The sequence below is a fragment of the Pelodiscus sinensis genome, chromosome 6 (genome assembly GCF_052426305.1).
Source record: "Pelodiscus sinensis isolate ZL-2025 chromosome 6, ASM5242630v1, whole genome shotgun sequence".
NCBI lineage: Eukaryota > Metazoa > Chordata > Testudines > Trionychidae > Pelodiscus > Pelodiscus sinensis.
In genome coordinates this window covers 62,482,163-63,030,979 of record NC_143057.1, presented here as the reverse complement: position 1 = coordinate 63,030,979, position 548,817 = coordinate 62,482,163, and the positions used below count along the sequence as shown (strand labels likewise).

At 42.7% G+C, this 548,817-nt stretch overlaps 4 protein-coding genes and 1 long non-coding RNA gene across 8 annotated transcripts; 3 read left to right on the top strand and 2 right to left on the bottom strand.

Moving 5' to 3' along the window:
• The first annotated feature begins 17,221 nt into the window (after window positions 1-17,221).
• WDR36 (WD repeat domain 36) lies at window positions 17,222-67,027 on the top strand. Its single transcript, XM_006134450.5, has 23 exons — window positions 17,222-17,488; window positions 19,604-19,631; window positions 21,741-21,841; window positions 22,620-22,737; window positions 25,589-25,721; window positions 28,781-28,835; window positions 30,469-30,601; window positions 31,324-31,499; window positions 32,121-32,241; window positions 36,308-36,373; window positions 37,127-37,210; window positions 42,941-43,095; window positions 45,665-45,779; window positions 48,838-49,003; window positions 49,291-49,399; window positions 51,010-51,089; window positions 55,310-55,417; window positions 57,329-57,426; window positions 58,351-58,493; window positions 59,149-59,265; window positions 59,537-59,618; window positions 62,548-62,735; window positions 66,088-67,027. The coding sequence occupies exons 1-23, from the start codon at window positions 17,336-17,338 to the stop codon at window positions 66,235-66,237; spliced, it is 2,679 nt and encodes an 892-aa protein (XP_006134512.2). The 5' UTR covers window positions 17,222-17,335; the 3' UTR covers window positions 66,238-67,027.
• A 37,572-nt stretch (window positions 67,028-104,599) lies between these two features.
• Window positions 104,600-396,553, top strand: CAMK4 (calcium/calmodulin dependent protein kinase IV). 4 transcript variants are annotated; one of them, XM_075932026.2, is made up of 13 exons: window positions 107,163-107,301; window positions 119,616-119,723; window positions 122,108-122,227; window positions 228,968-229,046; window positions 261,976-262,038; window positions 262,905-262,987; window positions 290,723-290,795; window positions 348,694-348,784; window positions 351,338-351,412; window positions 364,416-364,491; window positions 377,344-377,470; window positions 383,182-383,334; window positions 385,608-396,553. In XM_075932026.2, the coding sequence occupies exons 4-13, from the start codon at window positions 229,032-229,034 to the stop codon at window positions 385,770-385,772; spliced, it is 921 nt and encodes a 306-aa protein (XP_075788141.1). In that variant the 5' UTR covers window positions 107,163-107,301; window positions 119,616-119,723; window positions 122,108-122,227; window positions 228,968-229,031; the 3' UTR covers window positions 385,773-396,553. The 4 variants fall into 4 exon arrangements, with proteins under 4 accessions (XP_006134513.1, XP_025046169.1, XP_025046170.1 ...); XM_006134451.5 differs by lacking the exons at window positions 119,616-119,723; window positions 122,108-122,227 and adding an exon at window positions 104,600-104,734 and having other exon boundaries at window positions 106,536-107,301; XM_025190384.3 differs by lacking the exons at window positions 119,616-119,723; window positions 122,108-122,227 and adding an exon at window positions 104,753-104,892 and having other exon boundaries at window positions 106,536-107,301.
• A 6,633-nt stretch (window positions 396,554-403,186) lies between these two features.
• On the bottom strand, window positions 403,187-421,641 carry STARD4 (StAR related lipid transfer domain containing 4). Its single transcript, XM_075932028.2, is given in 6 exon segments — window positions 403,187-409,468; window positions 410,542-410,656; window positions 412,162-412,288; window positions 413,145-413,194; window positions 416,460-416,576; window positions 421,510-421,641. Coding segments are annotated over 5 exon segments (624 nt in total). The 5' UTR covers window positions 416,565-416,576; window positions 421,510-421,641; the 3' UTR covers window positions 403,187-409,241.
• A 27,090-nt stretch (window positions 421,642-448,731) lies between these two features.
• Window positions 448,732-469,662, top strand: LOC142829887 (uncharacterized). Its single transcript, XR_016349798.1, has 3 exons — window positions 448,732-448,795; window positions 468,321-468,425; window positions 468,783-469,662. It is a non-coding gene; the product is annotated as an uncharacterized LOC142829887 (long non-coding RNA).
• A 27,565-nt stretch (window positions 469,663-497,227) lies between these two features.
• Window positions 497,228-537,293, bottom strand: NREP (neuronal regeneration related protein). Its single transcript, XM_089779299.1, is given in 6 exon segments — window positions 497,228-498,879; window positions 510,702-510,776; window positions 534,997-535,057; window positions 536,428-536,450; window positions 536,452-536,468; window positions 537,257-537,293. Coding segments are annotated over 6 exon segments (324 nt in total). The 5' UTR covers window positions 537,279-537,293; the 3' UTR covers window positions 497,228-498,753.
• Between the last annotated feature and the right edge of the window lie 11,524 nt (window positions 537,294-548,817).

Genomic DNA, 548,817 nt, shown 5'->3' with positions numbered 1-548,817 from the left:
ATGAATAGGGTGGTTAAGCTATTCTGAATGAAAACAACAGAACAGAAAAACTAGATGTAAGGGTTGATTACCCAGCGTCTCTCTCTGGCCTCTCTCCCTGCTTTAAAAGGTGGTGCAGAGGTAAATAGAACATATGAATGGTCAGACAGGGTCAGACCAAAAGTCTATCTAGTCCAGCATTATGTCTTCTGACAGTTGCCAATGTTGGGTGCCCCAGAGGGAATGAACAGAACAAGCAAGTGATCCATCCCCTGTCGCCCATTCCCAGCTTCTGACACAAACGGGGCAAAGGTAGAGATGTATGGCTCTTTCACCGCAACAAGGGATTGCAGCCAGCAAGGGATACGACTGAGGAAGGAACCAAGGAGCAGCTGGTTTAGTAGGGCTGGGAAAGCTATAGAATAGGTGCCATCTATAGGCTGCTATGTGCCATGACTGTCTTAGCGCTGCTATTGAACTGGTCACAGCGTCGCTTCTCTCCGCACATCTCAGGAAGGCGAGCTGCTGGAATGTGTACAGAACATGACCAGACGCTGCTCAGGCTCGCAGCCTCAAACACTCTGGATCGTGACGAGTGCCATCCTGGAAAAATACTGCGATGGTTATGACCAAGTCATGGTAAGAACAGGGCGCGTCTTTCTGTTCTTCTGGAATGTTTTGTGCCAGGAGGAGAACGCTTCTTTTCACTTTCGGAAGTCAGCTTGGGAAATCAGGCAACCCTCGTACTACTTGACGCTGCTTCTCAAGCTAGGGATCCGGTCTGCATTGCTCTCCTCATGCTGAACTTGAAGGGTATCAAAAAAGGGCAAAGGAAAATCTTTGCCTCTAAGGGGGAGTATGCCACAGACTGGTGGAGGTAGGTTAATTCTTTCCTAGCGGCTTGGTTCAGACGCAGACGTCTGGCTGTCCCAAAGTACTGGTCTGCAGCACCATACCTCCATCAGACTCTTAATTCCCCTCTGGTGCTGCTCTCCAGATCGTATTAACAATTCAAACTATGGCGTAGATCTGGAACAGGTGGTTTTTACCGCCATAAAAAGTGGTAAATATATCTAAACGCCTATCTGAGTCCTGCCTGCGGGATACTGTAGTTTCTGTTGTATATGGAGCAACATTGGTAATGAATTACGGGTCTTATTTTTGCTAGTGTAGAGCAGTCTCTGAGGGTCTTCCGCTTCCCCAGGTTAGCTTAATCATTAAATATGTTTGACATCCCGCTACCTCCCCCTCCTCCCGAATTAATCTGTAGCGTATCCTATGGCTATTATTTCCCCTGCTTTCCACTCCCATTGTCTGATTTCCAAGACAGTCACACCTATTTTCGGGCTTCTTTTTACTGTATATAGTTTAATTAACTAACTCCAATTACTCACTAGCTGCAAGTGGTGAGCACTTGGATGATCTCGCGGGTAAACCAAAACCGATTTTTAGAGCGAAATATGTCCGGGTGGCCAGTTTAGCTTGTGCAAACCTATTAGCTGACAATTAACTGGAGTAAAAAGTCTAGTGTAGACGTAAGGTTAGAAAGTAAGAACAGTAAAGTAGCAATGTAAAATGGTGCCGTCTACTCAGAACTGCTCCTCAGCTCCCCCCCCCCTCCCCACCGAATCATAGTTGTTTCTTTTTGTTGACAAAAATAGTTTTGTTCATTGTTATTAGCACTGCAAACAATGAGAGCGTGCACAAAGCTCTAATATGGAACGTGCACAGTAGATAGAATAGAATACTAAAGGGCAGAACCGTAGCAACAATAGCCAAACTAACGTGTGGGAATAGAGTTCCTGGTCTTTACATGCAAAAGGGGGATGGATCTAAGTAGGGACATTGAACCTTTAATCCTAGCCGTCTAGTGATCTCGCTCTCATGAAGTCAATGTATATGGCCATTCAGGGGTGCCTACGCCGTGAGAGGACTGAATCCTGTGTTAGTAACCCATAACCGACGATGTGCCAAATAGATGCGCGATCGCCTGCGTTGCTTCCCTCTAATCCTGTCCCGATTGGCAGTGAACAAGGGCGATCCCACTGCACAAAGACACCTCCATGGTCAGAGAGACAGAATTTGCTCCTGAACTTTAGCAACGGGCCTGATTAAATTCTGAGCCAGAAAGAGCAGCCTGATTTTTCTGAATCCAGATTGAATTTATAGAGCTGGAAATTGAAAGGGTAACCCTAGCAATTTATCCACGTCTGCCTTTTTTTGTTTGTTTTTTGGGAGGAGTTTGTTTGTTTGGGGGCATTTTTTTGTGTCACATTATAACCACCCATAAGTTACTGTCTGGCAGAAGAGTCTTTTGATTAACAGGTTGAGAGGAATATAATGAAGGTTGATGGAGACCTGGGGGATACTGGATAAGGAGATGCTGTGTACTGCAGGAGTTTTGCTGTATTTTAACTAACACCTTTCCTGTTGTACCCATGCAAACAGTCAAAGAGGCTGCTTACCTGAGTCAAGAAAATGGGCCTTGGCCTTTTCTTCCTATTTTAAAGTACTCTCTTTAAGCTCAGTTTGTGCTCACTGCCCCATGTATTCAGTGTTTGTGACAATAACATAATCCTTTCTGTACTAGAAGCTCAATACTCTTCCTGTTAACACAGCAACATTATTTCAAAATAACTTAGCCCACGAATACAAAGCAGGCAGTTATTTCAAAATAATGTCAAAACACTGTCAAGCTGGAGGACTTCCTATTCCCATTCCTGTAACCCTCAGGCTGTGTCTAGACTGGCAAGTTTTTCGGCAAAAGCATGTGCTTTTGCGGAAAAACTTGCCAGCTGTCTACACTGTCCGCTTGAATTTCCACAAGAACACTGACTTCCTACTGTGTGAAATCAGTGCTTCTTGTGGAAATACTATGCTGCTCACGTTCGGGCAAAAGTCCCTTTTGTGCAAAGTTTTTGCGCAAAAGGGCCAGTGTAGACAGCTCAGATTTGTTTTGTGCAAAAAAGCCCCAATCGTGAAAATGGTGATCGGGGCTTTTTTGCGCAAAAGCACGTCTAGATTGGCATGGACGCTTTTCCACAAAAAGTGCTTTTGCGGAAAAGCGTCCGTGCCAATCTAGACGCTCTTTTCCGAAAATGCTTTTAACGGAAAACTTTTCCGTTAAAAGCATTTGTGGAAAATCATGCCAGTCTAGACGTAGCCTCATTGTACAATGAATAAGGGAAGTCAGAGGAAGAGTGCTCTATTTCAAAATAAATGCTCTGTGGATGCTCTCAATTTTGAAATAAGCTACTCAGCTGACATAGCTCAATTTGTGTAGCTTATTTTTAGTTAAACCCTGCTGTGGAGATGCACTCTAATTGGCAAAATCTCACCAATTGCAACCAACAGGATCGCACTGGCAGGGTAATCTGCTGAATACATATTGCCATTCAGATTCACAAATGCAATTCATTTAGCATGTACTCTTTAGGTCCTATTTAACCTCTATGCATGCACAGGTGTGAATTTCACACCCCCATCCCACTGGATTGTGTTGTGATTGGTTGTAACGTTGTTAAAGTAACTATTTTTCAGCTAGATTCTGGTGCTCAGAATAAATATATTGTTTTTCTTGAGCTTCCTCTTAATGCATTAAGTTCTTATGTAACACAAAAGGAAGTTAGCATTTCAGAATGAATATGATTAGCCAAACTATTGATGGCAGCCCAAAATTTAATCTGAAGTATAACTCTAGCTGCAGAATGTTCTTGCAGGAGTCCTTTACAATCATCCAGCAATGCACAGAAAACTGATACTTTTTTAGATGTAAGAAGAAACAGCATCAGTATGAAAAACACTCTTTGGGGTTGATCTGGGATTCTTTGTATAACAAGAACTCGACTTTGGCGGGAGGGATTTTTGTGTGAATAGAAAATGCAGGGTCAGACCCACAATATCCTTTGCTCTTTGATCAACCCATTAAAATGAGGTTACTGTTTAAAGTGTAACTTATTGATCTCTGCTTTCAGGTTCAGCAGAAAGTTGAATGTCAAGAAGGTAGAGCCAATATCCATGGAAAGGAATGGGGAAAGGAATTTCAGGGATCACAACCATCTGAGGAGCACACACTTCAGGAGCTACGGGCTGTAATAAGGAGTTATATCAATATAGAAAAATAGTTTCCCTCCTAATTTTAGAACTATTTATTACAAATGATGCAAAATTTGTAAAGTTGTAAATTTTACACTTTTTTTAAAATTGAACTTTAAATGTTTTTTAACTTATTTTGTAAAAAAAACCTTTCACGTACCTATTTGCTAATCAAATAGCTTAAGCCACAATGTCAGGACTTATTAATTTAAAAAATCATTAAATGATTTGCTGTACTGTGTATGTGAAGTGGGCTAAAGGGAAACAGTTGGAGATAGATTAGAAAAGTTCCACGGGGAGGGGAAATAATGGGATTCAGGGAAAGAGAAACAAATGGCAGCATGGAAAAAGAGCCCCCAGAAGACAGAAATGTAAAACTTGGAACATGTTTTTTTAAATATCTGGCTGTTTTGAAGGTGGCTAATACACATGTCCCTTAAATGTAATTTTTATGAAATCTTGAGGTAGGTTTTATGTATCCATTACTTTTCAAATTATAGTTTAGTGGTTTTGGTGTGTGGTTTTAAACATATATCAGTGATGGTAGAGAGTACAGTGCATGCCCTCGTATGCATGTCTGGCAGGGTGGTGGCAGGTTTTGCACGAGTCGTGTGTATTTCTGGTAACATTGGCACTAGATTTTGTGCATGACTTTTTTGGTGATTGTTGCTGCTACATTTTTGCATACACATACCTGTGTCTGAGACAGTGAAGGCGTCTGTGACAGTGAAAGTAATAGTCACTGACGTTTCATGCAGCTGTTTCTTCTACCCCCTCCAGGGTTTCATCATTATGAAGACATATACATTACAACAGTATTTGAACAATGCAGCACATGTGGAAAGACTATAGCATTTAGTGGATATTTTGATTTTTATCTAATTGATTTAGGAGTGGAACTTTAATAACGGCAAACTGACTCAGCTTTGAAGCCCTAGTAAAATGTTACTTAAAACACTTGAATGTGCACACAACTCTCTGGTGATCCTCAGACACCTGGTTTAATAAGAAAATGGTCTCATTTGTTTGAAGCATGTTGGCAGCAATGTATAGGTAACATAATTGCCTTCTAACCTGAGTGCTCAGGGATGGAATTTCTTGTTTTCATCTCTACCCTTCTTTATGTAATGAGGGAAGGAAAGGGTGATCCTAAAACATATTTTACTTTGGCCAGGCCTACACTTAAAATTTAGGTTGACATAGTTGAGCTCAGGAGTCTGAAAAATTCAGAAATATACGCATCATAGTTATGCCAACCTCATCCACAGCTAGGTCAATAGAACAATGTTTCCAGCGACACAACTAACATTGTCTGGGTGGGTGGTGTTCCTTCCTTCATTTACAGAAGAACCTCTTTCATTGCTACAGGCTACATCTATGCTACAAAATCATGCCAGAATAACTGCAGTGTGATAGCTATGGCATTATAGTCTCTATGGGTATGTCTACACTACCCTCCTAGTTCGAACTAGGAGGGTAATGTATGCATACCGCACTTGCTAATGAAGCCCGGGATTTGAATTTCCCGGGCTTCATTAGCATAAGCGGGGAGCCGCCATTTTTAAATCCCCGCTGCTTCGAACCCCGTGTAGCGCGGCTACACGGGGCTCGAACTAGGTAGTTCGGACTAGGGTTTCACGAGGAGTAACGGTAGTTCGGAATAGGACCCTAGTCCGAACTACCTAGTTCGAGCCCCGTGTAGCCGCGCTACACGGGGTTCGAAGCAGCGGGGATTTAAAAATGGCGGCTCCCCGCTTATGCTAATGAAGCCCGGGAAATTCAAATCCCGGGCTTCATTAGCAAGTGCGGTATGCATACATTACCCTCCTAGTTCGAACTAGGAGGGTAGTGTAGACATACCCTATATCATGTAGACATTGTCCTTCTCATTATAACAAAGCACCAGCTGTGCTATAAGAGAGGTTGATAACATCTTCTGTTTAAAGACTGATTATTGAAGTTGCTCAAATATCCACATTTCTTGTCCTGCTTTGAAATTTGGTATGCCTCAGGTGGGCTTATGTTAGGGTTACTGATCCAAATTAGAGGTAATTTGCAAAAGAGATCCCAGAGATAGAATACCCCTTCCTCCAGTATTTCATAATGTTTGCAGATTTTACCAACTCTTTTGTGTAGTGCTGGAGATCAAACCATAACCCTGAATGTGTTCAGAGTGGTTTCAATCACTCAACATATACTTCCTGGTATCCACTAAACCATTGGAGGAGCACCGTTGAAAATGCTATTCCAACTAGCTTGGTGATTACAGTAATATTAGGCATGTGAGAGATGATGGTGTGCTTCTCGTCTCCCGTACCGTATACCCAAAATAGCATCACTGCACTATTTCCTTCTGAACCTGCCCTTCCCTGTAAGCCATTAGAACATCAGAGGCCAAGTATGCCCTTCCAGAACATTTTTGGGCACAAGACATCACCATGCACCCTTAATTCTGCATTTATGAAGATTTCTCAGTGAATGTCTTCTCTTCCCACTTCCAAGCCTCCATTTAGGGTATCAGATATGCATATATGCAATGGGAAATAGAGATCTTTCTTCTGACTGGCTTGTTTTTCTCCCTGTGTATCTATTTTGTCTCAAAATAATTGGTACAAAATACTATATTAATTAAGAAAATCAGGAAAATACTCTCTTTCCTATTTTAGGTGAATTAGGACAATAGTTTGAGAATGCATCCCTTCTTTCCTACTTGTCTGAAATTAATCTAGCCTTGTAGGCCTGACACATAGTAGTAGTATCAGAGGGGTGTTACCTGGGATTCTTACAACCCAAACCTCTCTGTAACTTTTATTCTCTACAAGGTGGTGTCAGGAAATAATTCAGGGGAGACACGGTCATCTAACCGATAGATGGATGGTACAAACAGGACAACACAAGAGTGCTTTCACTTAAAGCTAAACTTTACTTAGTCTCAAGCATTTACACACGTCCGCAACAGGTTAGTAAAACACCCCCAACCTCTATAATTACCGAAGTTGAGTGTGGCTCTCAAGTGACACCGGCTTCCAATGCCCAGTCTTCTGTCTGCCAGTGCGGAAGAAGATGCGTCCAGAAGTGAAGAGTCCTCAAGGAGTCCTCGAGACGTCCCTCCAAGTGTTCCCAAAATTGTCCCCCCTAAATCAAACTTTCCTTCCCTATTTATCCATTAGTATGACAATAACATGTCACTCAAAAACTTGTTAGGCAAGCACTTTTTAAGGTTAAGCAAGAGGTTTTCTTCTGATCATCACTTTCACCAGATGCGGTTTTTTTTTTTTCAGAGACTTCATGCTCGGGGGCCCTGATAGATATATGGCTTAGGGCATTTAGATAAGCTTCCTGGTTTTTTTAATGTATAGCTCAGTGATTTCACTAGAGATTTGGGCCTCAGGATAGACGCGGGGTCAAGCTGCCCTCTCTGTGGCACCCAAACTCTCCATTCTTCCCCCTCCCTGACTTGGTCATGCTGTCTAGGCCTATTTTGGGCCTGTTATCTTTGTTGCTAAAGTTCAAGCAGTAAGCAATAGTGGTTCAGGCACATTACTGGAGTTGCCAAAATCTCCCCGTATAGGGGTAGCCGTGTTAGTCTGGATCTGCAAAAGTGACAAGGAGTCCTGTGGCACCTTATAGACTAACAGATGTATTGGACCATAAGCTTTCGTGGGCAAAGACCCAAATTATGCATGCATCTGACGAAGTGGGTAATTGCCCATGAAAGCTTATGCTCTAATACCTCTGTAAGTCTATAAGGTATCACAGGTCTCCTTGTCGCTATAGTATTAGTAGGCTTTATTCCCGAGGTCCCCACGGCCCCCAACACTGGCCTGGCCCCGGGCACATGACTCACGGGCGCTTGCGGGGAGAGTGCGCTTGGCGCGGGGAGCGCCGGGCGTGCGGCACTCGGCGGGAGGGGGCGGGAGAGAGCGCCAGCCCCGGGCACGCGGCGCGGGGGAGCGCCGGCCCCGGGCGCACGGTGGGGGGGAGCGCCGGCCCCGGGCGCACGGCGCTCGGCGGGGGGGAGCGCCGGCCCCGGACGCGCGGCCCTCGGCGGGGGAGCGCCGGCCCCGGGCACGCGGCGGGTGGGGGAGTGCCGGATACGGGCGCTCGGCACTCGGCGGGGGGGGGAGAGCGCCGGCCCCGGGCGCGTGGCCCTTGGAGGAGGCCCTGCCCCCGGGCGCGCAGCTATGGGGGGGCTCCGCGCCCGGGCGCGCGGCTAGGGTGGGCCTCGCCCCCGGGCGCGCGGTTGGGGGGGGCCGCCCCCGGGCGCGCAAGTGTCCCCGCCCCCTGGTGCCCGGCGGGCAAACGGCCACGCCCCCTGGCGCCCGACAACCTCAAAAGGTTGGGGACCACTGCTTTATTCTATAGCTTTGTTTTATGATATTATGTAAATTTTGTTTCATAAGCTTTGTTTTATAGCAGCTGCTAGGTATTGAAATCGATTCTGTATTAGGTATTATAAGTTAGTAAGAAATTGTTCAAAATTTTCTTTTTAACTTTGTAAGTCTGTAAGAAATCCTGCTTGTTTGTTTGTAAGAGAAATTGAATTCTCTGAAATGAACTGTCCTTTTGTGTGAGTCAGGAATGTGTAAATATTGGAAGACAAGAGACAAAAGACTCTAGCAGCAGACAGTCAGCATGGTTAACAAGGAGATGTGAACTCAGGTGTTAAGGCAAAAGGCATACACACCTGTGAATGAGCTAAATTAGCTGCAGTCACTCCCAGGATCTGATGGAGCATGATAAGGGAAGCAATCTTGAAGTGAACACCAATCAACAATTATATGACTTTGGCACGACACTGCAAAATCCATAAACTAAAGTTGAGATTTACAACCATAAAAGTGGGGTGTGTAGCCATGATGCCTTGGGTTAGTTCTGTGAAGAGAACTTTGGAGCATTGGACCTTGACTGAGAGAATCCGGCTCCTTCCTTGTGCCCAGCCTACTTGGCTGCTAGGCTGGCACAAGCACCAATCAGACTGGTAATTATAACACTAGCTGCAGGACTTGTGTGTGTGAATGATGCAAATTCTGAATTTGTAATAAACATGGCGTATTGCCTTTGCTTTCTGAAAAACATTCCGTGTTCTTGAAAGCAAAACAGCTTCACGAAGGCCATAAATGTGGCTACACAATTTGTACCAACAGTTGCTGAGGCACCCACAAAAGGTTTGAAGTTCTGGGAACAGTTAAATGGATTTGGAAAAATCAGCAAAAACACGAGTCTTAGCTCAAAAGCCTGAGGTAAGGCAGGTTTCGACAACCATACTTCTTTAATTTTCAGTAGGGATCTACCAATTTCACAATCCATTTTGGTCAACTTCACAGACACAGGATTCTAACAATTATAAATTTCATTATTTTGGTTACAGGCAGTCCCCGACTTACGTGGATCCGACTTATGTCGGATCCGCACTTACGAACGGGGCTTTTCTCGCCCCGGAGCTCATGGGCGGCGGGTCGCCACCCGTGACCTCCGGGGCAAGAAAAGCTTCTCCCGGTCTCCCTGGTCTGCTGGGGGGGGGGCCAGCAAAGCCGCTGGACCCCCACAGCAGACCAGGGACACCCAAGCAAAGCCGCCCAGGTTGCAGGAGTCCCGCTGCCTGGACGGCTTTGCTCGTTTGCCCCGGAGCAAAGCCGCCCAGGCAGCGGAACTCCCGCTACCTGGGCGGCTTTGCTCCTGTCCCCCTGGCTGGCGCACTGTGGAATGAGGTGTACAGATAGTTTGGAATAGCTAGCTAGTCCGAACTATCTAGCCCGTGCCGCGTGTAGCCGCGCGGCATGGGGTTTGCACTAGCCGGCTTTTAAAAATGGTGGTGCCGGCTTTATGCTAATGAAGCCCGGGAAATTCAAATCCCGGGCTTCATTAGCAAGTTCGGTATGCATACATTACCCCCCTAGTTCGAACTAGCGGGGTAGTGTAGACATACCCTGAGAGCCCAGACCACGTCTGCCAGATGTGCTCCCAGGCACTGTGTGGGGATTCATCTCGCTCCCTGTCAAACACCATTGATTAGCCCAAAGCCTCACAGCCTCCACCCGCAGGGAGTTCCACAGGTTAGCACAACACAATCGCCCTCCCACCCTCCACGGGGCCAGGACACAGACCGGTGGTTACAATACATGGAGGAGGACCCTACTCCAGGGGCGGTCCTGTATGCAAACATACAACACAGAGGGGGAGGCGGGTAACCGAGTGGGCCCAAGCCACACTACTGTGGTGTCACCTGGGCTCGGGGGGGAGGGCATCAGGTGTGGGGACAGTGGCCAGGCTGCCTGACTGACCCATCCTTTCTTCTGTTCCCTGCAGCGGGACCAAGCACAAGCCAGGGACCCTCTAGTCCTGCAGCAGCAGCAGCACCCCCAGCCACCCAACCACCGAGGCAGCGGCTCTACCACTGGGACCAGCTCCTTTGGCGCCACGCGCAGGCCGTCGAACGCATCGAGGTAGCCATCACTCGACGCATGGAGGCGGACCTGCAGTGGCGCCAGGAGGCCTGGGGCGCCTTCCAGGCCCAGTGCGTCCGCGTGGCGGATTCGATCGCCACCATCACCGCCCACATTGGCCATGCCATCCATTATGGCATGGCCTTGCCCCATGCCCCCGCCATCCCTCCTCTAGCACTGTCCCTACCCCCTGCTGCAATGGCCCCTCCTGCCCACCTCCCCGTGCAGCCTGGCCCGATGCAGCCTGCCCCCCATGTGCAGGTCCGTCCCCACAGGAGCGGTTGCAGGGGCCACCCCTCCCAGGAGTAGCTCCTCCCCCTCCCAGTTCAAGGTCTCCTCTCCCTCCCAGTTCAAGGTCTCCCCCCCTCTCCCCGTGATGCCCTCTGTGCTCACACACACACACCATGCCCCCCCCCCCACCAGCAGGCCTGTGCAAGGGAGGGACGGCCCAAAGCCCTGGGTGACCCAGCCTGGAGTCTTGACTGCCCCTGGGCATGGAGTGCAACACCCTCTCCCCACCCCACTCCCCATGGGACTTACCTCCATCATGATGACACCGATGGTGGATCTGCCCACCCCAAACTGGTGTGCCACCGATCGGTAGCTGTCCGGGGTGGCCAGCTTTCATAGTGCGATGGCGACGCTCTTGTCGACGGGGATGGGTGCAGCGGGAGGGGGAGGGGGAGAAGCAGGGGGGAGCAAATCGATCGGCGGGAAGCGGGACTGACCCTGGCACATGCTGATCCTAGGACACTGTCAGTCCTGCACATGGTCCTGGCGAAGCGCAAGTGAGTCCGGCTGCAGCTCTACAACACGCTCAGGGAATGGGACAGGGCTTCTCCTCCACCCCACGGCATCAGACTCAACCAGGAGTCACCAATTCGTCCCCACACAGCTTTCCCTGGGGAGCTACATTTCCCGGGCAGGTGGGATGTTGAACCTGGAGGATAAATGTGGCTTCCGGTGCCTCTGTGTGCGGGTCCTGCTCAGAGCGTTGGGGCTCTGTGGTTACTACGGTCTCATGTGTCTCTTGGAGACCTTCCACCTGGCCCTGGGCCAGCAGCTGAAGCAGCTCCACAGACTCCAACCCCGCAAACTGGAAGGCAGAAGGTTGGGGAGTGGAAGGGGAAAAATAGGAAGGAAGGGGCTTATGCGGAGGGGAGGTGGGGCAGGGCAGGAGAAGAAAGGGGAAGGCACCAAGGGACAGGGTGCAGGAGAGACAAATGCCAGGGGGCCAAGTGCAGACAATGAGGAAAAGGGCAGGAGGGGAGGTGTCAGTGGGGGGGGAGGGACAGGGTGATGCTGGGAGAGGAGAGGGTAAGGGCACTGGGGACTTGAGGGGGGAGGGTGAAGTGCTGGGAGAAGGCTTGAAAGAAGGAGTGGGCATGAGGAAGGCAGGGATGGAGCAACTCATGTGTGAGGGCACAGGGGCATGAGGGGAACGGGGGCAGAGGGTGGTGAAGGGGTGGACATCAGGGAAAAAGGGGGCAGGGGCAGTGAGGGAAGGGGGAGGCACCAGGAAGGTGCAGGGGTAAGGGAAGGTGCAGGTGCCAGGCGATTCTGGGGGTGAAGCAGAATGGCAGACACCTGCAGGGGAAGGACCAGGACCAGAGGAGAGAGGCAGGGCAGGTGTGTAGAGGGAGGTGTTAGAAGAGGGGTAGCTCACATGATCAGAGTGGAGGAGTGGGCACAGGGGGGAGAGTCGGGCTGATGGAGGGAGGCAGGTTGCAGGAGGGCTGAGGGCAGAGAGAAGGGCAGGAGTCAGGACAGCAGAGGAGGTTGAGGGGTTGGGGGGTGGGCAGCAGGCACCAAGGGAGCTAATGGAACAAGGGGAGGAGACATGGCAGCAGAGAGAAAAGGCAAAGGTTTAAAAATATTTATTAATAACTTGGGTGCCACAGTGGCATATCCAAACAAGCGACATGAACTCAGTGCTGATGCACAACACAAAATTCATTCTGCTCATGGGAGGAAACTCTTAGGCTATGTCTACACTGGAGGTTTGTTGCACAATAGTTCGTGTGCAAGAAGTCTTGAGCAAGAACACGTCCACACTGCCATGCGCGAGCTGTGCTTTTGTGCAAGAGCATCCATGACTGTGTGGACTCTCTCTTGCCCAAGAAAGCTCCAATGGCCATTTTAGCCATAGGGGTTTCTTGCACAAGAAATCCCTGCCAAGCGTGCACACTGCCCTCATGTGCAAGAGAGCTTTCACCTGTTAGAAAAGAGCATAGCTCTTGTGCAAGACGCCCTCTCTTATCAATCCGTACTGTAAATTTCCTTGCGCATGTCTGGGCACAGCTGAGGGCGTCTGCTCAGGGCGAACTGCTCAACTTCGGGGCTCCTTACAGCACCCAGATTGGTGACTTCTTCAAACAGACCACAAACCAGTCCCACAGAGCGCTTCAGCAGCCTGCCTGAAGCCTCACGAGCAAAACCCCTTCGATACCCCAGCAATATCCATTCCCCAGATGGCCCCAGGCCTCATACACAGGTGCGGGGTCTTAGCACCCAATCCCACCTACCCCGAACGAGTTCTGTCCGGTTCCAAGAAACCAGCCACAGATCCCTAGTCAATTTGCCCTCTGGACCTTACCAACAAATCATGCTGAGCCAATCCTTTAGAATCTACCATCTAAAGGTTTATTATCACAAGAAAGAAAAGCATGAGAGTGAGGTTGCTAAAGTATCATACTTTACATGCATCGAATCTCCCAGTTCTCGATGCAGGCTCCAGCAGAGATGTTATAGCTTCTGGCTTAAAAGTCCTTGTTGCGCATCCTAGATCAGAACATAAGAACATAAGAACGGCCGTACTGGGTCAGACCAAAGGTCCATCTAGCCCAGTATTCTGTCTACCGACAGTGGCAAGCACCAGGTGCCCCAGAGAGGGTGGACCGAAGACAATGATCAAGCGATTTGTCTCCTGCCATCCCTCTCCAGTCTCTGACAAACAGAGGCCAAGGACACCATTTTATCCCCTGGCTAATAGCCTTTTATGGACCTAACCTCCATGAATTTATCCAGCATCTCTTTAAACTCTATTATAGTCTTAGCCTTCACAGCCTCCTCTGGCAAGGAGTTCCACAGGTTGACTACACGCTGTGTGAAGAAGAACTTTCTTTTATTAGTTTTAAACCTGCTACCCATTAACTTCATTTGGTGTCCTCTAGTTCTTCTATTATGGGAACTAATAAATAACTTTTCTTTATCAGCCCTCTCCACACCACTCATGATTTTATAGACCTCTATCATATTCCCCCTCAGTCTCCTCTTTTCTAAACTGAAAAGTCCCAGTCGCTTTAACCTCTCCTCATATGGGACCCGTTCCAAACCCCTAATCATTTTAGTTGCCCTTTTCTGAACCCTTTCCAAGGCCAAAATATCTTTTTTGAGGTGAGGAGACCACATCTGTACACAGTATTCAAGATGTGGGCGTACCATAGTTTTATACAGGGGCAGTAAGATATTCTGGGTCTTATTTTCTATCCCTTTCCTAATAATTCCTAGCATCCTATTTGCCTTTTTGACCACCCACTGCACTCTGTGTGGAAGTTTTCAGAGAACTGTCCACGATAACTCCAAGATCTCTTTCCTGATTTGTCGTAGCCAAATTAGTCCCCATCATACTGTACGTATAGTTGGCATTACTTTACACTTATCCACATTAAATTTCATTTGCCATTTTGTTGCCCAATCACTCAGTTTGGTGAGATCTTCTTGGAGTCCCTCACAGTCTGCTTCTGTCTTAACTATCCTAAAGAGTTTGGTATCATCTGCAAACTTTACTACCTCACTGCTTACCCCTTTCTCCAGATCATTTATAAATAAGGTGAAAAGGATTGGTCCCAGGACTGACCCTTGGGGTACACCACTAGTTACCCCTCTCCAATCTGAAAATTTACCATTTATTCCTGCCCTTTGTTTCCTGTCTTTTAACCAGTTCTCAGTCCAAGAAAGGACCTTCCCTCTTATCCCATGGCCATGTAATTTACACAAGAGCCTTTGGTGAGGGACCTTGTCAAAGGCTTTCTGAAAATCCAAGTATACTATATCTACTGGATCCCCCTTGTCCGCATGTTTGTTAACCCCTTCAAAGAACTCTAACAGATTAGTAAGACAGGATTTCCCTTTACAGAAACCATGTTGACTTTTGTCCAACAAATTATGTTCTTCTACATGCTTCACAATTTTATTCTTTACTATTGTTTTGACTAATTTGCCTGGTACTGAAGTTAGACTTACCGGTCTGTAATTGCCAGGATCGCCTCTAGAGCCCTTTTTAAATATTGGTGTCACGTTGGCTACCTTCCAGTCATTAGGTACGGAAGCCGATTTAAAGGATAGGTTACAAACCACAGATAATAGCTCAGCAATTTCCCATTTAAGTTCTTTTAGAACCCTTGGATGAATGCCATCCAGTCCCGGAGATTTGTTAACATTAAGTTTTTCTATTTGTTCCAAAACCTCCTCTAATGATACTTCAATCCGGGACAGTTCCTCAGATTCATCACCCACAAAGGACGGTGAAGATTCAGGAATCTCCCCAACGTCCTCAGCCGTGAAGACTGAAGCAATCATTTAGTTTCTCCACAATGGCTTTATCGTCCTTGATTGCTCCTTTTATAGCTCGATCATCTAGGGGACCCACAGGTTTTTTAGCAGGCTTCCTGCTTCTAATGTACTTAAAAAACATTTTGTTATTTCTTTTTGAGTTTTTGGCTAGCTGTTCCTCAAAATCTTTTTTTGCTTTTCTTATTACATGTTTTCACTTGATTTGACAGTGTTTATGTTCCTTTCTATTTATCTCACTAGGATTCGACTTCCACTTCTTAAAAGATACCTTTTTGTCCCTCAATGCTTCTTTTACATGGTGGTTAAGCCACGGTGACTCTTTTTTAGGTCTCTTGCTATGTTTTTTAATTTGGGGTATACATTTAAGTTGGGCCTCTATTATGGTGTCTTTAAAAAGTTTCCATGCAGCTTTCAGGGATTTGGCTCTAGTCACTGTGCCTTTTAATTTCTGTTTAACTAACCTCCTCATTTTTGCGTAAGTCCCCTTTTTGAAATTAAATGCAGGGTGCTGGACTGCTGAGGTGTTCTTCCCACCACAGGAATGTTGAATGTTATTATATTATGGTCACTATTCCCAAGCTGGGTCAGGATGGGTCCACAGTTCTTTCTGGCTCTTCGATCCCTGCACTGCTACCTCTGGGATGAAGTGCTGAGCTGAGTACCAGGATGGAGTCCGCCACATAGCTTTTTTATATATCCTTCCTGGGCTCTTCTTGGCTGCAGCAGATCACCTGGCCAGCGGCCTATCTCTGTGTTCCTTGCTGGCAGCCCTTAGGTGTCAGCCCTCATTCTGTAGGTGCGTCCTTGGCCCATTGAGTGTCATTGTCCCACAGGGCCTCAATAATTAGCATGTCCATAGGCCGGGCTCTGCCCAATGCTCAACCACATACAGAGAAATATTCAGTATCCCCACAGATTACAGATTCCTAACTACACACACAGACATTATATAATCACATGACTACCGTACATAGGATTAGCAGACAGTAAGCTTCTATTCAACACCCCATATGGTCCCCTTTTATACCATTTTTGGGGCCAACACCCCCACCTATGTGTGCAGCAGTGATCTGGCTGCTTCCCTCAAATTCAGTAACATGACAGGCTGCTTTGTGGGTTCTTGCTCGAGAACGGCTGTACTTGCACAAGAAGCCGCAAGTGTAGACATAGCCTTAGAAGGAACACTTCCCCCAGCTCTCTGCCCCCGAGTTAATGTCACACACATTGGGTTAATGCAAATGCAGCATAGCTGCATGCAGGGGGGTTTGATGGGGGCCAAACTAATCTCTGTTGGCAGGAGGATGGTGGGAAAAGCCCTTCGAGAGGGGTGACATGACACCTTTTACTTCTGGTCATGTGTCCATCTTGCCCGAGCGTGTTACCTCCAGAGGCATGACTAACGGGGTGGGGAAGGCGTTTGCCAGGAGGCGTGGCTAACAGGGGCCAAGGGGCGTGGCTAATGGGGCACCACCAAAAATTATACTACCTGCCGCCCACGTACATCTCTATTACTATTCTAGACGTGATTTGGCTTTCTGGTCCCTGAGAGACGGCAACCCTAAAGAGAATGCCAGACTTGAGTGAAAACAGGAGAAAAATGCAACAAATGATCTGGTAGCACTTTATAGACTAACAAAACAGGTAGATGGTACCAAGCCTGCAGTGTAGACATAGCTTACAAGTGTGTAGGAGTGGGCTGTTAGCGCCATGTCAGGCAGGATGGGGAATATTAATGTCAGTGATTATCAATCTAATCATCCACACTGACAGGTGCTTTTCATCGTTACGGTGTTGCCACCCTTCCCCCTTTTCCACGTCTGGTGCGATCTGCAGAACCCGGTAAAGCCACGGGCCGTGTTTGCGGCTTGGGGATCAGGTCAGCGAGGGGGCTCCAGGTAACTGGTGCTGTGAACGCGCCAGCTCTTGGAGCCAAGGGGGACTCCAGCAGGGGCGGGGCGCGCGGGCGCAGTGCTTGGAGCAACGGAGAACGGCCCAGAGAACGCGCTGACGTAGACAAGGAGCTCGGCCGAAAACTAGTCGCAGGCAGGGGACAGCGCTTGCGTAGGCACAATTGCCTCGGGGGACTCTCGGCAGGCGGAACTCAGAGCGCGGGCACGCAGGTGCAGGGGGGCCGATTTCGCGGGTGCTCCGCGGCCGGAAGGGGCGGCTCGGTTCGGTTTCCGCGGCGCACTCGGACACGTGCTTTTGTGAGAGCGGGTGCCGCTGGCCCGGCCTGGGGGATGTCGCGTGAGGGCGGCGGCAGCGCGCTCTTCTCGGGCTTTCGCGCGCTCGGCCTTTACTCCAGCCACCTGCCCCACGTGCTGCGCTACCACGCGCGCCACCGCGAGTTCTACCTGCTCACCGCGGCGGGAAGGAGCTTCCACACCTACAACGTGAGTGCCCCGCTCCCGCCCCTCGCCTGCCCCCGCGCCTCTGCAGCGGGTTCCTGGCTTTCCATGTCGGGCGTTACGAGGCTCGTGCAGGATCTGCCCCCAGCCCCATTTCCTCACCCACCTCGTTCAAGCAGGGAAAAGTGAAAGCAAAGCGCATGCCGGTGCCACCCACCCTGTGTCGCCCTGCCCAGAAGAGCAGCCCCTCTCTGCTTCCTGTCAGCTTGTCCGCAGCACCTTCCCCCACCTCGCTACAGATTTTCCTGAGGAATAATGTTGAGTCTTCTCCAGTCACCTGGGCCACACAATCTGGAGCTAATCTAATAAAGCAGAAAGTATGAGGTTTTGGAATGCTTTGGAGGAAAATATCTAGCAGAGAGAGTCTGTCCAAGATTTGTGTTTTTACAAATAGGGAGGAACTGTTGGTGAACATGGAATGCAGCTTGTGTGAAGTTGATCATCAAATGATTAGCGTTTATTAGTTTAAGGAGTGGTAGGCTGAAAAACAGCAGAGGGAAGATATAAGGATGTTAAAGACTAGTCAACTAGCAAATGCTTATTGGATAGTCATTCAACATGTTGATTCCCCCCCCCCCCCCCGCCCTTGCTTCCTCTATCAGAGGCAGCAAAGGGTGGGGAAGAGAAGAGGAGATACTTCTAAGGGCAGTAGTGGCTCAGCTGTGTAGCGCTGTCCCTTGGCATTTCAAAGTGGCAGCAGGGCCTGGAGCCCAGGGTCAGCTGGGGACTCCCCAGCTCATCCCAGGCTCTGCGTGGCATTTCAAATCAGCAGCGCAACATGGAGCCCGTGGTCAGCAGGGGACTCTTGAGTCCTCTGCTGACCCTGGGCTCCATGAGCGCGCTTCTGCTTTGAAATGTACAAGAGCCCCCTCTTGAACACTTCAAAGCCTCTCGGAGTCAGCGAGACTTCCCTGCTGGGCCTCTTGTACATTTCAGAGGAGGAATGTGGAAGTGCCTATGGACTAGTTGAGTAGTCAATGGAAATTCCATCAACTACAGGCAGTCCCCGGGTTACGTACAAGATAGGGATTGTAGGTTTGTTCTTAAGTTGAATTTGTATGTAAGTCGGAACTGGTACATATTGTAGGGGAAACTCTAGCCAAACATTTCTCCAGAGCTCAGTTTTATTCTCCCACACCTCACTTCCCTCAGTCCTTTATTCTCAAGCTGAGGTGTCTGTTGAGAAAAGCCGCTCCGCATCTCCCTGGTCTGCTGGGGGGGGGGGGGGGTCGCTAGCTTTGTGTCTCCCTGGTCTGCTGAGGGGAAGCAGCTAGTGCTGGTTTGCCTCACCCCGTTTGTAAGTAGGGATCCGATGCAAGTCGGATCCATGTAACTCAGGGACTGCCTGTACTCGTCTAGTAAAATAGCTGCAATTTAACATCCTTAGGAAGATAATGAATTTCAAGAAGGTAGACTTAAGCAAAATCAGGTGGTTGGGAGGTAAAATCCCATTTAAGACTGAAAATGGTTCAGTACATTTGGAAGTTTTTCACACTGAGTAGGAAAGGTAGGGATTATGGCAAGAGAACGTCCTGGCTTAATCAGGAGCTCTTCAGTGATCTAAAACTTCAATTAGTCGAGGGACTAGTGGACTATCCAATAAGCGCTTGCTTATCGGATAGTCGACTAGTTGCTTAATCCCTAGGTTCCAGTGAGTCTTAGGCATGTGATATGCTGGGGCAGCTGTCCATGTGGTTGTTGGCAGAAAATTAGGTTCCTAGGGAATTTTAACAGTGGAAATTTAGGCATCTGGGAACTTAGTGTCTACAGAGTTAGATGGCAGCTAAGTGGGTGGTATATGGATTGTAGGGATGTTAACCGGTGTCTGGGAGCAGCCTGTGCCCACTGTGGGTGGAGGGCTGCTCCAGCCCCGCTAGGACCCACTGCACTGGGAGCCAGGCTGGCAGAGCCTGCAGCCCCATGAACTGCTGGCTGTTTCAGCTGGGCTGGAGTGGGCCCCCACCCAGGATCCCACTTGATCAATTAAACCTAATATTTAACCAATTAGCTGATTAAACTGGATTTTACATCCCCGATTGATTGGAATTTGTATGAAATTCAAAGCAGAAAACCACTAAAGTTTCTATTTATTTTTTACAGGTAAAGAAACTTGGTATAGTTGCAGTTAGTAAGTATACAGTTCTACATCACGCAAATTACATTTTTTTATAAACCGCTAACTTTTGTATAGGCATGAATGGTGTAATGAGAGATACTTTGACATAAGTAGTTATAAATAATATTTGTTTAAAATAATGTTATGATTGTAAAATCAAGCACTTAAAAGTTGGCAAAAACTGTTCAACCTTAATTCTGCACTTCTGGTATATACAGGTTGGACTTCTATAGTCAGATTGCTGCAACTTTTGCTGTGCTCGAGTTTGGGGGCAAAAACGGGGAGGAGCAGGGATGAGGGGATGCTTTGGGCAAGAGACAGAGTAGCTATGGATCAGTGTGCTCTTGGCCCTCTAGTTGCAGGGCTCTTCAGCCACCCTGCCTCTTCTCCCAGTAGCCCCCCTAAATTCCCACTCGGTCAATGCCAGCCTCTCTTCTGTCTGAGTAGACCCTGCAGTTGTCAGCAGATTGCACCTTTTCCAGGTCAGCGCTGGCCAATCTATATTATGATCGCTTACTATGTTTTTTCCACAGAACCCCATTCTTGTTCAGTAAATGATTACTAGGGATGTTTAAAAGCAACCTGTAACAGCAGGCAGGAACTGGTGGTTGCGGGGAGCTGGCTTTTAAGCAAGCTCCCAACTGCTTCCGGAGAGATGGCTGCTCCTTGCCCCTCTCTGTGTGCAGTGGGGACAGGTGAGAGTGGGCTCCCCGTGAGCACCAACTCCCGCCTGTTTTCCCCTCCCTCCCCCACTGCCTCTGATACACAGGCAGCAGAGGACCTAGCATGTAACTGTGAAGGGTAACATGAGCCTTGGCTCATCAGTTAACTGTTTAACCATTTACACTATCACATCCCTAATGGATACATATTCAAGGTTACTTAACCTACTCATAAAGTGTGGCCCCAGCCGTTACATAATACACATTATTCAAATCCTGAACTGAAAACAGATTTCCTCATGGCCATTTCCTTGGAGCTCTTACCCTAGTATCTCAGTACTTCACATCATTAATGAATTTATCTTCACAGGGATTTGGTGATAGTATCTCCATTTTATGGAATGGATACTGAGGTGTGGGGTTTTTATTAAGAGTACTCAGTATTTTTGTAATACTTCATATCTGAAAAGCTCATCTGCTGTTGACATTATTTGCACTTAAGTGCTCAGCAGTTCTGCAAATGTAAATACTAGTATCTCATGTAGAGGCCACTCATGAAAGGTTTGGTTTAAGTGATTTGTTTAGTATCCCATATGAACGCTATATCAAAGGAAAGGGTAGAATCCAATTATCCAGTAGAATCCAATTCACCAGTGTGGCATTCATCTGCCTTAACAACAAACTATCCTTTCTCCCCTGCAGTCTCCTGCCCCATACACTACACCTTCCAATATTTGTGACAAATATACAGGGGGCTAGTATGCAACAAATTAAGTATACAGCCGTTATTAATTCCTTGAATCCCGTCCAACCTATTCACTGAATTGAGGTCCTGTGGATCATGTAATTACAGTCTGTATGTAATGAATATATGCACTTGGGTCCCCTAATTAAGATTGCACAGGCAACATTAGCATTTCCTTTTAAAAACAGTCAACCTTAAGGACACACTTAGTATGAAAAATTTCAGTCCATATGATTTAAGGTTGGCAAAGCTATAAGCTACCAAAAGTTGGATTTTACAATGGGATAGATTTTACAATGGGATGTGTGAAACTGACCTAAAGATTTGATGACAAATATGAAAATACTTTTTGGGTAACTTGTATGATGTAATCTTAAGATGCATTCAGATCTTTTAAAAAGGCTGCTCTTGGGCTGTTAGTCTTGAAAATGTTATTTTTTTGATAGCTTTGGTCATGTATTATGTAGCCAAATTAAAAAAATTAATTCATACCCTAACTCAGTGTTTCCTACATATTTTCTCGTGTTCAATCCAAAGAAAAACATTTCAAATAATTTATCCAGGTATTGCCCAAAGACAATATTTGATCATCTGTTTTCTTTGTTGTGCACCTTAATTTATTGTTAAGTTACAACCCTGAATGCATTGACACATTATAAGACTTTTTATTGTGAAAATGAATATTGTCGAGCTTATTCCTCTCTTTATTCATAGGTAATGCTTTATTACAAGACATTACTTGTTTGGCAGCAGACAGAATGTTGGTCTTTGCTTCATATGGCAACCTTCTCCATGCTTTTGCCCGCAACAAAGAGGTTTTTATCACTTATTTTTGCACTAAACGAATATAAATATTTTTTCTTGCTTAAATAACTTACTCATATCAACAGTAATTTAATTTGAGTTTTAGAACAGCAGCCATATAATGCTCAGCAATAACACCAATGAATAAATTGAAATAAAAAGGTTTAAGGACAGATTTAACAGTGGTGGGCTGTGACAGTTATAAAGTAACAGCACTCCGATAAGGAAATAATCTTCAGGGAGCCAAAGTGGAAAATATAATGACTAAGATTTGCCAAATGCAATTTTTCAGTACTAAGGAAGTTATCATAAATGAGGCCTAATAAAGGGTCATATTTCCTAGATAAATTATACTGGTTGAACCTCTCTAGTCCGACGCTCTCTGATCCAGCAACATCCATGGTCCAGCATGATTTTTGTTAGCTGGATGTCCACTTACTATGGGTATGGCCAAGTTTCCCAAAGTCCCATAAACTTGGTTTACAGCCACCAGTCTGGGCTCTCAGTGTTGTGTGCTGTTATTTAGCTCTAATTTACCCCTGAATGTCTTAAGAGCCCAGTAAGCAGTGGAAGTATTGGTAATGCTGCTAGATGATATTGATCTCCTGTAGTTTAGCAAAATCTCTGGTTCAGTACCTCTCAGGTTCTGAGGGTGCCAAACTACAGCGGTTCAACCTTTAATATGAAATTATGTTTTAACAGGTTTCTGTTACAGATAGTTGTTGTTATTCAATTATATCAAAATAAGTGAACTGTTCTCCTGAAATATTTTGCACTTTGAAACCATAGGTAGCTCATATATATGAGGGTCACAAAGGAGAGATTCACCTTTTGCAGCCGTTTGGTGATCATGTCATCTCTGTGGATATTAATAATGTTCTTATTGTTTGGGATATACAGTCAGAAGGTGAGTCATTATTTCTTCATTCTGTAACTGTACAGAATTGTATCGCTGGTATGTGATAAAGTCAGTAAACATGAAATAATATAAGGTAATTTGTTTAATAAGTATGTCAAAGTTCTTAATTTTCTTAGGGCAAAAATAAAACAGTTGCTGCATTGATGTTTGCAATCCTGATCCTTCAGTGAACTTCATTAGTGGACTTTGGGAAGAATAAGAATTGAGGAGAAGAATGTGGGTGCAGATATCTAATCATGAATAACTCCTTATTTCTTAACATTCTTTGTTCATGAAAGTTTTGGTGAAGGAATCTTGGTGTCATGGAGAGTCCTAAAATTCTCAGTCCCTAAAATTCTCAGTATCTTTGACTCTGGGTATGGCACAGAAGTTATTTGCTTTAGTAGAAAATGATTAAGTGCCTATGGCTGTTCTTTTAGTTGTTTCAGTAGTCTTGCATGTTATTGAACGAATATGTTTAAAAGGATTAGATTTTTTTTATGTCAGTTTCACCATGTGTGCACAAACAGTGGAAAAATCTTTCTACTGATGGTGATTGAAATCTTACAGAGTGGCAGCATAAAAAAAATGCTGCTGGAGAACGTGGAGTTTGATTTAAATATTTTGGATTCTTTTCCACGTTTTCAAATATATTGATTTCTATTACAACACAGAATACAAAGTGTACAGTGCTCAAGTTGTATTTTTAAGTACAAATATTTGCACTGTAAAATGATAAAGGAATTGAATCAGTTCATGTCATCAGTTCATGTTATACAAATACTGTAGTGCAGAGTCTTTATCATGAAAGTGCAGGTTACAAAGTAGATTTTTTTTTAACATTCCTGCACTCAAAAACAAAATAGACCCTACAAGTCCACTTAGTTCTACTTCTTGTTCAGCCTATTACTAAGACATTTGTTTACATTTCCAGGAGATACTATAAATAAGCAGGCAGCATCCTCATTGGAAAGTGAGAACTAGTGATCGCATGGCACTTTTGTAGCCAGCGTTACCAGGAATTTACATGCTAGATATGTTAAACATTCATATGCCCTTTTATGCTTTGGCCATCATTCCAGAGGACATGCTTCCATGCTGCTTATTGCTCATTTAAAAAAAAAAGTGTTAATTAAATTTGTGACTGAACTCCTTGGGGGAGAATTGTATGTCGCCTTTGTGTTTTACTGATGTTTTGCCATATTTTTCATGTGATTAGAGTCTCGGATGATGACCTAGTACATGTTTATTTTAAGAATATTTTCACTGCAGATTTGACAAAATACAAAGAAGGTACCAATGTGAGATTTCTAAAAATAGCAACAGCACTTGACTCAGGGTTTAAGAATCTGAAGTGCCGTCCAAAATTTGAGGAGGATAAGATGTGGAGCATGTGCCACAGTCTTAAAGGAGCAGTACTCCAATGGAAAAACTACAGAACAGCCACCAAAAAAGATAATCAGCCTCCTCTTGGTGGCATCTGATACAGATGATGAAAATGAACATGTCAGTATGCTCTGCTTTAGATCATTATTGAGCAGAATGAGTCATCAGCATGGACATATGTTTTCTGGAATGGTGGTTCAAGTATGAAGGGACACATTAATCTTTAGCATACATATTTGGCGCACAAATATCTTGCAGTGCTAGCTACAGCAGTGCCATGTGAATGCCCATTCTTGCTTTCAGGTGACATTGTAAACAAGAGACCGGGGGCAGTATTCCCTCATGCAAATCATAACTAAATTTGTTTATCCTAGTATTTGGCTAAGCAAGAAGTAGGACTAAGTGGACTTGTAGGCTCTAAAGTTTTACAGTTTTATTTTTGAATACTGTTATTCTACTTTTGTAACTTCAACTTTAATAATAAAAAGATGGCACTCTACAGCACTTGTATTAGGTGAATTGAAAAATACTATTTCTTATTTTTTACAGTGCAAATATTTGTAATGAAAATATAAATTGAGCACTGTGCGCTTTGCATTCTGTTCTAATTTGAAAATCTAGAAAACATCCAAAAATATTTAGATAAATTTTATTCTATTCTTTAACAGTGTGATTAAACATGATTAATCACTTTTAATTTAACAGTTTGACAGCTCTGCTATTAATAGTTGTAAAGTTTTGAAATTCAAAAAAGTTAATGTCTGTTCTCATTAAATAATTGTCTACCCCATTGTCTGACCCCTCTCATAATTTCCCACAACTGTGAAAATTAAAATAGAAAAAATGCTTAAAAATAAAAATATTGCCCACTGAAATTATTAAAGTCTAATTGTGCCAAATCTAAATAAGGTTTTGATGGCTTGCTGTTAGGTGGGATCACACTTCAGTAGCTTAATTCTTTCTTTTCAGAGAATTCTTAGGTGTTGGTATCGAGTAATGGCTTGTTAGCCTGACAGGTTCTCTTGTGGTGCTTTGTGCTATTTAACAACCTTTAAAATAGCGACTATGCTTCTAAGTTGGAATTCATGTATTAAAAAGACTATTTGTTATAATGCAAACAGAAGACATGTTGATTAGGTGAGATGTATTGCTCAGAAAGCAAAATCCTTCATGATGGTATAAATCTGTTCTGCTGGTATGCAAATTTGATATGCAGCTCCCTCTTATCATAACTTAAAGCAAGGTAATATAAAGTAAGCTTCATATCTTGCCATGGGATTGAGCAGCTTCATACGAGTTTCTGGCACTTCCAGGCAAGAAATGCCAGTTGTAAGGCTTCCTTTTCATTTGTGCATGTAAAAGGTGGAATGATTAGTATTTAAAAATGTGCAAGTAATGGCTAATGTGGAATGTTTGTAATAGCAACAATAACTATTATGTTATTCTGAAACTATTATGTTTCTTATGTCTGCAGAAGAATACCTACAACTGAATTTTGATAAGGCTGTTTTTGCAGTTTCTGCAATTATGCATCCAAGTACCTACTTAAATAAAATTCTTCTTGGCAGTGAACAAGGAAGCCTGCAATTATGGAATGTAAAATCCAAGTAAGATCCTTCATTCTTTAACTACATTTCACACTCAAGATGGAGCTTTACACAGTTTTAAAGTTTTCTAAATTAAGTGATCTGTTAATATAGATCTATTTGTCTAACTCCGTCAGCAGAAGAGTCCCAGAGTGTTGTGGTGTTTTCAGAAATATGAGCAAGTTAGCTGATTCTTTCATGTGGCTGAAAATGCTATTTTTCTAGCCAGGAACTTTTTGCTGTGAAGTAATAGAAATGATGCTGTGGGTTCATTCGTCTTATTAGATTTTCAAAATGCCATTTTCCAAAATGACTTATACACTGAGATGGCCAAATCCCATTGACTTCCAATAATCACATTAATACAAAAGACCATATCTAGCACGTGGCTTTTGTAATAGCTGGTAGGCCTTTATCGCTCATGTGTGATGGGCTCATTAGATCTGTGAATTTATATGGTGGCAAATCTAACCATTCATCTGCTCTCTTTTTGCCAAACTATAAAACTCCACTGTCAGGAGAGTCCTCTTGTATAGACTGTTACGTTTTCTTTCCTCCTTCCCCTCACCCTTGCAGAGTGGAGGCTTTACTGTATCTTAGGGCAGTGATGGGCAACCTGCTGCTTAAGGGCTACCTACAGCCCATTGGGGTTCTATGTGTGACCGTTGCCCATACGCAATATCGCCAGATTCTACTGGATTTTGTCCGTGAAGTGTTTTTCCTACTTATGTTACAAAAGTGAGATGCACAATCAAGAACATGTAAACTGAGATGTGTGCTGATTGTACGCAGCATTGACTGTGAGAGCCACACGTTCTTTCTGCATCCAGTCAAAGTGCTGCTCCTGTTCAGTTAGCACACCCTGCAAATTCTAGGTACACAAGTGCAGTTTGCAAAATTATCCTATCCCAACAGACCATTGCGGTTATGGGAATTGAGTAGCCCTCATTCATCTCAGTGGATCACACATGTGGCCAACTCGTGAGCCTTGGTTGTCCCTCACTGTCTTAGGGCCTTCACTTCCTGTGTGGAAGGAAGCAGCATTTGACCCTTAAGATCGAAGCAGTAGCTATATTTTCTTGCAGACTTGCCACTGCACTGGGACACATTCAGAATATCTTCACAACCAGAGTTAGAAACTTAAATTTTTAAAATAACATTAGCTAGCACAGTCTCTAAAGAATTTGAGGTAAACATGTAACTGCTGATGGTTACACACTTACATATGGATTGGGGCTTTTAAGATGTCTCCCAGGGAGCAGCCTGCGCCCTGTGCTGCTGCCTCTGTTACAGAGGCAGCAGCACATTGGAGGGAGGGGTGGCTGTGTGTAACAATGTACACATTCACGCTTTCACAGTCCTACTAAGTTAAAGTACAATTACTTAGACAGCTTATGGAAAGATTAACCTGTTATTTCCAACTCTAGAGTGGCAGACCTCACTATGGGTATTGATCTAGTCTTCACATACACACACTATATAACTACTATATTTTTGAAAGTTTGTCTGTCTGTTTTGTTCAAGAACTCCTCTTAAATGGTAAGAGCTAAGATCACCAAATTTGGTATGCAGCTCCCTCTTATAACTTAAAGGTAAGGGTTTTGTTGTGCCAGGAAAATGGGATGTGCTTGGAATGGAATTGTGTCTCTGAAAACCATACAGAAAAGAGACAGAATCACCAGACAGGTACAAGGGGCTAGTTGGGAGCACAGTCCTCTATTCCCCCCCTTCTTCCCCTCCACCTTAGGGATCCAGTCCTGAGACTCCCACCCACCAGGTGCCCTTTAGGGAGCAGGGTGGTCTGAAACCCCCCACCCCCTGATTTGTATGGGAACATTGCTGGCTGTTCCCCTTCATCAGGGAGCAAGGGGAAAGTGCAGAGTTGGCTGCATTCCTCACTCTGGCTGGAGAGTGCAGATTAACCTGGACCTGCCCCAGCTGGGGGACATGCACCCTTCCCCTGCTTGTGCCTGCTGGATCTGCAGTGGCCATTGAGAGGTGCTTCTCACCTGGCCTCCAGCTGCTGTGATGAGAGAGGACTGGGATTGTCCTCTCTCCCCAGGGCAACCTGCATAGTGAACCTCTTATCCCTAGCCTGATCCCAATTTTATTTTCCAAAAAACAAAAGTATGTTGAGTTGAGGACCCAAGCAGCGCCGGGTAAATCTAGTGTGAAAATGTATAGCACTACACTTAATGAGAATTTACACTAGTGTCAAGTGATTTAAGGTTTGTTCCCATAGCAATTGTTAATTTTCAGTAGTATCCCTCTTGAATAAAAATAAAAGGTGGCTATATGGTGCTATAATTGCAGTACAAAAATTAAGTGATTTGAAGTTTGAAATGAATTCACTGCTTGATCTAGTTTCAGCATTCTCCCACTTACCAATGAGGAATAAGGGAAGTTGGAGGAAGAGTGCTCAATTTTCAAATAAGTGCTGTGTAGACACTCGCTATTTCAAAATAAGCTATTTCAAAATAAGATACACATTGACATCGCTCAATTTGCGTAGCTTATTTTGAGTTAGGCCCTGCAGTGTAGATGCACCCTGGTTTACATAATCCCATGCCATCAATGGGAGTATTTATGGTAATCAAAATTTAAGTGAATCCGCCTTGTTACACAAGTATAAAAAAAGATGTGAATGATTTTTGTATTGTATGCAAATTTAAAATTTTTGTTTTATTATTCAACTAATGGACAGAGCCAAACTATTTTACCAGAATATTTTTATTGGTGTTTCCAGTAAGAGTACATATTCTTAGCTATGTCATTTTCTAATCAATAACGTTGCATCATGCTTCAAACATTCTGTAATCAGAAGCTCATGTACAGTTTCTTTTGCACTCACACTTGCCACTGCTCTGCCTGGAAATAATCTCATCCGAAAGACACAATGCACCAATACAGTTTTTAACTTTTCCATATAAATAATCATGTTACCCTAACATTTAAATTGCATAAGTTTCTGTTTACTGCTAGCCACCATTCTCTCACACTTCTTTCCAGATGTCCTTGTTACATTCATTTTGATGTAGACTTTTTCTAAATGTAACTTTTAAAACATTTTCTTTTCTCAGCAAACTTTTATACTCCTTTCCAGGATGGGGCTCTGGTGTGACAACCCTTGAACAGGTTAGTATTTTTGATACTGCTTTAGTTTAGAAAAGGTAACTAACTATAGAACCTCTGTCAATGTTGTTTAACATTCTTGTACAATGCTAAAGGTGCATATTGTGGACAGAGAGTATAGATAATATCTCTGCTCTGAGAAGCATATAGTCTAGTTCAGCTCTATAAACCCTTACTAACACAAATAACTTTCTTAACTTCATTGTAGTTACTCCAGTGAGTAAGGACTACTTTGGTGACTATTTGTAGGCTGTTGACGTATGGTAGGTCACTTAATTATGTTGCCAGTTTCTTGCTTCTGAAATTTCTTTTGCTTTAAAAGAAATAGGGAAAAAATACCACACTTTTCCCAAAATGAAAACAACTTCAGAAAGAAAAAGCAGGGGACTGTTAAAAACAAACTAAAAGTCTGATACGAGGCGATATCATTTAATACTGTCTGTGCAAGCTGCTGCAAACAATTTAAATTTTAGACAAATTAACTTGAATTGCCAATATGTTTAGTTTCACCTTGATGTTTAGACTAGTCAGTGCTCAGTTATAAAGTATGTAAATTGATATTATGTGGTGGGAATCAGTGTAAGATTTATTCAGTACATGACTGTAAGGTTAAACCATTTATTTTAGACTTAAATTTACTTCAGTGTCATACATATCAGTGGTCCCCTATGAGGTATTTGCGGGCGCCCGCCTAGTGACCAGGGCCGGCCCGAGCCATTCTTGCGCCCCAGCACATGCGCGGTGCCAGCCCTGGGCCCAGCCCTGCCCCCAGCCACCTGGCAGCCCCAAAAGGTTGGGGACCACTGGGTTAACTTGTACCTGTAGTATTACTGGCAGGGCTTGACAAACCGTGATGAAAACCACTCGCCAGCCCCACACTGCGCATGCGTGAACCGCCAGTGAACGGGGCAACTGGCTGAAATGTACTTGCCACGGGCGAGTAGATAAGCGGATTTGTCGAGCCCTGATTACTGGTATAGGAAAAGCTTTATGGACATTAAATAGGTTGCACACAACTTGATGTAACGTATTCCATACAGAAACTAAGTTTGTGAAATGCAGCAGAAAATGTGCATATTTGTGCGGATGTGCATATTTGGGCATATTTTATACTGTGCCGATTTTAGTTAAATATCTCTCACTGTCCCTTACGTGCACAGATTGGGCAGCATACAGCGAACAAGTAACAGATTTGAAATTTACTAGACTTAGTCAAACATATTTAAAGGGAGACATCTAGTACTGTTATCTACCAAGATATATTTTTCTAGGAAAGGTTAATTGCTTAAATATATGTTAAATTATTTTTATACTGATCTAATGCATTCCTTCCCATTAGTTGCATATCCATGAACTTCTTCCTACTTCACTAAATGTTGTTGCTCTTGTGCACTGAAGGGTTTCATTCTGACTTCGTGTAATTTCAAACTTAATTTTTTGGCTAGCATGGAGCAGTATCCCTGCCTAATTTGCTGAGAAGAAATACATTTGCTTTGTAAGCTCAGTCTGAACAGTAAATGACCAAGTGATGTTGTAATATATGCTAAAGTGTACATCATGTTTTTAAATAGGAAAAATACAGAAGGATGGAGTGGAATCTGTTTTAATTTCTGTCATAATTTAACTGTAATCACAGGCACCAGCAGTTGATGTAGTTGCAATCGGTCTCGTGTCTGGTCATATCATTGTGCACAACATTAAGTTTGATGAAACACTGATGAAATTTCAGCAAGACTGGGGTCCCATCACAGCAATATCTTTCCGTACAGGTAAATTCTAGCAGTTTGATTAGTGTGCAGATGAAATTAAAATGGTGATATTAACAGCAAAGTAGAACACTGAATTATATATTTTAGATATTGTAGGCACACAACTTGGGATTGTGTCTTTTTTAACTTTACAAAGATTAATAGTATGATTTTTATTTTTTTAATCATCGAAAAAAAATGACATTTTACAGGGGAGTATTTCAATGAAAATCTGTAAATAGCAATATTTTATAATTTCATTTGCAAGCAGTAACATTGATTCAAAATATATATCTAGCTTTAATGATTGTGAACTCCAACTTGAAAAGGTATGTGTATCAGCTGGTAAAATATCTGTGACTAAGCATACTACCAGAAAGCAATATCTGAGATGTGTGAGTAGCACCCGTTCTTGTCATTCATCTAACTCTGAAAGCTAAAGAGATCCAATTAACTGTCCATGGTAGGGTTTCGTGCATCTTCCTCTGAAGCCATTGTCAGACTTAGATACAAAACTAGATATGCCTGGTCTGATCTGATATTGTAAATCCCCTGGCCTTATTATTGATGCTGCTGTGCCATTTTCTCCATCTTAAAAATTAGATCATTATGATAAATTACTATTTTAATTTTGTCTTATGTGGACTCTTTGAAAAGCTAAAAGGATTGATTGAAAACTGTAAACAATATATAGTAAATAGGTCTTGTGTATGTGTTGATTTTATTTTTCATTTTGTGATCAGATGGGCATCCAGTCATGGCAGCTGGAAGTCCTATTGGACATATTGCACTGTGGGATCTTGAAGAGAACAAACTAATTAGTCAAATGCGAAATGCCCATTCCACAGCTGTAGCTGGAATGTCATTTGTCCAGGGAGAGCCACTTCTTGTTACTAATGGTGCAGATAATGCTATAAAGGTAAGATACTTTTTTCTGCTACTACCCATTGTGCTAAGCCAGAGGTGGGCAAGAGAGCCTCTGTGGGCTGGATCTGGCCTTGCAGGGGGGTTGATCCAGTCCAATTGAGACCTGGGGATGGGGGAGTGTGCAGAATCTCCTCCCCCTGCCAGGAGATGTTTTGAACAGCTGGTGCTTCACTCTAGGCACCATGCACCCCCTAAAGTGTGGGAGCAGGGTGTGAGGCGATTTTGTGCACTCCCACATGCCAGGGGCACACCATGCCTAGAGAGAACCACCAGCTGCTCAGAACAGCTGGCAGTTCCCTCTAGGCCCCTAGGGAATTCACATGCTCCCTCTGTCCCCCCTCCCCCCTCGGTCAATCAGGATCTGTGGGAGGGAGGGGACACAAGTGTTCTGCCCCCATCCCTTTCACCTGAGGCCCCACCCTTCCTAGGGCAGCTTGGGGTCGCTTCAAAAATTTGTGAAGTGCCCCCCCTCCCTTTTCTAAAATTGTCCTCTCCTGTGCTAAGCTCTTTTCAGTTATATCAGCATATTCAGTAATCCTCAAGATACTGAACTCATGGTTATTTTTGTTGTTCAGATCTTTTACTGATGTCCCATTTTGCTTTTCTTGAGCAGATATGGATCTTTGATGGCCCTGGAGGTGGTGGTCGTTTGTTGAGATGCCGAATGGGACATAGTGCTCCTCCAACAAAAATCAGATACCATGGGCAAAATGGTCAACAAATTCTCAGTGCAGGTAGAAATTCTCTGATTTACTCAAATTTACCCATTTTTGTTCTCTGCTGTTTATTTAATAAATGTTTCAGTTTATTGGCTAATGATGAAGGAGATGATTATCGAGGTCTTGATTTTGACAGTACATTTCCAATTACCGTATCTAATTGTTTAGGTACGTTAAGATTACTGAGTAGTTCTTCAAGTGATTGTACTTGTGCATTCCATGCTTGATGTCAGGGCCTTAACACTGGGTTGTCAGGGAAACATTTTCCCTCAGCTGTGCCTGCTGGGTGGTTTGAGCTTCCTCTGCTGTCATGCACCAGTGTTTAAAAGGCAGATCTGCTTTTAACCTCACTTGGTTCCTTCTTATCACACATGGCAGTTATCAGAACTCCTGTTCATTACCAGAACAGTTGTGTCTTTGTGTTGTGTATGATGATGTGTAAAATAGATCTGTTCTAGTTAGTAAGGTTTTTTTATGTTTAACATCCCTCCCAGTTATTTTAATTCTTGTTTCCCCTCCACCCTATTTATGGATTGTTTTAATGGTACTGGAAAGAGAGGTGAGCACAAATTGGAGAGTGCAACTGAAACCTAAGCACTCTTCTCTCAAACCTTTAGAGGTCTTTTAGCAGTCTCTCTAATCAAATGTACAGATTTGAGTCAAATTTGCCTGGATTATTTACAGACATTCCTTTGGAAAAAGGGCCCATTTTTCCTTCAGAATGGCTGCAAAGAAACCACAATTTTCTATCTATACCATTTTAGCATTTGCACAACTGCTCAATTCTCTCCATTCTCTGTGTTTTTCTTTTCTTAAAACACTTTCTTATCTCTAAAATAAAAACTGGCCTTGTTTCAGATATTACTCTTGTAAGTATTGTTTTAAGGATTTAGATTTCCAGTACATGTACTTACTGCCTTTTTCTCAGTTCTACCACAAGGCCTTCAATCTATCTGTTACCTGCCTGCTTGTCTGGGCCTGATCCTGTTTTCCTTGCTAAATGGAAAGTGGCTCCTTTCCTCAGACTCAGGCTTTGTCCCATTCTTAACTTTCAGGCAGTTCTATACTTACAGAACTGCACCCACAACTCCTCAAGATTTCCCCAATCCTTTTCTAACATTTCTCTATCCCATTTTGGGTTGCCCCAACCTTCCTGGGCAAACCCTTTCTCTATACCACTAAAATCCATGTTTATCATGACAGGCTTCATGTTGCTGTATGTGAACCAGTAGCACAATCCTGCCGACTACACCAATTCTGTCAGCCAACGGTCAGGGCAGTGAGTGGTGTGTGTGTGTGTGTGTGTGTGTGTGTGTGTGTGTGTGTGTGTGTGTGTGTGTGTGTGTGTGTGTGTGTGTGTGCGCGTGTGCGCTATGCACCTGAGACTTCAACTGCTGAGACCGGGGTCCCTTGCAGCGGGCAACCTGGAGGAGGTTGACGAGCGCCCCAATAAGTTTGCAGGGAGAGCTTATTACACTTCAGATTTCAGCTGCTAGAATCTGTGATTCCTTCGCAGCGGGCAGCCTGGGGGAGGCTGAGAAGTGCCCCAACAGATCTGCCACCTGGGAGTGACACAAATCCAAACGCCCAAGCTCTCCCTATATCTGTCCCTTAAGACCGGCTGAAGTTCTTTTAAATTGTGCCTGGTTCTGTTACAGCAACTGAAGGAGTCAGGTTAAAGCTTAAACAGTTACAGGTTTATTGAGGAAGCTTATAAATCATATGGTTGCAATGGCTATTCTATTTCTTAACTGCTAGCAAAATATAGATCTTAAAAATGGTTACAAAGAAGATAAAGATAGGAAAACAGAAATAATAGTACCAAGTAACAGCTTAATCTTTAAAGAGCTCTAAGTCTGTGTACACATAAGACAGAGGACCACATCCAGGTACAATTTTTACCCCCTTCTGTGCCTCTCGACTCCAGCGTGTCAGGCCAGGGCTGGTCCCTCAATTCCTAGGAAAGACGAAAATACGAGGTGGGCGTCCCCATAGAACCTCGGGAGATCAAACACCTAACCCGACCAGCAGGTAGAGGGTAGAATGACACTCAAAGTGAGTGTGCTGCTGGACCCATCTTTATACCCATGGGGTCACGTATTTCTCTTTCTTATCTATCATGCCAAATGGTGCTGGTCTGTCTCTTGTGAGACCAGTTCTTACAAGGGAGTTGTGAACTTAATTTACACTTGTAAGAGAGATAACTAAATTGGAAGTACTGGGCATTCTTTTCTCAGTGGGAAATTCCTCTCCCAGGGACTGTGTGTTCGTATCAACATGGGTGCCAGCCGGGTACTTCTTGCAGCCTCGAGGCCAGCTTATTGCCTTAATCGCTCTCTCCTCATATCTATGTTTTCAGCTTCTCAGGATCAGATGAGCCAGCATAGACTATGCTGATTTTATTGCTCCTTCTCTGCCCTGTATGCTTCAGAGAGGCAAATAAGATGGATGATATGGGGGGGGGGTGTCTGTCTGGCTACACCTATTCACTGCTCTTATCTGGGGGCAGCCTGCACGTTGGTTTGCTCCATTCACAGCATCTGGTTCTGGGATCAGTACTAAGCATCAGGAAGAAGTCCTAAAAGCTGAGGAACAACCTGCAGAACAGCTTCAATCTTCTCTAGTCTTGGCTTTCTCTTCGTCCATCCATATGATATAGTTTCTTCTAATGAATTTAAAGCCTGTGAGGAATTGTGAAAGAGTAGCTGCAGTTAACTGGTTAAACATTAAGTTTAACTGCTTAACTGGGATTCCATGGGTGGGGTGGGGGGCACACCAGCCCTGCCAGGCCCATTGTGCTGTGGGTTGCTCCAGGCAGTCTGGGTTGAGCCTGCTGCAAGTGAGGAGCTGCTTGTGCTGGGCTGAGCCCTCCACACCACAGGCAGGGGCTATTTGGGCTGAGCCCATCATGCCACAGGCAGGTGATTGGCTGGTCCTGCATGGTTAACTGATTACAGTAATCATAACTCATTATGGGTGACTTTTACTAGTCCACTTATCAGCTGACATCAGTATCAACTTGATATCAATTCTAGGTCCTTCCAAGTGTCTCTGCCAACTAATGAGGCAATACTAGTGCCTATTAAAGCTCCAGGACAGAGCCCATCATCAGTCTCTCCCACATGAAAAAGGGCAATGAGAAAATATTATGTACCTGCTCAAGATTTTTGAGTGTCTGTACCCATGCATGTCTAGGGTTATTAGTAATGGCAGCTAATGAGACAGTGACACAGATATCAGACTGCCACACCCAAATCAAAGGGCAAAAAGAGAGTGGACTTATTTGGCAGGAAGATGTATTCAGTGGAGTGTTTGAAACTGTGTATTGATAATCAACAGGCTGTATTAGGGCTGTATAGTTTTTAAGGATGTTAAGGACTAGTTGACTATCCGATAAGCAAATGTTTATCAGATAGTCAGTTGACTAGTTGATTTCTCTCTCCCCCCCTCCCCCCTTCAAAGCAGCAGTGCCATACAGCTGAGCTGGGGATCAGCTGTGCGGGGACTGCTCCTTTGAAACACTGAGGCAGCCTTTCAAAGGGGCAGCACTGTGAAGCCCAGGATCAGTTGGGAATGGCCCCAGCTGATCCTGGGCTCTGTGCAGCATTTCAGTGGAACTGGGATCAGCTGGGGACCCAGATTCTGGGGAAAAGCCTACGGAATTGGTTAAATGGGATTTTACATACTTGAATCATCTCTGTCCCTTGAGGCCTTTTTTCCTTGTTTTCACTCATCTGCCTTTTTTTTTACTCCCTGATAGCAGAGTTAGTTGGTTTGTTTTTTGATGCTTTAATCTTTAAAGAAACCCAAGCAGGTTAACTTTTACTCATTTCCTAGGTTCATAGTGCTTGTTTTGGGTAACTCTAAACTTGTGGGCTTTTTGTATGTGTAAACTTATGTTTTTAACCCAAACTCCAGATTATCCTCTTTTTGTCTGAGACTATTGTATGTCAAAATTTGGACATAAATTGCTTTACTATTTCTGTAGCATTCTGGTTTGTTGTTGTTACAAAAATCAGAAAAAGTCATTTGATAACTTTGGCATGGGTAGTTATTTACGTTTTTCTTATTATTCCACCAGGTCAGGATGGAACCTTGCAGTCTTTTTCTACAGTGCATGAAAGGTTCAATAAAAGTTTAGGACATGGTAAGTACTACAAAAAATGTACAAATGAAGAGAGTGGCATTTTTTAATTATGTTAAAATGTAGTATTAAAGAAGACTTTTTTGTTTTTTTTTATTTGTATGATTGCCAATGCATATCTGATATGGCCTGATGAGCTTCAGGGCACATTTTTATATACAATATATGTGAATTATCTTTTGTGTAGTAGTATGATAAAACGTTTTAGAAAATTGATTCAAATTAATTTAAAGACTGACGTTTTAAAACCTATATCCTTCTACTGTGGGAAATAATTTCTAGTCTTTTGAATATGAATGATTTTGTACTGGCAAACAAAATAATTGTAGGCATCTTTTTTTTCTATTACTTTCTCTCTTCTAGCTCACCCCTTTAGTTTGTATTGTCCTGAATTAGGCTATCAAACTCCTCTCCACTTCCATCTGCATCTTGCAGCTAATAGGGTGGCTTTTAAGGCTTTTTTTCCCCTGCTAGGACATCATTTTAGAAGTATGTTATGTTCCTTATTTAATCTCTTAGGAATTTTTTTAACATGGGTAAAACAATTTTTCTCTCTAATCTCAAACTCAGAAATAGCTGAATGGTAAGTTTTAATTGGTACATTTTAGAAATAGGTTTTTTTAAACAAGAATTAATGTATTCTCTACTTTTACTGTGAACTTTACATTTAATAGTCAATACCTTAAGTAAAGTTAAAAAAATATCTGTAATCACAAACTGACTTAGAGTTGCTGACATTGTTCTGGTGTTTTAAAGGTTCTATAAACAAAAAGAAATCAAAAAAGAAAGGTCTTCAGTATGACACACTGGCTCTTCCACCCATCACAACATTTGCAACAGGTAGGTAATATTTTACAACATGTGGGAGAGAACGGTCCCTTTACTCACAGTAACCTTCATTTTTACATTTTTGTAACCTACTCAGAAATTTACAAATTTATCAGAAACCCCAATTAATCTTTTAGAGGAGATGTTAGAATGGTATAGGCCAGGGGTGGCCAACCTGCGGCTCACGAGCCACATGCGGCTCTTGAAAGAAAAAATTGCGGCTCCCGCACTCACGGCTCTGAAAGGGGAAGCGTGTTTCTGTCTGAAAGAGACAGAGTCGTGGCGTCCCATGCAAACTTCAAAATGGACATCTTCTAGATATAAACTGTTCCTTCTGAAAACTCTCCTTATAGTTACAGACCCAACAAAGGTATCTAAGCATCTTTGGAATTGTTAACTAAATATTGATTGAATAATTTTTGTTGGTCATACACAAGTCAGAAACACCCTCACTTTCTTTATATTTTCCCAATTAAGTTTGTAGGACTAGCAATCGGGGAACCAGTGGGAGAAGTTGCTAGTGTAAGGAAATAGCTATTTGCAATTTATGCATGTTCATGGCACAGTCAAATTATCTTACTGTTACTAATGTATGTGTCAATCCTGTGTTGTCTGTAAAATTGTATGTGGATGAATGTATGAAGAGAAATAGTTCAGTATGTTTTTATAGTTCCTACAATATGATGTTTCTCAGACTGGATTTTTTTAAAAATTTGTGATAATACATTGGAAGGATTTTCTATTTAAGAGTATGTCCCCAAACCCCATCCTCTTGCACCAGAAGCAATTGTAGTGCCAATTTCATTTTAACAATGTCAACATATAAATAACCTATGTATTGTAACAAGATAATGTTCAATTATAATTTGTGTAATTTTAAAGCTAACAGTTTGGTTGGTCACATATTGCGTAACACATGTCCCTGGTTTGGCTCTTTCCATAGTAATTGTTATCCAGTGTTTCTGTAATTGTTATACTAGGTTATAGCGCCATGTCCTTAAGTTACCTAAACTTGTTGACCTACTTGGCTGTTAGTGCAAGTCTTTCAAGAGTGTTAAAATATTTAGAATTTATCTGATGTGGAACATGTTGTAGTGGATAAAGTTACTAGTGAGAGCCAGGAGACCTGAGATCTATTCCTAGCATGGACACTGATCAAGTGTGAGGCCTTGGATAAAATCACTCTATATTTTTCTCCTTTTTGTTTCCCTTCCTGTGCATTTTTCTTGTCTGTAATTGCAGTTCATTTTTTTTACGTGTTCCAGTGACTAAATATCTGAACTTAGCCTAATTTATTGTCTAGAGACAAAGCAGTGCAATACAAAAAGGAGAGTATATGTAGTCTCCTTCCAGGAATCAGATTTTTGCAGCATTTTCATATTTCACAGAAAGTATGCTTCAAAGTTTCACGTTTTACATGTCACTTAAACTCTATGGCTACGTCTACACTACACACTTTTGCGGCAGAAAATATTCTGAGGGACTCATTAGCGTAAGTTGTGATATCATTAGCATATTTTCTGCCGTTTCTTTTTGTGGAAGGAGTTTTTGCACAAAAAGAAGCACTGTAGCTGCTTCCGTTTTGCGTAAAAAAACCCTTGCACAAAAAGAAAGGGCAAAAAATATGAGAATGGGTCATGATTTATACTAATGAGGAACTCATTAGCATAAATTTTCTGCCGCAAAAATGTGTAGTGTAGACAAAGCCTAAGCATAACCTATTAGTTTAGTCTAGCTTCGTTGTTTGTTCCTCTTACACTTGCTCTTATTTTGTTTTGAATACTACATTCTAAATATTGCTAAGTTTTAGGCATTTATATAGGTTGTTAGTTTTGATTTAATTTTAAATAGATCTATTTTTAAAAAATGAACTTGTATTTAATTTAAATAAATTTGGGATTTAAAATTTTTAAATAGATTTTTTTTCCACACTGCTATACCTGTTTCCTAATTGTACTTGCTACAAACTATTCATGCATGTTTTGGTTTTGGCAAGTTGCCTATTTGTCTAATACCTAAGGAGTCGTTAAGCTTTGCGGAATATTGTGGAGTGCTCAAATTGTGGGAAGAGTTTAATAAATTCAGTTAACATAACTTCCCAATAGCCATACATATAATGCGTATTCTATTAATACCATGCACGTAATACCTATTAACATAGGGTATACTATGCCTAGCATGTATGTATCAGATAACAGTTACAAGCTCCTGGGGTAGTGATGAGCTCATATTATGTGTTCTGTATAGTATCTTTTGCAGAAGGGCTTTGTTCTCATTTGTGGCATGTAGGTGCTAATGCAATAGAGAATTAATAAAATCAAATTAGTGAACGTTCATGGTTTGTTTTTCAGAGAATATAGGTTTGAGATTCCTACAGGTAATGAGCTCTTAGCGTGGGGGGTGGTGAAACAAAAGTATTAGCCTCCAGCAGTGTTCCTTCTAGTCTAAGCTGTGCAGTAGCACATCTTCACAGGTAATTAATCAGCTCCACCCAGTCAGATGCTCAGGGTTCCTGCAAGGAGCTGACTGACTGGGCGGGGCTGATTAATCACCCGTGAAGCTATGCTGCTGCACAGTTTAGAGAGAACACTGGCCTCCAATGATACATTTTTTTTAAAACAATACTGCTGATTCAATTAAATTAATAAGTGCAAACTTCTAGCATATTCAATTTTTGAATGGGGGAGCAGAGGAAATTTTTTTATAGTAATTTTCGTTGTCTTAAGTGGACAGGACAACAACAGAAAAAATGGAGGTACAAATTTCTATCTGACTCTTTATTCCACATGGAAATAAGGTGGTAGTCTTGTTTCCTTTTCTTAGTGAACAAATATCCATGTCACACAAATGATTACTGTAGTTGGCATTAATTTGGTTGTTTGGTAGTTGTCCTGCCCCGCTAAAATTCTAGGCTCGAAGGGGATGCTGGAAGGATGAGACCATGACTCAAAACTAAAGAGAAATCCTGGTTTTTATTATTACAAACACTGGCACTCCTTTAACTTTTGGGAGAGTTCACCTGAGTATGATTTACAGTCAATTATAGTCAATTGCAACTCATTACAGTTACATATGTGGACGCCAGATCATCATTAAAATAAAAAATAAACATCACCAGGCCATAACAAATAATTCCCTGGGGATTTTCTAAATCGCAGTAATTGGCGAAGTGGACCCCCAGGGGTTGACAATGGCAACCTTAGTGCTGGTCTCATTCATGGAGGTAACTATTTACACTTGTTATCTAAATGTGGGATAAGAAAGACTATTAGTGGTCAATTATGTGTGAATGGGTGACTAACAACCCTCCTCACCTTTAAACTAAACTTCCAATGAATAACAATCAATGAACATCAAAGGGGACCAAAGCAGGTCAATTACAGAGTTGATGGCAAACGGTGTGGGAGGGGATTATACCCTTTCTGAAGGCAGCAGGAACACAAGGGCCAGCCACATGCTCTCTAACTGCCTCCACTCGGGTCTACCAAACACTCGGGAGCGGGGGGAGCAAGGCATCTGGGTGATCAGGCCAGGCGTTCCCACGATGCAATTCCCGGGTGAGAGAGGGATTGCCTGCCTGTTTTATCACCTGCTTACAGATCCAGCTCATTGGCTGGTTTTTGCCGCAGTGAGAGGCGTGAGCAGGGGAGAATAATTATTTTGTTTAAGTTCTTATGCCCTTGTATGGAAGATGTTCCACCCTACTGACAGAGCCCCCTATACCTGCTCCTGCTTGTGAGATCTTCTGTGGTCAGCTTACGATGGGCAGCCATTTTGTATGGTTCTGCCTTGGACAGTAGTCTCAGATTTCAATGATTGGATGTAAGGACTAATCTTTTCTTACTACTAAAGGCAATTGCTCCAGTTCAGGGTTGACATGTACAGAGCAGTGCAGAGCATGTAGCAGTACTTCTGCTTGTTGTGTTTTTTGCTTAACTAGATTATTTCTATCTCCAGAGCTTTTAACGAGCAGTTTTCAGAAGAATTTCACTTTGCTTCTTTATTTTTTCCAATGTCCAAAGTTGTGCAGACTTATTGTTCTGTTAAGCCTAGTAAAAAAGGTACAGCAGTGTGAATAAAAATCTATTTAAAAATTAAAATTTATATTTTATTTAAATACCAGTTTGTTTTTTTTAAATAGACCCTTTTAAAATTTAATTGAAATTGATAAACTATACGTTAAGGCTTGCTTGCCTTCTTATGATCTATTAATTATTTAGATGCAAAACAATAAATACCAGTATGTTTGCTAAGTTTTAAAGAAATTGAAACCACTGAACTGGAGGAAGTCATTTGCCTAGAGTTTAAGTTTTTAGACTTGTCTTCAGGTGAGAGAATATTTTCTTCAGTTCATTCATCCAGTTCAGTTCAATAGTTCATTCAAAGTTAAACTATTTGGGAGTTGAAAAAAAGCAGGACAGCTCTTTGAGTTTTTTGTTTTGTTTCTTTTCAAAGGTATGAATAAAAACGAACTGTGAGAGGTTGAACTGTGCTAGTTCTAAAATCTTGAAGCATGTACAGGTCAAAAACAATCATTTCAGTTAATAAAATACAACAGATACTTCCTTTGTTATTGAGACCCTTTGGCTCCTGCCTCTATTACGGTATGTCTACACTGCCACCCTAGTTTGAACAAGGGTGGCTAATGTAGGCACTCGAATTTGCAAATGAAGCCTGGGATTTAAATATCCTGGGCTTCATTTGCATGTTCCCGGGCGGGCGCCGTTTTTAAATGCCCGTAGTTCGAACTACCTGCCCACGGCTACACGCGACACAGACTAGGTAGTTTGAATGAAAGCTCCTAATTCGAACTACCGTTAAACCTCCTTGCAGGAGGAATAACGGTAGTTCGAATTAGGAGCTTTAATTCGAACAACCTAGTCCATGCCGCGTGTAGTGGTGGGCAGGTAGTTCGAACTACGGGCATTTAAAAACGGCGCCCGCCCGGGAACATGCAAATGAAGCCCGGGATATTTAAATCCCGGACTTCATTTGCATGTTTGAATGCCTACATTAGCCACCCTAGTTCGAACTAGGGTGTCAGTGCAGACATACTCTTAGTTCTACAAAGTCGTTCTGAAACTCTGGCATTAGTAACCACTGCTCCAGTTATTTCACAGGCTTATTCCTATTATAGTTTCACTGTGGACAGCTAGTTGTCTTCTGTCTGTAGGAGGGACAAGCTACCTCCTTGACTTTTTTCCTTTCTACTCCCTTTTGGGCTTCCTTTCCCTGAGTAATTTATACAGCTCCAGGATAATTAGGCAGCAGCTGTCTTTGCTTCCTCAATTAAGGCCAGGTTATGTCCAGCCAGCATTAATTTATTCCCCTAAAATGGAAGCTGGTGTGACAGAGAGCTGCCTCAGCAACCCTGTTCCCAGCATCCTGCCAGTTTAATAAACGAGTTTCCAATGCAAAACAAGTTTTAATAACTTAAAAAAACGTATCCACCCTTGTGTACAGAATGGTTATAAATCTAGATTGTAACAATTCATATTCTAGTGGTGAGAATGTAGCTTCCATATGTGGTTCGGGTTCATTATCTCCAGTTGTATTTTTAATATATATTTTAGCACTGTTTACTCTAGCTTTTTTACTATAGTCTTTTGACTAGTCAGTGAAAATATAAAATTACAATGGCTTTGTCACATAATGGCTTTGGAAATGTCATAAATTGTGATGTAAGAATCCCTTATTTCAGAATGTCAGTTTCTGTAATAAGCAATTTGGATTGTATTGCAGAGATAGCACGTCAGAATGACTGGGATGGGATCATTGCTTGCCATCAAGGTTATATAACTTGTACAACCTGGAACTACCAGAAAACTTCCATGGGAGCCCATAAACTGAAACCAAAAGCATTCAGCAAAAACAAACCTCTTAATATATATGCAACAGTAAGTTTAATTTTGGAGTAATTGTGTATCTTTTATATTGTAGAATGGCTGCTAATTTGCTATCCAATTGTTCAGAAACTGAATACATGAGACCAGGAAGCACTTAGTAAACATCTAAATAAGCCTTGCAAAATTCTATTTATCATCTAAATTGGGATTAATAGTTTTTAAAAATGAGTAATAATACATGCTGATTATTTGAATCTTCATCTTGAAACTCCAAGTTATCTAAAATTGTTTTACCTGACTCAGAAATCAATTGGTGGAAAAACAAATTTTGGTTTTATGGGGTCCAATTATTTGAAGATTAGTAGTTACTCCATAAATGTTTATATAGTGTGTTCCTTTGTTCCTCTCACTTTCATCTTTGTTTATGATTGGAGAGAAGATTTTGTACCTAGTCTGGTTAACTTTTATGACTATTTTGTAAGGATCTGTTGAGTAATATTTGTCTCAAGATTAACATCTTTGAAAATGGTAGGCATATTCTAAGTTGCATACAAAAAAGTACATTAAAAGAATGTTAAGGATGCCATGTTGAGCACTCAAATTTAGAATATCACAGGCAGCCTTAATTCTGCATTGTTGATATCCAACCAGTGCGGTCAAATTAAGAGTTCCATAGGAAAAATACAATAGTATTTATCATAATGCATCTGCACAAAGGGTTAAAATTATGGTTGCCTGTGAAACCCAGGTTGCCCACCAGTGTGTGCAGGTTGGGCTCCTGGGGCCATGTACTACATGTGGGTACAGGGAGCCCTTCTTGGTATTCACTAGTCTGAGTGTATAGGAGATGGGGAAGCTTTTGCCCCATATGGTGCCCCAGAAGAAAAGTGAGAATCATGCTGTGTGTTTGTTCCAGAGAAAGGTGTGGCTGGATAGTAGAAATGGGCTGCTCTTCTCTTGCACCCCACTACTTCGGCAGCTCCCAGATGCCCTGGTTTAGGAGTGGAGGGCATCGGTGCAGGAGAGGGAGAGTGTGTTGCTGGTGCTTTTGCAGTAGCATAAACCAGCCTTAGAAGCTTCACCTTATTATTTTGGCAAGATGCCAACATTTAATTTCCTGAAGAACCCAAGTGAGAGAAGAAAAATTGGTGATTCTTTCTTAAAACAATGTATATCTTGGATAATCAGGCTGAAATTTCAAGGGACAAGCCAAAAAGGCACTTCTGTAGCTAAGAGTATTTACGCTGTGGAATTTCAAAGGCCTGCTGCAAACTATGGAAGTGTGAGAGCTTCTCAAAGAAAAGGTTTTAATTCTGGAAATAATGAAAAGAGTTAGGCAACCTAAATATAGGGATTTCTGCCAGCTCCTGATATGACTTCCCTGAGTTTAGTTCAGAATATATTCCATTTATTTTCTGTTTTGTTTCCTATTATGCAATATCATTTTTTCTGCCCTCAGCTTACTACAGATGAGTGAAATCTTTTCCAGCTAAAAAAGTAAATATATTGCTAAGCAGTTAGATTATGCTATTTTAGACATGGAGAATTTAGACTAGAGAATTCTTTATATATGTTGAAGTGGTGCATCAGGGAACTTACAAATATCCCATTATAGGCAAATAGCTAGCTAGCACTTTGGAATTTGGTAGTGTTAGGTGATCTTGCAGTTCCAAATACAGTGGGTTTAACTATTGGTCTGAATTGTCTTTTCACACACATCACCAAATCTCTCTTTGTGATGTCTCTTGCTTCTTTAGTTCTGGGTTGTAAGATCTAAAATGTCAACACTCACCTCTTGTGTGCATAGATCCGTAGTTGATTGTTTTCAGATACTGTACTGTTACAGGTTGAACCTCTCTAATCTGGAACTCTCTGGTCCGACATGATTTTAGTTAGCGTGATGTCAACTTATCCTGGGTGTGGCCAAGTTTCCTGCAGTTCCATAATTTACAACCACCAGTCCTGGCTTTCTTTACTCTGTGCTCCTGTTTAGCTTTAATTTACCCCTAAATGTCTTCTAAGAGCCAGCTAAGTAGTTGATAATGCTGTCAGACAATATTGACCTCCAATAGTTCTGCAAATTCTCTTGTTTGGCACCAGTCAGATCCCCAGGGTGTCGACCTAGAGAGTGGTTCAACCTATTCTCAATTTCTAGCACCAAAGTATGGTGGCAGCAGACCTGGAACTTAATTCCCCTAGCCTGTCTTTTTGTGCAATGGAGCATTTCGTTTTTGAGGTTACAGTGATATCAGGCAGTACGATGCATGTAATCAATAACTAATTGTAAACAACATTATTAGGTGGCTATGAGTGCACATAAAACAATTCAGCAGCAATCATTTTCATTGCTTACTCTTTCTGTCATGCTTATTTTTATCATAACTTCTCTCAAGAAAGCAAATAACTTTATTTTTTGTGTGAGGTGGTGAATGTTGGTTGGTTTAATGTTAAGCTCAGAAGAAAATTGTAATAGAGAGATTGAAGATTTTTCTTTATGAATATTATGAGATGCTTTGTAACTGCTGCATATAGACAAACACATCTACAATTAAATATATTTTGTCTCTGCTAATGAGCTGTGTATGTTAAGTTCCTTTCTCATTTTTTTTCTTCTTTCAAGGCAGTTGACATTACTACATGTGGAAACTTTGCTGTAATTGGGCTTTCAACAGGACATGTAGATGTATACAACATGCAGTCTGGCATTCACAGAGGACATTATGGTGAAGAAAAAGGTGAACTTTTGTTTAATGTCACCCTAACAAAGTAGCAGCAAATCAAAAGACTTTCATTGTAGTTTTGGGGTGGAATGCAGGAATCTTGCTATTCGAGCACAGGTAAATATGATGAGTTGTCCTTTATTCTCTGGGTGAAGGACAAGAACATTCCCACTACAATGGATAGTTGTGGAGTCAGTATCTATTTAATTTTAAATAACATAAACAAGGTGGTTGGGTCTAAAATGCTGGCTTTTGGCCATATACGTGATAGCCCTCTTGACTTGCTCTGCTCTACTTCCGTAGTAGAAAATTATATTCTTATACATTTCAGTATGCTTCCTGTTCCAAAAGAAGGTAGGGATAGCATGTGTGCATGCAGATTGTAATCTAGCCGTTTTTTGAGGTTGCTGTTGAATTGCACTCTTGACATGTTGGAGCTTTAGCTCTATTGCACCCTTGTTTCAGACAACTGACTTCTGATCCAATACAAAGAAGATGTGTTTAAATTAAATGTCACGATAGGAGCAAATTATTTTTAGGTTTGATTTGGGGCTCCTCAACTTTGTCAGCTGGGTTTCAACTAAGACTTTTCCTTTCTCTCAAAGTTAGTGAAGTCTGTCAGTGCCTTCCTGCTCATTGTCGTGTATTTTGTACTTATGAGTTTACCAGTTTTCGGAACTTAAAACCTACATCAGGAATATATGTAATTCAAGGTCTCAATTGAATTCATGACATAATAGGAAGTTATAGTAATTTTAAGCAATTCAGAAACCCAAAATTGCCAATTCAGAATGAGGATTTTCACAGAAATAATGAAAACTGTTATTCTGCTTTGTGTGAATCTGAAAAATGATTCAATAAATGGTTCAATCAAAGCCTTTTGAATTGCCATCTTAATATTGTTCATGGCATTATTTTTTAATATCTTAGTGTTGCACTTTTGCATATCTCACTGTCATAAGTACAGGCAGTCCCCGGGTTACGTACAAGATAGGGACTATAGGTTTGTTCTTAAGTTGAATTTGTATGTAAGTCAGAACTGGCTCCAGATTCAGCTGCTGCCACTGAAACTGACCAGGGGCTGACTACAGGAAGCCGGAGGCAGAGTTGCTCTGCCCCCAGCTTCCTGGAATCAGCCTGATCAGTTTCAACAGCTGCTGAATCTGGAGCCTGGGACAGAACAGCTGGGGCACTGCCCGGTAGGTTCCCACAGGACCAACCCGGCAGCACCCCAGCTGCTCTACTTGAGGCGTCCCGCAACAAAAGCCTGGTCTGCTGGGGGGGGGGCGCACTAGCTGCGCCCCCTGCCTCCCCAGCAGACCAGGGAGACGGGAGCAAAGCCGCCCAGGCAGCGGGACCCACGCCGCCTGGGTGGCTTTGCTCCTGTCCCCCCGGTCTGCTGGGGGGGGGGGTCCAGCAAAGACGCTGGACCCCCCAGCAGACCAGGGGGACAGGAGCAAAGCTGCCCAGGCTGCAGGGGTCCCGCTGCCTGGGCGGCTTTGCTCCTGGGCAAACGAGCAAAGCCGCCCAGGCGGCGGCTTTGCTCGCGTGTCCCTGGTCTGCTGGGGGGGGTCCAGCGGCTTTGCTGGACCCCCCCCCCCCCCAGCAGACCGGGGGACAGGAGCAAAGCCGCCCAGGCGGCGGGGGTCCCGCTGACTGGGTGGCTTTGCTCCCGGGCAAACGAGCAAAGCTGCCCAGGCGGCGGATTTGCTCGGGTGTCCCTGGTCTGCTGGGGGGTCCAGTGGCTTTGCTGGACCCCCCCCCCCCCCCCAGCAGACCAGGGAGACCGGGAGAAGCTTTTCTCGCCCCGGAGGACACGGGTGGCGACTCGCCGCCCGTGAGCTCCGGGGCAAGAAAAGCCCCGTTCATAAGTCGGATCCGCGTAAGTCGGGGACTACCTGTACCTTAATTAAACAGAATTGGCCTATGCACAGATGGAAAGTGCTGATTAAGTTATTTAACTAATAGGTGTTAAACAACATTAAAATCTCTATCCGATACCTTCCTCTTGTTTAAATCTGTCTTTTATCTCGGAAGGGACCTAAATGCACAAGTAATAGCCACTGTGCAAAAACAATTGGAAGACAATTGAGTTTTTCAAAGAGACATTTAGGGTACAGGAGAAACTGTGTAAGAAAGATAGGAAGTATGGCAAGGGACCTCCCTGCCTTAACCAGGAGATCTTGAATGATATAAAAATCAAAAAGGAGTCCCACAAAAAGTGGAAACAAGGTTAGATTACAAGGATGATTACAAACAAAACCACAAGTATGTAGGAGCAAAATTAGAAAGACGAAGGCACAAAACTAGCTGGAGATATACAGGATAACAAGAAAACAGTCTACAAATATTAAAAGCAATGGAAAGGCCAAGGAAGACCAGTCCCTCAATGAAGAGGGGAAAAATAATAATAGAAAATGTGGGCTTGGCAGAGGTACTTAATGACTTATTTGTTTTGATTTTTACCAAGAAGGATGGTGGTGATTAGAGACACAACCTAGAATCATAGAACACTAGAACTGGAAGGGACCTTGAGACATCTTCACGGCAGGGCCAGTCACCATATATTCTAGATCATCCCCATTATCGAACCTGCTTTTAACTATCGCCAATGATGAAGATTCCACAATCTCTCTAAGCAATGTATTCCAGTTTTTAACTGACAGTTAAAAAGTTTCTAAGTGTCCCTCTTAAACCTCCCTTGTCGCAATTTAAGTACATTGCTTCCTGTCCTATGCTCAGAGGCCAGGAAGAACAATTTTTCTCCCTCCTCCTTGTAACACCATTTTAAATGCTTAAAAACTGCTATCATGTCCCCTCTCCAGTCAGGGTGCTTAAGCACTGGAATAAATTGCCTACGGAGGAGGTTGTGGAATCTTCATTAGAGAGATTTTTTTTTAAGAGCAGGTTAGATAAACATCTGTCAGGGATGATCTTGGTGGTGCTTGGTTCTGCCATGAGTGCAGGGGACTAGTCTTGATTACCTCTCAAGGTCCTTTCAATTCCATTATTCTGTGATTTTTTTTTCTATGTAGTTAATTAAGATGCATTTTTTTCCCCTTGTGGTTTAAAGCGCATGAAGGTGCTGTTAGAGGGGTAGCAGTGGATGGATTAAACCAGTTGACAGTCACAGCTGGAAGCGAAGGATTAATTAAATTCTGGAAGTTCAAAACCATGGACTTTATTTACTCTGCTAATCTCTCTTCTTCTCCAAGTGCAATGTTGCTTCACAGAGACAGGTGAGAATTTAAAACTATTTCAACTGTAGCTTTGGTGTTTTGTTATGTTCTTTACATCCAAGCCTCTGATACAATGCCATTATAGAAATTTTTTTCTTTCCCTAAAACTACACATGACTATTAGTCCTAGAAGGAGATTTTTATGTTGCTTCAGAAATGGATATTTGTCTTCCTTAGTAAATAAATTTTGATAGAGCATAACATTTTATAGGATAATATTAGGATATGCTTGTCTGTTTTATCTCTGAATATTAACTGAGACAATATGTACTACTAATTCTTTCTAGTGGTATTCTGGGAATTGCCTCAGATGACTTTGGGATTAGTATTTTGGATATAGAAACAAGAAGGATCGTCAGGAAGTTCTCAGGACACCACAGCCAGATTAATGACATGGTGACTGTATATACTATATACCTATTTGTGTGCTCCTCTGCAACAAAAGTTAATGCAATTTGAGGGTGATAGGTTTGTTGTATATATGTAAGATAAAATATAAACGTGTGATTTAAGTTGAATCCCCCCCCTTGTTCTGCTACAAAAGGCAACAAATTCAGGGTTAATCATTTGGAAACTGTAACCATACATATGAATATGTTGTCCTAAGAATTAATGTTTAAAATTAATGTTTAATTGCTGATTTAAATGTGTTAAAGCTTATATATTAATTTTAGCTTGCCAGTACAGACTTGAAATTTTATTGTAACTTCATTACTGAAGGACAGCTGGTTTAAAAATAAATGCTTGAAACCTTATTTTCTGTTCTTAATAACATGAACATTTTGAAGTAACAGATATTTGAGGCCAGGCTGACATTGAGGGCAGCAACTGGGTAGCTACCCATCACTTCAAAATCTGTATTAGCACAAGAGATTCCTACAAAAAAAAGTATAAACCGTAATTGTTAGCGTCTGTTGTAACACATTTGTTTATTATTTGTTTGTTGTTATGGCACATAAGATTCACTTGCTGATGTGAATTAAATATTTGCTTTTAAAATCGTGTCAGGATTTGTATTCAGCTTCTAATTTATTCCAAATACCAAGAGATGAGTACGTCTTTGAAGTCAACATCTGTTTTTTTCCTTTTACATTTTGTGGTACATTTAAATCTGTGTTTTCAAAAGTAAGGGCCCACAAACTAGGGATGTAATAGACTAGTCGCCTATCTGATAAGCAGGAACTTATCAGATAGTTGACTAGTGATGGGACCAGTCATTTCTCACCCCTTTGCTCCTCTATTAGAGGAGCCAGTGCTGAGGGGAGCTGGCTTAAAAGCTCTGTGGGGGACAGGAAGGTAGAGGCACAGTGGAAATGGCATGAGTAGGGACTGAAGCAGTCTCCACTTGCGCTGCTTCTGCTGCATTTCTGCTTTTGAAATGTACAAGAACCCCAGTGGGACCCTTGTATTTCAAAAGCAGAACGTCTGCTGTGAGCATGGAGTCGTGGGGAAGTACCCCTCTGGTCCCGTGTTCTCTGTTGGGCTTCCTTTGGAAATACACAAGATCACCACTAGGGCTCTTGTACATTTCAAAGACTGAGGCACCACAGGGAGTATGGGGCCAGTGGAGACTCCCCCTCTGGCCCTGCTGTGCTTCAAGCTTTGAAATATACGAGAGACCTTTGGGCTCTTGTACATTTCTAAAGGAAGCCCCACGCTCCCTGGGGTCTTCTGCTTTTGAACTATAGCAAGAGCCCGGCATTGCTCTTGCTACAGTTTAAAGGCAGAGGCCCCCTTATAGACTAATTGAATAGTGAATGGAAATCCCATTGACTATTCGATTAGTTAATTCATCTAAATTTAACATCCCTATCACAAACATAATATGGGTCACTGTTACAAACTTGTTTTTGTAGCCTTAAGTCTATTTTTAATCAGAGACTATTAATTTTGTTTTGTGCACATGTCTACCTAGGACTGGTATGAAACTATCAGTGCAGTCTTTTATGAACTAAAGCAAGATGGATAAATTCTAATATATTAATTTAGGTGTACAATTATTGTAGGCTTTCAGTCCTGATGGCCGTTGGCTAATTACTGCATCAATGGATTGCACCATTAAGACTTGGGACCTCCCATCCGGATGGTAAGTCAATTAAAGAACTATAGCAGAGTTCTTATTTGTATGTGTATTTTATGCATTAAACCACACCAAAAAAAAGACTTGTTTCATTGATTTCCCACAAACCTACACTAGTTTAAAAAAGTTGATATTTTCTGAACATTCGTATTTGACTAGTTTTGTCTGGTATTAGTAATTTTTATAGCCATTTTATGAAGCTCTTATAAAATTATAGAAAATTATATCACTTAAATTATATTATAGTATATACCAGGGCTACTTAACACACAGCCCATTTGTTTGCAGCCCACCGTGCAGCTTGGGTTTACATGGGGCTCAGCACGTGATTCATGAGTGGGAGCCAGAACAAAAAAGTAGTCAATATAATGCTCTTCTGTTGATAGTAGTTCAATTCCCAGACTGTCATTGCTCATTAAAAGTGCTGTCATATGGGTGGAAATCAGGTAAATATTGCATTTTATTAACACCAGCAGAACTGACTTAAATGGGGCCTATGTATTATGTAATCTTGCCTTAATCTTTATATTCATGCCCATCAGTGTGAAATAAGCTGTTTGCATATATTTGCATATATATTTGCATGTATATGCAACCACACTTAAGTTGCGGCTCTCGGCATGTGCTCTGAGTATCATTGTGGCCCCTGGGGCTTCCGAAGTTAAGTAGCCCTGGTATAGACCATGTTTGAAGCCTGATAGTGAAATTATAAATAGGGCATTTTGTTTTTTTCACTTTCAAGTACATGTACAATTGAAAAGGTTGAAGTCATTTTTACTTTCCTGAATGGTGATTCCTGTAAAACATTTTGTAAATTCAAAAATCATAAAATAGATTGTCTGTTGTTATATCTGTGGTATCAGACACTGTTAATATTGTAAATAAAGTATAATTTAGGAGATGGGAAGGTACACACATAGGTGACTTCAGCTTCCCTTTGTTCTTTCCTGATCTGGGCTGATCTCTTAGGGTGTGTCTACATAGCGAAGAAAAACTTGTGGCTGACTCATCTCAGGCTCAGACTTGCAGGGCTCTTGCATTGCTGTGTAGACTTCTGGGCTTGGGCTTCAGCCCAAACTCTGGAACTGTCTCACCACACAGGGTTGTAGGCTCTGGCTTGAGTCCTGTGAAGCTGAATTAGAATCATAGGGCTGGAAGAGACCTCAGGAGGGCATTAAGAATTGGGCCAGCCACATGTTTTTCTTCACTGTGTAGACTTACTCTTAGTGTAAGGTAGGTTTCTTTTAACAGCAAGGGTTCTCTTACTGCAGCTGGCTCCTAATTTCTCAAAGGTTTAAGTTGTTTTGTTGCTATGACGGTATTAACTAAAAAGTACTTACCTTACAAGGGCTTTCATGTAAAGTACACGATACGAGTGGTATTATGGAAAGATTGGTCAATAGATTGTTGAAAGTCATGCCTCAAGCTAAAGAGACCAGAAAATTAATGGATGAATATAATATTTAGATCTTTTTAGCAAAATTTTTATGAATATGAAATTGAACTAAGTACGTGGCAAATTATCCTAATTAATTTCTAATAGAATTTGGAAATTAGAGGAATGGTTTTGCTCTTGTATGTCAGATGAAAATATTGAAATAGAGCAGTGATGGTCATTCAAAATTCAGCTACAGATCTCACTTCCCCTTAGTATGTTTAGGAATTAGTAAATTAAAGTGTTTAGATATGAGCTATTTTACACAGGTAAAGACTTGCTAGCTTTGAAACTCTCCTTAAGAAAAATCATTGATGTTTTTGAATCAAATGAAATCTTACCTTTTACAGGTTTTATAGTGAACACGCTTTAAGTATGTGTGTATAAATTCTGTTGTAATCTAAAGGCTGTTTAAATGGTCTCCTTAAAATTCACAAAATTGGATGATCTAGCTGTGATTAGGGATGTAAGAGACTAGTCCAGGGGTGGCCAACCTGTTACAGACAAAGAGCCAAAATAGTGATGGATATAGCACAAAGAGCTGAGCAGGGGAAAAAAGTTGTTGGGGGGGAAGCCCTGGCCACCGCGTTTGGTCAAGGAAAAAATAAAGGACCCGGTCGCAGCCCTTTTAAGAGCATAACAGGCATTGCCCTTTGAAGGTGGCCATCTTGAAGTCTGCACTGGCGTCCCGTGCAAACAAACACGCTTTCAAAGCCATGGGTGTGGGAGCCACAATTTTGTCTTTGAAGAGCCGCATGCAGCTCGTGAGCCACAGGTTGGCTGCCCCTGGACTAGTCGACTGTCCGATAAGCTGAAACTTATCTTGCTGCCTCTATCAGAGAGAGGAAGCAAAGCGGGAAGGGAAGCTGGCTTAAAAGCAGGTTCCCCCCAACACCCACGGGAGACAGGGGAGGTAGAGCACAGTGGAAATGGCTCCACTCACACCACTTCTGCTGCGACTCTGCTTTGAAATGTACTAGAGCCCCAGCATTTCAAAGGCTGAGGCCCTGCAGGGAGCTCTGGGCCAGCGGGGAGTCCCCTGCTGGTCCCGTACTCCCTGCAGGGTTTCTGCATTTGAACTGTAGCAAGAGCCCAGTAGTTCAAAGGCAGAGGTGCCCTTATAGATTATTTGATTAGTTAATTTAAATGTAACATCCCTATTTGTGATTGATTGGTATATAGTCACATGGCTTTTGGATGAAACTTACAGAGTGTAGTTTGTGTAAAAGCTATTCCAGACTGAAAAATCAAATTGTTGTAACTATGAACAGGTTTCTTTTTTTACTCAAAGGAGTTTGTATAGGGCGTGAAATTTAACATTAATTTGGATTATCCATTTAACTCTGTAGCACTAAAGTTTTTTCCTGGTGATCTCAGTGTGCACTAACACACCTTCTGTTCCTCTTAGCCTAACTAATCGTACTTGTTTTTCTTTTTTGAGTCCTTATGGATGCTCTCCTTGCAGAAGACATTGGTTTTATGTAGGCATCTTCTGCTTGCTATACTTCTGCTCTTGTGCAGCTGAACAGCTCTGTTAGAAATCCCACAGTCTGGCTGACTTCCTCCGCTACAGATTTGTTCTCTCCTTTTTCAGTTCTTCCATCTTCCTTCCTTCCTTGCCATCTTTCAGTCCTCTAGAATGTCTTCCATCTTAATCACTTGGCTGCTTCACCCCCCCACTTCTGGGTCCTGAGCGCCACCTGTACCTCCCACTGTGTGTGTTCCAGTTGTGACTCCCTGTGCACTTCTGAAAATCTGACTGTAGGTGTCTCAAGTTGAGCATTCAGAAAATGAAGAAACATGGTGGTGACCTGTAAAACCTTTAGTTTAAATGAATCCTACAGTTCAAATCCTACCAGGAATCCTACAGTAAAACGGTTTTGTTCACTACAACACTGATTCATTTACCCTCTCTTCTACACCATATAGTGTACAGAGTTTATATTTCAATATGTTTTTACATATGAATGCTCATTCAAATACTTACTTCAAATTCCTTGCATAGCAGGGAGCTTCTTGCTATATTGTGCGGATTTTAAATTTCAGGGGAGGTTGTGGAAAGTGATATGTACCCTGTTAGGGACTGATAATTTGTAATTTCTATAGGATCAAAAATATTTGTCTTGGGAGACACATGATAATGTAACTAATTAAAGTTGTATAAGGAGTTTATATAGTGATGGTGTGTTAAACTAAACTGATATTACCTATTTAATTTCTATTTTCTATTTCAACATTACAGTTGTTGTTGATTTTAAAAAAAAATCCAAAATCCAATTTTTTTTCCTATTACAGAAAACCCAAAACATTGAATTTTTCTCCTCCACTGGTTATGATGGGTGGGTGGGAAATGAGAGAATCCAAGTACAATTGAGAATGCTGTGCTGATTTTAATGTTTAGTTGGGAGATGCTGCTAACCAACAGTGTTTTATGTCATGTAAGGTGGTACAAGCAAGCAATTAGTGGGAGGAGGGGAAAATGAAAGCAAGATGAGACCCCAAAACCGCAGCATGGTGTAGCTGTAACTGAAAACATAAAATGTACTTTCTTGACCCTAAGCATCAATTTGGAATTGACTCTGAAGAAATGGGTTCTTGGTTCCTCAAAATATTTAAAACTGTGTGTAGGGCCCTTCTAAGGGATACACATAATTTATTGGATTATTTGGAAAAATCTTATTTGTATGTATGCTTCCATAATCTGAGTGCAAATGTGAAAATCACATTGGTTTCATAATACAGTATATTGTTAAGAAAATTAATTCATTACTCTATCTTTTTCTTTTCATAGCCTCATAGATTGCTTTTTGTTAGACTCAGCAGCTATCAGCATTTCTATGTCTCCTACTGGAGACTTTCTAGCTTCCTCGCATGTAGATGATCTTGGAATTTATTTGTGGTGAGTACATAATACATTTTTTAATGAGTATTCAGAAAATATCTGTGGAAATTGGAGATGGAAACAGGCTGTTTAAATTGCTCTATCATACTGCAAATTAAGACTTGTTTCTTAGAGTACATTCTACATTGTTTTGTCTTCTCCGGTTCAAAAGTCTCAAGCCACAGGCTTCCGCTCCTGGGAGGATAGTTGTATCATGAAATATCTAGTGATAGATACACTTTTTCCTAACAATCAGTTGAAATTTTCCTTTTTTAAAATTTTCTCCTCACTCCTGCTTAGTTTCAGGAGGAGGAAGAGGAGCAGAATTCTAATTGAAGGTTCCTTTGCTACTCCCTTCTTCCTCGCAATGCCCAGGGAAGGAAAAGAGGAGACCCTACTATAGCACAGCCTCCACCAAGCCTGGGAGGAGGGTGTGGAACCACAAGAGCTGAGAAGAGGTTGGGGGGAGGAGGGGTAGCTAAAGAGGATAGACACAGGGGCAGAATTTATGGGAGTTATGAGGGTGACAGGATTAACGGGACAAGACTGATGCGGGGACTGGAGAGACATGATAGATTGGGGCAGAGGGGCTGGAACAATATGAACTACTGGGCAATACAGGGTTGTGATAGACTTTTCTCCTTTTGTACGTCACTTTAAACAGTGCCAATATTGCAATACTGGCAAACTCTCTTAGGGTACGTCTAGATTACATACCTCTGCCAACAGAGGCATGTAAAATAGGCTACCTGACATAGTCAATGAAGTGGGGATTTAAATATCCCCAGCGTCATTAAAATCAAAATGGCCACTGCATCAGCTGATTGTCGGCACAGTGTGTGAGTTAGATGCGGATCAGCCGACAGGGAATGCCTTTGTCGACCGCTCCCTTATGCCTCGTGAAACGAGGTTTACAGGAGCAGTCAGCAAAGGTGTTCTCTGTCAACCGATCTGCATCTTGACTCGCGTGCTGTGCTGACAATCAGCTGAGCCGGCACAGCATGGCGGCCATTTTTATTTTAATGAAGCTGGGGATATTTAAATCCCAGCTTCATTGACTGTCGGGTAGCCTATTTTACATGCCTCTGTTGGCAGAGGCATGTAATCTAGACGTACCCTTAGTGTAAATGCAGTATGTACTTTTGCTTATTATAAATTAATTCACTTAGGAAAACAGTTTTAGTTAAGCTATTCAAATAGACTTAAATTTTGCAGATAAGAGCTGTATCTAGACATTGAATGTAGACACCAGTATAGCTAGGTTAGCAAAAAATTATATTAACCAACAGAGCTATGCCAAGAAAACATTTTAAGTGTAGATTAAGACTAATTTGTCATAAGGTTCTCTCCCACACATTTCTGCTGGTGATAAAAATTAGGGAAATAATTACAATTTGATAATACTAATAGTTTGGGAAATCCTTGTACAAGCAGTGTACAAACTTATACAAGGATTGTTGTAAAGTGTTCAAGTACTTTACAAATCTAAACCTAACAATCTCTTCACATGGCTAATTCTATCTTTTACAGATAAACTGCAGAGATTAACCAAAATGACACAATAGTTAAAGATGAGAATCCCAAATCTTGTCTTCTGATCAACATCATAAACATACATTCTAGGAAACAAGAAGTTTAAAATGTGCTACAATTTACCTTATAATAGAAATAATGACATTTATAATAATGGCTTTTGCAGGGAGTTTTATTTTTCACTTCTACCAATATTGTAGAGAGAACTTTTTCTAAGTTTTGACTTTTTTTGTTAGTTTTGTAGAGATTAATCTAACTCTGAGAGAGAAAGTCAGTGATTTTTTTTTTTATGTTGCAGTAATATCAAATCTTAAAAACACTATTCAAAATAATCCTCCATGTTTGTCAGAAAAAAGTTCTCATTTTTAATATGTCATGTCTGTCTCAATTATTCAGGTCTAACCGTTCCTTGTATTCACTTGTCTCTTTACGGCCACTTCCAGCAGATTATGAGCCTTCTGTAATAATGCGTCCTGGAACTTGTCCTGCCCAAGGTAATCATGGTATAAAGGAGACTTATTCCTGGCTGTGTAATGAACCTAAAATAGCAGACTCTATTTTCTCAATGTACAATTTGGTATTTTCTAACACAATTTCTTCATACTAACAGAAAATATTTGATTTATAATAAGGATTCTTTTCTACCATCTCTGGAACTCTCTTAAAATGTAATTCACTGACCTTTGTCCCTAAAATTAATTCCTGCTTCTGAATCCAGTGGTTTGCTCAGTCTCATAAGGAGACTGAGGCAGGCATAGGGACAGAACCCAATCTCTTTACAGTACATTGATCTTAAAACCATCTTTACTTTCATGCATGCAGTTGTATGCATATTTCTGTGAGAACAGTTCTATAAAGATTGTACACACGTTAGTAGATGCATAGTCTAAATGTTTTTAGCGAAGTCTCATAATTAGTGAACATTTCCCTTGCTCTTCTCTATTGCTGCATCTGCTTCTCGACACACAGCCATCATGAATTAGTTTGCTACCATAGCATGTATTTGGATTAAACAGGTGTTTCTTAAAGGCACATGTACCTGTGATAGCCAGTCACTTTTATTATTATAATATATCACACAGCTGGTAACATCAAATATTCAGTTCTAATATTTTTGTTCATCTTGACAACATTTTAATAGTAATCAAGAAACTAGAAGAAACTGTCCAATTAACTTTATTTTGACCCAGTGCAACTGATCTCAAATTTAAATTTGGTCAGACTGGTACACGAACAATTTTTTTAAATCTTTTGAAGTTTCCCTGATTCTGGGGTTACCTATAATAGTTGTCATTGTATTAAAATTTAATTTCAACAAAATATTTAACTCAAATATATTTTTATGTAAACTTCATGCATCATTGTGGATATAATTTGTTTTGGTTTACATGTTTATAACTGAAATTTGTCTCTGAAAGACGTGGACATCACAGGAGATGAAGAAACAAGTGATGAAATGATTGTCTATAGTTCACCAGAGCAATTGGAAAAGCAGCTAGTGACCCTGTCATCGCTTTCTGAATCAAGATGGAAAAACCTCCTCAGTCTTGATATTATCAGGGTAATATGACATGTATCCCTCACACTGAAAGCATTTATTATTGTGGCTTCTGGGCCAGATCTTGTGGTCTTTATTCCGCGTTCTTTGGACAGTTCTGGTAGTACAACACAGACAGCTGACTTAACCAGTTGCTAGAGTCCTTGATTGGTGTAGGAATTGGCTAATGACTGCTTTGTTGCCATCTCTGGCCTGGCCGAGCAGATACTGTGGCTACTAAATCGGCCTGTTTAAAGGCACTTTCCAGTGAGACCAACTTAAATACCCCTATGAGTTTCCTCTTAAGTTGTGCCTCCAGACCAGTGCTTGGAAGAGAGATGGATGGAAAGTGTCATAAAGAGAGCTTTACATACCCCTCCCATGAGCTGCATCAGGCATAGACAACTGGTCCAAAAGACCCTCCTTCTGTTTTCACTGTTACTCTAGGATTTATCATTAGGAAAAAACGTAATGCGTTCCATAATGCCTGGAACGATTTTGTAGCTGTTCTCTCAAAAGTCTTCCTAATGTTAATAAATACAAATTTCCCCAATATAGAAGTCTTTCATGATTCTAACAGTCCTGGTTATCTTCCCAATAAGGGTTTCTTTCAAAAAAATTTGTAAAATCAAAAGATTTTATGATAAACCTGACTATTTTAATTCAAATGTTCAAACAGAAAAAGAATAAACCAAAAGAGCCACCGAAAGTTCCCAAATCCGCTCCATTCTTCATTCCAACAGTTCCTGGCCTCGTACCACGATATGCTGCTGCTAAGCAAGAAAATGAACAGCAGGTAAAGGAAAAAATGAATAGTTAAGAAAATTTTATGTTTTTCCAATGTACCTCTGGCATACTTTAAAAGTTCTGTGAAGAAAAAATTTTAATACATTTTTTTCAGCACCCACTCTGTTATATAGTTATATAAATGAAATTATATCCAGATTCCTCAAATGTTTTGACCTATCTATGACAAATATCTTAGTTGTGAAAGCATGCGTTATATAGTGGTTGTATTCCAAGAGATGCAGATGATGTTTTTTGTTTTTTTTTTTTTTTTTGTTTAGTCAAAGGTGGTGAACCTTGGAATATTAGCACAGAAATCTGATTTCTACATTCAACTTGAAGAAGCCATGAGCAGTAATGAGTGTAAGTCGGTGTGCGAAATGTCATTAAAGTGTAACAAACTATTAGTATCGGGATGAATGTTTGAATTCTGATGAAGAATTAGTAGGTCATGGAAAAGAGGGTTATCATATATTTGCAAAGACTGTATCACTAAGCAAACACTGTTAACAGTTAAAAATAAATTAAAAAATGATTTTTTAACTATAACTAGGGATGGTGCCCACTGCTTGCTAAGCTTGCCAACCCCCCTCTCTGGGGAAAGGCAGCCCTGGCTCCTCACTGGCTGCCGGGGAGGGCCAGGCAGATGTGTGGCAGCCCTGGCTCTCTTCCCTACTCCTCGCTCCCAGCCCAGATGTGTGGCTGGCCCAGCTTGCTTCCTCTGGGGCAGAGGCTCTCTCCCCCTCCCCTCCCCTTCCCCCCAGCTAGGGAGGGTCCGAGGCGGGCCCAGCACTTCCCCCCGGCCCTTGCCCCCCCACCCCTTTGGCCCCTTCTCACCCCTACCAACTAGCCCTAGCTCTTTCCCCCAGTCATGAGGCCATCCCCAAGGCTGTTCCAGGTCTTGCCCCTCCCCCTACTCTTGCCCCCCATTATCCCTCCCTCCTCTCCCCCCACATTAACTGGCCCTGGCTCTTTCCTCCCCCCTCCCCAGCCACCAGGAAGGGAGGCCAGAGCAAGATTGAGCCTGGTTCTTCCCCCAGGCCGCTGGGGTGGAGGGGGGCCTCTCCAGGGCCTCACAGGCACTATGCGTTCTTCCCCCTGGCTTTTTGCATTTTGAAATTGAAATGCTTCAAATCACCTGTAGAGATGCATATACTTGGTGGACTCATTTAACTTTGTTTAACTGGTGCCACTGCAGAGCCACTTTAAAATAGGATTTGAGAAGCAATTGCTAATTTAAAAGAGCAGAACTGGAACATCAGTAGGTTGTCATTAGAGACTTGTTGGCAAGCCAGCTTTGCTAAGATTTGTTGCTGCTCTTTAGACTCTTCAAATAATGTTTTTGAAGTGAGCAGTTTAGTCTGTCACACTCAGATGAAGGAAGAATGTATCTCAGATTTAACACTGGGTAGAAATAAAATTTGCAGAAAACATAGACCGGCAAATTAAATCTGTTCCTGATAGGGTTGCAGAATGGTTCCCATTGTAACAGTCTCATATATTTTTCACATGGTCTCAATTTGCAATATTTTTTATACTTTGTCTATCCTGAGGTTTTTTAAGTTTGAGTGAAAAAATTTCAGCAGTTTGAATTATAAGATTATAAAACAAATCCTCCTTTCATTTATTTTTAAAAAAGCTATGCACAGTTTAGGACCAAATTCAGCAAAATGAACTCAACCTCAGGTTTTGGACTAGATCACAAGCATGAAGAAATTGACAAGTTTTTAGTCTGCCATTTTGCTGCATTCTAAAATAGTCTGCAGACTTAATTTTCGCTTAACAGACATTTGTATTTTTTGTGGCTATGATAAAGTTGTCAGAATGAGAACTGAGGTGCTGCTATCCTCTCAACCAGTTTCTACAGAAAAGTCTCTCCAGACAAGTACTGAGCTTGATCTTCCGCCACTTTCCTGTGCAATTTCCATAGATTTCAAAGGGAATTCTGTAGGAATCAGGCCCAGTGCAATTGATTGGGGAGTATAGGAATGGAGAGAGCTATTTCCCCTCCATCTCTCTACCACAATTATCACCCAACCTGGGGTTTCATTTATAGAAACTATCAGAATCAGTAAATTCAAGATGTATCCATCTTTTTTTCCTTCCTCTAGTGCCAGTAGGTTTGTTTTACATGATATATTCTGTCATTTGGTAACTGTCGCTTTTTGGTTTAACAGTCCCTGCAGTAGTTCTAGTTGGTGATAGAATATGTGAGAGATTAATAAAACATTGTTTTATCTTAAGTATCCTATTTTGTATACAGGAACTAATATAGTCAGGTATACATTTTTGTGCAGTACATTTAGTATCTCAGTACATAGTATGATATTAGATCTTTTCAAAGCTGTTGTGTAAATAAATGTAAAGACCTGTACAATTACAAGTATTCTCTGAATACTAACTGTATATATGCTGTGTATATGTATGGTACTTTTTGTTTGAGAATGTCTGAGGAAATTGGATGCTGTATTTTACCAGCATTATCTTAATGTGACTTTTTTTATACAAATAAGCTTTGTGACTTTTGCCTTGTATATAGCTGCTGTATTATAATGTAAAGTACATCAGTTAACAAATTACAATGAAAGTTAGTCTCTTCTCAGTAACTTCAGAAACTTGAATTAACAGACGAAGACTATTTAAGATCACGAAGACTCATCCAGAATGCCACCAAATTAGGGATGTAATAGTGTAGTTGATTAACTGATAAGCAAAAGCTTATATTTTAATGCTATGGACTACACACATTTCCCTCTCCCCTCCCAACCAATACATTTTTTAGCAGGCTGGCCAACAGCCCAGCTCAGTTCTGGCTCACGCCAGGTGCGGGGACCTATCCCTGCTGTGGCTCTGCATGTAAAGTGTATGAGGAGCTGGGCAGGCACGCAGCCCAGCTCAGTTCCGGTGTGCACCAGTTCTGGGAGCTCAAACTCTGTCCCCTTGCAGACAGTGGCTGCTGCCACCCCGCACTGCTGCCTCTTTATCAGAGGCAGCAGCACAGGGCAACAAGCAGTGGGTCCTCAAGAGGAGCTGGTTTTTAAACTGACTCCCCTCATGGACTAGCTCCTGCCTAGCACCCCACGCTGCTGCTGGCCCTGACCCCAGGGACTGTAGAATAGTTGAGCAACTGATAAGAATTCAGGAGGTTACTTGACTATTCAGTTAACCTATATTTAACATCCCTACACCAAATAGCTGTTCAAAGATACTGAATTTTTTGTACTGAATATTTCTGTTTCTTCATTGCAAATGTTTAACAGTTTGTTTGGTTTTTTTTACTGCTTTAACACAGATAAGTCTCCACTTAGTATTCTAAAGGAAATGGGACCATCTGGTATTGAGACAGAGCTAAGAGGCTTAGCTCCAGAAGGTGGTGGCTCTCTAGATGTGATGAAAAGCTTTTTGAGACTGATTGGGACGATGTTGAATTCGAAATGTGACTTTGAGCTGGCCCAGGCATACCTTGCATTGTTTTTAAAGGTAACTGTATACATTTGATATCATTATTGTTATTGTTACTGTTACTTAGTATATCATAATGGTATGTTGCACTGTAAAATAGATAGTCACCACAACAATGAATGGACCTGCTTTGGAAAGTTTCTTTCATGGTAAGATTCTTGTTTAATAAAAGTATTTACTGTAGCCATTGACCAATATGAATATATTCTCTGCACCTTACATGAAAAAGTAGAGATGGTGGCAAAGACAATACTAGCAATTTAAAAAAAAATCTAGGGCTGTCAATTGACCTGCATTAATGCCTGCAATTAATGCAAAACAGGATTAATGCATTAATTTTTTTAACTCATTAATTGCAGACATTAATACTGTGTTGCCCTTTTGAAGTGCCGCTCCAGCTCTTCAAAGGGGCAGTACTGGCGGAACCGGGGATCAGCTGGAGTCCCCAGATGATCCCCAACTCTGCTGTTGCAAATCCCCTTTGAAATGCCAGAGCGGCACTTCAGAGGGGCTTTGCAACACGGAGCCGGGTGTCAGCTGGAATCCCCAGCTGATCCCAGGTTTCTACTGTGCTGCCCTTTGGAAACACCGCAGCGGCGTTTCAAAGGGGAGGCGCACATGATTAATCGCAAGTAAATTTTTTAATCACTTGACAGTCCTAAAAATCACTTGCATATGATGCATTGCTTATGATCTTTTTGTTTTTTTGTCCCGGTATGATTTAGTGCTTCTCTTAACCAAAAGTTACTTAAAAAGTAGTTAAATAACTTACCTACATTTTTGTGAGGATAAACATTTGATTTTGTTTGTTCCTTTCACACTGGGGGCTGTATTTTTCAGTTTTCATCTTAGTCTGCTGATTTTGAGAAACTATGACTTAAGCATCAGAGTTGACAGCGTACTCCAGGTGGTGTGGAAATTAGGTTGTCGTATGCAGCAAGTACTCCCTTTAAAAAAAAAAAAAAAATTGGCTATTTAGTAAAATGGTTCTTAAAGTTGTTTTGAATTATGCTAAAGCATGTAGATTATGCTAAATAAGAGACTATTTTTATTGTACTATAGGGTAGGAAAGGAATTAGTTACAAATTTTAAAAATTTTGTGTCTTTAACACCCCTAGTGTGAATCTAATGGGTTACCGGTATCTGGGAGTGGGTGGAGTACTGCTCCAGCCCTGCCATCACCATGAGGCTGGGAGGGGGGCTGGGAGCTCTGGTGGTAGCCTCCATGGGGGAGAGGAGCAAGGAGCCGCTTTAGCCCGACCCTAGTGGGTAGAGGGGCTGCTCCAACCCTGCTGGAGCAGTCCCCTGCAAACTCCCCTCTCTGCATTTAGCCATTTAAATGATTAGTAGAAGCACGGCGTTTGAACAATTATTAAACAGCATTTTACATCCCCCAATTCAAACGTCTGTTTAGTGTCCATTTAATTGAGGCAATTTAATAACAACATTGCCGAGATTAAAATTGAAGAGCAAGGGAGTTGTTAAGTTCTACAAATACAAATGTTTACTTGATTTAGAGTCCAACCGGGGAAGTTCTTTTTGTGATACCTGAGCAATAATATATTGTAGAGTTTAGAAAAGTGAAGAGTTAGCTCAGTGGTACTGTTGCCTGATTTTTTGATTATACATTGATTATATTACCGACTTAGTTTCCGCAAATAGCACTCTGAAATTTGATAGGTTCTTGTCCCAAGATCAGGCCCAATATTAGCAGAATTACTCTTCATTTGGGAGCCCTAGTGTGTACAGTTGCACCACTCAGACTTAGGAAATACCACTATTTATAATAGTTAGCAAAAGTCACATGCACTGTAACCAAGTCAGGCAGAGAACTCTGAGCTAAGCATCCATATGCTTACACCATCTCTTGCAAAACAAAATGAAGTGTTAGTTGTCATCTTCCTGCTCACTATGATGTCCTTCATCAATGATGGTTATCTTGGTATTTCACCTCAGGCATTCAGGCTGGGATATAGCTTTTCTAACGTGTTACACTGATAACGCTATCCCTAATGCATATTCAGTAGGGAGTTCAGTCCCTCTTCATTTGCAATTATTCACCCTCTAATACTGTGATGCCATTCTCTTTCAGGTCATTAATCTTTTTACCTCCAGCTTATTATCTTGGTAATTAATTGACACATATGCTATTCTTGTTGTCAGACATTTGTTGATGTCCCTAAATAATATCCCCAGCTGCTATAAACTAGCACTGTCAGCAGTTTGTGTGCCATCTTTTCAGTTTAGAAAAAAGGAGACTGAGGTGGGATATGATAGAGGTATATAAAATCATTAGGGGTATGGAGAGGGTGAATAAAGAAATGTTATTTACTTGTTCCCATAATACAAGAACTAGAGGACACCAAATGAAATTGATGGGTAGCAGGTTTGAAACTAATAAAATAAAGTTCTTCTTCACACAGCACAGTCATTCTGTGGAACTCCTTGCCAGAGGAGGCTGTGAAGGCTAGGACTAGAACAGAGTTTTAAAAAAGAGCTAGATAAATATATGGAGGTTAGGTCCATATAAGACTATTAGCTGGGGGGTAAGGAATGGTGCCCCTGGCCTCTGTTTGTCAAAGGCTGAAGAAGGATGGCCAGAGACAAATTGCTTGATCATTGTCTTCGGTCCACCCCCTCTGGGACACCTGGTTACTGGCCACTGTTGGCAGACAGCATATAGGGCTAGATGGACCTTTGGTCTGACCCAGTATGGCCATTCTTACGTTCTTACCTTGTGATCTAACTTACCTGTGCTTACTTATTGAGCAGCTACTATTCTTCAGGCTAAAAGGCCTGTATGTATGCTGACTGCTTAAGCTATCATTATCGGGCAAGCCTGCTGGTCTCTTGTGTGTCTGCTGCTCATTCCTTACTCCTTTGTTTGCCTATGATTTATGACTACCATTACTGCATAGCTGCATATTGACTTCACGCTATACTGAGGCCCATGGTGGTGCAATATGCTATCCTGCATGATATTAAAGTTTATTTTTGAGCTCTGTCCCTTTTTCCAGGTCAACATGTGCTAACTGTTTGAAGTCACTATACTCAGGCCCCAGATATGAGGAGAGTGCCTGGCTTCATTCTTCTTGCCCAATGAGCACACCTTTTCATTCTTATACATGGTTTGGCATTGTTTTTGAGAACATTTGCTGCATTCTTCTAGCTAATACATATGTAATAGTAGCAGAATAACTGATTGGGAAAAGGGTCTGACAAAGATAACATTAAATTGAATGTATGAGAGAAAATAGCATTACTTGGGCATCACTGTACAGAAAATGTGGCGTGAACAGAAAAGTTGATACCCCTTCCCCAAGTGTAATCATTTGGATTTAAATAATTGACTTACCTGTCTTCATTTCAGTTGCACCTTAAAATCATTTCATCAGAGCCAGTCTTGCTGGAAGAAATCGCCAAAGTGTCAATCCAACTAGAGGAAACCTGGATCCATTTACAAACTCTCTTCAATCAAAGTCTCTGTGTGTTAAATTATATGAAAAGTGCTTTGTTATAACGTGTCTTTGTTCCTATTTAAGGATATTAATGTTGGATAATCCTCTCAGATTGATGTCAATTTTTTACTTTGGAGATATGTATTGTTGGAACCAGAAACTTATTTTGTATGTCTTTTAGATAATACAAAATTGAATATTTAACTTTTATTTAGCTCATTTAAATTCAGTGTCAGAATTTGAACCTAAAAATGTTAAAATGAAAGTGCTTGGTTAAATGATTTTTGGAAGTAATGTAAATAATTTTTAAAGATGAATAAACATTAAGGACAAATGTAGTGTAGCAAAGCTATATTATCATGACCAAAAACATATAATGCGACGACAAATTTTAAGAGACAAAAAGCAATGCATCTGCCAGTCTGTATATAGAAAATACTTTGTCTGTGTTAGACTTATGCAGCAGTTTACAAAAGCTATTAGTTTAACAAATGTTAATTATGAACTAACATAGTGATACAGAAACCCTGCACATCTTCTTGAAGTCAATTGTCATTGTCACAAATAAGTACTAGCTAAATCCAATTTGAAGAAACTAGTTTGTTTTCACACTCCTCAAAATTGTGTTCCTTTTATTCAAATCTTTTTACTGAAGCAGAGATTGACAGTTGAAATATTGAAGACAGAATGTAAAAATTGTACCATTTAGCATGTATCAAATTTATTATATTGAAATTTTGTGAAATTCCATTAGTGATAATGGGGGATAAAAGCATTCAGGTTTTAATGTTCATTATTAGCTGCACTGAATGTTAACTATGCCAATGAATATTCCCATTTTTGCTAAGAGTATCTGGGGTTTCTTTTTTTTTCAAAGAAAATCGTGAATTTTTAAAGGATCTCTTTCAAGTTCTGCTGGTTCAGAATACTTCTAGATGCCCAAGAATGGTTTGCTCTTGGATAGGTTTATTCACTCCGTTCCATACACTACATATAGAAATATTTTTCTCACTGAGTAACTGGTATGTATATGTAGTTTTGAAAAAATTCTGCTTAGATGGGGCTGATGCCCACCCAGGGCTATGATTTTGTCACAGAAATTGTGAATTTAAATAAAGTGCATTTAAATAAATGAAACAGCAGTGTTGCCACCTCACATGCACCACTCATATTTGGCCCATCTATCATCCTGTCTCCATTTGTGGAGGGAGAGATGGGATGAGCCTGATTGGTGTTGCAACCATAGCACCAAGTAATAATGCTTAGAGCAGGGTGCTGGAACCAGCTCTGCAGGATAGAGGTTACTGCTTTGGCCACAGTGTGGTGTGGGCTTACGCTCCAACACTTGTCAAGTTCCCAGTCCCAGGCCTTACCTTTCAGCACCCTTGGCCTTGCCATGATTTTTCCACCCATACCTCTGCTGTGAAATTCATGCAAAATGCCTCTGCCAAAATCATAGTCTTTATGTATATACCATAAAAATGAAGCCGAAGTAAACTGGCCGGTTACCACATATTTGTAAGTTAAGTAATCTGTTCAAGAGCAATTCGTGCTTATTTATCCAAGTGTGCTATATTACCTAATGCAAGCTCTGCATTAAACTTCCAGGCCATGGAGGGGAGAGGAGGGAGAATGTGTGTACAGGCAGTCCCCGGGTTACGTACAAGATGGGGACTATAGGTTTGTTCTTAAGTTGAATTTGTATGTAAGTTGGAACTGGCTCCAGATTCAGCCACTGCTGCTGAAACTGACCAGGGGCTGACTACAGGAAGCTGGAGGCAGAATTGCTCTGCCCCCAGCTTCCTGGAATCAGCCACTGATCAGTTTCAACAGAGGCTGAATCTCGAGCCTGGGACAGAACAGCTGGGCTGCCAGGTAGCTCCCTGCAGGACCAACCCGGCAGCACCCCAGCTGCTCTACCCCAGGGTCCACAACAAAAGCCTGGTCTGCTGGGGGGGCGGGGCGCACTAGCTGCGCGCCGCTCCCCCCCCCAGCAGACCAGGGATACGGGGAGCAAAGCTGCAGCGGCGGCGGGGTGCTGTGCCTCTGAGGCTTTGCTCTGGCAAAGCCTCAGAGGCGTGGGACCCCTCCGCCTCCCCGGCTTTGCTCCAGGTGTCCTTGGTCTGCTGGAGACGGTCCCCAGCAGACCAGGGGCATCCGGAGCAGCTTTTCTCGCCCCGGAGGTCGAGGTGGCGGTCCCGCTGCGCTCTGGGCGGTCCCGCTGCGCTCTGGGCGGTCCCTCTGCTTGCGAGCTCCGGGGCGAGAGAGCCCCGTTCGTAAGTGCGGATCCGACATAAGTCGGATCCGCGTAACTCGGGGACTGCCTGTATATATTGCTATAGCAGATTTGCAAAAATGAGTTGATTTTATAAAAAAGAAAAACAAATGTAAATATTTTTACAAAATTCAGTTGATATTTTTCTCCTCTGTTTTTATCATTAATATACTGGAGGCAGCGACCTTCTGATGTGCTGCCAGCTGTCAAAGCATCCTTTCCTTCAGCCAGGAGATGGCGTAGTGTTCATATATCTGAAGGGATGATCTCTACAAAATAAATTGGCTGTCAGGAGTCATTTGAAGGGATATGGCTGCTCTTATTTACTAAAACTTATCTGATCACCTGCACTTGTACCTGGGTGAATTTCACACAAAAATGGAGGTGTGTACCATGAATATTTCTATAACAGTAATTGCCAACTTTTACTAAAAACGCATGGTGAACAGAAAGTCTTCATATGAGTCATGACTAGATTCTGGTATTTCCTGTGCAACAGGGAATGAACTCTTGAATGTGAAAAGCAGCACAGGAGCTGAATTCCTTGCACTGCATTTTGTTCTGTTCACCTGTTAAACACACACTCTTGCTGAAACAGGAACTAATTTTTCGAGTATTCTTTTAAATGTCCTAGTTATAATTGAAATTTGGCCATGTATTCTGATACTTATATGGGGTCCTGGTGTAAATAATTCTGCAAGGTTTGAAGTACTTCCTGAAATACAGTGAATGTCCTGAGTGCCTTTTAATGTTGGCAAATAGGGTTTCAGCAAGTTGCAAGATCAGTCCCAGTTTTTAATTATGCTGCTTCTGAGTTTGATCTTAAAATACGTTTGGTTAACTAGAACTGTCTAGAAACAGTTGTGGAGGGATATGTCTAGCAATAAATAGGATTTTACAGCATAACCAAACTATTTCAAAAAAAGTTTTCAAGTAGAATTACAGTTAGGCTTTTGCACACTTATCACAATTCAGTTAACTCCCTTCACTTGTATCTAAATCTAGTAATGTTGCAGCAGTGAAAGACTATATGTCCAATAAACTAACAGCAGAGGGGACTTATTTTTGCTAGATTAACTCACTCTGAAGTATTGAAATAAATGGAAATTAGAAATTGAATGCCTTTTCTGGTTACTCATCATTGGGAGACTTAATTGTGGACACATTTGTTGACTTGGTATAGAAACATTAGTTTGTGCGATCCATTTCTAACTGAATCTAATTGAAACAATCCTTAAATAGCAATGATGAAAAGTATACTTGGTCCCAGTAGCTCATTCAGTCTCCTTCCTTTTCCTAATTCATATTTCAACTCTATGAACTGCTGGTCTTCCATCTTTGTCTTTTTCCAAAAAGAACTACCATCCTACAATCTTGGAAGGTGCCTGTTCATTTTTCACATTCATTTCCATGATTCCTTTATGTAGGTGGGGCCTCAGATTGGCCGCTATTCCATCTGCAAATTACCCTCCTTGAAGAAATGAGAACCAGTCTGGCTTAGAAGCCATTTAAATGACAGTTCAAGTCCTCTTGAAAGAGCTTTCTGTCTCCAAAGGTTAATGAGAAGAAATCTGTTTAAAAACTGAAAGACCAGACCAATGGCAGAAAAGGTTTAGGATATTTTCTTGCTGTCAAAAGTAACAGAACATTGAACTACAATGTTGTGGTGTACACCTTGAATGTGTCAGTAGAACATCATTATAACAATGGCAAAACAGTTGCTGAAATGAAAGTAAAATGAACCTGTATTTATTTTACTTAGACATAAAAAACAAAAATGGAGAGGATTATTCAAAACATCAGCAGTGAAAGGAATGGCAGACTTTCACCAGTGTGTTGGTAATCCAAATTACCTTGGCTTGCAGTTGTGCCTGCCCAGATGTCAGGCAACCAGTGAGCACATCTGAGCCACAGCACTCCAAGAGGCTCTGGGAGACAGACCCATAGTCTCCTATAGACAACCACCTAACCTCAAGATAATTCTTACCAACAACCACAGGACATACCACATTAATACCAACCCTGGTACCTTCCTTGCAACAAACCCCGTTGCCAGCTTTGTCCACATATTCACTCTGCTGATACCATTATTGGACCTAACCAAGTGAGTTATAAGATCAAGAACACACATTCCTGCGCATCCAGAAATATAATTTATGGTATCATGTACCGAAAGTGTCTGTCTGCTATGTACATTGGACAAACGTCTCACACACTTTGCCAAAGGATCAATGCCCACAAAACAGATATTAGACAGGATCACAAAGAAAAAAACAGTTTCTTTCTATTTCAACCAGAAAGGACATTGTCTTAACGACTTAATTACCTGCATCCTGCTTCAAAAGCCTTTTAAGACTGCACTTGAAAGAGAATCCTCTGAACTGTTATTTATGCTAAATTCAACACTTTACACCTGAGTCTGAACAAAGGATCTAGTTATCTTACCCATTACAAAGATACCTTCCCCAATTATCACCTCTAATATCATTAGCTCACAGATATTTACCTTTCTCCCCCACATCCCCCTTCTGTTCTAGAATTTGATTTGTCCTTTTCATATGTGTTCATTTTTTTAATTGTATCCTTTGGTATATATGGTTGTGACAATTTTCTTCCACTATTTGATCTGAGGAAGTGGGTCTGGCCCACAAAAGCTCATCTAATAAACCATCTTGTTAGTCTTTAAAGTGCTACGTAGTCCTGTATTCTGATTGGCTAAGGTAGTCTAGTGGCTTACTCCTAAAACCTGCAGCTGCAGAGGATCATGGATTCTCTGCCTCCCTGTATTTGTTTTTGCTTTAAGTCCTGCTCCTGTACTGCTCTAGCCTTGCCCCTCCCCTGTACCCAACCATTCTCTAGCCTTGTTTCTGTCTTGGAACTATTCTAATTCTTGTCTTCCCTGACTTCAGGTAATCCAGGTCCTGACCCATACGTCTGGTTTCAGATCTTGACCCTTGGTTCTGGCATTTGGCATTTGACTTTTGATTCTTTTGTTTAAGCTCTGATCCTTGGTTCCGACTGCCTGACCATGGGCTTTAGCATTTTGACAGTAAATTCATCTAAACTGAGAGTATATTTCACCAAAAAGCTATGAAAGTCAGCCTTGAAGTTCTGCTCACCACAGCATTTGTTTGAGGAAATGGTTGCTTCTACGTACTGTTCCATATATGTTTGAATCATGCCATTAACGCACCTTACATGTGGGATGGAAAGAGTGAACAGTTAAGGGTCTGGACTCTGTGGAAAAGAATTGATTGATCATGATCTAGTGTACTCTGCAGTTCCATAGCTACAAAATTTGCTACAAAATACACCTAGATGGAAAATTATATTCCAGAATCTGTTCCTTTGAAAACAAGGCTGTCTACACTGGCGCGATCTCGTGCAAAAGCGGCATGAAGCTGTTTTTAAAGTAAGTACTGTCAATTTCCAAAATGAAAATCTCTGTATTACAAAGGTGGTAAAGAAACTCTAGACTGGCTGGTGAATAGGGTTTGATACAATATTTTATCCTTTTAAAGTTTGTCTGAGTCTGCCAGGAAATGTTTACCCAAACATTTGAAAGCTTGTTCTCAAATCCAAACTATTACTGCTTCTGGTTTGACTTCAGTTGGAAATGTTCATTAAAATGCTGAAAAGGTGCAGTGGTTGGGAACCATTAAGCTGCATTAGTACTTTGCTTTTAATAACTGACAGTCTTCATGAAGTGTCAATTAAAATGATAAAATCATGCTATTAAGAAAGATCTGCACAGGATCTCTAGCCTCTACAAAGAGAAGATCTCTTCTGCGCTATAAAACACTCCTGAGAGGTATTAGAAGAATGGTTCTTATAATAAATGTGTGTGAATTCTATACTGCTTTACATAACGTACTAATGTGCTACTTGAAAGAAGCTGTAGAAATGCCTATTATTTAAAACAAAACAAACTGGGAAATAGGGATGTTGTCACCCTGCACGGCGGGCTCTGCAGTATAAAAGTTATTTTGGAGAGCCTGCAGCATGTGTACCTGATAGGATTTTTAGCCGTTAGTTACCTTTTTAAAGGATATTTTTCCATCCCTGCTGGGTAATCTGTTGAAGAGAAGGCTTATAAAACCCTTTGAATCTTAACTGATGATTCAGAAAAATAAAGGAGCCATTCTATATGCGGGAGGAGGGGGGAGTGAGTTAATCAAGCATTTAGATTAAAGAGAAGGGGAGACTGACAGGATTCTCAGCAACGTTCTTGTCTGTTGTTGTTCTAGGTAATACTTAGTCCTGCCATTAGTGCAGGGGACTGGACAAGGTGACCACTCCATATCCCTTCCAGGCCTATACTGCTATTAAAATGATGCTGTATGACTGATACATGTGATCGTAAGTTTTACACAAATCCTAATGGATGAACAGTGAAGGGAGGGAGGTTGTCATATTTTTTCACAGATCCTATTTCTAATATATTTATATTTATTTCTCAAAATAAAGAGGCGATCACAGACAGTTCCATAAATTTGTAAATGAAAAGATATTCTCAATACTGTAAATTATGAAACTTTGTTCAGATAGTTACTTTATAGAATCATCTAATTCTCCTTTTCTCATCACTGTGAAGCCTATTAGTTCGATCATAAGTAATTGTTTTTTCCAAAAGGGTTTTATCTTCAGATCTTCTGAGCTATAATTATGATCTTCCTAACATCAAAAGAGTATAAGGTTTGTTAGTATTAATTAATGAGGTTCCAATTATTCCTTCATTATTCTCTCACGAATCACATTTTTTTCCACTGGATTCCTATCTCTGCTTCCATTTATCATAGCCAGTAATCACAAAGGATGAATAAAACATTATAGTCACATCTGGTCATCTGAACACTTTCTAATCTATATTCCTCCTTTTAAGCAGAACTTTATTCTTACATTGTTTAGGTAGGTTCATTTCTTTAAACAAAAGAAAAAGTGTCTGCTATGAGTAATAGGGGGAGTTAAGAAAAGTAGTTCTTCCATTAACACCTTTGACTTAGAAATGCAGTCTCTTACCATGGTTGAACTCAATAAAATAAGAATAGTTTCTGTGTACAAATCCTTAGGTTTTGTGGAAGGGGAAATTGGTTGGTGAGGCAAACTATTAACCTATCATAGGTCATAACACCATTTGGGGATCTACCAACAATCACAACCAAGGGGAAGAAGCTGAGAAGTAGGCAGCAACAAATACGACTTCAAGGATGAATCTACCCTCCAAAAATGTCAATGGAATAAGAGATACAATCCCAATGTAGTCTGAGACACCCTGATAAAGCATGCACTGCTGAAAGTGAGGTCACAATAGTAAATGCAGCATAGATCAGTGCAAGTGCCCATTGAGGCTCTGGTACAACTCAGGAAACCACTGTGTCTGCTGAGATTAAATTTCAAAAAGGCCTTTCTAGACTTTGGATTAGATGAATCCATGTTTAACATTACTCCAACACAAAAACATGAGTTTATCTGACTGACATACTAAGCAATTTTCAGAAAAGCCTTCTCCCTTCACCCATCAAGCACAAGAAGTGTTACTGTGTTTATACAGGGAAACTATAAATAGCACCGTGTTGACATTACTCCCTGTCTTAGTTACACGACTAGTCAAGCATTTTAGGGCCTATTTTGACTCAAGACAGATTGTATTCTGTTATTCCTACTACAGGCAAAGGGACACATACAGTGCCAAACAGTCTCTGCATATCAAAGGCCAGATCTACGTTATGGGGCAATCATAGAACTGGAAGAGACCTCAGAAGGTCATCAAGTCCAGCCCCCTGCTCTAGGCAGGACCAATTCCAACTAAATCAACCCGGCCAGGGCTTTGTCAAGCCGAGACTTAAACACCTCTAGGGATGGAGACTCCACTACTTCCCTAGGTAACCCATTCCAGTGCTTCACCACCCTCCTAGTGAAATAGTTTTTCCTAATATCCAACCTGGACCTCTCCCACCACAACTTGAGACCATTGCTCCTTGTTCTGCCATCTGTCACTACTGAGAACAGCCTCTCTCCATCCTCTTTGGAACCTCCCTTCAGGAAGTTGAAGGCTGCTATCAAATCCCCCCTCACTCTTCGCTTCTGCAGACTAAACAGACCCAAGTCCCTCAGCCTCTCCTCATAAGTCATATGCTCCAGCCCCCTAATCATTTTAGTTGCCCTCCGTTGGACCCTCTCCAATGCATCCACATCTTTTTTGTAGTGGGGGGCCCAGAACTGGACACACTACTCCAGATGCGGCCTCACCAAAGCCGAATAAAGGGGAATGATGACATCTCTGGATCTGCTGGCAATGCTCCTCTTAATGCAACCTAATATGCCATTAGCCTTCTTGGCTACAAGGGCACACTGTTGACTCATATCTAGCTTCTCATCTCCCCCAGGTCCTTTTCTGCAGAACTACTACTTAACGGGTTGGTCCCCAGTTTGTAACTATGCTTGGGATTCTTCTGTCCCAAGTGCAGGACTCTACACTTGTCCTTGTTGAACCTCATCAGATTTCTTGTGGCCTAATCCTCCAATTTGTCTGTCATTCTGTACCCTATCTCTGCCCTTAAGCGTATCTACCTCTCCCCCCAGCTTAGTGTCATCCGCAAACTTGCTGAGGGTGCAATCCATCCCCTCATCCAGATCATTAATAAAGATATTGAACAAAACCGGTGCTAGAACCGAACCTTGGGGCACTCCGCTAGAAACCGACCGCCATCCTGACATCGAGCCGTTGATCACTACCCGCTGGGCCCGGCCTTCTAGCCATCTTTCTATCCATCTTACCGTCCATTTATCCAATCCACAATCCCTTAACTTGCTGGCAAGAATATTGTGGGAGACCGTATCAAAAGCCTTGCTAAAGTCAAGGTATATAACATCCACTGACTTCCCCATGTCCACCGAGCCAGTTACCTCATCATAGAAGCTAATCAGATTGGTCAGGCACGACTTGCTCTTTGTGAATCCATGCTGACTATTCCTAATCACTTTCCTCTCATCCAAGTGCCTCAAAATGGATTCCTTAAGGATCCCTTCCATAATTTTTCCAGGAACCGAGGTAAGACTGATCGGCCTATAGTTCCCTGGATCATCCTTCTTCCCTTTTTTGAAGATGGGCACTACATTTGCCTTTTTCCAGTCATCCGGGATTTCTCCCGATCTCCACGACTTTTCAAAGATAATAGCCAAAGGCTCCACAATGACATTTGCCAACTCCCTCAGTACCCTCGGATGCACTAAGTCCGGACCCATGGATTTATATACGTTTAGCTTTTCTAAATAGTTCCTAACCTGTTCTTTACCCACCACGGGCTGTCCATCTTCATCCCATCTTGCGCCACTTGGCGCAGAAGTCCAAGAGCCGACCTTGTCCGTGAATACAGAGGCAAAGAAAGCATTGAGTACTTCTGCTTTCCCCACATCATCTGTCACTAGGTTACCTCCTTCATCCATTAGGGGCCGCACACCTTCTCTGATCACCTTCTTCTTGTTAACATGCCTGTAGAAACCTTTCTTGTTATCCTTCACATCCTTAGCCAGTCGCAATTCCATTTGCGCTTTCGCCTTCCTGATAACCCCCCGGCATTCTCGAGCTATACCTTTAAACTCCTCCCTGGTCATTTGTCCAAGTTTCCACTCTTTGTAAGCTTCCTTTTTGTGCTTAAGTTCACCAAGGATTTCCCCTGTAAGCCAATCCGGTCTCCTACCATGTTTGCCTCTCTTGCTACGCGTCAGGATGGTTTCTTTCTGTGCCTTCAATAAGGCTTCTTTAAAATACTGCCAGCTGTCCTGGACTTCTTTCCCCTTCATGTTAACATCCCAGGGGATTCTGCCAATCAGATCTCCGAGGGAGTCAAAATCTGCTTTTTTGAAGTCCAAGGTGTGTATTTTACTACTCTTTTCTTCCTTTGGTCAGGATCCTGAAATCTACCATCTCATGATCACTGCTTCCCAGGTTGTCACCCACCTCCACTTCCCCTATTAGTTCCTCCCTGTTTGTGAGCAGAAGGTCAAGCTGCGCACGGCCTCTGGTCGGATCCTTCAGCACCTGTGTCAAGAAGTTATCCCCAACATTCTCCAAAAACTTCCTGGATTTCCTGTGTACCGCCATATAGATTTCCCAGCAGATGTCAGGGTGATTAAAGTCCCCCACGAGAACCAGGGCCTGCGATCTGGAAGCTTCGCTCAGTTGTCCAAAGAAAGCCTCATCTACCTCATCCACCTGATTCGGTGGCCTGTAGCAAACACCAACCACAACATCAATGCTGTTGTTTGCTCCTTTAAACTTAACCCATAGACTCTCAACAGGTTTTTCTCCCTCTTTATACTGGAGTTCAGAGCAATCGTAGTGCTCTCTTACATATAGTGCAACTCCTCCTCCTTTTCTCCCCTGCCTGTTGTTCCTGAACAGTCTATACCCTTCCATGACAGCGCTCCAGTCATGCGAGTCATCCCACCAAGTCTCTGTTATCCCAATTAAATCATATTTCTTGGTCTGGGCCAGGGCCTCCAGTTCTTCCTGTTTGTTGCCCAGGCTTCTCGCATTAGTGTACAAACACTTCAGGTAACCAGTTGATTGTCCTATCTTCTCAATTTGAAACATGGGTCCTCCTTTCTTGCCCCTTCCTCTCTGCATTTCTTCCTGGTATCCGACTTTCTCACTCCCCTCAGGGTTTTGGTCACCGTCCCCCAACGAACCTAGTTTAAAGCCCTCCTCACTAGGTTTGCAAGCCTGCCCACGAAGATGCTCCTTCCTCTCTTCGTTAGGTGGATCCCATCTCTTCCTAACAATCCTTGCGCCCGGAACAGAGTCCCACGGTCGAAGAAACCAAAGCCCTCTCTGCAACACCATCTGCGCAACCACGCATTTACGTCCTCAATTCGACAATCCCTGCCCAGTCAATTCCCTTCAACAGGGAGGATAGAGAAGAATACTACTTGCGCTCCAAATTCTTGGATCCTTCTTCCTAGCGCTACATAATCCGCAGTAACACGCTCAAGATCATTCTTGGCTGTATCATTAGTTTCCATGTGGAGAAGCAGGAAGGGGTAGCGATCCGAAGGTTTGATCAGCTTGGTAAGCCTCTCAGTGACATCCTGAATGCAAGCTCCTGGTAAGCAGCACACCTCTCGAGATTCCAGGTCTGGATGGCAGAGGGATGGCTCAGTCCCTCTTAGGAGGGAGTCCCCGACCACCACCACCCGTCGTTTCCTTTTGGGCGTTGTGGCTGTGGAACCCCCATCCATAGGACTACGCATCCCATGCCTTCCAGTAGATGGAGTTCCCTTCTGGTTTCTTCCTTGTGAGGTCCCTTCCAGAGCTTTCAGCACTGCAGAGCCTGTGGAGAGAGCTTGAAAGCGATTGCTTACCTCTATAGCATCGGGGGATTCCCGTGCTGGCCTTTTTCCCCTTCTAGAAGTTACATGCTGCCAGTTCTCTTCTTGGTCACGTACTGCCCTCTCTGGCTCTTCTGCCTGCCGTACTTGAAGGATTAAATGCTGCCTTCTATCGAGGAAGTCTTCATCCTCTGATCAAGCGTAGGGTCCTCTAACTTTTTCTTCCAAAATGTCGACCAGCTTGCACTTGGTGCAGATGAAATCCGTTCTTTCTTCTGGGAGGAAGACAAACATGGCACAACTTTGAACTAAATTGAACTAAGGTACACAACTCTGTGAATAACATAGCTGGAGCTGACGCACCTTAGGTGGAGTTACCACAGTGTCTCCACTGCAGGGGGTCAATGGAGAAACTCTCCCGTCGACTCCCCTTATGCTTCTTGATCTGATGGAGTACGGGAATTGATAGGAGCAGGATCAGCAGTCGATTTAGTGGATCTTCACTAGACTCACTAAATCGACACTTCCCCTCCTGGGGATCAGTCCCTGCAGTGCTGATCTCCTGGTAAGTGTAGACGAGGCCTACAAGGCTGTCAGCAGCTCATAGAGTTGTGCATAAATAACAAGAAAAGGTTCCTGCCCCAGAAAATTTACAATCCAAGGATTTGATTTTGCTCCTATGGAAGTTAATGGCAAAACTCCCTTTCACATCAGTTGGATGGTGGACTGACTTTATATTAAACACACTAGAAGGGTTAATGAATAGCTGGAGAGAAAGAAGAATAAACACCACAAGGTGTGCTTTTTTAACATGCATATCTTATTGACCCTCCTGATTTTTCAGAATGTTCACTATATACAGGGCAGGTAATACCACCTCTTATTAAGACTGACACTTCAGTTGCTTATCTTTTTCAAACTTTCATCATTTGGACTGAAACGTTCTATGCTGTTTGTCTGCCTCTGGCAGAATTCTTACAGTTTCAGCCAAAATATTTCAGCAGTTTCCAAGAACAGACTACATTGATCTTTCAGAAAAAGGTACGCAAATTGAAAGATAGCATCCACGTTGATTGGATACTATCTTGCATTTAAGTTGTAATTAGTTTGGACAGTGTGTGTTATATCCTGGACGCCTCTTCTTTTGGAAGAACTCCCTCTTCTGCATACACACATGCCTTTTTCCGAAAAAGCTTTTTTGGGAAAAAGGCTTTTTCTTCATAGAATGAGGTTTACCACTGTCAGAAAAAACCCTCTGTTCTTTTGACTTTCTGTCGATGCAAGTATTGTTTTTCCGGAAAAACGCTGCAGTGTAGATGCACACCCCCGAGATTGAAAAATATGTCCAGTTACACAGCACAGTGTGAACCAACAACAATTAGTTTGAAGGCAATCCATTTATTAAACAATTGTGAAAAGACAATTCATAACAAAACTGCTTTGTAGATAATTAGCCAACAGAAAAGGGAGCTATGTTTGCTTAATAAATCAATCGCAAAAAATGGTTCAGCATTTTACAAGATCAAGCCCTAAAGGCTCTGATTTGCAATACTGTATGGAATAGATTAGTACTGCAGTGGACAGTATTTTTGATGGGGAGCCACTCCAAGAATTTGGTACGTGGTCAAAAGCATCACTCTTCTATGTTAATGGAGGAGATGTGACATCTGGGATGGAGGCTAAGTGCAGAGGGAGCACATGGCCCCAGCAGCCTGCTTCTTTGAGTGGTACGTGGGGATGTGGCAGATGCGGAGCCTGCCTGAGGGTCTGCTGGGCCATGGAATGTAGGTGGCCCAGAGGATCATGGAGGACTGGATCTGAAGATTTGGCAAGCTGGATCCGACCTATGGGCCATGTTTTGCCTGCTCCTGAGTTAGTTACTTTGCTCCCTTGAATGAGAAGTACTGTAATGCAAATATTTTGAATGACATTCTGTCCCAGGCAGAGGCTATTTCATATTGCTCCAATAGTCTAGAAGAGGCAGAGTGAATGTGTACCACAGGGTAATCTTCAGTGTAAAGGAATCCCCCAGTCCCATCAGAATGGGGCTTGGAGTATGTGTTGAGAGTGGCTAGACCAGGAGAGGTTGTATCACAGGGGACTGACCAAGTGCTCTGGCTATACCACAGCTGCAGTACATTGGAGAGCACCAGGAGTCTTGTTGGCCCTGGACCAGCCCATAATTTCAGTTTAAATTAAAACAGTCACCTTTGCCCTTCCAGCCTCTATGTTATGCTTCCTGCACAGCACAGAGTCTGACTTTCTGTTTTGCTACTTTGTTAAATATAATAACTACTGAGAGGTTACACTAGTTTGATAGCTTCTATTTTAAATACAATATGAATATTTTGTTATTTTAATAGGCTATTTTATATCCTATTTCATATACATTACAAGAATCTGTAATTTGTCTGGATCTCAGTTTTAAGGCTAACACATATTACTACAGCCTTTCAAGTATACAAAAATTTGTATCTGCATCCAATCCATGATCCACAAAAATGAACTACAGATACCTGCATCTGTGGACATAGACATCCACAGATTCAAAGGAAATATTCACAGATTTGCAGAGCTTTATATATTACCTTTGAATTTTGTTACCGATGAATTAGAAAATGTCTGCTGATTTGATTTCTTCAATAATGATATTTTAACCAACATAAAAATGAGAAGAAGTTACTCACCTTTGGCAGTAACGATGGTTCTTCGAGATGTGTCCCTGTGGGTGCTCCACACTAGGTGTCGAGCTCGTCCCGTGCTGCAGATGGGAGAGTCATCAGCAGTGGTCCAGCCGGACCGCACATGTGTGGCAGCCATCTCGCTTTGTTCGCGCTGACTCTTAGTATGCACGGTCCGGCTCCCGCCAGTACCTCCTAAGCGGAGATATCTGAAATACAGAAGGAAAGACTCTGAAGCGGGGAGGAGGGCGGGTCGTGGAGCACCCACGGGGACACACATCTCAAAGACCCATTGTTACTGCACAAAGGGAGTAACTTCTTCTTCGAGTGGTGTCCCCGTAGGTGCTCCACTCTAGGTGACTTCAGAACCAGTAGTCTGGCCTATGGAGGCAGATATCGGAGTTATGACCTTTTTGCCATGGACAAAACTGCAGAAGCAACTGCTGAGTCATGCATGGAAGTGTTAACAGCATCATATTTCATGAACGTGAAGTTGGATGACAATTTAGCCACACGGCAGATGTCTGGTAAGGAGACCCCCTTAAGAAACACTGTGGAAGTTGCTACTGCTCTGGTTAAATGTGCTCTCAGTGCACGGGGGGGAGGGGTGTTATTTTGTAATGAGTAGCAGTGTAAAATACAGTAGACAATAAGTTTCAAAATGTGCTGCACTGTCAGAGGTTGGCCCTTGGAACTCTCGGCGATGGGTAGTAGCAGGCGCTGGGATTTACGGAAAGCTCGTGTTCTGTCCAAGAAGAACGCCAGAGCCCGGCGGACATCCAGGGTGTGTAGACGAGATTCCTGGGTAGAGGAATCTGGCTTAAGGTGAAAGGCTGGGAGTACTATACACTCGTTAATGTGAAATTCAGAATTCACCTTGGGGAGGAAGCTCAGATGGGAATGTAGTATCACCCCCTGGTTGGTGAAAAGTGTATATGGTGGTGTGGCTGAGAGATCAGCCATCTCACCCACCATTCATGCAGAAGTAATAGCCAGGAGGAAGGTGACCTTCATCATGAGTGTGGGCAGATCCGACTTTGCCATCAAAGGGGGACTCGTTAGTGCATCTAAAACTAATTCCAAATCCCACACATCCGGAGGTTCCCTGTGTGGGGGGCATAAGTTTGCGAGTCCCTTTAAAAACCTCTTGGTCATTGGGTGGGAGAATAGTGAGTAACCCTCTATGGGAAGCCAAAAGGCAGAGGTCGCTGCAAGGTGAACCTTGATAGAAGAAAGCCGTAAACCTGATTGTTGTAATTTAAGGGCATAGTCAAGGATACGCTGGATGGGAAGCGAATTGGAATTGAGGTAATTTCTGTTTGCCAGAACCAGCTAGAAGCCAGGCCGTGAGGTGCAGGTGGTGGATCTGTGGGTGTATGAGCCTCCCTTGCTGCTGTGTCAAAAGGTCGTGTCGGTCTGGTAGGTGGTACAGGGGACATACGGATGTCCGGAGGAGAAATGGGAGCCACATCTGGCAGGGCCAGAAGGGGGCTATGAGAATGACCCTGGCATCGTCTCTGACTATTTTTTCCAAGACTTTGGGAATCAGTGGAATCGGAGGAAAAGTGAACAGCAGGTGATGACTCCAATCTACAGTAGAGTCCTGATTATCCGACCTTCGCTTATCCGACCTTCCAGATTATCTGACGTGCTGCCTATTGCATCATGGCAAGGGGCCAGGTACACTTTACCACAAAGGCCTTGCTTTCCCTTTCCCTTTTCCCTATTCCAGGGCTGGGCGAGAGCTCTGGTTGGCTGGTCTGCAGCTCCCTCTTGTGGCTGAAGAATTCTCCATCAGCAAAGTAGCTTTCTTTTCCTGTTTTTCCTGTTTCTGGGGAAAGCAATGAGCCCTGCAGCACATATTCATCAGGGGACATGGAGTGGTGGAGGGCAAGGGCTGTGCTCCTGCTGCAAGGCAGAGCCCCTGATCTTAGTCTTGTTTGGGGAGAAATACAAGGGCTGGTCAAGGCAGACGATTCATGAGCTTTAGAACTGGACATCACAAGGTATTATTAATTTATAAAATTAATTTCCATATTATCCGACATTTCCTTTATCCAACCATCCTCTGGTCCTGTTTAGGTCAGATAATCGAGACTCTACTATATTAGGAAAGCGTCTCTGAGAGATTTTGGTCCGAGGCTCCCTCTGGAGCCATAAGAGGGGCACTTTGCATTGTGATACTTTGCAAATAGATCTATAGCGGGATATCCCTTCCTCCGGAAGATGTGCTGTGTTACCTCGGAATTCAATTGCCATTCGTGTTGATGGACGAGGTGCCTGCTGAGAGTATCAGCAATGACATTGTCCTTGCCCAGCAAGTATGTTACAATGATGGAAATGTTTAGCAGATACAGTAGTTCCATAAACAGGCTGCCTCTGCGCAAAGGGATCGTGAGCAGACTCTGCCTTGACGTTTGATGTAATATACTGCCGTTATGTTGTTGGAGAGAACTTGTAAAGAGCATCCTTGAATACTGGGTAGGAAATGCTTGCAGGCATTGGCTACTGCTCTCAGCTCAAGGAAATTGATGTGTTGGTGGGACTCCTGAGCGGATTATCGGCCTTGAATTTGGTATTCTCCAAGGTGGGCTCCCCCGCACATTAAGAATGCATCTGTTGTGATCTCCACTATAGGCTCTGGGTGATGAAAAGGAATGCCGGCGAGCATGTTTGTGAGGGTATTCCACCATGTTAGGGAGTCTCGTACCGTAGCAGGGATGGACACTGTTCCGTGCCTGGTAAGTAAATTGAAGCTAACCAATGCTGGAGGCATCTGAGGTGTAACCTTGTGTGCTGCACCACATATGTGGTGGCGGCCATATGACCATTGATCCTCAAACAGGTAAGTATCGAGGTCTTGGGGCTCATGGAAAGTATCTGTATGAAATCTTGAATTACTTGGAATCTGGATAGGGGCAGGTATGCCCTGGCCATGGTGGAATCCAGTCGTGCCCCAATGAACTCGAGGGATTACTGTGGAGTCGTAGAAGATTTCGCAAGATTGATTATGAGCCCAAGAGCGTTGAATAGAGCTTGTGTCTTGTTGATCTCATGTGAAGCCTCCTCCAAAAAAGGCGCCTTGATTAGGCAATCGTCCAGATACGGGAATATTATGATGCCCTGTCAGCGTAGATAAGCAGCCACTACTGCTAACGTCTTTGAGAAGACTGAGCGCTGATGAAAGGCCGAAAGGAAGAACTCTGTATTGAAAATGTTCATCGCCTACCAGGAACCTGAGGAAACGTCTGTGGGCTGGATATATAGTCACGTGAAAGTAGGTGTCCTGTAAGTCGAGGGACGCGAACCAGTCCCCTGCATTGAGCACTGGGATCATGGAGGCTAATGTCACCATCCTGAACCTGTACTTTCGGAGGTATCAATTGAGTCGTCAGAGGTCTAAGATTGATCTCCACCCTCCTGACTTTTTCTGGGTAAGGAAATACCGGGAATAAAATCCCTTGCCCCGGAACTGTTTGGGCACCCTCTCTATGGCACCAATTGCGAGTAGGTGGAGAACCTCTCTTTGTAAGAGAGGCTCATAAGAGGGGTCCCTGAAGAGGGACGGGGGGAGGGGAGGAAGAGGATAGAGAAGCAGATGGGATTGCGTAGTCCGATGTGATTAGCTCGCGTACCCATCTGTCGGTAGTGATGACAAACCACCGATGTTGGTATGGTCTCAATTCTGAGACGGTTGTAAATTTTTAAGAAGTCTGTGCTGTTTTTGCTGGACTTGGGTTAGCTGAACCTCTTGCAATTCCGCCACACTCTTGAAGAGGTCTTGAAACTGATGGGCATCGTTGGTGGGTAAAGAGTCACCGGGAAATACTGCCTCATCTGGGGATGAGGATGGACTGGTCTGTCGGAGATTCCCATTGTGGCTGGTCCTGTTCTGATACGTGACCTGCATCTGGGTCAGGGTGATGAGGTATGGAAGGCACGTCTCTGGTGAGGGCAGGTGGTCCCATGATGACGGATGTAGCAGGGAGGCTGACGGTATCGTGGGAAACGTGAGTGTGGTGGTAGTGAGCTGATCTTGAGCAGGTGTGTCGTTCTGAATAAGGGCAACAGCAATCATATCAATGGCACTTGTAGCGGTGCCTGTAATAACTTCTATCAGGAGAATATCTTGGGGAATATAACCTCCTTGTAGAACAGTGATAACGAGAATAAGATGAAAGGGAAGGTGATCTTGGTGAACGTGATCTGCCTCTTGAATGCCTTGGAGATTGTATGGCTCTGTGCCGGTAGTAGCACTGAGGAGTTGGGAAATAACGTGGGGAATCACGGTGATGATGTATAATGGGGCTGCCATGTGTCACAGCCTCTAACCACAGTGATGAGCGTGGTGAAGTGGGAGAGAAAGGCTCAGGCAAAAAAGGCACCGGTGGTGGGCTAGGAGGAGTGATAATTCTCCTGGACTTGCGTAATGCCTTAGATAGTGCCGGTGAAGAATGGTGATGTGGGGCGCTTCTGGCTCCAGCTCTGTCAGTGGCACCAGTTATGTCAGTACCGATGGAAGCGCACGTTCACTTGGTGCCATGGACGGTGCCGCGCTCGGTACGGTTTGGTGAGTCAGTGCTGGCAAATCTGGTGCTGGGGTTGTTGTCGGCGCCGACTTTGGTGTTGGTGCTGAGATTGTTCTCGGTGCTGGCGCATACGACCTTCTCAGTGCTGCTGCCGGTGCCGACTCTGCTCTAAGTGCCGGCAGGGTTATCCGTGCCTGTTCGCCCGAAGGACCAGCACTTGGCGTTGATGTGCTACGGTCACCTTTATGCTTATCTGCATGATAGGGGAGCCCATCCCGAAAGTGTCCGGCTTTTTCTCCCACACTCATCCATTTAAACGGAGTGTGATGGGGTGGCGAAGACCTTTTCTTAGGTGCGCTTGGAGTGGCCCAATGCCTGTCCGTTGCCGCAGCATCCGGGGGCCGTGAGGTGTCAGGTTCGGCCGGTTGCAAGGCCTTACTAAATAGCATCATCTTGAGCTGCATTTTGCGGTCTTGTCTGGTTTGCACTGTGAGTTTGGCACAGTGCTGGCATTTTTGAGGGATATGGCCCTCACCTAAGCTCTTGATACATCACGAATGCCTGTTCAAGATGGGCATCATGTCCTGACATGTAGCACATTTTTTGAAGCCGGAGGATCCTGGCATGTTGTGTTCTGAGGAGTGACTACGCAGAAGTTAACTATGACGAATTTTTTTTTTACTATTAAACTATCTAGAATAACTAAGACTAAAGAACTGTAATAACTAGAATTACTGAACTAATTATAACTTCAACTTTTCTGTCAGAATGCAGGAGAAAAGAAAGAGCTCCGTCTGCAGTTGTAGATGGTTAGGAGGAACTAGCTGGAGCTGGACCGCGTGCAATCAGAGTCGACGCAAACAGCGCAAGACACCTGCCATGCATGCGCAGTCCGGCTGGACCACTGCTGATGACTCTCAGATCTTGTATAACAGAAACCATTTCAGCTTTTCCCTCTCGCACGTAGACCAGAGTGAACTTTCTGTCACCCTGTGAGAAGAGGCCTACAGAATGGGCTATTGGAATGTGTTAATTGGGCTGGTTCAGACAGAAGAGGTACTCCCTCTTACCTGTCTGCCATCTTGCTGATAAGGCTTTGTTTTTCCTAGTTTAATTGATGATTTCTGTAATTGGATGCCCTGATGTCAGACTGTTTGGTTAAGGGTATAAAGATACTAGGATTGATTGTATTAGGCAGCCTTACTGGGCCTGGCTCTGCTGGGACCATGTTTGGCTCACTTTGCTCTACTGATCAATAAAGCTGTCTATTTAGCCATCTAAAATCGAGTGAAGCCTTTGCTTCGACAATATCAAATATTAAAATCCAAGCACTGTAGACCTAATGCAGCCTATTTATAAATTACAGGACTATGCAGCACTTTAAAGACTAACAGGATGCTTTATTAGGTGATGAGCTTTCGTGGGCCAGACCCACTTCCTCAGATCAAATTGTGGAAGAACATTGGCATGACCATATATACCAAAGGGATACAATCCAAAAAAGTGATCACATATAAAATTGGCAAATCAGATTTTAGAACAATCACCCCTAATATCATTATCTCATAGACACTAACCTCCCCCCATCATCTCCGCTCTGTTCTAAAATCTGACTTGTCAATTTTATATGTGTTCACTTTTTTAGATTGTATTCCTTTGGTATATATGGTCATGCCAATTTTCTTCCACATTTTGATCTGAGGAAGTGAGTCTGGCCCACGAAAGCTCATCACCTAATAAACCATCTTGTTAGTCTTGTTAGTCTTTAAAGTGCTGCATAGTCCTGTCTTTTGTTTCAGCAAGACCAGACTAATATGGCTACATTTCTATTACTATTTATAAATTAGATATGGTTCCTGTTATTGCAGAAATTACACAAATTCAAAGCTGCTGAAATTACCTGTGCTCTGTTTCAAAACACACAATACTTGTATAATTTGTTCCTGTTGAGAGTCACTAGTTATTTCAATGACCACATACATATTTATATTTTACGCTGACCAGATAGGATTTGACTAGTCAAAATTAAATAAACCAAATAATCAAATTAAGGTTCCCGATTAATATTATTCTAACAATCTAATTGATATTTCTTCACTATTGATTTCTTTTAAATCTAAATATATTTTACTTAATTTTATTAATTTTGGATTAGTAAATAATATTTAAAGTAAAAAATATTAATATTTAGTCAATGAATAGACCGCATTCCAGCTTCCTCAAGTCTAGCCCCAGCTGACACTGCTTGAAACCCCTGACCTGCCTCTGATCTACAGCATATGATGAACATGCATTTTCTTTATTCATGTTGAATTTCAGTCCTTTATATGATTGCTAAAGATTAAATCTGTGAATCTCTGCCCTTTGTACACCCACACTGTGAAGTTTTAAGTGGAAAAATGGTATTTGGAAGCTGTCATTGGAAATAATAGCGAAAAAAACATTTGCAGCAAGCTCTCGGCTCTACGTGTACGTGAAAAGTATAGAGAGCCATGCACATTTTTAAAGTTTCTTGGCTTCAGAAAAAATAATTGTTTTAAGGGACTTCAATTGGAATCTTCTGGCTATTGTCATTATTTGACGTGTATCCTAAATGGGAAGGTCTTGACACACAGACCTAGCTTCACTTTCCCCAACACCTGGCATCTGATCCCTTGGTTCAGCTGAGCTGCTTTAATCTAATCCTCAGTGTGACTGGGGGGATGACTCCATTTCCAGAATGTCTTAGAGTAGCTGTGGCAGGGCTGTTGCTCTGCTGTTCCCCTGTGGTCAGGTTCATCAGGTATTCATTGCTTTAGTTTGCAAGCTTAGGCCACCTGCTTGGAGCAGGGTGGCTTGTGCCATAAGCTGAATTTCAGTCTCTCAAACAGTTAAGTAACAAACTGAAAAAGCACTTGGCTGTCAGACCTTTTAAGTAGAGAAACAAAACTCTCATGCAAGCACTTAGTTGCAGAACTTGAAACCCTGGCCCTGACCCAGCCTTGGGTTTCTAGGTTAGTACAGAGGTGCTCCCTCTCAGCTGCAGCCATGCCTCCCTACCCTGCTCTTCCTCTGAGAAGAAGCAGGTAAGCCTTCTTGACTTGGCTCCTGATTGGCCAATATTTCCTCCTGGCCCTTCCAGACCTCTGGAGGACTGTCTTGTTGGTAACCCAGTCTGAGTGAGAATGTCTCCAACGGGGTACAGACCCCATAACAGTAACCCAAGAACATCTCTTAGTTATATCACTGTGAACAGTTTTGTAGGGATCACTGCATGCACTAGGGATTGACAGAATGGTTCAGAGGGGAAGGAGTCCAATGCCAATATTCGGGATATAAATCTTACACTAATACTAAGTGATAGTTATGACTATGGAATTTTATTACAAGCTACAGCTAGCTTTATCTGGAAAGCAATTTTTTTTCCAACATAAAAACATCAATCTTAGATGTCCATATCTAGGTTGGTGATCCAATTTATTGTTTTAGATGATACAGAATGGATGGAAGAAATACCACCAGACCAGCGTATGATCATTGGTTGGCAACACATTCCACTGTCTGAAGTCCATGTCTGCAGTTAAATAGGATTGTGTCTCGATCACTGTTTATGCAGAATGTTGGCCAATCTGCTGTGTGTGTGTAACCCACATACCTAGTGCGGTTTGTTGTCCAATGTAGCGGTAGGTAGACCTCTTACACCAAGAGATAAGAACAAGGGAGCTCTATCACCTAGGCTGAGAGCCAGGTGGCATTTAGCTTAAGCAGTAGAGGTGCCTACCAGAAGCTTAAGAGGTCACAGGTTCAAATCCACCCGGTGGCAGTTATGTGCCATTTTTTGGGACCCATTTTTTTCCATGGGAGTGAAAAGCTAATGAAGTCTTCATTTGGGTCCTTGATAAGGTATTTATTTGGGACATTGATATCCTTCCACCCTGCTCACCATTGATCTCAAAGGTAAGAACCCCCAGGCTTTGAGGTCTTGCACTGCAAGCCAGAAAGGTTTTCTGGATTTGAATTGGAATCTTGATATATTATTTAGGTCTCATATATTTTTAAGATTCCTATTCCCTAGAATATGATGGAACTCCCACAGGATTCTCATGTCATGATAAATTTGGAATGTACTGGCACCAAAGAGTTATATTCTGTTCTATGCTAGCTTGTTATTTAGTGCCCTCGAATCTCTGGCTGGAATAGCACAGCTTCAAGTAACTTTCATGAAACGTAGCACTTAGCCTCCCATGACAGTCAGAATGATTGATTCATAATCCTTTCCAAACTAAGTCCTATTCCAATAAACTAAATCATTTCAGACTAAACTTATCCTGAAGACCCATATCAGCTACATTTCCTGGAACAGAAATGCCTGGGAAGTGATGGAAACATAGGTAGAGTTGATTGACACCAGTCTAGCATATGTGTTGCTGTCGCTTGTGTTGGCAGATGTTGAGCACATGGTCTCATGGCAACTCTCACCAAGCAGGTTCCAAATGCTGCAATGTGACATATTAGCCTAAACAGATGCTAGCTAGGGAAGAAACGAAGCCAATAGCTGTCAGCAAAGCGAGCAGTTGCCCCAAAATTGCAAGACTGAGAAGTGTGTCTCTGGCCCATTATTAGAGTTCTACTTACCCGAATGTTAATGGAAACACATGGTTTGTAAAGCTTGTAGTGACAATGAGGTCAGTAATAGTAGACTCAAGCTGGAAGTCTTTGATTAGATGCAGCCGTGTATTCTATGTAGAAGTGTACTCATCCAGCTCACCAAAGATTAGGAGTTTTGCCTAGCAGTACTGTGGAGGTGGTGCACTGTCCCCTCCTCTGGCAATATAAGGGTGGCATGCTAGCACTCTGTGGCTTTGTAGCCTGTGGTGATCCAGTGGGCTGGTAACTGCGCAGGGCACTGAAATAGCTTTGCATACCTCGTAGTAGTTCCTCCAGCCTCTTTCTGTTTTCCTCCACTTAGTTCCTAGAATAATGACCTTTATATTAGAGTAGCCACTATTTCTAGAACAGTATACCCCATCACTGATCTTTGTGATATAGACCAGGGGTTCCCAAACTTTTTGACACGGGGTCTAGTAAATCCATTCACGAGCTTTTGGAGGACCGGTAACATTCATTTGCATATTTTCATATTCATTAAACAAATAATGAATATTCAAATAAGTTGTTTCTGGTCCTCCCAAAGCCCCCAGTGCCAGCTTTAGCAAAGCTTTTGCTATGGTTACCCACAATATTTTTGCCAGCAAGTTAAGGAATATGGATTGGATAAATGTTGTGTAAGACAGACAGAAAGCTGGCTAGACCAGGGTTTCCCAAACTTTTTACTTTAGTTGGGACCCTTTTTTTTTTTTTTAAGTACTGTTTTTTGAAGGCCAAAAATATAAACACATAAAAAACAAACTGAGAAAATACCAGACATATAACATGTCTGGTGTCTTCTCATTAGGTAAGTTTTATTATTACTAGATGTATCAGTTTGATTTTCAAACTGCCTGGCTGGTAAATGTGCTCAGGCTGCATGAGTGTGTCTACCAGCCAGACAGTTCGCAACTACTCGAGGGGTGTGTGTGTGTGGAGGGGAGGGCACAATAGAATCCCTGGGGCCGGATTCACTCATTCTTTGTGGGCGGGGGGGGGGGGAGGGAGGCAGCGCCCTGAGATCTGCACATGGCTGGGTCAGTCCCGCTCCCTGCTGGCCGATTTGCTTCCCCCCACCCCACCCCGCTCCCCTTGCTGCGCCTCTGGCCAGCCCCACTTCCCCCAACCCCCTCCTAGCCAGCCAGTTCTCCCCCGCTTCTCCTCCCAATCTCCCTTGGCCAGTCCCACTGCCCACATCCAGCCCTCCTTCCAGCAGCTGCTTCTCCCCCCCCCCTTCTTCCCCGGCCAGCTTCCTACCCTGACCTCGTGCCCCCCTGGCAGCCCTGCTTCTGTCTGTCTCCCGATCTCTCCCGGCCAGCCCCGATGCCCCAGTCAAGCCCTGCTTCCGCTGGCTCCTTCTCCCCTACTCGTCCTCCTGATCTCCCCCCGGCCAGCCCCCTGCCCCCTGGCCAGCTCTGCTTCCACCAGCTGGTCCTCCCCCCCTATCTCCCCGTCCCACCCCAATTCCCCCATCCAGTGCTGCTTCCAGTGGCCAGCTCTCCCCTCCTCCTCCCAATCTCCTCTAGCTACGCCTCTGCCGGGAGCCGGAACATCCGGCTGCAGACTCCACCCAGGCCGGTCGAGGGCTTGGGGGACCCAGCGCCACATGGGCACTCTGGGAGCCCAGAACACCCCTGAAACCATGCTGAAGCCCGGTATTTTTTTCCTGCGGCCCATAGTTTGGGAAACGCTGATATAGACAGTAGAAAAAATGACACCCTCCTCTGATGTTTTGAACATACTGCAACAAATTCCTCAACATCCCACAGGACTCCACTTCCAATAATAAATAGAAGGGACTGCTCCAGAACAAGCTTTCCATTTGCAAAGGGATTTTTTTGACATGGAAAAATCCAACCTGTATGTTCTTCAAATATTTGAACTATTGCTGCTTATGTATTGAATTATTTAAAATGTATTTAATTTATTAGCTCTGCACTGAATTATATATGGTCATGTGGACCATCTAGCAAACAATCTAAGGTAGCTGTCTTATTTATAACTCTTCCTGATAAGTTTGTTAGATATGGGGTTCTTACAACATTTCCATTTTAAAAAATCCACTTCTCAAGAATTTATCAAAGAAATCCATTGTGGTCTAAGCCAAAAGTGAAAACACACAGAGTCTTCAAGACTTCCTATTGTACTTAGCTTGAAAGTTTTTCAAGAAAATATATATTTAGCTATTATTTTATATTCCAAGCACATAAAATGACCACAGTGCTGGCTTTAGAAGAGATTTTTTCCCCCTATTATAAATCAGAATTGCTTTGTTTCACACCGAAAATGTGCAAACTGCAATATAACATGCTTTTTGTATTTTAATAGGCTTAGAGCTAAAGCCTGTTTCTATTGAAGGCAATGAAATTTTGCTATTGACTTAATTGGGATCAAGGGTTAGGTCCTGATTCAGCAAATCCTCAAGCACATGCTTAAATGCATCCCTTCTTAGCAAAATACAAATGTGCATAGGTCCCACTGAAGTCAACAGAACATCAACTGAATTTTTAAGCGTGTGCTTAACTGTTTTGCGGAATCAGAACCTGGGTACTTAGGGCCCTGATCCTGAGTCTAGTAGTCACCCAGGCACTAGATAGATGTGGCATGAGGAATTTTCCCCACGGGCCATGTAGTTGCCTCTCTGGAGTGACTAGAGCTATCACAGCTTGAACCAGGAATAGCTTCTGTGGATCCAGATGTGGCACCCACTGTTGTATTAGAGGTTGGGGAGTGGGAGTACATAGATCAGCATAGAGTGGATCTAGGCTCCAGCCCTTTCTCAGGCTCATCCTCAACACACCCTGCTTGACATTCAACCTCACCATGCATAGACTACCCAGCAAGGAACTCCCATAGACGGAGGTCTCCTGCAATGATGTCTATCTGTGGTCCAGTTCCCCCTCTCTCTGAATCTGGCTAAATCATCCCTACTAAAAAAGGATTTCTCCCTGGAGCTCATAAATATTCTGAAGAGTAATTACAGTCTTCTGGAAGGGACTAATTTGCATCAAAGTGGTATGCCTCCTCCCTTGGTTAGGGGAAGAAGAAAACGTTTTTGTTTAAACGAGAGAACAAATGACCAGTTTGAGTGGTCCATCACACCTCCTCTGTGCAGCACTCCCTTCCCTGCTGGACTCTCAGGCTAGGAGAGAATACTGTTTGTGGAAGCCCTGGTTAAACTAGTGACAGCAAGTCATTGGTAGAGATGGGCCATGGTGCCCCCATCCTCGCTGGGTTCTTTTTGGTAGGATGGCTTGGTTGTCGGAATCCTACTTTAAATCTGGTAAAATCCAGAGATTCCCCACCAGATTGCAAGTACACGTCTGTCATTTTTAAATCCACACTTTGTCACTGCAGTATTTATGGGTGGTGGGTGAAGGTAGTTCCCACCCCCGCCCCTTCTGCCCAAGCCCCGACTCCCAGCACCACAGGAAGGGAGGCTGGCACGTGGCCTCAGCCTCCCCATCTCTGGCATACCTGGGGGGGGGGGGAGCGGCACACAGCCCTGAAGCAAGGGAGGGTGGTGCACAGCCCCAGCCTCCCAGCCCCAGAGCATGGAGAGAGCAGGCGCTGGGGGCAGCATCACTCCACCCCCAGTACACCTACAGTAGGAGTTCTGGGCGCATAGTGTGTGCAGGGCCATGCCTGTCCATTTGGGAAGGCAGTGCCTTCCCTGCCTATGATATCTGCCACTCCTGGCGGTAATGTCAACCAAATAAGCCTTTGTATAGAAACTTTAGTGCCCAGTTCTAGATATGGCTCCAATGGGTGTGGTTGCAAAACTGCATAAACATTCATTGTCTGTTCAAATAGGTGTTTGCACAGTCAAGTGTGGGCTTTTGGTTTGCCTCCATGTTTAAAAAACATGTTCTATGATGCTCTGTGATACTCCCTGCAGGACCAGCAGAGGGAGCACATGTTAAAAAACACAACTGTTCCAAAGGAGTTTTTACACAATGATCCCACTGAGTCAAATAAACAGTCTTCTTTGCTTGTGCTCCACATAATATCAACATTAAATAATGAATAGGTTTATGTAAGAAAGAAACCCAGTCAGTGTCTGTGATAGGAAAGACAAACTCACAGGAAGAATGTTTTGGTTGCTTATATTCCAGGTTTTAAGTGTCTATACTCTAGACACTGCGGCTACGTCTACACTGGCCCCTTTTCCGAAAGGGGCATGCTAATTTTACAGGTCGTAATAGGGAAATCCCTATTTGAAGTAGGAATAAGAGATCCTCCGGAAAAGGGCTTTTTTCCGGAGGATCGGGGCCAGTGTAGACGCTCTTTTCCAGCTTTTCTAAAAGCCAGAAAAAAGCGGCGGACATTTTTATTTAAATGCCACGGGGGATATTTAAATCCCCCGCGGATTTCCCTATTACGACCTGTAAAATTAGCATGCCCCTTTCGGAAAAGGGGCCAGTGTAGACGTAGCCTGCATGTATTAACCACTAGTTAAACTTTGTTTTAAATAAAGGATTTTGTGAAGTTACATTAGCTGTGTTAGCCAGGAGGGCTATCATTTTGTAATGATTGCCCACATCATAACTCAGTTTTCTTAGCACTCTTGACTGCATATATATTTTTTCTGAGCAGTATGAGCAGCAGGTCTTAGGAAAATGTCCATCTTTATTTAACTTCAAAGAAAGTGAAAAATACAGATTACTTACAACTGTAAGTACATACATCAGTCCATACAGCAAGCTATATGTTGTACATAACGAGCAGTACAGTACATCTTAACTAGTTGGCTACATCAACTTTGAATCTTTCTTTTAAAAAGAAAAGTAAAGAAATGTAAAAGTTAAAATAAATATGGTAAAATAATTAGTAATAAATAAAGTCAGCAGGCCACTGTCCGGGATTACATTCAAAGGCAAAGAACTTGTCCTAAAAATAAAGAACTGGTGACTAAATTTTTTGGACTTGAGTACAAGAGTAATTTAAACCCAAACTTTTGTGCATTGCACTATATCAGATAAAAATTACTAAAGTTCTGCAGAACTGTCTCATGGGCATGACTGATAACAATGTAGGAGGGAGGACAGAATTTCAAATATGGGAGGACAAGACAGCCCAAAATGATGTTGTGAATGTTCTTATCCAGCCCACGCCCCAGCCATGTTTGCTAGAAAACCTCTTTCAGTTCTCCATTTCTGGGACATGACAATAAGAATAGCATACATTTTTCTACAGCTTTCCATGCGGGGAGAGGTAGGACACAGTCACCGTTATGGCATGGCTCAGGAATCAAGATCTTACTGGGATACTATTAGGCTTTATTCATGGATCTTTATCTGAACTTAACATAATAAAAATAAATCATAGGCAACATTCATGGAAACTATATTTCTTTATAAAATTATCAAACTTTCCTCTCACAACATAAAACACAACACAGCTGCCAACACATCAGAAAGCCACTGTTTTGGATGTGATCATGCTTCTTGGGAGCATGGGGAGAACTCTTTATTTGATCCAAAAAATAATAGTGGTCTTCTAAACTGCATCCTGTAATGTTGATATGTGCTGTTTTGTTTTGCAAAGGTGGATATATTGATCTGAAATTGATTTATAAAGACACTGGATTTATTAAGTAAATGACTGGGATTCACTAATCCAATCAATGCAATAAAAACATTAGAAACTTTAGGAAAAGTGCATCTAAATTACATGGATTTCTAAATCTTATCTTTACCTTGCTTCACATTATGCCCCTCAATTTTCTCCTACAGAGAACAGCACAGCTGTACATGAAAATACAGTATTTGTTTGCCTTCTCTGATAACTGATTCTATGGGTATGTCTACACTGCAGAGCTTTTCCGGGATACTCGAAGTATCCTGAAAAAGCTCTCTCGTGTCCAAGGAAAGTATCTGCTTTTCTGAAAAAAAAAATTAGAAAAGCAAACGCATTTTTTTTGGCATCACTGTAAACCTCATTCTAGAAGGAAGAAGGGATGTTCTGAAAGAGGTTTTTTTCTGACATTTGGCCCTATGTAGATGGGTCAAATGTGGGAAAAGCCTCTTTCAGAAGAAAAGCGGAAAAAGATACGCAAACTGTGGTTCGCAGTTAGTGTATCTTTTTCCAACTTTTCTGTGTGGTGTAGACATAGCCTATATGACAGTTGTCCTTCAGGCTTGATTTTATAGGGATTACTTTGTTCAGTCTAGTTTAAAACATCATATACAGGATCACAAACATCTCCTTTCAAACGTATCGGTTTTTATGAAAAAAAAAACCGTGTAAAAACAATGAATGGTCCTGCAGCACCTTAGAGACTAACAAAAATCTAGATGGTATCATGAGCTTTTCTGGACACAACCCACTTCTTCAGATGGAAACAGATCCTTTTGCCCAGATTTGTAAAGATAACTCTAAAAAACAATTGTATCTCCAGTGATTAACTAATTGACATCTATACTTTACAGGGCATAATCCTGCAAGCTGCTGAGGTTCTGACCCCTGACTAGTGAAGCACTTAAGCATGTTAAGCCCATAAGTAGTTCTGTTGCCATAGATGTGGCTACTCATGCTTAAAGTTAAGTATATGCTTGAGTGCTTTCTGAATGAGGGCCAAAGTGCTCAGCCACCTGGCAGATCAAGTGTATAGTGCTTATTCACTTAAAGATCTCTAAGTGCTTTACAAAGGCTGATTAGTTATTGATATCCCTATTACAGAGATGAGTAAAAGAAGGCACAGATTAAGTATTTACTCAAGGCCACACACTGAGAACTAAGAATGCTCCAACAGGTAATTTCCAGTCCAGGTACTTTCACCTTCTCATCTCTACTGGAGATGAGCCCTATCTACTATCCCTTTTCTTTCCTTATTCTTTCTTTTCCCTTTAGCATCTGAGGAAGTGAATTGTAGCTCACAAAAGCTTATGCTCCAGTACCCTAATAAGTTTGTTAGTCTTAAAAGTACCCCACGCTCCTTGTTTTTATTGAAACAGAGTAACACTCTCTGAAAAGAATGCTCCTAATTTTCAGGGCAGTCTTTGATGTGGTCTCCATGTTATTTTCTGTCTTTAGTTTTTTAGAATCTTTGTTCCTAGCACTTGTATGTGACAAGTGGAATTGCAAGTCATGCAGCCAAATAAATCATATTTGATGAAAAATCATGTGCATGAATTAGGATAACTGATGTAATGTTGTTTGGGAATGTTATAATTTAATCAAAAAGTGCTGGCAGTGTTATAAAGCACACAAATAAAGTGGGGGTACTTTACAGTATAATTTGAAACCTGCATAAAATTACAGTTTAGTGATCTCTTCTCATCTGTTATTTGTTACCAGACTTAGAGAAGATCTACATACTTTATGAACTTATGGTAATAAAATCAATAAAAGGAGCTGCAGCTTGTATTACAAATGTAAATTATTTAAGCAATAGACAATTTCAGAAAGAGAAACTGAAGTTTTATTTTACATAAATAGAGGGAGAAATCATTATCAATAATTACACTAACAAAGATGTTTCTCCATTATGCTGCAAGAGCAGGACTATTATGAATAGGTTGTTTTCTGCAGTTCTGACTCCATTTTTAATCAGGAGTGAATCCTTCATCTCTTCAACTGCAGATTCCTCCAGAGACACTGCAGAACTATTACAGTTCTGAGACAATGCAGTGTCTGAAGTTGCTGTGCTCCTCAAGGCTCTTGCATACCCCCCTAAAGTGCAGAGTTTGAGGAACAGGAATTGGGGTGAGATTGGTGGAACCACTGCTTAAGCAGATTCTCCACATACTGGCCATGGTGGAGCAAGAGCTACTGAAGCCTTGGAGCTCTGCAAGGGCATCCATAAAGTGTCTCTACAACTACTTTGCTGCCTGGAAATTAGAATCCATGTACCAACCCTGGCAGAGTGACAGGGATTTAGCCCTCTTTCCGTACTGAGGCAAAACTTCTATTGACTGCAGTAGAAGAGGGGGCCATGCCCCTAGGTGTGGCCCTACCCCATGTTCTACCAAGCAGTGGTAAGAGCTGGCCAGGGAGCCCAAGCCACTGTGGGAAGCCCAGGACTCTCTTCCTGCCCCCTGGGTGGGGTGCCAGGGTGCTCAAGAGCAGTCACTAATCCATCTCTCTCCCCTTGGGGCATGCCACTAAGGGCAGGAGGAGCACCTGGGGCTCTCTGAGTGGCTCTTACCATGGCTTGGATCTGGCTTCTGGTCTGGCCAGGGCACAGGGCCACTCAGGTGGACTAGGCGTCAGGGGAGGGCCCTCCTGGGAAAAGGTTGGTAGCATTAACAGGGCCTGCACTTCATGCTGGGGAAGCTTTGTATTAATTCATTTTGATATATTTATGTTTTTAATGTGGGTTGGGGATTTAAATGTTCTTTGGGTCCAGGACACTAGTAAATCTTAAACTGTCTCTGACTGCAGTGTTTTAAGAACAGGTTAGACAAGCACCTGTCAGGGATGGCCTAAGTAGACGGCCCCCGGCTAGCACTGGGGGGATAGACTACATTAATTCCTGAGGTCCTATCCAGCTCTACATTTCTATGATTCTGTTTTGCTCTCAGGGTATGGAAACATAGCAGTAGTGTTGATTTTTTCCGCTATGCTTTACAGAGATAATGCACATTTCCTTCCCCACATGTGCAGAGATGCTTATCTGTAGAGTTGCAAACATTTCACAACAGTCACTCCTGACATTCACAGAAAAGTACCTCTGTAAAACTCATGTGAGTTGACCTATGTGATCACAATGCTCATTCAATGGAAGCTTTGACTGTGGAACAGAGGGTTGGCTTGTTAGCAGATACAATAAGACCAAAGCATATCTCATTTGATGTTTGTGAACATAATGTAGAAAAGGTATGTTTGTTTTTTAACTATTAACATTTGAAGAAAAGTGATGACCTTACTATCTGCAAGGGCTAAATTTATCTCTCATTTACACCTGTGCACCGCACTCATTTCAGTGAATTTGCACAAGTGTACATCAGGGCAGAATTTGCCCCATAGCTATTATTTTATTAGTAATGTGATAAAGTGCTCAGCACTTTACAAGACACAAAACAAATACGCCTCAGTTATAAAACATTTGAAATCGGAAAGACGAGAGACTGCATTTAGTACCCTGAAGAACAATAGCTTAGAACATGTTCTTCAGTTATTTTTAATTTTTATGTTGGCTTGCTTCCTTTAAACTTTGTGGAAGAAGACACTTTGTGATTTTTCCAGTCTATTCTTGTCTTTCCAATTGCATAGGAGTAGGTACTGTGTGCACAATCAAGTAATTATGTGCACTGAAGACATGAATGCATTTTTGGATGCACTAATCTGGCATCTAGCGTACATCTATATTACAGTACAATGTCGAATTAAGATATGCAACTTCAGCTATGTTAATTACGTAGCTGCAGTCGAAGTATCTTAACTCAGGTTTTGGCACTGTCTACACTGCAAGAAGTTGAAGGGAGAACACTCTTCCTTCAACTTTTCTTATTCCAAATGAAAGCAGGACTACCGGCATCGTCCATAGTGCCCCACTCAGTTCAAATTAGCTGTGTTCACTAGACCTGCTAATTCGAACCCTGGAAGATCAACAGCGGCAGCTTCAATCTTCCTCTGTAGTGTAGACATACCTCCACTTCCTAGAAATTTAGTCCTGAAATGGAAGTGGTCATTTTCTGTCTTTTTTTACTGAGCTTCATATTTCCCCATTATGCTCTAGCACAATGCAGCTGTGTTTTTGAGTGCTGAGTTCTAGAAATTAATGTTTAAATCCAAGAGTGTTAAAAACATCTCTCATTAGGATTTATAAAATGCTCTTTAATATTCTGTTGATTGTTTAAATGTGGACAAGGAAAAACTATAAAAATATGTAACTACTTTCTTTACAATATAATGAAGAGAATCCAGTGATTAAAACAGGTCAAATGTTACCTGGACCATATAGGAAAATGATATATTCCAACAGTCTAAATGATGTTAAATTTAGATGTATTTTGAAAAATGATAGCTTGCCTTTTGGGCAAGGAACAAATACTGAAAATTGTTTGTATAAGCCCTGAATGATCATTGCTCATTTTAGAAATGAAGAGAGACCAGAACATAACAATGCAGAAGTCAAAGTTCAATGTTTACTTCAAGTCTCTTAGAAATTATATAAAGGGTTCCTGTCCTAAATCTATTGAAAATTGCAGCAGACTCCATTATAATCCTTCAGCTCCTGTGTTGGTTTCTATTGGAAAACCAATAGCCTGAACAGACCAATAAGGTCTTTCTGCTTTGTTAAAAAAATTGAATTTCCACCATGCTAATTAAATAAAAGATCAAAATTTTCAAATTAAGTGGGCAACTCTGCATGCAGAAATGTGTATTCCTAATTTGTACTCTCTGCTATGTACATATAAACTGCTACTTGTCCTTGGAAATACTTTTTATTTAATGCAATCATAGTGATATAGATATAGATAGATAATGTTCAGTTTATGATCTTTGAGTAATGAATGACTTTTCTTGGGATTTTGAACTAAATCTTTTCTTAGCATGAAGAATGCAAGAGTTATCAGTATTATTAATGTGAAATTATTATACAGGGGCTTGGTTGGTATTTTGTTGCTGACTAAGACATAAATCAGCTAAGGATCAGGAAGAGAATCAATTGTATTGGAGAGAGATCACCTGAGTTTCTAGTCTAGGATGGTGGAATCTCCACCTGCAATTCATTAGATATCAGGAACTAGTGAGGAGGAAACAGCATACTTTATTCAAGGACAGAGGCCAGGAACCTTCTGTGGGTCTCAGAAGAAGACTGCATGGTTTATGAAGCCTCCTAGAAAATATGACTTATTTTTACTTAATGGCCAAGCCAAACATGATTAACATTTTCATTGGCTTAAAGAACATGCTGTTTAATGTCCAGAGGAAAAATTAACATTTTAGAAAGATTTCTACTCTCCTGCATCAAGGGATTGGTTTTCTCACTTGAGGTGGAAAGAGTTTGTCATGTTCAGCTGGTAAAGAGGAACTGGGGTCCATATAATGTTCCCAGATGGAAAAATGGTACAACTTGGGTCTGACTGGGAAACAACTCAGTCAACAACTGTGTGATGAATTGCTAGTTTTGAGGGTCAAAGCTAGCTTAATCACATTTCTCCCTGACAACTTTTCTTCAGGTACCACTCCTATTCTAATGTGTGCAGCTTTTCTTCTAGGCCTGGGGGAAATGATTTTTCATGAAAAAATGTGAAGGGTATGTATGTAGAATGTTACTGCTGCCCTTTTCTTCTCCAAGGTCATTCTACTTAGCTGTGATGATGCTATTAAATGACTGTCTTTTCCCAAATACACCTATCCCAGTCTCTCCCTAACCTTCCCTGCACCATATATTCATTTGTACTTAATAAAACTTTTCCCCATTAATGTGGTGGACTTGTCCATCAACTGCTTGTCAGGCAGCTTTAGAAATAATTAAGCAGATTCAGATTTACATTTAAAACAGCATGAAAGATGAAAAGTTCAGAGACTGTTATGTGCATGCTTGGTATGTGTGACAAGCCTTGAAACCTATAAGTAAAAATAGCAAGGGGAAAAAGAAGGGAATCTGTACTGGCATTGCCAGCCCCTCAAATTACTTAATCATGTGGGGGGAAGGTGTCTCAAAATTGGTCTTGTTGAGGCTGTTCCATTTTAATTAAATAACTGAATAATATTAATTGGGCCAGAGAGCATGTGATCAGGAGTTCCTCTGAGAAGTGGGGGTTCTGTGGTCAAATTTCATTTCCTCATGAGGTGGGGGGGGGGGAATTTGAATGTCTGTCTCCCATGTATGTGAGTTCTCTTATCACTGGACTAAAGCTTATGGTGGAGGTTTTGTGTTTCCTCTTCTCAGCTGGTCTTTCCATATAGGCTTAAGTAGATGCTGAGGATGTCTACTGGATTAGGAGGAGGAGTTCCTGTAGGTCCCATCCTCCCTGAGTTTGTGGCTAGCACTGTGCCTAAGTATGAGACAGCATCAGGTTCCTAGAGCCTTTTTGTTCATGCTTAGAAATGGAAGTTTTTACAGTAGATATTTAAGCATCAGGGTAGATTTTTGCCACCTGCAGGGCTAGGTGGCTGTCAAGTGAGGGTTTTGTGGATTGTGATGACACCAATATGGAGTGGAGTATAAAAATAACTTCTTTGGTCTTTTTTTCTGTTAAACTGTCCAGAATGAAGTTTGCTTTTTTAGGAACAGCATTATACTGTTCACTCACATTTAGCACTATGACCTTCCCCACCACACACCCTAATTCATCTTTCCTAGGCATCCATTTCCTATTTTGTATGTATTCAATGTATGGATTGTACAGTAATTTGCATTAGTCTATTGAATTTCATCGTATTTGCTTCAGACACTTCTCCACTTTGTCCAGATCACTTTGAAACTGACCAGCAGTGGCTGAATCAGGATGCCTGGGGCAGAGCAGCTGGGATGCTGCTGGGTTGGTCCAGTAGCGCTGAGGAGCGGCGCTGCGGGACCAACCCAGCAGCGCCCCAGCTGCTCTACCCCAGGCGTCATGGGCAGAAAAGCCTGGTCTGCTGGGGGGCAAGGGGACACTAGTTGCGCCCTCCCCCCCCAGCAGACCAGGGAGACGCGGAGCAAAGCCGCAGAGGACGCCCGCAGCGGGACAGCCGCGGCGCGCCTGGGCTGTCCTGCTGCAGGCGTCCTCCGCAGCTTTGCTCCCCGTCTCCCTGGTCTGACCAGCAGACCAAGGAGATGGGGAGCAGCTTTTCTCGTCCCGCCGCTCCCGTCCTCCAGGGCAAGAAAACTGGAGAAAACATAAGTCGGATCCGCGTAACTCGGGGACTGCCTATACTATGATTTCATAATCACTTTCACCCAAGCTGCCTTCCATTTTCAAATTTCCAACCAGTTCCTCCCTATTTTTTAAAATCAGATCTAGAACAGCTTCCTTCCGTAGTAGCTTTCTCAACTTTCTGACTTAAAAAATTGTCTCCAATGCAGTCCAAGAACTTAGAAATCTGTGCCCACTGTGTTAGTTTCCCAAGTTATATCTGGATATTTGAAAAGCTTCAGCGAGGTAGCCAGGTTAGTCTGTTACAGGAAAAACTTAAAAAACAACTAATAGTCCAGTAGCACCTTAAAGACCACCATCAAATCCTGTGCTTTGGATGATTGTTAGTTGTTTTTAAAAAGCCTCATCTATTTCTTCATTCACAGACTTTATAAGTGTTTCTGTATCATTATCTAAATCATTGATGAAGACATTGAACAGACCTGGACTTGACTGAACAGGACTGATTCCCTACAGGGACCCCTGTGAAATATTGATAACTACTCTTTGGGACAGTTTTCCAGCCAGTTCTGCAACCACCTCATAGAACCTCCATCTAATCTGTATTTCCTTAGTTTGTTTATGAGACGTCATACAAGATAGACCACATCTTCCACTTCTCCCTGTCCACAAAGCTTGCTACCCTGTAAAGAAAGCCATTAGGTTAGGCTGACATGATTTTTTTCTTGGCAAATCCATTCTGTTACTTATCACCTTATTATCTTCCAAATGTTTGCAGATTGCTTAATTATCTGCTCCATTCAACTTCAGTACTAGGAAAGCTGATTGGTCATTATTTCTTGAGGTTGTCTTATTAGGGACATGGAAATTACTGGGAGAAAGAGAGTAATTAGGGCTAACTGAGCAGTGAGTGTAAAGATCTGAAGGAAGGAAAACCACTGCTCTTCTCTGGCGCTGCAGCAAAGGGTTAAAGTTAGAAAAGCACCGTATATGATATTAGTGATAGAGATGTAGCCGTGTTAGTCTGGTGTAGCTGAAACAAAATACAGGACTATGTAGCACTTTAAAGACTAACAAGATGGTTTATTAGATGATGAGCTTTCGTGGGCCAGACCCACTTCTGGCCCACGAAAGCTCATCATCTAATAAACCATCTTGTTAGTCTTTAAAGTGCTACATAGTCCTGCATTTTGTTTCATATATGATATTGGCTGTATTGGTCTCTGTGTATTTTATTTACATTCCCAAGTTGCCACTCAGTGGAGTGTTGATTCCTGGGGCATCTGAGGGCAGGGACAGTGTGTGTGTCATTACAGAAAGGAAAGGGAGGCTTTTACAGTGTCTCCTGACCTGAACTGCCCTGATCCATGAGGCTTTAGAGAAAAGAACAATATTTTGAGCCAACTTTCATTTGAAGCTGTTGCTTGCTTTGCTTGTGTAGCATATAATAGACATAGCACCAGGCATTTTCTATCTTAACAGCTACAGTGCAACATTCAGAAAAATATTACAGTGCCATAGAATGTAATGGGAAGGATTTTTTTCAGGATCCCACAGAGGACAATGTATTGTTATTGATAAGATTGTACTATCTGACCAGAAAGCAGGGTTTGAATTGGGAAGAGTGGAAGGAATAGTACTACTCTCCCAAATTCCATTCATAAATCAAGTCCTTCTGACTTGAGATTTCAAAATAAAGTCCCACTCACAGGAGAAGGTGCAGATATTCAAAATATGACCACACATACTCTATTGGGCTTCCCCCTTACTGGGGCTGGATACACCCATGAAAGATGAGAGTCTAGAGAACAAAATGTCAGTCTTAAAGTACTGAATGGTCAACCTAATGTGACTCTCCCCAGTGATTGAAGTGTAAATCAAATGCATTTGGATAATTGGGGATTAGTCGAAGTGAATGTTTAGATATACCACTGTGATAAGTCATATAAATGCATGTAAATAAATGTAATTAGAATAACACTCTTTGATGAGGGAGTCTTTCAGTTAATGGTTATTTGGATAAACAGGTTCTTACAAAATAATTGTAAAATAAAGAGAACATGCATGTTCTTTGGGTCATACAATCTATTTTTGTTTAGCCAAACTCCTAATTAAATGTTACAAAAATAGAGAAGATATAAAGTACCATTATTAAGTATATGTCGTGGTCACAAGAGATGCTGTGGCAACAAGATGTCACAAAAAAGGCACGTCTCCTAGCAACAGAAAGCTTTAGGTAGAAAAGTTCCAAACTAGTAATCCTTCTTTTCCAAACAGCAAGCTGGAGAGTTGGGATAAGGCATGAGGATGGGGTCCTTCAAAGAGTACACATCTCCAATTTGGAGGATGATTGAATAATTGCTATGGTGAGTCCTGAGGACACTAAGCAATTGGAGAGGGAAGCCCATTGTCTTTCTGTCTGTGAATGACTTTTGGAAAATTAGCTTCACAGTTTTTGCTACTTTTTATTCAACTTTATTTGAACTTAAAAAAAACCCTCCATGTAGCGGGGAAAATGAATAAGGTTAGAAAACGTATTAACACAATATTCAGCATACCTTTTCCCTTATTGTGAACAAGAATAGTTATGTTTAAAAATGTTACCAGGTGATAGTTAAATATTAGAGGACATATTGCACATCATGTCTGGTACATGAGCTAAACAGGCTTGGAAGAGGGACATTTTTACTATTTCCCTATCTGCCTGCATTGCAGTAAAAGTGGGTGTTATGGCACGGAGATATTGAGATTAGGATGTGCACTCTGGTTACACACAACACCTGCTATTTTTATTTCATGACTACACCAGGAGAAACTGTTTTAAGTACTGTAGATACTTCTGCATGGGCGCTAAGGTCAGGAATGCAATGTACTTGTTAAATTTGCATGCATATCACCACTGCAGACTTGGCAGACTGTCCCAGTGGTGGTGCCTCCTTGAGCTTTTGAGTAACTTATATTGGTGTTGTGCAGGGAAAGGAGTCTTTCGTTTGCTATTACTGTGTGTTCTGATTTGGACATTCTAGTTAATCCTTCTTCTCCAAAATCTCTCCCTTCCTCCCTCCTAACCTTTTCAAGTTCAACAGAAGAAAAAAAAAATCAAACTATGCAAATCCTGTACAGATATGTTATACTCTTACTACAGCTACCATTCTGGGGCTGGAGAAATACTGCAGAATACTGCATATCTGGGTTAGTGCATCTCTGCTAGACTGCAAAGCTGGTGCTCTCTCCTCTCCCATGGACAAATATATACACTGGATTTTTTTAATGAGCATAAAGTGTGAGGCTTACTAAAAACAGAAAATACTTTTGTGTCTAGAAATGTCCATCTTGCATAAATGTAAGCCCCAAATTAATCTCAAACATTACAGAATCAGCCATATATTTGAGATAGAGACATAGTAAATATGTCAACTAAAAGCCTTCAGGAACCTATATATAATTTATCATAGAAGTAAATATGGATACAAGTCTAGCACTAAGTCTGTGCTTCAAAAATGAAGGGGATCTAACTCAAAAAGGCTATTTGGTTTGTGTTTTAATTTAGAATAGATTATTTAACTATTTTTAGTATAAATAAAATACACACTTAGGCCTTGGTAAGGCAAACACGTGTGCCTCTACTACTCATATGAGTAAAATTAAACATGTAAATATATGCAGAACTAGAGCCTAATTCATAGTCTCCATGTGATACACATCCTGTGGTGTGTGTTTAATGCTTGTAATGTAGCACCACAGTAAATCAGGGTAGCTGTGATTGGAATGTAATAATTTATAGTAAAAGGGATGCTGCCACACAGTGAAGATTTAACTTGTAGTACTAGTCCTCAAAGCCATGTTGTGAATGTAAATGGAAAACGGGACATCCCTTTCCCCTTGCTTATGACCAGTCCTTGCAGTATTTGCAACCCAAACCTTCTAGTTTTATGGCATTGCGCGATCAAATTAATATTGTGTGTGTGTGTGTGTGTGAGAGAGAGAGAGAAACTAGCCAGTTAATTTTCCTTGTCCAAGATAACCAAGGGCAGAAAATCAGCCGATTTATCATCAACATCATCCCAGAGAATGTGGTACCAATAAGGAAATCGGGGAAATAGATGTGATCTTAGCTTAACAGGCACTCAGGGGAGAGAGGTTCTGACACTATTTCCCTTCTGACAGGGCGTCTTCCAGTCTGCTGGGAGGGCTGGCGAGGAACCCAGAGCGCATTAGGGCCGCGGGGAAAGGCGGCGCGGCAGGTACCCTGCTCTACTGGCTGGTGCTCTCACACAGGCAGAGCGAGGCTGCTGGTAGAGGCAGGCGCTGCGCTCGCTCAGCTGCTCCCGGGACTGACTCCAGCATCGCTCTAGCGGGACGCGGATGGCGATGGCAGCGGAACTGCAAGTCCAGGAACTGCAAGTGTGGCTCTAACGGCGGCTGGCTGCCCGGCTCGCCCCTTCCGCGCGCCCGGACCGAGCCGCTGGAGGGGGCCGGGGCAAAGGCTTTGCTGCGGGTGCCCCTTGGCGCTGCATTCTCCGCGGCGTGGTGCTGCCGCCCCCGGACCCCCGTCCCCTCCCTCCCGGGCGGCTCCCGCAGCCTGGCAGAGCAGCAGCTGCTGAGGCTGGAAGTTTTCCTGGCAGCGCGGCGCTTCCCCGCCAGCCCGTCCCTCTCCTCGCCGCCGCCGCACGCTGGAGGAGCCGAGCCGCGGCCGCCGCTGAGTGCGAGGCGGGGGTGAAGCGCCGAGCCGCCGCCGCGCTCAGGTGCCGCAGCCTGGCCGGCGGAGGAGGGAGCCGCCGGGCGGCCGGAGCCCCAGCATGCTGAAAGTCACCATGCCCTCCTCGTCCTCCAGCGCCGCCGCCGCCAGCAGGGCGGCTCCGGATTACTGGATCGACGGCTCCAACAAAGACACCCTGGCCCACTACTTCGAGCTGGAGTCGGAGCTGGGACGGTAAGGGCAGGGCAGGGCTCCCTTGTGCCCCGGGCGTCTGCCTGCAGCGGACCCGGCTCTCTCCCGCAGCTGCTGGGGCCGCTCCGCCAGGGGCTTCTCGGCTTGGGGCGGGCTGGCGCACGGTCCCCACGCGGTGCAAGCGGTGTCAGAGCCCGCGGGGACTTTCTCTTGCACCTGCGGAGCTCGGTGGGGCGGGCTCCCTCCCTCCCACTCCCTCCTGCGTTTCCTTTGCGCCTAGCTCCTGCATAGATTCTCTCCCCCCCTCCGCTGTCTCTTTCCCATGGGGCTCCCTTAAACCGGAGCAGAGAAATGTGACAGCGACTCTGCCCCCGTGGCTGCTCTTCCCTCGAGGGCAGGCTCCCTACCTGGAGGATATGCAGCGTTTCCTAGATCTTCGCGGTTTTCGGGCTAGTGGGAGATGGAGATTTATGGGCGAGATTGGTGGTTTGGGGCTGGGGAGGAGGTAATGGAGATGATAGTGACGGTAAACTTTTTTTGTGTTTGTGCTTTAAGACAAATGACATAGGAAATTGATCTTAAATACCAGCTTGCTCGAGTGGCTTTTCAGTAGTGCAAGGGAGAATGAATCACTTAAAACAGTTGCAAGCAGGATTATAAACTGACACGTTGATACCAAAAGAAACCCCGTATGTGAACAATTTAGCACTAATCACATGGGAAGAGTAGAGGCTTCCCTGTACTGTTATCCAGAGAGGGAAAAGTATTTTAAATACGATAAGGACCCGTAGTTAGAGCTACTGTCCTTTATCTGCCTATTTTGCCTTGGCAGAGATGGCAGCATATATTTTTGAGATGTAGATATCACACCTGGGGAAGCACTTCTTTTTGCTCTTTGTGAGTATTACAGTATTTAACATATTTCAGGTTTGGCTCGTTTGTATTAGGAAAACACAAGATGAGGCATTTCCTGTTGTTTATCAATATCAGAGTCTTGATGATGAATGCCCCCTGCTTTCAATAGCTGAAAAAGTTAAGCTGTAAACAGTGTCTAAAGAAGTGTTAGTATTTTTGTGCTGGAAGTATATCTGCCCATTGAAAGGGGTGCAGGTATGTGCAGACACATTAATCAAATTCAGAACAAAAATAAAGCAAGTCCTTTGTTAAAAGGAAAATAAAGTTAATTTCATAAGAAAAACACTACTGGTCAATCCTATAAGCACTTAACCACTCATGTTAGTAGTTAATCACGTAAGTGTTTGCAGAATTTGGATCTAATACTGTACAGAGTAACGGTTAGAAATTTCTGCCAATCTGCCATACTGTGAGCCCAGTTCTGAGTTTGGTTTTTTTTTTTTTATATATACTAGGTGTAGACACATTTGCCTGATTTGGTGCAAGATGCTGCAGTCCTTACTCAGACTAAACTGCCACTAAATTAATGAGTCTATGAACAGGCCCTTTACATGTAAACTACACCCTTTCATTAGGAATTGCAATGCAAGTTAGGAAGTGGTAATACCTGAGTGAATGATTGGTACACCTTCATTCATGTGTGCTATGTTACTGTCATTGCACACTTCTTCAAGTCATTTCACCGTTCTAAGTGTTTTTTAAAACTTAAATTCAGCATAACATTTAATATTTGCCTTCTATATCTTTGTAGAATTTACTCTGTTGGTATAGAATTATCAGATCAATTTTACTTTCTACTTCTGTATCACATCATATTGCGTTTAGTAGCCAGTATAATGGGATGGATGAGTAGTCAAACTTTTTAGAGAAGGAGGTTAAACTAGATCAGCAATCTTGTAGTTGAGAGTCTCACAGATACCTGGGCTGTTGTCAGTTTATTCACAGAAGGACTTGTGTAATTACAATCCTTTTAATGAAAGAAAAAGTAAAGCTTGAACTCATATGCCTGTGTGCTTTTAAAAATATCTTATTGGCTATTGAGTGTTCAGCTAATATTCCTCACTTTTTTGTCACGCATACTGGAATGATTTTAGCACATACCTTGAATAATAAATTGAACCAAAAAGGCTTGATGAATGATATTCTTTGAATTTGACTGAAACAATATTGCATTTGTTAGTACACTGCAGGTGGCGGTATCGGTGAGTTTAATGTTTTCTGTATCTTGCCCAGCATGTCTTTCAGCTGAGAGTTAGCATTTCACAATATTCCAATAAAAGGTTTTGCAGCAATGCCAATCATAAAATATGACACTTGTAGTATCCTAGAAACATAGAATCTTTTATGTTAGTCTTGTGTGTGGTCCACCTTACATTATCCGGTACAGAGTTTATGAAACTAAGGCTTATTATAAAGAGATTATTTAAAGATGGAGAAAATTATGTAACAAGACTTTTTTGATACTCCACGGCATTAAAAAAAAATTATGAACATCTGTGGTCTTACTTGTATTGAATACATTTCCAATAAAATGTATTCTGAATGGCAAATTTTATGCACTCCATATCTTGAATTAGAAAGTGACAGAAAAGTTTAATATTCTTAATGTATTGATTCTAAACAGAGCAAACCACTAATATGCAGTTTGGCTATAAGGAATTTCTGGCCAGGTCTTATAGAGTTATTCCCTCATTGTCAAAAAATGATACTGGACCCTTACTTGCACATGAACCATCATCAGAAACCACCTGGGCTAACTTCTCAAAGTATAGCCTCACTAGTGTAACCCTCATGAAGGTCCTGATGCTGAGAGCCATTAAGCACCCACTATTCCTGTTGTATTTCCAGTGGGAGTTGAGAAAGTACTGAGCACTCAGACCCCAATCCACAAAGGTACTTAGATGCCTAAGAATGTTCCCTCTAATCTTTTCCATCCATGTGTGGAATACATTTATGTTCGCCGAGACATCTACATGATGTGTTTGGAAGGCAATAATATATTTACTTGAAACCAATAAAAACAAATCTAACTATGGGCATTCTGCTAATCAGCTGGGCGGCATCTGAATCCCTCCTGAATGGTCACATGTGCACACAGTTTATAGGAAACACTGATGCCTAAATTCCAGATTTAAACATCTAAGCCCCAGTTTTGCCTCCACTGTGATCCACAGAACTCCCACTGAATCTTGTCAGTGCTGAAATTCACTAAATTCCTAGGCTACGTCTACACTGGCCCCTTTTCCGGAAGGGGCATGTAAATTTCACTAGTCGTCGTAGGGAAATGCGCAGGGGATTTAAATATCCCCCGCGGCATTTAAATAAAAATGTCCGCCGCTTTTTTCCGGCTTTTAAAAAAGCCGGAAAAGAGCGTCTAGACTGGCCCCGATCCTCCGGAAAAAGTGCCCTTTTCCGGAGGCTCTTATTCTTACTTCAAAGGCTCTTATTCTTATTCTTATTCAAAGTAAGAATAAGAGCCTCCGGAAAAGGGCACTTTTTCCGGAGGATCGGGGCCAGTCTAGACGCTCTTTTCCGGCTTTTTTAAAAGCCGGAAAAAAGCGGCGGACATTTTTATTTAAATGCCGCGGGGGATATTTAAATCCCCCGCGCATTTCCCTACGACGACTAGTGAAATTTACATGCCCCTTCCGGAAAAGGGGCCAGTGTAGACGTAGCCCTAGGGTTTTTAGTTTACTCTCTCTGCTAAGAGTTATGCTCAAAGTCTGCCCTCTACTATTTAAAAGTTGTGCAGAGATGAATGAGTCAGTGGTGTTTGCCAGTGTTTTAGAATACTTTTAGTCCCATGGTTAGAAGACTTATCTAGGATGCGGGAGACCAAGCTTCAATTCCCTTCCCTGCCTGTGAAGGGAGAGAGAATTTGAACAGGAGGCCTTTTGCCTCACTGTGTTGCACTTAGAGAAATAGAACTAGCAGAATCTTGTTTATTGTAAATGCAGAATTCATCTACTCATTAGGGATGTAATAGTGTAGTTGTGTTATTAACAAATTAATCCAAAAGTGGTTAACGCTGTTTCATTTATAAAATCTCATTCATAAAAATTGGACTTCAGTTCATGGTTACACATAGATATAATTCATTCTTCAGCTCTACATCTACTCAGTAGTTATAGCCTTACCTCTGGGATATGTTAAGGGGATAACTCAATCTCTCCTCTAGAAGTTGTTGTATTGGGGATAAGCAGTGAAAGAGAGAGTGGATAAGGGGGACTGGAGTCTCTGTTTCCAACATCCATGTGGGTCATTTATAGAGTCCCTCTCTTCTTGCTAATGCCCCCAAGTAACTATTCCATTGGGAATAAATATTAAATAGTCATTGGGTGATAGAGGAAGAGACAGACACATGCTGTAGTCCCCATGGTTAGGGAACTTAGCTGGGAGGCAGGCGACCCTGTGTTCTGTTTCTCTTCTACAGTCACTTTCGTTATTTATCCCTAACGGAACCGCTTCAAGAGATGAGACCGAGCGAGCACCACATCAGAATATCCCATTGCTCAGAGCATTCTTCTGAGAGGAAGGATCTTCTTTCTCCCCTCCTGGCAGAGAAGGGACTTGTGAGAGATCAGGTGAAAATTTTTAGCTCACTGGTTAAAGAAGTCAGGTGAGTGGGCTTGGCACAGCTGGTGTCATTTGTGTGGAGTGAGGCAGGTGAAGAAACCACAAGAAATTACATGGGCACTGAAGTTGCCTGACCCCAGGAGAGGGGTTCTGGTTTGGGGCTCACCTGTGCAGAGAGAGGTACTTCTCTGCAGCCCAGACTTAGGACATATATGTCATAAGCATGGCCATACTGGGTCAGATCAAAAGTCCAAGCCTGGTGTCCTGTCTTCTGATAGTGGCCAGTGCTGGGTCTCCCAGAGAGAATAAACAGAGCAGGTCATCATCAAATAATCCATTCCCTACTTCTGCCAAATAGGGGCTGGGAATACCATTCCCACCCATCCTGTGAGGGATGGGGCTTAGCATAACCCTGTGATCAGAATCTTCCAATGGCTGGCTCATGCAGCTCCCTGCCTAGTGTTCTGCCTTTTCTGGGTCTCATTCTGAAGCACCCATCTCTTCCCATTCGTTGTATTGGGAGCCTACGTGCTGAAAACAGGGTTTGTGGACCACAGCTTTGTACCTTTTGGTTTTTCTAGGAGCTTAAAAATTAGGAATTGTAACACTGAGTGTGGCGATACCTAAACCCCTGTGTGTACCCACGCCTCTATCCCTAATGCACCATTCAGGATGAGATCAAGCACTTGTGTACTGTGAACCCACCATCTTTTAATGATGCTGAATGAGCTGTGCTAACCTCTTACGTTAATAAGCCTGGTCACGAAAGCTGCTATAGACTAGACATTGAAAGGAAATTCTAAAATCAGGTGACAGCACTGGTTATAGTACCATTATTTTTATAAAAATGGATTATTTTTGCATGATGTGTTAGGAAGGCAATAATACATTTTATTTGAAACTCTAAACCAGTGCAGTCTGCTGTCCTATCACCTGCAGCATTTTGTGACAAAGCCCTACAAAACAGCTTTATAATTCCTCTTTGTGAACAGCTTCCCCACAGAACTGCATGTTGTACAGATTGTGCTTGTTATGCCCAGTTGAGAAGTTCAATTTGTTTTGAGTGTTTGTATACCACTCTGGTTTTTGTTTGGTTTTTTGTTTTTGAAACAATATTTACTTACAACAATGGTGTAGTGTTTTGCAGTACCAAAAAAACAAAACAAAAAACTACAACCCCCTTAACCCTTTTGAGGTAGGCCAAATCTTGATTGCCTTACCCATCCATGCAGACCCATTAAGGTTTCATGAATAAGGTAAGCAGGATTGTAGAGTTAACTGATACTTTCATATTTTCAAGTTGACATCGTAATCTAAACCAGTGTTTCTCAACCAGTGGCACGAGTACCCTTGGGGGTACATGAGAGAAGTCTGGGGGTAAATCAATACAACTGAAACTTGGAGAAAACTGAATTTTTGTTTTAAGTTTTACAGTACTTTACTATTTTTGTACTTTTTACACCCAAAAATTTCATTGCCTGCCTAGCTACAATTAAGTTGTTTAAACAAATGTGTTGCAATAGTAGAAAAAAAAGTGTGTGTCTGAAAACTGTAGGTACTGGGGGTACTTTTTTTTTAAAAGGGGTACTTTATATTAAAAAAAGGTTGAGAAACACTGATCTAGACCTTTAGCTCAATATTTTGATCTGTGTATTAAAAGAACACTGTGGTCTTGATTCTAGTGTTGAATGTGCTAATGCCTTGTTTTATATTGACTCAGTGTTCAGTTGTTTTTTGCTAGACAACTCACTCTTTCTCCCCCCAAAATGCATATATTTTTGGAGAGTGCAAGTGTTGATTTAGAGTCTATACCAATCAGCTCTGACTTTGGAGTTGGGCTATTCTGTCTCATCAGTCTCCAATTAACAAAATTCTATCCTTTTCTTAGATTTGTTATGTAAATACCAGCATTCTTATCTAAGCAATCTGATAGAGTACTTTAAAAGAGTATTCACGCCTGCCTCTCTAAGGCCTGGTCTTGCACACATAAATTAACATCATGCTAATTCTGAGTAGTTGCATTGAATTTGTGGTAGAAAGCACTGTCCTAGTACAGGTTGAACCTCCCTGGTCCGGCACCTGACTGATCTTGAATGAGGGAATTTGCTGGATTAGGGGAGGTCCCCTGCCACTGGCCTCCCAGGATACTGCCCCTCCCTCTGGTTGGCTCTGCTCCATCTCTTCTGCCGGACCTGAGAGTCCCAGATATAAGAGGCTCAACCTGTAGTATTTTCAGGACTTGTGTCTCTGCTCACAATACTATTTCTATATGAATGAAAAATAAATATAAGTATAGACAGGATAAATAATATGGCCATGCATGTAGGAACAATACATTTTCCATAAATTAAAGGTTAATTCAGAATAAATATGTATCGTAATGCATATCATTTACAATCATTTACTGTCTTTGTAGAACTCCTATTGCCAGCTCAAAACCTTGTGTGTAAAAATCCTATTGATGCTGCAGTGAAATAGAGAGCTAACTGATGTGCAAGGATTGAAAGGGTGGGCCCTAATATCAAATAATCAAAAAATGTCACCATAGCAAAAAGGCATTAAAGACTGGCAATTAGGTACAGTAAGAATGATTGACAGTTCCTAAGTTAGTGTCTCAAAAACAAACAAAATCCCCAAAACCAAAAAACCCTTTCAACCCCGTTTAAAGCTTTTTCTCTCTGTTTATTTAGAAAAGTGTTGTTAGTGGTACAAAGATCTTCTTAATTCTTTCTTAAGGACTTGCCAAATAAGAGAACGTTTTTGTAGCATTCAAGTCAAAATGTCACAAATCAAATTTTATGCTCAGTTACTTTGTGGAACTACATAGCCTTCTATTTCAGTGGGGTGGTAGGGATGTGTAATTACGATAAGTGACCTAATAACATTCATGCTTTTGAGCTTTAATCCAACATCAAATACAAAGATGTGTCTGGCCACTTCAAACTGTAAGATGTTTCCAAAGCAATGCAGAAGTTGGGATACTTTTTTTTTTTTTTAACCTATATAATTTGCTTGCTAACTCTTAAAGACCATAGGTGAAGTCCTGGTCTTCCTGAAGTCAGTGGCACAAGTCCTACTGTCGTCTTCATGGTCAGGATTTCATCGGTCATCCACACCTTATTCAGACAAGACTTTCCCTAGCTTCACTGGCAGTTTTGTCAGATAAGCCTAAATCATAGAAATGTTTCAATAAATGAGTGGTGGAAAATGTAACTTTTCACTGCTGCTTATTTGAGTCTGACCCTGTTAGTACTATGACTGAAGTAGTATTACAGTATCATGGCTAGAACATAGTCTATATGAAATGAGTTTGCTGATTTAGTCAACAGCAATTCCCTGTGAGCACATGACAGCTGTTAATTTTGTTGGTTTTCGCGATGTTTGTTTTTCTCTGCTGAGCCTGCCCTGTCCCTCCAGGTCTGGCCTGAAGTGCATCAGTAGGGCAGTGTGCAGAAGCTGCTCTTGCACACTCTGTGGGGGAAAAATAGAGGAATTCAGTTTTCAGTTCAGTCAATGGGCACCTTTCATGAACCCTAACTTCATCTTATGAAATGTTGTTTGTTTACACTGTAATGTGAACAAAGCTTTTTAAACCAAACAAAATAGACTACTGATTGGGATTTGCGGATACTTATTTTCAATTACACATGTATTGAAAGATGTGGTAAGTTGGCAATAAACACAAAGTGCATTTAAATATTAGAGGTTATCAGGTTCAGTTCTATTACCATGCATTTTTTTTAAAGAAAAGTAAAATATACATTCTGAACACCATTATTTTTATTTTGTGTGCAAGATAAATGTTTGTCGTTTGTCCTAAATACTTGTAAACTAGATAAGATCGTATGGGGGCACTAAGTGCTCTTTACTCAAGAATTGGATTTCTGAATGGGCAGTGACAGGTTATACAATGTTTCCAGGGCATTACATTGTATCGATAAACTGAAAGCATATTAATTAATGTGCAGGATATCTTTGTGCTATGAACCAAGTGACCCTTGCAATTTCTTCTGTAGAATGAGTGTTTGGAGGTGGTTTGAAATGGTTGCTGTAGGTGGATCTTTCTGTATAATTTTCACAGCTTGTTTGTGTTTTATGGAAGGAATGTTAAAATAGAAGCGGTTTTCTGAAGAGTAACATTCTCCATTTTATTATTTCTATGGCATTACTTGTTCCGGCAGCTGTCCATCTGTTTGAGTTTTTGGTTTAAAAAAAAAAAAAATCTAGAATGCTTTTATGCCTCACATGAAAAATGAGTTGTTCTCCGTGGGGTGATAAAAAAAAAAAATCTCAGAAATACTGCAGATGTTTCAGAAGTTAAAAATAATAGACTTGTATCCTTTACTTTAGAAGCGGGGTGGGGAACCTAAGGCCTGGGGGCTGGATGCAGACCCTGGCTTGCCTGGATCTGCCCCTGAGGGTTGGGACTCCCCCCTGCATTGGGGAGCCTATGTTGGTGAGGCATGGTTTTTTGTTTTGTTTTGTTTCTCACTTGTGTGCAGTCCCTGACTGATTTTTCTGTGGGTCAGTGGCCCTGACCCAAAAAAGGTTCGCTACCCCTGCTGTAGAATGAGAGTGATGTTTGAGAAACTAGGGGGAAGTTTGCAAAAACATTATAATCTGCAGTCCAGAACTAATTAGTCTGTTTCTTTAATTCATTGCATAAAACCTATATGAGAAATAGAATGTATTGTATTTCAAGTGGTGCCAGAAGTGTTTTCCCAAATGGGACTTTACTGTAACTACCTTATTGTTTAGATGGTCCAGGGCTTGCCCTAGGTTTCATAGAGCCCTGTATGGTACAAAAGAGATGTATAGGTCCACTCAGTTATCTCCATAGTTGTGACTAAGCCTGTGATATGTGAATAAGCAGGACTGGAGATGACTGCATGCGGTAGTATAAATACAATGTATACAATAGAGTACAATGCTTGCTGCCTTCCACAGTAAGTGGTGTCCTTTTGAAATAATACCCGGCACTTTTCATCTGTAGATGAGCTGAAAGAGGGTGGAGATGGGGCACCATTTCAGATTTTGGTCGGAGGGGGACCTGTGCATGATCTGATGGGGGGGGGGGGGGTAAGGGAACAAAGTGGGAGCATGAGGGGAACAGACTGGGGGCAACGGCTTCAGCAGTGTTACTGAGCATGGTCAGTATAAGCCAAGCTCCAAATGGGGGGGAACAAACCCCATCCGCCTTTCTCCCACATCATCTTTATCTCTATCCAGTGACTACTAAGGCACTGGAAAACTACTTTTTTTGGCAGACAGCTTAACAGTTAGCACTGTTGTCAGCCGACGGTCAGGGCATGGGTGTTCGTGTTCGTGTTTGTGTTCTCCTATACCTGTCCCTTACGACCGGCTGAAGTTTTTAAATTGTGCTTGGTTCTGTTACAGCAACTGAAGGAGTCAGGTTAAAACTTAAACAGTTACAGGTTTATTAAAGAAGCTTATAAATCATATGGTTACAATGGCTATTGCTCTCTTTCTTAACTGCTAACAAATATAGATCTTAAAAATGGTTACAAAGAAAATAAAGATAGAAAATAGAAATAATAGTACCAAGTAACAGCTTAATCTTTAAAGAGCTCTAAGTCTATGTGTACACTTAAGACAGAGGACCACATCCAGGTACAATTTTTACCCCCTTCTGTGCCTCTCGACTCCAGCGTGTCAGGCCAGGGCTGGTCCCTCAATTCCTAGGAAAGACGAAAATACGAGGTGGGCGTCCCCATGGAACCTCGGGAAGTCAAAATACCTAACTCGACCAGCAGGTAGAGGGTAGGTTGACACTCAAAGTGAGTGTGCTGCTGGACCCATCTTTATACCCATGGGGTCACGTATTTCTCTTTATCTGTGATGCCAAATAGTGCTGGTCTGCCTTTTGTGAGGCCAGTTCTTACAAGGGAGTTGTGAACTTAATTTACACTTGTAAGAGAGAACTAAATTGGAAGTACTGGAGATTCTTTTCTCAGTGGGAGATTCTTCTCCCAGGGACCGTGTGTGTGATCATATCAACATGGGTGCCAGCCGAGGCAGTTCTCGCAGCCTCGAGGCCAGCTTATTACCTTAATCGCTCTCTCCTCATATCTATGTTTTCAGCTTCTCAGGATCAGATGAGCCAGCATAGACTATGCTGATTTTATTGCTCCTTCTCTGTCCTGTATGCTTCAGGAACCTCAGAGAGGCAAATAAGATGGATGAGATTTTTGGGGGGGGGGGTCTGTCTGGCTACAACTGTATCTAATTCCTATATCAGTGTTTCCCAATTGGTGCTCCCCGGGGTTCTGCGAAGCAAAAGTAAGGGTTCCACGAGGAGCCAGCACTCCCCCACTCCCTCTTAAAGAGACAAAGCTTTTTTGCATCAGGACTTTTTTTTTCTCGATGAAAAGTGGCAGTGGGGTATTTATTTATTTATTGTCCAACAAATTGCGCTGGGGGCCTTTTTTTTTTTTTAAGGCAACCCTAGGGGTTCCATGGCCAAATAAAATTGGGAAACACTGTCTTATATAAAATAAATTAAATAAACGTGAAATTCACTCAGCTCTAATAGTAGCATATTCTGACTAGGGATGTTAAATTTTGATAAATAGTTGATGGGATTTCCATCAACTATTCGATAAGTCAATAAGGACTAGTGTGGCGTTCCACCTTTGAAATGTACAGATTGAAATGCCGCATGGAGCCTGAGGCTAGAGGGGAATTCTCCCATGACCCCGCGTTCCATGCGGGTGCTTCCACTTTAAAATGTAGAAGAGCTCCAACAGCGACTTTTGTCTGTTTCAAGTTGGAACACTGCTGATGTGCTCCTCCCCCTCCCCCGGAACTGGGTGGGGGGAACTGGCTTTTAAGCACCCCTTCCTCTGCCCCTCCCCTGCTGCCTCTTTCTGATAGAGGCAGCAAGGGTGGGGGAAGTGACTAATCAATTAGTTGCTTACATCCATAATCCTGACATCTTGTTGCAAGTCACTTAAGGGATGCAGATTAGCCTTAACATTTTAATATATATTCTTGCTTTGTTACTAACTCTGTGGAGAGAGATCCCGTCAGGACTCCTGGGCTCTGTCTCACCCCTGGAAGAGGTGTGGGGTCTAGTCGGTTATAGCAAGGGGGAAGATAAATTTCAGCTCCATATAAGAACATCAGAATGACCAGACTGGATCAGACCAAATATCCTTCTAGCCCTGTATCCTGTCTTCCGACAGTGGCCAATGCCAGGTGCTTCAGAAGGAATAAACAGAAGAGGCCATCAGCATGATCCATTGCCTGTCACCAGTTTTGTTTGTTTTAAATCTGCTGCCTGTAAATTTAGTTGGATTATCTTCTTGTGTTTTGTTAGTGAAGAAATAAATAACATTTCCTAATTCTATTTTCCACACTATCCATGACTGTCTAGATCTCTAACGTATCCTTTCACCTTTTAGTCCCATGGTGTCCAACACACTAGCCACATGTAGCTATTGGGCTGGTTGAGTGTGGCTAGTTGACTTGAACGATTATTCATTATTTCAGAATAATGTGGCTATTTTGCTACAGAACTGGTTGGACACCTAGGATTTAGTCATTTTCCAAGCTGAAAAGTCCCAGTCTTGTTAATCTCTTCTCCTGTGGTAAAGAACAGCTTCCCCCAATCATTTCTGTTGCCCTTTCGGTACCTTTTCCAAATCATTCATTCATATATATATATATATATATATATATATATATATATATAATATTAAAATATTTATTTATTTATTTTATTTAAATGGGGGTGACCAGATCTGCATACAGTATTCAAGATGTTAGCATGCAATGACTTGATATCAAGACAATGTAGTATTTTTTGTCATATTTTTCTATTCATTTTCCCAATATTCTATTAGCTTTTTAGTTTGCCACTGGACATTAAACGGATGTTTTCAGGGAACTATCCACAAGGATTCCAAGATCTTTCTTGAGTGGTAACAACTATTTTAGACCTCAACATTTTTGTATGTATACTTAATATTGTATTTTCCCATGTGCATTACTTTGCACTAAACACTGAATTCTATCTGCCCTTGTGTTGCTCAGTAACCCGGTTTTGTGAGATCCCCTCTGTAGCATTTAAGAACTGCCTCTGGAGTCAGGACGTGGGCTTTCAGCAGACCTCAAATATGAAATCCAGGGGATTCAGACTGGGGAGGAGGGACAACTGCTCCCTTCCTAGCACTCCATAAATGGCACCCTTGCAAAGAAACTAACTGACATCTAAGGGCCAAGTCTGGGAGTACAAAATAGACTTCTCTTCTAGCCTGGTATACTATCCATTGGACCATCCCAACTCCCTGCCATCTTTCACTGGTATTCAGCTAGATATCAGTCACTTATGACAAAGCCTTGGAAAGACAGTTTCTCATAAAGCATGTCTTTTCATCTCTCTTCCATTTGAAAGGTATATGTTAATCTGTGCATGTAGAATACCCGTCAATATTAGGAGTTAAGTACAATGAAGTATATTTTCTTCTCATTATATTACAATACTCTACTGTGCTGTCACAATTTGGCAGAAATTACCCTAAGTCATTTGTTGCAGCTGCTATAGATTTAAAGTTATACCTATTCATTTTAGTAAGGTCATAATTCTGCCACCTTTGTTCATGTTAGGAAGTCCTTCACCTTTTAAGAAGCCCCACTGATTTTACAGAGTAAGGAATACTCAAGTGGAGTAAGGTAACAGACTTTACTCCTCTCTTCCTTCCATTAGTGGTCCTGTCTCCGGTTCCTGATGTGCCAGATGTTAGATAGAAAAAATAGAAATGACAAGCTTGGCAAATAGCATGTCCAGGGGAATTAATGACTAGCCGAAGGTTAATGGTCCTCAGCTTTGCCTTGTGCCATCAATTTCCCCAGCCAGTCATTAATCCCCAGGAAATGCCTTTTCCCTTAATTGTTATTGCTTAAAAACTAACAGCTCTGTTCCAAAATCTTTCTTTTTTTTTATTGTCTGGAATCAGACCTCACGGCTCTGTGAAATCCTCTGATTATAGAGAAGCACATGGCATACAGAACATGGGAACTTTTTGAGGGGTGAATGGGGGGAATGTTGTCTTTTGGGCTCTCTCTATCTTGCCTTCTCTTATTTCTCCTTCATTGCCACCAAAGGCCCTTTCAGGTGACTGTTCCTTTGATGGAGGAGAGCTAGATGAAGCTCTTTCCAGAGCCCATCAACACCGCTTTTAAGCCTGGGAAATTGTCTCCTTTCTATAGTTCAAGAGGGAGAGTCACTACCCATAGAATGTTTCTGGGTCCTTCTGTACGAGGAAGTGAGAGTTTGCTTTCAAATGAGGCCCAAATTGCCTGTAGTAAGTCTGTAGGATGGTTTACTACATAGCACAGTGGTCCCCAATCTTTCGAGGTTGTCGGGCGCCAGGGGGCGTGGCCGTTCGCCCGCCGGGCGCCAGGGGGCGGGGACACTTGCACCCCGGGGGCGCCCCTCCCCCCCATAGCCGCATGCCCGGGGGCCGCCCCCCCCATAGCCGCGCGCCTGGGGCCGGCGCTCCCCCCCCCCCCCCGCCCGGCGCCGCGCGCCCGGGGCCGGCGCTCCCCCCGCCATGCGCCCGGTGCCAGGCCAGCCCCGAGCACCTGGCGGGCGCATGGAAATGCCCCCGCGGGCGCCATGGCACCTGCGGGCACCGTGTTGGGGACCACGGACATAGCACATTACAATATGGACTTCTGTCCAAGCTGGCCCACCAGCTAGAGGAATGTTCCAGGACAAGGCAGATAAGGTAAAACTTACCTAGGTTACCTCATGGAAGGATAGGATAACAGATTTATCCTGACATGTCCTGGACAGCACAGAGAACGTGTGGTTTGTGGGTATTCTTATTTTTTAATTATTGGAATGGAGTTTCTGAGCTCTACAAAGCCCATACCTAATATAATTTCCCTTTTTAATATGAAATAAAGCTTTTTGTAATCAGGAAAAGGTGTAAAATGTATTCTCCTATCTTAAGAACTGTATGCACAATAAAAGAATAAGAACCTGATGGCATTAGTATATGTAAACTTGTATGTTTTGGACTTAAAACAACATTTATCAAATGCTGTGGGTCCCAGTTAAAATACATTTGATTATCAGAATGTGTATGTATGTATATCATTACTTTTAAAATGGGAAGGTATGTTTACTGAATGATTTTAGGGTTAAATTTATGAAAATGTATTTGTTTGCTCAAGTAGATATCAGCAAGTATCTTATGATTATTGCCATACATCTATTCATTATGTAGAAGTCTATTATTTATTTATTGGTGTAGAATAAAAAGCCATCTTTCTGAAACTAGATTTCTGAAGTCTTAAGGGTTTTTTTTTTTTTTTTTTTGCGCTTTAGCTCACTTTCTGGTTTTCTGAAGAATGAAAGAATTGTAACTGCTGAGGGATCAATCAGTACATTGCAACAATGTAAATGTCCCCTTTGAACTTCCTCTGCAAGTGATAATGGAGAGAAATGGTATGGCACAGCTGTATAATCAGAATTTTTATAAGAATTTAAATGCAAATAAGGGAGTTGTCTGAGCAACTCTTCTAGTATTTTGTTTGACAGTTTACTTTAGACTATGTACCACCTATAATCCACATGAGCAATTGCCATTGACAATCAATAGGCATTCTGTAAAACATTCTGTCCTTAATAACTCGATAATTTCACTGTCTAGCTTTTTTGTGAGCAGAATACTTTATTATTCAATGTTTTTACATTGCAATGGCACCTATATATCGGAAATGACAGTCTCTGCCTCGAACCACTTACAACTTGAAAAGGAAGCTATGATGTGTGGATGAGACTTCAGTAGGCAGTGAGGGAGAGTAGGATAATAAAATAAAATTAGATAAATAAAATTAAATAAAATAGGGTATTTTAGCACAGGTGAGTTGTACATGCATCCTTTCTCTCTCTTCCCTCATATATATGCATGTGTAGTCTCAATTCATGAATATTAGTTTTTTGGAATGTTTAGGTTAAATAGGAATTTTAAGGGAGGAATTTGACATTCTTGAACAAAAAAATCAAATGTCTATTCGAAAGACTTATTAGTCATCAGAAGATAAGTATGGTGCTAAATTGGCCATGGAATGGATTGCAGGACTTGAAATGCATAACACGTTTAATATAAGGCTATGCAGAACAGAGTGCCAAGCTGCCTGATGAATAACTAATAAAACACGATTGCTTGGCACAAAAGCCTGAAGGGGGTTGATATTTGCCAAAACCACAGGGCTCTGATTTAGGGTTTGCATATGAAACCAGAGAGAGGCCTTTCTGCTATCAAAACACATTGAGTAAAAAGAGAGGGGAGAAATAGTTCACTGGCTATTAGAGACGGTCAACATTTATTTTTACTTTTGAAAATTAAGCGAAACTCTTAATGAAAAATTCCATATTCTTTGGGGGTGACTTCCCTTCCCCCCACTCTAGTTGAAATGGTTTTTGTTTATTTTTTACATAGAGATTCTGGACAGTGTTTCTTAGAAACTTTCAGTATTTTTCAGCCAGCTGGACTGATTATATTGAAATGCAGTTGAAAAAACATAATTTGCTTTGACTCCATGCAAAAGTGGGAAATGATTGGAGCTGGTCCTAAATAGGCCTATAGACAGTTCACTTCCATATAATTCAAACTGCAGATCTTTTGGTTGTTTAGACTTTCCCCAGTACTGATGAAGAGCCAAGTTAGGCAGCTGTGCAATGTATGGAATTTTATTAACTTCAAGGGAAGCTTGGAGACGAACATACTATTGAATTCTTTCCAAAGCCATTGGATTGAAGCCTGATTCCAAAGACCTTAATAATCATTTATTTAAAAATGTTTTGTCTCCTCTTTGCGTTTATATATCTTTCTATGCTTTTTATATTTTATAATTTGGTCTCAAAACACCATTATCACTATTTTACAGATGTGTAAATTATGGCATATGAAGCTTATGGGCTGGGTCATACCTCTCTGATCTTTTCATGCACTACTCTCCTTCTGCCAATGCAAAAGGTGATGCATACCCCATCTAGGTTATTTCTTTCTTTGTTCTTAGCATATGCGGAAACAGGCCCTTTTTGAATTTTCTGCTATAATGATGTGTTCCGTAGGTGAACATACTGCAAAGCAACTGTCAGGAGGGACTGAAAGATGGTTTTTCCTCCAGACCTCAGTTCCATCTCTGTTTTATTTTTGTTTTTTTGCAAATGCAATTTGTGCTTGCTCTGAGTTGTGGGCATCAGTGTTCCCTGTAAGCTGAGAACTCGGGTGCCCACCCAGGAGATATTCAAATGCCACTCAGTTGATTAGCAGAGTGCCCACAGCGGGCAGTTTGTGTTTCTGTTGGTTGTGCAGATCCACATGTGCTTTGGTGCACATGACAAAATTTATTCTGCATGTGGATAAAAAATAGAGGAAACACAGGTGAGTATAAATATTAATAGTTGGATATCTAACTGGCTTTTTTCTGTGGGTGAAAGCAGGTATACTAACATATGTAAGTGCAATTTGCTAGATTAGAAATCCAGCCCTCTGGCTTCCAAAATCTTGTCCCTTCAGAAGATAAAACACAAAGAAAATAATCTTCAGTAATGTATAGTTTGGTTTAGGCTCTCTTGTGAAATGGAAATACTCTACTTTGTTCACTTGTAACCAATCTAACTTTCTGATTGGGTTCCTCTGGCCACCATCATCTCTCCCTGCACTATGTATCTAAAATAGACCTCTTGTTGATATGAAATAGAATGTACAAACCCCACATTGATCCAGGCGAGGATTAATGAACTACTATGGGTTCAAGTATCAGAGGGGTAGCCGTGTTAGTCTGAATCTGCAAAAACAATGAGAAGTCCTGTGGCACCTTATAGATTAACAGATTTATTGGAGCATAAGCTTTCATGGGCATCTGATGAAGTGGGTCTTTGCCCACAAAAGCTTATGCTCCAATAAATCTTAGTCAGTCTATAAGGTGCCACGTAGTATGGGTTCAAGCAGACTTGCCCAACTATGCCTGTAAGGCAGGAATTGACAACTTTTTCAAACCAAAGAGCCAACTGTATCAAACAAGTGGTCAACAAAGCCGTATAAGAATGCCCATTTGCATGACGGAAAATATGAAACTTAATATTATTGATAATTGAGGTAATGATTAATAATAGCATAAATGAAACGTTGTCACAGGCTTTAATGGGACTTCTGCTGCAGCATCTTTGCGCACATTTAATTGAAGTTTCCATAATAATTGGTCAAATCCAGCTTCATGCACATATTCAGTCTGTCTTCTGTCAATCTTACAGCAGGGGCTGGAGATGTGGGGGTGCAGCAGTTTGTGTTGGGGTGTATGGGGGTTCAGGGCAGGGGGTTTGGGTATATGATGGGTTCCCTGTAATGTGTGCACCTGCATGGGCGCGCACTAAGAATTTTCATTCCCACCCATTCCCTCAGCAGACCTGTGTAGCTGTGGCCCCAGCTGCTCCAGGGGCAGGGCCACCTACTGGGTGACTGCCCACGTCAGGAGCAGCTGGGCAGCCACCATGCAGCCTGCGTGGTGGCTGCTGGAGCTGGAGCCTCGGCTGCAGTACTAAAAATAGCACCGTGGCCCAGCTCCAGTCCCAGCACATGGGGTAGCCGCCTGCTGCGTGGCCTAGCCCCTGGGAGCAGCTGGGGTTGCGGCTGTGTGGTGGCTGCTGGGGCCTCCATGTGCCAGGACTGGAGCCGGGACACATTGTAGCTGCTCCTGGCCGGGGCTGCAGAACTAAAAATAGCACCGTGGCCCTGCCTTCAGCCTCAGCACACAGGGCAGCTGCCCACCATTGGTTGCAGGTGTCGGGATGGCAGAAGGTAAGGGAAGGGGCAATGGAATAACTAAGGGGAAGGTGGGGGTGAGGAGAGGAAGGGGCCAGGGCAGGAGAAGAAAGGGGAAGGCACTAAGGGGCAGGGTGGAGGAGAGAGAAATGTCAGGGGGCCAAGAGTAGACCGAGGGGAAAAAGGGCAGGAGCAGTGGGGATGAGGGGAAATGGGAAGGTGTCAGTGGAGGTCAGAGAGGTGAGGGGCAATGGGCCAGGAGGAAGGAAGAGGAGAGGGAAGAAGTGGGTGCCAGGAGAAGAGGGATTGAAAGGAGGGGTGGGCATGTGGAAGGCAGGAGTTGGAGCAAGTCATGTGTGAGGGCACAGAGGGGCATGAAGAGAACAGAGCAGAGGGTGGGGTGGGGGTGGGCACCAGGGAGGAAGAGGACAAGGGGGCAGGTGTTGAGAGGGCTGAGGGAAGGGTGAGGCATCAGGAAGGTGCGGGGGGAGGGTAAGGGAGGGTGCAGGTGCCAGGGGGATTGTAGAGGTGTAGTAGAAGGGCAGGCAGTAGAGGTCAGAGAAAAGAGGCAGGGCAGGTGGGTAGAAGGAGGTGTTGGAAAGGGCATGAGGAGGGGACCTAGAGGAGGGGTGGACAAGGGGACGGGAAGAGCAGGTGCAGGGGTCAGAGAGGATTTGGGGGGGGGGGGCAAGTCCCAGAAGGGCAAGAGCCAGGACAGCAGAGAAGGGTGTGGGGGTGGGGAGGCATCAGTAGGCACCAGGGGAGTAGATGGGGAAAGGGGAGGGTGGGAGTCATGGCAGCAGAGGGGAAAACGGAAAGGTTTATAACTTGGGTGCCATGGTGGCACACATCTGAACAAGTGCACATGACTTCAATATTGGTGCACAAGACACAACTCATGGATGGAAAACGTTAGAGGAAATGCTGCTCAGGGCACAGGTTTGGGGAGTGTGGGCGGTGCAGGAGTGTAACGGCAGGGGGACTAGAGATGTGGAAGTGTAGAAGTTTGTGGATGTAGAGGTATGAAGAGCTCAGGGCAGGGGGTTCAGGTGTATGATGGGCTCAGGGGTGCAGTGGTGGTGTGTGTGCAGGAGTGTTACGATGCTGCGGCCAGATGGAGGCTGGGCCCAATTGGGGCTTGTTGGCCAGGCTTAATTTTTAAATAAATAAAAGGTTTCAACATAGTCTTTATTTACCCCCATATCTGGCTTTGGAGATGGCTGAGCTGGTGGCACAGCTGGGCAGCTGTGATGCGGTCCATGATCGACTGTCCCAACATCTTCTGCCCTGCTGGCCCCCCTCACCTGCCCGGGCTGTCCCCTCCCGCACACCCGAGCAGGTGAGAGACTGGACTGTGATGCCCTCCGGGAACTGACCAGCCCTCCCTGAGAGCGCCCATGGCCACTGCTGTGCATTGGGGTAGGGGTCTGGCCAGCAGCTTTGGCCCCAGCATACCATCCTACCATGGGCGCACAGCTCTCTCAGGAGAGTGGGAAGGGTTCTCTACACCACACGCCCTTCTTGGTCTCCTGGCCTGGCCTCCGCTCTGGCTTTTCCTTTCACGTTTCTGCAGTTGGACGTGCTATCTCTGGTAATCACCAGGCTGGAGGAGGTTTTATGGCTCTTGTGTCCCGCCTCCTTGGAGCATGGAGGAAGGTAGCTTGGAGGGGAAAATGCCTGCATTGCTTGCGTACTTGCCCATAAGCCAGATCTCGTGTGGAGCCTCTGGGTTTCCACCTTCCTGCAGGAAGCCGGCGCTGGCTCGTCTTGTAAGGGGTATGAGGCTGTAACACCCTCACGGGCTCCCCATTGCGGAAGGGGGAAGTGGAGGCTGAGCTCGAGCCACGGGTCCTGTTTGGCTCCTAAGTGAGCCATATCTTGCCCACCCCTGCTGTAAGGCTTGTCAGGCCTGGAAGAAAGGCCTGAAGAGGTGAAGCTCAACTGAGTTAGCAATAGCACTGGAAAGGGTAAAGACCACTTTCAGTCCTTCTCTCCTAGAGGAGAGTATAGCAGAGGACAGGAACTGCTTGCACAACTGCTGCTTGTGTGGTGCCCCTGAGGGATTAGGGTCCAAATTATTACTTTGGAACTCTTATTAGTGACTTGCCACTGCGTTGAACTGGATGATACTCTGCTACAGCCTCTTGAAAGAAGAGAGATTTGCAAGAGTGTCTTCCTCCTGCCCCCACCCTCCTTTTCTGGACCTCTGATAATTCTGGAAGAGGTAGACTGAAGTGGAACTTGGCTGGAGGGCTGAGTCTCCCTTATTGGACTCTTGCTGTTGACTGTTCAGACATTGAAAACTGGAGACTCAATTAGTGTGTGGAACTGCTACAACCAAAGAGCTTAGGAGACCAAGCCTGTGACAAATGAGTTCTCAAATTCATGTCCAGTTAGCCTTTGTGTATCAATGACTGTTTTCATCCAATTTTTGGAATACTCTCTCTCTCTCTCTCTCTCTCTCTCTCTCTCTCTCTCACACATTGTTGTGCAATTCTGTACATTTTAAAATCCTTTTCTAAGGGACGTCTGTCCACACTGAAATTCGAACTAACCAGCTGTGTGCACTCTACATACAACTTTGCCATGGCTCTTGTGAATCTTCCAAATTAGACTGTTGATATATTAGGTTATTTGAAGCTTTAAACAAAACTTGTATGAAAATAACCCTCTTACTGTCTTTGACACTATCTGATTAAATTAAACATGGCCATGTATATCATCGTGGCTTCCACTATTATATAATTGTCACCTTGTACAAAGGTTGTCAAGCTTCATAGGGGTAGACAAGTTAGGAAATGGGTCTGGCCCACGAAAGCTCGTCACCTAATAAACCATCTTGTTAGTCTTTAAAGTGCTGCATAGTCCTGTCTTTTGTTTAAAAAAACCCAAATAATCTGGTAGCATTTTAAAGACTTAGGGTATGTCTACACTTCCACCCTAATGTAGGCAACCGAAGTTGCAAATGAAGCCCGGGCGCCGCCATTTTTAAAGCCACAGTAGTTCGGACTCCATGCTGCGTGTAGCCGCAGGCACAGAGTAGGTAGTTCGAATTAGGCTTTCTAATTCGAAAAAAGACAAGATGTACCGGTAGTTCGAATTAGCCTAATTCGAACTACCTACTCTGTGCCACGTGTAGCCGCGGGCACGGAGTCCGAACTACCGGGGCTTTAAAAATGGCGGCGCCCGGCAAGATGCAAATGAAGCCCGGGATATTTAAATCCCGGGCTTCATTTGCAACTTCGGTTGCCTACATTAACCACCCTAGTTTGAACTAGGGTGGTAGTGTAGACATCCCCTAACAAAATATGTAGATGGTATCATTAGCATTTGTGGGCACAGCCCACTTCTTCAGATGACTGGAGTATCAAGTAAGGTGTCTTTGCTAAGGGTATGATTTGCTGAATATGATGCTATTCATACACAAGTACCATTCTTGTATTTTAATTTATAACTATTGGCTCTGTGTTTGTATTTAGAAAATGTTGGCTGTTGTAGTAACACACAGAAGGTATTTAGCCAGCACATCTTGAAGAGTCTATTCAAGCTAAATGGCCCATCAAAAGAACACTTAATTCACAATGGAAGACCCTATTTACACTGAATGGAATTTCCTGTGAATGTTCCATCTGAAGCAGGGATGGATGATAATTTTGCGGGGCCCAAGGCAGCGCTGTGGGGCCCAGGGCAGCACAATTTTGCACATGCGACTTGGCAGCAGCCGACCAAAAGTAGCGTTTCGCGCATGTGCCTCGGCAGCAGCCAACCAGAAGTAGTGTTCGCATCCTATTGAAGCGTGGGGCCCAGGGCAGCTGCCCTGCTCGCCCTGCCCTATATCCGCCGCTGATCTGAAGTATAAGTAATGGCCTTTACTATGAGTGACTAAGCAAAAATAAGAATGGACATGCGACTTGCCCACGTGACTCCAAATACCATCTTGTTACTGTAGTTTGCCACAGTGAGAACAATGGGTTTCCCTCCACATGGAAGAAACTATTAAAAAAAAAAAAAAAAGCCCTGGAAACATCTTGATTTTGCCTCTTTCCTTTTCAATGATTTGGAAACAACCAGAGATTTGACAGAGGTTTATTCCATCCCTGCTACAAGCCTGAACCAAGAATGTTGCAATTACTGTCTGTGTTTGATTCTTTTAACCAATGTTAACACTCACCTTTCTTTGGCTATGTCTACACTGGCATTTGAACAACAAAGCTTTTATTATGATGGAAGTATTTTGTTGGTAAAAGAGCAAACAGCAGCTAGCTACACGGCCCGACTTTTAGCAATACAGCAATGTTGATGCACCTGTAGTTTCAAAAAGCTGACACAGCCTTTCTTTCTTTTTATAAAATAAATCTTTAGATGTTTAGATACTAAAGAATTGACAACAGTGTAATTATTGGGTAAGACCTGAGTTGTTTATTGACCTGGGAGTGTGGCTGGTCCTTTGGGATCAGAATAATCTTTTGTTTTTAAACTGGTTTTAAAGAACCACTCATTATTAAGTGCAGTGATTTTGGTGGTGATGGAAGGACTGGGATGCTGAAGGAAACTGTTTCTCTGACTTCTTGTTAGCCACTGTGGGAAAACAGAATTTTTCTTTTGTGCTGGTTTGATGCATCTTATGGGAGAGTAATCACCAGTTTTGGTGGGGTGTTTACCCTATTTCTCAGCAGTCTGTCCTGATTTTGGTAATCTCAATTGTGACCCACTGAGGTACTATTGCAGTGCTCAACCGAGCAAAACCAGATACATACACATACATAATTTTGATACTTTTAATATTTTAAATTTTCTCTGTTGAAGTGCACTGAGTATTCTAAGAAGAATGCATTTTCTTTCTTAGACCTTTTATCTTTAGGAAAATCCTCACTTCCATAACTAAGTGTAATGATTCTTGGTTTGCTGGATGTTTAACCAAGGAAAGCTATACATTTTGAGTGCTATATCTTCATTCCTAAAATTCTCAAGAGTAAATAGGCCTGGCTTTTGAAAATAGTGATATACATGAATTTGAACTTGGGGGATGGATCAGAGCTCCTTTCTTAGTCTGATCTCTGTAAAAGTTTTGAAGGAGATAGTGCTAGGCATTTAAGAGTGAACATGCCCTGTTACAGAGCCAAATCTGGAAACTCCAGGATGTTCAGATTTTCTAATTTATACCAACATCTACAGGCATGCAAAATTTCATTTTAACCATTAAATTTACTGTGTAATTTCCTTCACCAACAAAAATACCAGAAATAATATTAATAGTTTATAGGACACAGTTTCTGCTAATAGGGAAACTGTTAAAACTAAAGTTGCACGTCCTATTAGAATGAGCAAGTCTGTGCAAAAAACCCAAATTGAAGACCTAATGTTTAGTATTGTCAGGACCAAAGCTCAGGGTATGTCTACACATCAGTGTAAACTGGGGCTCATGGCAAGACCCTCCCCACTTTCCTTGTGTCCCTACATAGCAGTTGCTTGAACCCAGGATCCCAGGACCAGTGTTGTCTTCAGGTCGTCATTGTCAAGTCCAAGTCTAGTCTCAAGTCTTAATTTAAAAAATGTCAAGTCACTTTTGTACAAGCCATCAATATCGGCATTTTTGGACAATTTTTTCACCAACTCGATTTAACAAAATTAGCAACTCTCAAGTTGAGTCTCAAGTCACAAACAATGAACCCGAGTCAAGTCTCAAGTTGAGTCACCTAGGTGACTTAAGTCAGACTCGAATCAACAACTCTGCCCAGGACCCTGCAGGGCTGGAGGGTCTGAGTTTTGGTCAATCTGGAGTCTGGGATCCAAGCCCTATTGCTTTGCAGTGTAGATTTGGCATCAGCTTGACTTGGTTCCAGAATTAGCTGGAGGAAGTAGTCCCAAGGGTTTCTTTAGTCCTCTCTGTGCCAACAGTCTGCAACACGCTATGTGGCAAGGGAAAGATACCCTCCTCCCCCGTTAGCAAATAGCAGCAGCTCAGCAGCTTTAGCCCCCTGTCTTCTGATCACTGATCTGCAAGCAAAGTATTAGAGAGCTTCCATGGTTTGAAATGGAAACTTATCTGCTTAAGTCTTTTGCAGACTGAGTTGCTTCTTGGCCACGCAAGCACAACCAGATTTTGTTGAATCTGATGTGAGGTCAGTAAAACTGGATTTCAGCAAAAGCACCAGGAATGACCACACATACCAGCAGCTAGCTAAAAAAACTGGCAGCTCTGCAGCTTTTCCAGGCAGGTAACCAGTGCAGTAAGAGAATTAAGAAGCTAATGGGTGAATACAGGAAAACCAGGGATAAGACCCACCAGTTGGGCACCTCACCAACAACATGCCCATTTTATGATGACTTTAACCAGGTCTGGGCATGGTACCCAGCACAAAGTAAGGATGTTAAACATCGAGTAATTTACTAGTCGAATAGTTGATGGAATTTCCATTGACTAGTCGATAGACACTTCTGCATTCCTCCTTTGAAATGTACAAGAGCCTACACTGGGGCTCTTGTACATTTCAAAGGAGGAATGCGGAACTTCGTGTGCAGCCTGGGGCCAGTGGGAAGTCCCGCTGACCCTGGGCTCCATGCTGTTGCTGCCGCTTTGAAATGCCACATAGATCCCGGGGTCAGCTGGGGACGCCCCAACTGATCCTAGGCTCCGTGCGGCATTTCCATGGAACCCGGGATCAGTTGGGAAGTTCCCAACTGACCACGGGCTCAATGCAAATGCTCTGGCAGCATTTCAAAGGGGAGGTGCTACACAGCTAATCCTGGTCTCAGCTGTGGTGCTGCCCCTTTCAAATGCCGCCACGGTGCTTCAAAGGGGCAGCACTGCATGGAGCCCGGGGCTAGCTCCATGCGCTGCTGCTTTGAAATGCCGAGGTGGCGTTTCAAAGTGGCAGTGCCACACGGAGTCCTGGTACGGGTTCTGTGCTGCTGCTTTGAAGTACCCCCTTTTCCCCTTCCCCCTTTGCTGCCTCTATTTGATAGAGGTGCTGAGGGGAGCAGGGAATTGATTAGTCCTTAACATCCTTAGCACAAAGCCAGCCTCTGTTTCACGATGCCCTGCTGGTCCCCGGAATGCAGCATTGGAGTCAGCAGCAGGCTCCTGGATCACAAAGTGACTTTTTGAATTAAACCAGTCCCAGAGCTGGCTTTGGATCAGGATCAAGAGCAGATTTTTGGAAGAGCTGTTTGCCCCTGAGGTACTGCTGGCTGCTAAAGCCTGGTAAGTGCCTGATTCAAATTCAGCATTTATTACAGTGATGGAAGGGATTTCTGCTTTAAGAAGCAATGTACAGATGGTAAGCTTAGGTGATCAGCATTTTGATCTCTTGTGGCTGATTGCATCACAGTGTCTAGGCTTTCTCTCCACCCCTGACTGTTGACTTCCTACCCCATGTACACCCTCCGATGAGTAGTTCAAAATGGGTTTCTTGAAATTTACAGCTGGGTGTGAAAATTTGAAAGGTGTTTTTTTTAACCTGTTAAGTTACTAAGATTTGCTACGGTGATTCTTGTTTTTCTGCTAGTAATTAGAAATTTGTCACTCTCCTGTCACTTCTGCAGAGTTAATGCAGCTGCCACTAAACACTGAAGAGTGTGTGTGTGTGTGTGTATGTATGTATGTATGTATGTATGTATGTATGTATGTATGTAAAACAGCATCCTGAATTTCCAAATCTAGTTAATTTCCATCAGCGGAAAGCTATGCTGGGGTGAATTCAGATTTCTGTGTTTTGGTAGTAATGGGGGAAAACCATGTATGTAACTGATTCCCTCCATGTCAGGCTGCTCCCTGATTACCTAGTTCTGAAGGCAGTGCTTCTGACAGCAGCAGTGCTGAAGCAGGGATGGCATAACATGGTAACGAGACTCATGGGATCCCAGTCCCACTGCAGGGCTCTTCCCTCTTATCATTTTGTTTTTTTCATCCACTCAATTTCTCTGCCCCCGCTCTACTGCTTTGTGACCTGGGCTGGTTGTTCCACCTCTTTACAGCCTTGATAGATACAACTGAGTTGAGAATTTTCAGAAACACACATTTCAGAGCCAAAATAGAGCGTTTTTAAATGATCAAACTGATGTGGCAAGCCCAGAAGTGCTGGGGCTATGAAGTGCCTAGTCCTGGCACAGATTAAGCACTGACTTCACTCTATTCACAGATACGCTGGCCAGTTAATATTTGTTTGAATACTTCTGCTGCATATGCTGCAGGTTTCCCTCCAGCAGCTTGGAATAACATCTCTCTCTGCCAGTAAGTCACCACAAGAACAGTTATGTCTTCCAAAATATGGAAGGCTTGATATGACAGAAAAAGCCTTTTGCAGCCTGGGCTCTGTATACACTCACCTCTCCTACATATGACAATTAGTTATGAATTTTCTACGAAAAAGAGTAAAGATTTAAATTTTAAACTTCCCATTGCCTCTGCACTTCAGTAACTATGATTTTACATGGCTGTGTCAAGAGACAATGCAAGGACTGACGTGTGTAGCTGCGTCTTTATGATGTGTGTAGCTGCACTTTAGAAAGGTTACATTTTAAACGATAACCCTCTGTTTCTTGTCTTGTTTCAAGATCCTCTGCTTAGACTGGGTGCTGTTGTTTAGGAGCTCCATCCATCCCTGGCCTAACATTCTCAGGGACCGCTCCTAAAGGAGGCCCTTCTGTGGTGAAGTTTATAATCAGTGCTCTTGAGAGGAAGAAGAAATACAAATGCCTGGAGTAACAGCATGCTGACAGGCAGGAGGAAAGCTGAGGTCTGCTACCCAGGCAGAGAACAGGGTAAGCAGTTTGTGGAAGAGCCCAACCAAGAGAACTGTTTCAGCAAGTCCTGTCTAGAATACCTGCAAGAGCACTGATCCTTCAGTAAATTCCATCTGTATAGCTATTGTGATGTGCCGTCCCAAACAAATTATACTTTCATCATGTAATTCTGACTTGTATTGCATTGCAAGCAAGACCACCCCTTCCAGGTACTGCTCCTTGCCCAAAATATCCATTTCATTTCCTCTCCTCTCCTCTTCCTTGCCCCCAGCAATTCATGCATGCTCGAGTAGAAGACGGGGAGTAGTACCTCTGAGTCCCTAATGTGAGCACACAAAGCATCTCTTCTGTTTCCTGGATGCTATAACTCCCGCATGTGACAGTTGCTCTTTCTCACGGAGGTGGCTACTGATCCAGCATCCCTTTGCTATCATAAATCCATTCAGAAGGAAATGGCTCACTTTTGGCTTCACAAAGGTCCTGAAGAGCACAGCAAGCCATAGTAACACTGGCATCCAAATAGGTCTATAGAAGCATCCAATGAGATTTTTATTGTGCCAAAGCACATTTGGCAACCATTCTACACCTGCTGAGAGAGTAATTAAACCTTCTTTTGCCAAGGCCTCTGAAATTAAGGTATGGTTTCATAAGCCAAGGCAAAGAGAGGGTATGTGGCATCCTCTAGAACAGGGGTCTCCAAACTTTTCAGCCCGAGGGCCGCATTAACTATCAAACAGCAGTTCGGGGGCCGCTTTCACGACGGGGAATTTCAGTTGCCTATTGCGCCCTCTGTCGCAGCGCGGCCGGTACTCTGACCATGCACTCCCTCCAGTGCTGAAGGGGAGGGAAAGGGGGGCCCGGGCCCACCCTCACTCACGGGCCCCAGCCCAGGGCCCTAAGGACACGGAACCAGCTGGCTCCGGTCCGGCTGACGGGGCTCCTGCCGTAACTCGTCAGCCCGCCAACTCTAACGAGTTCTGCCCTGGGCTGCTTCCTTTCCCTCCTCGTGTGACCCTCTACCTCCCCCCACCGTGGGGCGGTCACCTTTGATTCGTCCGTCAGGCTGACGGTCGTATATCCAGACGCCCACCCCTCCCGCCGGGGCTGGTCCTGCCGTCTGGGTGGCCGTCGGGTCTGGACTCCTGAGAAGGGGGGGGCTTTTCCCCCTGCTCTCCCCTTCCTCTGCACGCTGTCCTCCCCTCCTGCTTGCCACCGCTCACTCCTTCCCCCCCCCCTGGGCGGAAGGGGTCACCTTTTTAAAGTTCCTGCCGGGGTTCACGTTCCCCCGCACGTCGCCGGGCGGGCGTTACCACCACCGCCCATCCTGCCCCCTGATTGGCCGGCTGCCCTGTCAGTCTGGGCGGGGGAACGCCGCCCGTGCTAACCCCCGCCCCCTGCGCCGTTTGCCGCCGCGCGGCTGCTTGTCAGCGGAGCGGCCCGCTTCTCCTGCCCCGGCGCGGCGTGAGTACACGCCGCACACCCCTGACAGGGCCCCCCCCGCGGCAAGAAGGGCCCGTTCGGCGGCGCCCCAGGGACGGGCGGGGGTCGCCTCGTCACACCGGCACGCGGAAGGCGGGGCCAGACAAAAAGGTCTCCACAGGCCGGATGAGAGGGCCTCGCAGGCCGCATCCGGCCCGCGGGCCGTAGTTTGGAGACCCCTGCTCTAGAATAACAGTGGGGACAAAAACATAATTTTGTGTCAATGTTATTGATCAGAATAGAATCCCATTGTGAAATTTTCTTGTACAGCTGAATCTGATGTTCATAAATCTGCCTCTGTGGACCACCAGTGGCATCCTGTGCAATTTACATAGCTGTGTGCTCTTTGAAGAGGGCAAACTAGAGGCACATGAGTCCTGTAAGTAGCATTGCTACTTAGGAAGCCCTGTTATCTCAAAACCAGCAATTGTGAAATATCTTTAATGCCTTTCACTTGGGGGTAAACCAAAGCCTGATTGCTTTGGTCATCTCTACCACCACTTTGCCTACTGTCAACTTTTTGTTAACCCCAAACTGATTGTCAATGGACCTGTAGCAATCTGAGGTAGCCCTTTTGACTTTGTGCCACAAATATGTGTGTGATTGGTTACTTTGTGTTCTAGTTAAGTTATCCAGACAGAGAGAACATCCGTGTGACTGACTTGTGATGCATGTGATTGATCCCCCGATGAACTGTCAGAGTAAATTGTTCATGAACAACCCATAAACTGAAATTTGTTCACATCAGCTACTTTGTGGAGACTAATGAATAACAAATAAGTTAGAAGAAACCAGGGCTGACTTGCCAACAGAACCAAGGGTTAAAGTTGTTGGATAAATTACTTGCAACAAACTGAGGTAATGAATGTAATGAAGAATTCATGCTTTGTTGTTGTTTTGTTTTTAATAATTAACCCCCATGGGGAATTGTCTGAAAGCACTTTGAAACAACATTTTTATTAACTTAGGAACAAAATCATCTTAAGATAATCAAGATTAAGAGCACAGGCACCCTGCCAACACTAAAGAGTTCTATACTGCATTATTTTGTTTTGTGTTGAAATGAAACGGACTTCATGATGCTTGATTAAAATCAATGGACTTTTAGAACCCTTCCGTAGAAGAAGTGCTATTGAATGTTTAATATTCAGATGGTGGTGTAGTCTTCTTTTCTAGAGGCTCATTTTGGAAACAAATTACTTGTATTTTTTATTGAGCCTGGGAACTAAATACTTTTTTCAAATGGTCAGAAATACTCAGATATATAAGATATCAGTTGTAGTTAACTTTGAAAGCTCTTGTTCATATTCTAGTCTAAAAGTTCTGTACTCTTAGGCATTCTGCAGTTCTGTGACAGAGCCAGAGAATCTCTGAAAGTATATTGAGAACCATAACGCTTTGGTCACAGATTGTGCCAGAAAGACTGAGATTCCTATGGCATATTACAATATTGTTTTCACACAAGGCTACTATCAGACTAAATCTTTATGTATCCAAGAAAAGATGGAAAAGGCTAATGTCTGTTTTACAGCAATGACACTTCGTACAAAGCAAAAAGATATATTTTGTCATGGGTTGTTGTGGAATATACAGAAACTTTTCATTGACCAGTTTTTTTTTAAATGTTAAGTAAAAATTCTGCTCTGTTATACTTTGCTGCCCTGCCAGCTGTGGGCCATGCTGCCCCACTGGCCTGCCAGCTGGCTATGATCCCAGCCACTAGCAACCTCTGCCGCTTGAGCTGTCTAACCTGGCAACATCCTTGGTTTGGGAGAACCACAGATGTTGCTGGACCAGAGTCCAGGACCACAGAGGTTCAACCTGTGTTTCTATATACATTCCAAATTGGGAAGGAGAAGTTGGTGGAATACTGTCTGCTGCTGTTTGCTGAAATCTAGTCTACTCTGCAAGTTACTGGCTTTCTGACTTGCATGACAATGATACTGTATTTGTCATTCAGCCTACAAAGACAGCATACTCCATCTTCTGTGTCCTAGGCAAGGGACTATGAGCAAAGGAAAAAAGCTCTGCAGTTCTTTAGGCCTTAGAACCACATGTCTCTAAAAGAGAGGACCAAATGTAGTGCCAGTGTAAGCAGTCTGTAGAATAGTTCTGCTTGAGACAAGCTCTGAATTATGACCACAAGACCATAGCAAAGGGGCACAACAGTTCTACAAAAACATTCTCCCTGTGGTCCCTAAGGAGCATCCTCTGTGTACTCCGATCATCAAACCATGGTCTGTCTTGCCAGAAATACATCAGTCTTCCTGTTGCAGTGTTTCTAGTTTGTTTTGATATGAGTGTTTGAAGTGAGTCTCTTTAGTTTGTTTGTTTGCTTTCTCTTAGCCACTTTTATTTATGTCTTGCCCTGCCCCCCTTGTCTATCTCTGGTGATAGCAGATTCAGTTTTAAAGACTCTGTCTTTATTTTTGCAGTCTCATCCTTATCTAGAATTCAAATTGAAATCTTAGTTGACTCCCTGGTACTGTGCAGAGCTGTATCATTAAGATCTGACTAGTGCAAAGGTTATCTAACATTGTCTTTGTTTAGATAATGCATATGCAGTACTAGATTTAAAGATTTTTCAAAATAAGTACATTTCTTTGCCATACAGTAGAAACTTTTAAGTTTCCACTTTCATTAAGTTGGTGATCTGTAGTGTTTGGAAGAATTCCCTGTTGTGAGGGGATTTTATGGGTGGCATCTTACAAGTTTTCCACCTCTGGTTTCTGGCCAGTTCTGTCTAATAATTTTAGAATCTCCCAGAAGCATTTCTAATTTTGCTATAAAATGGGGTGTGTGTGGTGAGTGTGCATGTGCATGTGCGTGTGCGTGCATGCGTGCACCGCACCACACCACACCATGGGAGTTGGGGTGGATCTGGCTTTCCTGAAGAAGCTTCTCAGTGAAATCTATATAAAATGCCACATCTTCATTTGTTCAGTAGATGTCAATCTTCTTACAGAAGAAAGATTTTAGAATTGTTAGGGGCAGATTCACTAGTAATGCTGCAGCCATTTTGTGCAGTTTATTCCGGAGAAAGCCAGTGGAAAACTCCTGTGAGGGAGAGCTCTCAGCCCTGGGAGAGCAGACAGTGGTGCATTGGCTGCCTCTTCGGTCAGCAGTTCCCCCACCCCTGCACAAGAGAAGAGAAGGAGTATGTCACTGGTCCTGTGGGCCTGAGATACAGAGATATCATGGAGTTGAGGTTTTACTACACCTACTTCTTCACAGGTACAAGGTCCCTACATCTTTAATTTGTTAGTATCAGTGGCTGAGGAGCAGTGAGCTTCTCCCCCAAGATCGTCCTTAGTGTACCCTAGTAGAGGCAGAGAATCTGCCTGTCACACTGACAGACTAGCCAACCTGGATATGAGCCATTATAACTTAGCAAAAGGCACTGAAATGTAATGAAGGCAAACTATTTGTATGTGAATTTCAGAGAGATGTAGTAGGCCCACAGTCATTAACCCATTTATATGTAGTAATAGAAATCAAGGGGAGGTGCTAAGAGTTTACCTGCATTCTCTTATAAATCTAACAAAGTGGTTTCAGTAGCTTGTGGATGCTAACACTTGTTTTTGCCTTTTAATGTTTCATTACGATCTTATCCATCCGGTTGTCATTACCGTAGTCTGTTGACTCAGAGATCAAAAGGAGATATTATTATTTAGATGGGGCTTGTGGCCCAATAATATTATTGTCCTGTCCTCTCCTTGTAATTCCACGTAGTAAAACCACCTGTGAACTGTCTTGATAGTTTGAATAGCTGATTACCTTATGTGAATGAATGTGTCTAGTTTAATTGTATACACTGATTAGCTTCAAAGCAACAATCTGTGCTTCCGTTCTTTCTCAGGGAAGATCCTTGCTGTTTCAATGTAAGAATATAATAATGGCCTTGCTGGGTCAGACCAAAGGACCATCTAGTCCTGTATTCTGCCTTCTGACAGTGGCCAATGCCAGATGTCCCAGAAGGAGTGAACAGAAACAGGTAATCATCAACTGTCATCAATTTCCAGCCCCTGTCAGACAGAGACTAGGGATATCATTCCTACCCATCCTGGCTAAAAAGTATTGATGGATCTAACCTCCATGAATTTATCTAGTTCTTAATTGAACCCTGTTAAACTCCTGCTCTTCACAACATCCTCTGGCAAGCAGTTCCACAGGTTAACTGTGCCCTGTGTGAAGAAAAACTTCCTTTTGTTTGTTTTAAACTTGCTACCTATTTGTTTAATTTGGTGACCTCTTGTTCTTAAACTTTTCTTATTTACTTTCCCCATACCTGTATCATATTCCCCTTAGTTACCTCTTTTTCTAAGCTGAAAAGTCCCAGTCTTTTTAATCTCTCTTCATATGAGATCCGTTCCAAACTCCTAATCACTTTTGTTGCCCTTCTCTGAACCTTTTCCAGTGCCAGTATATCTTTTTCGAGATGAGGTGACCACATCTGTTTGCTGTATTCAAGATATGGGTGTACTATGGATTTATATAGATGCAATAAGATATTTCTGTCGTATTCTCTATCCCTTTTAAAAGGATTCCTAACATTCTATTTTCTTTTTTTGACCACTGCTGCACATTTGGTGGATGTTTCTAGAGAACTAGCCACAGTGGCTCTTAAAATATCTTTCTTGAGTGGTTATAGCTAAATTAGTCCCCATCATTTTGTATGTATAGTTGGGATTATTTTTTCCAATGTTCATTACTTTGCATTTATCAACATTAAAATTCTTTTGCCATTTTGTTGCCCACTCACCTAGTTTTGTGAGATCCTTTTGAAGCTCTTTACAATCTGCTTTGTTTTTAACTATCTTGAGCCAGTTTAGTATCATCTGCAAATTTTGCCACTTCATTGTTTTACCCCTTTCTCCAGATCATTTATAAATAGGTTGAAGAGGATTGGTCCCAGTTTGTACCTTTGGGGGATACCACTCATTACCTCTCCATTCTGAAATTGACCATTTATTCCTACCCTTTGTTTCTTGTCTTTTAATCAGTTATCAGTCCATGAGAGAACCTTCCTTCTTATCCCATGACAACTAACTTTACTTAAGAGCCTTTGGTGAAGGACCTGTCAAAGGCTTTCTGGAAATCTAAGTACACTATAGCCACTGGATCTTCCTTGTCCACATGCTTGTTGACTCCCTCAAGGAACTCTAGTAAGGCATTATTTCCCTTTACAGAATCCATGTTGACTTTTCGCCAACAAACTATGTTCATCTATGTGTCTGATTCTGTTCTTAACTATAATTTCAACTAATTTCTCTGGTACTGACGTTAGACTTTTTCATCATCAGCAACCTTGAGCTCAACGCCCGTTGGTGTCCGATGCTTCCCTCACTATTTCCTTCCATCTTTCCCTGTCCAGTGTGGAGTGGCTTAGTTTCTGTAGACTAGCGCCGCACCAATCTACTATATCATCTACCCATTCTCTGTGGTGTTGCATTAGCTATCTTCCAATCACTAGGTACAGAGCTGAGTTAAAGGTTACAAATCACAATTTGTAATTCTGCAATTTCACATTTGAATTCTTTCAGAGTTCTTTAGTGAATACCATCTGGTCCCAGTGATTTGTTACTGTTAAGTTTATAGATTTCTTTCAAAATCTCCTTTGACACCAACCTCAGTCTGGGATAATTCCTCAGATTTGTCACTTAAAAAGAATGGCTCAGGTTTGGGAATCTCTCTAACTCTCAGGTGTGAAGACCAAAGCAAAGAATTCATTTAGAGTCTTATCACCTTGTTGGAGGACAATAAAAAGAAGCCCTGATCCTGATATATTTACTCTGTTTAAACTTTGTACAGGGAAAATATAAGTCATAAGATGGAGATCTAAAAAATAATGATTTGGAATAATGTGGAAAATGCATGGATAGACTGTTAGTCTTTATCTGTACTTCCTATTGGACTATAACCTTTTAAATTGATTCCAGAAAGACTTTTACAAGTCAGCAGCCTGACTTTTCTCATATCTGTATGTGTATTAATCTCTTAATCGCTGCAACTTTCTTCTTTCTTTTCCTTTTCTTATTTAACTTTTAATATTTTAGTTAGTAAAGGATTGGCATTTGTGTAATTATTGGGGAAAGAGATGAAATTCGTATAGACTTGGGGAACTGTGTCCAGTCCTTTGAGGTTGGTGAACCTCACATATGGTGAATCAGGTTTTTCAATTTCACTGTATTAGCTTGTCTGTCTAGATGGCTTAAAGGGGATTGTAGGTAGCGCTTTGTTTATCAGTCTGGTATTAGAGAAGCTGTTTTATTACTGGTTTGGTGAATCTAATTATAGAATAAACCACCAGTTTTGGGGACTGTCTCCATCATCCCTTGCAGTCTGCCATGGGGGTAGCATTCTCAGTGCAGTCCATCCAGGCCCTGGTCATACTGCCCTTTTTGTGTCCCTTTGCACTATGTTAATTCCAGTAAATTCAGATGTACAGAAATCATCATAACTAAAACTCTGCATCGCTTCAGTTATGTCCTCCCACCTTTCTACATGGGTAATCAGTACCTCTTTTTTTTTTTTTAACTAGGAAGTTGGCATGAAAAGAAAAATTGATAGATATTGAATTAATAGCTAGCAGACTTTAAAAATAGCATTCATTGATAAGTGTGGGTTGTTGGAATAGAAAATGGTCAGTAGCTAGAGAATTTTTTTAATACAAATTTTCTCCATTTATCTTTAACCACGCAATATCTGGACAAAGTAGCTTACTCATTTCCATTTCCACTAAAAAACTGTAAAGGAAAACTATTTGTTCTGTAGCTTAATAGAGAAATGTGTGGTGCTGCTTGATGATATTTCCTCCCAGTCATTCATTACTGGAATTTAAGATTTAAGTATATACACAGCATGGCTAAGTGGGTAATTGCTGTTTGTTGGTTTAGGTTTTTTCAGTGCTTGCTAATCAATAGTTTATGAAGGATCAGCCCTTTGGCACATTGAGTCTTTTCTGTAAGCTTTCATTCTGTCAATACTCTATTCATGACCTCACATTACAACAGCCTTCATGCACTTGACTGTACTAAAAAAAATCAACAATGTAGTTTTTAACTGCTTGGCTGTAGACAGACCCCTACCAGGTCTGTTTACAGTTGAGGTTAATGGGGCAAAGTTACTTAATGTAGTTATCTCCTATTTGAGTTCAAATCTGAAACCCATTGTGATCCATATTTCTTTATAGGGTGGTGCTGTTCATTTGACACTGTGACCTCTTGCCTGTTTTTTAAAAGTGCAAAGCACTTGAATCCTTGCCACTTTCAAATTAGTGGGACCAGCTGAGTGTTCAGCTCTTCTGAAATTGAGATAGGATTTAGAAACCTTGCTTTTGGCTTTTCTTTTTGAAACTCCCAATTTACATTAGTGATGGACAAACATAATATTCTCAAGTTCAGGTGCATTGCTTCTTTGCAGCTTATCTGAAGCTGTTTGAACAAGTCACCAAGGCAAACATCTTGAAAAATTTAGGTTTCCCTTAACTCTTTCAGTAAATTCAGGTTTCAGCTGAGCCAAAACCTGTAGAATACCCTTTCTCGCGGCATTTTGGTTCTTGCATTTCCAGCCAAAGCCAGAAATAAAACATGGAAATTATACAAATGTTTGTTTCTTCCCTCCCTTATGACCCTTAAAAAATTTCCTCATAATTCCTTTATGCCCCCATCTGGATCTATTCAGTCTCCAGGCCCGAATCCCCTCTGTCTCCATATGTGCTGCTTCCACTGATTGGTGCAAGGAGAGAAACAGCCTCTTAAGTAGAGAGTTTCAAAGTTATTTTAGGCTTTCTAGATCAAAACCAGCACCTTAAATTCAATCAGGACACCAAGAGAGGTAGCCAGTACAGATCATGAAGAACCCACAACATATACTGCCATAGAGTATGTGAACCCACAACATACACTGCTAATTAGGTGGGTAGCTGTACTTAGTTTGAGTGCATTGTAGTAATCCCATTTTTTGAGGTGACAAAGGCATGGATCACAGCAGCAAGGTTTGCATCTGTATGTCTCAAAAAGCCACAACGACAGTCACAATCTCCTGACTTAGTACAGATGGTAAAAAACATTCCTGGAAACTGCTATTATATGATCATCCAGCAGCAATTGGAGGTTCTGTACAACCCTTGCGTTGCAAACTTGAATAACAAAGAGCAGGAACATACCCTTAGTCGAAGGGGAAGACACCAGTCTCTTTATTAGTCAGTTGTTTTACTCGTTCTATCACCATAACCTCAGCCTTATCCACATGGAGCTTCAGCCTCCTGGCTCTCAGCTGTGCCTCAGCCTTTCTGAGTCCCTAGGCAAAATGTGCAACAGCAATGACTGGGTCAGGAGCACTAGAACATAGTGGAGAGTTGTCATACTAAAACACTGCAGCCTGTGTCCTCTCACTGACCCTGCTAATAGCTCTGTGTACACATCGGACAGGAGGGTAGCCTGGATGGATACTTGCAGAACATTACCTAATAGCCCACAGAGAAGAAGAGCAACCTCCTCATATCACTTTCTGGAAGTGTTTAGCCAGGAAACAGTGGTGCCACCTAAAATTAGCACCATCCACTGCTGGTCTCTGGCAGGTGAGATGACAATACCTCATGATCAACACTGTCAAAAATCAAGATCTCTCTCAGGATCAGTAGGGGCATCAGATCATCTGTTGTTTGTGGGAGGATTGGCTTTAATGCAACCAGTGTAGCCTAAGCAAAATGCAGGACAATGTAGCACTTTAAAGACTAACAAGATGGTTTATTAGATGATGAGCTTTCGTGGGCCAGACCCACTTCCTCAGATCAAAAAAAAAAATTTTTTTTGATCTGAGGAAGTGGGTCTGGCCCACAAAAGCTCATCATCTAATAAACCATCTTGTTAGTCTTTAAAGTGCTACATTGTCCTGCATTTTGCTTCAGCTACCCCAGACTAACACGGCTACATCTCTATCACCAGTGTAGCCTAGGTTCTGTACACAAGTCTTTAACCAAATTGACAAGGATCATGGAGATCTTGAGGCATCTTGTCTCACTTCAGCTGTCTTTATGTTCTTAACCAAAAATAGGGTTGCCAGGTGTCCGGTATTTTCACCTCCCGTCCAGTAAAAAAAATTCAGAAAATACCGGAAACCTAAAATGTCTGATATTTTCTGGGGGGTTTTCCCTGCCAGGCAGGAGGCGAAAATACTGGACACCTGGCAACCCTATGACACACTCAGCAACTGGGCCCAGCCCCCTCTCCCCCGGGTCTCCTGCTTATCTGGTTCTGCAGGGAAGCGCCATTCCGGCTCGATCAAGAAAACATGATGGCCACCGGAAAAAGCCTAAAGACCTGAGCAAGGGGAAGCAATGCCTTCCCTGGCTCTTACTGCTCAACCTCTCCTCTTCCTATCCCTATTCTGATTCTGTACTCACTTAAAGGGGCCATGCTGTTTGTTTGTTTGTTTGTTTAATTAGCTTAACTCTTGGGGTCCTTTTTTTTTCCTCAACAACTTTGGTCCCCTTCCCCCCTCCCCCGCAAAAGAATTTTTTCCCTGGTGTTTTTTTTGGGGGGTGGAGGGGTATTGGTTCAGTATTTTTGGTTAAACCATGAGGCAACCCTAACAAAAAATGGAAGAAGTAGTACTTGTTGATACCTAACTTCCAGTGTTGGGTTCTCAAGTAAGGATGCAATCATCGCAACCTTTCTCCCTAATAGAGAATTAATGATTGCACCAGCAATGAGCTTGATTGTCAGATGACCCAAGCCATGCATAACTCCAAATGGGTGTTATAATCAGTCAAAGGGTGATCACAGTTGAAATATGAGGCCTCAGGCATATTGGTCTATACTAGGAAATAGCATGAGACTTTCATCTCTGCTTCTCCCCGAGCCCCTGTGTGGCGGCGCGTTGGGGAGCCCCCGACCCTGCACCCCCCTTTGCAGCCGATGTGACTGTCAGGCCGTAGAATAGAAGGTTTATTTGCTTCTCAGAGATACGGCACAGCATAGGCTCGACGTTGACGTAGGAGCCAGGGCAGACAGCCTAGTCCTCTTGGGGGAAAGGTGTTCGTAGGCCCCTGAAGCTCTCTGTCCTGGACTTAGTCTGCTTTCTTCATGCTTCCCTCCAGTAAGGCTTCCCCAGCCCCCAGCAACTTGGCCCTTAGCCCCCAGGCAGCCACACCTCTTGCTTTGTTCAGATTCCTTCACCTAGCCCAGGTGTCAGGTGGCTGGTCCATGCCTACGTGCCTTCCCTCGGACCATCCCCTGCTGGGCCCTGAACACAGACACACACAGAGTCTCTGCAGACCAGCATAGGCCAGTAGAGGTCACACACAGCCCAACAAAGCAACCAGTGAATGCAAAACCAGAGTGGATTCAGGGCCACAAGAGTGTACAGCACCCCCACTACATCACACCCTGACCGGAACATTTCTAATTGTGATATAACATATTCCTTTTAAATCAGGGAAACAATGGATTCTCAGTTTTAAAAGAAATAAGAATTGTCACAAAATAAATAGTTTTAAGTGGCTCAGGTTAAAAGTGGGCCTTGAGCACCATCAAAGAGAGATCCATCTCTCTCATCTATCTTCTGCCAGAATATTTACAGCTACCAGTTTTTGAGCAGATTGTTTCATTTTAGGTTTTGTTGCACCACCATCACTAGAGGAAGCTTTTTGGGTTTTTGTAATTTTGGGAAGCTGAAAAATGGGAGGGAAATACATTGTGGCAAACATTACTGAATATCTTTCACTCAGTTTTGAAAACTAAAGTTATAGATTTCCATTCTATAAATGATCCACCTTTCCTGAGAGACTGGATTTTCTATTGTTTCATTTTGTGGCTTGGAAAAAATTACCTTTATATGGTACTTTCTGTATTACTGAAGGAAGGATTTTTCAGTCAGCTCAGTGGAAGTGCTTGTTAAGGGAATTGTACTGCTCTCAAAAGTAAGTAGTCTGAAGAGGAAGCAGGTGACCAAACAAGGATAATGCAATTCAGACAGTTATCGTCCATTTTGCGATGTCAAACACTTCAGTTGGCCCCAGCCAGGCACACGATTGCCATGCAGTGTAATTAGAACAAAACAGTCTTGTAACTTTGTGGCTGTGTTGAATTCATATTCCAAAGCAAAATACATTTAAAAAAGTCATTTTCTCCCTTTCTGTTCTCACTGCCTCTGACTCTCTCTTAACTAAACTGTTCCAATTGAACTGTAGCCTAAAATAAAATCTGGAGATGAGTAATAAGATATGAAGACTTCCATCTTTAGTTCCATGGCCTGGATTCAGCCCAAATCAATAGGGATTGAATGCAGTTTATGGATGCTCTTCATTGACCCGTGCTCCTACACATAATGTAAACTGAGTCCATCTCACAAAATAATGATGGTGCCAATTGTGGGCAGTCTCTGGAGAAAAGATTAAGTGAAAGCATTCTTTCATCCCTAAAGGTGTTCTCTTATGGCCCGGTTGGAGGCAAATACTGCATACTATGCCTGCAGCCTCTCTTGAACAAGATTTCTCTTTAAAGAGCGTATATTTGTTACAAAAATTCTCTGTGTGTGAACTTCTGAAAAAGACATTAGCAAAGAAGCCTGAAATGTGTGGGGAAGTGTAGAATTTCCTAAGAGAAGTTAATTTAGCCTTCTAGAAAACTGTCTTCAGCCAGCATGGTCCTTTCCTCTCTTGTCAACTAAATAATGTACCAACTTGAGAATGTGGTCTGAATAATTTTAAAATACCTGCCTTATTCAGTAAGAAGTAGATAGAAAAGAGAAGAAAACACATTGTTTTGTACCCTCCCGATATCTCTTTCCTATCTCTGATTTCCCACAGAGTCTCCTGATTCGGGATGTGAATGGTTAACTGGTAAGCTCCTGAGCCAAACTGGAGCAGCACCTGTCCGCAGTTCCAGCCCACCCTTCTCTTTGTAATCAGTTAACCGGTTAAACATTACATTTAACCAGTTAATCAATTAAACCGGATTTTGTATCCCTACACTTGTCACCCAGTTTATTCACCAGTGAAGGCTTTTGGTCAACTTTGTTTATGCTAGAAAACAAATGGGTTTCTTCTAGCTCTTTAATCCTTGTTTTACTTTTTATATCTCAAGTCCTCTTAAAGTAGTACCTGCCTCTATCCCACGTTATGGGGCCCTGGCTTATTTTGTCTGAGTTATTTCTAATATATGATGCTGAATAAAATGACTTAGTGTTCATGTGGGATTATGAAGACTTCATGTTGTTCAGAGAGTTAGCAGAGACCTATCAGTGTCCAGTCTTGTAGAGACCCAAAATTCATGGCTTCATTACAACATCTCTGCTGCTTTGCTGTGAGATTAAACTATTTGAGTAGGGTTTCTTAAGTTTTTGCATAAGTTGCTAATGTTCATGTTCTTGACGGGAACAAATCTGCAATGTTCAACATATAGTATAAACTGCAATTACATCTGCAACATAGCTTTAGAAACATATATACAAAACTGATTTTCATGGTGTGCCATGTAAGAAATGGGTGAATACATCCTGCACAAGATAACTGACTGTGTTTGCTCAAATAGTTCTACAAGACTGGGAGATTTAAGAGCTCAGTTTTCCCTCTCACTGGGACAAAAGACACAGAAATAAAAAATATTGTCTTGAAAGTACTTAAACGCAATTGCAAACAGCAATTTGATTCCTTAATTTCAAATGTTTTGGAGAGCAGGTGCTGAAGTGTAGCACAGTAGACTGTCAGAAGCAGATTCTTCTGCTGTTGTCTTCAAATAGAGACAAGGGAACTTTCAAACTCCTGTCATAGTCTGTCTTTAGCTTGATCAGCTGTTAACAAACTCAGTTATCCTGCTGCTGCACCAAAGGAATTGTGCAGGGACATTGGTGATTTAAAATGATCTTTAAGTGGCATTTTGTCCCCAAATTTGGGAAAGTTACCATGACAATTGTTAAAATTACATAAGGACGCCACATTGGAAAGGATAATATATGGAATATGCATCTTCTTATAGAAGTTAGTTTTTGGCAGCGAAGATGCTTGCATCTTTGTGTATCTCCTAGCTGTGGGCTTGAATGTGCTTCTGATTGATAGAACAGATATTTCATGACCAAAGAAAAGTTTAAAACACTATCATGGCAATTGTTTTTCCAGAGATTCTACTGGCAAAGTAAAATTTGAGCATGTGGGAACATGATGTGCTATAAAATACCAAGTATCTGTGGTCTGGGCTGCTTGATAATGCCATCTAGAGGTGGTTTTAAGTTGTTGGAAATTCAACATTTCAAGAAAACCTTATCAAGAATTGGAACAGAAAAAAAATGGTGTGGAAAAAATTGTAGTTGTCAAACCATAAATTGTTTTGATGTTTATATGACCATGCTTTTCTGGGCCCTGAAGCACTAGAGGGAACAACTGGAAAGGAGTAGGAAGTTCTGGGAGGGGACACGGTCAGTGAGCAGCAATGTGGGCAATTATTTGTCTAGGAGTTAATTAAGTTCCATGTTGCATTAACTTCTTTTCTGTGCCTGAACTCTTGGTGGGAAAGTGGGAAGGTCTGCAGGTGCAGAGTTTTTGCACTGGTATTGGTCCTTCCCAGAGAGTTGTCCTGCCACTAGAGAGAGGTTTGCCATTCAGATGGCGTAACTATTAGATGGCACTGGAGCCTTTCTGTCCAGTGGATACCTGGAATGTATGGTAATTTCCCATCCCCCAGTGGCGTGTAGGTGAGAACTGTAGAAGGGAGGACAGAGGATAGGAAACGCAAGGAAAAGCGGAGGCGGAGAGAAGTTATGAGGAAAAGGATAAAAGATGAAAGCGTAAAAATAAAAAATGAGAGAGGAACGGGTGCCGTTCTTTAACCTGTAATCTCAGTTGCATGGTGCCCTCGTGGACAGTCCTCTCCAAAACATACTCTCTGAATTCTGCTCCCTCAGAAAATCATAGACTACCTGTGAGGAGCTTTTGACTGGCTGGTATCTATTCCAATGTGTGTCAAAGGTTTTGGACCCAAGTAGGATAAGAGAAAAATAACTCCATATCCATTTCAATTTTATATATATTTAAAATCTCCTAAAATAGCAAAGAAAAATATTGCTAGAGCTACGCTATTATTAATACTCCATTCTCTTCCATACTGCCATATTTGTAGTCCCTCCTCATCATAAAAGACAGGGAGGCTAGTTGGGCTCTGTGAGGGCCTCTAGATTCTAACTTTCTCTGCCTAGCCCCACCTTTGGAATAAACTTGGAGTGTTTGGTGACCATACAAGCACATTGCAAAAGACATCAGTTTGAGAGGGTATTTTGGAGAACACTTAAGCTGTGCTTCCCACAGTGATGGAGTGTAAAGGAATCTCTGTAGGTGTCTTGCAGATTGAGTTCTGTCAGAGTGATTCAGTGCGGCTGGGATTTTATTATTTTTAATTAGTTGAAGATATTAGGGCACCTAGAGTCTTGGGTAGGCTCCTTTTTCATTTTAAATCTAAATGAAGAATAAAACACTGTCTCCAATTAAAATCAACCAAAGTGATCTCAATATTAGATTGGAGTAATATCTTCAAATTCCTAATAATTCCTCATGACTTTCCAGAAGGAGTCTAAGAAGGTGATTAGTATCAGAAGGGTAGCCATGTTAGTCTGAATCTGCAAAAACAACGAGAAGTGCCGTGGCACCTTATAGACTAACAGATTTATTGGAGCATAAGCTTTCATGGGCAAAGACCCACTTTGTCAGATGCATCTGATGAAGTGGCTCTTTTCCCACAAAAGCTTACGTTCCAATAAATCTGTTAGCCTATAAGGTGCCACAGGACTTCTTATTTTTTAAGAAGGTGACTGTCCATTTATTTATAAAAACCCCATATAAAGAATTGTATCGATTCCATAAGGAATTTGAAAATGTAAATATGACTGAGTATCCTATTACTGAAACTGAATTATTGTCTGTGTGAAGCATGAACTCCCAGCCAATTATAAAACTTCTTGCTAAGACTTCAGTTTTTATTGGAGATGGGCAAATAATGCCTTTTTTGACTTGTTGGCAATTTTCAAAAGTTGAGAGAGATTCATTTTGAGCAATGTATTTTTTGATTCTAAACAACTGTAAACTTTTTGAATTTTTATTATAAAAAGTTTTTTTTAATATGAAAAGTTGTGTTGATCTGAAAAACCCAGATATTTGGTTTCTGAAATACCAAAACAAACTGTTGTTGTTGTTTTTGTTTGTTTGTTTAAAAATATTTTTTTAATTTTTTTCCTTAACTAACACTATTGCAAAATCAAAACAAATGTATTTATTTTCCTGAAAAAATTGTTCTTGAAAAATTTTACCCTGATCTTTTCCTTAAATGGTAGCTAACCTGTCTTCACGTCCTCCCAGCAGATACATGAGTACCTCTACATTTCAAGATGGAGGCATAAATTCAAGTTCAAGGTGACATACACATGCTACCTCTCATTGTTCTAGCATGCTAGAAACAGAGTGTAGTTATGGCAGTGCTAGTTGTGAGTTTCATAGCTAACTATGTATGGACATATTAAATAATACAAACTCTTCATAAACAGAGACTAAACAACTCATCGTTACCAGAAATTACAGAGTTCAATCTCAAATTCGTCAAGACTTTTAAACATTGAATATACTTTGAGTGTTTCTTTAGGACAGTAGTTAAGACTGTTTTAAATCTGGGGAAATTTCTGTTCTGGCACCTTCTGTATGTGGGCTTCATGGGTGCTCACAAATGCTTGCATGCAGTCACACTTCTTTCCTTTTAGGATATGGAAATGAAATATAGAAAGACTTGGATGTGTCTCAACGAATAGGAAATATAATAAAATCCTCGCCTCCCCCCCCCCCCCAGTAAATAATGTTGGAGATGATGTGATTTCCTCTCCCTCAAAGTAATCAGTCTTGGAGGTTCTAGAACTTCTCTCTCACCTGAGGTGTCTTGCTGATGCCAAAGAGGAGGATTCTAGGCCTCACCTGGGGTTCTTATGGTTCACAAATTTTGCTCACTCCACTTTCCATCACCTTTCTCCAGAGTTAGGTATGAGACCTATCTTGGAGCCATTCAACTCAAGCCAGTCAGTTTTGAATGAGGTTCTCATTAGTAGCTTCTTATTCCTCATTTGAGGAAGCTGACATGGTCTCATATTGTCAAATGTCTTAAAGACTTAGTCACTAGTTTACAGAAAATTGAATATAAAACTGATTAATTGGAGACATCTTCATAACCAGTTACTCATAAGTTAATTTATTTTTATTTTTCGAGTAATTCATTTCTACTTTCTCCATCAGTAATCAAAAACCAGAGAAGTGTTGTTTCTTGCACATACGGCATTCACAGAAATCTTTCTATTTTGTAGCTGCAATGTAGTAAGACAACTAATTTTCTGAAATCTACAGCTTGATAGAGAAATTACTTTTTAAGTTCATCCAGGTGAAGCCCATTTAAAATAGAGATTTTTTTAAAAAAAATAAAGGCTGAATATCCATATAGCTGTTCTTCTCACATCTCTTTGTCTAAAACAACTAAAAGCTTTTATGGCAGCTTAACAATTCTGACAATTCCAAGTTCCAGAGGGACCTTTCTGATTTTTTTTTTGCGTACAGATTCATCTGTCAGGCTGTCGTACTTAAGGCTTTCTGACAGTTTATGTTCTATTGCTATCATGGTAAATCCTGAGAGTCTCTCTTGACTCATGAAACAATTCAAGTAGGTTGCGATCCTTTTATGCTTTATAGAGTTGTGTTCTGGAGAAGCCACAGTAACAGACACAATGAAGACAGGACCATGACAAGTGTCTGGTAACTGTTGCAATTCATTCTGCAGCTGGAATGTTTTCTAGTACTGCTGAAGATGTAGGCCTGGATGCTCTGGTCTGTTAATGCACTCTCCATTGCATAAGCAGCACAAAATGGTTTTTAGAGATGATGATGAAAAAAGAATTCCTTCTGCAGCGGGATGGCCTTCACTTGTGGAATGGGTAGAGATTGTCATGCCTTCTTTTACACCAGCCATGTTTCCCTTTTGCTTAATGAAATGGAGGGGCATTAGGGGGAAAGCAATAGATATGGGTAAGTGAACGCTGCTCTGCATGATATTCCACTGGAACAAGGTCATACTTGATAACACTGGCACAAATCATGGCTGTGAAGCTCTAGCTTTGTCTTGGACTGGGTGGCCTTGAATTGGGGGAGTCGTAACTAGTTCCCTGCAGCCTCCTGTCCTCTCTTGAGTCCATGTTGTTTTTGTATGGGATGGGGAATCAAGACTGTAGTCTGTAGCATTTTAGCAAGATTTTGTAGCTGCTTTGTCAGTTACTCATGCTCAGAGACAAACACTCTTTTATTCACTAGCATTTATATGGGAGCTCCATGGCAGAGCCACCTGCAGCATTTATTTGGGGGGAGAGGAGGAGGACGGAAGGATGAAAATCAATCACTATCTCCCCATCTTATGTATGAGGGTCTTCCATTTAGGGGAAGGGCATGTGAGAATATATGGTTTTCTTTATCCTTCTAAACCTGCTCAATTTTTTTCAGCATCTTAGCATTTAAATGAAAATGGGCTGACTTTGAGAGCTGCTGAGCAACTCTAGTTCACACTGCTTGTGTCAGGTGTCTAACTTAAGGCATCCAAGTTTAGAGCATATTTGGAGCCACAAAGTGAAGCGGTGTCAGAAATAGGATTCGTCCTTGGTTTTCAGTCTCTTACTTGTGGCTGTGTGTGTCCTGAGGCTGGTTGGAGACTCGTGTAGACAAACCCTCACTAGCTTGGTGAAAGCTAGTGTGCTAAAAATACATCCAAGAGGCCAGCATAGGCATGTCTCTGTGTACTGGAAACACCACCTCCAGCTTGAAGGGTAGACATAGCCTTAATTCCTTATCCCAAGCTGCCTCACTTCGTATCAAACTGGCTTTTCTTGTGGCCAGGCCCCCCAGTTGCTTTACCATTGTCCAGAAAAGGAGCTGAGTCTGCCACTGGTAGTGATACAGTTTAAACCCTTGAATGCTTCTCTTGTTTTCTTTCCTTGCTCACATCTTGCTGTTTCTATTCCTCAGCTCCTTGCCAAAAAACCCTTTCAGCTCTATGGGTAAAATTTTGCTCTTCTGAAGGAAAAACCCAACCACTATTAATGCTGAAAGAGGAACCACGGTGCAGGTTCTACCCCTCTTTTCTGAAGCTCTGACTAGGGTTACCAGATGGCTTAAAAAAAAAGAAAAAGGGATGCACTTGATCTCAGATGGGTGAGGTGAGGGGATGAAACCGGCTGGCGGGAAGCAGGCTGGCGGGGGGGAAGAGGGATTGGGGGTAGTGGGGCTGGCCGGGGGAGATTGAGTTAGGGGTCGGAGGCAGTGGGGCTGGCTGGGAAAGATCAGGGGGTTGAGAGATGGGCCGGCCAGCGGGAAGCAGGGCTGACTAGAGGGGGGCAGTGCAGGGGAAGAGAATTGGCTGGTGGGGACCTGGACTGACCCGGGTGCATGCAGATTCCACGGTCCCATCCGTCCTGTGCACGGTCCCAGCAAAGCACAGGCAAGTCCGGCCCCAGGAACTCCATCCCGCCCTGGCCCCACCCTCGCCTCGCATAGTTGCATACTGCCTGGCTGGTAGACACACTCACTCAGTGTGAACGTGTCTACCAGCCACGCAGTTCGCAACTACGTACTGATACTCCTAATAATAATAAACTTACCTAATTAGAAAATACCGGACATTTTATATGTCTGGTATTTTCTCAGTTTGTTTCCCAAACAGAACCCTCAAATACTAGACTGGTTCAAAACCAGACATCTGGCAACCCTAGCTCTGACTGGGGCCAGGCATTCCCTGATCCACCCTGTTGACAAATATTGTCAATATTGTACTTATGCCTGCTGCAACACACTGGGGTACGACAGACTAATGAGCAGCGGTGTCCCTGCAACCTTGGATGCCTTAAAATGCTTGCTGAAGTAGCTCCCAACTGAGCTGCTCAAAATGGCATTCCAGCATGCAAGCCACACCTCAAGTGTCCATGCATTGCTGCAGTCTGGCAGCCACATTGGGTTACATTCTTGCTCTTATCAGCCTTGATTATAATGCAGGGTGACCTCAATACACCTCTTGTCTTAGATATTTTTTTTTCCTCAGAGAGAGAAATCTTATTACTTTGCATGAAATAATGCCACACACATTTTATCAAGATGATACAAACCAGCAAATTATGAGCTTTCAGCAAATACGTTACTTTGTACAATGATTATTACAGTAACGTATAGGGTCTGAATACAGGGTGGCATTCTGTCACACCCATCTCTGAACATTTTGCATCTACCTTTTGTTAGTCAACCAAAATGGATCTGTAGTCCTTTCTGTTTTTTGTTGTACTGTAAAAAGAACACCTTCAACTGTGAATAGTTATTTTTGAAGAATAATAGCAGGGAGAAAAATTAACCAACAAATAATTGCAAAATATATCTTCCACTAAAACATACTGTTTTTGTGCTTTCTGAAAAATATGTACATATTGCATTTGAACATAATGTTGTTACCAGCAAAGGTGCACTAGTAAACGAAATTTAATGGGGCCTGCTCTGATTAGATGTTAAAATGCCTTTGTCCCCAGAAGGAGGTCTGACCTGGAAACCACTGTATCTGTCACTGGTGGATTTATCCTCCAGTCCCGTTAAATAAACATGGACACGTGTCAGATTCAAATTTAAAAGGTACATTGAAAATACAAGAAGTAAGTAACAGCAACACAACACTGAATCGATAACCCAGCTCCTCACCCTCTGAAATAAAAGAAGATAGGAGAGAGAGAACTGGCAACAGAGTATTATACTTAGTCCGTCAGAGGCAGCTTTGATGTTCAGGACCTTCAACCATTTAGCTTAAGATAGCTGTCAGGGGAGGAACACTGAGGCATCCCTGAGGATATGGTGAGACGCTTGGTTTGCTGTTAAGTCTCTGCTTGCACAAAGGACAGACGCGCAGTTTGTGAGTGATAGTTAAAGAGCAGTTCTAAGCGCCGTGAGGGCCTTCACCACAGCATGTGCCGAACGATGCTTGAGGCTCTGTTTTGGTCCCAATGATGCAGGGAGCAATCAGGTAGCTAAGGCTCACGACGCTAGGCTATTGCCACAGTGTGGACCGAAGCACCCTGAGGGTGGCAGGAATGGAATCAGGGAGGTCTGTCAGCTAGACTGGGCCTTCACCACCGTCTTCTCTTGTGATAGGATGCCTCCTTCTCCAAGATAGTGCGAAAAACTGCCGACCTGATCTCCTCAGGATTCTAGATTTTATAGAGTTCAAGTCGGGAAAACTCTAAGGGTCTCTAGTGCAAAGCTGAGCGTAGTGCTGGGTGCAAAACAAGAGTTGGGTGCAGACTTTCAAACTGTGTGCAGCACCGTGGTGCAGTGTGCACAGCCATGTGCCTTGTGCAGATAATGATTTTGGCAGCAAAAGCTTCTCAGGTTTCCATCTTGAATTGTACCTCAGTCCATAAACTCCATTTTGATTTACATGGTTTATAGATGTCATACTGTTCAGGGTTAACAATATTAATTTTTACCTTGGCATATGTAAAATTTACTTACACACAGTATGTTAAAAGAACCTTAAGTTTTCAAAGTTAACCATTCAGGTTAGGGAATGCTAGAATTATTTTTATCCATACAGTCTTGTGCATATTCATTATGATATAATCTTTATTATTTTCTGTAGGACCCCTGCATCATTCATAATATTTACTCATTAGTCCTATCCTGTCAGACTATTACAATAATAAAATATCGTAGTTACACAGTATACAGTTTACTGAGTATATGATGAATCATTTTGAAATAATTCCATTGTTAACTTTTTTCTGAGTAAAACTTTTGGCTTACTTATTAAATTAAGAATATTATTAGTTTAGCATGTCAGGCAAATTGTGTATAGTACAGTAAACTTCCGATAATCCGGCACCTTTAGGTGAGTTTCAGCAGTGGCTGAATCGGGGAAGCCGGGGGCAGAGCAGCTCCAATTGTCTGGCTGCCTGGAGCACTTCCGGGTTCCAGATGGTGCCAGACCATCAGGAGTGCCAGACCATTGGATGCCGGACCACTGGAGTTTTACTGTATATAGATGAGTATACCCCATGTCTCTAGTTTGTAGAGGCAATATTGCAAGTCTACATCATTCCAAATGCTGGACTATTCATTTCTGAGTTAGCTGAAACTGTGTGGGAAAACTGCAACTCCCTATTAATCATAAAATTGCCTTCATTAAAAAGCACTGGTTATTTCAGCAAAGCTACAGAATAAAATATGCTCAAGATCCTTAATCCAGTGATGTCTTTTTCAGGTGGCAGACAAGATGAACTTTAGCATTTGAATCCTCTTTGCTGCTCTTTGGAGAGCTGCCACTTAAAAAAAGCCATCCAAATTGTGGGAGAGGTGCTTTTTGCAATATGGCAGAACACTGAGAGAGCCATATGTTAGTTTAGGGGCTACTGACTTTTACTTTATATAGATACTTGTGTAGGATGAGGGCAGAGTTGATCCTCAAGATCCAGACTTTCGTAACTAATCAAATGACTCATGCATGGCAATTAACACACACCCCACCTTTTTAATATTTGTGTCTATAAATACCTGTTTTGTTCACTTGAGATGTAGTCCCTTTCCAACCTTCTGCTCATATAGTTTATAATATGTAGACCTTGAAGTTCCTCTCTTCTCCTCCAGAACTCCTGAAGTTATATATGTTCCCAATATACCTTCTGAAGAAGCAAAGACTCCACTGTGTGCCAAGTATTCGCCTTTAATGAATGTGCACAAATACTCTTATTTCATGTCTCCATAGTGTCAAGAATATGTATTTGCTTTATTATAATCTCCTCCAACATCTGATATTAGTATTTAAAAATGGAAGCATGTGTTTGAGTTCTATCACCACTTACAGATACATGTAGGTGTGCAGGCATAACAATTTGTTGTATCCTTAACTTTATATAAAGTAGGTATTATCTAAGGGCAGGAATATGCTGGCACTGATATACTAATATTGACTGAGCTATGTGACTTTGAAATGGTATTTCTATGTTAGCAGAAACCCCAGAGCAAGCACAGTTTACAATGGCAAAAAAGTATGTTTGCCAGGGTAACTTCAACCTTATTTCCCTGGAACTAATAAGCTTATACAGGCAGTCCCCAACTTACGCAGATCCGACTTATGTCGGATCCGCACTTACGACCGGGGCTTTTCTCGCCCCAGAGCTCAAGGGTGGTGGGTCGCCGCCCGTGTCCTCCAGGGCGAGAAAAGCTTCTCCCGGTCTCCCTGGTCTGCTGGGGGGGTCCAGCAAAGCCGCTGGACCCCCCCCAGCAGACCGGGGGCACCCGAACAAAGGCTTTGCTCGTTTGCCCGGGAGCAAAGCCGCCCAGGCAGCAGGACTCCCGCCCCCTGGGCGGCTTTGCTCCTGTCCCCCTGGTCTGCTGGGGGGGGGTCCAGGGAAGAGTTTCCCAATATAGCTATGGTGGCAAAACTTTTCTAGTGTAGACTTGGCCAGCAGGGAGCCAACTCTGTGCACCCACTAGTCCTCGTGATGTGGCAGGTACAGGTTGAACCTTTTAGTCTGGCACCCTTGGGACCTCACCAGTGTCGAACCAGAGAATTTGCCGAACCATGGGAGCATTATCAACACTTCCAATGCATACTGGGCTCTTAGAATACATTTAGGGCTGAATTAGATTTAAATAACAGCACAGAACACCGAGAGCCAGGACTGGTGTCTGTAAACAAACTTTGAGACTGCAGGAAACTTGGCCACAGCCGTGATAAATGGACATCCAGCTAACTAGAATCATTCTGGACCATGGATGTTGCCAGACCACCGAGTGCTGAACTACAGAGATTCAACTGTTTTTGATTTCCTTAGGCTGTTGGTTGCAAGGTAGTGTATATATAGCACAAGTAGAGTCTGGGACAAGTCCTTGGCTTGTACTTGCGGCAGGTGGCTAAATAATGTCCATCGAAGGAAACAGTGACATATGGGCACATCGTGTCATCAAACATTAGAAGTGCAATAAATCAGAGAGGCTCCTTGCTACTGATTTCCTGGGATTGAAAGTAATGTTTCATTCAGTACAGGCAGTCCCCGGGTTACGTACTAGGGACTGTAGGTTTGTTCTTAAGTTGAATCTGTATGTGTCGGAACTGGCGTCCAGATTCAGACACTGCTGAAACTGACCGCCAGTTCTGACTTACATACAGAATCAACTTAAGAACCCCAGGCGTCCCCAAGTCAGCTGCTGCTGAAACTGATCAGCAGCTGATTCCAGGAAGCCGGGGGCAGAGCAACTCTGCCTGGGGCTTCCTGTAGTCAGCGCTGGTCAGTTTCAGCAGAAGCTGACTTGGGGACGCCTGGGGCAGAGCAGCTGGGGTGCTGCTGGGTTTCTCCAGTAGCGCCGCTCCTGGGTGCTACTGGACCAACCTAGCAGCACCCCATCTGCTCTGCCCCAGGCGTCCTGATTCAGCTGCTGCTGAAACTGACCAGCAGCGGCTGAATCAGGACCTGGGGCAGAGCAGCTGGGGTGCTGCCGGGTTGGTCCAGTAGTGCCCAGAGCGGGCGCTGCAGGACCAATCAGCAGCGCCCCAGCTGCTCTGCCCCAGAGTCCAAAACAAAAGCCTGGTCTGCTGGGGGGGGGGGGGGGAGGGAGCACACTAGCTGCCCCCGCCCCCTCCACAGCAGACCAGGGACACGGGGAGCAGAGCCTCTGAGGCTTTGCTCTGGCAAAGCCTCAGAGGCGAGGGACCCCGCCGCAGCTGAGGCTTCAGTCCGGGAGACTGTGGTCTGCTGGGGACGGTCCCCAGCAGACCACAGGCACCCAGATTGAAGCGGCAGCAGCGGCGGTTCCCCGTGCCTCTGAGGCTTTGCTCTGGCAAAGCCTCAGAAGCGCAGGAACCCGCCCGGTGCCCCTGGTCTGCTGGAGACAGTCTCCAGCAGACCAGGGGCACCGGAGCAGCTTACCAACAGGGCTTTCTCGCCCCAACTTCCGGGGCGAGAGAGCCATGTTCGTAAGTGCGGATCCGACATAAGTCGGATCCGCGTAAGTCGGGGACTGCCTGTACTTGTGTTGATGGATTTTCTTTCACTATTTTAAAAAACATTTTATTCTGATTTCCTTTCCTAGGATAGCATGCATTCTGCTGTATGAAAAATGTGGTCATGTGTGGTTTGCATGGAAATGTGGAAGACTTATGTACTTATTCCTGAAACCTACATTGTTTAATTTTTCTGTATTGCATTCACTCCTACCTAGAACTCTTCAGCCTCATCAATTATATAAGCATTGGTTTTACAAATATTTACAAATAAAAGGCTAACATACACAGCAAATGGTCAGATAAACTAAAGACAAGCATAAATGCATATGTAGGTCTATTTATAGACGTATGTTTTAAACAAAATTGCAGTTACAGCAAACAAACACTCAAATTTTGCCAGACTGACAACGTGACTGATTTCTGTATGCAGTATCTTTTCATATTGCTGAATACAGGGGGACACTCGCTTCTTCCATGACCTCTGCTTCTGCATATTGGCGTTGCACCATTGGCTTTGGTGGAATTACCTTAATTTACATCAGTTGAAATACTTTTTTATTGGCCAGTTAAAGTGAGTGGGCCAAATTCTTCCATGGTGAAATTCCATTGACACCTCTCTAGGAGAGTTACACAAGGAATCAAATTATGCTAGATACACTCCTTTTCATTTCCATGCTCTGAGAACCTCTGTTATTTATGCAAATTTGATGGTTCGCTCTTGGTAGAGATAAGGCTTTCCCCAGGACCAAATTAACCCTTCATTCCTACTTCATAATTCCTTGTTACTACAACTGATTGACCCCCCCCCCCCCCCCCCCGAACAGCCTTCTTTCCTTTCCTCTCCAGTGCTTGCAGAAGATGATAGAGGAATATTGTGCTGGGTGAGGAAGGTTAACAAAACCTGCTTCTAACAAATGGAAGGGGGTGTGGGGACATGCATTCCAGGGGCTCCTACAGACAGTTTCCATATCAAGGGAGCTGAAGCTCTAAGGCTATATGTACACTGCCCCCGTTTTGCACAAAAAATATACATATGAGACAAAGCGTGGAATATTGCTGTGCCTCATTTGCATAATTAATTAGGCACTGTTTTTGCACAAAACCTCCCTCTTGCGCAAGAGGCGTTCTTCCGCATTTTTTTCAGGAAGAATGGCTCTTGCACAAGAGGGGCGTTTTGTGCAAAAAGGAGCTGTGTAAATGACTCCTTTTTGTGCAAAAGCCACTTGCACAAAAACGGAGCCTCATTAATTGTGCAAATGAGGCATGGCGATATTCCATGCTTTGCCTCATTTGCATATTTTGTGTGCAAAATGGGGGCAGTTTAGACGTAGCCTAGGTGTCTTCGTTGATTGTAAGTGCAGTAGTATAGAAGATCACAGAACGCACAGAAATAGGAAACTTTGCCCACAGGGTCCACACATTATTTTTTCCAGTATCAGTTTCTTGCCTCCCCAAAGGCTCAAATGGGAATTGATTCCATTGTCTTTGAACTTCTCCCTATCAGTGAGAAATAGGTACCGGTATGCTTGTGGACATAGAGGCACTATTTTACACATTTGTTGGCTCTGCCTGCAAACTGGTGAATTTTGGAGAGCAATAACACAAGATCCTTTGGCTCATGAAAACAGGTCTTTCTTTAGACCTTATTTAGCTCGTGGTCTTCATATTGTGCCTATTACCTAAATATGTCATCTTAACTAAGGAAGTGAAATGTATTTGTTTAATTGGAATAAAATGCGGAAACACATGGGAATGGAAAGGTGTCTCAGCTCTTCAGCTTAAGGGTTGCAAAGGAATAGGGACAAGCTTATCTTAGACAAGCTGCTGGGATGGTGTTCCAAAATGTATTTACTGAGTTATTTTATTTGGCATTCCTTTGAAGTAGGAAAGGCAATTGATCAGTTTGGTACAGTGTCTCTGTTTTAGCTTTGAATGCAAAAGGAAGTTTAGAGTAGTGCATTAGAAAGAAGAGAATTATATCTGTAGTCTTTTACAAGCAAAAGTGAGGAGGAACAATATGCTGAAAGTTTAATTTAAAACTTTGTTCATTTTTATTAGTATTTATTTGTGGTGTTGAACCTATGGTAAGCAAACATATTTTTTGTAGATTTGTTTATTTTGTATAGTAAAAGAATAAAAACTGACCAGTAAGCATATATTGGGCAATGTTTTTGGGTAATAAGCAAATTCTTGGAGAGAACTTTACTAGATATATTAGCTTCCTTGAAATGATAAAGGCCATTGGATATTTTGCAAATCAAAGTATCTCTCTATGGAATTAGAAAACTGATCACTAAGGATTTGGGCTAGTTGAAAAATGTCCCTCAAACTGTTTTTCAGTAGAAAAATGGATTTTCAAAAAAATGAAAATTTCCACAAAAAACAGACACATTCCCTACCCCAAAGAAACCCCCAAACCCAATAACAATTGCTTGAAAAATTATATATTTTGATTTGGAAATGCTGCTGTGCGTCTCCTGGGAGTTGTTCCAGTGCCTCATGCCCCGTTTCTCCTCTACAAGCAGGGTTCCCTGGTTGAGCTGTGTATCGTATGACCTACAAAACCCATCTCTATTGTTTTCCATGATGCACTGTCTCCCCTCTTCAAGAAGGGAGATTGTGATGCATTTTGGGTATGTAGTTCAGCCGGTTGATCCGTCCTAAAGCCAAAACTTTTTTGTGACCAGCTACACAGAGAACCTCTTCTGAAAAGTTTGGAGGGATTGAATGGAACAAATGATTAATTTGTGTTTTATATCTCAGTGAGAACTAGCACTGAAGGCAATATATAGAGCTGTAATTAATGCTTTTTCCTCTTTCTGGTTATTTTATATGTTCAATAAAATAAATATCATACCCTTTTGATTAAAAAACTTCCTTATTGAATGAATGTAAGAGCAAAGTATATGCCTAATTAGAAAAATTATTAGTTGTATTACTGTAGTATCTAGGGGCACCAGTCATAGACCAGGACCTCACTGTGCTACAGTGTTGTACAAACTCAGACCAAAAGGATAGTCCTTGTCCAAGGGTTTTACAGTGAAGACACTATTTAGGAATTCTTTGCTGTTTAACAGGCATTTCCTAGTTAGGTGGGATTTTTTTTTTTTTTAGGCTCATGTATGTGTACAGTGTATATGATTCTATGATGTGTCCTTTTTTTTCAGGGTGGATTGATTTAAAGCAAGGTCACTTTAAACCTTGCATTCAATAATCAAGTGGCAAGCCTCAATTTACATAATCACTTTTTAATCAAATTTTCCATTTGTACTTCAGTTATTTTCCAAAGAAAGGTTCATTTTTATTGGTAGATGTAACCACTCAGACATGTTTTACAACTAAATAGAAGCTTTTTACTAGCTTTGGTACATCGTTTTGCTCCCTATATAGTCATAGCATATGCTGCTATGTAAGTATTTTTATTCTATATTCTTTGATTATTGTACACTTTCTAGTATGCAAGAAAATAGTGAATGATATATTGCTTATTCTCTAGATAATTAATTTTGCTCTTGATTTGTGTCAAGCTGCATTAGGATTGTAATTGGAACTTAATTAAAAACAATGATCTATACAATTTAAATTTTATTAAACAAGACAACCTTAAATGTTTTCAATATGTAAATTTCTTATTTGAAACATTTCACATTTACAATTAAATGATTTATTAAATAGAGTGATTAACCGAAGGCAGGGTATTATGTTGATTACTTCATGCTGGCCTGGAAAAATTTTCAAATATGTCTAAATGAAAATGACTGGAGCAACACTCGCATAAGTCTTTTGACAATGAGGCTAGTCTTGTAAGTTGCTTATGCTAACCTGTTGTGCTATACTATTTATAAAACTGATGTTAAAAGTTAGATGTTCCTTTATATATAAAAACACCCTTTAACTCAGTTTTTAATAGAGGCTTATGGTTTCAGCATATTTTGTCATTTAAATGTTTTAAGAGGTTATAAATTAATGCCTTAGATGCATTTTTTATTAAGTTCAGATTTCATTTTAGACAGCTTTATTTTTAAGAGTATATAATGTAAGTAACAATAAAAAAAAGTAATTTAAAAACAATTTTTATCCATCCAGTGTGTTTAAAATTTTTTTTTCCCCGTTTACATTTTTCTGTGTAGTAAATGTATTAGTTGTAGGCAAGCTGCTCAGTTATTTCTTTCTCTCCTTCCATCTACCTCATATATGCACATGATTTCCTTTTTTTTTACAGAGATTTATAATATGTAATATAAGTATATGACAACTTATGTATAAAAACATATAGCTCTTAGATACATTTTTAATCCATAGATCTCAAAGTGCTTCATAAAGGAGGGATGGTAGCGTCATCTGTGCTTCGCAAATAGTTCAGTGGCAAAGCTAAGAATAGAACACTGAGCTCCTCCTCCATTATCTTTATCCACTGGACCATTGTCTTTCCTTTTTTATTGTATTTAGAGTTCCAAGTAGAATGTTGAGCTACTGGACCTGAACTGTAATGAACAAGCAACAGTGTTTGCCAATGTACCATCTTTTGCATTAAATTATGTTTACTGACAGAGCAAGGGATCTTGCAAGTTATACACTGTGACTTCTGATGCTGAAATCTTAGTTTTAAATCTGTTTTTATTGAATGTTGTACCACTGGTTTTTAAACCTATGGGTTATGACCTAGTACTGGGTCATGGAATATCAGGCACTGGGTCCCATTGCTGCAGGGTGATCAGGTGACCAGTGGGAGTGGTAAGGCAGGCTACCTGCCTGTCCTGGCATCGCAGACTGTGCTGTGCCCAAAAGTGGCTGGCAGCAAGCCTAGGTCCGAGGGGGGGAATAGTGCATAGGGTTCCGTGCACTGCCCCTGCCCCGAACACCAGCTTCACACTCCAATTGACTGGTATCCTGCTGCTGGCTGCTTCTGGAGAACACCATGGTCTGCTGTGCCAGGAGAGGCAGGAAGCCTGACTTAGCATCCTTGCTGCACTGCTGACTGGGAGCCACTCAAGATAAGCCCCTCCTGCCACAGGCTTGACCACCGCCCCCACAGCCCAAACTCTCCTACACCCCAAAGCTCTCAGCCTCAGCCTCACCATGGAGCCCACAAGCCCACACTCTAGTTAAATTATGTTGGGTCATGGGCATCAACAGTTTTCTTTAACTGGGTCATGAGAAAAAACAAGTGTGAAAACCATTGTTTGAAGGGGAGAGATGGAGGTTGCTTTATATGTGTCCTTGGTATGGCATTTCTATCAATTGTGAGTGTACTATTTGGTACTGGCTAATTATAGATTAATTTAGTTAGCCTGCATGCTTTGATTACAATGGCTAGATGAACAATAGTGAAGTCTTAAGTGATACAAGCTTTTTAAGTCTGAATAAGTGGAGCTGTCCTTTCGTAAATGGTAGAATATTCCTTTTTGTCAACTGTAGAGACTCATTTCAGTTTTTAAGCAATCCTTTAACAGCTGTGCTATTCATCACTTATGTCTGCAGTCACTCAAGTTAGCTTTCCAGATAGATTTCAGGTTACTAGTTTCTGTACAAAAGGAGCTTTATAAAACATGTTGATAGTGTTTTAAATTCAACGTGCCATTAACTGTGTGCGTCACTACATCTATGTGTTTTTATCTCCCAAGATAAGTCACATGGTGCTTTGTTCTTTTCCCAAATGGAGAATGCACAGAGATTCTTTCTCTATCTCTTTCTGCTGGTTCCCCAGAATAGATAAGGCAGAATAGATTTTCTACTAAAGAACAGGACAGAATCTGGCAGCTAGTAGTAAGAGATGTTTCTACTAGCTAAAAGAAAAAGCTAAGGGCCAGAGGCAGGCCAGTTGAGGCACATCTGAGCATTCCCTCAAGATCTGCATTATATTGTCTAGTACATCATTGTACTTTATTTTTATTACACAAATGCCTGGATCGGTATATTTTTAAGTGCTACCAGGCCGGGGAAAACTGGGTAGTAGGGGTAGGGAGTGAAAAGAGAGACAAGACTAGGAAGCATTGGAGTAGCTATAAGCCATGAGGAGAAGTTGTCTCAAGGTAGTAGTGGACCAGTCTCTGAGCAGATAGCGTAGCAAGAGATGTAGTAAGCTACATAGTGGGAGTTCAGAGCAGTCCCCAATAAGGGAGGAGCAGCCTCCGAAGCAGAGGTAGACTGGTGCTTGGAGAGCAGCACCCCTATATACAAGGCTAGAGAGCATCTTGACTGGGTCTACCCATAGGGTATGTCTGTTCTTCTGCTCCTTGCATTTCACCTTGATGAAATTCTCTGCAATGGTGAGTCCATATGGGGTAAGCTTTGAAAACCCTGCTTTTCCCGTAGCATAGGTCTCGCCACCTGGTAGAGTGTGCTCATACTCCTTAATTGTTCTGCGGGAAGTGAGAGGCACTTCACTGCCTCTTGAGGAAAAGGTGGGGGCTTTTGCTTCATGGGCCTCCAGACACTGGAAATTTTGCAGCTTCTGTGACCTCATTTATTCTTCCTTCCTGAAGATTTCAGACTTGTGAGATCTGTGCACATTAAGAGGTGGTAACACCAAGATACATTTACCGCTCTCTATCCTTCGGATACAAACAAACTAATTTAGTTAGGAAAATATCTGCTTCTTTTTCAAGAACTAGAGCTACCCTCTACATAGTGAAGGAGAAAGCTCCATCTGCAGTATCTTTCTTTTTCAGATTGACAATTAGGGGCATTGATGGCATGGTAATTTCTCTCCCTCATTATCTTACTAATGTGATTATAAAACATTTCTCTTTTCCGAAGAGATTATGATGGAATACAATTGTCTGGAAGTATCTGTGAAAGTTGTGTGGCATACATAACTCAACAGTGATTTAGCGATTGGACTGATTTTTAATGTTAAGATGTAGAGTGATTTTTGTTTGTTTAATGGTCTGTTTTAAATATTAAAATTTGGTATAATATGGCTCAGAGATTGACATGTTTCTTTAGTAAATTTTAATTGAGAATGAAATGCATGTAAAAATCTGTTGATGCTAAGTTTGGAAATTTAAAAGCCCCAAAGTCAGGAAATCAGAAAGGGAACTGTATTTCCTCTCACTTCCACTTGAATATATGGAGTCACATGTCAAAAAATGAACTTTTCTTTCATTAACTACTTTGAACTATATAGAGTTCTCTTTCTTTTGTGTTAGATTTAAAACATAGATTTAAAATATTATGTTTGGCATGTAGGAGGAGAGAGATCAACCTAAATTACAAGAGTAATAAATGAACATAAGATTATGGTTCCTTTTAATCTAGTTTAGCAAAAGTAGAAAAATTTAGGTGGCATTTAAATTAGTTTTTGTTGCTACGGACGTTACACATATGCCGAGTTTACCTTCTGGAAATGTTATTTTCACAGCTACTTTGTTTTTTGCCAGTACTTTGACTATGTTGGACATTCTTCAGTAGATTGATATTGTATTGAAAGTGCCAAAGGTCAACTTCAGTTGTAAATAAGAATTCATTTCCTTTCTTTTAAGTTGATCACTGTGGAAATATCCTTTATGTAAAGGGACTAGTGGGTTTTTTTGGGGGCGGGGAGGGGGAGAGAGTTGTATAGTACTTGTGAAAACCTGCCCAAATCTGATCAAGTTAAAAGCCTTTGGAAAAATGCAGTTAGCACATGCTCAGTAGAGATTTGCTAGAGTTAAATAGCTAAGCTCTCCAGGTTCTATTCTCCCTACATATGCTTTGACCCTCACAGCTCCAGTATGTGACTGGGCTGTGCATGTGCTATCTTCCTCCAGATAGGTTTTATCCAGGCTCATTTTTGTTGAGAGAGCTAGCCAAGGAAATCTGAAAGAGCCAGCTGTTCAGCTGTGTAGATTTACAGTCACCTTTTTTTGGTACCTCCAAGATGGCAAATTAAAAGAGTATTATTAAGGTTGCAAAGTCAAATACTACAATTAGGAAATGCCAGATTTAAGGTTGTCTTCATGCATAGGTGCTATGATAGTGTTTGGTTACCCGTGATCTCTCAGTATTTTTTTCCAAAGGATCTCTGCCTCATTCAGTGCAAAGTATGGACTTGCCCCGTGAATGAATCAGGGTTGTCTGGTAAAGGAGGCGGTGTTATCTGTAGGGTAACGTCTCCATTTTTAGCAGGAGTTGAAAGATATGTAGTGAATGAGGCAAGGGACTGGAAGATTGAGAAGGAGCATTTCATGGTTAAGACAGATGAGAGCTGTTCTGGAGAACTGTATGCTATTCATGGTGCTGTGGGGGGGAGGGAGTAATTGCCCCCGTGGTCTGGCAATTTAAAAGGTCCCAGGACTCTGGGTTGCCACCACAGCTACTATGGCATCTGGAGCCCCAAGCCCTTTAAATTGCTCCCGGAGTCCTGCATGGTGCAGTCCGGGCAACACTGAGGACTGGGTGGGGAAGGCATGGTGTGGTCAGGGAGGTGCAGAAGGCTGGGTGCCACTTCCTTCATCCCTCCTGTCCGAGGTCCCGTCCTTTCCAGGGGAACCAGAGCCAAACCCTCCCACATTACTTAGGGCCTGGTGAAGTCTGTCACCCGCCCTGATACTATCTCTGTATCTGCCACAGAGTACCTATGTGATGCTGGTCAAGTTACTTAAGCCAGACTTTGGAAGGTGGGGACTTGAATAGTGAGCAGTATTCTGGCATAGCCTATGGTTAAATGGAGCATAAGAAAAATCTTGGGTTCAGAAGGTAGCAAGAAATCTGCATTGATGCCTGGAGCTCTTGAAGGTTTAGAACATGTATGTGGATGGCTGATAATCTAGAACAACAGCCTTAGGCCATATGTGCTTCCTCTGCTGAGAACATGATCCACACCTAAAATGAAATTAAATTTGAGAGTCACAGTATAGAGATGTGAGGGTTAAAAAGGAGGAAAAATGGATTGGTTTCTACACAAGATGAAGAATGAGGAGAACACACACCTTAGAGAGACCACAAAATGTGTGTTTCTGGATGTCTGAGAGCTGACACAACAGGAGGGAGTACTACAAGGTCACAGGAGGAATACATCTTTTTTCAAGATTTGGTAGCACCTTGTTCTGGATCACAACTCTTTAATGCAATTCAAGTTTCCATTTACAACCTAATCATATTGATGGCTTTGGGAATACTTTGTCTTCCAATTCAATCCACTGTTGTTGTTGTTTCAAGTTCCCTAATTTTACACACTTGTAAGCATCGACCCCTTATTTAGAATAGTCTTTCTTAACCATAATCCGTCTTAAATTTGAAATAATGATAAATAGTTTTGCAAGATTGAAAAGCCAGAGCCCTAATATGGATAGCCACATGACAGAAAATGTGGACTGCTACCACTACCATATAATATTTTCCCCAGAATCGTATGTCTTAGATCTTATTTATTCGCTCTGGTGACTTTCACAGCATAGAACAGAGACAGCCCAGTAATACAATATATTTAACTAATTCATATATTGCAGCATTTTGCAGTAGTCTTCAGCATTTCATGGCATATCCTATACAGCCTGACTAAATGAAGTGCAAGTCAGTACTGCACATGCAGCTTTGGTAAGAGTGTGCCATATCACTGTCTGACAGTCAATTTGTGATACTTCATTTCATTTGGAGGAATTCCATGAGTTATTAAATGTTGTAATCTCCTAACATTTCCCATATACTATATTCTGTTGTCATTCCTCGCCTGGAACTGTGATATCCGTGATATCACCCATGTTGCTGTCAAACCTGTAAAAACTATATTTTCCCGTTCTATTCAGTGGAGTATAGATTAAGTCTTTGATATATATGCTACCTCTGAGTACTAGATTTATGAACCTGAATCTCTGATTATCCAAACAGCAGCAAGCACATCTGAGGATATGCCCTTCAGAATCCAATATATGAGGATCTGAAAAGTGACCCTTTTTAGAATGGCATATTACTACCATAACATCACTACAGTGATCTGCAGTAAATGGGAGCTGTACGCAGACATACCTGCGGCCATGCAAATAAATCAAGTGCTGGCAGCCTGCCAGGGCTAACCCTGGCAAACCCATCCAGCCCACATGCACACTCAGGCCCAAGCTGTCATGCAATCTACCATGGAGACACGGTCGCTTTTAGTGCTCTAGCTTGTGCAGACCTAGTCTGGCTTCCTGCACTAGGAAGCACATGCCTAGCTAAGCACATGCCTAGCTATTGTGTAAACGTACCCTTAAGGTCCAAATGCAATTTTACTCTATCTTTCAGAAAGCTGTGGACTGGTTCTTAGAACAGAATTTGTGCTTAAATTCATTTATCCTGCAGACTGAAAGAAAAGATTACAAATCCCTCACCCTCAAAGATATAAAAAGAACTCACAAGCACAGAAAAAGCACAGCTATGCTTGGCAGTGATTGATATTTTTGTTTGTGTCCTTGGGCCAAAATAGTGGGCACTGAGATTGAGAGATCTTCTCTCTTCCAGAAGTGGAATCTCCAAAAGATCACTGGGTTAGATGAGGAAGATTGCCCTAGTGCTGTTTCTCTCGCTCGGTGGATGGAAGATTTAATTTTTCTGCACTGGTCATACTGAATCTTTCACACACATTTTGTTCTTTTTGAATATAAAATACAAGCTTCCCTGTTCAGAGAAATTCCAGCTCTAAGTATAGACTATTTTATTACAGAAATAAAAACTTAGCTACTATGAAAAATATACTTTGAGAAATATTAAGTGGAAAAGCTCCTTTTACAAAATAAAAATGATCAAGACACCATAAAAGGGAGGAGGGATACCTTCTATTTTTAGTGTACAAGACACATTCTAAAACATGCTATAAAATATGTAAGCAGGTATTTCCTAAAATAGTTCTGCAGCAGTGTAAGTGCTATAATATCTACGCAATTCACAGATACACATGAAAGTTGCTAATGTGGTGGTTGCTAAAACTAGAATAACGTTGTAGTTAGCAGTTTGATGTTAAGAACAAACACAATTTTGGTTGTTCCTCCCCCCACAATTGCTACCAGTTTTCACTGGAAAAATGATGTTGGCGAAGATAAGCTAAAGAACTGTGGTTATTAATTGACTATACACTTGTTTATTAGTGTGTTGAACGTGTGTGTGCAAATTGCTCTTAAAACGAAATCATCCATAATGAAATTGCTTTGCTCACCTAAGAGTTGTGCCATGATATGCTGACCCATGAACAATGGTGCATAACTCCTACACTGGGTACTGCAAAAGCAACATATTCATAGATTTCTTATTACTGAAAAATAACTGGCCTTGCTTTCTTTCTGTAGGGCACCACTAAACTCATGTCATTTACTTCTCTATTTGACTTGGATACATTAACAAAGCATAAGAGATTGCCTAAGTAGCAAAGCTCAGTCTTACTTATATATTCAAACATGCACAGTGAGATATTCCCTTTTGTTTTAATCATTCACATGATTGTTTAAATTTCTATAACTGCGGGACATGTCAGTCTAAAGTGACACTTCTTTTAAAGTGAGCCCTCTCTTGTCTTCTGCTTAAGCATAGTATACTCTGCAAATCAACCTGATCAATAATCAGTTCCAAAAAAATTAGCATGATACACTTTTTTGGTGTGTGTGTGTGTGAGGTATTTCATCGAATCTGTGTATGTAAAGCGCATAGCATGCTGTTCAAGGAATTAATTTCTGATTTAGATAAGTTATGTTTCCCTTATAAAGCGAGTAAATAAATAATGGCAGTTATGACAAGCTACAAAAAAGTTAACAAAATATTCTTCCTGGACAGTTAATGGCTGTTGCTATGATGCAGCCACCAGGCAAGCGTGGGCTAAATTGAACATTAAACTAGCATCTGTTATAGAGCTTGTGATATGTGACCCAAATACTAAGTGTAGGCTATTTACCCAACAGCATCATAACCTAAAATCAGAGGAAGATGTAGGAGATACAGTGAAATGCATTCTCATGGGAGGTCTGTTAGCTTAGATTTCCAGAAAACATCATTATATTACATTTGATAATAAAACATGGCATTAAATATCAGTCATGTTTCTTTTTTAGAATTTTTTCTCTTAAATCTTTGTGTGTGTGTGTGTGTGTGTGTGTGTGTGTGTGTATAATATTCTATTTGAAAGAAAATTTATACCTTTTAGCCCAGCCCAATAGCAACGTAAAAATCCTTATGGGGAGAAATACCTTTTATCACCACAAGGTTTGGATTTTTTAACATTTATTTGCAAATGCAGTCTTTGAAAGGTAAATACAAATCCCCACTATTGGAGGAGAGGAATAAATCTTTTAACTGTTTTATAACCCGTAATGCATTTGAAACAAGAACTCTACATCTTATTTCAAATTAGATTGAGCTACAATTTCATAGTTTGTTTTTATATGCTAATATTTATAGATAGTGATACAGTTTATGTAGATACGTTGGTCCTAAATGGATTTGTGGAACTTCTTGGTGAGCTCAGCATTCTCATACACTGCTTGTTCACATACGAGCATTCTTCTCCATTTATTCTGAAATCTGATACTATGTTGGTAGCAAGTCACTGTGTGGCAGATTCAGTTACAGAGATCCCCTTGGGACTAATCTATGGGTCCGGAGTTAATGCATCCGAGGGTACTGAGGGAGTTGGCAAATGTCATTGAGGAGCCTTTGGCCATTATCTTATTAAGTCTCGGAGTCCCTTTCCCCTCCCCCCCTCAACAACTTTGGTCCCCCCTCCCTCTTTTTCCCCCCAAAAGAATTTTTTCCCTGGTGGGTTTTTTTGGGGGAGGGGAGGGGATCAGTATTTTTGGTTCAACCATCTGGCCACCCTAAATATGGATGCTGAGAGCAGCTCAGCTCTGTGAAGACTCAGTCAGAGGTACCTGACATAGCATCTGGGTGCACAGCCCCAACAGATTTATCTGGGGTTCTGGTTTCATCTTACTCTGTATAAAATGTTATAAGAGTAAGATGACACCAGAATCCCAGATAAACCCCAGATAAATTACTCTGTATAAGGTTTTATACAGAGCTAGCTCATAAAATGTTTCCTCCTTTGTCAATGAGAGAGAGAGAGATGCATAGCTGTGTTCCCTCCCACCCACAGGTAACAATTATTTACACTGGGTTCGTTAATAAACAAAATAATTTACTAAGTATAAAAGTTATGTTAAGTGGTTGCCAGTAATAGTAGACAGATCAAAGTAAGTTACTAAGCAAAATAAAACAAAAAATGCTAGCTAAGCTTAATACTGTAAGAAACTTGATGGATTCAATTTCTTACCCTAACACTAGTTCTAATAATCTTTTCTCACAAGCTGGGAAGCCTCCCAGCTTGGGTCTGATCCTTCCCCCTGTTCAGTCTTAGATGTTTCCTGCAGTCATCTTGGATGGTAAGCAGGTGTCCTTGCATCTGGTAGAAGCCCCTGTTGTTTAGTTTCCCACCTTTGTATCTCTTTTGCCAAAGAGAAGCTTGAACTTCTTGCTTATGTAGCCTTGCTTTATTTTCCCTAGGTTAGTTCCTCTCAGATTATAGTTGAATGGAAATAAGTTTATTTTGTGGTTAATGGCCTCACCTCAGGAGCCAGGTTAAGAACAGTAATAATCTGTAGAGAAATTGTGGGGCCTGTGAGGCCTGCAGGGGAGAAAGCTGGTGTTGTGCAGGCCATTGGAGTTGGGGAGGTGACCACTGTAGACATGCTAAGGTAATCTGACAGCATGGTACCTCACAACATAATGAAGCATCTCAGTATGAAAGGTCACATGGTCAAACTGATATTTCCCCCCATTTAACATTAATTAACACACAGCATGGGTATAAACAATCTTGTGAAGCACTGCTCTTTCCAGGAATTCTTTTGTTTGTACAATATATGCTGTGTTTGGAGAAGATGCAAATTGTCAGCCCAAGAAGCTCTACCTCATGATGAGGGTTGAGGGAGCATGTGCTCTACTAAATGCCTCTTCAGCAGATCATTCTATTGGCCTGGAATGTCCATGCTGCTTCTTCCCATCCCCCAATGTAATGGCAAGTTTTCTTTTCTGCTCACAGCTCCACTCTGAACTTAGTCAGATCAGATGGCTGTCTTTACACATTCCAGTGTCTTCTGCCCCTTTGCCAATGTAGAGGTTTAGGAACCCTTCACACACATCAAACAGTCCACATAGAAAGTATCTCTAGAGAGTGAAACTCTTACACTAGAGGGCATCTAGCTCACAGGAATATTGACTTCACTTATGATGCTAGCAACATGTAAGACCAGTGTGTACATATTAGTCAAAAGAAAATTGATTCAATTAAAATAAAAATGTTCCTTTCAGGCCTTCAGCTAACCACGGGATAAAACGAAGATTATTCATATCATATGTTTATAAGAGATTTTTAGGTATTTTTTTATCTAATGCTATGGTCTGACTTTTAGTTTACAGATAATTGATCCATGATCCTGAAGAATTTGGTATGATGCCTTTTACAATTGGTCATGACAAAGCTACTGCGAATATAATGTAACCTGTTTTCATAAATGATCAAATGATAGTCTTAATTTAAAAAAAAATCTGAAATGTTTTGTAAATGGTTTAATTAAAAATCAAACAACCTCTCTCCCTTCCCTAGCCCCTCAAAATCACCCACATGTTGGAGTTGTGAGCAAAAATACTTGTTGTGTTTATCTCTGAAATTCTATTTTATTTTTTGCACTGATACTACTCAAACCATTCAAATAATTTTTAAAGCAGTCATAATATGGATTCAAACCTAGGCTTGCCTTCCAAACTTCAAGTAGATATGAAGTTAAAATGTTAGATTGTTTAGATTCTGATCATCTCTCTCATAGTGTGATAACACCACCTCACTCTTACACAACACTTTTCATCAGTATATCTCAAAGGTATCTCACAAAACTGCTGCAGTTGTGAACAGCAGCTCACCAAGACAGCCAACTGTTGTGACTCAAAATTATGTACTTTATGAAATTCTGGTGGGTTTGGTGACTTGAGTTAACAGGAAGCCTCCTTTTTAGGATCAACAGCTGTGGCAGATAGGATGGCAGTAACAAAAATAGGTATCACAAGAAGAAAAGGGAGAATGAAAAGACTATTCTGATCTGAAAGGTGATGCCTTGAATGGCATTCTTGAGTTACATATATTTTTTTTTATTTCACTGATTTCCAGATGACTTGTAAAATTATTATATTTAAAGAGAGCGCTTTTCTAATTACCAACCCTGCAAATGTAACCTAGAATCTGGTAGTCATACTTCACCAAAAATAAAGATTCTTCAATCAGAATTTTAGTCCTGATTGAGCAAAGCACTTGAGCATTGATGTCAATGGGACTGCTCAGCACAAGCTTGACTTGGATCACATAAAGTGTTTTGCTGGATGGGCACTTTAGTTCACTTGTTGATGCAACAATCAGGAGCCCTGTGGTACCTTAGAGACTAACAGTTTTATTAGGACATGGCTTGATGAGTTGGAGTGGAAATTTTAGAGGTGGGATGTATCTATAAGAACCAAGTGACTTGTCAAGCGTAGGACCAGTATTAGTGAGGCTAATGATGTCAGGGGTGGATGTGTGTCATTCGTAGCATTTGATGTGGAGATAAGAAAATCAGCAGAGGGGAAATTGCCTTTGCAGGACTTTAGCCAGTGAAGAGCCTTATTCAGTCCTAAATTGATTGTATTGAAATTTGCAAATGATCTCCTGTTCAGCTGCCTCCCTTTGTATTCAAGTTTTAAATTGGGACCCAGCCACTCAACAGACCTGAGGCTTGTAGCCATCACTGCTGCTACTGTGGCTTCAACAGCGGCGGGTGCCCTGGGCCCTTTAAAGCGCTGCTGGAACCCAGTGTAGCGCACTATGGAGACCACGGTGACATGCTCTGGACAGCACTGAGATCTGGGAGGGGCGGTGCAGCATGGTCTGGGCAGTACTGAAGGCTGGTTGTCCCCAGCCCTGTCCCTTCTGTCCAAGGAACACCGCCCCTTTTGCCCAGAGGCCTGGTGAGACTAACGGCTCTCCTGCTCTCTGAGCATATACAGTTATATAGCACACCAGAAGCAAACTTTATTTTTGAAACAAGTTATTTTTGAAATCTGTGCTGTTTTAAATATAAAAAATATTAAATGTGTGCCAGCTGCAGCTTTTCAATAGCAGTTACTTGTTGTTTTGCTGCCTTTCAGTGTAACAGTTTATTTTTCTTATTTTTTTAAGAATGATAAATTGGTGGATTTACAAGCTCAAGCTTAATTTTTAAATATGCAGTTACATTAAAAAGCCAAGCCTCACTGCAGGTGCATGGTGCTGATGGCAGAGTAATTATTTAAGAAAAGTTTTATGTAGGAGGGATGTAGGCTGAGTAACAACAGAGGTCCAGAAAATGTGTGGTTGGTTACTTGTCATTTAAAAAAAAATCATATGTTTCCTAAACTTGGCAACATGTTGGAGTTACCTACGTTCATTCTTTTAAGAAAAGAAGAATGACTAAGATGTACTAGTTGGTCTGCGCTGCCTATTGAGTGTTTGACGCTAGGAAAAGTTTCCAACCATTGCTAATTTAAGTTCAGGAGAATCAGTGTTAGTGATCTTCTAGTGAAGACAGCCTGCTGCTATCATATCATCTTTCCAGGGATGGGAAGCCTTTTTTGGGTTGAGGGCCACTGACTCAGGGGAAAAAAAACAAACAAAACGTAACTGACATGCCCCCCAACTGAGAAGAAGAAAGATACTCTCACACTGGAACCTAGGGGGGCCCAACCTAGTAGATTTTGTGTGCTGCAGCCCCACAATGGGGCAGTATGTGGGGAACTGGAGTGCCACTGCGGGTTCCCCAGTGTTTGGGGGGTGGGCCCTGAGCCTCAGGGGCCAGATCTAGCCCCCGGGTCCCAACCCCTGATCTATACTTATATGGAGTCTGTCTAAATTTCTGTTGTGGAAAAAAGGTTTGATTTTTTTTTGCATAAGAAGAACATTCAGCTCGGTTCATGGTGGGAACCACATGTCAACATTATTATTTAATTGTTATAGTATTCTACATTTACACTGCATTTTATGAAATATCAATCAAGACTGTTCATAGCTCTGAACTTCACTTTGCATGCGGACTTCTGGAAGTTATAAATGTACTCTACAGAAAATAGTTGTCATTAGATTGCGGTAGCACCCTAAATACATTTGATTCTTTCCAAACTCAGAAGGTGATACAATCATGACCTTATGAGCATACAGTCTTCTAGTTCAAAAACTGAGTATTTTTATGTAATGCCACTTTTGGCAGCACAGTTTGTAAATTAACCACACAAGGAAACATTGGTTAGATTTCCACCATATAGATGGCTGTTGACATTTCTCAAGTGTATGTTGGTGAATACTAGAATTGGACAGACTGAAATAAAAGGAGAAAGGGAAATAAATTGCAAAGGAAGCTCAGGGATGGGAACTCCTCCCTCCCCTCCCCACACACACATCTTCTCCATTAAAAGTTAACCTTTTACTTCCTCTCGTTTGCTTGCTCCACAAAACTGAGTTAAACCTGCCAAATCAATATTTCCACTGTAAGAAAGGAAATATTCAGATTGAGCAGATTGTCTTGCTGGAGTCAGGGCACTGGCTGGCCTACAGCTAGGCTGAGTAGAAAACAATTTTTCTTGCGTTTTGGGCGTTGGTGTTAGACCAGAATAATAAAATGCAAAAATAACACATCATTGTTGGTCAATCATAAGTTGTCTTTGCCTTGATAGAGTTTTCATTTGTAATAAATATAAATTGCATAAACATAATCTGGCCTAATTCTGATCTTTGTTTTCACTATGTACATCAGGAGTAACTCCACTTTTTAGGTCTCTGTGAAGACGTAAAATCAGTGAGAGATCAGAACGAGGCCCAAGCGTGTGAGAGTTAACCTATCTTTAATAGCCCTGAAAAAGTCTTTCATTTCCTGTGGAGTTTGTCTGTAAAGGCCACCATGCTATAATGACCTGAGTTCAGATTTGCATTCTAGTTAGTCTTTCTGATAGAATCCACCTTCCGCTCTCCAGGACTATCTAGAAACTAATAAATACTGTTTGATAATTTTATTTTTGTTTCATTAGACACCTGCTCCTCAAAATGGCTGAGTAACTTTGATGCCTCTGAATTTGACATGTTGAAAATTCCCATTACACTTTAGGGTTGGTCCTAGCCTCTCAGAGTCTTTCAGGCCTGAACATCTACACTGCAATTTTATGGTTCCACAAGCCTGAGACAGTGGAACCAGATCAGCTGTAGGTGATATTTTTAGCAGTGTAGGTACTAGGCAGTGGGGCCAACAGCCTTGTTAGACCTCTGGGCAAGCCAGCGGGAGGGGGATCCTGCTCTGCGCCCATGGAAGGGGCAGGGCTGGGGCTACGGAGCCCTCCGCACTGCCTGGAGTGTGCTGTGCCTGCCCCAGGTAGCCCTCTGTGCTGCCTAGAGTGCGTCACGACGCACTTCAGCCATGATTTAAAGGACCTGGAGCTCCAGGCACTAACACGGCACAGTAGCAGTAGTGGCAGCTAGGAACACTGGGCCCTTTGGTATCATCAGTCCTTGGAAAAACTGCCTCCTATGCCCTCTGCCCCTCTCAACAGGCCTGGTATTAGGACACACATGGAGTTATGTTTGATATGCCATGACACAGTCTGTAATTGTTAACTAGTCATCTGGCTTGATTTGAGGACCCACTTGCTGAGTTAGCATCTCTGCACAGGAAAAAGGGCAGCAAATGTGAGTGCAGATTTCATTAAAGAGCTAAGCTTATCTGTCATTGCTAATGTTCTGTATTACAGCCTCTGACGTTCAGATTCACTATGCCAGTTTTCCCAGTTTGTCTCCTTATTCCTAGTCCGAGAATTTTCTCTAAGAAACTGGAATTTTACTTTCTCAGAATAGATTGTATTTAATTTGTACTGAATTTGGTCAGACATTTACTTCTACCAAGGGCCTCTGCCTACATTTGCAGCTCTGTTTCCAAATTGTGTCCTTATATCTGGTGGTAGAAAGTGAGAGGGAAAGAAAACCTTTGGCTCTCTTCAGCTCTTTAAATTATACTGCATTTTGAGCATATGTCATGTCAGCCTGGAAACATTCCTGAGAAATGGCTCCTGGTATTTTTGTAAATTCAGTGGTTAAACAAATGTAACAATTTAGTAACTGACCAGAAGGTAACTGCTGGCTTCATTATGATCTGTATTATGATCATAATTTGGTGTCATTATGTCTCTGGTCAGTTGGAATGTCATAGCAAAGAGATGTATTTCTTATTAATTCTTTCCTGCATGACTGGTATTGCCAGCAGAGTTTATTAAATTTGCTACCTGTCATAACCAGGATGTTGCTAGATAAGCATTTATAGTAGTTAGAGTAGGAAGAGTAGGCTAGGAACTGAAATATTCAGATAGTTATTCCTAATAAATCTCTGAATCTTTTGAGACACTCTTCTCACTGGGGTTCCTTAGGATCTACGACATTGTCATCTTACTCATTTGTTCTCATGCATTTAACATAGACTTCTCTGAACCTGATCCAATGCCTATTGTAGTTATCAGCTTGCGGCGGGAATCTCCGGTGATGTCTCAGTTAAGTAACACCCTGAATGATTAAGAAGTGCAATGCCTGGATACACAAATATTAACTCTATATTCTGAAGCATTCACACATTAGAATGCTTTCATATACATGGATACCATGGTGATGAGCATGGTATAAAATACCTAGACAGAGACTAAAGGCATTATATTCTGCCATGTTAGTTGTTTGTTAGTTGTTTAGTTGTTCCAGTCCTTCAGTAAACATTTCACCTTTTATCTATTCTGTTGTATTTGTAAATCAGACAGATATTGTTCTGCTTTTAAGACATCAATGACTGACAGATTTGCCTACACCAAGCTGTTTTGTTTTCTGTCATGTTGCAGCAACAGAGAACAGAAATCCTTCTTAGTGCTTCTTCCCCCCCCCCCATTATACTGAGATAAGTTTCAAGTTAAGCTGTTATTTTCAGTTCAGTAATTGCAAAATCTTGTTTTGTTTAATCTAACCTGAAGAAGAACTCTGTTAGCTTAAAAGCTTGTCTCTGTCACCAGCTGAAGTTGGTCCAATAAAAAATACTGTATTACCTCACCCACCTTTTCTCTCTTAGATGGAACAGAAGTAATTGAACATCTGGGAAGAACTTACTCTAGCAATGCATTTGCACTTGTCAAGTTTGCATTTAATTTCTCCTGTAGGAATGATTTGGCAGTGTTGTTGTTTTTTCATTTCCATCTACGTAGCTAGCCATCTAGGGGTTTGAAATCCTCCTAAGATGCAGCAGTTTGCTTCACTTTATGCATCAGTAGAGATGGGTTAACAAGGCATCCTGCTCCTTGAATGTATTAAGGGTCAGTTTTCTGTGCCATGGTGTCATTACAATGTTTTCTTTTATGAAATAAAAAAAAAAGTCAATTTGAACAAACCAAAGTGAGTTACTCCTTTTTGGCAAGATTCCAGCAAGCACAGGGATCTTTCTCTTAAACTGAAAGGCAGAATAATTTTCCTGGATGTTGTCAGGAACAGAATCAGTCACAAAACTGAATATTTAGTGGGTCACTTATTCTGTGTTAATTTTTGTCGATCAGTTTTATAGAGCCTGTGGGCAGAAGAGATCATTAGATGATCTAGTCTACCTCCTACATAGCACAGACCATTACATGTCACCCCTTATTTCTGTAACGAGCTCTGTATTGCAGGTAAAGGCCTATCCTGGTCTCATTTGTGTGCATATGTAGCAAGAAAAATCTATAGATTTAAGAGTTCTTGTCTGTTCAAGAACTCCTCCTAAAAGGTAAGAGCTAGGGCCACCAAATTCTGTATGCAGACTCCTCTTATCATAACTTAAAGCAAGATCAGGGTTGGCATGTGCCTGAAATGGAATTGCTTTGACTAAAACTCTACTGAAGAGAGACAGAATCACCAGGTGGATGAAAGGTGCTGGTAGGGGTGCCCCCCTCTCTCATCTGGGACTGCCCCATCCTGAGCCTCCTATCCTCCGGGCATCATTGAGGGAGGTCGGGGATGGGCTGAAACTCAAGGGAACATTGTTGTCTGTTCCCCTTCATCACGGAGCAAAGGGAAAGTGCACAGTTTGCTGCATTCCTTACTCTGGCTGGGGAGTGGAAGGGCCAGACAAACCTGCAGCTGCCCCAGCCAGGGAACATACACCCCTCCCCTGGCTCTGCCCGCTGGAGCTGCAACAGCCATGGAGTGGTGCTTGTCATCTGGCCCCAAACTGCTGCAGTGAGAGAGGACTGGGGTAGCCCTCTCTCCCTGGGGCAGCCTGCGTACTGCACCCCTCATCCCCAGTCCCACCCCAGAGCAATGATTTAAATGAAGCATGCACATTTTCATTTTATTTTCCAAAAACCAAAAAATTGAGTTAAAGACCTGATCAATGCTGGGTAAATCTTCTAGTAATACCTTTAATGGGCTAGCAGCAGCTACAGTAGAAAACCATGTGTTTTTAGATGCTCCTTGTTCTAGGTAGGCTGCAGGACTGTCTCTTTGGCCTGTCTGGCGCACTTCCTGCATACAGACTCTGTCTGGCACCCTTCATGTAAGCAGGATCACACAGTTCAACTGCCAAGAGCTGGTCTCCCTTCTGCCCCTCCTCCCTCTAAATATATTCCAGTAGCTTAAACACCCTTTCCTAGAGTTCCATCTTGTGACCACTCTGGTTTAGCGTTTAGCTCTCCAGGGACACCTACTTCTTGAAACACACAAGGGATTCTAAAATAATTACACTTTTGGACAAAAAGTAAAACACCTGCACGCTTTTCCCTGGCTCAGTGGAATCATCTAGCTGGGACATTCGTTAGGCTCAGGTTAGAATGTTCTAGATTCCTCCTCCCTCCTTCTTTTGCACAGCCTTTCTTTCTGCTTTTTCTGGTCTTTCTTCTCCCTCCCTTGCTTTCTCACGTCTACACAGCAGTGTTATTTCAGAATAACTAGCGTTAATCCAAAATAACATAATCCGCATCCACACTACAAGCAGTTATTTGACATAATGTCAAAATAATATTGAACTGAAGGGCATCTTATTCTGACTTCTGTAACTGTCATTTTACGAGGAGTAAGGGAAGTTGGGGGAAGAGTGCTCTTTCTTGGACTTCCTGCTGCGTAGACTACGCCAAAAGCTGAAATAAGCTATTTTGATTTGAGCTATGTGAATTGTGTTGCTATATGAATTAAGTTGCATAGCTTATTTTGGCTTTAACCCTGCTGGGTAGATGTGTCCTAAAATAGCTGATTATAGATTCCTCCTTTATAAAAGTTGCGGTCCCTTTTGCCAGATAATGCTCTGATCGACCTAGTCATGTGATGAAAATCTCCCATGAGGTGATGAATTTCTTAGTTGTTAGAATATCTGAGAGGACTGGTTATTTTAGTCTGGACATCTTTGTTCAATTGAACTTCCATATGGATAGAATACCAGCAGTGTTTAATGTCATGTGCCAACATTCTTGGATCACCAGAAGGTGTTGTAATATATTTTTCTCCTGGCACCTGTTGGGTGTTTCCACACAAAATGGAGGCTACAAAACCGTTTTACTATCAACATAATTACAGAAAATATAAAGGAGGTTGTAATTTTCCAAATCTACCTAAATTCAGCATCCACAGTGAATGAATTTTTTCAGCTGGAGCAGGATGTATATAGTACCTTAATGCCTGCCCTAAAATGCTCTGACCAATTGGTTCCCTTCATCTAACTTAAGATATTTTTTCCACACAGCATCAAATATGTGTTCCAGGTAAACTTCTCAACCAGGGTAGGTTTACCTTGGAGTAAGTATTAGCTCAGAGGAGAAGCCAACCTTGCAGAGCACATCCTACAGTTGGTTTGTGTTTTCCCATTTTCCGTGACTTAAAGGAAATTAATACTAGATACCCATTTTGCTTGCACCAACCGACTCTGTTGGTCTTGACAGGTCCACTGATTGTCTTGTCCATCACACACAAAATTTCAAGTAAAAACTTTGGGAGAGACCAGATGGTGAATGAGGCAATATCTTTTATTGGATCAGCTTCTGTTAGTGAAAGAGACAAGTTTTTGCGCTTACAGAGTTTTCAGCTCTGGGTAAGATAATCAGTGTCACAACTTAATACAAGCTGGAACAGATTGTTAAGCATAAGGAGTTGACACATGTTGCAAGGGACCATTCAAATGAAGTATGCAATTATCACCCTTGCAGTCACAGGGCAAAAGAGAGTTTGTGATTATAGATGGTTGTATTGAGGTATAAAATTGGAATTTCTATTGAGTCCATGTTTTTGGTGGCATCTAATAAAATTCTGAATTTAATTTCTAAGGCTTGTCTTTTGCAGATGTGCAGGTTTCCTTTGCAGTTAGGACCGAAAGGCTAGATATGATTGTATTGGTGAAAAATAGTCTCCCACAGGTGACAGGGCAGGGGTGGGCTTAGTTGACCTGGGGCTGCGGGAGTACACGAAGCCTCCTCCCGCCCTGCCTGGAGCACATGGCGCTTTGAAGCGCTGCACACTGCTGGCAAGGGAGGGGGGAAGAGCGGAGGAGGCTTTGCGCGCTCCCTTGCCCCCAGGTCCTAATTGGCCTAGGGGCAGGGGAGCGAGGGAAGTCTCCTCCCACACCAGGGGCATGGGCACATTGGGGGAACTTGGGGTGAGGCAAAGGCACTTCCTCACCACCAGACCAATCAGTGGCTGGGGGTGGGGAACCCGGAAATATCATGGCCCTGTCCCTTCCGCTTAATGCCCCGCCCCTTCCTATTGACGGAGAATTTTAATCCGAGGGTTCGGATGGGGGTCCAAGCCCGTCCCAATTAATTCCAGACACTCTTCTTAAGCAACCGGCTTTATTCAGGAATGCATTCTAGGGCAAAAATCTCCAGGATACTCTCAGGAAAAGTTTTGCAACGTCTCAAACAAAAAGCAATGTCTTTTGTACTATCTTGCATGGAAATCGCTCTTTCCCCACTGACCACTTACAGTTGCATGCATACACACAAGTCATGCCCCTTTGCACCAAATTTCCTCCAATCATTACCTGCCCCCTCACAGTCCCTTTTCAGGCCTTACAACAGGTTCAAACCAGTTTCTCCTATCCCCGCCTGGTTGTATACCTGTGTCCAAGCACATACCTCTTTACAAAGACCAGACTTAACATCCAGGTCATGCAGAGGTCATACTGACAACAAATTAAGTTTATCCTTCACTATGCGGCCCTGGACCTCTTCAAAAATTTCCAAAGTGGCCCCTGGCAAAAAATTATTGCCCACTCCTATGATAGGGTATTTTGATCTTTTCTCGTTTTTTTTTCCTCTGTTTATTTGAGAACCTAGTGAAAGTCTGTTTCACATTGTTGTTGCTGGTACACTTGATACACTGGATGAAGTAAGTATACCACATATTGAGAGAGTATGTATGGGACTCATAGATCTTAAAAGATGGGGGTTTTTGGAGGGGGCAGTGAGTATCATAGCAATGGAAATAAGGTGGCAGATTTTGCATCTGTTATGGCAAAGTCTGATGCAGCTTTGAATTTGTGTGTCCTTGTCTGGGGGGAGCCTGCTTCTGGTGATAAATTTGGGGCATTATTTGAAGATCAGTAAAGAGCGTTTGGGAAAGATTTATTTCTGGTTGTGTTCCCCATTAAATATGTGTTGTGTAGGTTTGAGGACAATTGAGAGATCAGATAACAGAGCAATTGTTTTATTTACAAAAAATCATCACATGCTCCCATGCACAGAAGGGGGGAGGAATCAAGCAACATACTTGGACAACATGCAAGAAAACAAACCAAAGCTGAGGACGAGTTCTGTGTAAGCCCGAAAGCTTCTTTGTGACCAACAGAAGTTGATCCAATAAAAGCTATTACCTCACCCATCTTATTTCTCTAATATCATGGGGCCAGCCTAACTTCAACAAAGTTGCATAAAAGAAAAGTGACAGGAGCCATCCAACACAAAAGCCAAAAGTGGAGCCAAATGCAATAACTCCTCTACCCACTCAGTACCATCTGTGGGAGAAATCAAGGCACAAGAACCCACAACATGGATGCTATATGATAACCCAGTATCAGCCTATGGAGACCAACACTAACTGGAGATGAATTACCTGTACTCTCTGAGCCTATTTCTACACAGCAAACAAAAACCGACAGCTGGCCTGTGCTAGCCAACTCAGGCTTGTGAGGCTTTGGGCTGCAGGACTGTTTCATTACTGTGCAGAAGTCTGGATGCGGGCTAGGATCCAGGATCTAGGACCCTCTTGGGTGGGGAAGTGTACACAGCATTGAAACAGCTTTGCCAACCTGACTCCATGAACTTGAGTCATCTGCATGGGTCAGCCACAAGTTTTTTCTTTGCTGTGTAAACACACCCTAAGGGTCTGAACTTCTGTCCCACCACAGAACCTTATACCAAACTAATGTGGAGAACTAGAGGAGTTCTTTCACCAACTCTGAACATTTTTTTAACAACAAAGATGACAAGAAGTAGTCATATGGTGCAAGCCCAACTACAAAATTTTTCAGTATTTGTGTAATACAAACTACAGTAAACTTCCGATAATCCGGCACCTTTAGGGCCCAGGGAGTGCCGGATTATCAGATATTCAGGACTATCGGAAGGGGGGGGGGCCTAGAGGGGTCTGGGGTGGGGGGGATGCCACCCCAAACCCCTCATAGCCTCCCCTTCCAATAGTCCGGCTCTGTCCCAGGCATCCCCGATTCAGCCGCTGCTGGTCAGTTTCAGCAGTGGCTGAATCGGGGATGCCTGCGGCAGAGCAGCTGGGTTGGTCCGGTAGCACCGCCCCTCGGCGCTGCAAGACCAACCCAGCAGCACCCCCCAGCTGCTCTTTTGGCCACCTGAGACAGAGCAGCTGGGGTGCTGCCGGGTTGGTCCCACAGCGCCGAGGGGCAGCACTGCGGGACCAACCCGGCAGCACCCCAGCTGCTCTGCCCCAGGCATCCCGATTCAGCTGCTGGTTAGTTTCAGCAGCCACTGAATCGGGAAAGCCGGGCGCAGAGCAGCTCCAATTGTCCGGCTGCCCGGGTTCCCAATGGTGCCGGACTATCAGGAGTGCCAGAGCATTGGATGCCGGACCAATGGAGTTTTACTGTATTGCTGGCCTGTTTGTATTTTGCAACAGTTGTAAGTAGTACTTATGCCTTTTAACTTTCTATATCCTGTGTGCACATTGCACCATTTGCATGTGCAGTTGTTGTTTCTAGCCATTTGAATGTGTAATAGTCATATGTGTTTGCTCATGTAGTCAGTTAAAGTATAACACTGGCATAACCTTAATTGGTTCATAACGTTTTGAAAACTGGGCCTATAATCTCCTGTGGTTTTTGATTCCTTCATTAAAAACCTGCTTCCAGTATATTGTTTAATTTAAATTTTGGAGCGCTGTGGGGAAATGTAAGCAAGAATTGACTGCAGGAAGTTAGAACTTTTGTTTGATGATGGTGAACCAAGAAAACTTGGATGACATTTCAGAAAAATCAAGAATTAATCTCCTCCTTGAATGAGCAGGCAGAGGGGTGCTCAGACAGCTGAAAGGCTGTTTACTTGTTTCCCCTCTCTGGAAAAAATGTCAGATAATAACCAAAGGAGCCAGAGATTTGCACTGAAGCTGAGAGAGAAGGTGCCTGGAAAACAACTAGGCATTTTGATGATTTAAAGTTCTGGAACAACAGGGATATAAATGTGGGAGTGGAAGATATCTGCAGTCATCAATTAGAAGAGGCATTTTGAGGAGCAGGGATGAAACTGCATTTTCTATTTCAAAATTGGTGAAACAGATAAGGATTTTGGGTAAAGGGGAGTAAGTGTAAAAGAATGCTGAGGAAACAGGGTGGGGTTTTTCAGGTTTGCCGGCAGTGCTGGGGAAAAAAAGGTTTAACTTGGATTAATCCAAATAATGCAAAAGCATTTTGGCGAGGGGGGGGGGGGAAATCAATTTTGTGTTGAATAAATTGAACCCAAATGGATCAGTGGTGCAGTAGAGAAGGGCTCCCTTCTAGTTTGTAGCCAGTGGTTAGAGTACTCACCTGGGATGTGGGAGACAGTCTACTTGCTCCCTCAGTCTGATGTGGAGAAGGATTTCAGTTGGGGGTCTTCCTTGTTGCAGGAAAGCCCCATAGCTGCTGGGTTATGGGATATTCTGATGCAGGAATCAGTTTCTCCTTTTGAAGCTGGGCCACTTTGAAATTAGTCGTTGGTACAGGGATGTGAACTTTAGCATCCTAGGTGAGTGCCCTAAGTATCAGAGGGTAGAGTCAGCTTAATTCTTTTGCCTGTGACTCTCCATTGTAATTCATAGCAACAATTCAATCATTATGATTGACTGTGAATAGTCACTTGGCCAGGGAAAGAGGGTGAGAAGAATCTCACAGTAAGTAGAAATTCCCAAAACATTTGGAGGGGAATCTGAAAGAGGAGTGTCAGCTGCCTGAGAGGAGGCTTTAGGAAGGTCTGCTGAGTAATATTCTTCCTTCTGGCTTCACACAACATCTTGAGTCTTGAGTCCCAGCTTAGTCTGAGTGGGATTGAGGTTAGATGCAAATTTTTCACACCACTGTTTTAGTTACCACGCAAAATGAGGCAGAAATTTCCTGTCAAGAAGTTACGGCAATATGGGATCAACTGTATCCTTTCTTTTCCTTCAGCTCTCTTAATTTTTCATAGCTAGTATTTTCAGGGCACTTCTCCCTGGAATAAAGTTGGCTTTCCTATCCTAGCTACTTATCTGACTGCAAACACCACTAATGTCTAAATGTTCATTTTTACTGGGTAGCAGAGAAGTCAATACGCTTGTTCCAGTGTATTGGGCACTGCAGAATAAAAGGTACTGGATCTCCAGGAATATACTTTTGTACATTGTGGGGGACATTTAGTACAAAAGAACTTCAGGTTTTAATGAATCCAACCTTTTCCGTTGTCATTTTTGAGTCAGTTAAACGGTTCCTGGTAACAAACTGGGTGTTGGACATTGAGGTAGTTAGCACTGAGTTCTGTTTTAATGTACATGTATCTTTTTAAATAATTCAGTGAGCTTTAAAATTATCTTGGAGGGCTGGAGCCTTTCATTTACTCCTAGAACAAGTACTAAATGCTTCCTCACACTGCCTCCTACAGTGAGCCTCAACCCTTAAGGGACACTTCTTAGAGCTGAGAGGGTACTTTAATCTACATTCTCATTCATTCATCTCTTTCCATAGTCTAATAATTGTGCCTACTGTGGTAATTATTTTTTATGATGTGAGTTGTGGAATGGGGACTGCTTGGTCACTCTGCATGGGCTATCTTGCTGAGACATCTAACAGTAACAGATTTTGGTCTCTCTCATCATAGGTATTTCACCCAGTAATTTAAATCAGTGGAATAATAGAAGGAAAGACTATTTTCAGTTCCCCAAACCAGCAGATCCTCTGTCCCCCATGGGACCTTATCTGAATTTCAAATCTGAGAGCATGTTCTGCAGCTTAAGGGCCTTGTAATATTTTATGTTCTCATAACTGAATGCTACGTTGTTCGTGATCAATTGAAATTCCAAACTGTTAGCATGCTACTGTGAATTATTAATATTCTCTCCATTTACTTAACAGTCCACCTAATATAGCAATATTCTGTAGCTTTTCTAATTTGGGATCTACATTATTCTCCCCTTTTTCTTCCCTGCTCTGTCACACACACTTGTCTGCTAGAAAGGTCACAATGACTGGTGGTGCCAGCTGGACTTCTATTGCACCACTGTGAAACAGAATGTCTCCAACTGTAATAGTGTGTGTGTTACAATCCAAAATGAATCCCATTTTGATTCGTTCTTTGGCATTTTAAATTGTACCTCGCTTCATTTTTATCTGACATATATAATGTATACTTCAGGTTAGTTTTCCTTTGAGACTAACAGATATATTTCAGATTAAATTAGAAGATATACCTGGTGTTGCTCGGGTCTTTAAGTTAAATACGTTTTGTTTTTCTTTATTTAAATCGTGGCTCTGGGGTGGGGCAGCGGATGAGGAGTTCAGCATGCAGCCTCTCTCTCTACAGTAGGTTGCAACGAGGTAAGAAGCACCTGTCCATGGTTGCTACAGCGAATACAGATGGCAAAGGGGTGCATGACCCCTGGTTGAGGGACAGACACACAAACAAACTATCTGAAATATATAGTAGATAGATATCCCTTTTTCTACCCTTGCTCCCTCTTGGCCCAATAGGGTTATAGCTGTCCTGGCCCCCATCTCTGGCCCATTGCTGCCCCCTGTGATCATTCTGCAGTATAACTATCCCTCCTTTACCATTTTATGAGAAACAATTGAATTCCAGGCATATCCCATTGTCTTTGTGTAACCAAACCCCAACCTTGTTTTTAAGTTGTAAGAAGGAAATTTGGTGGTTCTAGCTCTTATCATTTAGGACGAATTCTTGAAGAAGCAGATTCATGGACATACAGAAAACAGGTGCACGTTTCTAAAATATGTAGTAGACTATAACTCTTTCCCTTCCCAAATGGATTTCAAATTGTTTCAAAGGAAAACTAAACAATAGGGTACCCATCTCATTTTATGTTCAGTCCCACACCTGCCATTCTTACATTGATTACTAGAAGGTAATTTTTTTGGTCAGTCTCTGTTACAGGAAAAGTCAGGTTGACTTGAAGGAATCTTTTTCAAAGGTTTTTGCACAGTATCTACCTTTATTTGCGCTTTAAGTTTTGTAAATTGCTTTAGCTGTTTGAATCCTTGCAAAACCAGTGCCATCCTCCAGCAAAGGGAGAAGGTGTAATTAAGAAATTTACGTTTAATCGCAATAATGTTTCAGACTTCATGTCCACTATGGAGTACATGCTATCATGACTCAGCAAGGGTGTTTCTTGCATAAGAAATTCTATTTATGAAAGGGGAGGAAACTGTAAACTATGTTCTTGTGCAGCCACTCAGGAGAGATTCAAATGCTGCCTAGCTGATTAGCGGAGTACCAACAGCTTGGTTTTTTATTTCTACTGGTTGTGCACATGACTCAGTGCACATAATTTATTCTTCATGTGGATGAAACAAATTCATGCATGGATGAAAAAGATTAGAGGGAACATAGGAAAATGCCTGACCTCCCCACTTGTCTTCCCATCTCTGCTCATGGAGCAAAAGTTTTCAAAGAGCTGAACATAGTGGTGAGTGATCCCAGGCTGAAAAGAGATCCAGTCTGTGAAATTTACAGCCACGAATGGGGATGCAAAATCTTTACTTTTTTAGCATTGTTAAATTAGATACTAATTGGCATATTTTTGTTTGTTTTCTTTTGTAGCCAGTTTTGACATTTATGCATTAGTTCTTGAAGTCATATACAATCTTTCTGTAGTTAATACACTTATCTTATTGTTTTCTCTTTACCAGGGTGTTTGGATTTGAATGTGGTGGAAACTGCCACAGGGATTGCAAGGCTGGTGCCGATTTAATGTCCTTTGATGAAATGATGGGCTTTCTATGAGATGATGGGTTTTCTATGAGCTTGCATTGTTCAGGAGTGTACTGGGCAATATGAGACATTTCTGGGGGAACAAGGCTAGGAATAAGAATTTGCAAGTGTTGTGCTATAGGTAATTCATGAGTTAATGGTCAGAGCGCTCATGTATTTAGGTGGGAGTGAATTTGCAAGCTGAAGGTTGTGTGAGCAGGCCTGGAATGGCCAACTTGATAGAAAAGTAGTGTAAAAGGCACCCTGAGCTAGAGAGTTAAGGGGACACTGTCATACAACAGTCAAGACTGTACCTTGGGGAATGTCATGCAAGGTGTGATAGATCAGTTCCTCAGCTGTTGTAAACTGAAATAGTTTGTTTAATTTTAGTGGCCACATACTTTTACAACAGCTGAAGCCCCAAGATTTTTACTGCTATAACTAGATAAAAATATATAACTTTCTATGGAAATTCAAACGGATTGGATTGTGCAGCCTTTTTTTTGCCTGTGTAGCTCTACCCTCCCTCCCTTCCTTCTGTTTTTATTTCCACTGTTATTTTTTAGTGTCATATTGTTAGAATTGTTTAAATAGTTCTTGATCTACTATGAAATGCCATCACACATGGGCTTAAAAGGTTAATAAAAGGTTTATTAAAAAAAGCAATCTTCACTTTCTCTCTGACATTTACAGTATGTAGTTGAAATGCAAAGCCAATAACCAGAAAATATGTTGAAACATTTTAAATATGATGTCTGGTAATGTTTTGTAGCCTGCTTTGATGATGCCAAAAATCCAGTTCACTACTGGGAATGTAAATAGAAAGACGTACTAGAACTGACAGACCTTGAAAAACCCATCTGGTAAGAAATCTCATACTGAGATTTAAGAAACAATTAGTGGAGTCTCTCTGATTTGTGCCTAGGATGATACATTGTCTGGCTGTTCATGAGAGTGTTTTTGGACTATTTTGCTTAGCCTTTTGATTAGGTTTAGTGATTTCTGGTAATCGGGCAGTGATCTGGCCCTGATTTTATTGGAGACAATACGGGGAAGTCTAAATTATGAAAAAATTATTTCTTTAGAACAGCAATGTAAGCTATTGAGCAGGGCACTTGCATGGCCCTACTTCATCTCAGTGACCTGCAAGATTGTCATAACCAAGACCGTTTCCCAGAACAGGGTAGTTTTGCCAAATGCGCCTGCGTACCTAGAATGTGCTGATTGAAGCATAGCAGCGCTTTGATTGGATGCTGAGGGAGTCTTTCACAGTCAGTGTTGTGTGCAACCAACATGCACCTTGCTTCACATGCATTTGCTTTACATGTGTGTCACTTCAGTAATACTGGTAGGAAAAATGACATGGATGGAAACAGAGTCTGGCAACCCAGTGTGTGAGCAATGGTAAACAAAATGTTTCATGGGCCACACATACAACCCTGATGGGCCACATGGGGCCCTCAGGCTGCTGATTGCCAACCACTGCTTTAGACTCTAATTCTGGGAGTGAATTCCTCAATGAATTCCAAAAAGGGATTAAAGGTCACTTAGGAGCCTGATTGAGGGGCAGGATTTCAAAGGCTCAGAGACAGGGCTGAAGGCCCTGGCAAGGGCAGGCAGACTATTTGGGTGAACTCTTTGCAATCCTAGAAGGGGAACTGAACTTGAGAGATGACCTGGCTGGAGAACAGTGGCAGTGAGAACTTAAGAAGATAGTATCTCCAGGGAGAAAGCCGAGCACTGTCCCCAAAGCAAAGAGGATCTCTGCAGGGGCAGGAATGATGGCGAAGTGCAGGGAACTTCAGGGAGTGTTGCACTACGAAAGTGGTTACGAGGAAAGCAGCCTATAACAAGATAGGGAAAGATTTAAATTACTCCAGAAGTTAGAATGTCAGCCTGCAGTCAGGGCTCAGAGTAAGCCAAAAGGGAGAAATGAATCCTTTGCTTGGATGTTTAGACTTTCAGCTGGACTTTTGTTACCCCGGAACATCTTTGTGTGACTTACTGGATGGATGACCCACCTAGCCTGACAGCCTGCAGAGGCCAGGGGTGCTAGAAAAATTTGTATAATGAAGGTGCTGGGAGGCATTGAAACAAATTGTAAACCCTTTATATGATGAAAACTTCTCCCAACCAGGTGCTGGTTTCAGCACATTTGGGGTGGTAGGTGAAAAAAGATTTGTCGCCGCGCCCAGTTGACAGGAGGTATTCATGACAGAGTCGATCCTTTATGGTGCTGGAGAGACAAATCAAGTGGTAAAAATGTGAGTTTCACCAAGAAAATAAGGAGCCAGAGAATAAATAAGGAACTATAGATAATTGTCTATACTTCCTAAACATATTTGTTTTTCTGATAGCTGCAGCTAAGTCACTAGATAGCTTATCTTCTCACTGGTCTACTAAACACTTGACTGAATCTTGATTCCCTTTCCTAGTTCTGCATTATACTTTTTTTTAAAGGCTGTAATCACTGTATAGGGATGACAGATTGTCACAATTGAGCATGGTGTTCAAAGAAAGAAAATATTTAATCAGATAATTTTTAAAAAGAATAAATTTTAAAATGTTGAGAGATGAAGGTGAAAATATATCGAGAGAAAATAACACAAAATTGGAGCAGCAAATAAAAAAAAATCAAGATTTCTAACCCAGAACCAGAAAGCCCAGAGTGTCTCAATGCTAGTCATTCTTGACTGACTGGTTAGATTATGGCAAGAGCGTATGAGTTTATCGTATTATAGGCAAATTCTGCCATCCTTGCACATCATACGCAGCTTCTATTAACTTCAGTATGAATTTGCCTGAGGATGGCAGGGTACAGTCCAAAGGGGTGCAGTTTGTATAGTGGTGGTGCTGGTGGAAACAATTTAAGGTCCTAATTCCAGCACCTGTGATAGTTTCTAGCATTTATATAACACTAAAGATGTGCCGGGGGCTTTCAGAGATAATAGAGCTATTCTGAAAGATATCAGGAATGCTATATTGCAACTACAGTGAACTAATATGTGGAAGGAGTGGGAAGTCACTTTGCCAATCTCAGAAAGCAGAACATGACAGACAGGACAAAACCATGGATAAATCAAACTGATGGTGAAAGGGGTGAGTTGAGAGATTGAAGTAATTCTGAAAGAGCTGACTATTGACTTCAGTGAGTCCAGGATTTCACTCATAAAGTTTAGCATAAAGAACCTTCCGTTAAGTACGTAGCAGAAAAATTGAAGACTTACCTTCCTCTTGCGTTACCAGTACCAGGTGGGATTTTTGTTACTCTGGTTTGCTTATTGGCTCGTGACAAACATTTCTAGTCTTGTTCTGAATGTTATTTGGAGGCATAAGAACCTGATTCTTCTCTGAGTTACACTATTGTAAATCTGCAGTAATGTCAAAGGAGTACTGTTGTATGAGAGTGAAGAATTAGGGTCTGATATTTTAAATAAGGGGTGGGGAATTTTTTTCTATCAGGAGCCATTGGTCCACCGAAAATCAGTTGGGGGGGGGGCGCACACAAGTATTTTGAGAGAGAGAAAGAAATATAAAACACTCCCCTGCTTTGTTAATGTGATGGCTGAGGTTGCTTTTCCTCAGTAAGCCTTTTTATATCTTCTGGCACTAAAGATGTTGCTATTCACAGCTGGTTTTCCAAATCATGTCTGTTAATCTGGCACACAGGCAGTTCTTCACAAGAGAGCTCTTTGGAAAGAACAAGCCCATATACTGCCCCTTGGGCCAGGCAGGAGGAGAGAATACTAATGGAGTGTTCGGGTGAGCGCTGTGGGCAGCAGCAGTGACGACCGCTGGACTAGGGGAAGCCCTGATGTGTCCAAGGCACATAAGGCAACTGGCACCTGTCCAGGGCCCTGGTGCTGACTATTGCAAAGCCTTGTGTCCCCACTGCTCCCTAAGGCAAGAATAGAGAACGTACAGGCTGTGGGCCAGATTAAGTGTTGGGCCAGATTTGACCCAGGGGCCACAGATTCCTCACCCTGTTTTAAGTACTGCAAACTGCTAGTCAGAGCAAGTAATGTGTTTTGAAATTAATATGCAAGGAGTTAGAAGGTTATATACCAAAAATGGTTAGAGCAAAAGATTGGGAATTAGGGAGAATCTGGGTTTTAATGGCTGCTGATCCACTGACTCATTTTGCGGCAAATCTCTTAACCTACCACAGCTATGTATAGCAAATGTCATTTTTAAAAAGCTAAGACCATTTGCGTTTTGGATGTTTACAAGGTTTGTTTCTAACTTGCGTGCTTACTGAGGATGTAGCTGTCTGTGAGGACCAGTGCCTCTGATGCAGTCTGCTCATCTGTTTTATGACCGGTACCATGTTTTGAAATCCATTTATTCTGCAAAATCATTTGAAAAGTGTGTTTAGCATTTTTTGTTTTGTTTTGTTCTTAGCTTACAACTTGATCTACAGAGAAGTGTGAATTAAGCTCTGTGTTTGTTTTGCTGCTCTCTTGAGAAGGGGCACCATCCACAGGCAGCACAAACAAAACCACTGGGACTGTGCAGCCACACAATTGGTGAGGCATATTGTGAAAAGAAAAACTAATGTGAAATTGAATGTGAGAAAAAAATTAGTTTTATAGAGTCTCCCTTTCTGAGCTGTACTTTGCCTTAATATCCATACACTGTGTGTTGGCCATAATCCTTGTCCTCTAGCCTGCACTATGCTTGGCTCATCTTTGGCTGTGAGGGGGAGAAGCAAATATATCTTGATTATTATGGCTGGGACTGATTTGGTCTGGGCCATGATATTAGTTAGAACAGTGGATTTTCTATCAAGTGGCTTTTCAAGCAGTATTACTGGGACAAAGGGATGCTTCAAATATGTGCCCTATACCAGAGACCATGGGGGCATGGTGCAGAAGCAGTTACGCTTGAAGATTTCCTTATAGAGGTTGCAGGTAGAGAGGGATCCATCTTTCCCAGCATGCCTGCCTTGGTTTGCATTTATTTTGATTTCATTTTCCAGGTTTTAAGTCCTCACAGACCTCTTCTCCTGAAACAAATCTTGTTGCATCTTGAGCTCATCAAAGTTCTTCTCTTCAATCACTGCTCCTGATAGTTGGTTTTATATTTTTGGCATCTTGTCAGTGAAATTGCTCTCATTTTGACCAATTCCTACTTACTGTTAATTTTTTTTTAAGATTATATCACCTGAATTTCTGGAAGGGCTCACCAACCTAAATGTGTATCACCATCAGCGTAATCAAACCTCTTTTATAATTTTGAAAGTTATTCTAAAGCAGGCCTTAATTTGATCATAACAAACTGTGCAAAGTATTAAAAATGGGAACATTCCTATTCATCAGTGAAATGCTCTGAGTGACCTGTAATGTATTATTCAGCTGCATTTGTGTTGTTACCTGCAATCTTTTTAAATAACCATTCACAAATTCTATTTTATAAAGAATAAATTATACCTGTTTGTGTTCTGAATTTATGCACGAAGGTCACAGTAAACCTCCATGAGAATTTGGGGCATTTTATTGAAATACTTGACTTTTTTTCCCCACTACAAGAAAGAAGGACTAGACAAAGGAGAATTAACCAAAGCACTGTCAGTAACATCAGTAATGGGCACCACAGTTCAATCTAACAATTCACCAACATTGTTTTTATGGTTGGACTCGGGTGCTAGGAGACCAAAAAAAAATACTGGAACATTGTAGGTTCACAAACAAGCATTTAAAAAGTGACATGAAATTATTCTTATATTTCATGCCCCTGGGATTTTAGAAAAACAATATAATAAACAAAAAGAAAGGTGATGATACTATATTAATCATAAAACTAAGACTATCAGTGCAATAATCTAATACAAGGCTTTGCTGAAATTTGTAAGCATGTTTATTTCATCCTTAACTATAGTAGTTTGGCTCAGCTACACACACATGCCTTTTAGGAATGAATTTTTTGAGTAATTTAGCTTTAGGATGGTCTCTGCTTTCCCTGATCTTTTTGCTCCCACAGCTACTCTGAATGTGAAACAGGGACCACTGCTTCTTACCAACTTATGTGCAACACAGTGTTTCAGGCCCTGAAAATGGGGGAAGGCTTTCAAATTCAATTAAATGTGCTCTGTTTACCATGACATGGTTGTGGTCTATTCTTCTGTGGGAAGCACAGATGTTCTCTCAGAAGAGAAGATGATGTTTTCTTGTTCTGTGTTTAGTACAGCATCTAGTACAATGGGGTTCTGTTCTGTGACTAGGGTCCTTGACTCGACTGCAATACAAATAATAATAAAAGGTCCTGAAATTGGGAACCCTGGTTTGATTTTTTTTGCAGGGTTATCTGGCAATTTTCCCCAAAATGAGATTTCTTCAGAGGAGCAGTTGTAAAGGTTCAATCTCCCTAATTTTTGAATGTTGGAGGCTGGACGTTAGGTTTATGCTACCCACAGTTCCCCAAAATAGGGGAATCACTGACCACTTCAATGCAGTTTTCCAGTGGTTTGCACTGCCTAGCTCAGGGGTTCCCAAACTTTTTGACACGGGGATCAGTAAATCCATTCACAAGCTTTTGGAGGACTGGAAACATTCATTTGAAAATTTGAATATTCATTAAGCAAATGATGAATATTCAAATAAGTTGTTTCTGGTCCTCCCAAACCCCCCAGTGCCAGCTTTTGATATGGTCACCTACAATATTCTGCCAGCAAGTTAAGGGAATATGTATTGGATAAATGGACTCTAAGACTGACAGAAAGCTGGCTAGACCAGGGTTTTCCAAACATTTTACTTTAGTTGGAACCGGTTTGTTTTTTTCAGTACTGTTTTTTGCAGCCCAAAAATATAAACGCATATTTAAAAAAGAATGAAAAATGAATAAATTTTCACTGTTTCACTGGGCTGCATCCTCCACCCAGCCCAGGCCCGGGCTTGGGGGGCCTGGCGCTGCACAGGCACTCTGGGAGGCGGGAGCAGGAGCAGTCTGGGGGTAGGGTATCTGGCTAGGAAGGAGGGTGCAAGGAGGTGTAGCATTGCCAGGTGTCCAGTTTTGTACTGGACAGTCCAGTATTTGAGGCTTCGGGTCCGGGAAACAAATTGAGAAAATACCGGACATATAAAATGTCAGTTTTTTTCTCATTAGGTGAGTTTTATTGTTATTGTGTGTATCAGTTTGTAGTTGCGAACTGCGTGGCTGGTAGATGTGCTCACGCTGCATGAGTGTGTCTATCAACTAGAAAGTTCACAACTACTCGAGGGGGCCTGGGGAAGGAGCAAAATGGAATCCCCGGGGCCGGACTCAATCGTGCTTCGCCGGGACCGTGCGCGGGATGGAAAGTGCCCCGAGATCTGCATGTGCCCGGGTCAGTCCCGCTCCCCCCCCCCCGTTGCCCCTCCAGCCAGCCCCACTTCCCCCAATCCCCTCCTAACCAGCTAGCTCTCCCCCACTTCCCCTCCCACTCTCCCCCCGCCAGCCCCGCCGCCCCCGACCTCATGCCCCCCAGCATCTCTGCTTCCGCAGGCCCCTGATCTCCAGCCAGCCCCGCTGCTCCGTTCAGCCCTGCTTCCGGCTGCCGGCTCTTCTCATCTTCCCCGGCCAGCCCCCCTACCTCCGACCTTGTGCCCACTGGCAGCCCTGCTTCCACAGGCCCCCTGATCTCCCCAGGCCAGATCCGCTGCCTCTGATGACCCCCTCCCCCCCCAACTAGCCCTGCTACCCCTGACCCCTTCCCAGCCGTCTGGTTCTCCCCCGCTTCTCCTCCGGATCTCCCCCGGCCAGCCCTGCTGCCCCAGTCCAGCCCTGCTTCCAGTGGCCAGTTCTCCCTTCCTCCTCCTCCTCCTCCTCCTCCTGATCTCCCCCGGCCTGCCCCCTACCTCCAACCCTACCCACCAGCCCTGCTTCCACTGGTCGGTTTCCTCCCCCCTCCCCCATTGTCCCGGCCAACCTCACTGCCCACATCCAGCACTGCTTCCCGTAGCCAGTTCTCCTCTCCTCTTCCTCCCGACTTCCCTCGGCCAGCTCTGCTACTCCCAAGCCCCTCCTCCCCCAAGCCCTCCTTTCTGGTGACCGGTTCTCCCCCCCCCCCCCCCACACACACACATTCACACTTCCTCCCAGCCTGCCCCGCTCCCCTCCTGGCCAGTTCCCTACCCCCATCTGAGATCAAGTGTGTCCGTCATTTTTTTTTAACTCCCTGCTAACCCTAGCTACGCCTCTGCTGGGAGCCCAGAACATCTGGCTGCAGACTCCGCCCAGCCTGGCCGAGGGCTTGTGGGACCTGGTGCTACATGGGCACTCTGGGAGCTCCGAACACCCTTCCAGCCACTCTGAGACCTGGTATTTTTTTCCTGTGGCCTGGTATTGGGCCGCAGCCCATAGTTTGGGAAACGCTGGCCTAGCTAAAGCAAAGAGTTTGGAATTGGAGCTGAAGATACAGCTCTTTCTATTTTAGAAATGGTGACAGAGCAGAAAGTCAATGCCTCTTCCCCAGTTTTTACCCCAAATCCTTTTTGTCTGCCTCAGTCATGCATGGAGTCTGGAAGCCCAGTGGACAGTGGTCGTAGAATTTAATCTGCTGATGAATTAGAGGTGAAGAGCAAAACCTGCTCTCATTTTGCAGTTCACTTCTGTTCTTAAATATAAGAGAATAGTTCTAAAAAAAATCCTGCCAAATTATAGCTGCTCTTACTTATGCCAAACATCTTCTTTCAATTTTTATAATGAGAAATACACAAGTGGGAAAAGTGGATCACTGATGAATATGATAGATACTATTATCTTTTTAAACTAAATGAGAAACAGTAGGAAACCAGTTTGACAGCTACCCTCTTGAATCCTGACAGTTTAATGAGGAGAAAAATATCAAGTTTAAATGGCTAAGTGACAAGTTTGAAAGGGAGAGGAAATCTTTTAAAGAGGAGACCTATTTCACATGTAAAATTAAATAAGGGGGCTGTTCTGTAATATGGAAAGCAAAAGTTTTATGTACAGGTCCCCACATGTTAATATTTTTCCCAGTTCTTGAACAACTAATACAGTTTGATTTCCTGTCAGCCTCCCACTTTATTTCTTTGTCAAGGTTGTCATCAGAAATGAGATCAGCAGGAAATCTGTACATTTTTTTTCTTCCAGAGTTAATATGCTTTTCTGTGACCTTATGCTTGTAATAGTTTAATAATGAAGATTTATTAATAAGAAGAGATTTAATTTCCCATAAGAAAATTGTTGGCAAAATAAAAGGTCATTAGACATACAGTGCACCTGCCTTTAGCTTGGTATGTGGGAGAGGACTGATGAGTTGGCTCTATTTTGTGAACTATGTGGATTATATGAGTTAATTTAAATGATATATTGAGGTAAAATATTGCTATCTTGATACTTGATACAGTTAACAAAGACTTCAAATCCAGTGCAGTGTAAAAAGTGTGTGCTGGGGGAAGGGAAGGTGTTAATTTAATATATTATTCTATTATGAATCTGGTGGAATGAAATCAATATTCTGTACTGAAAACAGAATTTAGAAGTAACTCCAATTTTCTCCCCATCTAGCTAGGGGTGGGAGAAGACATGATAACTCGCTCATATTAAGGCTTCTGATTTTAACTAAGCACCAATAATACCCCATATACTAGGGGTTCTCAAACTTTGTGATACCGTGACCCCCTAAAATGCTAAATGAATTTGTGTGACCTCCCCCTCACTGCTCCAGAGTTGTTAAGCAAAAAAAAAAAGGTGGGGGGGGGAGATAAAGTTAAGCAAAAGTTGCACCACTTTGTCCAGTTTGGAACTGCACACTAACCGCCAATGCCCCCACCCCTCCCCCTGAGCCACGCCCCCCCAGACTCCCCACCCCAATGCACTCACTCCTGCCTCAGACCCAGGCTCCCCTAATACCCCACCCCCATCCCAGTGCACTCCTCCCTCCCCCTGAGGCAGGCATCCTCAGCCTCAAGAGCCTCACTCCAATCAAATCTCCCCCCTCCCTCCTGCAGAGCCAGGCATGGAGGAACAATCTTACTTTTAAAATGGCTGCTCCTGCCGCCCAGCCCGGCTACCTCAGCACGCAGCTCGTTGGGGAAGCATCATGTGGCCAGCTGCCGGTCTCTGTTGGTTACATGGGCCAGAGCAGCATGAGCTCTGCTCCCACCCAGCCTGGTGCCCCCCTAGCGTGGCTCCCAGCAACTGCCCCATTCTGTCCCCCCTTCGCTAGATTCTGCAGCGCTCCTCACTCCCCCGCCCCTGCCAGACACGGCAGGGGTCCGGGTGAAAACCGGACACCTTGGCAACTGAGATGCCGGGGAGAGACAAATTTTTGCATTTAAAAAAAAAAAGATCCAGTTACAACCCCCCTATAAGTTGCTCGTGACCACCCGGGGGGTCATGATCCACAGTTTGAGAAACGCTGCCATATACCAAGCCCCTTCGAAACCGCCAACAAAAAGCAACCCCTAATGTTTATCCAACTAACTTTGGGGGAAAACGCTGGAAATGATTACTTTTATATGGGACTTGTCTGCATGGAGTAGAAGTAATATTATGGACAATGGGGGTGTGATTTCTAAAGCATATGAGCACATTGCTCCTTCCTTAGTTTGTGTAGACAGTAAATGTCTCCTAGTGTGCTTTAATCTAGTGCTCTCTGAAATTGTACTACAGGTGTGTCTGTACTGCAGCTGGGAGTGAGCCTTCCGGCTTGGGTCAACCAATTGGTGCTAGAAAGGCTTGAGCTATTGTGTGACACAGAGCAGTGTGGGCATTCTGGTCCAGATTGAAGCTCAGGATTATAGTGCTAAGGAGTCAGGTGTGGGTGAGAGCCCAAGAACCTCCACTTTGCTATTTGTAGTGTGCTAGTTGAGTCTCACTAAGTGTCTGCTTATGCTGGGAGGTTTACTCCTAGCTCCAGTGTAGACATACCCTAGATCAGTGTTTCTCAACCTTTTTTTTTTTAAAAAGTACCCCAGTACTGTTTTTAGACACACAATTTTTTTTCTACCATTGCGACACGTTTGTTTAAATAACTTAATCGTAGCCGGGCAGGCAATGAAATTTTTGGGTGTAAAAAGTATAAAATAATAAAGTGCTGTAAAACTTAAAACAAAAATTCAGTTTTCTTCAAATGTCAGTTGTTGATGCACCCCCCACCCCCGACTTTTCTCAAGTACTCCTAAGAGTACTCATACCACTGGTTGAGAAACACTGCCCTAGATTAAAACACACCAGGGAATGTTACAAAGAAATGACTCATTACAGTGCGTGTGCATGCACACACGCGCTCTCTCACACACACATACACACAACGAGAGCCTTGACAATCCTGCATTTTATATATCTCATAACACTCAAAGATTGCTGAAAATAAACCCTGAAAAATGAAATGCATAAAACCTGAAAATCAGAAGCCCTGCAGCTTTATTTTATGTCATTTACTGCAACAACCGGTTGTGGAAAATCAAGAGAGCAGAATTGATGCAGTCACAGAGAATGGCATGTTTCCCCTTCTTCTATCAATTGGTAAGATGAAGTCTATGCATATAACTCCCCCCCCCCCCCCCCAACTTTTGCCTTTGATAGCCATAAGGTAGCTACATCTTTAGAAGGGGGCATAGGTAACATATCAGACTTTGGGTTTCACAGTTTTTGCAGTTATTCTTAATGGTTATTAGCAAATTATGAAGAGATGATCACAACTGAACATGACAGGTTGGATTATTTGTCAAACTATTGAATGCGTTTGTAGTTGATCCTTCATTTGAAGGGCAAACTCAGCAAATACTTTCCAGTTTTGAAGATGGTGCTATTCAGACTTGCTTAGGAATATCTGATTTTAAAGTGGCTGCTCTGCTTTGAATTAGTTATAATTTCAGGCCAGTAGAACCTGTTGGACTTTAGGCAGCTGGTTTGCATAACAAATGCAAAATCCTGCCTTGATTGAATTCTGGCTACTTTGCTAAGAATTATACTCTCAGATTTCAAGTGCTTTGGGATCTGAACTTAAGGTCATTTTTTGAAGCACTTGTTTGAATATATTGCAATTAGGCTTTCATTCTAATTGCTTGAATGCCTGAAGGAAAACAGACCTTTATAGTGTATCAGGTCAACAGTATTAATTTAAAAACGTGCACCTTCAGTGCAGTGCACTAGAGTAAAGAATGGAATGTATCACGTTATACTGCATTTTATCTGCATGACAACATTAGTGATGAGGTTAAATGAGAAAATCAGTGTCCCTCATCTAAAAGTTATTGATTGCTTTTTCCCTTCTCCAGATTTTTTCCTTTCTTTCCTTCTGTCTTTGACTTGGGCTTCATTTCATTTTTCATTCCTTCTTAAGGATTTCTTTTCTCCTTTTTTTTTGGTCTCCCCTTTGTCTTTCTTTGAAAAACAACATAGTTATTCCTCTCATTCTCTGTTCTTTCACAGTCTCCTCTTCGCCTTTTAGTTGTCTACCGTTTCTTGCTGTTTCTTATACTCTGCTGCTTTCTTGTATTTCTTTACTTACTTTTAAATTCTTTTGGACCACTTCCCAACTTTGTGTTTCCCTGATAGTCTAATGTCTCTTGCTGTGCCCGTAGCCTTTCATATCAATTATTTCTTTATTTGAGATGTCTGTCAAACATTCAAATAACATTCCCCACACTACACATGCTCACCACCTGTTCTTTGGTGGCTCTTCTCTCCTCTGCTTCCCTACTCCTGAGTTCTTCTGCTTTCTTCCTTAGGATATGTTTTCCCACCCCACCCCACCCCACCTGCTTTTTCCCACTGGGACACCCAAAGACCTGGCTATGGGAGGGTGGAGTCACCTTCCTACCCATGGTCGCCCCCCCCCCCCCTCGGCCCAGGGTCTGCCTCTCTGCTTTGGGTAGTAGGCGGCTGCTTTCAAAGCAGGCTCTGCTGCCTTCCCCTTTGTTCCCAGTAGCCACACAGGGCCTGACCCCCGCCGGCTCTAAGCCGTGTAATCCGGCTGTGGGGAATGCAGCTGGGCTGGACTCAGGCGCTTTGTGACCCAGGCTCCTATATGCAAATCTCTTCTTCAGTCTGAGAGCAGGGCTCAGTTTTGTGTTACACTAGTGTTGCATCAGCAGCTCTTTAGCAAAAGTGCTTGAATGCTACCAGGAGATATCTAAGTTGATGGGAGAAGCTCTGCCACTGAGATAACAATGTCTATATTACCCTCCCTCCTTTCCCGCTGCCTCAGTATTAGCAGTTACACACCTAACTAAACATGTTTGAGCATCTCGAGTCTATACCTAGTCAGTATCACTGTGCGGGCTAAGTGATGTGGATTTTTCACAAGCCTGAGGGACACATGTCGATATCGATTTAACCATATCGATTTAACTCATGGGGCAAGGAAAGGGAATGGGAGGGGGAAAAGTTATTTGTGGGTGGTAGTTTGAAATAAATTCATACATTATTCAGCCTCTCTCTCACCCCTCTCCAGATTTCAAAGTATTTTACAAAGGACAGAAAGTATGGATTTATATCCCCATTTTACAGAAAGGGAAACCAAGATATAGTGACTTGCGCAAGGTCATTCAGCAGGTAATCACTGGTCTCATGATAGGTGCTTAGCAGGACTAAACAATATAGTAGTGTCAGTATATAGGGAGCCTTAGTGGTGACTGTCCTCCCACCTCCAAGGGCCCTGTAGGAAACCTGGAGAACCAGCCCACCCTGCTGAACCCTGAATCCTAAGGGGGAGTTATGAAAGAGGATGAGGCAAACCTGATTCAAGGGAAGGAACCTCTGAGAGGTATGAAGCTTGGTTTGATAGTTCAGGGATGCAGCTGCTCACTTGCCCCTCCCCCACACCCCAATAGTAGAATTGTTGTCTGCTTGCCAATAGTTAGGCAGAAGTGGTTCTGTAGAACAGGTTGTTTATATGCACCAGGAGGGCCCGTGAAGTCATCTCAAAGAAGATTTCCTTGAGAGAGTCTGCAAGCCTCTCACAAAAGGCTGCCTTATTTTTTCAGTGGCCATCATTGCAGCACTTAGGGCTATCAGCATACAGATCCAGTCTACAGGTAGAAGCCTGCAGGAGCTGTTCCCTCTCAGCCTCTCCTGTCTTCAGGAGTGAGACATCAACTGAAATCACTATTATTTGTGGAAAATGTTGTGGGAAGTGTTGTCCTTTGTCTAGCTTTCATCTTTCTCATATCTCACAGTGCTCTTTTAAGGTAAGGAATATTTGGCAGCTTTATCCAAAAAGTCTGGCCGCCTAAATCACAAATTTTTAAATTTAATTTAGGATCTTGATATCCATAATGAGCGATGAAGATGAAGAAGATAAAACTTACCAACAGGAAAATAAACAAGAGATACTGACACCTTCAACCTCAAGTGAAACACCTCCTAAAAAAGAAGAAGAATATGCTGGTACAATTCAAACTGGGAAAACCACTTTTCTTGGATTGCCATGGATCATAATGACAAATGTAAAGCCAGATGTAAAATGTGCAATACATCATTTAATGTAGCATGTGATGGCATTAAGGCATTAACACAACATGCTGACTCTCGTAAACATGTGAAAACTGTGCAAGCTGCTGCTGCTTCCCAGAGAATAAGCTTTTTCTTCGTCATCAAAGACAGTTCACAAAGTGACCAAGTAACTGTTGCTCAGTTAACTCACATTTACCATGGAGTGAAGCATCACATCTCTTTTCTTGCTCAAGACTGTAGCGTCACAGTTATGAAACAAGTACTTCAAGATTCTGAAATTAAGAAAATGACAGCTGGATGCACAAAAGCTTCTGCTATTGTTAACAACGTTTTATATCCTTTCTCAATAGAGCTGCTTCTAAATGATTTAAAGAATTGCATGCCATTTTCAGTTGCCACCAATGCATCTAACAAAGGAAACCGCAAATTCTTTCCTGTGGCTGTACAGTATTTCACACCTCAAGAAGGACTATGCTTCAAAATCTTACATTTTTACGAAAGTGCATTTGAAGATTCACAGTCCATAAAAGATCAATTGTGTCGTGTGCTGAATGAAAAAGGACTATTGTGGACAAATGTTTCAGCATATGGAGCAGACAACGCTTCAGTGAATTATGGCATAAACAATTCAGTTTTTCAAAAGTTAGCTAAGGAAGAGAATGAAAATATTATTGCAGCTCATTGTATTAATCACATTTTGCACAACTGTGCCAAACATGCTTTCAGAGTTCTACCTTTTGACATTGAAAACTTAGCTTTAAAAGAGTTTTCAGAATTTTCAAACTCAAAAAATTAGAGTCGAAAGAATTTTTTGAATTTTGCGAGGTTGAGTTCCATGAAGTCTTGAGGCATGTTCCAACTTGATGGCTTAGTTTGTTTAATGCAGTTGAATGATTGCTGTTGAACTGGTGACCACTAAACGCTTATTTTCTGTCACTTGGCTCTGACGACTGCCATGTGGCAATATGGAATATTATTTCTGATCAGGAAGATGAAATCGTAAGTGATGAACAACCAACTTTTTCTGAGCTGTATCTTTATTTCACTCACTTTTCATGTCACAATTCTATGATACATTGCTCAAACTGGAAAACCAATCAACACTTTCTTGTGACCTTTATTTGATCATGGAAAAGTTCCGAAATTCTTTGAGGGGGGGAAAAAAAAAGAAGTTTTTCAGTATGAAAGTTACATTTGCATTGCGGAAGGTCTATTTACTAGTTCATGTAGTCAATAAATTTAGCTCTGAAGCATTGTACATAAGAGCCCTAAAATATCTGGAGAAGTGATTTCCTTTTGAAAATTCACCATATCCTGCTCGATTGCTTTGAGTTTGGCTAATCATGAGAAATCTTCTTTTGATGAAGTAATTCAAATCTGGATGTTGTCACCCTGGAAAAAAGAGCTCACTCCAAATTCTCTTTGAGGAACTTGGTGCCTTGGACTTGATGTTCACGTCTCTTGATAAGTGGAAATATTTTTTCAGCAAAGAACCTGCTGCTCCAAATTTGTTAAAATTGGTTCAATATTCTGTTTCAATTCCTGTGTCAAATGCCGGTGTGGAAAGGATGTTTAGTGTCATGGGCAGGGCTTGACAAACGGTGGCAAAACATACTCGCTATCACCGCACTGCGCATGCGCACGCTGCTGGTGAATGGGGCGACCGTCTGAAATCTACTCGCCGCAGGTGAGTAGATTCAGTGATTTGTTGAACCCTGGTCATAGGTAATCTATGGACTGATGAACGGAATAGATTGAGTGCTGATTCAGTAAGAAGTGAAGTTTGTAGTTTTTAATATATCTTTTACTTGTCTGGAAGTCAAAGAAGAAATAAGAAATTAATAAAAGCTGAACAATCTAATGCAAAATATATGATGTAGGATGTAGACTGTTGATTGTTTATAATAAAGTTAAGTATTAAACATAGGATGTGTGTTTGGTGTGGTGGTTTGTTTGTTTTTGCTTGACAAATTTTTAGCCTGTGTGTTCAGTATTTTTTGGGATACCATCTAACAACCCTACTTTAGGTTTATAATAGCTTCATTACTGTATCCTTTTAGAGCCTCTTGTTTACTACTCAGGTTTAATGAAGTTTTTCTAGTCAATTTATTGAGCTTTTTCCTTCTTTTTAAAAATGGAGCTGCCAGACTATTCAGCTGTGAGACTAATGGGTGAACCCTCCTAAATTACAATACCTTACTTCTCAGCTTAATAATCAGTCTTCCATTGCTACAGTAGAAAGAAGGGCTTTCTCCAGCAAAGCTAGTGCTTTTCACCTTTGGACGGAGTTGCTGTAAACTGGGTACCTATTGTGCACTTTACATTTACTACAGTGGAGGAACTGAAGGCCTGATCCTACACCACTGAAGTCAGTCAGTGCAGGATCAAATTCTAGGTATGTGATTCCCCAGACTTCGGTATGCTGCTTTAGGGGAGGGTTAAGAGACATCATAGAGGGAAACAGATATTAATGTGCCTTCACATCTTGCTAGTACGGCTATAGGTTGGCCTTGCAGAAGATATTAGAAGTAAAGAAGGGAAAGTACTATCCTCCTGAAGAAGCAACAGGATGGGGAAAGGGAAGGCTGAAGATGGCAAGAGAACAATCTGCTGTGGAATATGTAAAATCAGAAGATCTCTGTTCCTTTTAGTCACTTTTTAAACTTTATATTACAAAAGTTCAATGTGTAACCAATAAGGTGTATAACCTGTATAACCGGGCATCTCTGCTGAGTGATCATCAGGTGGTAGCTCATTTTTTAAAATAAGTGGAGGCATATGGTGGTACAAATTCACTATGCTGCTGTCCCCTCCCATAAAAACAAAAGTGAAAAAATGTAGCACATCTGTCAGCTTATTTCATGTGCAATTCCTGGCAACAATAACTAAAATAATTCTCCTTAACTAGACCACTGTGACTGAAATTTATCCAATTATTGGTGTTTTATGTATTATTTTAATATAAATATATCACATGTAAAGCACTGATGCGTAAAATATCTGATCACTAGAAATGCTTAGGTTTTGGATCTTGTTTTGGGGCTTACTGGTATCATGGAACTCACATCCAGCCTCTGGAATACTTTTTCTCCTCCATTTATTGTTTACTAAAAATGTGGTGGCTTAGTGCCAAACAGCAGAATGTAGTCTTCCTGCCTGGGGATTTCTTTTCAATGGATTCCTTCTGATGCATTTCTCTGGATTCTTTTTCTCCAGTATAAGGGAATTATTTGCACTTCAAATACTGCTCAAAAAGCAAATGAAGACTTGCTTTAAAATGGTAGGAATAGGCCATTTAATTGAGCTTTACTTCTGATGGGAACAGAAAAAAACTCAATTGGTTATAGAATGCCCTCTAAGAAAGTTCACTGATTATTATCACAGACCGTAACTTGCTACAGCTCTTTGATATTATGTGCCTAGGAATTATTGATTGCTGCTGAATTATCCATGAACTGCAACTACATGGAATAAGAGACCCTCACCCACAAACTGTCACTTCATTATTTGGAGCCAGGCCTTTGATCATCTTACACTAAGTCCCATTGGGCTCTGAGGTCCACATAAGGAGGATCTTAGAAGCTGACTGAATTCAATGTTTAAATGGAGGTGACAACAGGAAGATGTTGCTTTATTTTAAAATAAAAGTACGTAAGTGCTCATAACAGAACACCCTTTTGTTAGCTGTGAAGACAGTGCTTGGGAGAAGAAGGGAATGGAGGAGAGTAGTACTCTGTAAATGGTGGGAAGTAATGTTACACCCTTTAGTAATTCATAGAATATATATTTTAAAATATCACGTTCTCTACCCCCACTTCTTCGTTCTCCAGCAGTCATCTGTAGAATGTGTGTTTGTGTAGCCAATTTCATCCTGCTGATACACTGTAAATTATAGTGACCACATCAGATGTGCGTTAAGAATCACAGAAATGTCAGGCTGGAAGGGACCTCAAGAGATCATTGAGTCCAGCCTGATGTGCTGAGGCAGAACCAAGTAACCTAGACCATCCCTGATTCAAGTGTTTGTCCAACCTGTTTTGAAAAACTTCCACTTATGGAGATTCCACAGTCTCCCTTGGAAGCATGTTTCAGAATATAATTATCCTTATGGTTAGAAAGTGGTTTTTTCCCCTAATATCTACCCTAAATATCCTTTGCTGCAGATTAAGCTCATTACTGCTTGTGCTATCTTCAGTGAACATGGAGAACAATCGATCACTGCCCTCTATAGCAGTCTTCAAATATGTCAAGCGCTGTTACCTGGTTTGCCCCTCAGTTTTCTTTTCTCAAAACTGAACATGTTGGTTTTTTAGCCTTCAGATTTTCTGAAGCTTTTACTATTTTTTGGATCTCTCCTTTTTCTCCACACCTTTCCTAAAGGTGGTACCAGAACTCAACATGCTTCTCTGAGGCCTCACCATTGGCAAGTAGAGAAGGACCACCACCTCCTGTATCTGACACATGAAATTCCTGTTAATTCACCCCAGAATTATATTAGCCTTTGTCATGATCACATCAAATTGTTAACTCGTTTTCAGTTTGTGATCCAATATAACTCCCAGATCCTTTTAAGTCATACTGCTGCATAGCCAAATATGCCCCATTTTGTAGTTTTACTTTTGTTCTTCCTAAGTAGAGTATTTTAAATTTGTCTTTATTGAATTTCCTCTTGTTGATTTTAGATCAATTCTCTGAGTTGTCAGGATTCTTTCAGGTTCTAATATTGTCCTTAAAAGTATTTGCAACCCTTCCTACATTGATGTCATCTAGAGACTTGCCTACTCTCCTCTCAATTTCATTAATGACTTTGATAACAATTGAATAATACTGGCCCAGGACTGGCTCCACTAGATATTCCCTTTCAGAATATCCACTAGATATTCCCTTTGACAGTGAAGCAGTGACAACTGTGCTCTGAGCACGTTCTTTCAGCCATTTTGCACACTCTTTATAGTAATTTAATCTAGATCAAGTTTCCCTCATTTTCTTATGAGAATATGTGAGTCTATGTCAAAGCCTTGCTACAGTCAGAAGTGTATCACATCTATAAGTGCTTTTGCCTTATCCACTAGGCCAGTAACTGTGTCAAAGAATGCGTTTAAATTGGTTTAACGTGATTTATTCTTGACAGATCCATGCTGGCTGTTCCTTATAACTCAGAGGTGGGTAATAATTTTTGATGGGGGGGGGGGCACACCAAGATTTTGGTTAGTGGTCAAGGACTGCATTCTTTCTGTGGAGGGGGTTTGGGGTCTGGTACGCAGGTTGGGTGCAGAAGGGAACTTGGGGTAGGGAATTAAGATGCAGGAGAGGGTCAGAGAGGGAGTTTGGGTGAAGGAAGGGTTGTGACCTGGAGCAGAGGATTGGAGTGTAGGGTTCAGAAGGGAGTATGGGTGCAGGAGAGAATTCTTATCTGGGGGAGGGGTGCAGAAAGGGTTTGGGTTATGACTTGGGACAGAGGATTGGGGTGCAGAGGATTTGGGTGATAACCTGGGGCAGTGAATAGAGGTGAAGGAGGGGGTGGGTGCCAGGGCTCCTTAGAGTTTTGATTCTTCCTCTTTTTGCTCTGTAGCATTGCATGGTCAACATATCTTCCTTCAAGATCTGAATTTAAATTTCTCCATATGGCCAGGTCACTCCACCTACTAAAAGGGCCTTGTCAGGAGTTGGTGGTTCTCCACAGAAATCTAGAACATGTTGTTTTCTGAATAGCGAAGTCTTGTGGATGTTATCTTTAAACTGTATAGTGGTGTGTCACATTTTTTTAACTTGGTATAGCCTCATCTCCCATAGAAGATGAGTAAAAGAGTGAAATAACATTCTCAAGTCAATCTTCTCCATGCTAATCATATCCCATGTCTAAGACAAGCTGTGCTGTCACAAGAAATCATGTTTGTAATAAGGAGGGGGGTTTCTAGCTGCTGGCAGTCATTAAGCCAAATCATATAATTGTGACAACTTGTGTTCTTTGGGTAATTTATGGCTCAAAAACACTAAACAAGGGGGGGAAATGATAGCGGTTTTCAAATATCTTAAAGGGTGTCACAAGGAGGAAGGAGAAAATGTGTTCCTCTTGGTTTCTGAGGACAGGACAAGGAGTAATGGACTTAAAGTGCAGCAAGGGAGGTTTAGATTGGACATTAGGAAAAAATTCCTAACTGTCAGGGTGGTCAAATATTGGAATAAATTGCCAAGGGAGGTGGTGTAATCTCCCTCTCTGGAGATATTTAAGAACAGGTTAGATAGACATCTGTCAGGGATGGTGTGGACGGAGCTTGGTCCTGCCTTGAGGGCGGGGGGCTGGACTCGATGACCTCTCGAGGTCCCTTCCAGTCCTATGATTTTATGAATTCCAAGAGTGGACTCAAACCTAGCTGAGCTAGCTGGTGTGTGTGAGAGATACACAATTAGGGGAGAGAATCTCCCTCCCCATTGTTTTAAATCAGCGTTTGTGACTGAACTACAGGATTGCTTCCTTCCCTGTTTCCCACTCGCGTCATGTCTTTTGATGTAAGAGCAGTTCTCTGTTAAGTGAACTATGCACTTTGGATATATATTTTTGAACTGAAGAGGGAGCAAATTTAATATGCTATACTTTAATAAGCCATCTTCATTGATTAATACAACACAATCCAGTACTGTAAGGGCTTCCATTATAGTACAGTAAATAGAAGTTTTGCCTATAGGGCAAATTTTACCCTTAGACTGCTTCAGAAATATTTACCAAAAATGTGGATTGTTGAAAGCAGTGATCATGTTAATTAACTACAAGCTGCCACAGAGCAAAATCCTCAGATATTGGGAGCAAATTTAGGATGGTAATGCACTGGTTGGGCAACAGACTCCCCCCACTCCCCCCCGGGAGTAAATAATTATTTTTAGTTATTTATAACTAGAAATGTACAGAATTAGTGCTTTAAAATACATAATCTAAAACATCTAAGCAACTCAGACAACATGTCTGTCAGACTTCTGTGTATAAAAATAAGAAAGTAACCATTTGTATTTTTTATAACTTTAAAGAATGAGTGAATTTATTGCTTACGAACAGGAAATACTAATACTAATACTAATACTAACTTGAGACAAGCGGGTGCTATTAAGTGTTTCTTATTCCTGTGTATCTCAGTTTTGGCTTTTTCATATCCTGCCCTTCCAGTGCTGATTCTTCCTTTAACATGGATAGTTGTACCAAATGGTGTAGTAATTGTCTGATTTCAAAACTGCATAGGAATATCAAACACTCTGCACTTTTGACAATCTGCTATATTAACTTAAATCTGTTTAGTGGAAAGGTTGTTGCACTAATGTTGCCTCCTTTTAGTCTTCCTACAGTATCCAGTCTTTCTGCTCTTTTCACATAGAGCTATTCAAACATTATATCTAGCCTTTGGGGTAGCAGTAAAACCTCATAGTCATAGAGTTTAAGGCCATAAATGACCATTACATCATCTAGTCTGAATTCCTGCATCTCATGGGCCACTAACACCATCCAACATCTGCACAATAATCCAACAACGAAAATGACACCAAGATATTACAGCCCACAGAAGACTATATTATTATGTGCCGTAGGCAGAGATTAGGAGGGACTGAGGAGTATCAGTGCTTGAGTTTGAGTTGCCAGCCAGAAAATGTTTTTCCAGAAAAAAGTGTTATGCAAAATAGCTGCTCCTATTAGATACTTCTGTTTTCTTGAATTCTGTTATCGGCATTCTGGGGGTGGAGTGTGGATGGGGCCATGCCTGGCAGTTTAGGAATGTAAAGCCTTCCTCCGCCTAGCATACTGGATACTCATGGTCTTGACCATCTTGTTTCTAATGTATTGTATGTAACACTCATCAGATCCTTAAATATACATAATGTATGTATTATGAATTGCATATGCTAATGGCACTAAGTCTGAATTTAAACATGATCATTAATTTTTTGTCAGAATTACACACTTTTATTATTGTCAAGACACAGTCCTCTACAAAATACTATGTCATAAGAATTTCTAGCTATTTTCCAAGTTTGGTAGTGTGTAGAGTTGTTTTTTTGTAAGTAGAAATAGAACATGCACACAATCCAAAGCAGCTATGGAATATTATTAGCAAACCTGAAGAACTTGCATTTAAAAAAAAATCAGTAGCTTCCATAGTGCATTTCCATATTTGTTATTTCCCTTAGGTTTATTATCAGTTAGATAAGAAAAGTGGTAAGTTGTAAATCCATGTTCGTGAAGGCAAGAACCATGTTTATATGGTTGTAATTACAAAGAAAGAGAGTGAATAAATTCTATGATTGAAAAATAAGATTATATTTTTTTTAAAAATTATAATGAATATTGCAATACTTCCTCTCTTCAAGATGTGCAATGACCTTTTACATGCACTTCACTTTGTCCTGCTCTTTGAAGCCAGAAAATAGTGAGCTTGGGTGCTTTGTCTTTAATGACATCAGACAGGCCGTTATATATCAAACTCTTGAGCATAGTGACACTGATTATTTTATCTACAAGTCCAGAATGTTTTCTGTGCTTACGCAGTATATTACAGTATCTTCAAACATATAGTGAAACAATGGAGATGAAGGGAGAACATTCCGGTCACAGTAACAAATACTCAAAAAGAAATTTCCATTCAACTGTAGTTCAATCTCTGGTAGATCAGGATAGTGAAATCCCAGTCTGGAAAATGCTGGCCTGTTTTTCAGATCACTGATAGAAAAATGTGGATTAAGCTGAGATCTCGGGAACAGATCTTTGGCATGAAAAGGCTTAAATTGTATTCTTGTCGATGAAAAAATTGACACCCTATTATTAGGAGCTTTTTTGTGGGATACAGAGCCAGGATGGGCTCCAGTAGGTGGAGCTGGATTACTTTTAAAAAATCATTAAGACACAATGAGTAGTCCCTGTGGTACCTACAACCTGACTGACCTTTTAGAATTGTATGCTGCCAACTGATATCTGAGAGCTACACCAATGTTTACGATAAGGGCTATCATGGAAACTGCGTTTTGTCCAATCAGTGGGTTAGCACAGATGCAAACCTCAGTAAAATATCTGTTGATAATGCACAAGGAGTAAAAGCATCTGGCTCATTCCCTTAGCTGGGTTCGTTCTACAGGGTTAATAGGAGAAAAGAACTACTTTTTTAAAAAAAAAAAATTATTACAGGTTGGACCTTCCTGATCTGGCACCCTTGGTACCAGACTGGTCCCGGATGAGGGATTTTGTTGGACCAGGGGAGGTTATTTCTGGACCCGCTCCCTACCTCATGCTGGCCATGCCGATCCCGCTAGCCAGACATCATTGCTATGCTTCCAGGTCCCGCTGTGTAGCTGCGCTGGCGCTCCAGGTCCCGTTGCGCAACTGCGTGGTTCCCTGCAAATCAGCTGGGTAGCCCCCCTGCCACGCACTGGGCGGCCCCACTGTCAGCTTGTCGCAGGCAGCTCACTGCCCTGCTGGCCCCACAGGGTTCCTTGCTGCTGGCCCTCCACCAGGACTCTCTGGTCCTGCAACATTTGTGCCAGACCAAGGATGTTGCTGGACCAGAGAATCCCGATTAAGAGAGTTTCAGCCTGCACTGTTTTTTAGTAAAGGAAACAGATATAATTGAATACACAAAAGGAAATAGAACAGCTGACTAGGATGTAGGATGCTTTACAAATATTATGTCCTAGAATTTAACAGAAAGGGATGATGTTTGCATGCGTTTGCAGGCCTATACTTGCAGAGTAAAACGTTCTTTCTGTGACTGTGGTATTGAATGAATGTTTGTAAATGCAAGTAATCATTTAAACTCCTAACTAACCATTTGCATCTGCATATACCTGGCTTATGCTTTGTAACTGCATGCACCAAAATGTGAGCAACTGACCATTTTTTCACTTTTAGTTCAAATCTCTTCCTGAAAAATTGACACTCAAACATCTAAAATGAAATAATACTACTACCACCCTCCTACGAATCCTAGATGGAATATGTACTATGCACTGCTTAAATTTGATTTTATTATGCTGAATTTAGAGAGAGGCTGGAAATACCAGTCAAAGGGGACATTAATGTATGCAGTAACTGAAGTTTCATCACTTTGGGAAGAACATGAGAGAATTAATTTAGCTTTAAACTGTAATACAATTTTGTATTGGAGTCTTTATACTTGGAAATACTGATCCAAATGTATTAGAGTATAATCATTATCCTGGATTACACAGCACTGCCACTAGCCAAAAGATCAATCCTTTCAAAATGGAAATCATAATAGTTGGAAACTGCAATCTGTGTCTAATACATTTTATAGAGCCATGGATTAGTAATTTCCTGGTTTAGGCAATTTTAGAAAGGATTCTCTATGGATATTTAAAGAAAATCTGTATATTGACAATAAAATCAAGAATCATTTTCTTGACTATTTATTGTTAATTTGCCAACATTTATAACTACATAAAATACACTGCTATGTGTCTCTAACAAACTTTTGGAAATTCAAGTTAATCATAGATGTTAATTCCACAGAATTATCCATGGTAGTGAGTAAGGGCTTCATTCTGCAAAATCCCAACCACACACAATTTACATTGAGATTAGTGGGAGCTGGAAGTGTTCAGTTAGCAGTAAGTGACAGTGGGCAAAGTTGTAGGAAAGAGATCTTTACAGTGCTTGCATAGAGGCGAGTGTTATGTGCTGAGAGGCCTGTGTTTGTCTAGTAGCACCCTGGCCACCAGCCTATATTCCTGACCGTTAGGTGTCTCACCAAATGAGTTCCCTCATTAGACTTGACCCATTTTCTAGAAAAGGCACTAGGCCCTACCCAGGAAGGGTTCAGTGACAGGAGGGCCAGTCCCTAAATACAGAAAATTGACTTTTTTTTCAAGTTTTACTAATGTAATCTAGTTTGTTGATCTCAACAAAGACTGAATATCACTGAAACCTTTAGCTATGTGAAAATTTCTCTCTCTTATTTGTATAATACCAGTTGTGTGTAGGTGCTTGAACTCTCACTTTGTATGCCTTTTTTATGCCATTTGGGAGTAGAAAATAGTAATCACAATAAAATTGTAGCTGATAGTAGCACTGAGTCTCTTCAAGTTATTTGTTATCATTAAGGTTTAATGGCTCGGTCTAAATTATTTTGTTATTCCAAGAATATGAGATGTGACAGAAATGATAGTATATTGTATGAAACTGTGATTTCAACTGACATTGTTCACTCCAAAACCACAATTGCTTTATAAGTGGATTACATGAAAATTTAACCAGAAATTCTTAAAATATATAAAACGTTGTTCAGTTTACATGTGCGGTTATTGTAAAAATTCTCTTAACCCCTTCTGTGCTGCCATAGTAAATAGACCCTAAATTCATATCACAAACGGGATTAAGAAAGAAAATAAATTGAGTAACCAGAAAGAAGTAAAGAACTTTTTAACAGTCTATCAAACACCACAATTAAATCCTTTAAACCCTGAGCCATGTTGGGTCACAAACTTCTAAGCTTATAATCCTGAGGTGAAATCCTACTTCACTGAAGTCAATGGGAGTATTAGTTTAAAAAAAAAAGTAAAACCAATTTCAACTTTATTGAGCTCTTAGAACTGCTCAATATCACTTGTCACAAGTGACTGCCCAGGAAGGGCTGCTGTGGAAAGAGACTGGGATTTATAATGGATAAAAAGTAAATGAGTCAACAGTGTAACGCCAAAAAATATATATATTATTCTGGGATGCATCAGGTGGAATGTTGTAAGCAAGACACAAGAAGTAATTCTTCCACTCTGCTCTGTGCTGATAAGGCTTCAACTGCAATATCATGCCCTGTTCTGGTCATTCCATTTCAGGAAAGAAGTAGACAAACTGGAGAAGGGCCAGAGGAGAGCAACAAAAATTATTAAAGGTCTAGAAGACATGACCTGTGGGAAAATAATGAAAAACATTGATTCGTTTAGTCTACAGGAGAGAAGATTTAGGGAGGTGTTATAATTTTCAAGTACATAAATGAAGGGATGTGAGTGAGTAGTTGACTACTCAATGACCCAATAAGTATAAGCTTATCAGGCAGTTGAGTGGAGTACTTGACTACTCCCCACTCCCGCCTCAATCAGAGGCAGCAGGGGAGGAGGATAGGGGAAGTAAGTTGCTGCAAAGCAGCCTCTGCCTGCGGCTCATCATGGGCAGAGGCTGCTCTGGCAGCAGTCCCTGTTTGTAGGGGTCCCAGCGCTGAGCTGGGGCCCCCAATGAACAGGGCTGTTGCTGCCAAGCAGCCCTTGTTCATGGCATTTGGGGCTGGTCACAGGCAGGGGCTGCTGCTGGAGTGGCTCTTCAGTACTTCCCAAAGCAGCTCTGCAGGTGGCCCCCTTATTGACTAATCATGTCGTCGATACAAATTGTGTTGACAACACGATTACCCAAATACCTGCTCTTTAACATCCTTACATAAGTGATTGTTACAAGGAGACAGGTGAAGTATTTTTCTCCTTCACCACCGAAAATAAGACAAGAAAAGGGCTTAATTAAATTGCAGCAAAGGAGGTTTAGGTTGGCCATTAGGGGAGAAGTTTTGTAAATGTCAGAGTACTTAAGTACTGGAACTAATTTTCTAGGGAGATTGTGGAATCTCCATCACTGGAGAGTTTTAAGAGCATGTTTAAACCCCTTTTGAGGATGCTCTTGTTATTACTTAATCCTGCTTTGAGTGCACTGGGGGGACCACACTAGATTACTTTTTGAGTCCCTTCTAATGTTACACTTCTATGAATTTTAAAAAAAAAATCAGTTTGACACTGACACAGGCTGTTTGCTTTAAATCTTTTTTTTTTTTTTACTTGAAAAAAATAACTAAATCATGAAGGAGAAACACACTGCTAGTTTTAGGAATAACGTTCATAACAATAACTTCCTGGTCCAATATTTGAAAGGAGATAAGGCAAAAATAAGAGAGACGTTATTGAATAGTTTTGTTCTGCAGGAGTTGCCCATACCAACCTATATAACTCTGGTGCTCTGCTTTCCAGCTCATATCTGCATTGTCAGAGTCTCCCTTTGAGTGTTGCTCAGAAGTTAACCTTCTGTATGTGGAATGGTATCAAAGTAGCAGCATGTGCTGTTGTCAAATAGCAAAATCAGAAATACACTGCAGTCCAAATTCTACCTCCCTTTTCTTAGATGACTACACAAGCAGTGTTTTACTAAAAGTAAAAGTGGGTCAGCTTGTTTTTTGCCACTAACTGAAATACTCTCATCAACTGAAATCAGACCTCTTGATGAAGAATTTGCAATCTCTGAAACACCGCCCCCCATCTCCAAAATAAGACAGAGAACAATCTGTCAACATCCTTTTTCCAATATGAAAGCCCTGTGTTGTGTCTTTTCTTGTGCATCTGGTGCTCGTTAAGTGCCATGTTAAGAGACCCCTTGGAAGTACTCATGGAAGATAAATTATGTAACAATAAATGCAGCTGTCAAAAGTAGGGGGGCATTTTAGCTCCCAAGTGGGTGAGTCTTTACAAGATATGAAGACATTTAGTGCCAATAATGAGAAATAGTGTTTCTAGAATGTTACTTCCCTGGCTTTATGAAAACACCAATCAGCATGTGCCTCCTGCAGTTCTCTGCTCAGAAGAAGCTTTTCCATACCCTTTATAGAATGCCAAGAGTCTAATGAGACATACAATCAGCTGGTCTCTTTAAGTTCCTAGCAATGCTAACCCAAGTGGACTGCCTTCTGGAATTGCCAGTGCCCACCTCCAGGAGAAGGGCCTCATCTGGATTTTAACATTCTAACAACCATGCCCAGCTTTAAGAAACTATAATTTTGTAAATCGGAATCTAGGAAGCAAGGAATTTAAAGAGATAGACAAACACTAGAATATTTGAGTTAATTAATATTGATGGATGTATCTGAGGTTTTTTTGAAGTGTATTGGTGAAAGTTGGCTGTTGAAATGTTGCAAAGATAGCAGGACTCTAACAAACTGCTTTGATTGTTGTTCTCCTGCTCTTGAGGAAGATAGTTTTCTTTGGCCACATTGCACTGAAATATCTGAACATCTAAAATTCCATGTTGTGCTATGGCATTGTCTTTGCAGGCCATGTCAGATGAGGATAGACTTTTAAATTGGACTGTCAAATCAGATGGTAGAAAATCAATGTGGAAGCTAAAAGTCATAGATTCAAAATCTAAAAGGATATTGATTTTTCTTTCTTGTCAAAATCAAGCTAGACAAAACTCTAAAACATAACAGAATTGGGCTTTTTTTCTTATGTACCAGGAACATTATTCCATCACCTTCTTGCTCCAAAATACATCGAGAATGTATAAAATGTGGGCATTCAAGCTTGTCTCTCCACAAAGGTTTAGTTCCCAGAATCTCCTCATGATTCTCTAGTAATTTGCAGAAATTCAGACGTTTTTATGGTATTTCTATTTTTTTATTATCCCTTGTATACTGAGGAAAAATCCTTCACATGTGGTGAGGGGCAGCATGTGGAGTCCCCTAACTGCCCCTGCACACAGGAGCCACATGGTGCATAGCTTAGCAGGTAGCCTGCTTGCTCTGCAGTACAGCACTGCCAACTGAAGTATCAACAGTCCTGTCAATGGTGCTGCCAGGATCCACTTTTTGACTGGGTGTTCCAGACAAACAGACACCTGATCATTCTAGATGATATGGAGAAGTGCATTTGTGTTCAGTTGGTGTGAAATGTGTTCTAAACCTTGGGGGAGTACTACTTACAGATTCTGTCTTAGTCTGTGAAATAAAGTAATTTTTCCTAGTGAACATGCTGGTGTTGGCTTCCTTAAATGAATCTTAACAGGATGTATATCTCTACCCTGTTCAAGCAAATATGTGATTGCTTTTTACCTTTCTCAGCTAGAAGTCTCCAAGGCAGAAATGCTTCTTAAAGAGCACCATTCTCAAATGCAGCTCCATACGTGTCTCCATGCCTCAGACCTTCCATTTGCTTCCACCTTGTGCAAGAGTGGCTTCATGCTTAACTCTGAACTCTTCTTTTTGTCCCTCACTTTCTGTGTCCACAAGTTATACTTATCACCACCATCTCCTTCAAAGCTCTGAGGAATGCCACTGTCTCTTCTCTGCCAGTATTGGAAATTCTAATCCTTGGCTTGCATTTCCTTGAATATTCCGTGGTGTTGCCATAAATATTGGAGACACAAGGGCTTTGTCTACATTGCAGGGTTTTTGCACAAGAAGCTTTTTTGGAAGAGATCTTCTGCAAAAACTTCTTGTGCAAAAGCGCGTCCACACTTGAAAAGCGCGTCGCAAAAGTGATTAGCTTTTGTGCAAGAGTGTGTCCACACTGCATGGATGCTCTTCCACAAGAAAGCTCTGATGGCCATTCACGGAATGGCCATCAGAGCACTAGTGCTTTTTCTGATAGGCTCTCTTTACACAAAAAACCCCTGCAGAGTGTCTACACGTGCCTTTGTGAGCAAGAGCTGTAGTGCAAAACGGAGTTATTCCTTGTGGGGAGAGGAATAACTCTACTGGCAAAAGCCCTCTGTCCTGTTGATTTACTGTTTTGTATTTTTTCTCTCAAAAATGTGCTTGAGGTGTGGATGCTCCATCGGTTTTCATGCAAAAATGGCCATTCTTGTGCAAAAACCTTGTAGTGTAGACATAGCCAAGGTGGGTCAAGTAATCACTTTTGATTGGTTCAGTTTCTGTTGGTGAGAGAGAGTTTGGCAAACAAACGCAGTGTCACATCTAAATACAAGATTGAATAGGTAAGAATATGTGCAAACTACTTATGTGAAACTGAGTATCTTTCCCACACCTGAAGAACTCTCTAAGTTTGAAAGCTTGTCTGTGACAGAAATTGTTTTAATGAGAGAACCTTACCCATCTTGTCTCTCTAGTTTCCTTGTGTACTCATTCCCTTCTCTGTAGTAAGGATGTTAAGGACTAGTTGACTATCCGATAAGCATTTGCGTATCAGATAGAGTCAACTAGTTGCTTCCACCTCCCTTTTGCTGCCTCTTTCAGATAGAGGCAGCAAAGAAGGAGTACTTCAAAGTAGCAGCTCTGTGCACCGTGGCGGCATTTCAAAGGGGCAGTGCTGTACAGCTGATCCCAGGCTCTGTGCGGTGCTGCCCGCTGTGGTGTTTCAAAGAGGCAGCACCACATGGAGCCTGGGGTCATCAGGGACTCCCTAGCTGACCCCAGGCTCCATGTGCATTTCTGTGGAAACCAGAATCAGCTGGGAAGTCACCAGCTGATCCCAAGTTCCTTGGAAATGCCATGTAGAGCCTGGGGTCAGCTTGGGAGTCCCGAGCTGACCCTGGCTCTGTGCGGCATTTCAAAGTGGCAGCGCTTCATGGAGCCTGGGGTCAGCGGGGTCAGCGCCACTCAGAGTCCCCCGCTGACCCCAGGCTCCATTGGGGACTCTTGTACATTTCAAAGCTGGCACACCTGCGTGCAGCCTGGGGCCAGTGGGAAATCCTGCTGAGTTGGGATCAACATGGGCACTTCCACTTTGAAATGGGCTCTTGTGCATTTCAAAGCGGAAGGAGCCCTCGTGGAACCCAGAATTCCGCATTCCTCCTTTGAAATGTACAAGAGCCTGTACTGGGCTCAAATCTCAAAGGAGGAATGCGGAATTGCCTAATGACTAGTCTGGTAGCTTTCCCAAGTTTTGAATCTCCAGTGTAAACAGAATGCTTCTGCGTTGTCACCTTAAGCATGTAAACGTTTAGAACCACATCAGCTGTTGGTCAGGCAACTCTGTTTGATCTAACTGTCCCTATTTTATCTTGGATATAGGTAGCGAATCTATCTTGCCAAGTGTTGTGGTACATATCATTTATGGTGTCTGAACACCTTACAAATTAATATTACAAATATTTTACAGATGTCATTGATTTTATATTCCTTTTCTGTTGTCTACGTACTCATTTCAGGATCAAGTCTATTCCTCCCCAACTCCCCCATCATTTAAAAAGTATTCAATGCTCTTTACTCTTTTTCCCTTTCCTTGTCTAGGGCTGCCCTCCATGCTGTCCTCCATAATCTCACCACTCTTTGTGTAAAAGCCTTCTCTTTTGCAGTACCTGTTCTCTAGAACAGCCTTCCTTTAGCTCACTGTACTTCATAGACTGTTCATCCTGTTCCAACTCCCACTAGAAATCATCTCTCAATTCTTATCTTATTAAGTTTGTTTGTTGGATATTGGTGTTTATGGAAGAAAATGCATATACAGTAGACTTCCGATAATCCGGAACCTATGGGACCTAGGTGGTGCCGGATTATCAGATATGCCGGACTATCAGGAGGTACTATAAGATGGTTTTATATATATATATACACACACACACACACACACACACACACACACACACACACACACACACACACACACACACACTGTATTCATTATATACTGTATATAAAGTGTTCTTAACCCTTTTTATTGTACATACTGTATACAACATACTATAATGTTTTGGGTTTTTTTAAAGCCTTTTTTACCCATTTTGCTCAGTTCAGCTGCTGCCACTGTTACCTTGTGACTCATTTTTTGCTGAAGCTCACTCACTAGGCTCTTGCCATTTTGATGTCGGACTATCAGGAGTGCCGGACTATTGGAGTTTTACTGTACAAAGTTGAAGTGCACAGAGGAGAGTATATGTTAGTGGTGTTACTGTACTGAGTGTCAAGTATCAGAGGGGTAGCCGTGTTAGTCTGAATCTGCAAAAGCGGCGAGGAGTCCTGTGGCACCTTATAGACTAACTGAAGTGTTGGAGCACAAGCTTTCGTGGGCAAAGACCCGCTTTGTCAGATGCATGTAGTGGACATTTCCAGAGGCAGGTATAAATATGCAGGCCAGAATCAGGCTGGAGATGATGAGGTGGATCCAATCAAGGAGGATGAGGCCCACTTCTAGTAGCTGATCTGGAGGTGTGAATTCCAAGAGAGCAGAAGCTGCTAGCAAAAATACTTCAGCACCAGACTTCAAAGAGAAACTGCTGAGCTACAGTTCATCTTTAAGTTTGACACAATCAACTCTGGATTAAACAAAGACTGTGAATGGCTCGCTAACTACAAAAGCAGCTTCTGCTCTCTTGGAATTCACACCTCCAGATCAACTACTAGAAGTGGGCCTCATCCTCCTTGATTGGATCCACCTCATCATCTCCAGGCTGATTCTGGCCTGCATATTTATACCTGCCTCTGGAAATTTCCACTACATGCATCTGACAAAGCGGGTCTTTGCCCACGAAAGCTTGTGCTCCAACACTTCAGTTAGTCTATAAGGTGCCATAGGACTCCTCGCCGCTTGTACTGAGTGGTATTCCTAGAGTTGCAGAGAAAGGTAAAGTGTGACACATTAATCAACACCTCTCATATAATAGTCATGCCCCTTTTTTAACCAAGCAGTTTGCCCGATTCATGATGTGAGTTATTCTTTAAGTGGAGACAAATACCCGTGTTTGTTTGGAGAGAGCTACGGTTTCAATCACTTCTTTACATTTATTCTAAAGTAAAATCAGCAGTTTTTCCCCATAACAAATATTAATAAAACCTCCAAGAATGGATATGTGCTATATATTATTTACATATAAAAGGACACTGGGATTGCAAAGTGGAATTCTCAAAGTTTAGGAAATGCTGAAATTAAAGCGGTTTGTGCAGTTGCTGCACACTGGTCACTGTGTGGTGTATATCTCCCTCCATACCTAACCCACAAAGAATGCATATCTGTTATAGACTCCAGCTGCAAAACTTGGCTCAAGCTTTAGACATTTTATGCTTTTAGCTGTGGAGTCCCCTGAGTCAGTTCATAAACTTCTGCCAAAATGGTGGCTGGCAATCAACCCTTAATTCATCTCCCTTGTGTGTGTGCATATTGTTACTTATTTGTAATCCTGTAGCACCCAGGAGTCCAAATGATGGACCAGGACTCCATTGTGCTTGTTATTATAAAAACACAATGATACAGTCTTTAATTACATAATCCAACTCTACATATGTTGTGTGTATAAAAAAATAAAGAGTATGCAAATGATCATTTCTGCTATTCCACATGGTTTACATTTCAGCCATTTCAAAAGACTCAAATACATAGCTGAAAAATCCCTACGATCAACACACAACATATGACTAAAAATATTCAACAAAATCCAAGATATATACACACAGCATCTGATGGAAAAGGGCCTTTATTCCTGTGTTTGATTGTTTTAAGAGCTATTTCAAATTAAGTTGCAAAATATTATACCACGGATGTGCCAAGTATGTCATCTGATTTTTCCCTCTGATTGCATTTTTAAATTTGTGTGAAAGCTTAAAGAATAAAAACAGCAAAATCATTGAGATTGACAACTGACTATTACATTTTCTCACTTGCGAAAATCATTACAATCGCAACAAAATTATAGTTCCATTGTAGAATACAACTCCCTTTTCCTAGCTGCTTTTCCACATTCACAATGAGTAATAGTGCATCCCACAAGTTGTCCTTAATTTTAGTGCAATTAACTCATTGTATGGAAGCACTTTTTTTTGTAAGCACTTTTATATTTAGATGTCATTGTCATGTTCTGGGGAGTAATCCAGACAGCAAGGGATTGTTACCACCTTCCCTGTAACCTTGGTGCTTTGCATGCTCTGCTGCTGTGGCTCACAGCCTGTGCGCTGACAGCCAGCAGACAAGCGCACACAGTCTCTGTATTAAGCAGCTGTGGCTCATCCTTGATTCCAGCAGCCAGGTTGTTATGCCCCAGCCACACACTAGTATCCATCAGCTTTGGTTATCAGCCAGATGGGTGTGTACTTGCAGTGCCAGTACTTACTTTTTATTAGATTTCTTTGACGCGAGGGTGTGGAATATTCTGTAGTGGTGATAAATAAGACACTTGTCCCTGGAATGGGTACTGCTGTTTGACTACCAGCCAAGTGACTGAAACACCCTATTCCAAATTTTACGAAACTGTGTGCTGTACAAGGGCCAGCCCTTTCCTGGGTCATTAACAGGAGAGAAAAGGCTCACTGGCTCCTCAGAAGAGACAAAAGACAGTTTCTCACTTGACCTGGAGGTACCAATTGCTTCGGTTCAAGTACAGCACCAGGCTTGTGTAGATTAAGTCAAACAAGATGATTAGCCAAAGAAGATGAGATTTTAAGTGTTGCCAAGTACAAGGAATATAGCTAGAAAGGGTTACAAACAAACAAAAGAAAAAATATATTTTCTAATGCTACAACGGTCACAAACTATTGTCTGAAGTATCAACTTAGATTCCTGCCACTCGCTTCTTCCTTCAAAATGTCTGACTTCCCCTCTGATAGATATCGCTTGCCAAAGATAGTGTCTTCGTTGTTTTACTTGAAAAGTTACTTGGGGTTCTTTGCCTCTCTCTTTTATTTCCCAGTGAACTTTTATAGTCCAGTGAATGGAGTCTTCTGAAGGATGCCTCCTAAAATCAAGTCAATTCAAGCTGTAAGGAAGGAGGCATGGAATGTGGTGGTGAAGGAGGTTGCATGTCTGTTTCCTTCTCTGTAGGTGTTTGCTAGTTTTTTTCCTGCCCTCTTCTATGCAAATGAATGGACACTTGTCCTGTGATTGGTAAGCAACTCCGATGGCAGCTAACCAAAGGTACTAGCTTGTAGTTTTTTTTGTTTAATTTTTTTTTGTGGGGTGGAGGGCTCTTACCTCATGCCCCAGTCTTGTCCAGTCAATACATTTTAGTTCCATGTTCCCTTCATGTTTCTGTTGTCCTTTGGGCATTTACCATATGTACATCACTATAGAATATTAATGATCAGTGTCATGTTAGTCTTCCAATGATGTACATCAGATACTGTCTGACATGAATTTGGGTACACTGAACTGGTCAGGAAGCTGAAAGTTACCACCAGGTACCAAAGAGCTCTTGGCCGTCTTGCATTGGGATGCTATTAGGGTCATGTCATTCATACCGAAGCAGCATTAGATGAGATTTATAGTATTTCATAGACTTTTTTTTTTCAACTTCAGAAAGATGTTGGATGTTGCTGCAGGCATCCTTCTGTGTAGCAGATTAAGTTTTAAAAAACACACAGTTTTGCAGCATGTATATGGGCTTTTTAAAATAAATCTCACTCAATCACTAACCTGATTTCCAGGAGCAGTAAAAGAATATTCCATTATTTCCCAGAGTAGATAGTCATACTCTTTTAGTATGGCAACTTGATTTACTCTTATACTTCCTCTTTATATAGTTCCAAACAACTTTGAATCATTTGTGTTTGGAGTTCAGTTAGACTTTAATACTCCAAGGTGAGAGAAAGAAAGTTGTGAACTATTCTAAACCTGGCCAGCTCATGAAAATCTTTTATTTTTATAAAAGACCCCTTACTTACAAAATTTTGCATTTTTCACAACTTTTAAGGATTACAAATGCCCTAAGCTTTCCTGAAACACAAAACAGGACTATGTAGCACTTAAAAGACTAACAAGATGGTTTATTAGGTGATGAGCTTTTGTGGGCCAGACCCACTTCTTTAGATCAAGTAGTGGAAGAAAATTGGCACAACCATATATACCAAAGGATACAATAAAAAAGATGAACACATGTGAAAAGGACAAATCAAATTTCAGAGCAGAAGGGGGATTGGGGGGGAGGTAAATGTCTGTGAGCTAATGATATTAGAGGTGATAATTGGGGAAGCTATCTTTGTAATGGGTAAGATAATTAATGTCTTTGTTTAGACCTAGGAGTAAAGTGTCAAATTTCAGCACGAATGACAGTTCACAGGATTCTCTTTCAAGTCTGGTGGTAAAAGGTCTTTGAAGCAGGGTGCAGGTAATCAAGTCATTGAGACAATGCCCTTTCTGGTTGAAATGGCAAGAAACTGTTTTTTCTTTGTGATTCTGTCTAATATCTGTTTTGTGGGCATTGATTCCTTGGCGAAGTGTCTGAGATGTTTGTCCAGTGTACATAGCAGATGGACACTTTCGGCACATGATAGCATAAATTATATTTCTGGATGAGCAGGAATATGTGTTCTTGATCTTATAACTCACTTGGTTAGGTCCAATAATGGTATCAGCAGAGTGAATATGTGGACAAAGCTGGCAACGGGTCTGCTTCAAAGACCTTTTAACACCAGAATTGAAAGAGAATCCTCTGAACTGTCATTCATGCTTAAATTCGACACTTTACGCCTAGGTCTAAACAAAGACATTAATTATCTTACCCATTACAAAGATAGCTTCCCCAATTATCACCTCTAATATCATTAGCTAACAGACATTTACCTCTCCCCCTCATTCCCCTTCTGTTCTGAAATTTGATTTGTCCTTTTCATATGTGTTCATCTTTTTTATTGTATCCTTTGGTATATATGGTTGTGACAATTTTCTTCCGCTATTTGATCTGAGGAAGTGGGTCTGGCCCACAAAAGCTCATCACCTAATAAACCATCTTGTTAACACGGCTACATTTCTATCACTATTCTAAGCTTTCCTGGCTTACATGAGCTTCTCAGAACCCACGTTTTCCACTATTTTCTGTTGACTGAGGTCTAATGTGAAAAATATTTTGAAGACCTTTCAAACTAATGCATGTTCAGGAAAGCTCTGTGTGCTGGTCAAGCAGTAGGTTAATGTATTCACAAGTAGGCTGCTGCAGAAATCCAAAATAAAGAACACAAGATGTACTGCTTGTGAGCATGTTGGAAAGCTGTGTAGAACACTAGAGAATTCATAAAAATGGGCATTCATCTTCAACATTATGTCATTTCCTCTTTTCTAAGCATCTGTCTCCATTCTGCATGGTTCCAGATCTAGGAGAAAGACTAATTCCAGAGTTGGGGCTTTTAATTTAAAACAAACCAACATAAAAGGAAAGGCCATTCCCATCACAATGACTGGGTTGGAAAGAAATGGGTTTCTGTTCTCGTAGCAATTGTTGAGTGCCCCACCGTTAGTCGAGTGTTTTGAGGGTTTTCTTCTTCATATAGTTTGCCATTTGCTTCTGAAGGAGGGGGTTAGAATGTTAACTAGAAGGCACCTTTGCTGCCTGACAGAAACCGTACTTTCAGCCATGAATATTTGTACATATGGAAGCATTTTGTCACCAAACCTTTTCCAGAAATATGTTTCCTCTTTTCCAGCCTTAATCAGATGACACTTGATATTGTTTACATTATCCATTCTAGATAGTTAATTATCTATTTCACAGGGGAATATGAAGATTAATTAGTGTAATGTTTATATAGCACTTTAAATATATAAATGACTATATAATGATGATTTGCATTGATACAGTGACTTTCCTATAGCACTTCTTTAGTAAAATATTGAAAATATATATATTACAGTAACATGTCCGTAGGGACTATACTTTTTGCTTAAAGGGTTTGAGTTAACTCAGCATTTTTTCTGTCTTGTTAAATGGAGTCATTGGAGAGTTCTTTATATTGGCTTATGAGAAGTGTTCTGGTTACATATTTTTAATGATTCGGAAATTCTCTGGAGGTTAGAATACTCCTATATATTTATCAATATGTTGTATATTTTATAAAAATCATTTTAACAGCCTACAGAAATACAGTACTGCCATTGTGCATAGGGTCTAGAAATGGGCAAACTTCACAAGAGTCAATGATATGACAAATGTAAGCTGCGAAACAATTACAGGCAGTCCCCGGGTTACATGGATCCGACTTACATCGGATCCCTACTTACAAACGGGGTGAGGCAACCCCGCACTAGCTGCTTCCCCCCAGCAGACCAGGGAGACGCGAAGCTAGCATGCCCCCCCCCCCCCCCCCCCGCAGACCAGGGGGACACGGAGCGGCTTTTCTCAGCAGACACCTCAGCTTGGGAATAAAGGACTGAGGGAAGTGAGGTGTGGGAGAATAAAACTGAGCTCTGGAGAAATGTTTGGCTAGAGTTTCCCCTACAATATGTACCATTTCCGACTTACATACAAATTCAATTTAAGAACAAACTTACAGTCCCTATCTTGTACGTAACCCGGGGACTGCCTGTACATGTTTTAAACCTTGTCTGAACTGACCTGCCTTTCTCAAATGTATATTCTAGTTTAGCTATAAGGTGTTGGGCGTGATCATGTTCTTTACATGGTAAGGAAGAAAGTCTCTGCACTGTAGGAATTACAAATGTGGACGTTTTTAATCTCTGAGAGCCATCACCCCCCAGCAGCAGAGCCTTTTTGCCATTTTCTACAGCAGAGAATATTTTAGCTTTTTGCTCTGCAAATTACTAGACATCTTCCGCTGGAAATAAGAACTCTCACGCTATTTGTCTAAATAGACAAGATGTATTCAGTGTATTCAATAGACTTCAATAATAACACTGTCTTTCATTTTCATTTAGTGGTGCTACATCCATCGTCTACCGATGCAGGCAGAAAGGAACCCAGAAGCCTTATGCTGTCAAAATGTTGAAGAAAACTGTAAGTTGTTTTTCCCCCCAGTTGTTACAGAATGATATTGATAGGATAGGTGAAGAATTTGAACCTTTCACCCATGAGAGCCTCACCCCAGCAGCAGAGCCTTTACTTAAAGGGGTTTGGTGGAAAGCATGAATAAGGCCTACATTCTTGAAGACTAGTAAAAGGATGGGGGACCATAGGCAGAGAAGGGGAAGAAAAATTATAGGGCCTGACTTTGTGGAGAAGAGACGGAGGGAAGGCTGGGTATTTGGAGATCATGGATGTTAATTTTGTTCATGTGCTAGAATGGCAACCTAATAGCAGGTGGGTAGGTGAAAACATGCTTGCCTGTTAAATTAAATGATGGTCTCATTGCAGGACATAAAGGACAGGTTCTGCATCAATTTGTAGTCCTTAAAAACAGGAAAAAGATTAAACTGGCATAGAAATGAAACTAGAGGTGCTCCTTCAGTGTCTGCCTGGCATGCTGGTAGAGGGCATGATAGTTGTTTGAAAAACTTGCATTGTGGCTCCTTGTGCCGTGTCGCTTCTTGAAAGAAAAAAAAAAGGTCTTTAGTTTCAAGTTTCAATAGTTTAGCTCCCTACACTTACACATTTTCTTAACATTTAAAAAAATAAAAAATTGCTCATTTAATCTTTTTGTGATTCTTATTATGAAATGCACTAAGAAAACAAATGGTATAATTTGAAAAATTCCATTACAGTTGTTGGGTGTCTGTACAGATTCCATCATTTACATGATTGACAGATTAATATTAGGCACCATCTATTTGTATTTGTCATGTAGTACATCCAGAACTACATATCCTGGCAGGTTTTCTGGGAATAAAAAGTGTGTGGAATTTTTAAAAACCTATAATAGTTGAGAAAAGAGACTGTTAGGATCATATAGTCTATCTGTTCTCAAACTTCATTGCACCACAACCTCCTTCTGACAACAAAATTACTACACAACCCTGGGTAGAGGGACAGCAGGCTGGCGGTGAGAGTGGAGCTCAGGCTTCAGCTTCTGTTCTGGGTCCCAGCAAGTCCACTGCTGGCCCTGGCAACCCCATTAAAATGGAGTCACAACCCACTTTGGGGTCCTGAGCCGCAGTTTGAAAACTGCTGATCTGATCTGACCTCCTGTTTCACAGAGGCCAGAGACCTTCCCCCAAAGTAATTCCTAGAACACGCATTTGAGAAAAACATCCAATTGTGATTTAAAAAGTGGCCAGTGACGAAGAACCTGCTGTGACACTTGGCAAACTGTTCTGTGGTTAATTCCCTACACTGTTAAAAATGTGTGCCAGAGTTCCAGTCTGAATTTGTCAAGCTTCTACTTCCAGACATTGGATTATATAATTCCTCTCACTTAGATTGAAGAGCCCACTGTCAAATAATTGTTCTCCCTTTAGTTACTTTTAAACTGTAGTCAAGTTACCCTGATGCCATCTCTGATTAAACTAAAGAGATTGCGCTCCTTGAATCCAGTACATAAGGCACATTTTCTAATCCTTTAATCATTCCTTTAGCTCTTCTCTGAACCCTCCAATTTATCAACATCCTTCTGGAATTGTGGACACTTCAACTAGACATACTATTCCCGTAGTGGTTGCACTGTTGCCAAATACAGAGATAAAATAACCTCTTTACGCCTACTTGAGATTCCCCAGTTTTATACATCCATGGATTGCATTAGCTCTTTGGGCTGCAGCATCACAGCCACAGCTTATGTTCAACTGATAATCCACCACAGCCTCCAGATCTTTTTCATACTCACTGATTCCCAGGATAGAGTTCCCCATCTTGAAAGAATGGCCTAAATGTGGTGTTCTAAGGTGTATACCTTTACATTTAGGCATATTAAAACATGTTTGCCTGCTTGTGCCCAGCTTAATAAGTTATCCAGAGCATTTTGTCAGTAACCCGTCCTTGTCGTTATTTACCACTGCACCAATTTTTGTATCACTTGCAAATCTTATCAGAGATCATTATGTTTTCTTCCAGATCTTTGATGAAAACATTAGCATGTGGCCAGCAACTGACTCTTGAGGACCCAACTAGAAATGCCCCAACTCTGAGGATTCCCAATATACAATTAGATTTCAAGACTTATCAGTTAGCCAGTTTTTACTCTATTTAACGTGTGCCATATTCCTTTTATATCATTCTAATTTTTTAATCAAAATGTCATGCAGTACCAGGTCAACTGCCTTGTTGGAGTCTGTGTGTTCCATCATACAATCCATGCAGAAAGTGAAGAGCATGCCATTAAATGACATTGCTGGCTTCATTCAGTACAGCCTTGCTTGTCTGACTATTGTGGTTAACACAGAGTAAGTTCAGGTAACTGAAGGAAATTTCAATGAAATTAATAGTGTGTGGAAGACTTGCCCCTGTTACTGAGAATAGGTTGTATTATATAATTAGGCTCATTTGGCCAATTGAGCAGATAATCAAGGTCATACTATAACAATGTACAGCTCTCTGTATCTGATTTTGATGAATTACTATAGATCTGGGCAAATTATCAGCTCTTATGGTAGAGTGAACAATGCACTAACAGAAAAGTAGATCTGGTCTCTGACCAGAGGAGCTCAGTCTAAAGGGTAATTAAGTTTTATTCAAATAATATTCTTTCTGTAATTAAATGTGCCATTAAAACTTTGATCAGTTTGGCTGTTTTAAACAAAAGCTTAAGAAGAAGAATTATAACTAAGAGGACTGCAGCAGGCAAATGAAATAAAGAGGGGGAAGTGGAGGCATGATGAGTGAAAAAGAGTAAGGGAGGAACTGTAACTAGTTTAACTCTTTGACAGATACCACTGGAAAAGATGTCAGTCATATTGCAAAACCAATTATGCATAGGGTAGCTGCTGGGGACACAGAGAAATAGGAAGAAAAAATCTGGAAGAAGTGGGATTAGCTCTCATTTTGCTCTCTAACCACCCAACAGTTAATGTGTCTCAGGGCAGCAGGGAGAGGAAAGGGAAGAGGGGAAAAAAGAGTTGGGTGTGAAACACAGGGCATAGGACAGTGGTGTACCAATCCTGGTCTGTCTGGGATGGGCTGCAGTGTGTTGGCTTAACTGGAGATTTATACTTTGGAAGTTGATCATTTGTGGTAAGTTTTTGGTACTGTTGTTTGTCAGTTCCTGCAATACACGAGGTTCGAAAGGATGCTGGAAAGAATGAGACCACAACTGGGGGTTTAAGAAATAAAAACTGATTTTATTTTGATGAGGACTCTGGTGCCTAATGACTGTAAACTTAGTCACATGCGCAGTCGCCAGACAATCATCAGAATGAAAAACAAACAAATCATCAAACAGTATAAAACAATTCCCTGAGGCTTTTCTAAATCATAATAATTCCCAGTAACTGCCCAGGGATTAGAAACAGTCGAATTCACACTGGTGTTGTTCATAAGTCTAACTATTTACACTATATTACACAAAGAACAGTTAAAAACCCTTAACAACCACTATTTAAAAACTAACACAATAACTCTTGAACTATTGTTACTAGATAGGCAATGGGGGTAACTCAAAAATCAGTTGGGATAGGGATAATCGTGGGTAAGAGGTGTTATACCGATTCTGAAGACAGCAGGAACACGAGTACCAGCCACATGCTCCTAAACTGTCTCCACTCAGGTCGACCAACTCGAGGTACGCTCAAACAGACTCGAGAGCGGGGGGTGCAAGGCGACTGGATGATCAGGCCAGGCGTTGACACGATGCGATCCCCACTGTGAGAGGGTTCGGCTGCCTGTTTTATTGCCTGTGGGCTTATCACCCCATAGGTTGGTTTTTGCCGCAGTGGGTGGAGTGAGCAGGCCTGACCACGAGGCAACCCATAGGCTGATCTTTCACTGCAGTGGGTGGAGCAAGCAGGGGAAGATCATTAATTTACATGCCCTTATATGGGAGGCACTCCGCCTCATAGACAGAGCCCCCTATACCAGTCTTTGGGTGTAACAGGCTGTGGCTCCCTTCGACGGGCAGCCAATGTTGATGTTCTGTCTCAGACATTGTTCAAAACAGCTGAAATGACTTCCTGAGTCAGTGTCCTCACCACTCTTGAGTGTTCTTTGGACTTAGATCAGAATCCAGTAAGGGGTCTAGAACCCCCTCTCCTACACATGACTTCTCTGAATCAGGGATGGTCTTCTGATCAGCCAGTTTCCTTCTGCACTCTCCAAAATGGTTGTTGAGAGACCCACTCTTATATAACTCCATATTCTCTTTTGTCAGATGACCCTCTTAAAAGTCTTGTCAAGAGATTAAAGTCTCCCACCTGGAGATCTGTTGATTAGAAGCATTTACAAATCAAACATTTTTTATTTTTGGGTATTTGGTTTCTTTTTCTTTTTTTTTAAATTCATTGAGTTGAAAACTAATTTTTCAAATGAAAGGGTTTTGCTGGAAAAATTTTGACTAGCCCACCCATCTCATATTGCAGATAATCCCCAAAAGAAGGCAGAACTAAGTTAGCGTAGAAAGTCTTATTTCTAATTTCAGAGATTTTAAACTTGCAAACTAAATATTATTTTCAATGTAGGGTGTTTTAGGGTTGTTGACTAATTGCATCACTCAAAAAAATAATAATCATTAATCACAGTTTAATTGCACAGTTAAACAATAGAATACCAATTGAAATTTATTAAATATTTTGGACTTTTTCTACTTTCTAAAATATATTCATTTCAGTTACAACAAAGAATACAAAGTGTACACTGCTCACAATAGATTATTTCCATTACAAATATTTGCACTGTAAAAATAATAAAAAGAAAGTGGTTTTTCAATTCACCTTAGACAAATACTGTACTGCAGGCTGGGCAAATAATGGCCCCTGGGCTGGATCCAGTATTCCTGGGTTAGCTCCTGGCAGGCCCCCACCACTATATTTATGTGCATGGCTACAAGTACTGATGATCGCAGCCCGCTGATTGCCATTCCTGGCTAATTGGAGATGCAAGAAGTGGTGTCCTGGTCCACATCATTTCTTGTCACTTCCATTGGCTGGGAACGGTGATCTGCAGCCAATGGGAGCTGTGATCAAAGGTGCCTGCAGTCATACAGATAATATATAGTGGCAGCGACCCACCAGGAGCTAACCCTTGTGAACAGTGCTGTTTTATTGTCCACCTCTGCTGTAGTGCTGTCTTCTTATTTTGAATGTGGAACTTACAAATATAGATAACTACACTCAAAATAAAACAATATAAAATATTAGCACTTACAAATCAACTCCACTCAGTCCTACTTCTTGTTAAACTAGTCACTCAGACAAACAGGTTTGTTTACATTTACAGGAATCATAGAATCATAGAACAATAGAACTGGAAGAGACCTCAGAAGGTCATCAAGTCCAGCCCCTTGCTCTAGGCAGGACCAATCTCAACTAAATCAACCCGGCCAGGGCTTTGTCAAGCTGAGACTTAAACATCTCTAGGAATAGAGACTCCACTACTTCCCTAGGTAACCCATTCCAGTGCTTCACCACCCTCCTAGTGAAATATTTTTTCCTAATATCTAACCTGGACCTCTCCCACCACAGCTTGAGACCACTGCTCCTTGTTCTGCCATCAGTCACTACTGAGAACAGCCTCTCTCCATCCTCTTTGGAACCTCCCTTCAGGAAGTTGGAGGCTGCTATCAAATCACCCCTCACTCTTCGCTTCTGCAGACTAAACAGACCCAAGTCCCTCAGCCTCTCCTCATAAGTCATATGCTCCAGCCCCCTAATCATTTTGGTTGCCCTCCGCTGGACCCTCTCCAATGCGTCCACATCCTTTTTGTAGTGGGGGGCCCAGAACTGGACACAATACTCCAGATGTGACCTCACCAAAGCCAAATAAAGGGGAATAATGACATCTCTGGATCTGCTGGCAATGCTCCTTTTAATGCACCCTAATATGCCATTAGCCTTCTTGGCTACAAGGGCACACTGTTGACTCATATCCAGCTTCTCATCCACTGTAACCTCCAGGTCCCTTTCTGCAAAACTACTACTTAACTGGTTGGTCCCCAGCTTGTAACTATGCTTGGGATTCTTCCGTCCCAAGTGCAGGGCTCAACACTTGTCCTTGTTGAGCCTCATCAGATTTCTTGTGGCCCAATCCTCCAATTTGTCCAAGTCATTCTGGACCCTGTCTCTGCCCTTAAGCATATCTACCTGTCCCTCCCAACTTAGTGTCATCTGCAAACTTGTTGAGGGTGCAATCCATCCCCTCATCCAGATCATTAATAAAGATATTGAACAAAACCGGTCCTAGAACCGAACCTCGGGGCACTCCGCTAGAAACCAACCGCCATCCTGACATCGAGCCATTGATCGCTACCCGCTGGGCCCGGCCTTCTAGCCATCTTTTTATCCATCTTACCGTCCATTTATCCAATCCACAATCCCTTAACTTGCTGGCAAGAATATTGTGGGAGACCGTATCAAAAGCCTTGCTAAAGTCAAGGTATATAACATCCACTGACTTTCCCATGTCCACCGAGCCAGTTACCTCATCATAGAAGCTAATCAGATTGGTCAGGCACGACTTGCCCTTTGTGAATCCATGCTGACTATTCCTAATCACTTTCCTCTCATCCAAGTGCCTCAAAATGGATTCCTTAAGGATCCCTTCCATGATTTTTCCAGGAACCGAGGTAAGACTGACCGGCCTATAGTTCCCTGGATCATCCTTCTTCCCTTTTTTGAAGATGGGCACTACAATTGCCTTTTTCCAATCATCCGGGATTTCTCCCGATCTCCACAACTTTTCAAAGATAATAGCCAAAGGCTCCTCAATGACATTTGCCAACTCCCTCAGTACCCTCGGATGCACTCAGTCCGGAACCATGGATTTATGTATGTTTAGATTTTCTAAATCGTTCCTAACCTGTTCTTTACCCACCACGGGCTGTCCATCTTCATCCCATCTTGCGCCACTTAGCGCAGAAGTTCAGGAGCCGACCTTGTCCGTGAATACAGAGGCAAAGAAAGCACTGAGTACTTCAGCTTTCCCCACATCATCTGTCAGTAGGTTACCTCCTTCATCCATTAGGGGCCGCACATCCTCTCTGATCACCTTCTTCTTGTTAACATGCCTGTAGAAACCTTTCTTGTTATCCTTCACATCCTTAGCCAGTCGCAATTCCATTTGCGCTTTCGCCTTCCTGATAACCCCCTGGCATTCTCGAGCTATACCTTTAAACTCCTCCCTGGTCATTTGTCCAAGTTTCCACTCTTTGTAAGCTTCCTTTTTGTGCTTAAGTTCACCAAGGATTTCCCCTGTTAGCCAATCCGGTCTCCTACCATGTTTGCCTCTCTTGCTACGCGTCAGGATGGTTTTTTTCTGTGCCTTCAATAAGGCTTCTTTAAAATATTGCCAGCTGTCCTGGACTCCTTTCCCCTTCATGTTAGCATCCCAGGGGATTCTGCCCATCAGATCTCTGAGGGAGTCAAAATCTGCTTTTTTTTGAAGTCCAAGGTGTGTATTTTACTACTCTTTTCTTCCTTTGGTCAGGATCCTGAAATCTACCATCTCATGATCTCTGCTTCCCAGGTTGTCACCCACCTCCACTTCGCCTATTAGTTCCTCTCTGTTTGTGTGGAGATAATACTGCCTGCTTCTTGTTTCCAATGCAACCTTAAAGTGAGAACAGACATCCACATTGGCATTGTTGCAGTTGGTGTTGCAAGACATTTACATGCCAGATGTGCTAAAAATTCATATGTCCCTTCATGCTTCAACCACTATTCCAGAGGACACATTCCATTATCTGTTTGATAATGATAAAGCAGTATGGGCCAATGCATGTTCATTTTTACCATCTGAGTCCAATGTCGTCAGCAGAAGATTGACTTTCTTTTTTGGTGGTTTGGGATCTGTAGCTTCCACGTTGGAGTGTTGCTCTTTTAAGACATCTGAAAACAGGCACCACAACTCCATCCCTTTTAGATTTTGGAAGACACTTCATATTCTTAAATGCTTCATATCCTTGAGTCAAATGCTTTAACAATCTCATGTTGGTACCTTCTTTGTGTTTTGTCAAAACTGCAATGAAAGTGTTCTTATAACAAACAACAGGTTCTGGGTCATCATCCAACACTGTCATTACATGAAATATACGACAGAATGCAGATAAAACAGAGTAGGAGATGTGCAGTTCTCCCTCAAGGAATTTCATTCACAAATTTAATTTACACACACACACGAGTGTCATCAGCATGGAAGCATGTCCTATGGACTGGTGGTAGAAGCATGAAGCAGCATAAAAATGTTTTGCATATGTGGCACATAAATGATTACAACAGTGCCATCTGAATGCCTGTTCTCATTTTCAGTTGATGTTGTAAACAAAAAACAGGCAGCATTATCTCCTGAAAATGTAAACAAACTTGTTTGTCTGAGTGATTGGCTGAACAAGAGGTAGGACTGAGTGGACTCGTAGGCTCGAAAGTATTTTATAGTTTTGTTTTTTAATGCAATTATTTTTGTACATGATTCTACATTTCATGAGAGATTACACTACAATAGTTGGAATTAGGTAAATAAAAAATACTATTTATTTTGTTTTTTTACAGTGCAAATATTTGTGATCAATAAAAGTGAGCACTGTACACTTCGTATTGTGTTGTATATGAAATCTATACATCTGAAAACATAGAAAATACCCAAAGTCTACTATATATTTGAGAGATTTTCTGTGAGCCTGTCAGTTTAAGAACTCCTAGTAAATTGTGTGAGAGAGAGAGATAATCACTATGCAGGTGAAAGGAGTCTAGGAGTGCCCAGGCCTCCCACCTGCCATGTGCCATTAGGCAGGATGGGGGTGGTTGAAGTTCCCTTCTCTCCCGATTTGTATGGGAACATTGCTGGCTGTTCCCCTTCATCAGGGAGTGAGGGAAAAATGCACAGTTTCTGCATTCTTCACTCTGGGAGTGCAGGAGGCAGACAAACCTGTTCCTGCCCTGGCCGGGGGATGTGCACCCCTCCTCTGCCTGTGCCTACTGTAGTGGCAGTAGCCATGGAGAGGCGCATCTCACTTGGCCCCAAGCTACTGTAGTGAGAGAGAACTGGGGTAGTCCTCTCTCCCCAGGACAGTCTGCATACTGAATCCCTCATCCCCAGCCTCACCGCAAAACAAAGATTTAAATGAAGAAAAATAAAAATGAATTGAGTTAAGCATCCAAGCAATGCCAGGTAAATCTTCTAGTATTTAAATAAATAGTATTCTGTTTTATTTAACAGCATGATTAATTGCAATTAATTTTAATCTCTTGACCATCCTAGTGTGTTAATAGGCAGTATCTTAGATTTTTATAAAAGAAAACACAAATATTGTGTAACTGTATATAAATGTATAAAAATAAATTATTTTATTTTTTAACATGGCATCTGAGATACATTTCCCGTTTATTCTGGGAATAAGAAATGACTGAAAAGAGTTCTGCCACTAACTTCAGAGAGAATTAGAACCCTAAATACCACTGTTTAGTCACTGTTGGCAAATAATAAGTTTTTAATTAACTCTTTGCTTATAGCAGTAGCTATTGTATTCTTGGACTGCTTTTTTTTTTTGATGTATTGCTTTTTAATCATCTTTGTCATTAAATGTTATTCGTGATTCATATTGTTACATATTTTTCATTTGAAAATTGAGCAAAATATCTCATTAAAATGTTTATGAATAAAGAAATCATGGAGCATAATGGAAAAAAACTTTGGCTTTCTTTTGTTCAAATCCAGTCTTGTCTCTTAAAGAAAAGGAATCAGACTTCAATAGTTGTACGCCTCTCCTCACCCTCCATCCCCTTCTACAGAATTCAGTTTTAAAGCAAAATTAAATTCCACTAAATAAGCAGTCTATAGAAAAGCACATTAAGGTTCTTCTTATATAAACTAGCCAATTAGCCTGTCATAAAACAGGATTTTCAGGTCTCTCCTCCATGTCGGTCTTCTCTCCTGAGCCTCCGGTCTCTCGCTCCGTGTCTCTCTGTCTCCTGCCTCTCTCTCTCTGTCTCTCTCTTCTCTTCTCCTCTCCCTCCTGCCTCTCACTCGGGACCACGGAGCCCAAATGGCTGTTTAGGCTCCGCACTCCCTATGCTACATGGGGGGCGCAGAGCCCAAACGGTCGCTTGTGCCACTTGCTCCCACGCAGTGGCCTGGTTGAGCAGCTCAGAAGTCAGCCGAGCGCCACGGTGGGAGGTGAAAGGGGGCGGGGCGGTGACGTTCACGGCCAGGGGGCGGGGCTTGGAGCCGCTGTCATGCCGCATGTCACCACTCTGCTCCCTTTCACCTCTCACCGTGGCACTCCATCGCGGGAGAGCAAGCATCTGTTTGGACTCCCCCGCGGCGGCCTGGCTGAGCGGCGCAGAAGTCAGCTGATCGCCACAGCGGGAGACGAAAAGGGGGCAGGGCGGTGACGTACGCGGCCAGGCCCCGCCCCCTGGCCATGTACATCACCACCCCGCCCCTCTTCTCCTCCCGCTGTGGCGCTCGGCTGACTTCTGCGCAGCTCTGCTGCGCTGCCGCGAGGGAGTAAGCCGCGCAAACGGCCATTTGGGCCCTCAATCCCCATGCAGCATGGGCTGCCCAGAGGGAACAGCCAGCATTTCAGGCAACAGCGCCCCCAGAGGGAACAGCCAGTATTTCAGCGTTACAGACTCACAGACATTGGGGTACTATATATATGATACTTGGTAAAAGAATAAGGAAATTAAAATAATGTTTTGTTTGAAGTGAGATTGATATCTGGTTTTGATATTTATGATCTAGAGCTTTTGGCTTAGTGAGTGTAATTTTTTACTGACAAACTACTTTGGAATATAACATTTGGAAAGTGAAAAGTGCTTTTGTCAGTATTACTAGATAATCCCTCACAACAGAAAAAAATCTCACTCAGCATTCAAAAATATTGTCCTGTTGTACATTGTCTGTTTACAGGTAATCTCCATTGTAGTATTATACACCATAATGCAAATGATGTGTAAAACCACTTAACACAGAACAATATTTTCAGCTGTCTTTTAAATTGAATTAGTTTTCACTTCATGAGTAAGTCATCCCTAGAGTTAAGACATTAAGTCAAGAACAAGTGACATATTGTCTTTTTTTTCCACTGCATTTAATTTACAGTTAATTAGGTACCTTTAATTTTTGATGTTGATGGATTAACTTGTTCAGAAGTGTACAAGTTAGCCAAACTGGTAAAAAGAATATATGAAATTAAACTTTTTCACCTTACTATGGTACAATTCAGAGAATTTTGATTTATTGCATAATTTGTAGTATTGAACGAATAGCTCTTATAGCTAAAGAACATCCTTCAAGTGATTAAAGTAGTCAGAAGGAACCAAATTACATGCACATTGATTAAATAGGTACAACTGAGTGAACAATTAATTTGTTTGAGGCAATTTGTATCCCAAAGTTTTCCTCACCACTCCCATCCAGACTTAGAGGGCAACTTTCATATTCATTGTTCTTCCCTCCCCAATTTCCTGCATGAAAGGACAGTCAGCTGCTTCTGCACCTGTTGCATGTTTTGTTTCCAAAATCTGCATAGAGATAGGCACCTGAGATTGGGAATAAAGAAGGATTGGGGAGAGAGCAGAGTTGCATAGTCCCCCTGGCACCTAGCAACAAATCTGCAAATACATTAAGGCAGCCTGAGGCTAGTTTAATATATTATTAGTCCCTTCTCCTCTGAACCTAATGGTTATGCCACTACTAGCTACTGGCTGAGGAAGCCTTGGAAGCCTGACTCCAATGGAGCTGCGCTGCTGGGGAGGACAGCACAGGGTCAGGAGCTGGAGTGGAAAAGCACTGCTGCTTCTTTGACTGCTTGTTCATGTCAATTCCAATCAGGTGTTCACGCGCACAGTAACTGGAAGACTCTTACCCTAGCAGTATTCGTTGGGTCAGTCCAGGTGCACTCATGGTGCTCAGTGTAGGGCCTTACTGATCTGCCACCCCCTCAGTTTCTTCTTACCATGAGTGATGGGTAGTTGGGAGTTCTCCTTGTTCTTTTGTCATGACAGGTGCATTGCTTTGTGTAGGGAGCTAATAGTTTAAGTAGTTACTAGGTGCTTAGTTCTTAAGTTTCCTTTGAGGGGGAAATTCCTTTCCAGTGCTATCCCAGCACTGTGGTATGCCACAATCTCCAGATTTCAAGTCTTGTGAAGACCACTGCAAGTGTGTGCCCAGAAGCAATGCTCACACTTCATGTTTGAAGTCTTAAGTGGGAGAGCCATGAAAAGGATTGCTATATGATCTGCAGGGGTTTCACTCCAGGATATTAAAAGACAGGGCTCAGTGCCTGAAGCCACACTCCACCCCCATTTTGACCCAGGTTGGTGGACCCTGTGCTGAGTGCCGCCTCCTCCGCATGTAGTGCCCTGGCAGTATTGGCAAGGGGATCAGTGCCGAGTAAAGACAAGGACTCTTCGCACCATCCTGGCTCCACTCATGGCTCTCATGCTGTAGGCAAGCAGTGGTCTGAATTGCCAGTGCTGCAGAAGAGGAGGCCGGAGAGGAGTCGTTCTCCCCTAACCAGATCCTGGGAGCCAGCCATTGTAAGATGGGAGTTGAGCCATGCAAGTGCAGCCCCATCACCGGTGCTGGTCACATCAACTCCTGCTCTCGTGGGAGGATGGTCAAATCTGGGCCCTTCTCTCTTGCTGAGCCCGAGCCATGAGCTGCACCTCCCATCAGCCCTAGAGGCGTTTGAGGCATCCCAGGGACCCACTCCATCTCACAGCACTATTCTCCTCATCTAGATGGGACAGGTTGCCAGCACTGGTAGTGTCAGGTAAAAGCTTGAAATGGTGTCCCAACAGTTCCCATCCCTGGTGCACCATTCCCTGGTCCCACACCAGAGTCAGCAGCCTCGTTGGTCCCTGGGTCCTCAGCGCAGACTGTCAGCACCTTGAAGTACCACTGCTTCGTGATTCCCCTTTTTGGAAACCTCAGAGTCAGAGACCGAGGCCTATTGATCTCAGAGGAGCAGAAATAGATTATCATGAAACTGGAACTGTGGCTCACACAATGGCATCCCCCCCGTGGTTTTTTTTGGACAACCTGGGCTTTTCACCGAAGCCAAAGGTGGAGCCAGGGGTCGCATTCCAGAGCCATGTTGACGGTGTTGGCCACTTTTGTATCTCCTCCAGCACCATGGGCATTGGCAGGATCTGGGATAGCTCCATCACTTCGATGCCATCATCCTGCCCCTTTGGGACTTGCACCATCTATTCTGCAGTATCGTCACAAATGGCCCCACCACCCACAGCATTAGCATCGACAACCTGGGCAACGGTGTATTCGTTTCTTGAACTAAGAGGCATGGCATAAACCGTGTTGACACCAGCCCAGCGACCTCAATCACCATGGGATCCACTGGGCACAGAAGGGAAAGAAAGCAAATGTCCCTTACTGGGGTTTCTTCCTCCTCTTCTTCCTCTCCAGATGAGGCCCTGGAGGACTACAGGGTCCCGCAGCAATTGCTGCAGTGGGTTGCCAAGAGCCTGGGCATTCAGGTAGAGGATTTAGATCCAATGGTAGATATCCTCATTCCTTCCAGATCCTCATGTATTTCTCTGCATGGCATATGGTGCAAGATTGGGTTAGTCAGTCTCTGGTTTGGGAAGGTACAGGCAGTCCCCAAGTTACGCGGATCCGACTTATGTCGGATCCACAGTTACGAACGGGGCCGTCTCCCTGGTCTCCAGCAGACCAGGGAGAGGAAGCAAAGCAGCGGAGCACGCGGGCAGCGGACAGCCCCGACGCGTCCGGGCTGTCCGCTGCCCACGTGCTCCGCCGCTTTGCTCTGCTTTGCTCCCCATCTCCCTGGTCTGCAGACCAGGGGGACGGGGAGCAAAGAGGCGGAACACACGGGCAGCGGCTTTGCTCTGCTTTGCTCCCCGTCTCCCTGGTCTGCAGGCCAGGGAGAAGGGGAGCAAAGCAGAGCAAAGCCACGGAGCACGCGGGCTGCGGACAGCCCAGACGCATCTGGGCTGTCCGCTGCCCACTTGTTCCGCCGCTTTGCTCCCCGTCCCCCTGGTCTGCAGACCAGGGAGAGGGGGAGCAAAGCAGAGCAAAGCCGCGGAGCCTGTGGGAAGCAGGACAGCCACGGCGCGTCTGGGCTGTCCTGCTGCCCCCGTGCTCCGCGGCTTTGCTCCGGACACCTGTGGTACAGCAGCTGGGTCGCTGCCGGTTGGTCCCGTAGCACCACTCTGGGCGCTACTGGACCAACCCAGCAGCACCCCAGCTGCTCTGCCCCAGGTGTCCCCAAGTCAGCCACTGCTGAAAATGACCAGCGGCTGACTACAGGAAGCCCCTGCCCCGGGCTTCCTGGAATCAGCCGCTGATCAGTTTCAGCAGCAGCTGACTTGGGGATGCCTGGGGTTCTTAAGTTGAATCTGTATGTAAGTCAGAACTGGCGTCCAGATTCAGCCGCTGTTGAAACTGATCAGTTTCAGCAGCGGCTGAATCTGGACGCCAGTTCCGACTTACATACAGATTCAACTTAAGAACAAACCTACACTCCCTATCTTGTACGTAACCTGGGGACTGCCTGTAGTTAGTGAGATTGCTCTGATTTTTCTCTGGCCTCTGTTGGAGGCAAATCTCTCCCTTTACAAAAATGTTTTTTATTTTGTCTTTACCAAGCTCTGGCTGTGCACTACCTACTAGCTTATGAAACTCCTTATGACAGTTGCCCAGGAGAGAGCCATGAAGATAGGGATCTTGTCTGATTACCTTTCTGTGTGTGGTCTGGACAGAACATCTTACAAAACCAGGATAAAGACAGCAGAGTGAGGTGTGCTTGGCTGCAGCGAGTGGTAGTAGCTGGGTTGACTATCATGACAACTATCCAACCTCTTCTTCATACTGATTTTACTGCCAGTCTGAGCAAGCAGCCATATTCTTCCTAGAGAAAAGGGTAACTTTAGCGCTTCAAACTCAAATTAAAATATTTCTTCAGTATTCCTGCCCCTTCTGTGTAAGCACCCCTACTGTTACTAACTATTGTGCTGTTTCAAAGATATAACTTATTTTTGCTTTGCATTCATTTCACTAGCAGATGTTTAAAACCTGAAGTGGGCTTGGTTCCAAGAAATGGAGTGCTAATATGAAAATGTAAATACAGTTGAAAACCAGCTGGAAGTATTTCAATTAAAAAACAGAAATAACATAAATACAACTGTTTTATTTGTTTTGTTGCACAGCGTTCTAATTGCTTTGGTTCATAATTTTTTCAATAAAATTAGAATTCAATGTTTACCACAGGGTTCTTAATTTTTTAAAAAAAGGTAATGTCTTTAAAATGTTAAACAAAGATTTTCAGCGGTAGCTAACTAGCAGAGTTCTAGGTTTTATCTACAAGATAGTTAACTATCTTAGCATTTTACCCTAATTTTAACTTTCTTTGTTTTTCTTTTAAGTGTACTTCACCTCTTCCTTGTGTTGTGGTCATAGTAAAATCACATTACAATAAAAAGTAGACCTTTTAAAAAAATGTGTTTTAAAGTGAATAGGTGTGAGATTTTAATGTAACTGGGCAAAGACTAAACAATGGCCTGAGGTCAAGAGAATGCTACAACTTAGTTTTCAGTAACATTAAGGAAGGAGTTGTTCCGCTGAAGATTACATAACAGGATTTTTGGCTTTTTCTTTTAATTTAGACACTGGGAAAAATTAATTCTATATCTGTCTTATTATGAAGACTTGATTCTCTACTTAGATATATTAGGTGCTTGTATAGCCCCCATTGCTGTAATATCTGAGTGCCTCAATCTTGAATCTTTTACTCTCACAAGACCTTTGTGAGTAGAGCAACGTTATCCCCATTTTACAGACTAAAAACTGAAGTTAAGAGATGCAGGTTCTCACAGGTATTTAGGATGCTAAATATCTTCGAGGATCTGACCACAGAGACTAAGCAGCTAGCGCAAAGTTCCAGTAGGAAATCGAGCCCACATCTCCTGAGTTCTAGATTATTACCTCAACTAGCCAATTAGCCCATCATAATATGGGATTTTCAGGTCTCTCCTCCACGTTGGTCTTCTGTCCTGAGCCTCCGGTCTCTTTCTCTCTCTCCTCCTCCTCCTACTGCCTCCCCCTCTCTCTCTCAGCTCTCCTTTGCCTTCTGCCTCTCTGTCTGTCTCTTTCTCTTCTCCCCCTCCTGCCTCTCACTCTCTCTCCCTGGTGCTGCGTGGGAAGTGCAGACCCCAAATGGCTGCTTGCGCCACTTGCTCCCACGCGGTGGCCCGGCTGAGCGGTGCAGAAGTCAGCTGAGCGCCACGGCAGGAGGCAACAGCGCCGCCCAGAGGGAACAGCCAGCATTACAGAGTCAGACATTAGGCTACTATATATATGGTGATCTTTCTTCTGCAGATTCAACTAATATAGCTGTGATTTTTGCATCCGTGTTTATGATTCTTCCTCAGTCAGGCAGTGTTCCTCATTTAGCTCTAGGATTTAAAGATATTTAAAATTGTTCCCCTTCTTTTCCTCTTGCTGTTCCCTGCTGTAGTATGTCTTCTCTATAATTTCCAAGATTTCATCGCCTCCCAGTCTCCAACCCTTCCACAGACCATGCAAAGAGGCAGCATCCCAAGGGGAAGAAGGCTGAGACCTCTGCTATATGAAAATGGGGAAATCTGTGTGGGCAGACATAGGTGTATAATCTGTCCCATAAAGTTTGCTTTTCTTGCTCATCCACAGTAGCAATGAAATCAGTGCATAGTTTCTAGTCGTAAGATAGCATCTAAATGGAGGTAGTAAAGTGTAATGCCTTTTGAGTTTTGGGTATTCATCTGTTCAGTTTAACAGGCTTTGGAAATTGAGAATGAGACTTGTTTGAATAGATACTGACAATTAGAACCAAAATACAATACATTCTAAAGATCCAGTCTCTCAATCCTTTATAACAAGGTGTAAAATATGATGCTGCTCTGCTTCTTTCTTTAGCTGTTGTTTAAGCTCTTGATCCCTATATCTAACATTCATCTGCAGCCTGGGGTCTGGCTGCTATAACAGAGCAACAGAAGATTCCTCTGACTGGGGAATCTTGAGGTGGCCCAGCCTGTTCTCCCTTATCCACTTTTCCACCCCCACATTGGGAGCTTAGCCTGGTGAAGCGGAGTGCTGGTCCTCAGCTAACTCAGCTCAGCATGACTGAGAGTAGCACTGCCTGTGCATGGGAGCAAGAGTGCTGGTTTCAACAGAAATATGACTGATTTCATATACAGGACCTAGATTATGCATGAGTGTCACAAGTGTAGCCTAGACTATATATACAATAAATCTGGCTTCACAATTTATCTGGACATCTTGAGAAGCCACCCACGCCATATCAATACAAGGGTATTCCACTGACTGTGTGCTATAGATGGGGCATGCAGTTGACATCTACTGAAGATGACCAGATACCCTGGTTTACCTTTCTGGGCAGATAAGAGTTTCTATAAACATCTTGTCCTGAGGTCTAAACCTATTTCTTTTATTTATTTGTGTAGCAATAGTACCTCAAGGTCCTTCTGAGTTCTAAGCTCCATTTGTACTAGGTGCTGTGTTATGCCAACATGTATCTAGGATAGGCCTATACAGATGATAAGATCAAAAATATTTTAGGAACCTCGTGAAAATAGTGCCTCCTAAAATGGCCCCGTAATCCTTTCCTTTGAGTCTCTATCTCCATCTCTTACCTACTCACCGCTATAGGTCTCCCACATATCCTGTACTTCACCCTCCACTGCACCTTTGTGTCCTCCTCTCATTCCCAACTTCATGTCTCCTTTCACTCTGTCAACTACACTTTGAGCAGCCTCCACGTTCTGCTTACTTTATTCTTCATAAAACCTCTGACAACATCTCTGTTTTGGTTGGTACTGAAGTAATAAAGTACCTCACTCCTCTCTGTGTCTTTCTACTGAAGCTTATTGGGCAGGGACTCTGTTATGACTTTCTACCCGCTAGAGAATGGTACATAGAGTAGAAAAAATATTCAAGTTGATGTTTCAAATACAGTTCTCACAATACAAGTTAAAAAGGAAGGCTCTGTGCATCTGGGGTCAAGCTTGGGTTATGAGAATTTTCACGTATCAGTTTACTCTGTTCACAAGATGTATAACCAGCATTGTCCCAGATTAAAGTGGGTCAATTGTTAAGCATCAGTGAATAAGTGTTCTCGAGTACACCACCCTCAGAGCGTAGAGTCAGAGTCTGTTGCACTTAGGAACATTGGGGCAGGGCAGGAGGGGCGGGGCCTACAATAAGGGGTGGATGTTCTGGGCCCGTAAGCTATTTACATACACAAGCAGTAAAGTAGGTACCTAACAGGCTAAGTGCAGATTCATTAATACAGTTTCCGGAAGCGAGGCCCAAGGCAGACACTCCTGCCACAGGCCCCACTTCTGCTCTGCCACTGCCCCACCTATCCACCCCAAATTCTGCTCCTGTTCCGCCTCAACCCACATCCCTGCCAGCCCTTGCAGATGCAGCTGGTTACATGTTGGACATATGTGTGTGCATACTTTACTTTTCTTTACTTGCATTAAGGATGCAAACTGACTTCTAGAATAACTGCAAAAGGTTGAGCAAAGTATGAAGTGAAAACTCTCTACTGGATGCATAAAAAGTACTGCAGGGCTATACAATTACTTCTGTGCTTTATTGTATGTTTGATGTGTGTTCTACAGCACCACAATATTCAGCTCAAGTAGAGATGGAGGCAAAAAGTCTACCCAGCTTAGAAGATGAAAGATTGTTTTTAAATGATTTTTATTTTTCATGCTTCCCCTTTCCTCTTTTGTTTATCCTTCAGGCCTTTGTTCCCTGCTCCTTCCATCAAGTTGCTTCCTGAACCATTTGAGAGTGTGGGGAAAAAACTTAAATTACCAGAAACCACAATCTTTCCCTCAAGTCTCAAAAAAGTAATTTCAAATATTGTATTTGACAATACTCTTAAACTTTGTTAAAGACAATTCACTGACAACCTGGATGCAGGAGTCATTGCCTCACTAAGAGTATGTCTACACTAGCCTCTTAGTTCGAACTAGGGAAGCTAATGTAGGCATTCAAAGTTGCAAATGAAGTCCGGGATTTAAATATCCCGGGCTTTATTTGCATCTTCCCATCCGGGCACCATTTTTAAATCCCCTTTGTACGAACTAACTGCCTGTGGCTACACACGACAGTCAAACGTTAACTCGAACTAAGTCCATTCCACAAGGTGTAACAGTTAACGCGAACTAAAATCTTAGTTCGAGTTAACGTTTGACTGCTGCGTGTAGCCACGGGCAATTAGTTCAGACTAAGGGGATTTAAAAATGGTGCCCAGACGGGAAGATGCAAATAAAGCCCGGGATATTTAAATCCCGGGCTTCATTTGCAACTTCGAATGCCTACATTAGCCTCCCTAGTTCGAGCTAGGGGGCTAGTGTAGACATACCCTAAGAGATGGCTGTTGAGGTTGCTGGAAAGGCTCATATTGCAGAGTGGCTGGCTTAAAAAACAAAACCTTTACTTTATAAAAACTCTTAACTTTGCTCAAAAAGGCAAACCAGTGTCCCAGTCATCTTCACTAGATGTCAAATCCATGCCCTATCTGTAGCCCACAGTCAACGGAATAGCCTTTTATTTATAATTAATAGGGGGCTGTTATGGTTTGCCCCATCAATGCTCTGTTTTGTTGTTTGACTAACTTGCTCTAGTATAACTGAAAAATATTATCCAAACTTGATTAAATATAAACAGCTTGGAATTTTCTGCCCCACTGGTTTTTCTTTTCAGTGTATTCCCCAGTTTTCCTAAATGAGTCTCATTTATAGTTAGCATGAATCAGCACAGATCCACTGTCTTCAGTCGTGTTATGTAAGCTGAGTATTGGACCCTGTATGTCCAAAAGCCATGAGCCAATATGGAGACTCATATTCTAGGAAGGCTTCTTATACAGGCAGTCCCCGACTTACGTGGATCCGACTTACGTCGGATCCCTAGATACGAACGGGGTGAGGCAACTCCCGCACATGCGCAGCAGCATTCCCGGGGCTCGCTCACCTGGGTCCTAGGATCATCCTTCTCCTCGGGCCGGCTCCAACTGGGGTCCCGCAGAGCTGCCGGGCAGAGGAAAAGTGCCTCCCCACGCCCGCTGCCCCCCTGCCAGCAACAGGCTGCCCCCTCCCCTGAGCAACAGGCTGCCGAACAGACAAAAGCAGCCTCTCTGCCCCTCCTCCCCTCTATACATGGCGGGCTCCCGGAGCGCAGCAGCGTCCCCGGGGCTCGCTCACCTGGGTCCTAGAATCCACCTCCTCCTCCTCTTCGGCCGGCTCCAACTGGCCTCTGCCTGCAGCAGCTGGCCACAGGGACAGGGATCCCGCAGAGCTGCCGATAGAGGAAAAGTGCCTCCCCATGCCCTCTGCCCGCCCCCCCCCCCGCGGCCTCGCATCCTGCATGCCTCCCCCCTCCCCCCCTGCCAGCAACAGGCTGCCCCCTCCCCTGAGCAACAGGCTGCCGAACAGCAGACAAAAGCAGCCTCTCCGCCCCTCCTCCCCCTATACATGCTGGGCTCCCTGGGCAAACAAAGACTCCACCAAAACAAACAAAGTGCTGGCCTCATTGTGTTAGCAAAAAAAGGACCCTCCTCCTAGAACCCTGGGTGGTGTGTGGAAATAAAGCTATTAGCTCAAAGCATGGTGCAGAGCTGTTTGGTATTTGATGAGTTACTCCTTTAGTCCTGAGTTTGTCACAGGGACAGAAATAGATGTGAAATCTTCTGAACAGGGGAACAGACAGCAAAACAAACATTAGAGGGGAGTTAACCTTTCCCTATGCTATCCAAAACTAAAAAAAATGTTTGGCTAGAGTTTCCCCTACAATATGTACCAGTTCCTACTTACATACAAATTCAACTTAAGAACAAACCTGCAGTCCCTATCTTGTACGTAACCCGGGGACTGCCTGTACTGGTTTTATTGTGGATTTCTCTGTACTCTCGCAAGTGGATGTTATACAGTCATCAGAGATTTTGTAAATTGTAATATTCATCACGTCCTGCCTTTGAAATAAGGGGCATGTTTTTAACAGCAAGGGTAGTTAACCCAGGAACAACTTACCTGGGGACATGGAATATTCTCCAACATTTAAATCGTAAATACAAGAGCAGATCTCTTTTTAAAAACTGTGTTAGAGCTCAAACAGAAGTCATGGGCTGGTCAGAAATATTACTAGAGATATTACTGGGCAGAGCTGGGCAGAAATTTTCTGATGAAATAGTTTTCCATCAGAAAATGGAGATTTGATGTAATCAAAACATTTCACAGGTATGTGTCAGTTCTACCAAAACTTTCAACAGAAGCCGGTAGGCTGGCTTGGTAGCCACCTCCTTGCCTTGTTTCTAGGGTTGCCAGATGGTTTAACCATCGGACATTTAAATATTGGACATTTTAGGTGCCCGGTACTTTCTGAGTGTGTGTGTGTGTGTGTGTGTGTGTGTGTGTGGACATTTTAGGTGCCCGGTACTTTCTGAGTGTGTGTGTGTGTGTGTGTGTGTGTGTGACTGTCCAGGTTAGTACCGAACACCTGGCAACTCTACTTGTTTCCTCAAGGTCTGCCCACACACCATCCAGCGTCACATGCTGCTCTCAGGGTAGGGGCAGAGTGGAGAAGGCTTTTTGCGTTCCCCAGGCCCTAATTGGCCCTGGGGTGGGGGAGCAGCAGGGCCTCTGTAGGCTGGATACACCTGCTTGGCAGGCTGGATACAGCCCGCAGAGGCCCTTTTGCCCAACCCTGCGATAAGCAAATGCTTATCGGATAGTCAGTCTACTAGTCAATTTCCCCATATCCCCCCCACTGCCTCTATCAGACAGAGGCAGCTAAGGGAGGAGGGAAAAAGAGATACTTCAAAGTGGCAGCGCTGCACAGCTGAGCTGGGAATCATCTGTGTGGCGCTGCTGCTTTGAAACCCCAAGGCAGTGTTTCAAAGGGGCAGCTGCTGCACAGCTGATCTGCAGCTCATCTGTGCGGCACTACCCCTTTAAAGCCCCAACTGACCCAGCTCCATGGTGCTGCCCCTTTGAAATGCCAAGGTGGCATTTCAAAGGGGCAGCACCGCACAGCTGAGCTGGGGTTCAGCTGTGCGGTGGCTGCCCCTTTGAAACACTGCTTCGGTGTTTCAAAGGGGCAGCCGTGGTGCCTGGAGTTAGTTGGGGACTCCCCAGCTGATCCTGGGTTCTGGCAGCATTTCCCCAGAACTCGGGGTCAGCTGGGGACCCCGGGCTCCAGAGCACTGCCCCTTTTAAACACAGAGGCGGTGTTTCAAAGGGGGCAGACACCTCACATCTGAACCCCCGGCTCAGCTGTGCGGCGCTGCCCCTTTGAAATGCCAAGGCTGCATTTCAAATGGGCAGTGCCGTGGAGCCTGGGGTAGGCTGGGGAGTCCCCTACTGATCCCGGGCTCCATGGCTTTGAAATGCACAACCGTGCCTGCTGGGGACTCTTGTACATTTCAAAGCAGGCACGCCTGTGTGCAGCCCGAGTCAGTGGGACTTCTGGCTGGCCATGGCTGCACACGGAGTTCCACATTCCTCCTTTGAAATGTACAAGAGCCCCAGTGGAAGTTCCTATCAACTACTCAGTTAACCACAATTTAACAGCCTTAATTTGCTTATCTTAACAAAAATTATGTAGTCCACATCAGCTTAACAGCTGAATAAGCACCTCTCCTCAATAGGAAACTCTCATAACAGGACCTGTCTAGTTCTTATGTCAGGCTTTAGCTAAGAAAGCTAGAGGTACAAACAAGGCATTTTGTGTCCAGCCAGTCATCACTTCAGTGGGGGGTGGCTATGTGTCCAGTGGCTACATCTTCCACTTTTGACTCTGCTCATAGCTGTCACAATCCCTTCAGTCTTTCCCTCTCTCCCCTGGGCTTACACGACTGTGTCCTTCCTGATTTCTCCCAAACTTGCTAACCACATTTCTACCATGTTTTAAAATTTTTCCTAAACTCTCACTCCTTTTGGTAGCCCTTTAGCCTCATTCCTGTCTTCTTTTTCTGTGCAAACGCATTCTTGGCTACCTTATCTCCTTCCATGTCTCCAATTCTGTGCCAATGGTCCCTAACTTTGTTTCTCTAGCTTAATTTCTCCCCTTTTACTCAGTCTTGTATCTGCACCTGCCTTTCTGACATTTGTTTTGGGACATTCACTTTCTATTTCAAGCAAATAGTCTCCGAAACAGAACTTTTCATCTGTATTCCTAAACCTTTCCCATTTCTATTTGCAGTGTATTTGTAGAAGCACTGTTCATTTAAAAGGCAGAGGAGCAGCAGGGGACGTGGTGTAAGCTGGGAATCAGCTGTCCCGGCTCGCGCCTGGTCCTAAACACTGACTCTTATTACATTTAAAAAGCAGAGGTGCAGTGTTTGTGGCTAGGTGCAAGACAGGACAGCTGATTCCTGGTTTGTGCCCAGTCCCCCACTGCACCTCTGCCACCCTGCGGAGATGGTGCTGGAGGGAACTGGCTTTTAAGCCCCTCCACCAGTTCCTGCTCTCTCCTTTGCTGCCTCTTTGGGGGGAGGGGAAGAGGGAGGAGAGAGAAAGCAACTAGTTGAGGACTCAACTAGTCACTTAGGGTATGTCTACACTACCACCCTAGTTCGAACCGGAGTTGCAAATGAAGCCCGGGATTTGAATTTCCCTAGCTTCATTTGCATGTTGCCGGGTGCTGCCATTTTTAAATGTCCGCTAGTTTGGACTCCGTGCCCTGCGGCTACACGCGGTACGAACTAGGTAGTTCGAACTAGGCTTCCTAGCTACGGGGCACGGAGTCCGAACTAGCAGACATTTAAAAATGGCGGCTCCCTGCAACATGCAAATGAAGCCCAGGAAATTCAAATCCCGGGCTTCATTTGCAACTCCGGTTGACTACATTACCTCCCTAGTTCGAACTAGGGTGGTAGTGTAGACATACCCGTACATCCCTAATGCCAACTATGCATAAGCAACTGGACTCTACTCCTGGGAAGTGGCTGGTAGGGTTGCCAGGTGTCCAGTTTTGAACCGGACAGTCCAGTATTTGAGGGTTCTGTCTGGGAAATAAATTGAGAGAATACCAGACATATAAATGTCCGGTATTTTCTAAGTAAGTTTTATTATTATGTGTATCAGTACGTAGTTGTGTACTGCCTGGCTGGTAGCCACGCTTGCACTGCCTGAGCATGTCCACCAGCCAGGCAAACGCAACAACACAGTACAGAGGAGGGGGGCAGAGCCTGGGCCAGATGGAATCCCTGGGGCCGGACTCACCCGTGCTTCGCCAGGACTGTGCGCGGGATGGGCAGCACCCCAGAATCTGCATGCACCCGGGCCAGCCCCACTCCCCACTGGCCGATTCTCTCTCCCCATCCCCACCCTGGCCATCCCCACTCCCTCCCAGCCAGCCTTGCTTCCCACTGGCCGGTTCTCCCCTCTGCCCCCTGATCTCCCCCTGCCCAGCACCGTTCACTCCAACCCCCTCTCAACCAGCCCTGCTTCCCGCTGGCTGGTACCCCCCGCCCTGACCTCCTGGCCAGCCCCGCTCTCCTCCAGGCTGGTGCCCTCCTCCCCCATCTGGATAAAGTATGTCCGGTATTTTTTTTTTTAAGCCATCTGGTAACCCTAGTGTCTGGGAAGGGCTCTAAAGACCACTTGACACACATACTTCATTTAAATTATTATCACTTATTTTTCGTATTCAGCAGTGCCCACAGTATGCTGTGTGATGAAGATACAATCCCCGCCCCAGAGAATTCACAATTTGAGAGGACAAGCAATAATCAGAATGTGAGCTGAAGTGTTAAAATACACAATACATCCATTTCTTATATGAATAAATCTCAACTTGACCTTCACCCTAGTGATTATGCATATCAGAATTGTATGTATTTTGATACGGCCCTGTCTCAGCTCCTTCATAGGCTGCCTATATTGTAAGGTGTTTGGGGGCAGGAACATGTCTTCCTTTTTGTGTAGATTGTGCTTAGCATATTGTGGAGGTGCACCAGAATACAAATAGGAATGAGACTGCCTAAGAACAGTGCCATGTCACTCTTCATAACAATTCCTGCTTCTTGATTGGCTTCTGGCATTTTAATGCTCCATGTGATGTCTGCCCAGATAAACCATGAAAGCGTGCAAATAAAGATATAAATCATGGCATGCCGTGCACTGTGTCTGAATCTATGCCCTTGCTCTTGGAGACTTCTTGCCAAGGGCCAGCAGCAAAGAACTAATAGGTGAACCAGCTTTTGTTAGCCTGAGAGAGCATTCTATAAATTAAAGAAGACACACACATACCTTTTTATGATTTGCTTTTTAACTGGATTACAATATAGGACTTGGCTTTGGGAAACTGTCCTGTTAACTCTCATGGTTGTTAAGTCACCCAAACCTGGCGTTCACAAGGTAGTAAAACTCACCTGGTAGATTTCCAAAGGAAGAGGGGATTTTATGCTCAGAGTCAGAGATCAAATACAACTGAGGAGAATGACTGTTCAGGAATGTCCTGTAGTTCTTTTAGAATAGATTAAAACCAAAGGATAATCCCTTAGTCAGCCAAGGAAAGTCACTACACTAGCATAACCCATGAACTGCTGTCAGCTAGCATAGATTTTACTGCTGCTGAGCAAAGGGTCTGATTCTGGAGCACTTACGCTCACTGTGTAGTATCTATTTATGTAAATAGCCCTATGGCTTACTCACAAAAATAGCATGCAACATGTGAAAGGATTCAATGCTCAAAGAAGCTGTCTTGGCCGATGCAGGCTTTGAATTTGTAAAGTGCATCCAGGTAAAATCCAGATTGGTTCTAGTTTGGTGAAAACATATTGGATGGATATTGGTTTGCACAACTCAGACTAACAGTTCGTATCTGAGTGCCTTTTAGCCAAACATTTAGAGTTGTGGGGTATTTTTTGATAAATGGTTCAGGTTTAGGCCCATTTTTTCCTCTGTTAGCTTACTAACATTTATACAAATATATATTACTAGCAGGTGAGACTTGGTGTTGATAGGCAAAGTCATTTTGTGTAGATTACACTTATAGGAAAGTTCAAGAAATTAAATATATGTAATAGAATTTTTTATTAATGTGCTTGCAAATGGTAAGTAAAAGAACAGTTTTAAATTTATAGGATTTCAACTTCAAACATTCATTTTATTGAATAATTACCATAAATAGTAAATTTGAATCAGAAACTCGTAAAGCTTCCATTAATCTTTCCATAACTGATTTGAATTATCTTGTGATTTGTAATAGTAAACATTTTCTTTGAACTACAATGACAGTTGAATAGGTGACTTGATTTTAATTTTGCTAGCAACTATTTTTATGAACTTTAATCGTAATAGTCAAGACTTTTTTCCAATGAAAAACAAAAATACAGTAAAACTCCAATAGTCCGGCACTCCTGATAGTCCGGCATGAAAATGGCAAGAGCCTAGTGAGGGAGCTTCAGCAAAAAATGAGTCACAAGGTAACAGCAGCTGAACTGAGCAAAAAGGGTAAAAAAGGCTTAAAAAAACCCTAAAATATTACAGTATACAGGCAGTCCCCGGGTTACATGGATCCGACTTACATCGGATCCCTGCTTACAAACAGGGTGAGGCAACCCCGCACTAGCTGCTTCCCCCCAGCAGACCAGGGAGACGTGAAGCTAGCGCCCCCCGCAGCAGACCAGGGAGACGTGGAGCGGCTTTTCTCAGCAGACACCTCAGCTTGAGAATAAAGGACTGAGGGAAGTGAGGTGTGGGAGAATAAAACTGAGCTCTGGAGAAATGTTTGGCTAGAGTTTCCCCTACAATATGTACCAGTTCCGACTTACATACAAATTCAACTTAAGAACAAACCTACAGTCCCTATCTTGTACGTAACCCGGGGACTGCCTGTACTGTATACAGTATGTATAATAAAAAGGGTTAAGAACACTTTATATACAGTATATAATGTATACAGTGTGTGTGTGTGTGTGTGTATATATATGTGTGTGTGTGTGTGTGTGTGTGTGTGTGTGTGTGTGTGTGTGTATATATATATATATATATATATATATATATACACACACACACACACACACAAAGTATAAGCAGCTTATAGTACCTCCTGATAGTCTGGCATATCTGATAATCTGGCACCACCTAGGTCCCATACGTTCTGGATTATCGGAAATCTACTGTAATTTTTATTTAAACCTTTTATCCAGTGTATTCCAATGTAAAAAGTAGTGCATTCAGCTAACTTAAGTGGCAGGATTTGTTTACGCAAAGTTTGGTATCTACAGGTAATCATGAAGTATGAAGTATGACTTCAAATCCACAAACAAAATATATAATAGATTGGCAAGAATTTAAATGTGATCTAAATACAATGTTTTCAAAATATTTATTCCCAGGTGTATACCGTATATACTCGAGTATAAGCCGAGTTTTTCAGCACAGTTTTTGTGCTGAAAAATGTCCCCCTCGGCTTATACTCGAGTCAACCTCCTGCTCGCGGGCGGGCTCAGCGCGTCTCTGCTGCCAGCCGGGTCTAGACGCGTGAACCCGGAGCTCCGGCCCCCCAGCCCCTGCCCTCCTGGCCCTTCCGGCCCCTTCCCTCCTGACCCTCTCAGCCCCCCTGTCCCCTTGTCCCCCCCAGCCCCTGTCTCCACGTCCCCCCCAGCCCCTGCCCTCCTGGCCCTCCCGGCCCCCCTGTCCCCTTGTCCCCCTGAGCCCCTGCCCTCCTGGCCCACCCAGTCCCTGCCCCCTCGGCCCCCCAGCCCCTGCCCTCCTGGCTCTCCTGGCCCCCCAGCCCCTGCCTGCCCGGCACCATGGGCCCTTGCCGCGTGGGAGGAAGGGCGTTTGGGGCCGTTTGCCATGACGCTCGGGTGCAGCGCTGAGCTCGGGAACAGCTGGGCCAGGAGCCGACTCGGCACCGTGGGCGTCTGTTCTGGAAGCGCCCGGGAGCCCTGATCACGAGCTTGGGCCCGATTCTGGGGCAGGTGCACAAGGACCAGCCGCTGCTCCCTGCTCCCCCTCCCCTCCCCTCCCGTGGTAAAATCCAGCCAGCACCGGCACCCGCTCCCCCCGCTGGCTCACTGGCCCATCGACGCCCGGCCCGGGTCTCGCACAGCCTCCCCCCCCCCCCCCCCGCTGGCTCGTTGGCCCATCGACGCCCGGCCCGGGTCTCGCACAGCCTCCTCCCCCCCCCGCTGGCTCGTTTAGAGGGGGCTCATTGGCAGGCGAGGGGGCCGGAACGTGGGGGCTGCGGGGCGGGGGCGGCGGGGGCTGAGCTGTGGCCGTGCCTGCAGAACCATATTGTTTTTGTTGACCCCCTTTTCCACTTACAGAGCTAGGTTATTGTTTTTCTTTGAAATAAATATTCATGTAATTTTATTGGTATCTATCTTCATTTTTTACATTTACTAGTAGCTGCCTCATTTCCTACCCTAGGCTTATACTCGAGTCAATATTTTTTCCCAGTTCTTTGGGGTAAAATTAGGTGCCTCGGCTTATATTCGGGTCAGCTTATACTCGAGTATATACGGTAATTGTTTTCCTAGTAAAGTGATTGCCTTCAGGAATAGACAAACCCCAGTAACCAAAGTGTAGATACTTGTACCCAGGATAAACATCTAGTACTAAAATCAGGCCTGATGTAAGTAGATGCATGGATGAGACTGGACCACATTAAGTGATGACATATGTTTGGTACAAGTGACACTTTGCATATGAGTTAGTAAGAAAATAAATGAAAGAGGTAATATACCATGGCCTCTCTAATGCTCTTACCGTAAACAAGATTTTTGTTTTTAATACACACACACACACACACTTCAGATTATAAGATTTATCTCCCCCCCCCCACACACACACACACTTCAGATTGTAAGATTTATCCCCATAGCCATTTTTAGCTTTCTAGGCGGTTTACAAATATCTAACTATCCTAGGTACTAACATGGCCCCCATTACTGCAATATCATAGCTCCTCAGAATCTTTTAACAGCTGAATCTCCAAGCACCTCTTTGAGCTATGGAAGATTTGTTTTCATTATTTGTCATAAGGGGAACTGAGGCACAGAGACTCTGACTTGCTTGGTGTCACACTGGAAGAATGTGGCAGGGTAGGGAATTGTACATGAATCTCGGGCGAGTGCCCAAACCACCTCGCGTTGCCATCAGGCAGATAAAGTCAAAATCCTGCTCCTTAAGTTCTTTCTTGTACCCTAGCAATGCCCGTTTGGGTCCCAAAGGAAAACTCAGGCATGTCTGCACTACAAATTACTTCAGTATAACTTACATCACACAAGTATGAATAATCTACACCATGAGCTACGCAAGTTGCTCCAACCTAAATGCCAGCATGGGCAGTACTACTTCAGTGAAAGCTTTCCACAAACACAGCTACTCTCTCATATGCAGGCAGGAGTTAGTAAGCCGATGGGAAAATTGTCTCTTCTTGGCTTTGAGACTCTTTACCAGAAGTGCTGCAGCAATGCAGCTACGTGAGTCCAGCTGTGCTGCTGTAGTGTAGACATAGCCTTTTTGGATACCTGTTGCCAGATATTCATAATGCATGAACATGTCCAAAAATAGAGAAAATGAATTGTGTGTGGTTCAGTTTGAAACTGACAGCATGCCAGAGAAAGTAGATTGCCTCATTTAACTAGTTTTCATGGAGGAATAACTGCCTTCTACAATATTTTGAATGTATTTGCTTGATGCCCACTGAGATAGACAGGCATTTTACAGAGAGTAAGAAAACAAGTCCAGAATTCATCAAGCTCCAATCTCCTTAAACCTTGAGAATTTAGTAAGTATTCAAAGCCTGTTCCTCCAAATCTTCACTCAGACAAGTAATCTTTAGGCAGACGAATAGCCTCATTGATGTCGAGAAATTGCTCACGAGTTATGATTTGCGGAACGATGCCCATTATTTATTATTTACAGTCACAGCCTCCTAGTTTTTATATTGGCTCACAAGAAACAAGGCAGCTGCTTTACCTGGAAGTCCTAAAAAATGTCCAGTGTACAAATTTAGTACACTCAGGGTATGTCTACACTGCATAGCTTTTCCAGAAAAACGGCCGTTTTTCCAGAAAAACTACACTTACGTCCACACTGCTATTGAGTTCTTTCGATAGAAAGTCAAAAGAACAGAGGGGGTTTTCCGACAGCAGTAAACCTCTTTCTATGAGGAAGAAGCCTTTTTTCCAAAAAAGCTTTTTCGGAAAAAGGCGTGTGTGGACGCAACAGAGTGTTTTTTCGAAAGAAGAAGCCTCCAGAAAAAAGAACAGGTGCACTGATGGCCACTCCATCCACAGTAATCGCAACTGAAACGCAAGATAGCATCCAATCAATGTGGACGCTATCTTTCAAAAAAGTACATCATTTTTTCATTGCGCTTTTGCTGTGTACACGCTCTTGAAAAAAGTTTTTCTGGCAGATCTCTTCTGGAAAAGCTTCTGCCGAAGGAAGCTTGCAGTCTACTTGTATTACTCAGTATCCCTAGTCTCTGCCTTGGCATAAGCCTGCATGGCCCATGCTGAGATGATGAGCTCCACAAATTGTTTTTTAAGGGGTGCAGATAGAACACGAATACAAAGATGTTGCTTCCAATGCAGGCTGGGTCTTTGGAGGGACTTATGCTCTGATGCCAGTTTGATTGACACATTCTGTGAGTAGTCCCCGTTGATTGCCTTTATTGAAATTCATTGGGCTTGCTAATATGAACCAGCTTTACAGAGAAGTCCACACAGGATTTTCACTTGACCATTTCAGTCCCTTTTCATTGCTGCTGTTTCAAAGAAGCACAAGTCTAATTCTGTACTTGCATATTCCACTTCCACCCTACTATAAAACCATTGACTTCAGCTGATTTACAGGTCTGTAAATGGAGGAGATTTGAGCTTTTTATGTGTTGTTTGAAAATGAAAATGAAGTTTGTTATCACTGGTAAAACAACTGCTGTATTTGTTCCCTGTTGAAGCAAAATTTAGGAAGCTTTTGTTTAAGCAGTGTTGCCTCTCCGTCCATTTGGTATCTGCTTCTATAACATGAGAGCTTTTAAAAGCATTTATTTCTTACTTTCTAGTCGTAACCTTGATAAGTACTCAAGAATATGTCTCCTTAATAGAGGCACAAACCCTGAGTATAAGGTTCTACTTGTTCATTAGGCAGTTTTCTACTTTTCAGGGTGAATTCCTTTGGATAATATTGAATTTTGGAATGAAACAAAACAAAGAAACACTCCCTTCCCGCAGGCCAGCTAATGTACCAGGACCATCCATTTTTAAAAAATTATATCACAAACGTTTCTACAAACTATGCTAGAAAATAAAAAACCTAGAATTTCTGAAAGCCTGTACAAGAATGCTGAAATGCACTCGAAGGTAAAAATCCTCCATATAGTAATGCTCGTTTCGTTATAACAGGATTAACTTTATCCATGTTGATGACGACTAACCTACTGATTCTTACTGAGTTAGGGACATGTGAGATATTAATAATTAGTATTATTCAGTATGCTGCTTGCTTGTATGAAAGTGTCTGTTACTAGGACAGTTCCTCCATTAACTTACTGATTATACCTGGGGTGGCCAATAATTTTTGCAGGGGGGCCCACTTAACGAATTTTTGTACATGGTCATGGGCCGTCTCTACCCTGGAAGGGACAGGGCTGAGAACTAGCATCCCCCAGAGTTGTCTGGAACTAGAGGCTTTGAATTAAAAACACAGGAAAGTGCTTACAGCTGCCAGCCCCACCGCTACCTCATAGCCTGGCAGCTGTCCACAGTTGCTGTGGCTATTTAAAGGACTTGCAGCTCTGGCCCCTACCAAGGTAGTGCCACGACCATGAGCTGTGAGCCATTTAAATATGATCCTGCTGCCTGAGCCACCTCCAGGAAATTCGGTGGCATGGGTAACATGATATAAATAGAAAGCAGCCCACAGGCCAGATCAAAGTGTTAGGTGGGCTGAATCCCTGTCCTGGGTTATACCCTAATTAAATAAATAAAATAAACCTCATATCATTTTCAAACATAAAAGGTATTTTTTCTTTGTGCACTTCAGTGTCTGAGTATGCAGTACACAGCGCCCTCCCCCTTCCAAGCCTGGTAGGGGGTTAGCCCTCGTCCTCTGACTAGTAGGAGGAGCACAGTTGTCCTCTTGAATGACCTTGCAGCACAGTAGGGCTGGGCCAACTGTGGGGGAATTGGCCCTCAATGTTGCTATAAGTGAAATGTGCTAAAACTAAAACACTCTATAAGTAATAAGGGAAGGTGGAAACTGAGTCGGGAAGAAGAAAGCGGGTCTGGGAAGAGTGTGGTTGTTGAGCAACAAATGGGAGGAGGGTCCTCCTCAGAAGTGAATTGAATGACCAGCTCCTAGAGACCACTGCTTTAGATGTGTCTCTGAAGCAAGTCAACCCTTATGCCTTGATTTAGGCTCTGGTTGAGGGGTGTTGGGCCCAGGCAGTGCCATCCTTTATATTCACCTTTTGGTTTTATAGCAAAATATGCCACAAAGGCATAAACTCCACCTATGTGTGAAGGAGCCTTCCTGACTAACCTGGCTTACACTGTTAAACACGTTGTGCTGGGCTATATCCATCCCATGGTGTAATGGAGATACACAGGGGCAGAATAGCAAATACAATCTCTAGCCTCTTTTTCAGGCTTGTCTTTCATGAGCTTGCTGCAATGTGAATGTTCTAGAGAGAAACTTTACGTTATTCTAGAGCATGGGGAGACCGGTTCTCTTCTATGCATAGGAAACATAAGCTGTTGGAGTTGTGGAAGAGACATTGATCATTATCCTAAGAAATCTAGCATTCTGCTCATAGAGGTTTTCCTGTAATACTGTTAGAAGTTTCTAAGATGAGTATTACAGACACATTTCACAACTTTTTTTCTTTTAACCAGGTAGACAAGAAAATTGTCCGAACTGAAATAGGCGTTCTCCTTCGCCTCTCACATCCAAACATTGTAAGTGGGTATTTTTACAGTGTTTCACTGTGTGGCTCTCATTAACAATGTATTTAGTTTCTCATACCACAGTAATGATCTTTATAGCTCACCTTGTGCACTAAAAAGGCTTCAAATAAATATCTGGGGCGTTATCTAAGATCACTAGGTCAGAGTTGCATTTTAAAGTAAATTATTAAAGTTTCTGCCATGTAGAGAGAGACAATTTACAAAAACAAGCCTTTTGCTTAAAGGGGAACCTTGCAGAAAAAGGATAAATAGAGCCAGCTAGCAGTGTCATCGTTATTAATCCCTGGAGAGAAGGGAATGCCTTGTGTTTGTGTAACCCACACACCTTCTAGAGATGGTGTACTGTTCCATGTAGAGGTACTTAGACCACTTATAAAGAGGAAGAAAGAGTGTGCTCTACAGACTTAACTGAGAGTCAACTGGCTTTTAGCTCAAGCTGTAGAGGCTCATGTACTAAGCTCCAGAGGTTCTAGGTTCCATTCCACCTATCAGCATTACATTTGTCTTCAGGGACTTCCTCTGTAAGACTCAGGGAGATGTGCTGAAGTGCTGTAAAGATAGCAGTCTCTAATTTTTCTGTGTTTGAGAGAGGGTTGCAGAGTTATGAGCGGTGAGTATGTAGGGACGAAAGACAGAAGGATCCCAGATGAGGAAAAAAGCAAAAAACAAATAATTAGGCACCACAAACAATACTTCCAATTAATTGCTTAACTGATACAAGCATGAACTTTGTAATTATTGTTAGTAGCATCTTCCATTTTACTAAAATACGTTTGTGGTAGAGTATCCTACAGTGCATAGACGCGGTTGAAGAGAGAAATGAGAAAATAATTACTCTATTTGGTATTTTTCTCCAGATAAAATTGAAGGAGATATTTGAAACCCCCACTGAAATCAGTCTTGTTCTGGAATTGGTCACAGGAGGGGAGCTATTTGACAGGTGAGTGTTTTATGCAAAATGCACCCTGCAACATCCATAGGGAATTTTGTGGTGTTCACCTTACAATGCCTTGCCCAGCAAGGAATCATGTAGAATTTATAGTAATTGAAGTAGTTCCATCTGATTGAGGAATACTTCTGTGAGTAAAAGTCTGCAGACTCTGGCTCCAAATGAATACAAGGTTTCTCAGTGGAGATCTTTTAAATAAAATACCAAATAAGTAAAAAATGGAGGAAATAAGTCAATAAAATCTAAATAGCACATAGTGTTGCAGAAGAGGACTCATCAGGCAAACATCAAAGCCGGGGTCATGCAGGCAGTCAGAAAGTGAATAAGGAAGCAGTGTGCTGTGCAAGAAAGGGACACTTGGAACACAGCAGAAAAAATGCTAGGCAAAAGTCAGGGGAACAGTGGTTAGAAGGGAGAAATGCCATACAAAAAGTTGGTCTGCTGAGCAGTGAGAGAGGCCCTTGCGCCCTCTCCCCCCCCCCCCCCATTTAGCACTTAATTATATCTGTGACAATTCAGCACATCTGTAAAATGATTTTGCAAGAAAATTGTTAAATTCTGCAGACTATTTAACTATACTGCTTCACAGTCAGAAACATATTGGTATCTGTGTATAGAATTATGAAAAAATCTGTAAGCTATTCTTTTTGGTATGGTTTCATGTTAAGGTTTCTTAAGAGAGCTTTTTATTTTTGTTTTAGAGCAAAACATGGTCAAAGCCTTCATTGCTCACTTGTTAAACAAACCCTTTGTACTGCTGAACTAATCTGCTGATGAACAGTGCTGTCCAAATCACACTGGACCAGGATATTTAATCTTTCCTTCCCGAGGCTTAACTGTTTAATATTTAAATGGAATATAATATAAGTATGCATTAAAGAAATTGAACGTGAAATGAACTTTGATTTGGGGAAACACAAATTTGTCCTTTTTTCTATGGATAATAGAACACAGGAGAAGCAAACCCTTCACTGACTCATTCAGTTGAGAGAAGAAAAGTGTGCATACATGTGCATGCACATGCCATATCCGGTCACAGCTGTCAGGCAAAACATAGTGCTAATTACACCATTAAAATCCAGTAAGCTAGCATGCCAGGAGACTGTGCAGCACCAGACTTCTCTGTAGAGGAGACTTTTGTATGGCAAGTTTTTGTACGGTATCATGGAGAAGGACATTTCAAAGAAATGGTTCTTTTTTCTGTGAAAAACAATCGGTGAGGTTGGGAGGGCTTGAAGGTAGCATCTCTTCCTATCTCAGCTTACAGTAGCCGAATGGAGCCCCTTTGAAGACTGTCTGGGACTTGCTTTCACTTTGGAGGCTAGGATTTCATATGCTAAGATATGGCAGTTTTCACATGAGCAGCCTTTTCCTTAGGCTGTAATTGCTTTCTCAGGATTGGGCCCCCTATTACATTTTACACATGGTCTAGCAAGTCAGCTGCTACAAATTGCCCAGCTCCATCTACAGCATTGCTAGTTGAAGCAAAGATGTGTTTTGCCAGTGCCTCAAATCATGGTTCACCTTTCTGCTGTTAGTGATGAGCACCTATGGAAATCTTCACTTCATATGTGATTTGAAAAATCATCAAATGTTATTTTGCATTAATTTTTTCTAACAAAAGACAGTGGCTTGCTTTCCAGCAGAAACATAAAAAGCAGCCAACATCTTTGGCACTGGCATCATAGATTTCAGGACTGAAACAAATAATTGTGATAATCTAGTTTGACCTCCTTTATAATACAGGCCATACAACTTCCTAAAATAATTCCTAGAACATCTCTGTGGCCTCCACTTTTTGTTTTTAGATTTCTACATTTACATTTAGCCATATTAAAACACATTATTTGTACCCAGCTTTCCAAAAGCTCCAGGTTCTTCTATATCAGTAACCTGTCTTCTTCATTATTTACCCAAATTTTTGCATCATTTGCAAACTTCCTGCCCCCCCCCCCAGCATCTCCAGGGGATGGTGAATGATTGCTGAGCCATGGTTCCTAGCCTCCCTAAAGTATCCTGGGGCATTTATTCATTGGGGCAGGCGGGTTGCCAGGCTACTGTTCCTGGCCCCTCCGGCATCTGCTTGAGCCAAGCAGTCCACCTGTCCCTGGTTCATGGCCCCCCAACGTGTTCTGAGAGTCGGGGGCTTCCAGGCCAAGGTTTGCACCCCCCCCAGCATGTCCTGGTGGCAGGGGAAGTGTTTTGTTTGAACCCTCCTGGCATCTCCAGAGGGTAGGTGTGGCTGGGGTGGCCAAATGTGCTCTCCTTCCCTCCATGTTTCCTAGGGGTGGGGGTTGCCATTGGGTTATAGTTCCTGGCCCCACTCTCATGGGGACAGGGAGCTTCCAGGTTGCAGTTCCTGCCGCCTGGTGTTAGCTGGTCGGGGAGGGGCTGCTGGGCTGCAGTTCATGCCCCCTGCCCGCCCCATGGAGGTGGGAGCTGCCAGAGCTGCACTGACGAGCTCCGGAGGTGGTCCCAAGCAGGGAGGGGGCATGGCAGGGTGTCTGACTGGCAGGGCTCCCCCTATGTGGCGCTGCAGCTCTGTGCCAGGTGGGAGAGGTTTGGGGCAGGGGTGCTACTTATCCGGATGTGGAGCTACATCCTCAGCTGGCCACACTCTGCCTATTGTGGCTGCTTCCAGTGGTCATTCTGCAGTACAGCTGTCCCCCACATCTACTGTCCCCCAGTATATAGTATCCCTCCTCTCTCTGCCCCATCCATTTTCATGTTAGGGAAAACAGTACCATTCCAGGCACTGCCCATTTTCCTGGTACAACGAAACCCTGACCTTGCTTTAAGTTAGGCTAAGAGGAATGTGCCTACCAAATTTGGTGGTCTTAGGTCTTATCTTTTAAGAAGAGTTCTTTTACATACTCACAGATATTTCTAATATATCCAATATAGATTGACAAACTTAAAAACTTCAAACTTTCCACACGTGTTCATCTTAATGTATCCAGAATAAGCTATGGTGAGAAAATCAACTTCTACACTGTAAAGGGTTACTTCTAGCACTTCCAAGTTTTCTGTCACCTAATTGGGGCTGTCCGTACACCTCTATTTAAAGTCTGTTAGTCCCAGCAGCATAGTAAAGGGATATCTGCACTGCCAGCTTTCCCATCATCTTTTCCATTAGCTTAATATTTCAATTGCATATGAACAATTAGTTTCTGATCTGCTTTTACCAATGCATAATGTCCAGAGTACACACATGGATCTGGTTGCACATTTGCTCTCTTGTGGCGATAATGCTGCATCTAAACACTAGCAGCTGGTGTCAGATTAGTTCTCCAGTATCCAGTATTAGTTCTCCACTGTGACTTTTCATGTGCTGTTGGTTTCATACAATTCTCATATGAAAAGATCTGCGTAATAATAAGACATACATAACCTTGAGCAATCTTTATATATTATATATAAGATGTCAATCAGTGTACCCATAGTTAAGTATATGACTAAGAAATCAAAATGTGCTTTCATTCTTATATTTCTTCAGTCGTATTTTGAAAAACATGAGAAATTCAAACTGAGAGGTCAATCTTAATTCTCTGATTCAGATGAATTCTATTATAAAAATCAAAGATAAAATTCAGGAAGATACTGTCTCAGACTTTCAAAATCATCTTCTCCTTCATAATATTTAAATAAATACATTCACATGTAACTTATGTTGTCAAAACATAGGAACTTGAACTCTAACCATGTCTGATGACTTGGTATGGCCCGTGTGTTTGTCATCAAAGCACACATTTGTGTTGACATTGCTGATAACTGAACAAATGTTTTTGGTGTATGGCGAGTTAACTTTACACTGTACCCAAGTCTCAGACGTATGAGACAAGGGGTACGTCTAGACTACATGGCTCCGTCAACGGAGCTAAGTAAGCTAGTTTACCCGGCATAGGCAAAGAAGCAGAGATTTAAATAATTCCCGCTTCATTAAAATAAACATGGCTGTCACGCTGTGCCGACGGTCAGCTGATCTGGCATAGCACGGTAGTCTAGACGCGGATCTGTCGGCTGGGGAACCCTTTGCCGACCGATTCCTTATGCCTCGTGAAACGAGGTTTACAGGATTGGTTGGCAAAGGCTTCCCCAGCCGACACATCCATGTCTAGACTACCGCGCTGAGCCGGATCCAGCTGATTGTTGGCACAGAGTGGCGGCCATGTTTATTTTAATGAAGAGGGGATTATTTAAATCCCCGCTTCTTTGCCTGTGCTGGGTAAACTAGTTTACATGGCTCCGTCGACGGAGCCATGTAGTCTAGATGTACCCCAAATGTTGGATTAGATCCTTTTCTGCATTCTGATTGCATCATTGTACTGCTCTGGCTCCAGTTCTATGTAGTATCCTTAAAGCAAATCTAACTGGACATGGGAAGGTTCCCTCAGGTGTGACAGCTTCCTTACCAAACCTTCCCAGCTACCAGTGTCGGGGACATGATTGAGGCTTTCCTTCATTGCATCTTTCCATGGCTGCCAAAAGAGTCTGTTCAGGTCCTTCCCAGACAACATACATTTGAGCAGTGCTAAGGTTCCTCTTATCAAGACCAGCATCTGACTTAGCAGGCAGAGAGCCATAGGATTTGGGAAAGGATCACAAAATGTACTTTCATACCCCTTCCTCACTCACAGCTGCAGTGAGTGATGCTTAACCACAGCTAAGGGTCTGGTCGTTTATATTTCTACTGAAGATTTTGGCTGGGGAGAGGAGAGATTAAATTAGTTCTTGAAAGTAATTTCCTATTTGGATGACCTTGTGTGGAGCAAAAATGTAGTGGTAATTCCTGTAAATACGCTTCATGTGCTTTTTAAAATGTAGATAACCAGAAGATACAGTCTAGCAGCTTCTCTCATCCATTTATTGTAACAAGAAAAGTCTGAGTTAATCCTGAGAGCTCTACTCTTAAAGTGCCTTCAGAGGGCAATGTCTTGAATTTTAGTTCAAATAAACAGAGGCAAACTTTTTAATCTGAATCAAAAGCCACAGTAGGAAAAGAATTTAGGTCCTTTGACTTCAAAAGAATGCAAATTTCTTTTTGATTTTTTTTCCAGCTCATTGAAGAGTTCCTGATAGACCCATGTTGGCCTCTTACTATTCTTCCTGTTTTTCCTTCACATAAGAATAGTTGGCAGCTATGTATTTGATGTGGTTTCCTGGAGAAACTGCCAGCTTTCGTAAACTTCTTTATCTCTCGGCTTCTCTTTTCCCATTATTCTTTGAGAGTGCATTAAAGTCTGCTTTTTTTAAAAGTCCATTCTCCTTATTGTGCTTCTCACTCCTTTCTTTCCTTAGAATTGTTACGTTTCTCATTTCATGATCATTTTCTTCAAAGCTGCCTTTTACCTTTACGTTTTCAATTAATTCTTCCCTGTTAACCAGAATCAACTCTTGGCTGTCTGACTGAATATTTTCTCCACTTTTTGAAACAAGAACTGGACCCCAAGAGATGCAGGCATAGAAGCAGTAGCAGTGGTGAGGGGCTATTTTTCTCCTATTGTGGGTTCTTCCTTGAGATGTACCTGCAAGTTGAAGTAAAACTATCACCCTGCCTTTTTTTTATTGGCAAACACATGTGGCTAACTCTTAGTCTCCCAGTTGCCTTGGTCTCATAGGCTGTTTTTCCCAGGATGTCCTCAATCATTTTTCTATTTTATTTTTGCTCCTTTCATCATAATGACATTGCCTCTTATGTCTGGTCAATGAGTTTTTTCTTTCTTCTTTTTTCATTCCCTTTACCCTTTCTTTCTAAGCATAGCATGTGATCGATAATGTTAATTACCATTAATTTCCATTGAAATGCTTCCCAGTCACAAGGTACAATTCATTAACATCTTAGAACCTGCTTTTAGGCTTTGCTCAGACGTATTAAACTGTTTCTCTATTATGAGAGAGAATGGTTTTTGCTGCTATACTTGCCTGCTGTAGTGACCCTTCCACTATGACTCTGCCTTTTCCCAGGGTCATCTTCTTTCAGAAATCAATCTCAGATTATTTTTTCTATTCCAGTGTTGTTCAAATTTATTTCACTCTCATCTCACTGAATATCCCAATTTCAACAATTTCTGGCTGTACCAATAATTTCTTTTTAACTAAATACCAAAAGTTATGTTTTGCAAACTGGTAGAAATCATTCTTGTCATTCCATTTCCTACCTCATCTCAACTTTACTTTGTCCTATTCAAAAATCTCACATTCCCTCAGGAACTAAGACATCTTGACCACTAATTCTTTTGCTGCTGCTTTCATCTACAGTCATGCTGGAAGGATATAACAAGTGGGGTTTCACAAGGGTCAGTTTTGGGACCGGTTCTATTCAATATCTTCATCAACGATTTAGATATTGGCACAGAGAGTATGCTTCTTAAGTCTGTAGATGATACCAAGCTGGGAGGGGTTGCAACTACTTTGGAGGATAGGGTCATAATTCAAAATGATCTGGACAAACTAGAGAAATGGTCTGAGGTAAATAGGATGAAGTTTAATAAAGGCAAATGCAAAGTACTCCACTTAGGAAGGAACAATCAGTTTCACATGTACAGAATGGGAAGCACTGTCTAGGGAGTTAGTGGTCACAAGCTACATATGAGTCAACAGTGTGGCACTGTTGTAAAGAAAGCAAATATGATTATGGGATGCATTAACAGGAATGTTGTGAGCAAGAAATGAGATGTGATTCTTCTCTACTTTGCCCTGATTAGGCCTCCGTTGGAGTATTGTGTCCAGTTCTGGGCATCATATTTCAAGAAAGGTATGGAAAAATTGGAGAAGGTCCAGAGAAGAGCAACAAAAACGATTAAAGGTCTAGACAACATGACTTATGAGGGAAGACTGAAAGAACTGGGGTTGTTTAGTTTAGAATGGAGAAGACAGACAGAGGACATGATAGCAGTTTTCAAGCACCTAAAAGGGTGTTAAAGGAGGAGGGAGAAAAATTGTTAAATTGCAGCAAGGAAGATTTAGGTTGGACTTTAGGCAAAACTTCCTAACTGTCAGAGTGGTTAAACACTGAAATAAATTGCCTAGGGAGGATGTAGAATCTCCATTTCTGGAGATATTTAAGAGCAGGTTGGATAGACATCTATCAGAGATTATTTAAATGATGGCTGGTGCTGCTGAGAGTGCAGGGGACTGGATTTAATGCTCTCCCGAGGACTCTTCCAGTTCTAGTATTCTATGATAAAGCTGTAAATCTGCCCAATGTCATTTCCAATGCATTGTCCACAGTTGATACATTTTAGATCACTCTCATGATAAAAAAAAATTAGTGTTGTGTAAATTTGAACTAATATCACATACTTTTGTGGCGCTTCCAAAAAAACAAATATAAGTGACATGGTTCTGGAGAGCTTCCCTTTTGTAAAGATGCCGAGATAGCTAACAGCATGGATATGTGCTGTGGAATAGGCCTATTTGGGGGTCTTCTGAAGCCTGAAGGTCCACCTCCTCATCCCTGATGCATGAGAATTAGCAATGGAAAGGTCCACTGGTTCCTCTTTACCTGTTTCCATTACCACCGATGTATGGATCAATTAATATATTACTGATTTAGTAGCAAATTCCCACCATGCATCTGATCTCTCCTTTGTACAGGAAATGGAGGAGTCAGGAAACTGGATAGGGCTCCTTTATTCTGTGGGGCAGCTGTGTTTCACCCAGCATGAGTTAGAGCAGCCCTGCAACTGCCCTAATTTTCACTAGCAGGATATGGTTCCTAAGGAACCATAGACCAGCTGGGGATCAGCGCAGCAGAGTTCTGACCTGGCATGCCCCAAACATCCCCTGTATGCTAGGTGTTGGGAAGGCAGTTGGTACGCAAGCTAGCTTTGCTGGACTCACTCAACTGAAAGCTTGCAACAGTGCGTCTCACTCTTAATTTTTTGAATAGCTCATTGGGTAGCTCATAACATCAGTGACTGCAGTGATAAGATCCTAGACCAATGACAAAGTAGTGAAGCATGCATTTTTTTACCAATGCTGTTTGGTACTTAGGACTGTTAGTCTGTTTCAGCAAAAATCTATGGGGAGTCCAATGACACTTTTAAAGACTAACACATTTATCAGAGTATTAGAGCATAAGCTTTTGTGAGCTACAACTTACTTCCCCAGATGCTGAAGAGAAAAAGAAAGACAGGAAAAAGAAGAGACAGAAATGGGACTGTAACATCAGTGCTAATTAAATCAGTGATGAGAAGGTGAGAGTACCTGAATAGGGAAATTACCTGTTATAATGTGAGAACCACTCCATGTTTGTTTAGACGTTGGTTCAGGGTAGGGATGTAATAGTGTAGTCGATTAACTGAGTAACCGATAAGCAAAAGTTTATAGGTTAATGCTATAGACTACACGCATTTCCCTCCCCCCACTCCTGCTAGTAAATTTTTTAGCAGGATGGCCAGCAGCTCAGTTCAGTCCAGGACCTACACCCACTGTGGCTCTGCAGTTAAAGTGTATTAGGAGCCAGGTGGACAGGCAGCCCAGTTCAGTTCCAGCTTGTTCCGGGTCCAGGAGTTCAGGCCCTCCCCTGGACAGGGGCTGCTGCCACCCTGTGCTACTCTCTCTGTATCAGAAGCAACAGCGCAGGGCGACAGCCAGCCGGTCCATGAGGGAAGCTGGTTTTTAAACTGGCTCCCCTTGTGGACCAGCTTCCACCTGGCACCCTGCACTGCTGCCTCTGATACATAGGCATCAGCATGGAGTGACGGGGGGCTCCTCGGGAGTGAGGCTGAAGCGCACTGGCTTCTAGCCCTACCCCCGGGAACTATAGAATAGTCAACCAACCGATAAAATTTCATGAGGTTAATCGACTATTCAATTAACTGATCTTTAACATCCCTAGTTCAGGGTGTCAAATTTGCATATGAATTCCAGCCCAACAGTTTCTCTCTGCTGTCGGTTTTTGGAATTTTTCTGTTTAAGAATGGTAATTTACAAGTCTGAAACTGTGTACCCAGGGAGGTTAAAATGCTCCCCCACTGCTTTTTGGATGTTGCCATTCTTCAAGTCTGATTTGTGTCCATTTATTCTTTTGTGTAGATACAGTTCAGTTTGTCTGATGTACATGGCAGAGGGGCATTGCTGGCACGTGATGGCATATACTACTTTAGTAGCTGTGCAGGTGAATGAGCCTTTGATGGTATAGCTGATGTGGTTAGGGCCTATGATGGTGTCTGTGGGGTAGATGTGTGGACAGAGGTGGCAATGGGGTTTTACTGCAGGGATAGGTTCCTGGATTTGTGTTTCTGTTGTTGGGTGTGAAGCTGGTGGTGAGTAGTTGCTCTCAAGCATTTTGTAATGATGTTTTAGCACATTAATTGTACATGGTCAATACCTCATTATCCCTGTCATTGGGTTAAAGTATATCTTATTGTTTGAACTATTTTTTTCAGAGTAACAAAGAGTCCAAATTCAAATAACTCCCTGTAAATGACTGTGTAGAAAACAATTGTTTACAGTGCAACAAACCTGCCATTCCTTCCTGATGCACTTAGAAATAGCTGAAACAATAGGCACCAAAACATACATTGTGGTGAATGAAGAAGCACCTCATCTAAGCAACACTGCTGGCGCCACTGAAATACTGGTTGGCATAAAGAATGTACCTCTACGTTCCGCTGAGAGATGAGTGAGTGTTTCGCTGGCTGCTTGCCACTTCCAAAATGTCAAGTGATGCAATATTAAAGTTGTACTGTTTCTTAGCCAAGTTGAAGGAGGTTGTGCAGCACTTCACTCACTGGTCCTTTTGCCTCATCCTGGTTGTTTGTCCCTACGAGTTCACACGAGTAATTAGCATGGGCAATTATAGTCATGACAGGGGTACTAGTAGGACCTATATAGCTATAGTACTAGTAGCTCTATGGGGAGAAGAAGCACATTCAAAGTGTGTTACAAGGTCTATGAAGCACTTCAGTTTATTAGGTAATAGTGTAAAGACTCCTGGTAATCTGAACATCACATGCAATTACCGTGTTCTCTGTTGCCTTCCTAGCACATGGTCACATTGTTGCAGTATAGCCCAGATCCAGCTCCCATGGAAATCAGAGGAGAGACGCACTCAATTACTTCAGTGGGAATAGGATCAAGCCTTGTCTGATTGATTGCTTCACAATCATGATTGAATTTATCTTCACAATAACCCTCAAAGGCAGGGAGAAGTAGTGTCATTGTACAGGTGGAATTGCTCAGGACCACACAAGCAGTGTGTGACAGAACTGGTAACCGAACAGAGATCCCCTAGGTCCTGTGCCTTGACCACAAGATCATCCTCCATCTCCTGTACTTAAAAAAAAAATAGATCTAATATAATGACCCATTTTGTGGGAGATGTTGTGAAGCAACTTTGTTATGATTGGATAATGAAAGGAAACTGAAAGGAAATAATCATTGTAAATAGTTACGGTGCCAAACCAGTAAAATAGGACATAGCTATACTTAGAGAAAAGTTGATATGTTTTACAATCAAATAGGGGAACACCGGTTCTTCCAGTAGATGCCATATATTTATGAATTCTGACCTCAGCTTGGGGCAGCAATGGGTGACACCCCTAACAGCTAGAACAGGAAAGGGAACACATCTGACTGTACTCTGATAGGTGTTAGGGATGTCTACAGTAACGGAAGGAGCAGGAGAGATGGCTGAATCTGAGAGCAGTGACATGGCTGAATTTAAATTTTGTATGGTTCTGTACCTAGCGAGGTATGTGTACCACCATACTTTTCTAGCTAGCTTTTTACATTCATTTGTGTTGCTGCAGGGATATTGACATGGCAGAATCAGGTGTGGGGCAATTGGTTTATTTACCCTGTGTACATATTCTTATCTATGCTATACACATGTAATTGTAAATAAGATGCATCCCACTGTATATAGGCAACTCTGAAAACCCCACCTCAGTCACCCTGAAGAAGAACTGCCTCTATTACAGCCAATTAACTTCCTGTCCTGGTTGCCTTATCACCCTCCAGCCTGGAACCAGAAAAGCTGCTGCAAACTCACCCCTAGTCAGTTCATAACCCTGCTCTCTGCTGAACTAATATTGAGCTATTACCTCTTATGTAAATCTAAAACCAAATGAGTCTGTGCACCTTTGTCGTATTTAGACACAGTCTCTGTGTGTGCGCGCGCACTCCCCCACTAGAAATTATTTCAGCACCACCGTATTCTCCATTAATGTATTAAAATGCTCCTAAAATCAGGGCAATCTTCAACTGAATGAAACTCAAGGGTAATTATATTCATTACATTTCAATCCATGTTGTTATGTAATGAATCTATGCATTAACTTGGTTTACTTACAAAGGCGCTTTGCTTTGTAACTAAATAAACATATCAAGACAACAAGAAATTGGAACTGCATTTCAATACAGTGTACCCTTCGGCAACCATTTTGCTGTAGGTTATGGGGGTCTAATTTTCCTTTAATGATTTCTGCGGACTTTTCAAACCATTTTAATTTACTGTTTCAGATTAGTACATTTTTAAAGTACAGCTACAGAAGGATTCAATAATAAATAGCCAAAATGTTTTTAGATACATGAAAACCTTTTTATAATGGAATGAGAAATTTAGAAAGGTGAAGGCTGTGCCAACACTGGGCCAGATTTTATAGTCCTTATGCATGCAAATCTCCCACTGAAGTTAATACAGAGTTTACACCAGGACCACAGGATCCAGCCCATCAGCAATATGTGGAACAAAAGGGTTAGATAAATGCACACTGCTGATAGAGGAAAAAAAAATTTTTTTTTTATACTGAGATGTGTTCCACATCAGTGATATGTAAAGGGAAAAATGTTGTTGGGGGAGGATGAGAAAAAGAAAGCAAAAGAGCAAGGAATATTAAACAGAGTAAAACTTGGGATTAAAAATATTTTAGCTGAATTTGCAGTGCAAAAGTACTGAACATGTTAGCAGTTATTTTTATATTCATGTGTATGTATAAAGCCTTTTGCAAGATAAATTATATGCTTATCACTTCATCTACTACTAAAATACAGCCAGCTGCAGAGTGGGAAGGGACAAGCAGCAATATTAAATACTAGTTTAGAGACAGGATGTGAAGATTACCTTAAAAAAAAAAAAGACAAGATCCAAATTGTGTGCTAAGTGGCTGGGCTAATTAACTTAAAATTTAATTTGCACTAATCATCCTGAGATGAAGGACGCATGAAGCAAATGTTATGCATAAATTCATGCTTTATAGTAGCTCAAGCGACTGAAAGAGTGGATAGCATAGAAAAGTGCTAAGGTTCTTGTAGTGAAATAAAGGTAAAAAAAGGAGAAGTAGTAAACTGAGAAGTCAGATAAGATCTCACAATTCTGTGGTCACCTAGATTACTGAAGAAGATTATGATTAAAGCTGCATCCATATTTGCTGCATAGGGCTTCTGCACCCAACATGGCCAAAAAAGAAATGATTGCAGGAGTATGAGTAGATATTGGAGAGTGTTTTTGTGTGTTTCAACTCTGGGTCCTGGGATAGTTCTCTCCCCTGTGCTAGAGCCAGAGAAGCTCCAAGAGTAATGATGGCCCGTCAGCTCTATAACTGGAATAATCCCTACTAGCTATGCAGGTCCAAAAAAGGAAGAGATAGGTTTGTTCTTAGTTAGCTGGTCCCTTTTACTATGTTTTAAGGCAGGACTACTTAACTTTAGAAACCCCGGGGCCACAATGATACCCACAGCACATGCCAAGGGCCACAACTTACCGTAACTGTGGTTGCCTATATATGCAAATAGCTTCTTTCATTCTGACGGGCATGAATACAAAGATTAAGTCAAGACTACACAACACACAGGCCCCATTTAAGTCAGTTCTGCTGATATTAATAAAATGCAGTATTTATCTGATTTCCACCCATATAACAGCACTTTTAATGAGCAATGACAGTTCAGCAATTTAATTACTAAAACACATATCAATAGAAGACCATTTTTTGTTTTAGCTTCACAATTTTAACAAATCAAACAAAAACTGCCAATACAATATTTACTGAAATAGACGAATCATTGTGAAGTTAAAGGCACTGAGGGGAGAAGTGGTTTGGCTAGAAAAGGAACCCAGGAATCCTGCTTCTCAGAATCCCTTCCTTTTCCCTGCTCGCCCCACCGAACACCAGCACCCACAGAGCTAAGACTGGAACCCCCAAATCTAACCAAAAAATCCCAGACATATTTGCCTTTTAAAAAACCTGTCCAGATGGCGATTTATCATGTGAAAACAAGGACATGTCCAGGAAAAACCAGACGCATGGTAACTCTACCCAAACCCCAGTGCAGACCTTTCTCACCCTAGCCTCGCTGCCTGGCTCCACTGCTGCCTAGCTCTGCCACTGCCTTGCCACGTGTCTTGCTGCCCGGCTTCCCCACTGCCTCTTGCTGCCGACGTGGCTTGGCTTGGGGAGGCACTGCTGCTGTGGCAGACATGGCAGGTGTGCTCTGCCACCGCCTTTTGCCGCCCCCATCCACTGGCCTGCAGCTCCCGTGCACATGCCGACACAACCTTTCTGTGCCGCGCCACGCGGCTCTGCTCGCAGTAAGGCACTACTGCTGTGGCAGACATAGCAGGAGTGCTCTGCCGCTGCCTCTTGCCGCCGTCACCCCCCACCGGCCGACAGCTCCTGTACACATGGCCTGTCTCAATGTGGCACTGTGCAGCTCAGCTCACAGGGAGGCGCTGCCGCTGGAGCCCCAGAGATGAGGCAGGCAGGCAGCCCGGGAAGCAGCTCAAGGCACTGCGGGCTGCATGCAAAGGGGCTGCGGGCAGCAGGTGGCCCAGTTGAGTAGTCCTGTTTTAAGGGATAGTAGAGGAACAGTGTGGAGATCTGGATAGTCATTCCTGATCTTCTTGGAGGTACATCTGAGGACTCTGCTTCAAAATAGAGAAGTGCCATTTTTGTGGAGTTATGAGCGGTGAAAGAAATGTTTGCTGATCTGCATACCTCTCTCCTCAGGATGGCACATTCACTTCTTCAGAGGAGCTGCCAGCTAGAGAAAAGTGCTTCTTCACCCCAGGTCCTTTAAAAAAATCTTTCCTCAGGATTTCCCCCCCCGTTCCATCAGCTTCCACAATTAGTTGTTTCTGCTATCGATGACATCACTGCTTACAGTTAGATGAGAGGTTTTCTGCCCCTTAGCATCTGAAGGGGCAGTGCAGTAGGACTAGGTATATTATTTCCCCAGACTTGCAGTTGCAGGGTGGGCAGTCTGACTGTTGATACAAATCCAGCCTTATGAATTGAGGAAAGACACGAAGTGTAATCTTTTGCCACAAAGACAGGGATGATAGGGTCAGCTAGCTGCTGTAGAAAGTCTATGTACGGAGCCACTGACTGGAAGATAGAAGTGCAGTTGGGTGTGATGGGAAAAGGAGAAGAAGCAGCACATACATCTTCATCCTTCTCGTTCTAGTAAGAAAGAAGAGGAGGAAGTGTTTTTTTATATTTACACATGTACACATATCCCAAACCATCCACCAGCTTCATGATGTTCAGGTTTCATAAAGCTCAAATTTAATTTGTGAAATCCCAGACTGTCAGGCAGAAACGCCACATTTTTACACACTAACTCAACAGGTTCACACAGACTCAGTGTCTGAGAAGTTTGTCTTGGTTTCCTTCATGGTGTCTTGTTTTCTCAGAAGATTTATTAGGAGGAGAGGAAAATGTCCTCAAGCTAAAACTCCAGGATGAGTGGCTACATAAAAATAAGAAATGAGATTGTTTGCTGGGCATCTATAATAGAAAGTAAAGCAATGACCAAAAGGTTAAATACAATGTCTTGGGAGCTCATTGTGCCAAAAAAAGTACTTTGTGTATGACTGTTGAAATATTCTGTTCAGTTACATTACATTCTAATTCATTCAGTAACCTTGATCCTGTTGTAGAAAAGTGGTATATGAGAGAAGATCACTTGTCTTTCAGATCTTCAAATTATCCTCTAATTAAAACTATCCGAGCCTGCTAGGACACAGCTCCTCTGCACAGTAAGGCAGATGTGCATGACAGAGCTGACTTTATGCCAGCCAAACATTGTGCCATACTGGGGAAATCATTGGCCTGTTTAAAGAAGCTTAAAGTCCCTTTTTGTACCACTCGAACACAGCAAATAATACTTTGGCGGAACTGACAATTTGGCACTCGGTATGTACACATTTGTGGGGGATTTGCATTGACTTTTCAATTGTAACTGAACCAAAAAGCCTATTATTTATTACTTACTGGAGAAAGGGGTTAGCAGTGAGGTGGTAAAGTTTGCAGATGATACAAAACTGTTTAGGATAGTCAGACTATGAAGGACTCCAAGAAGATCTCACCAAACTGAGTGATTGGGCAACAAAATGGCAAATGAAATTTAACGTGGATAAGTGTAAAGTAATGCACGTCGGGAGAAATAACCCCAACTATACGTACAGTATGATGGGGGCTAATTTGGCTACGACAAATCAGGAAAGAGATCTTGGAGTTATCGTGGACAGTTCTCTGAAAACTTCCACGCAGTATGCAGCGGCGGTCAAAAAGGCAAATAGGATGCTAGGAATTATTAGGAAAGGGATAGAAAATAGGACCCAGAATATCTGCCCCTGTATAAAACTATGGTACGCCCACATCTTAAATACTGTGTACAGATGTGGTCTCCTCACCTCAAAAAAGATATTTTGGCCTTGGAAAGGGTTCAGAAAAGGGCAACTAAAATTATTAGGGGTTTGGAACGGATCCCATATGAGGAGAGGTTAAAGAGACTGGGGCACCTGGTGCTGGCCACTGTCGGTAGATAGGATACTGGGATAGATGGACCTTTGGTCTGACCCAGTACGGCCGTTCTTATGTTCTTATGTACTTCGGTAATTAAGATCATTTTAAAAAATGATCATTTCCATTTGTTGATATAACATGGTCATTATTTCCCAGATGCAGAAACTTCATTTCACTGGAGTTATAGTGGAAAATATGTCAGTAATTTAAACGTCTGTTCTACACTGAAAAGTAACTGTAAAAAAAAAATGGTGCTTTTGGGTTCCTCCATGTCTCATGTATCTCATTGCTGTCCATATCCAGTGAGCTTCATTTATAAGTCTACCTTGCCAGCCCAAAGAGCTCCACCTGGGCTCTGAAAGTCAAGGTTGGTGGTTCTTTCCTCATGCTTCATCACCAGTAATAAAAGTTCTGCCAGTCATATTAGTCCCCTAGCTACATCTGTGTCAACCCATTGCCCTCTGTGGCTTTGAACAAGCGTAACTATCAGACACAGTATCCAGTTCTGAAAATTATGCTTTAGAATTAATAGAATTTAGCTCATACTCTCTTAGCTATATATACTGCAGGGTTAATAGGAGTGTGGCCATTTGGGAAAAGTGTGTATATACAACTTCTGAAGTTTGATTGTTTATGAAATTGATATATGGAATTGTATTATGAAATGTCAGTAGGTGGATGTGCAGCCCCTCCATTTACTAAGAAGGCTGTAGCACATGCCTATAAGAGACACTAGTTGGTCATTAAACCTTCATGGTTGCCAACTCAAGTGGAAACAACTTTAGAAAACAGGATGACTGGCAGTTGGACTGTGGTGTCTCAGCTCTCAGGAAGGGGCACTAAACAAAGGATCTGCACCCCAACCATATACCAGAGACCCTAAGCCAGGAGCAATGTCTGGACTGTTCAGATTCAGGAGATTTAAAGCACACTGAGCCCAGTTAAGCGAGTTCCAAACACACCTGCATGGGGGTGTCTAACCAAAGGGAACTCTTTTAGGTCTCTCCCTGTTTTTAACAGAGTAAAAAGCAGTGAGAAATTGTTCTAATCATCAGATATAGCAGAGATGTCTTTGAGTAGCCACACACAGAAAATATTATAGCAAAAGATTTTTTCATAGTCACTTTTTAGAGTAGAACCACGCTTCTACATAGCCAGGGATACAGTGAACCAGGTCATAAAAGAGAGTAAAGGCTTAAAATGTTTAACTTTCCAATACCTACTGTGAATAAACTATTTTTGGAAAATGAGGTGGGAGATGGCAAGTATTACTGCAATATGCTTGCACAGAATTAGGCAAGAGGATCTCTTGGATGCTACAGCTGGTGCAGAATGCAGCTATTTGCTGCCAGTACTGACTTCTGGGAATAGATCACACAAGCTCTACAGAAATGGTACTAGTTTCCTATTTCCTGTCTAAGCACAAATCAAAATGTTGTTTTTGATTTATGATAAAACTCTGCAACACGGGTCCTGATTACATGAGACCCCTCTCTCCAGGAATCTTGTTAGTGGTAGAGATAATAGGGATTTGAGCTAATATTCTCTAGATTTGAATGACAGGTAACTGGTAGCCCGGGGTTCTCAGTGAAGATCTCTTGACTCTGGAATTCACTTTGCCAATGATTTTTTAAGCTGTAGATTCTGAGAGTGTGTGGTGCTCAGTTCCCACACATTTGCTTGAGTAGGTGGTTAGATGAATGAGTGGGTTTAGAGAACATCTTTTATTCTTTCCTCTCTGGGAAAGAGGCAACTGTGACACACAATAAGACATTTTATAAATCTATAAAGGAAATAAGTGGGCTGTGCTAATTTTTACTTGCACTCTGTGCCTCAAGAATCATCTTTGTGCCTATTGCATTCAAGTCATTTAGTCTTTAAGCCTTGTTTAAAATGTTCTCTCTCTTAATTTGCAACTGTAGAATGAATTTTCATTCTCCTGAGATTCAGTGAGAAGACAGGTCAGTGTTCTCAATTGACAAAAGCACCAAATTTGGCATTCTTACACTGGAGAAGCCATATGGTACTTATAGATAGGCGGCAATTCTCCATAAAGGGCCATGGTTTTGGAGTTTAATATGCTCCCCCTACACACACCCACAGTGTATATCATGTGAAAGCTTATTTTATGTACATTTAGATGAGTTATGATGCAGAGCTGTCAAGCGGTGCTGGAAGCCTGTAGGTGACGTAAAACAACCATACCCAGAATGCATGTCATGTTTTGTATAGTTCCAGAAACACTTTAACATGATTCTGACTATAGTTTTTACTATTCACGTTAATTTCAAAACCTTTATGCGGCATTTATTGTGTATTGTATAATGCTTCTCTATGTATACTTTTTGTACATATAGTAGTCTTCCTGGTAGAAGGTTTAATTTGTAATTGCCAATGCATGCAGTTCTAGCCTTGGAAATAGTCTAGAAATCAGCTTTTTAATAAAGTAAAATTTAGGCACAAGTCTGTATTAGTTAGTGATAATAATATATAGCTTCTTATTATGAATGTGCAAAAGCAGTGAGAGAAAGAAATACACTAATAAGAAGTATTAAAGACAAAGTCCACAACTAATCCTTACCTCTGAACTGAAAAGGGATTAAAAGTATGTTACAGCTTTTACCAACCATTTCATCATCAGCAAGGTAACGAACCCATTTTACCCTGAATCACATCCAAAGCTGCTTATCAGACTGCATAACCTATCAGATGTACAAAGAAATCTCTCCTGAAAATAGTCAAAGTTGACAAAGAACAAATAGGGACATTTGGGAGAGATGCACTTGATTTAGATGAGGCACATAGCTTTTTCAACCCAGTCAAGAAACCCAGGATCAAAATATTTATTGACATGAAAAAGATGGCCAAATATGTCAGGCAAGGGAGGGACAATGCCAGCAGCGATCAATCCAGAAATTGTTTTCCCTAGAGTCCTGTCCTTAGCAAGATATGGAGATTATTTCTGGGGGAATTCTGTGACAAAAAATTAAAACTTCTGTGCACAATATTGTAAAATTCTGCATATTTTCTTTCATCAAATATAATGATGCCAGTTTCAGTTATTTTGGCAATTTATTTACCTGTCAGCAGGTAACAATACAGACAAAAATAGTTTCCTTAGTAGGCCTATTAATACAGAATTTGGAGTTATAATTAATTTAAACTACAACACAGAAATGTGTTTGATACCTTTCAGAAGCAGTGCAAAGACTTGGGGGAAGAAAAGGGTAATGGAGGAGTTGAGAGAGAGGGAAGGAGCCTGAGAGTAAACCTGAAAGGTTGTTGGGTGTGGGGGGGAGAAGTATGGAACAGGAGTTGGGATTTTTATTTAGTGGGAGAATGAAAGGGGGCTGCTAGGAAGCCAGAGAGCCTCTCACATGCAGACTCTGGCTGACCCCAACCTTGCCCACTCTGTCAAGCACATCTTCTGTCCCAGAGTTTCATGCAGTTCCCTATCCCTTATCTTCATGTCTTCCTGCTGTCCCCTCCCATTCATCCACTAGCTCAGTGCTGTCACCTCACTAGTTCCTGAACACATGCCCCAGTCTGGGGGTAAGAGGAGCTAGTGAGGGAGAGAGTCTATGATCCCTCCCCCCAGCAGCCTCATGTGCCTCACTTTCTGTGAGAAATGCAACCCTTGCTGCCTTACTAGCTGTCCTCTCTTCAGCCCCTAGTATGTGAAAGGTGTAACTGTAGCTCTTCCCCAGCAGAATTATGTAGGGGAAAAACCTATGAGGCCCATGAGTTCTGCATGTTCACAGTGGTGCAGAAGTCTCCCAGGAGTAAGAGATTGTTTTATTGGCAAATGTACTCAGTCATCCAATATGAGCTGTGCCCATGTCCTTCTTTCATGCTGATGGAACAACAAGATAAACAGACAACACTGAATTAGGGCATTAACTATAAGCTCAGCCTACAAGAATCTATGAGCTAAAGGCATGCAACAAAGAAACCAGAGTGTACATCAGAGAGATTATGGCTGTCATGCAAATGGTGGCAGGAGACAAATTCCACACATTTGATTAATTTACTGCTGAATACTTGAGGGCAAGTCCTAAAAGGACTTACAAATCTAATTGTGTAATTGAAGTCTTTGACTCTACAGATATGACAACCTCAGTTCTGTGAAAACGTCAGGAAGGTAGTTCTCGACAGGATCTAAGGTTGGATTCAAGAATCACTACCTGTTGGGCCCAACAGTCTAGCTAGCTTTCTGTCCATCTTACAGTCCATTTATCCAATTCATACTTCCTTAACTTGCTAGCAAGAATATTGAGAGACCATATCATTAGGAGGAGCATTGCCAGCAGATCTAGAGAAGTGATTATTCCCCTTTATTCGGCTCTGGTGAGGCCACATCTGGAGTATTGCGTCGGGTTTTGGGTTCCCCTCCCCCATAGAAAGGACGTGGATGCATTGGAGAGGGTCCAGCGGGCGGCAACCAAAATGATTGGGGGCTGGAGCACATGACCTATGAGGAGAGGCTGAGGGATTTGGGCTTTAGTTGGCAGAAGAGAAGAGTGAGGGGGGATTTGATAGCAGCCTTCAACTGCCTGAAGGGAGGTTCCAAAGAGGATGGAGAGAGGCTGTTCTCAGTGGTGACGGATGGCAGGACAAAGAGCAGTGGTCTCAAGTTACAGTAAAAAATTTTAACTGTGACAGCCAACAAAAAAGAACTTGCACAATTCCTCTATGAATTTATCATTCAAAATGCACCTGAGAATGCAGGAATACAGCTGATATAAATGTTTCTTTTTGGAGTTTTTTCTAGTGGTAGAGTAGCAAAATCCATCACAAGTAGAGGTGTTGAACTCTAGATTTGTACAGTACTCAAGAAGAAGCAGACATCTGGGCTGCGTCTAGACTGGCATGATTTTGCGGAAATACTTTTAACGGAAAAGTTTTTCCGTTAAAAGTATTTCCGCAAAAGCACATCTAGATTGGCACGGATGCTTTTGCGCAAAAGCATCCGTGGCCAGTCTAGACGTGATTCTGCGCAAGAAAGCCCTGATCGCCATTTTAGCCATCGGGGTTTTTTTGCACAAAACAGTTCTTCTCTGTCTACACTGGCCCTCTTGTTGCACAAGTATTCTTGCGCAAGAGGGCTTTTTCCTGAGCGGGAGCGTGAAGGTATTTGCACAAGAAGCACTGATTTTGTACATTACAAAGTCAGTGCTCTTGCGCAAATTCAAGCGGCCAGTGTAGACAGCTGGCAAGTTTTTGCACAAAAGAAGCCACTTTTGTGCAAAATCTTGCCAGTCTAGACTCACCCCAGATGTTTCTGGATGCTCTGTGTACCAATATGGCATTCATGTCTCTTGGTGTCAAAGGAAATATATCAGAAGGGTAGCCATGTTAGTTTTTATCTGCAAAAACAATGAGAAGTCCTATGCCACCTTAAAGATGAACAGTCTTATTTTATTTATTTAAAATATGTTTACCCTGCCTCTTTATTTAAAATATTCAAGGTGGCTTGGGCATAAGAGACTCAAATTCATCAGATGCCTTTGGAGTGGAAATTACAGAGACAGGTATAAATATACTAGCCCATGGAAAGAAGGGAGTTACCTTATCAAGTGGAGGACTTGTATTAATTAAGCCAATTTAGTCTAGGTGGCTGCAGGCCACGCCCAACAGTGAATCTTATTTGTACTATGGGAACTGCAGGAAGTGGTCTGGGCCATTGGGTGGGAACAGTGATTCATGGCTAATGGGTGCTTCAAACAGCTGTACCTGTGGACAAGCAGGTAAATAAAATGTCAGTGCCTGCCAGGGGCTAACCCTGGTGAACCACATCTGGCCCACAGGCTGCTTGTGGCTCTCCCCTGATTTAGGAGGATGTCGCACCTCACCTATGCGGTTCCCACTTGCTTTGCTGGATAGCCATTGTAACAGATGCTGAATCTGTTTTTGCCTTCAATATGTGTGCCTATCCATTAGAAATATTACATTAATAAAATAATCTTGACTTCTTACATTCTGAAGATCCAGATTAATGAGGAGCTAGAACATTACTTCAAGTGACAAAGGCTACGGATCAGACAGTCCATCAGGCTTGTTAGTATGCACATGTAGCTCCCATTATACTGTAGACTAACAAGCTGTGTCCAGAAATAATCACTTTATGCCTGTTTTTCTGTTGCACCTCCCACCCTGACCCCACCACATATCCTTTATCTGTGTCTTGTCTATTTACTATAGTTGGCAAACTTTTCTGGACAAGGACTTTATCTTCATAAACAGCTCCCTAGCAACAAGCATACAGGCAATATGGTAAAATACATAATACACAATAGTAAAAATAGCTAAGAGTTAAAAATATGATTGTCTGGGACATTTAGTTATGAGATGTGTCCAAGATTGTTTCCCTAGTTCCCCAGATGAACCTAGCCAGGGCTCATTACGAAATAATTAATGTCCTCATGAAATGAGAGCACATGGCCATGCCCATGGCCTTGCAGTAAGTAGTTCATCAGATCAGACTGATCACAGGAGTTTCAATGATAACAGAAATGGAGTTAAGATTGTCACCATTGCATTTATAAATATATGAGCTACTTGTTCACCATGAAAACACATTTCTCCAGGCTTGCACCTGAAGTCAGAACCCAAGAGAGGAATAGGTTTGTCAGATCTGAAAGTTTGGGAGGGGGGAGGATGCACGATGTGGATGATTTGTCTCTCAAATTGTTATATGCATGTAACAGCAGCAGCAAACAATAAAATAAAATTTAAAACCCCACATATTGAGTAGCTTCTAAATTGTTTTGATTTTCAGATTGAAAATTTCCTGTCCATTAGGCCAAAATATGGATCAGTGCTTCAGGCAATTTTGATCACATTATTTTGTCCAAAAGTGGTGCCCAAACTGTTGGGGCAGAGAGGAACATTCAAGGGGCACGTGGCAAAGCACAAGGGGTGGTGTGGGAGCGCCTTCTACCCCTGCTCTGGCCTCTCTCCTAGCTCCATTCCACCCTGACTGTGTCCCTGGACTGCACCACCTTTCCCTTCCCAGCCAGCCCCCTAAGCTGCCAAGAGAACACGGCCTGGCATTCCGACAGTGATTTAAAGGGCCTGAGGCCTTTGTCCCTCCGTCCCTCCACCCATACCTTGAATATGCATACAGGTCACCCCAACTCAAAAAAGATATATATTGGAATTGGAAAAGGTACAGAGAAGCACAACAAAAATGATTAGGGGAATAGAATAACTTCCATGTGAAAAATTAAAAACACTGGGACTCTTTATTCTTGAAGAGAGATGACTGAGAGAGAATATGATAGAGATCTGTAAAATTTTGACTTGTGTGAAGACAGTGAATAAAGAAGGTGTCGTTTACTCCTTCACATAACACAAGAACCAGGGGTCACCCAATAAAATGAATAAGCAGCAGGTTTACAGCCAACAAAAGGATGTATTCACACAATGCACAGTCAGCCTGTGGAGTTCATTGCCAACCTATGCTGGGAAGGCCCAAACTATAACAGGATTCAAAAAAGAACTAGATAATTTCATGGAGTTAATGGTTCATCAACGGCCATTAGCTAGGATGGGCAGGGATGCAACTGCATGCTCTCTTTGCCAGAAGCTGTGAGTGGATGACAGGGATGGAACACTCGATTCGTCTGTTCTGTTCATTCCCTCAGACAGAGTACGGGGCTAGATGGGCCATTGGTATGACCCAGCATGGCTGTTCTCATGTTCACCAAGGCTGTGTCTAGACTGGCCAGTTTTTCCAGAAAATCAGCCGCTTTTCCGGAAAAACTTGCCAGCTGTCTACACTGGCTGCTTGAATTTCCACAAAAGCACTGACTTCCTACTGTAAGAAATCAGTGCTTTTTGCGGAAATACTATGCTGCTCCTGTTTGGGCAAAAGTCCCTTTTGCGCAAAACTTGTGTGCAAAAGGGCCAGTGTAGACAGCTGAGATTTGTTTTGCGCAAAAAAGCCCTGATCGCGAAAATGGCGATTGGGGCTTTTTTGCGCAAAAGCGCGTCTAGATTGGCCACGAATGCTTTTCAGCAAAAAGTGCTTTTGAAGAAAAGCGTCCCTGCCAATCTAGACGCTCTTTTCCGAAAATGCTTTTAACGGAAGTCCAAGACTTTCTTCGTTCTGACACTAAAATATACTACAGGTTGAAGCTCTCTCAACTGGGATTCCCTGGTCTGGCAACATCTGTGGTCTAGCAAGACCATGGATGTTGCTGGACCAGAGAAACCCAGTGGAGGGCTGGAGGCAAGAGCCCTGCAGGGGCGGGAACCCAGCCAGGGAGGCCAGCAGATGGGATCCCTGCCCTGGGAGACCAGGTGAGCTGGTTGCAGTCTGGCTGGAATGCCAGCCGGTTCTGGCAGGGCAGTGGTCTGCTGCGGAGAAGCAGGTGGGCCAGGAGCCCCGGTGCTTCCTCGTAAGGGTTGGCAGGGTTGGGAACCATGGCCACTGAGCAGCAATCTGCTGCAAGAGGAAAGGAGTGGGAGAGAGGGCAGCAGGAGTCCTGGCAGCAGGACTGCAGGCTGGCAGAGCCCAGAGCACCAGCAGTGGGGCAGTGGTTTGCTGCAGCGAAGCTGAGAGCCCTGGCAGTGGGACCATGGGCTGGTGTGGCAGGGCAGTGGGACCATGGGCTGGTTGCATGTGGGGAGCCCTCCGGGAGGCCAGGCCAGGAGTGGAGCCGGGCTGAGGAGGGGCACTGGCAGGAGAATAGAAATGACCTATCCTGGTCTGACAAAATCCCTCCTTCAGGACCACTCAGGTCCCAGAGAGGTCCAACTTGTATAAGTGATTGGGTACAGAAGGGGTTACACAGCTAGAGATTATATCCTTTGCATGAGGCAAGTCTCTTCTATCCATTCTGTCATTTCTTTAAAAGTGTAGGTCAGGGGTCTCCAACCTTTTCAAGCACCAGATCACTTTTTGAATTTAAATGTAAATCCAGGATCCACAGCAAACCAAAACACCCTTGCCCCGCCTCCTTCCTACCCCTTTTCCAAGGCCCCACCCCTGCCCACTCCATCCTCCCTCCTTCCCTATCCTTTCTCCCTTACATAAGGCTGGGGGCATAGGGCTGAGGTGCGGGGAAGGGGGATGCAGGCTTTTGGGCTAAAGGAGTTGGAGCTGGAGTGGGAGGGCTTCTGAGCTGAGCCTAGGGCAGGGAGTTGAGGTGCAGGAGGGCGTTCAGGGGGCAGGCTTCAGGTGGGAGTTCAGATGCAGGGGGACTCAGGGCTAAGGCAGTGGTTTGGGGTGCACGAGGGGTTCAGGACTGGGGCTGGGGTTTGGAATGCGGGCTCCAGCTGGGCACTGCTTACCACAGGTGGCTGCAAGGCAGAGGGCAGAAGCAGCAAAGCAGTGCTGAGGGGCAGATGAAGGGCCAGCACTTGACAGCCTCCTGGCCAAACCTGTCAGGATCACCTGTCAGAGGCTCCAAGATCACTGGTTGGTGACCACTGGTGTAAGTGATGTCTCGGATTTCTCTATCTGTCCATTAAACAAATCCTGCTATCTAATTCCTCAGATGAATTTGTTCCTGAGTACATAATGGCAGTCACATTGGTCAATATGCTCCCAGTTTTTTTAACTTGATGTTTTGCAGCACTTTAGGATAATTTTGGTATGAAAGATGTAACTTTTATATAAAACTGTGCTATGTTCTTTTGGTCTAAAGTTGTTATGACTATATGTGTGAAATAATTTTTAAAAGGAAAGAGGATTTGTGTGTGTGTGCGTGTGTGTGTGTGTGTTAAAAGGAAAAAGGATTTGTGTGTGTGTGTGTTGTCTATTGATATTCTTCAGTGTCACTGATGCAGTAGACTCAACCTGAGAGCTAAAACATCCTTATTTCTTGAAATAAACTAGAGCTCTGATCTTGCAAATGCTTATGTACATAATGGTCCCAATATCTGGGACTTATAGGAGTTTCTAATCACTGAGGTATGTAATATATTGTGTATTTTGTAAATTGCAATACACTTAGCTATGGATAATGTAAATGACAGCCTTAACTTTGGATTTCTATATTTTTGTTATTTGTTATATTTGTTATTATTGTATCCTACCTTTAATGTTATTACACCAATACCATCATTATGTTAGTATTGATTTAAAAGTATCAGGGATTCAGTAGCAGCCATAAAGCATTTTACAGGTGGTGCAGAACTGGCCTTTAGAAGTGAACAGCTGCTGCTGTGGGATGTATATTCTGAAAAGAACAGTGTGGTCTATTGGAGGCAACTTAGACAAGTGCATGGAAATGGCAACACAGAAAATATTGGCTCTTATGTATCCAGACAATGAAAGCAATAACACAGAAAGTAAATGATGTGTAAAGTTACAGCTCTTAAAAACTGTTCTAAAATTTACACCTAAAAATAATTCAGGTCTGTATTATATTACTGCAAGAAAACTGTTCTTACATTGAATTTCTTGCAATAATTCCCCCAAGAGTAACAACCATCTCTTTCTCTAATGAAACAACAAGTATTATAAATTGCTTTTTTTTATTGTTGCATTGATGAGCAAATGTCACGTTAGAGACTATATTGTGTCTCTCTTTGAAGAATAACGAATACAATGAGTGTTGATTATTAGCCAGTGCTAAGAAACAATACATTGACAAATAGCCCTCATTTGGATTTTTCCCTCTAGTAAACTGAATCATCATCATTGTTTTCTTTCTCTCTTTATAAAACAGCTTTTCCTGTGGGACAACAGAGTGACATCATCACATCACTCTGCGTTCACAGGAACAAGCCTCATGCATTCCCAGCCTGGGTGCTGTGGCCCTGGCCTGGACAGTCCTTCCTTTCCCTTCCCTCCCCTCCCCAGTGGCCAGAGGAGAGCCCTAGCTGCCATGGCTAGCTCAGCCCTGGCCCTCCTCCAGTGGCCAAGAGACCACAGCCTGTACCACTCCAGCCCTCCTCCAGGGCCGAGAGTCCCTGGCCTGCTGTGGGTGATCTCATTCTGACCGCCACACTCATCATAACAGTGCTGCTGAAATAAATACTGCAGAAGACACATGCCAAAGTGTTCTTCTCAATAAATCCAATTCTCAACATTGATCCAGGTACATGAGAACTTGTTCTGCCTTTTCACTAAAATCAGTCACTGAGCTTGCAGTAGTTGATTTTAGAGAAAGTACATAGCCATGCATCACTGTAACATACCTAAAACAAAAACCTTTACATGTCAGGTTGAGCTTTTAAAAATTAAAAAAACAAACAAACTCATGGATCAAATGTGTCTCTGGTATAACGCTGGAAGAGATAAATATTGGTCATAAATGAATTGAATTGAATTTACTATAAGCTACAGGTCCTTAACACTTTTGTGTTAAAATCAGATTAATTATGAGTCATATGAACATATACCATATTGGGCTTTATGAATTAAAGAACAATGAAGTCTTGTATTGCAGTGAGGTTTCTGTGTGCACCACAGAGCAGTAGTTTTGTATTCAGAAAACAAAAGAGGACAAATTAGATAGCTACAGAGATAATTTACAGCTTGCAGATTCTAACACCAAACCCCCAGACTGTACAGAACAGCTCTTAGTGGGACATTGTAAATGAATGTCATATCATTTTAAAAAAGGATAACCTAGAGTCAACTAAATATATACAGAGGAAAGCATTCCCAAAATGTTTTATAGCTGATTTGGCAAACTTGGATTTTCTGAAATTCATAATTATATAAAGTTATAATACCTTTCCTTTACAGACTTTATTAGTAATTAAAAGTTTACTTCTAAAACAATAAATTGGTATTTTAAAATTCTCTTGTTTATGTTAACTAGGCACCACAGGTAAAGTACAGCCATCTTTAATAATCAGAAATCTGTAATTTTGATTCTGCAGGGAGCATTGCAGCCTACCAGACCTGTTCTGAATTTGAATACTTTTTGATTAATTTTTATGCAGCATTTACCTACAGTGCATGTTCATCTTAATCCATGAGTCTGAGCAGTATCTCCTGGTTTCTTTGTAGGATTGTGGAAAAAGGATATTACAGTGAGCGAGATGCTGCCGATGCTGTTAAACAAATCCTGGAGGCAGTTGCTGTAAGTATTAATAGGATCATAGGCTCAGTACATAATAAGCTTTCATTTATTTGGAATAATTGCTTAATAAGTACACAGGTGTGAAAGAAACAGCTGTTTCTTGTAGCTTGTCTATATATATTCATTTCTACAATTACTTTTCTATCAATCCCTCGAAAGAGGTCACATCTCAGAGGCAAAGGTGACCTTGAGTGACACCAATGTCTCATGTTATAATCCATCTGCTCTATCTGAATTAAAGTTCTTTATCATGACACATTTTCAAAAACCTGCAAAATTTAGCATTGGTCGTTAGGACAGAAAATGATTTGAGATCACCAGCCCTTCTGTAGTCTTCCATTCCAATTTTTTTTGTGAAGTACATTACCATCAGTTATTTAGGATTCCTTTTTATACTGAAGAGAATGCATTACTTTTCCATCCAATATTGAATGAATGAATTAGTCAGATTGCATTGAATTTTAAATAAATCTGAGTGTGAATTTCCTGGAGAATATAGCCAAGAATAGAGAGATCTTGCTGTATTTGTGGTCTCTGCCTGACAAATGCTCCTTTGCGTATGTTAATATGTACACAGAGGTCTCCAAACACATCACATACCATCTTACGTGGCTGCTCAACAGAGAACATTCAATCAAGATGGATTATGGGGTATCAGTAGTTTAAATTGCAACAGAATGTCTGCTTTAAGTCCCTGCCCAAAGATGTTTCTCAGTCAAGCCACTTTCATTGCTGTCATTTTTTCTAAGAATGGTGAAGTTAACATGCAAAAACATGGTTTATGTGGAATAACTTTCCAGAAATTCCACAATGCCCTGTGCACCTTGCGTTCTTCTAGAATGATGTCACAAAGCTCAGCTATTCTGTGACCAGAAAATATGACATTAAGGTTCCATTTACAAGACCACTCATTTTGTAAGAAAAAACAGCAACACACCAACTTGAATTCTGCATTGCCTGGCTTTCTAAAGTGATAGTTCCCACAACTTTAACCCTGCTACCTTTGATTCCAGCCCTATGAAGGAGCTCAACAGCACCTTATTCCTTCTGAGGTGTTTTTTTGCATAGTGTGATCTCTGCCAACCATTTTCAACTACTCCACAGACCAAGTGGTGCATCATAGATCATTGTGATGGCTCATGGAAGTGCATTTGTAGGAATGATGATTTTGGGTGGTGATAGATATACAGAAATTGATGATACAGATAAATTACTGTGCTGTTTCCTGTTGCCATCTCTGTGAGTAGGGCCCTGTTAAATTTGCAATTCATTTTGGCCAATTTTACAGTCATAGGATTTTTAAAATAATAAATTTAATTATTTCAGGTATTTAAATTTGAAAAATTCACTGTGTTGTAATTATAGGAATCCTGAGCCAAAAAGGAGTTGTGGGCGGGGTTGCAAGGTTATTGTAGGTGATTGCAGTATTGCTTCTCTTACTTCTACACTGCTGCTGGTGATGTGACTACCTTCAGATTTGGGTGCCCAGCCAGCAGACACTGCTCTCTAGCCCCCAGTTTTGATGACTACAGAGAAGTAAGGAGGGGCAATATCATGACTCTCCCCAATAACCTTTTCATTCCTCTGCAACATCTTATTGAATCAGTCCCCCAGTTTGAAAAATGCATATCCTCCTACACCCATTAATTCCAGACCATCCTAGGTCCTTCATATTACCTCTTCCTAGTAGAGTTCTGGGGAATTTGGCACAAGAAGCTCCTGAGTGTGCCCTGTGGGCAACTCCATTTGCCATTAGACTCTGTTGAGGCTGCCTTACTTCCTCTATGCCCTTTTCCTCCTTCAGGAGCCCATCCAATAGGAAAGTGAGGCTGTGCTTGGGATGGGGCCAAGCATCCAATCAAACTCTTTGTAGAATGGGCATGATTTTGGTGATATGGCAGGTGGGGCATTGTGATCCTTGACCTTCCTGCACATGGTCTCCCGAAGTGTGATTTTCCTTTGGCACTGACATCCTGTCCATTGAATCTTTCTGCTTAGAGATGTTTAGCAGTTCTAAGGGGAAATTTCTAATTTCCCCTAAATTATGGGACTACCTGGTCTCATACCAGAGGTTCACCAGAAGCTTGATGTTAGTTTCTTACCAGCTGGCAGCACATTGGGAAAATTTCTCAGCTGGCATCTCTGGTCAAATGCTATGCAAGGACAGAAGAAATGTAGTGATCACTGTGCAGTTTAAACAGCAACCCAATGCAGGTGACTTTTGTGCCAAAGTGGGGAGGCAGAGAGGGAGAGGACAGGAAAGATCAGCCCAGTTGGAACTGTGGGAAGGCATGGGAGGACTAATAATTCCTGGGCTTTTTTACCCTGCATCCTCACTGTAAAGTAGCTATTCTGCCAGCCATTTGTTTTGAGGCAAATGTTTGACTCAAACCTTGTATATTGATCTGGATTTAAAGCACCTTCAAACCAGAGTGAGAGAGACTGGAGGACGGAGCTAGAGGTTCAAAACCCTGCAGTCTTCCATTCCGCTCCCAGGAATGTGGACACTATTAAAGTCTGTTGGTCTCTGAGTAAGGAAGTGGGAATGCACTTAACAGCATGCTGCCTGATGATTCCGAGAGAAACTGAATATAGTGCATTTCCGTTAGGGTATGTCTAGACTACATCCCTCTGGCGCCAGAGGGATGTAAATTAGACATACCGAAATTGCTAATGAAGCGGGGATTTAAATCTCCCACGCTTCCTTAGCATAAAAATGGCCTCCACTTTTTGTCACCACAGAGCTTTGGCGATGAAAAACGGCAGTCTAGCTGCGGTTCTATTGCTCACTAAAGCCTTTGGCGACAGATCCCTTATGCCTCATAAAATGAGGTATACAGGATCTGTCGCCAAAGGCTTTAGTCAGAGATAGAACCGCAGCTAGATTGCTGCCTTTTGTCGCCAAACCTCCTTGGCGACAAAAAGTGGCAGTCATTTTTATGCTAATGAAGCGTGGGAGATTTAAATCCCTGCTTCATTAGCAATTTCGGTATGTCTAATTTACATCCCTCTGGCGCCAGAGGGATGTAGTCTAGACATACCCTTATACTAAACAGTGGACTAAGGGACTGGCCAGTTGTGAAAAGTCTATTTAAATGACTGGACTAGTACTGTTTGAGAACCTATTTCAATAGTTCAGAAGTGTGAATTGATCTTTGCTTGCATAACTTTCACACTGGTGACTCTTTGCTTGCTTCATGCTGCTTTCAGATCTATTCTGACTGCAGACTGAGGCACTCTTCTCTTAATGTAGTCTAAATGATATTTATACATTCAGTATTGTGACGGTCTCCCAGCACAATATATTTCTATGAGCTTACTCTTATCTATAATGATTACTTTATGGACACATTTCTGTTCACAATGAAGTGTACCAATTAAGCAGATTCTGCAGTATTTAATTGTGAGAACCTTGTGGCAAAGATGACTGTGTTGTGTTGCAAAAAAAGATGTTGTCATCTCTGATTCTGAAAGACCAGGCGCCTCTACTTGTGTAAATGAATTGTAACTTTCTTGATGTCAGTTGAACTGTGTCCATGTATAACAGCTGAGGATCTGGCCCCAGATGAGTACGAGTAGCCAGGTTTTATCAAGTTGTGCTGTACAGTGTTTGAGCTTTGACATCTTTCACAAAGCAGTTACTGGTGCAGAAAACACACATGCAGTCCAAATTTTGAATCTACACTTCAGGCATCTGCAATACATGAACTGTGAGGGATGATCTTTTGCTGCTAAGCCACTTGCTTCTGCTATCAGTTCCGAGCCATCCACTTCCGTACTTATTCAGCTCCAGGTTGTCCCTGGCAAGGCAAGCTCCTGATTCCCCATCTTGGTTTTTTTGCAGATCTGGGAGACTCAGGCCTCTGCCTTCATTGCTGGGGAGATTATGCCCACATTCTCCATCACATGTGACCATGCATTTGTCAGGGTCCCAGACAAACCACAAGACAGGCTTGAGTTGGTGTAAGAAATCTATAGAGTTTAAACCATTCCTCATACTTCTCCTGGCTAAGGGTCCCCTGCAACAGTCTCAGAAGGCTCATCAGGGCTCTTCCAGCCTGGCCAATTGTCCTTTTATAAACAAGTAAAGAAAAACAGCCCCAAGACAAAACTCCTGGGCCAGGCTTTCCTCCTTCTGAAGAGGCTCTGGCAATCTGCAGAGATCCTGGGCTGACCCTTTCTGTCAGAGAGCAAAGCATGGCTATTCTCCCTGGTCAGCCAGCACCTGAGCTGCTCTTCCCCTTTTAACAACCACTTTCTTAATGACAGTGAGTTCAGGAGCTGAGTGGGCCCAAAGCAACTCATTAGCCTTGTTGGCTTGGTGTGGGGTTGGTATATTCCATCATGCAACAGTACTAACTCTGATGTTCTGGACAAACACCAGTATGGATAATGACATTCTACTTGCCTGCGCTTCTCCCAGTATTTTCTGTTCGATACATTATTGTCCACTTCTAAGTTGACCATGTGTCTCATTTTGGCCAGGACAGTCCCCTTTTCAAGCTTTGTCCTGGCCATCCTGACTTTTTTGTTACAACTGGGTATTTGTCCTGTTTGTTCTTGCCAATTGGACAAATGTCCAGTTTTGCCCAACAGACAGGGTGCAACCCACAGTGGGGCATGGAAGAACACGAGCAGTTGAGGGTGAGTGGCAACACCAGCCCCACAACAGGAGGGGGGGCTTGGGAGAGTAGTTTGGGCTGGGCCAGCCCCACTCTGCTTTGATCTCCTTACAGTCTCACTAAATTTAACTCACTGCATTCTCTAGCTCTTTTGAATCTCCTGAAGCACTTGTCTTTGAATGAACTCAATATAAAATTTGAAGAATAGGTCAAATACATCCAGAGTGCATTGTAACCAGCCTGTAGGATGCCAACACCTGCCTCCTAGCCACAGGTGGAGGTCTGAGAGAGAATCCCTTGGAACCAGAACATTCTAGAAAGAGGGGAAATCAACCCTTCCCCATGCCTGCTGCCTGGAAAAGAATGGCAAATACTGTACATTGGCTGCATACAGAGGACTAGGAATCCATGACAGTGGCTAATCCTTCTCACTACCATGTTCTCACGTGGCTTAACAAAAAGAATCTCCTGTCCTGGCAACTCTCCATCCCAAGCATAATGAGAAGTGGGAAATGGGATGCATGCTCCTCTGCATGACGAAGCAGTCTCTCCTCACTTGGCCTTATCTACACTAGGCAGTCGTACTGTTACAGCTCACAATGGGTGTAACTTGAAACCTCACCCACGTATCCATGCTAGCTAGTCTAAACCTTTTAATAACGATGTACGGTACATACCTCCAGCTGCTGCAGGGCCAGTACATTGTTGGTATTTATCTCGCAATGCCAAACACAGGTCCCGGAACAGGAATTTATATAAGTAGCATTCCACAGCTTGCGGTCTGTGCCACTTCATTTTTAAAGGTGAACCATATAAATAAAGTGTGCTTCTCTGTGCTCAGGTATCCTAGTTTAGAGAGAGATTTGAGACCATGCTAGTCCCCAACATTACTATGAGGGCATCTGTTGGCTCTGGTTGCAGTCAGATACTGGGAATCTGTGTAAGGACAAGTGTCACATATATTAGGGTTTTGATAAACTATATTAACAGATTTGGATTAAATACACAAGAAGGCTCAAGATCTTCAACAGTTTTGTTAGGATGGTGCAACAATCCAATAGGCTCTGGATTTTATTGGCATTTGGGGTATGTTTATACATAAACTGTAAATTTAAAAGGCTCTCATACATCTTAAGGGGTCTCCTGACAATACTTCTATTCCAGTGACTCTAAAGTGAAGCAAGTCTAAACATCACAAACTTGCATTAATTAAACATTTAAATTATTTTCATTTAAGTTCTATTGTATACCCTTACTTCTCATTAATAGGAACTTTTAATGAAGCTGTCCTTTGATTATTTGTCAAAAGCTGGGAATGGGATACGGGGAATGGATGACTTGATGATGACATGTTCTATTCATTCCCTCTGGGGCACCTGGTATTGGCCACAACTGGAAGATGGGATACTAGGATACTAAAAGATGGACTTTTAGTCTGACCCAATATGGCTGTTCTTATATATACTGGAGGAAATATCTTTTTTCCTCTTTTGGAATGCAGTGAACAAATAGCAAACCAGGAACAAGATTAGAAATATATAATTTTGATATTATTTACCTGGCTTAATTAATTTTGCTAATGTGTGAAATTCAGTTAAAGCTAGGTTAGTAATACAAAATGTGACTATCCGTAGAAACTCCACAATACTTAGATGAATCCTATAGGATTCAGCTAACTGGAGCCTCCATGTTGAATATTGTCACGATGGCAGATAATGTCCCTGAAGGCTGAATTTGACAATATGAGATGAAGAGGCTAGTGTGTTAGTCAGATATGTGGCCTGTCCACCAGTAACTAGGTGTTTGAATTTTTTCAAGCCTCTACCCCTGTCAGACAAATCATAGAATTTTGGGTGTTATATTTAAAACTGTGTCTCTCACAGCCTTTCAAGTGGTCCCTTGTGTGCTGAATTTACAGACAGAATACATCTTCTTGTGGCTGATTCATTTGACAAGTGTAGCAATGTACAGGTTTGGCCTCCCAAAACTGGGACTCTCTCATCCAGCAACACCGGGGAGTCCTGGCTGGGAGCCCCAGTGACAAGAGGGCTGGTGGCTCAGAGCCACTGGGACTGGGACCAGAGCCAGAGACCCAGTAGCACAGCCGGGGCTGTAGCAGCTCCAGTTGCAGGGCTGGGGATGCGGCAACTATGGCATCCAGTAGCCCTAGGAGTAGATCTGGGGCCAGGGACACAGCAGCCCTGGTAGCGAGGCCAGGGATTCGGCGGCTACGGCAGCCCTGATAACGTAGGAGCCCTGGTAGCAGGGTTGGGACCACGGCAGTCTGGGCTGCTGGGAACACAGCAGCATGGCAGACCGGGGGGCGGGGATGAGGAGAGAGGGAAGGTGGGCTAGGGGGCTAGTAGCAGGGGACCTATCCTGATCTGGCAAATTCCCTCATTTGGGACCGGTCAGGTCACAAGGTGATGGACCAAAGAAGTCCAACTTATACTTAATTTTTAAGTGTAATATATGGTAAATAGCAAATAGCTGGATAGTATTGAGCTTCAGACCTATTACCTGAATAGTGGATAAAACAATACTGTGAATTGTGCATTCCCATGTTATATTTAGAGTCATAGCGTGTAAGGCCAGGAGAGACCACTAGATCATCTAATCTGACCTCCTGTACATCACAGCCTGCCAACACCAACCAGCAGCCACACATTATCTAACGACCAAAGTTTTACAGCCTACAGGACACTAGTTTAGTATGCACCTCAGGTAGAGTATAGAAGGGACTGTGGTGCAGCAGTGCTTGAGACACCCCACAATGGAAGAGAAATACTTACATGACATAGAGACAGATAGTTTTGTCAGTGAGCTTCACACAGGTGCTGCAGAGGAAGGTGAAAAGACTCAAAGCTCCTGCAAAATTTTCCTAGAGAAAAATTCCTTCCTGCCTTCACATATGAGCATGAGTTAGACCTAAAGCATGGGAGCAGAAACCAGCCAGGCGAGCACCTGAGAGAGAAAAAATGCTGAGTGCCATCTCAGATCACTGGTGCACCTCACCCAGTGTCCCATCTCCAGTGGTGGCCATCTCTTGATGCATCCGTAGAAGGAGATAAAAAAGTCTCCCAAAATACATTAGGAGAAGGGGAAGCAGGTGATCTCTTCCTGACTCCTGCCAGTGGCTGACTGAAACCTTCAAGTATGAACTTCAGGAACACAGGATATAAACCAGAAGTGAGCCCAGGTCTGTTGAGTCCTGTCCCCTACCATCATGAACAATCCCACCACACAGCTGCACTCAAAAATCTGTCTAGCTCTCTATTCAAACTAGTTAAATTGTTTGTTCCCTACAACTTCTATTTGGAAGCTGTTCCAGAATTTCAATCTCCTAATGATTAGAAATAGTCTTATAATTTCCAGCCTATTTGTTCATTGCTAGCTGATATTTGATTATTTATCGTAACAGGAAGTTAGTTAATAACAACCATTACTAATCATTCAATCTCAAACTCACAATAGTCAACAATTTTGTTAGTGTTACTGAAACTGTTATATTTTGTCAATAATTTTCTAATGTTATAATTGCACTGTAGGGAGATGGCAGGTCTTCAGTTGTGCTCGCAGAAAAGTGCACATGCAGTTTGTGCTCCTTATTTAGCTCTGCTGCTATCAGTTGGGTTCATGGGGAACTCATTTGCTTCTATGCATGTCCAGAAAGGAATTAATTGGTTTTATTTCTGTGTAGCACCTGGTTTGCTTGGACATATTGGTTATATACAAAAACTAGCTGAACCTAAATATAGCTTTGAAACTTTGGCCCAAAATATCCATTTTTGATTAAATAAATTTACCAAACTTTTTACAAATAAGTGTACCAATGCTTTTTTGGAATTCATTCATTCATTCATTCATTCATTCATTCATTCATTTTTTTTTTATTAACTTTAAGGCAGTTGCAAATATTCTAAAAAAGATACTTTTGATTTAAAAGATTAAATTTTTTGGTTTTTTAAAAAATACAAACCAGACTAGTACAGCCTGGACTAATAAAAATGTGCTAGACTTCTGATTTAGGAATTTAAGTTAATGTCCCATTAAACTGAGTGCCTAGCTAATGTTGAGGGCCTTATCACTTGCTTCTGATAGGAGAAAAAAAATGATGTTGCAAAATTATGTAAACCTCTTCTTTGCTAGCAATTTCTAAGTCTGCCCCCTGAAGTCAGTCCTGTGCCCCAATGAGTTTTGTCTCTTTGGCCGTTCTTAGAGCCATGCTCACAACTGCTTCGGTCATTGCCTGCTTGCTTTCTTCTCTGTTGCAATCACGTTGGCTTGCCAAACAATTCCCTATTCTGCATTTGCAACCAAGAAACCCCTCAACCAACATAGCTTAACTTCTGATCAGGCCTTGCCTTTGTTATCTACTGTTCCCAGATATGGCATGTCATAAAGAGACTCTTGCTATTTAGCCTGAAAGAAGTATGCCAAGCACATCCATCAGCTTTAAACAAATCTTTGAATTATCTATTGATTAAATACCTGCAAATGGCACTTTCCAGCACAACAACATGTAAAGTCTTTATTATGCATTTTATCTACTTTTTTTTAGGCTGACTTTGTGTATGTCTACTCTACACTGTCACTTCACTGTGCTGCAACTTTCTGGCTCAGGAATGTGAAAAAACACATATATACACCGAAGCACAGCAATTTACAGTGCTGTAAAGCTCCAGTGTAAACGAGCTTCCAGAACTGTTAGCTACTCCCTTTATGGAGGTGATTTACACAGAGTGTTGGGAAAGCTCTCTCTCCCAGGCTCCTGCCATGGACACACTTTCACATTAAAGTGCTGCTATAGCAGCACTGCCACCCCAGCACTTTAATTTTAGAAGTGTGGACAAACCCTTTATTGATAGTGACAAAATGCAGGTGTACAGTGGCAGTGGTCAAGGTGATTGGCAACGTGTGTTGAAATATTTGTGAATTTCAAAGAAATGTTTGACCTGAAGATGTACTAAAACTTTCAAAAAGTTCAAAACACCATCTCTTTTGTGTGTACATTTATGCAGAAAATGTCAAAAGAGAGATACCAATTGTTCTTATTGAGTTAACAAGTTTTGATAATTGGCAGATTATCTGAATCCTGGTTGAAGTGATGTTATAAAATAAGATATCGAAAAATAACTGAGTGGGATCTTATTATAGTTACAGTTTATTATACTTACAATGAATGATTTTACAGCACTCCTGAAGCTCCGGCAAGGGAAAGAGAGTTTAATAAATACAGTCATTATTTTAGTATTTTATTATTTATAACCTTCTGTACAAATTACAGCAAAGACCAGCTCAGTTCTATTCCTTAATGAGAAACATAACCTTTATATCTGATGTGAACTTCTCAACATTCTCTTGCCTTAATATAAGCATCCTTCTTTAAATGATAACTGTGTTTAATATGTAAGAATATACATAAGTACTGGGTCAGACCAGGTCAAACTAGCCCTGTATCCTGTCTTCTAACAGTGGCCAATGTCAGGTTCCTCAGAGGAAATGAACAGAACAGGAAATTATCAGATGATCCATCCCTTGTTGTCTGAATCCAATTTCTAGCAGTCAGAGATTTAGGAACATCCAGAGCACGGGGTTGCACCATTCCCTCCCATCTTGGCAAATCACCATTGAGGGACCTCTCCTTCATGAACTTAGCTAATTCTTTTTTTAACCTAGTTATATTTTTGGCCTTCACAACATCTCTTGGCAATAGGTTCCACAGGTTGTCTATGTGTTGTGTAGAGAAAGACTTCCTTTTGTTTATTTTAAGCCTGTTGCCTAGTAATTTAATTGGGGGACCCTCTACTTCTTATGTTATGTACTACTAATATTTTAACATAATTTTGTCCTCTCCTGGCCCAGAATAAGTCCGGCATGTCATAGCAATGTAAGAAGGGGGTTTGAAGTCCTGGGGGATTCTTCTTTTGCTTTCTCATTTAAACAAAAATACTTTCTCATGACTGAAATGGATGAAGGAAGCAGCACCACTTATGCGTATATTAAGTTACATTTTTGCTGGAAACACATATAATTTCAGGGCCGGCCCACAACATTTTGGCACCTGAGGCATGGAGCTCAAAATGACGTCTCCATTCCCCCATTGCTTGGGCCAAAACTTTGAAAGGTCTCAATTCTGCTTTCTTCCTGTTCTACTCCTCTCATGGTACTGCAGAGAGAATACATATGCACAGCAGCAGACACAGTTTTCTACTGGGTCCTAGTGGCGCACCCCCCCGCCCCCACAGTCTGGCACCTGAGGCGGCTGCCTCAGTTCGCCTCATGGAAAGACCAGCCCTGTATAATTTGTTCCTTTTGATCTATTATGAATATATTTCTGCATGCACAATATGTGCAATAATATATCTTTTTTTGTAATGGGGGTCAAACAGTATCCACCCTGCAGGATTTTTTGAAACATCTGCCATTTGGTGCATTCCACAGACAAATGACTTGCTCCTCTGCAGCATATTTATGAGCCTCAGAGAGAAGTTATTTCTGGCAGAGTTGACTTAACTGAATCCAGAGTAGAGGTGACTCTATTGGGGCAGAGAAATCATCCCAGAATTCTGGCCCTCAGTTTAGAGACAGAATTTTAACAAGAGGCTTGTGAATGTCCCTAAGTGCCTCCTCCAGCATATTGCTGTCACAGGCCAACAAATGGGCAGGTAAATTGTCAAGTTATATTAGAGACCTGTTCATGTGCTCCCATAGCCTGAGTAAGGAGTACAGATTGGGCCCTAAATATACTTCCTTTAAGACAGCATTCAGTAACTTTAAAAATAGCCTCTTACATAGGAAAATATTATGTGCAGGAAATAAGAACATCTTGAATCTGTAACTTCATCATTTGGATGCGTGTGCTTGTCTTTTTTTTTTTTTTTTTTTTAATTAATGTTCAACTGTTATCCCTGTGATTAGAATACATTCAAATGTTCAAAGGTCAAAAAGTAAATAGGACATCCAGTAACTTATTTAACTAATGCATGCATGATTGCAACATCACTTGGATGGTTCAAAAATGATTTGTCAGAAACCTTTCCCCTGAGCTGCAAGGTGCTTCCAAGTCCCCATGGTTGCTCAGGGAAAGTGAAGGTTAACATGCAAGTGTCTGGCAATGTTGCAATAAGGAAATGAAGATAATGTATCTGTTATTGCCTCTAATGAAGGAAATGAAACTAGCACTAATGAACTTGTTGCAAAACTACAGATGTACTGAACTACATCTGGTATCCCGTGAAGGACTTGCTCAGGGTCATATTAGCTGGGTTATTAACATTGTAAAATATGGATACATTTCCCCATTTAAAGAACTGATTATAATATTTGCTGAGAAAAATACTTTCAGTTTCTCTTAAAATGGTTAATTGGTTGGTGTTTAGGCAACACATGGAATATGTTAAGTGCCATGAAAGTGCCGAGTGTTGTTGTTATTAAGCCACAGCCGAAAGTTAGTTTTTATCTGATGAAAGTCCTCCTGACATAAAAAATGTTGCCTGCGGGTTGAATGAGGATGTTAGGGTTTGGCTTGTTTCTCTTCTGTCTCAGTTAACTGAACAATTTGTCTGCACCTTTACTGAGGGATGGACTAGGTCAGCCCAATGCCCAGTGCTAGTTACTTGGTGTAATAATGGAGTGGATTTGAATATAATCCAGCGGTCCATTGAAGCAATTCCAGTGCTGAACCAGGAATGGAATGTTTAGCGAGCGTGTTGGTTCAGCTGACAGGGAGCATCCACAGGAACTTCTGTGGGAGAGGCGAGAGAAAGCAGGAGATTCTCTTGCTGCCAGCTAGTTTCACGGAATACAGAGCTACTGCATGCCGGAGCCACCCTTACCCAAATGCAGAATACACAGCTGGGTAGGGCACCACTGGGTCTTACTGTCCACCCACATGCCTCTTCCTGTCCCTGCTCTGTGGCTTTGTTTTCTCCACAGAGGAGCTAGTTAACTTGAAAGTGAAAAAGCCTGACAGATCTATTAGCAGAACACTGAAACTGTGAAAGAGCCAGTCAAGGGGTAATGAAGCCATTCAGCAAGCATGTGCCAACCCCAGGTACATCCTGTCAATTTCTGAATGTACCCTGTGCGTCTACAGGACTCAGGTTTGGAAAAAGATGTCTGGCTTGTTCAGGAAGAAAATACAAGCACTACCAATGCATATTAAATTGTAATTTAAAAAACCTGCTGCACACTTTTGTGTGTGTGTGTTCTAAATAGATAATAAAGGCTAAGACTGGGAACAGCATTTGCCATGGTTCTGATGTTGGTGGGCTTTCTCAGCAATCTTGGATTTACAGACGTATTACACAGTGTCAGTGGGCAGTGAATGACTGACAGGAGACAGAATTGCAGTTGTCACTGAGAGATTTTACTGTTTAATAAGCAGTATAGGTTATGTTTTTCTGACTGATTTTGTGACCCAACATTTTGGTTGTAATAACGACAGAAGGGTATTGGAATAAATATGAGCAAACAATATATTTCTGTACTCACATATTTTCACAAAGACTCTCTGCAGTTGTGCCTAGTTGTTAAACAACACTGACAAAATGTACCATGTTGTGAGAGTCATGCGGTAAACACGGGAACCTTTTACTGTTTGTTGTATTTATTGGTTTTCTATCCTATACCGTGAGGCACTGTATTGTAGGGGTGTAACTGGCTAACTGGTTAACCAATTACCCAGAAAGCATTAGCCTTACTGGCATACTTACCCTGCAACCAGATAACCGGCAGCTTGTCCTGGTTGGAGTAGTCCCCAGCCATGCCTGTCCAAAGTGGGCTTGGACTTCCAAGAGCAGTTCCCCTAATGTGTTGTGTGGCATGGCAGGTTCAGACTGACCAGAGCAGCCCCCACCCACCACACAGCGAGTGATGGCAGGCCCGACTCAGCTGGAGCAGCCGCCTGGCCCTGGTGCAGCATGGCATGGCAGGCCCAGCTCAGCTGGAACAGTCATCCACCCATTCTGCGGCAGGCTCAACCCAACTGGAGCAGCCCCTTGCCCACGAAGGACCAGGCTGGAGGAGCCACCTGCCCATGGCAGATTGGCTGGCAGGACCCCAGCTGCAGAGGCCTTTGCCAGGAGAAGCCCCCACCACAGGACCCCAGACCTCCACAGTTAACGGTTTAAACGTATTTTTTAACCAGTTAACTTTTTAAACAGGTATTTACGTGTAACATGAACATGTAATCTGGTTCAGTTGGGCTGCAGGCTGTGCTGTGAATCATGTGGTGTGCACAATCCTGTTTATCCAAGCAAAGCAATGCCCTACGCTCAACTCAATGGCATGTTTCTGTCTCTTTGTCTGTAATTTGCTAACTTTTGAACACCACATCCAGTGAATTCTAAAATGTGAGGGGCCATTCTAGGCATCAGGGAGCAGAACCCTGTTGATTTTGGTGAAATTGCAGAGGAATATGTCCAGTGCCTAAACACATCACAGACACCAGTCAGATGTGCTGCTTTTTCATGGAGCACACAGCTCCACACAGAGTAGTGCACAACTCTATAGTTCTAACCAACCACAGTTTTTCTAAGGGGGTGGTTCTAAATGTGTTAAGTGGTATTCAATACAAAATGTTCTGTACTGCTAAGGCTGTGGAGTACAACCCCCTGAAACCATTTAGCAACACGAACTTTGCATCTACATTCACTCTCTCTTGAGGACACAGCCATGTGTCAGTGGAAAAGGATCAATTTTCCATTACTTGTCCCCTGTTAGGATCCTGTGCTGAAGCAGATAAGTGAAAAATATAAGAGACGAGGCATTCATCAGTTTGAGACATGGATCACAGCATACTCTCTTCCCTAGATGGATTGGAATCTATGTGGAAGAGTGGGCAATTATTCAGTGTCCATTCCAAAATTGAATTCTTGTTTACAGCATGAAGTGTGAAGTGTGTTGTACATTTAGTCATCTATTGGAGTAATTTCTCTTATTCTCAGGGGACCGTTAGAAGAGCTTTGTTTATTTAAGCAAGAATTTTAGAAAAGATACTGTAACAATTAACACATGAATGTAATGCTTCAGAAGAGCTATTGCAGTTATTGTATTGTATAAATAAGTGTGTAAAAGAATTTTAAAATGTGTTGCTGTTGAGTCAGTAAGTCATAATGACTCCAGAGGAGTCTTTGTAGTCTGCTGTGTTCATGAATATTTACAGCTTTTATAAATAGCAACTTATTGGCCTGATAGATGGCAGTGGTTGCTTCAGAGTCAGTACTGTCTGTTGAATAGCGTGTCAAAAGCTACACATTGTGGATAGACTGCACACGCTCTGTTCCTCCAAATGAGCTTCACTGAATATTCAGACTGAAACCCCACCAACAGTACATGAACAGCAGCAAAGATGGAAAATTGGATAATAAACACTTGAAGACATACATTATCCTATATTATCTGTGTTACTATATACATACATGGTCTGCCTCCAATATATCACTATTGAGTTTTAACTGACCACTTCAAGGTATCATCAAAGTTTATAAGCAGAGCTGTTTGTATAGTAAAAGTCCACCTCTCCTAATCAATTGATTTTTGTCAATTGTTTGTGTCATCACTTGAGACAGTTCTCTCTCTTCCCCTCCTCCCAATGTAGCAGTGTTTACATTGATTTTGTGAAAATTGTATAATTCCTCTCTTGGAGGTCAGTAACTGATACAGGTGTTTATATGTTCATGTGAGGATGGTATATTTATTAAATAAACTGGATAGGAAGTTGTACAAGAATCATATCAGCTGCCCAATAAAGCAGTCAAGGGTGGATTGTGCCTGGCTCAAGTACACAAAGGAGAAGGGGAGCAAGAAGCTATCTATGCCACGTGTCTTGGAAGGATTTTCTGTTTTGGAACTCACTCCTTCACATTGGTTTGTTGGAACCCAGATGTGTTAATCTTCCACACATGTGGCAAACCCCATCCTTTTACCTCCCTTATCTGAGGTTGTTGAGAAGAGGTGTCTGAGGTAGAGAGATTTCTGAGCAGTTATCTTTGTTGTAATATTTCATTTCTGGGATAGGAATCGAGAATGGGAAGCTATTCATCTCATTTTAGAAATTTGAAGAAATCTACTATATATTTGAGAGTCTATCTGTCCATCAGTTTGTTCAAGAACTCCTCCTAAACAGTAAGAGCTAGGACCACCAATTTGGTAAGCAGCCTCCTCTTGTCATAACTTAAAGCAAGATCAGAGTTTGGTTTTGCCAGGACAATAGGATATGCCTAGAATGCAATTGTTGTTCATAACATGGAAAAGGAGGGGGCTGCTAGCAGCAACATTTATACAGTGTAATGATCACAGGGGAGGTAGCAAGGTGCCAGAGATGGGGACTGGAGCAGCTATAACTCCATTGGGCCAGCAGTGGAAAGGGGTGGAGGTAAGATCCCCAGGGGCTGTGGGTGGGAATGTGAGGCACTCACTCCCACTCTGGGCATGATAGGCTCACCCCTCCCATTCTGTGCTCCCATCCTCCTCAGCCAGATCCCAAACCACTCTCCCCCCACCCTCGACCCCAGCACTGGACTGTTGAGGGTGGGGAGATGAGGCCCCTGCCTTGGTGAGCCTAAAAGCCAGCACCTACAGCCCCTGAGCAACCACAGTGCATCCAGGCTGCAGCTCTGAAGCTCAGGCAATGAAGCCCCCACCATGACCATTCCTGATAATCCGCTCCCGGGCAGCACAGCCCCCACCACACTGGCAAGCTCCAGGGAGCCACTACTCAGGCAGCGTTGCCTCAGATAGCCCCAGCAATCTGCTGCTCTGGCAGCTTGGTGGCCACACTCCCAGTCTCAAGACTGGCCCCTCCCCCCACTCCTGCCCTGACCCCTGTACTCTCACATTTCTGTCCTCAGCCTCCTACCCCTTGTGCTAACTCTTGCACAGACGCTTCACCCTGTGATCCCACATACCTCCCAACCCCCTGTGCTGACTCCTGCACCCCCTCAGCCCTACCTTGGCTGCTGTGGTGCAAGAGGACTGGCATAGCCCTCTCTCCCCAGGGCAGCCTGCATTCTGCACCCCTCATCCCCAACCCTACACCAGAGCAATGATTTAAATGAAAAAAAAATGAGTTAAGGACCTGAGCAATGCCGGATACATCTTCTAGTAGTTATATAAAATAGTAAATGTAGTATGTAAAACTCATGTACTATATTCAAGACAACTGCACATGCCCACCATTATGGCCCAAGATGATGCATGAAACATTATCTATGAAGTATCACCTGAATGTTTAAGGGCTTATCTACATGGAGCAGCAATATGCACTATAATTCACAGCCCCATAGTGCCCATTGATGCTCTATATGGACCTAAATTACCATAGTAGATTGATTTAATTAACTGAGGATCACCAAATTGTCAGAATTAAGGACCTGATCCTGAAACTGTCCTTCTTGCAAGTAAAACTCAATCAAACGCTCCTGTTTTATAATAATTGTGTGTTGTGATTTTTGTTTTTGATTTAATCCAACTTTGAACGGTAATAGCAACAACATATTTCTTTTGGGCAGCTTGTCTTGCTGACCTCTTTAGCTGAGATTCAGGTCCTTAACACAAACTCACCAGGCTCATCTTCCGCATTTGCTGACTCCCTTTACTCATGTTCATGTGTTTGGATGGCACTCTGTCAGTTTCATTGTGGTCTGCCAATTTCCTCACACCACAAGTGTGAGAACCATATTAATTTAGATGAACAGCCTCTGTAATTCTGAAAATACCATCTCTTCCCCAGGAAGTCTTTCATCTGTGAAAGTGAAGATTTATATAGTTCTAAAATGCCTCAAGATTGATACACTTAATATGACTTACTAAAACTGATGCACCAAAGGAGGCAGACGCTTTTAAAAATTGAGTTATTCGCCTCTAATACTTCTTGCTTTTTATTTTTCATTGTTTTTTCTCTTTCATTACCTTTTTCTTTTTTTGCTTTCTAACATAGTTTGAACATACTCTGAACAGAATAAAATTTAATGTACTAGCCATCCAAAGAGTTTGAAACCACAGAACACTTTACAGCAATCCATGGGTTTCCTATTCCCTTTCAATGGAAGATGTTCAGATATTTTGCAGTGTTGGCTATTGTATACTTTAAGAACTCGTCACTTCATCTGTTTGGTTTAGTCCACAGGAAGAAATAATCCTTGTTTTGAATATGGCTGGGCAGGTATTGCTCCTAGAGAGCAATAGGAGACATAAGTCCACTGGAGGATCAGATTCAAACTTAGATTACCCTTCCCAGGAAAGAGTGGGTAATGGTGAGTGGGTTGGTATATTTCAGGGTCTCACCCAGAATGTTTTGTATTTGGCAAAATTCTCTGGCTATAGTATTTCCATGCAACTTTACAAACATTAAAAACAAAATACATATCAATATGCTGGATGAGAGAGGTGACAAAATAGAATCCTGTAGCACTCCATACAGGAGAGGCCTAAATACCCAACAGTGTTTGCCACTGGCTCTTTATGTTTCAGTTTCTGGTTCTCCTCCATTAGCACAATGCTGTTCTGTTGTGATTTATGATACTTCAAGAGAATGTTCTTCCCAATAATTTTCAAAGGAAAAAATAAATTCAACTTATAGATGATGAAATCTTCTAATCTGTGGAGAGTCCAAGTACATGCAGTTTGAGAACAACTTTATCTTCTAATCTGTGGAGAGTCCAAGTACATGCAGTTTGAGAACAACTTATACCTCCAGATCAGCGGCACAGCCATGGGTACACGCATGGCCCCACAGTATGCTAACATCTTTATGGCTGACCTAGAACAACGTTTCCTCAACTCCCGTCCCCTTTCACCCCTCCTCTACCTACGGTACATCGATGACATCTTTATGATCTGGACGCATGGCCAAGAAACACTGGAGATATTCCACAGAGATTTCAACAACCTACACCCCACCATCAACCTCAGCCTGGACCATTCTACATGAGAGATCCACTTCCTGGACACCACAGTACAAATCAACAATGGAAAATTAGACACCACTCTCTACAGAAAACCCACCGACTCATACAGTTACCTACATGCTTCCAGCTCCCATCCAGAACACACCACACGATCCATCGTCTATAGCCAAGCCCTTCGATACAACCGCATCTGCTCTAATCCCACTGACAGAGACCAGAAGCTTCAGGATCTCTACCAAGCATTTATAAACCTCAACTACCCACCCAGAGAAATAAAAAAGCAAATTGAAAGAGCCAGACGAATACCTAGAAACCATCTACTTCAAGACAGACCCAAGAAAACCAACAATAGAACACCACTTGTCATCACCTACAACCCCCAACTTAAACCTGTCCAACACATTATCAATAAACTACAGCCTATACTGGAACAGGATACCATACTCAAAGAGGCTCTGGGAGACAGACCCATAGTCTCCTATAGACAACCACCTAACCTCAAGATGATTCTTACCAACCACCACAGGACATACCACACTAATACCAACCCTGGTACCTTCCCTTGCAACAAACCCCGTTGCCAGCTTTGTCCACATATTCATTCTGCTGATACCATTATTGGACCTAACCAAGTGAGTTATAAGATCAAGAACACATATTCCTGCGCATCCAGAAATATAATCTATGCTATCATGTGCCGAAAGTGTCCGTCTGCTATGTACATTGGACAAACATCTCAGACACTTCGCCAAAGGATTAATGCCCACAAAACAGATATCAGACAAGATCACAAAGAAAAAACAGTTTCTTGCCATTTTAACCAGAAAGGACACTCTCTCAATGACTTAACCACCTGCATTCTGCTACAAAGACCTTTTACATCTGCACTTGAAAGGGAATCCTCTGAACTGTCATTCATGTTAAAATTCGACACTTTCCAAAAAGGACTCAACAAACACTTGAACTATCTCACCCATTACCAAGATAGTTTCCCCAATTATCACCTCTAATACCATTAACTCACAAACATCCCACTCTCCCTACCTCTAATATCATCAATTCACAGACACTTACCTTCCTTCCTCCCCCCCCCCCCGCATCCCCCTCCTGTTCTGCAATGTGATTTGTCCTTTTCATATTTGTTCATTTTTTTAATTGTATCCTTTGGTATATATGGTTGTGACTACTTTCTTCCACTATTTGATCTAAGGAAGTGGGTCTGGCCCACGAAAGCTCATCATCTAATAAACCATCTTGTTAGTCTTTAAAGTGCTACATAGTCCTGCATTTTGCTTCAAGTACATGCAGTTTGAGAAGGGAGTCCAAATCCATCATCCATCTGCTCCCTGGCTCTGGAGTACCCATAGAGCAGTTCTCTGGCTCTGTTTGTAATTCTGAACTTGGGGAAGCATCTTTCATCACCCTAGTAACTCCTTGTGGAGGTTTTGAACCTGTTCCTCTGTGTAGTTGCAGGACTGTGGGTCATTACTGGCTATCTAGCTCCGAACAACCGCCTTCATCCATAGGAGTACTCAGAAAATTACCATGGAGCACTGCTTCATAACACGCAGTTGTATGTAATGGCTTTTTTTTTTTTTTTTTTTTTTAAGTTTCACCCCTTTTTGGCAGAACCATGCTGGTTCCATTTTTGTGGCTCTCAGCTATGCTTGAGAGTGCAGATTTTGGAACATTATGCTTTATAATATATAATTAGCTATAGCATGTTTCATGCATGGATCTCAAAGCACTTCACACAAAATTTTTTTTTTCCATTTTACATGTGGGGGAAAATGAGGCCTGGGACAGGGAATGATTTGCTTACGGTCACCCAGCAGGCCAGAATTTAACTAATCTCTCCTGTGCCCCAACACAGTGCCCATCCATTAGGCAACATTGCCTCAAAATGTAAAGTTAAGGTTTAAGTTTCTCTGTTTGTAATTTTTATGTCAATTTTGCAAAGCTATTTTGCTGCATTGTATGCAACAGGGTTCTTCCATGGCTGAATATTTATCTTTCCTCTTAATTTGTATCCCAAATAAACCCAAGATGTTTTGAAATAACAGTAGCTTAGGAGAGCAAAATATTTAGGAATCTGATTTGCACTCTGATGAGCTGTCAAGCTGCTGCTGTCAGCAAGTGGTACAGCAATGCCACTGTGAGTGTCTAACATTTCCAGGTAATTGGATTCAGAGACTGCTGTTTCTGAAATCACACAGGCTCCTGGGAGGTTAGATTTAGAATGACTGGCTGGTTTTCATTGTCTGACCTCACAAAATAATGGTTTACTAACTAATAAAACCATGAATGTAATATGCTTGATGAAATAACTCTCAGATCCTCTATGCTCTTCATCACAGCTGCTCCTGGAAAATGCCACTCACATGTTAGTCAGCAGGAAGGTAGAGTAGTTAAATTTTGAATGTGCTACAGATTTAAATGCTGGTGATTTCCTCCTTTGTTAGTTAGTTCCCTAAAGTATCCATAAGAACTAGAACATCAGTTTGCAATCTAGCCCACAGAGGTGAGCAGTGCATTATTGTGCTGTGTTCTTCAGTCACAATCTCCTTTTTGGTAGCTCCATTGCTCTGGGGAAGGAGTATACTGTGAGGGCCCTAACATGCTGGCATCCTATACAACCCACAGTTAAGACTGTGCCTCTCTTATCCCCACCCCCAATTTTGCGAGCGTGTGACAGAGAAGCTTTGCAAAGTCTATTTCCTCCTATGTGTGGGAAGTGATGGCATGGGATACCGGCACAAGGGAGAAAGGGTTCTCCTATGACTCCTCCACTCCTGTGTGCCAGCATATAAAACAAGCCACACCTTAACCCTTAGTGGCGTAATGTTGTCTTACAAAGGGGAGGCTGGAGTAGTGCTTCCTTGGTGGGCTTTCTTCCAATGGGGCCTTCCACCAGGGTTTATGCTTTTGGTGGTGGGTTTGCTTGTAGAGTTCATTACGTATCTGTTATATTCACATTGGTGCCAGAGGAATGTAGTTGGATCAGGGATGGTTTCATTTTAAAATAGCTCCCAGAGATTAGGATGAAGGCTCTTTCATGTAGTATAGTTAGACTGGAAAAATTTTTAGTGGGAAATGTCACATACAAGCCAATAAAAAAACATGTTTTCATCTATAAATAAAAAGGTACAAATAGGCAACTTAAGAAAAATGCTTATTGAGAACTTGTTAGAATGTGGTTTATTTGTTACTTTCATATGGATGTTGATGCTTTATGTTTTAAAAGTGATAAAGCTTTACTTTTTTGAATCTCAGCAGCTGCTATCATTAAATAATCATTGTTTAACCTTCCCCACTGTCTAACTCAGTGGTTTCCAACTGTTTATGCCATGGACTGGCAAACCCATTCACAAACGTTTAGTAGACTAGTAACATTTTATTTGCATATTGGCATATCCATTATGCAAATGTGTAAATATAATGTTACCAGTCTACCTAGCCCCAACCCAGCCCCTTTTCCCCTGTGCCTAACACCCTTTGACCCCCCACTTCTAACACTCCATGCCCTTTGACCTTTTAACCTCTGACCCCTACAATCCATGCCAACACCCTCTTGCCCCGTGACCCCACTACACCCTCACCCATCACTCTTTTGCCCCCCACTCCCCAGAGTGAGGCTCCCTCCTCTAGGAAGCATGGCCATTACTGCTGTGTGGGCAGAGAGAGCAGCCCTCCTCCTTTGCGCCCCCTCCTCCTCCTAATGCGTCTTGTGCCCCCGTGGGTGGGTGGGGGGAGCACAGAGCTCCCACCTGCTGCCATTACAGGGGAAAGCCAGGGGAGGCACATCTTCCTCCACCTCCTCCTGCCACTGCCTCAGCCCCTACACCATCACCGGCAAAAGCAGCTGCACAAGCAGGGGGAGGAGAAGCAGAGCCCTGGAGATGCACCTCCTGCCGCCACCAGCAAAAGCGGCTGCGGTGACGGGGGCACACCCCCCTCCCTCACTTGGGCTATGTCTAGACTGCAAGCCTCTTTCGAAAGAGAGCGTCTAGACTGCATGCGGACCTTTCGAAAAAGCAAGCCACTTTTTCGAAAGAAAGCAGCAAGTGAGTCTGGATGCTCTCTTTCTAAAAAGCCCTGTTTGCTTTCAAGAACACCTTTTTTCGAAAGAGCCATCGAAAGAAAAGCCACGTTCTTTCGATTTAATTTCGAAAGAACGTGGCTGCAGTCTAGACGCAGGTGAAGTTTTTTCGAAAAAAGGCTACTTTTCAAAAAAAAACCTGATTCTGGACACAGCCTAAGTGTGTCTCCCCAAGTGCTGAGTGGGAAGGAGGGAGGAAGGCGTCTCCTTGCTGCTACCACAGCTGCCAGAACTAAGCCACTGGGAACAGCTAGCTTGAGCTTACACAGCCGCTGCAGCCTGACAACCAACGGTTTGCAGCCCATCAGCAGGCCGCGGCCAAGCAGTGGAGAACTGCTGTCTAACTAATGTGTAATTTTGCACAACTAAAAATTTAAATTGATAAAAAACAAAAATAAGTTTAAAAAGAACTATCAATATATCTGTTGAAACTATCAAAATTAATTCTGCCATGCATAAGTGTAGTATAAAATTGAACAAATGGATAAATAAATAAAACCCAAATACATTTTGATTGAATTTTGGCACAGTGTTAACAGATGCACTGAAAAAATATTAACAAATTTTCATACTACTTCATTCAATAAGCATTTTGTTTCGTTCCAGACCCTCTTATAGGGATAGACAAGCAGAAGTGAAGTATATCAGGATAAGTATTATTTATTTTGCCAGCTTCTTTCTGTTCTAGCCCTAGGATGTTTTTGTTGGAAGATCAAGCGAAACACCCAGTAACTTATGGTTTTAAGTAGAGAATACACTTTGTTTTCTCTCTGTTGTTATTGCAGTCACTGCTTGATTCATTTTTTAACATAATTTTCAGTCTGGTTTTTTCTACTGTATTTCTAAATTTGTTACCAAAGTAATACTTCTAAATTGCCCTGGATATTGGCCATTGACCAATTCAGTCATATTACAGCATCACATTTATTTAAAAAGGTTGATAGACACGTTTGAAGTTGTATACATCTTGTTACAAAACTAGGTGTCCACCCTTCCTAATTCCACACTCTTATATGGGTACATAAACACTAAAAGAGTAAACCCAGTCAACTACAATGGTGTCTTGATTCACTATCTATTAGTCCTCTGGGCTCTTAATGGTGCATAGGGCCTCCACAGTTATTCTCCACCTCTTGCGATCCTTAGCGATAGTCTTGATTTGATCCCATGTTAAGCCAGTGGGTTTTACTTCGTCCAGGTGGCTTTGTTGCCATGTTTGTTTGGGACATCCCCTTTTCGTCTTTCCCTTTGGATTCCATTCTAACACTCGTCTCGTGATACATTCCTCACAGTCCTTACTTAGGATGTGGCCTGCCCATGACCATTTTCTTTTCTTAATCTGGACTTCCATTGGTTTCTGATTTGTTTTGGTCTACAAGATTTCATTTGGCACTCTATCGTACCACTTTAGCTGGAGAATGTGTGTCAGGCATTTATTGACAAACGTCTGAATTTTCCTAGTGTTGCTCTGGACAACATGCCAAGCCTCCAAGCCATACAGTAGTACTGATTTCACATTGGAAGTGAAAATATGTAGTTTGGTTCTTGTTTAAATGGCTCTTGTACCCCAGACTGGTTGTAATATGGCAAAGGCTTGTTGCGCCTTTCGTATTCTTGCATTGATGTTCTCTTCAGTTCCCCCATTCTTGCTGATAACACTCCCCAAGTATACAAACTGATCTACCTCTTGCACTGCTTTTCCTTCAATTGCAATTTCACCTTCCTGTCTGTTGCTAATGCGCATCAACTTGGTCTTCTCTTGACTAATCTTGAGGCCCACTCACTCAGCTGTTTCCTGTAGGGCATCTGTCTTCTCTTGCATATTCTCTAATTTGTCTGCAAGCAGGGCTAAGTCATCTGCAAACTCTAGATCTTCAAGTTTCCTAGTTTGAGTCCATTGGAGTCCCCTTTCTGAATCAGCATATGCTGTTTTTGTGACCCAGTCTAGGACAACCAGGAAGAGTAATGAAGAAAGAAGGCAGCCGTGGCATACACCTGTTATGACCTGGAGTTTTTCCAACAATTTTCCATCATGGATGACCTGGCAAGAGTATTCTTCATACAGTTTCTTGATTATGGTAATCAGTTTGCCTGGAGCTCTGTAACGTTGCATGATAGTTCAGATGGACTGCCTGTCCACACTATCAAAGGCTTTCATAAAGTCTGTGAAATTGATATAGAGTGGTGCTTGTTACCTGTCTGTCGAACAGAATCAGGAAGGTCAAAGATGTCTAAAGACACTTCCCAGAGAGTTATTAGATAACCCGACTCATCCGCTTAGGGATGGTGTTTCAGGTTGGGACCCCTATTCCGTATCTGATCACCGGCAGAGAGTCAGCGCTTAGATTGAGATGGCGCGTGAAATAAAAACTTAAGACTTGGGTTTTCAGTGATAACCACAAGACTATATTAAGTGAATTAAATTTAACAAACAGTAAAAATTTGTAAAAGATGGTATACCTCTAATTAACAAATAAGGGGGCAGTCCCCTGTTAAATTACATGGACAAGAAGGGGAAGTCCCTTCAGGTCCCTATTCCTACTTACAGAGTCTACGGCGATGGGAGGACGATTGAGGTGGTGCTGGCGACCTTCAATCCCTTGGCTATTTGAAAGCCTCAGGAGAGGAACGACCAGGCGTCCCTTGCCAGCTGTCTCTGGGTCAAAGCTGGCGACCTCAATCCGTCGGTCCTTCCGGACCGCAAGAGAGGAGCAGCCAGGAGTCCCACGAAGAGCTGGGCAGAATTGCGGGCTTCACCTTCCGTGAAGAGCGATTCTTCAGGCCCTTCGGTGCCTCTGGAACCGGCGATGGAAGCTAGAGTCCGTCTCTACCTATTCTAACCTTAACCTAAAATAAAACCCTAAGCTAACACGCGACTCGCCCTACGTACAGACTCGACGACGGCCAAAATGCTTTGACCCGACGCAGCCTGACGAACAAACACGACGACGTGAACTAACCTACCTAAGTACTAAACTAACTAGCCTAACTTAAAAGAGAGAGAAGAGGACCTTCCGTCCAATTCTCAAAAGACAAGATCTTTACAGGACCTTTTTCATACTGACATTCACTCCTAGCCTATAGCCTAAGCCTAAGCCCGATGCGAACGACGCCCTGACCTCAGGATAAGCCCGAGGACCAGAACGAACCATCGTTCGGTCAGACCTTTTATAACCTGGCCTCATGAATATGCATAGGCTGCAATGGTTTAAAATGATTGGTTGTCAAATGATGCACCTGGAGCGTGGTACAAACTGATAGGTTGGTTTTGGAATGCTCATGCATATTCATAACCTATGCAAATCATACCCAACAGGTAAGTGAGTGTTTAAAATCTAACAGTTACCTGTGGACGTGTTAGAATGTAGATCTTAAATGGATGACATTAGAGAGAATGTTTAGATACAAAATGGAGTTTTAGGCTCCATTTTGTAGACTTGCAGAATTTCCTCATCTTTAAGTTTACAGGTTCAAACAAAACAAATTAACCTTGACATTTAAAAGATTATCAGTCCCAAACACTACATAGAAGTTCCCATGGTCCAATTCACATTATCCAGATATTATACATTTGCATTTCTGCCTTACATGCTTGCCATTCAATGGATTGTTCTACAATGATCCATATTGTTACTGTCTGGTCTGTGCAAGATCATCCTCTCCTAAAACCTGCCTGTTCTTTTAGTAGTTTGTGGTCTATGGCGTCTTTCATTCGTTCCAGGATGACTCTGGTTAATACTTTGCTTGGGTTGGACAGGAGAGTAATCCCCCTCCACTTTTCGCATAGTAACAGATCACCAGATTTAGGGAGTTTCACTAGTCGCCCTTTTCGCCAATCCTTTGGAATCTCTTCTGTTATCCATATCAGATTTAGCAAACCGTGTAGCTGGTCCGCTATAGCAGCTCCTCCTTCTTTTAATACTTCAGGTGAAATATTGTCAGCTCCTGCTGCCTTGCCATTCTTTAGATTCCTTATTGCCTTGCAGTCTTCCTCTTTTGTAACTGCCCCTGTATTGATGTCTAGATGTTCTCCTGCTTCTAGCTATAGTGGATTTGTTGGTAGTGGTCTGTTTAACACTTCTTCAAAATGCTCCTTCTATCTGGATAGCTGCTCATCCACTGAGGTAAGTAGCTGACCATCTTTGTTTTTGACCGGTCTGTTTGGGTTTCTCTTCCTTCCTCTCAAGTCTCGAGTTGTATTGTACAGGGTTTTCAAGTCCCCTTGTTTAGATGCTGCCTCTGCTTTTTCTGCAATCTCGTTTATGAAATTTCTCTTATCTTTGCAGAGACTTTTCTTTACTTCCCCAGCAATGCTGTGGTATCTGGATGATGCAGCTTGTTTCTGGCCTCTTGTTTTTGCTTGGTTGACTTGTTGTTTGAGTGCCTTCCATTCTTCAATCATTCTCCATGTCTAATCTGTGATCCATTCCTTCCAGTTAATGGAAGGTCGCCCTAATACCACATCGCACGTTTCCACTATTGCTTCCTTCATTAAGCTCCAGACTCCCTCTGCAGTTTGTTCTGCTCCTTCCTTGCTTTGGAGTGCCTCAAAGCAGTTGCTCAAGTTAATCTGGAAAGCTTCTTTCATTTCTTGTATACTCAGCTTCCTCACATCGAATCTTGTGCTGGGCTGTTGTTTTCTTGCTGCAAGTTTCATTTTCAATTTAGCAACTACTAAATGGTGGTCTGATCCGATGTCTGCTCCGCGCCTAGTACGCACATCTTCCAGAGATCTTCGCCATCTCGTTTGGACTGCAAAGTGGTCAGTTTGGTTTTGTGTACAATTGTCAAGTGATACCCAAGTTATTTTATGGCAGTTGTTGTGTGGCAAGAGTGTGCCTCCAATTACAAGTTCATTAAAGGCACATATGTCTACAAGGAGTTCGCCATTTTCATTCATTTGGCCTAAACCATGTGTTTCCATTTCTTTTTTCCCTACCGGTGTTGTCACTGCCTACCTTGGCATTCAGGTCTCCCATCAAGATCAGCATATCGCATCAAAGTATCTTGTCATTTTTGAACGATGTAGAGATTTCCGTAACATATTTTTTATGAGGATGAGTTGTTAGCCCATCGCCCAACCTCCAACCTGGAGGACCAGGGAATTGCTTTTTGTCTGGTCTCTACCTGTCAACCTATCCGACTTGGGTGGCCCTACTAGGAGCAGTAAGCTCCTGCCGGTATAGCTCTGAGGGTCCCTGAGACACGCAAGCCCCCCACCACATCAAGGGTAGCGATCCCATCGGGGGAATTCACTCTGGTATATAAATACCAGAGCTGTTTCTGTAATTGTCTCTTTATATGAATTAAATTAACCATCCTCTTGCTAATTTGACTCTGTACCTATGAACTATTTTTTAATCAGACCTACCATTACACTAGTTTAATATGATTCATATCTATAGGCAAATACTCATATTTGGCCTAATCATAGAATTACCTGTGACTACAGTGCCACCGAATATTAGATCAGTATTTCTGAGATTTTGAGCTTGACTGTATGATCATAATTCATATTTCAAAAGCCCTTAATGCACAATTCCCTTTTAAAGTTCACTACCAGAGAGAAGGTACTCTTTTACAAAATTGGATTGCTAAGATCATTTTCCTTGCATGTCATTGTCACTTTGCACCTTCTTTGCACTTCTGTTGTCTCCACTTGATGGGGAACTGGCATCTGGGAAGAGAACCACAGGGCGCCCGAACCTGCGATTTAAAGATGTCGTGAAGAGGGACATGAAAGTCATCGACATAAACACGCAGTCCTGGGAAGACCTCACAGCAGACCGCCCGAAGTGGAGGGGCACCCTGACCACACAGCTCAAGTCAGGCGAAACGAACATGATGCGTGCATCAGAAGAAAAGCGAGTCCGCAGGAAGTTACGCAACAACAACAGCCAGGGAACCACCTACAGCTGCGACTTCTGCTGCAAAGAATGCCTGTCCTGGATTGGCCTTTTCAGCCACCAACGACGCTGTCCCCGACGCTGTCCCAGACAATCCGACACGAACCAAGACGAGAACTAGGATACGTCATCCATGGTCAACTGACCGACGGAGGCCTTATTTATTATTACTTGACCAGTATATCAAGCTCAGGTTTCTTCTCCTAAATAAAACATGAGAACCATTACTACTCTGCCCTTACTAACCTCTTCTCTTATTTTACCATCACCCCAAGTACTGACAATGATGCCTGCTGTGGCTGCTTGGCAACTTGTCTGCTCTGCCAACAGACATCTCTGCACGTCCACACCTTGTGGGGGAAGGGGGGTATTCATTTAAACTGAATCTCTCTTTGGGAATCACTTAGTACCATGATCCTATGAAGAATAATCACCCAACCCGTAATGGTTAGGCTGTTGGGTAATTGGGACAGGCATATGAGGGGTAGATGTGGAAGATGAAAACTTTATGTAATTACAATCGTTATTTGAAAAACAAAAACCAGCAAATGTGTATCCCCAAATAAAAGTGTGTCTATACACATCATACTGTATATATTTGATTGATTTTTCCTACCACCTTTCATATTTCAGCCGCCTTGAATATTTTAAATAGAAAGGTGGGGTAAAAATATTTAAATAAATAATAAATAATGTTGCTAATCTACATTGTAAAGTCTTCCTGTCAGGAACTACATCTGCACAATAACCAGCACAACAAGTCCCCAATCCGTAACTGGAGTTATTGGGCATGCCATAATAAAATATTAACTAATGATAAATAGTCTATTCAAATGATTTTCTTAATCGTGCTCACCACTTTCATTTGTTGTGTTTTCCCATGCACAGTAATATTCTGAGAGTTTTAATTTTTCCTGTTTGCAAGTAAGAATTTCCATGGAGAGGAAATGCACCAACATGCAGTAATAACCATGGCCAGATGTTTATTTAAAGTACATAGTTTAAATTAGAAAAATATAAATGTAATCATAGTTGTATAATTATCCAATGCCTTTTTCTGTTTTGTTCCCTGAACATCTAAACACTGCACGTATTAGCAGATATACAGTTGCAGTTGAATTCATTAGCAAAAACGTTTAACATGATTTGATAATATAGCCCCATTTTTTATTTAAAATAAACTGTTTACCTCGGGACAAAATGTTTTTTTTGTTTAAATGAATACAACTAATTGAAAACCCATAGTGAAATTAAATATCCCAAAAGCATTATTTGGCATTCCACCTGATTAGTTTCATTATTGCAACACTGGGAAAAATGTCAGTGTGTCAAATGAGTGACATAACATATGAATGGTGACAAACTATTTGCAAGAAACCCTCTTCCCGTGTCTTATCCCATTGCTTGACAGGGAGTGTGACGGGGCAGATGTGCCCTGCTCTGGAGGGTGGGGGGGGGCCAAGATTCTGTGGGCAGAGGAAGTCCCACCCTTCTTCCCAGACTGGGCACGCTCCAACTGCTGGAGCTGTATAAAAGCTAGGGGAGCAGCTCAATTTGGGTGGACCGTCAGTGGAGAAAGGACTTAGGCTGGAGCTCTCAAGCAGTCCCTGTCACCACAGCCCAGGCAGCAACCGCTGCAGTCTCAGAGTCAGCCCCGATCAGGGAGACCTGCTCCGTGAGTTGGAATTCATCGAGCAACGCCCCAGGGACAGTAGGAATTGGCTCAGGGCGGAGGTTTGTCCCTCCAGAAGCTCAGCGAGTTTCGGCGGGATGCCCCGCTGAGCAGGCAGTGGGAGTATCCACTACCAACAGGGCCCTATCCCCCTATTCCATGGCCCGCGTCTCCCTGGCAGCCAGGGGAAGCTCACCAGGGGCGTAGGCCTCCATGCCAGGGAGCCTTCCAGAGGGAGACCACAGTGCTTTTTGGACTAGGCCTGCAGGGCCATATATACCCTGAGAGAGGGGATAGTACTTTTGACTAGGCCTGTTGGAACCGTATTTACTGTAAAGAGAGGGAATTATATTTTGGGGACCACACGCCCCTTTTGAAAAGGAGCATCGATCCTGCCTTTGGGGACCCCCTTGCTGTCATGGGAGTTCTGCTCCCTACATAGAGAAATCTTCAATCTTTTATCTTTTTAAGTAAAACTCTGGCAAGACAGAGAAATCTGGTGTGTAGTATTAGTAGCATATTTCCTTTTGTCTTAACATTGACAGGTTGAATTGCAACCATTTGTCAGTCAAAGAGTATGCGAACCCAGCTCCTCTATGTTTATTGTGAAAGTCAAGAGAAAGGATTTTTAGAAGGATAATGAAATAGAAAGCAGCAACAATGAAAGCATCTTAATTTTTTTATCCTCCTCAGGGGGGTGGGGTGGGTTTGTTTGGTTGGTTGGTTGGGTTTTTTTTGCCTGCAACCACCACCACAATAGGAAAATGTTAGAGGCTTGAAAGGCCTATGCTCTTTTGAGCTAAACCAAAGAAAAATGCTGCCATCCAGAAATGAATGGAAACAATAGAAAGCCTTCAGACCATTTATAAAAATATCCCTTCTGAGTAGGAAAAATGGGATCTGCCAATGAATTAAGAAACTTTTGTAAAAAGAAAAAGTGACTTGCCCCATGCCATTTTAGTCACTCTTTTTTAAAGAAGAAATTCATTTGCCTAAAGAAAAAGGCAAACTTCAGAGAAAAGACTTACATATCCCCTAATGTGCAGCATGCAGTAGAATGCACTTAAAAGGCTGTGGATCCAATTTTCCATGTTACACCAATTCTCCACCAGTAGAATTTCCACCATTGGCCTTTTAAAACATCCTTTCTCCTGACCTTCACAATAATGGTAGAGAAGCTGGGTTCACATTAGGGATGTTAAATTGTGTTTAATCAGCTAATCGAGTAGCTGGTCAAATTTCCATCAACTACTCAATTAGTTGATAAGGGGGTAACTGCAGATCTGCTCCCAGCCAAGCGGCTCTTAATACATTTAGAAAGCAGAGGCACAGCATCTGGGACTGGGTGCAAGCCGGGACAGCTGATTCCTGGCTCAGGCCCGGTCCCCGTGTTATACCTCTGCCTCTCCTGCTCCCCTTCCCCGCCACGGAGACAATGCTAGGGTAACCGGTTTTTAAGCTGGCTTCTACCAGCTTCTGCTCCTCCCTTGCTATCTCTCTCTGATAGAGGCAGCTGGGAGAGGGGGCTGCAAGGGGGACTAGTAGAGTCATTACTCGACTACCCAATAAGCATATGCTTATCAGGCAGTCGACTAGTTGCTTACATCCCTAGTTCACATAATCTTTGACTGACAAATGGTTGCAGTTCAACTTGTCAAGTTTAAGACAAAGGAAAATACGCTGCTAACACTACACACCGGGTTTCTGACTTGCCAGAATTTTACTTAAAAAATAAAAAGTCATTGTAGAAACGCAGGAGTTGAGTCATGGAGAATCAGACCTCTAATCTAGATTATAGCTCTTAAGAGCGGGTGATGCTTTTAACAAGATCGATTTCCTATCAGCTGCAGTTTTTCAGAGAGATTTTGTTATGAACTTGTTGTGGCTGGAGTAGTTCATAGAAGATACCCAAACCTCCAGAGTCCATGCCTCTCTTGATTTCATGAAATGCAATTGATAAAAAAGTGAAGTACAAAGTCTTCTGAATGCCCAAGGCCAGATCCTATACTTGTGTAAATCATCATACCTCTGTTAAAGTCAATGATGCTATGGCAACTTACACCAGTTGAGGAGCTGTCCCCCCATGACCCTTGGAGGAGGTGCTCAGCATCTCACAGGATTGGGCCTTCTAAGCAGTGCTTCCTGGTAATAATGTTTCTGTCTCAAGCTCACCTTTTTGTTCTGGCCTGCTCCAGAGCTGCAGCACAGATAATGTTCTTGGTTTAACATCCCATGGTTAATTGTCTCACAGGCTTTGCAGCATTATGCAGAGTGTTCACAAATAACAGGTGGGTCTAGTATGCAGTCCCTGAAGACCAGCCTTGAGAAAAACTTTGACATTTTACAAACTCCTTGGAAACAAGACCTCACCATTACTGACCAAAATTCCAGTCTTAAAGGAGTAGTCATGTTAGTCTCTATCTGTGTCACCTTAAAGATTAACAGATTTATTTAGGCATAAGTTTTCATGGGTAAAAAAACACTTCATCAGAGGTATTGGAGACAGATTGATATATTCCACTGTTAAATGCATATGAGAGAGTTTCCACTAGTCATGGTTTTTCGCCTTTGTGCAATGATTGGCATGGCAGAGCTGCGAAGCACAGGGGACTTTGAAAAACTGAACCTTCCAGAAAGGAGACACACACACACATACAGAGTTGGAGAGGGACTGAAATGTAGGAATGGGAATAGTTCATCTCTTAGCTAGGATATGGGAACAGTGCAAAGGTCTGGCAAAGAACGGGACAGACAGCCTTTAGCTAGATTGGGGCTGATGGCGCACAGAGGATGGTAGGCTTGTCATGCAAATGAATGAATGTTTACTCTGGCTCTGTCTTGGAGGATTCAGAGGAGAAAATTGCAAGTTAAATTAATATAAGTTTAAAAAAATGAAAATGGCCAAGATAAATTAGAGGCAAAGCAAGAGAACAACAGAGCCATAAGGAGGAAGCTGCTCAAAATAATACATCTAAAATCATATGTTAAAGAATAACAGATAATTATAATAGTGATAGAGATGTAGCCGTGTTAGTCTGGGGTAGTTGAAGCAAAATGCAGGACAATGTAGCACTTTAAAGACTAACAAGATGGTTTATTAGATGATGAGCTTTCGTGGGCCAGACCCACTTCCTCAGATCAAATAGTGGAAGAAAATAGTCACAACCATATATACCAAAGGATACAATTAAAAAAATGAACAAATATGAAAAGGACAAATCACATTGCAGAACAGAAGGAGGATGCGGGGGGGTGGGAAGGGGGAGGAAGGAAGGTAAGTGTCTGTGAATTGCTGATATTAAAGGTAGGGAGAGTGGGATGTTTGTGAGTTAATGGTATTACAGGTGATAATTGGGGAAACTGTCTTGGTAATGGGTGAGAAAGTTCAAAGTCTTGTTAAGTCCCTGGTGGTAAGTGTCGAATTTTAACATGAATGACAGTTCAGAGGATTCCCTTTCAAGTGCAGATGTAAAAGGTCTTTGTAGCAGAATGCAGGTGGCTAAGTCATTTAGAGAGTGTCCTTTCTGGTTAAAGTGGCAAGAAACTGTTTTCTCTTTGTGATCTTGTCTGATATCTGTTTTGTGGGCATTAATCCTTTGGCGAAGTGTCTGAGATGTTTGTCCAATGTACATAGCAGACGGACACTTTCGGCACATGATAGCGTAGATTATATTTCTGGATGCGCAGGAATATGTGTTCTTGATCTTATAACTCACTTGGTTAGGTCCAATAATGGTATCAGCAGAATGAATATGTGGACAAAGCTGGCAACGGGGTTTGTTGCAAGGGAAGGTACCAGGGTTGGTATTAGTGTGGTATGTCCTGTGGTTGTTGGTAAGAATCATCTTGAGGTTAGGTGGTTGTCTATAGGAGATTATGGGTCTGTCTCCCAGAGCCTCTTTGAGTATGGTATCCTGTTCCAATATTGGCTGTAGTTTATTGATAATGTGTTGGACAGGTTTTAGTTGGGGGTTGTAGGTGATGACAAGTGGTGTTCTATTGTTGGTTTTCTTGGGTCTGTCTTGAAGTAGATGGTTTCTAGGTATTCGTCTGGCTCTTTCAATTTGCTTTTTTGTTTCTCTGGGTGGGTAGTTGAGATTTATAAATGCTTGGTAGAGATCCTGAAGCTTCTGGTCTCTGTCAGTGGGGTTAGAGCAGATGCGGTTGTATCGAAGGGCTTGGCTATAGACGATGGATCGTGTGGTGTGTTCTGGATGGGAGCTGGATGCATGTAGGTAACTGTATGAGTCAGTGGGTTTTCTGTAGAGAGTGGTGTCTAATTTTCCATTGTTGATTTGTACGGTGGTGTCCAGGAAGTGGATCTCTCGTGTAGAATGGTCCAGGCTGAGGTTGATGGTGGGGTGTAGGTTGTTGAAATCTCTGTGGAATATCTCCAGTGTTTCTTGGCCATGTGTCCAGATCATAAAGATGTCATCGATGTACCGTAGGTAGAGGAGGGGTGAAAGGGGACGGGAGTTGAGGAAACGTTGTTCTAGGTCAGCCATAAAGATGTTAGCATACTGTGGGGCCATGCGTGTACCCATGGCTGTGCCGCTGATCTGGAGGTATAAGTTGTTCTCAAACCGGAAATAATTGTGGGTGAGAACAAAGTTACATAGGTCTGCTATCAGGTTGGCAGTAGTGTCCTCTGGGATAGTGTTTCTAATTGCTTGTAATCCGTCTTCATGTGGGATGTTGGTATATAGAGCTTCTACATCCATGGTGGCAAGGATGGTATTATTGGGGAGCTTATCGATGTTTTGTAGTTTCCTTAGGAAGTCAGTGGTGTCTCGGAGATAGCTGGGGGTATTGGTTACGAAGGGTTTGAGAAGAGTGTCTACATAGCTGGATAGACCAGTAGTGAGCGTGCCAATACCAGAGATGATGGGACGTCCGGGGTGCCCAGGTTTATGGATCTTGGGAAGTAGATAGAACAATCCTGGTCGGGGGTCAGAAGGTGATTCTGTGAGGATTTGTTCCCGAGTAGCTGTGGGGAGGCTTTTAAGGAGACAGTGTAGTTTCTTTTGGTAGTCCAAGGTGGGATCAGAGGGGAGAGGTTTGTAAAATGTGGTGTTCGAGAGTTGTCTGGTTGCCTCCTGGTTATAGTCAGCCTTATTCATAATGACCACAGCACCCCCTTTGTCAGCTGGTTTGATTCAGATAATTATAAAACAGTGAGTAGTTCTGTAGCACCATAGGGTATGTCTACACTAGCTCGTTAGTTCGTGCTAGGTAGGCAAATGAGGGCAACCGGAGTAGCAAATGAAGCCCGGGATTTAAATATCCCGGGCTTCATTTGCATGTTCCCGGGCGCCGCCATTTTTAAATCCCCTTTAGTCTGAACTCCGAATTAGACCCTAATTCAAACTACCGTTACTCCTCGTGGAACGTGGAACAAGGAGTAACAGTAGTTCGATTTAGGATCTCTAATTTGAACTACCTACTCCGTGCCGCATGTAGCCACGGGCACGGAGTTCGGACTGAAGGAGATTTTAAAATGGTGGCACCCGGGAACATGCAAATGTAGCCTGGGATATTTAAATCTCGGGTTTCATTTGCAACTCCGGTTGCCCTCATTTGCCTACCTAGCTCGAACTAATGAGCTTGTGTAGACATACCTATAAAGACTAACAAATATATATATAAATTAGAGAGAGAGAGAGAGAGAGAGAGAGAGAGAGAGAGAGTATCATGAGCTTTTCATGGACAAAACCCCCTTCCTCAGATGAGGTGATAAGGATGAGGAAGTGGGTTTTGCCCACAAAAGCTCATGATACTATATATATGTTTGTGTTGGTCTCTAAGGTCCTTCAGGACTACTCAAATTTTTTTAAAATTATAGACAAACACAGCTACCCCTCTGAGATCATTATAAAATCATGTTGTAATAAGCAAGTCTGCCTGGAACTTCAGCTTTATATTGTGTAGTGTTGTCTTGGGTGTTTGTCAAAAACGTTCTGGAAACACCTGTTTCCAACTCTCTCTCTCAACACCGCAGCCACAAAGAGCTAGTTTTCAGCAAAGATACCCTTTTTAACATCCCTGCAGAGCTCTGAGATCTCACTACCCCACATTACACCTTGAGATTTTGACTTGAGCTTGTAATCACTTAAATCATTCCTCTTTGATGTGCTTGTTAATAGTCTTGCTGCCTGAGCTATGCTTGCCTGACAAAAAACATTGCTTATCTAAGAATCTTCCAATTCAGCTCTTGGTGAGCAGTGGAAATTACTTTTCTGCCAACTCAACCATCTTGTGTAGTGCTGCATTGGCTATTGGAACATAATTCTTTCACAGTATGTTCACGCTTGTAAATGTCAAATGGAGACTGATTGAAGTATAAGGGATAAGGTTACCCAGAGATGTCCATTGATATAACTGCTCATCACAGACCACCCCTTCTGGCCTTTTGTCTCTCCCCTAGCTTCTTCACTCTCTAGTTCATGCTGACCTACCTATCTGACACTTGGCCCACCCTTCTCCTACTGGTCCCTGCTCCCTCCCCTATTATTAATGGGAAAGCATGTACCTTAGTAGAGGAAAGGCCATCAGGATCCAATGGCTGCTTTGGCATTCTCCAACTGTTGGCTGATAAGTAGCCCAACTCCTAGAAAAGATAAAAAGCTGCAGCTAAATGTTTTGAGAGGGGCTAAAACATAAAGAAAGAAAGATGCCTAACATGTTTGCAAAGACTTCTGGTAAGGGGAAAAAGGTAGTGTTTTAAAATCTGCTAAAATCAAAACTTTACCTAAAACTCTACAAACTGTTTTCCTGCATGTATATACTGGACAATAAAATGTAATAGTAATAATCCACAAGGCATTTGATAGTTTGGTATGTGTAATAAATATATATGTAGCTTATTTTTGTTAGGAATTAACTATAATTATAAATTTTGATTTTATTCATCTATCAGTAAAAAGGGAGCTAGGTCAGCTTAATCACATTACTCAGGCATGTGGTTGACCTAACTTTTTAGTATAGACCGGGCCCTAGTACCTGGTGTAGATTAGCCCTAATGCAGAGACATCTATATGAGTATGCAGAGAGCTTGGAACAAGCCCAGAGAACTGTGAACAGACCAATTTAGCTCAGTGAGGAGTTAATGAAGGTGCCCTGGGATGGCAATTTTAAAGTCAATAATGAATTAATGTCTCGTGTAAGAAAGAAGAGGGAAGGCTGCAGATCTGCACAATTTACTGTGCACAGCACCAACTTTTGGTGCCGCTAGTGGATGATATTTGCAAGATACCTAAGTTCAGTATAGGGAGCCTAGCAGAGACTCAGTGTTGGTGACCTAATCTCAAGGAGCCCAGTCGAGTCCAGAGAACACACATGTTCTTCTCGTCAATGTCTGTGCCATCTACAGTTTGGGTGTTTTATTTTGTCACTCAGATGGGCAACATTTATTTTGTGAGCCTGTGTCAGGCCGCAGTCCCTCGATGCCCCGCAGGTGGGGATGCCCCTCACCTCTGGGACCAGTGCCTGTTTTACTCTGGCCCTCAACCGGGGCCATACCCAGCACGGGGCATCCAATGGCCTAGCCAAGTGCTGCCTCCCAGGGGGCTGCGCACCAAACTTCCCCTTTAGCCCTTTCAGGGCCAACGTCCGGGGGCTCGAGTGGATGATTGTCACGTCGCAGCCCTCTTGGAAGTTCTACCCCGTATCCCACACCCACCTCCCCTCACCAGTGATCCTTATCAGTCTTATAGTGTAGTGTCTCCTCCCGCCCAGTCCCGGCCGGATTAGTCTCAGATTCCACAATGCCACTGCTACTTGTACCACTCTCACAGCCGCTGAGGCGTGGTAGGGGGACACGTGCTCACCCTCACTCCAGGTCCCGACCCAGGGCCCTAAAGACAGGGTGGTGAAGCCCTGTCTGGTTGATGGGGAGTCTTCCATAATGCACCAGCCTCCCCCCGGCTCCTTCCTGCACCCTGCCCTGGGTCACTTCCTGCTCACCAGTTGCAGGTTTTCCCCCATCTTACTCCTCACTGACTCACCTGACCTTCCGCCACCCGAAGTGTATCAGGCCAGCTGGTCTCTCTGCGCCTTTTCCAGGAAGGGATCCTCTTGACCGGCTCCTCCCCAGTTTCCAGTTTCTCTGCCTCCCCCCCTTGCCAGGAAAGGTCCGCGTTTAAACTCCCCGTCGCAAGGGCGGGGCGGGGCTGTGCTGGGGACACCAGCCCCTCACTTCCGGCTCCGCCGCCTGCTCCCGGCGGCCTGGGAGCATGCGCCACAGGCCTGACTCTGGAGGCGGAGTGCTCTTGCACTCCTCCACGCTGCCTCCGGCTCGGTGGGCACGCGGGGCTTGGTTACGGCCCCATCGTGTCCAGCGCAAGTGCAGGACTCTGCTTCCCCATCACAGCCTGGTAGTGTTATCAACTTTTTTTTCCCCGTCTCCTCTTTTGCACAGTGCCCTAGCACTTTTGTAATGTATTTGTAATATGATAAATATAATTAATCATTTTGACTGTACTACTTGTTCTAATTATTTAAAACACCGGTTACACTTAAATAGGAAAGCTAGCCAAATGATACTAACTATATCCCAGGATATGAACTGGTTTTCTAAACTGGTATCTCTTTACTCCAGTCACATGCGTTACATGTGTTTGTACAATCCATACATAGGTAAAGTTTGTGTATGTCGTACACAAATGTTGCATAAATGGTTAGTAAATAAAACCCTTGTTATTTAAATATTTATCAACATTAAAGCAAATAAAGAGCACTGTCAGTGCTTGAAAAAACAATTATTTTCATCTTAGGCGAAGAAAAGTCCAGGCAGTAGCAAAATGAAATTCTGCCAAGTAGCTCTAAGAATTAATTCATTCAACTGTTGTCTCGCTTTTTGTTTAAGAAATACATCAAGTGTGGAAGCTGCTTTTTAAAAGATGTTCAGGATCAGCCATTCAAATAAATTCCCTACAAACTAAAAGCAGTAAACTTAAAACTTTGTGGATCTCAGTAGCATATTCTGGCTCTGAGAACTGTGCATTGTGCCTTGTAGAAGGAGAATGTTGCCCTAATTCAGTAATCATTGTTGCCTTATAGGATCTGAATGATTGCAACTTCTGAAGTTGCCAAACTTTTTGTTCTCTAACAAAACTGCTCATGAATATCTTTTTTCTTCAGCATCAGTTATCATATTCATAGACTTAAAGGCTTTGTTTTATGCAGTTGTAAAATTGTACTGTAGAATAAAGACGGAGAGAGAGCATTTTCTCAAACCAATACTATTAAGGAAAAATACTCTAGTTTCTTAAACTTTTCAAGCTAGCATTGATTTTTGTGCTATAAGTAGTCTTTAGGTTGGTAATAGTTTCTCTGATCTTTTCAGTATGATTTGCAAAGGGAGAAATTGAGGGGGGGGGGGGTTGGTTTTGGTTTTTGCTTGTATGTGCTGTAGAAAGAAGGCCTGAAGAGATTTGAGTTTTTTATTTTTTTCCAATTCATACTTTACATTCATAATTCAGACTCTGCCTAGGTCAGAAGACTCTTTCACTTGAGAGCTAGTGTAGATAATCTCCCAATAAGCAAGACAGTAAAAGCTGAGCTATGAGGAGCAGAAGGAACATGCACTCAACTTTGTGGAATCTTAGAGTTTAGCCATTGACTTTAGGGCAGATAAGCGGCGGGGAAGATTTCACCCTTTTGTGTTTAGTTTAATATTCTGGGTAAAAAGCTTTTTGTTATAAACATAATACCATCACTCCTTTCATTATAGTGTAAAGCGCTTCAGTAAGGGTACATCTATACTATGATCTTCTTTCAAAAGGAGATATGCAAATTTGGCGCTAATTTGCATATCTTCTGATTGCTTTTTCGAAAGCTTTTTTTGAAAAAGAAAGCAGTTTATACATGTTTCTTTCAAAAAAACCCTCTTTTTCAAAAGAACCCTTCTTCCTCAAAAAATGAGGTGTGCAGGGTTCTTTCAAAAAAGGGTCTTTTTTCAAAAGAACCGCATCTAAACTGCTTTCTTTTTCGAAAAAAACGCTTTCGAAAAAGCGATCAGAAGAAGATATGCAAATTAGCACCAAATATGCATATCTCCTTTTGAAAGAAGAACGTAGTCTAGATGTACCTTAAGGGGCTACACTCCTGTATTTCCCACTTACCCTCAAACAATCAGGGAAGACCATGCTGTATTCCTAACCTTTTCGCATTAAAAATAACTAGAGAAAAATGTGTCACTCCTCCATTTTCACCACCAACCTTTCAAGCCTTTTGCCTACACCATAAGGACCCAGAGGAGCCTAATTTCTGTCCCCAAAGTGGAGAAGGGGTTGCCTGTGATAGTAGGGAACTAGACTTGATGACCTACGAGGTCCCTTCCAGGCCTAGTTCCTATGTTCCTTCAATAAATTTTCAGTCTTCATGATGCACTAGCAATATGTGACTGACTGATTGTCTGACATCAGTCACATCTAAAGAAACCTTATAAAAGAACATAGCATCTTGTCATTACAAAGTTATGTGTGTGTGTTATTCACAGCTGGTGAGATATTTTAATTATGGCAGTACTGAGAGTGACCCAAATTAGGATCCATGTCCTACTCATATTGAAATCAGTGGAAATGCTGTCACTTCCACTGTATTCAGTATTGAGCCCTTGCCTCTAACCACTTATCATTACACACAGTTAGGTACCACACATCTCACCACTTACAGCCAAGCTTGTTTCAAGTGTCAGACTCCCTGGCAGTCAAGAGATTCCTTGACTACAGAATCTTGAAAAGACACAGGAGATAACAGCATGTTCTTCAGCTCTCTCTTATCTCTGCTACAAGAACCGTTCCCAAGTATTAGTTTGTCACAAAACTATCATTGCCAGCCTGCAAAAATTAGCCCCCAGAGGTTACAGATTTTGTAAAGGCTGAAATACTATCTATCGTCTTATAGAAGTCAAATATAAAGATTTTCTATTTGACTCTGTAAAATAAGTAAATTGTAAACTTAAAGGCTTATTAACTAGTAAATTGCTATCATTTCCTGCAAAATAGTTTGTATAAAATTGTTTGTAAGGTTATAAACTGGGATTCTTAAAAGGAGCTTAAAGAAATAGATGTCCAAATCCTATTGAGTGTCAGTGAAAATCAGCACCTAACTTGAGCTCCTTTAAAAATTTGAGTCAAACAATTAATGTCCTGCAATTAAATAAAGAGAAACTTAAGTGGAAATCAGGAAAGTAAGTGTACAAACATGATTCTGGAAACTCTTCACTGAAAGGCTTAAGTGCTGGTTCATCTGGATTATAGTGCAAGTAATACAGTGCTTGAAACTAGATTCCAGATAAGGGAATAATGTATCTTTAGGTCTTCTGAATTCTATAAATTAATAACCTAGCAATTTAAAAAAAAATAGTAGTTCTGCTTAAAGCCCAGGGCGGCAGAACTTAGCATTTAAAAATTCAGTATTTCACTTGGCTGTATTTTGTATTCCATTAATCACTTATCTGTTTAGAATTCTAATCTTGCAGCATTTAAACATCCCAAGTTTGGAGGGGGACCTGGACATGATAATAAGGCTGTCACATTTACTAACACTTGGTATGATTTGAATTGTTCTTCTGCATTCACGCGCCTGCACAGATCACCTGGTATTCACTCCGAGCAAACACATAATTGTATTCATGCATCATTTGAGATCTTTTTCACAGGAGCAGATCACCTGTATAATAAAGATACCTGCAGCTGCAGCTTTCTGCTCTCCTCTTCATTCCGGGAGACTAGCATTTCTTAAATCATTCTAATTATTTTTTCTTTTGGCCACAGACTATTATTATGTTCTGATTCTTTTCCTTTGTAATAATCCATGTTTCAGACAGTAATAGTTTTTATTCATGTAATCATTTGAAGCCAAATTCAAGCTTTTAGGGTTTCCCCAGAATGGGAGTCTATTTTGTGCCTCATTTTATCTGGCATTAGAGTCCTAAACAAATGTCAAAGCAGGTTATTTCTTCCAGGAGAAGAGAAGGCATAGTGTGCATGATTAGACCAACTACAAGATACATTTTTACTTCTGAAGCCCCTTTATGTATCTCCTAAGGTACAAAGTGTCCATATGGCTTGTGTGTCCAGTCTTCAGGAAATACCCCCAGCGTAAGGCACTCCTTATGCACAATACAGCTGCCAGAACACCTAAATTGTCTGCTTTACAGTCTCCAGGTGTGCTGGTGAAATGGGGCCAGAATTTGCTGTACTCCAGCTAATTGAGGTTGGTTGTTCCTGAAGCCTGTTAAAATCTTGTGCAATTTAGAGCAGCTACGGAGATATGCATGGCAAGCAATGAGTTTGAACCCACAGAAGAAAAAAAAATTGCAGCACTTCCATCAGTCTTGACTTTGCAAGTTATATGTTTATAGCTGTATGTAAGGCATCTAACTGTAGAATAAATGTCACAAGCTTACAAAAGAAACGTTAAGTAAAATTAAGTGTTTTAAAATATGTAATATGATCCAGGTCTTTCTTCCTTTTGTTATTTCTGCAGGAGCAATAGTGGGCTTAGAAAGTGATACTATTATTTCTAGTCCAGACTTCAGAATTCAAGACAAGCAACATAAAACAGTTTCTGCACATTGTTTAACTCCTGAATAGAAATATTCACGAGATACAATGATGCATTAAAATAGAAGACTTCTTGTGTAAGTGTAGTACAGGAAGATTTCAGGGCAAGAGAAATGTAATCGTACTCCACTGCTCATTACCCTGAAGTTTCACCTTGAAAATAGTTATAAATCATCTGACATCATAAAACATGTACCTGATTCATTATATTTAGAGATGTTTTGTGTACTGCTGTGGTTGTGGAAGCACTCCAGTTATAGAATAAACAGCAGCTTGCAACTCTACTGAGGACAAATAGCTTTCACTTGGGTTTTCAGATGTCTATATGTGCAAAACAACACTGCCTTATTCTCTTCTTAATCATACAAGTATGGGCTCTAACATCTATATTCATGCATGTGTAGGCTTACCAGAACATACAGTATAAGTATATATTTTAGCTATGAAAACATCTTATAGAAAATTATATAAAATTATGAAACTGTTTAAGATGCGGTATATGGCTTAAATTAAGGAAAATAAAATTATGCAGTATTTTACTACGAGAAGTTCAAAAATTGCTTGTTTATACACACCCAGCTCTACCTCCACTGGCTGCTTGATGATTTGGCAAACACTGAGGGTCGTATCCCCATTCTGTGCTCTATTCCAAAACTGTGATTTGTGCTCTTAGATTCAGGAGGCCGTGGATGGCTTTCTGTCAGCTTTCCAGTATTCTAATACTGGAGGCTGCTCAGGCACTAGTTACAGAAGTGTAAGGCTTCCTGTAAATTGCAACAGCAAAAAATTAGTCCTATGGAGTCGCTCTTCCGACCAGGATGGCAGGAGCACATCATGCTCTGGCCCACTGTGGCTATAGCCCATCTAGGAATGCCCTCTTGCCAGAAGCTACTAGCTTAGAATTTATGTCAGCCCTTAAGGCAACTCTAAGTCCCAAAATGACTGAGAAGGATTGAGGGTCTAGTCCTTATTCTTCAGCCATACTTTACCATCAAATGAAGAAGATTCTACTTCTTTTGATATGAAATAAAAGGCACTGCAGGAATTAAAGATCCTGATATTCCTTGCACTTTGAATTATATTTCTATATGGAGTGTAGAAAATGTCCATATGTCTGTACTTGAGGCTAAATTGCAGCTTTAGGCCATATCTTTTCCTGAAGGCATTGTTACTTTCTCTGTTTTCTTGGGAGAGGGAGAGTGTTGGTCTCTGATATTAGACGTTAGAGACAGTTCTAGTATTTACATTTTTTTTAGAATCGTTCTATAATATAGTTGAGGTTTGAGCCAGGTGTGTTAATTGAAATAATTTCCTCTAGACTTACCAAATTACTTTTTTGACTCAAGACTTCAATACCAGAAGTTATTAATGACTCCCATATAAATTATATTGGGCCTGATCCAAATCCATTGCAGTCAATTGAAAGGCGATCAATCACTGTCTTCATTTGGATGTGGATCAGGACCATAATATCAGGCAAACAAATATACAGGGTGGTAAGTTCCTCCAAATTTACGTAATTGACTTGCATGGAAACACTCTGGATTTGGCAGAATTTGTCCCCAATTTTTGTAGATTTAGCGCAATGGTATGAATTTACAAGGTTATACTAAATGAATAGAGCTCATTCATTTCTGAAGTTGACCGTATTGACATTGAATATAATTATTCCCCAAATAGGTGACTCCTCTAGTCTGTTCTTAAGATAATCTTGTTTCTAATGCATTTCAAATATTTTGGTTTCCTTTAAGTTAATAACTTTTGCTCCATTATATTGTTTAGCTTGGGGCTAATGATGGAACTACAAATTGAGAAAAACAAAATGATGCTAAAGCATTGTATGAAGATAGTGTTTCTTGTGGTACAAACACCAACTAAGATTTCCAAAACCATTTTGAGGTTGCAAGTATCATTACATATGGGGAAACAGAATCAGAGAAGTGATGTGAATTCCCCAAAGCCACAGAGGTACTTAGTGTCAGAAGCACAGTTAGAACTGAGAATCATTGTTTCCTAGGTATTTGAGAATTCTTCTTTGTATAGAGGAAACCCTACGGCAGTCCTACCACATTCATTTTTAACTGCTGTAAGGGTTCAGCTCCAAGCTGTTTATCAACCCACTATAATTATGCAGCATTCCTGCCTGCATTGAATGTCAGGATTTTCACTGTTGATTTCTCCTAAATGGATGTGCTTTCTCTCAATAGTGCCTAGCCTTCGTTTTTTAATTATGTAAAATCACAAAACTGCAGTGTATCGCCCTAGTACATTCTGCATGAAAATCAGTATGGGTGAAATTGCTCCCAATGCAGTGAACCTGAGCCTTGACCTCAACAACAGTTAAGTCCAGGTGCAGACCTGCAGAAGGAGAAAGCTGGAGTGTCTGTGTGGAGAGTTAAGTGAGACTCTTTACCAACTCTAAATAAATATCCCACAATCATTAGTCCCCTGCACAAAGCCCTTTGGGGTTTTATGTGGTAAGAGATGCTCTCTATCATGCAGGCACACATGCCTCTACAGAAGATACTATACATGCTGTAGTTGTATTATGTAGTGTTGTAGCTGGAATAGGAAGCATGGCTATAATTAATGTTGCCTAAATGTTTCTATTTTAAGTCCCTGTTTGGTTTTGATTATTTTAGGCATTCATCATTTTCTGAAAATGTCATCTGCCAACTTAAATTTTCCAAAATTAGGGACAGAATCTCTCATCTGATGTCACCCCTTTATATTATTCCAGCAGTGTAAAGGGTATAGAATGGCCTCATAGGGAATTCACCCAGAAAGGGGATGGTGTATTACCAGTGTAAGCAGGTCTATGCCGCTCTCCTTCACAGCCCCTAATGCACAGGCATGCTGGAGGCAGATTGTGAGCAGAAGGTAGAGTGGCACATAGGCAGACTTGCAATTTCTGGGGCTCCTCTAACTTGCTCCAAGAATTAGGCTTGTCTCCATAGCAGCCCAGGGTTCAATTTAAGTATTATTCCTTATATTTTAATCCTGACTTCAGTTGGCGTTTTTCCTGAGTTAGGTGCTCAGGACCAGTTTAGGAGAATGAAGTCTGTGAATGCTTGCTATTTTCCCCAATATTAAATGCTTTACACAAGTAACAGAACACAAAAAACATAGTAATTGCCAGACTTTATCAGAACCATGGTCCATCTAGTGCAGTATCCTGGCTCCAACAGTGACCAGCACCAGAATCTTCAGTGGAAGATGCATGAAATCCCCAGAAGATAGAAAAAACACTGGAGAAACCCAACGTGGGGTAATCTGCTTCCTGGGAAGTCTCCATCCTTATCTTCAATAGTTAAAGATTGACTTAAACCCTACAAAACAAGGATTTTGTTCAGAGTGCAGATTAGGGGTAGGTGAGGAGGGCAGTAGGGCCAAGCACTGTGTTATAGGATTTCTGTGCCTCTCTGTCAATCTGATTGGCTGGTTGGCTGTTTGCTCAGACACCCCAGCTTTAGCTGTATTGCTAAAGACTCTTACCACTTTGTCTGACAAAACACTTAGTGCTGGCCCTGATTTTATGCCTTCAAAACCCCTTTGCATTAACTCTTATGACTCTGGCTATTCTCATTATCCATATAAGCACCCAATCCCTCTTTGAATCTTTCAGAATTCTTGCCCTCAATGGCATCCTTGACAATGAGTTCCCTTCTAGGTATACATTGTATAGCAAAAGTATTTCCTTTTATTAATGCTGCGTGTGCCACCTTTCCATTTCATTGTATGTCGCCTTGTTCTTCTGTTGTGAGATGGGGAGGACAGACGTTCCAGCTCATTATTTTATATTTTTTTATCATTTTCTTTCTCATTCATCACCTTTCCTAATGATCTCAGTCTTTTCATGCTCTCTTAATATGAGAATGCATTCATTCAAGCTAGAACAGATTGTGGAATGATTGCATGGTCTGTTATGAGAGGAAAAAGAATGCTAGCAGACAGTACTTATTTTGCAAAGTTGATAATACTGAAATGAATTGGTTAAGGGTACCACAGGGACACCAACAACCTCTGTGGGCCCCTGGACAAAGGAACCAGGGACGAGTTTCTTGCTCCTGGAAGGGGTGGAGCCTCAAAAGGAAAAGGCGGGGCCAGAGACAGACAGCCCTCAATGCTGCTGAGTGCATGGCTCTGGCCCCTCTACTCCCAGCCCTCATAGCTGCACACAGTGCACTACTCCACTGGCATTTAAAAGGGCCTGGGGCTCTGTATGCTACTGCAGAATCACGAGGCCTTCAGGGCAACTGTCCCCTTTGCCCTCCTCCTTCCATGCCTTGTTGGCAGGCCTGATTGCCCAGTATGAGATATAATAGAAGCCACAGGCTCAATCCTGAAAAGTAGAAATGTCTCCACTTATAGGATGTGGCTTAACATGTTTTTAAAAATGTGCATTTTCAAGTATAACCCTCTGCAAAGCCTGTCCCATTGAAAGTGTCACTGGCCACTTGAACTGGTGAAACTGACTGCACACATTCATAAAGAACCTCCCGGTCTGACTCATGTTGACATATTATTTTGCCTGTTCAAAGGCCTTCCAGGGACCTCTCTTTCATACTAATCTCATCAAGCCAAGCCAATGCCTCCTTCTGAGTCAAGTCCATTGGGTATTAGGGAAAAAGGAAGCCTTTATGACTGAGAGGAAATGGGGGAACCCTCATTCTTCTCTCTCACCATGCTATGCATGAATCCTTAAAACACTGAAAAGTAGTTCTTTGCTCATCCACCTTCCTGCTCATGTCAGATTGTGACGGATTCAGTTACAGAAATCCCCTTGAGACTTTGATGTGCTGAAAATACTACTAACGCTATCTACCTGCCCTGTGGGATGCCCTACCCCCCTGTCCTGAGCCAGAACCTCAGATGAAGAAATAGACTAGATACATTCAGTAAATTGCAAGCTTTCCAATGATAAGTTACATGCAATATTTTGCATAAAACATATTTGAGTTAACATATTCATAACCCTAAACATATTTCCCTAAAGAATATGAAATATGCCATCAGACAGATATTCCATATTTTCCACCACAGTAAGTCTGTAATAGTGCTGCAATGTGGAGCTGTTTGGATAGGATTAGACAAAACAAAAATAGTCATTAAATAATTTCTATTTAGATTTGTTATACTAAATAAAATTTTATTTTGAGGCATAGCAGTGCTGATTCCAGATTTCCTGGGTCTAAACAATTCTGCATGAAACATACAGGGTATGTCTCTATTACAATTAGACACACATCGCTGACCCAAGCCAGCTGACTCAGGCCCATGGGGCTCAGTCTACAGGGCTGCTTAATTGTGGCATAGGCTTCTGGGCTCAAGAATTCTGGGACCCTCCCACCTTGCTGAGTCTCTGCATGGCAATTAAACAGACCCTTTAGCTGAGCTCAAGTCAGTTGGCATAGGTTAGTCCTGGGTTTTTGAATTGCAGCATAGACATACCCCAGGGCATGTCTAAACTACATCTCTCTTTCCAAAGAGGGATGTAAATAGACGTATTGAAATTGCAAATGAAGCCAGGATTTGAATTTCCTGCACTTCGTTTGCATAATGGCAGCCACGCGTTCTTTCGAAAAAAGGTATTTTGAAAGTGAAACCGCCGTCTAGACGTGGTTCTTTTAAAAAAACAACAACAAAAAACCTTTTCAAAAGATTCTGTACTCCTCAAAAAATTAAGTTTACAGGATTTTTCGAAAAAGGTGGGTTCTTTTTTGAAAGAACCGCATCTAGATAGAGGTTTCACTTTCGAAATACCGGTTTTCAAAAGAACACGTGGCCGCCATTATGCAAATGAAGCATGGGAAATTCAAATTCCAGCTTCATTTGCAATTTTGATATGTCTAATTTACATTCCTCTTTCAAAAGAGGGATGTAGTCTAGACATGCCCTACGAATCAAACTTTTAATAAATCAACAAAATGTGCCTGCAAAACTGTTTAGGCCTGCTGGTTTCCACACATAACCCATATTCGTTCATGAAAGTGGTTAGCTGCGGTACAAAATACCTAGTCTGTACTCTGACATGTGGGTTGAGGTTTTTTAAAGTACAAGCATGAACTCATTCCAGATCTACTTCTACAAATCTTAAATGTAGAGATTAGACTTTGTTTGACTTTTTAATTTGTCAGAATGATTATCAGTATAATTTTGATGTAGTGTATATCAATATATATGCTCAAAGACCTGATCTACACAGCGGAAGTTCGAAGTAAGATACTCAACTCCATCTATGTTAATTACGGATCTGGAGTCGACATGTCTTAAATGGAGTTTCCATGCCATCCACACAGCAGGAAGCCGACGGGAGAAAATACTCCCATCTGCTTCCGTTACTCCTACTGAGGAGCAGGAGTACCAGAACCAACAGGGTCACCCTCTGAGTTCAATTTAGCAGGTCTTCACTAAACCCACTAAATTGAACCTGGAAGATCTACTGTGGTAGCACGGATCATCCGCGTAGTGAAGACATAGCCAAAAAGACCTTTTCACTGAGATAATGCCCTTTTCATGACCTTGAATTGTTCTTTTTGTATTACTTTCTTTCACTGCTAAATTACTAATTCATCCTGGTCTTATTTATTGTAACGTACCTCAGAAGAGACTAATTGCTGTTACTTGACAAGTAAATCACGTCCCTTAGTACACAAATACTACAAGACTTTACTGAATATATGAAAGTAATGTTGCTATGGAAATACAATACTGTGAGGTAAATACAAATTTTCACTTAGCAGTTTATGGTGGTTACACAAATTAATGAAGCTGCAAAGAACAAACACCCTTTTTTTAACCTTCTAGAACCACTTACAGAATATGAGAAGAAAGCACAAGCAGGATTTTTTGGTTAATAGTCGAATGTCTTTTTGTATTACAGAGAGCAAATGTAATGATAGACTATCATATAGCACCGTAGACTTACAGCAGTTTTCATCCATAGACCTAAAAAGCCTATTACACAAATATCATCCCTGTTTTATAGCCGAGGAAACTGAAGTGAATCATAGTCCTAGGTCACAGAATGAATCACCAGGAGAGTCTAGAACAGACCAAGCTTGTTATTTCTCTACTAGGGATGAAAGCGAGTAGTCAAATCCACTGTATTACAAGCAGCAAATGGGTGGGGAGCAGGAGCCAGTGCTGGAGGGAGCTGGCTTAAAAGCCAGTTTCCCCCAGCACCAACTCCGCGGTGCTGCCTGTTTTCCCCCCGCCCCCCATGTTTCTGCCTCTATCAGGGGAAGGAGCTGCTGGACCCCCCTGCTCTGACTACATTTAAACTGCAGAGTGGCAGCAGGGATAGTTCCCGGACCTTGCGCGAGCCAGGACTGAGCGTCTCTCCTTATTGATTAATTTTATAGTCGATAAAATTATCAAGTACACAGTTAGTGAAATACCTACTTCTTAACATCCCTATTCTTTGCTAGACCATGTTCCTCCCTGGTCTCTTTTTTTCTTTTCATGGTAACTGTTGACCATTAAATGACATAGTTAGTATGTAAAAGGCAGAGCTGGGGTATTTGCAGTGCATGGGAATTACAGTGTGTATATAATTGTTTCTGTCTTTTAATTGAAAGTGCAGCTTTCATGATAATTAACTTTGGACCTACAGTACCAAGGCATTTTTTTTCTACTAAAGCTTGTACATATTAAATTAAATCAATGAGGAATCAACTGAAGCCAAATCACTACCAGGCACATTACACTGAAATGAATGCCCATGTAAGGGGTCTGCACTGATTTAAATAACCAGTTCCAAACCCAAGTTAGTTAAATTGGTACTATTTTCACATATAGACAAGGCTTGATTGTAACTATCAAGCAACCTACAGTTTAAAAGTAAACATTGCACTACATACTGAAAATACTAGAGCTTAGAAACTCCATTTTACTTTCCCTGGATGAAGTTACTGGAGTTTCACTAGTCGGAAAGAAGAGGTTTAAACAAGAGGACAGGCAGGCCATGGATATTTCCCAAGTAAGGAATTGATTTTGCAATGAGGACTTAAGCTCAGAAGGCCCTGGGGATATATGCTGTATGCTAGGAATCCAATCTGTACATGACGCTTGTACCAGATCATAAGGAAGATGGAAACAGCTTCATGTGCATGTCTACACTACAGTGCTATTTCAAAATAACAATGTGAGCATCTACACAGCAAGTCCGTTATTTCAAAATAATTTTGAAATAATGGGTTCTTATTCTGGAATAATAAACCCTCATTTCATGAGGAATAATGCTATTTCAAAATAGTTATTTCACAATAGAGTGTGTGTAACTGAGTGACACCTCAGTTATGCCAGTATTATGAACAGCTCCACTGCATCTTTGGAAAGGGGTCTGGTTTATTGCATCTGCAGGGAAGGAGAGGGGGGAAGGGAAGGTTGGGGCAGAAAAGGCACAGAGGGGCAATGCAGGGGCAGGGGCAATGCAGGGGCCCCTTGTGGAGAGGCCCAGGGGAAAGTGTCACAAGTGTCCTTGTCTGAAACTCCCTCAGAGCCTCCCAGATGTGCACAGCCCCCTGATGGTCTGCTGGATGGCAGCTGTGCATAGCTGTTCAAAAGCCCTTGTGAGTGGTTTGGCCTCTGCCTCCGACCCTGGCAGGAATGTCTCCCCCTTGTTCTCACACAGGTTGTGCAGGACACAACAGGCTGACACCACCTGGGGGATATTCCGTTCCTTGATGTCCAGGAGGGCGAGGAGACACCAGAATCTCCCCTTCAAACACCTGAAGGAGCCCTCCACGGTGATGCGGGCCCTGCTGAGCCTGCTGTTGAAATGTTCTTTCGTGGGGTCCAGATGTGTCCCATGTAGGGCTTCATCAGCCAGGGGAGCAAAGGTTAGGCTGTGTCGCTCACAATGCACAGTGCATGTTCTGATGGTGCAGTCGGGCTGGAGTTGCTGAAGATGCAAGTGTTGTGCTCCTTCCCAACCACCCAATATTGATGCTGGTGAACCAGCCTTATGGTCCACAAGGGACTGCAGCACAATTTAAAAGTACCTTCTGGTTGATATAATTGGAGGCCCAATGGTTGGGGGCCCAGATGGGGATGTGGGTGCTGTCAGTGCCCCTCACCCCAGTTAGGGAAGTCTCTGGCGGCAAAGCCAGCAACGATAGGGTTGACCTCGCCCAGGATGATGACCCTGTGCAGCAGGATGGCATTGATGGCTTGCACCACCTGTGAGAGGATACAAACAGGGAATCACAGGGTTGTCAGAGTCCTCGGGAATTCCCCAAGCCCAAACCCCTTCCCATAGCAGGAGCAACCTCAATTTACCCAATCCCCAGCAGGGCTTTGTGAAGGTGGGACTGCAAAACCTCCAGAGAGGGAGAGTCCACACCCCTTCCCTAGGGAACCCCATTCCAGTGGTTCACTACCTTCCTGGGACAATACTATGAGAACACCATACCTGCATGAGCACGGTCCCAATCTTCCCACACCAAACTGGTTCCTGATGGAGCGGCAGCTGTCCAGCGTGGTGAGCTTCCAAAGTGAGATGGCGACCCGCTTCTGCAGGGGGATGGTGGGTTGCATGTGGGTGTCCCGTCGCCAGAGGGTCGGAGCAAGGCACTCGCAGAACTCCAGGAAGGTGTCCTTCTGCATGCGGAAATTCTGGAGCCACTGCTGGTCGTCCCACTACTCTATGCTGATCCAGTCCCACCAGTCGGAATTGGTGTCCCATCACCAGAAGTGGTGGTGCACAGTGTGCAGAGGAGGGCAGGAGGGGTCATGCTGCATGAATGGCATGTGGAAAGAGGTGAGGAGATGCCCCATAGTGAACTGAGGGTCCTGTTCCTGCAGTGTCATGAGGGCAGCCTGCATTAACTGCACCAGGAGGTGCAGCATGAGGTCTAAGAACCAGTGAGTGCTTTCCAGCAGCTCCACCTCAATGGCTTTGAGTGCTGTGGTGTCCACAAGGACAACCAGAGCATGCAGTGAGACAAGTTTGCTGTTCCTCGAGGAAGTAGGCAAAGGTGAAGAGCCTGAGACATGGCTGTGGAGGGTATCCCCTTTAAGCACAAACCTCAGATAGCCTCAGGAAGTGACTGCTGTCCTAATGCCCTGCCTGAAGTGCTTTGTGGGGGGGGGGGTGTCTGTTTTGGTATAGATCTGTGCTATTTCAATGGGCATTTATAGTGTGGACATGCTTATTTTGAAATGAGTGTGTAGTGTAGACCAGTGTTTCTCAACCTTTTTTTTTTAAAAAAAACCAACCCTTTAATATAAAGTACCCCCAGTATCTACAGTATTCAGACACACAAAAACATTTTTCTACCATTGCAACGCATTTGTTTAAACAACTTAATTTTTGGGTGTAAAAAGTACAAAAATAATAAAGCACTGTAAAACTTAACACAAAAATTCATTTTTCTCCAAATTTCAGTTGTGTTGATGTACCCCCTCTCCAGACTTCTCCCGAGTACCCCTGGGGGTACTTGTACCACTGATTGAGAAACACTGGTGTAGACGTACCCTCAGAGAGCAGAGCTTCTTCAAGCAGATAACTCTGCTAGGGTATGTCTACACTACAGCACTAATTCGAACTAAGTTAGTTCTAATTAGTTAATTCGAACTAAGCTAATTTGAACTAACGCATCCAGACTAAAAAACTAGTTCGAATTAGCGTTTTGCTAATTCGAACTAGCATGTCCACATTAAGTGGACCCTGAAACGGGGTTAAGAATGGCTGGAAGCAGTGCCGGCAGAGCATCAGATGAGGACTTAGAACGTGGAGCTGCTGCCTCAGGCTAGCCAAGGGCTGTGCTTAAAGGGACCCGACCCCCACCCCGGACAGACAGTTCTAAGGGGTTCCCCGCTTGCAAAGCAGTCCTGTCTTGGAGTGCCCTGAGTGCCCACACTGGGCACATCACAGCACTCGGCCATGAGACCGGCTGCACTTGCCACAGGCTGCCATCTGGGGACAGAGGGCAATTGGGGGGCTGCAGGAGAGCTTCCACCCCGAGAAGCCCGCAGAGCCAACCCAGTCCTCCCCATCGGGGGCTCGTACCCCATTCCTCCCTCACCTCCTTCCACTTACCCTTCCCTAGCCCCTCTTCCTGATGTACAAAATAAAGAAAACGTGTGGACAAAAATAGAATCTCTCTTTATTGAACAAAACTCGGGGAGACTGGGAAAAGGAGGTGGGAGAGGGGAAGAGAGAGGGTGGGAGAGGGGAGGGCAACTAAAATGATCAGAGGTTTGGAAGAGGTCCCATATGAAGAGAGGCTAATGAGACTGGGACTTTTCAGTTTAGAAAAGAGGAGACTGAGGGGGGATAGGATAGAGGTCTATAAAAGCATGAGTGGGGTGGAGAGGGTGCATCAAGAAAAGTTCTTCATTAGTTCCCATAATAGAAGGACTAGAGGACACCAAAGGAAAGGAATGGGTAGCAGGCTTCAAACTAGTAACAGAAAGTTCTTCTTCACAAAGCAAAGAGTCAACCTGTGGAACTCCTTGCTGCAGGAGGCTATGAAGACTAGAACTAGAACAGAGTTTAAAGAGAAGTGAGATAAAGTGATGGAGGTTGGGTCCATGGAGTGGTATTAGCCAGGGGATAGGAGTGGTGTCCCTGCCCAAAGTTTGTGGAAGGCTGGAGAGGGATGGCACGAGACAAATGGCTTGGTCACTGTCTTTGGTCCATTCCCTCCAGGGTCCCTAGGGTTGGCCGCTGTCAGCAGACAGGCTACTGGGCTAGATGGACCTTTGGTCTGACCCAGTACGGCAATTGTAAGCTCAGGGTCGGGGATCTCAGGGGACCACCTTGATTTTCATGCACACCTGCTCCTGGGTGGCCAGGCTGGCAGCTCTCCTGCCCTAGACGGCCACTTTCCTGTGCCTAGTGCGGAGGTCGTGGACGAGGTCCACGATGTCCGCACTAGACCAGGCGGGTTCCCGCCTCTTGTGGTCCCGGGCAAGCTCCCGGGAGCCGCCAGCCTGGTCCCGGGAAGAGGGGGAGGACTGGGGGGCATCGGGTGGCTGGCTTGAGCCGTGCCAGGTGCAGGGTCTGCTAGCTGGGTGCTGGCAGGCTTGCACCTGGCACGGGCATCGTAGCCAGCCCGTGCCCCTTTAAGGGGTCCGGGGCCGGGAGGGGGGGCAATAGAGTTTCCCTGGTGTTGGCCAGAGAGGCCACCAGGGAAAGCAGGGGAGGGCTAGCCTCCCACTAGTTCGAATTAAGGGGCTACACACCCCTTAATTCGAACTAGTAAGTTCGAACTAGGCTTAGTCCTCGTAGAATGAGGTTTACCTAGTTTGAACTAAGCGCTCCGCTTAAGTTCAAACTAGCGGAGCGCTACTGTAGCGCCTATCAAAGTTAATTCGAACTAACGTCCGTTAGTTCGAAGTAACTTTGTAGTGTAGACATACCCCTAGAGAGGAAGCTAATGGTCTTCTTCCTGAAGGCGCACATTTGATTGCCCAATATCTTTGTGCTGAAGAAGAAAGACTTCTTTTTCCATCACTAGAAATAAAATTTGTTTCTAATTTGTGAGAAGAGATCCATGATTTAACACTAAGACTAAAGAACAGCTGACCAGATTTTCCCCAAATTTTCCACCCAGAAAAGTTGGTTAAGATGAAGCTTTTACATTTTCAATCAGGGGAGCTAACAGACTTATCTCGGCCCTGGGCAAGATGGGTGGTGGCTGGCTCCACACTCCCTGAGGGGCCTCGGTTTGAAGGGGCAGAACCGGGAACAGTCAGCCCTCAGCACTGACAGGACTGTGCTGCATCCCTGAGCCCGCAGTGCGGGGGCCATCCTGGGGAGGAACGGGGCTTGGGCATGGCCCCAGCCCTGCCTCTCCCCCAGCCGCGCTCCAACCACTTTCCCCCTTCCCTGTGCAACGTGGCTCAGGAGATTATGGGGACCTGGCATTTGTGCCAGCAGGGTTGCCTCCCCCCCTTACCACACAAGTGGTGGGAGTTGGGGCAGCACAGCAGTCTGCTCTGCACTGCCCTCCCATCCTGCTGTGCCTCGCGTCGTCACAGGTGGTTTGCTTCCCGCTGCTGCTGACAAGCTGCATGCAGCAGGCCAGGAGAGGACAGCGGGACGGGGTGGAGCAGGCTGATGCACCCCTCTGGCTCACCACCTACATAGTGAGGGGGTGGGGGGGAGTGACCCTGGCTGCCACCACCATGGCAGGCACCTGTAATCCCTAGGTCCCTCCCATCCATAGAACAGGCCTCCAAAAGCATGGGGCCTAAGGTAGCCGCCCCGATTCATCCTATGGACAGATCAGCTCTGCTCCATCCAGAACTTGCTGCCTTGGGCTTTGTGCAGCAGCGGCAGCAAGACCTGGGCCCCTTTGAATCACCAGGCCCCTAGCCAGTTGCTCTCTTTACCCCCCTCTCTTCGGCTGTGTCTAGACTGGCAAGTTTTTCCGCAAAAGCAACTGCTTTTGCGGAAAAACTTTCCAGCTGTCTACACTGTCCGCTTGAATTTCCGCAAGAACACTGACGATCTCATGTAAGAAATCAGTGCTTCTTGCGGAAATACTATGCTGCTCCCGTTCGGGCAAAAGCCCTTTTGCGCAAAAGCTTTTGCGCAAAAGGGCCAGTGTAGAGAGCTCAGATTTGTTTGTCAGGGCTTTTTTGCGCAAAAGCGCATCTAGATTGGCACAGACACTTTTCCGCAAAAAGTGCTTTTGCGGAAAAGCGTCCGTGCCAATCTAGACGCTCTTTTCCACAAATGCTTTTAACAGAAAACTTTTCCGTTAAAAGCATTTGCGGAAAATCATGCCAGTCTAGACGTAGCCCTCCTGTTTTCAGTCCATAACTGTGACAGCTGTTGAGAGAACCATGGGCATGGGATATCAAGGTCCTGCTGAAAGTCTGCCTGTAACCTTAGCTGGAACATTCTCTACCCACATATGCTATCTATTTCATGAGAATGAATCAAAACTACCCATTTGCCACTGATATGTCTTGAAAGGTCTGTTGCTTCTCACTTTTCCTATGATTTTCACCATATCAAGCCCACTTCTGTCCTCCCCTAATTGATTGCTTTTGCAATGTTCCCTGCGTGCTGCTACTGTATTGTAGTTATTCATCAAACACTTCAGTGCTATGCTGTGAGTACTTCTTCACTAAGGCTAGGTCGCCCCCACTAGAAAAAGCAGTGTTTCTACTGCAGGATAATTAACAAGAATTAAGTAGCCTGCTGTAAAATTATAATGGAGACAAAGCACTGTAATTTAACTGCAAGCGCAGCCATGTGTGGAGATATAATGAAGTCCTTACCTAGTTATCTCATGGTTAAACAACGAGTGCCTCTACTGCATGTAGGCTTGTACAGCAAGATGAACGATCACTTTTATTGTGTCACTGTAATAGAGTCCATCTTTTTGTCAGTGAAGACAGAGCCTAAGAAAAAAGAGTGTTCTCACCTCAAGTTATACACAGTAACACAGTGTACGAGTTGAGTGAAAATACAGGAGTTTGTCATAGTCAGATATTAAGAAGTTGAGTTAAAGAATATGGTACAGCTTATAAAACTACAACTGCCTTGTCTCCACTAGGATTTTACCTTGTGCTAGTTGCCACATGTGACCTAACAGGAGGTAAGGACAAACCTTTTTTGTAATGATGACAAGGTTTAAGAGTTATACTGAGAAGTCATAAATCTAGAGCCTCTTAAATAAAGCAGTCCAACTCTAACTTTTGCACATTATTTTCAAAAGCTGGAGATTTATTTTCTAATGAAGATTTTCTACACACACAAAAGTAAAAAGGTATTTCACTCACTTCTTTTTGCTCTGATACATTTTTGTCATTGTTTTTGTCATCCTTATTTCTTTAAGAAACTCAGTTATTCAACAACATTTACATTGCACTGCCATACGCACACCCACCCACCAGCAGGACAGGTGGAATGTTGTTGTTTCAGGTATTATAATCCTTCAGGTTGCTGCAGAAAGTAGAGTTAATGGACTCCTTGTCTCTTTAATTTTCAGTTTCTTGTTCAAATGACAAGCTACATTCAAGGGTGAGAAGTTTTGTAAACAATTTTTTGAAACATGGTTAATTAGGTTATCTCTTGTCAATAAACTGTACTTATAGAGGGTTAGGAAAAAGCTTTCATATTATGATTTAGACACTTTGATTTTTCCTTTCTAGTATCTGCATGCAAATGGGATTGTTCACCGTGATTTGAAGCCAGAGAATCTACTCTATGCAACACCAGCGCCAGATGCACCATTAAAAATAGGTGAGCAGTGCTAACTATACACTTTCCATCCTTCCTGTTGTATTGGTATTATTTTGTGTGATTCACGTGTATTTCCTCTCTTTGCCCCATCATTTTATTCTATTTTAGCAATGATATCTGATGAATAGGCCCATTCTTTATACAACAGCACAGCTGTGCATTGTGCTTTAAAGATAAATAAAAGGACAGGTTCCTGTTCTTAGGAACTTACAGTCTAAATTAGGAAAATACCTCAAGAGATGATAAACACAGGAAGAATGGGATTTGGGAAGGGTGAAGTTCACAGCAAGCAAGATCATGAGGTCAGATTCTAGCTATATACGCTACTTAATTTTTTTATTAGACCATATATTAAAAATTTGGGTGAAATACAAATGAGAGGGCAAAAGTGGAAGTAAGTAATGAAAACAAGTCAAAAGGAGAGTGTTTTGAGGAGTTTGAAAGAGGAGAGGCAGGTTGTATGGCACAGATTAGAGAAAATATTCCACACATAAGAGGCAGCATGAAAAAAGTAGGAGGAGACCAGACAAGCTACAAGCTGACTTGATTTGACAGAGTTTATGTTACAAACTAGGGATGTTAAATATCAGTTAATTGAATAGTTAACATCATGACATTTTATCGGTTGACTATTCTATAGTCCCCGGGGACAGGACTGGCAGCCACTATATCAGAGACAGCAGCTCCGACATGAGCCAGAACTGAGCTGGGCTGCATGCCCACTCTGGCTCCTAATACACTTTAAATGCAGAGCCACAGAAGGGGTAGGGTCTGGACCCACCATGAACCAGGACTCAGCCAGGCTGCTTGCCAGCCTGCTAAAAAATGTACTGGGAGGAAGGGAAATACATGTAGTCTATAACATTAAACCTATAAGCTTTTGCTTATCGGTTAATTGACTACACTATTACATCCCTGGTACAAACCAGGGAGTAGAGGGCATTCACTGTTGCCCAGCCAGCAGCACTTAGTATTTGCAACTGTAGTAGGAGTCAGTAGAAGGTTTAGGTTCTCAGCACCTTTGAAAATCAGACTCTGACCCTCTGAGATACGAATATTCACCATTTCCATGTAGAAAAGCTACAGTTCGTAAGCCAGTTTCCATTCGATAGTATGATAAAGCAGAAAACAGCAGAGGGCTAATTGATGAGCTGTGTAGATTGTGACATTGCTGATGTGGTAACTGAAAGAGATCTGATTTGTACACAGTGAAAAGAAAAAATCTCTGAGCCATAGGGTCTTTTTTTCATAAAGAAATTTTTCCTCCTGTGCTTTACATTACATCTCAGGGTGTTGAGAGATTAAAATGTTTGTTTTGCTACAGACTATACATCCATTAATTTCTGGTTTACAGAATACTTTATTTAAAATAAAATTTGATTTATAACGAATAATGCTGCTGTTCAGCCAATTTTTGTTTATTAAAATAAAGAAAAGCATAACTGAAACTTATCCTCAAAGGTTCATTTGTTTAACTGTCTATGGTGCAGTCGCATGTAATTGTAGCTGGAGTAGGCATACAAATGCTAGCTTTAAACTAGCTAGCATAATTACAAATGGCAGTAAAAACACAGTGTGGCTTAGGCTTCCATCACACCAGCAACACAAATGTGTACTCAGAGTCCTAGGCAGGCTTGTACAGCTCATTATATCTACTAAAGCTGCATTTTCAAATGGTGTCTTCTTGTTTGAACAAGACCCTAAGATAATTCATTTAGAACTTGCTTAAATGCTTTTCTGGATTGTAGCTGGAAGACTCGGTTCCTTGTAGGATCAAACCCCATGTTAGTCCCCACTTAGTTGATAAGATCTGAAAAAGTCAAAAAGTCCAAAGTGGAAGCATATCAGCCCAGTGTAGCCAGTGTCAGTGCTAGAAAAAACACTGCCGTGGACAGTGTTTTTTGGAGTGACACCAGAAAAAAGTTATTGCCCTTCTGTTTTACAGGAAAATTAGATAATCAGAATTTCTGACCAGCCAGTAATGGGAGATAAACTGAAAGACACACAGTTCTCTAACAATACAAAACCATCCATTTGGAAAATCATATATCTTCCAAAGCACACAATGGCCTGGCGGGCCTGTTTTCATGAAAATTCTCTATTAAACTGATAGTGTTCTGTTTTATAAAAATACACTTGCTCTAGTTTTTAAATGTCTTCTCTTTTGTATTTATTCTCCTCCCATTTCATGCTGTGTTCAGAAGTTGTAAATAAATCATTGATTCCGCATCTGATTCTTCCTTGCTGGCTGCTGTTTGTTCCATCATCTTTGGGGGCAGGTAGCATAAGTTGTAGATTAAAAATATTTTGATGATTTTAGAGCAAGAGGATTTAATCCATCGACACAAATTTCCTATCTGTATAATTTTGTTTCCATGCAATTGTCCTGGAGTATTTTTTTCTTTTAACCTGTTCCTTAATATAATAGCGATTTTCATTAAATGAAGCATTCTCAAAAAGTGAAGTACTTCCCCCTGCTGAGTATGTACTGTCTTTACACAGTTATAAGCAGACAATAAAACTTCTGTTTTATGTTTCTACAAATCTTGACAGCTGATTTTGGGCTTTCCAAGATTGTGGAAGATCAAGTGACCATGAAGACTGTTTGTGGAACTCCAGGATACTGTGGTATGTTCCTTTATTTCTTAAAATATATTGGATTTAGACTTTGATTTGGAGACTATTTACATTTTCCTGTTTCTATGCTTGGCAAATGCAAGTTTCTTTAAGATTGACAAGGCCCCTGAACAGCTTAAATCAAAAACTATAATTCCAAGAGTGGCATCAGTGTTAACTTTTCAGAAACATAGGTACTCTATAGTTTCAAGCCAACATTCCAGTGCATTTTCTAATATAATTTCATAATTTACATGATAGTACTCTGATGTTGAATACAAATATCGTATACAATAATATTCCAATTATACAAATATAATAAAAATCCATGCCAAATTATTGAGATACTGGATTTATTGGAGTGTAAGTTATAATCACAACTTCATTAGTATAAGTTCATTGGGCCCTTCATAATTCCTATTATGGATAGTCCAAAATTAAGTGTAATAGAAACTAACTTAAGGTGACTTTTTTTTGTTTTAAAATAAAAACCAAATTATCTCTTAGGCCGTGTCCAGACTCAGGGGTTTTTTCGGGAAAAGTAGCCTTTTCCCGAAAAAACTTCCCCTGTGTCCAGACTCAAGCTGCGTTCTTTCGAAATTATTTCGAAAGAACGCGGCTTTTCTTTCGATGGCGGTAAACCTCAATTTACGAGGAAGAACGCCTTCTTTCGAAAGTTCCTCTTTCGAAAGAAGGCGTTCTTCAATGTAAAGAGGCCGTCTTCGAAAGAGAGCATCCAGACTCGCTGGGTGCTCTCTTTCGAAAAAGCGGATTTCTCTTTCGAAAGATCCGCCTGCAGTCTAGATGCGATCTTTCGAAAGAGGCTCTTTCGAAAGATGCTTTCGAAAGAGCCTCTTTCGAAAGAAGCCTGCAGTCTAGACATAGCCTTAGTATTACCACTTGAGAAAGGGGGATAGCTTAAGTTCCCAAGAAAGCAAAGCATTTATGCACATGCATAACTTTATCACATGCTACAGTCTTGACCAGTAACTGAGTCCTAAAAATTAATAAGTGCCAGGACAAACTTCCAATACTGTAAATGATGATACCGAAAGTAGCAAAACACCAAAGAAAAATACCGGACTGGAGTCCCTGAGCATTCTGGCATGACTTGAGCCTTGGTCCTGACTGAAAGAGGTGCTTATGTGTGGTGCAAAATTGAGACTCATATGATTGATAACTATGGGAGTGATAATAGGGAGCTTCCTATGGTGACTGTGAGATCACCAGCCTGGGAAAAATAAACAGCCACACCCAGTTCAATTCGTAGCCTTTTTCTCAGGACTCTTGTTTTATTCTTTAACACAACAAAGTGAAAATGGAGCAATTTAGAAACAACAACGCTTCTGTTTTCAACTGAGATCTGTGATTGTGGGGCCTTCTGACCTGGAACAGCTTAATAGACTGGACTTTCCCCAGCCTAGGCAAGGCTAACCAGCCCTCTCAGAATCTTCTACTACAGCCAGGGGAGAGTTCACCCCTGGTCATTCTCCTGGTCCCAGTATCCTCATGGAGCTCGGGCTCTTTTTTATACCCCCTGGCTGGGACTTATCAGACCAATCCATAGATGCTGTTCAGCAGGGCCAGGAGACTCCCAGCACCTGCCTGCTGAGTTTCTCTCTAGGAAAGGGTCTGCTGCCGCCAAATCACGGTGGCCTTAAAGGGGCAGAGTGCCTGGAACAGGTGGATTTGGCAACTGAAAAGATTGAGGTGGAAATACTTGTCACTTTAAGGGATGTAGAAGGGTTGGGGTCGAGGTCTTTTCAAAATTAGTTTTTAACCAAAACAAAAAAAGAAGGAAATAATGTGGTTGTTTCAGATCTACCATTTTGGTTGGTCTCGGTTAATAGCAAACCTTGCTAGGGTAGATACTATTAGCACACTATCGATATCTTAATGTAGATAAAGAGAAATGTGTGTCCCCTTTGTATGCCATTTAAAAATGCATTTAGAATGTACAGGGGAGATGACAGCCACACCTGGCCTGCGTGCAAGGTCGCCTGAAGGGGCGGGGTCTTGGGCGGAAGGGGCAGGGTTGGAGAGCCAGCTCTCTGTGCTTCCCAGAGCATACCTCGCTGCCCTCCCCCAGCCTTCAGAGCCACCCAGAGCACACTGCCCAGTGCTCCAGCAGCAATAAAGGGCGTGGGGCTCCAGGTGCCACCTCTGCCACAGCAGCAGTGGCAGCAGCTGGGATCCCTGAGCCCTTTTGAATCACCAGGCCCCAGGGTAGTTGCCCTCTTTGCTGTTCCTATCGGTGGGCCTAAGAATGAAAGCTCTCTGTGGCACCGGCCATATTTTCTCATCTTTGTATGGTATCTACCACAGTGTGGCCCTGATTTTACTCCGGATTTTTGGGCAATACAAATAATGATTACAAAGCCTGCGCAAAATCCCAGACATAAAAGTTCTGTCTTCTTGTCATTTTAATGACAGAACCCCATTCAGCAATTGAGGGTGTGTCTACACCGCAGTTAGGAGCTTGCCTACCACCCTTGGTGGACAGACTCGCACTAGCTCAGCTCAGGCTAGTGTGTTAAATATAGGGTGGATGTTGCAGGACCAACAGAGGCTTATCTAGCCACCTGAGCTCAAACCCACCTGACACTCTGGGCCCAAGCTCTGTTGGCTAGCCTGAGCTTCCATCTGTGAAGCAATGGCCATGCTACCATTTTGAGCACACTAGCTTGAGTCGAGATAGTGCAAGCCTATGTGAGTAGCCTGAGAGGCATGCCACACACGATTTTTTTCTGGCAGTTGTGTCCTTGATTTGTATACAGAAATACTGCAGTTATGCATGCAGATTGGGTGCTTGCATACATAATACATTATCGAAATATTCTTTATCCTGTTTGTCTGCTATTTTGACCTGCATTCCTTCCCCATTGTTAATATCAAATTGTGTTGAGTATCTTGTACCGTTATAGTTAGTGAAGACTGAAGCAAAATAGTCATTCAACACCTCACACTTCTTGATACCTTCTGTTATTAGCTCATTTCCCCCCCACTATGTAGAGGACCTGCAGTTTCCTTCCTCATTTTCTTGCTCCTATAAAACCTCTCCTTATTGCAATTTCTCTCCCTTGCCAGATGTAACTCTTTTGTGCCTAATGATGGCTCCCAGGAAAGGTTGTAATGTGTGGATACTGTCAGGTGGTAGTGGTCTGTAACATACAAGTCAGACAATGATCTGGTGGTCCCTTCTGCCTTTAATCTCTGACTCCATATCAGGATTTGGTATAAAAGATGTAACTGCAGTTTTGAGTGTGTCTACGTAGCATTTTGGAGTAAGCAGGAGTGAGTCTCTCAGCTTAGGATGTCCGGCACAAGCTAGTAGTCCTCACACTAGCACACTTAAAAACAAAGTCTAGACGACATTTGGATGTTGCAGCTAAGACTCTGAAGCCTAGGGAAGGGGATGCCTGAACTGCAACTTCAAAGTGCTGTCCATACAGCTGTTTTTAGAGCACTAACATGAGGCCTGCTAGCCCAAGTCTGTTGACCAAGGGTCACCCCAAAATGTTACATAGATATAGTCTTTGGTGCTCCTGATTAGACAAGAAGCAGGGGATAACTTCTGGATGTATTCAAACTCTTTTAAGTGATTATTTTTAGTTTTGAAATCTATATATACGTGAAACAGGGCTAATGTAAATGTTGACTGAAGAGAATAAATATATAAGGGGGATATGAAAAAGGAAAGGGAGAGAAGGAGCAGATAGTTAAAGTTTTGCAGGCTGTGCTTTCTTATGCGTGTTACCATAGAAACAAAAGGAAATGGGAAGACATTGATGAAAGGTGGCAAGATTATTTAGTTAGCTTGTAACCTAACTGATAATAGGCTGCAAGTAATACTTACATTTGTTTCTGCAGCATCTTTATCAGGCAAACAAAGAAACTAAACATCCCTTGGAATTGAACCTATGCCTAGTGTCTTTAGTCTCATAAAATTGTACTATGGGTATTGTTTATCAGTCAGTCTCCATGCTCATGTCTATCATTGCTATTAAACTGCAAATGTTGTAAAGCTGTATGTAAGGGGACTGTTACCCCTTACTAAAACTCTGTGGGAGTTTTTTGGTTTGCCAGCTCCCAGTTTCAGAAGGGGAAGGGTTCATGAGACTGACAGACCCCAGAGACAATGGAAAGCAGCCAACACTCCAGCTCAGCCTGATTGACAGGTTGGAGAGGCCAGTGAGGAAGGGGAGAGGCCAGGCCCCATCCTCCCTGTGAGCTGGGATTGTTCTGGCTCTCTCTGAGCAAACAGAGAGCTGAGAGACAGCCCAAGGAGTGCAAGCTGTGTGCAGAAGAAGTCCTGCAAATACAGGGAGCTGAGAGACAGCCCAAGCAGTGCAAGCTGTGTGCTGAGGGGCAGTTTTTGCAGCAGCTGAGCCAAACATACACAGCTCAAGGAGCGCAGACCCTGTGTTGAGCAGCAGACTGGCAGTGCTCAGAGAGCCAAAAGGAACAGAAGCAACGCAAGAAGCTAGAGACTGGCCAAGCAGCTCAGCCTGCAGCTGGATGTGGTGAGCAGCTGGGAACTGCAAAGTGTGGGGAGAGGCTCTGGACTGGGAGAGGGGTCTGGCCACTTAGAGCTTGAGGCTGTGTGGTCATTGTCAGAGCAAGCATGTCCAGCCTGCAGCTTCCCCCCCCCCCCCCTCCCAGCACATCCAAGGTCTCTAAGGGGCCTTTAAGGAAGAGACTGTGGACTGTCCTTACACTCTGCAGGCTGCTGTTTTGATGTCCCTGTGCTACAGAGCAGGGCTGTGTGTTCTCATTTAACCATTCTCATTTTTTCTTATTCTTTTCTCTTTAATCAGTTGATGTTTAATAAATTGTATTTGCTTTGAACCTTATGAAGTGATCACTGGGCCAAGAAGGCCTGCAGTGTAAAGAGAGCACCTCGGAGTGGGGACACCCTAACTCCTGCCCCTAGTGACTACAAGGTCGGGGATTAAGCCCCAGGAAACCTGGGCCCAGCCTTGTTGGGGTTTCGAGGGCTCTGCTACTCAGGGGAGTGGAATGGGAACCCTCAGGATCAGGGAGGCTGTGGGGTAAAGGAAGTGGGAGCGGGGACTCAGATCCTTTTGCTGGTCCATTTCACCGGGGTGGTATAGAAGCCCGGAAAGTTCCCCACAATAGCGGGACCATTCCCCCGCTTACATGTTGTTATTGCTCAGTGTCAGAAGCCATTTGTTATGCCTATGTTTTTGTAACTGTAAAAGAGTGTGTGAAGGAGAGGAAGCAAATACATAATGCAGCCCCGAAAACGGTGACGATTCAGCTGTTTGTACTGCATACATGTGCAGAGGGAAGGAGACAGCAAGGAGATTTGTGTGGCAGTGATTAGGAAGAGGAGAATGGGTGGATGTAATGTGTGTCATTAAGGGTGTGACTACACTACATCCGAAGCTCAAAATAAGCTACACAATTTGAGCTATGCAAGTTGCATCGCTTATTTCAAGTTAATTTCAAAGTAGCTTATTTCGAAATTTGGCGCTGTCTACACAGCACTTATTTTGAAATAACCTACTGTTCTGAAACATCCCTTACTCCTCGTGGAATGAGGTTTACAAGGACGGCGGAATAACGAGCCCGGCGGAAATAACAGGCACACTCAAAAGACGCGGAATAGCTATTTTGGGATACCTCTGGTGAAGTGTAGACATAGCCTAAGGGTCCTTGGTGTGTTTATTGCCTCTGAGATATTGAGTGGCCTTAGCTTCATACAGATTCAATGCTGGTCCTTGCTATTTTTCATTTTGGATGGAACATTAAACATATATAGAACTCTGAGTCAACAGGAGATGAAAGGGGGTTCTCAATCTGTTTAGAATCCCCTTCTAATTGTTTCTGCAAAGTGAATTTCTGACAACAGCAGTTCAATAGAATTTGACATTTGTGGCACTTCACATCTTCAGAATGCTGTACGAACCTTAACTCCCCCTCACAACATGCCTGTAGGACAGTGGTCTCCAACCTTTTTAAGCATGAGATCACTTTTTGAATTTAAGTGCAGTCAAAGATCTGCCTCTCACCCCAATACCCTTTCCCCGCCTCCAGTGTGCCCCTTTCTCTGAGGCCCCACTCCTGCTCACTCCATCCTCCCTCCCTCCCCCACTTTCACCAGGCTGGGGCTGTGGGTTGGGGTGCAGACTCTGGTCTTGGATTAAGGGATCTGGAGTGTGAGAGGCACTCTGAGCTGAGCTTGGGGTGTTGGGGTATTCTAGGTGCAGGCTCTGGGAAGGTGTTGGGATGCAGGGGTGCTCAGAGCTAGGGCAGGGACTTGGGGTGCTGGAGGAGGTTCATGACTGGGGTAGGGTTTCAGGATACGGGCTCCAGATGGGCCCTGCTGACCTCAGGCGGCTCCTAGGTGGTGGTGCAGTGGGGCTAAGTTAGGCTCACCCCTGCCCTGGCCCTGCATCACTCCCAAAAGCAGCCAGCAAACTCCCTCCATCCCAAGCCCTATTGTGTCCCCTCTCTGCTCTGTGGAGATGGGATACATGGGGGGGGGGCACCCTGTTATCAGCACCCTCTTCTCCCTCCCCTGCCCAGCAAGCAGGAGGCTCCTGAGGGGACAGCTCCAAGCAGAGGGCGGGAGCTGCGCAGCAGTGCGGGGAGAGGCAGCTGAAGTGCTGGCACTAGACAGCCTCCTGGCCAAACCTGTCAGGATCACCCGTCAGAGGCTCCAAGATCTACCAGTAGATCCCGATCTACTGGTTGGTAACCACTGCTGTAGGATAAGGAAATATTATTCCCATTTTACTGTTCTAGGCATGTAGTGATGACCATCATTTTGGTGCACTATGTGAGATGAACCAGGGGTGTTGTTTCTGTTCCTGGATGACAGACAACGAAGCAAAGAGAGGTTATGTAATGTACACAAGACTACAGAGGAAATCGGTTGCAGTACCAGGATTAAACCTCGAGCACTGTATTGCTAATCCCTGGCTCTGTACTGTATACTGCAATTGCTCCAACAGGCTAGCAGAGCTTCAGAAACAATAACCTTTCTTTTTGCCATTATCCTGTCATTAGGATTGGGTCATCACACAAGCGTCCTCCATCTTTGTCTGTCCAAGGCAGCACTAAGATTGACCTGCTTACCACGTTCTTTGATGCAATTCATTCATCACTTTGATAGCTTTCTTCAGAGTCTCTTACTATCCTCTCCTGCCATGCTATGATCATCAGATCCTCTTCATTCATTCTCTGCACATGCCTGAACCAGTGACATTGTGCTTCCTGGTTTTTGTCAGCCACAGCATGGATTTTGACTTCCATCCTAATATTTCCATTTTGAAATCTTTTAGCACAAACAGCAGCAGAGTTAGGGCTGACTTCTGCTGCAGTCTAACATTTACTTCAAAAGGACTTGTCCCAAAATGTGTTTGGATCACTGTTTTCTATATGTAGGGCACTCATAGTTACTAAATCCTCAGACGCTCCACATTTCTTCAGCACTGATGTGAGCATCCTTCTGTTCATTTTATCATATGCTTTTTCTAGGCCTGTAAAGGCCTAGGAGCTCTGCTGTTGGTACTCTAGCCACTTCTTTATCCCTTGCTGAATTACAAACATGGTATTGATGTTTTTCATCCTGTCTTAATCTCACATTTCTCTTGTTTGAGTAAAGGTTCCTCCACTCTCCTACTCCCAGTTTCTAGGATGCATTCCAGTATCTTCATGCAACAATAGTTTTATCCCTCAATAGTTTTCACATTCATGGATGCTTCTTTTCTTATGTATTAGTGCCAGGATAGACTTGTACCAGTCTTTGGGAATTCTCTCGTCTTGCCATATGGCTACAGCCACTCTGCTCATGCATTGTATTTCTCTGTTACCAAAGGTCTGTCATCACATCATCAGGTGCTGAGGCCTTACTATTCTTCATTTCCTGGACTGTGTTTTTCACCTCGTTCTCAGGCACCACATTGGATCACATGTTGTCAACTCCAGCCTAAAGAGGTTTGACTCATTTAAGAGATTCAAAGTATCATTTCCACCTCTCCCTTTTTTTGTTCGGATGTTCTATTAGCAGTCTCCCCAATCTTCATTTACACATGATGTGTAATCCTTCCCACCTTTGCAGTTCATTTTTGTAGTGCTGTAGGTATTTTTGCTAGCCAGCCCTGGGTCACTTATAAGCTCTGCATAGTGATCGAGGGCACTTTATTTGTCCTTTTTCACTGCCTGCTTAGCAGCTTCTTCATATTTGTTTTTACTTACAGTCAATGGATTCTTTTTTTGGGGGGGGGAGGGTGCTCCATTTTTTGTTTGCAAGCAGAGATCCAAAAAAAGATACACACTTTGCCGGTCCATTGCTATGTCTCTTGCCATTGGTTTTCCCCATCTATATAGTCTGTGAACCCCTCTGACTTCCATTTCTCTTGAGGTGATTCTTTTAGTCAGATGATGGCAAATCAGTTTCTGGACCCATATCTTGTACTCTTTGCACAAACATCTCTGCTGTACTTCTCTTAACTTTCTGTATTTTAATCTTTCTTTTGGAGAAGCTCCCTCCTTGTCCAACACACTACCACAATCACTGCCACAGGAGGCTTATGTTGCAGTGACACTAGGTATCAATTTGCAGCCCATTGCTTGATTCCATTGAGATTTCCTTATCAACAGAATATGTTTTTTGTTTCTGCCACTGATGGAACCAGTCATAACCAGCTAACACACTATTTTTTGGAATCAAGTATTGGCCATCATCCATCATTTGCCCATACAGTAGCATTTTCCTTTCCTCATTCATAGTGCCTAGGCTGCATTTTCCTAAATACACGTCATACCCTCTTTTGTTTCTGCCTAACTGTGCTTTCACCTCACCAAGTACCACAAGTAGCTATGTGTGGGCCACTGTATCCACTAGCACCTGCAAGTCTTATAGGAAGTCTCTGCCTTTTCATCATGTCCAGGCTGAGATGCCTACAGTGATATCAGAAACATGACATGCTTCTTCATTTTTAACAGCCATCAGTCTGTCACTTTCTCTAATAACTGCACACACAGGCTGCCTCAGCTCTCCTCTCCCTGCTACCAACATTTCACAATGCCCCATTTTGTCACCTGCATAGGAGAATTTATAAACTAAGGCCAACCCCTTCACTGCATTCCTGGCCGACCACATTGAAACCACCTCTCCTTACTATTTCCTCAATGACTTCCATACAATTACATGTCAAACTGAAACCGGTGTTGCCACTTTTGAAATAAGACTTCTGTGGCTGTGCAGGTCATTGCTTTGTTTCTGATCCTTTGCTCTGACCATTCGTCCCTCTGACCCTCTACTAGGTAGGTCAGGAGATGGCTGCCAAAATCTTGTTGGCCTAACGCTGCCAGGCTTGAAGTGGGTGACCTAAGGCTGAAAGATCATTAGCTGTAGTCCCAGGCAGGAGTCATACTGGCCACTCTCACCCCCTCCTTATACCCAGCACCAATTACAGCCCTTTAGTGACCCCCCCCCACACACAAACTGCTTACACCAACACAGTCACCTTATGCCAATAAGAAATATGGTGTATCAGTAGCCATCCCTGATGTATAGACAGTGAGAGGGAATTTCCCCAGTTAGACTTAAGTACATACCCAATCTCTTCCTACCTTGTTGCCATAGACCATCACTGGGCAGTACTGGTGCTACCACTGCCCCACACCAGGCTTCATTTAACAAATGGATGGGGGCTTGAGATCAGAGACTTCATTCTTCTAGGTAACCTGCCTTGAGCTATCTGCTTATTTTCAAGACCCCAAGTGCCTGTTTTTCACAGACCCCACCTTTAAAAGAAAACCTCTCCACCACATCAAGGTAAGCGATGAAGAGTTTGGTTGTCAGTGGCCATCCTGAATATTGGCCTTTTACGAACATGTTTTCGATGTTGGGAGCTCTTCCCAATTCCACCCCAGCTGTAACAGCTCTTCTGAGGAAATGTAAGAGTAATCCATGATAGTCACAATATAGCTAGAAAAGTTGGAGGTTACTGAGACTTCTATGGAATATCCTGAAGTGCCATAGAGCCTCAGAGAGAGGGAGGAAAACAGTGCATCTTTCTGAGGCTGGGACAAGACAAGTTAGATCAGATGTGCACTAGCAGTGCTAAAGTAGTAATGCTAATCCAGTATAGCAAAACAGAAAAGTACCCTTAGTGATGCAGCTAATACCAGCACAACTATACCTTCACCACTATAGCTGATTTCAGCCCCACTGAACGAACAAACTACCCTGGCAGACATGTAATTTTTTTGGAAGATCTGGCGAAGGATTAAGTTACAGAGAAACAAAGCCACACAATTTGTGAATAAGGGTAGCCACTTCGTGGCTTAACATGCTTTAATAGTTATACAAGATTTGTGTATGTGTATGTGTATGCTCTTCTCCTCTCCCAGCACAGAAGTAAGAGCCAAGAGTTTTTTGCTATTCAGGATGTCTTAGTGATTCAGCCTCCATACTTTAATTAATATAGCTTTGCAGAAAGTCTTACTGCTCACAAAAAAATACAGGACTATGTAGCACTTTAAAGACTAACAAGATGGTTTATTAGATGATGAGCTTTCGTGGGCCAGATCCACTTCCTCAGATCAAATAGTGGAAGAAAATAGTCACAGCCATATATATCAAAGGATACAATTTAAAAAAATGAACACATATGAAAAGGACAAATCACATTTCAGAACAGAAGGAGGATGCAGGGGGGGGAAGGAAGGTGAATGCCTGTGAGTTAATGATATTAGAGGTGGGGAAGGGTAGATGTCTGTGAGTTAATAGTATTAGAGGTGATAATTGGGGAAGCTATCTTTGTAATGGGTAAGATAGCTGGGGTCTTTGTTCAGCCCCCCGCGGAGAGTGTTGAATTTTAGCATGAATGCCAGTTCAGAGGATTCCCTTTCAAGTGCAGATTTGAATGTCTTCTGAAGTAGGATGCAGGTGAGTAGGTCATTGAGACAGTGTCCTTTCTGGTTGAAATGGCAAGCAACTGTTTTTTCTTTGTGATCCTGTCTAATATCTGTTTTGTGGGCAGTGATTCTTTGGCTTACTGCTCACATGCATGTTGTTTGCAGGAAGATACTGGTTTGCCTCCACGGGAGAATCAAAATGACAGTTTACATAAACATTGTACAAACTATAAAGAATGACTTTTAGCTTTCATAAATATAACATATGAAGTCTGTGTGCTGGCTGTTCTCTAATGTTTGTACAGCAGGCAAATGGTATTTTTTAAAAGTGCATTATCATAGCACTATCAATTACATTCAGTCAAGTTCAGAGGGTCTTCACAAACACTTCTATGCCTCCTAACCCCGGTTGTCAGTGTAGCAGTAAAGCTGGAGGGAATCTATCCCCTTTATCCCATGGGGTGGGAGAAGGAGGGATGAATAAGGGACTGTGAGAATGAACCAAGAGAGATTTCACTATTTGCTTTTTTCCAATCCATTGACTGGGAGTTCCTTTGTAGGAAAGACAATTCCAACTATTCCAACCCATAGGCCTCACGAAGGACTGTAGTGTAGTGCATATTCTGAAGAGGGCAATTTAAAGATCAGTATGGCCTAAAGATGTGGGAAAAGAGTTCCTTTGTAGGAAAGACAATTCCAACTATTCCAACCCATAGGCCTCACGAAGGACTGTAGTGTAGTGCATATTCTGAAGAGGGCAATTTAAAGATCAGTATGGCCTAAAGATGTGGGAAAAGATGAATGAGTCTCATGTCATGTATTGTGTCCCTCTCCTTCACAGTGAGGTTTGACTCCCCCTACTGATATTTGGCTACTTTGCCCCAGGAAGATACGGCTGGTTGGCAGCTGGCAGTGGTATCAGCACACTCCTATGGCCATACCACACACCCTTTACAAGAGACTTTCAGTATACTGTCCAGGCACTTCCTTCAGTGGCCAACTGCAGTCCATTACTCCAGGGCCATCTCCCACATAGCTCCAGCACCATCTTTGCTCTTGTGTCTGCTTCATTCTGCAAAACCAACAGCCACCACCAGCTGTCCTTGCTCCCTTGGCCCCTGCTTTGTCCAGGATGCTGGCTGACAGAGACACAACTCCTTTCTCCTATGGCTCCTGACAGAGAACTAACTGCCTTCCTCTGCCCTGCAGCAACTTTTCTATATTGGCCTTCTTGACCCTGATTGGCTGCTTCCATCAGCCGTTCTCTAATTGGCTGCCTCTGGTGCAGCCTCACTAAGGCTGCTTTTAACCCTTTTTCTGCCAGTGCGGGGCAGCCATCCCATCATACATGGGTTGAGTTTCTCTAGTGAAGAATGGCTTCTCTGCCCTTTCAGAATTGTGAGTGTCCCTAGAGACTTCCTCTCCCTTATATCCTTTTATGGCCATTATAATTGCCTAGTAAGCTATTGCTGTCTGTTGCCAGGGTTGAACCTCTTAAGTTGGGCAAAAGGACTTTCTCAAAGAAACTTTCTAGATTCCTGCAGCCTTCCACGCCCACAGTCTTTTGTGAGTAGCCCCCTGTTCTTCTCATGGGAGATTAAACATGAGAAAATCTAGAGCAAATCGATTTGGACAGGGAGAGACATGAATAGGTTCAGAAATAGAACATGTAATGGAGAGTGGTTTTCAACCTTAATTATAGAGTCAACTTGACTTTAGAATTACTGGCACCATTAAAAAATACAAAATGTCACTTAGTAAAACTCAAGCTACAGTAAATCTGTAGCTGCCTATTATTGCTTCCATGGATCTGGTTCCTTCTCTAAAATCAGATTGGAGATCAAAGTTAATTTGCCCTCTTGACTTTTACAAGGTCGGGGTTCATTCCATCTGTCCTTACTCAGGAAACCAAGCCTGTTGCTCTTTACTCAAGAGAATGGGAATTTTCACCTAAGTAAAGGCTTTCAAGCTCAGGACCTATTTGTTCTACTTTAAAATGAGACATTGCAATTGCATTTTGAATTAAGGAGTCAGACATGTTTGAAATTCCTGACTTTTATTAGTCGTATTTATTTCTGCATTACATTTTTGTTTTAGTGACAATATTTATCATTTTCAGCACCAGAAATTCTACGTGGATGTGCCTATGGCCCAGAAGTGGACATGTGGTCTTTGGGAATAATCACCTACATCCTGTAAGTTTAGATAGTAATACCAAGTGAAATATAAAATATGACATTTTGATGTTTCATTTTCTAAGCCACAGATTTTCTGACATTCTGAACTGTGCTACCTTAAAGTGAAAACTCTTAATTTGTTTTATATGGTTTATAGTTTAATGATAATTAAATAACTTGAAGGTTGAAGGAGCACTGAGAAAAATCAAGTAATATATTTGTCATATATATCAAAGTATCCCTTGTCTAAATTACTGTAAACATTTATTAAAACAAAAGAATTGTAAAAATCATTTTATTTTCCCATTTATTTTTTGCGTTTCACTCAGCACAGACAGTGAAACTAGATGGGTCTATTCATGACCATTTATTTGTCATATTTCTAGTACTGTTGTGTTTGGGTTGAAAAACTCAAGAGCAATATTTACTTTTCCACATTTCAGTGTTTTAATAACTTGATTCATTGTTAATAACAGGCTTTAGATAAAAACCCTTACCACTCCACTCACTGAGTAAAAACTTAACTTTAAACTTAGACTGCATAATACAGGATAAACATACTCAAAATGCTAGCTGGACACATTGAATAATGGGTGACTTTTCTAATCTTTGTTCAGTACAGTAAATAAAGCTTTCCCTGGCCTTTCCTTACTGTTTTGTCTCTTTAGATTAGAAGTGCTTAAGAAACAGCCCCCATATAAAATACTGTTCCTAATATCTAAATTAAGAACTGCCAAGCACTTATTTGCAATGAAGATCTTTTCTACAGCTCGTATCACAGGCAATGCCAGACAGTAGTCATCACTTATAAATACTTAAGTATATACTATTATCCCATGAAGATTTTGAATATAAACTTCGTTGTTGTCAACTTTTTACATACGTAGGCTGCACTAGAGGATCTTTGTTCCACTCAGCCACTGGATAGCTGCCATAAAGCTGGTTTAACTGGCTTGCAGGAATTGTCCCTATGCCCTGGCAAGTGCCAGTGCAAGTGCCAGTTGCCATAAGGTCTTGGCAATTGGTGTAACTTAGTGCAGCCCAGGAAACAGCCCAGGGGACAGCGTGGCCCGGAGCAACACAGAAATGAAGTAGCACAAAGCAGAGAGCTCCTCAGATTCAGCAGAATATCTGGCACACTGAATGTACTTCCTTTGAGAGAACAGCACGCTATCCAAACTGTGTTGTAAATAAAAGTCAGGCGGGTAAAACCCAGGCAGAAAAAAATAAAGTAGAATGGTGCTCAGATGCAAGTTGAGAATAGAAGCGGTTGCCTGTTTTGAACAGACAGCCACATTGGGCCAAAAATAAATCAAAGCACATGACTGCCATTGAGCTGCTTTGGACTAGCAAGGAGCACAGCTGCACCAGGGTTTCTGGAGACTTCCTCCTCCAACATGTTTGGTGCCATAAGTCAAATGCCATTGCTGCCCATTCACATCCAGCTCTCCTGGTGGACGTCTGCCATGCTGTTATGCAGAAAAAAAGTGGTGAATGGAGTTGTTGGGCACAGAGGGAGGCATGGCCTGCACCCCCTCCACCCCCAAAAAAGTTTGTTTCTTAATGTCTGGATTGAAATGATCCATAAAAATCAAAATATTTGATGTTTCACTTCACATTTAAACTCAAAAGTATTCTGTCAGAGATGTACCTGACAAAGGGTTGTAAGAGCCAAAATGTCCCAAAATTTCCAGGCCAACAAGTTTTCTACAATATTGTGCACTGTTTACACAACTGCCTTTGCCAGTTTAGACTCAGATATTCAAAGAAGGAAGTGTAGAGTTAGGCACCTTACTCTGCAGTTTGGTATCTAAATAAGGGTGGCCTGATTTTCAGTGATGCAGTTGTTTTGTGTTGCATAAATGACATGCTTCTGAAAATTTTTTAGAGTTGAAGGTCGTTGTGCGTTGTGCATTGTGCATGCTGTACATCTGTGTATTCTGACCTTTCGCCTTATGGGAGTACAAGTGACTTCCCTTCAGTCTGGTGGCAACACTGATTGCTAGGCTGATTTGTTTTCTCTTGTTGTGCTGCATGTTTGTGGAATGATTTCAGTCAGTATATTCTGGGAAGAGGAAAAAAACAGAATGTTATATATGTGCACACATATAATGCTGACAAATTATTTTAATACAAAATGTTGGAAAATGCAAGTTTTTTAATATAGAGCATAAATAAGATCAGTGATCTGCTTTCATTTTCCTCTAAAAGGATAGTTTACAATATCTTTTACTATAAGAAATTATAGTATGATTGACAAGACTGCGTAAGAAACAATGAAAAGCTCTTAAAGGAGATTGGCTACATGGAAGATGTAAATTATTAGTGTAAATGTCAGATCTGTGATTTTGTGTATTGAAGAGGAACGCAGGTAGTTGTGCATTTTGGGATCCACTTACTTGAATTTCTACAATCATATTTTTGTCCATTAGTCTCTTATTACAAAATTTGGTCTCCTCCCTCCCATCTCAAGACCTGCCACAGATCTGCTCTGGAGTACATCTCAGACCTTGTCTCTTACACCCAGCTTATGCTTTCCTCTCTCTTATATCAAGCTATATTGGGGCAGATCCTTGGCCATTGTAAATTATTATCCTAGTTCCATTGAAGTTAATGGATAATTTACACCAGCAGAAGATCTGCCTTCTATTCCCTTCTATAAAAACATAGCCAGAAATTCTATCCCACATAAAAGAGGCACATAGTAGTAAAGATATACTAGGCCTAGTCCATAGTCAGCATTGCACTGGTTTAACAAGAGCAGTGTTCCCTCTAAACTGTACAGTTTCACAGGAGATTAATCAGCTCCTCACATTCAGATGCTCAGGGCTCCCTGCATGGAGCTGACTGACTGGGCGGGGCTGATTAATCACCTGTGAAGCTGTGCTGCTACTCAGCTGAAAGGGAAGACTGAACAAAAATGTAATTTTTTTTTTTTTTTAGTCATCTTAGTTTACTCGATACAAAACATAATTCTTAATCCAATTTAAACCTGGTTTACATTGATTTATTTTAATAGGGTAAAAATCTATTTAAGATAAATCAGTATAAATGTGGTTTAAGTCAAATTGAGTGTCCACACAGTTTATTGAAGTCATCCTCAAATCACAGCCTTCTTTAAACTGGCTTACCTTTGATTATAGAAAAAAAGACCTTGAGTATAGGTGGAACACAACTATTTGGAATAGAAGCATAGACATGAGCAGTAATAAGGATAGATTCACCTAGTTGACGAAACTCACAGCATATGATAAGCATTACAAACATGGTATTAATGAGTCATTGTGAAAATATTTGTAGCAATAGATGGAGAACAGTGTATCAGAGCCTACAAGTGGAGCAGATAGAACAAGGACAATTAGCATATATAAGCATTGACAACAAAGCCAGATTGCAATTGGTGAGGTGTGGTTACATATAGTAGTCAATATGCAATTATGTTATTTCCAGATTATCTCTAGGACAACTGTATTCTTCTTTATTGCAAAAATCTAACCCCTGATGCAGTGATACCCTGTTGTAGCTGTGTCATTCCGAATGCAATAACGCTACATGATTCAAGATGGAGTTGAATTTTAAAAGGATTTAAGTTTGATTTGAAGAAACCTTGTTTTTCTTGTCAAACTGGAAGCTGTTAGCATATTTCCTCTTTAATTATGCTGGTTACAAGAGCTTCAGTTGGTTTGCTAAAATGAATTCCTTAGCCCACTGAGAACTACAGGATTTTCCCCCCACTGTTTACATGTGAGATTTCATTTGATATTCAGAAAAGGAAGTACTCTCCTGCATTATGCATGACTTAGCTCATATGGTGGCTTGGTGAGCTAGCTGAAACATGCAACTACACTACAGCAGTTAGGAGTCATTTTTCACCCCAGGTTAATCATTGTGTCCACAATTATAAGCAGCAAGATATCAGATCTCTAACAAATAAGAAAATATGTGATGTTATTATTTGGTCCCTTTTGTGAAAGGACAGGCAGTGAAAAGTTAAGATGGTTTTACACTACTGAGCTGATATGCACCGAGCTGGTGCTTCCTCCTGGTTTAGTGTGAGGGTTTGTTTCCTGAAACGTGTTCAATGCACTGGTAACAGGGGAAAGGACAAAATAAGATGAATCTTAGCTAGAGGCCAGATTCAGAAAGGTTCTGATTGTGCTACCTCCCTCTGAAATCAGTGAGGATCAAGGTTGCTCTGCACCTTGCAGAGTTGGGCCCTCTCTGATGGTAGTAAAATTGACTTATTTCAATTCCAGTTGACATTACTGATGATTTGCTATAAGTGTTCACATGATTTAAGATGAAGGAGAAGCAGCAGGCAGAAAATGAAAGAAAGACAGAGGAAGTGGCAGAATAGTGACAAGCCACCATATCAGCAGAAATTGGAATTTGACGTAGGTGGTATTACTGAAACCTCATGGGAAGATCTGCATGACTGGACTGTTAAAACCACTGGTTATAGAGCCTATATGGAGAGCATTAACTGGGCAAAAGGGTGGAGGGTGACTGTCAGGATTCGGGCTCCCCCTCAGGCTTACAGCCCAATCATCATCAGGGTTGCCTGCCCCAAAGTCACCACCCTCCACCCGTGTTCTTTAGTTCATAGTCTCGGGCCATTCTGTCCTCCGAGTGTTCCCACAGTTACCCGACTGCTCGGGCGGCTGTCATGCCGGCCCCGTGGTGCTGCAGGACGTGATTCGGGGTTTACCTCTCTCCAGGTTCTGGCTCAGGATCCTCCCTCACTGCCGAGGCGTTCTCCTCTGGGGCGGGGTTCAGCCCGCAGCTCACCAGTCCACCGAAGTCGGCGTGGGCTTCCCCCCCAAGTTCCTGTCCTCGGCCCCTGTAAACTGTGCCGGGGGAGTCGGCTGGGCAGAGACGCCGGCTGACATCATCAGCTCATGATTCGGTGGAAAGGGGGCAGGGCTAGGACTGGAGGGGGGTTCAAAAAGCAGGGACGCCAGCTGGGAGAGGAGGGAAGCCGGAGAAGCAGGAAGAGGTAAGGGGCCAAGGACAGGAACCCGAGCGGAGAGCCCATGCTGACTTTGGTGGACTGGTGAGCTGCAGGCTGAACCCCACCCCGGAGGAAAACACCCTGGCATCAGGGAGGACCCTGAGCTGGAACCTGGAGAGAGGAAAACCCCGGATCATGTCCTGCAGCACCACAGGACCAGCATGACAGCCTCCCGAGCAGTCGGGTAACTGTGGGAACACTCGGAGGACAGAATGGCCCGAGACTATGAACTAAAGAACACGGGTGGAGGGTGGGACTTTGGGGCAGGCAACCCTGATGATGACTGGGCTGTAAGCCTGAGGGGGGGCCCGAACCCCGACAGATGGTGGAGAATGTGGGCACCTGATCCTACACCCAGGGGGTAGGGTGAAAAAAATCTTAATATATAACAATCGAACTAGGAGGGTAATGTAGGCATACCGCACTTGCAAATGAAGCCCGGGATTTGAATTTCCCGGGCTTCATTTGCATAAGCGGGGCTCCGCCATTTTTAAATCCCCGCTCGTTCAAACCCTGTGCCGCGCGGCTACACGCGGCACGAACTAGGTAGTTCGAACTAGGCTTCCTAGTTCAAACTACCGTTACTCCTCATTCCACGAGGAGTAACGGTAGTTCGAACTAGGAAGCCTAGTTCAAACAGAATAAATAGTAATAATAAATATGCCACAATGGAGAAAGAAGCCCATAACAATTAAAAATACATATACACACAGAAGAAACAACAGTTGATAGTAATTAACAGAAATCAGAATCTAGTAATTGTAGTAAATAGATAGGGGAACCAAAAGGAAATAAGAGAACTCCATGGCCAGCAGTGTAAGGTACAATAAGGAATAGGTTTTAAAGCATTTTAGCAATAAATAGAAGCCTAAAAATTATAGTGGTTTATTACTAGATGAAAATAGTAGAATTATTAATAATATGCAGAAAAGGCATAAGTGTTCAATAAATTTTTCTGCTTTGTGTTTCATAAAAAACTAAATGATAAAGGCATATCATATGATGATGAAAGCAACGCAGGAGGCAGTTAAACAGCAGCTACTAAAATTATCTGGATCTGCTGATTTAAAAATCCCTAATTTGCACCTAAGAGTTTTTAAAAAGCTGACTGAAGAGCTTTCTAGACCATTAATGCTGATTTTCAGTAAGTCATGGAGCACTGAGAGGAAGATTCAGAAGAAAATAATATTGTTCCACTATTTAAAAAGAGTAAACAGGAGAATGTGAGTTATTAGAGGTCTGCCAGTCTGATATCCGTACTGGGCAAAGTAATGGAATAGCTGATAAGGGTCACAATTAATTTTTAAAAAGCACTGTAATATCATTAATGCCAGTCAATGTGGCTTTATGGAAAACAGATCCTGTAAAATATTTTGATATCTCTTTATTATGAGATTGCAGGTTTACGTAAATAAGGATAATACAAGTTGCACCTCTATATACCAGAACTCTCTAGTCCGGCAGCATCCATAATTCAGAAGGACCATGGGTGTCCAAGAACCAAAGTGTCCCAGCACACTGGGAGGAGGGTCAAGAACCCGGCACACTGCAAGGGGCTGAGGTGTGACATGCAGCCCTGCTGGGCTGCGAGGGGAGGCGAGGGTGAGAGCTGGGAAGCCTGATGCGCAGCTCAGCTGGGGTGCGGGAGAGCGGGGGGGGGGGGGGGGGGCTGACACACGGCTCATCTGGGCTGCGACAGGGATGGGGGCTAGCACATGGCTCAGCTAGGCCGAGGAATCCAGGAGTCAGGAAGCTTGGTGGGAAGGCAGGGAGTGGGGCTGGCAGCAGGGGGGCAAGAATTGATTTCTCCTGATGTGGCAAAATCCCTCATCTGGGCCAAGGTAGGTCCTGAGGGTACTGGACCAGGGACTGTAGTGTTGATGTAATATACTTCTGCAAGGCATTTGACATGATACCGTATAATATTTTGATTAAGAAAACTAGAATGATACAAAATCAACATGGTACACATTACATCAATTAAAAATTGGCTAAATTATATAGGCCTCAAAATGCAGTGTAAACTGGGCGTCAGCATTAAGTGGGGGTCTCACATGAACTTGAGTTTTGTTCTGCAGTATTTAATATGTTTATCAATGACCTGGAAGAAAACACAAAATCACTCCCGAGAAAGTATGTGAATGACACTTAAACTCCCTCAAGGCTGGTATGAAATTAGACTTATGAGCAGGGATCCATAACCAGCTCCCTGACATTCACATGCCCCATCTGCCCTCATACTGAATCAGTAGAGACTAGCACAAGTATCTGAGCCATTCATCTTCTATGTGTCAGTGACGGAATGACTGCTTTTATTATTTACTTTCCAGTAGTGCCCATCATATGCTAAGACAAGCAGTACACAAAAGTTAGGAACAAACAGGCCTGCTAGTAGGGGAAGGGGACTAAAGGGTACAATTGTCCTGAGACCCAGCAGTTCAGAGGGACCCAAGTCTCCTAGCTGCTGCTGCTGCTACTATGACAGCAGCATTGGCTGGAGCCCCAGGCCCTTTAAATTGCCTTCCAAACACCTCACCACACATTCCAGTGGCTCTGATGCCTGGTGTGGAGCTGGCGTGACACATGTTTCCAGGGGTGCTTAGCTGCCTCCCCCCAACTTACTTAGGAGTCCACTGAGACTGTTGGCTCCCCTTGGAATAAAGAAACAGTCAAAATGTACATTTGTAAATGCATTAAATGTATTGTTCATTTTATAAATAAATATCAGTTGCCTCTTAATAGGGAACTGACCTTACAGACCAACTGAGGGAGGAACATGGGAAAAGAACATCACTGAAGCCAGCACAAAGATGATGGTGGGAGAAGACCACAAATGGGGGAGGAGGACAGCAGCCCACTCCCACCTACTTAAATACAGTACAGGCAGTCCCCGACTTACGCGGATCCGACTTATGTCGGATCCGCACTTACGAACGGGGCTTTCTCGCCCTGGAGGTTGAGGTAGCGGATTGCTACCTGCGAGCTCCGGGGCGAGAAAGCCCCGTTCGTAAGCTGCTCCGGTGCCCCTGGTCTGCTGGAGACCGTCTCCAGCAGACCAGAGGCACCGGGCGGGTTCCCGCGCTTCTGAGGCTTTGCCAGAGCAAAGCCTCAGAAGCGCGGGGAACCGCCGCTGCTGCCGCTTGAGTCCCGGTGCCTGTGGTCTGCTGGGGACAGTCCCAAGCAGACCACAGGCACCGGGACTCAAGCCGCAGCCGCGGGGGGGTGCCGCGCCTCTGAGACTTTGCCAGAGCAAAGCCTCAGAGGCGCGGCACCCCGCTGCCGCTGCGGCTCTGCTCCCCGTGTCCCTGGTCTGCTGGGGGGGGGGGGGCGCGGCTAGTGTGCCCCCCCCCAGCAGACCAGGCTTTTGTTTTGGACCCTGGAGCAGAGCAGCTGGGGCGCTGCGGATTGGTCCTGCAGCGCCCGCTCTGGGCACTACTGGACCAACCCGGCAGCACCCCAGCTGCTCTGCCCCAGGTCCTGATTCAGCCGCTGCTGGTCAGTTTCAGCAGTGGCTGAATCAGGACGCCTGGGGCAGAGCAGCTGGGGTGCTGCTGGGTTGGTCCAGTAGCGCCGAGGAGCGGTGCTACTGGAGCAACCCAGCAGCACCCCAGCTGCTCTGCCCCAGGCGTCCCCAAGTCAGCCGCTGCTGAAACTGACCAGCGCTGACTACAGGAAGCCCGAGGCAGAGTTGCTCTGCCCCAGGCTTCCTGGAATCAGCGCTGATCAGTTTCAGCAGCAGCTGACTTGGGAAAGCTTGGGGTTCTTAAGTTGAATCTGTATGTAAGTCAGAACTGGCGGTCAGTTTCAGCAGTGGCTGAATCTGGATGCCAGTTCCGACTTACATACAGATTCAACTTAAGAACAAACCTACAGTCCCTATCTTGTACGTAACCCGGGGACTGCCTGTACTCAAATTCTAGTGCTGTGGTCTAGCCCATTTGCCAGCCGTGAGCACAAGTACCGTTCTAAGAATGTTTTTAAACTGCTCTCTGTACTAGCTGTATAACATGATGCAGCCACTCCACCCACAGGCAGGAAGCTATGCTTTCAGAATGTTTGCTCTTTGATCTGTAGTGCATCTATTGCATTTTGAAAAACAGGATAACCTGCAAAATATTTAGTTTTCAAAACTAAGATTCCTACTGAATCTATTGTTGTGTTTAACTGATGGCACTGTTCCTCACTTTCTTCCCACTTGGTTGTTTTCTTATCTTCATTTTGTGTGACCTGCCATATTTACCTGCGACATGACAGCAGATACAGTAATCCTCTGTAGCATCAGAACATTTATTGATTAGATGGAAGATCACTGCAAAATACTACACCTGATTATAATTGAAAGCAAGAATAGCAAAAAATTGTATAACTGTCACTCATTTTTGTGTTTCTGCATTCCATCTGAAATATTGTTGAATGTATCTAATCTCCAAATGGGATCATTATTCAGATAAATTACTAGAGTGTGTTGTTCATGCTGGAGTTAAGTCAAGCTGTTGTTTACAGTCATTGGGAGTTCTGAAGTTGATTTCAGTAGGAGCAGGATTGTAACCAATGGACCTAATTCAGATATACAAATTTTGGTATTGTGTAAAATAGGTGCAAGTATAAGTATGAAGGACTCTAGAGCATGGGTTCCCAAACTAGGAGGGGGGGGGAAGGTGCGAGGTAACCCAGCTCCCCTCTCCACCCCTGTCAATCTCCCCCCCCCCTAAGTTTCGTTGCTATTTTTGTTTTTCGGCCCCGGTTTGGTTCCTTCTTTTTCTTTTCTTTTTTTCGCTCAAGTTTTGCTGCTATTGGATGTATGTGTGGGCATGAGAGTTTCTCAAAAATCAAAAAGGGGGTATGATGCCGAAAAGTTTGGGAACCACTGCTCTAGAGTGTGTTTATAAATGATACATCATGAAGGGTGTGTCTAGACTACAGGATTTTGTCGACAAAAGTGGACTTTTGTTGACAAAAGTATACCTGCGTCTATACTACCGCTGAGTTCTGTTGACAGAACTCGGCAGTTTTGTCGACGGTGGTAAACCTCATTCTACGAGGAATAACGCCTTTTGTTGACAGTTCTGTCGATTGAAGGCGTTATTGCATCTACACTGTCCTTTGTGTCTATACTCTCATGTCAACAAAGCAGCTTGCTTTGTCGACAGAACTGGATGTAGTCTTAGACGCTCTTTGTCAACAGAAGCTATATTGACAGTATCTGTCAACAAAGCCTCTGTTGACAAAAGCCTGTAGTCTAGATGTACCTGAATTGGCAGAAGGGTGTATGATTCTCTAAATATAAACTCACTGAGATTCACCACTGAATGTGGCTCAAGCAATCCAGTGAAATAATTAGGTTTCAGTCTGTGAGGTGTGTGTGGTGGGTTTTTGTAGGGATGTTAACATTAACTGATAAGCATCAGTTAAACCCGTGGTCCCCAACACGGTGCTCGCGGGCGCCATGGCGCCCACGGGGGCATTCGTGTGTGCCCGCCACATGCTCGGGGCTGGCCTGGCTCCGGGCGCGTGGCGCTTGGGGCGGGGGGCGCCGGCCCCAGCCGCTTGGAGGAGGGGGGGGTGCCGGCCCCGGGCGCACGGAGCTTGGGGGGAGAGGGGGCGCAGGCCCCGGGCGCGCAGCGCTTGGGGGGGGCGCCGGCCCCCGGCGCTTGGAGGAGGGGGGGCGCCGGCCCCGGGCGCGCAGTGCTTGGGGGGAGGGGGCGCCGGCCCCGGGCGCATGGAGCTTGGGGGGAGGGGGCGCCGGCCCCGGGCGCTTGGAGGAGGGGGGGGCGCCGGCCCTGGGCGCAGCAATGGGGGGGGGCGCGCGGCTATGGCGGGGCCCCGCCCCCGCCCCCTGGTGCCCGGCGGGCGAACGGCCACGCCCCCTGGTGCCCGGCCACCACCACAGGTTGGGGACCACTGAGTTAAACTATCAGTTAAACTCTGCCCCGCTCCCAGGGAGGCAGCTTCGCTGCAGTAGGGCCGCTTCCAGGGAGGCTTCGCTGCAGGTTCTGCAGTATGAAGCTTATTTAAACTTTATACTGCAGAGTCCATAGTGCGTGCAACTGCTAGGATTTTTAGCAGTTACACTGATACCTTATTAAAAGGCTTTTGACATCGCTAGTTTTTGGTGTTGCTTTGGTTTTTTGGGTTGGTTTCTTTGTTTTTCTCTCTTTTGTATTTTAATGTAACTTTAATTCAACTCCCTTGTACATATGCATTGTGATACAGTATAAAATTACATGATTGCATATCTTTCCACAGGATCTATGCCACATTCAGTACACAGAATGGATGATGTTCATTTAAAGAGCAGCTATTCAGTATTTTGATGTATCCCCATTGTTTAGTTTGTGGCCATAGGCTTATTTACTGTGCCCTATTCAAACCCTGTTCTAAAGACAGAATTATTAGTTTCCTCATAGCGCCCCAGTGTGTTGCAAACATTAATGAATTGATCTTCATAACACCATACTCTCAGACCATAGGGGTGTTATTGCCATTTCAGAGGTGGGGGAACTGAGACGCGGAGAGATTAAGGTCAAAAGTACCCTCTAATTTTGGATGCCTAATTAGAAATGCAAAGAACCTGACTCTTCGGAGTATTCATTTTTAGATAGCGCTATATATGTTCAAAGCACAGTTCCGTTTACTTTCATGGCAGCTATGGGCACACAGCTCTTCGGTAGATCAAAACCTAGACTATCTCATCAGTTTCCAGAAACTGAGGTGCACTTAATTTGTGACTTGTAGCATTTGGGTTAAGTAACACAGGGGAACTCTCTGGCACAGGCAGGGACAGAATCCATTTTCCAGCGCATCCTTCAATAGCCTTCACTTAGAGAAACATCCTTTCTCTTCCTGCAGTCCCTACCATCATCTGCAACCAATGAGGCAATTGTCCTCCAGGCAACACCTCCATTACTAAACAGCCCCTGGTTCATCTTCAGACTAAGTCCAATCTGTTCAATGAATGAGACAAATTCCATGGGGCAAAAATAATATATGGTCATGTAATTAGACTGCACCATAATATATACTCTCAGGAGCCCAAATTAATGTCAATCAGTCTTAATTGTGGTATTTCCTTAACTTTTGAGTGCTTAACTGAATCAATGGTTCTAGTATTTTAATGTAATTTCTTACATTTTTAAAAAAGCAAAGTGAAAATACAGAAATTCCATCATAGCATCCTATTGACACTGACATTAGTCATCATCAGAGTTGATACTTTCCTGAAGACTCAATTCTTATCCCGTCTGAAGTTTTCCTTCATGCTGCCTAGGCCCAGTGGTGTGGTGTGAAGATCACAGGAAAGACAATCTCCCTGCTCTAATGCCTGGAGTTAGGCCTGGCACAGACCCTGCTAAATTTCAAGTGTCTGCTCCAAAGCACTGGGTGCTAGAACATCTCTGAAACATGGTCTCAGATTTTTTTTACACAGGCCAAACTATTTTCCCTAACAACATTTTCAGAAATAACTGAACTATTTTGCCTGAAATGTTTAAAAAAAAAAATCCAGCCCTAGGTAGACATCCAGCATTGGCAATTTCAGCTCAAACTCTTGAAGTCTTACAAAATTATAAGCAACAGTAAACAGTGTCTTATAATGGAAAGTGTTAGGCAACCTTAATATCATCAGCCCTGCCTGTAATATATATTCATATAGGGATCACTTAAAATGACATGTATATAGGCCCCACACAAAGGTTTGCTATGGTTTTGCTGTGGGGGTTTTTTTTTAATTAAAAGCTGTTCTGTTTTCACCTGCAAGGTGAGAAGTTTTGTGTAGGTGTTTAAAAAAATCACATAGGGGGATATTCTTTGGAGACTGAAATCACTTAAATCTTTGATAAATTTCACTCTTTTCCCCATAGCCTTTGTGGATTCGAACCATTCTATGATGAAAGGGGAGACCAGTACATGTTTAAAAGAATTTTGAACTGTGAATATGACTTTGTGTCCCCCTGGTGGGATGACGTGTCTCTCAATGCCAAGGATTTGGTAAGTACAAGAACATGAAGAGTAGCATTTTCTCTGATGCATATGTGTCATTGTTTCCCAATGGCAAACAGTATTGGTGTGGAGTTTTTTCACATATATCTTGATTGCACTTTGATAACCTACCTACCGTATTTTCCGGCGTATAAGGTGACTGGGCGTATAAGACGACCCCCTAATTTTCTAGTTAAAACATAGGTTTTCGCCTATACTCGCCATATAAGACTACCCCCCCTTAAGAGGCCAACCGGCAGCGCCCCAGCTGCTCCGCCCCAGGGTCCACAACAAAAGTCTGGTCTGCTGGGGGAGGGGCGGGGGTGCACTAGCTGCGCCCCCCCCCCAGCAGACCAGGGACACGGAGAGCAAAGCCGCAGAGGCAGCAGAGTGCCGCACATCTGAGACTTTGTTCTGGCAAAGTCTCAGAGGCACGGGACCCCGCCGCCGCTTCGGCTTTGTTCCCGGTGCCCCTGGTCTGCTGGGGACCGTCCCCAGCAGACCAGGGACACCGGGAGCAAAGCCTCTGAGGATGCTGGCAGCGGGACAGCCGCGGCGCGTCTGGGCTGTCCCGCTGCCAGCTTCCCCCGAGGCTTTGCAAAGCCGCGGAGGGGCTCGGGCAGTGGGGCAGCCCACGCGCGCCTGGGCTGCCCCGCTGCCCAAGCCCCTCCGCGGCTTTGCTCCGCGTCTTCCTGGTCTGCAGACCAGGGAGACGCGGAGCAGCTTTTCTCGCCCCGGAGTACACGGGCGGCGGGACCGCGAGGTCCCACAGTCCGTGTCCTCCGGGGCGAGAAAAGCCCCGTTCGTACCTGCAAGTCGGGGACTGCCTGTATGTTTATACCCGGCGTATAAGACAACCCCCGATTTTTGGGGGATGTTTTTTAGTATAAAATGTCGTCTTATATGCTGGAAAATACGGTATCTTGTTTGCTTGCAAATCAAGACTAATTTGTTAAAAAAGCAGTAATCACCATAAAATCCAATGGCCTGCATTTCAGAGACACTGAGCACTTCTTGCCCCTGTTAAAGCTGTGGCTTTGAAGAACTCCTGTAAATTAGGCTGTAAAAATTGAGTATTGCAACATATTTATTTTTAAAGTATATTAAATGAAAATTAAAAAGTCCCCACACTACATCATACATCACAGAAACTGAGTAAAGATTCTAGTGTCTGACTTTCTTGGCAGGTATCATTTTTCTGGATAGCTTTTTTTTTTTTTAATGTTTTTCTTCTTCATGGAGTTTCATCCTCAAAAGGTCCATAAAAAATAGAGTTCAACCCTACAGTTTGTATGGTTTCTCATTGGAATGTTTTTCCTTGCAAAGATTAAATATCAAAAGACCCCAGCTGTTGTTGACTATACAATTCTGTCCATTCCTCAGCTTTTTTGTGATAAATTTTTAGTGGATGAGGCAGTTATTGCCCATAAGTATGATTCATTAGTAAAATGCTAAGGCTGGAGCACTACATTTTTGATTACAGGATAAAGTAAATTGGCTCCAAGAGATACTGATCTACAAAGATGAACATGTCCAAGTTCTATTTTTACCCAATGATATGTACACAATTTAGTTATTTCATTAAAATAACAATAACAAATGCTCAGTTCCATATTACTTATACAAACTGTGCCATAAAACACTACATTAATTAATGTTTGTAAAGTGCTTCAGGATGCTTCAGATGAAAGGCACTGTAGAGGTTCAAAGTATTAGATTTAGAATATTTCTGAGATAGGGAAAATGTCATTTATGTTTCTTTGTAGGCACAGGTCAACTAAACAATACCCCATAGTAGAGCAAAGTGGATGGTCTTTCATAGAATCATAGAATACTAGGACTGGAAGGGACCTTGAGAGGTCATCAAGTCCAGTCCCCTACCCTCATGGCAGGACCCAGTACTGTCTAGACCATTCCTAATAGATGTCTATCTAACCTGCTCTTAAATATCTCCAGAGATGGAGATTCCACAACCTCCCTAGGCAACTTATTCCAGTGTTTAACCACCTTGACAGTTGGGAAGTTTCTCGTAATGTCCAACCTAAACCTCCCTTGCTGCAATTTAAGTCCACTACTTCTAGTCCTATCATCAGAGGTCAAGAAGAACAATTTTTTCCCTCCCCTTTAACACCCTTTTAAATACTTGAAAACTGCTATCATGTTCCCTCTCAGTCTTCTTTTTTCTGAACTAAACAAGCCCAATTCTTTCAGTCTTCCCTCATAGCTCATGGTTTCTAGGCCTTTAATCATTTTAGTTGTTCTTCTCTGACCTTCTCCAATTTTTCCACATCTTTCTTGAAATGTGGTGCCCAGAACTGGACACAATACTCCAACTGAGGCCTAATCAGTGCAGAGTAAAGCAGAAGGATGACTTCTTGAGTCTTGCTCACAACACTTGTGTTAATGCATCCCAGAATCATGTTTGCTTTTTTTGCAACAGCATCACACTGTTGACTCATATTTAGCTTGTGGTCCACTATAACCCCTAGATCCTTTTCTGCCGCACTCCTTCCTAGACAGTTGCTTCCCATTCTATATGTGTGAAACTGATTGTTCTTTCTAAGTGGAGTACTTTACATTTGTCCTTATTAAACTTCATCCTGTTTAACTCAGACCATTTCTCCAATTTGTTCAGATCATTTTGAATTATGACCCTATCCCTCCCAGCTTAGTATCATCTGCAAACTTAATAAGCGTACTCTCTGGTGGGGTGTCAAGGCTGTTCCCCACTCTGGCACAACAAATGCAGAAGTTGGGGGCCCGCAAGAGCACTCCAAAACCTTGCCTCTACAAGCTCTGGTATAAAAACTCCCCCCCGCACCGCAATCCTAATACTCAGATTTTGAGGGACCCACTGCCACCATCCAAGTAATTCCAAGAAAATCAGGGAAGAGATCACTTGGGAAATCCCCTCCCTAAGGTAAAACTCTCCCCTTGCCTGTTTTACTTGGAATTGGGAAAACAGGGAATCCACGGACAACAATGGACTCTGCCCTTGTAACTATGCACTGAGTCCTAAGGACACAACAATCAACCAATACCGGTTAATTAGAAAAAAAACGTTTATTATCAAAACAAAACTACTGTTGAAAGCATAGTAAATTGGCTAGATGGAAAGCGCCACTCATATGGATACTCAGGGAAAAAACCCTGGGTTGTAAGGCTTAGTTACAAAAGAAAAAAAAACACGTAGCAAGCTCAGACATTATTTCCTAATCCCCATACAAGGAAAACAATAAAGCCTGATGGACTATTTAAACTTTTCCCTACTTAACACATTTTAATCAGTCCGTTCTTGGAGAGAGAAGTGTCTCCCATCTCCCTCAATAGCTGGGAGAAACTGCTCTGAGTCTCAAACAAAGAACAGAGGAAAAAACCCTCTTTTCCAGTTTGATATTTCTACCTGTATTGTTATTGGATCACCATCCAATACGTTGCTAGGCACTTGAGTTAACCCCTTAGTCACGAGGTGCTGGTTAGCATTCCTGATTATGATGTGAAGAAAAACATAATTCCCCTTCCCCCTACTTAAGCCATGGAGCAGTAGCAGATCTCCTCCAAAGCCACAGTGTATCCTGCTCATGAAGGGTTCCGGCAAGAGATGTGTGTACTTGTAGATTCACTGGCTACTGTCCATCTCCTAGTCTGTTCACTCTCTCTCTTTTTTCTAAACCGCTCTGCCCTGCCGTGGCTGGAGCCCTGTGGAACACAGCTTCATAGAGCACAATCATTTGCTCAGCTCTCCACAGCTTTCACATGGAAAGTGACATTTTTCTCTTTCTCTCTCATACTTAAATCCATTTACCATTAACCATGTTGCAGCTTGGGAAATCTCCCACCATTGCAGTAACATAGGCAGATGAAGCAATGGTGGCAATACTAGTGTGTAGATAGATCTGTGTCATCGACCTCTGCTCACAGCAAGTCTAGAAGACAGCGTTGAAAATACCTGAGCCCTGCCTACAGCAGCACTCCTTGCAGTTGGTATTACTTATTGCTTGCTAATGTGGATAAAGTCCCAATAGCAGAACTGTACAGATTCTGCTGCTTATCTTTGCCTCCCATAACATGATAGGAATTGCCATCTCTTTCCCTGTATTAATTTCTGATCAGTTCTTTTATACATTCTATTTTATTTACTGTTTTGAACCGCCACTGTGCATTGAGCAGATGTTTTCATTAAGCTGTGAACAATGATGCCTAGCCCATTTTCCTAGAACAGCTTGTGCATTTGTAAATTGCATTCTATAGGTCATCAAGTAATAATATACAGAACTTCAAAAAAACTTACACCCTATTTTGCACACTTCCAATGGGCATTTGCATGCACAAACAAAGTATGTCTAAATATTTGTACTTGAGATCATGTGCCTAACTCTGAAAATATGGCTTTTTATATGGGACATTAAGTAGTTTGGTTTATATCTTTAAAAATTTACCAGTCATCTTTATAGCTTAAACAAAAACATTTTAAAAAACAACCCACATTTGATACCAAGTGAAGTGTTAGTAAAATCTGGGCCATGATTCTGCTGCTGTAGAAGTCTAAATACACTGGTGTAAGACAGTGATTCAGGAAATATACAGTATTTTGATGTATATACAATGTAATCCTATAAAATACAATTTTTAAATTAAATATTGTTATATTGAAAGATGCTAATGGCTGCCAACAGGAGAGTCTTAAAAACACACACACAGAGCTAGTGAAAGTCAATGGTTATGCCAAACATTTTTTCCACACTCAGTGGAAAGAGTAAGGGATGTGGTGCTCATGACAGTAAAACACTATATGATACCATTCATACAACCACACCTCAGTTATCACTTAACTTTCATCACTAGTCAGGATCTTCCATTCAAGGGTTTGAACCCAAATTTTTTTTTTAAAAAAAGTTAAATACCCCCTTTCAACCTCTGTGTAATCTAATTCCTACTGCTGTTCACTATAAATAGCATTAAAGTTTGCTAGGTATACTGATATTCTCTCTCATGTAGCCTTGCAGTCAGCAGGAGTCTTCACCTAAGTTATCAGATAAGCATAATGCCTTTGCTCTGAATGCTTTTACCCATTCAAATGCAGTGTTTCTTCTGGTCATGTTTTACAATCCATTTGAATATTGTACTTTAAGTACATGCAGGATTACTTTTTCCATTGGTAAAGTGCTGTAAGCTACTTAAGCTACAATAAAAGCAGTACAAGAGAATTGATACATGGAGCTTCAAAATTAAAGTGAATGTATTTATTTTCCTTTGTCTCTTTTTCTTTTATACTTAAGCCCATTTACCATTAACCATTTAACATATTGCAACTTGGGCATTATATTCTCCTTGACAGCATAGACAAATGCACTCACCTAGTGTAGCTGTAATGAAAATGCACTTACTCAAACAGCATAGTGTTCAACAGCAATGACATTTTTTAAAACCTTTTTTTTTTGTAGCACATTTGTCTTTGAGCAAGACACTTAACTTCAAAATGGAAATAATGCTAAGTAGTAACAACCTACTTTCCAGGATTGAGTCTGTTAGTTCTGGAATCCCCGTGGTTTTTTGGGTTTTTTTTTTTTTTTTTTTTTTTTTGCTATTCAACAAAAGGCCTTTTTCTTAGAGAGTCTTTCACTGAGCAGCTTCACAAAACCAAGAACAAGACCTATAAATGTAGACCTTGATACATATTTCTGGGAAAGAACGTTGATTTTCTTTTCTTGATGACATAGGTTAAAAAGTTGATAGTGTTTGATGCTAAGAAGCGCCTCACAACCTTTCAAGCTTTGCAGCACCCCTGGGTCACAGGAAAGGCAGCCAATTTTGCACATATGGACAATGCACAAAAGAAACTTCAAGAATTCAATGCTCGGCGTAAACTTAAGGTAAGTCTCTGCACTTAACTTTAAAAAGCATATAGCAGCATTTACCATTTGAGAACGAACACACACACACACACACATCAGGAACTTTTTTTACTTTGGTTAAAAAAAAGTATTCCTCTGTCCTTTTCTGTAATAACTGATGAAGATGAAAAAGCTAAAGATAATCCACTCACACTGCAACTGAACAAAAGGAGGCTAGAACTGTTGTGAAGTGTTTACAAGGATCTTGGGAAGCTCTGTAATTCCCAGTGTCGCTTAGGCTGTTCAGAATATGCTTACAGGTGTCCATTAAAATTGTTCTTTTCAGGAAGATTTCCATAGCCTTAAAGCTAGATTTATAATGTGTCTCCTGAAGAGTACAAAATTATCTCCTCCTGAGTCAGCTACAGGTTGAACCTTCTAAATCCAAGACTCTCTCGTCCAGCAACATCTGTGGTCTGTGAGGACCACAGATGTTGCTGGACCAGAGAGCCCAGCACCCGGGAGTGTGAACCAGTTGGGATCTCCATCCCCAGGGAACCCAAGCCAGGAGGGGCAGCAGCAGGGAGCCCCAGCACTGAGCAGCCCTACCTGACCAGGTGGGTCAAAAGCAAGGCAGCTGGCAAGTCCCATCCCCGGGGAGCCCTGGCAGGACGCAGCAGAAGCAAGGCAGCTGGCAAACCCCATCCCCAGGGAGCCCCAGCTGGGTGGGAGAGAAGTGGGGCCACAGCAATTGGAGAGCTCCATCCCCAGGGAGCCCCAGCCAGCTGGAGGCAGTGGGCTGGAGCCCAAATCAAAGCCCTGTAGTCTGGAGCCCAGTGGCAGTGCACCGGAGTGAAACCAGCCATGAAACAAGCTGCACAGAGGGGGAGTATCCTAAGAGATCAGTGACTAGGGATCTCCTCTGATCCAGCTGATTTCCTCTTTCAGAGCTGGTTATGTCCTGAGGGTGCTCCGGACCAGGGAGGTCCAACCTGTATTACATTTATTGCTCAAAGAATCTCTAAAAGTTTGTGTCGGTTTTGCAAATTTGATTGTGGATTCTCTTTGTACTCTCACATCACTGATCGATTCTGGGACATTGAACTAGACACATTTTTTTTTAAAACCACCAAGATAATTAGAACTAAGTTTTTTATAAGTTTATTTCTATAATGTTTTTACATCAAGAACAGAATTATCAATAGCTAACATGAAAACCACTCTCACCAAAAAACTAAGGATGAAATATAACCAGGTACGGAATCAATAAGGATATCTACAATAATACACCTATTGCTACAATTACACAAATAATGATTCATTAAAATTACCTCCCCCTCCAGTATATAAGAATGATATAAGACTTATTTAATATTTTACTATGTCTGTTTAAAGCCATGTTTTTTATAAAAATAATCATACTGCAAACTCCAGTATTAACACTGGTGTGAGTTCCAGCACAGTAGATCAGAACTGCTTCTTGTAAACATATACAGAATCATAGAATACCAAAACTGAAAGGGAGTTTGAGACATCATCAGGTCCAGTCCTCTGCCCTCCCTGCAGGACCAAGCACCGTCTAGATCATCCCTGATAGATGTCTGTCTAACCTGCTCTTAAATATCTCCAGTGATTCCAAAATATAGTAAACCAAAAGGTTTACTTATATTTATATTTCATCATTTTATCAAGGAACACATTTGTTTCTAGTCCATCAGTCTAAGTCATCCCACATTTTGATTCCCTCTCCCACCTCCTTCATTGTTAAGTATCCACTTGTCCTCTTATAAATGTTTTTGTTTTTTTAAAGAATATCAGCGTTTCCAGGGAGGGATCAATAGGCAGATCCTAACTGGTATAAACTGGAGAAGTGACAATTTACATCAGTGAGGGTCAGTGCCAGAGTCTTCCTATATATCTAAACCCTTCCTAGCATGTTTTGGACATTACTATAATAAACAATAATGACTGTTATAAGAGTCATTTCTCCTTGGGCATATTTTGTGAAATTATCAATATCAATATAACTGAGGAAAAAATACAAGTTTGGTTTTTGTCTTCACATGTTGATAGGGGTATTTTATTTTCAAATTAGATATAGAAAACACCTGAATAAATGTTTCTATTAATGCTGGTCAAGTATTAGTCTTCAGAAATAGTTTCTCTTTCAAATGTTGTGAAGTCAGATGTGATAATTTATTAGATAATGAGATATTAACAAGAAGCAAACAGGTGCTAAAATTCCCTGCATATATGACACTAAGGTCATGTTATACATCCTGGATTTCCTTTAAATTGCCTGTCTTCATCAGGCTGCAGTGAAAGCTGTTGTGGCATCAACTCGTCTTGGAAGTGCAAGTAGTCACAGCAGCCATGACAGCAATAAGCCCAGCCGTAATCCGTCTCCCGTTCAAGACCGTGAACCTGAACAGAAACCTACTCAGGAAGTTGAAGCAGCATCAGAAGAGAATCCCTAGTCATTTGCTTCCTTTTTTTGCAGCTGAAATCTGTCATTTCATGCACCAGCTATCTTGCCATTTAGCAAGAAAGATTTGCAAGCATGGCCTCTCTGGTGGTTCTGCCTTGGAGTGCAAATTGCACCAGCTGGTGGTCCTAACTTCAATGCATGTGACTGCTTATGAAAATAGTAAATTGTCCTATCAGGCATGTCATGGATATAATGTTATTTGCTGTCATACCAACAAGTGAAATATGAGAGTGAGTAACTACTACTTACGTTAATCCACACATTTCATATACTTTTAGAGAGTTAAGAGGTGATGTTTGAAATGAATACTATTTAATTTTGTTTTTCAGAAGTAGGCATCTTCTATAGATAATTTCTTTGAAACTTTCCTTTTAGAATTGTAATTCCACAGTAAATGAATGGGAACTAATGTCAATCCAACACTTTTAAAATGACACCTGAAATGTTGAGCTTTTTACTGGTAATATTTATAAAGTGTTTACAAGGAGAACATAGTTTAGACATTTATATGCAAAAACATTCCACTAATCCTGGTAAAAAATTAGTTCAAATGGCCATGGAACTGTATGTTCTTTAAGCTCATGTTCAGAATGCCTTACTCCACCTTTAAGAGTTTATATACAGTATTTTAATAATCAAAATTACTCTAATTTCTGCCATTCATTCTCTAGAAAAAAAATAGCAAAACAAAATGATACATTAGTATAAAATAAGATGAGGGTAGTTGCAACTTTTTAAGATGCCATTGTATGTATTCATGATTTTATAAAGCTGTGCAGCTAGAAAATGTTTGTATGGAGAAAATCTACAATTACATAAATTCTAAATACTTGAAGAAAAGTATTCTACTACAGGGTGATTTTACTCTGGGAGGCACTCAGCTAATGCTGTTGTGAGTACCAATAAAAGAAACTGTTGAATGGATAGATAGATACAACCCAGAAGCGTTAACTTCATGAGTCCAAATTTGCTAATAAATGATCAAATCCTGTAAAATGTTCTACATGGGCAATTCCCTGCACCTGTATGTGTAGGTGCTGGAACTAGAGTTGCTGGAGGTGTGAGATCCCCTGGCTTGAAAAGGTTTCCATCATATGCAGGGTTTATAGTTTGGTTCAGTGGCTCTCAGCACTGCCACTATACAAATTGTTCTAGCACCCTGCCTCTGTGGAGCTCCCATGAATTCAATTAAAATACGTGAGTATGGATCAACTTGCAGGATCAGGGCCAAGTTCTTTATCATACTTTGATCATATATTAGACAATTGATATGAACTGAAAATTGATCGGCATCATTATATATTTCTTATTTACTTGGATAGTACTTCCATTTCATATTGTATATTACAGAAATGAAGAGCAGCTGAAGTGTCAGTGACTTTTGCATTTGTTACACTTTGTAATACAGTTACTTAAGACCGATTCAGCCTTCCACTTTTACTTTAGTGATGTTTATAAGTTGCTTTGCCTTGAAAAACTACCACAAACCCTATTTCAGCTACAGAGGGAAGCCAGAGTAATTTGTTTTTGTGGAAGTTAAAATAAAAAGGCATTGAAATATTATTCATATGGTAGGTTTGCAAAATAAAAATCACCACCTTTATTGGTCCCTGTATAGATTGTGCCAATGATAAAACAGAAAAATAAATGGTCTGAAAGGGAAACATCTTTGCAAAGTGGTAATGTGAGTTTTCTAATGCACAGTACTTACTATGTTTACCCATTTCTCAAAGCTATTTGCACAACTAAGATTTGGTATTCACGGGAAATTGAGTTTCAAAGCACAACTGCCCATTCATTTCCTGGGCACAGCTCTTGGGAAGAAAGTAAGCGTATTTACTGAAAACACTGGCACATTGCTTTTGGTTATAATGGAAGTGGGGCTTCTATGTAATTTTGAAGATCTGACTAAAGAGGCTAAGGGAGGAGTTTGCAGATCTTCACTTGAAAAAATACTCCTATAGGCACAATCACTGGAAACAGGGTGAGGGGTACATCCAATTTTGTTTGTCCCCCTCAAGAAGGAATGCATTCTCATCCTTGGTCTCCCCTTTGGTTACAGTAGCAACACTGTAGTGTTCAGCCAGTAATTAGTTCAGCAGGAGCACCTGGATTGATATGTGTTTTCCTTTATGTTAGTCAGCTTGTTCTAATTTCAGTATATATAACAGGCTGCATAGGTATTTCATACTTCATGGGTCTATTGTTCATCTTCCTTGAATGGTGAATCCATTGGCTGAAATATCTTTTTGTGCAGAGTAAAGCCGTGGTCCCAATAGCTATGTTGGATGATTCTGTGATAGTTACACTGGAGGCTTTGTCTCAAACACACCACAGCTGTGTCTACATTGGCACGATCTTGTGCCAAAGCGGCCGCTTTTGCGCAAAAACATGCTGCCTGTCTACACTGGCGGGGAGTTCTTGCACAAGAACACTGACATTCTAATGTATGAAATCAGGGCTTCTTGCGCAAGAACTATGATGCTCCCACTCAGGAATAAGCCCTCTTGCGCAACTGTTCTTGCACAAGAGGCCAGTGTAGACAGGCAACATGAATTTCTTGTGCAAGAAAGCCCGATGGTTAAAATGGCCATCGGAGCTTTCTTGCGCAAGAGAGCGTCTACACTGGCGTGGATGCTCATGCGCAAAAGCACATCTCTTGTGCAAAGGCACATGCCAGTGTAGACGCTCTATTGCACAAATACTTTAACGCAAGAACTCTTGCGTTAAAGAGTATTTGCGCAAGATCATGCCAATGTAGACGTAGCCCACAAGTATGAACCAAATATGTGGAAACAGCAGTCTATGTATGACAGCATAAGAGAGGCAATGTGGTATTGCATGTGAGAGGCTGTACAAGGTTTTTACAGACTTTGCTTAGCTTCCCCTTCAGTATTTGCAACGTCAAATTAAGATGCGTATGATGCATAGGTTGCATGGTTATGACCAGTACTCCGGACTTACACAGTGGAACATTAGACAGCAGGAGTGGCAGCATGTTGAGACACTCATGTTAGTGAAGCAAGGAACATTTTGCGTACTGCTTTTTATCTAAGTCACCCATCAGCTGGTTTTGTCAGGACACTGACTTGAAACTTTGGCACCACTTAGAGTGTGTCTACACAGACCTTGGCAGTGAGCCTCCCAGACTAAGAGGACAGACTTGAGTTAGCAGGGATCACACCAGCACTCTAAAAACAGTCAATATAGATAGTGCTTTGAAATTGTGGCTCAGGCTGAAGTTTGGACACTGAAGCTGTTGGACTTAGTTCTAACTCTTAGACTGTTGAGATGCCCCTTGTTACTCAAGGTATCACATGGTTTAGTTTTGATTTTGTGCTGATTTCCTCCTCTTCTGGAAAGTAACCCTTCAGTAGGGCTCTTCAGCCACAAACAGGGGAGATGTAAGGATCTGAAGAATCTTCTTTTTTTTTTTAAGTCTCTCTTAACAGAGCACAATTTCTTAGAGGCAGTGCAGAGATCATCAGCCCACAAAATACATGAGCAAACTAAATTTCTAAGAGCCAAAGCAAGAATCTGGTGCTATAATATATCCCTTTCCCAAAAAAGGCTCCTCTCTGGGAATGCCTATCTCTTTAAAATTAAACATGGAGGACCCAATCCAAAGCGATTAGAGATTTCTGATCATTTGGAACACTTCACTTGTAACTGCATTATTACAAAGTGCAGGCAAACAATGAACTCTTACGGTGTTGGCTTGTTACATAAAAATGAAATAAAATTCACTGCAAAAGAGCATGTGGGTGGAGGAAGGGCACTAAAAATGCTAACCAAAAATGTACTGAGAAAAAAAGGGTATTAGCTGTCCTCCCTCTAAGAACAAGCAGTCAGGCTGGTATGCAGAAAGGAATGACAAGAGTCAACCAGCATGTATGTTACACATATTAGGGCAAAAGGTTGGTAAGCAATAGCCATCGCCCATAAAAGGCCCTATGCATACTGTCATATACTAAGTGGAATTGGAGAAAGAGGGTGAGGTTTCAGGAGGGACTGACTCGCAAATAAAAGTTGAGCCCAGTTTCCTTGCCACATCAATCTGAGCTTCAGCCTGTAATACTGGCCACTAAGTACTTAATAAAGTTATCCTTTATTCACCGCTATCTGCTTGCTGCATCACTAAGGAAAATCTATCTTTAAAACGCAGCAGCAGCAGCAGCAGAAACATTTCTGTGAAGACATTCCTATACCACCTGAAGAGCTTCTCCCATCAGTGTAGTTAATCCAGTTGAAAAAGAGGCAGCAGCTCCGTCGACTGGAGAAACCCTGACATTGGCATAGCACTGTCTATCCAGGGGTTAAGTTGGCATAATTTGAGGGTACTGTATTTGAACTTTCAAAAAAGAGGACACTCCTGAAAGGGAGTGTATCTGTATCAATATCTGTATGTTAACCATATGCCCCAGAAAATCCGGGACAGTCCCGATTTTCAATTTCCTGTCCCGGTGCCCCATAAAAAATTTAAAATGTCCCGGAAATGGCAGCACAGCTAGAAGCAGCTGCACAGTGCTGTTTCCCCATCTCCTCTCTCTTCCAGGGGAACAGAGGTGTGCAGGGACCTTCTTACAGATTTTTCCCGCTGCTCTGGAACTGACCTGTTGCCCTCTGCTGCTCTGGTGGCCAGGTAGTTCTCTTGGGAATCACTCTGCTAAAGAAGCAGCAGGTAAGTGGCCCCCTCCCCCTTACAGTCCCCTCCACAAAACCCTGCTGCCCTTTAAACTTAGTAAGAACCACATAGGTCTTAGATTTAAAGGGCAGAGCCAGCGCTCTGCACAAACTGGGATCAGCTTATTTCAAGCGCAGCTCTGCCTTTTAAATTTAAGACCACCCCTGTGGCTCTTACTAGGTTTAAAATGCAGAGCGGCAGCACAGCGGGAGCCTGGTCCGGCTGCCGCTCTGCCCTTTAAACTTACTAAGAGCCACGTGGGTGGTCTTACATTTAAAGGCAGAGCTGTGCTTGAAATCAGCTGATCCCGGTTTGTCCAGAGCGCTGGCTCTACCCTTTAAATCTAAGAAACAGCGTGGCTCTTAATTTAAAAAGCAGAACCAGCTCTCTGCACAAACCCTTCTGGTGGCAGGTATGCGTGGCTAATGTGTCCCGATTTTTGGTTCAGAAAATATAGACACCATAAGTATCTACCAACTCACGTTGTATTAATGTGTTCTATATATTATAAATATATAGTGTATATAGAACACATTACTACAACGTGAGTTAGTAGATACAGAAACACTCCCTCTCAGGAGTGTCCTCTTTTTTGAAAGTTCAAATATGGTAACCCTATATAATTACATTTATTTTTCATACCCGAGTGACACAGCAATATCAATGCATATTTCTAGTGGCCTTACTGTTAATAAAATAGATACAGGTCAATCTAGCACTCCAGGAAAGCGAACTCCTAGTGCAACTGAGTCAGCTCTTAGGCTCCTTTAAACTATACCACTGTACTCACTACTGGACAGAAGCATTTTCAAGAATGGGAAACAGAATGGTAGAAACTCCACGAGACCAGCATGGCAGTAGGTTATTGGCACTAATGAGCAAGTGCAGCTAGAATTTCAGGAAGTCCCTACTAAAGAATGATGAATTGCCAATATACAGTCCCTCAACTTCGACACACGCCATCATTTATTACGTCAGCCTGGAGTCCTGACATAACCTGCACTGAACTGTGTGGATTAAGGCTGCTTAGAACTTCTTTAACTGCTGCACAATTTTCTTTTTGGGAGCAAACATACAGAACATACGCCACCTTACACAATTCCCCTGCTTCTATCTTTTTCCTACTGTAGGAGTGATCTGCTTTGCTCTGTCATGCAGTGCACACAAAAACTTTGCAATAAGGCTGTAAACTTCTCTGATTAATTATTCTAAAGTCTACTCTTTTTAAAAGCCGTGTCCCCACTCGGCCAAAGGGACTGTCAACCCCCAGGCTAGATATAATTCATACACTGACATGAGGGAAAAAGTTGTTATAGTGTTCAAAATGTCAGGGATGCCTAATTCAAAAGGCTGCCTAAGAGACATACACCACTGGACCTTCATTACAATAGCTTTGTTACATGCTAATTAAGCAAGTCCTCCAGATTCCACATGCTCAGTCTTAGTGTTCTATAATTGGAGATGTTTTGGAATATATTTTTAAAGCTACTTCTTAAAATATGATCCACACAAAAATGTTCTTTTCCTCTTTTGCTGAAGATTTTAATAACCAGCACAGTTGTTAGAACAGTGTCACCTTGCACTGCAGGATGTAAACCTTTTAGCTTGAAAATTAATGCAGGGGCTATACTGATACCAAGTGCAAAATACATCTTTTTACCTAAACTTTGTAACCTAAAAGTATAGCATGTATGTGTGCATGCAAACAAATGTAATGTTTTTAAAACATACCGCAAAACACACACACTTCTTCCAGTATGTGACAGGTGTTTGTCATGTTACTTAATCCACTACTAGAACATGCTCACATATCTATATCAAACAGAATATATGAAGCAGACAAATTTTGTCTTCAGACACAAGCAGGCTACTTTAATTGACTTCAGTGCATACACATATATCACTATATATAGATACAGTCTCAAAAGCTATCATAGTGGTCATGTGTGCATTAAACATGGCATCAAATTTTTAATATATTCCATATCATTTGCCAATATCATTCAGTTGGAAGATAAGCTCTACTATAGTGTTTACCAATACAGTATATGTGGCTCGTTTACCTCAGGACAAAATTCCTTCTAAGGTCATCTATTTTATCAATAAAGGTATGTAGCTTCAACTTAAGTTAATAAATATTTGGAGCTAGATTTTCTATTAGGTTTTTCCAGTTGATCAGCACAAAGTTGGCCTAGAAGGAGTGCTCCAGCTACCATAGCTATCTAAGGTAGGTGTGGCCAAAAAATTTAGGCATGGCTAGAGAAATACTCAGTTTTGGTGATCTCAATTTTATGTAAAAGGTCCTGGGTAATTACAAACTTCTACTCAGTTGAGTCAGCTCTTATTGCATCAAGGGGTCCAGCTGCCAGCCAACATTGGGTGCAGCAAAGAGAACAGACCCCTCAGTTTTGAGCATAATTATTTCTTCCTCTTTAACATTCTAGATGAAGGATACAGAGCACCTGCCCTGCTGGTGAATGTCAGTTGTCCCAGTTTATACCGCTGTAATCTTGCAGCTCACAGACCCAAGCATTAATCTAACACTACCTAAATATCAAACACAGTGAGTCACATCTGTTTCATAGTTTGCCATTTTAAATTCTGGTTTCATTTAACAAATGTTAAATTACATCTTAAGAAAGGGCAAATTGCTGCTTGTTTTTCTTCCCTTTCAGCCACTGTCTTTCATGGCATCAGACTGCATAGGGCACGCATGGGTCTTAATTGGCTGACAGACCTCTGGAATATCTAGCATCTGATTCCTTAGCAGGCTTCACAGCTGCAAGTTGTACTGACAAATCGGATATTGCCTTTGGGTCTGTCAGATGGTTAGGCCACTGCTTTTTGAGTTGCCTTGTCCTCCAGCAAAAATATGCCCTTGATTGGCCAATTATAAATACATCCCTGAGTAGACTTTTCACATGAGTTTCCTGAGTCTTTTCTGATCAGTTAGTTGGATTTCTCCATCTCCCCATTTCCTAGTTTCCTCCATATAATGCCTTTCCAATTACTTGCTGCAGCAGCCTAGGGAACCCTCTGTTTTCTTTATCTAGAGAGAATGCCACAGTTTTTTTTAACAGCAATAGCATAATGCTGCATAACAAAGATTAGGACCTGTGGAGAATTCAGCCCTAAAAGATAGCTGAGGCCGCCTTAGATCTTTAAGGTCTGCTGTGTTCTAATGTTCAGGAAGTAAAGGATTCTAAACAGAATGACCCTTACAAAAAAAAAAACACTGTTCCAGTGCTTTTGGCAGCTGTGGCTTCTGAATGCTTTGTGTTAAAAAAAATCTAGTTTTTATCAATTATACCTTTTCCCATCTTATTACACAGAAGTCTTGGTTTTAGTCATTCTTAATAAGTGTTTAATGTCTCAGGTGCAACAGATCTGAAAAACATAGCCCCTGCTGTGACCTTATTCTGAAACCTTGCCTACGGGAACAAGCTTCTTACTGTCTTTTATTTACTGTGTCATCACAATTTAAAGTCTATATTAGCAATGTTAATCTGTAATATTTGGCTCTAATACTGTGAAAATATAAAGTATTTACTGTGTTATAATGCAAAACAATTGGAATCAAATCCTAGCTAATTTAGAAGTTGTATATTTATACACAGGGGCAAAAGTCTAGCAAATGGAAAGGGGTGTAATTTTTTCAGTCACTACATCTATTAAATTTTTTGTGACTTTCCAGGTATCATACTTAGGCAACATTTAAACAAGCCCAAAGGTAAGGTAGGATGTATAGTATGAAGATCAATGGGGAATGGCCTGTGTTTGACCCAAATATAATACGCACCAATCACAAATGTATCCCATTCATTTTCCATAATAACTGTGCAGGAAGCAATTGCTTTATATCAGTTCTTGAAGTTTTGTTCCATTCCCTCTACTCTATTCCTTCAGAAGGCGAATCTTCTTCTTGGGCACCACTAGCTACTTTTCAGAGTGAGGTCAATAGGAACTGTTGAGTGCACAACATTTTGGAAAAGGCCATGTATTTGGGTGCCTAAATATAGATTTAGAAGCCTAACTTCATTAGGCTCCTGTTTTGACAATCTTGACCAATATGTATTATCTATATCAGGAAGCAATTTGCATTTTAAAGTGTTTTATTTTGCTGAGATCAAAAGGTCTCATTCATAGCACAGAATTTTTGACTGATTATCAGGATACATGATGGGCTGAACAAAGAAATAGTGTCCCCAGTTCTCAAGGTGGCACAAGAGAAATCTATTCTCATTGGAAAATCAGACTCTGGATTAGCAGAGGTTGTACAGCAGTTTCTGAAAAGCTGATTGAGAACAGAGTTGCTGATAAGAGAAGTAAAATGAGGGTTTGATGTTACACCTATATGTACATTTTAAAAACTTTGTGATGGCCTATTTTTCATGAATAAGAGACAGTGTTCAGCCAAGTACAGGTTGTCTTGTAACCCCTGCCTAACCCAGGGGGTCTCAAACTGTGGATCAAGGCCCGCAAAGTGGGTCACAACCATAGGTAGCGGGTATCATAGGATAGGGGAGTCTGTGTCTCCCCAAACAGCCTGGCTTGGCCCTGTCCATGCTCTGCCCCCGGACTCCATCCTGCCTGCTTCCAGTTCCCTTCCCACCCTTCCTTGGCAGAGAGACTGAGGCAGGTAGGCTGGGGCCACGTTGTCCCACCTGCCTGGCACTCCAGGGCTGAAGTTGGGAGTACTGGGACCATGCTACCCATCTGGTGCTGCAGGGTTGAGGTGCATTGGGCACCAGTGACCATTATGGGGGATTCTCTGGGCTCTGGAAGAGGAGGAGGAGAGAGGTTTTTGGTAGCAGGGGAGGGCCAGGAACTAGCCTTCCCCAATGGTTTGTTCACCCACTGCCATAGTCACAACCCTGTTTTAATGAGGTTATCAGGGCTTGCTGGAGCTAGGGGCTAAAGCCTAAGCCCCATTGGCTGGGGCTAGGGCTGAAGACTGAGGGCTTCAGCCATGGGCAGTGGGACTCAGGCTTTGCCTACCTCACCCTGCACTAGGGCAGTGGGGTCATGTTTTTGCTTCATCCCTGGATGACAAGAGGTCCCAGTTTCATAGGGGCAGTCCTGATGTTTGAGGTTTTGTCATAGATAGATGCTTATTGCCCCCACAAACCTGTCATGATTTCCACACTTGCCATCAAGTAACCCTACTTCTCCCCTCCCCCCAGGGCAGCCAGGCTCAGGCTTTGGCCCCACCTCTGGACAATGTCAGGCACAGTATCACCCCAACAAGAATATTAGTGAAGTTTCTAGCTTCCCCTAGGAGGAGCCACTTTCACCACAAAGAAGCCCAGAAGGCTTAAAAATCTTCAGATCTCCTACAGTTATAGCACCAGTGTGAGTCTTTAGGTCTCTGAGCTGGTAACATGGGGCGTGCAGGCAGCAACTCACATATTTGAGACACACAGAGCTGAGATATCAGCCTTAAAACCTGAACCTGCAAATATTTATGTACACACTTCACTTTATCCAGTGTAGTTGGTCCCATTGAAGTCAGTGGAACTAGTCACACTGTGTGGCTGTGTCTAAACTTCACCCCTCTGTCGGCAGAGGGATGTAAATTAGACACATCGGAAGTGCAAATGAAGCAGGGATTGAAGTATCTCACACTTCATTTGCATAATCACGTTTAGGCGCTGTTTTGAACAAGCGCCATTTCGAAACTGAAACTGCAGCTTAACCACGGTTCTGCCAAGAGTGGGGTGATTTTTCGACAGCTCCTGCGCTCCTCATTCTGTATTGTGTTATGCTGTCATTTCCTTGTGTTGTTCAGTACGGCATTGCTCAGCACTGCAGCTGCAGCACCTGTGAGGAAAAAAGGTCCACAAAATGTAGTTTTGGTGGGAAAAAAGTGCTCATAAACTTAAATATATATGAATTAGCCCAGGGGTGGAGAACCTCAGGCCCAGGGGCCGGATACAGCCCCTAGCTTGCCTGAATCTAGCCTCCGAGGCTCACGGCCTCCACCCCTGGCACTGGGAAGCCTGCACAGATATGCCAACCCTCCCCCTCCCGCTCCCCCACCGGGAGGGTTGCCAGATAGTTGAAACAAAAATACCAACACCTCCCCCCCCCCAAAAAAAAAACACCAGGAAAAAATTCTGTTGGGGACAGCATGTCCCCTTTAAGAGTGAATACAGGAACAGAGGAGCGGTAAGACCCAGGGGAAGTATTGTAGGTCTTTTGGCCAGCAGCCATTTTGTGATGGCAGCCTTGGGGAACCAGATAAGCATGGGGGCTGGGGTCAGGGCACTGAGTGTTTGTAGGGTTGCCAGGTGCCTCCGGCCTTTTTGCATTCTGGACGGGGAAAGCTTCAGAGAAGTCTGGTATTCTCTGAATGTTTTTACCAGACAGGAGCTGAAAATACCAGACTGTTCAGGTGAATACCTAACACCTGGCAAGAGCACACAAAATCTAGCATGGGGCTACAGCACACAAAATCTACTAGGCTGAGACCCCCCCATGCTCTCGTGTGTGAGGAGAATGTGAGGAGTGTCCTTCTCAGTCAGCAGCCAAGTCAGTGAGGATTTGTTTTTTTTTTTCTTCTCACTTGTGTGCAGCACAACTGACTTTTCTGTGGGTCGATGGCTCCTGAATCCAAAAAAGGTTTCCCACTCCTGAATTAGCCAAAAAAACCCAACAAGCCACCTACCAGTAAGCCCATAATAAAGACATTGTACTACCCCCACCATCTCATTGGTGGGCATGCAGGAAAACCTCTCTATTTATTAGCTGGGCAATGAGAGAAGGCGGGGGGAGCTTCAAGTCCCTCCTCTGCATTGGTCATTTCCTGAAAAGACAAAAATCTGTCAATAACCACTACTTAGCCCCACACACCCTCAGGAGAAAGTAAAGCAAGCTCCGTGTGCACTGGCCCCTTATATGGGAAGGAGTCCTGCTCCCAATTTTTGTTTTAACCACAAAAAAAATTCTCATTGCTACTTTACCCCTCCCCACATGCACACCTGGTGTATATATAGCTTCATTAATATAGCTGCAGCCTCTTCTCCAATCTGCTATGCCAAACCAGGGGAATGCCGTGACTGCTTGAGGCATGTCGCTTCAAATAATCTTCTTGCACTACTCAGCAAAGCAGGCATGGTAAGTGTTGGGTAGGAGTTTGTTGGGGAATAGTGATTAGACTGTAAATGAAATGGGTAAAAATGTTATATGCATATCTGTAAGTGTACAGAAATCTTTATTCAGTGGATCTGCTGTGTCCTACTACAGTAATATTCCCAGAAATTGGTGGCTAATAAAGCCCTATCAGCTTATGCAGTTCCTTTCTCTGCTTGCAGAGCCCTAGGTGGGAGATTAGTGTTAGTCTATCAGCAGTTCTGAATTAAATGCCTCATTCTCAGAAGTACCACAACACAGCGTTGCATATTGTCATACACTCTGTGCATGCCTGTTTCCTGGGGTGATAGTGAACTGTCATTGCATAGTAACAAAATGTTAACTAAAATGTATACATGCTGCCTCAAGCTAACCTCAGGGCTGCCTTGGTGTTCCATACGATACGTCCCAACTCTTACTCAACCACCCCTGTCTTGCAGCATGTTGCATAATGTGATACTTCACTAGCAGCAATAGTGGTCAGAGAGGGCACTTTTATGGACCTGTATTCTATGAAGTAGTAGATTTAAGAGGTATGTGGAGGAAATTTAAACCATGGGGTGTCTAGAGATCTGAGGAGCATAGGCAGGGGGCACATATTCCCTTCAGTACTATGCAGTCCTGGGACTGGTGAATGCATTTAAGATCCACTTAAACTGCCCACACCTGTGGGGAGATGACTAGTAGCTAGGGAATATGCTGGTCCTGCTGTGTGTTAGGAAGTTCCTTTCTTGTCCCTGTAAGGCTGTAAGGAGGTTACCTGTGCACAGGCTGGCTACTTGGGCTACGCGCTGGGGATCTGTTTTCAGACAAGCTACTCATTTGTTTGAAGGCTTGTAGTTTGCCTGCCCTTGTTTTCTGACTTGGAGAAGTGATGAACTTAAAGAATCCGTATCCAGATCAACTATTTGATCAATAAGTTACTACAAGTGTGCAGCGATCCTGACTTGTGAAGGTGAAAAAGCCTATTGAATTATAGGCTTAAGCTGTCGGCTTATTTAATTAAAGAGGTCTATAAACAGTGCAGTGTGGCAACACTTCAAAAATTCAAATGGTGCTATTGATCTGTTATAAGGTATATTTTATAAACCTATTAGGAAAGCTTATAAATCTAGGAATAGTTTGGTCTTTACAAAATATTCTGTATACTTACTGGACTCCATGACCCGTATTTTTTAACTCTATGTTCTGTCTACATCTGACATGGTATGTAAAAACAACCTTCTGCCATCAACAGTTGTTTACCTTTTAATAACAAAACCATAGTAAAAATGTAGGACCACCTGTTAAGTGTACACTTATTTCAGGCTAATCCTGAATGTATAATAACATTTCTCATATTGTGTAAACAAACCATAGGGCAAAATTCAGATCTAGAAAGGAGTTTGGAACAGCAGAACTGGAGATGTATTATTTGGAATTAATGTAATCTTTTATATGCTCATATGGACATGCTGATATTTGCTAAATTTAAAAAGAATATGCTTTAATGCTAGGAAGTTTATAAAAGAATTGCATGTACAATATGATAATAAACAAATTAGCCAGAAGTTCCTTTTGTCATTCAATTTAATGAGAAATATTACAGCAAAATGTGTAATGGAGAATACAGCACTGTTGCTATTATAAAGGGATATCATGGCACATAAAGAAATGTTGTAACTTCTTAATCTTTCATGAATTCAGGCTTGGCATAGGGATCTACCTCCTCCCTGGGCTCTGCCCCCCCAAAAAGTTAGTAGCTTTGTACAACAAGAGAGCGTGCATGCTCCGGTATCACTAATTGGTCTCTGGGAGGCTTCCTACAGCTTCCTGGGGTTCTGAGTCCAGGGTAGCGCAACCACATTAACGGAGCCTGCCTCAAAATAATTTTGATGCTTCCTCATAGTGAGAACATGAAAGTTCAAATCTATTAAATCTGGAGTCCCTAAGTTGAATTTAGGGCCATCACTAGGAAACTATTTCAAATTTACTGGAGAGTTTATACAAGACGTGGGAAAGCATTCTGCACTCTTTGCTTTTAGTCCAAGGTTACGACACTCCCCTAATATGTGAGACTCCAGATCCCTTTTTGTCAGGCAGAGGTGGGGGGAGGAGACTTGACCTGAACAGGACTCTGCCACCACTTAGGTGAAAGCCTTAACCATGGAGCTGTGGGATATTCTGATGAAAAGATACAGGACAGGCATAGGTGACAAGTTATCAGCCCATGATTCACCAGCACCACTGATATTCCTGGCCTAGGGCTGGACTCCAAAAACCCCACCACCTGCCTTTGCTCTCTGCCCTTGTGCTTCCTCGGGCTCCACTTGTGACCTCCTGGCAATGTTAAAATGCCCCTAGTGGTCCTGCTGCCACCACTTCTTGGACACAGGGACACCCATGCCAGCAGCTGTGGGAAGCGAGCAGCTAGAAGCTGCTCTAACCTTGCTGTGGTGCTGGTGGTGAGGGCCCTCAGGGCATTATATCTCATCCGGGGGTGGCAGGCCTGGGCAGATTGCCAGGGGAATGTGCAGGAGTGAGTGCACAGGGGCCAGCAGTATTTGAAGACTGCTTCTCGCCCTCCCCCCCGGGGCCATTGCTAGAGGAGGGTGACCCCAGGTAACTATGACACTACCCATCTGCTCCTCCATACTTCCTTGTGCACCCCAATCCCTCCAGAGCCTGCCCCCTCCAGCCCTCAAACTTCCTCCCGGAGTCTGAAGCCAGAATGCCCACTCCCTGCCCCAGGCCAGAACCAGCACCCAGACTCCACCACAGAGCCTATACCCCTCATCCTGTCCTGCACCCACATTCCCTTCCAGAGCCTGCAGATCCCCACCTATACCCAAGCCCTCTGCAGAGGTTTATCCTTCCTGCATCCAAACTTCCTCCCAGTCTCCCCCAATCTCCTGCTCCAATCCAAAGCTCGCACCCCTCCCCATTCAAACTTTCTCTCTCAGACCCTTAAACAGAGTAAAAATTGAGTCTATTCAGAACAGAAATGTGATGACTAAGGAAGGATTTGACAGAGGCCAATAAAATCATGAATGATGTGGAGCAAGTCAATAAGGACTATGTTATCTCACTTGCACAACACAAGAATTTGGGGAGGGAGGTGCTATTGAAGGAACTTAATAGGCAGCAGTTTAAAACCAGCACAAAGCTGGTTCTATACTTCATGAACCTTAGTCAACTAGTTGCCAGGGGGTGTTGTAAAGACCAAAAGTATAACTGGGTTCAAAAAAGTTCAGAGGGTAGGTTCATATTGGCTATTACTGAAGGCAACCAGGAATTCAATCCCATGTGTTGCATGTCCCTAAATCTTTGATTGACAGAAGCTTGGACTGGCTGACAAGGGATGGGGCAGTTGCCTAATTGCCATGTTCTGGACCTTCCCTCTGAAGCATTTGGTCACTCTTGGAAGACAGGATTGTAGGCTAGATGGCCCATTGATCTGACCCTATATGGCCAATCTTCTGTTCCTATGATGGGGGTTACTATCCTTTTGTTGAAGCTGGTTCACTGTGAATTAAGAAGAGTTGGAAAAAGACTCTGTAGCCTAGAGCACTCACCTAGGAGGTGGGAGACCCCAGAGTCTGTCCACCTGTGCCAAAGATTATTTATCCACTGAAGAAAAGTTTTAATGGATGAGACTGAAGAAACCCTGTATCAGCTACGGCACTCACTTAAGAGGCAGCAGAGAGAATCTCTTCTCCTCCTCAGGTGGAGGGAGGACTTGAACTGGTGATTTACTCTATCCCTGGTGAGCACCCTGGCCAGCAGGGAGGAGAAAAGCACTGTCTTCTTTCTCCCCTCACTGGCCAGGGCTATGTAAGCTCATCTGTAAGGGCACATGCTGGTAGATAAGCTCTAAGCACACTTACCTGATTGAGCCCTTTAAATGTTAGGCCGAGGAATACCTGTCTGTCTGCTCCTGGTTTGTAAATCGCTTTGGGGCTTAGCTGGATTCTTGGTGCGGGCTGCAGTGTGCATGCTGAGGCAGAGATATAGGTATCTGGAGAACCATTACTGTAAAAATCAGCACACCTAGTAAATTTAGGCCCCTGCAGGTCTTGACAGCTGAGCAGGTCTTGTATGAATCTTGATAGGGCCCAGTTCAGGATTTAAACACCTAACATAGCCACTAAGCACCTCATTCCTTTAGTGACTCTAGCTGTTGAAAGTGAAGCCAGCTATAATCCCATCTTACTCCTTGCTCTCCCTCTCTCCTGCTTCTTATTAATGGAAATACCATTTCTTCAGTATGTGCCATATGTGCGAATGCCATTTTGTCATGGGCATGCAATGTACAACTAAGCAGCTAGCTTGGAATAGGTCAGTATTTTTAGCTGTACTGTCACTTCTCTGCACTCAAACTATTTTTTTAACATAGGTTGGACCTCCCTGGTCCAGCACTCTTAGGAGCTCACTGGTCATGGACAAGGCAGTTTGCCAGAACAGGGAAAGTGTGGGGGGGAGGGCTATTTCTCCTTCAGGGCAGACACTCATCTAGTGGGTTAAGTGTGACTAGGACTTGTATTCAGCTCAGCTCCTGCAAATGTCTCCATGCAGACAGACTCCTTTTGGCCCTTTGTATGCCATGGAATCTCACTAAAGCAAATAGGGCTGCACCCAGCTAGAAGGATCTACTCACATGGTATAAATTGCTCGGTGGCTAGTCTTGGCCATAGAAACAATTTTTCTGTTTGGCCTTGAACAAGTCAAGGTGGGAATATCTTCACTGCAGTCAACTCAAGGTGCCTACACTTTCCTTACCACCCCGAATGAGCCTAACATGACGACAGCAGCTACATTGCAAAGTGGCACCTGGACTGCTGTCTCCACACTGCTGCTGCACTCACTCCATTGCAGCACTGCCTAGGACTCTTTGCACTGCAGTCCACTGTACCCCTCTATGAATTCTTTCCTAGTGAACTATTAGGGAACACATCTATCTTCTCTGGGTATGGCCAGGGTAGTGCAAGGAGGAGACACTATAGGAAAGCACTGAAGAACTTCTACACAGCAGTGTGGTCATGTTAGCAGCTAAAAAGTTATGTTCACTTGAGGCTTTTGTATAAGAATAATGCAAATTAGGTTTTAACTCAATCTTTTTAGGAAGAACTTGGTGTGGGATTCATTTAAGTATTTCCAGATAAGCTAGGGAGTGTATTTTTCAGAACTCGACTGGACCATTTGCCTGAGTAACATTTTGATGGCAAATTCTTCACTCTTTCAGTAACAAGCTTAAGTATCAGAATTTTTGTTTTTTTTTTACATGGACTGGTCAGTTTCCATAGTCGTCTCTCCATGGTGTGGTAAAAGTTATATCATGGATCATTTTAGAAAAGGCCTTTCAGCTTTTGGTAAGAGCATTTAGATACATTTTTTTTCAAGGGACTTTCAATACATACAAAGCTGTGGAAAAACCTGTGCGGAGCTTGCTGTGGTAGAATCAAAATACATACTATATGGCTTTCTCTTGGAAAAACTAGAAAACCATCATTTAATTGCCTTTAATTAAATAATTCATGAAATGAATGGAAATGTTGCCTCTAATGTAGTAAGCACAGGGCTCTGAACAAGTACTGAAAACAAGGCAAGAGTCTGTTGTACTTCATTTTAATTTACATCACAATCCTATTCAAAATATAAATACAATCTTATGATACATTATCAGTTCTTATCAGCTAAAGACAAGTGCCCACACTCATGGAATAAATTCAACCCTAATGAAAATAGGAACAACTCAGTTGGTTTCAACAGTATTGAACCCATTTGTGCCAACAATGTATTTGGAAATACCAGTTTCCAAGAGTAAAGATTATAGCCCTTTTTGTAAGGATAATACTTAAGTGTTCACACTGCCAAACAAATTCTAACTTGGCAAGTAATGCAACACAGGCCCGGAGAGTGCTATTCTGGAGCAGGAACTAAGCTTCCTTTGTCAAACTGGAAAGGGGTCCCGTAAAAATGTGTGGTGTTGAGCAATCTCAACTAATTACTGTAAGTTATAGTATAGCATACACAACTGACACTAATTAGGCACAGATTTAATAGTATAGATGTAAAATGGGGGCCTGGAAGTATGTCTACACACCAACATTATATTGGAATAACTGATGTTCTTCTGAAATAACAGTGTGCGTCTATGCTACAAGCCTTTATTTCAAAATAATGTCGAGCTGGAGGACTTTTTACTCTGACTTCTGTAACCCTCATTTCATGAGGAATAAGGGAAGTCAAAGAGTGTGTGGGGCATTTTTTCTCCCATAGTACTGCTGGCTCTGTGCAGTACTGCCATTGGTTGCCCATGTAGGGATGCACACTAATGTATGAGGAGAAAGCACTGCCCCTGTGGGCACAAAAGTTCTCCTCTGTGTTTACTTCTGTCTTTTTGGAATCACTTCTGTGCTCCTGGAGCCCCCATGGAAAGGATTTGGAATCAATGTCCCTGTTCCCCTAACCAGGCCTGCCAACAAGAGGGGGGGGGGGGGGGGGAGAGAAGAGAAGAGGTAGAGGGAGCAACTGCCGCAGGGCTCTGATTCAAAACGGCCCTTTTAATAGCCAATGGAGTACATCATGTGGCACTCCTGACGGCACTGTAGGCTGAGACAGGGGGCATGTTGCAGTCTGAGCAGCACTGAGAGCTGGCAGTTCCTGGTCCACCCTTTCCACCGAAGGCCCCGCACCTACCAGGCACTCAGAGCTGGGCTCCCCCACCTTGCCCAGGGGCCCCACGAGGCTGTCAGCACCCCTACATCTAACAGGAGAGGCCTGAAAACAAAACTAAGTGCTTATACACCATCTATTTTTAAATAATACTATACACACTATTGTATTACAGAATGGTGATTTAAGAGCTCTATAACATCACAGTTAATCGCTATGGCTATACTACGAGTCTTCTTGGCAAAAATATGCTCACGAGGGACTCATTTGCATGAGTCACGATCTCATTTGCATATTTTCTGCCGATCTGTTTTTGCACTAGGGTTTTTGCACAAAAACAAGCAGTGTGGACATTTTCTTTTTGCGCAAAAACCCTTTCCCCACAAGATCAGTAAACCTCCTTTTTGGGGGCATAAGGTCAATCCTACAGTTTAGCACAGAGGCACATGGAGCAGCCAGCCACTTTGAGCCCTGGGGTTGTGGTGGGCAGGGAGCTTGCCAGAGGGTCCTGCAGGACCAGGAACCTCCTAAAGCAGGCTTTGGCCACAAAGTACTTACCTATCACCCCATCCTCTCCTACACTCCAACTCTCTTCCTCATGTCACCACCCAAAACCTCTGCATCCCCACTCTCCCTTCCCAGGTAACAATTCCCTCCTAGACTCTGTCCCCCCACCTAGATGCTGCCTCTAGGTCAGAATCCTCCCCTACTCCTGGACCCCACACCCCAATCCCCTGCCCTAGGTCACAAACCCCTCTTCCTCCCAAGCCCTCTCCTGCACCCTAATCTCCTACCCTGAGCTCCCATCTGCACCCAATCTGCAGCCCAGACCAGCACCTCCTCCATAGAAGAGTGCAGCCCTTGACCACTTACCAAGATCTTGTAGTAGATCAAAAATGATTGACCAGCCCTCACTTAGTGCCATGTTTTAGATGCAGCAAGATCACCAAGAACTTACGAAAGGACAAGCTCGCTTCTAATCCTTAGTTCTTGGGTGGTCTTTTTTTTTTTAAAGCTCTTATCAAAATACCTGGTCCTGAGTCTCTGATCTCTCATTCCCTTAAAGATGCTATGTGCTCATGTGTGTTCTGAAAAGTACAAAACTAGTTTAATTGTCCTCTAAACATGGATAAATAAAATGCAGTCTGGTAGACCCACTCAGTCTCTGACTGATTCTAACCTATACTGCTCAGTAATGTGGCAAGCTAATCAGTTTTTATAGGAAGCCTACTACACCTACAGCCAAATCACTACAGCAGTGTGTACTGTTAATTGCTGGTCTCTGTGCCAAGAATGTCATAAGGACAGACTATGTATTCAGGAGACTGTCACTGAAACTGGAGCGTGGGCAGATGCTTTATTTAGAAAGAGAGAGGAGAGCAGCTTGGAGAGAGATGCAGTTCAGAATCTTAATCTGTAATCACTCCGTGAAACCATGCTCTGTGCACTGCACAACAAAACCAGGCCAACAGATGTTCTAGATGCCAGAAATGACTGCACATGCTTTGTATTTACTAGTTTCCTTAGTAAATACATAATTCATATAGATCTCAACAGGAGATATGAACTGAGGTTTTTCAATCCCCAATGATACTATTGGGAGAAGTTATTTCACAAATAAAAGGCAACTTCTGTGGAGACAGAATGGAAACTGAAAAGAATGACACAAACATTATACCTAAAATACTGTGATTCTTCTCCATTTGAGGGAAAAAAAACACAATGTGCTCACTCTGCTTCACTAGCCTATCTTCACTGAGTGCCTTGAACAATTCTACCAAAGTTTCTACAAAGACATCCCTGACTACAAGGAGTGTTAGATCAGGAACCTTTGGCGCAGGTGCCTTGTAGTCTTGTCTGTAAAGTGCTTAGTGCCATATAAACACACCTTCCTTCCTATAAAAGGGTTTCTTGTGCTTCTTTTTGAATTGTTCAGAACCACTGAAGTGCCTTCATAAATTAGATGTTCCGATTCCTTCATGGAAAGGTAAAAGTACAATATAAACAGAAAACTGATAAATCCAGATTTTTTTTTTTACTATAAAAGAACTATCTAGATGCATCAGTTCTGGAAAAGACATGGAGTTTAACATAATTACACAGATTTTCCTATATCTGGAAAAAAATCCAGAAGATCTCACAGAATTGCCTCTAAATCCTTAATAGTGCTATTCCAATGGAGCTGTGCTGCTAGAGTGGGCTGCGCTGGCTTCTTCCCTTGGATCACTTTCCTCTAGGAATCAGAGGGGGCTCAGAAGGGAAGAATGCCTGATTTGTGGTATTAGTAAAGGCTAGAAATCCCTGCAGGTTTGGGAAAGGGAAGTCCACCCTCCAGCTCCACTTTCTCTTGGTCATGGCTTGCCTCCTCACAAATTATAGTTCCCAAGCCAAAAAAAGGGCCTAACTCTAGGACCTAGAGGAAGTGGAGGGGAAGAAGAGAAGAGTATACAAGTGAGGAATCACAGGCTGCAGACATGCACACAAACCCAATGAGGATATAACACAGTATGCCTCCTCTGACTGGAGAGTCACAGAAGATAAAATTAATCCCACCCCCACCGAATGCATATAATTGGGACCAAGTTATCTACACTAAATGCCTGAAACTGAGGACTTTAAAAACACCTGTTTTCACTATTTATGCCTGTTTCCCAAATTAACGTTTTTGAAACTAGTCAGTTTGAACAATAATGAAACTAACATCGGCTCAGTGTTCTGAATGAGCCCACTGTTAGGGTTGTAAATGCTGCAGAGGAAAGCTGAGTTTCCATTTAAAAAGTACTACAATCGACAGGTACTCTTTTCCTCCCCTTCTTTTTCTGATATAAATTCGGGATTCCTGTTGTTTCTACCCCAGCCCATCTGAAGAAGTGGGCTTTGCCCACAAAAGCTCGTGAGACTATATATATTTTTGTTAATCTCTAAGGTGCCCACTGCTTGTTGTTTCTAAAGTTACAGACTAACACTGCTACCCCTCTGAGACTAAGTTGTTTTTGATTAACTTAGTCGATCATAGGTTTCTGAATGTTAATTTCAATAACATCTAAATACACATCCATTTAAGATTGTTGCATGTATGATGATTAAGCTGCCTGTGGTTTTCCATCACTCCTAGTATGCCACTTGCTATATTGTGTTGCTGAATTACAAAAAATGAAAATGTATTAATTGCATCTACCATACAATTAAAGTAAACCCTAATCAAACAAAATGCCCATTAAACATTTGAAGGGTTACATGGGTGTAACTAGTTTTTCCTAAAGCAAAGATGCATAGAAGTTACTATTAAATACTTGGGGCCAAACTTTTAAAGAGAGACACCTAAAGATGTAGCTAGTTATCCAATGGAATTGTCAGAAGAGCCGTCTCTCTCCTATGTCTAAATACCCCTCAGCTACATCTACACTGGCGCGTTCTCATGCAAAAACTCTTTTGCAGAAAAGTTCTTCTGCAAAAACTCTTTTGCAGAAGAGAGCATCCACACTGGCATGTGCTTTTGCGCAAGAGCATCCATGCCAGTGTAGACGCTCTCTTGCACAAGAAAGCTCTGATGGCCATTTTAACCGTAGGGCTTTCTTGCACAATTCATGTTGCCTGTCTACATTGGCCTCTTGCACAAGAACAGTTGCGCAAAAGGGCTTAATCCTGAGTGGGAGTGTCAGAGTTCTGGCGCAAGAAGCCCTGATTTCATACATTAGAGCGTCTGTTTATTTGCACAAGAACACACGGCCAGTGTAGACAGGCAGCAAGTTTTTGCTCAAGAGCATGCCAGTGTAGAGACAGCCCTCAAGTTTTGGCCCTTAATCCTCATATGGGTTTGAATCGTGCTAGAGTTTGGCTTTCTGCTTGTTAATTATCCAAGTTCAAGATTTATATTGGGGGGTTTTTTTAAACACAGATAAAATATTCAAGTTTGCTGATCATTTTAGTGTGGCTAGTCACTCCCAATTTTCACTTCAGAGAATGTTTGGTAATTTTACATGAGAATAGCTGTACGTTGTCGTGTTGCCTTTATTAGCTCCTTCCATATCCAGATGTAGTATTTAGCTTTGAACAAATATGAAGATATAACCCAAAAAGGAAAAAATATAGGGGGTAAAAGTGAGAATTAAAATGAGGTTTTTTTTGTTTGTTTTTAAATTGAACGGTGGAAAATGGGCTTATGATTTCTAATAGTAGCAAATATAGTAGATGCAAGTTTAGATACATAAATACATTTCTGCTTTTAAAAGCTAGATTGCACAAAGGGATAATGGATAGATGTGTTAGGGTTTTGTGCTTTAATGAACATGGGCCTGTTCGATCACTAAAGACAGTGGACTCTGAGAAGCTATAAATGCACATCTAAATACTTAGTATCTTGACATATCTGAGACTTCTTAAATATAGTAGTTAACTAATATTTAGGAAATGCAAATAAACTTAGATATTTGCTAATGTGAATTTTTACCTTCCAAACAAGAGCTCAGTTTTTAAGTGATAGTACCCAATTTATATCCTTTTGGGGAATTCCACTCTGAGCCTTAACACAGACTGTTAAAATGTCATTTTGTATTCAACTAAAGTGTATAAAAATAGAAACTTGCAAATACAGACTATTTGTCTCAATCTTTTAAAGGAGTGTCTTAAAAATTAAAATTCACAATAAAATTCTATTGTCAATGAGATGCTGGCAGCACAGATGCGCTGAACTTGCAAAATAACGAGTACCCACCTGCTCCTCCTTTTCCAGTAAGAGTTGATGTCATTCAATATTTACTAGGGTTGAGCCCCAATTCTGAGCTATCTTCCTTGGAAGCAAATTAGTGTACAGACTGACCATATAAAATAAGTTTTCAGAGCTCAGCAAGGAACACAAACCCGTATGATGAGCTAGGGATGTATGCATACCTCTGAGGCAGCACCTGCTAATCTAATCAAAGCCTTGATACAATACAGGAAAGAGGAACAGATGACTGCAAGACATGTATGGAAATTAAGGTCAATAGATTATGTTTTCAGTGCTTTTCTGAGGTCAGCGTAAAAGTTTGCCAGGGTACTAGCCATGGCAGTATCTACTGCAGACTGAGGAAGCATCCCTCGCAGTTCAGTCTGGATGAAGCCTGTCAAAAGGCTTTGGTCAGGACGATCCTTAAGCGGGACACAGAACTAGCCGCAGGGGTGGTTAAATCCACGGACAAAATTAGGTCTCGTTTCTCCATAGTCTAGACTTAAACCTAATTAAAAAAATAAATAGTTACAAAAGTCAATCATGAAGACTGGATCACAAAGCCATGTTTCTTATATGTACACACTTGGAGGCTTAGTTTTGTTCTTAGATCCATGGGTGTATCTCACTGTTATCTTAAGGCACAAAATGCAGTTTTTTTGGGTGGGGTAGGATGGGAGAACAGCTGAACAGTTCATTTTCCAAAAGACTAGAAGCTGTGCCTTGGGATAACACACAGCTCCACTATATAGTTAGCAGGCTGACCTAGAATAAAGATTTTGTTTGCAGGAGATGGAGGAAAAGGAAGGAGAGATGTGAAATAGAGAGTCTGGAAGAGCAAATGCAAGATAAAAATCTCTACTTCTGGATATTATGAGTATAATTTTAAAGCCTGGAGGTTGCCCTTTCTTCTTTCAAACCATCTCTCCAGGGACAAGCAATAACTTTACACCAGAGTTGTCTTCCATTTATAAAGAAGTTCTAATTCCAGCTCCACTCAATTCACTATATAGCTTTGGGCATTTCTGTTTTCTGACAATTTTCCCATGCATTACCACCTGGTGATACTTGCTTGACGTAGGGCTTGGCTAATGCTTGTATATGGCTTTAAATATGTAAAGTGCTATACAAGAGCACACTTGTAGATGTGTAATGCTTTCAATAGACTAGCTTGTAAAGCCTTTTAAAACTGGAAATTTTAAGGGGTTCAGAAGAGCATGTACTAGGGATGTAAAATCCCAGTTAATCAGTTAAGTGGGCTGCTGCTGCTGGCCTGCCTGCATGCTGTGGAGGGGAGGGACCAGCAGCAGGAGACAGCAGCTATGCATGGAAGGAGGGGCAGCTCCTACTCCAGGCCCTGTGTGCATGGGAGCTGGCTCCAAAAGTCCCTTGGGGCTGGAGTAGCCCTCTGCCAACAGCCAGGCCACAGGTGGAGGGGCTGCTCTCAGGTACTAGTTAACTGGTATGTAACTAAAATAATGGGTAACCAGTTACCCATTCACATTCCTAGCACATACATAGAACTATATAGTAATCTGTTGCAAAATAAGAAAAAAAGTAATGGTGAAAATGACATCTTACCACAAGTTAGAAGCCCCTCTTCATACTGAGTAGTGTAGGAGAGGTCAACAAACTCTCGTGGGGAAATGATGTTCCACAGCTGGCCAGCAGTAGTATATCGCATTACACAGCAATTCTTCAGAAGGATAGCAAAACAATGAACCAAGTGTCAAAGAAGTCTTAATGTTCATATGAAGCCAGCATTTCCAACTAAGGATGTTAAATATTGAGTAATTCCATCTACTAGTTGATCAGCACTTCCACATTCCTCCTTTGAAACGTACAAAAGCCCCTCTGACATGTCAGCTTTGAAATGTACCTAAAACTTAAGAGGTATTCACTCCAATTCACTTGCAATTGCTCATCTTTGTTTTAAGTTAAGCTCCAGATGTCTACAATTGGACATCCCAAAAGTTATGAATAAAACAGAGTACTTTTCACTCTGTAACTGCTCTATAAAGTGCTTTTGATTCACCAAGCTAGTAATAAAATAAAACTTACCAAAGAGGAGACTATTTTTGGATATATTAAACACATTGGCTGTGTCTACATTGGCATTCCTTTCCGGAAAAGGGATGCTAATGAGACACTTCAGAATTGCAAATCCATGGGGGATTTAAATATCCCCCGCGGCATTTGCATTTACATGGCTGCCGCTTTTTTCCGGCTCGGGGTTTTTGCCGGAGAAAAGCACCAGTGTAGACGCGATTCTCTGGAAAATAAGCCCTTTTCCAGAAGATCCCTTATTCCTACTTTCAAGGGATCTTCTGGAAAAGGGTTTATTTTCCGGAGAATCGCGTCTACACTGGCGCTTTTCTCCGGCAAAAACCCCGAGCCGGAAAAAAGCAGCAGCCATGTAAATGCAAATGCCGCGGGGGATATTTAAATCCCCCGTGGATTTGCAATTCCAAAGTGTCTCATTAGCATCCCTTTTCCGGAAAGGGATGCCAATGTAGACACAGCCATTAAGTAAAATAATTCACTGTAAGGCTCTAACTTTAAGCCAGGAAAACTGGTCACATTTTTCATTAAATGTATAACCCTTTAGTTTTGAAGTGCTGTACTGAATACCCCCAATAACCAGGACAAAACTAACAGTCAGAATGTAATGAACGCCAAGCCTATCACTTTTGGTAAGTCCTGGCCCACTGCATTCACTATCCGGGTTCCCAGCACAAAATTCTGACAGCATATTGAAGCCAGTCTACAGGAAACAGGTCAGTTGGTAGTTTCTCCAAAACCATGCATCTTTTGCAATGTTAAAAAGGCTACATCCCACAGAATAAAAGCTCTAAAGACTGCACTTGAAGTAAAAATGAAACTAATCCCCCAGAGCATAGATATTTACAGGAAGATGCCAGAGCATAACCTACTAAATCTTATCCTTTGATCCTTACTTTTGGAAACATTGAATTGGGACAGAATTCCACCCGGCTTCTGAAATGAATACTATATACAGGAGCATATATGTGAGATTACTTCATAAGACAAAATGTATAGACCTATGTGTATGTATCAATTTCTCAGGTTAATCACAAAAATCAGCATAAGATGATGCAATAACTATACTGAACTGTACAATACATATTTGCATCCACACAATGCATGGTCTATTTATGGGTCTAGAAGACAAATCTTTACCTCTTCAAACTTTTCAACAATGTCCATTGTAGTCATTAAACTGTCCCAATCTAGTCTATCAGGTCCGGGACGAATGTGATCTACTACTCTGTTGGTAATGTCTTCTACAACACCTTGAGCCTTGTAGCTGTTTAAAATAAAAGATTGTTTATGCTTTCCACTTACTGTGTACACAACTGAAGATAAACTTTTCTGATAAATTGTTTAGTTTTTAGGTATGGGGAAAGACATGCATTCAATCAGCCAATCCTTTTTCTTGCAGTGTATTTTAAGAGAGGTTCTTAAACTACCATTTGTATTTTTCAAATTGAAAACCTCTCTTTTCAGTCCATGTGATATGGTTCCTTAGCTTTTTTTTTTTTAATGTATTTTAAAGGTCAATAAGATGTACTCCCATTTATGCTGTCCCTTTTTGGCACCTCCAGTCAGCAGTCATTTTCTGCTATATATCACTAAAGTATTTCTCACTGCATGGGTAAATGGAGAGAGGAAAAACTGACATCCTCCATCTCTGAAACTGCTTGTCAGTTTGCTGTTCCTCTCCTATGAGGAGCAGGAAAGACATGTAGGGAAAAAAGGAGGGACAGGGACAGAGAGGGGAAGGAACAGTGGTGAATGGGAAGGCAGAAATGAAATACAAAAGGAGAAGAAAAGGGGTGAGGAGGAGAAAAGTCTTTTATAAAGTACAAATAAATGGCAGTTACAACAGTAAGTCGGGTTTTTTTCCACTGAGAATGATCAAAATATGCCTAGAGCGGCAGTCCTTTAGAATACCAAATAATAAATATCTTCATTTAAACCATGACATTTTAAAAGTAAATTTAAAATGTTGAACTATTTCAGTAAGCTCACAGAAGCTTTCACCAAGTTGCCTAATTCCATATCCCCCCCCCCCCCCCCACACACACACACACACTTCCAATGTCTATTAAGTAAGTTGGTGGGATTTTAAGACATTATCTAGTCTGAAGGTAAGAACTTACAGGTATCCACTGAATTCTTCTGATGGCTTCCGCCACACTGTTGCATCTTTCTGGAAAATAAACGTGGAAGAATACCATATTATATATGAATGCTTTTAAAGTGTGCATGAATTTTATATATGGGTCATCCTACATGTTTTAGGCATGAAAACACATAAGCTATAACAATTTTTACTAACAACATGCAAATACACTCTTTCAAATGAGCTGTTTCTCAGTACATTATCAAGTGTTGGAATTAAGGCCCTGATTCAGTAAGCAATTTAAGCATATGCCTAACTCTTTCAACTGGTGAGTCAGTGTCACGAACATGTCTAAGTGAGCTGCTTGATCAGGAACTAAAATGGGCTCAGCACCAGTCTGTATCCCTCTATTATATTATTATTGTTGTTGTTTTAGTAGTTAAAACACCATCCGGTTTAGCCATGAAATTATTGCATTGAATACTTTATGTAAAACTTGTTAAGCACTTCACTGTTGCCTGGAAAAAGTCACAATGTACTGCCATGTAGCAGAAAAATTGGAAAGCAGGCTGTTTTACAAATTTTAGACATATGCTAGGTCCTATTTATATCACTGCATATACTCTTTTTTAAAAAAAAATTCCTAAAAGTGGACACTCACTAGGACTTTTTTGCCAGAAACAAGCTATTTCATCCTAAGGCCCTGGCTCATTATCAAGGGCACCTGGTTAGTAGGTCCTTAAAGAACACTAGTTGTCAAAGTAAATATTACCTTTTCTTTTTTAATAAAAAGCAAAAATCATGCATCATACTTTTAACAACATTCAGGGAATTACAACATTTAATAAAAAAGTTCTTCACATTTTTAAAAGGCCAGGTTTATTACTTACTACCTTGACAATGTTTAGCAAGGAATCTAAGAGTAGTCTCTGCAGCAATATCACACAATTTATTTACAGTTACATAAATGCAAAATTTGTTTCCAGACTCAGGAAAAAGACTGCAGTATCTCAGCAGAAGGAATTAGGCTGAGTTCCTAAACCACTACTAGCTTGAACCTCAATAGCACTCAAGCTCCCACATTCTCCCTGACAATGGCAGGACAGCTTGAGTTTAAAGCCCCACTTGACTTAAGTTACAAGATTTGTATATGCAGAAGGAAGCTGGGTTGGGGTAACAGTTCAGTTATACCTCAAGCTAACTATGCTGTGAAGGACCTACCCATAAAGCTATAGGATGTGAATGTCTAAATTCTCGTCTACGCCACCCAGAGATTCAAGCTGACAGATTTTAAAACTGATTAAGCTTAACAAGTTTTAATTTTTTTTCCTGGCCAGTGTGGACTAGGTAAAAGCATTTTACACGTGTTCTAGTTCTCAATCTTCAGATGCACCCGACTTAGCTGTGGGGCAGAAATGGAGTTGGAAGTATCAAAGCCTCAGAGAAAACCTCAAAGGTGGATGGACAACCTGTAAAGAACTCAATCAGCACTGGGAATATGGAGACATTCATCTCTTTAGATTTAGATTTTTTTTTTATAAAGTGAGTCATTTATTCCATATGAGTAGTTTTCTCCTTTATTGCTCTACATCTTCTGCTTTCAAGAAAACTCAATTACCTAAATATTGTTTGGAAAGACTTCAGTGATCTTCATTCGCTGCTAATCTCCTAAAATCATAGAAATGCAGGGCTGGAAGGGACCCAGAGATGCCATCAAGTCCAGCCTCCCATATAAAGTCTTACCATGTCTCTTCTCCCTCTCCCCCCAAACCTCCATTTTCTCAAGACTAAACATGCCAAGTCCTTTTTATCCTTTCCTCATAGGGGAGGTTTTCTAAACGTACGTGGGTGGGTGGGTGCGCACTCTCTTCTATGGACTCCTTCTCTAGTTTGTCCACATCTTTCCTCAAGTGAGGCATCCAGAACTGGACACAGCACTTCTGTTGAGGCCTCACCCGTACCAATTACAGCAGTACAATTGTAGCCACACAGGGCTCTAGTAATCTTACAGATATAAACTGGCAGAATGGCAGGTCTCTCCTAGCTGCCAGCCCCACTCCTGGGGAGCCAGCTGCACTGCAGGCTCTGCAGTATAAGCATTAAACTGCAGAGCCTGCAGCACAGGCAGCAGCCGGCTCCTTGGGAGCCAGCGCATGCTGGAAACAGCACATACCAGCTCCCCACCTGCCAGCCCTGCTCCTAAGGAGCTGGGTGCCATGCCACACTGCTGCCTTTGTATCAGATACTACTTTTAAGTCAGCTCCTGGTGCATATTGGCTCCCAGCCTCTGGCCCCATTCCAAAGGAGCCAGCTGCCACCTCACGCTGCAGGCTCTTATACAGACCCAACAGATGGGGTGGCAGCTGGCTCCCTGGGAGCAGAGCCAGGAGCCTGTGTATAATTGTTACAGTAACTGATAAGTTCATGCTTACCAGTTACCCATTTAAATAGTTACACTATTTCATCTTTAGCGAACAAACACTCAGGATGAAACCTACCAAAGAATAAAAGTGTCACATAGTAACCATGTCATATGGATTTGTTGGGCAGTTGGAACTCTGAGGTTCTTTTGGATATGGAATAACTTCACAAAGAAAATAGATGTCCAGCCCACCTTTCCAGGCCTTGGTGAACAGGCTTGGACTACAAGTTTCTCCATGTTATAATGCAGAGAGGTCAGAGTGATCAAAGGAAACTGAAGCTATGAGGCTTGTGAGACTCAGGAAAGAGATCAAAGTGCAAGACATCTGCTTCTGGGGATAACACAAATCCCTTCCCTGAGGTTTCTGCAAGAAGGAAACAGTCTGTGTGACATTTGATACTACTCCTGTTTTAAGAAATAGGGCTTTATATTTTGTAAACTAACAGATTACACTAGGACAATATTTGATTTTGCATCACCAATTTTTGCTTGGAAAAATGAACACAAAGGTCCAAAAATCTGCACAGCAACAAGCAAAAATACTAAGTTACTACACTTAGTCCCATCAATTTGATAAACTTGCAGCAAACAAATCAAAACACTAGAAAGTCTACACCTTTTATAAAGGAAATCTTGAAGAACTGTTTCTAGTGTGAGATACTTGTATCCATAATTGGAAAGGTAAAGACATAGTACATTTTTGCTCAAGAAAAGGAGGTCAGCGTTAGGCCTCAAAGCAGACAAGCAACAGTTTAGCTGACCTGGGTTCTCTGCTGTACAAAGAATTCCATTTGAAATCACCATGTAACAAAATTCTCAAATTGACATTATTTAGGAGCGTGAGAAGAAAGGAAAAATTGATGCCCTACTACTCCTCTCATAAGGGAAACAGTACAATTACATATAAGAAGTTGTAACAGGATTGTTTACCGTTTTCTTAGCAATTCGCCATTCACAATCTTCAATACTGTGGTACTGGATTAGAGTATTTTTCAGCTTTGATGCTAGCAAAGATGCATTTGGAAGGATTTCCATTCTTTTTTTCTCCTGTATAGAAATGTAGGATTTAAGTTAAAGATCAGCCATTAAGAGGCCTTAATTTCTTTGTGAGCTAATCACTGTCTGACACCTGGAACCAATATTTTAAGGACAGGAAAACTAAACAGGATTAAGCTAAAGTGAACTAAAAGGCCACTTTAGTATAAGGGCAACTACACAGATATGATTTTAATATGCAGTGTACACTTTAATTAAATTGGCCTGATTTTCTTCAATGTCCCTAAAACAGTTTTCCAAAGAGTTAAAACTGCTGAATCCTTTCCCCTCTGAAGACAATGGGAGTTGTGTCTCTGACTTCAATGGAAACAGGCTCTAAAGTGAAAGGCAAATCAATGGTATCTTGAATATATCAAATCACTGAAGGCCAAAGCACGTCATTACTTTAGCTAATCTCATAAATATGTACATTATACACATGCTTAAATATGGCTCAGGAGCTACTGTAAAAGGAAGTTAATGGTGATCACCCACAGTATGCATGACCTAGCACAAAAATGTTTTACACAATACTACCTTATGACAGAGGTGGGCAATAATTTTTGCGTGAGGGCCACTTCAAAAATTTTGAAGAGGTTATGGGCCACCCTGGAAGGTGCGGGGGCCTTTGAATAGCAGAAGTTGAAAGGGCTCGCACCTCCCAGGCATCAGCTATTTAAAGGGCTCGCAGCTCCGGCCCCATGCTAGCGCATTGCCTAGGAGCCAAGAACCCGCGAGCTCATTCAACTGCTTATGTTTAAAGGGCTCATGCCTTCTTTGGGGCTGTTGCCTGCCACCATGGGGAAGGTGCAAGCCCTTTAAATAGAAGCAGCTGAAAAGGGTAGCACATGGCTCCCAGGGAATGTTCTAGCAGTGGGGCAGCAGCTATGAATCCTTTTAACTGCTTCTATTTAAAGGGCTTGCCCGAGCCCTGATTTATGGAAAAAGACAACCCTGTGTAATGTCAAGACTGTCAAAGATGACTACTCATTTATAGATACTAAACAGACAGGAGTGCGTATTCTAATTGTCATAAGGGGAACACTATTGCCAGTGTTTTATTGTGACTAGGTGTTCTCCAAGAGTGCCTACCAGATTGGTTCCTACAGGCAAGACAAGCTGGGGAACATGTAGTTGAAGGATCCCATGGAGACATTAGGGTTAGATGTAGGGATGTGAAAGTTAACCAGTAAGGGTGATGTTATTGGTTCCGGTTAACCAGTGGTGGCTAGAACAGCTCTCTCCTCTAGCCTCACAGGGGCGGGAGGGAGGGACACCACAAGCAGGGGCTGCTTCACCATCCAGGACCCAGGTGCCTGCCTGCAGTGGAGGGAGAGGGGGTTCTCAAGCCTGGCCTCAGCAGGTGCGGAAGTAGGGGAGGCACTCCAGCCCCTCTGGACTGGAGTGGTTGTCCCCCCCTCCTCATCCCCTTTAATTGGTTAGTCAGTTAAATATTAACTGATTTAACCAATTAAATGGGATTTTACATCCATAGTTAGATGGCAGCTAAGTAAGAGTTTTGAGGATTAATATTTTGGACCTATGCACCTAAATTACTCTGAAGATATAGCCCATAGTTAGTAAAATTAGTTAACTCCTGCATCTGAAATTAAAGATTGGACAATTTGCCTTTTTTTAAGAGATCCCATTCCTAAATGAGATAATTACAGTCCTCAAAACTACAACCATTCAGAGATCTGCTCTACTCCTTATTTAAAAAAGGCCTACTGTAAAAATGAAAAATTAAGTTCAGTATAATTTTAGATTAAGTTAAAACCTTTAGTGTGACTAGCAATTTACTTTCTTAAATGTGGAGCCCTAATGCTTTGTGTAATCCCATTGCAAATGAACTATCAGATTGAGTTATGCAACCAGAGAGAGCCGTTTCATTTCACTTTGCTATCTGGATAGTTAGTTTCTCTTTCTAGTTTTCAGGCACTAGCATAATGCAGTATTTGGGTTCCAGATCCTGCAGGAGAATGTTATTTTTCTAACTTGTATAGTTTTAATTTTATGGAGAAATGGATTAATTTTTTTAAAATACAACTCTAAGGGTTAAATTGGTTTGTCTTGACTAGGTACACATGAAAGGTGAAAATAGCAATGGAACAAGGAATCTTCCCCCTCTTCCTCAAACTCTTGAGCTAGGAATCATTTGTAATCAGGATGAAAGCCAGCAATACTACTCCCAGATTAGTGCCAGTGGTGAAACTAATTTCTTCATGAGACCCAAGCACTCCAACTAACCTTACAAGTGAAGGCAGACCTACCTATTCCATAAACTTGCCCTAGAAGAATTTTAGCTGAATAAACCTACAATGAGGAGACATCTCATTGTTAAAAGGGTCAGTCCCATATTTAATCCCTCATACAGGTGTTTAGACTCTTAAAAATTGGCAGAGGTTGTCCTGTATTTTCTGTCTCCCCTCAACAGTATCAGTGGTTCCTGCTCCTGGCCAGATCCCTGCTCATCAGCCACATGCCTACCAGCAGGGTCCAGTGGCCAGGTGAAGATGGAGCACCTGGGGCCTGCTGCCTGATGGCTCTAGGTCAGCTGGGACCCATCCCCACCCATCTTGTTTCCAGCTGGCACTGGCTGCAAGCTGCTGTGATTGGGGAGTGTAGGCAGGCACCAGATGGTTGTCACCTCTGCTGCTTACCCATTAGCTCTTTACATGCTTTCCCTTTCATTATCCTCTCTTCTTCCTTGCCTCTCCCACCAGCTGCTCTTCCATAACCCCTCCAGGAGGGACACATCCTGCTCCTAATGCTGTGACCAGAGGTTGGTTCTCTGCAGTGTGTTCTTTGCAGATACTGGCTGGCAGACTCCTTACTTTCCCCATTACCTTTGGCTTGTCCAGGGCACCAGTCCAGCCAAAGGTATGCAGGCTGAGGTGCTGGTCAGGAAAAGCTGAAGTCTGCATGTGCCAAAGCCCCACATAGCACTGGCATGGGAAAGCCACTCCATCCCTCAGCTAAGTTCTGGAGTGGTGATGCTGAAGCAATTTCCAGCCTCTTCACACTCCCAACCTGCAGACTCCAGAATCCCCAGGACAGGGATGTAGCACCCTTTATAACCCCCCCCCCCCCCATATACACGCTGGGTCCTGTCCCCACAGAGCACAACGCTGCTCTGTTCCCTCTGTTCTTCCTGCTGTGCCACCTCTCTTGCTGGGCTCACTGAAGTCCCTGGAGTCAGGTTTAGTCTGGGCTCTGCTGCACAATGCATCATTAGGGCTTACCCCCTTCCTGCCCACACTATAGCAGGACAGAAGGCAGCTGGTTATATCAGTGGCCAACAGCAGCCTGGAGGTGTTAGCTGCCTTTTGACACTGTGTGGGCAGGAAAAGACAAGCTGGTTACAGCCACATGGGAGTGGGGGGCAAAAAAAGAGATGAGCTCTGCAAAAAACATATTCCAAGTCATTCCTCCTTAACCCTCCCCCCCCACACACACACTTCCCAGCAGCTGGAAGCAGCTCCTGTTCCTTCCCTCCTGCACAGTATCAAAAGGCTGCTGCTCAATAAACCCTGGCAGAAGTCAGAGGAAGAGACATGCTCCTCCTCACCCCCAAAAAAGGGTTGGCATTGCATCTTTCCAAGGCAGATACTAGGAGAGGTGATTCCATTTACTGCCCAGCCAGGCATGGAGGGCAAAGAGCACCACATGGGTTGGTCAATCACACATCCATCTCAGTGTGAGAAAAGGGGAGGGGAGTAGTATTTATATGAACACTAAAGCCTCAAAGGTGGTAAATAAAAATACTTTGTAGTTGGACTCTAACAGGTTCAGCTAACTTGATAATTTGAACAGCTGTACAATTGTTTACTGGTGAACTTCCTTGAATGAGTAATTTTACTATGTGTCTCATAGTCAGTGTAGGGAATTATGGTCACCCTGAGTAAGCCAGAAATATCAGAGTTGCTACTGTTCCACACTTCAGAATGTTATCACAATACTATGCTTTAAATTGTCTAATTTTCATAGCTCTTAATGCAGCTAAGGCAGCAGCCTATAGTTGAACTTTTATCACTTGAATTTTGTAAACATTTTTTTAAATAAGACTAACATTAACCAGAGGGAAGGAAAATAAATACTAGGTCATCACCCTTCAACAGAAATCCTCAGGGTCTTTTAGAAAAGGGTGAGTACATAAAAGAAATGCACTTTGCAACACCCCTTAAAGAACAATAGATACAGACTACTTAACTCAAAGATGAGAAGTTTAGTTCCAAAGATGGCATAAGAAGACATGTTTTTATTATTTCTAAGCAATTACTGGTGGCAAATACCAGGCCATCGCTATACACACACCTCTCAGAAGTTGATACTTATCTTGTTTCTAACATGCAGCGAATGCCGTCCAGAGACCATATAGGGCAGCTTGTCCTTTGGGATAGTGGAATAACGCTCACTGGCGAGAACCCAGCATCATTAAGAGGAAAACAGAAACTGTCCCACTTAGCGAATTCAAACAGCACTAAAGGCGTCGGTGCAACCACACAGCGCGGCTGGTTTCGGTCCGAAACGAGCCTACACGCCGGTATTTAGCCCAATAGCCTTACGCAAGGGCTGGCAGCAGGCTGCCAGGGAAGCTCTGCAACTGCTGCCTTGGTCGCTCACGCACTCGGCCGGCGGCCGCGCTCGGCCCCTGGCAGGCGCCCAGAGCAGGGGGCCGGTGCCGGGCAGAGCAAGGCGGCTCCCAGCTGGGTTGGGAGCGCGGCGCAGAGCAAGGGCACCTTTGGCCGGGATCGCGCCGCGCCCCGTGTGAGCCGGGCCCCGGCGGCTGCCTGGGGGGGGGGGGGGGCGCTGCCGAGCCCGGGCCCCCGTTCGGTGTCTCAGTCCGGACCCGCCCCCGCTGCCGGGCGGCACGGGCCGTGCGTCTGGTTCCCGGCGCCCCGCTCGGGCCCCGCGCAGGCTGCGGGACAGGCCGCCCCTTACTCACCTGGGCAAAGGGCTCCGCGCGCCCGCCTGGCACCGCACCCGCCGCCGCGATGTGCCAGCGGCCGCGGAGCTTCCCCGGCCCGCAAAGCAGCCGATGCCGGCAGCCAATGAGCGCGCAGCCGGCTTCCCCGGAGCAGCCAATCACAGCGCGGGCCGGTCAGCCCTTCTCTTTTCCCCGAAACAGGGCTGACGCGACGGGGGGGGGGGGGGGGGGGGGAGGGAGGGCGGAGACGCGGGCTTTCCTGCCATTGACATAGGAGAGATCTCATTGGCTGAGATGTGGGCAGGTGGGGATTCTCATTGGCTCCTGCTGGGCTCAGGGTTGAGGACAGTGTAGGGATTGGCCAGAGGAGGTGGAATGATGATGGCGTGGGTGGGGCTGAAGAGTGCATAGGTGAGGGTGTCTGAGCGGGCTGGTGTGGCAGGGTGGTTTCCAGAGCCTGACACAGTGGTGGGGGGGTGCAGTGCTGGTCCCTCTGGAGGACTTGTGGATGCTGGGGAGGAGCAGGACTAGGTACCCCTCACTACACTGCAATGCTACGTCTACATTGTCAAGATTTTGCGCAAATACTTTTAACGCAAGAGTTTTTTCCTTAAAATATTTGTGCAAGAGAGCGTCTACACTGGCATGTGCTTTTGTGCAAGAGATGTGTTTTTGCGCAAAAGCATCTGTTCCAGTGTAGACGCTCTCTTGCGCAAGAAAGCTCTGATGGCCATTTTAGCCATCAGGCTTTCTTACGCAAGTAATTCATGTTGCCTGTCTACACTGGCCTCTTGCGCAAGAACAGTTGCGCAAGAGGGCTTATTCCTGAGCAGGAGCATCATAGTTCTTGTGCAAGAGGCACTGATTTCTTACATTAGAACATCAGTGTTCTTGGGCAAGAACTCACGGCCAGTGTAGACAGGCAGCAAGTTTTTGTACAAAATCTTGACAATGTAGACACAGCCCAAGGTTTTTGCGCAAAAACCTGCAGAGCATCCACACCTCAAAAGCACTTTTGCACAAGTAAATTGGCACTAAAACGGCAGAACAGAGGACACTCTTGCACACAAGCACATTGCTTTTGCGATGCACTTTGTGGTGTGGATGTGCTCTTGTACAAGAAGTTTTTATGCAAAAACTCTCGTGTGAAAGGCTTCTTGCGCAAGAAGCCTGCAGTGTAGACGTAGCCTCAATATCTGCTCAGTGGGTTTGAGTTTCCCCTCCCATCTCAATCTCATGGGCTTGTTGGTTTGTATAGGCATTTATCAGAGGCTTTTTGAGGCCTCAGCCAGATAAGGCCAGGTGGGACCTGGTTTTCTTACAGATTTTCAGCCTCTGGTAGGCACACCGGACAAAAGATTTGCCTTGTTCCCATTAGAGTAGTGTTCCTCAAAGTGGTTGGCAGAGCTGGCCACTCTGATTTGTTTATTTGCTGACTTCATGGCCTTGTGGCTCCTATTCACTCAGGTTTGCCATTTGCAACCAAGAGAGCGCCATGGGAAGCAGAGGCCTGGCCCACGCTGGATAAAGAGTGATCCAGAACCAATGTGAGTCAGGAGGCTCTGTGGCTGTGGAGCCGGTATATCAACAAATGGGAGCGGCCATTAGCAGGTTTTTCAGAGTGGATCCACGGACCACTTTGAGAAACACTACATTAGAGACACCTTGAGGCAAGAGAGACTAGCGCACAACACTGAATATTTTCTTTTCTTTGGGTTTCCCAGTGAACCTGTATCATACCACCACTACCGCCCCCCATAAGGAACTTCGTATTTAGCAACATGCCACATACACAAATGAACTTCTTTCACTTCAAGCTATCAAATGCACCAAATAGAGTCTATCCAGCGGCAGATTTAGGGCAAGGCGAGCGGAGCGGCTGCCCCAGGCCCCGCACTTCCCAAGGCCCCGTGCATGCGCTGTGGCTCCACAGCGCATGCACCGTGTCAAAGGAGGGGCCCCGTGAAATTTCGCTGCCTAGGGCCCCGCGACGCTGTCCAGGGCCCTGCAGCACTCTCATCCACCCCTAAGTCTATCACAGACATATTGGGTTTTTTTTGCAAACTTACAGATCACAGTGAGTTGGCCCAGGGTTTTGATAGCAATATGGCCATTGGGGGATTCATCAGTACAGAGTTACTTTAAGGACCTTGCTATCTTAAGAAAATTAACAAAAATATTTCATAACTAATTATGTCTATATCAGCCAGGCAACCTACTGACATTTTTCATTTTCCTAGTGACAGGCACCCATAACTTGTAAGCAAAGGGATAGCTCAGTGGTTTGAGTGTTGGCCTGCTAAACCCAGGGTTGTGAGTTCAATCCTTGCGGAGGCCATTTGGAGCAAAAATTCATCAGGGATGGTACTTGGTCCTGCTGTGAAGGCAAGGGACTGGACTCAATGACCTTGCAAGGTCCCTTCCAGTTCTAGGAGATAGGCAATCTCTGTTATTTAAAAAAAATTGATCAACAGGCAGATTGTGTAATGAGCACTGTCAGTGTATAATTGACAAAAAAAGTGTGTTACACATTTTTAAAAAATGGTACCCATAGTATTCTATCAATTTAGCTTGGTAAATGAAAACCTCTGAGATAGATCACCAGGAGATTTTACATGATCTAAAAATTAAAAAGGAGTCATATTAAAAAGTGGAAACTAGGTCAAATTACAAAGAATGAATATACCGTATATTCCGGCGAACAAGACGACCTCTGATGTTAAAAAACATCCCCCAAAAATCGGGGGTCGTCTTGTACGCCGGATGCCCCGCCGCCGGAGCCCCTCCGCGGCTTTGAAAGCCTCGGGGGAAGCCGGCGGCGGGGCATCCCAGGCGCGCATGGGCTGCCCCCCCGCCGGAGCCCCTCCGCGGCTTTGAAAGCCTCGGGGGAAGGCCGGCGGGGGGGCATCCCAGGCGCGCATGGGCTGCCCCCCCGCCGGAGCCCCTCCGCGGCTTTGAAAGCCTCGGGGGAAGCCGGCGGGGGGGCATCCCAGGCGCGCATGGGCTGCCCCCCCGCCGGAGCCCCTCCGCGGCTTTGAAAGCCTCGGGGGAAGCCGGCGGGGGGGCATCCCAGGCGCGCATGGGCTGCCCCCCCGCCGGAGCCCCTCCGCGGCTTTGAAAGCCTCGGGGGAAGCCGGCGGGGGGGCATCCCAGGCGCGCATGGGCTGCCCCCCCGCCGGAGCCCCTCCGCGCCGCCTTATATAAGACTGGGAGGGGAACATTATAGCAGTTCTCAAGTATCTAAAAGGGTGTTAAAGGAGGAGGGAGGAAAATTGTTCTCCCTGACCTCTGAGGATAGGACAAGAAGCAATGGGCTTAAATTGCAGCAAGGGAGGTTTAGATTGGACATTAGGAGAAACTTCCTAACAGCCAGGGTGTTTAAACACAGGAATAAATTGCCTAGGGAAGTTGTGGAATCTACATCACTGGAGATATTTAAGAGCAGGTTGGATAGACATCAATCAGGGACGATCTAGATGGTGTTTGGTCCTGCCGAGAGTGCAGGGGACTGGCTGGACTCCATGACTTCTCGAGGTACCCTCCAGTTCCAGCAGCCTATGAAATCTATGATTCCTACAGTTGGACCTCTGGAACATATTACAAAACCTTGTAGACTCAGCCTATGAGACCTTGACTTCTAAACATCTACTTCTGTCTCCCCCTTCCATTAAGCACATACCATTGCTTGACAATTAGCTGTCAAAGGAAATATGACACCAGGTGACTAGACCATGACTGATTCCATATGAGGGTCCCATATCATTATGAGAAATACAAGATTATGAACCACAGCAAAAATTCAAAAGCCATGGCTCCATTTCTGGAAGAATTTTGACATGTCTTACATTGGTTCCCAGCACAATGTACTGAAATAATTAATGCATCCTTCACAAAAAACTGTTATCCAGCCAGTTCTAAACAAAACAAAACAAAAACAAAGCATATGGCCTCCTCTCTTATCACCTGTTCCTGGGCAGTATAACTGGGAGTAGGGAGAGGAGAATGAGAAAGAAAGCAGCAATAATTTTGCTTCATCAGTCTCTAACCTCTAACATATTGGACTGCAACCATCAGGATTAATCCTGGGCTGTGACAAGAGATGCTTTTTTAATATAACCCACTCATATTATATGTTCCCTGTCAAATAGTTTATTTTTCCAGTTTCACAATTTGTTTGCCACATTTTACATTTATTTATATAAAAAAACCCTATAGAAATTATTCTAATACATTTTCATTACCAAAAGGTGGGGTATTGGTGAGAACAAGTTTTAGTTTTATTAATTAAAATGTTTGTTATGAAATTTCAATAACTCCATTTCAAATCCTGCAAAATGGAAAACTTCTACTTTTAAAGTTTTATTATATTTAGTCTTGAACCTGTTCTTTTAGCAGCTGATGATTTTGGGAGGCATTGTAGGTTGGAGCATGTCAGGACAATGTACCAACGCTATTTTTTCCAGCTTGCATCTGCTGTTTCAGTGCGTGCACCTGCTCCTAGAAAAGGAAGCAGGAAAGTGCAATGTATATATTAACACTAGCATTTCAGAGAGCCTCTTAGCTTAATTTTTTAGCCATCCACTCTAATCTGGAATCTGACTAAATGTAAGATTACAGTAACTAATGTTTGACTTGAAGATTAATGTTCAACTAGTTCATAAACTTTTTATATAGATGTATTCATATACACACATAATTTGTGATGTCTAGGAAATAATTTGTGATGTCTCTGCTCTCCACCAGATGATAGTGGAAAGGTACAGAGTTGTGACTATGTGTTCTCACTGCTCTCCAAATCAAAGGAGTGCAATTTATAGGCTAAACTTTTTTCCCCTGTAACTCTCATCCCAGTGAATACAACCTTGAAATCTTGAAAGTCAAGCTTGGTTTTTCAGGGCTTATATAATAATAATAATAATATGATTATAATATTATATAATAATTCACTAATAATAAAGATTCTAAAAGGTCAAATTCTGCCATCATTTTCCCCTGTGCAGCACAGGATTTCAGAGATGTAGCTACGGACAAAATTTGACTTGCATTTAGCTAACAATTCTTTGGACTTATTAGTGAAGCAGACTAGGATCCAGCTCAGTTTTTACATATTCACTTTGGAAAGTAGAGCTGTATGTCATATGTTATTTCCTGTTGTTTAGATTAGCACTGTATTAATCAGACCTGGGTCAGAGGCAAGTTGAGTTTCCAGAATAAGGAAACAATGGCTTGTTTACTCTCAGTCCAGCAACCTAAGTAGAGTAAAGGAAGTAGTATTTCTTTTTGTTGGACTGAATCTTATATGAGAATGTCTTCATGAGGCCAAACTGCTCTGCCACAGGTTGCACCTTTATAAATGAGAGCAGAATTTAACCCCTTTTGCATATGTAACTCCACATAAGAATAACGAAATAAATAAACCCCTTAGCAAGTGGTTGCCTTTTTAAAAAATGGTACAATGTTTGTAGAAGCCACTAGGTGGCAGAAAAGCAAAATAAATATTTTATATCAAAACATACTGTTTAAATTAAATGTCTAGATCCAAATAGGATATGGTGGAAAGCAGTTTAACAATGAGTGTTATGCTTAACATTGGCCTGGAACCCAAATGGGAAATGAAAAACATGGACTTTGAAATGCATATACAAAATATGCTTGAATGAACTTTGCTCCTGCACCTAACACAGATTGTTTTTAAGTCACCTTTCAGAATCAGAAGATTGATAACACAGTAATAATGCGTAACCTCTGATCTTCCTGCATTTCCCCTGTGCATTGTTATGCATAGCTTCAGTGTGTAATAATAATACACATTTTTAACATTCTAGCCTTTATTCAGAACTATCATCATTCTGTGTAGTGAGATCATAAAGATCGTGTAACATAGCTTTATTCTGCATTGTATCTTTCATACAAACTATATCCCAACATGCTTTGCATAATAAATAGTAAAAAAGTTAGGACTAGATTGTTTAGTCGCCGTACATAGCAAAGGTGTAGCTTGCAGCCGCACTGCCCCAGGTGCAGAACGAGGAAAATGTGACTCCAAGATTTGGTACAAAAGCTAGACAGATATTTTTAGTGACTAAGGGAATTTCTGATATACTCCAGAAACATCCACAAGACATTAGAGGTTAATTCTACACTGGCCACACATAGCTCTGGCCTAGGCCTTTTGGGCATGTCTACACAGCAGTGTTATTTCAAAATAACTAAGTGAGCATCTACACAGCAAGCCTGTATTTTGAAATAATTTCAAAATAATGGGTGTTTTGTTCTGAAATCTGTAACCCTAATTATATAGGCATTATTCCTATTCCGAAATAGTTATTTTGGAATGGGGTGTATGTAGACAGCACAGCTGTGGCTATTTCAAAATAAGGGGCCTCCAAGGCTTCCCACAGATGCCCTGTTGGCCACTCTGTCCAAACTCATCAGAACTCTATAGTTCCCCGTCCCCCTGCTGGCTTTAAAGGTGTATCTACAGAGGAAAAAGTGTGTGGCACACAGCAGGCCCAGCTTGCACAGTGCCACACAGAAGCAGCCATCCCTGCCTTCCCTGCTGTATGGCAGACTAGAGCACTGCACCTGAGTCCCCCTACCCTGCTAGCACAGCTGCAAGCAGCTCCCAATCCCGTGTCTGGGGGTGGAAAAGGTGGGTAACTTTCTGGTCTGGTGTGGAGGTCCTGGATCTCAATGAGATCTGGGGTGAGGAGGTGAACCTCCATGATCTCTGCACCAGACACAGGAATATGGACATTTATGGCCAGATGGCCAACAGCCTGGGACAGAGGGGACATATCCACATCTAGGAGCAGGTGTGGATGAAACTGAAGGAGCTAAGGCAGGCCTACACCAAGGCCAAGGAGCACAGTTCCCGCTCAGGGGCAGCATTACAGAGTTGCCAGTACTATGATCAGCTCCACCACATTCTGGGCGGGAAGGTCAGTCCCTCTCCCCTGGTTGTGGACTCTGACCAGGAGATGCCCATTGGCCTATTGCCATCCTCCTGGAGGGCAGGCCTGCAGCCAAGGAGGAGGCGCAGGAGGAGGAGCAGGCCTCAGGATCCACGATGCCTGCCAGTCAGAATTTCACCCTGTCACTGGACCTGGTACCACCCTCCCAGAATGTCGCCCAGGGGTTGGACGAAGCTGGGGAAGGCCCATCAGGTGAGCTCCTTGACTGTCTCTAGACACACCTGGGGGGTGGTAGGCGGTGACAGGGTGCGCGCTTCTCACTCGACCGTCTCAGTCTGGGCATCACACAGCAGTCTGTGCACGTGGTGCACATGGAGTGCTGGTCCATAGCACTCAGCCCCAAGAGGCTGCCAGAGAGGAACTTCGTGCTCCTGCTCTCAGGGTTCCTACACAGGCCTGCCTTAGTCCTGAATCCAAGGTGCGACACTCTCCCACCAAAAGCCACCACTAAGGAGGCTGGGGTCATGGACACACACACAGCAGTGCCGCACATGGCACATGGTTAGGCCCATACTCTTGGGGCAGTATCTGCTCCTGGGCAAGCACAGCAAGGCAGTGGACACTGAGCCCCTCCTAAGGGAGCCTTCTGGGCAGTGGAGGAAGCAGAGAGGACCCCATCTGCCACTCACACACGCCTCCACCAACACCCTCTCCTCTCCTTCAGCAGGTAGGGATACAACCCTGTGGGATGCTGCCACTGCCAGTCCTGGCATGTGTGTGGCAGAGAGGGAAACCAAACAACCCCGTCACCCTCCTCCTGCCCGCAGGCTCCTGGCCTGGCCAGCACCTTTCCATGCCTACTTGTCCCTTGGATGTGGGGATAGTGAGGCTCCTCCCGGTGACATCTATGCCTCTTTAGGAAGGGGCAATCTGTGTAGGCTACTGGTGGCCTTGCCCAAACCACATCACCTTTGTGGGATCCGAGACCATGTGTGCGGCTTACACTGCTACCATCGACTGCCTGCTGGATGCTCCTGCCCCTCTTCCTTCCCTTCCGGCTTCTCCCTCTCATCCTCCCGTGGCCACCAAAGGCCCCACACACATGGAGGTGGGACCACCCAAAGCAGGCGTTGCTCCCAGCCCAATCTTTGATCATCTCCTCCCCCTCCTCCTTCTTCCTTCCCTCTCCTCTCTCCCCCCAGGTTCTTTCCCCAACTACATTTACCCCAATAAATCAAAAACTAGAGTTTCTTGTTTCAAAAACTGAAGGCCTGCTATATTGTATCAACAGGGGAAGGGGAAAGGAGGAGAGGGAAAGGAGGCTGGGGATGGGAGGGGTGGGGAGGAAAGGCACACTGGGGCACTGTAGAGAGAGGCCCCTTGTGGGGAGGCCCAGGGGAGAGTGTCACTGGGGTCCTTGTGTGAAACTCTCCCTCAGGGCCTCTCAGATGCACACAGCCCCTTGTTGGGCCTGCAGGATGGCAGCTATGTGCAACTGTTCAAAGATCCTTCTGAGCTGCTCGCCCTCTGTCCCCAACCCTGACAGGAACATCTCCCCCTTGTTCTCACATACGTTATGTGGAACACAACAGGCTGCCACCACTTGGACATTGTGCTCCCTGAGGTTGAGGCTGGTGAGGAGACAACAGAACCTCCCTTTTGGACACCCGAAGGTGCCCTCCACCACAATGCTGAGCCTGGCATTGAAACGTTCTTTGCTTTGGTCCAGATGTCCCATATAGGGCTTCATCAGCCAGGGGAGCAAAGGGTAGGCTGTGTCCCCCACTATGCACATGGGCATGTTCATGACCCTGACCCTGATGGTGTGGTTGGGGAAAAAAGTGCCACTGTACAGCTTCTCATAGAGGCTGGAGTTGCAGAAGATGCAGGCATTGTGTGCCTTTGCTGACCACCCAGCATTGATGTTTGTGAACCGGCTTTGGTGGTCCATGAGGGCCTGTAGGACCATAGAAAAGTATCCTTTGCAGTTAATGTAGTTAGATGCCTGGTGGTTGGAGGCCTGGATGGTATGTGGGTGTTGTCAATGGCCTCCCCACCGTTGGGGAACCCCATGGCATCAAAGCTGGTGACAATGGGGTCCACATTGCTCAGGAGGACGAGATGCCACAGCAGGATGGTGTTGATGGCCTTTACCACCTGTAGAAGGAGGCAAACAGAGAATTACAGGGTTGCCAGGGCACTCAAGGGGTCTCCAAACCCACCCTGCCGCCCTCAGACACACCAGGACCAACCATCTACTTACCCCATTTCCTGTCATTGCTTTGTGAAGATGGGACTGAAAACTTTTCCAGGGAGGGAGCGTCTACCCTGCCTCTTCCCTAGGGAACCCCATTCCAGCAGTTCACCATCCTTTTGGACAATAGCTCATGACCCTGATGGTCAATCTCTCCATGCCGAACTGGTTCCCGATGGAGCAGTAGCTTTCTGATGTGACAAGATTCCACAGAGCAATGGCAAGCGACTTCTGTAGGGGGATGGCAGGTCTTATGTGGGTGTCCCATCACATGAGGCAGGGGAGAGCCACTTGCAGAGCTCCAGGGAGGTCTCCTTCCACGTGCGGAAATTCTGATGCCACTGCTGGTCGTCCATCACTCCATGATCTGGTCCCACCAGTTGGAACTGGTGTCCAGTCTCCAGAAGCAGTGGTGCACGGTGTGCAAGGGAAGGGTAGGAGGGGTCATGCTGCATGGGCAGTGTGTGGAGAGAGGACAGGATGTGCCTTGCACTAAGCTGGGGGGTCCTGTTCCTGCAGGGCCACGAGGGCAACCTGCAGAAACTGCCACTGGAGATATGGCATGGAGTCTCAGACCCGTCGACTGCTTGGAGGCAGGTCTGGCTCCATGGCTGGGAGTGCTGTGGTATCTGCAAGGGCAACCAGAGCAGGCAGTGGAATAGAATCATAGAATCATAGAATAATAGGACTGGAAGGGACCTCAAGAGGTCATCGAGTCCAGCCCCCCGCCCTCAAGGCAGGACCAAGCTCCACCTACACCATCCCTGACAGATGTCTATCTAACCTGTTCTTAAATATCTCCAGAGAGGGAGATTCCACCACCTCCCTTGGCAATTTATTCCAATATTTGACCACCCTGACAGTTAGGAATTTTTTCCTAATGTCCAATCTAAACCTCCCCTGCTGCACTTTAAGCCCATTACTCCTTGTCCTGTCCTCAGAAACCAAGAGGAACACATTTTCTCCTTCCTCCTTGTGACACCCTTTTAGATATTTGAAAACCGCTATCATGTCCCCCCTTAATCTTCTTTTTTCCAAACCAAACAAGCCCAGTTCATGAAGCCTCGCTTCATAGGTCATGTTCTCTAGACCTTTAATCATTCTTGTCGCTCTTCTCTGTACCCTTTCCAATTTCTCCACATCTTTCTTGAAATGTGGCGCCCAGAACTGGACACAGTACTCCAACTGAGGCCTAACTAGTGCAGAGTAGAGCGGCAGAATGACTTCACGAGTTTTGCTTACAACACACCTGTTGATACAACCTAGAATCATATTTGCTTTTTTTGCAACAGCATCACACTGTTGACTCATATTCAACTTGTGGTCCACTATGACCCCTAGATCCCTTTCTGCCATGCTCCTTCCTAGACAGTCGCTTCCCATCTTGTATGTATGGAACTGATTGTTCCTTCCTAAGTGGAGCACTTTGCATTTCTCTTTATTAAACCTCATCCTGTTTACCTCTGACCATTTCTCTAACTTGCTAAGGTCATTTTGAATTATGTCCCTATCCTCCAAAGAAGTCGCAACCCCACCCAGTTTGGTATCATCTGCAAACTTAATAAGCGTACTCTCTATCCCAATATCTACATCATTGATGAAGATATTGAACAGTACGGGTCCCAAAACAGACCCTTGAGGAACTCCACTTGTTATCCCTTTCCAGCAGGATTTAGAACCGTTAACAACAACTCTCTGACTACGGTTATCCAGCCAATTATGCACCCACCTTATCATGGCCCTATCTAAGTTATATTTGCCTAGTTTATCAATAAGAATATCATGCGAGACCGTATCAAATGCCTTACTAAAGTCTAGGTATATGACATCCACTGCTTCTCCCTTATCCACAAGGCTCGTTATCTTATCAAAGAAAGCTATCAGATTAGTTTGGCATGACTTGTTCTTCACAAACCCATGCTGGCTATTCCCTATCACTTTATTACCTTCCAAGTGTTTGCATAGGATTTCCTTAATTACCTGCTCCATTATCTTCCCTGGGACAGACGTTAAACTGACCGGTCTATAGTTTCCTGGGTTGTTCTTATTCCCCTTTTTATAGATGGGCACAATATTTGCCCTTTTCCAGTCTTCTGGAATCTCCCCTGTCTGCCATGATTTTTCAAAGATCATAGCTAAAGGCTCAGATACCTCCTCTATCAGCTCCTTGAGTATCCTGGGATGCATTTCATCAGGACCTGGTGACTTGCTGACATCTAACTTTCCTAAGTGACTTTTAACTTGTTCTTTGTGTATCCTATCTTCTAAACTTACCCTCTCTCTGCTTGTATTCACTACGTTAGGCACACCTCCAGACTTCTCGGTGAAGACCGAAACAAAGAAGTCATTGAGCATCTCCGCCATTTCCAAGTTTCCTGTTACTGCTTCTCCCTCCTCACTAAGCAGTGGGCCTACCCTGTCCTTGGTCTTCCTCTTGCTTTTAATGTATTTATAAAAAGTCTTCTTGTTTCCCTTTATGCCTGTAGCTAGTTTGATCTCATTTTGTGCCTTTGCCTTTCTAATCTTGCCCCTGCATTCCCGTGTTGCTTGCCTATATTCATCCTTTGATAGTTGTCCTAGTTTCCATTTTTTATATGACTCCTTTTTTATTTTGAGATCGTGCAAGATCTCCTTGTTAAGCCAAGCTGGTCTTTTGCCATATTTTCTATCTTTCCTACACAATGGATTTGCTGTCCCTCAAGGAGGTAGGCAAAGGAGAGGAGCCTGAGATAAGGTTGTGCAGGGGGATCCCTTTAAACTTGAGCCTCAGGAAGCAGCTCCAGGAGTGCTATCCTGGTACCCTGCCTGAAATTCTTCTGGGTGGCCTTAATGCTATTGAAATAGCTCAGCGCTATTTCAATGGGAATTTGCTAGAGTAGATGTGTTATTTTGAAATAAGCTATTTCGGAGTTTTATTTCTGAAATAAGCATGCAGTAAAGACATACCCTTTGAGTTCTGAACCATAGCTTGGTTATTTATGATTCTCCAATTTAATTACATAGGCCATGGGAGTAGCAATTTGGTTTACAGACTCCAGAAATCAGTTCATTTAAAAATCACTATGATTTTCCTCTACAAATATATTACAATTCCCATTCCATTCAAATAAATAATCAACTGTTTTCTTGTTAAAGTCTTAATAATAAATCTTGTTAGAAATAAAAACTTAAACTGAAAACTATCATACAATATATTTCACAATAGCAATTCATAAATTAAGAATTTTTCCTTCCAATTAATTCTAAATGTTTCTCGCTTGCAACATTGAAATACCTTACACTGTATATGGGTTTCCTACAGCTGGCAATCAGATTTAGATTCTGATCCTGCAATGATTTACACATGTAATTATTTTTTTATATTGTGAGTGGTCCTTTAACTTCAGTGAGACTACTTTTTAATGCCCCAGTCCTGCAAAGACTTCACATGTACTAAACTTAGTATAGTAAAGTTTAGTATATGTTAAGTCTTTACAGGACTGGAACATTAAAAAGTACAAAAGGCTCTCTTTACAGGCAATAATATTAGACCCCAAATAATCCAAAATTATAGCCAATCCAGACAATTCATTACTCCTTTGAAACCTGTCCCATCTAAGTAAACCCTCCACATTTTTCTCATTTGTCCCCAAATTTATCCCACTTAAAGAGCATAAATAAAGAATGGGAAAAGGGGGATACATATAGGAAAATACCTGTCATTAAAAGTAGAGAGAAAATTTAGTATTCTCATTTTAACAATGTCCCTGAACTTCTTTGTAGTCTAAGCATGTGCTGATGACTCCCTCTCTCTTTCACAAATAAAATGCCAGATTCTTAATGCCTTTGCTTCATAACAGCAGTGTTCTCAAACAGAATCATTCTTTCAATTAACAGAAAAAGGAAAACTCCTTAATATTTACACATAATTTAATCACCATTAACTTATGCAGTTGATTTTACTAGTTTGTCATCCTAGAGATTCATAAAGGAACCCATGGCTCCAATTCAAAACAGTACCTTGAAAGTTCAGAATAAATTTCTACTGAATGATTAGAACAATTTTTTCTTTGGTGCTCAACAAAGAAAGTTGGAATCCTCCAAACAACATAAAAACACACAATATTCTGCAAAGATTGCTATAGATAGACAGTTCAAAAACTATATTATGCTTTTAAATAGGAATTGTGTGATCTTCCCCTATGCTTATCTTCTTTAACACTTTCTAGCAGCACAAAGTGGGTAGATAGAACAACTTCCCAGCCCACTCAGGGTTATCCTTGTGTAAAGTGAATCCCTGGATGATGCACAAACACTAAGGCTAGTTTTTCAGTATATGGAATGTAGATAGGGATGGTTGAAAGGGTAAGGAGAGAGCAGCATTGTCGGAGTGCTCTTAAATACGAGACCTTGGGCATCCAAGTGTAAGTTGGGATTTTTCCACTCAAAAACACCCAGCAAAGTCAATCTGAATTAAATAAAGGTGGTACTTAGAAATGGATTAGCTAATCCACATTAAACTCCTGTGTGAATTTCCCTTATTCACTTTCAAAGTGAATTAAGGTTAACTGAATTACAGACACCTTAATTCTGAGAAACTTTGTCCACATAGTGTTTAATATGGTTTAACTAATCCAATTCAAAATCACAGTTTTAGTTATTTGGATTAGGTTTCCTGGATATTCCTATGGAGATGAGCCCTTACAGCAGGGCTGTTCAACTTTGGAATCCCCAGGGGCCACAATGATACTCACAGCACATGCCGAGAGCCGCCACTTAAGTGTGGTTACTTATACATGCAAATATATATGCAAATATATGCAAATAGATTCTTTCACACTGACAGGCATGAATACAAAGATTAAGACAAGAATACACAACACATAGGCCCCATTTAAGTCAGTTCTGGTAATATTAATAAAATGCAGTATTTACCCTGGTTTCCACCCATATGACAGCACTTTTAATGAGCAATGACAGTCTAGGAATTTAACTGCTAAAATGCATATCAGCAGAAGACCATTATATTGACTACTTTTTTGTTTTGGTTCCCACCTGTTGAATTCTGCATAAACCCAAACTGCATAGTGGGCCACAAACAAATGGGCCGCGGGTTGCATGTGGCTCATGGGCCGCAAGTTGAGTAGCCCTGCCTTACAGCAATCCTGAACTATTCCAAGTTGCACTGACATATTAAAACTGGGAATTACCAGTATTTAAGGGCAAGGGACAGCATTAAGTTATCATAAACCCACCTTCCTGAGCTGTATCAACTGCAACTCGGATATGTCCCATGATCTTGCCCAAAAATCCAATACTACAGAACTTCATCTAAATACATTCTATCAAATTCCTGTCCAATTCTTTAGCTGCAGCCCTAAATGGTTTGATTTAGAAACAATTTAATTTAGATCCAAACTGGGAAGGTTTTTTATTTAATTGCTGTTGAGCCCCTATCACAGCTCTCCAAAGCTCTAAAACAAAGTAATAAAATTCCTCCCCTGAAAAGTTAAATATATTAAAAACTGCCATCAGTGTATTCTAAAACTCGCGATGTTATGAGTCACCCTATCAATTATTAATTGATTAATATTGGCTATCAGATAGTACCTGACTCAGTAAATGTGGAATGGTAGACAATGACTAACCCATGTCAATTTCTTTATAATTTACACAAGTAGATGGCACCAGGTACAAAGCACTTTCTGTCATTGGACTAGTTTGTAATAGCCCTTTTCTTTGGGTGAACTTATAACTTTGGCAAAGCTCACATAAAAACACTTACCTTGTGACCTAGCTCCATATAGTCATAACAGTACACATCCTGAGCTGCTGGTGACCTTACTGGATTTGATCAAATATTTCACTCCTGAATAAACTTATTATAAGTCTTGTCTTGGTGAAACAGGAAGTCCATCACTTACTGTATGACAGTTCTTTGAAAATATCATTTATTTATATTTCCAATAACCTGCTGAACATACCTTGGGCAGCCCTTACTACAGAGGTTACTAAAGGTGATTTCAGTGTACTATCCCTTTCCTATTCCCCAGCACAGAGGTGCTCAACTGGGTGCAGTGTAGTGCCTCTGGGGTGGACACATATGACTTGCTGGGGAGTCATGGTGAGTTTTCTGATGATATGGTAGTTATGGTAGAAACGGGGAGAGGGGGGGAGGGGAGGGCTCCAGGTTGCAGCACTACTCACTTAGATTTGGTCCAGTCATCCATTTATCATGATGGGATGAGCTGGGGAGGTAGGGAAGGACCAGATTTGAGCAAGTAGCATTGCAACTTGACTATCAAGTTCATAGCACCATTCACATTTACTCCTGCCTCTCTATGCAGAATTGCTGCCATGGGCAGCTGCTAGTTTGCCTGTAACTAAAGCATCCCCTACTTCAACATGTATTTAAGGATTATTTGTAAATTTATACTTGAGTTGCTTTTCTTATTACCCCTAGTTTGTATACATTTACTAGCCATCCCTTCAACAGCTTTTTGTTGTTCAACAGCCTCTGTTGGGTGTGTTTATTTCTTTCATGAGTTTTCTCAAGGAGTGTGAGGGACAATGAAGCTTTTTCCTGTTTTAACAATCTCATCAATCACATCAGAAAGTGCTGACTTCAAAATGGTACATTATCTGTATCATGGTTATTGATCAAAAGCACAAATGGTTTGTGGTCAGTTAATAAACAGAAGAGACAGAAGAGTTTTATTCCATGCAGGAAACTGAAAAGCAACTCGCTGACTCACTGCCCAGCCAATCTGGATTATTGGCTCCATATATAACACTTGGGAAAAAAATGAAATAGAAAGAAACCTTTTCCTATATTGCTGCATCAGCTTTCCCCTGATACCAAAGCTGCTCGTGTAGAGCTATCTACCATAGATCTTCTGAGTCTGAAAAATTGATTCATGCTAACTGTGAGCAAAGCAATTCCTATGTATTTACAAAGTACTTTAGAATACTACTGAAGGAAAGGTGCCATTTAAACAAAGCCATTTGTATATTCATTATTTATAGACAGTCCATATTGAAGGCGCTGCTTGATGTTCATGGAGACAGAATAGGCACAACAGTTAGTCTATGCCAGAGTGCGCATACCCTGCCCGAGGACGGAAGGGTTTAATGCCACACTGTGGGAGGAAGAAGACTTCCCCCACACCCTTGGCCGAACTGGGCATGCTTGAAGTGCTGGGCCAGTATAAAGGGAAGCAGCTTAGCCCACTCTAGGTAGGATGCCAGAGAGGAAGGATCTGCAGTGGAAGCTCCAGCTGAGAACTAGCCATAGCCCCTGCTGACTCTGAAACTGAAGACCCTGAGGATTAAAATAAGCCTCCAAGTCGATGGAGACCCAGAGAGAACCTGTACTGAGGAACCTGGAGATCTTGAAGCTTCATGGGCTACCACACCAGAGAGTACAGTAGAAAGTGACCCAGGGAGGGTGAGGGAGTGGTATCTCCCACCAGGGCGAGCTCAGTGTGTTTTGATCAGATTCCCCGCTTTGCCAGTGGTGGATTGCTCCACTAGGGATAGGAGGAAGAATATGTGGGTAGATTAAAGACTTTCTGAATAAAACGAATATGTAGGGAAGAGGTGGGACAGGTAGCTCACAAGAAAGTGTTATCAGTCCAACTGTACTTACTATAATGATAATCAATCTCCCCAAACAAATAAATGTTGGGATAGGTGTCACACTCTTCACAGATCTGTATAATTAGGAGCAATAACACTGAGGCAGCAGAAAAGACAATCATCAAAGAATTATGAGAGATCTCTGACGGGAAGTGCATGGGGTTCATGTTTTCCATTGCTAAAACCATTCAATGGGATTGTATTTGTAATGTAAATGGTGATTACAAAGCATTCTGAGAAATCTTGTTACGCCCAAGTATGGTGGTTCTAATTATTCAACCTGTTGGAAGTATGTATTAATTTATCTTAACATCTGGATAAGGAAAAAGCTGGTCAAGCATGTAAAACTAGTTAACATGCTACAGCAAATCTAATTCATGAACCATTTTGTATTGCACTTATTGTCATCTATCTGTCATTTCTGTGACAGACACAAAGCTGGTAAACAATAATGTATGTGAAGGAGGGGACATGTTGGGAATTTCCCCCCTAAATGTATGCTAATATTAATGTTTATGTTTGAGTTATTGTGATTGCTGTAATGTTTAGCACAAACTCAGTTAATTATGGGATAGAAATCAATAGGTCCATGATTCACAATGGAGTCCAGACTACTCAAGATGGTGTCATGCCATAACCACAATTGAAACTCCATGTTATTGTTACTTCTTCTTATCAGAACTTTGCATCTTTTCAAGCTAGTGGGGGAAAAGAGCAGCAGACTCATGGGGGCAGCAGTTAGAACTAGCTTAGACCACTAGATTTGCTCCACTGAGCCTATAAAAATGTCTGCACATCTCAGCATGCTTGCTGTCCATCAGAGCAGCAACCAGGTATCACATTCATTTGCATGGGTGTCAAGGATCTCCTCAGTGACTCCAGATCCACAGCACCAGCCAAGAAGACATCTCTTACCATCACTCACAAACTGTAACACCTACTTGTATTCTGGTTCGCTGATGGCCCTGCGCTCATCCATCCCACAGCCCAAGTCAGGCTATGTAGCTTGGTTTGAGGTCCAGATTCCCACATTCTCAAACTACAACAAGATAGATCACCATCAGCTCCTTTGTCTTACCTGAAGTTTTCTTCTCTGATTCGGTACAGTACTGGAGTAGTTTTAGTTTTCCTTTTGTTTATTTTAAATATAGCCGAGGTTAAGGGTTGTACAAGTCTCAGGGCTGCACACCCAATTGAGGACAGCCACACTTGCATTTGTACTTGGTTGTTTATTCTAGTTATCCTTCCTCTTTCCCTGCTATTGTTACTTTCCTTAATAAATCTTATTCAATCTTTTCAAAGCATACACATCTCTCTGTCTCTTTTCTTTCATACACATGAGGGAGGTGGGTGGACTGACAAATTGTTTCCACAGCCCAAGTTCCTGATCCTGTTGGCTAGACTGAATGTTAATATGGGAGTACAGAGAGGCAGATAAAACAAATTAAAATCATAAAACAGCAGTGTGGTTGTGCAAAGAAGGGCCTGAAACTTGGTCCCCAATACAACCCATAGCAATTTACACATCTAACTGTTGGAGGTGAAGGAAAAGTGCAAGCAGAAAAGGGTTATGAATGTCAAACTGTTTTCTTTTGATAATCATAGAATCATAGAATAATAGGACTGGAAGGGACCTCAAGAGGTCATCGAGTCCAGCCCCCCGCCCTCAAGGCAGGACCAAGCTCTGTCTACACCATCCCTGACAGATGTCTATCTAACCTGTTCTTAAATATCTCCAGAGAGGGAGATTCCACCACCTCCCTTGGCAATTTATTCCAATATTTGACCACCCTGACAGTTAGGAATTTTTTCCTAATGTCCAATCTAAACCTCTCCTGCTGCACTTTAAGCCCATTACTCCTTGACATGTCCTCAGAAACCAAGAGGAACACATTTTCTCCTTCCTCCTTGTGACACCCTTTTAGATATTTGAAAACCGCTATCATGTCCCCCCTTAATCTTCTTTTTTCCAAACTAAACAAGCCCAGTTCATGAAGCCTGGCTTCATAGGTCATGTTCTCTAAACCTTTAATCATTCTTGTCGCTCTTCTCTGTACCCTTTCCAATTTCTCCACATCTTCCTTGAAATGTGGCGCCCAGAACTGGACACAGTACTCCAGCTGAGGCCTAACTAGTGCAGAGTAGAGCGGCAGAATGACTTCACGAGTTTTGCTTACAACTCACTTGTTGATACAACCTAGAATCATATTTGCTTTTTTGGCAACAGCATCACACTGTTGACTCATATTCAACTTGTGGTCCACTATGACCCCTAGATCCCTTTCCGCCATGCTCCTTCCTAGACAGTCGCTTCCCATCTTGTATGTATGGAACTGATTGTTCCTTCCTAAGTGGAGCACTTTGCATTTCTCTTTATTAAACCTCATCCTGTTTACCTCTGACCATTTCTCTAACTTGCTAAGGTCATTTTGAATTATGTCCCTATCCTCCAAAGAAGTTGCAACCCCACCCAGTTTGGTATCATCTGCAAACTTAATAAGCGTACTCTCTATCCCAATATCTACACCATTGATGAAGATATTGAACAGTACGGGTCCCAAAACAGACCCTTGCGGAACTCCACTTGTTATCCCTTTCCAGCAGGATTTAGAACCGTTAACAACAACTCTCTGACTACAGTTATCCAACCAATTATGCACCCACCTTATCGTGGCCCTATCTAAGTTATATTTGCCTAGTTTATCAATAAGAATATCATGCGAGACCGTATCAAATGCCTTACTAAAGTCTAGGTATATGACATCTACTGCTTCTCCCTTATCCACAAGGCTCGTTATCCTATCAAAGAAAGCTTTCTTTGTTAAGATGCTTTTTTCTTTGTTAAGATGCTTTTTGGTAAATCTTTTGTAAATGTCATTTGTAAACTCCCTACCTTTTCCCGATGTGAATGTGGAAGTATGCTTGTGGTAGACATGGGGAGCCACACAGAGACATGAATGTGACAGTGATAGTGCACGCACAGCACGACCTACACATAGACATGCCCGAATATGGAAGACTCGAGAAAGCCAACCCAAGGAACGGACGAGGTGCGATCCATAAAAGAGAGAGGGATGCAGCAGAGGGGGTCGACCATCAAGTAGAACCTCCCAATGGTGCCCTCTGCTTGGATTGCCCGGCCAGTGAACCAACTCAGGATTTATCATGGGAAGATGGCATGCAGTGGTGCCTGATAGCGTTGGCATACTGCCTTGAACTGTAAGGCTACGTCTACACTGTGCTGTTTTGCACAAGAAATATGCAAATGAGGCGAAGCGTGGACTATTGCCGCACCTCATTTGCATAATTAATGAGCAGCCATTTTTTGTGCAAGAGGCTTTTGCGCAAAAAGGAGCCATCTACACAGCTCCTTTTTGCGCAAAAACTCCCTCTTGAGCAAGAGTTGTTCTGCTTTTTTTCAGGAAGATCAGCTCTTGCACAAGAGGGATATTTGTGCAAAAAGTGGCCACTCATTAATTATGCAAATGAATCGTGGTAATAGTCCACTCTTTGCCTCATTTGCATATTTCTTGCACAAAACAGCACAGTGTAGATATAGCCTAAGTGTGCCTGAGCGCATGAGTGAGTCCCCATTCCCTTCTCTGTACTGACATAATCAATAAACCCTTCATGAGATCGTAAGGTGGTCCCTTGTCATTAGTGCCTGAAGCAATTGCATCACTAACAATATACACTAAACCAATGTACCCCAGAACTGTATTGTATCTTGAAGGCTGGATCTCAAGTGTGTGTTAAGTAACAGTCTCTATTGTTTGGATTTGTAGGGACTTTGGCCTGAAACTTTCCATCCAGAGGTTACTGGGCACAGGGGGAGCTCATGGCTTTCACTGAAACCAGGTGACCACTGGTGTTGGCAGTCATTGGACTCAGGAACAAAATAGGTGGAGGCAGGTGGAAGATACCCAGACCAATGGGATAGATTAGACTGTGAAAGAAGCCCTTGATGCCTACACAAATATGACAATCACTGACTGCCTCTAAGACAGACAGCTCCATCCCCCTCTTTTTTTTTCTTTCTGTATCATGAAAGTTCTAGTTTGATTGAGTCTCCTCAAACTGACTAGTTTGATCGAGTCTCCTCAAAGGCAGTTTCTGCAGCAGACCCTGTTTCCCGCCAAACAAAAAGGTGTGCAAGTGAGTTATAAACAACTAGAAGTGGACTCCATTTTAAAAGATGGATTCTATTGTTCAAAATGCCTTATAGCTAATTATTTTAATATAGATACAATAAATTCAAATGTGAACAGTGAAACAAGCATAAATAATCATTTATAAACATATATATAGGGAACTCTGCCTTATATGCTGGGAAGCAAAGCAGCAAGGAATCTCAGGGAACAGGCCTTGATGCCAATAACAGGGTCCCTGAGTGGGAACCTAGAGTAGAGGGAGGGCCTAGGTTCCCCTAGCAACCACCAAGGGAAGTAGTGTGAAACCTCCTGAGGTAATTAATGTGAGGACCAAGGAGACAAGACAATATAACTGCTGTACGGTCATTGGTTGGTTGGACTCAATTACCCAGAAATAGGGTGGATTCAAACATGATCTGGCTGGAGAACCAAGTTGCAGAAAGAGGCCACCACATCAGCAGAGGCCATTGTTGGCAAGGAGAACCCTAGGAGAGAAAGTTGATGCCCCATGCCTGGCCATCAGGAGGTGTTCCAGGGGAGTGAACTCGTCCTCCTCCACCTTCCAGGGTGATTATGCACGGGATGCTGTCAGTCATAGACAGTGACTGAGAAGCTATTTGGTGCTAATTTTGCAAAAGGGTGGCTCACTAAATTTTTTTAAAATTCCTATTCTCAAAACACAATGCCTCCTCAGTTATATTCAGTTGCCAAATAACTTTAAAAACAATTATCATGTGATGTCTAGGTTTTGGAATCAAAGTAATCTCTTAGACTGTGTCTAGACTGGCAAGTTTCCTTTGGTTCTTTGTCAGACTTTGGGGCATTTTCAGGCCGAGAAGTATAATTATAGTTAGGATCCAACTTGTGTATTGTCAAATTCTTAAGACATGGACCCAAACAATTAATGAAGTAGTAAATAAATAATGACTTTTCAAATCAGGATTTTTGACTAATGCCCTCCCCTGCAATATCAACTCTTTGAGGAATAACAGAGACTGTTATGTCTAGACTACATAGCTCCGTCAACAGAGCCATGTAGATGAGTTTACTAGACGTAGGAAAATGAAGCGGTGATTTAAATAATTGCCGCTTCATTTACATCAAAATGGCTGCCGCGCTGTGCCGATCAGCTGTTTGGCAGCACAGCGGGGCAGTCTGGACGCACTGTGGTCGACAAGGGAAGCCTTTGTCGACCGCTCCGGTAAACCTCATTTCGCGAGGCATAACAGAGCGGTCAACAAAGGTTTCCCTTGTCGACCCCGGTGCTTCCAGACTGCCCCGCTGTGCTGCCAAACAGCTGATCGGAACAGCGCAGCGGCCGTTTTGATGTAAATGAAGTGGTAAATATTTAAATCACCACTTCATTTTCCTATGTCTAGTAAACACATCTACATGGCTCCGTCGACAGAGCCCTTTAGTCTAGACATACCCTATAGTGATATGGATGTTAACCCAGTTACATTAGTAATTTCCAAAGGCCTTCGTAAGCCTTTTGGTTGAGTAGATCATCTACATCATCTGGTGAAATTTAAGATATCTGATTTTGGATCTTTTTCATATTGGTTTACTTGGAAAACAATCTCAGTATAAAAATAAAGCTCACATTTTCAGTCTTCAAGGATGTTCCATAAGGTTCTAGTTACAGTTGAATGCATATTATTTTTATGAACAACCTACAGACTTCCTATCCATTTGTATTCAGCTGAAACAACTATTGCATTCATTGCTTCTATTTATCATAAGTGCATATATTTTTTACATTTTCAGACATTGTATAGATATCAAATTAAAAAGTCAGAAAAGAGTATAAAAGATCTTTGGCTATAGCCCAAAACTGGCAATATACGGTAACCTTAGGGAACAAATGTCTGCTTGATTAAATTGTACTGAAGATGTATGGTAAATGGAAATGCATGGGTATTAGGCCGGACCCGTTTTCTCAAGCTCAGTTTTAGCAACCCCATATTTGTTCTGTGCCTGCTTTGTGCATGAATAGACAACTTCAGTCTGCACATATGTCCGTCTGGCAGCTTTCTTATGAGCATAAAATTCCACATGCACGTTCACATACACATTATTTTTGTTAAACTGGATATTTTTCCCCCATGAATTTTTGATCTAATTCATGCAATGGAAACTATTTACTTTCAGGCCAAGTGCTCATAATTGTTTTAAGATCCTTAACCATATGTTTGGCATGTTTTCAATTAGTTCAATGCATTATCTTTAGTTATTTAGCCATTTCCTGTAAGAAAATGGTAGTTGTAATCCAGAATGTAACACATTTTTGGATAAGGAATTGAACATACATTTGAACATACATTTATGTCTTAGTTTCTTGAAATGATATGACTGTAATGTATATCAATTCCTTTTTCTTTTGGCTGTCCATCAGCCTTAAAATCAAGAAGGTTAAATTAATCACTCGTATAACTCCAATGACTTCAAATTCATTCCTCATATTACATTAACTGGAGCAATCTACTTTATCTTGGTGCATCCTTGTGAAATATTTGAAATAGGATGTTGTACAATAATTCTTTGTACAGGAAGGCATCAATGAGTCTTGCAGTTGATTATAACTAGGATGTAGGGATAAGGTCTAATGACAAAAAGGGACAAAGAATAGATTGGGATGGAAGCACAAAGTGATTGCGGTAATCTTTTATGTTAGCCGTTAATTTTAAATGAATGTATTTTCTGTTCCTTGTAGTGATACTGAGGGTGCATCTGCATTGCACCCAGAGCTCAAAATAAGATACATAATTTGAACTACACAAATTGCATAGCTTATTTTGAGTCAGTTTCAAAATACTTTAGTTTGAAATTTGGCATTGTCTATACAGCACTTATTTTGAAATAAATCGTTATTCCAAAACTTGCCTTACTCCTTGTGGAATGAGGTTTACAGGGATGTCGGAGTAGTGAGGCCACTATATTTCAAAATAATGGGAGTGTTCCAAAGACACGGAATAGCTATTTCGAGATACCCTCGGGATCCTGAAATAGCACTGCAGTGTAGATCTAGTCTTAGTGATCATAGGGACTAACTAGCATGATGAGCAAGGGTGGTCAGGAATTTGACTGTACTTTTTTTGTGTGTGTCTCAGAAAATGCAGATTTGATTAAACCAAAACTTTTCACAGAAACATGCTGATTTGAACTGTTTTAGTTTTGGACAGCTACTTCCTCCTGGACCTGAGTGAGAGGGTACTCTGAGAACACCCAATAGCTTAGGGATGAAGGTGCCCACCTAAGATGTGAGAGTCCCAGGTTGAATTCCATGCTATGACTCATTTGAGGCAGGAACTTCAACCTGAGATTCCCACATCCCCAAAGAGTGCTCTAATCACTGGGCCAATGGCTATTCTTGGGAAGAGTGATTTTTAATTTTTTTTTCAAAAGGCCTCTTTTGTTCTCATTGGAATACATACAAATTCAGAAACCTTATGCAAAATGGTAATGTTTTCTGGCCAGCTCTTGTAACTAGGTGTCAAGGCTGTTCGCCACTCTGGCACTCCGAATGCAGAAGGTGGGGGCCTGCAAGAGAGCTTCAGAATCTTTTTTCTACAGGCACTGGTTACAAAAACTCCCCAGAATCCTAATACACAAATTTTGGGGAATTTGCTGACACCATCAAGTGCTTGTTGATCCCTAAAAAACCAGGGATGAACACTTGAAACCACCCCCAAAGGGACCCAAAGCTCTTTTGCCCCAAAAGAGCTTGAAAAAGAAAGGAGAAAAACAAGCTACAGTCTCTGGTAGCTGACCCCTCAGTCAGAGGGATGCAGATACACACAGACAGACCTTCCAGGACACAAGAATCAAATAACCACCTTAAAAGAAGTGATTTTTATTACAAAACAAAAGATAAACTTGATAAAGCATACTTTGTTGCTAGATATTACAGAGCAACCAGGGAAAAACAAATTAAAAAACAGAGAAATGCTTGGCACAATGCTTAGATGGTAGTAAATGGAGATGGGAGACATAGATTCACACAGAGCAGTTCAAACCAAACCACAAAACAAAAAAAATTACCCTGAACGCGACTGGACTCACATTTCCCTAGTACTCACTTATAATTTTCTCTTTGTTCACTTCACTCCCATGACCTGAATTCTATGTGTGTGTGTGGGGCGGGGGGGGGGGGGGGGGCATGGTTTAAACCAGACTCTCAACTTCTGGTTTAACTCTCCCACACAAAGAAAGCAGGCAAGGAACCTATATTCAATTCAAATTTCAACCCTCAAACTTGATTGGCTCTCCTGACCCCCTGGCTGACACCTTTGCTAGGTACCTGAGTTAAGCCCCTAGTCACTGGGTGCTGGTCAGCACTCCCCATGTTCATGACACTAGGCATAGAGGAAGAACCACAGACATGGAGCCCTGGGAGGCTGAAGGTTCCCATATGCTCCCCTGGAAAAGACTTTCAATATCAGCATGTTCAGTAGTTCCAGCAAATAAATAAAATGTCATTGCTCAAGTCCAGTATGAAATATCCTAGTTAGGATCTGTAAAGTAGTGCGTCTCACCACCTTGTGCCAGAGCACTGCCTTGCATATGGTCCTCTTCTCTGGCGTCCCCTGGTGGTCCAAAGGATCACACAACATACTGTTTTTCTGCTGGGAGATTGCACATATGTTAAAGGAGAGTTCAGTACACACTTGTAGCGACACATATTTCAAAGTTATAAAGCCTGAGTACTCTTTTCTGTCTGAGCTATAGGGAATTAACCACACCTACATCCCCTATTACCATTCACAGGGGTCAACTGCAAAAAACTCTTCCTACCTCTGTGGTGAAAAAAGCCTGTAAATATCTAGGATAATCTAAGGAGAAGCAGTTTGTATTTTTCATTCATTTCATTAAGCTAACTGATCTGCTTGTAGCAGAAAGGTGCAAATAGGTTCTGGTGTGAGCATTACTTTATAAAGGGGTACATAATTATCTTTTTACTTTTCAGATCTTCCTTTTAACCAGAGGCAATTTGTGTAGTCCTAGCTCAGTGTTGGATACAGTGAAATAATGAAGAGTTTAATTTCTATGATTACAATGGGAAAAGTTAATTTAAGTTAAAGGCAATAGTGGCCACTATGAATGTATTCCTGATCCATGCTCACAGCAGCTCACTTCATAGGTCTGAAATGAGATTCTTTGTACAGTTTCCTTAACAACCTCCTGTAGAAAGAAACCAACTGCAAATACGTTTAGTGTGTTTGAGTAATACAAGTGTAAAATGTCTAACAATGCTTGGGGAAGCCATTACAATGTAAACGTGATGTCCTTCAGCAATTTAAATGCATTGGTCGGCTTTGTGAAATATCAACAAAACAAGTGCCAAATTTTGCTGTCAGAATCTAACTAATTGCTTGCTGTTTCCTGAAGATACAAGGTTGAATTCCTGTGAGTTCTAACTCCCGTCAAATATTCAACCTTCAATACCTGTTTTTCTCTTTCTCTCTGTATCAAAATCACATCAATATATGTACTATTTCCTTTAAAATTTTGGTATCTGATGTGGTCTGGGGCTTATTTCCCATCTGTGCTGGGAATTGGGTGCATAGACAGAGTTGTTTTGTCTGCATACGGTTACACTGTTTTGATTACATTTCCTGCCCAGTTTTTGGTTGCCAAAGACGCAAATAATGTGTTTGGGTATTACTGAGAACACAACGGCATCCTCTAAGGCAGAGATGACCAAACAGCAGTCTGCAGGCCAGAGTTTTGCCGTGGTCTATTGCTACACTCTTTTTTGTGGAGTTATAGCTCCGAAACACTCTGTCTTGATCCACAGGAAAAGCCTGCTTTGTATGCTGAAACCTAAAGACTCTACTGGCTGTATCCGCACAGGGAAGATGAGGATGCCTTTGATCATTTCACTGGCAAAGGCAATGGCAAACAGAAACTTACGATAATAGTGAAAGACAGCAATAAGATACAAGAAACTTACAAGTTTTATGAACTTGGAAAAGCCACCATTGCCACCAGGCCAAATAACTTTAAAACACTAACTAGATGGTGTGCCCCAAGAAACCTTCTGCAACTATCTCATGATACTAGAAGTGAATAACTTTTAAATATTCGGTGGCAGGGGAACTGTTTTTAACTGGACATCCAATAGAAAAGGGATCTTCCTCTTTCCTCCCCAGCTAGTGAAAATGAGAGAGGAGTGAGGGTGGGAGAGAGTGAGTGATGGAGGGAGGGGTTTGGAGTGAAGGGAGTGAGGCCTCAGAGGATGGGTGGGGCAAGGGTATTTGGATAACACAAAGTTCACTTACAAAGTCTTCTCTCAACATTTCCAGATTTTTTTTAGGGGAACGGAGGTTGCTGAAGAACAAGATCTAAAACATGTGAAGAAGAAGCAGGTTGGTCTCAAATACATTGGTTAGTTTTTGATCCAGAAATGGAGGAGTAGCCCCTACCTTGAGGTATGGCTCATGCTTCCTCCCTCGTACTTATTTGGAGTGGCTTCTCTTTGCCCCTTGCATGGGTTGGGTCCTGGGTTGTTGAGGTGTGTGTGTGTGTGTGTGTGTGTGTGTGTGTGTGTGTGTGTGTGTGTGTGTGTGTGAGAGAGAGAGAGATTTTTGGTGCCTTCACACAAGGGGACTTCTCACTGTACTTGGGATACAAGTCCCCTAGGAAAAATGAATAATGCCCTGCTGATATGGAGTACACAGTTTAGCACACATTAAACAATGAAATATAGCAACACAAACCACGGGACAGAAATGTCATACCCCAAACCAACAATATAACAAAGGAGATTTTATTGGGAATAGGAAAATAGGATGTGGGGAATTAAAGGGTTACATGATAAATGAATAATAAATACTAAACGTTAACAAATCCACCAGTTTCCCAGCTCTTTCCAAGCCCTCAAAGATATCTCTCTGGCACCTTTCCCAGCAGGTGGCACAGTAAGGATGAAGCCAGTGACCAGTGCTCTTAATGTTGGCCTATTTAAACAAACAAAGGGCCTTCTTACTGTGTCTTTGTTCAGGGTTGAACAGGATCCTCTCCTGGCTTCCTGGTCCAGAGTCTTGCAGAGGTCTTTGGTGCCTCTCAGTAGCTGGCACCAGGTCTGCACTTTGCCTCTCTGGATGCTGCTTTCTGCAGAGCGCACCATGCACTAGATCCCACAACGGTACAAAGACTCTCTCTGTGGAGAGGGGAGTTAATCAAAGAGTCCCTGACTTGTTCTGCTTCTCTCTCAGCTGAAACTAAACCTGATCTCTTTGTCTCTGAGGGTGCGTCTACACTGCACCCTTTGTTCGAAATAAGCTACTTAATTTGAGCTATGCAAATTATGTAGCTTATTTCAAGTTAATTTTGAAATTTGAAATGTGGCAGTGTCTGCACAGTGCTAAATTTCAAAACAGAGAGCTATTCTGAAACATCCCTTAATCCTTGTGGAACAAGGTTTACAGGGACATCGGAATAACAGGCCCATTATTTTGAAAGCTATTTCAAAATAACGGGTGCAGAAAGTGCTATTTGGGGATACCGGAAGTATTCCGAAATAGTATCGGTATCTAGATGCACCCTGAGTGAGGTTCTAGCCTCCCATTGAGGGTGTTGAGCAATATTGACTCTTCAATGGCTCAGCAAATTGTTTGTCCATATCACCCTAAATGGAAGCCTCCTGACTGTCCTTAGTAGGAGTTTATAGTCCTGATTCTAAGTTTGCTGGGAAGTGGGTCAAAGGGCTATGGTAGCCATTGTTGTTGTAGTCCGTAAGATAGGATGCTCTCATGGTACAGACCAGAATTCCCTTACTGAAGCTGGCAAATTCCAGGAGGAGAGTACTGAGGATAAGAGGTGAGATTCTGAATTTTCCACAGATGATTCACCTATGGTGAACTCAAAGCATAGAGAGATATTTTCTTCTTGGTGTTATTGTTGCAGAAGTTTGAATTCCAAGGCACAGAAATGCACAATACAACAGATGTGCTTTTCATAGGCCTAGTAGCTGAGCAGCTAGGAATTTGCATCATTTTTCAAATTACCCCAGAGGAAAGAAGGTCTCTGTGGGTATGTCTACACTACCCCGCTAGTTCGAACTAGTGGGGTAATGTAGGCATACCGCACTTGCAAATGAAGCCCGGGATTTGAATTTCCCGGGCTTCATTTGCATAAGCCAGGCACCACCATTTTTAAATCCCAGCTGGTTCCAACCCTGTGCCGCGCGGCTACACGAGGAGTAACGAACTACCTAGTCCGTTCGAACCAGCCAGGATTTAAAAATGGCAGCGCCCGGCTTATGCAAATGAAGCCCGGGAAATTCAAATCCCGGGCTTCATTTGCAAGTGCGGTATGCCTACATTACCCTTCTAGTTCGAATTAGGAGGGTAGTGTAGACATACCCTGTGGGAGTTACGCTACCTGCTGCTCAAAATCTCACCGTTTAAAAAGAAACAGGAAAAGAATTTGTAATTCACACTTTAAGAAAGATGTAAGCTGTTAAACTGATTTTAGTGTACATTAAATTATTGAAACAGTATTTTATCCCTTTGACATTTGGAGTGGTATACAAATAATTCCGTTGTGAAAACTTGGAAAGTTTAACACCTTCAAGGCTTGTTGGAAGATTTTGATTCTATTCTAGCCACAAGAAGACAAGTGACACTGGATTGTTCTTCTCTAATCCATAATATAAGAGAAAGACAGAGTTATTAATAAACTCTTGAGCAGATGACAGTTCTGTTGCATCTTGTCCCAGAGGCACCAGTCTTAAGTGACATGTTGTAGTACAGGTGAATCAAAAGCAGAGCCTATCACCTAAGTTCTATGTAAATATGTCCTTCAAATGTCAGAATGATAGATACTAAATTGCCAAAGAGTCTTCTTTCTGTCAATCCTGGTTTTTTGTACTGTGTTCAGCACCATGGTACCAGAGTGCCTTATAAGGAAAGTAACGGGTTTTTTGTTGCCATGGATTCTCTCTCTCCTCTTGTCCTAGGCTGGAGAGCAGAAAGTGTGAACTATGCTAAGGAAAGGCTAGATTGTAAAGATGGTGTAACTGTGCCTTCATGGGTTACAACAGAGAATAGCAAATACAGGACGAACTGCTGAGAAATAGTGCAGACACACACCAAATCTGGTGCTTATTCTCCCATAAGATATCTCAAACCTGCAACAAAAGTAAATTCTTTTGACATACTGGCTAACAATAAGTCAGAGAAGCTGTTTTCTTCCAGTCCAAAGATATTTGCTTCAGGCTTGTATCAGTGATAGAATAAACTGCTTGGTTAAGTCAAGTCTCTGCTTGCTTCCAAATCATTGGAAGGTTTTCAATCCCTTGGCTAACATGCCCCCAATAGTCTTTGGTCCTGAGGTCTGAGAGGAAAGAGGCAAAATTAAGATGTTTTCAGAATTTATTTTAGCTTCTCCCATGTGGAGGGAAACCCATTCATCTCACTATGACAAGCTACAGAAACAAGATAGTATTTGGAGTCACATGGGAAAGTTACATGTCCATGCCTGATTTTGCTTAGTCCCTCACAGTAGAGGTGTAGTGAGCAGGGGTGGCCGCTCACTGGCCCAGAGGAGGAAGAACCCCTCTTTAAGCCTGGATGGGCCTGCCCCTTTAACTCCCCAGGAGCCAAGGGGTGGGGCGAATGGTATAAAAGCCCAGCCCAGTAATTCACTAGGGTCCCAGCTGCCAAAGGAAGCAGAAGCCTGCCCTGAGCCAGAAGGCCACTGAAGACTGGCCTGGACCGCCAAGTCACTACGCCGAAGAGGAGACCTTTATTACTCTGCCAAAGAGATCAGAAATCGACAAGCCTGAGAACCTGCAGCCACCAGGTAGATAGTGAGGGGGAGTTAGGAAGTGGCCCAGAAGTCAGCCTGAAGTCGTTGGCTCCCTTATAGTATTTTAGAGTGTATTGTGTGTTGTGGGTTGGATCCTCCGAGACCCCAGTGGCAGCCTGAGCTGCCACTGCTAGGGCCCTGGCCAGGACACGGTGGAGCAGGGAGGGCCTGTGTTCCCCCTGCTGCCCCACATGCCAGGTGACAATCTCTCCCTCTCTCTTGCCAGTGACTACTGTCTGTTTGCCTGCCCTGGCCTGCACCAGGGTCTGGGCCTACTTATACTGTGAACTTCTTTTTGTCAGACTGCCCTGCCCTGCACCAAGCCTTGGCCTACATCCCTTGGGACCTATAGGTGTTTGCCTGCCCTGCCCAGTACCAGGGTCTGAGCCTTCCTGAGACTGTGTTTGTTTACCTGTCCTGCTCTGCATCAGGGCCTGAGCCTATTGAGACTGACTGCTAAACTGTGTTTGCTTTGCCCGCCCTGCACCAGCGACTGGGCCTGGGTGAACTGGGTACCCGTGAGGATTTGTCGGCCTGCCTGCCCTAGGGCCAGGCCCCACATAAAGACTGGGCTGTGTTTTGTGTGACCGCCCCACTCTGTACTCAGGGCCAGAGCTTGAAGGGGACCACTGAGCATTTGTTTATGAGCCCTGAGCACAGGTCTGGAGCCCAGGACTGAGCAAGGTGGCTTACACTAGGCCATTACCTATATTTTAGATGAAACATTCACAGAAAATTCCATTCAGTGTAGAAGGGGTCTTCCATTGATAATTAAGTGTTATTTTGATGCACCATTTAGCTTAAACAGCTCTTCAGGATGTGCTGGGTAAATATCTTGTGGGCATTACCACAACACCCAACATTTTTTAAACATAGGTGTTGAGCCAATAGTTATAACTTCAAATACAAAAATGGTACTTGCATACAAATAGCATAATCATATTCAGCAAAACATTACCTTTCCAAATACACCTTACTTGATAACCTTTGTGCAAGTTTTTGTTGCAGTTTTATAACAGTGGTAGAAACAATGATCTATATGGTCATTTTTTTAATCACATAACATTTTAAAGCAGTGAGGTTCATAGCTATCCTGATCTCTCCAGTAGAGTTCCACAACTGTGGACTGTCACTCTTGTCTGCCAAGAGACATAGATAATGATTAAGGATATAAAAAGCCATTATGAGTATGTCTACACTTAGTGGGTATCAGTGTGACAATTGATTCACTGGGAGTCAATGTAGTAGGTCTAGTGAAGACCCACTAACTCAACTGCAGATCATTCACTCATACGCTCTGGTATTCCACCTGAATGAGAAGTGTAAGGTAAGCTGATGGATGAGGTACTCCCATCAACCCAGCACAGTGTACACACTGCAATGAGTCAACCTAAACAACGTTGAGTCAAGATACATAATTCACACAGCTGGAGTTGTGTAACTTAGGTCAGCTTAGCCCCATCTATAAACCAGGCCTAACATCCTTAGTTCAACCCCATGAATAATTCAAGCTATAGAATTTTTCCCCATTAATTTTTGCATCGAGTCCATAACTTCAGTTTGAGCTAAATATATATCTCTTAGCAAGGCATTCAAACCAGATTTATAGACTACCTATGGTGGATAAGATGTCCTATCCTTGGGAATTTGTTATAAATGGTTTACTGCCCTCACTTAAGAATGTTCACATTATTTAAAATCTGAATCGGTCCAGCTACAACTACTACCTACTGCAGGGGTGTCCAAACTTTTTTCAAAGAGGGCCAGATTTGATGAAGTGAACATGCGCGAGGGCCGACCATTTTGCCTGACATTCTTTGAACCATTAAAATTAAATGCAAATTAACTATTTTATGCAAAGTTTATTGCAAACGGCATACTTTTCATTTCGTCACATGGATGACAAATCTAAACAGGTGTTAAATCACTCTGCCTTTCATATCTGAAGGCCAGATGAAAAAAAAATCCAGGAAGCTGAAATATATGTCAGGAACATTGTAAAGTACATTACATATTATTGGTAATAAAGGTTGTCTGTCAACTTTTAAGTTCAAAAAATATGAACAGGAACATAACACCAAGTATACATGTTGTGTCCAAATATATTTATAACTGATTTAGACCAACTGACATTAACTGAGATTTTACAATGTATTCATCTCAATACATATGGATTCGTTGGGGGCCATAAAAGATAGATATTGCCAAATTACCTGTGGGGCCGTATTAAACCGGAACACGGGCCGCAATTGGCCCGCGGGCCGGACTTTGGACATGCCTGACCTACTGGATCTTGTTATGCCTGCACGTGCTATATTAAAGAGCCATTTCCATATAGCTACTTGCGGACCATAACAAAATCACCTCTTTACCTTTGCTTGAGTTCAAAGGTTCATTTTAGTCAGTAACTTTCACCCTTTCACTTAACTAGGATGGCTGCCAGAGGGTGTTTTCTCTATCAAATGTGAAGGAAATATATAGTATTTTGTTGTGCTGGCATTTGAATCCATGATTTAATTACTTCTCTCAGTGCTGTTATATAGCTGTTGCATAAGAGAGGGGGAAAGAATGGACCATTCAGATACCATAGGTGAAAGCACAGTGGGAGGCTGACTGATCCGCTGCAACCTTCTGGGTTCAGTCATTGAGCCCTGGTCTACACTAGGTCCCCTTATTTCAAAATAACAAGTGGAGTATCCACACTACCAAACCAGTTTTTGTTTTTTTGTTTTTTTTCAAAATAACTCCTCCTCTCCATGTGGAATAATGCTTTTTTTGAAATAGCGGTAGTGTGACTCCCTGGAGCTCTAAGTTGAGGTATCACGTCCACATTAAGGGTTTGCCTACACTACATGCTTATTTCAAAATAAACGATTCCAGAATAATAGTTCCAAAATAGCTTATTTCAAAATAACACGACTATACTGCAGGGAAGCCTCAATTAGTCTGATGCAGGCTTCCCTAATATAGATGTGCTGTCTCAATTTAGAGCCCCAGAAGGCACTGGGGTGGAATAATTTAGAATGGCCCTGGTGAAGGACTATTTTGAAATAGCAGCAGTGGAGCGTATACACACCTTATTTTGAAATAGCTATTTTGGAATAGGCGTTATTCCTCATAGAATGAGGTTTACAGATTTTGGAATAAGCCGTCCGCTATTTCAAAATTATTTTGAAATAACAGAATGGCTGTGTAGATGCTCGCATTGTTGTTTGAGATTACGCTGGTTATCTCGAAATAATGGTGCAGTGTAGATGCATCCTAAGGGAGCCTGCCTTGGACTAATTTCAAGTCATCCCCGTAGTGATGACATGCTATTTCAAAATAGTTATTTTGGGAGTTATTATTTTGAAATAAATAACTTCCTTGTGTAATCATGCCCTGAGAGAGGATTGCAGACATTTAGTACGTTCTTGTGTATTCTTATAAGGTCTTAAATACAGGCTCAACAGTAACCTTATAGTCAAGTATGTCAAATGTAACAGGTCATTCCAGAAGTAACAGACTACAATGAAACCATTTATCCCAGATTTTGATCATTATAGAATAACTTCATCTGGAAGGCACCCTGGGTATGTCTACACTACAAAATTAATTCAAACTAACAGCCGTTAGTTCGAATTAACTTTAATAGGCGCTACACATGCAAACCGCTAGTTCAAACTTAATTTGAACTAGCGGAGCGCTTAATTCGAACTAGGTAAACCTTATTCTATGAGGACTATTGCCTAGTTCGAATTAAGTAGTTCAAATTAAGGGCTGTGTAGCCATTTAATTCGAACTAGTGGGAGGCTAGCCCCTCCCAGCTTGCCCTGGTGGCCACTCTGGGCCAAACCAGGGAAACTCGTCTGCCCCCCTCCCGGCCCCGGAGCTCTTAAAGGGGCACAGTCTGGCTACGGTGCCCATGCCAGATGCAAGCCTGCCAGCACCCAGCCAGCAGACCCTGCACCTGGCTCAGCACGAGCCAGCCACCCGCTGCTACCCAGCCCTCCGCCTCTTCCCGGGACCAGGCTGGTGGCTCCCAGGAGCCTGCCCAGGGCCGCAAGAAGCGGGCACCCGCCTGGTCTAGTACGGAGATCATGGACCTCATCCAGGGTTGGGGGGAGGCCTCCAACGTCCACGACCTCCACACTAGGCACAGGAAAGTGGCCATCTAGGGCAGGATAGCTGCCAGCCTGGCCACCAAAGGCCACATGCGAACCCAGGAGCAGATTTGCGTGAAAATCAAAGTGGTCCAGTGAGACCTCCAACCCTGAGTCCTGAGCTTAGAACATAAGAACAGCCGTACTGGGTCAGACCAAAGGTCCATCTAGCCCAGTGGCCTGTCTGCCGACAGCGGCCAACACCAGCTACTCCGGAGGGGATGGACCGAAGACAATGACCAAGCCATTTGTCTCGTGCCATCCATCTCCAGCCTTCCACAAACAGAGGCCAGGGACACCGTTCCTACCCCCTGGCTAATACCACTCCATGGACCCAATCTCCATGACTTTATCTAACTTCTCTTTAAACTCTGTTCTAGTTCTAGCCTTCACAGCCTCCTGTGGCAAGGAGTTCCACAGGTTGATTATTTGCTTTGTGAAGAAGAACTTTCTTTTATTAGTCTGAAGCCTGCTACCCATTCATTTCACTTGGTGTCCTCTAGTCCTTCTATTATGGGAACTAATGAAGAACTTTTCTTTATGCACCCTCTCCACACCACTCATGATTTTATAGACCTCTATCATATCCCCCCTCAGTCTCCTCTTTTCCAAACTGAAAAGTCCCACTCACTTTAGTCTCTCCTCATATGGGACCTGTTCCAAACCCTTGATCACTTTAGTTGCCCTTTTTGGAACCCTTTCCAAGGCCAAAATATCTTTTCTGGGGTGAGGAGATCACATCTGTACACAGTACTGAAGATGTGGGCATACCATAGTTTTATACTTCCCCTCTTCCTTCTTCCTCTGGCTTCCCCCTTCCAGCTCCCTCCTCTCAGGTTTCCCCCTCCTCTTTCCCACCCTCTCTTTCCCTCTCCCACCTCCTTTTCCCAGTCTCCCCAGAGGTTAATCCCCCACCCCTCCCTTGTTTTGTTAAATAAAGATAATTTCTATTTTTGAACACACGTGTCCTTTATTTTTTACATCAGGAAGGGGGATTAGGGAGGGGTAAGTGGAAGGAGGTGAGGGAGGAATGGGGTACGAGCCCCTGATGGGGAAGACTGGGGTGGCTCTGCGGGCTCCTCGGGGTGGAAGCTTTCCTGCAGCCCCCCGATTGACACCCCCCCCCCGGATGGCAGTGCAAGTGCAGCCGGGCTGATGGCCAAGTGCTGTGATGTGTGGAGTGTGGGCACTCAGGGCACTCCAAGACAGGACTGCTTTGCTGTCCCTCATCGAGGTAGACAGGCAAGCGGGGAACCCTGAGAACCGTCTGTCCAGGGTGGGGGTCGGATCCCTTTAAGCATAGCCCTCGGCTAGCCTGAGGCAGCAGCTCCACACTCTAAGTCCTAACCTGATGCCCTGCTGGCACTGCTTCCGGCCAGCCTTAACTTTGGTTCAGGGTCCAATGTGGACATGCTTGTTTGAATTAGCAAAACACTAATTCGAACTAGGTTTTAGGTCTAGATGCACTAGTTCCAATTAGCTTAGTTCAAATTAACTAATTCGAATTAAGTTAGCTCGAATTAGTGCTGTAGTGTAGACATACCCCCTGAATGCAATATTTACTCATCACCCTGCACTGTTGCAGGTTTGCTTTAGTTGTTACTAAACTTATCCATCGTTATTTGATGTAGGCCTTGAATATCTTTTGTGATGGTGATTCCTCAACTTCCTTTATAAGACCTGTCAGGATTTCCTAATTAATTATTTTCAGCTGGAGGTTCAATCCATTGCTGCTTCTTTTTCCTCATTGGCTGAGAAAAAATAATCCATGTCCTTTTTATATCATCCCTTTGTACATAATTCTGCCTTACTTCAGTCCCCTTGTCCTCTAGATTAAGTGAGCTGGGCATATTCAACCATTCTATGTAGGTCTTGCTGCCTCTCTCCTACCTTTTGCTAATCAAATCATTTATGCCACAGCTTTGCACAGGAGATGGTACTGAGTCCTGCCAGAAGACTGTGGCTGACTGAGGCACATATCTCTTGGAGCTTCCAGGGTACACGCTTTCTGCTTCCATCACTAGAATAGAATACATTGCTTCCCTGCCACTTTGCCCTTACTTCATGAGTTGTGGGGGATGGCAAGACCACTACCCTACCACTCCTCAGCAATCTGGTGGGAAGGAGGAACTTACAAACTCTGCATCCCCTTAGAGCTCATGTAGACTGTTAGGCTACATCTACACTGCAGGGTTCTTGCGCAAGAACTGTTTTGTGCAAAAGGTTTTATGCAAGAGCATGTCCACACTTCCATGTGCTTTTGTGCAAGAGATGTGCTTTTGTGCAAGAGCATCCATGGCAGTGTGAATGCTCTCTTGTGCAAGAAAGCTCTGATGTTGCCTGTCCACACTGCCTTTTTGCGCAAGAGGTCTTGCTCAAGAGGGCTTTTTGCTAATGGGGCGAGGAATAACTCTTGCACAAGAAGCTCTCTGTTCTGACACTTTGCTGTAAATTTACTTGCGCAAGAACACGCATGCAGTGTAGATGCGCCGCAAGTTTTTGTGCAAGAACAGCCATTCTTGTGCAAAAAGCCTGCAGTGTAGATGTAGCCTTACTGTGAAAGGCTTCATGCTATTGCATATGGGTGGGGGAGGCTCTGCCTTTCATGGTCTAGCAAGAGCCTCTTAAAATCTGGCCAATGTACTTCTGATGCTAACTGTTGATTTGTCACAAATCTTGAGGATCTGTAAGAAATTTGCAGGCTGCCACTCATTAAGGAGCAGAAAGTTCATGGGCTGGTACTACCGTGCAGCTGATTCTCCGGCTCCCTTGTTTTGTCAGCCTGTGGTATATGAGCAATTTAAAGGAGTGGTGGATGTGATGTATGTAGACAGCCGAGCACCAGCACTGAGGAAACAAAGACTTTAGGGAAGAATTGTTGGAGGAGGCAACAACAAAGGAAATGTGATTTGTGGCTGGGGACTTGTGCCTAAGGATGAGGAGACAGTGGTAACTGAAGAGGATATGAGAAGTTAGGATTGGATGGGGTGGAATCTTGGAAAGTGGGTTGAGGTAATCTGGTTGTTTTCTGGAGCCCAACATTTTTATGAGTTCAGGCCTTGATCCATTCTGATTCATTCCACTAATGTGGAATTTGGTACACATGCACCTCCTTAATCCAGGTGTCCCATGGTTTGGACCCCTGTATGGCTGGAGAATCAGCACTGACTCCCCACTGCAGGGTGCAATCCCAAAGCCTCAAGGGCCAGAGCTAGGCAAGCCATAGGCCAGATCCAGTCCATGGGCTCTGTCTGGCGGGGGGAAGGCAGAAGTGGCTCTGCATGCTGCTGCTCCCCTTTCCATCCCCCAGCCGTGGGAACGTTAGCCCATCCAAGTGCTTGCCTGGAGGCTTTTCCCTTGCTGCTCCCATTGGCCACAAATCTCTGTTTTGGCCTCGCCCAAAATCAGTCAATCAATTTCCAGTAATAACATTCTGAAAATTCAAAACACAACTTTGTCGTAACTTCTTGCCAAAGGATAAGAGGAGAACAATATTTTTGTTGAATGGAGTTCCAAAAATATACTTGCATAATCCATTGAAACTAGAGTTAGAAAAGACAGTAAGGAACCTTCTGCGAGTGTAGGATTATTCCCAGGTTCTTATGTATAATGCAGTGCATCAGAACTTGGAAAACACTGATCTTAAAAAGCAGATTAGTAGCTAAGTGCAACAATCTGGCAATGGCCCTTTAAAAGGGAGCAGAACCAGTGCATGCAGCTTATGCCAGGTCTGCTGACCGCAATTAGGTTTTAAAAGGAAGCACCTGAACATACAAGAGGAAAGACTAGATATCTGCTGAGTTGGTAGCACAGAGTGGCAAGCAGTAGGAAGTGCCTCCATAAGGTAAAACATGAGGAGCTGTAGCCCAGGGTGGGTTGAGGAATTTTTTTTGTTAGTGTTACCTATAATGGGACATAAACTCCATGGAAAGACTCTGCAGTGGATCCTTTCAGAGCTGGGGAGAAGGACAGCTGGTTACCCAGCCTTTTTACACTCCTTGATCCCACCTCACTCCTGGGTTATCATTCTACTTTCTTGCTGGTATTCCTTCTGCCACCCTTGCTCATATTAGTTAAAAAAATGTATGGTAGGAGTTTTCCAGCTGGGTGCTGTGGGATCTGTAAAATGAGGCAGATGAGCTACACTTCTCTCTCAACCACTGACTTGTTCCATTTGCAATATACTGTGGAGCTGCAGCTATGTTGGTACTAGGATGTTAGAAAGGCAAAATGGGTGGGGTAATGTCAGTGGCAGCCCGTCAATACAGGTGAACTAGGAGGTCCCCTAGAGCGCCCAGATAAACGGCCATTGAGGGTTTTGGAGGCGGGGGAGCCGATCGCGCGCCAATCACGTGTTTTGCCTAGGGCGCCAGTTGCCAGCAGCTCGTCTAGGGCCACTCCTGGGTAATGTCTTTTACTGAATCAACTATCCATCTTATCTCTCTTTGCTAATGCTTTTAATCTTTCTGGGAAAGGCCTGTCTTTGTCTTATGTCTATACAATGAGGCTGGGGTTTCTAGGTGCTACTGCAATGCAAATATAGCTATCAGTATTTTCTTTGGGCACTAATTGACCCCCAGGGCTGCACCCTGAACTAAACAGGAGTATCTGGAATAAGATCTATTCTGCTGCATTTAGTGAGGGAAGGAACTTCTCTGTGGGAAAGAAAGGTTGGCCTGGCAAGCTCTCAGATACATATTCGTCCACATAATCAGCAACCTACATATACCTGCGGTCGGGGCGGCCCGCGAGTATAGGCTGACTTGGCCATTGCTTAGGGTGTCACCTTCAAGGGGGCACCCGATGATGATGTCACCCAATTGACGGTGCCATTATGGCCGTGCAGGCAGGGGTACCAATCGTGCGTTCCACCTGGGGCCCCAGCTGCCGCAGTCCACCTCAGGCTGCCCCTGTGTGCGGTTAATGGTGTCTGAATGTGCTATGATTATGGGATATATTTTCTGTCTTTCCTATCCTAAAAATCATAAGTACAATGAGGAATTTTACTTTTTTGTTGTCTTTTTGTTTTGCTGTGTTCTATATAAAATCTTTTTGAGAAGTTTTCTATTTACAGCAAGTCTAATTATGAGGTACATTAATTTTAAAAGCCCCAAAGTGTGGGTTGTATCCCTCTCTCCTCTTTGTTGTTCTCTGACAATGTGTCTATCTCTACTTCATCTTTAAATTCCTCAGGGCTTGGACCATTCCTTTGCCTATTTAGGAAGTGCCTAGTGTATCCTGAAACAAAAAACAGGACGGTGTAGCACTTTAAAGACTAACAAGATGGTTTATTAGGTGATGAGCTTTCATGGCCCAGACCCACTTCCTCAGATCAAATAGTGGAAGAAAATTGTCACAACCATATATACCAAAGGATACAAATAAAAAAAATGAACACATATGAAAAGGACAAATCAAATTTCAAAACAGAAGGGGAATGGAAGGGGAGAGGTAAATGTCTGTGAGCTAATGATATTAGAGGTGATAATTGGGGAAGCTAACTTTTTAATGGGTAAGATAATTAGCGTCTTTATTCAAATTTGAGTGTAAAGTGTCAAATTTAAGCATGAATGACAGTTCAGAGGATTCTCTTTGAATTGAAGTTTTAAAAGGTCTTTGAAGCAGGATGCGGGTATAGTGATGCAGGTATAGTGTATCCTGAGCATTCCCATAAGCAATTTTAAAACAATAACACTTTAATATGTGAAAACCTGGGTAATTTGTAGTATCTCTTTGGTTGCAGTGCAGATTTGATAGTTAGAATAGTTTGGCTGAAGGCCAGTTGAAGGGTAGTAACTGTGTAACAGACTTTTTTTTAATGGTTAACTTGATTGGATGAAGAGTATTTTGTATTCCATACCCAAAAAATGACCACTTGGGAAAACAATCCTTGCTCACTGGAGGGAAGAGCTGAGGACTAGAATAATCATGATGATATGTTGAGGGATGACCAATGACTTGCTGACCCCAGTAGCAATCTCTGAGAGTATTAGACCTATCACATTAACCCTGAATTATTAATTGACTGTTGTGCACTCTGTGCCCACTAACTTGGTCATTTTCTGACTTCATGTAGAGCTTTGATCCTTTGTAGCAGGATTATTCCTAAATTTGCATTGCTGTTTCAAATGGAAATCAGATTTGGCTATGCTGTTTCAATGGTATATAATAATGCTAGTGATGTTAGGTTGATTGGAATAAATTAGACTACAAATAGTTATTAAAACGTTGCCTTAGGAAAATGTAATTACAAAGGAAGCTTTCTAGCATTTGTTCTTAAGCTAGTCGGTACATTTTTGGCATAAAGGATTGATAGTGGGATTTGTACCTTGTTTAGCATGGCTTGTGTGTATTTAGGCCATTTAGGAGTACAGACAGTCCCCGACTTACGCGAATCCGACTTATGTCGGATCCGCACTTACGAACGGGGCTTTTCTCGCCCCGGAGCTCACGGGCGGCGGGTCGCCAACCGTGTCCTCTGGGGCGAGAAGCTTCTCCCGGTCTCCCTGGTCTGCTGGGGGGTCCAGCAAAGCCACTGGACCCCCCCCCCCAGCAGACCAGGGACACCCGAGCAAAGCCGCCCAGGCGGCGGGAGTCCCGCTGCCTGGGCAGCTTTGCTCATTTGCCCCGGAGCAAAGCCGCCCAGGCAGCGGGACTCCCGCCGCCTGGGCGGCTTTGCTCCTGTCCCCCTGGTCTGCTGGGGGGGTCCAGAAAAGCTGCTGGACCCCCCCCAGCAGACCAGGGACACCCGAGCAAAGCCGCCGCCTGGGCGGCTTTGCTCCCGGGCAAATGAGCAAAGCCGCCCAGGCGGCGGCTTTGCTCTGGTGTCCCTGGTCTGCTGGGGGGGTCCAGCGGCTTTGCTGGACCCCCCCAGCAGACCAGGGGGACAGGAGCAAAGCCTTGGAGCTCGCCCACAGCGGGACAGCCCAGGCGCGCCCGGGCTGTCCCGCTGCGGGCATGCTCCGCGGCTTTGCTCCTGTCCCCCTGGTCTGCTGGGCGGGGGGGTGCAGCTAGTGCCCCCCCCAGCAGACCAGGCTTTTCTTGCCTACCCCTGGGGTAGAGCAACTGGGGGCTGCCGGGTTGGTCCCGCAGCGCCGCTCCGGACCAACCTGGCAGCACCCCAGCTGCTCTGCCCCAGGCGTCCTGATTCAGCCGCTGCTGGTCAGTTTCAGTAGCGGCTGAATCAGGATGCCTGGGGCAGAGCAACTGGGGTGCTGCTGGGTTGCTCCAGTAGCGCCGAGGAGCCGCGCTACTGGAGCAACCCAGCAGCACCCCAGCTGCTTTGCCCCAGGCATCCCCAAGTCAGCCGCTGCTGAAACTGACCAGCGGCTGACTACAGGAAGCCCGAGGCAGAGTTGCTCTGCCCCAGGCTTCCTGGAATCAGCTGCTGATCAGTTTCAGCAGCAGCTGACTTGGGGATGCCTGGGTTTCTTAAGTTGAATCTGAATGTAAGTCAGAACTGACGTCCAGATTCAGCCGCGGTTGAAACTGATCAGTTTCAGCAGCGACTGACGCCAGTTCCGACTTACATACAGATTCAACTTAAGAACAAAACTACAGTCCCTATCTTGTACGTAACCCGGGGACTGCCTGTACTCTTATAACTATCTATTTGGAGCTTGAGGGGAGGAGTGGTTGGAATGAGACACATTTTCCTGCAGTTTGACAATTACCTTGTGCTTGATTAGACTTGGAAACAGGTTTTCTGTATGCTGCATTTAATGTACCATTTTCTTGGAACATTTTATAGCTATTTCCCTTTCTGATTAGGTGTACAGTACATCTGTGTTTTCACGTTTACAAACACAACAATGGAAGAAGGCTCCTTTTCTCCCTCTCAAAAAATCTTAAATTCAGACTTAAGCCCAAGATGAGCTCTGGTAGTGATTAGTTTCATAGCTTTGGACTTTTGCTATGAATCTTTGAAACTCTGAGCGTCAGAGATTTTCAAAGCATTTTTTTTCTACTTTTTGATTCTTTGCGGAGACACCTGCAACCACATCTAAGGAGAAGTGAATTTTAAGAGATCAGCTGCTATACCATTTCTTTGAAGAAATTGCTTTTATGGTGAAAAATTTCTTTCTTAAGCCTTTTAACTAAGCTAAACACATGCTGCAGAAAGACTTTAAGTCTGGGTATGTCTGTACTACAGCGCTATTTCAAATGATCTTAATTCGAAATAGTTAATTCGAATTAAGATAATTCGAATTAACACATCTACACACAAAATGCAGTTTGAATTAGCATTTTGCTATTTCGAAATAGCGCGTCCACACTGAGTGGACTCTGAATCAGAGTTAAGACTGTCCAGAACCAGTTCCAAGAGGGCACCAGGTCAGGACTTAATGTGTAGGGCTGCTGCCTGAGGCTATCTGAGGTCTGTGCTTAAAGGGACCCTACCCCCACCCTGGACAGATAGTTCTCAGGTTTCCCTGCTTTCTTGTCTACTTCAATGAGGGACAGCAAAGCATTTGTGTCTCTGCGTGCTCTGCTTGCCCTCACTTAGGACACCACAGAACTCTTCCACAGGGAGCCAGAGCTGCCCCTGGGCACTCTGGTGCATCTTGTGGATGCGTTGCTATCAGCCAGGCTGCACTTGCTGCAGGCTGCCATCCAGGAGGTCTATCGGGAGGCTGTCAGTATTCAGGGGGCCCTGCGGGAGAGCTTCCACCCCGAGGAGCACTAACAGTCTCCCTGGTCTGCCCCACTGGGGGCTTGTGCCCCATTCCTCCCTCAGATCCTTCCACTTACTCTTCCTAGCCCCCCCTTCCTGATGTCAAAATAAAATACTTTTTTTCAAAAATAGAAACTCAGTTTATTTAACAAAATGGTGGGGGGGGATGAACCTTTGGGGAAAGGAGGTGGGAGATGGGAGGAAAGAGGGTGGAAGAGGGGAGGGGGAAAACTGGGAGGAGGGAGCTGGAAGGGGGAGGGGAAACTCAGCGCTCGGTGTTGGGGTCTCCTCGGGCCACATCTCCCAGCATGGCGGGTGCAGGGGCCTTGGGGAGACAGCAGGCACTGGAGTGGCACAAGGAAGGATGCTCTGCACCAGGGTCTACAGATGGCACGACCCTGGGCAAGCAGCTCCCTCCGGAACTCCCGTTCTTCCTGTGCCCGCTGCTCCATGATGTGGGTCAGGGCTCGCAGGGCCCCCAGGTGCTGCTCTAGGGACCCCTGCCATGTTGCAGTGGTCCTGTGGAGCCCTTGGGTGCGGGAGGATGTCCCGGGCGGGATGGTGCACCCTGCACGTGCAGCTGGTGCGGCTGTGGAGAAAGAAGAGAAGTGGTCAGTTCTCCCTGGGGACACAGTAGCTGAAGCCCAGCCCCCCTCTCTGAGGTGAGGATGAACATGCCCAGCACTCAGAGTCTCTGTGCTTGCTCAGAGGCCATGGTCGGAATGTCTGGCTATCCCCAGGAGTGGGAGCTGCCCCAAGACCGCACCCATGCCCCTGTGGTGTGTATAGTGTGGGTGAGGTGAGGGGGAGATGTTAGAGAGGGCTTGTAGAGGGAGGGCGTCCTGCTGTGTCCCGCCCCGGGGTCAGGAGCATGTCAGGTCTCTTCACACATGCGTGTGTGAAGAGATCAGGCTAAGACCCCTGTGTGACGGGCAACTGGAGCCACCTGCCCAGGATGGCACTTGCTCACCCGTGCACAGGTTGCTGTGTGATCCATGGTAAGCAAGGCCCATGTGCACAGTCCCTGGTCTCCCTCCCTGGCCCCCCCCCCCCCCAGGTAGGAGGACAGTGACAGCACTTACATGGTGTGGCCTCCTCGAATGACCCTGCTGACTCTGCAGGTGGGACTGCTCAGGGGTTCTGGCGGTGTGGCAGCTCCTGCTCTGTGCCCCGGTCAGGGCCCCCTGGTCCTGGCTCACTGCCCCCTGGGGTGGCTCGGACCGTCCTGCCCCCCAGGATGCAGTCCAGGGCCTCGAAGTAGGAGCAGATTTCTGCCCCTGCTGAGGAGCTGACCTGAGCGGCCCTGGTGTACCCCTGCCACAGCTCTTTAATTTTCAGGCGCACCTGCTCCTGGGTGCGCCTGTGGCCTTTCTGGGCCATGGTGGCAGCTATGCAGCCATAGACGGCCGTGTTCCTCCGTCTAGTGCAGAGATCATGGATATTGAGGGCCTGCTCCCAAACCTCAATGAGGTCCATGATCTCCTCATAAGTCCAGGAGGGAGCACGGCATCTATGATCCCTGGCTGGCTCCTGGGTGTTGGGGGACTGGGCGGGGGACGGCTGGCTGGCACTGGCTGCCTGGCTCATTGTGGGGACCCTGGGTTGGAGGCAGAGACTGCTGGCAGGCCTGGATCTGGCATGTGCAGTCTGGCCAGCGTCTTCCCCTTCAATGGCTCTGAGGCTAGGGGAGAGGAGAGGAGTTTTCCTGGTTGTGCCCAGAGTGGCCACCAGGACTCCCTGGAAAGGGCTGGAGGCCCCCTATTTAGAATTAAGTGTCTACACAGCACTTAATTCGAAATAGCTATTTCGAATTTGGCATTACTCCTCATAGAATGAGATTTACCAAACTTGAATTAAGCGCTCCGCTATTTCGAATTAATTCTGAAACAGCGGTTTCCATGTATAGATGCTATTAAAGTTCATTTCGAATTAACTTTGCAGTAGTGACATACCCACATAGAGTTACAAGCAGATAACTGACAGGTTAATTGTGTTTTGTTTTGTTTCTGTGATTGGTTTCTATGACCCAACTTAAGAAGCTACTGGCAATCTTCAGGTTTTGAGGTGCTCAGCATGAGAGACTGAAAAACAAGCCCCTTCAATGTGTGTTAAGTTGGATATCCCAAAATCTGAGGCTCTCCAGATCACCAGTGTTGAGAATCCTAGCCTGTAGCTGTAAGCTTGCATTGCTAAGCTATGTCTTCTTTGCGCCTTGCAATCAAGCTATAGCAGCGATAGGCAACCAAGACCAGTGAGAGGGCTGCATGAGTGGCCCTCCTTTGTCTTAGTGGGCCACAGTGATGGGCAATCTGTGATACACTGGGGTTCCACTTGTGGTTCACACACACACCCAGTTCTGCCCCCATGCCTCTTGCACACTGGACAACTGCAGTTCCTCCCTTCTCCCTCCTAAAACAGCTGATTCATGGCATTCAATCTCTAGAAAGGAGGGGAAAGATGGGGATGGAGTACAACTTGGCAGGCTAATGGTGCTCCGAAACTGCTGGGAGAGAGTGGGAGGAGTAGGAAGTGCAGAGCTCCAGTCCGCAAGAGGCACAGGAGGAAGGGGGACAAACAGGGTTTGCAGGCTGCAAATGGAACCCCAGTGGGCAGCATGCAGCTCATGGACTGCAGGTTACTCACCACTGAGCTATAGGGTTCACAGTAATCTGTCATCTGAAATGTAGTGCTGCTTCCCCCCCACGTAGCTTGGCTTAGATGATGCAGAACAGCTGTCAGAAATAAACATAACATCAAAACATTAGTAAAGTAGGAGCTTAATTAGCTATTTAGTTGTGTGGTCCTTTTCTGGAAGGAACAACTTTCTAGCATTCAATGTGACATGAATCATTTTACAGGGATCTTTTACTTTTCCATCAGAGGGGTGTACTGTATGGTACTTCTAAATAAAGCCGGGGGTAGGGGGCGCGCGAGGATTTGGAATAATTGCTTACCTGCAAAGGAGAATGAAGGAAAGTAGTATCCGATGGCAAGTTGTGCTGGAGGGAGCTGTGGAACAAGGATTTATTTTTATTTTATTTTGAGTTTTAGTAGCATTCTTGGCTACGTGACGAGGCTGGGTAATCTACAACCAGAGGCTGTTTTCTGGTAGAGCAACAGGACCCAGCAAAATAAATTGACTGCGTTCTTGCTGTGTTAACACAGTTATTGTTAAACTTTTATTGCATAATTGTCATCAACCCCCAGGAGAGAATGAAGGGGCTAAGAACAGGAGCAGCATAACATTGTTGTTTTCTTATCCAGGCTCAGAAGTTCTTCATGGTGATGGCCTATAAAAGCAGACTCTCAAACTCATAGAGAATTGTTTTGACCTTATCTTGAAGTCTTCTGTATTTGAAGACACTGATGGTGAGTAATGTCTAGTACATACTGATTGTGAGTGTATATGAAAATTTTAAATATACTATTCAATTAATTGTTCAATCACGCAAACAAAAATGAGTCTGTTATACAAAAGAAGCAATGAAAAGCATTAAGCAGGGTTCTTACTTTTTGAAATGCATGTGATTAATGACAAAGGTTTACTGCCTTCTGGAACCTGGTAGGTAATAATGTCATTGCTTAGCCAATGATAGTTTGTTCTAATGATGCAATTAATACAGCTGTTACCTTGTGTTTTATTGTATGCATTTGTCACTGGGTAGGCTTTGAATTTTGTTAGAATTCTGGGAGAACCAGATTGAACGGCTTCATGTTATGTTATAGGATATTGCAGAGCTCCAATCTCCTCACATCAAACGAACATCTGAAAAAGCAGGTTTTACGTATGAAAGCTAAATATAATGTTAGTCTCGAAGGTGCTACAGGACTGCTAATTGTTTTTTAATTGTAAAATCAGTTATGTACAGAATTATTTGCAGTTGTGTACCTAGCTATTGAGTACAGCCTCTAGGGCAACTTTGGCAAGAACTCTGAGAACTTGGAATGACTTTTGAAAATATTGAATATTTCACAAAGAATAAATTGTCTTCAGGCGCTTCCAGCTGACCACATGGCTACTGTGTGGATTCTGCTCATGACAAGCATAAATTTGTTGCATCCACTGCACCAAAATAGCTACCAGCAAACTTCTGTGTCGCTTGAAAGCTTCTTTCACCAACAGAAGTTAGTCTAATAAAAGATACTGCCTCACTCACTGTCTTTCTAATATTCTGGATCCAATGCTGCTATAAAACACTGCAACCAGGAAAACTGTAAGGAAAAAAAATCTAGTCTGGTTATTTTTACTGTTTGGGGACTAAGGGTCAAATTACAGAGTCAAGTTTAGAAATACCAGTGTTTAAGTTCATGGTTTCAAGAATATTTAAGAACACAAGACCATCCTTCACTGCAGACACCTTAATGAGACATCTTTCTTTATCTGTAATTCCAAAATCTCAAACTGGAAACTAGTGTATAATAAAAAAGCTATAGGACTTTAATTGACCATGTTGTATCAAGTCCCTGATACTTGGTTTCTAGGCTTTATCTACACTAACATTTTCTCCTAAAAGTTCCTACAGCTACCACTAGGGAAGCTCTAGCAATGGTAGCTACTTGTGGAAGTGCTAGAGAAGACAAAAGTGAAGACAATTGCTGTGTTCTTGCCCACTCCGCAGATGTGCTCTGACAGGGGCAGATGACAGTTTTGCGGGGCCCCGTGCAGCGTAATTCTGCGGGGGCCCCCCTTTGCCACGGTGCATGCGCAGTGACGCCATGCGCATGCGCAGCGGCGCTACGGCGCATGCGTGGGACTTTTTGAAGCGCGGGGCATGGGGCGGCCGCCCCATTCGCTCTGCCCTATATCTGCCCCTGTGCTCTGAGCAGGGTTATGCCACATGGTGGATCAACTGCCCACAGCATATTGACATTAATGCTTCTATTGCTGGGAAGCTACAACAGTGGAACAAATTAAGAAAAATGGTCAAATATTTTCCTAAAGGTCTGCCTATATAGCAGCTGGAAGATGTAATTCCCTGCTCAGGTGGACATAAATGTGCTAGATCTGTTTGAACTAATGCCTAAAAGCAGCAATATAGAAGCCATGGTTCGAGCTTGCCACCTGAGTAGAGTCCCATCACCAAAACAACACCACAACACTCCTGTTTTTGGTGCTAGCATGCACGTGTTAGCCTGAGCTAGGAACTATACCTCCTAGCTGCTGTGTAGACATACCTTTAGTTTCTAGGTTAATTCTTTGCTCCAGTCTCACTGCAAATCTTGTTAGAATGTTTTTTCAAGTTAACAGAGTGCTTGAAGACTGAAGCAGCACTAGCTCCGCTTCTTTCCACTAAGTCTGAGCTTGGAGTTCCTTGTGTGGGGAGTGGCTCAGTTTTACTCTGGCTGCTGTTGAAGGATAATCATGATATTAAATTATATAAGGCTTGTATAATAGAGCAAGTAAAAAATTAAATGGGATAAAGTTGGCTGAGTTGAGGCATTGCAAAACCAACAGAAAAAAATCTGTTCTGTAGGTTCTAGTCTGTGCTTGGTTAAAAATTTGCTTCCTGACTCAGTGGATGTGGTAAAACTGCCATGTTGATGGCCCGTCCAAGTCAAGGTATACATCTGTCATCCTTTTTCTCCTCAGAGTATGTCTGTCTGCAGTGAGATGCACATGCTAGCCGACTCAGGCTTGAAAGGCTTAGGCCAAAGGGCTGTTTAACTGTTGTGTAAAGGGTTGGACTTGGGCTGCAGTTCAGGCTCTAGGACCCGCCCCTTTGCAAGATCCAGACCAAATCCCTGCACAACTAAATAATCTCATAATCCACTTTAGGAGTCTGAGTCAGCTGTCTTGGGCCAGCAGTCCCAGGTTTCTAATTGAAGTGTGGACATATCCATAGATGATCAATGGACAACCAGAAAGACACACGGTATGAATTAGCTTACATCTGTCTGCACACAATCAGTATTAAGCAATTAACACTTCCCTCATCATCCCCTAGGATTGACAGTGAGTAATTTCCACTTTAATTAGCCCAATGCTTAATTGCTTTGAGCACAACTATTGAGAACTGCAATACCAGAGCACAGTGATGATCCATTGAGACTGGCTGTTGACAAAATCAGGTGCATAGAAGAGCCATATCTAGAATAATGGGTTGTGATCCATGATTAGGGCTTCTCGGCATTACTGTTTTATAAATGGTAGGACCTCTATAAAAGACAATGAGGCAATAAAATGTCTTTAGGAAACATTTGCTCATAACTCAGAGTGGATAGTGACTGACACGTCAAAACATGAAGGTTGTTACCCCTTATGAATTGCTATGCTAGTTACAGAAACAGTAGATTACAGCCTCATTTAAGTAAATACTGTGGGATGGTGCAGTTCATGTTCTTTATGTGAATATGCAAAACTGAAAGATGCTCATTCAGAATACTTGTAAGGTATCATTTGAAAAGTTATAAATGCTGAATGTGTATATTGTGTTTGTGGGCATATATCATTCTTGTATTTGAAGTTAGAAATATTAAGTATAAACCTATTTTACTAAACTAGACATGCTAAGTGAGGGCTATTAAGGATAGTTCAGAAATGTGATAGTTCATTAATAAGGAAAACAATCTGTAAATGAACCAGCTAGTAGGAGGGGCTTAGAGTCTCTACAAGGACATGTGTTTGTCACCTGATGCTGGGACCCCTCTTGGATGATGTATTTTCCACTGAAAGTGCAAAAGTTTAAATTGAACACAAAGGAGTTCCACATTTAGCAAAACCTATATAAAAGTGGGAATAGGGACTGCTACCAGATTACACCCGGGTTTACCACTCAAGATGACTGCTGGAAAAATCTAAGATTCAACAGGGGGAAGGATTGGCCTCAGGCTGGGAGGCTTTCCAGTCTGTGAAAAAGATTATTAGAACTACTGTTAGGGTAAGGTATGGCATGTACCAAGTTTCTTAGGGTATGTATACACAGCAGCGTTATTTTGGAATAACTGACATTATTCCAAAATAACATAGTGTGCGTCTACACTACAAGCCTTTATTTTGAAATAATGTCGAGCTGGAGGACTTGTTACTCTGACTCTTGGTTACCCCTTGTGAAATTAGGGTAAGGGAAGTCAAAGGAAGAGTGTTCTTCCTTTGACTTCCTGCTGTGTAGACAGTGCCAAAAGCCGAATTAAGCTATTTTGACTTCAGCTATGTCAATTGTGTAGCTGAAGTTGTGTAACTTATTCTGACTTTAACCCTGCTGTGTATACGTACCCTTAATGTATTAGGCTTCACTGACATGTTTTGTTTTGATTTTATTTAATAACCTACTTTGTTCTGTCTGCTATCTCTTGTGACCTCTTAAATCCAATTTTTTACTTAATAAAATCACTTAACTATTATTTACATTGGGTTTATTAATAAATATCTTGGGGAGGGGACAACAGCTATGCATATCTCCTTCCTTAATACAGAGAGTGAACATTCTACGTGCTTATGTTTTGTGAGCTCTATAAAGTTTTATATTGAGTAAGACCTGGGGTTCTGGTCCATTGGTGTTCTGCACTTGGATGCTATGAAAATTCCCTTTGAATGAGCCTTCCCAGAGCTGATCTGATCTCAGTGTCTGTATTACTTGTGGAATGTCACCCTAACTGTGTGTGAGTACTGGAGGGTCTAGCTCAGCAGGACAGGGTGATTGGTGCCCCAAAGGGCGGATAGGTGGGCTCAGTGGTATTTCAGCATATCAAGTGGCAGTCTCAAGGGAATCTCTGTGACCAAACCTGTCACAGGCTAGTCTCTTTGCTTCAGTGATACCTTGTTGTGATGAACTCCACAGGTTAATTATGCTTTGGATTCAATGCATTTCCATCTCCACTTCAAACTGGCTGCTTTGTTAAATTTATTGAATGCCCTCTTGCCTCTCCATTCAGAGTGTAAATAGGAGCACCTGACTGATCTTCTCCATACCATTCATTGTTTTGTGTACCCATATCACTATCTCCCTTTCTTGTCCACAGGGGGAAAGTGACTAGAATAGCCTTCTATTTTATAGCAATTTCATAGCAAAAATAGATATGGTTCAGGGAAAGGCAATCCATCTTTTGAGATGGGATATCAAACAGAACATAATCAAGATGAGAGCAAACCATCCATTTATAATGGAATTATAACTCTGAATTGGATATTGAGAAATTAACAGAATTTTAACACCTTATTTTTCTCTTTGACCTCTGTTGTACATTAAACCAAATTTTACTTTGGTGAACTCAGTGTAATGTATGACTTTTCCTGGCTGGTTATAATTCATTTAGAAGCCATCCATGTGTATGAGTCATTCGAATTTTTCCTTCCAATGAGCATTATTGTGTACTGGTCTACATGGTATTCAATTTACATTTCATTTGCTTAGTGTTCAGCATGATCAACCTCCTTCGTTAATTTTAAATAGCCCATTACCCATCTATAATGACTCTGATCTAGAGGATATGTTGGCACACCAATTGTGAGCTGTTTGTACACTATGGACTAATAAAAACAATATTACTGTTCAGTCTTAATTATGGGGCATTTGAAGGAGCAATGTCTATTTCTGGCAAATTATGCAGGAGTAAAGGTAGAAAAATCAAACTGCAAGCCAAACTTCAGACAGGTTTTTAAAAACCGTGCGCAGCATGGCTGAGAGATTTTTCTGGGGGGAAATGCCAATAAAAGTGAAGTATCAGAGTACTAAATTTCTTCTAGGCTACGGCTACACTGTTCCTTTTTTTGCGGAATAGGATATGCAAATCGTGCTCACATTTGCATATCTTCCAATTCTTTTTGCAGAAGAGATTTTGCCAATAAAAAGTCCCATATCAATGGGGCCATTTGTCGAGCAAAAAACCCTCTTTCGCAAGATCCCTTATTCCTCAAAAATCGAGGTTTACAGGACATTCCTTAGCACATAAGAATGGACATACTGGGTCAGACCAAAGGTCTATGCAGCCTAGTATCCTGTCTGCTGACAGTGGCCAATACCAGATGCCCCAGAGGGAGTGAACACAACAAGTACTCATTACGTGATTCCTCTCTTGTCATCCATTTCCAGACAAACAGAGGCTAAGGACACCATTCCTACCCATCCTTACTAATAGCCCTTGATGGACCTAATCTCTGAATTTATCTAGCTCTCTTTTTTTTGAACCCTATTAAAGTCCTAGTCATCACAACATCTTCTGGCAAGGAGTTCCACAGGTTGCCTCAGTTTGAGATATTTTGGCATGATAACAGTTAAATGAGAGTCTTAGATTTCAACCTAATTTAAAAAGAAAGTCAGGCCTTAATGTCATATTGGCCATCCAAAGAGAGGGCACACAAAGCTAACAGGTAGTGGTAACCCCAATCCCAACTGGCACTTAGGTTTTTAGGGTGTTGTAAACTTGGAGCACTTCAGAGGCCTCTCTAAACACTTGACTGTGTTACCCAACCTTCTACAGTCCAGAGGAGATTTCCTCTTTTGCCAGTTCTCTATAGAGTGTAGATTGTCAATTAAAGTATTATACATTTCTAAAAAGCTCCTGCCTCATATAAAAGTAGCTCAATACGCTCAAATCTGTGAGTCACAATGACCACATTTTTCAAAATTCTTTTTCTGGTCACAGTGATATATAGACATCTAACCTATTGGGCAGGACTGGGGTGAACTCCTTAATCTCCTCCTCTTCTATTAGGTTCTTTCAGTGGTAGTGTGCACTGTTTACTTATTGCAAGGTATATAGCACTGTCTGTTGGCACAACATATTGCTGGATAACATTTAATGGTGTTATTTCCATTTACGGAGTCAAGTGGCACTTGCAGTTTGTATAACTGTAAACACATTTGCTTAGCTAATGAGATGAAATAAAATATTATATTGACCATAGAAACAGTTTTTAAAGGAAAATATTGCTGAAGAGTGTTTATTGCTGCAAGTTGTTTTGTTTGACTTCCTTCTAAAGATCTTCTCTTAACAAAGAAAAACCTATAGTCAGATTAGTATGCAAGGAATTTATATCAGTAAGTGCCTCATTGAGAATGATAATCACTACATCTAAATTGCATGGTAAAGGGAATCAGAAGAGAAGATAGCAGTCTCAAAAGACACTGTTGTAGCACGCTATACAAAGCATACTCTATGGACTCTAAAGTTAATGTACGTTACAGATTTCAAGTGCAGACCATACGGTAAACATGCCACAAAATAAGAACTGAGTTGAACACTTGCCATCTCCTCAACTGTGCTTTTGCCAATTTTGCAGGTTCAAAAGGATCCTGTAAGATGTTTTCATGTTTTTCTGCATATAGTGCTTTCAGCAGCACTGGAATCAGAAGTGTCAAGATACCACAAGCATCAGATGTACTTATGTGGCCTTCTGAGGCTAGCTAGCTTTATCAAGACACAGACCAGCACTGTTTCTGGCAAATGATTGTCTTGTGCACAGTGGATGGATTCGTGCTGGTCATGTATTAGATCTGTAAGCTAACATGAAAATTTACTTGGGAATGTCAAAAGCTTGGGGAACAATCATGCTAGCACAGGGTATGTCTACACTACAAAGTTAATTCGAACTAACAGACGTTAGTTCAAATTAACTTTGATAGGTGCTATACAGGCAAACCGCTAGTTTGAACTTAATTCGAACTAGCGGAGCGCTTAATTCGAACTAGGTAAACCTCATTCCACGAGGACTAACACCTAGTTTGAATTAACTAGTTTGAATTAAGGGCTGTGTAGCCACTTAATTCAAACTAGTGGGAGGCTAGCCCTCCCCAGCTTGCCCTGGTGGCCACTCTGGGCCAAACCAGGGAAACTTGTCTGCCCCCCTCCTGGCCCCGGAGCCCTTGAAGGGGCACGGGCTGGCTACGGTGCCCATGCCAGGTGCAAGCCTGCCAGCACCCAGCCAGCAGACCCTGCACCTGGCACGGCTCGAGCCAGCCACCCGCTGCCACCCAGCCCTCCACCTCTTCCTGGGACCAGGCTGGCGGCTCCCAGGAGTCTGCCCGGGGCTGCAGGAGGCGGGCGCCCGCCTGGTCTAGTGCAGACATCGTGGACCTCATCCACGACCTCTGCACTAGGCACAGGAAAGTGGCCGTCTAGGGCAGGATAGCTGCCAGCCTGGCCACCCAGGAGCAGGTTTGCATGAAAATCAAGGTGGTTGAGTGAGACCCCCAACGCTGAGCCCTGAGCTTAGAACGGCCGTACTGGGTCAGACCAAAGGTCCATCTAGCCTAGTAGCCTGTCTTCCAACAGCGGCCAACACTAGGGACCCTGGAGGGGATGGACTGAAGACAATGACCAAGCCATTTGTCGAGTGCCATCCATCTCCAGCCTTCCACAAACAGAGGCCAGGGACACCATTCCTATCCCCTGGCTAATAGCACTCCATGGACCCTACCTCCATGACTTTATCTCACTTCTCTTTGAACTGTTATAGTTCTAGCCTTCACAGCCTCCTGCAGCAAGGAGTTCCACAGGTTGATTATTTGCTTTGTGAAGAAGAACTTTCTGTTATTAGTCTGAAGCCTGCTACCCATTCCTTTCCTTTGGTGTCCTCTAGTCCTTCTATTATGGGAACTAATGAAGAACTTTTCTTTATGCACCCTCTCCACACCACTCATGCTTTTATAGACCTCTATCATATCCCCCCTCAGTCTCCTCTTTTCTAAGCTGAAAAGTCCCAGTCTCTTTAGCCTCTCTTCATATGGGACCTGTTCCAAACCCCTGATCATTTTAGTTGCCCTCCCCTCTCCCACCCTCTCTTCCCCTCTCCCACCTCCTTTTTCCAGTCTCCCCGAGTTTTGTTCAATAAAGAGAGTTTCTATTTTTGAACACACGTGTCCTCTATTTTGTACATGAGGAAGGGGGGCTAGGGAGGGGTAAGTGGAAGGAGGTGAGGGAAGAATGGGGTACGAGCCCCCGATGGGGAGGACAGGACTGGCTCTGTGGGCTCCTCGGGTGGAAGCTCTCCTGAAGGCCCCCAATTGACCCCCCCCCCCCCCGGATGGCAGCCTGCGGCAAGTGCAGCCAGGCTGATGGCCGAATGCTGTGATGTGCCGAGTGTGGGCATTCAGGGCACTCCAAGTCAGGACTGCTTTGCTGTCCCTCATCAAGTTAGACAAGCGAGCGGGGAACCCCTGAGAACTGTCTGTCCAGGGTGGGGGTCGGGTCCCTTTAAGCACAGCCCTCGGCTAGCCTGAGACAGCAGCTCCACGCTCTTAGTCCTAATCTGATGCCCGGTTCAGGGTCCACTCAATGTGGACATGCTAGTTCAAATTAGCAAAATGCTAATTTGAACTAGTTTTTAGGTCTAGATGCAGTAGTTCGAATTAACTTAGTTCAAATTAACTAATTCGAATTAAGTTAGTTCGAATTAGAGCTGTAGTGTGGACATACCCACAGTTAGCTGAAACCTGTGGATTCCCTTCACCTCTAGTTTGCTGTCACTTGAACTCTTAGGATGCGTCTACACTGTCCCGTTATTTCGAGATAACTAGCGTTATTTTGAAATAACAATGCGAGTGTCTACACAGCCATTCCATTATTTTGAAATAATTTTGAAATAATGGATGACTTATTCCAAAATCTGTAAACCTCATTCTACAAGAAATAATGCCTACTCCAAAATAGCTATTTCAAAATAAGGAGTATGTAAATGCTCTACTGCTGCTATTTCGAAATGGCCCTGGTGAGGGGCTAAGTTATTTCTCCCCAGTGCCTCCTAGGGCTCTAAATTGAGATAGCACATCTACATTAGGGAAGCCTACCTCAGACTAATTTTGAGGCTTTCCTGCAATGTAGACATGCTATTTCGAAATAGCACGTCTACATTGCAGGGAAGCCTCAAAATTTGTCCGAGGTAGCTTCCCTAATGTAGACGTGCTATTTTAGCATAATTATTCTGGAATAGCTTATTTGGAAATAGGCGTGCAGTGTAGGTGTACCCTTATTGTCTTTGAATCATAGAAGTGTAGAATGGGATGTAGCTTGGGATGTCAGGCAGTCATCTAGGCCAGTCCCCTCAACTAAGTAATAAAACTGAATTGTCGTTGAAAAACTATCCACCATAAATAAGATGTTCACTTATGGCATAAAAAGTGACCAAATACTTGCTTGTCAAGGAACTTTCAGTGTCCTTAGCTGGAAAGCATTTAGCTTGCCTGCTGCATTGTTTTCTCATAAGAGAAAATGACTAATAATAATCTCTGATTTAAAGAAAAACATCTTGCACATGGCCACTTACGCTCTCGAGTCTGACACTGGCAAATAGGACTGGACTTCTGGCATGTCTGTCTTGTTAACATGCCAAGCTGGACAACTTCCTAAATTATTGTTGCCTTTTGGAAAATGCTTAAAACACTTTCCAAGAAATAGTTTGAAAGTCAGCCAGTTTATTTTGGTTTTTTAGTATTTATTTGTTGCACAAGAAATAAATTCAGGTCATGTCCTATTAACCATCAAGGTCCTGCCAAAGACTACTGATGTAATAGACACATTCTTCTTAGGCACAGGGAAGAGATCTTACTGTAGATAATGAGTGATAATACATTCTGGTCTCTGCCCATCTGGACTTTCTTATAGACATATGTAAATTTTCTGTCTTAATCGGGGTCTCAGACTCTCAGCCTGTGGGCCATCCCCAGTCGCAGCAGTTGTGCAATCTGGCCCAGGACTCCTGGAGGGCTTGAAAGGGGGCATCGCTTGCTCCCACCACTTCCCACACCAAACTCCACCTCTTCCCACACCAGCATCCCCTCCTATCCATGGCATGTGATGTGACTTTGAGGATCACTGGGGAGGGAAGGGGGGTTGGAACCATATGGCACCAGTGGTTGTGCCCCTCCTCCCACTCACCACGGTGGTAGGAGACACAGGGGAAACAGAGAGCATGGAGTACTGAGCTCACTCCATTTCCCCATGGCTCCTGCTGCCATGGGGAATGTGGAGGGACACCACCACTGCTGTCATGAAGCACCAGGCCCTTCCCCAGTGACCCCCGAAGCGGCATCCTCAGGGGATGTAATGCTATGTGGGAGAGAGGGCAGGGTGATGGTAGGAAGGAGTGGGACTGGAAGGCCAGTAATGGGCAGCTCCCCATCCCCTGGCCTGCCAGGAATCCTGGGCAGGACTGTACAATCACTCTACCTGTGGATGGCCCAGGAATTTGAGACCCTGAGCTTAATTATATTTCATTGTCCAAAATCTAGGCAAAGATTTGAATGCTGAGATTGGGTAGCAAGTTCTAGTTTCATCTTTGTGCTCATGTCTGTTAGTCCTGAGTTGTAGTCAAGAGGCCAGAGCAAATGGGTGAGAATGAAGAACAAACTGGATTCTGTTGCTACTCTTGACATAGGCTGTAGTCTTTCCAGTGCATAAACAGTAACTTTATGCACATGTGTAGTCCTATTGACACTAAGGGAACTAAGAGGTAGCATGGTCTAGTGGATAGAGCCCTCTGGTTAGAAACCTTGAGTCCTTCTCTTGGCTCTATCACTTATCTGCAGTGTGAGATTAGGCAAATGATGTTCCTTCTTTGTGCCTCAGTTTCCCTCTTCTTCATCTCCTTTGTCTTGTCTCATTAGACTTGCTCTTTGGGGCAGAAACTGTACCGGTACAACAATTAGCACCATGAGGTGCCAATCTCAGTGGGAGGGGCTCTATTTGTTACAGTAATACAATTGGTATTGGCATTGAAGACACAGGGGGAAGGTCCCTTTAGGGAAAAATCCTGCTGGGATGTAGAAAAGAAAATCCAATGGGGAGAGTGAGAAGTCATAGCACGAGGAAAGACCACCACAGTGCCATTCCCTTTGCAGTTTTCATTCAGTCACTGTCTTGCCATTGTCCCTTCTAGGCACAGGAATAGGGTTTTGCCCACCTTCCCACCCTCTTGCACATCCTCAAAATACACAAGAATCAGTGAGATGTATTTGAAACCCTTGTCATTACTACCAGCAAACTTTATGCTTATTTCCTTGTCAGCTTGGTTTCTTTTAAACCAATGCCTCTTTCTACTTCTGTGAAAGGTTATCCACCTAAGTTATCTGACCACCAAGTGTACCATCCATCACTAAAAAATATGACCAATTCAAAGAAGGGTGGGGGGAAATCCCTCCATTTCTAGAATATAACAGAAGCATGTGCAATAGGCATGGATTCATAAATTACATTTTGCCAAGCAAATATGATATGCTTGTTTTTGGTTGAATTACATAATTAGTGGGCAAAGGCAAAACAGCCCAAGCACCTGCTGAGGAGTCAGAAGTGATATCCTTGGATTTTGGTAATACACTGAAAACTAGTTCCAAGTGTCTTTAATATAAACATTGTCATTTGAACTAAAAATGTACTGAAGCACAAAGGATGATAAATGAGAAAATATTGAATTGTGCCCTTCAGTGATCTGGTAAAGAGCCAGTTTGTGTCTGGGTTTCAAAAATGTCCTTTTGTGCATATACAGTAAATTGTCTCCTCTGCTTAGTTCAGTTATACTTTGTGAAGTATTGGTGTAAAAACCAGCACTGTCTGGTTTTTGTTTGTCTCACTAATCCCAGATCAAACTTGCACAATTTGCAAGTAAAGACATGTATATTTTTTAGCAAAGCCAGCTTACATTTGCAAGGTCACCCATTATAGAATCATAGAACTGGAAGAGACCTCGAGAGGTCATTGAGTCCAGTCCCTGCCCTCACGGCAGGACCAAGCACTGTCTAGATCGTCCCTGACAGGTGTCTTTCTAACCTGCTCTTAAATATCTCTAGTGATAGAGAGTGCACAGCCTCCCTAGGCAACTTATTCCAGTGTTTAACCACCCTGGCAGAGTTTTTCCTAATGTCCAACCTAATCCTCCCTTTGATTCTGCAGTTTAAGCCCATTGATTCTTGTCCTATCCTCAGAGGCCAAGGAGAACAATTTTTCTCCCTCCTCCTTGTAACATCCTTTTAGATTCAGAAAACCACTGTCATGTTCCCTCTCAGTCTTCTCTTTTCTAAACTAAACAAGCCCAATTCTTTCGGTCTTCCCTCACAGCTCATGTTTTCTAGACCTTTAATCATTTTTGTTGCTCTTCTCTGGACCTTCTCCAATTTTTCCATATCTTTCTTGAAATGTGGTGCTCAAAATTGGACACAATACTCCAACTGAGGCCAAATGAGCACAGAGTAGAGCAGAAGAATGACGTCTCATGTCTTGTTCACAACACTCCTATTAATGCATCACAGAATCATGTTTGCTTTTTTTGCAATAGTGCCACATTGTTGAATCATGTTTAACTTGTCCACTATGACCCCAAATCCTTTTCACCGGTACGCCCCAGACAATCATTTCCCAAGCTGTATGTGTGAAACTGATTGATTGTTTCATCCCAAATGGAGTACTTTGCATTTGTCCTTATCGGGGTCAGTCCCCAATTGGCGGCCCTGGGCCAATTGGTCAAGAAAAAAAAAAGCCGGGGAAAATTTGTCAAGCAAAAAAAAAAGGGGGGGGGGAGGTTGGGGGAGTGACAACCAGGGAAACCTGGGGGTGGGGGTGGGGGGGACTCAGGAGATCAGGCTGAAATGCGGTTGTGGCCCACCGCTAAGACCAGCTCTGTCGGCAGCCCCTTGAAAATGGCAGCTTGTCCACCCCTAAGACTGGCTCTGGTCCATATTAAACTTCATCCTGTTTACCTCAGACCATTTCTCTTGTTTGTCCAGACCATTTTGAATTTTGATCCTATCCTCCAAAGCACTTGCAACACCTCCCAGCTTGGTATCATCTGCACACTTAATAATCATACTTTCTATGCCATCGTTGATGCAGATATTGAACAGAACTAGTCCTGAAACAAACTCCTTTTTTATTTTTATATCATATAAGAGCTCCTGGTTGATCTTGCCATACTTTCTACCTTTCCTACACAGCAGAATGGTTTGATTTTGGGCCTTTAATAATGTCCCTTTAAAAAACTGCCAACTCTCTTTAGTTGTTTTTCCTTTTAGGATTGCTTCCCATGGGACCTTACCTACCAGCTCTCTGAGTTTACTAAAATCTGCCTTCCTGAAATCCACTGTCTCTATTTTGCTGTTCTCCTTTCTACCATTCCTTAGAATCATGAACTCTATGATTTCATGGTCACTTTCACCAAAGCTGCCTTCCACCCTGCATTTGTATTACTTGTCTCTTTTATAGAGCAAATGACATGACACTGGCCCATATGTGAAGGACCCACGAGGTGGGGGGAAGACAGCCTTCTATGTTGGTCCCGGAGTCTGGAGGCACCTCTACCACGGTGCCTCCAGGGTTGTGGTAGCAGTGCTTCTGGGGCCAGCCCTGGGTTGTGGCAGCGGCACCTCCGGTCTCCGGGGTGGCTGTGACCGTGCTGCTTCGGGGCCAGCCCTGGACCGTATGGCCACGGCAGCAGGGCCTCCCTCTAGGGTGGCCGGGACAGAGTGGCTGCAGCCACTGTTGCAAGAGGGCATGAAGCTGGGTAAGGTTTCTCCTCATGCCCAGACCCTCCATCCCCACCCCAATCCCCTTACTTCCCTCTCGCCCAAGACCCAGCACACTTAGTGTGCTCCAACACCCTCCCTTTTTCTTGTATCCTCTCTTGTTCCTGCTCCCTCCACCTGGCCAGACACCCTACTCACAGCCTGCTTCTGCACCCCAGCTCCCTCCCAGATCTTGCACTCCATCCCTATTCCACCTGTTGGCAGCCCAGTCTCACGCAATGTACCCCTCATTTTTGTGTCTACCCCAGAGCCTAAGGAGGTCCATAAAATCCACTAACTCAGTGTTTCCCAATTTTATTTGGCCGAGGAACCCTTTTCAGCTTTTCAGAATTTCAAGGAACTCCTAGCTTTGTCAAGCAAAAAAAGGGGGGGGGGGAGGAGAGAGGGACCCACCAATTCATGAAAATCACATTCCTTCCCCAAGACACCCCCCCATCTCCCTTCTGTGAGGCCTCATCCTCTCTGATCCCCTCCTCTCCATCACTTGCTATACCCAGCCCTTATACCTGTCTCAACCTAGTGAGAGTGAGGTGTGGGGTGGGAATGAGGGTTTTGGGTGTGGGAAGGGGTGAGAAGTACAAGCTTTGGGAGGGAATTTGGATGCAGGAGAAGGGGCTGTTGGCTCATGGAGGGGGCTCTAGGCTGGGGAGTGTTGGGTTCAGGTGGAAGGTTGGGGTGCTGAGCAAGCCAGGGCTTGTGACTGTGAGGGTGCAGGAGTTTGGCCTGGATATGTGAGGGACTCAGGGCATGAAGGTTGTGAGTGTGATGGGCTCAGGACACAGATTTGTGATGTGTGGATGGTGGAGGAATGTTGTGGCAGAAGACTGAGGATGTGGGGATGCAGGAGTGTGGGGATGTAAGAGGCTCAGGATGGGGGTTCCAGTGTATGATAGGCTCAGATTTGGGGTCAGGTGGTGCAGGAGTGTTATGATGCTGTAGTGAAATGGGGGTTTGGTCCTAATTGGGGGCTTGTTGGCCTGGCTTCATTTTTAAATAAAATATTATGTCAAACTCAAAAGGTTTTAGCATTGTCTTTATATATGAGAGGGGTGAGGAACCTGGTTTGAGTCAAAGGTCACTGACCCACAGAAAAGTCAATTGGGGCCACACATTTAAATTTAAATTTACATGGCTGCCGCGCTGAGCCGACAAACAGCTGATCAGCTGTTTGTCCGCTCAGCGCGCTAGTCTGGACGCTCCCCTGCCGACATCAAAGCCCTTTGTCGGCAGCCCCGGTAAACCTCATCCCACGAGGAATAACAGGGCTGCCGACAAAGGGCTTTGATGTCGGCAGGGGAGCGTCCAGACTAGCGCGCTGAGTGGACAAACAGCTGATCAGCTGTTTGTCGGCTCAGCGCGGCAGCCATGTAAATTTAAATGAAGCCGCGATTATTTAAATCGCCGCTTCATTTCCTTTTGCCTACAACCCTCATCTACATGGCTCCGTTGATGGAGCCATGTAGTCTAGATACAGCCTAGGTGCCTGCCCTTCTGCTTCACCCTCAGAATCCCCTTGCACCTGCACCTCCTCTTACCCCTGCACCCTCCTGGTGCCTCCCCCTTCCCTCACTTCCCCTGTCCCCTTTGCTCCATTTTTCCCTGATGCCCACCCCTCACCACCCTCTGCCCCCATTCCCCTCATGCCCTTGTGCCCTCTCACATGACTTGCTCCATCCCAGCGTTCCTCATGCCCACCCCTTCTTTCAAGCCTTCTCCCAGCACCTCCCCTCATCCCTCTAGCCCCCAATGCCCTTACCTTCTCCCCTCCCAGCATCACCCTGTCCCCCTCCCATTGACACCTCCCCTCCTGCCCTTTTCCTCATTGTCTTCGCTTGGCCCCCTGCCATTTGTCTCTCCCCCACCCCTGTCACTTTGGTGCCTTCCCCTTCCCCTCCCCCTCCGTCTCCGCACAAGCCCCTTCCCTTCCCTCCCTCTTCATTTCCCTCTCCCTCTCCCATACCTTCTGCCCTCCACTTTGCGGGGCCGGAGTCTGTGCTCTGTCCCCGGACTCCGAACCCACAACTCAGCCATGCGGCGCATCACAGCGCCCAGCAAGTTTAAAATCCCAGGCCGTGACGTTACGTCACGTCCGGGCGTCTCTCCACCCACTGGTTTGAGCGTGCTGTGCAGGGCAGCAGCAGCCAGCGAGGGGGAGCTCAGGGAAGGTTGCGCACAACAGGGACGGGTCCGGGTCCAAGTCCGGGGACGGAGGAGACATGCTCTGGGGCCGGGATGGGAGAGGGGCGGGGGGGGGGGTCGGGACCAGCTCCAGCTCCAGATATTGCTGGAGCGTGGGCACCACAAGCCCACACAACTCGCCGCCCATGCCTCTGCTGGCTAGCTGGCTCTCCCTCTCTCTCCTTTTTCAGAGGGGGCGGGGGAGTGCCGGCTCCTTGTGGAACCCCTCGTTTTGCTCCGTGGAACCCCAGGGTTCCGCGGAGCACCAATTGGGAAACACTGCACTAACTCAAGAACCCCAGAAAAGTAAATCTGGTCTATGGGAAGCCCTGAACCTCAGTTTCCCCATTTCACCCAAGGCCCTGCCCCTTCTGGGTCAGCCTGCAGCCACTTCTGAAATTTATGATGTGGCCCCCCCCTTCCAAAATTATTGCCCACTCCTGTGTTAGACAAACCCCCTAGAAAGGTTTTCTAAGTGTGAGTGCATTATTTATCAGCACTATGTAAATTAACTGGTTCAATCACTAAGGATTACGTACTTATGAAATGATTGCTTCAGAGGAATTGACAAGCTTTATTATGTAGCTGTAGCATTGTGTCCAGTATATCTGTGGCTATCATAAGTATAACTAAAGTAGTACTATTGCAAAAGGCAGGAGACTTCACCATTTTGTTAATTTGCTTACAAAATGGAGAAGAATGTTCTGAAGAGAGTTCTGTGCCCAGCTCAAATAGTCTTTGGTACATCTGTGATTTGCTACATTTCCTACAATAGGCTGGGGTGTAAGGTTTGCTGGCACAGACAGAAAAAGCATGTTATTCAACTAGATAAGAAGAATGCAAATGAAAAAGTGATGTATTCCTGAAAGCAATTTCACAGTTAATTCTGCATTCAATCTTTTAAAAATATTTTCGCAAGTTGATTCTAAAGATCAATTTCTTCACTCTCCAGTCCCAGAGCATGAGAGGTTTTAAATAGAGCTGTCAATTAACACACGTTAATGCCTGCGATTAACACAGGGCAGAATCAATGCGTTAAAAAAATGAATGCGCGTTAATCGCAGGCATTTTACGTGTACAGTGCTGCCCCTTTGAAATGCCTCAGTGGTGTTTCAAAGGGGCAGTGCTGCACAGCTGACCCCAGGCTCTGTGCAGTGCTGCCCCTTTGAAATCCTGCCATGGTGTTTCAAAGGGGCAATGTAACACGGAGCCTGGGATCAGCACTATACACTTTGTATTCGTGTTGTAATTGAAATCAATATATTTGATGTAAGATGTAGAAAACATCCACAAGTATGTAAACAGATAGTATTCTCATCATTGTTTAACAGCGTGATTAATTGCAATTAATTTTTTAATCGCTTGACAGACCTAGTATTAAATGAATTTGCCAGTGCATATTTTGAAATGTGTAGGCCAAGACGTTAAAAAATGGGTCCATATTTAGCACCTAGGGTACAGAGCCAGTCCAAACTACGGGTTGACCGAGCTACTGCCCGGGGCGGCCCATTGTAGGGGGCACCGCGTGGGGCTGCCGGATGGGGGTGGGACTGCGCATGTGCTGGGCACCCGGGGCAGGGCCACGCATGAGCCGGGGCCTGGAGGCGCCATGTGTCCAGGGGTGGGACCATATATGCTCTGCACTTCTGGGGGTGGCGCCGCGCTCCTGGGGCTCATGAATGGCTCGGGCTGGCCCTGCTAGGGTATGTCTAGACTACATGCCTCTGCCGACAGAGGCATGTAAAATAGGCTACCCGACATAGTCAATGAAGCTGGGATTTAAATATCCCCGGCTTCATTAAAATAAAATGGCCGTCGCTCTGTGCCGGCTCAGCTGATCGTCGGCACAGCGCATGAGTCAAGACGCGGATCGGTCGACAAGGGAAGCCTTTCTCGACCGCTCCCTTATGCCTCGTAGAACAAGGTTTACAGGAGCGGTCGACAAAGGCTTCCCTTGTCGACCGATCCGCATCTTGACTCGCGTGCTGTGCCAACAACCAGCTGAGCCGGCACAGCGCGGTGGCCATTTTTATTTTAATGAAGCTGGGGATATTTAAATCCTGGCTTCATTGACTATGTCAGGTAGCCTATTTTACATGCCTCTGTCAGCAGAGGCATGTAATCTAGACAAACCCCTAGGCTGTGTCTACACTGGCATCCCTTCCGGAAAAGGGATGCTAATGTAGCACGCTGGAATAGGCAAATCCACGGGGGATTTAAATATCCCCTGTGGCATTTGCATTAACATGGCTGCCGCTTTTTTCCGGCTTGGGGAAAAGCCGGAGAAAAGCGCCACTCTAGACGTCATTCTCCGGAAAATAAAGCCTTTTCCGGAGGATTTCTTATTCCTACTTTCAATGATCAAGCGATTTGTCTCCTGCCATCCCTCTCCAGCCTCTGACAAACAGAGGCCAGGGACACCAATTTCTATCCCCTGGCTAATAGCCTTTTATGGACCTAACCTCCATGAAATTATCTAGCTTCTCTTTAAACTTTATTATAGTCCTAGCCTTCACAGCCTCCTCTGGCAAGGAGTTCCACAGGTTGACTACATGCTGTGTGAAGAAGAACTTTATTTTATTAGTTTTAAACCTGCTACCCATTCATTTCATTTGGTCCTCTAGTTCTTCTATTATGGGAACTAATAAATAACTTTTCTTTATCCGCACTCTCCACACCACTCATGATTTTATAGACCTCTATCATATCCCCCCTCAGTCTCCTCTTTTCTAAACTGAAAAGTCCCAGGCGCTTTAACCTCTCCTCATATAGTACCTGTTCCAAACCCCTAATCATTTTAGTTGCCCTTTTCTGATTCCTTTCCAAGGCCAAAATATCTTTTTTGAGGTGAGGAGACCACATCTGTACACAGTATTCAGGGGCAGTAAGATATTCTGGGTCTTATTTTCTATCCCTTACTTAATAATTCCTAGCATCCAGCCAGCCAAGACAAGGGAAGGAACGGCCATTGTTTTCACCTGACCCTGTGACATGTTGGTCTCTGAGAGCCCATTGTAGCAGCCAGGGATCCAACTTTTCAGGTTGCCTCAGCCACAGCTCCTTTCTTGACCATGACAGCTGTGGCACTGAGCTGCTGTTGCAGCTTTGTGGTCCCTAAGAATTCCTCTACACAGGGAGGGTCTCCAGTTACTGATTTTAAGCCAGGTTTACATGTTTTGCATCTCAGGACGCCCAGCAACTTGGGACTAGGGTCTTTTTCTCTTTGTACACCCCCTGCATCTCCCCAGTGCAGGTCTGCCTCTGAAGAGAGATCATTTGGCCATCATTATTCAAGCTTTATGCAGCAAGTCCTCATAAAAAAATCATTCTTTTTTAAGATGGTTAAATTCTTATTTTAAATGTACAAGGCAGTTTTAATGCTTACTTACTCAATAGTGAACTAGCATCTTGGAGGACAGATTGAAGCTTATTGCTCTTGTTGGACAGGGCTAGCGACAGATTTCGCTGAGCCCTGGGCAATGCGGGGGGGAAAGGGGGATCCTGCTCTGGGGTCCCAAAAGGGGCAGAACCTCAGACAGAAGAGGCAGGACTATAGCCAACCAGCCTTCAGTACCACCTGGATTATAATATGTGGGGCTCCAGTGGTGATTTAAAGGGCCTAGGACTTGGGCCACAGGACAACTGCTCACTTTGCCCCCCACCGTCAGTGGTTCTGCTATTGGAATAAAAATACTAAAGCTCCTGGGAGCTCAGCCTTGCACTTTTTAAAAATAATTTGTTAATTAACAAGCAGATTATAAAAGCTAATTTACAGTTGGTCTGGATTAAGACCGTGAACCCATTTCTTATCTTGCATTCATTTTGTCAGCCCACTGACTTCAACTGAGTAACTTCTCATTTACAATGGCATAAGGTCAAACTCACTATTGTTCAAACCCCACTGTCTCTGACCTTTAACAAAAGATTAAAGGGTCCAGGGACATGGGAAATCAGATACAACACAGAATCACAGGAAACAGAGATTGAACAGACCCACCAAGTTATCTAGTCCATCCCTCCTGCCAGTGTGAGATCAAACACTATTTCCAAGTGCTTTGTCTAGATTAGTTTTAACTGAGTGACTTGATAGCATCCCTTTCTCTACCCTTTGGAAATCTGTTCTATAGCCTTTGCAAATAGGATATGCTTTATATTCGTAGGTTGATTTTTTTTGTGTACTTATTTTTGCAATTGGATTTTTAGGGTCATCCAAGTACTATGAATCTTGAAAGTACTCTGTACCTTCATTTGAGAGCCTTTTCATGCACTGGTCTATAAACACTGATTTGCACTGTTTGCAAGGTAATTGATGTGTAGCAGCCTTTGCAATAGTTTGATTCTACTCTGTGCAGCATATTGTAAATGAGGACTGCAAGTATTATTTAACATTTCGATTGTTGTAGTAGCACCTTAGGCCATAACCAAGGATACTCTGTTGTGCTAGGCATTGTACAAACATATTTTAAATGATAGTCCACACCTCAGATAACTTAGGATATTAAACTCAATCTAGGAAAAGGATGGAAAGATAATGGACCTCACTGTACTGGTGTGATGAGTTTGAACGTGGTTGCATAGTCAAGTAAGGCATGTTTTCGTTAGATGAGCTGCCTCCTTGTTCACTGGCAGAGTGAGTTGTACAACTTGTCCCTTCTGGGTCCCAGACTGCTATGATTAGTATATTTCAGAATGTAGATCACTGGGTGTCTAAAGCTGGGAAGAAAATTTTCCCATCCTGCAAGTATTTTAAGCATTGGAATGAAAAGTGGGGAAACCTCAAATTGTTGGGAACGAAATTTCTTTTCTATAATTTTCAAACCTTGTGTTGATTTTAGTCTTGTTGAGATAGATATGTAATTTATAATTAAAAATAACTTAAAGTCAAACAAATGAAAACATGGTCTGATAATTTCAAAACATTTTAAAAAGCGTCTTTAAATGGGAATTGTGTTAAAACCAAACTTTTTCTGCAAATAGTCTTTCAACAAATCATCATTTTTCTAGTGAGAAGTTTTGCTGAAAAGCTCCAACCAAGTCTGCATGTATGTACCGACAACTTTTTCTTTCCCACTCTGCCGATCGAAGTGTAGTTTTAAATAGTAACAATTGTGCAGAAGCACTTCCTGCTGTGGCTAGACAAGCATTCCAAAAATTGACAAACATTTCCTGCTGCCATAGTAACTTACTTAACTGATGTTTACTTACAACTGTAGTGGTCACACTCTTTGACCACCTTACAGAGAAACAAACTATTCTCACTGAAACCTGACTGTGCAATGTTGCAGAATGTGCATGCAATTGGGGCACTCAAGAGTTTGAGTTGAAAAGAAAATAAATGGACTATAAAATCCTGAAAATGTTCAGGTGGCTTGTGGGGTAGATACACTTAGTTTTGTCCAGGAAAACTACATGACTAGTGATTCTCAATAGACAACTAGACTATATAATGGAGTTAATGAATCACAGATAGAAATGTAACTTTCAAGTTAACAGTAGTGAAGGAAGGAACAGTGAACAAGCAAAAGTGACTCAAAAGGAAATGAACTTTCCTGGTAAAGTCTGCTTTGCCCATCTGGTAACAAACTTAGTTCTACCAACAGCTGCACAGCTGTGAGTACAGTCACTGATGTAGCCGATTACATAACTGGTGGAAATTAAATCTAGAATATAGCTAGTAAAAATCAAGTGGCAATGCTGGAATAGTAGTTCTAAAACTTAATGGGTGCATCTAGACTGGCAAGATTTTGCGCAAAAGCGATTGCTTTTGCACAAAAACTTGCCAGCTGTCTACACTGGCCGCTTGAATTTGCGCAAGAGCACTCACTTTGTAATGTACAAAATCAGTGCTTCTTGCACAAATCTTGCCAGTCTAGACGCACCCGATCTGTGTACCTTTATATTTGTGCTGCTCTCTTAAAGAAATACTCTCTAGATAACACATCTATTCACACCTCTTCCTCTCCAATCAATAAGTAGGAAAGAGGAGTCACAAGTTGAGGAAAGTTGAATAGCAGCATGGACTGAGACACAACTGCCCTTAGGCTGCTGGGACTTGGAAGAGAGAAGACCAAAATACAGTCTATAGAGAAGAAATAGGGTCAAAGTGATTTGAGTTACAATTGATAAGGGTAAGTTGTCACTTATATGCTGAAGGGCCAAAAAAGGGGCAAGTGTGAAGAGGAGAGATGCTCCTGCTTTTCATGCCAACTCCACTCAGATCATTAGCATGTAATTGGCATCTATATTACATCATTTACTGACTTGTTACTGACCTCAACCTACACAACACTTCTATATTTGATCCACTGACTCTATGTTGGAACACAAATACAAAATTGTTCAACTAACAGTGCAGCCATGTGGCTACTTGGTGTGCTCTTAGCTGCCCAGGTAACTGTTTTAAGGCCTCTAAGTGCCACTTGAGTTACCGCTTGCTGCAGTATGTATACTCTGTTTTATATGTCCATTGACTGAACTTTTGAGAATATTTTTTAAAGCCATTATTTAAATTCTGGCATAGCATATTCATAACCAGAGACTGTTTCCTGCTAGTAGCCACTCAAGCAAAAAATACTAGGACCGAGAGAAAGCAAGATCTTGCGTCCTCCTATGTGAGAGCCTGTGGAGGCAGCCTGATAGAAAAGGAAGTGCATTGCTGCATGATTCTAACAGCGGTGCAGTGATACAGTTCCCTTTCTCCTGCTGGCCAGTGCCATGCATATCCCTATCACAGGGCACTATGTAACTACTGCTGTCTGGCTCTGAGTTTCAGCATTACTTTTCTTGTGATGAGTTTAGGTGAACAGCCCTGCAAAAGGAAACTGTGCCGTGCAATGGAGTGTAACACATCATTGTAACCTGTGTGGCCCCGAATTTTGCCTCTCTTAGCCCTGAGTCAGGAAGACCCTTGAAAACATATCTAGTTTAAGGGAATAATTCTGTGAGATGGTTACTCTCACAGTTTACAAGAAGCTCTCTTCTGACCCCCACTAATCTCTGTATTTTCCTCCGTGTTTCTTCCTTTCACTTCTACCACCTCACTTTTCCACTCCCCCAAAACACTCTCACTTTTCTTCTCCATATCTCCTTTATCTCTCTTTCTTCCCTCCCTCCCTCCCCACACCAGGCTACCTAATTCCTCACTCTGTCTGTACCCAAGAGTTTTCCACCTGTGCTCCCAACTATTTTACTCCCCCATTCTTTTTGCACTGTCCTAAGTACCACACTTCTTTTCCACAAAAACTTCCTTCTGAGCTCTTTCTCATCAAAATTCCTTCATTTCTCACAATCTCTCTTCCTTTTTCTAGTTTCTCTTTTCTGTTCATTTAGTCCTTCACTCTCCTAGAGAAGTGTTTCTCAACCATTTTTTATAAATTACCCCTTTTTAAAAAAAAATATAAGTACTCCCAGTACCTACAGTTTGCAGACACAATTTTTGCTATCATTGCAACACATTTGTTTAAACCAGCGTTTTCCAAACTATGGGCCGTGGCCCGGTACCGGGCCACAGAGAAAAAAATACCAGGCCTCAGAATGCCTGGTGACTGCTGGCAGGACTGGCCTTAGGCTGGCCTTAGGCCCCGTGCCCCTGAACCCAGAAATGCCGGCAAGTTACAGAGCCGGGGGCCCTGCTCCACCAATATGTGGAGCTGGGTCTCTCCCCCAGCTCTGCCGGGTGCGGGCCGCCCCCCCCCCCCCCCCCGTCCTCTCATCCTGCCACCAGAGCGTCCCCGCCGTGCGCGGCTCCTCCTCACCGCCTGCTGCTGCCCATGTGTGGCGTTGCACGTGGGTGAGGAGGACACCCGGGCGTGATGTTACGTCACGACCTGGGATTTTAAAAGTCTTTGGAGGCACGTGGCGGGGCCGTGCTGGCTCCGGCGGCCTCTGGCCTCGCAATGTGGAAGGCAAAAGGTAGGAAATGGGCTTGGGCGGAGGCGAGTAGGCGGTGGTGGCGGGCTTGCGCGGAAGGGGAGGAGTAGAAGGAGAAGGGGCGGGGACAATGAGGGAAAGGGCAGGAGGGGAGGTGTCAGTGGGAGGTGGGACAGGGTGATGCTGGGAGAAGAGAAGAGAGGGGAAGGGCATTGGGAGTTGGAGGAGGAGGTGCTGGGAGAAGGCTTGAAAGAAGGGGTGGGTATGAAAGAGGTGGGGATGGAGCAAGTCATGTGTGAGGGCACAGAGGGGCAGGAGGGGAATGGGGCAGAGAGTGCTGAGGGGGTGGGTATCAGGGAAAGAGAGGGCAAAGGGGGCAGGGGCAGTAAGGGAAAGGGGAGGCACCAGGAGGGTGCAGGGCTAAGGGAAGGTGCAGGTGCCAGGGGATTCTAGGGTGAGGAGGAGGGGAGAGCTGGCCACCGGAAGCAGCACTGGATGGGGGAATTGGGGCAGGTTGGGGAGATTGGGGGGTCGGTGGAAGCAGGGTTGCTGGGGGGTGCGAGGTTGGGGACAGGGTTCTGGCTGGAAAGATGGGGGGGGGGAGAAGAAGTGGCCGCCAGAAGGAGCGCTGGATGTGGGCAGCAGGGCTGGCCAAGGGAGATTGGGAGGAGATGCAGGGGGGACCTGGCTGCCCGGGAGGGGGTTGGGGGAAGTGGGGCTGGCCAGAAGCGCAGTGGGGAGAGCAGGGGGAAGGAATGAATTGGCTTACGGGGAGTGGGACTCACCTGGCCATATGTAGATCTTTGGACACTGCCCCCGTTTCCTCCCTTCCCCCGCCGCAAAGCACAAAGTATGAGTTAGTCTGGCCCGGGGATTCTATTGTCCCCCCCACACACACCCCTCGAGTAGTTGCGAACTGTCTGGCTGGTAGACACACTCATGCAGCCTGAGCACATTTACCAGCCAGGCAGTTCGAATCTACAAACTGATACATCTAGTAATAATACATCTTACCTAATGAGAAAATACCCGAAATGTTATATGTCTGGTATTTTCCCAGTTTGTTTTTTATGTGTTTATATTTTTGGGCTGCAAAAAGCAGTATTGGAGGAAAAAAAGAGTTCAAACTTATGTAAAAAGTTTGGGAAACCCTGGTCTAACCAGCTTTCTGTCTGTCTTACAGTCCATTTATCTAATCCATATTCCTTAACTTGCTGGCAAGAATATTGTGGGTGACCATATCAAAAGCTTTGCTAAAGCTGGCACTGGGGGCTTTGGGAGGACCAGAAACAACTTGAATATTCATCATTTGATTAATGAATATGCAAATGAACATTACTGGTCCTCCAAAAGTTCATGAATGGATTTACTGGTCCCCATGTCAAAAAGTTTGGGATCCCCTCGTTTAAACAACTTAATTGTACTCGGGCGGGTGATGACATTTTTGGGTGTAAAAGGTACAAAAATAGTAAAGTACTGTAAAACTTAAAACAAAAATTCAATTTTCTCCAAATTTCAGTTGTACCGCCCCCGACTTCTCTTAAGTATCCCTAAGGGTACTCGTACCACTGGTTGAGAAACACTGCATTAGAGCACTCCAATAATTGTTTCACTCTCACCTTCCTTCTCCTTAATCTTTCTCTCTGCCTCCTTTCCCCCCCCCCTTTCCCTAAGGCTGTGTCTAGACTGCATCCCTTTTCCCTAAAAGGGATGCAAATTAGACACATCGCAATTGCAAATGAAGCGGGGATTTAAATCCCCCCCGCTTCATTTGCATAAACATGGCTGCCGCTTTTTTCCGGCTCGGGGCTTTGCCGGAAAAAAGCGCCAGTCTAGACCGGGATCTTTCGGAAAATAAAGCCTTTTCCGAAAGATCCCTTATTCCTTTTTTTAAGAGGAATAAGGGATCTTTCAGAAAAGGCTTTATTTTCAAAAAGATCCCGGTCTAGACTGGCGCTTTTTTCCGGCAAAGCCCCGAGCCGGAAAAAAGCGGCAGCCATGTTTATGCAAATGAAGCGGGGGGGATTTAAATCCCCGCTTCATTTGCAATTGCGATGTGTCTAATTTGCATCCCTTTTAGGGAAAAGGGATGCAGTCTAGACACAGCCTAAGTGTCTCTTCTCTGCCTTTCCTAGTCCAAATTTTCATTTTCTCTCTCCCCCAGTCTCCTCATTCTGCCTCTCTCCCCAAGCTGAAATAGGACAGTGGCCACCCTTTCAAAGATTATTCCGGACATAATTGGTGATAGTGGCAGTGTCCTTCATTTTAATTCCAGTGAATATTTCAGAAATCTTTAGTACATCTAAAACTAGAATGAACTTCATTTTGATCCCAATCTATGCAGCTGTTACTTTCCATGTACTTAGTGTTGTCTTTCAAACAGCACTATGGCCCATAAACTATGAGGAGTCTGAGTTGGAGAGTTGGTTAACATTTTTCAACTAAAAATGTACAGTAGGAGAATGTGGTTTTAATTAAAATCACAATATTCCATGGAAAAATGTCAATTTTTAAAAAATGAAACTTTTAGGTTTTCCCAACTGGAAGACCTGAAAAGTTTATTTCAAACTGCCATTGGAAACTAAACCATTTTGGTTTTCCATTTCAATGTAGTTGTTCTCTCCTTCCCACCCCCCTTCTTTTTCCAGTTGTAAAACATTTTAAAGGTAATTTTCCAAGTTCACTTTCATCTTTTGCTCCATCTTGGGAGAAAATGATAAATAACCCTGAAAATCTCATAACCAAAATGAAAAGCCAAAAAACTTTCAATTAACCTCCCCCCAAACCAACAAGTGAAATAATTATAAGAAGCAAAATTAAATTATTTCTAAATGTTTTGAAATGAAACTAAACTAAATGTGCCACTTAGTTTTTGAAATGTTCTGCACAACCCTACACTTCTAGGTTTGAAAATTTTCTCTCATTTTTTTTTCTTTTTAAACAGAAAGTAATTGAGTTTTCCAATGAGCTCTGCTTCCTAGAGGTTTTTTCTGTGGTCACAAGTACCCTGAATATGATTAAACTAGAATTTTTCAATAGCCCAATGAGGGAAGTAGTGCAGAAGAGGATTTGTTAATTTGATTTCACTAAAATGTAATCAATTTCACTTAAATTTGCTCTTTAGTTTGAAAATAGTAGTAAGGATATGTCTACACTACGGGACAAAGTCAAATTAAGATACACAACTTCAGCTACATTAATTCAGCTTCAGCTTCATCCTAAACCCACTACTGTCCATTGACTTCTGAATGTGAGTCAATAACTGTGTGGGAGAGGGGAGGAGGGCTGTTTGTCTATGACTATTTTATAAAACACTGGGCCAAATTAATCTCTGGCATCATTCCACCAAGAGGGAATAATACATTATACTGACTAGACTGATACCAGGGATGAACCTGGCTCAATGACTAGAAAATATCAAGGGATCACAGCTCCTCAGCTTGTATACATGTAGCTCCATTTGGGTTGTTTTTAGTTCATCTGTTCCTGAATTCAGTTCCAAATGCACCTGAAACTAATACACTTTGTTTAGTGTGCATAACTTGAAATGATTCCCCCTACTCCCAAATGCTGCTGGAGAAGAGCCTTTTTATCAAGAATTAGATCTAATGACTTTCTAAAGTGACTTGCTGTTTTTATAAACCCAAGGAAAACAGCATTTGTATTAACCCCCATCAAAGCCAGGACCCCACTGTGCTAGATGCTGTACAGACAGTCCCTGTCCCAAAAGCTTGTAATCTAAATTGATGAGGCAAACATGGACTTTGGAAAGGAGTCTAACTTGCAAGCAGAGTGAGCAGTGTGATGGCAGCAAATGGCATGTTAGTTCCATGCTGTTGGGGTAGTGGTGGTGGGGGATCATGGTTAGTTAGACAGGCATAAGCTGAAGGGAAACAGGTAAAAGGGCAGGGAAGGTTGGAGAAGAGGGAAGAGGAGTGATACTGAGATGGAGAGATGGGGAGGGTTGGAGCAAATAGCCAATCAGCCCAGGACAGAGAAAGTCCAGTCAAAGCTTTAGAAAGTGTTCTAGTTTCGTTCAGCAATCTCTGTTCATTCACTGTAATGACTTCTATTGATGAGAAATAAAGACATTGTGCTTGCTTTACATGTGAAGTTGTGCTTATAGTTTCGAGTTTGTGTTAAAAAATGACAACCAGAATCCCATCTCATTCAATCAATCATGAATTGTTCTTTTAAAGGAGAAGTACAGCACCAACATTATCCAAGGCATTGTAGATGCATCTTTTCTGTAATATGCTATGGTTGAATATAAAGGAGGTTGAATGTTTCATTTCCAGTAATGGTGAATAGTTGAGCTATCAGAGAATAGCATATTCTACTTCAGGTTAACTAAAGGTTTGTTTAGGACTGTGAATGAAAACTAACATTAACGGTTTTAAAATTGTGTTGCTCTGTCTATGCATTTGTCAGTGCAGTGTAATAAGCTAAGTAGCATAGCTAAGAAGCTTATATTGGGAACGCCTCACATCTGTTGTTCTATGTAATACTAGCCACTGTTTAGCAGACAACACTTCTAATAGAACTGCCACACCTTTAGAAATTTATAAAACAAGCTTATAAAATAATCTTATTGCCACAAAAGTCGCTTAGAAGACGGGTACAAAAACCAATAATGTAGATCTCCCATTATGGTAAGGAAACACAGAGATGGCATGGTTACCCTTAGAGCTTGCATATTTATTCAGCAAATCATACTAAAATAGCTAAAATACATTGGGTACTTGCAGTGCATTATTATAGATCACACTGTTACAAAAGCCTGCATTTTCAACAGTACACAACTGCAACTATACATAAATGCCACAACTGCTGAGTACTGTTTCTTGCTCTATATACAGCACAATTAATGCACCTAATCTATTGGAAAAGAAAACTTACAAGAAAAGGGGGTGGGGGGACCTAAGCAGTATAGTGCATGCCTTAGTATTTAACAGTCAAAAGGTAAAACAGTTCAGAACAAGGCCTGCCCTGTAAAAGGAAGAGCTAAAAGACAGAGTTATATAAAAAAATTAAGGTGGGCTTTCAGACTGTGTCTAACACAACAACATTCCATGAGTAAATGGTACTGGGGGTTTTTAATTTTGTTTTTTCTTAATTCTTTGGGAGCAAGAACAAAAATGTGAAATCTACATTTTGATACTGAAATATACTCTTTGCCTTTAAGTGTCTCCTTTTAAAGTTTAAAGAAAAAAATTGCTGTTTCTTCCCTACCACATCAGGATGAAGATTTTAAAAATTTTCCCTCCCCTTTTTCCCCAAAAAAGCCTTCTCTCCTCCACCTTCAAAGTGTGAGACTTCCAAAGACTATTAGAAAATTATTGCTCATCATTTTCTACGTTATGTGAACAGGATACAGAAAGGAGACTTACTTAAATTACAGTTTTGTGATTGCTCCCACTACAGTTGCATGTTTGTGAGCATACCCTGATCCAGAATCAGTCCCTCACTTTTACTCTATAAGTAGTTACTCACCCTACAACACTGAATAAGAAAGCCACACTGAAGACACAAGGAAACAAGTCAGTCCCATCTAAAGAACAACATTCAGGAAAACAAAGTACCAACACCTTCTCAGAACATGGAAATAAAAAATAACTCCATCAGAGCTACCTTGCCAAGGAGCATGTTTAAAGTCCAAAATAGCACCATTCATCAGTGTCTCAAATCCCGTGGCAGCATCTCAATCACTTACCACAAGGAAACCATGAGTTTCATACTACTTCTATACATCAAAAGAGTACATGGATAAAATATAGAGATATACAGACAATTGATGAAAATAAACTACTAGGCTTGTTACATCTAAATGGGGGAAAGGGGGACTCTCAGCCTCTGCAAGAAGCAATTAGGAATGGTGGAAATGGAGAGGCAGCAGTTTACCGGTTGCATGTCAGCAGTGGAGTTTGAGTAGTGGAAGACGTTGTGGCAGAACCAGGCCTGAAGGCCCACCTGTAATGTTGGTAAACATGGATTCACAGTGTGAAATTCTGAGAGCTTGAGTCAGAATGTAAAAACGGTTTGTATGATACACATTTATCCACTGTAATTCTCTAAAGCAAGGCTCAGAGTCCCATAGTTTCTTCTTATACTTGATGATTTACACAGAAACAATTCCCGATATATGACACCATGACCTCATCAACACCCATATACCATATGTAATACAAATGGAGGAATTATGATTAAAAAGAGTAGAGGTAATTGATTTCAGTGAAGTGATATCCATAGCCATTTGCTGGAGTCAGGAATGCGGCTTCAGTCTCATTGTTCTTCTTGCGATTAACTTCCTTTGGGATAGTAAGATTTTCCTGCATGGGGAGGACAGAAAAAAAGTTAGCTGTGTTTCTACAACAGCTGTTAAATGCATTTCTTTCCCTCCCCAACTCCCTCATATCCTTGTATTTTTATAGCCTTGTAAATGTGGTTTACATATTAAACACAATCTACTCAAATATAAATATCAGTTCCATAGACGGAAAAGAATTGTTTAAACAAGTCCAGAAGCCTTGAAGCTTCTGGTTGAATTTTGATGTCTTTGTTTTATTTTCAGCTGGGCCAGTGTGTCCAGCAGATTCATAAGAAAATAACAAAAAAGACCTCTAAAGGCCAGGTGACAGAATTCAGTCCCTGGCCACATGAATTGGATTCAATGAGTGCAGATTCAACCCATGGAGGAGATTGGGACAGAGTTATGCTTTAGGGGCTATAATCCTTCAACTTTTCACAATGCCCAGGAAGGGCAGACACTACACTATGCTACCCCTCAAAATGGTGCAGTCTGACCCAAACACACCCAGATAATTCTGTGGCCCGGTTTCACAGAGATTTTCTCTCCTCTCTGTCCATCGCTGGGGCCGTGTTTGGTTGGGGAGTAATACAGTAAAACTCCAATTGTCCGGCATCCAGTGGTCCGGCCCTCCTGATAGTCCGGCACCAACTGGAACCTTGGCCAGCTGGACAATTGGAGTTGCTCTGCCCCCGGATTCTCCAAGTCAGCTGCTGGTCAGTTTCACAGTGTCTGACTTGGGGAAGCCGGAGGCAGAGCAGCTGGGGTGCTGCCACGTTGGTCCCGCAGCACCGCCCTCTCCAACACTTCACCCGTTCCCTGCCGACCCCCCGCACCCCAGAGCCCTCATAGCCCCCCCCCCTTCCGATAGTCTGGCATATCTGATAATTTGGCACCCCGTGGGTCCTAAAGGTGCTGTATTATCGGAAGTTTACTGTAGTAAGGAGAGGTCTTTTTGCATTTCCAACTCCAGAGACTACAAACCAGACTTGTACAGGTGGGTATAATAATGAAATGTTACGATGAGTCCACACATGTAACTATGCATAAGCCAAGAGCAATCTATGCCTACAGCTGCATGTGCACATCTTGCCCATGCTGTTGTTTAGTGCACAAATATTTGCATAATTAAAGCCAGATGGCTAAATACTTATTTTTTTCTCACACCTCTCCCCCAAATGTAGGCTCTGTGGGTACAAGCAATACCTTTACAGACTAGATTGAAGTGATGGTGAAAATCTAATGCATGATGTTTACACCAAATACATCTCAGGTAGATTGCTTCCTGAGACCATTGTACAGATACTTGCTGAGACCCAAAAGCTAGGAGCTCAGAAAATTAACATTAATGAATTTGTCAACTAATTTTCTTAAACCCCAGGCTCCATTTTAATGTTACACATAGTTTGGAACATAGAAAATCCGACTGGATTGTTAGTGTAATGTAGCTTTTCAAGCTTAAGACTCTTATCTTTTTAAATGGGTTATTTATTTAGGCAGTTAGTATTCACTAATGAATACTTTTCCTATAATATTTTACTGAAAAAAAAAGTACACATCCCATATATTTAAACATCCCGATAATTAGGCCCTAAATCACTAAAGCATTGTGTGACATTATCTGATTAAATTGTGGCCATAAAATCATTGTTATATAATTGCAATAAATCTTATACCAAGCATGACACATAGCCAGAAAGTGTTAAGAATCCTGCAAGTTAAATGACCCCAAGTCAATCTGTAGAAACATGTTTAAAAATTATGTAAATGGTAAGTACGGCCATTCAATGCTAGATGAACTAGAACTTTGAAATGTAAACACACATCATTAAAAGTTAGAAGCAATACTAATTGTGTCTGCTTCCTTAACCCTTGGGACCTGACCCTTTTTATATCCGATCTGTTTAAGGTTTCGTGCAAGGGAAACCTAAAATGTAAGGATTGAAATTCCAGTCCTAAACTGGAACATCCTGAATAAATTGTTGGACATTGGACTATATCTGTGGACTAGATTCTCAAAAGAACTCTTTGCAACCACAAAGTTCACCATCTCTACTGTGAATCTGATCTCAGAATCCTATTGTACTCATGCCTGTATATGTATGTGTATATTAATCTCTTTAACTAATACTCTTTTTTTAATAGTTTTTAGTTTAGTTAATAAAAATTGTGTATAAGCATGTATTTGGATATGATCTGAAATATTCATTAACCTGAAAGGTAATGTGTCTGATCCTTTAGGATGGGTACACTTTTCTTATGTTGAATAAGATCTTCAGTGACCTTCATCTTATTTGACCTGCGTGGAAGCCAAAGGCTGGGTTGCTTTAAGGAAACTGTTATTAGCTTCTGGGTAACTAGCAAGGTATAACTGTTTTGTACTGGCTTGTTAAATATAAGTATTGAAATATCCACCAGCTTTGGGGTTGCCTGCTTCATTCTTTGCAGTTTGGCCCAAAATGAGTAACTTCAATTTGCTCTCCTGACCCCCAGTGACACATTTACGCATGTGCTTAAAGTTAAGCATGTAATTAAATATTTTGCTGAATAGTGATGGATTGCAAATGGGGCCTTGCAATGGAAACTCAGAAAAATTAGTAACACTACATCTTTATTTGTGGACAGAATGTTATTGGTTTTTAATCTGTATTTTGCTAGATAGTGGGTTTTTTTAAGAGAACTAAAATGAACAGATGATAGAGCCATAACAAGAAGGACACTGATCAGTTTAGAAGAAAAAGATTATACTATTTTCTTCAAAGTTTACTTAAGAAATCTGAGTCCCTTTCTCATATATTGACTTCTTTCAATTCAGTTTTTTCAACAATTATAAACTCCCAACTTAAGATATAACTCCAGGAACTGAAAATATACACATATCAGATTATCAAAAAATGACATGAGGATTTTTTCTGGTTTTAAAGTCAGAATTTATATCAGGTTTTTCATATTATAGTAAAACTCCAGTTGTCCGGCATCCAATGGTCCGGCACTCCTGATAGTCCAGCACCACCTGTAACCCGGAAGAGCTCCAGGCAGCCGGACAATTGGAGCTGCTCTGCCCCGGGCTTCCCTGAGTCAGCTGCTGCTGAAACTGACCAGCGGCTGACTTGTGGACGCCTGGGGCAGAGCAGCTGGGGTGCTGCCGGGTTGGTCCAGCAGCGCCACTCCCCCATCCCCTCCACCCCACCCCACCCCACCCCAAACCCCTCATAGCCCCCCCCTTCCGATAGTCTGGCATATCTGATAATCTGGCACCCCCTGGGTCCTAAAGGTGCTGCATTATCAGAAGTTTACTGTAAATATACCGAGCTGCATCAAATTCATCTGCTGTCTGTCCAGACTGACCTAGCAACAGGATAAATTCTGCTTTCAGGTACATGTAGCCTCTGCACAAAAACATCCAATAGCAGTATTTAGCCCTATAATTATAGTCCTTGAAGTTCTTACTTAGGCACAATACTGTTGTGATGGATAGGACGAGTGCTGGCCTTTTCTGAAGATCCCAGCATTCAGTGACTAAAGGGTTAAATTCAGGTAGCTACTGGATGTTGGGAGGGAGCAAGGAGAGCCAGTGGTTGAAGGTATTAAGATTTGAATCGGAAGATTTACCTGCCTGCTGTTCTTCTTTGTGTGAGTTTAAGCCAGAAGTTGGGGGAACAAGATGACTTGTACCAGGCAGAACTACCGTGTCTACAAAGAATAGTGGGCATGGAAATGAACTTGACCTTGAAGTATGGATCGGGTGTAGACAGGGAACGATCTATTTAGACACAATCAGGTTATTTTCTTTGTTTTGTTGTTTGGTTACACTTCTCTGTGCTAAATCCATGTGCCTCTCCCCCCTACACTATACTTTAAGGTGTATCCCGAAGTGGAATTTCTCTGTTTTGAAATAGGTCTTTTTTTCAGTTGCTTTAAAACACCTAACAACCAAGTATGCTTTATCAGGTCTGTCTTTTTGTTTTGTTAATAAAATCGCCTTTTTAAGGTGATGATTTAATTCTTGTGTTCTGGAGGATAATAGGAGATCTGTGTATGCATGCTTAAGACTGAGAGTTCAGATATCAGAGACTGCAGTTTTTCTTCTCTTTTTTCCAATCTCTCTTGTTGTAAAAAATCTTGAGGTACCCCTCTGGAAGAAGTCCAAGTGGTTCTTTCTGGGTTCAAGAAGAAAGGGGTTTTTCACTTGGTGGTAGCAGCTACCTCCCAAGGCCAGGGAATATGTAACCTTGGGGAGATTGTAAGCAGAGCCCTATAGAGGCATATTTTAAGGTCTCTTGCAGGCCCCCACCTTCTGCACTCAAGTGAGGTACAGCCCTGACACCTGTCCTCTGTTCTATGGGAAGTACAAAGGGGTCCATGCTGCAGGAAATGCCATTTGTGAGGGTTCCCCTCCCATGCTTTATGAAATTGACTTATGGCCACATATATGCAGGCATAACTCGAAGCTGCTTTGGACAAAATACCTCATGTAACTGTCAATGTTAATGTCACAATCTGCTGGATCTGTATATCTAATTTTGGTGTATGTATCACTTTTGCATGTAAAGTTAGAGATATGTACAGGCAGTCCCCGACTTACGCGGATCCGACTTATGTCGGATCCGTAGTTACGAACGGGGCTGCCCCAGAGTACACGGACTGCGGGACCTCGCGGTCCTGCCGCCCGTGTACTCTGGGGCTTCCTCTGCGTCTCCCTGGTCTGCAGACCAGGAAGACGCAGAGCAAAGCCGCGGAGGGGCTCGGGCAGCGGGGCAGCCCCGCTGCCCGAACCTCCCCACCCCCCCACGCGCGGCTTTGCAAAGCCGCAGGGAAGCCGGCGGCGGGGCAGCCCAGGCGCGCCTAGGTTGCCTCGCTGCCTGATCCCCCCGGCGCGCCTAGGCTGCCCCGCCGCCGGCTTCCCCGCCGGCTTCCCCGAGGCTTTGCAAAGCCGCGGGGGAAGCCGGCAGCGGGACAGCCCAGACGCCCCGCGGCTGTCCCGCTGCCGGCGTCCTCAGAGGCTTTGCTCCCCGTCTCCCTAGTCTGCTGGTCTCCAGCAGACCAGGGAGACTGGGAGCAAATCTGCGGAGGACCCAGGCGGCGGGACTGCGGTGCGTCTCGGTCCGCCGCCCGTGTCTTCCTGGTCTGCTGGAGTGGGGGGGGGGGGTGCAGCTAGTATGCCCCCCCCCCAGCAGACTAGGCTTTTCTCTGGACACCTGTGGCAGAGCAGCTGGGGTGCTGCCAGTTGGTCCCGCAGCGCCGCTCTGGGCACTACTGGTCCAACCCAGCAGCACCCCAGCTGCTCTGGTCCTGATTCAGCTGCTGCTGAATCAGGACACCTGGGGCAGAGCAGATGGGGTGCTGCTGGGTTGGTCCAGTAGCGCCGAGGAGCGGTGCTACTGGAGCAACCCAGCAGCACCCCAGCTGCTCTGCCCCAGACGTCCTGATTTAGCCGCTGCTGAAACTGACCAGCGCTGAGTTTCTCTGCCCTGGGCTTCCTGGAATCAGCTGCTGATCAGTTTCAGCAGCAGCTGACTTGGGGACGCTTGGGGTTCTTAAGTTGATTCTGTATGTAAGTCAGAACTGGTGGTCAGTTTCAGCAGCGGCTGAATCTGGACGCCAGTTCCGACTTACATACAGATTCAACTTAAGAACAAACCTACAGTCCCTATCTTGTACGTAACCCGGGGACTGCCTGTAGTATGGAATGGTTTATTATTTTAAGTGTGCAAATGGAAGCCATCAAGGGTGTTTCCCTCAACATCTGGGTGATCACCTGTAAACAGCCTCTTTTCTCCTTTAAGCAGTGGTTGGTTTTAGGAAGTCATGCAACACCCTCTCCGCCACCATTGGTAGGGTCTGACCAAGTCATTTTCACACTGAAGACTGTGAAACCAAAGAATTTCTGCCTACAAAGGAAGGCTATTTAAGATTAGGGCTGTCAACTGACATGCGTTAACGCCTGTGATTAATATTTTAACACGTTAATCGCAGGCATTAATGCTGCACTGCCCCTTTGAAGTGTCACTGCTGTGCTTCAAAGGGGCAGTGCAACGTGGTCCCCAGCTGACCCTTTGAAAGGCTTAGAGGCAGCATTTCAAAGGAGCAGCCTCCTCACAGCTGAGCCGGGGATCAGCTGTGCACCCGCTGCCCCTTAGAAATGCTGCCTCTGCATTTTTCAGAAGGGCAGTGGGGTCCAGGGTCAGCTGGGGACTCCCCAGCAGATCCCGGGCTCTGCGCAGCATATCCCCAGCTCACCCTGGGTTCCACTGCTGCGGGGAGCCCCTGGCTGACCCCGGGTTCCGCTGCCACAGGGAGCCCAAGATCAGCTGGGCAATCCCCAGCTGACCCCAGGCTTCATGGTAGCTGCCCCTTTGACCAGAGGCGGCATTTTAAAGAGGCAACCATGGAGCCCAGGGTCAGCTGGGCACTCCCAGCTGATCTTGGGCTCCCCGTTGCAGTAGAACCCAGGGTGAGCTTACCCTGGGCTCTACGGCTGGGCTCCACAGCAGCCCCTTTAAAACAGTTGTGCGGTGCTGCTACTTTGAAATACCCCTCCCCCCCCCCTTTTGCTGTCTCTATCTCATAGAGGCAGCAAACAGGAGGAGAGGGGGGAATAGATTAGTCCACTAGTCGACTGACTATCCGATAATCATTTGCTTATCGGATAGTCTACTAGTCTTTTAACTTCCCTACCGGGGATCACTGGGCACTACAGCTGGGGCACTACAGCTAATCCCAGGCTTCTAATGTGCTGCCCCTGTGAGGTGCTGGGGTGGCATTTCCAAGGGGCAGCGCAACACAGAGTGCCAGCTCCTGATGTTTGGGAACCTCAGCAAGTGGAAGCTGCATGGGCAGCATGTGGGGTTCTCCAGCCCTGCCGCCTAGGAGCCAGACATGCTGGTCAGTTCCAGAAGCCTCCTGGAGTAAGCACTGCTCAGCCAGAGCCTGCACCCCAACCACCTGTCCCAGCCCTGACTAATTTGTTACTTATGTATCATCACAAAAAATGGGAAGACATCTAGAAACATACACATGTAAACACACACACAGCCCAAAGATCTGGGCATGTTTCCAAAAGCTTTGTGTTGGGCAGTTCCTCTTCAGCTGTGAAAACAATCTCCATCCTGAAATCGTGCCATATAATCATAAAATAGAAAATCTCATGTGACCTCTCTGGGTCTGGAAATAAATCTCTACTTAATATGGCCCTGTGTGCTTTCTTGTTCCATGAGAAAGAAAAGATCTTTTTATCTGCAACTGAGTTCAAAAATCTGATCACTTTATTATTATTCTCCCATTATTTCAGGCTGTTTGGAATTAGTAAAGAGTTCGTGAAACTCTTATATTGAAGATGACTGGGGAAAAGTGTTCAGTCCTTCACTACTTTGCTCTGACTAACTTTATAAATCCGATGCAAGAATTAGATTCCAAACACACACTGTTTCTGTTGAGTCTCATACTGTGCAGGAAGACAGACTGTACACATCAATAGTCACTTAAGTTTTAAGACTTTATCAAAACAAACATGGAGATGGTTCTAAATATTGATCCTTCCAATCAAACAAAAATATCTTTTGAAGCTCTAGATAAATCAAACTCAAATGGACCCAATAGGAAAAGCAGGGCTTCAACAGAGTGAAGGTGGTAATTAAATGTAATAGTTCTGGTGATCTCAAAAACCTTAAGCAATACTAGAAACCTTTTCAGAGCTAGGCCAAATGTTGACATGTTTCCATATTGCAGGAGCTCCAGTTATTCACAAGTCCAGGGGCAATGAAAGGATTGTTCTTTCATTGACCTAGTCATAGCTTTAATCTTGTGCTGCAGGACAAATTTGTATAAATGTAAATGGAGGTTTAACACAATAATATTCAAAACAAAAATTACCAGATAAGGCAGTATGACTACTATGAATAGGATGTTAAGGGGTGGGTAATGGATTAATTGTGTATTCGATACAATTTGTATCAACTACACAACTAGTCGAAGGGTTCTGTTCCAGCTTGCGCCAGTCCATGAGCTACCCACACTGCAGCTCAGCTCCTGCTACATGTAAACTGCAGAGGCACAAAGCGGGTAGGTTCCAGACCAGAGTGAGCTGGGACTGCTACAGCTCTGCATTTAAAATGCAGAGCCCCAGCAGTCTCGGACTGGTGTGAACTGGGACTGAGCCAAGCTGGCTTGGTCCCGGCTCATGCCGCATCCAGCATCCCTGTCTACTGGGGGTCCCACCGGGGAGCTAGGACCTCCCACAGACTGAGGCTGCTGCTGCCAGAGCAGCCTCTGCTCGTGGCCAGCCCAGGTCACCGCAAACAGGGGCTGCTGCTGGAACAGCCTCTGTTCGCGGCAGCTGGGGCTGGCTGTGAACAGTGGCTGCTCCGGCAGCAGCGGAGGTGGAGGAGGGAGGGGGAATAGAGGCAGCAGCACAGCAGGGGCAGGCTGTACCACAGAGATGGTGCTGGGGGGGAACCAGTTTTTAAGCCAGCTCCCCCCAGCACCAGCTTCCCCCCACCTTGCTGCTTCTGATACAGAGGCAGCAGGGAGGGAGGAAGCAAGCAGTTGACGACTACCTGATAAGCGTAAGCGTATTAGGTAGTGGACTACTCGCTTACATCTCTAACTATGCTTGTATGATCTGCAACAGCTTTCTGTTACAGATATGTGAAACTACAAAATTCATTTAATGAAGAGTCAAGGTAGGTGAGATAATATCTTTTTTATTGGACAAACCTCTGTCAGTGAGAGAGACGAGCCTTCCATTTTACACAGATTATTTCACCCACCTTTGTGTCTCTAATATTCTGGGGCTGATCTGGCCACAACACTGCGTAAATTCATTTAATGTAAATGTGGCCAAGCTATGAAAAACTAGCCTTCTATGTACCAACTCCATCCTAACCTGGCATTGCTACTGGCCTTCTTGATGAACATTTGACAGTATTTTGCGTGCTAATTATGGTAACAACTGTCCCTGTGCTAGCTCACTACCACGTATCTTAATTTTAAAAGATGCAAACTCATACATAAGGACAGTTTCCAAATCTCATACATGGAAAGGAAATCTAATTAATTTTATACTTACTTTTAAAAAGCATGGAAACAGTGCATTTTCCTGTGAACAAAACTCTGAATCCCATCTGGATTTCTTAGTCTAGCTAGTGACAAATATAATCTAAACAGTTTTCCATTTTTTCTACTTTGCTTACTTGCCAACTTTGCTGCCAGATTGAGTCATTAGCAAACAAGGATATGGGAATGAAACAAATATGTTCTCTGCTTTTTGAATAACTGTTTCATTTTGTTACTCTAATTTCTTATCTAGTTTTGGGTTTACCACACCAGTGACAGAGTAAAATCACTTAAATCCTGCCAGGTATGCCACACTTTCTTTGTGTTAACACACTTACTGATTTCCAAACACAAATGTTTCTTTAGTCAAACTATGCAACTTTCATTTCAGGCAGGTAAGACATGAATGCAAAATCCTGACAAATGCAAAAAGAATTTTTGTCCTCTTTTATTATAGTTTATAACCACTTCTTTCTTTTAATAGGTTGTTATTCCCATATTACCAATACCAAGCATTACAAAACTTAGAAACTAGCTTGAAAAATATGACACTTTAATAAATTGTGGGTTTTTATTTGCCTTCTGATTTTCAAGCTACTCTCAACAAGCATGAGGCTAAAAATTTTTAAATTTTTATATGAAAGCTGAGATTCTCATGTAAATACCTGACTCAAAGAATTAAGGCTCTAAGAAAAATACTTAATATCATGACTCACAATAAAGCCATGAGAGTTGGCAATAGTTTAAGGTAGGGTTTCTCAAACTGTTTTGAATCATACCCCACTTTAGTTATTTTTTCCATGGAGTCCCACCCCCCTCAAACAATGAGGCTATGTCTAGACTATGGGGTTTTTCTGAGATAACGGAGGTATTGCGGAAAAACTCTGCCGCATTCAGGCAATGCCTCTGCTTTTCTGCCCCCCCCCCCCTCTTTTTTTTTTGCGGAAGAGCGGACGCGCTCTTTTGGAAGCCCTGTCTTCCTTCTCCCATGAGGAAAAAGGGCTCTTTCGAAAGAGGGTTTTTTCCCAAAATTTGGCCCAGTGTAGATGGGCCACATTTCGGAAAAGCCTTGTTCAGAAAAAATCATCAGGAAAAGGTACGCAAATTGCGGCATACCTTTTTCCGATAAAGCCCCATAGTGTAGACATAGCCTAAGAGAGCCAAATGTGAGTGTTGTTGCAACCTCATGCACTAGGTTGCAACACCACTCATTCAAATTTGACCTGGATGCTTTTCTATCATGGAGGGTGCCAGCCGACGGTCAGGGCAGAGAGAGAGAGAGAGAGAGAGAGAGTGTGTGTGTGTGTGTGAGACCCCCAAGTCTTTAACTGCTAAGACACGAGGTCTCGTCGCAGCGGGCAGCCTAGGAGGCTGAAGGGAGCCCCAAAAGTTTAACGTCCGTGTCTTTACTGCTAGGACCGGGGTCCCGTCGCAGAGGGCAGCCAGCAGGCCAACAGATGCCCCTTTATTTATAGGAAGAGCTTATTACACCTCAGATTTTAGCTGCTAGGATACAGAATCCCTTCGCAGCGGGCAGTCTAGAAAAGACTGAGAGATGCCCCAACGGATCTGTCACCTGGGAGTGGCACGATCCTAACGCCCAAGCTTTTTCTATACCTGTCCCTTATGACCGGCTGAAGTTCTTTTAAATTGTGCTTGGTTCTGTTACAGCAACTGAAGGAGTCAGGGTACAGCTTAAACAGTTACAGGTTTATTAAGGAAGCTTATAAATCATATGGTTACAATGGCTATTGCTCTATTTCTTAACTGCTAGCAAATATAGATCTTAAAAATGGTTACAAAGAAAGTAAAGATAGAAAATAGAAATAATGGTACCAAGTGACAGCTTAATCTTTAAAGAGCTCTAACACTATGTATATATATACTTAAACAAAGGACCACATCCAGGTACAATTTTTACCCCCTTCTGTGCCTCTCGACTCCAGCGGGTCAGGCCAGGGTCGGTCCCTCAATTCCTCGGAAAGATGAATACAAGGTGGGCGTCCCCTCTGGAACCTCGGGAGGTCAAGCACCAAACCCGACCAGCAGATAGGTGGTAGATTGACGCTCAGAGTAAGTGTGCTGCTGGACCCATCTTTATACCCCTGGGGGCCCGTATTCTCTTTCTTATCTTAAGATGCCAAATTGTACTGGTCCGTTCTGTGGCGCCAGTTCTTACAAGGGAGTTTCAAAATAATTTACACTTGTAAGAGAGGAAGATAGCTAAATTAGGAGTGCCGGATATTCTTTGCTGGGCGGGAGATTCCTCCCCCTGCAGACGGCTGTGTGTTCGTATCAATATGGGTTAAGTCAAGGGCACTCCTCTGCAGCCTCTTGGTCAGCAATTAGTTTGACCACCCTCTTATCTCTGCTTACAGTTGTCCATGGTCACTGAGCCAGCATAACTAAACCTCCTGTTCCAAGGTTTTCAAAGATCATGCTGTTTTTACTGCTCTGTGTGCCCTGCATGCTTTCAAGCAGACAAAGATGGATGTTAAAATGGAGGTTCATGTCTGGCTACAGAAGGGCAATTGGGCCAAATCTGAGTGGCACTACAGTCTGGTATTTGGACCCTTCTTCCCCCTGCATTTTTATAATTACTGAATTATTAGAATGCTTTTTGCATGCTATCTCTATCCCACATCACACCATAGTTGAGTTTAAATAATTCAAAATTAATCATAATGAACTTTCAGAATTCTTTTATTTATATACAGCTTGCAAGCTTAATAAATTGTGCATCTTTATATGAGAGAAATTAGTAAAGGATAATTATGGAAAGAGCCTTACCTTCGGAAATCCTCCATCCCCTTGGCTAGTTGGGAAGAGTTCCTGGCTGACCCAAATGGTTAACCTTGGGTACACCTGTCGGAACATAAATGTATACATTTATGCTGTATTCTGGAGAGACGTTCACCATGCCATCGCATGGTATTCCTGTGACAGATTTCACCAGTCCAATACTGAAACTGAACTTCTGGAAGTCTTGCCTCAGATATATGGAGCCAGATTCTGTTCCCAGTTACAGCATTACAAATCGAAGGAACACCACTGGAGTTAGTATAAATTTGGAGTAGATGTGAAAGCAGAATCGACCCTTTAGAGTACCTTAAAAACTATGTATGATAGGGCCAAAACAGTAATATGGATGTATTGGCATTTGGCTAAATCAACTGTGTGCGTGAATTTCCTGCAAATGAAAGCCTATGGCATCATTTGTCTCTTCCCCCTTGCAATGTTGGCTTGGGGAAGAAAGAAATTCCAAAGAGCAGGCAGATCTGGGATCCAGAGAAAGTTTCATGCTAGCAGGTGTAAACAGCATGATACAGTTTCAACAGCTATTGCTCGTAACTTCAGACTGCTTTTTTTGTTTTATTCAGATCTATTCTGTACCGATTGGCTATTTGATACTTCCTTTATAGCCCCTTCTCAACTGGTTCATAGACAATACTATAATACAAGTAAGAATAATTAGGGTCAGATCCTAATTGAAGGTACCTCTCGGGATTTATAGACTTTTCCAACTGAGCTCTCATCTTATGGGAAAATTCAATAGAAGTTAACAAGAATGACACTGTTAGGTTCTATAGTAAGTTATTTAAATAAAATACAGGTTTTTAAAGATTTGAAGTCTCTTTGGTAATGAAAGGAAAATAATTCTGGCTGCAATTCTGTAAAATAGTTGGTGACTGGGGGTACATCTAGACTGCACCAGTTTTTTGGAAAAAATTTATGCAAATGCACTCCACATTTTGTGTAGCTTTTTCCAATTCTTTTGTCAGAAGAGGCTTCTCCGACATTTGGCCCATCTAGATGGGGCCAAACGTCAGAAAAAAATGCTCTTTCAGAAGCCCCCTTATTCCTCATGGAATGAGGAATACAGGGGCTTCCAAAAGAGCGCGTTTTCTCTTCCGCAAAAAACGGAAGAACAAATGTGTTCCTCTGGTATACCGGGAAAAACTGTGTAGTCTAGCCATACCCTGGGGGAAAAACTACAGAAGGCTGTAAGTTTCTCTTAAATTGTATCAAAATTTCTATAGTCCCCATAAATGCCAATGTGTATGTATGCCATATATATACACCAACTGTACTTCCCTCAGCTTTCACATCATGTTATACCCTTTCACAGTCACTGGCAGACATCCGAGAGAGTGGTGGCTTTAGGACACTCAGGCCTGGCTCCTGCTCATTTCCAAACATGTGCATCAACATCTAGACTTTGGCCCTATGATAGCCATAAATTATTCCAGAAAGGTTATTTAAAGAAGATTATTAGATTTCTTGATGACTAAGGCTGCATAGTGGAAATGCACCTTCTATAATTCTGATTGTGCCTTACTGCTTCTGGGGATAACTGGAAAAAAACTGGTTATAATTCAGTCACAAGGAAAATTTTAGAGAATAAAGAAATCCTGATGTAATAAAAGAGGGATGGGGAATGAGTCTGCTTTATCTTAATCTCCTCTGTTTGTTACTTTTCCCGTTACATCCTCCTACTGCTTCCTTTGACACTGTCAAATAGTTCCAAAGATCTCTATTTTATTACCTAAACTCATTTACACCAATTTGATTTTAAAAAACAGCCCAAACTGTAATTTACACTACTCTTCAAGTCATGTGTGAATTTGGTTTAATTCATTCATTATTACATGCATATTAAAACCAGTGTTGCATTTCTATTATGTTATGAGGTCACATATTTAGGATTATTACAGTAACTTGGAATTAGATACACCTTAATGAAATTATCAAAGAATTTTTAGAAAATTCTGAACTTTTCTGCAAAGTGGCGGGTGGGAGAGGGAGGAAAGTATTCAGTCACAATCCTAAAGTAGTTCCTGCTCTGACAAAACTTTGATTTCAGACGTATGTGTTTTTTACTGACTTATGTGTCAGACTAAGCTGTGAGATTCAGGTTCTTATCTAAGCTTTGGGTTACTGTATGAGCATTGGGCAAATTACTGTGCATTTCTAAAATGGGGAATTTAATGTACACTACACTGGTGTTGCAATCAGTTAATGTTCATGTTGATGCTTTGAGATTCACAAATGGAAGGAACCATGTAAGCATCATGTGCTAGTATGATTATTTCCCCTCAGTGATTATTTTGACAACTTGTGGTTTTCTTGGAGACCTGACAAAAACTGTATTGGTTTCAAATTACACATGGTGCCCTGCACTGTTATGGCATATTCCACTGCAGAATCTTAAAATGCTTTGTCAGTGTGACAGTGAGATTCACCCCTAAACAGATAACCCCCTCCCTCCCCTCCAGAACTTGAGGCTTTTTGCTGGCCATCTGCAAAGGAATGAGTGTCACTGTATCCCTGTGAGGGTGAGGTATATGGTATCTTACTATTTGTGACTGCTGCCTCACAAGCTCACTCTTTACATGGGTTTTGTGCTTCAACCCCATGACCAAATGTATGCAGTCAGGAGTACAAAAAAAACCATCAGTGATGAATCATTATTAAGAAGACAAAACTGAAGCAGGAACTGTTAGTCCCCAGTAATGTCACAGAACAAAAGGAAGGGAAGAGCCCTAAGATTTCTTGATACTGTTACCATTCTCAAAGCAGTTATTCAAGTGAAAGAAAGATGGAGATCTCCTTTCATATTTATTCTGTATGACTTGACAGCTGTGTATATTATAACCCCTAGAAACATAATTTTGTTACATAATTTTATTACAGAAACTTCAGTTAAAGACTTCACCACAATCAGGCTGGCAATAGTACTGTCATAATACTCTTGGTAAGAAACATTGTATACAATACATCCTACAGTCTCATTTTGTCTTACTGCATGATAAACATTGTCAGGTCATGTCCTACATCTCTAGTCTATCCTTCTTTGTAGTTGACACCCATGCTCTACTGACTTTTCCATGGGTCTCTATTTCATTATAAGTGATCTTAACTTTCCATGTTTACATTTTCAATGTTCTAAAAGGGCCAGTTTCACAAAGCTGAAAACAATTGAGCCACATCACATAGGAGAATATTTTAATCAGAAAAACATGAATGATAATTGAGAATTGTTTAAGAACACTTTACTAGATGCCCCCAAAAAGCTGTAATGCAGGAAACGGTCATATTGAAAAAAGGTGAACCTAGTTTAGAGGAGAGGGGAGTAATGAATATGAATCAAAAGCTAGTAACTGCAGTACACTGATAAGGGAAACAAGGGGATAAGGATAAAGGTACGCTCAGTGGAGTTAAGGACAATAAGAAAGTATTTAAATATATTAGGAACAAAAAGCATCTTAACAATGGTAACGATCCATTACTAGATGGAAATAGGAATCAATAATAATCCTGAAAAGGCAGAAGTGTTTAAGAAATATGTTTTATATTTGGGGAAAAAAGATGATATTGTTACACTAGCAGGCTACATCCCATGCTCGCTAAACTCACCAACCCCCCTCTCTCTGGCCACTTTCACTAGTATCTAGGAAGGATGTTAAACAGCAGCTATTAAAACTAGACACTTCTAGATCAGTTGAGCCACAGAACTTGAATTCAAGAGTATTTGAAGAGCTGACTCATGAGACCATTGAACCATTAATGCTGACTTTCAGTAAATCTTATAATATTGGAAAAGTTCCAGAAGACTGGAAGAAAGCTAACATTATGACAATATTTAAAATGATAAATGGTGTAACCAGGATAGTTATAGGCCTGTCATTCTAACACTGATTTGGGGCAAGGTAATAGATCAGTTGATATGGGATTCAACCAATAACAATTTAAAGAAGGTAATATAATTAATGTAAATCAAAATAGGTTTATGGAAAACAGTTTGATAGAATCAACCTTCATATCTTTTTTTATGGGATTACAAATTGGTTGATAAAGGTAATAGTGTTGATGTAATATATTAAGGCATTGACTTAGTACCATATAACATTTTCATTCAAAAATAAAAACCTAGAATGATATAAAATCTATATATAACATAAATCTAACTGATAGGTCTCAAAAAGTAATTGTAAACAGGCACAATCATCATTAAGTGGGTGTGTTTCTAATAGGTTTCTCAGATATTGGTTCTTGGCTCCTATGCTATGACTTTTACTGATGACTTACTTGGAAGGAAATAAAATAATCACTGATGGTCTGCAGATTAATTGAGGGAGTGGTCTATAATGAAGAAGACATAATAGATAATAGAGCAATCTGAACTGTTTATTGGACAGAAGCAAATAATTTTAATATGGTTAAATGTATACATCTACTAAGTATGTTGGCAATATACTTTTGGGGTCATGGTGGATAATCAGCTGGCCAGGATTTTCTAGTACAATACTGTGGCCAACAGGGATAACACAGTCCTGAGAGACATAAACAGAGGAAAGTTGAGTAGGTGCCAAGAGATTATTTTACCTCTGCTTTTGTCACTGCTGTGAGCACTGCTGGAATACTATGTGCAGTTCTTCTCTCTACAATTTTTGAATGTAACCAGAAAGGGCTATTGGAACATACTGTAGTCCATGTGTTACAGGTCACATAAAGAATTGCAAATGTCACTCTGCTTTCACAGATGTGGTAGGGGAATAGATTATCCAGTGTCTGTTACTGGGGCATTGATGAGAATAGGATTATGCTGGTGGTCGGAAGAACTGGCAAGCATTCTATCCCTGAAAGAACTAGTGCATCTTCCAGAACATCATTATGGTTTATAACACAAAAGTATCATTAGCACCAAGCCTACTATTATATGGGAAGGTAGCAGATGCAGAACAGAAGGCCTTTTTCCATCTGCATTTGGTGAGGAAAGTGCAGCCATTTCATTGGGATGCTAACCTTACTACGCTTATTCTTTTTGCTATTATCAGACTAATGCAAAGCATTCCAATATGGGAATTTTGAGAGCCCTCAAACTGAAGGCAATGCAGAACTACAGGAAGTGCGTTTTCCCTGTAAGGATCTATATTGTTCAACATTGTGTTTCTTGCAAGATTACCTCTTTCCTCATTCCACAATTGAGATACCATGAGGTATTCAAACTACAGTTTCTCTGTTCTACTTAGGAGAGAGCAGTTGGTAAGAAGTTTTCTCTGACATCCCCTGAATTTGCCAAGTCTCCTCCCAGTTGGTTTGACACGTCCTAGATTTGTTAACTCCCTCGTAATATTGCCAAGTCATCTGTTCTCCCATGCATGTGGGGAGGAGGTAAGTTGAGAAAGGCAGTTTCTATATACTATTAGGACAAATGAATGGTGAGGAGAGAAGGGAGGGGGGTTCCTTTGCTACAATAAAGAGTCCATCATGTGTTGATATGTTTACTATATGTATGTACGGTATAGGATATGGCACCCAGGACAGAGGAGGTATACCCTTTTAAGAAACTGAAAGAATAGAACAATCAGTCTTTTGGGATCATTATCATAGTTGCACAGAGTTTAAGGACAGAAGGGACCACCAGATCATGAAGTCATCATCTGGTCCTGTTTAATCACAGACCATCAACATCCCTCAGCCACCCATGCACTAAATCCAAGACGCAAACTATTACAACCCACAGGAAACAAAATTATGATATGCCGTAAGTAGAGAATCAGAAGAACCAAGGCCCCTTCCGTTTTAGGGATTTAACTAAGATATAGCCAGATAATCCTGGTAAATGACCCATACTCCACAATGCAGCTGGAGATGGAAAAAATCAAGGTCACTCTCGCTCTGACCAGGGAAAAATTCTTTCCCCACACCTGATATGGAAATTTGATATGGCAATTCCTATGTTATGGGTCATGAATGGGTGCTATGGGGGTCATCATGACTACCCTGTCTTTCCTATATTGCTAAATGGGAAAAGAGACACAGCTACAGCCCAGTTAGATGGAAAAGGAGTTCCTGATATGGAAAAGATTGAGATTCATGACTCAAGATCAATTAAAATCCAGGAAAAACTGTATGCCCTACATTCTGAATGCCATCTAAAACCTACACATCTATGTTTCATCTTCAGTATGAAATTGAACAGAGATTCAGAGATGCATATTAATATAAAAACACAGAGAACTTCAACCAGCACACAGCCTAAGATTAGTATTTCAAGAACAGATATGCCAAGTTATATAAGTAAAAAAGAAAAGTTCCACAATATAATATAAAAGACAACAGTCCAGCTGCTAACATGAAACAACTACAGATAAATGCTTTCCATTACAATTCTGGTTCACACTCTAATATTTTCAACTTTTGGCACTTTTTTTGTATGGTTGCTGCACTTGTAAAGGCTTGACTTAAGCAATATAAAAATCAAAGCTGAGCCTTAAGCCACATGATTGGATCACTCCTAAACATTTTCTAAGGCATCTTAGTCAAGGTCCTCATAATACTGTATTTTACCATTTTGAGCACCATAATGTGAGACACAAAGCATCATACCTAATGTCTTCTTAGATCAGAAAAAAAAAGGAAACCATCAATCCAGGAACTATTGAGTTAAATAAGTCTGCCAACTTGATATTGGATATTGATGTTGGTCTCAATTTGGAACTGAGAGATTATTAATTTAACATAGAGAAACTAATTTTTTTTCAATAAAAATAAAAACAAAGGCAATACTGTCACAACAAAGCAAGGACTGAACATATTTGAGCATCACTGCATGGATGGGATACAATGTTGTTTACTTCTATCCCTTTTTGCAGTAGAAGTATTTAGGTAATATGCAAAAAAAAAGTTATTTGCAATTCACCTCAAGAAATATGTAAACTGAGACTCCTCATACCATTACAGAAAACAATAGGTTTAACCAGTGTGTCAGAGCCTTAAAATTGTCTCCTATCCTTTCACTCTAATGTATCTTTCCCCTTATGTAACTCCTTCATCTTTATAAACAAAAACTACTGTGGACACTATGTTCTACCTTCCTTCTATAACATTTGCAAGACATCTATAAGAGAGGAGACATAGAGCTACTTAATCAGCATCAAAGAAGTGGCAAAGTGAAACAGTTATCCTTGCTCCCAAGTCCTATGGCCTGAGAGCAGCATCTTTCAAACGATGCCCAGATCTAGCCTTCAAAGAAGCTGCAAACGAGACATCTTCCACAGACATACTGTAGAGTTTATCAGACAACTTCAGTACATGCATTCTTGTTGACCTGCTTATCTGGCTTCTTCAAAAAAGTTTTTAGTTTTTCTATCTTTCCTTGAACCATGTCTGAACAAAATCCTAATCTCAAGCAGACACATGAGAGATCACATACTACTGCATAGTCTGGAATTCTTGGGCCCAAGCTGCTATGCCAGGTTTTTTTTCCTTCTGTGATAAAGATCATCAACTGCTTTGAATGCAAAAGACTCCAGCTTTTGATGAGTTACAGGCCATTTCAGAATATTCCCCCCAAGATGTGGGATAAAGGACTGCTGAAAGAATCTTCCACTGCTCCAGAAATCCTGATTCCACAGAGAAGCTCAACAACTCTAATAATGAACTATTCCTTGAAGCACTGTAATCCTACCCCCTACCTTGAAATGTGTGCTATGCAACATACTTATTTTTATAAAGTAAGTAACACACCAGTAGACATAAAGAGCAATATGCTTCCCTCCACATGAGAAACAGAGGAAAGAAAGGCAGAACAGGCCTTCCATCCTTTAAAAGGAGGTGAAAAGAGCAGCATTCTACACAAAGGATAAACTTACTCCACATGGCATTATTTTTTCCTGGTTCTATCTCAGCACCATTGGAGTTACCTTGCAGCTTCTCTTACACAGTTTGGTTGTTTTCTGATGCATTTTCTTTCAGGAAAAATATATTAGAGGCATAGTTGCCTGCTTGGCAGGAACAATAAGAAGCAAGGATATCCTAAGGACACCCAATCTACTATTCGATGTCTAAACTTTCTGAGTTGTCATTCATGTATGACAACTTTTCCCATATCTAATTTGAGAAATACTTGCCATCCATTTTTAAGCTAACATCTTCACTGACTTCAATAGGAAGTGCTACTTAAAAACAATGACCCATTATCACCATCCAGCTATATCTTCTAAAACTGACCCTTCCCTATTTTGTAGCACTGCTATCTGAACAGTAGATCAGGTTTTTTTCAACTCGTTCAAGAAAAAATCAGAAGGCTTGCTCTCCTCTGAAACTGGAAAACAATATGGAGTGTTGCAACTGATTTGAATGGAAGAGCTGAGACAATACTCAGCACTTTTAAAAATCTCACCTGCAGGATTCTGTACTTCCTATAATGATGGGCTCCTTATAATTAGTGCCCGCTAGATTACAAATCCAGTGTAAGAAAGGTTTATCATACAAAGCAACTTTTGCTTAAGAGGACGTGGCTTCTTAAGTGTTTAGCTACATGCAAATCTTCTGTCAATTCTTCTTCTAAATGTCTTGGAAAGGGAAATTTCAGTGTAATCTAAAATATTCTAGTTACCGTATTTTCCGGCATATAATACGACTTTTTATACTAAAAAACATCCCCCAAAAATCGGGGGTCGTCTTTTATGCCGGGTATAAACATACAGGTAGTCCCCGACTTGCAGGTACGAACGGGGCTTTTCTCGCCCCGGAGGACACGGACTGCGGGACCTCGCGGTCCCGCCGCCCGTGTACTCCGGGGCGAGAAAAGCTGCTCCGCGTCTCCCTGGTCTGCAGACCAGGAAGACACGGAGCAAAGCCACGGAGGGGCTCGGGCAGCGGGACAGCCGAGGCACACCTGGGCTGCCCCGCTGCCCGAGCCCCTCCGCGGCTTTGCAAAGCCTCGGGGGAAGCCGGCAGCGGGACAGCCCAGACGCGCCGCGGCTGTCCCGCTGCCGGCGTCCTCAGAGCCTTTGCTCCCAGTGTCCCTGGTCTGCTGGAGACGGTCCCGCGCCTCTGTGGCTTTGCCACTTGCCACTGCGGCTTTGCTCCCCGTGTCCCTGGTCTGCTGGGGGAGGCGGGGTGCAGCTAGTGCGACCCCCCCCCGAGCAGACCAGGCTTTTGTTGTGGACCCTGGGACAGAGCAGCTGGGGCGCTGCCGGTTGGCCTCTTAAGGGGGGGTAGTCTTATACGGCGAGTATAGGCGAAAACCTATGTTTTAACTAGAAAATTAGGGGGTCGTCTTATACGCCCAGTCGCCTTATACGCCGGAAAATACGGTACTACTATTTCACAGAACACTAGATCACTGATGGTTATGATTAACGTGTCTTAAACACACTAGGAAAGAATCAATGCCCACAAAACAGATATTAGACAGGATCACAAAGAAAAAACAGTTTCTTGCCATTTCAACCAGAAAGGGCATTGTCTCAACGACTTGATTACCTGCATCCTGCTTCAAAGGCCTTTTAAGACTGCACTTGAAAGAGAGTCCTCTGAACTGTCATTCATGCTAAAATTCAACACTTTACACTTAAGTTTGAATAAAGACTCTAATTATCTTACCTATTACAAAGATAGCTTCCCCAATTATCACCTCTAATATCATTAGCTCACAGACATTTACCTCCCCCCACCCTCCTTCTGTTCTGAAATTTGATTTGTCCTTTTCATGTGTTCATTTTTTTAATTGTATCCTTTGGTATATATGGTTATGACAATTTTCTTCCACTATTTGATCTGAGGAAGTGGGTCTGGCCCACGAAAGCTCATCACCTAATAAACCATCTTGTTAGTCTTTAAAGTGCTACATATTCTTTCCTAAAACAAAAAAACAGGACTAAGTGAGACAAGTGGAAATTTGCCATTTTAACAAGCTGATGCAGGAATGAACTCGGGAAAGCAGCCCCCACATAAAACTACAAGAAATCAGAAATTTTCCAAGTTGTTGTTTTCTCCAGTTGAGGAGTTCCTACCAGTAGAAGCTATCTACTGACTATACTCAGGTCAGCCTGCCTACATGCCCTCTTTGAACAATGCTGCTTTGGCCACATGTAGGACCCTGGACAGAAGAGATGTTGGGGCCACTCTGGCCTAGCCCCTCAGAAGTTTCAATCCCCATTGAATATGGAAGCTTTAAGATGGAAGGATACACTGTCAGATAAGATTCATTTAAAAGGAAGGGTTTATATTTGAAACCTAATGTAATCAAGTCCAATGGGTCACCACGTACTGGGGAGGAAGAAGAGCAGACAACATCGCATCCTCTGAAACTAACAAATTGAAAAAGTGTTGACTAAAAGAAATGAATGAATTAACTTGCTATTCATTTTTCAAGCAGAAAGGGGAATGTGAGAAAGATGACAAATTAAAGGAAAAGCTTGTTTCTCTCATTTAGGCTTTTTTTCATCTTCTTACAGTTGGGAGTTTGAGTATTCAGATGAGGAAGAATAAAGAACAGCTGTAGTGTGAAGCCAGATGAAATGCAAAGCCAAAGAAGTATAATGATGTGTAACAGAAACCAAAGAGGAATTCATAAAATGCAGAGGCTTTATTAATGTACTCACCTTCCTTGGCCCTCCTTTACTCCAGAAATCATCAGTCATATACTGTGCTTTAATTACTACTGTATGTTAGATAAAAATCAGCCAAAATACACATTGTTGGGCATGATTTCAGTGAGGAAAACTATAAGGCTACGTCTACACTGGCAGCTTCTTGTGGAAGAACAGTTGTTCTTCCGCAAAAATTTGCTGGCTGTCTACACTGCACGAGCGTTCTTCCAGAAGTAAATGTAGAGTAAAGTGTTGTAAAACAGGGCTTCTTCCGAAAGAATTAGTCCTCTCCCCACCAGGAATAAGCCCTCTTGCGCAATAGCTCTTCCAGAAAATGGCAGTGTAGACAGGCAACATGAATTTCTTGCGCAAGAAGCCCCTATGGTTAAAATGGCCATCAGAGCTTTCTTGCAGAAGAAAGTGTCTACACTGCCATGGATGCTCTTGAACAAAAGCACATGCCAGTGTAGATGCTCTCTTGTGGAAGAGTTTTTGCACAAGAACTCTTCCGCAAAAGAGTTCTTGCGCAAGAATCTGCCAGTGTAGACATAGCCTTGCAACAGTATAGTCACTTGTCCTTCACATCTATCAATCACACGGACATACATGCTGTATGAAAGTAATTAAGCTGTAAATGGTTATTTCAGGAATACCTTAGAAAATGTTAATTAGGAGGAATTGACGCCTCTTTTTTCTTTAGACCAACCTGAAGTTTAAAAGTAACAGAGTTCTTTGTGCAACTACCAATGATGTCATTTACTGAGCAGCGAAACAGCAGTTATTAGAAAGATCTGTCACATGATCAATTCCACATCATTGTGAATGGGTGTGGTATTTAAGATGGTTTGCTGACATTCCACAGGGGGGAGGCTTGTACTGATGATGCAGTGTAGTGCAAAAGAGATCAGGATCACAATCTATATATTTAAAAAATGAGACATTTAAAGGCAAATGCTATTTTATTATATTTTTGTTAATTTTAACATCTGCTAAAACAACTCTTCCACTATATTTTTAAATGCTTAACTGAATTTGCCGTATGACCAGAATGTCATCTTCTGCTGGCATAACACCCAAAGAAGAGTGATTGTGCAAGCATATGCTCTCCTATGGGGATAAATCCTCCATATGCCATTGGAGGGCAGTAGTGGAATTTTCTGGCACAGTGAGGTCAATTTGCAATAATCTGACACAATGAAGTTTATAATTCTACCTTGACTGAAGGACTAAGACTAGATTACATGACCTCTCAAGGTCCCATCCTCCCAAGGTCCCAATATTCTATGAAGCAAATATAACAGGTTTTATAACTAAAGTAGGTCTAATTTTGCAGGTACAACCACTTGTTGATTCAAATACAGAGGATTAACTATCAGATTTCCAAACACAATCAGGCAGTTAGATGACTAAATATTATTTGCACCACAATTAACAGTAACTGTAAAAGTGGATGCATAGCTGAAGCTTTTTACAAAACTGGCTCAAAATATCCTCAGCATTGCTAGTGTCTATGTAGCTTAATTGGCAATATTCTTGGTTCAGGGTCACTTGAAGTAGTTCGATACCCAGTACTGACGACTCACTGAAATGATAAGGTGGGTTGGTTACTCAGAAGGAGAAATCCTTTAAGACAAAGGTGGGCAATAAAATGGCAGTGGTTAGCCCCTGGTGGGCCACTGCTATATTTACCTGCACTTCCGCAGGTACCAGTAATTGCAGCTCCCATTGGCTGCGGATTGCCATTACCGGACAATGGAATTGGTGGGAAGCGGCACAAACCAGAAGACAGCTTTCCACAGTTCCCATTGGCCAGGAACAGAGATCCGCAACCAATGGGAACTGTGATCACCCGTATCCGTGGAGGTGCAGGTAAATTTAGTAGTGGGGCCCGTCAGGGACTAACCCTGCCATACTAGATTCAGTCCATGGGCCAGTATTTGCCCAACCCTGCTCTAAGATATACTCTGAAATTGGTATCCCTTTCCTCATTAAAAAAATAAAATAAAAAAAATTCCATAGTAATGGTCTAAATGCTATTTACAGCAAGGATTACTGTAGTGTTTGGAACCATTACTGTAGAATATCATCTAAAAGCAAACAAACAAAAAAGTGTACCGTGTCAAACTACTCGCATATACAGTAAAAGTTATCCTGTACTTTACTAACCCGATAGCTCATAAACTGGTATTTCTGATTTTCATTCAAAGTCCAGTATAGTTTGGTTGGCACAGGGCCAACAGGCTCCCTATTTGGCTCCACCTGTCTCCCTGGAAGAGGTGACATGCCCCTTGTGTTCGTACGCAGAGGAATGACCTTGGAGGCTTCATGTGCATACCTGCCTCACCTGCTAACTACGCATTTCCCATTGGCCAGGAACTGCAGCTAATGGGAGCTATGGGACTGCATCTGCACTGCCTAACCATGCCTCTGACTAAGAACACCAGGGATATGTTATTTGAGCACCACCTGGCTTTCGCACCCCAAAACCCCTCCTATGTCCCAAACCTTTGCCCAAAGTCCCCTCCCACACCTAAATTCCCTCCCAGAGCCTGTACCCCACAAGCTCTCACACACCCAACTCCCAGCCCTGAGTTCTCCCACCCACTCACTCACACAAACTTCCTCCCTCTTTGCTAACCTGCTTTTTTTATTTATCGGCACACCCCACTCCTCCAACATGCCAGATAACAAAACATTTACTATATATATAAAATGCATTAGAAGGTTACCACCAGATGGTATTTTACATATGTCTACGCAGCAAAGAAAAACCTGCAGCTGGCCCACACTAGCCTACAATACTCTTGAGCTAGAGCCTGGGCTCTGGGACCCTCCCATCTTGCAGGGTCTTGAAGCCCAAGCTTAAACCTGAGCTCAGAAGTTTACACAGCAGCAAATCAGTCCCACAGCCTGAGCCTTGTGAGACTGAGTCAACTGTCAGTGGGTAAGCTGTGCTTTATTACTTTGCTTTGTAGGTCTACCCTTAGTCCTCAAGCCTGAAAACTGGATCCCAAAGGGGGCACTTTCCTTCTGTCACCTCTATCTTGGGTAGATGTTAAAGATCCAAACACACATTTTATCATGTGAGTTCTAGTTAACTGAAAAATAGTTGAAAATAGTTTGCCTGGCAAGCAATATTGTTTTGTGATGCTGGTGTTGTGGCTTTATTTAATTTCTTAGCTGACAACTTAAGTGTAAAAGAACTTGCCAATGTTATTGCACTTCCAAACTGTTGTAGGATTTCCTTCTGGTAACCATGTATTACGCCTACCCACTACTTCTATACTGGAGCATTTAACACCAGATACATTCTTGTCAACATAAAGAAAAGCTTAATAATCTTCGAGCAGCTGTCTGATGGTATAAAATTGTCAACACATGCTTTTGAATATTACAATATAAGAATTCAATCATTCTTTTTAGGGGAATAACATACATATTAAGTAAAAGTTTCTAATAATGTTAATAGGAATACTCAAACGTGGTTATGCTATTTGTTTTCAAAAATGTCCATAATGTGAGCTGTATGAATATAGAGGGAAGAGTTCAGTTTAAACAAAATTACTCCAAAATTTTATCTTTTCCTGTAAGATAAAAAATAAACATGTGCTTAAATATTTTGAGATTTTAAAAAGTATAATGTTTAGAGACCGAAACAACCGTAGCTATCAAAGGAACTAATACACAGACTCTTTCAGTAATATGCCTAATTTGCATTTTGTGCCAGACTACATTTTTTTATATCATTCCATTTTAAACATTTCAGTAGAACATTTTTGCATCTTTCCAACTTTTCTCCCCATCCAGTGAGGTTTAATGAGGTATCGAAGCAATGAATGAATCTTTGTTCAATATAGCCTGCATTTTAAAGTATCTTTTTCTTTCAATATTTTGTCCCAATGAATGTTGTCTACTTTTGTGAATTATTTTTATGCAGTCCTTCTGGGGATAATTACTGTTCTCACTCCCTCCGGCTAGCCCCACACAAAATAATGCAATCTTTGTCAGAGCCCCGTGTAGGACAGTGAAACGGCAATGGAAACCATCTTCCATTGACAGTTGAGTATTTTCTGAACTCTACTTTCTGATGGTGAAGTACCATGATCAGGGCTCGACAATTAGGACAATCTATTCGCCCATGGCAAGTAGATGTTAGCCCGATGCGGCCGCGCAGCACGGTCTGCGCATGCACAGCGTGCCAAACCACGCAGCTGGCGAGCAGGGCTCGCTGCCACTTGTCAAGCCCTGATCATGATTATGTACATTGTTTAAACAGACTACTAAAGAATAGTCTGTGTCAAAGAGGGAAAACTATTTAAACTTCAGAGTGTCTTTGCTGTACAACTTGGACACTTGTCACCTCAACTGTTGCATCCCTTAGTTCAATGGTTCTCAACCAAGGATTCAGGGTCCCTCAAGGGATCACAGGCAGGTTTCAGGGGCTCCACCAAATTGGGCCAGCCACAGTGAGTGTAGACAGAAAGCCTCACATATTGGAGCTGAAGTCCAGAGCCTGAGCTCCACTACTTGGGGTTGAAGCCAAAAACTGAGCAATGTAGCTTTGTGGGAGCCACTGTGGAATGTGGAACCAGGCAACTGCCCTGTTTGCTACCCCCTAATTCTGGTCTGTGCTTTAATAGTACAAAAATCAATTGTGTGGCACAGATAGGATGTGGAGCTTTAATAGAATGCTGAGGGTGTGTCAGAAAGAAAAAGATTGAGAGCATGTGCCTTAGTTTATTTTGTTTTTCTGCAGTTGTGAGCAGCTCAACTTGAAAAAGTTCTAAGCAGAGTAAAATTGTATTTCATCTTATTAGTTTGAAATTGCAGAAAAAGCCTTAATCTCAATTCTTCAGTAATCAAGTGTGCTAGATTAAACCATAAAAATGTGTCATATGCACAATATTAAACATTTAAAAAATCGTACCCATCCACATTGCCCTTTTCTGTGGGCCAAATTATACACTTTGTTAAACCTGTGAAGCCCCACTGACCTCAGAATGTGACTCTACTGAGGGACTAGTGCTCTGATCTTCTATGGAGACCTCACTTTTAGCTCCAAGCTCACTAGTCAAAAAATTATGAGAACTACCGGGAATTTTCTGATGCTTAGGGCCCTGCTTTATCATGCAGGAAATCCAGGTTAAGTTTAGCCTCTGTGTCTACTAACAACCTGGGTTCAGTGCCCAATCATAGTCCTGCATTCTTTATCTATTCATCAGGATATGTCTGAAATATGTGCAGATGCCTCTCTGTCAGACTAAGCCTGGTCAATGATCTTCACAGAATATAGGAAGGCTGTTAATAGTTGTCCCAACTAAACTTAGCTAAGTACAGTAAAACTCCATTAGTCCGGCATCCAATGCTCCAGGACTCCTGATGGTCCGGCACCATCAGGAACCCGGAAGTGCTGGGGCAGCCGGACAGGCTTCCCCCATTCAGCTGCTGCTGAAACTGACCAGCAGCTGAATCGGGGAAGCCGGGAGCAGAGCAGCTGGGGTGCTGCTGGATTGGTCTCGTAGCACTGCCCCTCGGGGCTGCGGGACCAACCCAGCAGCACCCCCGCTGCTCTTGGGGACGCCTGGGGCAGAGCAGCTGGAGTGCTGCCGGGTTGGTCTGGCAGCGCCAAAGGACGGCGCTGCGGGACCAACCCGGCAGGACCCCAGCTGCTCTGCCCCAGGGGTCCCCAAATCAGCCTCTGGTGAAACAGATCAGCAGCTGATTCCAGGAAGCCCCAGGCAGAGCTGCTCTGCCCGGGGCTTCCTGGAATCAGCCGCTGATCTGTTTCAGCAGTGGCTGACTTGGCAGGACCCCAGCTGCTCTGCCCCAGGGGTCCCCGGGTTGGTCCCGCAGGGCCGAGGGGCAGCGCTACGGGACCAACCCGGCAGCACCCCAGCTGCTCTGCCCCAGGCAACTGGATTCAGCCTGCTGGTGAAACTGACGCTGCTGGTCAGTTTCAGCAGCGGCTGAATCCCGACGCCTGGGGCAAAGCAGCTGGGGTGCTGCCGGGTTGGTCCCGCAGCCCCGAGGGGCAGCGCTACGAGACCAACCGGGCAGTACCCCAGCTGATCTGTCCCAGGTGTCCCCAAGAGCCGCCGTAGCGCCGCCCCTCGGTGCTGCAGGACCAACCCGGCAGCACCCCAGCTGCTCTATTGCAGGCATCCCCGATTCAGCTGCTGCTCAAACTGACCAGCAGCAGCTGAATCAGGGACGCCTGGGGCAGAGCCGGACTATCGTAAGGGGGGGCTATGAGGGGACTGGGGTGGCATCCCCTCCCACCCCACTTCAGAGCCCTCATAGCCCCCCCTTCTGATAGTCTGGCATATCTGATAATCCGGCACCCCCTGGGTCCTAAAGGTGCCGGATTATCGGAAGTTTACTGTACTGTGTAATACAGTAGACTTCCGATAATCCGGGACCTAGGTGGTGCTGGATTATCAGATATGCCGGACTATCAGGAGGCACTATAAGCTGGTTATATATATATATACACTGTATACATTATATACTGTATATAAAGTGTTCTTAACCCTTTTTATTGTACATACTGTATACAGTATACTGTAATGTTTTAGATTTTTAAGCCTTTTTTACCCTTTTTGCTCAGTTCAGCTGCTGTCACTGTTACCTTGTGACACATTTTTGGCCGAAGCTCACTCACTAGGCTCTTGCCATTTTGACGCCAGACTATTGGGAGTGCCGGACTATTGGATGCCGGACTATTGGAGTTTTACTGTAGTAGCAATCATAAACTGTACCCACTCTATACAGGGACTCATGAGTAACCTGTTTTCAGAAGTTTAAACCAGGATGAGATTTTTAATATAAAATGTAAGGTATTGCATACATTTCTTCACCCTACTTAAACAGTGATATTATCAATTTCCTTTAGACATAAATGGTATGCTCATTCCACACCAACACCACATCGAAATGCAGGTTGCTGCCTCCCTTTTTTAATAATGAGAACTGCCTCCCTCCCAAGGATGGCACGGCCTTTATCACAGGATGTGTCTATAGGTCTGGAAAAACTAGTTAGTCCTAGTTTCAGGCATTTTCTGTGTTAAAACCAGTTTGTTTAATATATACCACATTATACTTAGTTTTAGTTATCAATTCAAGTTGCAGGTACACAAGGCAGTAAATTCAGACATTAATTTAGGGTCTTTACAAATAAAAAGTAAAATTGCAGTGGCACCAAACTAATATGTAATGGTTGTATTGAACATTGGAATGGTTGTATAGTTACTGTTTAGCTATTTTTTTTTCAAGGAAGCTATGCATGTCATGATTCATTTCAGTATTACAGTATATAAACAAAATTCAAACATTCAATTATATGGAAACAATGATAATGAAGAGTCATAGTCCTGAAACATTAAGCAATGAGAAGCGTGCAGGGTTACAGACTACTAGTCCATGTCCACGTCCACGTCCACTTGCCCATTCAGCATTCCGGAGCAGAATACTAACTTTGATGTAATAGATAAACTGAGTCCGTTCCTCAGTTTTGAATGGATATATCCAAAGTTTGAAAAGATGGCTCGAAACTGATGTAAGAACTACTAGTTCTATGAAGTAAGATGAAATATCTGCATTCTTCAAGCTCTTCCACCATATTATAAGAAAAATTTCTTCTTTAATAGTGGATGAAAACATTGATTTCTTTTCTTTTAAATGCAAGTAAATATGCAAGTAAGGATTTTTGCTAAGCAACCACTGACTTGTAATTTCTTCTTGTTCAGATGATGATTTCTTTTCTGCATATTCTGAATGAGGGAAGTTGACCAATAAGCATACAGGAGTAATTTGTCTCCTGAAATCTCTTTTGTACTTTTACTGTGTGTGGTGCAAGATTTTCATTATCAGTAGATCCAAACATATTTTTCATGCAACAATTGTTTGTGTCCCCCTTTGGAATGTGTCAAGTGCTACAACTGGTTTCATCTTACCGATCATGTTCTTTGCTTCCACTAAATCTCTTGATGATTAATTAGACTGATCATTCTATCTTCAAGTTCTGACTTATGATTACTTGAAACCCTGAGATAATAAGGCCAGTTTTTAATGTATGTTTTCAAGCATGTTATATGGCTGTTCTATTATGTGTTACCAGGGATTTGGCGTTTTACAGATTTGATTTTTTTTTTAACTGGGCTGATGGGGATTATAAAAATACTTTTGTAAATCTAAAACATATTTCAGCAGCTTCCTTTGGAATAAGGTCTTGTTCAAGTAGAGTTGGCCAATCTGATGCACATCCAAATGTAAGCAAAGTGTCATCATCTTCCACATCACTTCCCATATTTTGCATCTTTTTCTTTTTGTCTGCCAGTTAGGCCTTAATAACACAACTCTACAGTTTATTTGCTAATGCCTTAGTCCCTCTTTCTTGTCAGCATAACATAGTACTTTCCAATCATCTTACTGCTTACAGTATCACATACTGCTACATAAACTTCAGTTTTCTCTATCTGCACCCACTTAGCTATTACTGGGCCATTGTGCACATTACACTAGCCATCTTGTATTAATGTAACTCCTTTTCTATGCAATTCATTGTGTGCTTCCACCCATAAGCCATCTGTGACTGTAACTAACGTTTCACTTGCTATCTGTTTTTGATTGATGTTTTGTAGCCTGGCCTCAAGCAGCTGATCATTGCTTGAAAAGTTGGATGCTTAGTAACAAAAAAAAGGGGGTGGGAAGGAGGGGAAATATTACAGATGTAAAAATAATTCTACAATTTTCAAGTTTACTTTTTATTTCTAATTTGGAATTGTTTTTGTTACAAATGTATCAATTTGTGATAGAAACATGTGATGCTACTTTGGACAACCTTGATCTGGTTTTCTTTTGATGTATTTGGCAATATGGTATTATCAATACCTTTGTACTCCCAGTCTGATTCTGGGTTCTTTCATACGTTTAGCCTAAGTCAGTAGTTCTGGTGTCGTTTTGTTCATTATATTGTATTTTGCAAAAATGTTTCCTTGTATGGTCTCTGCCTTCCCACTAACTTTTTCTTTGAAGTTTCTGTATCTAAGACTCTGCCATATTCATGATCTTTCTCAAAACACTTAGGAATTGGGCTCATGTTGAAATACTCTGACCTGAATCCCTGTACTCATTGAGTTCAGGTGCTCAGCCTGCCAGATCAAGAGACAGAGTACAGGACAGGTAGTTTGGCAGTTTATCTTAAAGTGATGAAACTTCCAAATCTGGTAATTCTCTTGTTTATTAACAAACACATAATTTTCATTGTTAAACAAAAATTCCTTGATTCACAAGCTTCCATTTGTGTTTGAGATAGCCAAGGCACTGATATACAGCTTTAGGGTGATTTTTTCCATTTAATTCAAATTAAACAGACCATATTAATGCAAAATGATTACCAAGATGCTAAAAGTCCTGCTGTAATTTTCATTTGTATATTCTAAGAATTTATTTTCCAGTATCCCAGTTGAAATTAGTATTTACCAGCACCTTGTCCTAAACTAGCTTCCTCCACTATTTTTCTTTCCACTATATCTCCATCACATTGTCCTTCTTCCAAATGAAGAGCATAAGGTGTTGAGCAAGAGAAACTATGGATCAGCTAGAAGCAGATGCTTCATCCACTGTGAATCTAACACCTTTGCACTGGGGTGCATCCCAGCCACAATACACCTAAATTATTTTTTTAATACCAGGACAACTCAAAGGAGATTTCAAAATTTTTTCTCCATACATGGCAGCAAAGCCCAAAGTCAACACAAAAAAATTGGTAATATGGTCTTTATGAATGCTTCTCTATACTGAAAATACACATGTTGCTGTTAAGAGGTGTCAACTGATCTAATACTACCAAGAACACACACCTGGAAATGCTTAGCTTCAGCTGCTCCCACATTCTCAGTCAACATATCCATAATACATAGTAATGAATCACTGTATCTTTGAGGCAGTATTGATTTATAAGAATGCTGGCATACAGAGATATGCCATAGTGAAAATAAGGGCCTGTCCTGAAATTTAACACTTTTGTATTATTTTTCCTCACATAGATCAGATTGGAATTCTAAAGGATCTATTTGGTCATTGACATACAAATCATAATTCCCAATGAGGTCACTTGGAATTACTCCTAAAAAACCCATCCCTTAGCACCATATTTTTCAAGTTCTCTTTATACTGAAAAGATTATTTGCAAAGGAAGAGAGGGGCAGGGAGAAGGACAGGCTTGTGCCGTTTCTTGCTTCTTTATGATCTATGCGAAGGCCCTACATTGTTTTCCCCACCACCACCACCTGTTCACTTTTACCTTCAAAACAATAAGGCTTGTATTTTCTGGTTTTGCTGTAGGTCTTCTTGGAGGACCCAAACATGTAGACTGGGAGCCTTCCTAGCCCTTAACTGAATGCTCGGGGTCTTGAATCTTTGAGAAAGATCTTTTCTTCCAACTGTTAAGTATATGAGTTAAACAGATTTTAACAAAAGCAAATGATAAACAAAGGGTTTTAAAACATTTTGAATAAAAGTCCCATCTCTTTTCAGTTAGTGAAACCTCATTATGTTCTTCAGAAAAAAAGGAAGGCATGACCTGATATTCTAACATTAAAAGGAAGGGGAGAGAGAAAGGAAAAGAAAAACCCCAACATCTCAGCCCTTTATCCAGGATAAAAGAAGTATATAAAAAAGGGGGTCTTTTTACTTCACAATGAATTAAATGAATTGAAGTAATACAAGCGAAGGACTGAACCCTTAAACTTAATGACTTTCAAACTATGGCAGGAAGAAGAAGAAGAAACCTATGTGCATTCTTCTGTTTTTTAAACCCTGTTTTAATTTATTACTTGTGTTAATATTATGGAGTACCAGGAAAGATTCTTTATCCTGTTACTAGCACATTGTAAGTGTAAATCCAGAAAAAGCCACCTGAAATAAGCAAATACTGAAAATTGAGTCTCTAAAGTATTTGAAATTATACATTCTGCAAAACATACTTATCAGGAAAAAGTACAAACAAGAACTAGAGAAGTGAAAAGACTTCAAGGGAGTAATACAAAGGATGAATTTGTGCCACTTAACAAGCCTATAGTAGCCGTTGTTTTAATTTACTGTAGATTTAACCAAACAGATAAATACAGCTTTACTTTGAGCAAAGAGTAAAATGTTAAAATAATTGGGCTGAAAGTGTTCCCACTGAAGTCTATTACAAACATTTCCATTGACTTCAGTAGAAACAGGATGAGCCTTTCATTCAGCAGCAATATCAAAGGTAGGTAAAAGCACTTAATTGCATAAAAGCACTACTCACTCCAATACAGTTAAATTATTTTTAACATTTAAAAACAAGGAATAGTCCTGCATATTAGAACTGCAAAAACGATACTTTGAATAAATGACTATACTATTACTATGTCCACTTCAGTAATGAAAGAAGTATGTGAGTGGTCTGATTTCATTAGTATGGGGTACTGTGTCCAAAAAAGGAGATGGGGTGGAGTGCAGTAAGCAAATTTTGCCAAGATTCACACCTCATGCAATTTTGCACAGGGTGTAAGCCATGGTGGAATCTGGTCTCTCTCATTCTGAAATACTGATGGAAGAATTACAAAAAAGTTGTAAAACTTGGCTTGGCCCAAAAAACTTTCCAAGACCCACCAACTGAAATTTCAATTGGTTTGCAGTGCAGAATTAAGAATGGAAAAACTTAAGATACAATAATGATGATTATTTTTCTACATTTGGATAGCTGTAACTTATAAGTTAGGTGTTGGCAAGCACAGTGGTCTGATTTATAAAACTATGTATTGGCAAAATACTTTCTGCCTTAATTGGGGAAATATTTATTACACGTTTCAAATTCATATATAACATTTGTCCAGCTGCAATCTCAAGATTTGCATTAATCTTTAAACAATGTGGGCAGTTTGTCCCTCCTGGTGTTCACAGGATGTAGACCATCATTTTTCCCAGTCTCTCAAAAACTCCAAAATTGGAGCAAACTGAAAGACTATTATGACTTCTACTTATTTTCCCTTTCAATTCTCTACCCCATGCTATTCATTTGTAGGAAGATGACTTAATATTTCCACAAAAGTAGACTCCAAGAAGAATATGTTTTTGCAGTTTATTAGAAGATACAAATGATGATGTTTCAGTAAACAAATGTGAAAAGTGGCCTTCATAACAGCTTTCACATAATGAGTTTCCAACAAAAGAACAGGATAAATATAATTTATCCTAATTAATTTAATTCTAGCTGTATGCAATATTGTACTTGGTTGCCTCACTTTTCAGGCTAAACTCTGGGCTAATACATAACCTATACAATTCTACTTCAGACAATGGAATGGCAACCATGTACATTAGCACAGAATTTTGCCCTATTATTATTAATGAATTCTTACAATAAACCTTATTATGAGGTTTCTTAGATAACCTTGGGAAAAAATAGATGTTATCAATTTTGGTAAACACAAACCAACAATAATATTTCCATCAATAATAACTGGAATTCACAGACAAGCAAAGTAAGAAAAATGCTACTTGAGAACTTCTTAAGAATTTGAGTTAAGGTTGTTTACTTTGTATGTTTTGACATGGGAGGACAGCTTGTGTTTTTAATTGTTATAAAGCATTAGCTTTTTGAATCTTAAATGTCTACTATCTGACTCCCTCCCCATAATTTTACACAACTGTGAACATTCAGGATTAAAAGTGTTTAAAATAAATACCAATATTATCCATCAAAATAAACTGAATTCTGATAAGCCTGTTTATGTACCAGCAAAGATGTGTCAATTTTATATCTGTGCATGGATTCCCAACTTTTTCAAGCAATGAGCACATTTTCAATTAAAAATATTAATGGGACAAGAAATATCAAATGTTACTCAGTTTGCCTTATCATAACCTATAACAGTAATAAAAAAAAATCCTAAACACACCTTTCCTCAGTATCTGGCCTATTGTCTGAGGAACATTGCCTCCTAAGTAGGAGCCCCTGTGTCAGGAGATACTATATTTATAAATTAGTGGTTACCATGTTTGATCTTTAAGTTTAAAATATGTATTGCAGATACACAATATCATAAAAATAGAGAAAAAATGTTATGAAAAATACTAAGACAGAAATTTAAAACACTTAATTGTCATAATGCTGTTCACCAATTACATTCCACATACAGTAACCTTAATAACCTCAATTCAACTGGGCTGAGACCTACCTTTCCTTTTTGGGGAGCAGTTAGCCCCACAATGAGGTTTTCTTATTGAAAATGTGCCTCATAAAAAGCAAATTTGATTTGTATTTTAGGTATTTGCCTTAGCAAATAAAATAGCGTTAGTTTGTATGTGCAGTGACCCTTTTGTTTTGTTTTTCTGATGGAACTGGCATGTTGCTTATTCTCATCTGTGCAAAATGTATGTGTTTCTTTGCAATATAGTAAACATTTTCTCTTCTTGTGATTAAATAAACTTATTGCATGAAGATTGATTTCAGGTTTCTGTTCAAAATGTCTAAAATTGAAAGATTCAACTCACAAAGGCTTTTAGAGTACATTAATCACTGTATGGCAAATCCCCAGAATCCCAAAGGATGTCTTTAAAGGTCATATTTCTGAATGTGGTGAGAGAGAGAGAAGAGGAGGTTAAATCTGGTATTTAATAGCATGGGAAACTACTGATTCTTTGCTAAAACAACTAATTCTTACCATTTTTAGACTCTTAAGTCTTGGGACTGCAGTTTCTCTCCAGTAGCACAAAGAGAACAATCTACAAATGATTTAAAAAAATCGTATCACAATAATTGTCACAAAATTCAAAAAGATTTTGGATCATTTGCTATACTGTTAGCTAAATAAATGCTTCAGAGGCTAAGACGAAAAGGCATGCAAATTATTCTATCAACATGTGCATTGATATAGCATATGTCTAAGTGCTTCAGTGGTCTAAAGACTTAAATATAGGACAAAGGAATCCCTGGTACCTGAATTTGCAAAGCCCTGTGCTATTCTTAGCACTCTGCACATCTTTGAAGTGCACCATACTTAATGGTTAACCCACTAGACAAGAGGACAAAAATAGATCTTTCTGTACTGAATGTAAAGGTTGTTCATTGTTTCCAGGCTTACTACCAGCTATAATTGTTTGCAATCAAGATAGCAAAAATAAGTCTCACTTTCATAAAATATGATCCAGTGTGGATATTTTTGGAAATAGCATTGCATTACGTAATCCCCTTCTCTCTTTTAAACACATACACACCAACCCACTCCCCCAATTCTTAACTAAGAAAATAATGAATGTCTAATGTTATACCATTTCATCTAAATGCTACATTTTAATTACAGTACTACAATGTAACCCCCACTTTACTTACTATGTACAATTCCTCTCTTTCATCACTGGTGGCAACATTAGTATGTATGGAATAAAATTTCTTATACTAATATTTATATAATTAAGTTTACATAGTGTGTTTACATATATACAATTTAATTAGTTACAACTTTCACACACATACATATTCACAAACACAAGACTGCAAGTTCTTATGAAGATTCTTGTACATAAACATTTCCTTTCAAAGGAGATCACTTAATCTGCATAAAACATTTAGAGTTTGGCTGTTTTTTTTAAATTGCTGCACATGCAAAAATGCAGGAGGTCACTGCAAGAATGACTGCTTTCTAAAAATATACCCCAGCAGTTTGAGAGGAATCCACTGTCAGGGCGGCGAAAAGGGAGATTCATTTTACAAGGGGGAGAAAATCCCACCGAGAGCCAGGCATGCAGGCTAGCACAGCAAACTGCTGTTGGTTTAAAAATTCATTTTTGTGATTAGTATTGCAAAAATGGGAGGTCACAGCTTCAGAAAACTCCTGCATATTTTCCCCATTAATGCATAAAAATGCTACTCCAAAATCCAGCCGTCAAGCAGAAAGAGTTAAGCAAATATGTATACTGCACGTTTCTCCTCTTCTTTAAGAAAGCCTATTTTTGAAATGTGGAGAGGGGCGAGGCAACTGATTTTGCTGCAGCAGAGTCCAGCCAAGGGCAAAAAAGAAATGAAAAGAAACAAAGAAAGAGAGGGAGGGGATGCAGATCTCTCCGAGCTGTGGATTGGAATTGCATATACTTACAGACAAAAGCCCCTGCTCCCTTTCTGTCCTTTCTACATGATCTGAAACACAAATGTGGATTAAAAAGGGGGCAGCGTGCTCCAAAAGGGAATTTATAGTTGGGGAGGGGGAAGTGGGGAGGGTTGGGGGTGTGGGGAAAGAATGACTGCACCTCTTCCAAAGTGCAGCAGCCTTGGAGGAAAAAGAAAAGGGGTGGGGGCGGTTGGGAGAAAGTCTCTCTCCCTCTCTCCCAGGCTGGGGTTTGGTAGCCTGTGCTGGTTCTATGAACAATGAGCTAATTCTGATGGTGGCTGGCTGGCTGCCAGCTCTCCCCCCTCCTCCTCTCGTTACACACACGAACCAGCCCCCCTCCCCCCCATTCCCTCCCTCCGCTTTGCTGCTGCAAAACCAGACTGCTTAGTCTGCAATAATCCTCAACTCAAAGTCCCCCCGCTGTCTAGCAGCCAGAGAGCCCGCCGACCAATCGCTGCGCACGGGCTGCGGGGAGCGCTGGCAACCCGGCGGCAGCAGCCTCGCGGGAGGGGCTGGACTTGGCTCGGCACGGCTCGGCTCGCCCCTCCTTCCTCCCGCCGCGCGGCTGGCCCCGCTGCCTGGGCCTAAGGGCCGGGCTGGGGCGGAGCGAGCGGCCATTGGCTTGCGCGGCCGTCGATCAACTCCCCATCCCCCCCCCCGTTCTCCGGAGAGCGGCTGCTGCTTTCCAGACAAATAATCCGGAGCCGGGCTGGTGGGGTGCCAGGCGGGGAGGCTGGCCAAGGAGCTGCACAGCCGCGGCGCCCTGCCAGCCCCAGCGTGCGGGAGGGAGCCAGCAGCCCGCGCTGTAATAATAAACCTGCCGCGGTAGCAAAGGGCATCTGAGGCGAAGGGGAGGGAGCCGCTGCTGCTCTGCCTGCGCCTGGCTGCGGGGAGAGAAAATGGTGCGCGGGGAGGAGCGCAGGAGACGCAGCCCAGGAACAGGCGCACGCCGCGCCCCTGGCCCGGGAGCTCCGGACAGCTCCCGGGAGGAGCCAGCAGGGCAGAAAGCAGCCTCCTGCCGCCCCCAGACCCAGTCTCTCCCTGGCACAAAGAGGCGCACGCACCGCCCAGGGACAAAGAACCAGACAGAGCAGCGGGGCGAGCACAGCTCCCGTTCCTGAGCAAGTGACTTGGCATGGCGGGGCCAGGATCTGGGCGCGCCCCCTCCTACCTTAACCACAGAAGGCTGGCTCACCGGTACACAGGCGGAAACAAAGGCACAGGCGTATCAGATCCACACACGCAGGTGGCCCAGCAGTATAAAACAGTGCGGTGGCCCATGCTGTAATACAGGTAGGCAGTCAGTGACACAGGGAAAGACACAGAAACACACAGGCAAATGCAGAGCATGGGCACGGCCGCACCATTGAGGCAGCATTGTGGCACAAAGAGACCTAGCACAGCAATGCACCATGCAATTTTGTGTTTGTGCAGCACCCAACAATGGGGTCCTGGTCCATCTTGAGGACTACAGGCCACTGCTGCAATATAAATAATATTTGTATAAAGTGACTGAAATACACTGAAGTAACATGGCATATTGTTCCACAAATCAGCAACATGCAACAGAGGGGCACAAAAGACAACACAAAGACACACACCAGAAGGGCACAAGAACAGAAAAACACAGACAAGGGCACATTGAAATGCAGAGATATAGATAGCTCAGCACCACATAATGATACAAAGCAACACATAGCACAGCGAAGCACAGATACATGACAAAAGTATTTTAAAACACACTACAAATGATTATTGCAGTACTGCAACTGTATCATTTGTGCTAGTGTGCTAAGTAGATTTAAAAACTAGCAAATCAAAAAGCATTCACCATTCACTTTGGTGTAAATGACAACACATGGTAAAGGACAACAGATATGGGACCCTCTCTGTCTAGAACTAGAACCTTAGATTTTCAGAAAGCCTTTGTCAAGGTCCCTCATCAAAGGCTCTTAAGTAAAGCAAGCTGCCATAGGATAAGAGGAAAGGGCCTCTCATGAACTGGTTAAAAGACAGAAAACAAAGGGTAGGTTTAAATAGACAGCTTTCAGAATGGAGAGGTAAATAGTGCTGTCCCCCAGAGGTCTGTTCTGGGACCTATCTTATTCAATATCTTCATAAATGACCTGAAAAGGGGGGTAAACAGGCTGCAAAATTTGCAGATAATGCAAAACTACTCCAGATAGTTAAGTCCCAGGCAGACTATGTAAAGAGATACAAAAGGATCTTTCAAAACCGGGTTACTGAGCAGTAAAATGGCAGATGCTGACAAATGAAAAGTAATGTACACTGGAAAATATAATGCCAAACCAATGCTCCCTCTACTCTTTTTCCATCCACATGTGGACTTTTACCATCTGAGTGCAGAATACTTTTTTTTATGTTCATCAAGGCACCTATAAATGTGCATCACCTGGAGAAACACAAACCTAGCTGCGAACTCTCTGCTAATCATCTGGGCAGCATTGGAATCTCTTCTAAGCACCCGCAAAAGCAAACAGCTTACAACGGAACGCTAATCCCAACTATATATTTTGGCTACATCTAGATTGCATCCCTTTTTTGGAAAAGGGATGCAAATTATACGTATCGCAATTGCTAATGAAGAGGGGATTTAAATCTCCCCCGCTTCATTAGCATAAAAATGGCTGCCGATTTTTTTCGGCACGGAGCTTTGCCGGAAAAAAGAGCCAGTCTAGACGCGGATCTTTTGGAAAATAAACCCTTTTCCAAAAGATCCCTTATCCCTTATTTTAAGAGGGATAAAGGATCTTTCGGAAACGGCTTTATTTTATTCGGAAACGGCTTTTACAAAAAAGGGATGCAATCTACACGTAGCCATTGTGACAGACCCAGGGCAGCAGGCTACTATAGTTTGGTGGAGGACAAATATACAGGAAACTAGGTGAATAGTTTTCTGTTCCTTGAGTGAACTGGCCAGGCACTGCTGCCACATAATCAAGGCAGGCAGGCGCTTGGGGCCAATTAAGAGCTTGCCTGAAGTAGCCAGTTAATCAGGGAATCTGCAGCCAATTAAGGCCTGCTGTAGCCAGTTTAAAAGACACCCCTCTTCCCAGCCCTCCTGGGAAGGGTGGATGAGAAGATTAAAGATTGAGTGTGAAGAGGTACATTGAGAGAGTTAGAAATTGGGATTGTGGAGGAGCTGGAAGGATTCTTCAGGATCTAGGAAGAAGGTACTAGGGGGAATTGTTTGGGGAAGTGGATAGGGAACGACTGGGGCTATGTCTACACTGACGCATTCTCACGTAAAAACTCTTTTGTGGAAGAGTTCTTCTGCAAAAACTCTTCCAGAAGAGAGCATCTACACTGGCATATGCTTTGCGCAAAAGCATCTATGCTGGCGTAGATGCTCTCTTGCACGAGAAAGCTCTGATGGCCATTTTAACCATAGGGCTTTCTTGTGCAAGAAATTCATGTTGCCTGTTTACCATGGCCTCTTGTGCAAGAACAGTTGCGCAAAAGGAATTATTCCTGAGCAGGTGTGTTAAAGTTCTGCAGCAAGAAGCCCTGATTTCATACAGTAGAACGTCAGTTTACTTGCACAAGAACATGTGGCCAGTGTAGACAGGCAGCAAGTTTTTGCGCAAGAGCGGCCGCTTTTGCGCAAGATCGTGCCAGTGTAGACACAGCTGGGAGTTGAAGAAACGCTGCTAGTTGCTGCTGCTGCTGCCTTTGGATCCCTGGGCCAGAACCTGGAGTAGTGGGTGGGCCTGGGTTCCCCCTGCCCTTCTCATGCAGCTACAGAGCCTGCCCCTGAGGGGAGGGGGGACCAGGATTATGTAGGGGTTTTAACCTAAACTATGGCTTAACCTATGATGAGGATAGGCTGTGACCTTTGCCTCTAGCAAAGGGCTAGAGGCTGTGTGGAAGGTCACAGTGAGCCTGACACAAACACCAACTGCTAGGAAGTGCCAGACCCTTAAGGCATAGCCAGATCTTTGCCATAATATCAAGTAATGGAGTCTAAACTATATTTTACCGCTCAAGGAAGAGATCTTGGAGTCATGGAAAATAGTTAGCTGAAAACATCCACTCAGTATGCAGTATCAGTCAACAAAAAAGAATATTGCGAATCAAGAGATAGATAAGATAGAAAATATACTATTGCCTTCATACAAATCCATGATATGCCCATATCTTGAATACTGCATGCAAATATGCTTGCCCCATACCCAAAAAGATAACTGGAAAAGGGCAATGAAAATCATGATGGGTATGGAATAGCTTCTCTATGAGGTGAGATTAATAAGACTGAGACTTCTCAGTTTGTACAAGAGACCGGGGGAAGAGGAGAGGAATATGACTGAAGTATGCAAAATTATGACTGGTGTAGAAACAGACAAGGAAGTGCTAATTACTTCAAACACAAGAACTAGGTGTTACCAAATGATATTAATAGGCAGCAGGTTTAAAACAATAATTTCTTCACATAACATGTAGATAATCTGTGGAATTCTTTGCCAGAGGATGTTGGGAAGGTCAAGACTATAACAGGATTAAAAAAAGTAAATAATGGAGTAAAAGTCCATCAGTGGTTATCAGTCATGGTGGACAGGGATGGTGTCTCCAGCCTCTGTTTTCCTGAAGCTGGTAATGATACACAGGGAATGGATCAACTGATGATTTCCTATTCATTCTTCTGGGACACCAGTCATTGGCCACTATCGGAAGACTGACACTTGGCTAGATGGACCTGTGATCTGACCCCATATGCTCTTGTGTTCTTATGTTTGTTCATATACGCTTCACAAGTTTAAAATCACTTTTAAAATCCAACTTACTCTATAGAAGTATAAACTGAGGTGTAAAATTATTTTAAGTGTATCCATACAGGGATTTGCATTGACTTATCTGGACAAAGCAGAGTCTTGTTATGTTCAGCTTGTTAGCATTTCTCTAGTTGTCTGTTTCTGATCAACTGAAAAACATTATGGAATGTTCTTAGCATCAGTGGGTCAGCCCTATTGATTTTGGTGACAACTGAATTGTGGTAAATTGGAGTCCTTTATAGCTTGTTAGGCTACAGGTCAGGTTCAGCCACCTTTGTAATTGTCTACAGATCAAAGATGCAGCTAATAAGTCATTGGCACCTTCTAGCATAACATCCCCTCTGCCCCCCTGTGCATTCTCTCTGCTCTTCCTCCCAAAATACTTTAAAAATACTGATGCCTTGGGGATGGCTTTTCTTCTAAACAAAAAGAAGAAATCAGATTTTGGGGAGAAGGATGGAGAATGAGGACTCTTGTCATGGGAAGAAGGGGAGTATATAGAATCCCTGGTATGGAAGGGAAAATGGGGAGGGACTAAACCACTTGGAGGAATAACAGAGAACCAAGGTGTGTAGAGAAGGGCAAAATGGAAGGCATTTTTAGGCCTCTAGCAAATAGAAAATGGAAAATGACACAGTCATTCTTCTGCTCTACTCTGTGCTGATTAGGCCTCAAATGGAGTAGTGTGTCCAGTCCTAGGCACCACATTTCAAGAAAAAGTGGGGAAATTGGAGAAGGTCCAGATAAGAGCAACAAGAATGATTAAAGGTCTAGAGGACATGAACTATGAAAACAGACTGAAAGAATTGAGCTTGTTAAGCTTGGAAAGGGGAAGACTGAGAGGGGACATTTTGCAGTGTTCAGGTATCTAAACAGCGGCTGATATAGGGCAAGGCGAGCCGGGCGGCTGCCCCGGGCCCCGCACTTCAATAGGCCCCACGCCCTGGGTCTGCAAAACTCTCATCTGCCCCTGTATCTAAAAGGGTGACAGAAGGAGGAGGGAGAAAAATTGTTCTACTTGGCCTCTGAGGATAGGACAAGAAGCAATGGACTTAAACTGCAGCAAGGAAGGTTTAGGTTGGACATTAGGAAAAACTTCCTAACTGTCAGGGTGGTTAAACGCTGGAATAAGTTACCTAGGGAGGTTGTAGAATCTCCATCTCTGAAAGTATTTAAGAGCAGGTTAGATAGACATCTATCAGGGATGGTCTAGATCAGCAGTTCCCAATCTTTTCCTGATGGGAACCCATTTTGACAATTCAGGAAGACTTGGTGACCCAAGGCAATTCAAAAATGGGGGAGGGAGAGGAGAGGGATGCAGGAAAGAGCCACCTGGGAAGACACTTGGTGACCCATATTTGGGTCCTGACCAGGGGCGGCCCGTCCATATAGGTGAACTAGGCGGTCGCCTAGGACACCAAGTTAAATGAGACACAACGGGGCGCCAAATGATGGTGCAATATCGTTGAGGGGTTTGGAGGTGGGGGTGCCAATTGCATGGTTCACCTAGGGCACCAGTTACTGGCAGCTAGTCTAGAGCCTCTCCTGGTCCTGACCCATAGGCTGGGAAACTGACTCTAGATGATACTGGGTCCTACTGTGAGGGCAGGGGACTGGACTCGATGACCTCTTGAGTTCCCTTCCAGTTCTAGTATTCTGTGATGAGGTGAAAATGGGAGATATACAAAGCCTCTGCTATGAAGTGAAAGGAAATGGGGGAGGAGGGAGAGAGACAGAACCTCTGCCACAGGGATTAATATTTTAATGGTAGATACATAGAGCCTCTGGCATAAGGTGGGAAGGTGTCAGGAAGTCTCTGAAATAGAGAGGGATGGAAGGGTGGCACACAGGGATCTTGTGGGAAATGGACGATGTAAAAAATAGTGTACAATATATTCAACCTACAGAAGCAACTAAGTGTGTGACTTCTTCAATTTAAAAAAAACATTGCAACTTTAGTATATATTTAAGGAATTATAAACCCTTGTTACTTTAGTATTTGCACCCTGATGTATCATAGAGCCACAGCACAACAAAAACACATCACACTTGTGTGATGACATATACACAGCATAGTGACAGATTTGTCCCATTCCACAGTCTTCTGCCTCTTAATGAGCAAAATTGAGGAGCAGAAATAACATAAGAAATTGTTTTAAAAGGAAGGTGGAATTTTATTTTTCCAGCTACCAAAAGTAAATGCAATGCTTTGTTTAAAAATTTTAGCAGATTTCCATGACAGTAAAGAGGATCTACTAGCTGTATTACAGCGTTTCTGGTGTCATGAAGTCATAACTAAAATGAAGTTTGAAAGAAAGATTAGGCACAAATTATGTGGCTTTGAGAACACTCTAACTTTAGTCTCCAGTTTAAAAAATTAAAAACTGTTAAACAAATTTTTATCTCCAAATTAAAAGACTTTTTTCATTAATTTACATTACTGAATAAAATGAGTATGCATAAATCGCTTAGGGAAGTGAGCTCTGGTCTTCACTAGGGAGTTGTTTCGAAATAACAGGTGGAGCATCCACATTACCAAGCCTGATATTTCAAAGTAATGGGCTGGTTATTTTGAAATAACTCCTGCTTTCAATGAGGAATAACACTATTTTAAAATAGTTATTTTGAAATAGCAGTAGTCTGCATGTTTCACTGCTGCTATTTTGAAATAACTACAGGCAGTCCCCGACTTACGTGGATCCAACTTACGTCAGATCCCTAGATACGAACGGGGTGAGGCAACTCCTGCACATGCGCAGCAGCATTCCCGGGGCTCGCTCACCTGGGTCCTAGGATCCTCCTCCTCCTCGGGCCGGCTCCAACTGGGATCCCGCAGAGCTGCCGGGCAGAGGAAAAGTGCCTCCCCACGCCCGCTGCCCCCCCCCCCCCCCGCGGCCTCGCATCCTGCCCGCCTCCCCCCCCCCCCGCGGCCTCGCATCCTGCACGCCTCCCCCCCCCCCCTGCCAGCAACAGGCTGCCCCCTCCCCTGGGCAACAGGCTGCCCAACAGCAGACAAAAGCAGCCTCTCCGCCCCTCCTCCCCCTATACGTGCTGGGCTCCCTGGGCAAACAAAGACTCCACCAAAACAAACAAAGTGCTGGCCTCATTGTGTTAGCAAAAAAAAGGACCCTCCTCCTAGAACCCTGGGTGGTGTGTGGAAATAAAGCTATTAGCTCAAAGCATGGTGCAGAGCTGTTTGGTATTTGGTATTTGATGAGTTACTCCTTTAGTCCTGAGTTTGTCACAGGGACAGAAATAGATGTGAAATCTTCTGAACAGGGGAACAGACAGCAAAACAAACATTAGAGGGGAGTTAACCTTTCCCTATGCTATCCAAAACTAAAAAAAAATGTTTGGCTAGAGTTTCCCCTACAATATGTACCAGTTCCGACTTACATACAAATTCAACTTAAGAACAAACTACAGTCCCTATCTTGTACGTAACCTGGGGACTGCCTGTAATTACTCCTCAGTGCTTCCTGGGGCTCTAAGGTGAAGTAGCACATCTACATTAAGAGGCCTGCTTTGGACTAATTTTGAGGCTTCCCTATTATATGGACATGCTATTTCAAAATAGTTATTTTTTCAAAAGTTATTTTTAAATAATTTCGTGGTGTAGACTTGCTCTAAGTTACTTTGCAGCTTTACTACTAATGTCTTTTGTAGGTAAATACAAAAACAATGATTTAACATTCAAATTCCAGCAAATAGTATGGTCTGCAAAAAATTGCGCATCATATCACACACTGCCCACTAATAAAGGAAACATGGGAAATTAAGCAAACCTAAGAAACAGGAATTTCCAGACCAGACCAATATCCTGTGTCTCAAAAGGCTTATACTTGATGCTTGAAAAGAAGGTATAAAACCTATTCATCTAATTGTACAATACTCAATTGGGTATTTTTTCCTGACCAGCTGGTAATCAACTTATTATGAATGTTGAAGAGTGAGGTTGATAGCACTTATAATATTATCCTAACTAGACTGAAGACAGATGGTATTTTTATTTATACTTGATTGCAAAGTTTGAAACATTATTCATATTTCAAATGCATTATGAGCCACAGGTTCTATGACAGTCACTATACATGCAAAATAAGGCCCCTGTCCTACTCATGTAGGTTACTGTAAAAAAAAAATCTCACATTGATGTCAGAGGTGCAGGATGGACTTTACAGTTGGGAGTTGTGCTGTAAAAATTGTGCTTTTGGGTCATTGTGAAATTCAGATGTTCAAGCAAAGAAAACAAGATGGTTTCTACTTAAATTTGAGAGGGGAGAAGGAGTAAGAATGGTTCACTGAGAAACTAAGGCCATATTTTTCATTGTTATAAACAAATACAATTCTATCAACTTAAATGAAATTGTAATTGCTAATACCAGGGATGAATTTGGCACTGAGAGAACCACTGAATTTCAAACTAGCACTTAAAGGAAGCTTTTTAAGTTGACTATTCCGCTACTCAAATTAATACTATGAAAATCTGCTTTTGGAATGAAAGGGAGAGACTTAAGCCCTGATGCTACAAACACACACATGATTAACTTTAACCGTAACTTTTGACCTAGGTGGAATTGCTTACATGCCAAGTTAAGTACAAGCTTCAAAGTGAAAGGATAATGCAATATCAAGGCCTTGTTAGGTACAATCTCTGTATTAGAAGCATGAGGCATTCCAAATCAAGAACTGACTTTAACACAGCTATAGTAAGGTGCTGCCTACAGTGAAGGGAAGTACATTTGTTGCAACCTCCCTTTCATTTGTCAGTGTGACAATATCACCAAAAAATACTTTTGAACCAAATAAGGGGGGCAGTGTCTCTTTTCTCCTCCTCTTCCACTGTCTGTGTTAAGTCTTAGTACGTTATAGCTAAAATGCTGCTTCTCTGCCCCTACTTTGTCATTGTCCACTAGTGACAATACTGATTATCTTCCTACTACAATAGATTTGGCAATTGAGCCAGTACCACATCCCATGCATCGGGCACTTGGGTCTTTAGACCCAAGTTGTGACAATGTGCCTGTACCCTCAAAGTAACAGCCATGTCTGAGGCTTATTCTTTCAGTTTGCTTAATTTAGATATAACAGTGTATAAATTCTAAATAGTAATTTTCTTATAATACAGAACAAACAAGAGCACACCCAATATGAACAGTTGCACACAAGTGGAAATGAAGAAATCATGAGATTGTTAGCTGATTCCTGCTGCCCTTCTCAAATATGACTTCTCTCTTTCATTTGAAATGAAAATGCCATTAAAGACATTTTTCTTTAAAACATTTTCTTGATATAACTCCACCTTCAAGTGAATTTGGAAAATAGTATAGCTCAAGAATTCAACAATTGTCTTCTATACAGGTTTCGAAGCTAGTTAGGAAACTTGAGAATTAACATAATGGATCAGACTACTGGCTCATTTGGCTCTGTATCTTGTCACTGACAGTGGCCAGTATCAGCTACTTCAGAGTAATGCTCACAACAACCTTTTCCCAGGGAAAGTGTTATTCCTAAGCACCCAGTAGTTGGAAGTTGTTTCAAGGTTTAACACATTTATACCTTTCCTAAACTCTTGCTTGCTTAAGTATTTACTATTATAACTCTGGCATTTCTTGTTATCCATGTAGATGTAAAATCCCTTTTTGAATGCTATTAATCTCTTTATTGTAATGATATTTTGTGGCAATACGTTTGATAGGCTATTTGAAAAGTGGAAAATTCAAAATGTATAAAAGGAAATACTTTTCCCCCTCACAACAGTTCCATCAAATATTTCCTTGTGCGTGTATTGAGACATGATGATAAGATTCACCTCTATAGCATTCACTATTTTGTATATTTTTGTCATGTCCCACTTTGATTTACTGTATATGAGACCATCTTTTCAATCTCTCTTCCTAATTATTTCAGAATTCAGACATGGTGACAATAATATCCTTTTTATTTGTGACTAGAATTGAACACAGACTAGAAAGATCAATTCCCAACACTATTATTCTAACAACCTCTATCAATACATTAGCTAACGAATGAGATAGCTAGTAGAGACTTCTAATATTTATCTGCTGCGCTATTATCCATTGGTACTATACTATAGGCATTGCATTCCAGAGAGCCTTGAAGAGGGATTTGAAGCTATGGTAAAGGATTAGTTTTATAACTAGTTCAGGGAGGGTGTTCTATGCATAAAGGATGGCACTAAAAACAAAGAAAGTGGGAGAGGCAGGCAAATGGGTAAGGTAGACTCACATCATTGGAGGAGAGGAGGGAGCGTGATATAATAAAATTAGATAATAGTATCCCACATAAAAGGGGGGGACTAATGATGTAGAGACAGTTTGCCTTAAAGATAAGACAGATGCTTGTTCTTGATGCAGTGTATAAAGGGCACTGAGTGGAGTGCCATGGTCAGACACACACAAGGAAGATGATTTTTTAGCTGCAGCAATTTCAATAGATCTGAGAGAGTCAAGGTGACTGTGAAGAAAGCCGAATGTTGTGTAGTTCAAAAGGAAGGTAATACACTTTGTCCAAGCCTTTGTATTCGATGTGGCTACTGGTAAGTATTTGCTTAAAGTTTGAGGGGGGAAGCTGTCTGAAGGCAAAAGCATTCCCTCACTTTCAGACCTTAGGAAACAGGCTATTTCTGATGTTTCTCAGTCAATTGCTGTTAGTTTCTCACAAAACAAATATTTGTATCATATTCTAAACACAAATCTGTCACAGCTCAATTCCCCAACTTGACACTTCGAGTATAGCTATGGGGGCCAGCTAGCAAAATAAACTGTAAGAACATGTCTCTCTAACTCCCAGAGACAAATTTGTCCAGTCTGCTTCCCTGAGATCCAGAAGAAAGACTATTGGTTTGCTGCCACTAGCAAGTGTAAATAAAAAAAATATATAAAATAAACCGTTTTCCAGGGAAGAGGTCACTTGAACCCTCCCCCCCCCAACTCTGTTTTGCTTGGAGTTGGGAAAACAAACAGAGGTAATCCACAGAGAACAATGGGGTTCTGCTTCTCCTGGGTAACATAGGCACATAGGTTTAAGAACACAACCAACCAATACAGGTTAATCAAAACAAAAACACATTTATTATCAAAACAAGATACTGTTGCAAGCATAGTAAATGACTGGGTGTTAAAAGCCATGGAATGAAATAAACTCAGGGGCTGCGTCTAGACTGGCAAGTTTTTCTGCAAAAGTGGTTGCTTTTGCGCAAAAACTTGCCAGCTGTCTACACTGGCCGCTTGATTTTGTGCAAATGCACTGACGTTCTACTGTCTGAAATCAGTGCTTCTTGCGCAAATGCTTTGACATTCCTGTTTGGGCAAAAGCCCTTTTCCGGAAATGTTTTTGCGCAAGAGGGCCAGTATACACAGCTAAAAACTGTTTTGCGCAAAAAAGCCCCGATGGCGAAAATGGCGATTGGGGCTTTCTTGTGCAAAACTGCGATTAGATTGGCATGGACGCTTTTGCGCAAAAAGTGCTTTTGCGGAAAAGCATCCGTGCCAATCTAGACACTCTTTTCTGCAAATGCTTTTAATGGAAAATTTTTTCCGTTAAAAGCATTTGCGGAAAATCATGG

Excerpts from the sequence above, each read along its gene's own strand:
- WDR36 (XM_006134450.5), top strand. The coding sequence starts at position 17,336 with ATGTCGCGTGAGGGCGGCGGCAGCGCGCTCTTCTCGGGCTTTCGCGCG. Across the intron at positions 19,632-21,740 it reads ACTTGGTATAGTTGCAGTTA|GTAATGCTTTATTACAAGAC; the intron begins GTAAGTATACAG and ends CTTTATTCATAG. Across the intron at positions 21,842-22,619 it reads CTTTTGCCCGCAACAAAGAG|GTAGCTCATATATATGAGGG; the intron begins GTTTTTATCACT and ends TTGAAACCATAG.
- CAMK4 (XM_006134451.5), top strand. The coding sequence starts at position 107,168 with ATGCTGAAAGTCACCATGCCCTCCTCGTCCTCCAGCGCCGCCGCCGCC. Across the intron at positions 262,039-262,904 it reads GCCTCTCACATCCAAACATT|ATAAAATTGAAGGAGATATT; the intron begins GTAAGTGGGTAT and ends ATTTTTCTCCAG. Across the intron at positions 364,492-377,343 it reads GGAATAATCACCTACATCCT|CCTTTGTGGATTCGAACCAT; the intron begins GTAAGTTTAGAT and ends TTTTCCCCATAG.